The sequence below is a fragment of the Zophobas morio genome, unplaced genomic scaffold (assembly GCF_036711695.1).
Source record: "Zophobas morio isolate AGI-343-1 ecotype UQ-CSIRO unplaced genomic scaffold, CSIRO_AGI_Zmor_V1 ptg000010l, whole genome shotgun sequence".
Classification (NCBI taxonomy): domain Eukaryota; kingdom Metazoa; phylum Arthropoda; class Insecta; order Coleoptera; family Tenebrionidae; genus Zophobas; species Zophobas morio.
In genome coordinates this window covers 6600506-7006166 of record NW_026972115.1, presented here as the reverse complement: position 1 = coordinate 7006166, position 405661 = coordinate 6600506, and the positions used below count along the sequence as shown (strand labels likewise).

At 35.9% G+C, this 405661-nt stretch overlaps 32 protein-coding genes and 1 long non-coding RNA gene across 61 annotated transcripts; 20 read left to right on the top strand and 13 right to left on the bottom strand.

The window, feature by feature from the left end:
- Nucleotides 1-207: 207 nt before the first annotated feature.
- LOC135126326 (receptor-type tyrosine-protein phosphatase T-like) lies at nt 208-36553 on the top strand. 13 transcript variants are annotated; one of them, XM_064052290.1, is made up of 29 exons: nt 10531-10790; nt 20211-20240; nt 28625-28750; nt 28809-29110; nt 29163-29367; nt 29428-29603; nt 30132-30270; nt 30325-30564; nt 30624-30776; nt 30843-30979; nt 31030-31225; nt 31281-31345; nt 31406-31580; nt 31648-31766; nt 31819-32329; nt 32383-32621; nt 32679-32748; nt 32800-33008; nt 33066-33649; nt 33702-33757; nt 33811-33914; nt 33964-34083; nt 34137-34224; nt 34275-34351; nt 34402-34536; nt 34585-34725; nt 34773-35280; nt 35689-36193; nt 36247-36553. In XM_064052290.1, exons 1-29 carry the CDS (start codon nt 10610-10612, stop codon nt 36455-36457), a joined length of 5802 nt encoding a protein of 1933 aa, XP_063908360.1. In that variant the 5' UTR covers nt 10531-10609; the 3' UTR covers nt 36458-36553. The 13 variants fall into 13 exon arrangements, with proteins under 13 accessions (XP_063908362.1, XP_063908370.1, XP_063908359.1 ...); XM_064052295.1 differs by lacking the exons at nt 10531-10790; nt 28625-28750; nt 28809-29110; ... (1 more) ...; nt 29428-29603; nt 30132-30270 and adding exons at nt 19720-19825; nt 19879-20042; nt 20424-20725; ... (1 more) ...; nt 21042-21217; nt 21733-21871 and having other exon boundaries at nt 20211-20366; XM_064052294.1 differs by lacking the exons at nt 10531-10790; nt 20211-20240 and adding exons at nt 27981-28209; nt 28263-28426 and having other exon boundaries at nt 28595-28750.
- LOC135126330 (uncharacterized) lies at nt 4049-9058 on the top strand. Its single transcript, XM_064052303.1, has 9 exons — nt 4049-4294; nt 4349-4703; nt 4759-5480; nt 7795-7972; nt 8025-8264; nt 8320-8472; nt 8537-8673; nt 8724-8816; nt 8902-9058. The coding sequence occupies exons 4-9, from the start codon at nt 7861-7863 to the stop codon at nt 8971-8973; spliced, it is 807 nt and encodes a 268-aa protein (XP_063908373.1). The 5' UTR covers nt 4049-4294; nt 4349-4703; nt 4759-5480; nt 7795-7860; the 3' UTR covers nt 8974-9058.
- LOC135126420 (receptor-type tyrosine-protein phosphatase delta-like) lies at nt 12789-18837 on the top strand. The gene is made up of 23 exons (XM_064052468.1): nt 12789-12911; nt 12971-13123; nt 13376-13568; nt 13623-13687; nt 13748-13919; nt 13987-14105; nt 14158-14668; nt 14722-14960; nt 15018-15087; nt 15139-15347; nt 15405-16417; nt 16470-16522; nt 16578-16660; nt 16709-16813; nt 16863-16943; nt 16992-17126; nt 17178-17315; nt 17368-17498; nt 17548-17900; nt 17947-18278; nt 18318-18469; nt 18519-18654; nt 18729-18837. The coding sequence occupies exons 1-23, from the start codon at nt 12789-12791 to the stop codon at nt 18798-18800; spliced, it is 4638 nt and encodes a 1545-aa protein (XP_063908538.1). The 3' UTR covers nt 18801-18837.
- Nucleotides 36554-36854: 301 nt separating the features above from the next.
- LOC135126331 (ornithine decarboxylase antizyme 2) lies at nt 36855-40590 on the top strand. The gene is given in 4 exon segments (XM_064052304.1): nt 36855-37074; nt 39035-39125; nt 39127-39327; nt 39805-40590. Coding segments are annotated over 4 exon segments (534 nt in total). The 5' UTR covers nt 36855-36976; the 3' UTR covers nt 39949-40590.
- A 124-nt stretch (nt 40591-40714) lies between these two features.
- On the bottom strand, nt 40715-46877 carry LOC135126329 (acyl-CoA-binding domain-containing protein 5A). The gene is made up of 3 exons (XM_064052302.1): nt 46697-46877; nt 41424-41899; nt 40715-41248 (listed from the first exon to the last, which is right to left on the bottom strand). The coding sequence occupies exons 1-3, from the start codon at nt 46755-46757 to the stop codon at nt 40940-40942; spliced, it is 846 nt and encodes a 281-aa protein (XP_063908372.1). The 5' UTR covers nt 46758-46877; the 3' UTR covers nt 40715-40939.
- On the top strand, nt 43733-44891 carry LOC135126022 (uncharacterized). The gene is made up of 3 exons (XR_010279991.1): nt 43733-43919; nt 43977-44065; nt 44151-44891. It is a non-coding gene; the product is annotated as an uncharacterized LOC135126022 (long non-coding RNA).
- Nucleotides 46878-46960: 83 nt separating the features above from the next.
- LOC135126325 (ATP-dependent zinc metalloprotease YME1L-like) lies at nt 46961-49969 on the bottom strand. Its single transcript, XM_064052287.1, has 8 exons — nt 49713-49969; nt 48899-49656; nt 48659-48843; nt 48484-48612; nt 48204-48433; nt 47975-48135; nt 47577-47926; nt 46961-47529 (listed from the first exon to the last, which is right to left on the bottom strand). Exons 1-8 carry the CDS (start codon nt 49737-49739, stop codon nt 47201-47203), a joined length of 2169 nt encoding a protein of 722 aa, XP_063908357.1. The 5' UTR covers nt 49740-49969; the 3' UTR covers nt 46961-47200.
- A 113-nt stretch (nt 49970-50082) lies between these two features.
- LOC135126324 (pre-mRNA-processing factor 39) lies at nt 50083-56244 on the top strand. Of its 2 annotated transcripts, none has more exons than XM_064052286.1 (8): nt 50083-50221; nt 50289-50872; nt 52955-53359; nt 53416-53541; nt 54105-54379; nt 54428-54707; nt 54898-55733; nt 55790-56244. In XM_064052286.1, the coding sequence occupies exons 1-8, from the start codon at nt 50185-50187 to the stop codon at nt 56043-56045; spliced, it is 2799 nt and encodes a 932-aa protein (XP_063908356.1). In that variant the 5' UTR covers nt 50083-50184; the 3' UTR covers nt 56046-56244. The 2 variants fall into 2 exon arrangements, with proteins under 2 accessions (XP_063908356.1, XP_063908355.1); XM_064052285.1 differs by having other exon boundaries at nt 52952-53359.
- Nucleotides 56235-65090, bottom strand: LOC135126323 (eIF-2-alpha kinase GCN2). Its single transcript, XM_064052283.1, has 15 exons — nt 64744-65090; nt 64272-64697; nt 64084-64223; nt 63938-64032; nt 60271-60663; nt 60006-60216; nt 59709-59958; nt 59413-59661; nt 59223-59365; nt 58929-59176; nt 58178-58878; nt 57666-58136; nt 57384-57617; nt 56434-57335; nt 56235-56384 (listed from the first exon to the last, which is right to left on the bottom strand). The coding sequence occupies exons 1-15, from the start codon at nt 64798-64800 to the stop codon at nt 56258-56260; spliced, it is 4647 nt and encodes a 1548-aa protein (XP_063908353.1). The 5' UTR covers nt 64801-65090; the 3' UTR covers nt 56235-56257.
- Nucleotides 65091-65532: 442 nt separating this feature from the next.
- Nucleotides 65533-72018, top strand: LOC135126322 (nucleolysin TIAR). Its single transcript, XM_064052282.1, has 3 exons — nt 65533-66129; nt 67204-67557; nt 70978-72018. The coding sequence occupies exons 1-3, from the start codon at nt 65899-65901 to the stop codon at nt 71491-71493; spliced, it is 1101 nt and encodes a 366-aa protein (XP_063908352.1). The 5' UTR covers nt 65533-65898; the 3' UTR covers nt 71494-72018.
- A 915-nt stretch (nt 72019-72933) lies between these two features.
- LOC135126321 (1,5-anhydro-D-fructose reductase-like) lies at nt 72934-75017 on the top strand. The gene is made up of 5 exons (XM_064052281.1): nt 72934-73459; nt 73509-73612; nt 73659-73862; nt 73916-74166; nt 74662-75017. Exons 1-5 carry the CDS (start codon nt 73324-73326, stop codon nt 74972-74974), a joined length of 1008 nt encoding a protein of 335 aa, XP_063908351.1. The 5' UTR covers nt 72934-73323; the 3' UTR covers nt 74975-75017.
- Nucleotides 74966-80281, bottom strand: LOC135126313 (DNA replication licensing factor Mcm5). The gene is made up of 10 exons (XM_064052269.1): nt 79846-80281; nt 79538-79793; nt 79314-79486; nt 79020-79263; nt 78532-78969; nt 78257-78481; nt 75836-75928; nt 75672-75787; nt 75301-75566; nt 74966-75254 (listed from the first exon to the last, which is right to left on the bottom strand). Exons 1-10 carry the CDS (start codon nt 80001-80003, stop codon nt 75025-75027), a joined length of 2199 nt encoding a protein of 732 aa, XP_063908339.1. The 5' UTR covers nt 80004-80281; the 3' UTR covers nt 74966-75024.
- Nucleotides 80282-82346: 2065 nt separating this feature from the next.
- Nucleotides 82347-148054, top strand: LOC135126315 (protein pellino). 4 transcript variants are annotated; one of them, XM_064052271.1, is made up of 8 exons: nt 82347-82565; nt 132248-132346; nt 132704-132935; nt 145969-146163; nt 146319-146609; nt 146663-146875; nt 146923-147038; nt 147094-148054. In XM_064052271.1, exons 1-8 carry the CDS (start codon nt 82444-82446, stop codon nt 147218-147220), a joined length of 1395 nt encoding a protein of 464 aa, XP_063908341.1. In that variant the 5' UTR covers nt 82347-82443; the 3' UTR covers nt 147221-148054. The 4 variants fall into 4 exon arrangements, with proteins under 4 accessions (XP_063908341.1, XP_063908345.1, XP_063908343.1 ...); XM_064052275.1 differs by lacking the exon at nt 82347-82565 and adding an exon at nt 89372-89751; XM_064052273.1 differs by lacking the exon at nt 82347-82565 and adding an exon at nt 98936-98991.
- LOC135126317 (KICSTOR complex protein kaptin-like) lies at nt 148043-149698 on the bottom strand. The gene is made up of 7 exons (XM_064052278.1): nt 149497-149698; nt 149369-149451; nt 148969-149321; nt 148539-148787; nt 148358-148493; nt 148154-148312; nt 148043-148103 (listed from the first exon to the last, which is right to left on the bottom strand). Exons 1-7 carry the CDS (start codon nt 149696-149698, stop codon nt 148044-148046), a joined length of 1242 nt encoding a protein of 413 aa, XP_063908348.1. The 3' UTR covers nt 148043.
- Nucleotides 149699-149947: 249 nt separating this feature from the next.
- Nucleotides 149948-152309, bottom strand: LOC135126316 (alpha-1,3-mannosyl-glycoprotein 2-beta-N-acetylglucosaminyltransferase). Of its 2 annotated transcripts, none has more exons than XM_064052277.1 (6): nt 152132-152309; nt 151677-152077; nt 151425-151629; nt 151043-151376; nt 150433-150694; nt 149948-150384 (listed from the first exon to the last, which is right to left on the bottom strand). In XM_064052277.1, the coding sequence occupies exons 2-6, from the start codon at nt 152049-152051 to the stop codon at nt 150271-150273; spliced, it is 1290 nt and encodes a 429-aa protein (XP_063908347.1). In that variant the 5' UTR covers nt 152052-152077; nt 152132-152309; the 3' UTR covers nt 149948-150270. The 2 variants fall into 2 exon arrangements, with proteins under 2 accessions (XP_063908347.1, XP_063908346.1); XM_064052276.1 differs by having other exon boundaries at nt 151677-152082; nt 152132-152308.
- A 554-nt stretch (nt 152310-152863) lies between these two features.
- On the bottom strand, nt 152864-158037 carry LOC135126319 (coagulation factor IX-like). The gene is made up of 9 exons (XM_064052280.1): nt 158017-158037; nt 157466-157529; nt 154633-154826; nt 154370-154579; nt 154158-154316; nt 153982-154103; nt 153581-153926; nt 153254-153533; nt 152864-153205 (listed from the first exon to the last, which is right to left on the bottom strand). Exons 4-9 carry the CDS (start codon nt 154437-154439, stop codon nt 152950-152952), a joined length of 1233 nt encoding a protein of 410 aa, XP_063908350.1. The 5' UTR covers nt 154440-154579; nt 154633-154826; nt 157466-157529; nt 158017-158037; the 3' UTR covers nt 152864-152949.
- Nucleotides 158038-158251: 214 nt separating this feature from the next.
- LOC135126314 (mannan-binding lectin serine protease 1-like) lies at nt 158252-161900 on the bottom strand. The gene is made up of 10 exons (XM_064052270.1): nt 161762-161900; nt 161441-161504; nt 161124-161317; nt 160861-161070; nt 160649-160807; nt 160473-160594; nt 160072-160417; nt 159741-160023; nt 159491-159690; nt 158252-159431 (listed from the first exon to the last, which is right to left on the bottom strand). Exons 1-10 carry the CDS (start codon nt 161811-161813, stop codon nt 158962-158964), a joined length of 2100 nt encoding a protein of 699 aa, XP_063908340.1. The 5' UTR covers nt 161814-161900; the 3' UTR covers nt 158252-158961.
- A 528-nt stretch (nt 161901-162428) lies between these two features.
- LOC135126021 (uncharacterized) lies at nt 162429-165209 on the top strand. 2 transcript variants are annotated; one of them, XM_064051811.1, is made up of 3 exons: nt 162429-162662; nt 162974-163617; nt 163670-165209. In XM_064051811.1, the coding sequence occupies exons 2-3, from the start codon at nt 162975-162977 to the stop codon at nt 165205-165207; spliced, it is 2181 nt and encodes a 726-aa protein (XP_063907881.1). In that variant the 5' UTR covers nt 162429-162662; nt 162974; the 3' UTR covers nt 165208-165209. The 2 variants fall into 2 exon arrangements, with proteins under 2 accessions (XP_063907881.1, XP_063907880.1); XM_064051810.1 differs by lacking the exon at nt 162429-162662 and having other exon boundaries at nt 162968-163617.
- Nucleotides 165210-165682: 473 nt separating this feature from the next.
- LOC135126309 (mediator of RNA polymerase II transcription subunit 8) lies at nt 165683-166697 on the top strand. The gene is made up of 2 exons (XM_064052265.1): nt 165683-166195; nt 166250-166697. Exons 1-2 carry the CDS (start codon nt 165782-165784, stop codon nt 166613-166615), a joined length of 780 nt encoding a protein of 259 aa, XP_063908335.1. The 5' UTR covers nt 165683-165781; the 3' UTR covers nt 166616-166697.
- Nucleotides 166630-171585, bottom strand: LOC135126307 (CTD small phosphatase-like protein 2). 2 transcript variants are annotated; one of them, XM_064052263.1, is made up of 6 exons: nt 171478-171585; nt 170923-171021; nt 168355-169003; nt 167739-168304; nt 167592-167687; nt 166630-167545 (listed from the first exon to the last, which is right to left on the bottom strand). In XM_064052263.1, exons 3-6 carry the CDS (start codon nt 168980-168982, stop codon nt 167480-167482), a joined length of 1356 nt encoding a protein of 451 aa, XP_063908333.1. In that variant the 5' UTR covers nt 168983-169003; nt 170923-171021; nt 171478-171585; the 3' UTR covers nt 166630-167479. The 2 variants fall into 2 exon arrangements, with proteins under 2 accessions (XP_063908333.1, XP_063908332.1); XM_064052262.1 differs by lacking the exon at nt 170923-171021.
- Nucleotides 171586-171922: 337 nt separating this feature from the next.
- Nucleotides 171923-179240, top strand: Tw (twisted). Of its 2 annotated transcripts, XM_064052252.1 has the most exons (11): nt 171923-172477; nt 172525-172608; nt 172659-172743; nt 172786-172890; nt 172942-173050; nt 173103-173371; nt 174777-175076; nt 175125-175566; nt 175614-175762; nt 175814-176105; nt 178963-179240. In XM_064052252.1, exons 1-11 carry the CDS (start codon nt 172437-172439, stop codon nt 179178-179180), a joined length of 2094 nt encoding a protein of 697 aa, XP_063908322.1. In that variant the 5' UTR covers nt 171923-172436; the 3' UTR covers nt 179181-179240. The 2 variants fall into 2 exon arrangements, with proteins under 2 accessions (XP_063908322.1, XP_063908323.1); XM_064052253.1 differs by lacking the exons at nt 171923-172477; nt 172525-172608 and having other exon boundaries at nt 172658-172743; nt 172796-172890.
- Nucleotides 173417-174754, top strand: LOC135126308 (4-hydroxybenzoate polyprenyltransferase, mitochondrial). The gene has a single exon (XM_064052264.1). The coding sequence runs from the start codon at nt 173621-173623 to the stop codon at nt 174719-174721; it is 1101 nt and encodes a 366-aa protein (XP_063908334.1). The 5' UTR covers nt 173417-173620; the 3' UTR covers nt 174722-174754.
- A 92-nt stretch (nt 179241-179332) lies between the features above and the next one.
- Nucleotides 179333-182559, top strand: LOC135126304 (post-GPI attachment to proteins factor 6). 2 transcript variants are annotated; one of them, XM_064052251.1, is made up of 4 exons: nt 179333-179941; nt 179993-180235; nt 180293-181528; nt 181639-182559. In XM_064052251.1, the coding sequence occupies exons 1-4, from the start codon at nt 179734-179736 to the stop codon at nt 182301-182303; spliced, it is 2352 nt and encodes a 783-aa protein (XP_063908321.1). In that variant the 5' UTR covers nt 179333-179733; the 3' UTR covers nt 182304-182559. The 2 variants fall into 2 exon arrangements, with proteins under 2 accessions (XP_063908321.1, XP_063908319.1); XM_064052249.1 differs by having other exon boundaries at nt 180293-181552.
- LOC135126311 (SAYSvFN domain-containing protein 1) lies at nt 182447-183129 on the bottom strand. Its single transcript, XM_064052268.1, has 2 exons — nt 183010-183129; nt 182447-182959 (listed from the first exon to the last, which is right to left on the bottom strand). Exons 1-2 carry the CDS (start codon nt 183127-183129, stop codon nt 182588-182590), a joined length of 492 nt encoding a protein of 163 aa, XP_063908338.1. The 3' UTR covers nt 182447-182587.
- Nucleotides 183130-183149: 20 nt separating this feature from the next.
- Nucleotides 183150-189204, top strand: LOC135126310 (probable maleylacetoacetate isomerase 2). Of its 2 annotated transcripts, none has more exons than XM_064052266.1 (4): nt 183150-183241; nt 187926-187977; nt 188028-188254; nt 188748-189204. In XM_064052266.1, exons 1-4 carry the CDS (start codon nt 183215-183217, stop codon nt 189102-189104), a joined length of 663 nt encoding a protein of 220 aa, XP_063908336.1. In that variant the 5' UTR covers nt 183150-183214; the 3' UTR covers nt 189105-189204. The 2 variants fall into 2 exon arrangements, with proteins under 2 accessions (XP_063908336.1, XP_063908337.1); XM_064052267.1 differs by lacking the exon at nt 183150-183241 and adding an exon at nt 187550-187837.
- An 842-nt stretch (nt 189205-190046) lies between these two features.
- Nucleotides 190047-284652, bottom strand: Ps (pasilla). 7 transcript variants are annotated; one of them, XM_064052256.1, is made up of 8 exons: nt 284431-284650; nt 276816-277221; nt 216696-216842; nt 194457-194762; nt 193759-194075; nt 193468-193708; nt 193228-193407; nt 190047-192951 (listed from the first exon to the last, which is right to left on the bottom strand). In XM_064052256.1, the coding sequence occupies exons 2-8, from the start codon at nt 276931-276933 to the stop codon at nt 192728-192730; spliced, it is 1533 nt and encodes a 510-aa protein (XP_063908326.1). In that variant the 5' UTR covers nt 276934-277221; nt 284431-284650; the 3' UTR covers nt 190047-192727. The 7 variants fall into 7 exon arrangements, with proteins under 7 accessions (XP_063908326.1, XP_063908324.1, XP_063908325.1 ...); XM_064052254.1 differs by having other exon boundaries at nt 193171-193407; nt 284431-284648; XM_064052261.1 differs by having other exon boundaries at nt 192837-192951; nt 193371-193407; nt 284431-284652.
- Nucleotides 284653-285476: 824 nt separating this feature from the next.
- LOC135126303 (uncharacterized) lies at nt 285477-289783 on the top strand. The gene is made up of 6 exons (XM_064052248.1): nt 285477-285717; nt 285809-286042; nt 286093-286302; nt 286416-288901; nt 288955-289250; nt 289346-289783. The coding sequence occupies exons 1-6, from the start codon at nt 285523-285525 to the stop codon at nt 289492-289494; spliced, it is 3570 nt and encodes a 1189-aa protein (XP_063908318.1). The 5' UTR covers nt 285477-285522; the 3' UTR covers nt 289495-289783.
- Nucleotides 289784-295209: 5426 nt separating this feature from the next.
- LOC135126020 (intraflagellar transport protein 70A) lies at nt 295210-298180 on the bottom strand. The gene is made up of 9 exons (XM_064051809.1): nt 298054-298180; nt 297607-298008; nt 297416-297551; nt 297194-297358; nt 296880-297148; nt 296421-296828; nt 296197-296372; nt 295949-296154; nt 295210-295903 (listed from the first exon to the last, which is right to left on the bottom strand). Exons 1-9 carry the CDS (start codon nt 298108-298110, stop codon nt 295770-295772), a joined length of 1953 nt encoding a protein of 650 aa, XP_063907879.1. The 5' UTR covers nt 298111-298180; the 3' UTR covers nt 295210-295769.
- A 3669-nt stretch (nt 298181-301849) lies between these two features.
- On the top strand, nt 301850-304256 carry LOC135126302 (amino acid transporter heavy chain SLC3A1). Its single transcript, XM_064052247.1, has 4 exons — nt 301850-302065; nt 302121-302270; nt 302554-303784; nt 303935-304256. Exons 1-4 carry the CDS (start codon nt 301978-301980, stop codon nt 304170-304172), a joined length of 1707 nt encoding a protein of 568 aa, XP_063908317.1. The 5' UTR covers nt 301850-301977; the 3' UTR covers nt 304173-304256.
- A 75-nt stretch (nt 304257-304331) lies between these two features.
- Nucleotides 304332-317996, top strand: LOC135126300 (5'-3' exoribonuclease 2 homolog). The gene is made up of 11 exons (XM_064052246.1): nt 304332-304526; nt 304718-305255; nt 305310-305809; nt 305857-306069; nt 306120-306394; nt 306444-306612; nt 306668-306757; nt 306807-307138; nt 307191-307409; nt 307462-307592; nt 317541-317996. The coding sequence occupies exons 1-11, from the start codon at nt 304452-304454 to the stop codon at nt 317783-317785; spliced, it is 2787 nt and encodes a 928-aa protein (XP_063908316.1). The 5' UTR covers nt 304332-304451; the 3' UTR covers nt 317786-317996.
- Nucleotides 317997-334808: 16812 nt separating this feature from the next.
- On the top strand, nt 334809-336232 carry LOC135126053 (alpha-1,6-mannosyl-glycoprotein 2-beta-N-acetylglucosaminyltransferase-like). Its single transcript, XM_064051843.1, has 5 exons — nt 334809-335057; nt 335105-335337; nt 335387-335690; nt 335738-335940; nt 335991-336232. Exons 1-5 carry the CDS (start codon nt 334809-334811, stop codon nt 336178-336180), a joined length of 1179 nt encoding a protein of 392 aa, XP_063907913.1. The 3' UTR covers nt 336181-336232.
- Nucleotides 336233-336842: 610 nt separating this feature from the next.
- On the top strand, nt 336843-341815 carry LOC135126052 (uncharacterized). Its single transcript, XM_064051842.1, has 5 exons — nt 336843-336897; nt 337324-337411; nt 337474-337659; nt 337709-337923; nt 341226-341815. The coding sequence occupies exons 1-5, from the start codon at nt 336843-336845 to the stop codon at nt 341813-341815; spliced, it is 1134 nt and encodes a 377-aa protein (XP_063907912.1).
- A 5462-nt stretch (nt 341816-347277) lies between these two features.
- LOC135126318 (homeobox protein Nkx-2.1) lies at nt 347278-391789 on the bottom strand. The gene is made up of 6 exons (XM_064052279.1): nt 391359-391789; nt 386080-386282; nt 374276-374436; nt 373977-374072; nt 360334-360420; nt 347278-347906 (listed from the first exon to the last, which is right to left on the bottom strand). Exons 1-6 carry the CDS (start codon nt 391616-391618, stop codon nt 347649-347651), a joined length of 1065 nt encoding a protein of 354 aa, XP_063908349.1. The 5' UTR covers nt 391619-391789; the 3' UTR covers nt 347278-347648.
- Between the last annotated feature and the right edge of the window lie 13872 nt (nt 391790-405661).

The window sequence follows — 405661 nt, the reverse complement described above, 5'->3', positions numbered from 1 at the left end:
ATGACAAATTTAATTTCCATGAAATACCTACTACAAATTTACAAATAACCAATATTGACACACGATGTTATCTACATTACAATATTTTCGGCAATATTTTATTTATTTATATAGGCGATTACTGTAAATTTATATTAAAATGTCAAGTTTTTTTTGCTGTATCTACAGAAAGATTAATACACGAAGTTGAGAAATTATTTGAATTTATAACATTTTTATACACTATTTAATTGTGTTTGAATAACAACTACTGTCGTCAGTTCCTCAGAATCGCGAAAGCTCGTGTAGGATGGTAGCACCAACTGTATGTTCAGGATATGTCCAAGAGTAGACAGTAGTTTAACTGTGATGAGGGAAAGTTTAAGTCAATTGTAAATTGTAATTTGAAAATCATAAAAATGGTGTGCTATTTTAAAGTGATTTTTTGTGGGCTAGTGGTGTTTTATATGACTTTATCGATATGTCAGAGCGGTTACTTTTTGGCGAAACAATACGGAAACGATAACTATATTTGTGTGACGAACAGTTCTTCCGCATTAAGTTGGATTCAAGAAGATATTCAGGAAAAATTTGACTATGGTAACGCGAAACAAGTAGATATTAATTTTAGAGGTGCAAGGGGATACTTCTAGTAAAATATGCGACATTGAAAATGTGTTATTATTATTTTATTAAAATTGATTTTGGAATTTTTTAAGATCGGCCACTTCATACTTGTTGTTCAAAACACATATATTAAACAACTTCTTATGTCCTAGTTACAACATTTATACCAGAACAACCATCAGGTGAAATGAATTGTGACGTAACGAATGATTATAAGACCAAAAACGACTTCCAAAAGCACCCTTGGGAACTACGGCATTCGATGCAATCTGAAATTAATTACCCAATTTTAGACGAAAGATGGATAATTTTTTTGGTATTCCTAAATTTTCAATAGATCGAGCATTATATCCACTTTTAACATTAAAACTTGGAAAATCAATTAAATAATATAAATTTTCAACAACTATTAAAACATCACCTGAAGGTCTTTGATAAATATGTGAAATTTCTTTAAAATCATCTGGCAAAAAATATAAATAATCTTTAAATAAAAATGTTATATGCAATGGAAGCGGCAAAAAGGTGGAATCTGTCAAACTAAAATAAAAGACGGTAGTAAAGAATACAAAGTAAAAGGTTGTAAAAATTGTGATAGAAAAGGTTGTTCAGTAACTTTTCCTGATAAAACGAACAAAAGAGTAAAATATCACATTTATCAATGTAAAGAATGTAAAAATTGTGTTAAAATACCAAGAAAGACTGGCAGGGCCAGCCCAGAGTTCACCAAAGGTTCACGAGGGGATTTAAAGATCCCGGAGTCGAAGACAAAGAACGAAAACGGTTATCAATGTCTTAATTGCGGATGTTCATTTAAGACAACTAAATGCTCTTACACACAAAAATATTTATTCTTTGATTATGAGGCGATGCAAGAAACGGGCAAACACGTACCTAATTTAATTATAGCTCACGATTTTTACGGTAATGTTGATTCTTTTAAGACTAACAAAGATTTCTGTAAATGGTTAGTTTCTAGAGATCATAAAGGATACACAGCTATTGCACATTATGGCAAAGGTTATGATTCTTACTTTATTCTAAAATATTGCGTTGAAAACGGTATTAAACCTTTCTGCATATATAATGGATCTAAAATAATGTTAATGGAAATAAAATCAATTAATTTGAGAATTATTGATAGTAGTAATTTTGTTCAAGGACCTTTAAAAAACTTCCCTAAAACATTCGGTCTAAACGAACTTAAAAAAGGTTATTTTCCACATTTTTTCAATACAACAGAAAATCAGAACTATATTGGAAAAATACCAAATACAAAATACTATGGGGTTAATTCTATGAAAATAAAAGATAGGGAAGAGTTTTTAGAATGGCATAAACAAAAAAGAAAAGAAAATTATTTATTTGATTTTAAAAATGAACTTTATGATTATTGTAATTCTGATGTGGATATATTAAGAAGAGGATGTCTTGAATTAAGAAAACAATTTCTAGAAATAGCTAACATAGATCCTTTTAGATACATTACAATTGCTGGTGTTTGTATGGCTATATATAGATCAAAATATATTAAGGAAGATACAATTGCAGTTGTTGATAATCTAAAAAAAGATCAATATTCTCAACAATCAATTTCTTGGTTGAATAGTTTTCATAATCCAAATATAAAACATGCATTAAACGATGGTGAAGTGAGAATATGTGGATCAAAAGTTGATGGCTTTGATGAAAAATCTAATACAGTCTATCAATATCACGGTTGTTTTTGGCATGGTTGTACAAAATGTTATAGTTCAAATTTTATTAATAATAAGAATAAAACAACTATGGAAGATCTTTATGAACAAACAATAGAAAGAAGCGAGCAAATAAAAAAAGCTGGCTATAATTTAATAGAAATGTGGGAATGCAATTGGATTCAATCTAAAGAATATAAAGAAGAAATGAAACAAATTAAAAGCAAATATAAAGAAATTGAAGAACTTAATCCTAGAAATGCGTTCTTCGGAGGAAGAACTAATGCTACAAAACTAAAAGTTAATGGAAAGAAAATGAAATATATAGATATTTGTAGTTTATATCCAACAGTACAATGTTATGATGATTATCCAGTTGGACATCCTACTAAAATATTCAAACCTCCTACATATAATTCAAAATGGTATGGTTTAATAAAATGTGCAATTTTACCACCAAGAGGTTTGTATTACGCTGTTTTACCTGTTAAAAATAAAAATAAATCTGGCGATGAAAAACTAACATTTCCATTATGACAGTCGTGTGCAAAATTAAATAATCAAAAAGATAAATGTACTCATACGGAATCTCAAAGAATTATCAGAGGAACCTGGTGTACAAACGAAGTAAAGAAAGCAATTGAAAAAGGATACAAAATAATGACTATTGATGAAGTTTGGCATTTTGAACAAAAATCGAGTTGTTTGTTTAAAGGATATGTAAAAGCATTTATGAAAATAAAGTTAGAGACAAGTGAATGGAGAAATGATTTTGAATCAGAAGAAGAATATAGAAAAGCCGTAAAAGAAAATCTAGGTATTGAATTGGGTAAAATAGAAAATAATCCTGGAAAGAGAGCTGTTGCAAAAATCTGTTTAAATTCCTTATGGGGTAAATTTGGTCAAAGACAAAATATGGGCGCTACAGAGTATGTTACAGATATTAAGAGATTTTATGAGATTTTATTAGACGACAGACTTGATAATATACATATCAATGAATTAAACGAAAATATGTTACAAATTGATTACAAGTATAAAGGTTGCTATGTAGAAAATTATTTCAATACCAATATATTCATAGCTGCTTTTACAACTGCAAATGCTAGACTAAGATTGTACGAAATGTTGGACATATTAGGAGAAAGTGTAGTATATTATGATACAGATAGCATTGTATACATAGATAATGGCAAAAACACTGTTAAAACAGGATGTTTATTGGGAGATTGGACCGATGAATTAGGTAAGGACGTATGGATTGTTGACTGGGTATCAACAGGTCCAAAAAGTTATTGTTATAAGCCTAATATAGGTAAAGTTGTTTGCAGAATTAAAGGATTTACATTAAACTATGAAACGTTCGAAAAGATTAAGTCCGATAGCATGAATAATATTTTAGAACACAAAGACAGTAAAATCAGTACACAATATAATCGAATTACCAGAGATACTAAAACTAAAGAACTTTTAAATAAAATAGAAACAAAAGAATTTGGTTTTGTTTATGACACGAGAGTTATTCTGGAAAATTTTGATACAATACCGTTTGGATATTAATTAGACAAAAAAGAAATTAAAGTAGAATACAGAGTGATGCAACTTAATGTCTCTCTTATTGAAAAACATGATTAAAAATACTTCGGTTATATATAGATGAAGAAGTTGAATTATTGCGAAAAATTGCTGTTATTTTAATCACAAAGCTCTCTCCAGAAGAAGAGAAAGAACATGTGCATAAATTTTTAAAATTTGTTTAAAATTGTTGTTTTTGTTCTCTTCGATAAAGAAATGGCATATTATTGTACTTTTTTAAAAACAAACCGATTTAATAGGAATGTTATTAATCAACATAAAACCTGCTCGATTTGATTTTACGGTATGCAACGTATGCAACTATTTATACATACAACTGCGCGCGGTTGTAGTCTTGTCGCATGGTCTTTTTGACGTTTACTGTTTGAGAGAAGAGAATAGGTTATTATTAGTAGGTACGTATCATAAAATAATTATAAAAACCAGTAAAGAGGTAGTTTTTATTTTAGATAAAATGAATATGAAAAACACGATAAGCAATTTTCGCCAGTTTGCCCGTGAACGACGCAAAATAAGGTTAATGAAAACAAAAATGGCCAGTTTCATCGTAAAATATCAGAAAGGAGAGTCACCTCAACTAGAAAATGTCACGGTGACAGTAGAACCAAGTGCAATTTTTTTTCGTAATTCCAACGACGAAGGTTTTTCGTTTGTTGACGACAGAGATATTGAAGCATTTGATGACACAGAACCGATGGAAGTCACCCTATTTCTGCGACGGCAAGCAGACATACAGTTAGTATTCAGAGAGCCAATCCAACAAGAGGCGTTTATTACTGCCCTTGTTGCCTTCTTAGGGCACAGGTGAGAAAGTACATATACATAGCTATAATCTTATGTTTTGTTCATTCATTTATAGCAATAATGGAACTCCAGATTCAGGAAGATCAACGTTGTCGTAATAAATAAATATTAGATTTCAAAAAAAAATTTGTTGAATAAAAAATAGGTACCTTCAACTTTTAACTTTTTTAAAAACAAGGGAAAGTCTGAAAAATATTAATTTTAAAATATACTTGAAAACAAGGTAAAATCTAATTTTGAGTGTTTTTGAAAGGGAAATTCGCTTCGCTCATGAGGAGTTTGTCCGAATTTTGACTTTTTAAACAAGGGTGACTTCGAAAAACCGGGCAAATTCTTTAATAATTTTAACTTTTTAAAAGTTATCTTGAAAACCAGGCTGAAATCATTAAAAATGTGTTGTGTTCTGAGGGGGCCATTTAAAAAAATGTTAATTTTAAAAAGTACCTTAAAAAACGGGAGTCTTTTCACGATTTTTCTGCTTTTCTGTTAACCCTTAAAAATCGGGGTGTTTTCCTTAAAAAGTAGCTGTGTTCTCAAGGGGCCATGTTAGTAGTATAAATGTATCTGTATTTCACATTAGTATATATAAGGTATCATATATAAATATATGACACTTTTATTCTAAAGTAGGACGAAGTTTCACGTCAAGTTTACAAAATTTATAAATTTTGACCAAAACTGCAGAAATCAGCAACTTGTACATATAAATTTTATCGTTAAAATGTCGATTTGTAAACTCAGTGTTGTCGCAGTTTTATAGCTGTTTATTATTAACATTGTGATAACCCAAACTTCCCGCCTTAAAATTTGACCTTGAAACAGTTTGAAAGGCCCGCGAAAAATTCAAAAATTCAAAGTTTGGCCTTGGCTGTGATCGTCTAACAAATGAGAACCTACGTTGTGTGTTTTTTTTTTTTTGTTTTTGAAAAATGGCGGGAAGAAGTTCTTTCATACAAGTGCATACACTGTCGAGAGCGCAAGAAATAATAGACAAAATTAGGAGCCTTCCTAAGGAGGAAAAAGAAACGAAGAACGACAGACGCTCGATTTGCCCTTCTGGCGAGTCCGCAGGGCCAAGGTGTCATCGGTCTTCATTCCCCAAAACCCCCTGGGGTTTTATTCACCGACATATTACATGTCAAACACCCTAAGATATGTGGAAGAAAAACACTCGCGAATTGACAGACATACACATATGAAAACCGAACAAACACAAAACCCTACACATATGTAAATTGGATGGCAGAACCCGAATCATTATGAGAGTGTGGCGATCGAACAAAACATAGAACAAAATATATCAATTTCATTTATGAGCACAGCAAAATACCCAGAGGGGGCGTTGTAGCGCAAGTAGAGGTTGGGACTCCTGATCGTCACTGTTCTCTCCCACGACGGTGATTCTATCTACACCAAAGCCTGCTCACACGCACATCTCCATTACGAACGTGCCCTGCGAAACGAGGCGGTTACGATCGCAGATCCGTAGTGGGGTCCCGGCTATCACGAAACCGGCAGCGTTAAAAACCCGCGACCGCCCCCTGAAGCTATACAACACCCGCGGACTTGTGCAGGTGACGCGATTAATCCCGTCAGTTTGAGAAGAAGTCGCGCGCCCCACGTACACTACGAGTTATGTGTTATTTACCTTCAATTTCATTTAAATGTTCAAACTCTATGACTCTAACATTAAATGACAACCGAACAAGCGTTAAAGTTTCAACAAAGAGCAATACACAACATTTAAATTCGCCACACACTCTTACGAAAATTCAACAACAAATGATTCTTAATTGAGATTAAATTTGGACATCAGATAATTTACATGATAGAAATATTCATCAACAAAATATTTACATGATCAAAACTTAGCAAAGATTTATAAAACAAAGATCTGGTGTGAAATAAGCTTGTGCAAATAAAATATCATGTTAGGTCAAAACTGCAGAGCGTGGAAATTTACGTTCAATTCAAATTATACAACAAGGAAAATTACTGAGGTTAAAATGTGAGATAAAGACAAATTGCATGAGGTGAAAGATTGTAAAGTTAACAGATTTACATGTGATTAATATTAATTCGTGTCCAGTCAAGTTATTGTTTAAAATTCAAACGTGAAATTATTTAGCTGCATTGTGGGCCATTATTACACATACATTTCCCCAAACAAAACACATAAACAAACATGGCAGACAATCTGCAGTTGCAAAATGGCGTTGGACGAATTCGTCATTCCAAATAATAGGCGTCGAAAATATGCGATGCAAAAATACGATGAATCCTGTGGCGTTGTATAAACGATGGGCTAAATAAAAGGAATAGAAGGCACGTCCCCCCCATGACCCACAATGTTTGTTAATTTGTTCAATAGATTCAGTTAAAACATGTGCTCGATTAAAGGAAACAAATGGACGCTTCAAAATGGCCGCTGCCTGAACAAAGAACGGTGAAAATAACAATTCGTTTGCCGCCATCCAAAATACAGATTTCACAAATATAGCTAAATAAAGCATGGCCCGAACTAGAAATCACTTCCTGTAAAGCCCTACTGCGATGGATTTTAAATGAAAGATAAAAAAACGAGATTAGTGGAAAAACAAGCGCACGCGTCGCTACGTCACGAGGTCAGAAGTATCGTCGGGACTTGAAATTCGCCGCCAAACAGGTGTTCAAAACATACCTCTCCAAAGATGCGAAGATTTCGACACGGCTTACCGCCAACAGGAACACAAAAACCTCGTCGTAAGAACGATGAGAAATCAGGAACACCCAATGGCTCAACGGGCTGCTAGGTTTTCCAATGGGACAGATCAACACTGGAAAAACAAAACACAACAGCAAAAGGCACAGAATAATTCACAATTAAAAATACAACCTGTTGCTCGAAGCGCTCGAAAAGAAGTCGACCGTTTGTTCCAAGCGGTCAAAGCGAAGTGGGTGATCTTACACGAGACAAAAACACCCTAACATTTGCGCATGTCTGTTTTTTTGGGGTTGGTTGCCAACCTTCTTTTCTTCTTCTCACCAACTGTTTCTTGTGCGCGCGGAATTCGTTTGAAATTTAAAAATTCGAATTGGATCCTTACAACATGATGTTAAAATGCAGAAGTAATGCCTACAAAAAATTTAGCGTGCAGGTTGGAACCAAATTAAATTTATGACTGAGAATGCCTATTCTCCACACGGAATGAAATTATTAGTAACTACCAAAAGTTCACATCCAAAACCTTACTGGGCGATCGACAAAGTCAGATTATGTCGAAAAAAAGGTAAAAACCAAACGTGCAGAAATATGTGTAATATTAATTAACTGACTTTTAGAATTTAGATTTTTGGATTTAGCAGAAAAGGTACCGTGTCAATTGATATCTGACTCTGAACAAATTGTTAATTTTAAAAATGAGTCAGAAGCTAATCTTAACAGCAACTGTCCGGAAGACGCGATTGGAGATTTTTGTATGCCGTGTAGCTGGATCTTTGACGAATGTAAACAAATTACAGTTTGCAAAGGGCACAAGTGCGTCTGTTCTGCTGGCTATCACGGCGAAAAATGTTATTACAGTAATAATTATTATAATAATATTTTCTGAATATTAATATAATTTAATCATTTAAGAATGTGGTGACAAGACTTACGGGCATGGATGTCAAAAACAGTGCGGAAAATGCTATTACTCTTATAGAGTGGGCTATTCCTGTGACCATGTTAACGGAAAATGTCCTTCATCACATTGTGAAGAGAGCTATTCTGGTCCAAAATGTGATATACGTATGTTAAAATGCAATGCACAGCAATAAATATAAATAACCCTTTTTCTCTCTCAACATAACAGCACCACCAGCAATATTCGCGAAGCCTCCCGAAATAATTGAAATCTCGTACACAGAAGCCACTGTCGAAGTTTCAAATTTTGAAGTTGAAAATTATGGACCTCACGTGACACCACAACTTTACACAATCCAATACAAAGTTGTAATTTTATTTTTAGCAGCATTTATCTGAAGGACTAAACTTTTTAGACAGCCGAACCTTCGGATGCTAATTGGAGACAAATGAATGATCAGTATGTTAGAATCCTTCGGCGCCACTCTGAGAACTTTGTTGTTGACAATGTACGTACACTTTAATAGAATAATTAAATTAATTTTTTTGAAAACTAGACAAAAGTTGAAATTTAATTATTTTTTTTGGTTGCAGAGTCAATACATGTTTCTGCTAGAAGCAGCCCACAACTATCTGAAGGAGTTTAGTTTATATGAAGTGAGATAAAATAACAACATTATAATTATATATGTCAAAAAAATATAATTCTATGATACTCTAAAAATATTAAATAATACAAAAATCCTATAAATACTGCGTTTTTCTATAATCTAAGAATAGTCAGTCGTGACACAATCCATAATAACAAACAATTTTTCAGTGACAATTCTTGTTCATATTCCCAACTTTCCGAAAACCAAGACTAGCGCTTTAGCAGCCCTAAATTTTATATATAACTAAGTAACCCTAGACCATATTTTTCTTCAACATTCAGTGATGTAACACACGTTTCTTTATATATTTGGACGAATTGTTCATGTCTGGGCGCGATGACGAGGGTCACTCCACCGATAAGCAATTAATGTAGTACACGATATTGTTGTAAAGTTTTCGGAAGACACATTCTTTAATGAACCATACTTTAGTTTTGTTTATTACATGGAAAAATATGAACGCGTTGTAATTCACATGGATAAACTACAAAAGAATTTATGGGAGAAAATTTTGAGATAACGTAATCAATTTTTTGAAGTTGATGAACAGATTCAGCAAAATTGGGCGTCATCCATTTTTTAGAGGGGATGAGCATAACATTTTGATAAAAATTTACCATGCTTATGATAACTCTAAAACATCTCCAAGATTTCAAAGCATCCGGTTTTGTAGTTCCTGATTAAATCAATAAAATAAATTCACGCAAAAATTGTTAACGTCAGCTTAAAATTTTGCCAAATAAACCCTGTCTAAAATGTCCAAAATAGGAGGAGTCCGTTTTCCCGGAAAATTTTGGGAATACAACACTGTTATTTTTAGTATTACACTGCCTCAATCCAAGTTGATATATGTGTCGGTGCAAAAATGTTGACGACGTCAACACAAAATTGCCTAAAGAAAAAGCTCAACTCGAAAATGCTGCATATGCTTCATTGCACTTCAGGAGCGAGGGAAGTTCTGTCGACACAACTTTCGACCAATTTTTTCAGTTTAGCTGAAAAGTACGTGTTTAAATAATCGTTCATTTATCTGTGCCAAAAGGAAACCCACGAAAATAAAAGTAAACACAGATAATGCTAAAATCTAGAGGAAGTTCCTTGTATTTACCGGAAAACTCTACAGTACAATAAATACATTAACACATTTCCTAAATAAGTTCAGCCGGATGCTAAAGAATAAAGCCGATTTTTAATTTCTCGATAATTATTCCGAAAATTTCTCCGAAATAGAAGTAGTTGTATGGATAAATATATGTTATCATTATTACTATTTACAAATTTCATTTCCATTGGATGCTGTGAAGCTGTTAACTACATTACGGTATTTTCGACAATATTTTATTTATATACGCGATTATTGTAAAATGCATATTAAAATGTCAAGTTTTTTGTTGTCGTATCTACAGAAAAATTAATACACGAAGTGGGTAAGTATTTTAATTTACAACATTATTATACATTATTTGGTTGTGTTTGAATAACAACTGCTGTCGTCAGTTCCTCAGAACCGCAAAAGCTCGTTTGGGATAGTAGCATCAATTGTATGTTCAGTATTTGTTCAACAATAGACGTGAAAAGTGATCGTAAAGTTTAACTGTGATGAGGAAAAGTTTGAGTCGATTGTAAATTGTAATTTGAAAATCATAAAAATGTTGTGCTATTTTAAAGTGATTTTTTGTGGGCTAGTGGTGTTTTATATGACTTTATCGATATGTCAGAGCAGTTACTTTTTGGCGAAACAATACGAAAACGATAACTATATTTGTGTGACGAACAGTTCTTCCGCATTAAGTTGGATTCAAGAAGATATTCAGGAGAAATTTGACTATGGTAACGCAAAACAAACAGACATTCATTTTGGGGGTGCAAGGGGATACTTCTAGCAAAAAAGTAAAATATACGACATTAAAAATATGTTATTAAAATTGATTTTGGGATTTGTTAAATATCAGTCACTTTATACTTGTTCTTCAAAATACATATTTTAAACACTTTTTTTCTATCCTAGTTACAAGATACATACCAGAACAATCACCAGGTGAAATGAACTGTGATATAACGGATGATTATAAGACCAAAAATTATTTCACAAAACACCCTTGGGAACTGCGACATTCGATGCAGTCTGAAATTAATTACCCAATTTTAGATGAAAGATGGGAAGGTATTCCAAAATAACGTACTCCAACAAAAACATGTGTTTAATTTTTTCCCAATGCAGCAATGGAAGTAATTAAAACGGAATACGTCGAACCAAATCATTATAAACTAAAATACCAACTCGTTACAAACGTGGTTCTGAAAGACAGCTTCTACATTCCTCTTTCCATGAGAATGGAAAAAGAAGGTCACATATTTCTTTGCGATGGTGAAGATCCACCGAAAGCTCGTTGTTATTGGTTCATGCTGCAAGCTTTTACTGGAGCGGGCAGTGCGATACGAAAATGTGAAGTGGACTACATTAATCCTAAACATGGAATGTGGCCTAAGGCGCCTTGCAATGAAGCAAAAGTATACATAAACGTACGCATTTCAAATTTTCTTTTTATTTTACACTAACACGGTTAATATTTAGCATACCATTGTCCCTACTTACCTTTCCAGCAAAAAGTGGTCACATTTTGTTTTGTCGAAACGAAAAAATCTATTAAGATTTATTAGTCAGATTAGCGATCATAAAGAAAACCAAATAATGGAATGGCGAGATGACGAAAATCCGATAGATGTTAAAAACGTCATAGTTCACAGCAAAACAAACAATGGTCTGTGGAAAATTCATAACGGTAAGCTAAGGAATAATAAGTTTATTTTTACAATACAAACTAATACTTATACATTTTTAGTTGATTTTCTTTATACAGATGTTGTAAGTAGCGATGTTAATTTAGGCCCTCTGATATATGGTACAAATGGATTTGTATGCATTTCGATGTACGTTACGATGTGTGCTTCTTGTAAATTAATATTATCTTTAGTTTCTGGAAAACGCATTATCACAAGCGAAGAATTTGAAATTAAGGTACGTATTTAATGTGAACGAGGGGTAGTAACTTCTCATGTAATCAGACTGTAATGTGTAAGTGGTATTTAATTTTGTTTCATTGCTTTCCCTGTTTTTGTTGTAAAGACATGCTTTTTACATAAATAAAATAAGTCAAATTTTTCACATCTTTAATTTCATTACTGCGGTACTTTATTTTATTCTGTCGTTTGCATAGTTCATTTTATCAGATATAAATACTTACAAAACTAATTATTTGATATTTTTAATCGTACATTATTATAGTGACAATTATACAACTCCTACAAATTAAAAAGATGTTAACACTTTTACTTCCGAAGTGGTGCGAAATTTCCTGTTAACATTTTTCGACCAAAGTGCAGATATTAGAAATAACAAGTTTAGTTAACTTGTATGAAATTTATCGTTAAAATATCGACTTAAAAAATACAGTATTATATCTCTTTATTAATAATATGATGCTAAAATGCAGAACTGATTGCTCACAAAAACATTTAGCATGCAGGTTGGAACCAAATTAAATTTACGACTGAAAACGCCTACTCTTCAAACGGAATGAAATTGTTAGTAAGTACTAATAGTTCAGACCCAAAACCTTTCTGGGCGATCGACAAAGTCAGATTATGCCAAAAAAAAAGGTAAAATTCAAACAACGAGAAACATAAAAATTATAATTAATCGATTTTTAGAAGTTCGAGTTATGGTTTTAACGGAAGAGGCAGCGTGTCAATTGATATCTGAATCTGAACAAATCGCTTACCTTGAACGATATCCTCAAGTAAATGTAAAGAGTAACTGTCCAGAAGATGCGATTGGAGATTTCTGTGTACCATGTAACTGGATCTTTAACGAATGTAAAGATATTGCAATTTGCAAAGGGCAAAAGTGTGTCTGCTCTGCTGGATACTATGGCCAATATTGTTATTACGGTACCTAATTATTACTATAATACTATTTTCTCAAGATAAATATCATTTAATCATTTAAGAATGTGGTGACAAGACTTACGGCCATGGATGTCAAAAACAGTGCGGAAAATGCTATTACTCTTATAGAGTGGGCTACTCCTGTGACCATGTTCACGGAAAATGTCCTTCATCACATTGTGAAGAGAGCTATTCTGGTCCAAAATGTGATATACGTACGTTAAAATGCCATACGTAACAACAAAAATAAATAACCATTTTTCTCTCTCGATACAATACAGCGCCAGCAACAATATTTGCGAGGCCTCCAGAAATAATTGAAATATCGTATACAGAAGCTACCGTAAGAGTTTCAAACTTCGATCTTGAATCTTATGGACCTTATGTGACACCACAACATTACATAATCCAATACAAAGTTGTATTTTTATTTTTTAAAACATTCATCTGAAAGATCAAATTTTTAGACTGCCCAAGCTTCGGATACTAACTGGAGACACATGAATGTTCACTATCCCCAATTCAACAAGCCACAAACATTTAAAATTACTAACTTGGAATCAGAAACGCAGTATCTTGTTCGAAGTGTTATCATAACAAGTGGAAATTGGCAAACAGGTAATCATTTAAAAACTAGTAACTTTACAACAAGGTGTAAAGGTAAGTACTTTTGTTATAACCGCAGTTTTGCGCATTATGCAAACAATTTTGCAGACATTTCCGAGGGCGATATTAATATTGAGGCATCTAACAGCACTGCAAGAATATATTTAACGCCGGTAAGTATTTCTGGTTTGTGGGAATAGTTACCGAGTTAAAACAATTAATTTATTCGTAAGGGCAATGCAGTTACTTGTAAATCGTACACCATAAGGTTGTTTGAACAAGGTACTGGTTTTTCAAACAGCAGCGGTACTTTTTTTACTAATTTGGAGCCATACAAAAGTTACACGGTCAAAGTTTGTGGCATACAAAAAACACTTGAAAAAAAATTTACAACCGACGAAGGAGGTAATGAAATCGTATTAGTTTGTTATGTGATTATTTTCAGTGGTAGAGCTTTAAAAATTAATTTTAGTACCCACTTCGGTTTCGTCTTTTGCGGCTACAGCTGCATCGGCTACGACTGCGGATCTAAAGTGGACCGAACCATCGTCTATCAATGGTGTTTTTAAACGCTACGTTGTAGAATACCGAGTAAATAGTTTAATAAATAATCAGATAAGTCGTTCAAAAAGAAAATTTTCAGCATATATCTTATGTGGGTTGTAATTTTCCTTCTATTGAGCCGCCGACGAAATCTCGGCGAGAAACAACAGACACTTCCATAACAATCACCGAACTGATTCCTTATTCATTATACAACTTTTCCGTATTTGCGGTTAACACAAAATTCAATGGGCCGCCTGTTTCTCAATCAACAATAACACCCAATTCTGAGACGATTCAACCAAAAGAGACACCCACTGTCGTCGGCATAAACACTACACATGTCAGTGCAAACATCGTACTGTCTAAAATAAAATGTGAGGACTTTCGAGGTCCACTTATAGTGGAAATGAAGACTACATGCACCAGCGAATGGTGTCAAGGAAAAAATAGAGAGCCCAGAACCGATCAAAAAATATTCCCGAATGAAGTCATCCTAGGAGTTATGCAACTCGAACCTTTCTCAGAATATGATCTAGAGCTTAAGTTCTGTCGCGAAACCGAAAGTTGCACTGCACCAGAAAAGAGAAAATTCAAAACAATGACTTCAGGTAACTTGAATATTTTATAATACACTGTTATAAAACCGACTAATTTGTAACAGTACCGAGAGTCGTCACCGATTTACTTGTTTACACGAAAAATGCATCGTCTGTTTCGCTGAGGTGGAAACCACCCTATCCACCTACTGGTATTTTAAAAGATTACACAATTAATTACTCTAGTTATCGTAAAAAGATCAACCAGGAAACAGTTATGCCAATTACACCGTGCACGCTGTGGTCTGAGCTTCATTGTGCTACATTATCCGACTTGCCAGTTGATGCATATCTTACATTTAAAGTAAGAAACAACTACGTACCAAAATCTCTACGCGATATTTTATTGTAATATTTACAGATTTATGCAAGAAACGAAGATCCGGACGGTTATGGACCATCGAAGGAAGTACAAACCTTTGTAAGAATTGGTAAGATAAACATTTTGTCAAAATTATGTTTAGTTAATGGTCACTTCGTAGAGAAATCTAAGTCTCCGTACGACTTAGTGCTCAACTGGACCTCACAAAACCACTTACAAGTAGAATGGAAGCACCCAAATGAAACAAACGGTGACGTATCTTACTTTGGAATTCAAATTCTTAATTCGGCTGGACGTCGAGACGCAATAATTGATGAGCAAAAGTTAGACGTGTCGAGAGAAACATACAATTTAACATACCAGCACGTGGTAGGTACAACTACACCATCGAATACGACTTTTACCCAATTTATATTTTCACATAAGGTTAACGGTTCAGCACTGTCCCCAACAACTTCCTACAAAGTAGCTGTCTTTGCCTTCAACGGCGAATACGGAGATACGACAAAAGGGACGACAACAAGTCCACCTGACGTACCAACCTTATCAGAATCAAAAGAACCCGAATTCGTTAGTTCAAACGATTCATTTAAAATTTCGGTTTTACCAAACAATGTGCGAGGATTTACCGACATCTATCGACTGTTTGTTCTAAAATCAGACAAACAACCCAATCTCGAACAATATCCAAACCTACAAGAGTATGACCTGAAAAACTTGAAAGTCGTTGTTGAGTGCAACGTTTCGCAAATATCAGAAAAGTTAGAAATAAATATTGGAAGCCTTCCGCAGAATCCACGTTGCACTAACCAGGACAATTTTGCCCTGCAGCCAGAAACTAATTACAGCATTACAATTGTTTTGCTAAACGTTTTCAGAAATGAAAGTAGAGCTAGAATATATCGATTTTACCAAACAACACTCGGGGAACCTACGACAGAAGGAACGACAACGAGTCCACCTGACGTACCAACGTTATCAGAATTAGAAGAACCCGAATTCGTTAGTTCAAACGATTCATTTAAAATTTCGGTTTTACCGAACAAAGTGCGGGGATCTACCGACACCTACCGACTCTTTGTTCTAAAATCAGACAAACAAAGTAACCTCGAAATATACCCAAGTCTGCAAGAGTATGATCTGAAAAACATGAAAGTCGTTATCGAGTGTGACGTTTCACAAATATCAGGAACCTTTGAAATATATATCGGAAGCCCTCAGATGCATCCCAATTGTATCGGCAACGATAATTCTTCTCTGCAAACAGGAACTACTTACAATATTACGATCATTTTGCAAAATTGTTTCAAAAATGAAAGTAGGGCGACCATTTATTCGTATAAACTAATGGTGCCGTTGGAGCCAGTCGTTGCTAATTATAGCTTCTATTGGTTCTGTGTGTTATTGGTACTAATACCGGTTGTGCTATTTTTTGCTTTGTAAGTATTTAGATTTCGGTAATTTGTATATTTACAAAATATTTATTCTTAGTAAATGGCACACAAAGAAAAATGCTGGAGCTTTATATGAAAATCAGAGATCAGGTAAGAGAAATGAAACAAACTTTCAACAATCAAAGATTTATTTTTTGTTACTCAGGAAACAGAGTAGATCGTCATGCAATGGACATTCCTTTAGAAACCACAAAACAAATTAAACGAAAAAGTAGCAGCCGTCGTAATGTAAGTTGTATGAAACCAACAACCATTTCTTACAGTTAATAATTTTAGACTAGTGGCAATCTAAGCTCTTATTCAAAAATCATCGAACGGAAAGATTTTCAAAGTTATACTAAAACGTCGCTAGACAATGAAGAACTAAAACACCAACACGAGGTATATTTAGATATTTTTTTATAATTTTGCACCAAACAATTTTTTGCAGGCAATTCTGGCAACCAGTTCCACCTACGAATGTGTACGAGATACACTGAACCTCGAATACGTGAACATGAATTATATTAGCGTAATAAATTTTTGTTCTGTTTTCTCCAACTTACCCAACGTTTTCTAGGGTCTTAAAATTCAAAAAACTTACGCTGTGACCAAAGTACCGACTTCCGACGAATACGACGAATTTTGGAAAACTATATGGGATGAAAATATTAGTCACATTATACTGTTTGAAGACATCCACACGAGCCACAGAGTGAGTTTTTTTAAATAACAACACCACAAGCACACTCAATTTAATTCATAGCTTGGCGTTAAACCCTACTGGCCCACCCAAAATAAAAACCTCTATGGTGACATCACCGTACAATGTACTACGTCCGAAGAACACCACCTATTCAAGTACAGAAAATTCACGATTAAACTTAGAAACAAATCTCGAAAGGTTACTACTCTTCAGAGTATTAGAGTACTTTCCCTCACGAGTCACGTTTTAGATCGACCAATTACATTTCCTGATAGACTCAGACGACAAGTGTTACTTATCCTCCTTCAATTACGTCAAGTTTTTCCAAAATGTGACAAAAATTCCGCATTCTTCCAAATCACCGATTCTTGTCCACAGCAGGTTTGTTCTAAATCCAACGAAGTTCCTTTGACAAAATTTTGGCTTACAGTTCAGGAATGAGAGGAGCCGGATTCGTTCTGCTTTGTGACATATCTTTGAGAACAGCCATGAAAGACGGAGCAATCGATGTCGTGGCAAATCTCAAAAACCTTACACACTACACGCCGGAGATGATGGTGGATTTCGACCACTACGTGTCAGCGCATACCGTCATCGCGGATTGTCTTCGCCACGTTGACACGGGCATAAACTGCAACGACTTCGACGTTGCCAAACAAGAGCTCTTCGACAAGACCGAAATCCAGAAGCACCTTCAATATCTGCAGGATACTGACTGGTTGGATCGATTAAAATACGAGGATGACGACGAACACTACATGTACAGTCAAGCCATCTTTCCAAGTACGTCAACACTAACACAATTTCAAATTTTAACAACTTCTTTCAGAAAGTGCAGACAACATTCCGCTCGTACCTTGCAGTTCTGGGGATGATGATTCTTGCTTGAAACGATTCAACGTGGTCAAAGTTTACGGTTTTAAAGCCCCGAAAAAGTTTCTAGTGGTGCAAGAACCTAAAGCGAATCCGTTGAGCGACCTTTTGCATCTAGTACAAGACGAAAGGGTCACAGTGCTGGTGACCCTCAACGAAAACATTTTTTCGTGGCCTAGTAAAAACTATCCCGTGATGAAAATAAACTCAGGCGTCGTATTGGAACATCAACTGACGAAAAACTTTGAAACTTACGATTGGATAACTGTGAAACTCACTACTGCAACCGTAAGTGTGAAAGGTAACGAGTTTCAAAATTAAGTCAAGTTTTTGCAGACAAGTCAAACTCTGGAAGTTATTTCTTTCAAGAACTGGCTGGCGCCGATTATGTCGTTACCAAAGTCTGAGGATTTTACAAATTTCGTTAGCGAGTCTAACGAGATTTTTAAAAATGAAGAATTGGTGCTTATTACGGATTGGTAAAAGGGAAGCGGTTTGGGTTTTGCGTTTTAATTGTTCTGGTTTTAGTGGAAACGTAACTGCGTCTGGTCTATATATTGCAACTACGTATATCATTCAGAAAATCAAAAATGAGGGCATATGCGATGTTTGTAGCAGTGTTAGGATGCTTCGGCGCCACTCTGAGAACTTTGTTGTGGACAAGGTATGTATGGATTAATAGCGTTATTGTATTCACTTCTTTAACTAAAAAACTGATTCAAATATTTATCGTTGCAGGAGCACTACATGTTTCTACTAGAAGCAGCCCACAACTATCTGAAAGAATTTAGTTTGTATGAAGTAAGATGAAATAATTTATAAGTGTGTTCATATCTATATTATTTTATACTCAATCAAAATAAAAATCATTACATAAATGTTTATAATTTTTCATTTGGAACGATTTTTTTCCCTCTTATGAAATGTGGTTGCACTATCTGCAACAACTACCGGCGGCAAGCCCAAATCTTGCAAAAACTTCCTTACTTTTTTATCACGATGCGTACGATAATAATAATAACCGTGACAACATCAATTTAAAATTATAAGTACATATTCACGGGGAATAACTATTTGTGCAATAAGATAGGAACACATTCTTGACATGAGATTTTTGATCGAGACGAAGCACACAAGATTTTGTAAAATTAGGTAAAAAAACTCTTCATTATAAATTTAATTGAATGACAAAGTATCAAGTCCCTTTTAATGCAATAAATTTGTTGTCATGGAAAATACAAACAAACAACCCAACATTTTGCAATTTTTCAACGTTTGAAGTGTTTCAGGTGTTTCTTGAGGTAAAAATGTTGGAAGATGATGTTGCATCAGTATCTTTTGATGTTGAAGAGTCAGCCACACTGGCATGCAATTCACTATTGCCCAAGAAATCAAAGAAAAAATATAAAAATGCGTACAAGGAGTTTGAGAACTGGTGTTTGATATTGTTTTGTTTTTCTCCAGTCTAGTTAGGAAAAATTTCACTTTTCCAAACCCAAATGAATGTGGAAAACTAGAACAATTAACAACCAAATTTTCCAAAAACTATTTTTTTAGTTTTTTTGTCGTTTTGATTAACTGAGAAATTATTTTTTTATTGCTCCGTGATGATTAAAGCGGTGGTTTTATTATAATTTTGTTTAAGACGGTAAGTCACTTTACGGTATTACGACATTGTGGGAATAATTGCTGTCATTAGTTTACCAGGATATGTGTCAACCGGGAAAGCTCGTATCAATTTTATGAACGGGATTGTGGTGTTGATGTATACGTTTAGGATGTGCTAAACAGCAAACGTGAATGTGATTACTGGGTTCAAATATGTCGGCGAAAAGGTTGGTCTTGTGAATTTTAATAAAAAATCGGTTAAAGGGTTGCATTGTTTTAGAGTGATTTTGTGTGGTTTTGTGGTGCTTTATACGAATTTATCGATATGTCAGAGCAGTTACTTTTTGGCGAAACAATTCAGAAATGATAACTATATTTGTGTCACGAACAGTTCTTCCGCACTGAGTTGGATTCAAAAAGATATTCAAGAGAAATTTGACTATGGTAACGCAAAATAAATAGATATTAATTTTGGGGGTGCAAAGGGATACTTCTAGTAAAATATGCGACATTAGAAATGTGTTATTAAAATTTTATATGGAATTTGTTAAGATCGGTCACTTCATACTTGTTGTTCAAAAGACATATATTAAACACTTTTTTATTTCCTAGTTACAACATATATACCAGAACAACCACCAGGTGAAATGAACTGTAACATAACGGATGATTATAAGACCAAAAATCACTTCACAAAGCATCCTTGGAAACTGCGGCATTCGATGCAATCTGAAATTAATTACCCAATTTTAGACGAAAGATGGGAAGGTATTCCAAAATAACGTACTCCAACAAAAAACGTGTGTTTATTTTTTCCAAATGCAGCAATGGAAGTAATTAAAACAGAATATGTGGAACCAAATTATTATAAACTAAAATATGAACTCATTAAAAACGTGGTTCCAAAAGAGAGTTTCAATGTTCCTCTCTCCATCAGAATCGAAAACGAGGCCCACATATTTCTTTGCGATGGTGAAGATCCACCTAAAGCTCGTTGCTATTGGTTCATGCTGCAAGCTTTTAGTGGAACGGGCAGTGCGATACGAAAATGCGAAAAGGGCTACATTAACTCTGAACATGGAACGTGGCCTATGGCACCTTGCAAAGAGGCAAAAGTATACATAAACGTACGCATTTCAAATTTTCTATATATTTTGTACTGACACGGTTAATGTTTAGCATAACATAGTCCCTACTTACCTTTCCAGCAAAAAGTGGTCACATTTTGTTTTGTCTAAGCAGAAAAATATATTAAAATTTACTCAGATCAGTGATCATAAAGAAAACCAAATAATGGAATGGCGAGATGACAAAAGTCCGATAGACGTTAAAAACGTTATAGTTCACAGCAAAAGAAACAATGGTCTGTGGAAGATTCATAACGGTAAGCTATGGAATAATAAGTTTATTTTTACAAAACAGATAATACTTATACATTTTCAGTTGATTTTCTTTATACAGATGTTGTAAGTAGCGATGTTAATTTAGGCCCTCTGATATACTCTACAAATCGATTTATATGCATTTCGATGTACGTCACGATGTGTTCTTCTTGTAAATTAATATTATCTTTAGCTTACGGAAAACACATTATCACAAGCAAAGAATTTGAAAATAAGGTACGTATTTAATGTGAACGAGGGATAGTAACTTTTGCTTTAATCAGTACTATAATGTGTAAGTGGTAATTAATTTTGTTTCATTACTTTCCCTATTTTTGTTGTTAACACATGCTTTTTACATTTATAAAATAAGTCAAATTTTTGCATCTATAATAATTTCGTTACTGCGGCATTTTATTTTATTCTGTCGTTTGCATAGTTCATTTTACCAGATATAAATACATACAGAACTAAATATTTGATATTTTTAATCGTACGTTATTATAGTGACAACTACACAAATGCTGCAAATTAAAGAGGTGTTAACACTTACTTCCGAAATGGTCTGAAGGTGTCTGTTAACATTTTTCGACCAAAATTGCAGACATTAGATTAAAAATAACAAGCCATCTTGTGTGAAATTTATCGTTAAAAACTCAATCTTATTGTACCATTAAATACAGTATTATAGTTCTTTATTAATAATAATATGATGCTAAAATTCAGTACTGATTGCCCACAAAAACATTTAGCATGCAGGTTGGACCCAAATTAAATTTATGGCTGAAAATGCCCACTCTACAAACGGAATAAAATTATTAGTGAGTACTAAAAGTTCAGACCCAAAACCTTTCTGGGCGATCGACAAAGTCAGATTATGCCGAAAAAAAGGTAAAATTTAAACAACGAAGAACATAAAAATAATAATTAATCGATTTTTAGAAGTTCGAGTTATGGCTTTAACGGAAAAGTTACCGTGTCAATTGATATCTGAATCTAAACAAATCACTTACTTTTCAAGATATTCTCAACTTAATTTAAACAGTAACTGTCCAGAAGATGCGATTGGAGATTTCTGTGTGCCATGTAACTGGATCTTTGAGGAATGTGAAGAAATTACAGTTTGCAAAGGGCACCATTGTGTCTGTTCCGCTGGATATCAAGGCGAAGATTGTCTTTACGGTACCTAATTATTACTATAATACTATTTTCTCAATATTAATATTCTTTAATGCTTTTAGAATGTGCTGACAAGACTTACGGCCATGGATGTCAAAAACAGTGTGGAAAATGCTATTACTTTTATTTTAGAAGGGGCAATTGCAACTACGTTAACGGAAAATGCCTTTCATCAGTATGTCTTGAAAGCTACTCTGGTCCAAAATGTGATATACGTATGTTAAAATGCAATGCACAGCAATAAATATAAATTAATAATTTCTCTCTCGATACAATACAGCACCAGCAACAATTTTTGCAAAGTCTCCAGAAATAATTGAAATATCGTACACAGAAGCTATCGTCAGAGTTTCAAACTTCGATCTTGAATCTTATGGACCTCATGTGACACCACAACATTACATAATCCAATACAAAGTTGTATTTTTATTTCTTAAAACATTCATCTGAAAGATCAAATTTTTAGACAGCCGAAGCTTCAGATACTAACTGGAGACAAGTGAATGATCAGTCTGCCCTATTCAACATGCCTCAAACATTTAAAATTACTAACCTGGAATCAGAAACGCAGTATCTTGTTCGAAGTGTTATCATAACAAGTGGAAATTGGCAAATAAGTAATCATTTAAAAACTAGTAACTTTACAACAAGGTGTAAAGGTAAGTACTTTTGTTATAACCGCAGTTTTGCGCATTATGCAAACAATTTTGCAGACATTTCCGAGGGCGATATTAATATTGAGGCATCTAACACCACTGCAAGAATATATTTAACGCCGGTAAGTATTTCTGGTTTGTGGGAATAGTTGCCGAGTTAAAACAATTAATTTATTCGTAAGGGCAATGCAGTTACTTGTAAATTGTACACCATAAGGTTGTTTGAACAAGGTACTGGTTTTTCAAACAGCAGCGGTACTTTTTTCACTAATCTGGAGCCATACCAAAGTTACACGGTCAAAGTTTATGGCATACAAAAAACAATCAAAAAAAAATTTACAACCGACGAAGGAGGTAATGCAATCGTATTAGTTTGTTATGTGATTATTTTCAGTAGTAGAGCTTTGAAATTTACTTTTAGTACCCACTTCTGTTCTCGCTTTTACGGCTGCAGCTGGATCGACTACAACCGCAGATGTAAAATGGACCGAACCATCGTCTATCAACGGTGCTTTTAAACACTACGTTGTAGAATACCGAGTAAATAGTTTAATAAATAATCAGATAAGTCGTTCAAAAACAACATTTTCAGCATATATCTTATGTGGGTTGTAAGTTTGCTTCTTCTGAACCGCCGACGAAATCTCGGCGAGAAACAACAGACACCTTCATAAAAATCACCGATCTGATTCCTTTTTCATCATACGAATTTACTGTGTTTGCCTTTAACACAAAATTCAGTGGGCCACCTGTTTCTCAAAATGTAACAACACTTGGTTCTGAGACGATCCAACCAGAAGAAACACCCACAATCGTCAACATAAACACTACACATGACAGTGCAAACATCGTACTGTCTAAAATAAAATGTGAGGACATTCGAGGTCTGCTTATAGTGGAAATAACGACTACATGCACCAGCAAATGGTGTCAAGGAAAAAATAGAGAGCCCAGAATCGATCAAAGAACATTGCCGAATGAAGCATTCCTCGGAGTTATGCAACTGGAACCTTTCTCAGAATATGATCTAGAACTTAAGTTCTGTCGCGGAACCGAAAGTTGCAGTGCACCACAAAAGAAAAAATTCAAAACAATGACTTCAGGTAACTTGTAGATTTTATAATACACTGTTATAAAACCCACTAATTTGTAACAGTGCCGAGAGTCGTCACCGATTTATTTGTTTACACGAAAAATGAGTCGTCTATTTCGTTGAGGTGGAAACCACCCTATCCACCTACTGGTATTTTAAAAGATTATAAAATTAATTACTCTAATTATCGTAAAAGAATCGAGAAGGGAATAGTTGTGCCAATTACACCGTGCACGTTGTGGTCTGAGCTTCATTGTGCTACATTATCCGACTTGCCAGTTGATGCATATCTTACAGTTAAAGTAAGAAACAACTACGTACCAAAATCTCTACGCGATATTTTATTGTAATATTTACAGATTTATGCAAGAAACGAAGATCCGGACGGTTATGGACCATCGAAGGAAGAACAAACCTTTGTAAGAACTGGTAAGATAAACATTTTGTCAAAATTATGTTTAGTTAATGGTCACTTCGTAGAGAAATCTAAGTCTCCGTACGACTTAGTGCTCAACTGGACCTCACAAAACCACTTACAAATAGAATGGAAGCACCCAAATCAAACAAACGGTGATGTATCTTACTTTGGAATTCAAATTCTTAATTCGATTGGTCGCCAAAACGCAGTAATTGATGAGCAAAAGTTAAACGTGTCGAGAGAAACATACAATTTAACGTACCAGTACGTGGTAGGTACAACTACACCATCGAATATGACTTTTACCCAAATTATATTTTCACAAAAGGTTAACGGTTCAGCACTGTTCCCAACAACTTCCTACAAAGTAGCTGTCTACGCCTTCAATGGCGAACACGGAGAGACGACAGAAGGGACGACAACGAGTCCACCTGACGTACCAACCTTATCAGAATCAAAAGAACCCGAATTCGTTAGGACGAATGATTCATTTAAAATTTCGGTTGTACCGAACAAAGTGCGGGGATCTACCGACACCTACCGACTGCTTGTTCTAAAATCAGACAAACAAAGCAACCTCGAAATATATCCAAGTCTGCAAAAGTATGATCTGAAAAACATGAAAGTCGTTATCGAGTGTGACGTTTCACAAATATCAGGAACCTTTGAAATATATATCGGAAGCCCTCAGCAGCATCCCAATTGTACCGGCAACGATAATTCTTCTCTGCAGACAGGAACTACTTACAATATTACGATCATTTTGCAAAATTGTTTCAAAAATGAAAGTAGGGCGATCATTTATTCGTATAAACTGATGGTGCCGTTGGAGCCAGTCGTTGCGAATTATAGCTTCTATTGGTTCTGTGTGTTATTGGTACTAATACCGGTTGTGCAATTTTTTGGTTTGTAAGTATTTAGGTTTCGGTAATTTGTAGATTTACAAAATATTTATTGTTAGTAAATGGCACACAAAGAAAAATGCTGGAGCTTTATATGAAAATCACAGATCAGGTAAGAAAAATGAAACAAACTTTCAACAATCAAAGATTTATTTTTTGTTGCTCAGGAAACAGAGTAGATCGTCATGCAATGGACATTCCTTTAGAAATCACAAAACAAATTAAACGAAAAAATAGCAAACGTCATAATGTAAGTTGTATGAAACCAACAATTATCTCTCACAGTTAATAATTTTAGACAAGTGGCAATCTAAGCTCTTTTTCAAAAATCATCGAACGGAAAGATTTTCAAAGTTACCTATACTAAAACGTCGCTGGACAATGAAAAACTAAAACATCAACACAAGGTATATTTAGAAATTTTTTTATAATCTTGCACCAAAAAATTCTTTGCAGGCAATTCTGGCAACCATTTCCGCCTACGAATGTGTGCCAGATACACTGGACCTCGAATACGTGGACATGAATTATATTACCGTACCTAATAAATTTTTGTTCTAATTTCTCAAACTTACCCAACTTTTTCTAGGGTCTTAAAATTCAAAAAACTTACGCTGTGACCAAAATACCGACTTCCAACGAATACGACGAGTTTTGGAAAACTGTATGGGCTGAAAATATTAGTCACATTATACTGTTTGAAGACATTCACACGAGCCACAGAGTGAGTTTTTTAAATAACAACACCACAAACACGCTTAATTTATTCATAGCTTGGGGTTAAACCCTACTGGCCCACCCGAAATAAAAACCTCTATGGTGACATCACCGTACAGTGTACTACGTCCGAAGAACACCACCTATTCAAACACAGAACATTCACGATTAAACTTAGAAACAAATCTCGAAAGGTTACTACTCCCCAACTCCATTAGATTACTTTCCCTCACGAGTCATGTTTTAGATCGACCAATTACATTTCCTGCTAAATTCAGACGACAGGTGTTACTTATCCTCTTCCAATTACGTCAAGTTTTTCCAAAAAATGTCAAAAATTCCACATTCTTCTAGGTCACCGATTCTAGTCCACAGCAGGTTTGTTCTAAACCAAGCAAAGTTCTTTTGACAAAATTTTGGCTTACAGTTCAGGAATGAGAGGAGCCGGATTCGCGCTGCTTTGTGACATGTCTTTGAGAACAGCCACAAAAGACGGAGCAATCGATGTGGTGGCAAATCTCAAAAACCTTACATACTACACGTCGGAGATGATGGTAGATTTCGACCACTACGTATCAGCGCACACCATCATCGCCGATTGTCTTTGCCACCTTGACACGAGCATAAAATTCAACGAGTTCGACGTTAACAAACAAGAGCTCTTCGACAAGACCGAAATCCAGAAGCACCTTCAATATCTGGAGGACACTAAGTGGTTAGACCGAATAAAATACGAGGATGCCGACGAAGACTACATGTATTGTCAAGCGATCTTTCCAAGTACGTCAACACTAACATTATTTCAAATTTTAACATTTTTTTTAGAAAGTGCAGACAATATTCCGCTCGTACCTTGCACTTCTGGGGACGCCGATTCTTGCTTGAAACGATTCAACATCGTTAAAGTTTACGGTTTTAAAGCTCCGAAAAAGTTTCTAGTGGTGCAAAAACCTAAAGCGAATCCGTTGAGCGACCTTTTGCACCTAGTACAAGACGAAAGGGTCACAGTCGTGGTGACCCTCAAGGAAAAAATTGTCTCGTGGCCTAGTAAAAACTTTCCCGTGATGAAAATAAACTCAGACGTCGTATTGGAACATCAACTGACGAAAAACTTTGAAACTTACGATTGGATAACTGTGAAACTCACTACTGCAACCGTAAGTGTGAAAGGTAACTAGTTTCAAAATTAAGTGAAGTTTTTTGCAGGCAAGTCAAACTCTGGAAGTTATTTCTTTCAAGAACTGGCTGGCGCCGATTGTATCGTTGCCAAAACCTGAGGATTTTACAAATTTCGTTAGCGAGTCTAACGAGATTTTTAAAAACGTCGAAATGGTGCTCGTTACGGATTGGTAAAAGGGAAGCGGTTTGGGTTTTACGTTTTAATGGTTGTGGTTTTAGTGGAAACCTAACTGCGTCTGGTCTATATATTGCAACTACGTATATCATTCAGAAAATCAAAAATGAGGGCATATGCGATGTTTGTAGCAGTGTTAGGATGCTTCGGCGCCACTCTGAGAACTTTGTTGTGGACAAGGTATGTATGGATTAATAGCGTTATTGTATTCACTTCCTTAACTAAAAAACTGATTCAAATTTTTATCGTTGCAGAAGCACTACATGTTTCTACTAGAAGCAGCCCACAACTATCTGAAAGAATTTAGTTTGTATGAAGTAAGATGAAATAATTTATAAGTGTGTTCATATCTATATTATTTTATACTCAATGAAAATAAAAATCATTACATAAATGTTTATAATTTTTCATTTGGAACGATTTTTTTCCCTCTTATGAAATGTGGTTGCACTATCTGCAACAACTACCGGCGGCAAGCCCAAATCTGGCAAAAACTTCCTTACTTTTTTATCACGATGCGTACGATAATAATAACCGTGACAACATCCAACTTAAAATTATAAGTACACATTCACGGGGAAAAACTATTATCTCGTCTAATGATGTAAAGGCAGCCCGCCATTTTTGTTGTTTTTTGTCGTTTTGATACTAACTGAGAAATTATTTTTTTTATTGCTCCGTGATGATTAGAGCGGTGGTTTTATTATAATTTTGTTTAAGATGATAAGTCACTTTACGGTATTACGACATTGTGGGAATAATTGCTGTTATCAGTTTACCAGGATATGTGTCAACCGGGAAACCTCGTATCAATTTTATAAACGGGATTGTGGTGTTGATGTATACGTTTAGGATGTGCTAAACAGCAAACGTGAATGTGATTACTGGGTTTAAATATGTCGGCGAAAAGGTTGGTCTTGTAAATTTTAATAAAAAATCGGTTAAAGGGTTGCATTGTTTTAGAGTGATTTTGTGTGGTTTTGTGGTGCTTTATACGACTTTATCGATATGTCAGGGCAGTTACTTTTTGGCGAAACAATACGGAAACAAAAAATACATTTGTGTGACGAACAGTTCTTCCGCACTGAGTTGGATTCAAGAAGATATTAAGGAAAAATTTGACTATGGTAATGCAAAACAAGAAGATATTAATTTTGGGGGTGCAAAGGGATACTTCTAGTAAAATATGCGACATTAGAAATGTGTTATTAAAATTTTATATGGAATTTGTTAAGATCGACCACTTCATACTTGTTGTTCAAAACACATATATTAAACACTTTTTTATTTCCTAGTTACAACATATATACCACAACAACCATCAGGTGAAATGAATTGTGACATAACGGATGATTATAAGACCAAAAATGATTTCACAAAACACCCTTGGGAATTGCGACATTCGATGCAGTCTGAAATTAATTACCCAATTTTAGACGAAAGATGGGAAGGTATTTCAAAATAACGTACTCCCACAAAAAAACATGTGCTTATTTTTTTCCAATCCAGCAATGGAAGTAATTAAAACGGAATACGTGGAACCAAATTATTATAAACTAAAATACCAACTCGTTACAAACGTGGTTCTAAAAGAGAGTTTCGACATTCCTCTTTCCATCAGAATCGAAAAAGAAGGCCACATATTTCTTTGTGATGGTAAAGATCCACCAAAAGCTCGTTGCTATTGGTTCATGCTGCAAGCCTTTAGTGGAACGGGCAGTGCGATACGAAAATGCGAAAAGGGTTACATTAACTCTGAACATGGAACGTGGCCTAAGGCACCTTGCAATGAAGCAAAAGTATACATAAACGTACGCATTTTAAATTTTCTTTTTATTTTACACTAACACGGTTAATATTTAGCATACCATAGTCCCTACTTACCTTTCCAGCAAAAAGTGGTCACATTTTGTTTTGTCTAAACATAAAAATGTATTAAAATTTACTCAGATTAGTGATCATAAAGAGAACCTAATAATGGAATGGCGACATGACGAAAATCCGATAGACGTTAAAAACGTTTTAGTTCACAGTAAAACAAACAATGGTCTGTGGAAGATTCATAACGGTAAGCTATGGAATAATAAATTTATTTGTACAAAACAGACTAATACGTATATATTTTCAGTTGATTTTCTTTATACAGATGTTGTAAGTAGCGATGTTAATTTAGGCCCTCTGATATATGGAACAAATGGATTTGTATGCATTTCGATGTACGTTACAATGTGTTCTTCTTGTAAATTAATATTATCTTTAGCTTCTGGAAAACACATTATCACAAGCGAAGAATTTGAAATTAAGGTATGTATTTAATGTGAACGAGAGGTAGTGACTTTTGCTTTAATCAGTCCTGTAATGAGTAAGCGGTATTTAATTTTGTTTCATTACTTTCCCTATTTTTGTTGTAAACACATGCTTTTTACATTTATAAAATAAGTAAAATTTTTCACATCTATAATTTCATTACTGTGGTACTTTATTTTATTCTGTCGTTTGCATATTTCATTTTACCAGATATAAATACACACAGAACTAAATATTTGATATTTTTATCGTTATCGTAACATTATTATAGTGAGAATTACACAAATGCTGCAAATTAAAGAAGTGTTAACACTTTTACTTCCGAAGTGATCTGAAGGTGTCTGTTAACATTTTTCGACCAAAATTGCAGACATTAGATTAGAAATAACAAGTCACCCTGTGTGAAATTTATCGTTAAAAGCTCAATCTTATTGTACCATTAAATACAGTATTATAGTTCTTTATTATGTATGTATATTATTATGATGCTAAAATTCAGTACTGATTACCCACAAAAACGTTTAGCATGCAGGTTGGAACCAAATTAAATTTATGACTGAAAACGCCTACTCTTCAAACGGAATGAAATTGTTAGTAAGTACTAATAGTTCAGACCCAAAACCTTTCTGGGCGATCGACAAAATCAGATTATGTCGAAAAAAAGGTAAAATCCAAAAAACGAGAAACACGAAAATAATAATAATTAATCGATTTTTAGAATTTCGAGTTATGGTTTTAACGGAGGAGGCACCGTGTCAATTGATATCTGAATCTGAACAAATCGCTTATTTTAAAAGGTATTCTCAAGTAAATGTAAACAGTAACTGTCCAGAAGATGCGATTGGTGATTTCTGTGTGCCATATAACTGGATCTTTGAGGAATGTAAACAAATTACAATTTGCAAAGGGCAGAAGTGCGTCTGTTCTGCCGGATATCAAGGCAAAGATTGTTATTACGGTACCTAATTATTACTATAATACTATTTTCTCAATATTAATATCATTTAATCATTTTAGAATGTGATAAAAACACTTACGGCCATGGATGTCAAAAACAGTGTGGAAAATGCTATTACTATTATAAAGTGGGCTATTCCTGTGACCATGTTCACGGAAAATGTCCTTCATCATACTGTGAAGAGAGCTATTCTGGTCCAAAATGTGATATACGTACGTTAAAATGCCATACCTTACAATAAAAATAAATAACCATATTTCTCTCTCGATACAATACAGCACCAGCAACAATATTTGCGAAGCCTCCACAAATAATTGAAATATCCTACACAGAAGCCACCGTCAGAGTTTCAAATTTTCAACTTGAAAATTCTAAATCTTCTGCTACACCACTATATTACATAGTCCAATATAAAGTTGTATTTTTATTTTTTAAAACATTCATTTGAAATATCAAATTTTTTAGACAGCCGAAGCTTCTGATATTAGCTGGAGACAAATGGATGATCAGTATACCCAATTCAACCTGCCTGCAAAATTTAAAATTTCTAATTTGACATCAGAAACGCAGTATCTTGTGCGAAGTGTTATTATTTCAACAGATGGACGGTTCCACAATGGTGATCATTTAAAAACTAATAACTTTACGACAAAGTGTGATGGTAAGTATTTTTTGTTGTAACCATAGTTTTCCGCATTATGCAAATAATTTTGCAGATATTTCCGACAACGATATTAATATTGAAGCATCTAACACAACTGCAAGAATATATTTATCACCGGTAAGTATTTCTGGTTTATAGAAATAATCACCGAGTTAAAACAATTATTTTATTCGCCAGGGTACCTCAGTTACTTGCAAATCGTACACCATAACGTTATTTGAACAACAAGCTGCTGGTTTTTTAAACAACAGCGGTACTTTTTTCGCTGATCTGATGCCATACGAAAGTTACACAGTCAAAGTTTGTGGAATACAAAAAACATTGGAAAAAAAATTTACAACAACCGAAGGAGGTAATAAAATCGTATAAGTTTGTTATGTGATTATGTTCAGTCGTAGAACTTTGAAATTTACTTTTAGTACCTACTTCTGTTCTCACTTTTACGGCTACAGCTGCATCGGCTACGACTGCAAATCTAACATGGACCGAACCATCGTCTATGAACGGTGGTTTTAAACACTATGTTGTAGAATACCAAGTAAATAGTTTAATAAATAATCAGATAAGTCGTTCAAAAACAACATTTTCAGCATATATCTTATGTGGGTTGTAATTTTCCTTCTGCTGAGCCGCCGACGAAATCTCGGCGAGAAACAACAGACACTTCCATAACAATCACCGAACTGATTCCTTATTCATTATACAACTTTTCCGTATTTGCGGTTAACACAAAATTCAATGGGCCGCCTGTTTCTCAAACAACAATAACACCCAGTTCTGAGACGATTCAACCAAAAGAGACACCCACTATCGTCGACATAAACACTACACATGTCAGTGCAAACATCGTACTGTCTAAAATAAAATGTGAGGACATTCGAGGTCCACTTACAGTGGAAATGAAGACTACATGTACCAGCGAATGGTGTCAAGGAAAAAGTAGAGAGCCCAGAACCGATCAAAAAACATTCCCGAATGAAGCCATCCTAGGAGTTATGCAACTCGAACCTTTCTCAGAATATGATCTAGAGCTTAAGTTCTGTCGCGGAACCGAAAGTTGCAGTGTACCACAAAAGAAAAAATTCAAAACAATGACTTCAGGTAACTTGAATATTTTATAATACATTGTTATAAAACCGACTAATTTGTAACAGTGCCGAGAGTCGTCACCGATTTACTTGTTTACACGAAAAATGCATCGTCTGTTTCGCTGAGGTGGAAACCACCCTATCCACCTACTGGTATTTTAAAAGATTACACAATTAATTACTCTAGTTATCGTAAAAAGATCAACCAGGAAACAGTTGTGCCAATTACACCGTGCACGCTGTGGTCTGAGCTTCATTGTGCTACATTATCCGACTTGCCATTTGATGCATATCTTACATTTAAAGTAAGAAACAACTACGTACCAAAATCTCTAGGCGATATTTTACTGTAATATTTACAGATTTATGCAAGAAACCAAGATCCGGACGGTTATGGACCATCGAAGGAAGTACAAACCTTTGTAAGAATTGGTAAGATAAACATTTTGTCAAAATTATGTTTAGTTAATGGTCACTTCGTAGACAAGTCTAAGTCTCCGTACGACTTAGTGCTCAACTGGACCTCACAAAACCACTTACAAGTAGAATGGAAGCACCCAAATCAAACAAACGGTGACGTATCTTACTTTGGAATTCAAATTCTTAGTTCCACTGGTCGCCAAAACGCAGTAATTAATGAGCAAAAGTTAGACGTGTCGAGAGAAACATACAATTTAACATACCAGTACGTGGTAGGTACAACTACACCATCGAATACGACTTTTACCCAATTTATATTTTCACAAAAGGTTAACGGTTCAGCACTGTTCCCAACAACTTCCTACAAAGTAGCTGTCTTTGCCTTCAACGGCGAATCCGGAGATACGACAGAAGGTACGACAACGAGTCCACCTGACGTACCAACGTTATCAGAATCAGAACCCGAATTCGTTAGTTCAAACGATTCATTTAAAATTTCGGTTTCACCGAACGAAGTGCGGGGATCTACCGACACCTATCGACTGTTTGTTCTAAAATCAGACAAACAAACCAATCTCGAACAGTATCCAAACCTACAAGAATATGACCTGAAAAACTTGAAAGTCGTTGTTGAGTGCAACATTTCTCAAATATCAGAAAAGTTAGAAATAAATATTGGAAGTCTTCCGCAGAATCCCGGTTGCACTAACAAGGACAATTCTCCCCTGCAGCCAGCAACTAATTACAACATTACGATCGTTTTGCAAAACGTTTTCAAAAATGAAAGTAGAGCTAGAATATATCGGTTTTACCAAACAACACTAGGGGAACCTATTCCGCCTGAAGTAGATCCAAGTCTATATGCCCTACTCATATTGTTACTCATAATACCTCTGTTAGCATTCCTGTACATGTAAGTACAAATTTGTCGGCTTGATTTTTTTGTAAGTTCATTATGTCTTTAGAAAACGAAACAAACTAACGTCACTCAAAGACAGTCTACTAAAACAAGATAACACCTGTAAGTGTGACCGTTAGCCGTTTTAAACCCCTTCATTCGCTCTACTTTTCCAGCTACTGAAGTCTTAGAAAGCAAAGACGACCAGATCCCTTTGGCACAAGTTACACAACCCAACATTAGCATCTCCGTTCCCAAAAAAGTCGTCAAAACACCAGTTGTGCGTATTTTATTTTCATTTTTTTTTTAATATGTACAGTTTTTCGTAGAAGCCACCTGAGGACACCAACCCAACCAGCAAAATTTACTCCAAACCCATCAAAATCACTGACTTTGAACAATACGTAAAGGACTCGATCAAAAACGGGGAACTTGAACGCCAGCACGCCGTAAGACGTACTCTTTTGAAAAATAACCCACCATGCACAATTCGCTGTTTTAGTACTTTCCTCGAGGTCAAACTAAACCTTGGAAATATGGATCCATGAAAGAGAACAAATCCAAGAATCGCTACAACAACCTAATCGCATGTAATAAAAAATTTCCGCAAAGAACACACCTCCACCTTAATTTTTTTCAGACGACCACAGCAGAGTGATTTTGGAAACGATGGACGGCCAACCCAACTCTGACTACATCAACGCCAGTTACATAAACGTAAAATTCTCTTCAGTTTTAATTCTCCTTCTACATTCTTACTCTTCCAGGGGTACAAAGTTCTAAAGGCGTACATTGCGACTCAAGGACCCAAAGTTGCCACTCTGAACGATTTCTGGAGGATGATGTGGCAAGAAAACGTCAAACATATAGCAAACCTTGCCAACATATACGAAAGCGGGAAGGTAAACTTTATACACGCTTCGTACACTCCCGTAATATTAATTTTTCAGAAAAAACTAGAGAAGTACTGGCCCGACATCAACGAAACCCTCCAGTTCGGCGACATCACGGTCCAGCACGTCTCCCGCGACGTCTACGCCGACTACGAACACAGAACCTTCGCAGTAACCTACAAAGACGAGTGTCGAAAAGTACCACGTCCTCCTTGTTAGTACTTTTACAAAAACATCTGTTACAGATCGAACAACTACACTTTTCATCGTGGCCCGACCACGGTGTGCCTCTCTACTCTCAGAGCTTGGTACCCTTCCTGCAAAAAATGCTTCAGATACCTCTTAACTCCAAGTCGCCGGTGGTGGTACACTGCAGCGCTGGAGTTGGAAGGACTGGTACCATCCTGCTGTGTGACATTTGTCTTAGGATGGCGGCGAGAGAAGGTACTATTGATGTTTTGAGAAACCTGCAACTGCTGCGAGACCAGAGAGCCAACATGGTGGATAATATAGAGCAGTACAAGTTGGCGCATTTGGTGGTACTCGAGTGCTTGGTTGGTCTGCATACTAGCATACAGTGCAGCGAGATTGACGAGGCCGTGCAGAAGGTGTTAAGCAATGGGTCTTTGGTTCTGCAGATGAGGTACTTGCAGGACACGCAGTGGCAGGATCAGGCTATGAAGACAGTGGGGCAAGCGGGGCAGGAGGTACTGGTGGTACGAGAGAAGAATCGATTTGAGAATATCATTCCAGGTACTAACTAGACCAATTGTTGTTTTAAAAGGGATTAACTCAAATTTTTCAAAAAATTACATTACTAAAACTAGTTTGTTTATTTTATCCACTTCATAAAAACCGGTATTTACAAGTAAATATTTAGCTAACGATAACGCAGTAATAGCTGTTTTAAGGAACAAAGACAGCGTTTCATCAAAAATCCCACAACGATAACAAAGAAGTAATTCCCAGAATAGCGTAAACATATAAGTCAAGCATTTGTTTATTTAACTTTCAAAGAACATAGCGATTTAAAAAAACATGATGAATTCGTGTAAACATTGTAGTTACAATTTAACCACAGATAACGAGCAAATATTGATACAAGAGCGGCTTCAAAAACCCTCATCTTTTTGCATCAAAAATATCTGCAATTTTTTGCAGAGATTCAAGGGCGCGTTTTCATCACTCGCTACCCAGCCACCGATGAATCCTCTTCGTACATCAATGCCGTCAAAGTCGACGGTTTCAGGAGTCCCGGCCGTTTCATAGTGACCCAGCAGCCCCTGCCCAACACCCTGGGCGACTTCTGGCGACTCGTCGACGAAAACAGCAACTCTTCGTACTCCGTCATAGTATCTTTGAATGAAATCAACCCCAGAGACACCACAAGCTGCGATTTTTGGCCTACGACCACCAACCCTCAAATGAAACCCATCCCTCCCATTATTCTCCGACACCAGAACACCCTCTGTTCGGAGTACTACGACGTGATCACCATCCACCTGCACTCGGAGTCGCGGAAGGACTTTCTTCCGGTGCAGGTGCTTTCGATGAAGAACTGGCCGCCGAGGGTCAACTCCCCCACATCTGTGGAAGAGTTTCTGACCTTTATGGAGCAAGCGGATTCCACGTCCAGAGGGACCACCCCGATTTTCGTCACGTGCTAGTAATGAGTTGTCTTGGTTTTTTTTCTGAGAAGATTCATATTTTTTTTTTTAGTGATGGTGTTAAGGCGTCGGGTCTCTATGTGGCCATGTCGTTCATTATAGAGAAAATGAAGTTGGAACAGATGTGTGATGTGTGTCAAGCTGTGAGGACCATTCGTCACAATCGCCAGCAGTTCGTACAAGATCTGGAACAGTTCGAGTTCTTGTACAAAGCCGCCGTGCTTTATATTAATGGATTTGAATCTTATGCCAATTTTAATTAGTTAGCGTTGTTTCTGCTTTAGCATAATTTTTTAATGTTATTTATTGCACGTATTCATTAATGCTTTTTAAAAATACAAGTACAAGTTCGATACTGATGGGTTTTACCATTATTTTTTTTCTTTCTAGTTCTCTTACGAAAATTATGCCAATAAAATTTTATTTTTCTGGCACATATGCAACCAAATATACAGTACACTTGATCAATAGAAATTAATTTAATTATTTTTTTTTCTGAAGCAGTTAGTTGCAATTTTATTTTTTTTTTTAATATTATTTTTTTTAAATCATAAAACTAGTGAGAAAAAATTAACCACTGTTTTTTAAAGTCCGATTCTGTGCGGCGACAATTCTAGAAACTGCGCCGCTGCTGCCACCATTTTTGTGTGACGTCACCACCTGTCATTTGTCAAACGAGACTTATCGGAAGTGATGTATCGTGTGCAACAAAAATCGCCATTATCAGCGTGAATACAAAAGCCAGCAGTCGAGTGTTTTGATTCGTTTTTTTCGTTTTAATTATGTTTATAAGTGCCATAGAGGCAGTGAATTCAGATTCGAGTACAGACAGTAACAGTAATAGTGAAGCCATGCCTGCTATATTAAGTACAAGTAATTCGTAAGTATCTGCCCCCAGTCATCGCCGCCCCCGTCTTTCCCGCAAAATCCGCAAATCGCCACCCCGCAGCCCCATCGATTCGCTCGCTCGAGAACAGAAAACCTGCTCGGACCCCACGACGAAAGTAAACAGTTGCCTACGACGTGAACTCCAGCCACTCAGACGATTCGTGGCGGTCTCTCGCCGCTGTCTGCGCCAAAACTCGTCTGGCCGTTTGCGTTAAAAACCACCGTTTTGACCCAGTATTTTTCCGTCGTTAATAACGTACCATTTAAATGGTCTCTTATTGGATCAATTATTTGCTCATGTGACCTTTTTCTGCCGCTTTTGTTTAACTGACGTAAGCTATCTTGATAAAAAACGAGCGCAGGTTATCGCTACTGCGTATTATTTTGCTGGCCAATTTGCCAAATTTAAAAGCGTGCGATCGCCGGACGAAAATATTTTCGGTTTTATGGGCGCTTTCCTGGTCTCGGGGCCAGTTTTTCGACGACTGCTAAACCGCAACTTCGGAGGATGCACTCTCTGCAAAGCAATGAAGCTGTTACTTTGAACGAGTAAGTGTGTTATTGACCCATTTAGTCTGGATTTATGCAAATTGCCGCCTGAAGGTTCATTGGACGTGCAAATTTGTTTGTTTTTGTCGCCGGAACGATCGAGTGGCCTGAGTCGGTTTCGCGAAATTGGAGGGAAAATGGAATAGTCAGATCCGCTTGTGGGTTGGGGGTTTCCCGTGTTCTAGAACGCGGATAAACAATTACGGTTTCTAGAATTTTACTACGAAAATAGATCCTCTTGACGGGACAATCCACAACAACATTGTTATTATCAGATAACATAAACAAGTACTCACTGATAACGCTAAAGTACCTAAGTAGGCTTTGTGGTTCTTGTCAGTAATTGTGGTCGAAAGTTATACAACAAAGCTTTGACGTAAAGAAAGTGAAAGATAAATGCGTAAATGTAAACAATCTTTTCGAGTTAACTTTCTTCCGTTTCCATTGTGAGCCAAGCTCCAAAAACAATTAACACTTCAAAAAACTGATTGCACAAAATTTGGTAATAGAAATCGTTTGACTAGAATGGAAATATTTTGAGAAGAATACCCCAATAAAACACAACTCGAATGTACGCCACTGGTCAACGCCTAAGCGAGATATTGTGATGACTCACATGTCCTTCTCACAGTATTTCCACTCCATAGCTGCGTAATTTTCAACCTTATCGCACAAAAGAACAACGTTGCTTATTTTATGCATGCAACCTTCTAATTTAAATAAATGATCTGCAGTGTGTATGGCATATAAATTTGATAAAAAGTTCAGGATTTATATGAACGAAATTAAAAAAAAAATTGCCAGATTTATCTCGCAGTCATTGACTTCCGGGTTGTGAATCTGTGATTCTTAAATTTACTAAATATTGTTCCAAATTCAAACTAGATTTTTTCCTTGTATCAATAAAACTAAGAATAAAACATATACGGAATGTACCAAACCTGACATAGAGGGTGAGTCACCCAAAGTCGTTCGGGTCTTTAAGGAACAAACACTAAAATTATTTTCAACTATACAGAGTGGCTTATTTTGAAGTGTAGCACACAACTTAAGTTCAAAATTGTCCAGAAATGATCGATGTGTTGACTTACCATCAAGTAAATTTTTAAATCACATCTAATCGCCTGTTCTTAAAATATGCCTCAAATATTTACAAACTTCTAGATTATTCCAAAACAAATTAAGAAGTAATTTTGACCCTACAATTAATTCCACATAAAGTATCCATTTCCAACGCCAATAAAAACCCTCCACTCTCCTCAGCGACGGTCTTTACAAAAACCTTATCACCTCCACCACAAAACCTTATCGTCCGCTCCTCCAGAACCCTCATTCGACAGTTCCAGCTTGCCAAAGCCGTAGTGTCTTGTGTATACTGACTCGAAAATGTATACTTTTTCCAGAAGTATGTTAAGTAGTAAGCGTTCCGCGTGCAGCGCCAGCGAGGCCGATTGCTACAACATGTCTCTGGGCGCCGGGCCTCTGTGGTGGTCCTGATGCCCCTGGGGAGACCAGGGGCCCGTCGCCGTTGCGACTAACTTTCCGCACTGCCCGTCAGCCCTGGGACGCCGTCTTGCGGGGACAGTCGCTCTACATCGCGCTGCCGCCCCACGTCTTGCCTGAGGGCTCGAGGGAGGCCTTCGTCGCACTGCTGGAGGCGGCCGAGGAACAGCTCAAGTGCCAGAACGTGATCGTCGTAAGTATTCATTTTTTCTCGTTTTCGAAAAAGAAAGAAAAAGGATTCGTCATTCTTGCGATAAGACAACCCATTAACTTTATGTGCATGAAAATTAAATGTGGATTTAATTACTTGTAAACATGCACTAATCCGGGCGGACTTCGGTAATGTTTTTCTTTGTTGTAATATAAAAAAAAAACTTCGGTGCCGTTGAACTTATTTGTCTAAAGTTTGCCCTTATAATTAGTAATTACACTGCGATAACAAATCAGTGGACTTTGTTGGGACAATAAAACAAGAAAATCTAAAATAAATAGCGACGTCACGACTCCCGACCCAAAATAAACGACATTGAAATGAGATAATAAGGTTTTTGTGGTAAACACAATTTATGAATTCGGGGCGATCGCGGCACGCCACTCCGGCCTTGATTTTTATTAATTCTATTTATATAGAAATATGAAGAGCCGCCTCTGCACTTTTTCTCGTTTTTAGGTGTTCGAAACTGACCGCGCTGACCGCGCCATGCTCGTCCGGACCTTCATGTTCTTGGGCTTCGCCGTCCTGTCGCCCACCTCCCCGCTCGTGCCGCCGCCGCTGTCCTCAGGCCACGTGTGCATGCTATACAATATCGAGTGATCGACCCCCAGAGAAGCCTCGGGCCTCTCAGGTTTGTCCACGGATTCGTCTTAGTTATTTGCATGGATTTCGTTTTTAAGTAGTTTGGGCTATATAGATTAGAATAGGGTTAGGAAAATTGTTAAGTACAAAGAAGAAAACGAAAAAATGATTTTACACAACGGTCAGACTCGGCTAGGGTTGAATAAACAATTTTCCTAACCCGATCTGAGTGTGATACGTTGTGTAAAGGCATATTTTTGTTCGTTCGTTGAGTTATAGACGTGGATAAACATGAGAGGTAACAGTTAAGAAGAATTTGCTGTATTGGTAGTGCGGAATATTATATGCCCCTAAAGGAAAAATTAGAAAACAAAAAAAAAATACAAAATTTCATAAAATACAAAAACAAATGTAACTCAGTAATTTTAGGTTATTATCGTTAAGCTTAATTGTCTTTACAATATAAGACGATATTCTAGAAAAATATAGAATATCGTGTTGGTGTAAAGGCAATTGAGCACACTTACAATAATACGTAGAGGTATTGTTGTAACTGTGCTTAATTAAGTATTTTGTCAATTTTGTATTCATTCCTTTATTTTGTTTAGTTCACGATAAGTACGTAATTACTTATGTCTTAATAAAATTACATTTACTTTATGTTGTGTTTTCATCCCAAGCTACCGATTTCCTAATCCTTAAAGTGGCAAGTGCGACTGACAGCGCCGCCAACGATACGCGATCTAAGTAACTAAAGCACTCGCTTGGAAAAAAAGTCATTCAGTAAGTCATCATGAAATTTATTTTTATAATAATTATGTTGGCACTATCAAGTGCGAGTGACAGACAGCGATACCAACATCCTTCAATTAAAACAAGCCGTAGATCTAGCTTTGTATTTCCAAACCATATAAAAGTCTACACTTTACATAACATGACAACAAAAAATATATAACAAATAAAGGCCAATTAAAGTATTTTGGAACATAATTATTTTGACACCGACACGTTACTTCCTACTTGAAAAGTACCTATTCATGATGAAAGACGCCAAAAATGGCCAAATTACTATGAACGCGACTACTTCTAACGACATCCCCCTAGACTTCCTCACTGCAACATTTGATTTTTCTAACGTGTGTATTTTAGTGGTGAGCCTTTCGACGTCAGCCTTTAAACTTTGCACAGCCTTTGACACTTCCTGAGAGATATCCACACTGGTTTGGGTTTGCACTTTCGTCCTGGACCTGGAAACGTGCTCCCGAGGAATATATCCGTTTGATATTTGCTCCGAGTAGATCTTCTTGGTATCTGGAAACTAAGACCGCCCTTTCAAATGTATGTGTCCGTAGTGGCGCCACCTCGCGGACCTTACTTAGATTCTCACTAATTACAAAAATCACGTTGCGTAATTAACAAGGTTACGGATCGAAATGTCGAAGACACAAACGTTCGCATTTTTGTAAGGTGGCGCCACGAGCAGTCCCACTCACCTCGATCGTGTCTATGTACTCGTCGTCGCTGTGGTCGGACTCCTCCGGTGCCGCCGAACTGGGCGTCGACACCGGGGAGACGTCCCTGCTCGACAGCAATGTACGTATGGGCGAGGCTTCCCGCGACGCCAGCGGCGAGTTCGGCTGCGACCGAACCTTCTCGAGGACGTCGCCCGCCACCAGCTCCAGGTCGTCCATGAGCATGTTCACGCAATCGAGCTCGTTGGTTGGCGCCTCCAGGAAATTGGCCACCTTATCTGAGTAACTCATCGTTTCGACGATGGTGTGCAGTTCGTCCACGTACTTCTTCATCGCCAGTTGTTTGGTCATGTCGCCCATGCCCTTCCACGCGTCGTACTTGGCACGGCCGACTACGTCGTAGAAAGGGGGCCGCTTGCTGGTGCAGGGACCTTGCGTCGCCTGCTTGTAGTAGCCGTAGAATCTGAGCATGAGGTCATTGCTGGGTTGATATGATCCTGGGGGACGAAGAGAATTAATAGCGCGATCTAAATCGGTGGTTTTGTCGCGAACGTTATTCGTTTGTTTAACCTTGGTAGTAAAAAAAATCCGGAAAATTATCTAAACTTGTTTCACAGTCGTAATGCGTCATAATTCCAGAATTATCATTATAATTGGTAGTAAATGCTTGAAACGATTGTTCATTATCCAGGACTAATGAATATTAAGGTAATAATGATTGTCATCGCTTTTAGAAACTGCGGCACCCATCGCTGTGTCCGCGACATTTTAATATGTAAATTTTAGCGGTTTGAATAAGCAATACCCATAGAGTTCGCAGTGACACGGTTGGCACGTTAAGGTCCCGTTTCCTTTCCATTTTCAATTGGTACAACGAACGAGTAGGTAAAAGTGAAGAAACACATTACGAAGTGTACGGCTTTACTTTTACTAGCTTTTCCTATGCGAAATGAATTATGCATGACCTTGTTTATGGTGCAGGTAGTCTGCATTGGGTGGTCTGAATACGATTTTCGGTAATTTTAGAACACCCAACAGAATGAATAGCGCCACAGATTAAAATCGCTTTTGTTTTAAGTAAACTGGTTTGAAGGTCAGTTTATAGGCTACTAAAGTATTGTTATATTTGTATGTGTTGCTAGCTCGTTACACCACACAATAAAAAGAAGTTTGCCATTGTGAGTTAATTACTTATGATAACGTCCCTAGTAGGATAATATAAAAAGAAACAGCAAAATTGTAACATTAAAAATGGGCAACGAGTTTAAAAAAACCATGATGTCTGTCCCTAGATTTTTTTTTTCCAATAACTGCATAGGTGTCTCTACCAATAACTGCCGTGATCATTTCTTGATCAATCAGGTCAAATTAGTGTTGCTGACGAACGTGGCCCGTCAAGGTCGATCCACAATAAACAACTCAGTATGTATCAAAATTACATGATGAATGCATTAAACAAATACCAGCTATTTATGTTTCGTGAAGAATTTTCATCGGCTCCTGTTTGTGTCAACAATAAAATATTTTTCTGCTTCCGGAAACATCTATACTTCACAAAGAACACTCAGTGTTTTTTTGATAAAGATCGATTTTTTCATATCGGAAATTTTGGCGAGTCGAAAGTAATGCGACTTAGATTTTTATAACATGGATACTCCAGTTTAGACCGGATTTTTTTTATTTTTTATCGATATTATATCACTTAAACTGCAGCTATTCAGTAACCAATATTGGAAATTAAAAACCTGTTTAAACGAACCAAAAATGGCTTGTTTAGAAGGCAAATACGTGTACTCAAATTTTAAATAAAAGAATTAGTTGCATGCAAATTTGCACTTTTTATTACCCCAGTAGCAAGCAATATTTTTCTAATATTGATACAAGATTGATATAATATTAAATGTTGACTAGATATTACAAATATTTATATAATATTCATTTTATATTTATAAATTTATATATAAATTTCAACATATATTACATATTTATGAAATGTCTTTTTATCAAGATATCGAACAACAAAAATGAAAAAAAAAGTATCATGTTGGGACAACTTGTAGGTAATTTATTTCATAGGATTTTTATTGGAGCAATATTAAAAATTGATTTGAAAAAATACCAGCTATTGTGAAATTGACACTATTCGAAATCTGGCTTTGCACACTATTAATTTCTCATTAAAAAGTAATATTTTTTTATTTTTGTGAACAAAAAATAACAATTTTTTTCATCATTTTTATAAAACTTACTTAAATTTGCGTTTCACCTACAGATGCGCTTACTCTGTTGGAACGCGTTTGCGCAATGTGCAACATATATATTGCATTTTCTGTTATTGTTGGTGGTTCAAAAAGTGTTTTGTGTAAGTTCATGGTGTTTGTCCTATTGTGAATTGTGATTATCGGTACTGCGATAAATTCAGAATAGTGTAGTAAATACCGTTTTGTCAAGAAAACAGCACTAAACCTACATAACCTCACTTCTACATGCAATGCAGAAAATGCAATTTCTCAGCACGTAAGTATATTTATAAGAGGTTTAATATTTCTGAATATAAGCATATTATTAATGTAGAGACAAAATGATGAATGTCCGGGCGCAACAAAAAAAAAGAAGAAATCGAGTTAGAAATTGCGGGAGATACGCAGAAATTGGATGAAGTTGTAAGCATTTATTATTAATACTATTATTAACTTACTAGTTAAGTTATAAACTAGTTTCAGACTGATAATAATGTTTATTTGTCAGGAAGAGAAGACGTAAAAAACATGTACACAATTTAGAAGAAATTATTAATAATGAACCAAATTGCTTTCAAGTTTTCAGGGCAAGGAAAAAATAAGCTCTCTTTTAGTGAACTGACAATAACAAGGCTACAATATGTCAAGTTATGTGATTTCTTAAAAATTACGAACTTTGTAAGTTAATTTAATTGTAGGTACCACACGGAAACGTCACAAAAACGCCACAACTACTGAAATTTAAAAAATGGTAGGACCCTCATTAAGCGCAGACAAAACCAAGAATGAATTCTCATCGAAAAAAACATGAGGTATGATTTTTTTTATTTTAATTAATTATATCGCTTTTCAATGAATTGGTTATAGAGCAAATAATTATTAAATAAATATTTCTGTATAACGATTGAAATGTAGCAGAACATTGTTATTTCCATTGACAATGTATTTTTATTTAATTGTAAGTTGGCAGTGTATTTTTATGTTTAAAAAATTTATATTGTGTTTCACATCAGGTGATTTTTTAAATTTATGCTCTGGTTGCCCATGAAGCTTATGCCAGCAGTTTCAGTTTCACTGCCGACATAAGTGTCATGGGTAACTACAGCAGAAATTAAAAAAAAATCACCCGGTACAAATTTTCAACGAATTGGTTCTAGGACAAATCATTTTTAAATGTATAAATATTGCCGCGACGTTTCAAATACACTGTTATTTCCAGTGACAATGTATTTTTGTATTTAATAAATATTATATTGTATTCCATACAAGTTTTTTTTATATCCATACCCCCTTTCATATGAAGAACATTTATTAAATATTCTGAACTAAATAAGTATTAAACATTGAAAATAAATATATATTCAATATTTAAAACCAATATTGATTAAAAAAAAAAAATCTGTCGTTACCCATATTATTTAAATGTTAGAACTTCAATATTGATTACATATAAAATGTTACTGGGGTACTGAAAACGGCATTATTATTTATTTTATTTATCAAGACAATACTTGCGATAAAATACTTTGTGATAAATCTGTTTATTTCGAACAAGGAACGCACATTAGCAAATAACTCTCTATTATCGTTTTCTAATTTTTTGCACTTTAATTATCTGAATAAACATTGTAAAACACAAACTACTTTAGCAGATTCAACTCTGGGAAAGAAAACCTCTGTTGACGTATTTTTCAATGAAAATAAAAAATTCTCACATTCCACATAATGGTTAAACTACGATGATCCTTATATAATTTCTCTCATTTGGACAAGTTTATAACTAAAAAACAAGAACACTGAAGTGAACAATTTCTTTTGTTCTCGCTGTCCACTTCATATAAATTGGATTTTTAATTGATTAGCTCGTGTGATTGGCAGCGATAAAAAAAACAAACACGAGTAAATATATGGTATCATGTACTCCTTTAAGGGATAAACGAACATTAAAACTTGAGTTATGAAAGTGGCAAACCCCGATGGAAAGTTATATCTGAAACACACCAAGGTTTTATTTCGAACGAGTAACGTTGCCTCGTCTCACATATTAAGTGTGTTATCACCGGAAAGTCAATCCATCAATGCAAATAATGTTTCAAACAATCAACGCTACTTTATTCTAAATATACATTTTTGGTCAAACCGATAACATATTTTAAAATATTACACAAGTCGACATTTAAGCACCGTTCTCAAAATGTGTGTCTCCTAAAAACTACGCAGTGTGCGATACGCAATCGATTTTTTTTATATCTCGATGAACGATTACACCAGTTTTCTTTGCCGCTCACTTTCCAGCGATTTGTGTCAACCTTTGACACGAGATAACGCGTCGACTGCTATTTTGACGAAGCGGCAAAAACAACTGCAATTATTCGCGGACATGCTGTATCTTTTTCGGAATGAAAATTTACCATGCACCATTGAAACGTTGCGCTAAATTATGTGACAATGAGCGCGGAAAGAGTCGCCCCTTTTGGACTTCTGTGTTGCTTAATTTGTTACGTTTTCTAAAATTTTTTTCCCGGCTGTTGGTGCTCGTTTCGGCGAACCAAGTCTGCAGTATCCATCAAGAGCGCAAGTTTTGAGGTTACTGGGTTAAACTAGACCAGCGCTGATACATTTTTACTTTCACTGGTCATTCAACTACGAGTTTGATCATATTACATAATTGGAGCCACTACTGAAAATGAATTTGGTCGCTGGTTTGGCTCGATGATTGTCGATTTTTTATCGCAGCACCACCATGATCATTGTTGGCAAAACCTTGACCTGTGCACCCTCTCAGCGAAAACAATACGAAATTACAAGCACTGTTTTTATCAGCCGTTTTAGCTGTCGCAATCGCCGATAAACAACCAACGTGGACAATTACTAGCAACTATTTAATAAAACCCAGTTGTGAGCGTCCTTGAGGTAAAAGCCACCCAACCGCTCATCTAAAAATTTTCCCAACCCACGAGCAACATCACGGTCGCCAATCAAGGCACAAACACAAAGATACCAAGGTTTGCTTTGTGATAAGGGGGCTGCCTGTTATTGTTCGTGAATAATTACCATTTTTGGGTAAACTCCGAATTACGTTAACTGCCGCATTAAACTTTTCCTCTGTGGTCATAATTGGCACCTTCACCGAAACTCTCAAGCTTAAAAACAAACTTATCACAATAATATTGACATTTCACCCTGCCACAAAAACACACCGACTGCCAATGACAAGTGACATTGACGCCGGCGCAGCGCCACCTAGTGGGCGCACGCGCCCCACCACTGCCGTCGACCACGTGACGTCCACTTTCACGCTCGATTAAAACCACAACGCCACTTGTAAAATATTTTATTGTTGTTACACATTTTCTTCCAACAATTTTATTATACTTACTTAAAATCTTCTATTTGGACGACCGCGCACGTAATTAAGTAACCCGAGGCCTCCTTACGCTTTATTATACGCAAATATGTACAAAATCTGGCTAAATATAGCGAACAAACCCGATTTAAACTGAGCATAGACGTTAATAAAAGTAAAAAAGTCTAACGATGCGCTTTTCCACTTAAAACTTAAGATTTCTCTACGTGCGGTCCTTTCTCCGTCATTATGGCTTTGATGTCTTCAGCGTCCAACGTTTCGTACTTCATCAGAGCCTCGGCGAGCGCTTTGTGCTCTTTGGCGTGCGCCTTGAGGATGTGCTTGGCCCTATCGTAGCTCTCCGACAGGATCCTCCTGATCTCGTTGTCCACGAGCTCGTTCGTCGACGGGCCCAAGCTGTCTCCTTGGAACGGCTTCGAAGTGTCCGCCATCGTCCGCAAGCCGATCTTCTCCGACATGCCCCAGTCCTTCACCATGTGCGTCGCTATGGACGTGGCCTGTTTCAAGTCGGAGCTGGCGCCTGCAAAACCCCGTTAAAATCCAATCGTTTTCAAACATATTTCCCACCTGACGTGATTTTCTCAGATCCAAAAATGAGCTCCTCGGCTGCCCGCCCACCCATCATCACGTCCATCGTGGCCAAGAGTTGCGACTTGGTCACGTGGTAACGCTCCTTCTCTGGAATGTAGGCGGTGTGGCCCAGGCTGGGTCCTCTAGGTATTATGGTGACTTTGTGTAATGGATGGCTGTCTCTGGTGTAGAAAGCGACGATGGCGTGCCCGCCTTCGTGGTACGCCGTTATCAAGTTGGCTTCCTCGTCGGGAATCCGGGACTTTCGCTCCGGGCCCATCAGGACTTTGTCCCTCGCGGACTCCAGGTACTTCATGCTCACGCAGTCAGCGCCATCTATGGCGGCCCTACGAAACAAACATTACAGATTTATATGGAAAAGAACGAGGGCGTACTTGAGGGCGGCTTGATTAACCATATTTTCGAGGTCGGCGCCGGTGAAACCCGTAGTTCCCCGGGCCAGGAGCTCCAGGTCGACGTCCTTGGCTAGAACTTTACCGAGGTAGAGGCTCAGGATTTCTTTGCGACCGGTAAAGTCTGGCGTAGGCACTGTCACCTAAATGAAAAATATAACATCAATTTTTTGTGATGTAGCTTCACCATGGGTACAAAAAACGTTCGTACCTCCACGTCAAACCTGCCAGGCCTCAACAAAGCCTGATCCAAATCGTCCCTCCGATTCGTAGCCCCCAGGACAATAACCCCCTCGTTTTGATGAAACCCGTCCATTTCACTCAGAAGCTGATTAATGGTCTGGTTAGCGTACGGATGCAGAACGCTGTTTGTGCGCTTAGCGCCAACCGAATCGATTTCATCGATAAAAACCACACAAGGGGCCTTCTCTTTGGCTGATTCTACAAACAAAACAATAACAAAAAGTCGCCCCAAATCTACGACAACCTACTAAACAAATCGCGAACTCTGCGGGCCCCCTGTCCTACTAAAATTTCGTCAAACTCAGGACCAGCTGCATGAAAGAAAGGTACTCCTGCTTCGCCGGCCACCGCTCTCGCTAGCAACGTCTTACCGGTACCTAAACACACACATCAGACAAAGAAACAAGATTTTCAACCCAGCACCTGGTGGCCCCACCAGAAGAACACCCTTCGGTAATTTCCCCCCAAGGTTTGAAAACTTCTCAGGATTCTTCAGAAACTCAACCACATCTTTCAGTTCTTGTTTCGCCTCGTCGGCCCCCTTAACGTCATCAAAAGTCACGTGGATCTCCTCAGGGTCAACTTCCACTTGATTGCCTAACTGAATTCTAAAATAATATATTATATGAAACCAACTAGTTCTGCTGAAGAGTGAGTAGTTACCTAAAAATGGAGCCTGTAGTGCTAACCATCAAACTAATAACTATCGCTAGAAAAATAACAATTGTCAAGACTTGCTGAAAAACTTTAAAGTATCTGGCGGCTTTGCCAGTCCGCGCTCCGGGGCTATTGGCCAGCAAATACCCCTCAGCGAAAGCCACCTTAATCCTCTGCTTCTCCGCCTCCGACAGATTCCCTTCGTTTGATAAAATCTGCTTCATCTTTTCGTTCCCTATAGACATATCCTTAGCTAGTTTAGTTTCCAAGTTCTCGCTTCCACTTAAACCTAACGCGCTTTTTATCCTAGCCCCCAGAGTGGGGTTTCTTTGTAACTCCGCTTTGATGCTCCTGTCGGTTTTAAATCCCCTAACTTGTATATCAAAAGTGAAGGCATTTTCGTGCCTCAACCCGTACACGAGCTTCTGATAAAAATTCTGAGGTATGTGAATACTTCTCCTGTTCTTTATGATGAGCGTAGGAACCGGATTCTTTAACTCGTTTTCCAAAAACCCGTGCTTGTTTTCGAAGAAGCTCTCGCTAGACACGTACGACACTTTGAAGTTGTTGAAGACATGGTTTTCTGTCAGCTGTTTGGGGTTCAAGTGCTTCATGAACGAAAAGTCGCAATTCTTCAAAGTTTCCAGAAAACTTTCTTTGCACACGATCTGGGGCTCGTCTTTCGCACGGAGGTGCTTCTTATTCAGATAGGCATTCTGTCGGGGGGTTATTATTGCAGATATTTGAGAGAGAGTGACGATGGCCTGGAAAGCTCGAACGATGCAAGATTTTTCAAGCACACAGAAACCACACACACTACCTGATTTTGATTTTGGAGGGAAAACATCCTGCGTTACATGAAGCAATTTGTAATGTTACATAAAAAACAACGACGAATTTAATCGAACTTTTATAAAAATACACATATAACCTTTCTGACACTTACAGCTGATACCATTCGACAGCACTGCCAACCCGGACACACGAATTCCGAAAAGTCCCTAACACAACCGCGACAAAAACAGCAAAATACCCACACAAAAAAGCCGCAACTAACGCAAAAACCACCACCGCAACCACCCCGACTCCTAACAAACCCCAAAACCGTATTTTCAAATTTAATTTAAAAAAAAAACAAACATCAATCAATGACAGTTGCACTGACAAAACCGAAACCTGTCTTACCGACTCAGTATTTTCTCGGCTTTTCCGCTTGTGTACATAGCACGTATTTCGCAAAAAAGCTAGAAAAAACGCCGTTCTTGCGGTAAAAAGTGTACAATTCGAACAACATGGACAGCGGCGACGACACAACCAACAACGAAAACGGTAAGTCGACGTTTTTTCCCCGAAATCCCAAAGCGTCTTACGCCTAGAAACAACGTTTGTCTTGCAGTAAGGAGGACACGCTCGGGCAAAATCGTACGGACGCCTCCGGCAGTGAAAACCCCGGCGAAGAAGACGCGCAAAAAGGTCGTACTCATGGAGGTGGAAGTCTCTGAAGAAGAGGAAGAAATCCAGTCGAACAACACGCAGAAGAGCGAAGAACCGGAGCACAACAACGGCGCCGCGAACGACGATAATCACGAGGAGGAGTTGGAGGAGCAGGCGGTGATGGACATCGCTGAAGATGGAGTGGAGGCACCAGCGGGTGCGGAGGATGATGATGATGCCGCGTTGAGCGCCTTGATTGATGAGAGGATGGCACAAGAGGCTGAAGCGAGTAAGGAGGGAATGGAGGATGGGGAGGAGATGACGTTCGCGGAACCGGTGGTGGAAGAGAGCAGCGACATACAAGAAGTAGATGAAGTGGTGGAGGAGACGGATGTGTCGATGGTTGAAGAGAAGAATGGGGTGGGTGGGTTGAGCGAGACAGAACAGGAGAAGGATGAAGAGAAGAAGGAAGACGAGAACGCGGAAAGCGTAGAAGAGAAGATCGAAGAAAGTGAAGAGAGTAAGAAAGAGGAAGAACGACCAGTGGTGAGTTTGAGTGAAGTAGTTTGTACATTGTTGAAGATTCTGTCTGTCTATTGAAGATTGTAATATTATATATTTACTATACCCCTCCAAAAAGCTGATGACGTCATCCCAAAAACTTATTAAATAAATGTGAATTAAATAGTATAGCCTGAGAGTCAATGTGGTTTGATACTATTTTAATTTTCTAGAATTCGTTGTGAAGGCTGTTGAAAAAAAAACCTTAATTAAAATTTAATCAATAAATTTACAGGGTGTTTTATCTCTAACAGCTCACACGATACTTAGGAGATTTCTTTGACAGGAAATTCAATTTTCATGTTTTCTCGAATTTCCACAGCTAGTTGCAGATGTTCAAATTTTTTGTTTCCTTTCGCCTTGGTAGATAATATTCCTACCTGCGGAACCAATTGCATTGATACTTTAAGTGCTACTAAGGTTATTGTGAAACTGATAACATTCCAATCAAAATTAAATTCCTAGAAAAAAATTAATTTCGTAGAAACAAAGTACAATGACGACTAAAACCGGTTTATAGTCCTGAAAGTTTCAAGTTTTATGTTATAAAAAGGAGACTTTTGACCGTAGCTATATCTCACAGAACACCGGTATATAGTGTATTTATTATTGTGACGTGCATACCTCAAGTACTATGGTATTTCCTAAAAATCGTTGTTTTTTTTTTCTCGTATAATAAATTAATTATTAACAATGGTGAAACCAAGTGGAACGTGACGCAATGTTCATGTAGTGCGAAACCAATTTTAAAAAGAATTATTCACAGTCAACGACATGCAAAAAATTGCAAAAATACCAACTGTTACAGAATTTTTACGAATTATAATTCTTGATATCTCACTCTCAGTTTTAATCAACCTTCAGATGAAGATGCAATCAGAATGAGAAAGTCTATAATTAAGTGTAGTGTAGTTTCCCGATGTTTTTTTACTTTCAAACAATCTGATCTGAATGAAGTCCCTCAGTTACGTAACATCAATGAATTTTTTTCAGCCATCGTTTGTTTTAAAATGTTGGCCAATTAATTTATGATTCGACACGACTCACACCCACCTTTCAGCTAATTTACATAATTTGATGGAGAACTATGTTTGGCAGTGACGGCAGCAAGCTTTTTTATCGCTAACGATTTCTGAAAAATTCGACACCTGCAAATGCGCATATTTTCTTGTGAGGCCAATATTTCGCTTATTGCTACAGATATCGACGTGCACCAAAAGACAATTAAATAGAGCAGTGCCATTTTCTGCGTTAATTATTATTTTCGCTTTTCGTCATAAGAGTGTCGTTCGGGCACGGTATAAGTAAACAAATTCTGGAACACCCGGTATTTTTTAATATTTCGTTGTCTTTGAATATTCCTTTTTATAGTTGGCTGGGCACTATATGAACATTTTTTGCGTCACGTTCCACTTGGTTGTTAGTAATTACGTTGTTAGTAATTTAATATTCGAAAAAAAAAACGAATTTTAGGAAACACTAAACTCAAAGTATATAGGTGATACCAACAATTTATTTTTACGGTAAATTTCAAAGGTAGACAACTTTGGTGCTCTTCAAAATTTCAGCGTTATCTGATATATTTTTATATTTTCAAATCAAACTTTTTAACGTACCCCAAATTTTAATAATATTTCCCAGTGGAGGGATGTTTCTACACCTAGAATTATCATTTGGCCCTATACAGGGTCATTTAAATAAAAATCTTCGCAGTATAGGTCAGTTTTTAAGAGTTCATCGCATGACGCGTTTTTCAAGGACGCGATTTACGCAAAACCAAATCAACTTTTTCAATAGAAAACCTGTCCACGGTATAAGCTCGTAAATGCCTCTCTTCAAACGTTAGCGAACCAGTCGCTATTCAAAAAATCGTGCCTCAGAACCAATATGCTTCGTCGGATCGTTCCCAAATAAACCGATTTTTTTTTCCTCGCGTAATCAAGTCCGCAAACCGATTTAATGGTAGTTCGAAACTTAATTACGCTGACCACACATAGCACGAGAGTAACCGCGACCGCTCATTACCATACAATGCAGTAATCATTCTCGTTATTTCGTTCCCAGCAGACGGGCGAACCCGACGCCGAAAACATATCAGAAGATGAGCTGCCCACGGTGCAAGCCGTCAAAGTACCAGAAACCGAGGAGGTCTCCGACGAAGAGCTTCCAGGGCCGAAGCGCGCGGAGCTGCCCGCCGACACCGAGGTGGTGTCGGAGGACGAACTGCCGACCGTGAAAAAGGAAGCGCCGAAGCGAAAATTGGCGGAGGGCGACTACGACCCGGGATCGCCGACTTCGGAGGGCGAAACGCCGTCGAAGAAGCCGTCGCTGGAGAGCGCGGCGGTCAAAGAGGAAGATAAGAAGGAGAAACCGAAGAAGCTTCCAGAGCTAGATAAGTACTGGAAGGCGGTGAACGACGACCCGACTGATTTCACGGGTTGGACGTACTTGCTGCAGTATGTGGACCAGGAGGTGAGTTTTGATTTTGGTTGGTTGGTTGTGATTTTTTTGTGTGTGTATTGTGGTAGAATGACATGGAGGCCGCCCGAGAAGCCTACGACGCGTTCTTGTCCCACTACCCCTACTGCTACGGCTACTGGCGCAAGTACGCCGACTACGAGAAGCGCAAAGGCAACAAGAAGAAGTGCGAAGAGGTACGTAAATTTCTCTAGACATATCCCGTGCAATGCTTTATACACTCACATAATTATTTTGCAATCCCTACAGCTCGGCGTGGTGGCTGCTAAATATTACGATTGTAGTGAATACAAAATACGATATTGTAAATGTATATGTAGTCTGTTATTTATATGTTATTTAAGTTGTAATTGTGTTATCTTACAATACTTGATATACCTATATAGTGAAGTACGTTAAATTGTAAAAATCACCCCCAAAAGAGTCTCAGCAAGGTGAACAGCGAGGCTTGCATCGCTGGATATAGTTTCGCAATCCGAAAAATGTAAGAAAACCCAAAATAAATTCCACGTGATAGGATGAGATAACTAAATACAGTATTTCTAAATAATACAATATAAGTAGACTAATTGTCTTTTCCAGGTATCATAAACTTTTTTTGTTTTGGTGTGTATTTATTTGCTCCTGCGGGGCACGCGACAGACAGGTAAACATTGAATCAAGTATTGTTCTTCTGGCAAACAAATACACATCAAAGAGGTGTACGATTTACGTTTTTTTCTAATTGATCATTGTAAAGGTATTCGAGAGAGGCTTGAAAGCGATTCCGCTCTCCGTCGATTTGTGGATCCACTACCTCACCTACGTGAAAACGACCAAACCGGACGACGAGGACTACATCAGGTCGCAATTCGAGAGGGCGATCGCTGCCAGCGGACTGGAATTCCGGTCGGACAGGCTGTGGGACTCGTACATCAAGTGGGAGACGGAGGGCAAGAGGCTGCAGAACGTCACGTCGATCTACGATAGGCTCTTCACCACACCGACGCAGGGCTACAACACGCATTTCGAAAAGTGAGAAACATTCCACTGTTAAACATCCGTTAAAAAACTTAATTTCAGCTTCCAAGAGCACATCTCCTCGAACCCTCCTAACAAAGTCGTAGAAGTGGACGAATTCTTGGCTCTGCGCAAGGAAGTCCGACACATGTTAAAGCACGACAGTGCCAACGAAAACAAAACCGATAATTCAGACGTGCCACCTGGGGAAGACGACTCCAGCAAAGTCATCAGTACAGACGAAGAGACTAAAGCGATACGGGAAAGAATAATCTCAATAAGGCGAAAAATACACAAAAACACAGTGGCGGCGGTCACGGCGAGGTGGAACTTCGAAGAAGGGGTAAATGTTTTTATTTATTTGTTTTTACTTAAGTCCAAGTGATGATTTTGCTTCGATTATTTCGCGCCGTGCGCGAGGTAATCCCGAACCTTGATGTAGACGTCGCAAGGGCCATCTGATGGACAAACAATTACCTCACTTAATTCCACTCTTGCGAACAATCTCTAACTTTCGTTGCATTTCTATCCAGATCAAACGACCCTATTTCCACGTCAAGCCCCTGGAAAGGTGCCAACTCAAGAACTGGCAAGAATACCTCGACTTCGAAATCGAGCAAGGCGACCAAGTCCGCATCGTCGTCTTGTTCGAGCGTTGCCTCATCGCCTGCGCCCTCTACGAAGAGTTCTGGTTGAAATTCGTGCACTACTTAGAAAGTTTAAAGGACCCCGAACTCCAGTCCAAAATCCGCGACGTGTACGAGAGAGCTTGCACCATCCACCACCTCAAGAAGCCCAGTTTGCACCTGCAATGGGCCATGTTCGAGGAGAGCGTCCAGAATTTCCACAGAGCCGCCGAAATCTTAGTCAACCTAGAAAAGTCAGTACCTAATGTTCTACAGATAGCCTACAGAAGGATAAATTTAGAGAGGCGCAGAAACGACAACGACAAGTGCGCACAACTGTACGAACACTACATTAACAATTCAAAGAATAAGATGATCTCGAGTAACATAGCCATAAAATATTCAAGGTTCGCTTTGAAGATACTCAAAAATAAGGAAAAAGCGTTGGAGATACTTCGGTCGGCGATTACGAAGGATCCGAACAACCCGAGGTTGTACTTACAGTTGATTGATCTGACGTTGCAGCAGGAGGACGTCACGGAGAATACGATAGTGGAGTTGATTGATTCGTTCTTGGAGAAGGAGACTGCTGATGCTGACCAGAAGGTCTTGTTTGCGCAGAGGAAGTTGGAGTACTTGGAGGATTTCGGGGCGGATATACAGTCGGTGCAAAAGGCGTACGAAGACTACCAGAAGTACATCAAACAGAGCAAAGACAGCGGGAAGAAGAAAGAGTCAAAGAAGTAAGTGGCTGCGAATGTCGCTTTTATTGTTTAATTATTTTTTCAATTTTTTCCAGCGATGCCACTTCGACGGATAAGAAAGGTAAAGCGTCGAATCAGCAGGCGTCGCAGTCGAGCTCGTACGGGAGCTACGGCAACTACGGGAATTCGTCAGCTCAAGGATCTTACCAATACTCGGGCTCCCAGACCGGTCAGTACAACTACTCATACGGCCAAGGTGATCAGTATCAGTATCAAGGGTGGCAGTATCCGCAAGGGAGCTATAGCGGCTACAACCAATGGGGTTCGTACGGAGGCGGATACAGTTATTAGTTTTTATATTCGATAAACTTCCACTTTTTCTAGTTTCTAGGATTATCTTCAATTTGTACACAATGAATGTACTTTTTTTTTACACCCTTTTCCACGGGTACAAATCTGTTTTATTTTAATTTAATATAATTTCGTGCGTTGTGGATTGTAACCTTGTACTACCTAAACGAGTAATTAATATACATAGTATATGTAAAAATATTGTATTTAACTCAAATCAGTAACCTATGGAACGAATCGTGTAAGCTAAACAGAATTACTATAGGTTTCGTCTTTTTGCACTTCTGTTCGTATATTTCATCACAGATGTCGGATAAGTTCTTCTTGTGGCGCTGGTGTCTGAAAAACATTCGTATAAACCGCGTGCCAAAAACCACAAAGTACATACTTTTCGAAAATAATCTCAAGACTCCGATGATACTGATGGTCGCTCTCCCACTCCAAATACGACGCTATCGTCCGAATCACGTTCGACTCCACACTAACCCCCAACACGGTGACCGAGCCGCTCAATTTCTTGAATAACCCGTCCAAGTGACTCCTGATCTGCAGCTCGTAGCGCCTCCTAGCGTTAGCCGATAGTTTCTCGGCGGTCACGAACATGACCGACACCGTAGCGTCGTGTGCGTCGTTCTTTTCCGAGTAACTGCTCTTGCTGTCGGACTTGGAGAGGATCCCGGCGGCGGGGGCGACCTCCTGCGAGCCTTCCTTCCACGTTTTGATAATCCTCTGCATGTTTTCCACCAGCTCGGGCAGCTTGAACATTTTCTCTTGGAATCGCTCGCGCTCCCAACTGTGCACGCGCACCACGCCTTGCTCGCCGTCTTTCAGCATGATGACGTGAGGGACCTTGAGCTCGGTGCACTGCTCGTGGATTTCCTCGATGTTGGTGGCTTCCACCATGACGCAACGCAAACCCACAGCCCACAGACTTCGCAGGACCTTCGTTTTTTCCTTCAGCATGGGTTTAGACCCCACGGAACACACCGCCACGTCGAGGTACTCCGTATTCGGTAGATCCTCGCTTTGTTCTCGCATCACGGCCTGCACTAGCTTGTCTAAAGATAAAGAAATCCCGACTGCGGACTGCCGGATGTCGCGACCCGACATATTCGCGTTGTCAATCATCTTCCTGTAGGAGGTGATCATGGAATCGTAGCGGCCTCCCGCAGCCAAAACCTCCTTGTTACCGTGCTTGTGCTTCTTCTTCAACTCGCACACAAACTGGCAAATCATACCGGAATACTGCTGGATGTTGTAAATAACCCCCGGGGCTACCACCATTTCGAACTAAAATTCACCAAATCTAGTAACAAAATTGGGTTTGTGGATACGCACCGTCACTCCGAACGCTTCAGCATTGTGTGCTATGGTCTTCAAGTCTTGCAACGCTTGCTTAGCTAAAAGACTCGCCTCGTTGGCTTTTTTGCGCGTGATTTGTTGCAACTGATTGACGGCTTTGCACACTTCAAACTCCGAACTGAAGATGTTGGTTAAAGTCGCTATTGAATTGTCAGAGAGTCCAAAGCTGATGAGATAAGTTTGTAAGTCGCTCCTTGACATTTTGCCATCCTACGAAACGACTTAAGTCAGGTTGAATGAGTTACACACGTGACTTACTTTGACGTCCGAGAACTTCTCTAAAACCTCCTGGTGTTTGTCCTTGATGCCACAATGTAACAAAATCGCTTTAATCAAAGACGTGTGATTCAACCGTATCGTTACTTGTTTGTTCTTCACAACCGGGAGTTCGTTGATGATTTCGAAAATGACGTAGAGGATTTCCGCGTCGGGCATGTGGTTCCCCGGAGTAGGACTCACGATGTCGAAGGCACATTCGTACAATTCGCGCGGTAAAAACCCGAAAACTTTCTTCTCTCGATACACCCTCTCGACTGAATACCGCCTGAACGAAGTTATTCCATTCCAGGCCACGTAGCGCGCAAACGGGACTCTCAGGTCGTGCGGAAGCGACACGATACCTCCAAAGTGCGTCATGAGTTTAACACAAGACTCGACCCCCTCATAGTACTGGCTTTTCGGCATTAACAATGGCGTCGGTAAATTCTGGCCGCCATGTTGCTTAAAAATCTGCTTGCGTTAAGCCAAGAAATTCGACCCGTTTGACTTACCTTAACAATGACCTCTCTGACGTAGTCGTACAAGTTCAAAGGCTTGCTCAACGTAGGCGCCGATGGGTCCTTGTCGTACGTAATATCCTGCGCAGGCGTCAACGTCTGGTCAAAACACGAAGCGATCAAATACTTGTAACATTTCAACTGAGGATTACTCAAAGTGTGCCTGACTAACTCCCTCAGTTCGCACTCCTCCAACACAGGCGGCGGCACGTGTTCGGACTGCAGCAGCTCCTGTGACGTCGGTCGCTTCGATACGTCATGGTTCAACAACCACCTAATCAAAAACTTCTGTTTATCGTCATTCGGGAAGTCCTCAGGCAAAACGACGTCTTTTTTACGTATTCCTGTTAAAATAGTGATGCGCTCCATGTTGGTAGCCGAGGGTCTGTAGCACATCTCGAAAAAAATTATCCCTAGACTGTAAATATCGACCTTTTGGTTGTAAGTGGCTTTGGACGCCACGCTCAGTTCGGGAGCTACGTACAGAGCAGTCCCGATCAAACCCGTCTTGCTTTCGTCCATCGTGTCCTCCTCTGTTTGGAACGGCCGCCCGAAGTTGTATTCGTTCAACTTCGTTTTTATGTTGGTAGCTAACCCGAAGTCGCCGATTTTCACGTGGTCGGCCGAGTCCAAGAAAATGTTAACGGGCTTGAGGTCCCGGTGGATCATGCCCTGCTGGTGGATGTGTGCCAACCCTGGAAAGCGAAAATGACATTTTCGTCAGTTGGTGCTACAAAAGTCAAACCTTCAACGATTTCCCTAAATAATCTCCAGACGCGAACTTCATCTAAGTACACGCTGTTGTCGATAGCGTTTCTTAGGGTACTCTTCTCGCAGAACTCCATCTGGATGTACATGAATTCGATTTGGCGGCCGTTTTCGAAAGTCGAATCTCTGGAATGTGTGCTTTTGGTGGACTGAGGCGACTGCTCGGCGACGTTTTCTTCAATACTGGGTTCCTCGAATTCGATACCGTCGGACTCCACCTCAAATCTGTACCAAAATATTACCAAATCACCAAAACTTGACCCAAACTTACACTCCCCATCTGTTTTCGTCGTCGCTGCTCGACTCATCGGAACTCGAATCAAAAGGAGCTTGCGATTTGCTGTCGTACGTAATCGACACTTCGACACTTTTAAGCGAAGGTGCGAGTTCTTCAATGTTATCGTTAAGAGTGAACTGCAACATAAACCAATCAGGAACGCCGTTTTAGAGATACCACTCACCTCGTCAGGACGGATAATTTTGGGTCGCTTTTCGGTCTCAGTCGACGTGGTGGTCTCCATCTCACTACTATCATCCTTCTTAATAACCGTCCGCTCTATCCACGAATTGTAATACCGAACGATATTCTCGTGGTTAAGTCTCGACAGTAACTTAACCTCTCTCACGATTTTTTTATTCAGTTGTTTGTTCTTCGGGTTGAGTTTGATCCGTTTTATCGCGTAATACCGGCCGTCTAAGTTATTCCTCGCCTGAAATACGTTGTTTTTTAACCCTTCTACAGTACTACTAACCTTACTTTAATCACATCCCCGAACGCCCCCTTCCCTAAGTTGTCGAGTAACTCGAACTCTTGATCGATTCGCGATTGGCCGCTTTGTTGTAACAGTGAAAGTTCGGTTGCTGTCACGTCCGGCGAAACGTTTCTGTCTTCGACGTTCAAGTTGATTTTGTGGGCGGGTGACGTCAGGAGGTCGTTGTGGCGCAAAAATGCGTGATTTAGTAACTGGATTGCCGTCCATCGTTCTTTTTCTTGTTTGTGCAAACATCTAAAATGTTGGAGTGAGAGTAAGTAAAGGGGTACAGTGGTGCCAACCTTGAAATAAAATCGTGAAGCTCTGGAGGTACGGTGGTCGGTATGTTGATGTCTTCGTCGTTTGATACAACTGAGCCCTGCAATAGTGCCACCAAAAAAGCACCAAATTTGTAAATGTCAGTCTTTTTGCTGTAGTTGGTAAAGGAGTTGGATTGTGAGGTAATGTCGGTAAGGCGGCGGTGTAAACTGTAGTTGGATAGAGCCACAGTACCTAGGATGGAACTTTTGTATTGAGACGCCACTGGTATCAAATTGTTGCATTTACCTTTTTCTGTTATATAAACGCAGCTCTCCCTGATGTCTTTATGAACAACGTTGTTTCTGTGTAAATAGTCTAAAGCGGTCAAGACACCCTTTGCAACGTATTTAACAAACTGGATATTCACGCTGAAATTCTCGTTCATAAAAAATAAACAGTTCGGTCCGTTAATAAACTCTTTTAAAATGTACACAACAATTTTTCCATCACAGACATTTTCACACTTAAAATTTAGGTAGTGTATGAGATTCTGGTGTCTTAACTTTGTCAAATAATTAAATTCTTGTTCTAAACTGGCTAAATGTTTTGAATTGGTTATAGTCCATTCACTCAAAAGAACAATCTCGCCTGTTCTTACATCCATACCAATAAATACAATATGGTTAAAACTACAATGCCCTGAAATTAAATTAACCTGATTTATTTTGTTAGTGAATAGATGGCACCACAGTAGAAATGACGTGTTTAAGCACGGCCAACTGTATTAATACATATGGCCATCCCAATTCGTATAAAAAGTTGATTCTTTGACGTTTCCAAAATCGTTAATCAGGCAACGACATCTGTTGAGTACAATTATGAACTTGGTTGGCAAATAATTGTCAAAATGACGTTTTAAAATATCACGTTTTTCTGAAAGTGTAGATAATGGCACAAGAACATTAATGATATTACTCATATTATTTAGTTTTGAAATAAGATAGATATATTTTTACAAAACGAAAATTATTTAACAAAAAGGAAGGTACATATTCATAATTTTAAAACTTTTCTGCTGGTAGGTTTGTTACAGATCGTTATTTTCTTCAACCAGTCTGTTTGTTCCAAACAAATATTATCAATAACTGGTTTCACTGTTGCTCGAATAATTATATCACAAACTCTTGATTTATGTTCCAAGCAACAAAATAATGGATTTTGGTCCAAAGAAGGATGGAGCAGATTACATATTTGTTGACATGTCTTTTTGGAGTTTAAAAACGCCAACATTTTTTGAGTGACATCACTTAACAATTCCGCAGCGGAGGATCTGACACATTGCATATTCTGCCGCTCTGGCATCCGTTGCATCATTGGAGCCTCCTTTTAATCTCACGTGTGAGAACGTTGCTTCCACCGCATCGGCGCTAAAGGAACGCGTAAGAACATAGTAAAAGCCTGCTTGTTCTAATAAAAACTTAACACACAAATATGTACTTCTGGCAATAAATTTTAAAGCATGTGCAGTCTCTTGAGTGAAACCACGAAAACCGGTGCTAGCAGTATTTGATAAGATAAAACTGATTTTCGCACTTTTGACATTTTCAACTATTTTTCATTTATTTTCGAAAATTAGCGAAAAAAGTGACAACAATTTTTCGTAATTTCCAGAAAATTTTTGTCTGAAACAGTTAAAAGACGATCTGACCCACCGGAAAATATGTAGTTGACTTATAGATAAAATATTTTTTGACGATTTGTCTTCAAATAACTGAGAAATGCGAGGAAAGGACTCCAAAAATCTCCAAAATTTCCAAAAAATTTGAAACCGTTCCAAATGGCTTTATTTCAGAGAAAAACATTGAGTTTCTAGTTTTATAGAATACTAATCGCAAATTTACCTTATGAAATACTAGCCCCGCCCACCCACTTACCCTCCATTCTCTTAAAGAGTATGTCGTTTGCCAAAAATTGCCTTATTTAAGCAAGTACTAGCCCCACCCAGCCACCCTGTATTTTCTTAGGGATATGTTATTTACTAAAATCAGTTTTTTTGTTAGCAAATACTAGCCCCGCCCACCCGCCCTCTCTTACCTTGTAGGATATGTCATTTGCCACCGTTAGTCTTACCTTAGCAAGTACTAGCCCCGCCCACCCGCCCTCTAGTTTCTTGGAAGGTATGTGATTTGCCAAAATCACTATTATCTTAGCAAGTACTATATTGTATATTGAAGTGGCAAAATAAATGATTAAACAGTAATTAAATAGTACTTGCTAAGATAATACTGATTTTGGCAAATCACATACCTTCCAAGAAAATAGAGGGTGGGTGGGCGGGGCTAGTATCTGCTAAGATAAAACTGATTTTCGCACTTTTGACATTTTCAACTATTTCAGAAAATTAGTTGAAGACATTTTTTGTAATTTCCAAAAATTTTTTGTCTGTAACAGTTAAAAGACGATCTGATCCAGCGGAAAATAGTTGGCTTATAGATAATAATTTTTCGCAGATTACGAATCTAAAATATTTTTCACGATTTCTCTTCAAATAACTGAGAAATGCGAGAAAAGGAGTCCAAAAATTCCCAACATTTCCAAAAAATTCTAAAACCGTTCCAAATGGCTTTATTTGAGAGGAAAACATTGACTTTCTAGTTTTATAGAATACTAATCGCAAATTTACCTTATGAAATACTAGCCCCGCCCACCCACTCACCCTCCATTTTCTTAAAGAGTATGTCGTTTGCCAAATATTGTCTCATCTTAGCAAGTACTAGCCCCACCCACCCACCCTCTATTTTCTTAGGAATATGTTATTTACTAAAATCAGTTTTTTTGTTATCAAACACTAGCCCCGCCCACCCGCCCTTTCTTACCTTGTAGGATATGTCATTTGCCACCATTGGTCTTATTTTAGGAAGTACTAGCCCCGCCCACCCGCCCTCTAGTTTCTTGGAAGGTATGTGATTTGCCAAAATCAGTATTATCTTAGCAAGTACTATATTGTATATTGAAATGGCAAAATAAATGATTAAACACTAATTAAATAGTACTTGCTAAGATAATACTGATTTTGGCAAATCACATACCTTCCAAGAAAATAGAGGGTGGGCGGGCGGGGCTAGTATTTGATAAGATAAAACTGATTTTCGCACTTTTGACATTTTCAACTATTTTTCAACTATTTCAGAAAATTAGTTGAAGACATTTTTTTGTAATTTCCAAAAATTTTTTGTCTGTAACAGTTAAAAGACGATCTGATCCAACGGAACATAGTTGGCTTATAGATAATTTTTCGCAGATTACGAATCTAAAATATTTTTCACGATTTGTCTTCAAATAACTGAATCTAAATGTTACCCTTTTTAAAAAACTTTCTAATACCACCGTTTTTAAACTCTAAAAAGACATGTCAACAAATATGTAATCTGCTCCATCCTTCTTTGGACCAAAATCCATTATTTTGTTGCTTGGAACATAAATCAAGAGTTTGTGATATAATTATTCGAGCAACGGTGAAACCAGTTATTGATAATATTTGTTTGGAACAAACAGACTGGTTGAAGAAAATAACGATCTGTAACAAACCTACCAGCAGAAAAGTTTTAAAATTATGAATATGTACCTTCCTTTTTGTTAAATAATTTTCGTTTTGTAAAAATATATCTATCTTATTTCAAAACGAAATAGTAGGAGTAATATCATTAATGTTCTTGTGCCATTATCTACACTTTCAGAAAAACGTGATATTTTAAAACGTCATTTTGACAATTATTTGCCAACCAAGTTCATAATTGTACTCAACAGATGTCGTTGCCTGATTAACGATTTTGGAAACGTCAAAAAATCAACTTTTTAGACGAATTGGGGTGGCCATATGTATTAATACAGTTGGCCGTGGTTTAAGTAAATGACATTTCTGGCTGCCATCTGGCGAACGAAACAATAAAAACGACCACCTTACAAAACTTACTTAAACACTGGCCTCTTTTTATTTCTCTGCCACTGAATTCTATAAGTACGGTTTTTTTGTGATCACAGAGACACTCGTCGCTATTTTCGTTTGAGCTGAAACGAAATCACACCTTCTATGACTATTACATTGTGGAAGTGACTTACTTGTTTGATAGAGACTGCCTCCTATCCTCACTGTCATTCTCATTGGAATTCTCTGAATTATACCTAGTTTCACGCCTTAAACGCGACTCTGATTTTAACATCTCCTGTCTCTTCTGAACCTCCAGTTGCATAAATTGCCTCTACAATAACCAAAAAATAAACAATCTCCCTAAAACCACCAAACTCACTTGTCTATCCTCCTCCATCAACCTCTCCTGCAAATCCTTCTCCTTCTTCTCCTTCTGCCGCTGCAACATCTCGTCATAAAAACTCTTCGACGCCGGCTTATTATGCCTATGCAAAAACTCCTGCACGTGCTGCGACAACTGAAAAACCATCTCTTCCCCCTTCAACGCATTGGCAGTCCTCTCCAAATCCCTTTGTAACTGAAAAAGCAAATTATCCGAAAGACCTTTACTATTCTCCAGCTTGATTTTAGGCACGCTATTGGGGTAATCTTCATCACAAATAATGTGTAAGTCGAGTTTTGCGTACACCTCGTTGCAACCAGAGCTACCTTGCTGGGGAGTCAAGGAAATCTTGAAATTCAAAGGTTTCCATTTGTTCCACGCCGATTTGCCCCTCAGATCTTTCAAGTCATCGGCGTAAATCGCCTGAAAACGAAAAGTCGTAGGTTGGAAGGGGGCTTACGGTATTTACCTCTAGGGCCGCGAATTCGTTGTTTTGCCGGGATTCGGCCGAGTCTTCACAAGACATGCTGCAAACTGGTGCTTATCGGGCATAATTCGAACATTTGGCGCTCTCGAGGCTATCGTGCTTGATTGTTTACTTTTTATAGTGGTTTTTCTTGTAGAGGAACACCGTCTGTTTTTGAAATCGGGTGAACATAACCTGTACAAACTTGACATTTGCTGCGGAGATTATTAGTTATCATGGTAATTATTGGATGATTGGAAGGATTACATGTTTTATGGGTTAATTTGTAGAGTAAATATTTATCAAACTCGATTAATAACTTCGAAATCGAAATTTTTACATTGCGTGTATAATGGGTTGCCTACCTCGCTCACGAGACCACTTAGAATTATGAACGCTAGATGGGACGTTAGTAGTTTTCAAACAAAGACGACGTTATACTTATAGTTTTTATATTTGCAATAAACAGTGCATTTCAATCTTCAATCAGTGTTAGTTTCGCAAAATTTACTTTTGGATGAGTACAAATTTACAGAATGAATCTCGTTGCTACCCTTTCAAGTGAGTAATGTGGGTTGCATAACTTAGTGTGTTGAAAGTAAATAATGTTTAAGAATTTTGTCTTATCGCACGAATTTGTATATAACTGGAGATGCAAAGTGCTCGTCTATGTGATAGCGTTCACTAAATACCAACTTTAATCTGCATAATTATGTGATTATCGTATCGCTTTCCACCTGTTCAAACTTGGCGCCCGTGCAAACGCCCGTCGTAGATGGCAGCAGCGTCGCCTTGACAGGCCACAAAAAACCACATTTTCTCAGTCTAAACAAGCCCTACCAGCTCCCCGGGCCCAATCTTCGCCACAAATCGCGCTTCGCCCGTGTCCCAGCGCCCCCGACTTGGCCCTGGCCGCCCCCGCCGCCTCCGGTCCATGCCCCCGTCTAGGGACTTTTGTCGCTTGACCGTTTTTGATGACAGCTGGAAGTGCAGTGGCGAAAAGTTGGCCAGTTTTTGTCATCCCGTTCGCCTCCGTTTCGATCGCGATATTCCCGGATGGTGATCGCGCCCCCTTAGGGAATCCGCCCCGCTGTATATGCGACGCGCGCGTGTGAGCGCGGTGTAGTGGAAGCCCGTTTGTGCCGTGCCGGCGTCAGCATGTCGGACGAGAGCCATCCAAAGACTTTGTATGTAGGCAACCTGGACTCCTCTGTCTCGGAGGACCTTTTGTGCACGCTGTTCTCCCAGATCGGGCCCGTCAAGGGCTGCAAGATCATCAGGGAGCCCGGCAACGACCCGTACGCCTTCGTGGAGTTCACCAACCACCAGTCCGCTTCGACGGCGCTGGCGGCGATGAACAAGCGGCTCTTCCTCGACAAGGAGATGAAGGTAAAGGCAGAGGGAGGAAGGCAGGGCTTTTGTCCTGGGGGAGTGCGACACGGTGGTAGAAGGGGAGATGTGTGTGGACATGCTGGGTTGCAATTCGACTTCTTCGAATTGAGTACAAGTAGAATGTAAATTGGGGGCATGTGTTGAAGGTGGTTTTACACATGTGCATGTTTCGGGAGGGCACTGAAGGTTTTAAGCCAAATACTAACAATTCAAGAAAATGTGAACTCTGGAAAAATGAGTTGAAAGTAAATTGTAAAAAGTAGGGTGAAAAATTTTCTCTAAACACATTTTTTTTATATAATTATATCCTTCTTTATTTATATGGTTACCAATATATACAGAGCGTTTCCAGATTACTTTACTTAACCAACTGCATTGTTTTTGCACTTCTTTAAATATTTTAGTAAATTTCGCACCAGTTGAAAGCGTAGTTTCCAATGTTGATAAAACGCAATTTAAAATAACCTTAAAAGCAACACTAATTGCGCGAAATAATTTTAATGTAAGTGGAGCGACATTTATTGTGTGAAATTTTAAAATGTGTTTAAACCTACAGGAATATTCATTAAAAAATAAAACTTTCAGTGAAACTTTTTGAAGGTTGGAGACGAGTTGCCTAAAAATATAAATGTTTTGGAAGGATAAATAATTTATTAATTTACGTAGGAGGGTAATTGCTATTGTTGTTGTCGGAGTGTTCCAGTTTTTGAAATGCCCATTTATCAAATATTTTCAGCAGAATTAAAAAAATACAATTGATTGTAGCATTTCTAGTTTAACCTGAACTGACAACTTCCATTTTTTCAACGAAATTACCAATTTTTTTAATTATTGTATGTATTTATTCAATTTTGCTTCTCAAGCGTGAGCTGAGAGAAGTGTTTATTGTAGTAGAGGCAGTCAGGTTTCACAGCTTGTAGAATACGAAAACATCGGTCTCCCATTACCTTGCTACTCTCTGAAACATTTTCTATTACAATCTTCCAGACATGGTCTCATCTTGTATTTTTTCTCAATCGTCGCACTTGCTTAAAGAGAAAATTTTAACTTTTAATTTTTTGTGTCGTTCAGGTGAACTGGGCCACCAGCCCGGGCAACCAGCCGAAGCAGGACACCTCCAACCACCACCACATCTTCGTGGGCGACCTGTCGCCGGAAATAGAGACTGAAACCCTCCGAGAGGCCTTCGCTCCCTTCGGGGAGATCTCCAACTGCCGCATCGTGCGGGACCCGCAGACGCTCAAGTCGAAGGGCTACGCTTTCGTGTCGTTCGTCAAGAAGGCGGAGGCCGAGAACGCCATCCAGGCGATGAACGGCCAGTGGCTCGGCTCCAGGTCCATCCGGACCAACTGGTCGACGAGGAAGCCGCCCCCGCCCAAAACGGAGAGGCCCTCGCAGAGGGCGAAGCAGCCAACTTTTGACGAGGTCAGTGTACTTAAAAGAGCTTTGTGATGAAGGCGTCCACAGAAAACGAGGTATCCGACAATGTGTGTTGTCGTTTTAATGTCTTTTTCCCCAAAACCAATTTTCTTGTTATGACATTCTTCTATTAAAAGTTCCAGGCTGCTGTAAAATTACGCCCACTCCTACCTACATGTTAGACGCCCTGGAATTTTCTTAATTAAAAACGTTTCATTGTTTGATCTTTTTTTTAACGAAAACCGAAATGCAACAAATCAACACACGTCATTTTATTTATGGCTGCGTTAAGATTGTTTGATCTGTTGATTTATAATTATGTTTAAAATGTTTACAATAAAACAAAGATGTTGCACCCACCTGTAATTAATTAAATTGGAACAAGCACTTTTAGCGGTACGTTCACAGCGATTAAGATAATTTGGCATCTTTAACTATGCATTCGTTGTAATTGAGTTAATAATTAAGAACTTTCGCTTCTAAAATCTGCGAAAGAAGCGTCGTTCACGAATTGGGATTTTATTAGGCGAAAAACGCTCGAGTAATATCGGGAATTTTACCAAGTTTTGTTTTTGTTGTTTGTCTTAAAATCAGAAATGACGTTGCGAGTGTGGTGTGGTTATTTTTGTTTTTTGTGTGAACTTTCACTCTAATAATCGGTTTAAAATGTTGCTAGATAATTTAGAGGGTATGTTTTTATTTGTCGGCCGTCCGCTTCAAAAAACTGATGACATCATTTTTATCCAGAGTTGATAACATCGAAATGAATTTTTATTGCCAGAGAAATTACTTCTGTTTCATTAAATTCGGGAAATAAAACTTTTAAACGAAAACGCTCACACGATTACTTCCCGGGTTTTAATAACGTATCGAGTTAACCTTGCATTTTTAGTTCAATTGAACACACATTCCTGTGTCCGCTAACAATGGGCCATTTTTACAACGACCGTTTAAATTGCTCCGGCGAAATAATTTTCTTAAAAATAATATTTGTCCAACTGGGACGGTATTCACTCGGTTCTAGCGAGCAATTTTAAGCTTACGAATTTTTTATCTAGAAACTTCATTTGCGCAAATGTTAAAACAACTCGAAACGAAGCCCGCGTAACAATCGAGTCGGAATCTTCGCGGTTTATTAAAAAGCGTAAAAAATTCGACGAAATTGCCTTTTGTTTGTCTGCGATTTTATGAAGACGTCAGAGATTACTGTTGGAATTTTATCGAGGGTAAGATGCGTAATCTTGAGTTAATTGTCAGCAAACTTCATTAGTTTGTTTATCGAATAATGTAAATCGTGGAAGTGCGAGCCTTCTATTTTTAAACTATTTTATGTTTTACGGCACTGCCGATTCTAACCCTATTTTTGTTTGTTGGCACATCGCGAACAATTTATTTTAATCAGAAGTAATTCGCACTTTTTTTGCGATAAATCGCTCAAGAAACGAAACGAGACTGAGATTAAAATTAGTCCGGATGCGTAAACTACTATGGATTAAATTCTGCAACAGGTAGGTCGATGTTCGGGGCTTTTTTGACCCTGTTGATCTGTTTGATGCTCTTTTTAAATATGAAAATTGTCGCGGCTGAAGTCGTTCTTATCTGGCGTAGTTTAATTCGAACAAATCTGAATACGACTGGAAAAGAAGATATCATTGTTGTGGCAATTGAGTAATAAGCAGTCTATTCTAGTCGAATGTTATTGTTCATAACTTAATCTGCCAAAACAATGATTTCCTTTACGAATTATTAATCGTGTTATTGAAGTAATACTTAATTTTGATTAGATAGTAGTAGGACAGATGATAAGAGTTTCCCAGAATTATGAAAAATATGGATAAACATCTAAACAGAAAAGCACGAATTGTAATCGAAATTATCAGTCGATATTCGTTCATACGGGTCTAATATTAAGAACAAAATAGAAAATTGTTATCAGAAATATGATTTTTATACTCAATTAAAGTCCAGATTGTGGAGACATGTGATTTGTTACCATTTTCGTAGCAATTAACTAACAATGTTGTTGGTAAAATGAACCCTGAGCAGTCCAGTTACAACGTAACTTTTCATTAATAATTTTTTGTGGTGGCGTCATCAACTTCCGGAAAGGGATGAATGAATAAATAAATTTTAAATAGAAAGTCTTGGATGTTTGTGAATGAATGAATGAACAAATGAACAAACCAACTGTACAAATTTTGTTTATTTTACGTAATAATCTTCAAGTGCACTTAAAATCTGGATGTAGAGGATTGAGTCGTTTCGAGATTGTTTGATTTCTCTAATAAAATCAACAAATGATAAAGAGATAAACCGGAAATGGAACTCCGCATTGTTGTATTCTGTGGCCTGTGAAACGCGAAGAAAAGCATTTCACAGACATCCGGCGAAGTGACACTATTTTACTTCCGTTTATCTGTCACCCGAAAAATTAAAAGTAGCACTCTGTATACAGAAGTTAACTTTTTTTTCGTGATGACGTCACCAACTTTTTATGGGAACAAATATATTAATTGCAATAACACTAATTAGAGTGCAACTTCGTTTCGCAAATTTGAAATAATCAGAGCCATTTCAAAACTAATAATAACGAGTTTAATTTTTTAAAATCCTGCACACCTAAATACAAAACGACCATGACGTCATCAACTTTCCGAAAGAGGTGAATAAATTAATGTTTTAGTTAATTAATCGCTAAATAAGCGTTAATGTTTTTCAAAATTCTCCTTAAAAAAAATTGAGCTAAAAGAACATGTTTATTGTAAGTTTAACACAAAAGTATCCTTAAAATTTCTAAGTATCCCGTACGATGTTTTAATTCCTTTATAATTAACCCGGAAATGTCAGGTTTCATCTCAGTAATAAACAACGGTTCCTCTCTGAAACGTAAAACCTGGAAACCCGATATTTCTGGACACACTAAGCTTTTTGTAACAAAATCAAGATTTCTGTATAGGATTACCGGTATCAAACAAAGAGATAAAAAGATAATTCGCTATCAAATAGACAAAATTAAATCCTTGTTACGTGTTTTGTGTTGACTTCAGTCATCAATCAAGCCATCTTTGACTGTACAAAACCTCTGTATGTCGTGATCGTTAACAAAAAAATGAAAAATAACAGAACTGTGATAGAGCCCTGAGGAAATTCGAAAAGGGGTAGCCAAACAAAAATAATTTAATTTATGAAACAACGTATCGAAAACTGATGATACATTATTTTGTATCGATTTACTTTTTGTCGACAAAAAAACTGTTATTGTGAGGTCGTGACCCAACCGAAGTACTCGAGTAGATTTTGTTTTCATAAACAAACACCATGCAGTCTTTGTTAATCCAAATCAAGGATACGCTTCTGATTTATGTACTGTTACATAATTATTATCGACAATAGGAAATTTTTGGTGATCGTTTCGTTCGCTTCCAGGTGTACAACCAAAGTTCCCCGACCAACTGCACGGTGTACTGCGGCGGCTTCACCAACGGCCTGACCGAGGAGCTCATGCAGAAGACGTTCTCCCAGTTCGGCGTGATCCAAGACATCCGAGTGTTCAAAGACAAAGGTTACGCCTTCATAAAGTTCGCGACCAAAGAATCGGCGACGCACGCTATCGAGACGGTCCACAACACCGAGATCAACGGCCAGATGGTGAAGTGCTTCTGGGGCAAAGAGAACGGCGGCATGGGGGCGGACCCGGCCGCCGCCATGACGGCGGGCGCGGCGGTGGCGCCCGGCGCTCAGGCGCAGCCCTATTCGTACGGCTACGGCGGTTACTGGTACCAGGGCTACGGGGGCTACATGCAAGGCTATCCGTACCAGCAGTACCAGTATCAGCAGCAGTACTGCATGATGCCCCAGCAGGGACAGTGGACCGCGCAGCCCGGACAACAACCGAACGTGCCGGTTATGTACAGCACTGTGCAGAAGTACCCTTCTCAGTGAAACGAATACATAGTGTAAAGTGACTCTGACTCTGTCGAGACTATCGAAATTACATAAGGATATGTAGTTTGCCGTCATCAACGCACTTTGGCTTCAAACTTGGGTGTGCGCGCCATAGAGTTATTTTTCATACATATTTTTGTATACTTGCGTTATAGATCTTCTTTTGTACATAGTCGAGGGCCGGTTAAGTTCAAAGTGCGGTTGGCGCTAAACGATACGCGTGATACAGTTTAGTTGTGTTTTTTTTCGGAGTGAGTGTCAGGCGAGAGGGTGGGTGCGGTGTGGTGCGGTGCGAACGACGGACGAGATGGCGATCGTGACAATTCAAAGTTACTGTAGACGATATGTATAATTAGGTTAGACAAACACTTGTAATCATTAATATATCACGTTTATCTGAGAACATCAAGTTATGAGGATGCGCATGGTTGTCTTTCCAACTGAATAAGACAGATTTTATAACAAAAACAAATAATAATAATGTATATGCTAGTTGTTAATAAAAACTTCAGGTCTGGGAAACGCTTGCTCATTTTGCGTTTGACTCAAGGCAAGTTCAAGATCCTGAAATTACTAAAACTGCGACAGAAAATAAAATTTACTAACACTTGGAAATTAATGTGGCACGAGCCATGTTGTACTAAACGAACTCGTTTGGGTTCGGTGTAATGTCATTTTCCAGTCAGAGGTACCAACTGTTCGGCGTATGTCACACTCAACTGTGATCAAAAAAGTTTGTTAAGTTAAAGGGATACACGTAAAAAGCGACGAAAAAATGTGTGCAGTAATTACGTTGCAAAACGCAATTTCTTATTTTAATTCTCATTGTTTCAGTTCTAAAATGGCTGCATCCCAAGTTTGTCTATTGTAGATAGGCAACCAACAATACAGCGTAAAATGAGAGCATAACCTTAAGCGCATTCTGTCGCTATATTTTCGACCTATTTTTTAGTTTGTTCATTTTACACTTCTATTCAAATGTGTTCTACAAGATGTACAACCCAGATGTATATATTAGCGTACTACATAGGAACTCGAGTCAATACACTCACTTAAACTTTGACCAGAGGCGTATCATTCACATTCTACACTAGGGGCATTCCAAAAACGATATTTTTTGCAGTTCTGAAAAGAGCTGAAAAATAAACTACAAAAATCCTTTAGAAACGAAACATCGTTCGGTTAAACCACGAAGTAATCGTAAAAGAGAATAACGAACGCCGCTGATGCTGACGAAGTTACCTCCCCCTCAATTCGCAACTGGACTCGTCTGAACGCCTTTACATCTACTGCGACGTCTTATTAATGTGTTATTTTCAAAGCATTTCCACTGGAGTAACAAGAAAAACGCTGCTCCTTCAATAAATATGTCTCTCTCTTTTTTTTTAATAATTATGTAGAATAATAGTCTGTCCACCTTTTTTGTATTTTTTTCTGCAATCAGCGATTTCCGCCTGAATTTCTTTTCGTAGTTCCTCCGGAAGTGATAACAACCTGTTTCAAGTTTTCTTGTTTCCAGTTGCACATTTCTCCCCCACAATCACCCACCGCCCCTCAAACCCCGCGATCGTTCCGATGCCAACAATCAATCTCCTCCAAAAATACCTTTTCCAGAACAGAACGCCCCCCACACCCCATCCCCGATCGATAAAATCCTAACCCCGAAACCGCCCTCCACATCCCGACACCACTCAAAACAAAAATCGTAAACAAATCGGTCGAAAAAATCTGACAATCTAAAAATAGTGTCAAGTTCGTTTGCAACTTTCGTATAAATAGCATCATCACCTAATTACAAACTCTTAGTTGAGCGTCGACCGTTCCGCAATGAGGTCCCTAAAGCTAACGACGCTGAACCAAGTCCTGGAAATGCCCATCGTAGGTCTCGGGACCTGGCGGGCGCAACCCGAGGAGGTGGAAAGGGCCGTCTGGGCGGCCCTCCAAGCCGGCTACCGACATATCGGTAAGTAGATCGCAAACCCTGCGGACGCACGACTGCACGAAACACGCAGATACCGCCTTCAACTACAACACGGAGGAGACCATCGGCAAGGTGCTGACGCGGTGGTTCCGCGAGGGCAACGGCAAGCGAGAGGATCTCTTCATCACGACGAAGGTGAGGCTCGAGTCGCTCTTTCTCGACTCAAGTGGGGTTGTTGCAGCTCCCGAACTGCGGCAACCGCGCCGCTGATGTCAGTCGCTTCCTGAAGATGTCTTTGGAGAAGTTGCAGTTGAGTTACGTGGATTTGTATCTCATTCATATGCCGTTTAGCTTCCATTGTAACGAAGGCAACTTTACGCCGCTGACGAACGAAGACGGGACGTTCAGTTTGGATAACGACAGTGACATCATATCCACGTGGCAGGTGAAGATTTACGATGTTGGTTCGCGTTGCACAATGTTGATGGAAATTTTTAGGCGATGGAGGAGCAGGTGGAACAAGGGTTGGTGAAAGCGATAGGTTTGTCGAATTTCAATCAGAGTCAAATCGAGAGGATTTATAAATGCGCGAGGATCAAGCCGGCGGTGCTCCAGGTGGAGTTGCACGCTTATCTGCAGCAGAAGGAGCTGAGGGCGCTGTGCAAGAGTCTGGGTATCGCGGTGACGGCGTACGCGCCACTGGGAAGTCCGGGGGCCAATAAGCATTTTAGTTCGAAATATAACTACTCGTGAGTATAATTCTGTGTGCACTTTTTTAACCCGAAAAAGTGTAATTTAATCGACGTAACTACTCGTACTATTACGCAGTGGCGTTCACGCAAATTTTCATAGTTCAAAATTTTACCTGTATAGGTTTCCGCACGATGCTAGCGGGTCAATTTTTAAAAATTTTTTGAAACACTTCCAATTGGCGAAGACCGGCGATTACTAAAATTAGAATAATAAAGGGTCGATAATAACCCACCAAACTTGGCATGTTTAAATTTCCAAGCCAGGAAAAACAATGTCTGCGATTTTTAAAATTCTCAGACGCCCAGAAATGCCATTACGTCATCGAGACGGAAAATTTTGAGTTCGCAATACCCCCAGAAAAAACTCCAAGTTCCAAGGAGACGTGGAATTGTACATAATTAAAATCGTAATGTCAGTCGTAAACGAGATAAAAAGCAGCGGAACCACGCCAGATCCCCGAAAACGATATTTAAAATGATGCTCCCTTCCAGCATTGACGACTTTCCCGACATTCTGGGCCACCCCTGCGTGTGCGCCCTCGCCGAAAAATACAAGAAAACCCCCGGCCAGATCCTCCTGCGCCACCTCATCCAGCAAGACATCATCGTCATCCCCAAGAGTGGCAACCCCGACCGAATCAAAACCAACATCGCCCTCTTCGACTTCGAGCTTTCCGCCGAAGACCTCGAAGAACTCAACGCCCTCGACCGCGACGAGAACGGGCGCATCTTCGACTTCCTCTTTTTCAAAGGCGTCGAGCGCCACCCCGAGTACCCCTTCAAGCAAAGAATCGACGGTTGGTAATTATTGTTATTATTAAAAAAAGAAATAAACGATGCCTTCACAACCCTCTTTTAACTGATGCGATACAACATCCTGCGCTGCATTCTGTGCTGCAATTGCCCTCGCCGAATCATAGTGTAGATAACCTTGAGCACCGCCCTTTCCGGATACTGCTGCTGGGTGAAGTCCTGCACGATGTTCTGCTGGGAGACCTGGGTGCCGATGGCGAAGCGCCGCTTCAGCTGCTTCTCGATGCGACCGAGCATCTCGTGCTCCTCCTCGGTGGTGAAGCCCTCGCCGCCTGGAACGGACAGCTGTGACAAAGAAGCGACAAAAGCGGCACTCACCGGCCAGGTTGCCGCTCATGGCGGCGTCCAGCGTGGACACTTGGAAGAGGCGCAGCGCCTCGTTGACGTGGCTCTCGGTGGCGAAGGGAAGCAGCTGCATCTTGGCGAGGCTCTCGGAGATGCGGATGACGGCCTCCAGCTGGCGCACGGTGATGGGGATGGTGCTGCGGCGCTCCTTCTCGTGCTGGCTAGACCCGGACCGCATCATCACGTAGCGCCGCTTCAGCTTCTCGCCGGCCTCGGCGTTCAACCGGGGGCCGCAGCGCCTGTAAATAGGTTCAACTACACCAAAAATAAAGTATTTTGTTGCTGAAAGGTGTTTTCTTTAACCTGAGTTAGGGACTTGCCTGGCAACAAAGAACGTGACTTACGTGCGACAGAAGTTGATGTATTTTTTGATAAATTCGAGCGACAGTTCGCCGTCTTTGGGGTCCTGGGTGACTTGACCAGCGTTCATGTGCACGCCCATGATGTGGCGGGCTAGAGTCTAGAAGCTTCAGGTTAAATGGGTATTATGGGTTTAGCTGTAACGTACCATGTCGCGTTGCTGGTCGTGTTCGTCTTTTACGATGAAAATCATGTCAAAACGGGACAGAATTGTGGGCATGAAGTCTATATTTTCCTCACCCTGTAAATAAGACACACAACTGTGATAAAAATCTGGTCAATGGTGTTTTTGTATAGTATTTCCAGTGATAGATTCAACTATTTTAAATATCCATAGATCACAAAAGTCCCCAGAATTAAGCGCGCGAATTGTAGTTTGGTGAATTGCAGCCTTGAATTTTTTGACAGATGTCATTGAGGTTAGACGCGCATGCGTTGGTTTCAATCGTTTAAATTAAAAATTACATTTTTTCGGGTTTTTAGAATTTGTGTTGTGCTTTAGATTTTTGTATTGGGTTACATTAATCGTATAGTGATGTGTTTATTATGATATTTGTAAGGTAAGTTAAAATTATCTGTGAACTAGTGTTGTGGGTAAATACAAACCTACCTAGACAAAAATATAAACTCCATAAACAATAACGATCTAATAATGAGTAATATTGCCCAGGTAAGTGTATGATGGCTTATTTAAAAGGCTTCATGTGTATATTTTTTAGGAAAACCAAATGAAGCGAAATTACTTAACAGTAATAGACAATACTGTGGCGCAAAAGATGATTGCAAATGCTTACGCTTTCTTCAAAAATAAAAATCTATGCTTGGGATCGCCAGCTGAGGTCAACAAATTGTGCAGTTGTATGCATGGTTTCTTATGGGTATTTGAATGTTTATAGATCACAGCTAAATGTCTCGGAATTAGTAGGAACCAAGTAATAAAGTATAAAAATTTTACTGATGCAACTGCAAGAAAAATAAAACGAAAACGTCCAAAAAAAGCAACATCTGACCTGGATCCAAACATCAAACGAGAAGTTCGTCTTGTATTGTACGATATGGTGCAAAACAGTAAGACTTACATCAAATTTAACTTTTCTGACGCAATTTTCTTCCAACTAGAATTTGAACTTAACTATTCTATAGATTCCCAGAGATTCAGTTCAAATAGATACAATAAATTTTAATTACATTAAATTTGTTCTAGGAATTCATGTAAATTTGGATACCTTGGTAGCAGAATTATCAGCTAAATTTATCTACACATATAAAAGATCTAGTTTAGCACTTCTATTAAAGAATTTGGGATTTTCATACAAAAAAGATGATAGCAGACGTGCTTTAATGGAAAAACCACATGTTGTAGCGCTGAGGAAAGTATTTCTATCAAAATATATGGAGAATGTTAATAATTCTGCAGAGAAAAAACCTTTCATATATTTGGATGAAACTTGGGTATTTTCAAATGGAACCGTTAGGAGATCATGGCAGGATGAGGATCTACGTTCTGTCAAAAGAACTTCTGGAGACGGCGGTAGAGTATCTACTACACTGAGTTTAATTTAGGCTAATACAGGATCAATGCATTTATGTCTAATACTGAAGTTACCTCAAAACAATTTTAGGTAGATATATTATAATCAATGCTGGTAACGAAGAAGGATTTGTAGCAAATGCTTCTCTTATATTTAAAAGTAAAAACAACACACTGGATTATCATCACGAAATGAACGCTGAAAATTTTGAAAAGTGGCTGCAAAACGATTTGTTACCAAAACTGGAAGAACCTAGTATAATAGTCTTAGACAACGCCAGTTACCATAGTCGACTTGAAGAAAAGCGACCTACAACGGCGTGGAAAAAAGTTGATCTTCAATTGTGGCTGCAAAAGAACTGTATCGCATTTTCAGAGTTGCATAAAAAAGATACACTGTTAAAGCTATGTAAAGCTCATTATAAAAATCCAGTGTATGTAGTAGACAATATTATTACTGCAGCTGGTCATGATGTTTTACGTTTGCCTCCATACCATTGTATATTTAATCCCATAGAGATGGTATGGAGTCAAACAAAACGTTTCTACGACAAAGACGTTTTAAAATCTAAAAACCCACTTGATGCCTGGAACCGAGCCCTACAAAATGTAACAGCGGAACAATGGAAAAGCTATGTTAAACATACAGAAAATATTATTAAAACCTATTGGGACAAAGAAAAGTTTGTAAAAGTAAATAATATTATAATAAATTTAAACGTAGAGACAGATGAGAGTGATAGCGATTTTAATTCTGCTGAAAATGATACATGAAGAAATAAAGTTCTATTAACAAAGTTCTTGTATAGCAATTTAAATTAAAAATTAAGACCTTAATAATAAGATATCTCGAATTATAAGAGATTAAACATACTTTATTTAGAATGCTGTAAAGTTTCTTCAAAATTAATTGCTTTATTAAAATTTAGTAGTGCGCAAAATTTTAAATAAAAAAATTAAATTTTAAATTTTCGCGCGCTCCTTAATTTCTACTAACTTTTCTGTCAGTCAATCTATCAGCATTCAGACTATACCTACCTTGGTCTCATCCCACCGCCCAAAAATACTATTCGCCGCCGCCAAAACCGAACACCGCGAGTTCAAAGTCGTCGTAATCCCCGCCTTAGCAATCGAAATCGTCTGCTGCTCCATAGCCTCATGAATAGCCACCCTGTCGTCCTCCCTCATTTTATCAAACTCGTCGATGCAAACAACACCCCCGTCGGCCAACACCATGGCGCCTCCTTCCATTACAAAATTCCTCTAGAAAAAAAATTGTCAGAACATAATGTGGTAACGATTAATTGTCGCACCGTGCTGGGGTCCCTCATTACGGACGCCGTCAAGCCAGCAGCGGAGCTCCCTTTGCCCGAAGTGTACACCCCTATGGGGGCCACCCTCTCCACGAACTTCAACAACTGGGACTTGGCAGTACCGGGGTCACCCAATAGAAGAATATTGATGTCGCCTCTGCGGGTTAAACCGTCAGGGAGGCGCTTGCGGGAGCCCCCGAACAAAAGACAAGCGATGGCTTTTTTTATGTCGGTTGCGCCAAAAATAGAAGGGGCTATACTAGTGGCGATTCTCTCATAAAGATTGGGGGATTCAGCTAATCTCCGGAAGAGGTTTTCTTCTTCTGAGGTGACGATGGAGCACGAGGAGGCTCCAATGGCTTCGGAGTCGAGCTGGATACCGACTACGCGGATGTAGGGGGCCCTCACACCAGTAGTCCCTCTGTCGCGATCATCCCGCTACAAAAATGAGTCAAGCCAAATTTTATTATTGTTGAAAAATGAATTACCCTTCCAGTTCTGGCTACTTTTTTGATGGAGTAAATCCCCAGGACAAAAACGCGGTTTCCTGGGACGACTTTCTCACACAGGTAGCGGTCGCAATAAAGAGTTAAGTGGCGAGGAATTTCCCCTTGGGGGATCCCGTCTGGAAGCTCCTGGAGTTTGAGGACTTGAAAATCGACGCAGTTACACTTGTCTGGAATTATGAAGTAGGGGTCCAAGGGACACTTGGGGCGTCCGCCAGCCTGCTCTCTATCATCACATCATTCAATGTACTTTCACAACTAAATCAATTTACTTACGTGTTACACTTCCTCGGCATTACATATCCCTCCAAACCGGGTTTCACGGGTAAATTAGGAATAACATTAGCGCAAGACCGACACTGAATCGCTATTTTCGTCGCCTTTGCTTTAATCCCAGACGCGCTTACAATAATTCCCGGTATTTTAACCAACTTTGAGACAATATCAGACTACAAACCAAACAAATAACAACAGTTAGATTCAAGGTACTCCAACAATACCTTCATGTGTCGCAACACCGTCGGTAAAGCGTCTGAAGACAACATAATCTGAATATCTTCGACCGCTTCTTCTCCCTCAGGTCTTGGCGCTGTAAGCTCATCAGCCACTTCTCGGGCCGCCTCTTCAAAAATAGCCAAATGTTCCGACGGTTGCTTGTACAGTTTATCAGCCAGAGTTTCGTCAAAACCGCCCACATCTTCAATGTTGACTTCGAGATAGAACTGGCCCAAGTTGTAGTTGCGTTTTAACGTGTCTCTGCAGATTTCGGTCTTTAGTGTTTCGTAAAGGGGTTTGTAAACACACCTACCTGTATTTGTAGTTGAAATTGTCGGAATGGTACTGTCGGAGGAACTCCTTGAATCTTTTCTTTATAGCTTGAAGGTTGATTTGGGGGTCTGTTTGATTGTCCTCACCGGCTGTGAAGTTGTCGCTGAAGAAGACTCCGGGGTCGTCGAAACCTTCCATTTAGTTGTTTGTGCAAAATATTTAAAATAAAACTGGTAATTGCGGGTGCGATTGTTCGATAACAACAAATTGGCGGGAACTTGGCCGCAATGCAACCAATGATTCAAGTGACAGTTGAGAATGAAAATTCCCTAGGAGAAAATTGATGGAACGACAGGGCCGTACCTACGAAATGTTGCCCCCGCTCTATGCAGTTTTCGTGGAGATTTACTAAAGACGACGATTTTTCCAATCGACGTCAGCAAATTTTTGAAGTTTCTAGGATTTTATGGAAATTAGACGTGTTATTTCTGGAATAAATCGATTAAAATACCTTCTTTTTTTTTATTTATTATGTGTACATTTTTGATTGGGAAATAGATCAGAACTCAAAGTGCTGCTAAATTAGCTCCTGATTGTCATTTATGTCATAAATTAATTAGTAATTAATTGTACTTAAACAAAAACTATTGAATTAAAAATAATTAATTATTAGATTTAATTGGATAAATGTAGAATGCTACCGAAATTAGCGGTGTTTAAATGCCTTTAATTCTGATAATAATACTGACAACATAAAAGTTATTATGCATACTAAATATGTAAAATGGGTTATCAACGAATTAATTAATTAACTAATTAGGGTGCCGTAATTATATTTAAGTAATTGTTAATAACGATTCACAAAGAATCGTTGCAAGTAATTAGTGACTTAATTTGTTTATTGAATTGAATAATGTTAATGGAATTATGAATTTTCTATTTCGACTGTAATTAATTATCGATAATTATTTTTGAGTCCCAATTAACCACAATTGAGTACTTAGTAAGATAAGACTGATTTTGGCAAATGACATATCCTCTGAAAAAATAGGGGGCGGGTGGGCGGGGCTAGTACTTGCTAAGATAAGACTGATTTTGGCAAATGACATATCTTCTGAAAAAATATAGGGCGGGTGGGCGGGGCTAGTACTTAGTAAGATAAGACTAATTTTGGCAAATGACATATCATCTGAGAAAGTAGGGGGCGGGTGGGCGGGGCTAGTACTTGGTAAGATAAGACTGATTTTGCCTCTATTAATCTTGTAAAAACTTGTGAAATTTAAAGGTGTTAAATTGCAAATTTTCATAGCAACGAGTTAAATTGCTAAGGTTACCCGAAGTGTGCAAAATATGATAAGTTTTTACTTGTCACATATAATTTATATTTTTTAAATTTGCGTATACAGGGCGTCTCAGAAAAATTAATGACTGAGTTGTTAAAAAATAAATATCCAATCAGATTTAGGAATTTAACTCGTTACTACGGAAATATGCAGTTTAACACCTTTTAAATTTAACAAGTTTTTACAAGGTTAATAGGGGCAAAATCAATCTCATCCTTGCAAGTGTTAGTCCCACCCACCCGCCTCCTACTTTCTCAGATTTTATATCATTTGCCAAAATCAGTCTTATCTTAGCAAATACTATTCATATAAACTTTTTTTTATCGAGGTTGCCTGTCATGGCAAATATTTGAAGTACTAGGAATTTAAAATGATATGACGACTCCATCTTCATGAAAGGGAAGAATAATGGTATTAACACAAATCACGTTACAATATTTCGCTTAGTCATTATTATTGACAAAAAATTGAGCCATTTTTGTAGAAATATTGCTACATATAGAGTATATTTCAAAATAATTGACATCTCAAAAGCGCGTCTAGTGTTTTCAAATTTATACATTGATTCGGTACATAAAAACATAAAATGACAACCATATCTGTCAACTTGTCAAATAATTCAGGCAGTTTTTAACTAAAATTGCTAAAGGTCGTTTTATATTGTTAGGGATAGTCTACATAAGTATGGCCAACCCACATGTAAAAAATTCTGAAAGGTGCTCTAATTTCTAAAGACAGTGTACTTTGACAACTGTCAAACTAGTACTTTTGACTGATTTGTTTTCAAGCATACTTAACAAAAGTCTTGACTTGAATTTTGGCACTTACCGAGATTAGAAAATCAGGCACTCAAAATGGCGGTGGTACGGCCCTGTTCCCCTAACATAACAAAAACAAATCACTGTTTTCGACGACACATTTTCCTAAACTTCTTGTCCACTTCTTCACCACATCACCCACTGTTGCATCACCTCCTCCTTTCTCCTCCTCCCGAGTCAATCTCCCTGACCTACTCCACGCTCCACACCACTGCCGCATTTTGAACAAGTCCAGACTCGTCAGATTGGTGGACGTCGAGCGCTGAATCATCTCCCAGTATCTAGCCCGCCAATAGCGCACTTCTTTCTCAGTCGGAAGTGCCTTTAATCCTGCAACACTTCGCATTTGTGTGCAGTCGTCGCTTTGTTTTAACCTGTTGGCGCAAAACCCCGCATGTCTCGACAAGACGACCAGAATGGGTCGCTCCTCCGAGATTTTGCGTGATTTTGTTATTGGCGCGCGCTTCGATCACGGTGATGGACAGGAGGAAAATGAAGCCCCAAGAAATTTCCTCGGATGTGCTAATTGACGTCTGCTGCGAGATCGAGTGGGCCGTGCAGCAAGGGGGCGACATCATGCACATCAAAAAGATGAAACTGTGAGTACGACACCCTGTATATGGCGCGGCGCGGGTGGCGCAAATATTTGTTTTGATTAAGGTGAATTCGCGCGATTTGTTTATTTGGCGTTGGGAGAGCGTACGAAAGATTGTTTACGTGGTTGTGGTGAAGTGGTAGTCGAAATTTGACTTGGAGTACTACGTGCGGGTGAGTCATCAAAACAAACACGTTTAGTACCGTTTCTTGCGATTTCTTGGGTTTCCCGAAACTCGGTCGACTAACGTGGTCGGTAGTAATCGACCGAGGTTGGCCCGAAATTTTGGGGTACTCTGGGGGAAATTATTTTTCAAAAGCGGAGAACTGTTTTCAAGTTTGTGAAAGGGAGAGGTTGAGGAATCCAGAAAAAAACAAAAAATCATCAAGGTTTATTTGGATGTAAATATACCGGGTGACTATTTATGATGGACGCAGTTTTTTTTTTTTTTTTGGGTTGGCAATGCTTAAGTTTTTAGCACTGTCACATGTGTCAAGAATGAAACATGACATAAGATGCGCGTTCTTAAATTACCAGCGGCGTAGTCTAAAACTCTTCGAGTGAAAATAGTACAGGTAAATAATCATTCAATACGTCTATAGTGACATTCTTTGTAAGTATAAAGGGACTATACTTTATTTATTAACTCAGTATTCGTTGAACTTAAACCCATGTTTTGTCGATGCTGCCACTGCTATATGACCTTCCCTTCAAATTCTAAAATGGACTCGATGGACCAAGACCCGGCAACAGCGCGGAGCACGTGATGTGACGTATTCGAAGATGGCGGCAATTGAATTGGAGCTCAAAATTTCTATTTATATCAGGTATGCCATGATAAAAAAATATTAGATTATGACACGGGGCATACCCAAAAAGACCAAACCAACTAAAACACAATTTACTATGCAATAACTGAACTAATGTATCCATAATTTATCACTAATACAAACAAAAACTCAAAAATTAACATGTAGTAATCTTCTAAAACGTTCGGTTGGTACCGCAATATCTCTACTTCGTTCTTATAGAAGTTTGAATCACAAAAATTAATAGTCACTCGGTATTTATTGTAGGCTTGGGGTTTTGTAACACTTTGGAATCATAGATAAAACGAGATAGCTTCATATAAAGTTGTGGTCTGTATGTTGGTGATTTTATTACAGTCTCTGAAACTAACAAACCGATTTCTTGTTTAAAAGAAAGCGTTTTGTCGATGTACTGTACACATGGGGTACATGAAACTGGAGTCATTTCTCCGAAAATTCTCGCCATTTTGCCAAAATCGCCTAGACAAAATTTGTCAGTTTTTGTAAAATTGTAAAAATTTGACTTTAAAACCGAATGTTTAGAAAATCGGGTCGGGGTCAGCAATACGTGTATTTTTCGATTCAGCTCGTCTAAATCTAGCGCCTAGAATTTTTGGTGGATTTTTATGTAACTTCGCCACTTCCTACCATTTTTCTAAAGTCGCCACAACAAAATTTGTCAAATTTTGAAAAATTTTAGAAATCTTACTTTAAAACCAAATGTTTAGAAAATCTTTGTCCGGGGTTATCAACACGCTGTCTTTTTCGATTTAGCTCGTAGAAATTATCTTATTATTTTTGTGGATTTTTAGGCAACTTTTCCAAAAGCTCGTTATTTCGACATACGAAATTTTTGATATTTTCCCGAGCATTTTGAAAATTACCTAAGGAAATTGTTTCGTTGGTTCGACGTTCAGAACTTGTTTTTGGCTTCAAGTCTTTGAAAATTGCTACTATTTTTCCGGAATCGCCAAAACAAAATTTGTCAATTTTTGGAAAAATTTTAAAATTTGACTTTGAAACCGAATGTTTAGAAAATGTTGGTCCGGGGTCATCAACACGCTGTCTTTTTCGATTCAACACGTAGAAATTATCTCCTAGAATTTTTTCTAGACTTTTACGCTACTTTTCCAAAAGTTCGTGATTTCGACATATGAAATTTTTGATATTTTCCCGAGCATTTTGAAAATTACCTAAGGAAATTGTTTTGTTGGTTCGACGTCCAGAACTTATTTTTGGCTTCAAGTCTTTGAAAATTGCCATAATTTTTCCAGAATCGCCAAAACAAAAATTGTCAATTTTTGGAAAATTTTAAAAATGTGACTTCGAAACCGGATGTTCAAAAATCTTGGTCCGGGATCATCAACAGGCTGTTTTTTTCGATTCAGTTTGTGGAAGTTATCTACCAGAATTTTTTCTGGATTTTTACGCAACTTTTCCAAAAACTTTTTTTTTCGACATGAAATTTCTGAATTTTTTCGGAGCATTTTTGAAAATTACTTAAAGAAATTCTTTTGTTCATTTCGACGTCCCGAAGTTAATTTCGGTTACAAGTCTTTGAAAATTCCTACCATTTTTCCAGAATTGCCAAAACAAAATTTGCCAAATTTGGAATTTTTTAAAAATTTGAATTTCGAATCGAATGTTTAGAAATCCTTCGTCGGGGGTCATCAACACACTGTATTTTTCGATTCAGCTCGTCGAAATCAATGTCCGAGAATTTTTTGTGAATTTATAGGCAACTTTTCCAAAAGCTAATTTTTTCGACAAATGAATTTTTTGTTATTTTCCCGAGCATTTTGAAAATTACCTAAGGAAATTCTTTTGTTGGTTTCGACGTCCAGAAGTTATTTTCGGTTGCAAGTTTTTGAAAATTGCTACAATTTCGCCAAAACAAAATTTGCCAATTTTTGGAAATTTTGACTTTGGAACTGAATTTTTGGGAAATGTTGATCCGGGATCATCAATATGCTGTCTTTTTCAGTTCAGCTCATAGAAGTTCTCTATCAGCATTTTTGTGGATTTTTACTTTTAGTCAACTTTTTCAAATGCTCATTTTTCGACATACGAAATTTTGACATTCTCCCGAACATTTTTGAAAATTACCTAAAGGAAATTCTTTTGTTGATTTCGACATCCAGAAGTTAATCTGGCCTTCAGTCTGGAAATTCCTACCGTTTTTCCAGAATCGCCAGAACAAGATTTGCCAATTTTGGAAATTTTTAAAAATTCGATTTTGGAACCGAATATTTAGAAAACCTTGATCTGGGGTCATCAACACACTGTATTTTTCGATTCAGCTCGTCGAAATCAATGTCTGAGAATTTTTTGTGAATTTATAGGCAACTTTTCCAAAAGCTAATTTTTTCGACAAATGAAATTTTTATTATTTTCCCGAGCATTTTGAAAATTACCTAAGGAAATTCTTTTGTTGGTTTCGACGTCCAGAAGTTATTTTCGGTTGCAAGTTTTTGAAAATTGCTACAATTTTTCCAGAATCGCCAAAACAAAATTTGCCAATTTTTGGAAATTTTGACTTTGAAACTGAATGTTTGGGAAATGTTAATCCGGGATCATCAATACGCTGTCTTTTTCAGTTCAGCTCATAGAAGTTATCTATCAGAATTTTTTGTGGATTTTTATGCAACTTTTTCAAAAGCTCATTTTTCGACATACGAAATTTTGACATTCTCGGGAACATTTTTGAAAATTACCCAAAGAAAATTCTTTTGTTGATTTCGACATCCAGAAGTTAATCTGGCCTTCAGTCTGGAAATTCCTACCGTTTTTCCAGAATCGCCAGAACAAGATTTGCCAATTTTGGAAACTTTTAAAAATTCGATTTTGGAACTGAATATTTAGAAAATCTTGATCTGGGGTCATCAACACACTGTATTTTTCGATTCAGCTGGTCGAAATCAATTTCTGAGAATTTTTTGTGGATTTTTAGGCAACTTTTACAAAAACTAATTTTTTCGACATGAAATTTTTGACATTTTTTCGAGCATTTTTTAAAATTACCTAAAAAAATCCTTTTCTTAATTTCAACGTCCCAAAGTTAATTTCGGTTACAAGTCTTTGAAAATTCGTACCATTTTTCCAGAATCACCAAAACAAAATTTGCCAAATTTGGAAATTTTTAAAAATTTGAATTCAGAATCGAATGTTTAGAAATCCTTCGTCGGTGGTCATCAACACACTGTTTTTCGATTCAGCTCGTTGAAGTTCATCTCCGAGAATTTTTTGTGGATTTTTAGCCAACTTTTCCAAAAGCTCATTTTTTCGACACATGAAATTTTGACATTTTCCAGAACATTTTTGAAAATTACCTAAAGAAATTCTTTTGTTGCTTTCGACGTCCAGAAGTTAATTTGGGCTTCAGTCTGGAAGTTCCTACCGTTTTCCCAGAATCGCCAGAACAAGATTTGTCAATTTTGGATATTTTTAAAAATTCGATTGTGGAACTGAATATTTAGAAAATCTTGGTCCGGGATCATCAACACACTGTATTTTTCGATTCAGCTCGTCGAAATCAATTTCTGAGAATTTTTTGTGGATTTTTAGGCAACTTTTCCAAAAACTAATTTTTTCGACATGAAATTTTTGACATTTTTTCGAGCATTTTTTAAAATTACCTAAAGAAATCCTTTTCTTAATTTCAACGTCCCAAAGTTAATTTCGGTTACAAGTCTTTGAAAATTCGTACCATTTTTCCAGAATCACCAGAACAAAATTTGTCAATTTTGGAAATTTTTAAAAATTTGAATTTAGAATCGAATGTTTAGAAATTTTTCGTCCGAAAGTTATCAACACACTGTGTTTTTCGATTCAGCTCGTTGAAATTCATCTCCGAGAATTTTTGTGGATTTTTAGGCAACTTTTTCAAAAGCTCATTGTTTCGACATACGAAATTTTGACATTTTCCGAACATTTTTGAAAATTACCTGAAGAAATTCTTTTGTTGATTTCAACGCCCATAAGTTAATTTGGGCTTCAGTTTGTAAATTCCTACCGTTTTTCCAAAATTGCCAGAACAAGATTTGTCAATTTTGAAAATTTTTAAAAATTTGATTTTGGAACTAAATATTTAGAAAATCTTGATCTGGAGTCATCACCACACTGTATTTTTCGATTCAGCTGGTCGAAATTAATTTCTGAGAATTTTTTGTGGATTTTTAGGCAACTTTTACAAAAACTAATTTTTTCGACATGAAATTTTTGACATTTTTTCGAGCATTTTTTAAAATTACCTAAAGAAATCCTTTTCTTAATTTCAACGTCCCAAAGTTAATTTCGGTTACAAGTCTTTGAAAATTCGTACCATTTTTCCAGAATCACCAGAACAAAATTTGTCAATTTTGGAAATTTTTAAAAATTTGAATTTAGAATCGAATGTTTAGAAATTCTTCGTCCGGAGTTATCAACACACTGTATTTTTCGATTCAGCTCGTCGAAATTAATCTCCGAGAATTTTTGTGGATTTTTAGGCAACTTTTCCAAAAGCTCATTTTTCGACATACGAATTTTTGACATTTCCCGAACACTTTTGAAAATTACCTAAAGAAATTCTTTTGTTGCTTTCAACGTCCAAAAGTTAATTTGGGCTTCAGTCTGGAAGTTCCTACCGTTTTCCCAGAATCGCCAGAACAAGATTTGTCAATTTTGGAAATTTTTAAAAATTCGATTTTGGAACCGAATATTTAGAAAATCTTGATCTGGGGTCATCAACACACTGTATTTTTTGATCATATCGTCGAAATCAATTTCTGAGAATTTTTTGTGGATTTTTAGGCAACTTTTCCAAAAGCTAATTTTTCCGACATATGAAATTTTTTATATTGTTTTGAGCATTTTTGAAAATTACCCAAAGAAATTCTTTTGTTCATTTCGACGTCCCGAAGTTAATTTCGGTTACAAGTTTTTGAAAATTTGTACCATTTGTCCAGAATCTCCAGAATAAAATTTGTCAATTTTGGAAATTTTTAAAATTTGAATTTAGATCGGAATGTTTAGAAATTCTTTGTCCAGAGTCATCAACACACCATATTTTTCGATTCAGTTTGTCGAAATCAGTCTCCGAGAATTTTTTGTGGATTTTTAGGCAACTTTTCCAAAGGTCAATTTTTCGACATGAGATTTTTCACATTTTCCCGAGCATTTTTGAAAATTGCTTAAATGAATTCCTTTGTTGATTTCGACATCCAGAAGTTAATTTTGGCTTGAAGTCTTTGAAAATTTCAACCATTTTTCCAAAATCTCCAAAACAAAGTTTTTTGATTTAGTCGAAATCAATATCCGAGAATTTTGACGTTTTTGAAAATTAGTTAAAGAAATTCTTTTGTTGATTTCGACATTCAGAAGCTATCTTTCTACAATTTTTCCAGAATGGCCAAAATAAAATAACTATGGTATTTTTGACATAATTTAAAACCGAATATTGCTTTAGTACCGTCAATAATCAGACTTTTTCGATGCAGCAAATTTTTAGTCAACTTACTAAAAGCTCAATTTTTCAAGGTACGAAATTTTTGATATTTTCCAGAGTACCTTCTAAAATAACCTGGAAATATCCTTTTGTTTTCCGACCCCAGAAGTCATTTTAGATTAATTTCTTCGAAAATTTCTGCTATTTTTGCAAAAAATTATATTTTGAAACCGAATGTCTAAAAGATCTTTTTTGATTCAGCTCGTCGATATATCACAATTTTTAGCCAAAAGCTCAGTTGATGAGTCAATGGATTGGGCGACGCCGGCCCTGTCCATCACCGAGGTCAACCAAGGTTATGTCCCCTTAGAAACCACAAATAGTCACGTGTTCTTCATTAACACCTACCCTCGAAAGTAAAAACTGATAACATGCACACTCATTATGAAAAAAACGTTAATAAACAGGTCGAAAAGGCGCGAAAAATGGAAAACCCGCGCCTCCGCCACTGTCGACTGTCATTCCCGTCACCCTCTTTGGCCCTCGCTCCTGCAGATGGCAGCACCCGGCCAATGTTTACATCCCACCGACCCCCACGATCGACGTCTAACCGCGCCATTGTTGGCGAGAAAAGTGTCGAGAGTGCTCCATTCAGTCCGTCTCCGAGCGCGAACATCACGTTTTCCCGCAAACGCACTTCTTCGCAGACCGAACCCCGTGAACCGGCACTCTCCAGGCCCCAGTGCATCCGAGTCGGCAGCTCCCAGTGAGTGCGCGATCCAGTGATACCCAATCATGCTGTCACGTAAACAGCAGACGGCGGCTCCAGTGAAGAATCTCCCAGTGAAGCGAGTCGAGTGATAAAAATATCGCTGGAAATAGTGGCGCGCTTTATGTGTTTCGAATCCGACAATCACCGGCAAACTGTTTAAGACGGCTTCAGAAATGGTCAAGAGGTGGGTACCGGGGGCGGCGAGGCCGTCTCCGATTTGGGATTGTTGATTATTGATTTTGTTGTGACAATTCGGCGCGTCACTAACGTCACTAGTGTCAAATTCGAGTTTGACACGCCGACTGCGATTTCCGAAATTGCGAGGGTGCTAAGGGGGCGTTCACACCGGCGCGAAAATTCGCCCTTTTGGGAGCCAGCTTGCGCGACATTGTCTCGGAAAAATGCGACGTGACCGCCGCGGGGTGCATTTCTCGAAAAATGTGCTCGGGGGTGATAAGTTTTATAACTCGTTCTAGGTTGATTTCGGTTGTACGGCGTTGGTCAACTTCAATGCACCTGGTACGAAATACAGCAGAAATAATGATTCGACGATTTCATAGATATGCTGATTAAGAAAATGAATCATAGTAACCAGAGGATGTTCAATTATAAAACAACTGGAGTAGCGTGGGGAATTTTACCACTTCTTGTCCACGACAAAAACGGCGCAAAAAACATAATCACGTTCAAAGCTTCCTATTAAAAAGCGGTCTAGTAAAAATTTGCTACTTGTTTTTTGCTACCACTTTGTTAAGTTCTTTGGAACTGTCCGACAAAAACCGCTGTGTTGATTCTGATGATAATTAGCAAAATGAATCATGCAAAGACTGGAAGATTTCTAGTAATGAATGTTGATCTAGCGTGAAGGAAGTAGCCTTTGTGGGTCATTTTTATCACTTCTTTCTTGGCTACCGTTAGTCAAAATAACACCACAGACGAGCTAATCATATATCGAATTTTTGCACCGTGTCTTTCGTCACGTTAAGTTGGCTTTGACTGTCTATAATTATTTTTCGCATCAAATTGCCACTGGAATTTAAATTTGACAATTAGCTTGTACCCTTGTTTCGACGAGGCGGCAAACTATCTCTGATGTGACAATGATGTAGCCTGCATCAGGTGTAATGTGTAGGGGAAAGCGGAGACTGTTAGAGCAACGAGAAAGTCCGAAATTAATAATTTGCGATAAATTTACAAAACTTCCGGAATGTTTAATTAATGTCTCAAAAAGTATGAAATATTTTAAAACTTTTTACAAAATTAAATCTGTATTAAGAATTATGAATACACAAAAAGTGAGCAAATGTGACACAAAACCATGCTTATATTCCTGAAATTTTAAATATTTACTGTAGGGCGTGGACAGATAAGTTTATATTTACTTTAAATCTTTTTTCTTAATGGAAAATCTAGAAGTGTTCTTAGGGGAATTAGATAAGTTAACTTATCGAACACTGACGTCAAACTTTTTGTGTTTTTGATTACTATTTCTACTTCCCGAACGTAAGTCATCGAAGGACTGGCCACTTTCATATTTTATTTATTTTCATGATTTATACAGTATGAAACAATAGGTCTGCCGTTTCCGTCTGTTTTGATTTTTATTAGACTGTCAAATTACTGGACCGATTGTCAGATTTTGTTTGATCATCCCCAGCAATAAAAGAATGACGTCATTAAACATATTATTATTGTCAAAGTTTTCAAAACCCTAGGTTTAAAATGTTCGCGGTTAATTTTAGGTCCCCTGGTGTTTTATTTTCGGCTAAATTTAAAGAAATCTGGTGTTTTGTACCTGGATGAACTTGAACAAATTTTTTGAGCAGGTTTTTTTTTAATTCGGGAGACTCTTGGGTATCCATGGTGTATTATTTTGGTGTTCTATTTTTGGAAAATTCTGACCTCACGTATTCTTGAGTTAATTTTGGGACCCTACTAGCCCCACCCACCCGCCCCCTCTATTCTTAGAAAATATCTCATTTTCCAAAATCAATTTTATCTTAGCAGGTACTAAACCCGCCCACCCACCCTCTCTTTTTTTATAGGGTATGTAAATTGCCAAAATCAGTCTTATTTTAGTAGATATTAGTCCCGCCCACCCACCCAGCTTTTCTTAGAGGGCATGCCATTTGCCAAAGTTTTATCTTAGCAGTTACTAGCCCCGCCCACCCGCCCTCCTTTTCTTCATCAATCATCATAGATATTTTTAATTCCCGAGCGTAAGCTAAGGAAATTTAGTAATCGAGTTCATTGGCCGAATTGCCACTTTCATGTTTTCTCCACGTGTTGTGACCTCTAGAGTATGAAAAAAGTGGTCTCCCGTTTCCGTCTATCTGTCTGTCTGTCTGTATCCATTTTTATTAGACAAGTAATCTCCGAAACTACTAGACCGATTGTTTATTTATTTATTTATTTATTTATTTTCAATATAGCACCCAACAGCCTTAAAAATACAATATTACAAAACAAAAATGGTGGTTAGAGGTCATATTTTGTATGTATATTAGGAATATCAGGTAGATAGTTAAATACTAATTAAAATTTGGCTAATCATCCCCACCACCAACTGGATGACGTCATTTCCAATATTTGCAATAAAAAGTTTTTTAAAATTTACTCTTCGATAAATCGAGAAATCGAAATATCGATAAAACTAAAAAATCGAAAAATCTAAAATTTAAGAAGTCAAAAAATTCAAGAATCGATAGATTGAAGAACTCCAAAAACCAAAATATCGAAAAATCTAAGAGTCAAAAAATGGAAAATTTGGAAACCCCAAAAATTGGAATATTAAAAAATCAAAAAATTGAAGTATGTAAAAATCAAGAAATGAGAAAATCGAAATATCGAAAAATTTAAAAGTCGAGAAGTCCAAAAATAGAAAAATCGAAAACTTAGGAACGCCAAAATTTGAAAAATTAAAAAACCAAAAAATTGAATATCGAAAAATAGAAGTGAACAATTGAAAAATCCAAAAGTTGAAAAATCAAAAAGTCTAAAATTGGAAAAATGGTAAAGTCGTGAAGTTGAAAATTTGAAAAATCCAGAAATCGAAGTAGCCCAAAATCGAAAAATTAAATTTTAAAATATTGAAAAATTTAATTAAAAAAAAAAATCGAAATTTAAAAAACGAAACATCGAAATCTCGAATAATAAAAAAAAATGGTAAAACTGGAAATTCGAAAAGTTTAAAAGTTGAAAAATCGAGAAATAGGAAATTCAAAAATTTAAGAAATCAAAACATTAAAATATCAAAAAAAAAACTGATGAACTCGTACATCGAAAAATTGAAAAATCGAAGAAAAACTGAAGAATCGAAAACCGGAAAAATATCAAAACTGAAACATCCAAAAATGAAATATCTAAAAATCGGGAAATCAAGACGCCGAGAAACCAAAGTATCGAAAAATCGAGAAATGGAAAAACCAAAATATCGAAAAATTAAAAATCGAAAAATTGAAAAATCCAAAAATTGTTAAATTGTAATATTGAAGTATCGAAAAAGTCGAGAAGTCGAAAAAGCGAGAAATTGAAAAGTCGAAAAATTCAAAAATTGATTCATAGAAAAATCGACAACTTAAGAACGCCAAAATTTGAAATAGTAAAAAATCAAAAAATTTGAAATTCGAAAAACTGAAGAAATGAACAATTGAAAAATCCAAAAGTGGAAAAATCGGGAAGTCGAAAAATTGAAAAATCGTTAAATCCAAAAAATCGATAAATCGAAGTAGCCCAAAATCGAAAAATTAAAATTGAAAATATTGAAAAATTTTATTTAAAAAAAAAATCGAATAATTAAAAAACGAAACATCAAAATCTCGAGTAATCAAAAAAATGGTAAAACTGAAAATTCGAAAAGTTTAAAAATTGAAAATCGAGAAATAGAAAAATCAAAAATTTAAGAAATCAAAACATTAAAATATCAAAAAACTGATAAATTCGTAAATCGAAAAATTGCAAGATCGAAGAAAAACTGAAGAATCGAAAACCGAAAAAATATCAAAACTGAAATATCGAAAAATCGAGAAATGGAAAAACCAAAATATCGAAAAATCTAAAAGTCGAGAAGTCGAAACATCCAGAAATCGAAAAAACGAAAAATCGATTCATCGAAAAATTAAAGACCCCAAAAATTGAAATTTTGAAAAATCGAAAAATTGAAGAATCCAAAAATTGTTAAATTGTAATACATACTGAAATATCGAAAAATTCAAAAATTGATTCATAGAAAAATCGAAAACTTAAGAACGTCAAAATGTGAAATATTAAAAAATCAAAATTTTGAAATTCGAAAAACTGAAAAAGTGAACAATTGAAAAATTCAAAAGTGGAAAAATCGGGAAGTCGAAAAATTGAAAAATCGTTAAATCCAAAAAATCGATAAATCGAAGTAGCCCAAAATCGAAAAATTAAAATTGAAAATATTGAAAAATTTTATTTAAAAAAAAATCGAATAATTAAAAAACGAAACATCGAAATCTCGACTAATCAAAAAAATGGTAAAACTGAAAATTCGAGAAATAGGAAAATCAAACATTTAAACAAAAACAAAATAGTCACTACTTTTGTCGAATTTTCACCCTAGACATCCAGAATTTTTGGAAAAAATTCAAAACTGAATAACAATATTTTGTATTATAACTTCGATTGCTCTGAAATCTTACAAGTAAACATTAAATTCGCATAATCAAATTTTATAATTTTTCGAAAAAGCTGGATTTGTATTATTGTATTTCAGAAGCGAGGGAAGTCCTACCGGAATAATCTTCCACCAATTTTTTTTTATTGTTCTTTTTGGAATCGAAACCCCCGTACATAACGTACTGAAGACTTAATCCGCTATTTTCCGGACACCCGGTATAACATTTTTCGTTTTTTTGATGTTTCGATTGGTCGATTTTTCGAAAATATTTAACCTCGCACTAACTCATTCCTCGTCTCCCCTAGCGTGTCATTCGTGTGGCGCCCCTTTGAAGCTCCCAATTTTTTGCAAAGCCAACTACAAACAAAAAACTTCCACCCTTTTAAAATTAACCATCGCGAAAATAAATGTCAGTGTGACATTTACCAAAATTGCTCGAAATTCCAGATCAATCCGGCGCGCTTTTCAAAAAATCTAGTTAAAGCCGCGTTCACACCGAGCTCGGATTTCCGATTCTGGTTGGCGCAAATAACGGGATTGGGGAGGTTACGTGACATTATTTCATCAAATTACAAATTCTATTAAAATGTGACGTGACTGCCGCAGGGGGAACGAGACGTTTTAATTTCTTTAGGAATTCGGCTGGGGGATGGCTGGCGTTCGACGAAGGTCTTGTTTGCCCGTTTTAGCGGATGTTAATAAGTTTGAGTAATTTCGACGATAATGAGGGCAGTGTTGACACAGACATGCAATCCTTAAATATTGGCAACCGATAGGAAAATTTCGTTTTCTGGCTTTATTCGACTAGTACAGCATGGGTCAACATTGATGCGCTTAGTGCAGAGTGCGGCAGAAATAATGATTAGTCGCGGTATGCGTGTCACTTTTATCGTTTTTTAGGCGAAAACGTGTTCGTGTACTGATATTTAAAACGCGGTTATGGTAACAGTGGTGAAATGGGAGATTGGCGCTAACAGGAAATTTTCTTATCGAGTGTTTGACGTTGTACTTACGTTGTTTGTTTACGTTATTTAGCCTGTTGATGATTTAAGGTGTTAGCAGCTGTGTTTCATATTTTCTAGAAGAGTGCTTATAATAAAAAAAAATCGAATTGAAGGAGGCTGTGACACACAAAAGGTAGTCCAGGCATATATTTACAAGTTTAAACCTAGAGATCAATTATGAATTTTTTAGTTTAGACATCCGGATTTTTGGGTAAAAAATTAGTCTACAATCTACGAGTTCTACGAACCATTTTTACTTCCCGAGCGTAAGCAAAGGAAGTATTGTAATCGAGTCCGTCGGCCGACTCTCTACTTCTACGTTTTCTCGATCTTTCATGACCCCTAGAAGACGAAGAAATAGGTCTCCCATTTCCGTCTGTCTGTCCGTCTGTCCGTCTGTTGTCCCGGATTTTTATTAGACAGATAATCTCCGAAAGTACTCGACCGATTGTTGTGAAATTTTGTACTTATATTAAGAATATCATGTAGATGGTAAAACGCTAACCAAAATTTGTCTAATCATCCCCACCACTAATGCGATGACGTCACTTCAAAATTGTACATAGTAAATGGGTTTTCAATTGTATAAAATAACATAGTCCTACACATGTAGTTTACAACTCTGAATCGACTTTTCACCCGAAACGTCCAGATTTTTGGAAAAAAAATCAAAATTATAAAACAACATTTTGAAATTTAATTTTTAATCTGCTAACCAGAATGCTTTGAAATGTTGCAGATGTTTTAAGGCTATAAAGAGCATCATAAATCTTTAGTCAAAAAATATTTGCTTATCCCCTCCAAAAACTTGATGACGTCAGCTCAAAAGTTTGTGGAATAAATCATATCTAAAATGTACAAAATATGATGAGTCTGTACTTGTGATCTATCACTCCATTCATATTTTTTGGATTTGCATATACAGGGTGACTCAAAAAAATTAATGAATGCGTAAATATATTTTATTGATTTAATCAGGAACTACAAAACGGAATGCTCTGACATCTTGCAGATGTTTTAAGGTTATAAAGAGCATAATAAATGTTTAGTCAAAATATATTTGCTTATCCCCTCCAAAAACTTGATGACGTCAGCTCGAAAATTTGCCGAATAAATCATATCTAAAATGTACAAAATATGATCAGTCTGTACTTGTGATCTATCACTCCATTCATATTTTTTGGATTTGCATATACAGGGTGATTCAAGAAAATAAATGAAAGCGTAAATTTATTTTACTGATTTACTCAGGAACTACAAAACCGAATGCTTCGAAATCTTGAAGATATTTTAAAATTATCATAAGCATGGTAAATTTTTGATCAAAACGTATTTGGTCGTCCCCCCTAAAAAATTTATGATGTCACCACAAAATTTTGCTGAAAAAATCCTATCTAAAATGTACAAAATATGGTGAGTCTCTTCTTGTGATTTATCATTCCATTCAAATTTTTTCGATTTGCATATACAGGGTGACTCAAAAAAATTAATGAATGCGTAAATTTATTTTATTGATTTAATCAGGAACTACAAAACCGAATGCTTTGAAATCTTGCAGATGTTTTAAGGTTATAAAGAGCATAATAAATTTTTAATCAAAATATATTTGGTTATCTTCTACAAAAAACTGATGACGTCAGCTCAAAAGTTTGCCTAATAAATCGTATCTAAAATGTACAAAATATGATGAGTCTGTACTTGTGATTTATCATTCCAATCATATTTTTGGATTTGCATATGCAGGGTGACTCAAAAAAATTAATGAAGGCGTGAATTTATTTTATCGATTTAATCAGGAATTACAAAACCGAATGCTTTGAAATCTTGGGAATATTTTAAAGTTATTATAAGCATGGTAAACTTTTGTTCAAAATGTATTTGTTCATCCCTCCTAAAAAAATTGATGACGTCACCCTTAAATTTTGCTGAATAAATCCTATCTAAAATGCAAAAAATATGATGAGTTTGTACTTGTGATTTATCATTCCATTCATATTTTTTAGATTTTCTTAAGAGGTGGTTCAAAAAAATTAATGAAGTCAATTTATTTTATTGATTAAATTAAAGGCAACACTTATTATTAGTATTACACCCCAACCAACCCAATTTGGTAGACACAAAATTTGTTAAAGGAAAAACTCGGTTGAAACATAAGGGTAGCACGCTTATTTACATCGACTTTAACATTACAGACCTGCATTTGTTTTATGCGCTCACTTGGTTCCGCGAATGTGAAATAGACATGTTTATAATCAACCAATTGTGAATTTCACCGTCAAGAATTAAAATAAAACCCAATGTTTTATATAATAAGCGGAAGTCGAAGCAATAAAACCGATGGTCGTTTTGTTTACAGTTTCTCTGTTTGACTCTCACGTATGCTGTTACGCCTGTCATCTTAAATTAAGAATGTTTATACATACACGATTTTCAGTTGCCTCTGATACGTATACGTGAGTAAATTGTTTCGTTATTTTATTGATTATTACAAATCAATATTCAAAACGACCCAATTCATTTTCCCGAAAATTTGAGAATATAATAATTTTATTCTTAGTATTACACTACATCTATCCCAACTGATATACGTGTCCTTGCAAAAATGTTGATGACGTCATCGCAATTTTTTTTTAAATTCCCACTACAAAAATGTAATGAGAAAAAAAACACAATAGGCATGCAGTCGTCAAGTTTCCGACAGCGAGGGAAGTACTGTCTAAACTCTTTAGACCAATTTTTTTATTTGTTCGATAACGTCCTGAAAACTTGTCTTTTATTACCAGCAGTTCAGTAATCTTTTCCCAGAACCCTCATTATAGGAAAGTTACAATGGCTAATCGTTGTTGCACTATAGCATTCAATTCTCATTCTTTGTAAGGTCGGAATGCCATAATAACAGGATTCCGTGGCAGGTAGTGGACTCTTATGGAGTCTGCATCGTTTCGTTTTCTTCTTTACTTTGGAGAACTCAATCTACTGTTAAGTAGAGATCTTGCCATAATTTTAAGTACACACATTTTTTTTGGTCTTGAATGAGACTTAAAGTGTGTTTGGTCGTTCGACTTTAGTATATTTTCAAGACTAGTGCTCAATCAGAAAAACACATTAAAAACGATAACAGTAAGATAAGTACATAAAATTACCGAATGATAAGTGTGTTGAAAGTGCAGATATCCTTGTTTTCGATGAAATCCGTGTTTAGCAAGAAAACAACAAATTCATTCGTTTCGAGTGCTAGTATTCCAAGTCCAATGGAGTAAAAATTCCGGCATTGGGTCCAACCCAGCGTCCCCATCAATCATAAAACCCGAAAGAAATCAATCTCCGCCGACCATAAAGTCGCGTCCGGCTTGTAAAACTAGACAAAGCGGCAATAGCTCGCGCACCGTTCGTCGTCTCTCTCCAATCGATTTTTATGGAAATTTACGACAGAACCTGATAACAACCGCCGAACCAGCATACGTCGATTTTTATTTATCGGCCATAAATTCCGGCGATACACTTAATTGCACACATCTCGCGTCCAAAAAATCGCCAGCCTCGAAATGGGTCGCGCCAATTATCACCTCCCGAGCCAACAATTATCTCCTAAACAAATGTTTTTTGTCGACAACACCGCTACTTACAAACACGGCTCGTTATCGCGCCACCAATAATTCGACTCGTCAATATTTAACGTACAATTTTGTGCAAGGCTGATTTGGATTAGTCCCTAATGGAAATTAGTCCGTCCACCAATGTGCTGCCTCAAGTATCTGTCCGACTCGATATTCATCAAGTATTTATCAGTTTCGTGTCTGTGTGTGTGTTCGTGTTCGACTGGCCGGCTGCAATTTACGAGGCCTGTTTCAAAAATATCGCTTAAAAATTCATGGGGTCGGGGGGAGAATTCGCATGCATTTTTTAATAAGTCGCTGGCGATTAATATTAAGGGCGAGGGTGGCGTTGCGAACGGACGGTTCGACGGGTGGAAGGGGTCGGTCCTGGTTCACTATTTTTTTAATGTTCTGGTAATGGAACGCCGAAGAAGCGGAAGCGTCCATATAGTGGTGGATTTGATGAATAGTGCCATTAAAAGTGAATTAAGTAGTAAGATTTAGAACTTCTCGAAAAATTATATAAAAAGGAGAGACAAATTTTGACGTCTGTATAGATTTGAATGAGTGCAAATAGAACGCCTTGTTTTTATAACCACTTTGAACTTATTCGAATGACAATCGATAACGTAGGTCCCACACAAAACTCTGCAGGTGTTTTTCTTCACATTATGAAGATTTCTAACCTAACTTAATTCTTGGAGAGTGAAACAGCTTTGGTACTTTATTTATGCCTGGTGATGATTTTGATTTGTGATTTACAACAAATTCACCTGAAAAGTGGGTAACTTGATCCAGTTTTTAATTTTAAAATGTTTTAAAATTTTGATGAATCATCTTAAAAATGTGCAATTTCATAACATAACCTGAATATGGGTTGTCTGTAGCGGGAAAGATAGGTTATGTTGTGTCAACAAGAATTAAACCCTCGTGAAATTTAAAAAAATTTTAGTTAAAGTTGTTAAATTTTGAATTTTCCCATTTTTCGATTTTTAGCCACTTCCATGTCACAATTTTTCGATTTTTCGACTTCTCGATCTTTGATGTTTCGATTTCGTGATTTTTCAATTTTTCGATTTCGATTTCTCAGTTTTTCGATAATTCATTTTTCAACATTTCAGTTTTGGGATTTGTATTTAAATTTTTCGATTTTTTTTCGACTTTCTATTTTTTTGATTTTTTACTTATTCGATTTTTCAAATCTTACGTTTTTGGATTTTTCAATTTTTTGATTTTTCGATTCGCTGATGTTTTGATTTCTCGATTTTGTAAATTTTCAATTTTTAGAATTTTTAAATTTTAGGTTTTTCACTTTTTTGTTGTTTCAGTTTCTGTCTTTCGATTTGTTGCCTTCCCATTTTTAGATTTTTCGATTTTTCAATTTTTCGGAATTCATCTTTCAGTTTTTCGATATTTCGATTTTTCAATTTTTCGATTTATCGGGTTTTTTAAGTTTAAATTTTTAAATTTTGAATTTTCCCATTTTTCGATCTTTAGCTATTTCGATGTCTCAATTTTTCGACTTAACGATATTTTGATGTTTCGACTTTTTTTTTAAATATTGAAACAAACTTGAGTTCCCTGAAGATTTTTTTTTTTGAAGAATTTGAAAGAATCAGCCGTTCCAGAAGCTTTTTTTTGAAAATTTTGAAAAACCCTTGAGGATTCCCGATTTTTTTGTTTAATGACTGAAAGAATCCTGGAGGCTGCTGATTTTTTTTTATGATTCAAAAAATCTTGAGCCCTTGACTTTTTTTTTAGGGAGTTCAGACTTTTTTTTTTTGAAAATTTGGAAGAATCTTGTGGACCTTTGATAGTTGTTTTTCAAATTTAAGACTTTGAAGGTTCCTGAGGCGCGTTTTTTCAATTTTTCGATTTCAATTTCTCAGTTTTTCGATTATTCGTCTTTTCGATTTTTCGATTTTCCAATTTTTCAATTTTTGGCGTTTGTAAATTTTTGGATTTTTCGACTTCCCAATTTCTCGATTAATACATTCTTTAATTTTTTGACTTTTCAATTTTTCGTGTTTCCGATTTGTCTATTTCTCAATTTCTCGATTTTTCAAATTTTCAGTGTTCAAGTTTTGGGATTTTTCAAAATGTATCTGGATTTTTAGATTTTTCGACTTGCTATTTTTTTGATCTTTTACTTGTTCAATTTTTCAAATCTTACATTTTTCAATTTTTCAATTTTTTAAATTTTATATTTTTCACTTTTTTGTTGTTTCAATTTCTCAGTCTTTCGATTTTTTGCTTTCTCATTTTTAAATTTTTCGATTTTTCAAGTTTTTGGAATTAATTTTTCAGTTTTTTGATATGTATTTCGATTTTTCAATTTTGAATTATTCCCATTTTTCGATCTTTAGCTTTTTCGATATCTTGTGATGTTTCCACTTTTTTTTTGAAAATATTAAAAGAAATTCGGGAGCCCCTGAGGTTGTTTTTTAATTGAAAAAAAACTTGAGTTCCCTGAAGATTTTTATTTTGAAGAATCTTAGGGGTTCCTGGAGGCTTTTCTTTTTTTTTTTAATTTGGTAAAATCTTGGGGGTTCCTTTTGCTATGAATTTGAAAAAATTTTGGGAAGGTCTGCCGGTTTTTTTTTTTTGAAGATTCAAAGATTCTTCGGCCCTTGACTTTTTTTTTTGAAAGAATTTTGAAGAATCTTGGAGCCAACTCACGTTTTTGAAAATGTTCTGTGGATTCTTAAGGAATTTTTTTGAGAATCTTGGGAGTTCAGACTTGTTTTTTTTTTTGAAAATTTGGAAGAATCTTGTGGATCTCTGATAGTTGTTTTTCAAATTTAAGACTGAAGGTTCCTGAGGCGCGTTTTTTCAATTTTTCGATTTCGATTTCTCAGTTTGTCGATTATTCGTCTTTTCGATTTTTCGATTTTCCTATTTTTCAATTTTTGGCGTTTGTAAATTTTTCGATTTTTCGACTTCTCAATTTCTCGATTAATGCATTCTTTAATTTTTTGACTTTTCAATTTTTCGTGTTTCCGATTTGTCTATTTCTCAATTTCTCGATTTTTCAAATTTTCAGTGTTCAAGTTTTGGGATTTTTCAATATGTATCTGGATTTTTAGATTTTTCGACTTGCTATTTTTTTGATCTTTTACTTGTTCAATTTTTCAAATCTTACATTTTTCAATTTTTCAATTTTTTAAATTTTATATTTTTCACTTTTTTGTTGTTTCAATTTCTCAGTCTTTCGATTTTTTGCTTTCTCATTTTTAAATTTTTCGATTTTTCCAGTTTTTGGAATTAATTTTTCAGTTTTTTGATTTGTATTTCGATTTTTCAATTTTGAATTATTCCCATTTTTCGATCTTTAGCTTTTTCGATATCTTGTGATGTTTCCACTTTTTTTTTGAAAATATTAAAAGAAATTCGGGAGCCCCTGAGGTTGTTTTTTAATTGAAAAAAAACTTGAGTTCCCTGAAGATTTTTATTTTGAAGAATCTTAGGGGTTCCTGGAGGCTTTTCTTTTTTTTTTTAATTTGGTAAAATCTTGGGGGTTCCTTTTGCTATGAATTTGAAAAAATTTTGGGAAGGTCTGACGGTTTTTTTTTTTTGAAGATTCAAAGATTCTTCGGCGCTTGACTTTTTTTTTGAAAGAATTTTGAAGAATCTTGGAGCCAACTCACGTTTTTGAAAAAGTTCTGTGGATTCTTACGGAATTTTTTTGAGAATCTTGGGAGTTCAGACTTGTTTTTTTTTTTTTTTTTTGAAAATTTGGAAGAATCTTGTGGATCTCTGATAGTTGTTTTTCAAATTTAAGACTGAAGGTTCCTGAGGCGCGTTTTTTCAATTTTTCGATTTCGATTTCTCAGTTTTTCGATTATTCGTCTTTTCGATTTTTCGATTTTCCAATTTTTCAATTTTTGGCGTTTGTAAATTTTTCGATTTTTCGACTTCTCAATTTCTCGATTAATGCATTCTTTAATTTTTTGACTTTTCAATTTTTCGTGTTTCCGATTTGTCTGTTTCTCAATTTCTCGATTTTTCAAATTTTAGTGTTAAAGTTTTGGGATTGTTCTATATGTATCTGGATTTTTAGATTTTTCGACTTACTGTTTTTTTGATCTTTTACTTGTTCGATTTTTCAAGTCTTACATTTTTCAATTTTTCGATTTTTTAAATTTTAGATTTTTCACTTTTTTGTTGTTTCAAATTTTAGCCTTCTCATTTTTAGAATTTTCGATTTTTCAAGTTTTTGGAATTAATTTTTTAAAGTTTTTCGATATGTATTTCGATTTTTCAGTTTTTCGATTTATCAGGTTTTTTAAGTTTAAATTTTTCAATTTTGAATATTCCCATTTTTCGATCTTTAGCATTTCGATATCTCAATTTTTCGACTTACCGATCTTTTGATGTTTCGACTTTTTTTTTTTTTTTTGAAAATATTAAAAGAAACTCGGGAGCCCCTGAGTGTTTTTTTTAATTAAAAAAAAACTTGAGTTCCCTGAAGGTTTTTTTTTTTTGAAAATTTGGAAGAATCTTGGGGATTCCTTTTTGAAAAAAATTTTGAAGGACTGAAAGAATCTTGGAGCCAACTGACGTTTTTTTTTAAGAATTTGAAAAAGTTCTGGGGATTCTTAGGAAATTTTTTTAAGAATCTTGGGAGTTTAAACATTTTTTTTTTTTTTTTGGTAAAATTTGAAAGAATCGTGTGAGCTTCTGAGAATTTCTTTAAATTTAAGAGTCTCAAGGGTTCCTGAAGCGTGCTTTTTTTTTTTTTGGAAAATTGAAAAGAATGCTTGGGGCCCCCAGGGTTTTTTTTTTTTTTTAAGAATTTGAAGGAATTTTGGGGATTCCTGACGGAAAAAAATTTAAATTACCTTGAAGACCTATGAGGTTTTTTTTTTAATTTAGAATAATCTCAGCCTCCTAACGGCTTTTTCGAAGACATTTTGAAATTGCCTCGATTTTTTTTTTTTTTTTGAAAAATTTTAAATAATTTTTGTCGGTGTCAGACATTTTCCTTTTTAATATTAAATAACTTTAGAAGCCTTTAACGATTTTTTTTATTCGAAAGAATCTCAGGGATCTTGAGGCATTTTTTTTTTTCAAGAATCTTGGGAGGTCCACACAGATTTTTTTTATGAAAAATTTTAACGAATCTTGGCCGGGCTAATTTTTTTTTTAAGAACTTGAGTATTGTGATTTCCTTACGGAAAAAAATCTTGTGGGCCTCTTTAAATTTTAAAGAATCTTGGGTCCTCGTGACGGTTTTTTAAGATTTTAAAATAGGTTTTTTTTTATATAAAAAAAATCTTGAGTCCTCAAAAGGGTTTTTTTTGAAGAATTTGAAAGAAACTTGGCGGTTCCTGAAGCTTTTTTTTTGCAAATTTTGAAGAATCTTGAGGGGATCCCGATTTTTTTTGTTTAATGAAATGAAAAAGTCCTGGAGGCTGCTGACTTTTTTGATTTTTCAAAGTATTTTGGCCCCTTGACTTTTTTATTTATTTATTTATTTATTTATTTATTTATTTGTTTTGAAGAATTTGAAAGAATTTTGAGGAACTGACTTTTTTTAATTCAAAAGAATCTTGGGTGCACCTCAGGTTTTTTTAAAGAATTTGAATAAGTTTTGGGTATTCTTAGGGATTTTTTTTAAGAATCTTGGGAGTTCAGACTTTTTTTTTGAAATTTGTAAAAAATCTTATGGACCTCTGATGTTTTTTTTTGAAATTTAAACTTTGAGGATTGCTGCGGCGTTTTTTTTTTCAATTTTTCGATTTCTTAGTTTTTCGATTATTCGAGTTTCCAATTTTTCGACGATTCAGTTTTGGGATTCATGTATTTAAATATTTCAATTTTTGGCGTTTGTAAATTTTTGGATTATTCGATTTCTCAATTTCTCCATTAATGGATTTTTTAATTTTCCAATTTTTCTATTTCTCACGTTTTCAGTTTTTTTGGAATTTTTCAAGATTTCGATTTTTAAATTTTTAATTTTTTCGACTGTTTTTTTTTTTATTTTTTACTTACTCGATTTTTCAAAAATTTTCGAGTTTTTAAATCTTATCTTTTTCAACATTTTCATCTAGTCGATATTTTAATTTTTGGATTTTTGGATTTTTTAGATTTTTAAAATTCTTGATTTTACAATTTTTCGGTTTCAACAATATTTTGATTTCTCCTTCAAAAACGAAACATCACATATTAAAAAAAAAAAACACTAGGAGCCCCTATGATTCTGTAAAATTCTTTCCAAATAAAGAACTCCACGGATTTTTTTTAGTATTAAAAAAACACTAGACGCCTGCAAGACTTTCTCTTTTATACGCAAAAAATTGGTCTAAAGTTATTTAGGCAGATCTTCCCTCGCCTCTAAAGTAAAAATATATTATCAGTACGTGCTTAACTTCTATGGTTTATGTTTATACATCGAAGCACGATTTTTATTTTATCATTATTAAATATGTATAGGCAAGCGCAGCATTACTCTATTCTAAAATTTTCGAGCCCCGGCATCCTCCACAAAGCAGTACTCATATATTTGCATAAAATGTGATGAAGGCAAAAAATCGAAATAAAACGAATTTGTTTAACCGCGTCTTAATCTGCTCGACCTCTACAATTTTTGTCCTGCTTTTTCTTTACTACATACGCCGTGATTTATTGTGTGTTTGTCCCGAGATCATTGTACTCGACTAATCTGATTATTATCACAACAGTGATGAGGCGTCTTTGCAAAAATAAAACGTTTGTGTATTTGTGCAGAGATTTTGCGATTTTAACAGTGGTAATACATATTTGCGTCTTATTAGGAAACGGAAGACTGCTTAACCACTTCGTCACGAAAAAAGTGACTAAGTATGACTTGACATAAAGACGTCGGCGAAATTGTTATGGATAATGACGTTCCGAGATGCACGTAGTGATTCAGTGATGCGTCACTTTCGCCAAGATAATAATGGTTAATAACTTTTTCACTAAAACAATTCCGTTTTTCCTCGAGATTGCGACTTGACGATTTTTCTGTTTGTAAGTTGCGTTATTTCAACGTGGGCGAAATTGCAAGCAATATTTTTTTATGAGAAAAATTAACTTCTCAAGGTTTCGAATTTTGGGGTCTATTTAATAAATAAGTTACAACAAAAATTGACGAGCGTTTAATATTTAATGATCTGCTTTGCATGCGGTATGTGAAAGTTTACTTCAAAGTGTGCAATTAACAAGTTTTTACTTGATCAGCGTCAAAACGAGAATTTTTAACGAAATATTTGGGTTTTTATTTTAATTTGGTGACTAGTATGTAATCTACAATTCGAAAACCGCTGAAATCCGGTGTAAGATAAAAAAAATATTCGCTTCACTGAAAACCCGCAAGTTCGAACCATTTTTTTACAATTTTAACCTTTAACTTGAATCTATTTCAGTATCACCCTTTCGCGCTTATTAATACGTTCCCAACTGTCCCATTTTCCGCCCCGACCTCAGCCGCCCCCACGTTCCACCGTTTCCCCGGTCACGTCCGCGAAACCGCACCAATTAGCGCATTCCTCGCATTTTTCCCTCTAATTGTAAAATTTCTTATCGGCGCGTGTTATGGTCATTACCCAAAGAGGTTATTGTTCAAGTACATTAAGTATTCGAGACGCAAACCTTCGAAATTGTGTCGGGTGAAAGGTTTTCGATCGTTTTTCGGTGCCCAGTTTCGGGGTCAGGTAGATCGCGTCTTAATTGCTGAATCAGGCTTCATTGTTCATCGGAGAGGATGCAAATGAGAAACTGTAACGCCGCACACCGGCTTTGTGTGGATGTTGCAATGTTTGTTATTTCGTTGGGGAAAAAACAAACGGTAATTGTCGGCCTGTCGCAACGTTAGTTTATTTTATAAACAATGGGATTCCAGCGGACGGTCTTTGAAAATCGCGTGCGGAAGCTATGGGGCAGATGGTGCGTGGGTATGGCTGACCGATGGGTAGGGTGTCACAGTTGGATGGGCGGGACATACCTTTGAAACTTTTTTAGTAGTTGGATAGTACAATCGCACGCAAATGTTTTGAGCCTATGGGCGGATCGTTTTTGCCTGCCCTCACCGAAGAAGGCGGTCCAAATCCTTCAAGGGCAGAACTTGTAGGTAGGCTCAAACTACAACGAAATTTACATTTGGTAAGAAATATTTATGGCTCACACCAGTTCTCTCGAATTTGTCGGAGAAGATTTAGCAGGTAGTTGTTCCCATAAAATAATGGTCACTTTCGTTCGTGAGTAACGATGGTCCGGACATGAATTATTTTGCTTTATAACATCTTTCGACCAATTTGTTCCGTATGAAAAATTTCATCACTTTTTCAAATAAAATACTCTTAAAAAAAAAAACGATATTGTCGTTGAGTGACATGTAACTGGCATAATAATAAAAACGTGCCATTTTTGTTAACTGATATTTTTTTCATAAATGTCGCAAAATTATTAAATTTGTCTAATCATCCCCACCAATAATGTGATGACGTCACTTCAAATTTATGCATAGGAAATGGGTTTTAAATTATATACAGTAACATAGTCCTACACATGTAGTTTATGACTCCGTGTTGAGTTTTTATAATATTTTGGAAAAAAAATCAAAATTATGAAACAATATTTTGCAATTTAATTTTGAATTTGCAAAATCGAATAATTTGAAATCTTGCAGATGTTTTAAAGTCATGATAAACATGATTTAATTAAAATATATTTGCTTATCCCCTCTAAAAAAATTATGACGTCACCTCAAAATTTTGCAGAATAAATCCTATCTTAAATGTATAAAATATGATGAGTTTTTATACTTGTGATTTATCACTGCATTAATATTTTTTAGATTTGGTTATACAGGGTGTCTCAAAAAAGTTAATGACTGAGTCAATTTATTTTATTGAAGAAATCAAGAATAGCAAAACTGAATACTTTGAAATATTGTAGATGTTCTGAAGTTTTTGTAAGCATGGTAACTTTTTCGTAAATTTGATTAATCAAATATGTATGCGCAAAATCAAAAATCGGAAAAACTGAAATTCACTAATGCAAAAAACAGAAAATCGAAAAATACAAATCGTAAAAATCGAAAATCTAAAAATGGCTAATCAAAAAATCGAAAATTCAATTAATCAAATACCTAGGTCGATCGAAAAGTGGAAATTCACAAACCTCAAAAATCAAAAACAAAAATAAAAAAAAATCGGAAATTAAAATAATCAAAATATATAAAGTAGAAAAAAATTGCAAAGCCTAAAAACTGAAACGAACAGAAAAATCGAAAAAGCAAAAAATTGGAAATCTGAATAAAGAAACTTGGAAATTCTGAGAATTGGAAAATCGAAAACCAAAAAATCGGGAAGTAACAAAATTGAAGTCTAACAGTTGAGAATGGAAAAATTGAAAAAACGAAAATTCTAAAAATCGACAATGGACAAATGAAAATCGCAAAATTTAAATTGAACAATTGAACATAGAAAAATCGATGAATTGAAAAATCGAAAATTCGACTACTCAAATTTTCTAAAAATCGAAAAATCATAAAACTGAAAAATCCAAAATTCGAATGATCGAAAGTCTGAAAACTGAAAATCGAAAATTCTGAAAAGCGGAAAATAGAATATCGAAAAATTTAAAAGAAAGAAAATTGAAGTCTAAAAACCGAAAAATGGAAAAATTAAAAATCAAAAGTTCGAAAAATCAAAACCGAAAAATTTAAAGATTTAAAAAGAAAATCGAAAAATCAAAAATCTGAAAATTGAAACTCGAAAATTTGGAAAATCGAAAAGTAAAAAAATTGAAGTCTAAAAGTTGAAAAATGGAAAACTGAACAATCGAAAATTCGAAAATCAAATATCGAAAAATCGAAAATTTCATAAATCAGATTATGCGAAAAACAGAAAATCTGAAAATACAAAACTGGAAAATCAAAAATCTAAAAATGGAAAAACCGAAAATCGAAAATTCAATGAATCTAATACGTAGGTCGATCGAAAAACTGGAAATTCACAAATCTGAAAAATCGAAAATTTGCAAGATTGAAAAACCGAGAATTGAAAAATCAAAAAACCGAAAAATGGAAAAATCAAAAATCGAAAAATAGGAAAACCGAAAATTCGAAAATTCATAATATTGAAAACTCTAAAAGTCGACAATTCAAAAATCAAAAAATTGGAAAGTAAAATAATCGAAAAATCGAAAAGTAAACAAATTGCAAAGCCTAAAAACTGACGAACAGAAAAATCGAAAAATCGTAAAATCAAAAAGTAGAAAATCGAAAACTGGAAATTGAAAAATCGAAGATTGGAAAATCGAAAATCGGAATATCGAGAATCGACAAATTAAAAAAGCGAAAAATCGAAAAATTAAAAAATCGGAAATCGAAAAATGAAAAAAAAACGAAAATTCAAAAATCGAATAATCCGGAACTAAAATAATAGAAAAGTGGAAAAGTAAAAATTGCAAAGTCTCAAAACTGACGAACAGAAAAATCGAAAAATAAAAAAAAATATCTAAAAATGGAAAATCGAAAAATCGAAAATCGGAAAATGGAAAAACCGAAAAATCGAAAATTCGATGAAACAAATACTCAAAAAAACGAAAAGTAAAAAAATTGCAAGGCCTAAAAATTGAAAAATTAAAAAATCGGAAAAATGAAAATCGAAAAAACGACGATCGAAAAAAAATAAAAAAATCAAAAAGTGGAAAATCGGAAAGTAACAAAATTGAAATCTAAAAGCTGACGAAGGGAAAATTCTAAAAAGCAACAATCGAAAAAAGCAAAATTAAAAATTGAAAATTTGAAAAATGGAAAATCGAAAACTCGAATATCGAGATTTTGAAAAATCGTAAAAATGATAATCGAAAAAACGGACACAAATCCACAAATCTGAAAAATCGAAAATCAAAATACGAAAAATTAAAAAACCGAAAAATTGAAAAATCCCAAATCGAAAAATGGAAAAACCGAAAATTCAAAAATCAAACTATCGGAAAGTAAAATAATCGAAAAATGGAAAAATAAAACAAAGTGCAGAACCATAAAAACTGAAACAAACAGAAAAATCGAAAAACCACAAAAGCGGAAAAACGAAAATCGAAAAATCGTAAAATCAGAAAATGGAAAATCGAATAATCGAAAGTTGAAAAATCGATGGTCGAGAAATAAAACAACCGAAAAATGGAAAAATTTAATGATTAATGGAAAGTCGAAAAATCGAGAATAGAAGAATTAAAAACGTAAAATCGAGAATTCAAAAATCAAAAAAATCGGAAAGTAAAATATAATCGAAAAATGCAAAAAAAAATGCAAAATCTAAAAACTGACGAACAGAAAAATCCAGAAATCTAAAAATGGAAAGACGAAAAATCGAAAATTGAAAGAATGGCAAATCAAAAAATCGAAACATCGAAAAATCAAAAAAACGAAATCTTAAAAAATCGAAAAACGAAAAAACTAAAAACTCGAATATTCAAAATACCGCAAATTTGAAAAATCAGAAAATTGGAAAGTAATAAAATCGAAAAGTTGATAGAAAAATTGAAACTGAAAAATCTAATTCGATGAAATGGTTGGTCCAAAAAACGAAAAATCGAAAATCGAAGTGATCTTTTTTTGAGACAGGCTGTATAAGTAAATTTAAAAAATATTACTGCAATGATAAATCACAGGTATAGACTCATCATATCAAATTTTACGATGACGTCATGCATTTTTTGGCGAAGATAAGCAAATACATTTTGATCGTGGCTTTGAAAGTATTCTTCGACTTTCGTTCCATTTCAAAATTTACTCTTTGTATATTTCAGTGGTCACAACGAGTTCACTAACTAGGCTGAAGTATGCGAAGATTAAATTTGTCACCGAAAAGATGTCGGAAGTAATAAATTATCCTATCGGTCGAAGAACGTTCGGTCCGGTGTTACACCTCGACTCAAGAGAGACCGCAGTAAAGGATAACAAATGAAACGGATAAAATAAAGCCTCAAACATGATTGATAAACTTTAAACCAAAATTATGAAGTTTATAAACTGAACATTTTTTTTGTTTTTTGAAGTGTAGTACACTTCAAAAAATGTCCGTGACTTATTTTAATGTGAATCTTATAACTATGGTTGGCACAATTAGACCTAATATTAGTGTGATTTTGAGCATATTCTCGATTTTATTAGAGCAGAATAGGTTTTTTTTTTCTAATTTTATAACTTACGGAAACTAATAGCACATCACACATATTGCAAAAAAAAATGGGCTCAGGTTACAACTAATCGACAAGATTTCAAAGTATTCAGTTTTGCAATTCTTGATTTCTTCAATAAAATAAATTGACTCAGTCATTATTTTTTTTGAGTCACCCTGTATGTATAAACAAATCCAAAAAATATAAATGGAATGGTAAATCACAAGTATAGACTCATCATATTCTGAACATTTTAGATAGGGTATTTATAAAATTCAAACTAATTCAGAGTAAGAATTTGGTCAACACGTAAATTTCGTTGTAGTTTGAGCCTACCTACAAATTCTGCCCTTGGACGATTTGGACCGCCTCCTTCGGTGACGATCAGCAAAAATGATCCGCCCATAGGCTCAAAACATTTGCGTGCGATTGTACCAAAGAAAAGTCTGCTGGGCAAGAAAAGTGAAAACGCCCCTATGCATTATTAATTAGATATATTATGTGGGTGGTAGCTTCCTTGTGAATCTTTGTACAGATTACAAAAACAAATGAATGGGAAGGTTTCTAGTTGGGAAAATGCAGGCTTCCGACAATGTTGACCTAGGCAACAAGCACAGACAGGTCCGTTCAGTGGGGCATAAAAACAACAATGGATCTTAGTCTAGAATTCTCCACGATAACCTTCCTGGAAGTATTATTGTGTGTTTTTGGCGCCATAATTTCCGAAGCACCTTTCCAAACCATCGTCAAGAAAAAGAAAGCGCTAGATTTTGTCGTCTTATCTCTCACACACACTATCCAGGAAGTGACTAAAACCCCGTTACGCCCGTTAAACCTAATGCAAATCCATTGTCAATTTTTCCGTTTCGTCGTATTTAATTGTGTTAATGTGCTTTCCGTGATTACAATCTCCAGACTAGTCGTAGTCGTTAACCCGCCGACATTCGCAGCCTCCTCCTCAGATTAAACAAATCAGTCTTTTAACGGTAAATTTACCACGACGGAGTAAACAAACACTCGAACCCTTCTCCGGGCGCATTCCGTCGAGCGAACCCAGAACCGATGAACTCGAGCACATAAATTTCCCCGGAAAAATGACGGCGCGTAATGTGGCATCGCATTTCGAGCATTCCAGAGCTCGGCCAAATTTGTGCCGTCAAGGTGGCGTTTTCGCCGATTTTGGCCCGGGACGCGATTAGTTTGTTGACCACGCATTGTTGCTTCGTAATTACCGTTCAGTCAACCCAAGGAGGACGGCGTAATAGAATTATCGTCTTTCTAAACTGAGCTCTGAAGCTTAATAATTAGACTATTGTTTACTAATAGAGGACTTGTCGGAGTTGAGGCTCGGGGCGGCGTCATACATATTAAAGAGGCTAGAAGTAGGAAACGACGCACTCGAGTTAATTTGTTTTGTCGCGCGGTCGACGTTTTGGAGGAAAAGAAACGATTGCGGTAGCGAGTCGAAGACGGCAATAAATAATAACGGGACGGTGAGAAATGAACGACACGAAAGCGGAATTAAAAATGAAGGCGGGGCGCAGACGGCGATGCGAGGGCCGTTTCGCACACATCCACGATAATACCGACAATAACAATATTCTTGACACAAATTTCGAGTATAGGTGTGCTAATTTAAAAGCAATTCTATTGAAAAGTTTATCAATTTCGAAGTAACGGCTCTTATCTTAGCAATGTAAATTATCATACTATATCGGTCGAATCGCAATTTTTTCTGACAACTATGATATTGCAAACTGAAAAAATTGGAGTTTTCCGTATTTGGAAATTAAACCTTGAATTTGTGTAAAATCTATAGATTTTTACGATTTCCATAATAATTTTCTGCATTTTGAAAAAATTCGTATGAATTCTATAAAAATTGCAATAAATACGAAATAATCTGGGTATTATTTGGTAAATTGTGATAATTTCATCATGTGAAAAACATATCATAGTTATTAAAAAGGTCCACTTAGTACGTTTGAGATAAATATTTGATTTTTATTTCCCCTGCGTAAACAAAGGAAGTATTGTAATGGAATCCATCGGACGAATGGCCACGTTTAAGTTTTCTCGACGTTTCGTGACCCTTACAATACGAAAAAAGTAGTCTCCCGTTTCCGTCTGGCTGTCTGTCTGGTGTCTGCATCCATTTTTATAAGACACATTATCTCCGAAAGTGGTCGACCGATTGTTGTCAAATTTTGTATGTATATTAGAAATGTCATGTAGATGGTCTAATGCCAACCAAAATTTTCCTAATCATCCCCACTAACAATTTGATGACGTTATTTCAATGAATAGTCAGTGACTATGTATTTAAAAGACCGGCAACCCCGTATCCTTATGCGTACCAGTGAGTTAATATTGGCGGTCAGATGGCGCCCCAAAATGCGACAAAAGCCCTCTAACCTTCAATGGTTGTTACTAATACCATTTTACGGGTTGTTGTCTGAGCTTGTACAACACAACTACTGTAAGTGAATCGCTCTTGCAGCCGTTTTAGTTTGAAATTTAACAAGTCGGACGGCGCGGAAAATTACTGACACTTTGCGACTCGAAGCAAATAAGGGTGTGGGCATGGTAGAAGGAGACATGGTATAGGCATACGCATCGGGTGTGACGTCAAGTGGGGTGAAATTAGCGCGAAATTTAAAATACAATTCGTTATCTGACAACTAATTGACGTATTGGACAGAGCAATGACAACTCAAGCTGAAATTCCCTAGACTTCCCTAGCGAAGCTCACAAGAGTCACAAGGTCGTTGATGCCACCTAACGTCACAAATGGATGCGCAGACCATTTTTAAATTGGTACATCGGATGCCTATACCATGTCGCCTTCTACCATGGGTGTGGGGACCAAAAATCTGCGCAAGTTTCAAACTAGCATAACTTTATTATTGAATGACGAATTAAAAATGCAACTGTTAACATTTATAAAACAACTTTATAGAGTACGATTTGCAACATATCTACTTGCTTCACAAATTTTTGTTTTAACACGGCGCGGCGCATTAAATTTGTGAAAGCCAATATTTTTTTCTGCCAAATTTTCAGCAATACACACTGCTTAATTCTATATGTGTGAAGGGTTCCTACCCTACATTTTTCACACAAATTCCACTTTAGATTTCTTCAAAAGCGTTCAATTGGTCGCAGTTGAGGGACGTTCGGAACATTTATGTCCTTAGGAATAAACTGAATATTTATATAAGTCATTTATGCATCAATAACGTTGGCAGTGTAATGATTCAGAATTTTTTTTTAATTTTTGCTTTTGTTCCAATTTTTGTTTTTCTGAACATTTGGGAATTGATTTTCGCTTTGCAAATATGATTTTATTCTCCCTTAGTAACGTACTTTTTGCCGATTTTAAATTTCTGTCCAAAATTTCTAAATGGCATTCCAAGTTTACCGTGGTTAATGAGTATGGATGTTAAAAATAGGACACACTATTTACACTATTATATTACTAAATTACTAGTTATAATGTTCCAATACATGGTTACTGCCGTGGTTCTGACTGATTAAGGCTTCTCTCCTCTTCTGGGCCATTTTTGTTGGTGGAATTCCACTTCTTGTCTGTCTTTCTATCGAATTACCATTCTCTAGAGTCATAATTTGTCCTTTTTGATATCCCCATTTGGAAAAAGTGATTAAATGTGAAGGGCTTTTTTAAATGCATACGGTCTGTATAAAATTCGGCAAACACATTTCGGCAATTATTTTCATTCGAGTGTTCCATTTTCGCACAAAATATTAAACTTCTAGTGGAATTAGCGATAACAATTTTTCATAAGTCGTCGCCTGGGAACATGTTTGATCCACAGACCAGAGCGCGCTCATGCCAATGTCGATTCTAAGCGTTCAGAATTGAAAAAAGAAATTGAAAAGTTCCCAAAACTGATAATGTTGAAAAAATTGAGAAATCGGAAAATCTATAAATCGAAAAATTTTAAAAATCGAAAAACCAAGATGGCAAAATTAAAACTTGAAAAATTCAAATATCGAAAAATTGTAAAATCGAGAAGTCTAAATATAAAGAAATAAAAAAAATTAAAATTTAAAAACAGAGAAATTGAATAATTCGAAACATCGAAAAATTGGAAAATTGAAAAATTAAAAAAAAGTGGAAAATCGAAAAATTAAAATGCAGGAACAACCGTTCCCACAAAATCAGGTGTTCTACCTGAGCGCATTCATAATCTTTGTACAAATCATTGTACAAATGTAAATACGTCCTATCTTTCGTCTACCTGCCCTACGCTCCTACATACTTTCTCTTTCCGTTTCTAGAATTTTCTAAACTCTTTCTTTACCTACTACCACCTATTTGAAACCGAGCCTACCTGTCGACCATTCAAACACCCTTCGATCTTCTTCTTCCTGGCACTCTCAAACAGTAAAAGGAACTAAATAAAATCTGAAAACCGTAACCGTCGCTTTTTCTAAAAATCACCAACGATAGCCACAAAAAAAATGGAAAATCGAAACATAAAAAAAAACGGAAAATCGAAAAATAAAAAAAATGGAAAATCAGAAATTTAAAAATTCCAAAAATTGAAAAATTGAGATAGAAGAACTGAAAAGTCGAGAAATCGAAAAACCTAATATTTTAAAAACTGAAAACTAAAAGTTTAAAAAACGAAAAATTGAAAATTCAAACAGTAAAAAGTCGAAAAACTGAAAAATCACAAAATTGAACAAAATATTCAAAAATTAGGAAATTAAAGAATTTAAAAATTGAGAAATCAAAAATTCAAAAAGCAAAGTCGAAAAAAGTAGATTAATTGAGGAATCGGAAATCTGAAAATTCTGAAACGTCAAAATTTGAAAAATTAAAAAATATTGAAGAACTGAAAAATCGAAAAGCCTAAAATTTAAAACATTGAAAAATTAAAATATCGTAAAATTGAAAAATGGAGAAATCTAAAAATCAAAAAATAAAAAAAAAATAAAAATTGAAAAATCTAAAATATAAAAATCGAAAAACTAAAAAATCAACACATCGAGAAATCAAAACTCAAAAACTAAAAAAAATTGGAAAACTGAAAAATCGAATACTATAAAAATCTAAACACAGAAAAACAAAAAATCGAAAAGTAAAAATCAAAAACCGACAAATCGAAACATCGAAAAATTCAAAAACTGAGACATCGAGAAATCGAAAAATCAAAAGTTGGAGAAATCGAGGAGTCGAAAAGTCGACAAGTCGAAAAATCGAAAAATTGAGAAACCGAAATAGGCCAAAATCAACAAATCGAAAAGTTAAAAATGGAAAAATTGATAATTCGGGATCTCAAAAATTGAAAAATCGAAAATTTAAAAATTGGGAAAATAAAAGAATTAAAATATAGAACAACTGAGAACTTGAGAAATCGAAAAATCTAGAATTTTAAAAATGAAAAATTACAATATCGAGAAGTTGAAAAATTGAGAAATCGAAATATAAAACGGTCGAAAAACTGAAAAATAATAAAAATATCATAATAACTATATCTACTATAATGGCCGTTCATTTTTTTATTTAAATAAAGGATGAATTTAAACGCATACACCAGGCATCCTCCAAAAATTGGGATTTACTGGCATGTTGTCAACTTGTGCTTATCATAACAATAATAATTAAAGAAAAGCTGAAATTTGGTTAAAATTGGACAAAAACCTTTCACCAGTCCACCGTTCATTTGGGGATGGGCTATTTTGCTTTAACGTAATCGCACTGGCCACAAGTCTGATGAGTTGGTGTTCGTCCAGACTACTGTTAACGTAGTTCACAAGAAAAAAGGAGGGAGAGCCACTGTCCACTATTACGTTTGTGGATGAAGTGAAGTGAGGAGAAGACGGAGCATTAGCCCCGCACTTGTCCATAAGGTTGCCTCTCTTTTAACTCTATACTCACCGGAATAGTATTTTAAAATGATTTGAATGTTACACAAAAATACACTCATATACTTGTCTTGTAGTGTACGAATCCGCTTTCAGTTTTTTGCTAAACGTTCATATTTTCCCAAAAACATTTGCAAGTTATAATAACCTTTCATTCTCAACACAGTTTATACGTCTCATTTTCTCGTCTTTATATAATAATGATAAAATAAGAATTATAATATTCAAATATTTTGTTCGATTGTGGTTTAATTAGTAATTTTACTCCTGGTTTGAGAAGATAAACTCATTCAAATCAAACTAATTTCTACGTGACATTCTTTCGATGTATAAACATAAATAAACACTTGAGCTTCAGATTACTATTACCTACTGCTGAAGGACAATGGGTGTTATTTATACCTCTGGTTTTTACTGTACAGCGGTTATCACGAACGAAAATCATAAAATCAAATTTTATATATTTTTTAAAGAGCTTGATTTGTTGGATTATACTTACTAGCCTTCGTGAGAATACCCACGTTTTTATTTAATTATGATCAAATAACAATAATAATAATCATATTCAAAACATTTTGTTCCATTTTTATCAATTTCTACGTGATATTCTTTCTATGTATAAACATAAACAATCGAAGTTAAGCATGTACAGTGATAATAATAGTCTTTTCTGTTGGTTATTTGTTTGAATACATTTCATATTGGCGCAGGGGGTTCTAGATGTCATTTACTGTATAAAGGTTATCAGAAAACACAAATTTTCTACAATTTTTCAAAGAAACGGAATTTGGTGGATTATACTTCAAAGGCGAGGGAAGTTCTGTCAAAGTAACCAATTTTTTTATTCTGTCTCTGTTTTTCTTTACATTTTCGTTTTAATGATTCCTCTCATTCCTGTTCCGAACCCCTTTTTTCTGTTCCCTCTTTCTCCTTTTCTCCTTTGTGTCCTCTTCTGCCCTTGGCTGTTTACCTCTTTCGATTTACCTTCATTTATTTGATGTGGTTTGTTTGCCCTTCTTTCTTTGATTTAACTTTGATTCCCGTTTTTTCCCTTGTCTGTTTGTTTTGGGTCCTTTTCCCTTGTTTATTTGTCGTCTGTTTTTGCTTTGTCTTTTTACTCTTGTCTCTTTTTACCTTCGCCAATTTGTCATTGTCTCTTTCCACTGTTTTCCCCATTCCTTTATTTTCTCTTCTTTTACCCCCCGTTGTCTCTTCGCCTTCATTTGCGTTTATTTTTTCTTTGCTTTATCTTCTCTTTGCTCTTGTCTTTTGTTTACTCTTGTATCTTTGCCGCCTCTTTGCCTTTCCCCTTTTAGCCTGTTTTCTTTGCTTTCGGTTTTTCCTTGTTTTTGCTCGTGTCATTTTTCTTTGGCTTCTTTTCCCTTGTCTTTTTGCTCACTTTTTTGCCTTTATCTGTTTACCCTCTTCTCGTTGTTTGTCTCTTTGTCTCTTTGCTTTCGTCGTCTCTTCCGCTGCGTCTTCAATTTGTTTGTTCCTGTCTATTTTTCCTTTAGTTCTTTCCTTTCGCATCTTTATCTTTGTCTCTTTGCTAAGAATCTTGGGTCCTCGTGACGGATTTTAAAATACTCTTGGGAAACTTTTTTTTTAAAGAATTTGAAAGAATCTTTAGAGACTGACAGTTTTTTTTTAATTCAAAAGAATTTAGGGGGCACCTTACGTTTTTTTAAAGAATTTGAATAAGTTTTTGGGGGTTTTTAGGGGATTTCAGACTTTTTTTTTTTTTGAAAATTTGGAAGAAACTTGTGGACCTCTGAGTTTTTTTTAAATTTAAGAATTTGAGGTTCCTGAGGCGCGCTTTTTCAATTTTTCGATTTCTCAATTTTTCGTCTTTTCGATTTTTCAATTTTTGGCGTTTGTAAATTTTTGGATTTTTCAATTTTTCGTGTTTCCGATTTCTCTGTTTTTCAAATTTTCGATTTCTCAAATTTTCAGTGTTAAAGTTTTGGGATTTTTAGATTTTTCGATTTTCAATTTTTTTGATTTTTTACTTATTCGATTTTTGAAATCTTACATTTTTCGATTTTTCAAGTTTTTGGAATTAATTTTTCAGTTTTTCGATATGTATTTCGATTTTTCAATTTTTCGATTTATCGGGTTTTTTAAGTTTCAATTTTTCAATTTTGAATATTCCCATTTTTCGATCTTTAGCTATTTCGATTGACGTTTTTTTTTAAGAATTTGAAAAGTTGTGGGGATTCTTGGGGAATTTTTTTTAAGAATCTTGGGAGTTTTAAACCTTTTTTTTTTTTGTTAAAATTTGAAAGAAGCTTGGGAGCCTCTGATGAGTTTTTCCAATTTAAGAGTCTCAAAGGTTCCTGAGGCTTTTTTTTTTAATTTAAAAGAATGTTTGGGGCCTAACGATTTTTTTTTAAGAATTTGAAAGAATCTTGGAGGTTCCTGAAGATTTTTTTTTTTAAGAATTTAAAGGAATTTTGGGGGTTCCTGACGGAAAAAAAAAATTAAATTACCTTGAAGACCTATGAGGTTTTTTTTTTTTTAATTTAGAATAATCTTTCAGCCTCCTAACGACTTTTTTGAAGAATTTGAAATTCTCTTGATTTTTTTTTTTTTTTTTGAAAAATTTTAAATAATTTTTGGCGGTGTCAGACATTTTTCTTTTTAATATGACTTTAGCAGCTTTTAACGATTTTTTTTTTTTTATTCGAAAGAATCTCAAGGATCTTGAGGCATTTGTTTGTTCCTGTCTATTTTTCCTTTAGTTCTTTCCTTTCGCATCTTTATATTTGCCTCTTTGCTCTTTGCCTTTGTCTTTGTTACTTTCTCTCGTTATCTTCGCCACTTTGTCTTTGTCTTTTTTTTGTGTTTCCTCCATTCGTCTTTTCGTCGTCGTCATCGATTCGCCTGGGTTTTCTCTTCGCCCAAGTGTTCTTTCCTTAGTCTTCTCTTCGCCTTATAGTCTTGTCTTCGCTTTCGTCTTCTCTTTGCCCTTGTCTCTTTATCTTCGTATCTTTGTCTCTTTGCCTTCATCTCTGTTACCTTCTCTCGCCATACTTCCGCCATTTTGTTATTGTCTCTTTCCTCTATATTTCCCTCATTTCTTAATCTTTCTTTATTAACCTGTTGTCGTCTATTCGCCTTCCTCGTTTCTTCGCCTTCATCTTCTATTTATCCTTGTCTCTTTACCCCCGTCAATTTCTTTGCCCCTGTCTTTTTGCCGTCTCTTTCCCTTTATCTCCTTTCCCTCGCCACTGCTTTCATTTCATTGATTTGACTGTGTCATCGATTCTTTTTCCTTGTCTCTTTGCCCACCTTTTTGTCCTTATTTCTTTATCCTCTCTTTTAGCTTTGTCTCCTTGCTGTCATCTTTATTACTTTTTCCCCATTCCTACGTCTATTATTTTTTACCCGGGGTCGTCTCTTTTCTGCGTCTTCTCTTTATCTTTGTCTTCTCTTTTCCTTCATCTGCTGTTTTCCCTTATCTTTTTACCTTCCTCAATTTGTTTGTTCATCTCTTCTTGCCCGTGCTTTTGTTTTTTTTTTCTTTAGTTCTTTACCTTCTCATCTTTATCTTTGCCTCTTTGCCTTCGTCTTTGTTACTTTCTCTCGTTATCTTCGCCACTTTGTCTTTGTCATTTTCCTGCGTGTTTCCCCGATTCGTCTTTTCGTCGTCATCTCTTCGGCAGAGTTCTTCTCTTTGCCTTAGTCTTCTCTTTGCCTTCGTCAGTCTTTGTCTTCGTCTTCGTCTTCGTCTTGTCTTCCCCTTCGTCTTATCTTTGCCTTTGTCTTGTCTTTCCATTCGTCTACTTTTTGCCCTTGTCTCTCTACCTTCGTAACTATGTCTCTTTGCTTTCGTCTCTGCTACCTTTCCTCGCCACACTTCCGCCATTTTGTCATTGTCTGTTTCCTCTACGTGTCCCCCATTTCTTAATCCTCTTCACCTATTCTTCTCTTCGCCTTAGTCTTCCTTCTCTTGCCTAGTCTCCTCTTCGCCTTTGTCTCTCTACCTTCGTATCTTTGTCTCTTTGCCTTCGTCTTTGTTACCTTCTCTGGCTACACTTCCTTCATTTTGTCATTGTCTCTTTCCTCAATGTTTCCTCCATTTCTGAATCTTTCTTTTTTACGTGTTGTCATCGCTTCACTTTCGTCTTCTTTTCGGTTTCCCCTTTCCTTTGCCTTCGTTTTCTATTTTCTTTTGTCACGTTGTCCGCTTTTTTCACCTTATTTCTTTTTCGCTCTGTCTCGTGTTCCTCTGTCTTACTACCTCGATATTTCTCTTCCTCTCTCTCTCTCCTCCTTTTCGAACACTCAGTCTCATACTTGTCGCAGTATTTTCTTTTTTTCTCTCCTGTTGTTCTGTCGTCAATCCCTTTCATCTATTCTTTGCCTTTTCTCTTTTTCCCTTTTTTCAATTTTTTCCCTTTCCTCTCATCTCTATGATCCTCTTCCTGTCCCCCTCCCCCCTTAAGGTAATTTTTGTTTCCATTTGGAATATTTTCGGTGTAATTTCGTGTAGTTTACATTATTATAATCTTTAGGTTTTTGTTACGAGTGTAGTATCTACATTCTTTTTTCTATGACCTGGGATATACTTTTTTCCAATGATCGATTATCTTATTTTTTATTGTTTCTAAAAGACTCTCAGATACTTTAATACAGTTTCATTGTTGTTTTTTTTTTCGTTTGTATACAGTGTGACCAAAATTAGTATTCTACGAAAAATTTCGATCAAACAGATTTGTACGTCTGTATATTTTAGCAACGAAATTGATAATGTCACGGCGCAAACATACTTCATTTCTAGTTAAATTCAAAAAAACCCTAATTAATAAATTAACTAACGGTTCTAAAATTTTTTTTGTAGTTTTTTCGTGTCCGGTGTTTCGTTTGTTTTAAATTATTTTTACTTCCCGAGCGTAAGCAAAGGAAGTATTGTAATCGAGTCCGTCGGCCGACTCTCTACTTTTACGTTTTCTCGATCTTTCATGACCCCTAGAAGACGAAGAAATAGGTCTCCCATTTCCGTCTGTCTGTCCGTCTGTCCGTCTGTCCGTCCGTCTGTCCGTCTGCCCCCGGATTTTTATTAGACAGATAATCTCCGAAAGTACCAAAATTTGTCTAATCATCCCCACCACTAATGCGATGACGTCACTTCAAAATTGTACATAGTAAATGGGTTTTCAATTGTATAAAATAACATAGTCCTACACATGTAGTTTACAACTCTGAATCGACTTTTCACCCGAAACGTCCAGATTTTTGGAAAAAAAATCAAAATTATAAAACAACATTTTGAAATTTAATTTTTAATCTGCTAACCTGAATGCTTTGAAATGTTGCAGATGTTTTAAGGCTATAAAGAGCATCATAAATCTTTAGTCAAAAAATATTTGCTTATCCCCTCCAAAAACTTGATGACGTCAGCTCAAAAGTTTGTGGAATAAATCATATCTAAAATGTACAAAATATGATGAGTCTGTACTTGTGATCTATCACTCCATTCATATTTTTTGGATTTGCATATACAGGGTGACTCAAAAAAATTAATGAATGCGTAAATTTATTTTATTGATTTAATCAGGAACTACAAAACCGAATGCTCTGAAATCTTGCAGATGTTTTAAGATCATAAAGAGCATAATAAATGTTTAGTCAAAATATATTTGCTTATCCCCTCCAAAAACTTGATGACGTCAGCTCGAAAGTTTGCCGAATAAATCATATCTAAAATGTACAAAATATGATGAGCCTGTACTTGTCATTTATCACTCCATTCATATTTTTTGGATTTGCATATACAGAGTGACTCAAAAAAATTAATTAATGCGTAAATATATTTTATTGATTTAATCAGGAACTACAAAACGGAATGCTCTGACATCTTGCACATGTTTTAAGGTTATAAAGAGCATAATAAATGTTTAGTCAAAATATATTTGCTTATCCCCTCCAAAAACTTGATGACGTCAGCTCGAAAATTTGCCGAATAAATCATATCTAAAATGTACAAAATATGATCAGTCTGTACCTGTGATCTACCACTCCATTTATATTTTTTGGATTTGCATATACAGGGTGATTCAAGAAAATAAATGAAAGCGTAAATTTATTTTACTGATTTACTCAGGAACTACAAAACCGAATGCTTCGAAATCTTGAAGATATTTTAAAATTATCATAAGCATGGTAAATTTTTGATCAAAACGTATTTGGTCGTCCCCCCTAAAAAATTTATGACGTCACCACAAAATTTTGCTGAAAAAATCCTATCTAAAATGTACAAAATATGGTGAGTCTCTTCTTGTGATTTATCATTCCATTCAAATTTTTTCGATTTGCATATACAGGGTGACTCAAAAAAATTAATGAATGCGTAAATTTATTTTATTGATTTAATCAGGAACTACAAAACCGAATGCTTTGAAATCTTGCAGATGTTTTAAGGTTATAAAGAGCATAATAAATTTTTAGTCAAAATATGTTTGGTTATCTTCTACAAAAAACTGATGACGTCAGCTCAAAAGTTTGCCGAATAAATCGTATCTAAAATGTACAAAATATGATGAGTCTGTACTTATGATTTATCATTCCATTCATATTTTTGGATTTGCATATTCAGGGTGAGTCAAAAAAATTAATGAAGGCGTGAATTTATTTTATCGATTTAATCAGGAATTACAAAACCGAATGCTTTGAAATCTTGGGAATATTTTAAAGTTATTATAAGCAAGGTAAACTTTTGTTCAAAATGTATTTGTTCGTCCCTCCTAAAAAAATTGATGACGTCACCCTTAAATTTTGCTGAATAAATCCTATCTAAAATGCAAAAAATATGATGAGTTTGTACTTGTGATTTATCATTCCATTAATATTTTTTAGATTTTCTTAAGAGGTGGTTCAAAAAAATTAATGAAGTCAATTTATTTTATTGATTAAATTAAAGGCAACACTTATTATTAGTATTACACCCCAACCAACCCAATTTGGTAGACACAAAATTTGTTAAAGGAAAAACTCGGTTGAAACATAAGGGTAGCACGCTTATTTACATCGACTTTAACATTACAGACCTGCATTTGTTTTATGCGCTGACTTGGTTCCGCGAATGTGAAATAGACATGTTTATAATCAACCAATTGTGAATTTCACCGTCAAGAATTAAAATAAAACCCAATGTTTTATATAATAAGCGGAAGTCGAAGCAATTAAACCGATGGTCGTTTTGTTTACAGTTTCTCTGTTTGACTCTCACGTATGCTGTTACGCCTGTCATCTTAAATTAAGAATGTTTATACATACACGATTTTCAGTTGCCTCTGATACGTATACGTGAGTAAATTGTTTCATTATTTTATTGATTATTACAAATCAATATTCAAAACGACCCAATTCATTTTCCCGAAAATTTGAGAATATAATAATTTTATTCTTAGTATTACACTACATCTATCCCAACTGATATACGTGTCCTTGCAAAAATGTTGATGACGTCATCGCATTTTTTTTTTTAAATTCCCACTACAAAAATGTAATGAGAAAAAAACACAATAGGCATGCAGTCGTCAAGTTTCCGACAGCGAGGGAAGTACTGTCTAAACTCTTTAGACCAATTTTTTCTATTTTTTCCCTTTCCTCTCATCTCTATGATCCTCTTTCTTCCCCATCCCCCCTTAAGGTAATTTTTTGTTTCCATTTTGAATATTTCCTGTGTCTTTTTTTCCAATGATCGATTATCTTATTTTTTATTGTTTCTAAAACACTTTCAGATACTTTAATACAGTTTCATTGTTGTTGTTTTTTTCGTTTTTATACAGTGTGACCAAAATTACTATTAAAATTTCGGTCAAACAGATCTGTATATTTTAGCAACGAAATTGATAATTTCACGGCGCAAATATACTTCATTTCTAAGTTAATTTCAAAAAAAACCCTAATTAATAAATTAACTAACGGTTCTAAATTTTTGGTTGTAGTTTTTTCGTGTCCGGTCTTTCGTTTGTTTTAAATTATTTTTTAACGAATGTTGCGCAAACATGAAATTTAAGGAAAGTGTCAACGACGTCTGTTATCGAACTAGTTCTTTTTATTTTGGTAAACCATGTGTTATATGCGTGTCTTTCCACAGTAAGTTACTGGCGTATTGCTAAATCTTGAAAGCGCACACGCTCAATGCACCGATAAAAACTTGAAATTGTCGATTTCTAGTCATAACAATTTTTTAAGTACACAAACGAAAGTTCCAACGTTGAAAAGTCGTTCCACATGGCGTCGTGTAAGAATAAACGGATCAAAATCCTACTTGAACCACGTAGTAAGAACACCAAAACACGGGCGATACCAAGCCACGCCAGCCGATCTCTCCGCGACCTGACAAACACAAGAACTCCAACATTCTCGGTTCATTTGCTTTTAATTACACACTAAACTCGCCTCTTCCCGCCCCTCGAACCTCCACGATCCACCAGGAAGTGCAGCCGCCCCCCGCGTGCCTCGACCTCCGCATGCAGGTGCCCGTCGCCAGGTAGCGCGTTCCGACCTCACCAGGAAACGTTTTCAGGCCAGCCGGCGTCCGAACGGTTACGAGATGAAAATAAAAGTCGGCGCGATTTCAGGAAACGTTCGTTTCTTCGGTTCCAGATCGCCGGCGATGCTTTTAATAGCCCGAGCTTATGTAAGCGGCGAAGACGCGCAATCTTGGTCAGTCTGGAATAAGCGTGCATTTGTGAGGAGTCGCGGCCTATTTACGGTCTATTAACGCAAGAAGGGTCGATAACCGGCTATCTTCGGGCGCAGCGGGGCGAGGGGCCAAGGGCCGCCGACACGAAGATGTCATGGTGTTGACGTGTTTGAGGTTAGGAGTGATTGATGTCGGCGTGGTGCAGGTTTGGGCAGTGTGATGCAGGTTTGCAGTTTCAGGTGTCGACGTCGCCTTGACATTGGAAATGTCGGCGGATCGTGTGAGCGCGCCTTTAGAAAAGCCGGCGTCCGGCGAAAACCATGCCCCGCAACCCTACGACCAGCATCAATTTTGCAAACCCTCGATACCCATTAATCGCCCCTCCGCCGCCACCCGAATCCGCAATCGCAGAATCGGTTTCACGGTCTCGCCGCCCGTAACTCGGCCACTTTATGCGAATTTTATCATGTTCGCCATTTTATGGCGCATATATCGTCGGATCGGCTTGCGCGCTTTTTGCACCGTTTCGATCCATCGACCGGTTTCGCTATTGATCGCTGGTTAATTATGCAGGATTCCGTTTTGTTTTAAATAAACGAGAGGCATCTCACGAAATGGCACGGATATGGATTTACGGGCTGCGGAATTTTGCAGAAAGTGCAAAGGTTGGGGGCTGGCAGACCTTTCGGGAAAAATGTCAAGTTAATAATGCAAAGTTGGCAAAAAATCCGCCCCCGGACTGGTCGCGTCGTGCCAAATTAATAATCCGATCCGAGAGTGCGTTCGCCAAATCGCGAGAATTAATCTACTTTCTTCGGTTTAATGTATGCACATGTCCGGGCTTTCACGCTTTTCGCCCGATCTCCGCCATTCCCATGTTGGATTTATTAATGTGACAGCCGGCGGGCCGGATTTAGGTCAATTTAAATAGTCGGAGCGAAGTGGAACGCGCTTTTTTTCTTTTTCTGGGTTTGATGGTATCGGGCGGGGGCATCAGATAGTGGAGGTACGTCATGAAGGAACGTTTGCTTCACGACCCACTACGGAAACACAATGGCAGCTGGAACGAACTTGTTGCGGACTTGTCTGTACGATGAACCGCGGGGAGTGGATTTTTGACGTGTAGACAGAGGAACGAGTTTTTCGATTAATCAACGAAACCCGACCTGTCGGAAGAGCACGCTGGCTTTGGAAAAAAGATTGGCGGTACTTTCGAGGAAGTCGAGGATTTGCGGTTGTCGAGCTCGAAATTTCAACCGGATTCGGACGGACCGTCATCTGTGCGTTTCACTGCGAAATTTGACACTTGGGGTTCGAGTTTTACTGTAACGTAGTAACAGAAACAACAGAAACTTGTGGCGACACGAGGAACTGCCGAATCGATATTTCGAAATTTTACTTCAACATTATCGTGAAGGTGGAAAAAATCCAGCAGAATTTGCGTATCGTTTAAAAAGTTGATCTTCTTTTTGTACGTTTTTTCAGTTTTTCGTTTCAGTTTTTGATTTATTCGACTTGTAAATTTTTCGATTCTACAATTTTCCAGTCTTCAAGTTTTTGATTTGTAAATTTTCATTTCGGTTTTTTATTTTCTTTATTTTTTCAGTGTTCTAATTTTATAACTTTTCCTTTTTCAGTTTTCAGTTATTGAATTTTAAAACTTTTTCATTTATTCGACTTGTCAATTTTTCGATTTTTAAATTTTTCAGTTTTTCGATTTTCCAACTTTCTAGATTTTGCAATATTTCGATTTGCAGTTTCAGGCTTTCTCAATTTTTCTATTTACAATTTTCCATTTTTTTTTTGTTTCTTCAATTTGACGTTCTGGAACTGTTCGAGTTTTTATTTTTAAATTTTTCAGTTTATCGATTTATTGGATGTTTCAATTTTTTATTTTTCAATTTTTCATGTCTTCAATTTTTTGATTTGCAATTTTTCATTTCGATTTTTTATTGTCTTTTTTTTTTCTTCAATTCATCGATTTTTCAGTATTCTAAATTTATAACTTTTCTTTTTTCAAGTTTCAATTATTGGATTTTGAAACTTTTTCATTTATTCGACTCGTCAATTTTTCGATTTTTATTTTTTTGTATTATTTCTTTAATTTTACGGCAACTCTTCGAGTTTTCATTGTTAAATTTTTCAGTTTTTCGATTTTCCAACTTTTATTTCGATTCTTCAATTTTCCATTTCTTCAAATTTTTCATTTAGGTTTTTATTTCCTTTATTTTACATTGCTCAATTTTTTGTTTCTTCAATTTTTCGATTTGCAATTTTGATTTTTTTTTTATTTCATCAATTTTACGCCCTGCAACTGTTCGAGTTTTTATGTTTAAAGTTTTCAGTTTTTCGATTTTTTTGGATGTTTAAATTTTTCTATTTTTTAATTTTTGTGTCTTCAATTTTTTGATTTGCAATTTTTCATTTCGGATTTTCAGTGTTGTGACTATGACTTTTATTTTTTCAAGTTTCAATTATTGGATTTTGAAACTTTTTCATTTATTCGACTCGTCAATTTTTCGATTTTTATTTTTTTGTTTTATTTCTTTAATTTTACGGCAACTCTTCGAGTTTTCATTTTTAAATTTTTCAGTTTTTCGATTTTCCAACTTTTATTTCGATTCTTCAATTTTCCATTTCTTCAAATTTTTCATTTAGGTTTTTATTTCCTTTATTTTACATTGCTCAATTTTTCGATTTGCAATTTTGATATTTTTTTATTTCATCAGTTTTACGCCCTGCAACTGTTCGAGTTTTTATGTTTAAAGCTTTCAGTTTTTCGATTTTTTGGATGTTTAAATTTTTCTATTTTTTAATTTTTGTGTCTTCAATTTTTTGATTTGCAATTTTTCATTTCGGATTTTCAGTGTTGTGACTTTATAACTTTTCTTTTTTCAATTACATATTGGATTTTAAAACTTTTTCGTTTATTCGACTTTTCGTCAATTTTTCGATTTTTAATTTTTTTTTCTTCGAGGATTATGGAGTTATGAGGATTTGAGAATTTTTTGATTTTTCTTTTTTCAACTCTTCCGGTTTTCACTTTTAAATTTTCCAGTTGTTCGATTTTCCTACTTTTGGATGTCTCATTTTCTTTTTCCCTGTTCTGAGGATTTGAGGATTATGGAGGTCTGAGGATTGAGGATTCCGCTGTTCCGAGGATTTGAGGATTTTGTAGTTCTGAGGATTTGAGGATTTTGCTGTTCCGAGGATTTGAGGATTAAGGAGTTCTAAGGATTTGAGGATTCCTCTGTCCCGAGGATTGGAGGATTTTGGTGTTTTGAGGATTTGAGGATTACGCTGTCCCGAGGATTGAGGATTTTGGGGTTCTGAGGTTTGAGGATTTCGCTGTTGTGAGGATTTGAGAATTTTGTTGTTCTGAGGATTTAAGGATTATGTAATTCTGAGGATTTGAGGATTCTGCTGTCCCGAGAATTTGAGAATTTTGGTGTTCTGAGGATTTGAGGATTTTGATGTTCTGAGGATTTGAGGATTATGGAGTTCTGAGGATTGGATGATTCCGCTGTCCCGAGGATTTGAGGATTTTGCTGTTCTGAGGATTTGAGGATTCCGCTGTCCTCAGAATTTGAGGATTTTGGGGTTCTGAGGTTGAGGATTTTCTTGTTCTGAGGATTTGAGGATTTTGATGTTCTGAGGATTTGAAGATTTTGATGTTCTGAGGATTTGAGGATTATGTAGTTCTGAGGATTTGAGGATTCCGCTATCCCGAGAATTTGAGAATTTTGGTGTTCTGAGGATGTGAGGATTGGAGGATTCCGCTGTCCCGAGGATTTGAGGATTTTGGAGTCCTAAGGATTTGAGGATTTCGCTGTTGTGAAGATTTGAAGATTTTGTTGTTTTGAGGATTTTGTTGTTCTGAGGATTTGAGGATTCCGCTGTCCCAAGGTTTTGAGGATTTTGGTGTTCTGAGGATTTGAGGATTTTGTTGTTCCGAGGATTTGAAAATTTTGCTGTTCTGAGGATTTCAGGATTATGGTGTTCTGAGGATTTAAAGATATGGTGTTCTGTGGATTTGAGGATTATGGAGTTCTGAGGATTGGAAGATTTCGCTGTTCTGTGGATTTGAGGATTTTGATCTTCTGGGGATTTGAGCATTGTGGAATTTGAGGATTTCTCGATACTGAAGATTTAAGGATTATGGTGCTCTGAAGATTTGAGGATTCGGCTGTTCTGAGGATTTTAGATTTTCCAATAATTCGAATTGCAATTTCACGCTTTCTCAATTTTTCGATTTTTAATTTTTCATTTTTTCGTTTCTTCAGTTTTCCATTTCTTCAAATTTTTCGTTTAGGTTTTTTTTTCTTTATTTTTACAATTGTTCAATTTTTCAATATTACGATTTTAGAATTTTTTCAATTTTTCGTTTCTTCAGTTTTTCGATTTGCAGTTTTTCATTTTTTTTGTTTTTTCAATTTTACGTAATGCAACTGTTCGAGTTTCTATGTTTAAATTCGTCCGTTTTTTATTTTTTGGATGTTCAATTTTTCTATTTTTCATTTCAATTTTTTTATTTTTCGATTTTTCAATTTTCATTTCTTCAGTTTTTCGTTTCGGTTTTTTATTTTTTTTATTGTTCGGTGTTTCAATGTTGATTTTATAATTTTTCATTTTTCAAAGTGAAATTTTTCAATTACATATTGGATTTTAAAACTTTTTCATTTAATGGAGTTTACAATTTTTCGATTTTTAATTTTTCAATTTTTCGATACTTTAGATTTGCAATTTTTCATTTCGGTTTTTTATTTTCTTTATTTTCTCAGTTTTTCGGTTTTTCAGTGTTCTGATTTTATTTTTTTTTTTTTCAAATTTCATTTAATAGATTTTAAAACTTTTCCATTTATTCGACTTGCCAATTTCTCAGTTTTTCGATTTTCCAACTTTTGGAAGTCTCACTTTTTAGATTTTGCAGTATGTATTTCGATTTGCAATTTCACGATTTCTCAGTTTTTCAATTTTTCATGTCTTCGATTTGCAATTTATTATTTTTCATATGAAATTTTTCGATTTTCGACTTTTAGATTTTTAATTTTATGTTTTTCAGTTTCATGATTTTTCACTTCATCCATTCTTCAGTGTTTGATTTGTACTTTTTCTAGTTTTTTCACTTGTTCATATTACGATTCAAATTTTTTTCCATTTTACAGTTATTGGATTTTAAAACTTTCATTTATTCGACTTTTCAGTTTTTCGGTTTGTAATTTTTCAACTTTTCTACTAAAAAAATGGGAAAATTACGGGATTGTAAAACCGAAATATCAGAAATGAGAAAACGAAAAATTACAAATAGAAAACTTTGAAAAATCTAAAAATTTGAAATCAAGAACATGAAAAACTGAAGAAACAAAAATTGACAATTCGCAAATTGAGAAAAAAATTGAGAAAATTAAAGATTGAATAAACGAAAAATTGTGATATTAAATCGAGAAAATGAAAATTTTAAAATCTGGAAATTGAAAAATTGAAAAAATTGGTAGACGTAACTAAAATGCAAAATGTTGTTATACAATTTTGAAAAAATTCGGAAATTGTGTCCAATAAAAATTGATACAGACGACAATGGGAGACCACTTTTTTCGTACTCTAGAGATCACGAAACGTCGAGAAAACATGGAAGTAACAATATTTCCATAGTTTACATCACCATCCCGCCACTAAAATCTGGAACACCGCTTTACATCCCCCCGTCCGACCAGTTCCGATCCCAAGTTCCATCAAATAGTGTTCTGACACAGTTATTTCCAACACGTCCGTTTCATTTCATATCGCATTATAATCGCAACGCAACCCAATTACGACTCAAATCGCCGATTCCCCACAACTCTCCGAGCGCTCATGCCTCTTCATCATGCAACCGTGAAACATAAAAAGCAAATTTTCGCCAACCGAAATTTATATAATCGGAGAAATCGCCCCGCTAATTACCTTTCTATGTTCGGATACGGATCTGTGTTTCGAAAAGTCGCCGACTCGATTTTTCTTGTATTGATGGGTAATGCCGCCATCAATCATCCCGCGAAGACATATCGGGTGTCTCGCGAAGAATGCGCCGGATTTGCCTCCGAGGATCGATATGGAGATATTAAGGGCGAATTATTAATAACCGAGGCGCGGATTATATGCACCGAAAAATGGGGCGCGCCCGAACTGCGCCGAATTTTCGGTCTCGACGGAGAAAGTGTGACGGGTGCACCCCGCGTGACCCCGACACATCATAATTAAATTTGTACGTTCTGTGTAATTTCCTCCTGCAATTTTAATGGGAATTTTATTGTCAGTGCTCCCTTGACCCGACGGCATGATTCAATGCGCTGGGTTTCTCGCATTTGCGGAGACGAATTTTCAATTAAACGGAAAGAAAAATAAAGCGGGCCGGGAAATGTCGCCAGAGAGAACAATGGACAATAGTGGCTGTTCGTACGGTGAATTATGGGAGTTTCGATTATTTCTGACATAATCTAAGTAAAGTCGTTAAGTCTTATTATGAAAAAATGTGGATGACTCGATTACAACTATACAAGGCTCCGTCTCGTATTAATTAAAGCTCTTAAAAAAACATCAATTACGGTGTGACGCCATAGAATATTTCCCACGAATTCAAAAGGCGTTGTCATTATTACATTATTTTTTCTAAGGCCAGCCAAGCATATAATTTTCGACTTTAATTGTCCAACTTCTTGAGTTTTTTGAGTTTCTTAATTGTCGCTTTGTTCCAGATCGGATGGCACCGAATCTCCCATACTAGAAGAACAAGAGAGTGCCAACTCAGAGAAACCCAAACAGCTCGTCAAATATGGAGAACTAGTCATTTTAGGGTGAGTACTCGCCTATAAGGTTTCGTTTTACTTTTATGATCCGATTAAAGTCACGCCAGACGTGTCTCTATCAGACATTTCTAGGTATTCGTGTCTTACCTACTACCCAAATAAAACCAACCCACTTTTATTGGGTCGCCGAGTCCGAATCGATGCTCTCGTTTCGGCCAAAATAAACTAAAACAAAACAAGAGTGCATTTTCGACGTAAACAGTCGACTTTCTCTGGTGTCTGGACAAAAACTCGCCGTAATACGGTTTATTTTAATCTGGTCTAAGCATCTATAAATATTCGTCGTATTTACTTGCTCGTTGGCTTATTTGTACTTTCTCTACGAGGTGTTGTTTTTTTCTACAGATACAATGGTTTTCTACCTCAAGGCGATCGGGGCAGGAGACGTAGTAAATTCGTCCTGTACAAAAGACCCACCGCGAACGGGGTCAAAAGGTCGAGGCATTACGTCGTCCAGACGCCCCATTCCTCGCAAGCCATCTTGGATGCCAACCAGCACTCAATATCGTACACACTGTCCAGAAATCACGCCGTTATAGTAGAGTACACGGCGGATGAGGACACTGACATGTTCCAGGTAAGTGGGAAAGGGGTTTTGCCGGAGGGGTACGCGAGATTTTTTCTACGACCGCTAGCGAAAGGGTTTGTTCGTTCCAAAGAGCTAACTGAGATGAAGTGGCTCTCTATTAATTTTTACTTGCCAAGCGTAAGCGTATGTATAATAGGAATATTAATCATGTAGATGGTTAAACTAATTGAAATTTCCCTCCCAAAAAATTGATGACGTCTCAAAATCTTGCCGAATAAATTTTTGGCGTTTCGAAATTTTCGATTTTCTCTATAAATCGATTTTTTGATTTTTCGACTTTTCAATTCTAATTTTTCGAATTTTTAAATGTTAGATTTTTCACTTTTTTGACGTTTCGATGTCTCAATTTTTCGAGACTTTAGTTTGAGAATTTTTCAATTTTTCGATTCTTCAAATTTCCGATTTTGAATTTTCGATTTCTCGATTTTCAGATTTTTCGGTTTTTCAATGTTTGAATTTTTCGATTCTTCAATTCACATACATTTTAATTTTAATTTTTTTTAATTATTATTTTAGATACATATTTCGATTTTTCTTTTTTTTTTCAAGTTTTCAATTTTTCCAATTTTTAAATGTATAACAGACGCCTTCTTCGTGCCACTAAGTTGGGCGCCACTTTTTATAACACGTGGTTTATTCCGTAAAAACTTTATTCAACAAAACATAGTATATACACTGCATAGACATAGACTGGTTACACGAGTTCTTAAAAATGGTCACTCCGCGGACGAACAGTCCTGATAACTCGTACACTCGCGAACACCCGGAGCGTTTTTCCACGGCCGGACCTGCGGGACCCCTCGGATACGCCGCTGATACTCAAGCCGACTTACTACTCGATTTGGACCTCCAAGACCCCTCGGATGCAAGGTGATACGCAAATGAGCTGTGAAGTTCGCAGATGGAAAAACTTGCCGAATCTGGCCGCTCGGGTCCTATGTAAAGGCGGCTAGAAATGCGTCGCGTGGGAGTGAAAGGGCGCACCGCCCTCTGGTAAGGGAGCGAGCGAGTACCGGGGTGCTGCGGCAGGGTAGTGGTGGTGCGTGGGCGTGACAGAGGGCGCTAGGGGTACTGATCGCGCTACAGTCTCCCCCTCAGGACCATAGGGTGCGTCCCCGCCTATTGGTCCTGCTGGATCTTTCTGGGGCGGCCTCGTCGTCGCAAGGGTTGTACCGGTGGCACGGGCTGGGTGGCTTCCTGCGTGGGAGGTTGGTACGGAACAAGGTCAGAGGCGTGATAGAGCCCTAGCACTACATCGGGCTGTTGGTGGGCGGCGATCTCGTAGCTCGTGGGGCCGTGCCTTCGTAAGACCACGTATGGTCCGTCTTGCTTGGGGGCGAATTTTGACGTGAACCCCTGGGAGGCCTTACTCAATCGGTGTGTTTTGACTAACACCAAATCTCCGGGGGCATAAGCGGTGCTTGTTTTTCGGTGACGGTCCTGGTCGCGTTTTCGCCGGTCTTGCTCGGACTCGTGTATTTCCCGAGCTCGTTTCAAGGTTTCGTCCAAGGTGAGTAACAGCGGGGTGGCCTCTGGTACGAAGTTCTCGCGGAGGGTGATTGCGCGGAGGTCGTGCGTGACGTCATCTACGGTGCGGAGGTCTCGGCCAAACATTAGGTACGCTGGGCTGTACCCGGTGCCGCTACACCATGCGCTGTTCATGGCGAAGCGAATGGAGGGTATCTTCTCGTCCCAATTTTCGTGGGGCTGGTTGCCAATCTGTATGGCGAGCTGCGTTTTCAGGTCGCGGTTTTTTCTCTCTACGGGGTTGGCCTCGGGGTGGTATACAGGGGTGAAGCTCTGGGTGATACCTAAGCAAAAAGTAATTTTCTGCATTACCGCGCTTATGAATTGGGTCCCATTGTCGCTCACGATACGACGGGGAATACCGTATCGGAGGAACACCTCCGTTACCAAGGTGGTGGCGCAGGCTTCGGCGCTAGCTTCAGCCAAAGTGAAGAGTTCTACCCATCTGGTTGCATAGTCCTCTACGATGAGGACCCATCGGTGGTGTTCTTTGGTTGGGGGCAGTGGGCCAAATAGGTCCACGGCCAGTACTTCCATGCGGTGTCCCATTGCTGGGGTTTGTAGTAGGCCAGCGGGCTTCAGATTTGGGGCTTTGTAGCGTTGGCAGTCGATACATCCCTTCAGGTAGTCGGTAATATATCGTCGCATACCCGTCCAATAGTATCTTCGCTTGATCCGATAGTATGTTCTTTCGACGCCATAGTGGCCGGCGGTGGGTGAGTCGTGGTACTCGGCCAGTACTCGGGGTCGTTCGTGTTTGGGGACTACTAGCTGAGTCTCCTCACTCTCTCCATCTTGAGAGTATCGGTAAAGAACCCCTTGGTTGAGTAGGTAGCCGCGAGAGGTCCACTGCTGGGAAATCTCGGCTTGGGCGTGGACCAGGTCGTCCATAATCTTCCTAATTTCTTCGTCCTTGCGCTGCTCGCTTCGTAGTTCGTTGGCTTTACGTGTGGGGAGGTCCACTTCTACGGAGTCGATGGCCACCTCGGGTAGGTGGGGTCGTGACAACATGTCTGCTACTACGTTGGCCTTACCGGGCGTATATTCGATGGTCAGGTGGTACGGCTGCAGCTGCAGTGCCCACCTCGCTAGACGTCCGGTCGGTGTCTTTAATGTCATCAGCCATCGGAGGGGCTGATGGTCGGTGATGACCACGGTTGAGGATTCTTCTAGATACCCACGGAATCTTCGCACGGCCCAGACAATGGCGAGGGCTTCGTGCTCCGTGGTGGTGTAATTCTGCTCGTGGTTCGTGAGCAGGCGGCTTGCGTACTCGATCGGGCGCTCCTCCGGGCCCTCCCCCTGGAGTAGAGCCGCTCCTAGGGCGTAAGCGCTTGCGTCCGTGCGCAAGACAAACGGTTCTTCGGGGTTGGCTTGTCGCAGGATGGGGGCGTCGGCCAATCGCTGCTTCAGTTCCTCGAACGCTTCTTGGTGGGCGGAGTTCCATTGCCATGTGGCATCTTTCTTTAGGAGGGAGCAGAGGGGTTTAGCGACCGTGGCGAAGGCGGTGATGAATCGCCTGAACCATGAACACGTTTGGATGAAGGATTGCAGTTGCTTGACGTTTCGGGGCGCCGCCATCTGCGTAACGGCGTGTACCTTATTGGGGTCCGCTGCGATTCCGGCGGGAGACAAGACGTGCCCTAGATATCGCACCTCGCGACATCCAAATTGGCATTTCTCGCGGTTGACCCGGAGTTTGAACGTGCGGAGCCTTCCGAAGACCTCCCTCAGGTGCTCCAGGTGGCTTTCTTCGTCAGCGGAGATGACGATTAGGTCGTCCAAGTAGGCCAACAGCGTAAGGTTAGGTAACCCAGACTTGAACCGGTCCATGAGGCGCTGGAACGACGCTGGGGCGTTTCGTAAGCCGAAGGGCAGTCGCCGGAAGCGAAACAACCCGAAGGGGCAGATAAAAGCTGTCTTGTCCCGGTCCTCTGGTCGCATTTGGATCTGCCAGTATCCGGCCTGGAGGTCAAGGGTGCTCATGCAACCAATGGGGCCGACGGAGTGCAGGAGATCGTCTAGCCTCGGCAGTGGGTAGGCGTCTGGGCGAGTGACGGCGTTCAGCTTCCGATAGTCGACGCACGGTCGCACGGAGCCGTCTTTCTTAGGGATGAGGACGATGGGGGCTGCCCAAGGGCTATCGCATTCCTCTATTACTTGAGCCTGGATCATCTTCTCCACTTCCTCCTTGAGCAATTGCTTTTTCGTGGCGTTTAGCTGATAAGGAGGCACCGCGATCGGGGCGTGGTCGCCTGTGTCGATGCGATGCTCGGCGTATGGGGTAGGCGGGCCGTGCGCCTCAAAAGCGTCGGCGAAGTCATCCACCAAGTCGTCAAACTTCGCGCGGGTCGGTTCGGTGAACCCGGTGCCTTCGTTGGCTTGCAGGTGCAGAGATGTTATGAACAGTCGCCGGGGCCCGTCGGGGAAGAGGCCCATCTCGTATTCGTCCATTTCGCCCGTCGTCATCGCGGTCTCCGCGTCTTCCCACATGTGTTCCGTCGCGTACGGAGCCTGATACGTGGTCCATATGCCGTGGGGGGTTACCAGTCCCTTGGAGGTATCGCGTTTCGGCGGTGCTGGTGGCGGGGGCCCGTAGCCTTCTTCGATGTCTCCCTCTTCCATGGGTTCCGATTGTGTGATTCGAACTTCTTTTATGGTCGTGGGAACTCCTTTTCTGGCGGGCGCCTCGGCTCCGTCGACGTCGACGAACGGGTAGGTCCGCGTGATGTCGCCGCCAAAATAGAACCGTCGTCTCGCCAAGTCGGGGATGATTCTCGCGTCCTCTATGAAGTCCGCGCCCAGCAGGGTGCGGGTGTTGCAAGAGTCGGACAACACGATGAAGGTGGTTTCTACGTGTCGTCCTTGTACGCCTACCTTGGTCGTGACGGCCGGCACCTGCAGGTGCTTGCTCGTGCCGTCTGCAAGGGTGGCGATCACGTTTTCCGTCCTTGCTTTGTGTCCCGTTTTTATCAGGTGGCGGTACAATGTAGCGCTGGCCACGCTATTGCACGCGGCCGTATCGAGGTAGCCGGTGCCTTCTTCTCCGGCGATTTTTATGTGGATTGCCGGGCGGGACCGTGGTTGGATCGTGCCGGACCTCAGCGCACAGAATGCCATGTTGCGTGCGGGTTGGCTGGCGTCGGTCGTGTTACAGGTGGGGCAATTTCTTCTAAACACCCCCGGGGCGTTGCAACCGTAACAACGCACTGGCTCAGCGGGCGTCCGGGTTGCCGGTCCGGGAGCTGGGGCAGGTCCTCGTGGTCTCCGGCGGCAAGCGGTTGTGTCGTGGCCAAAAGCTCTGCAGACGTCACAGCGGAGTCTGGGGCCGCGACTTCGGTTTTCGTCTGCTTTGGGGCCCTTACCATTTGGTTTCGCGTGCGAGTTTTTCCCTTCTCGCTCGCTCTCTTCGACGGCGCGGGCCTTGTGGAGGAGATCTGCGAAGGTGTCCACTTCCGTACGGGCGATGCGGTCTCTAAGTCTACGTCGCAGCAGTCCGTAGAGGATATCCATCTGCCACTGTTCGTCCAGCTGCCGGGACATCCGCGACAGCCGTTCGCGTTGGCGCGTGATGTACGCGTCGGTGGAGACCTCGTCCCCCTGAGGTTCGTTGAATATCTCCTTGAACAGGCGGTGGTTCGGGGCTCTCGGGGCGAAGGCGTCCCTGATTAGTTGGACTGCGGCTGGCCATGTGTTGACGGAATTCCTTACTCCGTTCCACCACGTCAGCGCTTCCTCGCGTAGCAGGATCGGTAGAGTTTCTAGGGCGTCTTCGTCACTAATTTTCTCCAACCTCTTGTACAGGCTCGCGGTTGTAATAAATTCCTCTACACTCGAGGCGTTGCGGGAGCCGTTGAACCGGGCCGGGCAATGGCTGAAGTGTCTCGTCCCTGAAGATGGGTGCAGATCGGCTTCTCGGGGCCTCGCGACATCCCTGATGCCGTTTATCAGTTCGTTGAATTGTTCTGCGGACATTTGAATCGTCATCCCGATGTTGGTTCGCGGACTTCTTCGCGTCGGAATCTTCGTTTTTCGCGAAATTGTGGTCGTTTTCGGGCCGCTTCGTTGGGCGTCACTTTTTATAACAGACGCCTTCTTCGTGCCACTAAGTTGGGCGCCACTTTTTATAACACGTGGTTTATTCCGTAAAAACTTTATTCAACAAAACATAGTATATACACTGCATAGACATAGACTGGTTACACGAGTTCTTAAAAATGGTCACTCCGCGGACGAACAGTCCTGATAACTCGTACACTCGCGAACACCCGGAGCGTTTTTCCACGGCCGGACCTGCGGGACCCCTCGGATACGCCGCTGATACTCAAGCCGACTTACTACTCGATTTGGACCTCCAAGACCCCTCGGATGCAAGGTGATACGCAAATGAGCTGTGAAGTTCGCAGATGGAAAAACTTGCCGAATCTGGCCGCTCGGGTCCTATGTAAAGGCGGCTAGAAATGCGTCGCGTGGGAGTGAAAGGGCGCACCGCCCTCTGGTAAGGGAGCGAGCGAGTACCGGGGTGCTGCGGCAGGGTAGTGGTGGTGCGTGGGCGTGACAGAGGGCGCTAGGGGTACTGATCGCGCTACAAATGTTAGATTTTTCACTTTTTTGATGTTTCGATATCTCTATCTTCCGATTTGTCGACTTCTTACTTCTAGATTTTTTGATTTCTTAATTTTTCGAGATTTTAGTTTGAGGATTTTTCATTTTGTCGATTCTTCAAAATTCCCGATTTTGAATTTTCGATTTCTCGATTTTTTTATTTTTCGATATCTCGATTTTCAGATACATATTTCAGTTTTTCGATTTTTCAAATTTTTTTATTTTTCATGTTTCAGTTTTTCAATTTTTAAATGTTTGGTTTTTCACTTTTTTGTGTTTCGATATCCCTATCTTTCGATTTTTCGACTTCCCACTGTTAGATTTTTCGGTTTTTCAATTTTTCGAGATTTTTGGATTGAGGATTTTTCAGTTCGTCGATTCTTCAAATTTTCGACTTTTCGATTTTTTATTTTTCGATTCTTCAAATTTTTTGATTTTTCAGTACACTTATTTGAATTTTTTGCGTTTCGAAATTTTCGATTTTCCGTTTTCTCTATTTTGCTCTATTATGCGATTCTTTGATTTTTCGACTTTTCGATTACCTAATTTTTCGATTTTTTCATTTCTAAATTGTTCAGTTTTGGGATTTTTCGATATTTCGATTTTTTGATGTTTTGATTTCTCGGTTTTTCAATTTTTCGACATTTTAATTTTTCGTTTTTTTTTTTAATTTTAGATATCTATTTCTTGATATTTCTATTTTTCAACTTCTCGCTTCTAGATTTTTCTGTTTTAAATTTTTCAATTTCCGATTTTCGATTTTTTATCTTTCGATTCTTCAAATTTTTCGATTTGTCAATATTTGAATTTTTGGCGTTTCGAAATTTTCCACTTTTCGATTACTCAATTTGTCGATTTTTTGATTTCTAGATTTTTCAATGTTTCCATTTCTCGAATTTTTGATGTGTCAATTTTGGGATTTTTCGAAACATTTGTCGATTTTCTACTTTTTCGATTTTTACATCTCTCTATTTCTTGATCTTTCTATTTTTCGACTTCTCGCTTTTAGATTTTTCGGTTTTTAAATTTTTCAATATCTGATTTTTTATCTTTCGATTCTTCAAATTTTTCGATTTGTCAATATTTGAATTTTTGGCGTCTCGAAATTTTCGATTGTTCCTTTTCTCAATTTCTCTATTATGCGATTCTTTGATTTTTCGACTTTTCGATTACCCAATTTTTCGATTTTTTGATGTTTTGATTTCTCGATTTTTGAATTTTTCGACATTTTAATTTTTCGTTTTTTTTTTTAATTTTAGATATCTATTTCTTGATATTTCTATTTTTCAACTTCTCGCTTTTAGATTTTTCGGTTTTTTAATTTTTTGATTTTTAAAATTCTTGATTTTTCAATTTTTCTGTTTTAAAATTTTTCGATTTCCGATTTTTTATCTTTCAATTCTTCAAATTTTTCGATTTGTCAATATTTGAATTTTTGACGTTTCGAAATTTTCGACTTTTCGATTAGCCAATTTGTCGATTTTTACTTCCCGAGCGTAAGCAAAGGAAGTATTGTAATCGAGTCCGTCGGCCGACTCTCTACTTTTACGTTTTCTCGATCTTTCATGACCCCTAGAAGACGAAGAAATAGGTCTCCCATTTCCGTCTGTCTGTCCGTCTGTCCGTCTGTCCGTCTGTCCGTCTGTCCGTCCGTCTGTCCGTCTGTCCGTCTGTCCGTCCGTCTGTCCGTCTGTCCGTCTGTTGTCCCGGATTTTTATTAGACAGATAATCTCCGAAAGTACTCGACCGATTGTTGTGAAATTTTGTACTTATATTAAGAATATCATGTAGATGGTAAAACGCTAACCAAAATTTGTCTAATCATCCCCACCACTAATGCGATGGCGTCACTTCAAAATTGTACATAGTAAATGGGTTTTCAATTGTATAAAATAACATAGTCCTACACATGTAGTTTACAACTCTGAATCGACTTTTCACCCGAAACGTCCAGATTTTTGGAAAACAAATCAAAATTATAAAACAATATTTTGAAATTTAATTTTTAATCTGCTAACCAGAATGCTTTGAAATGTTGCAGATGTTTTAAGGCTATAAAGAGCATCATAAATCTTTAGTCAAAAAATATTTGCTTATCCCCTCCAAAAACTTGATGACGTCAGCTCAAAAGTTTGTGGAATAAATCATATCTAAAATGTACAAAATATGATGAGTCTGTACTTGTGATCTATCACTCCATTCATATTTTTTGGATTTGCATATACAGGGTGACTCAAAAAAATTAATGAATGCGTAAATGTATTTTATTGATTTAATCAGGAACTACAAAACCGAATGCTCTGAAATCTTGCAGATGTTTTAAGGTCATAAAGAGCATAATAAATGTTTAGTCAAAATATATTTGCTTATCCCCTCCAAAAACTTGATGACGTCAGCTCGAAAATTTGCCGAATAAATCATATCTAAAATGTACAAAATATGATCAGTCTGTACTTGTGATCTATCACTCCATTCATATTTTTTGGATTTGCATATACAGGGTGATTCAAGAAAATAAATGAAAGCGTAAATTTATTTTATTGATTTACTCAGGAACTACAAAACCGAATGCTTCGAAATCTTGAAGATATTTTAAAATTATCATAAGCATGGTAAATTTTTGATCAAAACGTATTTGGTCGTCCCCCCTAAAAAATTTATGATGTCACCACAAAATTTTGCTGAATAAATCCTATCTAAAATGTACAAAATATGGTGAGTCTCTTCTTGTGATTTATCATTCCATTCAAATTTTTTCGATTTGCATATACAGGGTGACTCAAAAAAATTAATGAATGCGTAAATTTATTTTATTGATTTAATCAGGAACTACAAAACCGAATGCTTTGAAATCTTGCAGATGTTGTAAGGTTATAATAAAGAGCATAATAAATTTTTAGTCAAAATATATTTGGTTATCTTCTACAAAAAACTGATGACGTCAGCTGAAAAGTTTGCCGAATAAATCGTATCTAAAATGTACAAAATATGATGAGTTTGTACTTGTGATTTATCATTCCATTCATATTTTTTAGATTTTCTTAAGAGGTGGTTCAAAAAAATTAATGAAGTCAATTTATTTTATTGATTAAATTAAAGGCAACACTTATTATTAGTATTACACCCCAACCAACCCAATTTGGTAGACACAAAATTTGTTAAAGGAAAAACTCGGTTGAAACATAAGAGTAGCACGCTTATTTACATCGACTTTAACATTACAGACCTGCATTTGTTTTATGCGGTCACTTGGTTCCGCGAATGCGAAATAGACATGTTTATAATCAACCAATTGTGAATTTCACCGTCAAGAATTAAAATAAAACGCAATGTTTTATATAATAAGCGGAAGTCGAAGCAATAAAACCGATGGTCGTTTTGTTTACAGTTTCTCTGTTTGGCTCTTACGTATGCTGTTACGCTTGTCATCTTAAATTAAGAATGTTTATACATAAACGATTTTCAGTTGCCCCTCATATTACTAGACAGCGGATTTCTGTCGGGCTACGTCACGATTATAGGGGGGGACGTGCTGGATTCCATAAATATAATTAACGATTTATTAATCAAACGGCTAAGTAAATGAGAACGGGAATTAACAGCAGAGTGCAACGAAACAACGTTATTCTAATCTCAAATAAACGAAGTGCAGTCCGCAACGGCAATGAATTCGCATCCCGTGCGAGCCGTACCGAGTTTGGCCTTGCCTAGCCCGACAGAAATCCGCTCTCTAGATATTACACACCGGCGCCGTATACGTGAGTAAATTGTTTCGTTATTTTATTGATTATAAGAAATCAATATTCAAAACGACCCAATTCATTTTCCCGAAAATTTGGGAACACAATAATTTTATTCTTAGTATTACACTACATCTATCCCAACTGATATACGTGTCCTTGCAAAAATGTTGATGACGTCATCACAATTTTTTTTTAAATTCCCACTACAAAAATGTAATGAGAAAAAAAAACATAATAGGCATGCAGTCGTCAAGTTTCCGACAGCGAGGGAAGTACTGTCTAAACTCTTTAGACCAATTTTTTGATTTCTAGATTTTTCAATTTTTCCATTTCTCAAGTTTTTGATGTGTCAATTTTGGGATTTTTTGAAACATTTGTCGATTTTCTACTTTTTCGATGTTTTGATCTTTTGATTTCTCGATTTTTCAATTTTTCGACTTTTTTTATTTTTTTATTTTTTTCTTAAAATTACATCTCTCTATTTCTTGATCTTTCTATTTTTCGACTTCTCGCTTTTAGATTTTTCGGTTTTTAAATTTTTCAATTTTCGATTTCTCGATTTTTTATTTTTCGATTTTCCAAATTTTTCGATTTGTCAATATTTGAATTTTTGGCGTTTCGAAATTTTCGATTGTTCCTTTTCTTAATTTTTCTATTAAGCGATTCTTTGATTTTTCGACTTTTCGATTACCCAATTTTTCGTTTTTTTTTTAATTATGTCTTGATCTTTCGATTTTTCGACTTCTCGCTTTTGGATTTTTCGGTTTTTCAATTTTTTGATTTTTAAAATTTCTGATTTTTCAAGTTTTCAATTTTTCTGTTTTTAAAATTTTCAATTTTCGATTTCTCGATTTTTTATTGTTCGAATCTTCAAATTTTTCGATTTTTCAATATTTGAATTGTTGGCGTTTCGAACTTTTCGATTTTTCCTTTTCTCAATTTCTCTCGATTACCCAATTTTTCGTTTTCTTAAGTTTTCGAAGTTTCAGTTTTAGGATTTTGAAATTTTGGGATTTTTCGATAGATATTTCGATTTTTTCATGTTTTGATTTCTCGATTTTTCAATTTTTCGATTCTTCAATTTTTCGACATTTTAATTTTTGGAGGTTTCGACTTCTCGCTTGTAAATTTTTCGGTTTTTAAATTTTTCAATTTTCGGGTTTCCGATCCAATTTATCGAGATTTTCATGTATCAGTTTTTCAATTTTTCGATTTATCAGATTTCAATTTCAAATTTTTCGTTTTCGATTGTTCGACTTCTCTATTTCTCAAACTTTTGATGTTTCGATTTTTAGATGTTCCAATTTTTCGATTTTTCGACTTTTCCATTCTACGGTTTTTCAATTTTTCGACATTTTAGTTTTGGAATTTTTCTCAATTTCCCGATTTGTTAATTTTTCGATTTTTTAAATTTTATATTAACGATTTTTCCATTTTTTGATTCTTTGATATTTTGAATCCCCGAACTTTTTTGTATGTACATATTTAAATTTTTCGAATTTTAAAATTTTTCGACTTTCAGTTTTTTTAATTTCTCGATTATTCAAGTTTTCGACATTTCAGTTTTAGGATTTTTTAATTTCTCAGTTTTTCAAGTTTTCGACATTTTAGTTTTGAGATCTTTTAATTTCTCGATTTTTAGTTTTTAGATTTTTTAATTTTTCGATTTTTTTTTAATTGTAGATTTTTCGATTTCTCGACGTCTAGTTTTTTGATTTTTAGTTTTTCGACTTTTTAAATTTTATATTAACGATTTTTCAATTTTTCGGTTTTATGATTTTTTTTTTCGAATTCCCAATTTTCAACTTTTTGGTATGTATGTACATTTTTTAATTTTTCGAATTTTTAAATGTTAGATTTTTCACTTTTTTAATGTTTCGATATCTATCTTTCGATTTTTTAGATTTTTCGGTTTTTTAATTTTTGGAGATTTTAGGTTGAACATTTTTCAGCTTGTCGATTTCTCAATTTTTGCCGTTTCGCAATTTTCGATTTTTCCTTTTCTCAATTTCTCTGTTAAGCGATTCTTTTTCCACTTTTCGATCACCCAATTTTTCGATTTCTCAAGTTTACGATGTTTCAGTTTTAGGATTTTTCAATTTTGGGATTTTTCGATATTTCGATTTTTTAATTTTTCGAGTTTTTGATTTCTCGATTTTTCAATTTTTCAATTCTTCAATTTTTGACATTTCAATTTTTCGTTTTTTTTTTTAATTTTACATATGTATTTATATTTCTTGATACTTCGTTTTTTCGACTTCTCGCTTTTAGATTTTTCGATTTTTCAATTTTTGGATTTTTATAGTTTTTGATTTTTCGATTTATTAGGTTTTTTAAGTTAAATGTTTCCTTTTCGAATTTTTCGTTTTCGATTGTTCAACTTCTGGGCTTCTCGATTTCTCAATCTTTTAATGTTTCGATTTCTAGATGTTTCAATTTTTCAATTTTGGTTTCTCGGTTTTTCGATTTTTTCAACATTTCAGTTTTGGGGTTTTTCAATTTCCCGATTTTTAGTTTTTCGATTCCTCAATTTTTCGAATTTTAAAATTTTTCGACTTTTCTTTTTTTTTTGATTTTTTTTTCAAATTTTCGATTTCGATCGATCAAAGGTTTTCGAATTTAGATTTTTCAAATTTTTTCACTTCTCAATTTTCGGTTTTCGGTTATTTTGATTCTTCGGTATTTTTTGTAATTTATCGAAGCACCGGGATTTGTTGGGCTGGACTTCAGGGACGAGAGAAGTTCTGTCGAAATAATCTACGACCAATTTTTTATAAAGTCCAAGAATACAAAAACAGGCGATAACGCTAGTTCAGTTTCTTAGAAGTATAAAACTTGATTTTGGGAGTTTTTTGTTACAACTTAAAAATTAAATTCTCTCAAAAATTAAACACCAGTTAAATTATTGTAAAACGTAGTTACAATCTTGATTTTATTCAGAAAAGTCTGGATGCCAAGAGTAAAAACTCAACACAGATTCATAAACCACGCATACAGGAGTACCTTATTTTACAAAATTTAAATAATATTTACTAATGTATTCAATTTCTCTAATAAAGGGGATGCCAATTTTTTCCCAGAAAATAAAAATGATCCGTATTTAAAATGTTTTCGCAAAGTGTGCTAATTCGTCCCTTTCGTTGCAGATCGGCCGCTCCTCCGAAGCCCCCATCGACTTCGTGGTAATGGACACGGTCCCGGGCGACAAGACCGGCGAAACGCGCGTGATGCAGAGTACAATTTCGAGATTTGCGTGTCGGATCCTGTGCGACCGGAAGAATCCCAAAATCGCGAGGATATACGCTGCAGGCTTCGACACGTCCAAAAACATATTCCTCGGGGTGCGTAACTTCACATTAATCTTCCCAGAAAACACTGTCGGCACGTCCGCCGAATCCGAACCCCCGCTGTACCCACCGCACGCCAACCCTTCCAATATCCCCATTACTCACGCGCCATAGGCGGCCCGCGCTCACCTAACCGCATTTTCTTCCAGGAGAAGGCAACGAAGTGGCAGGAGAACGGCCGCGAAATCGACGGATTGACCACCAACGGCGTCTTAATCATGCATCCGAGAGGGACCTTCTGCGGAGGCGACGCCAAGTGCAGTTACTGGCTGGAGACTTCCGTCGGAGGAGGGGTGTTCTCGCTGAGAGAGTCACGATCGGCGCAACAAAAAGGCCAAGTCGTCGAGAACGAAAGCAACGTGTTGGAGGACGGCACTCTGATCGACCTGTGCGGAGCTACGTTGCTGTGGCGGTCGGCGGAAGGGTTGGCCAAGTCGCCGGTAACACGAAACGGGTTGGTTGTAAGCGATAATTGACGTTGTTGTGTTTCCAGAGCAAGCGTGACTTGGAGCGCGAGATCGACGAGATCAACGCAGGCAGACCCCAGTGCCCGGTGGGTCTCAACACTTTAGTCATTCCGCGAAGAGTCACTCCGAACGATAATTTGCAGCAGCCTTACGTCTACCTGAACTGCGGGCACGTGCAGGGGTTGCACGACTGGGGGCAGGAGGAGGAAGGCGCGAGACGGTGTCCTATATGTCTCGAAGTAAGCGGTTCGGTAGTAGTCGGGGTGTGAGTAACTGTGTTTTTCAGCTTGGACCCGTGGTAAAAGTGTTTATGGGCTTGGAGCCGGCGTTTTACGTGGATTCGGGCCCTCCGACCTTCGCTTTCAATCCCTGCGGACACATGGCGACCGAGAAGACGGTCAAGTGAGTGGATTGTGACGGTTTGTTGGTGTACGTAATGACATTTCGCACGTTTCAGGTACTGGGCAAACGTGGCGATTCCGCACGGCACGAACGGCTTCCACGCGGTCTGTCCGTTCTGCGCTTCGCCGCTCTCGGGCTCGCCCGGGTACGTTCGCCTAATTTTCCAAGACAACGTGGATTGAACGAATGGTTGGTGGTTCAGTAGCGTAGTTTACCAAAGCTTTATTTATATTGCTACGTTATCTATATATTTTGTATGTGTAATCGGTTTTAGCAGTCCTAATTATATTTTTGAATTCTGGATTGGAGAGAAATACAAAAGTTCAGAAGTTATTTTTCGATGAATGAAGTAACTAATTGTAATTATTGTAAATAATTGCACTTGAGGTGGTACATACGTGTGGTGGTTTTTAAATAGACTATATCGAATCGGGAGTCGCAGTTTGTACCATATCATCATTTTTTTTAAGATGGTTGAAGCAGTTACGTTAAGTGCAAATGCGTGAATTGTTAAGACTGGTTAGGATTTAGCTTAAAATGATAAGTATTTACTATAAATCGACCTGTTATTGCAATGTTTCTTATTACGAAAACACCCATCAGTTTACCAGAACCACACTTGTTACTAATTAAGAAAATATTTTTGTATACTTAACAGTTTCGCGAGGGCAATTGTACTCTATCAATTGCAGAATTTGTGTGCTCAACGAAGGCTCATTCACACAGTATTAGGTGTGGTTTACGTAATTTGTAAATACTTGCGGAACGACTTCCATGCAACAATGCAATTCAGTAACTATCGTGATTGATGAAGTACAAATTGCCTCCACACTAGTTAAATTATGTTGTGTTTATTTTTATTCGTGATATTTTGGAGGAGTATTTCTGTTTCGTCACTTTTTTTGTATATATTGTAGGCGTTAAGTTAATTGCCGTAGGTAACATTTAAGCTACTATAGTCCCACGAAATGAATTTATCTGTGCCTGGATTCACTAATAAAAAGTTTAAAAATTAAGAGACTTTATTTTCTCACTAAGAACTTCGTCCACGAACGAAAAGTCGTGCTAAAATAATGACAAATCAATTTTTTATTTCACACTATACAAACAACTACCTGTAAAAAGTGTACACCTCTTAGTGACAAGACCACTAATTCGTTAATCCCGTCTTCCAACAAATCAACATACTTCATACTAATTATAGGCGAGGCGAACATCTTCAGTTCTTCCAAACACCAACCTTTATCGGGATCCCGCTTATACACCATTATTTCCTAAAGCCAAGTTAAACTAACCACAACAAAAATAAACCAATTCACCTCTGAACTATTCCCGATTAGAATTTCCTGCTCGCCGTCAAAATCCACATCCGCGATTTGACAGCACGTCAACACACACGTGTAATCGTGTCTAGGCAGCGATATATAATTACTCAAACCATAGGTAAGCACGTCTCTACAAACCCCACTAAGTTAAACCCTCAGACAAACCTCTACTCACTCGAAGAGAACCGGGGGCAAAATCGTGTTCACCACTACCAAATTCAGCGCCCCTTTCTTAGTAAGAACACCTCTATCAAGATTATTTAAAGCCACCTCCGTCGCCACACTTTGTTCCTCCGGAAAGATTTTCAAATGGGAAATATAGTTGTTCAACTTCGTCGAAAAATTGAAGACTAGTTTGTTCGTTTTTACACACACTTTGGTGAGACGGACGTAGCCACATTCGCACGCCACTGCCGTGAGGCGCCTGAAAAACCTGAATGTAGCCGTTTTGATACGCCACTGGTGAAAACACGATTGCGCACGTGACTTACATAGTCTCGTGCGATTGGCTGACTATGTAATTTAACCATAACCTAACTTTTGCGCGTTATGTTTGAAAAAATAAAACTAACTAATGTTAAGTTAATTTAACAAAAGTGACATACTCTGTGCAGTCGTCGTTCAAATGTATGTCGATCCAAATCACCGGACTTGGCGTTTTGATAAACTCCGGGAAGTATTCTTTGTTGTCTACTTCTTTGTACAAGTGATCGGTCGTGTACTCTCGATAAACATGGACTTGGTTGTCGCTTCCCGACAACAAAAACACGATTTCTTTGCTTGCGATGGTGTCGCCGTCCCACACGATCAGTTCCGTGTGGGTGAGTTGGTACGGGGTGAAACTCAGCTCCACGTTCAAGCAGTTCTGTGCAATGTTGTCGATGTTAAAGTCTTCGTTCTCTTCCCACTCGGAGTAGATGTTGAGGTAAAACTCGAACGCGTCCATTAAATTGCTGTTCTACGAATTGCGAATTAGTTCTGTGGAGAGAAGTCAGTACGAAGTACTTTTATTATGGTTATGCCAATAACAAACTCGTTTTTAGAGTCTGATTTGTTGAATGCGTCCACTGAAATGATTTCCGCACCGCCTGAAAACGTGAATTAGAAGAGAAATGTTTGTGGTAATTTCGTACTGGGAATGTATGTGAAGGAGACTTCTTTCGTTGTTGGAATGAGACCTGCAGCCGACTCTTGATATTCCAGGCAGAAGATGTCGCGCTTTAACGACGCGACGAGGATTTTGTGGGGGCAGTTGGCGGCCTGCAGGTGGGTCATGGTGTAGATGTTACCCTGAGACGGTAGACTGAAGTAATGGGTTTCTTTAAGTTTATCCATGTTGAGTAACCAAAAGTTGCTAATTTTTACTCAAGCACGAAAAGTGAGGTTATGTTGACTATTTACTACAGGAATGATTTTAAGACTTATCTTATCACATTTGTGAATAAAGAGGGACGAAGATTGAATCAATAAACGCGCTTGCAAGTTACATTACAAATATATACGCGGTGTGTCTAAAAATTGACTACACTGGAAAGTCAACGATGCGTCAAGGTCACAGCTGTCAAATCGCAATAAAATGCGCACTCCCAAATTTTCATTTACTTTTATTTACATGAAAGCATGTCGTCTGTACACTTTATTTGCATAACAATCTACCAGGCGATTGAAAAACTTAATTACATATGGGGTTAAAGCAGGCCGCGCTTCCAAGCCTACTTCAACCCGCTTCTCGATCGCAATAAATAACTCACAAAACAGAGTTGCCACGTATTTCTAAAAGTTCATATCACAATTTCAAATTGATAAAAAAATGCCAACAGTCCACATTTTAAATGTGCCAACATAAAACAACAAATTTATTAGTCAAACATGGGAATGTCTGATAAGTATCTAGGAACCCTTTAGGGTTAGCTCCAGGTTATGTCGTAACCTTTCCAATTAAGGTTAGGAGCTAAATGCACCATCCTGCCGTTGTAGTGAAAAGTGACTATTCCTTTATAGGCAGTCCGCGGAACGCCACTCTGAAAAACAAGCTTGTATATTACGCAATTGTACCGTGCCCGGAGTACCTTAAAGTCATCCATGAGCCCCAACTTCTTCGTAATTAACTTGTATTCTTCTTTTGTGCGATAGATAATCCGGACAGGTCCATCGTGAGCAATTTTCCCATCTTTCAACTCTTGGTAACTAACAATCACGCTTTGGTAAACATCTCTAATAAAGTCCTTATCGTACGCGTCCTTCGTTAAAGAACTTAAATTCATTTTCGTAAAAGGCACAAACTTTTCGTTCAGTTTTATGTACTTCAAGTGCTTCTCGTAAAACATCCCGCTGAAACAGAACGACATACAGGGCGGTGCTCCCACTTGCCCCACTTGTGTGACCCCGGAAATCATCTTTTCTAATTTAATTTAATTTAACTTAATTTCCTTGACCACAACTGCGGGAAAAAGTATAGGTACGAATTTCTCTGCATTGTACTCACCAAATGAAATAATTAGCTTGACTATTACTGACAATTAATTAGTTATTAATTACAATGGCGTGCGCAATTAAAAATTAATTAATTCCACTTAACAACTAACTGTGTCATATGACATGCGTTAGCTAATAATTAGTTAGTAGTAATAATTAATTAATTAGTAGCTTCACAGTGTCATGACAATTCAAATCAATTACTTTGAAACTCCAGTTTTGCCAAACGTCCTCGTCCTGGACAACTCCGGCCTTATGCACGCCCTCCCTTTCCTTTGCATGGGGTCCCTGATCCAGTCATCCCAGTAGGCTCTAGGCCATTTGGTGTACAGCTCCAGCCACAGGGACTTGGTCAGCATCCAACCTAGGCCCGGGAAGAAGTCCGTCCGGTACAACAATTCCGGCCTGTCCTCGTTGACCAGCCCCTCCTTTCCGTTGTCGTTCCACGCGGAGATGCACCACAGCGACGCGTCGCGCATTAAAATATGATAAGTACCTAAGAAATACTCGAAGAAGTCTGGAGCCACTTCGAGGTCGTCTGCAATAACTCTATCAGTCAACAGTCACGACTTCAACGAAATGTAACCTTCGACTACTATAACAGTACTAAAATTGAAATTGAAAAACATTTGGTTGAGAGCCCAGCCGTAATGGCGCGCGATTTTGAAGTACCCCTTGAACTTTTTTTCTTTCGGGGGGACTTGGATGTCTGATTGGTCCGGTTGCTGGATGAGCGACACTTGAGATCCGTACCTTTTGATGGTTTCGGTGGTTTCTTCGTGATTGCAGTCCTGCGAAAACCGTGAAAGAAGTGTGTCGCGAAAATTGTAGTGCTTACTTGGCTGACTATGATAGGGAACTTGTCGGGATCAGGGCGGTATTGAATCAGTCTATCTAAGCATTTACTGACGCTAACTCTATTGCACGCGAATACTAGAATGGGTAGTTTGAAGTCTTGGAAGTCCTTTTGTTTGCCGGCTACGGCGTCCCCCTGAGTTTTCTTGCGTTCGAGGAACCTGCGGGCGTCATGGATCATGTCGTTATTTATTTTGAACTGCTCCGATATGCCTTGCTCCAGCATCATGATTTGCTTGTCGACGTTTCCATTATTTTCGTTTGTATTCGTCAAGTGAGTCAAGAATGCAAAGTACAATACTAAAGCCCAAATTACCATAAAGGATCCAAGTATTAAATTTGTGCGTTTCAGTCGCATGGTCTCGATATTATCTTACGGTGTTTCTGTACTGCAATCAATTAATAATAAATCAGGGAAAAAGTGAGGCACTGTCATACCTGCGAAGTCATAATTTTAGATTTTTATCAGTGGCGGATGTTCAAACACATTGTGAGCGATGTATTGTTTGGAGCAACACGGCGAATTAACGTTACACACGTAACATTGTACCAAATTATTAAACTTGAGATTGGGAAGATCAAAACGTCACCATCACTGACAGGTAAGCGATCTGCTTTACCGGCCCTCAAAGCTCAGATAGGCAACCAGTAAAACAAATTTGTTTTGTTTAGTTTTTCTTAGTAGGTATCAAAAAGAAACACCAATTTCGCCAAAAATAATTTAATTGCTTCTAATATTATCCACCACATCCATTTGCGCCTCGATTTTTAAAAACCTGACAAAAATAGATCGTGAGGATCAGGGAAAGACAATGCGGATAGGTTTAAGACATCTTTGGGTTCAAGGGGGGCAGGTATGTTATGTGTTTTTAAAAGAGACAAAAATGCTTGGCCCGATTCACTCGAACATGTACGTTCACACTCCTCTCTAGTAGTAATTCCATTGTGTTCATTACAACCACGAAACGCCGTTACAGAACACTTATCGAAATCGGCGTCATAATACCAAACCCAGTCAGACTTGAAACAGAACCCGCGTTCTTTGGGCTTAGAACAATTTTCTGGCAATTTTCTACGAACAGCTTTGCAGCCTTGGAAGTTGCGACCTGTCGCTTCCGTGGTACCATCCGGGCAACACCCAGATTTGCTGGTCTCGCACCCACATCCTTCGTTATTGGGTCCTGTAGCTGCTGTGACGTTATTTGGGCAACAACCGTATGGACTCGAAAGACAGCGTGGAAGGCTAGCATCTGCTGTCAAACATTTATAAATTTGAAAATTAGGATTTTGGGCTGGAGCGAATACGTGCCTAAACACTCGCCAACACTGGATGACCAGAATTCGTTGTTGCAAAAGAGGGTGTTGTTACCCCTCAGGATGTAATTCGGGTTGCATTGTATTTTTAAAACAGTGCCTGATGGTACCAACATTCCGGGTATAAAATGTGTGGGGGATGTACCAGAGATGGACCAGTTACCAAACGTGGGATGATCGGGCAATACACAACTACGCCTGAAGTCGTACTTAGATGGTTTGAGTATTTTAGCGTCAGTACTTTACCTTGTAGGAGTCGTTGATATAGAGATCGGGAGACAGTGACCATCAGTGCAGGCTACGCGTTGTTGGGACCTGTAATTTCCCCCAAATTTGGCTTCTAGATCGATTATGAAGTCTTCAATGTAGTACGAGAATCGGGTATAGAATCCATATTTTTGGCTATCACATCCACCGACAGATGAAGATATTTGCGGCGCAATACTGACAACTGCAGTAATATAATATCTACCACCTTGCTTGGTAACCAGACCTCCACCACTATCGCCCTTACACACAGACATGCCTGAAATCCGTTTTCACCACCTCTTCAAAATACTTAAAAAAAATTACCAGAATCCAAGAAACCGGCACACAGTTTATCGTCGGTCAGATACTCTAAATCTTCTTCAGACAGTCTGTGCTCACACTCAGCTTTATTTATAAGTGGAACTTTTAACGATTTAAGAACGTCTGAAGGGTTCTCGTCTTCGGAAGTGAAGCCCCAACCGCTCGTGTAAGATTGATTCACTTTGGTGGAATTTTCTAGCGACTGATGAAATTTTTTTTCCCAAACTATACAAACTGGTTGGACGTTGGGCGAAAGAACGAACGTTGCATTTGCAACTATAATGGCAATATCTCCAAAATAACGTTGAATGTAACCTTTGTATTGTCTCGGAACATATATTTCTTCTATCTGAAACACAAAAACTACGTAGTGCTAATTTTGTGGCAATGGGTATCTACAGTACGGAAGAAAACTGAGCTGCGGGGTCCCTCGAATCGTCGTAGCTACGGTACGACTTGCCAACAGCCACTACGTAGTTTTCTTTCGGTTCTAGTTGACCTTTGTCGTTTGTTACGCAGTGTGCAGCTATAATTGATCAGTTTGGAAACAGGCAAAGTCAAAACTTGATTATAAGTATACCTGTTAAGATTGTCCTTTGACTCAGTAGTGTCCCTCCACAGATTAATACTTTGGTACCTTTGACATAAAGGGCCGCCTGCCAAGGGTATTCTAGTGACGTTGTGTTGAACCCTCCCACAATTAACGTATAATCCTTTGTGATGCCTTTTTTACCGCATACTTAAAAAAGGACTCATTAAAGTTTCACTAATTTAAAATTCACGTAACATTACCTGGTACGCATTCTGGAAGACCACCGCTCCACTGTCCATTGGAACATATTCTTACTGGAAACTTATTCATCCCTTGAATTTCATAAAACGGAGCACAACGGAACTCTGCTCTGGTACCCTCGACCACATCGCGACAAGTTGCTAAAGTTTCCCCTTTGTAGGTACAACTAACTGTCGTAGTAGTCGTGGTGTGCAACGAAAGACAAGTGCCTACGGTACCACTTTTGTAGTAATTAATTTTCAAAGGGAAGTACCATAATCACTTAAACAGTTGCCCAGAGTAGGTTTCCATTCACCCCGAATACAAACAACGATTCCACCACCATCTAATTTGTAATTATCATAACAACTAACTTCAAGAACAGTACCCACAGGTACGGCATCTCCTGAAGATGAGGTAAGATTTGCTTGGAAGATTGTCCATTGACCAAATTTTGGATGAGGGGGTAATATACAGCTGGAAATGACTGACAATTTAATTCTGAAGCGAGCGCATCAAAAACAAGAAGAACGAAACAAAAAGAAGACAAAAAAATTGGTCTAAAGAGTTTAGACAGTAGGTACTTCCCTCGCTGTCGGAAACTTGACGACTGCATGCCTATTGTGTTTTTTTTTCTGATTACATTTTTGTAGTGGGAATTTAAAAAACAAATTGCGATGACGTCATCAACATTTTTGCAAGGACACGTATATCAGTTGGGATAGATGTAGTGTAATACTAAGAATAAAATTATTATATTCTCAAATTTTCGGGAAAATGAATTGGGTCGTTTTGAATATTGATTTGTAATAATCAATAAAGTAACGAAACAATTTATTCACGTATACGTATCAGAGGCAACTGAAAATCGTGTATGTATAAACATTCTTAATTTAAGATGACAGGCGTAACAGCATACGTGAGAGTCAAACAGAGAAACTGTAAACAAAACGACCATCGGTTTTATTGCTTCGACTTCCGCTTATTATATAAAACATTGGGTTTTATTTTAATTCTTGACGGTGAAATTCACAATTGGTTGATTATAAACATGTCTATTTCACATTCGCGGAACCAAGTGAGCGCATAAAACAAATGCAGGTCTGTAATGTTAAAGTCGATGTAAATAAGCGTGCTACCCTTATGTTTCAACCGAGTTTTTCCTTTAACAAATTTTGTGTCTACCAAATTGGGTTGGTTGGGGTGTAATTCTAATAATAAGTGTTGCCCTTAATTTAATCAATAAAATAAATTGACTTCATTAATTTTTTTGAACCACCTCTTAAGAAAATCTAAAAAATATGAATGGAATGATAAATCACAAGTACAAACTCATCATATTTTTTGCATTTTAGATAGGATTTATTCAGCAAAATTTGAGGGTGACGTCATCAATTTTTTTAGGAGGGATGAACAAATACATTTTGAACAAAAGTTTACCATGCTTATAATAACTTTAAAATATTCCCAAGATTTCAAAGCATTCGGTTTTCTAATTCCTGATTAAATCGATAAAATAAATTCACGCTTTCATTAATTTTTTTGAGTCACCCTGCATATGCAAATCCAAAAATATGATTGGAATGATAAATCACAAGTACAGACTCATCATATTTTGTACATTTTAGATACGATTTATTCGGCAAACTTTTGAGCTGACGTCATCAGTTTTTTGTAGAAGATAACCAAATATATTTTGACTAAAAATTTATTATGCTCTTTATAACCTTAAAACATCTGCAAGATTTCAAAGCATTCGGTTTTGTAGTTCCTGATTAAATCAATAAAATACATTTACGCATTCATTAATTTTTTTGAGTCACCTTGTATATGCAAATCGAAAAAATTTGAATGGAATGATAAATCACAAGAAGAGACTCACCATATTTTGTACATTTTAGATAGGATTTTTTCAGCAAAATTTTGTGGTGACATCATAAATTTTTTAGGGGGGACCACCAAATACGTTTTGATCAAAAATTTACCATGCTTATGATAATTTTAAAATATCTTCAAGATTTCGAAGCATTCGGTTTTGTAGTTCCTGAGTAAATCAAAAAAATAAATTTACGCTTTCATTTATTTTCTTGAATCACCCTGTATATGCAAATCCAAAAAATATGAATGGAGTGATAGATCACAAGTACAGACTGATCATATTTTGTACATTTTAGATATGATTTATTCGGCAAATTTTCGAGCTGACGTCATCAAGTTTTTGGAGGGGATAAGCAAATATATTTTGACTAAACATTTATTGTGCTCTTTATAACCTTAAAACATCTGCAAGATGTCAGAGCATTCCGTTTTGTAGTTCCTGATTAAATCAATAAAATATATTTACGCATTCATTAATTTTTTTGAGTCACCCTGTATATGCAAATCCAAAAAATATGAATGGAGTGATCGATCACAAGTACAGACTCATCATATTTTGTACATTTTAGATATGATTTATTCCACAAACTTTTGAGCTGACGTCATCAAGTTTTTGGAGGGGATAAGCAAATATTTTTTAACTAAAGATTTATGATGCTCTTTATAGCCTTAAAACATCTGCAACATTTCAAAGCATTCTGGTTAGCAGATTAAAAATTAAATTTCAAAATGTTGTTTTATAATTTTGATTTTTTTTCCAAAAATCTGGACGTTTCGGGTGAAAAGTCGATTCAGAGTTGTAAACTACATGTGTAGGACTATGTTATTTTATACAATTGAAAACCCATTTACTATGTACAATTTTGAAGTGACGTCATCGCATTAGTGGTGGGGATGATTAGACAAATTTTGGTTAGCGTTTTACCATCTACATGATATTCTTAATATAAGTACAAAATTTCACAACAATCGGTCGAGTACTTTCGGAGATTATCTGTCTAATAAAAATCCGGGACAACAGACGGACAGACGGACGGACAGACGGACAGACGGACAGACGGACAGACAGACGGAAATGGGAGACCTATTTCTTCGTCTTCTAGGGGTCATGAAAGATCGAGAAAACGTAAAAGTAGAGAGTCGGCCGACGGACTCGATTACAATACTTCCTTTGCTTACGCTCGGGAAGTAAAAATAAAAAATTGACACTTCAAGTCTTTTTAAATTTTTGCAATTACCTGTTTCTACTAGTTTGGGCTGAAAGAGGCCTGTTGGCGTCTGTAATTCCATGTATATTTTTTACTGAAACATGAATGCATGATTATAGTGCTTCAGATTGTACATCCACCTAGTCTTAAAGAAAAACTCTCCCCACAATTTTGAATTTGAGCATAAACAGTTCGAAATTTTCGCGTGTTTGGAATTTTTCAAATTAGTACAGTAGCATTGACCACTAAGGGAGCAAAATCTGAAACATCCGGTATAACTCCAGTCGAAGTTTAACTTTCTTTATATTTTATAGGTCACATTTACATTAACATTGTCTACACTTCTAAATTGTAAAATAACAGTCTTTTGACATGCGACGGTAGTTCGGCAAAGTTCGAGTTCAGTCGAATATGTAAGACAACTTTTTTAGACACTCTGTAGACATATGGTCAATGACCGGAGAGTCTTAATTTAGTAACTTACACAAAATAAACAAAAGGATTATTCCCGTCAAAATTTTCAATTTTTGTTGCATTGAAAGTAGTTTTATTACACACATGTGAGATCGACGATGACCTACCGATAACTGAAAACCCTCCTACAGAATATGGTTCTTTTGGATATTACGTAGATTCCAAGAATAAAATATGTTATCAACCAACATAAAAACAACGCAGCCGCAACGAACTAGCGGAATGATTGAATTCCGCAATAGGAAAAACCGTATATTAGATATAATTCTTGTAGGTAAGTTTTTTGTTTAGATTCTAACACAAAGTAAGATGGCACTAAAAATAAAAAAACATATAAATAAGTTTAAAGAAAAACACTGAACACTTATTATGATCTAAATTTAATAATTTTTATTAACAAACTAAGATTATGTAGACTAAATCACCATGTTGAAGCGCACATTTCAAGGAAACAGATAAACGGTGGTGGAAAATCCTATATCTTCGTAGATATACCTCGAGTTGTGAAATGTCAACCGACTTTATTGCTATTGGCCACCTCCCGAAAAATAAAAATGTTCCACTTGGCATAACTACTTAAAACAGAAATAAAAATCTTGTCAAGGTGGACATTTCTGAAAGATGGTATGATTTATATGTATATTACAGTAGTGTACACTTCCGATCAAAGATCCTGAGGACTTAACAAATTTTTAGTAATATTTCGAACAGTCTATCTAAGGTTCTTTTATGTCCTTATTTCACTAGATAACTCTCACACGACTTCAAAAACAATACACTATGAACATCACAAAAAAAATCAGTATTTTCTGGTCAAATAATTCACAGTTGATACCGAAAGAAATAGTAAATTATAGGGCATCGATAAATTCTGATACGTTATGATTACATCACTTAAAATACGGTATTTACTCTAAACTCTAAAACTGTTTTTTTTTTATATGAACTTGAAAGACAGGTTAGTCAAAAAAGCGGTTTAAAGATGGAAGTGCGATAAACATTATACAACTCCCCTTGACGTAGAAAACGGCAACAGATAGCTCCATGTCTAGTTAATGTATCAAGTTTGAGTATTTGTGTGTAAATAACAAACGATCTAAGGATTTAAGGGGACCCTCTATGTCTATGTTACGACTTTTCAAAAGAGCCAAATATGCTTTGTGCGTTTCAGTCGAACAAGTACGTTCACACTCCTCTCTAGTAGTAATTCCATTGTGTTCATTACAACCATTAAACGTCATTGGAGCACACCCATCGGTATCGGGGTTATAATACCAAACCCATTCCTCCTTCAAACAGAGCCCGCGTTCTTTGGGCTTAGAGCAAATCGCTGGCAAGTTTCTTTGAACAGCCGTGCAGCCTTCGTAGTAGCGACCTCTGGCTTCCGAAGTACCATCCGGGCAACACCCATATTCGCTGATCTCGCACCCACATCCTTCATTATTGGGTCCTGTAGCTGCTGTGACGTTATTTGGACAGCAACCGTATGTACCCGTAAGAAAACAGCGTGGAAGGCTACCATCTGCTATCAAACATTTATAAATTTGTAAATTAGGATTTTGGGCTGGGGCGAATACGTGCCTAAACACTGGCCAACACTGGATGACCAGAAGCCGTTGTTGCAAAAGAGGGTGATGTTACCCCTCAGGATGTAATTCGGGTTGCACTGTATTTTTAAAACAGTGCCTGATGATACCAACATTCCTGGTATAAAATGATTGGGGGATGGACCAAAGATGGACCAGTTACCAAACGTGGGATGATCGGGCAATATACAACTCCTGAAGTCGTACTTTGATGGATTGAGTTATTTTTAGCGTCAGTACTTTACCTTGTAGAAGTCGTTGATATAGAGATAGGGAGACAGTGCCCATCCGTGCAGGACACGTTTTGTTGGGACCTGTAATTTCCCCCAAATTTGGCTTCTAGATCGATTATGAAGTCTTCAATGTAATACGAGAATCTGGTGTAGAAACCATATTTTTGGCTATCACATCCACCTGTTGGTCTTGAAGATACTTGCGGCGCAATACTGACAACTGCAGTAATATAATATCTGTCACCTTGCTTGGTAACCAGACCTCCACCACTATCGCCCTTACACACAGACATGCCTGAAATCCGTTTTTAACACCTCTTCAAAATACATAAAAAAAAATTACCAGAATCTAAGAAACCGGCACATAGTTTATCGTAGGTCAGATATTCTAAATCTTCTTCAGATAATCTGTGCTCGCACTCAGTTTTATTTATAACTGGAACTTTTAACGATTTAAGAACGTCTGAAGGGTTCTCGTCTTCGGAAGTAAATCCCCAACCGCTCACGTAAGATTGTTTCACTCTGGTGACATTCTCTAGTGACTGATGAAATGTTTTTTCCCAAACTACACAAACTGGTTGAACGTTAAGCGAAAGAACGAACGTTGTATTTGCAACTATAATGGCAATATCTCCAAAATAACGTTGAATGTAGCCTCTGTATTGTCTAGGAACATAGATTTCTTCTATCTGAAACACAAAAACTACATAGCGCTAATTTTGTGGCAATGGGTATCTACAATACGGAAGAAAATTGAGCTGCGGGGTCCCTCGAATCGTCGTAGCTTCGGTACGACTTGCCAACAGCCACTACGTAGTTTTCTTTCGGTTCTAGTTGACCTTTGTCGTTTGTCACGCAGTGTGCAGCTATAAATGATCAATTTGGAAACAGACATAGTCAAAACTTGATTATAAGTACACCTGTTAAGATTGTCCTTTGACTCAGTAGTGTCCCTCCACAGATTAATACTTTGTTACTTTTGACATAAAGGGCCGCTTGCCAAGGGTATTCTAGTGACGTTGTGTTGAACCCTCCCACAATTAACGTATAATCCTTTGTGATGCCTTTTTTACCGCACACTTAAAACGGGACTTTTAAAAGTTTCACTCGTTAAAAATTCACGTAATATTACCTGGTACGCATTCTGGAAGACCACCGCTCCACTGTCCATTGGAACATATTCTTACTGGAAACTTATTCATCCCTTGAATTTCATAAAACGGAGCACAACGGAACTCTGCTCTGGTACCCTCGACCACATCGCTACAAGTTGCTAAAGTTTCCCCTTTGTAGGTACAATTAACTGTTGTAGTAGTCGAGGTGTGCAACGAAGGACAAGTGCCTACGATACTACTTTTGTAGTAATTAATTTTCAAAGGGAAGTACCACAATCACTTAAACAGTTGCCCAGAGTAGGTTTCCATTCGCCCCGAACACAAAGAACGATTCCACCCCCTTCTAATTTGTAATTGTCGTAACAACTGACTTCGAGAACGGTACCCATAGGTACGACATCTCCTGAAGATGAGGTGAGATTTGCTTGGAAGATTGTCCATTGACCAAATTTTGGATGAGGGGGTAATGTACAGCTGGAAGTGGCTGACAATTTAATTGTGAAGCGAACGCATCAAAAAACAAGATGAACGAAACAAAAGGAAGACAAAATAATGAAAAAATTTACACTTGAAGTCTTTTTAAGTTTTTGCAATTACCTGTTTTTACTAGTTTGGGGTGAAAGAGTCCTGTTAGCATCTTCCATTCCATGTATATTTTTGACTGAAACATGAATAATGCATGATTATAGTGCTGCAGATTGTGCATCCACCTAGTCTTAAAGAAAAACTCCCGCCACAGTTGGTTTTGAAATTTTAATACAGTTCGTGTTTGGAATTTTTCAAATTAGTACTATAGCATCATTGACCACTAAGTGAGCAGAATCTGAAACCCTCGGTATAACTCATTCGACTATAGTTCGGACTCTGTAGGTATATGGTCAATGGCGGGACAGTTTTAATTTAGTCTCAGTAACTTACACAAAATAAACAAAAGGATTACTCCCGTCAAAATTTTCAGTTTTTGTTGCATTGAAAGTAGTTTTATTACACATATATGAGACTGACGATAACCTAATGATAACTAAAAGCCCTCGTACTGAATATGGTTCTTTTGGATATTACGTAGACTCCAAGAATAAAATGTTTTATCGACCAACATAAAAAACAACGCAGACGCAACGAACTAGCGGAATAATTAAATTTCGCAATAGGAAAAACCGTATTTAGATATAAAAAAAACACTGAACACTTATTATGATCTAAATTTAATAATTTTTATTAACAAACTAACATCATGTATACTAAATCACCACCTCGACCTCAAGTTGTGAAATGTTAAGGGACTTTGTTGTAATTCTTTTCTTGGCTACCTCCTAAGAATTAAAAATGTTTCACTTCGCATTATGGTTTTTATCGACTCGTGTTCTTTAAACTTGGGACAGGAGACGAAATATTTAAAAGAAAAATGTTTGAATTTTCATTTATTATTGTTATTTTCACTTTTTGGAGACCAGTGTGTTTAAACTTTTATTGTGTAATCTCAATTGAAAAACCACTGAAATCCGGTGTTAATGCAGTGTAAGATAAAAAAAATGTTTATCAATTATCAGGTTGTTTGTCAGTTTTTCAGCTTATGTTGACTAAGGTAAATGTACCAAATGCTGACACTCCCCCAAAAGCTGACACCCCGAAATGTGAATTTAAATATTAAGAGGCCCTCTATTAATCAGTTATCAAATCTACATCAGAAATATTCTTTAAATATTCCTATTTCGTACAGTACAAAAAGTTTTCTCTAATACCGACTGTAACTGTCATTTGACAGTAATGGTAGTGTGCGCGCGCCGATTCCCGCGAAATTTATCCAAAATCTTATCAGGTAAGTTAAGAAGCCTGCTTTGTCTGCTAAGTATAATTAGCTTAAAAAAACGCATGAACAATTTGCTATTACTGATATCTTATAGTATAAAAGTAGTGTTGTCAATGTTGGTCTTAAAACTACCATTAACGTTTATATTTTTCTTAAAACAGTATGTGTCAGATATAGGAACAGAAAAAGTCTACATTTCGTAAAGCTGACATAAAGTGTCATACTTACGAGCTCAGTTTTTCAGGTGTGCGTATATCTGACATGCCTGGACTTTATTGGTAATATATTTGTAAAAAACATAAAATGTTATTATCATTCAGAATGGCAATGCGAAAAAATCTGAAATACAGTGAAGACTCAATGAGGCAAGCCCTCCATGACGTTAAATCCGGAATGCCTGTTGCTAGGGCAGCAAAAAAATATAATGTTCCGAGAATTACTCTGTATTATAAAAAAATGGGAAAATATCCAGAAGACAGAAGAATCGGTGCCCCAACAGTTTTAACTGTTGCAGAAGAACAAGCGCTTGTTAAGTGGTGTTTCTTTTTGAGTGATAGGGGATTTCCCGTCACCAAGAACCAGTTACTTGACAGCGTCCAGCTGTTAATAAAAACAATGAAAAGACCCAACCCATTCCAAAATAATCGCCCAGGGAGACACTGGTACGAATTATTTTTGAAAAGGCACCCAAGAGTATCTTCCCGAACGCCTCAAAATTTGACCAGTAGCAGAACGAATGTCACCGAAGAAAATATTAGACACTGGTTCATCGAAATCACAGAATATTTTATTCAGAATGATTTAATGGATGCAATGAGCGATCCCACACGGGTGTACAACGCTGACGAAACAGCATTTTTTTTATCTCCGAAAGGATCAAGAGTTTTGGTCCGAAAAGGGCAAAAATCAGTATACAGTTTTGTGGCTAATGACGAAAAGGAGTGTTTAACTTCTTTAATAAATGGTAAGTTTGGGGGAAAACTAAAATATATTTTGTGCACTTCTTTGTTTTCTAGCTAATGCAGCTGGTAAACTTGCTCCTCCCATGATTTTATTTTCTTATGAAAGAATACCTGCTGCAATTTCATCTTTAATGCCAACAAATTTTAGTATCGGCAAATCAGAAAGTGGTTGGATGACGGGGGAAACTTTCTATGAATATGTCACAAACATATTCTACCCATGGCTTGTCGAAAACAACATTAAATTCCCAATCGTATTTTTTGTAGATGGTCATGTGTCACATTTAACATTATCTTTAAGCAATTTTTGTAAAGAAAAAAAAATTGAACTTGTTGCCCTTTATCCAAATGCAACGCATTTATTACAACCTATGGACGTTGCTGTTTTTCATACATTAAAACAAACATGGAAAACTTCAGTCCACAACTGGAGAGTCTCACATTCTTATGAAAAAATTAAACGTGAAGATTTTGCACCTTTACTTCATGAAACTCTAAAGAAGACATGTTCAGTGGAGACTATTCAAAATGGATTTAAACGGTGTGGCTTATATCCTCTAAATCCTGATGCTGTGGATTATACGAAAATTAAAAATGTATCAGGTATTAGTAAACAGAGTGATGATAATTTAAATAATAGCAACCTCGAGGGTTATGATGTCAAAGGTTGTCTCCAAATTATTGAAAAAATAATTGGATCTGAAAAAACTCTAGAATTTAAGAGCTTGGCTTCAAAAGAATGGAATGGAAACATTGAAGATACTTCTTTATACCGGTTGTGGATGTCACTAAATGATAGCCTCGTAGGAGATGTTGCTGAAGAAAGAAATCTCCAAGAATCAAATGAACAAAACTTGCAAGATAGATTCCAAACAGATGCTCAAAGCTTGGAAGGGTATGGAAGTCCAAAAACGGATGAGCAGTTACTTTTAGAAGCGGAGCAAATGGAAAATTTTATCGATAATTTGGAAATTCCTAAGGATCAACCAACTTCGTCAAATTGTTTAGATGTTCCTTCTCCGTTTAAACAATGTTTATTTTGGCCTGCTACACCAAAAAAAAAAGATGGGAAACGTAAACCAAAAGAAAAAATCCCATCCGTCGCAACATCATTTCAATGGCAAGAATATCATAAGAAAAAGAATGCAGAAAAGAAGAAGAAAGAAGATGAAAAACTAGAACGAAAGAGAAAAAGAGAAGAAAAAAGCATATTAAAAGAAGGCAGTAAGAACCAAAGAAAAACGGGAAAATTAAGTCCAGACCAACAAGATTCCGAAGAAAATACAAGCCAATGCCTAGATACTTTAAATATTGGTGACTACGTCGTTGTAGAGTATAATAAAAAATACTTCCCAGGTTTAATATTAAATGTTGACGAAGGAAACTTGTCCAAATACCACGATGACGATTTGTACAATTTCCAAATTTCAGCAATGGAAAAAAGCGGATGTTCTGGATGGCGATGGCCCAAAAGAAAAGATGTTTTGTGGTATAAATTAGAGGATATAAAACAGTCCATTTCTAAGCCAGTATTAATTAATAATAATAAGAGAGGGCTTTTTGCAATCCCAGAAATGGATAAATATATTTAAAGATTACCATGTTATTAATGGATTAAGTCCAAATTATTTTCATCAAGTTATTTGCAAGTTTTGTATTTTTTGAGTTATTAAAAAAGTACCATATTGAAATAATTGTTTTTTTTTTTATTAAAAGTGCTATGTCAGCATTAGGCACATATGAATTCAGCTTTAGGCGCATTGTCGGTAGGTGGGTGTCAGCTTTCGAGACATTAGCAAACTAAACTTGATGTTAAGTTTTTATTAATATTTTAGACTTTTTTAGATAAATATATGTATACCCTATTTTCTAAAGCTTATAAAAATGTAAGCACACGTCGTTTTTATGCTGGGTCAATATATTAAGTGCTTTGTCCTCATTTAAACACTCACTATTTCTAATTGTGTCAGCTTTTGGTACAATTACCTTATTCAAATTCAAATTGTTTGTTCAATTCTACCAACCTTGATGACTTTTACCTCTCTATGCCTCTCATGTCTCATTTTGGGGATTTCCATTCCTTGTAGGTACCTGTAAATTTATCACTAAATTAATGTCGACTTTTTGAGGTTATATTTTCGTAAACACAGTATTTAATTTGTAAAAATGCAGCAACGCGAAGAAAAACAACTGGAATCGTCCCTCGAATCGATAGTGCAGCGCGTGAACGACCTAAAGTCCTCAATCGCCTCAATGATTTTTAAAGTCGAGAACGAATACGAAACCCTCAACTGGCCCACCTTCCTCGACAACTACGCCCTAATCTCGGGCCAGCTCACCTCCTTGTCGAAGGTGCTCAGCCATGACAAGTGCCCCGCGCTTCGCAGCCTCACAGTCCTACCCCTGATGCTCTCCCCTGAACGAGACGACCAATTAGCGCAGCTGACTGAACACCGAGTGACTACCTTCGCTCACGACCTAGTCCCTGATTATCTGAGAACGAAATTGGAGCCCATGGCCGAAAACAAGATGATGCAGCTGGAGCACAAAGCGTCGACGCTGACTTATGACAATGCACAGGTTTATTAATTTATTTTTTTTGATTTATGGTTTTGTGAATGTTCGGGTTTGTAGAAGCAAATTACCGCGTATCAGAAGGTGGTGTCGCACGTGTGGGAGCTAGTCAATAAGGCGAAGGAAGAATGGGAGGTGGAGTCGACGGCTAGAGGGAGCACGCAGCAGAATTCGAGCGTCGCTGATACGCATTTACTGGTAGCGGCGGTGGGTATGGGTAAGGGATTGAAGATGGGGACGGCCCCGAACGGACAACCTAGTCAGACGTCCGGGGGCATGATGGTGGCGCCACAGGGCAGGCCGGGGGGCACGCCCGGTCAAGGGTCACTGCCGCCCAACACGCAGGCCATGACAATGAACAAAGCGCCCTCAGCTATTAAGACTAACATTAAAAGTGCCACACAGATTCACCCCTACGGGCGTTGATTTTTTAAAATGAGTTTTGTACTTGTGTATGGAGATATATTTATTTATTAGATAATAAACTTACAAAAATAACTAAATATAACAGTGGAAACAAAGATTAACATGTAATAGCATAATGAGTAGATTATAAAAAAAGCATTAATTTTATAGAATTTGTAACTATTCTATCAACAACTGATGAGAGGTGTTTAGCTGGTCGGAACGGTGCCTGAAGGCGTTTCCCACGTAAGTACTGCAGAACTTATACGAGTTTCTACTGCTACGCGTAATAAAATATGAAACGTATAACATTTACACTTAATACTTGGGGATTCGGCCAAAGGAAAGGAAAACAACTGAAAATATTCACAACATAACGTACCGAACCCCGTACGTATAATACGCAATTAAAAAAAATATAATAACAAACAACAAACAAAATACTCTTGTGCATAATATTGCATCTATTCTATGGTCATAGTTTTTCCTTAAATGGCAAGAGACTTTCCTAAACTTTTGTTCCCTATATACAAAGTGATACAATAAAAGAATTCAACTTTTTATACTCTCTAATTTTAATAAATTTCTTTTAAAATACTGACCAACAATATAATATGTACATTGTTTTAGTTTTCATGCGTATTTATAGAACCATCTAGCTATAGTTCTTTCAATTATGTATTGCACAATTAATCACCAACGAAACATAATCGAGGATGTTTTATAAATTATTCTACAAGAGACGTTCCGAAAGGCACCTCAGTTGCATTATACTTGAAGAAAGCAACAGTGACGTCAGTCAGTACTTCAACGCAATTAGACTTAACGAAAACAAAAACAGAGTATTATGTAGTTAGAGATTGTCTAGGCGACTGCAGCTGCCAATTAATCGGGAGGGAGGTAGCTGAACAACTTGAACTTGTTACGGATGTGTGGTCGGACGTCCTCCTTCTACACACACAAATAATAACAAACTTACAACCATCGTCATACTCACCATTTGCACTAGGTCTTCTAAAAATGGTAACAACTTCATAAGTTCGGAGTCTGTCCGGTCCACAAACCAGCTCTCTATCGGTATGCCATTATTTAGCTGAAAACCCACCACATCAAACCCTCCTTCACCCCCTTTTCCTCTACTTACGTGGTAACCAAAGGCTTGCGGTGAATTATCGATAATGATGGTCTTAGACAAATCCCTGCCTAAAATCGAAAGATCCTTGATGTAGTTGCCGTTGACGCAGACGCAGTGCTCCCTGAACAACCTATACTTGATCCACTTTCTCTCCGGGTCCAGGAGATTCAGCAACTTGTCGGCGTACACCCGCTTCGAGGCCGTGAACAGGATCACTTCGAACATCTGGGACACCTTCTCCATGAACTCGCGGAAGTACGGGCGCGTGCGAACATAAACCGTATAGGAACAGTCTTGGAAGAGAACAGGAAAGTGGAAACTGGCGTCCGACAATTCCTGCAAGCTGCAATGGACCAAGGTCTCGTCCAAATCCAAGACCAAACTGAACTCGGGACTGGACCTCGTCTTCAGAGGCAGCGCCGGGCACTTGGAGCGCATATCGAACGTGAGAGGCGGCAGGTGCTTGATGAAGAGGTACGGATCGAACGCCTCCCAAGTGTCCTCCACCTCCACGTGCTCCGGCTGCTTGTCGAGGCGGTCCTCGGATTCGGGCGTGATGTTTGAGATCATGTGACCTGCAACCGAGCGATGACTATAATAGTCGATGGGGGGTAGCGCGACTCACCGTCTGGCATGGTGACCGGGTACAAAGTGGTGTAGTCGTATACGTTCGGCATGTTCCCTTGCGCCATCTCCTCGTCCAGCATGTTGGTGAACTCCTGGGTGTTGACGTTGTTCAAGTCGTTGACGTCGAACTGCACGTCCTGGTACTCGTCCCGCAGCGCCCCGTACTCGTAGTACATCGTCTCGCAGATCTTCTCGGAGAAGACGTCGAAGCTGTACTTGTCGCAGGCCTTCTTCTCGGTCACGTGGAACTGCATGTTGCTGGCGTAGTCGGGGTGGTTGAGGGTCTCCTCGCACGCCATCGTCAAGCCCGCGCTGAAGTTGGAATATTCGATTTCTTTGGGAAGATCGGAGTTTAGAACTAGCTCTGGTGTTTTCTCGAAGGAGGCGGCGTTGTTCGCCTCAAAGTACTCGAAACATTTCAGGTCGACCTCTAGGTTGGGACTCTGGGGGGTCTTGTCGAACTCGGGAACTACCTGCGCCTGGTAGTTCTCTTTACATTCGTCGGAGAGGGGTGGCGGGTCGATCTTCTTTTGTTTCGCGCTGCCGGGTTTGTTCTTGCGGACTCTGCGGATGCGGGTGAGGCAGATGGCGCGGATGTTTTTCCGTTTTTCACTGCGAAGCCACATTTTCCCAATCCATTTATTTGGCTAGAAAAAGGGGGCTTTAAACCAAGGTACGGATTTCTATGTGGATGTATATGTGTATAGAAGCGTGGCCAACTTCATCGCTATACGCAGAACATATACATGTATGCGCCTGAAATTATCAGTAACGATCCGCCAACTCCAGTTTCGGTGTATTTTTAATCACGTGTAGAAAATAAAATACAATGCAGTTTTTTTTTTTAATTTAACCATTGGACATAACGACAAAAATTGACTCACAAACCTGTAATTTAACATTTGTTACACTATGATCTAAAACATTTTGACACTGACGTTGCTGCTGACAGTTTACCTGTTGATGCCCGTTCAGTTTGTGCATACTGAAATTTTTATTCATTTTTAGTTTCTTCTACTCAAATTCAAAATAAATTTCATTTAAAAAAATTACTTCATATTTTTTATGAACGACGGCCGCGATATAAATTTGAAAAACTTTATTTCTTTCCAATTCTAAAACCCCATCTTCAGAAAGACTTAAATCACGTCACTAATTTAATTATGCAATTAATCTAACACGTGATCAAACTGAACCGATCAATAGTTTCACGGGTTAATCACACATTAAATTTTAATTTGAATTAAATATTTAATTCGCCTACAATAAGCCAGCTCTAAATCTATTAAATATACAGAATATAAAGAGTCACGAACTTGACTTTCCTCTATCGATTCTTTGGAAACATACGCAACAGGAAACAAAAAATCACCACCCTGTATATATCGTGTTTCGTCTTTTTTCCGATTCTTAAAAGTCCCGCTTTTTTAAACAATCATAAAATTTTGATAACCTCTATAAAGTAAAAACTAGCGGCACGAATAACACCCCCGCAGCCCCTGTGAAAAGAATTCGCACTCCCAAGTATGGACAATGTAAAATATATTTAAAGCAGATAACCAACAGGAAAAACTGTCCTCTCAGCACTAATAACAAACTTAATTTCAAATGTTGATACATCGAAAGAATGTCCCGTAGGAATTAGTTTGATTTGAATTAGTGTTTCCTCAATGGGGTAACTCGTTCTTAATTTGAAAAAAAAAATGTAATGACATCATCAACATAACTAGTCCTAATATATAAGACGGAAACGGGAGAGCACTTTTTCGTACTCTTGGGATCATGAAACGTCGAGAAAACATGAAACTGGGAAGTCACTTGATAAACTCGATTATTATACTTCCTTACTTTCGTTCGGGAAGTAAAAACGTAAAATTACTAATTGTAGCGCTTTTTTAACACAAGCGCGTAATAAAATAAAATAAAATAAAATTGACAGACAGTTAAACAAATGCAAGTGAAAGGTTAGCGATTACATTGAAGTTATACACAAATTATAAATTGGAGTAGTTGGCACCTAAAACACCCTAATTTTGAACAGGAAAAATATTTTAGATATAATAGTGATTTATATACAACCCCATCTCCTGTGTGGTCTTACCAGTAATATTTCGAATTTTTTTTAGTACATGAAAGATTATTAACTCCCTTATCAGATGAGATATTAGAGATAAAAATCAAACTTAAGGCCACGTCGAGTAATATACAAAAATGTTTAGTTCTGTGTTACACTTGAAAAATATCAAATTTTACCCTATATTTTTACTATATAACTTGTCACTAAATTGGAATTTTACAGCATTAGATAGTTATTGCCTGAAGAAATAAAATCTGGGCCACCTAGTACAAGGAAATGGTACATAGAAAATTCCGGATTTTTAGATAACACCACTGCACACTCGGTTTTTCCAAAAGGCGGCACAATTATAGTGCAGCTCCCTTTTAGAGGAAGTGGCACATCTACATGATCTCCCCATATCCACTCCACCACAAAATTCTTTTTCCTAGTATTCCGCAAGACGAAAAATAATAAAATGTTATGTAAATTTTTGTTATTAAATCTCACCGGTGCTAGAAATCCAAAACCTGGGCTTTTATTCCGAAATTCCAAACATGTTTAGGATCGGTTCAAACATGTTTAATTGACATATAAACGACACCTGATCTGCGAACAATATCCAACATGGTAAACAATCTCAATCCCGCGAAAACCCACCTCCAAACCACCAAATCACAACCGCCGCTTCGCCAAAATCGCCACCACACCGCCTTTCGATTCTTTCGAAAATTTCCTCAGGTGGCGGTGACACTTTCGTCGTCCGCGCGAAACCCGTCCTTACGTAGGCGTGCCTTTAGGCGGCTTTCCCCTAGGTCCCAGCGTCCTGGGTTCCCGCCTTGTCAAAAATCAAAATACGGCCAAAATCGCGCTTTCCCTCGCGAAAAATTCCATCGCAACCCAACCACCCACACCATGACCTCGCACCGCACGGCGCCCGAAAGTGCGTAATGCTTGTTTACAAACACTTTTCGGCTTTTAAAGTGCAGCGTTCTCGAATCGCCGATTCTGGCGAGTCGGCGGCGAAAAACGGATTTTTTTTACGACAGCGCTGGCTTTACTCACCTCGCAAGTGGTGCGCACCCTTCTCACTTTGTTATTTTAGCGTATCGAAAGTTCTCATTTTGGGAAAAATGATGATGCCGTACACAAAGCACTATATCAAAATGGCGTCCCACGCGATTTATATTGATAGTGATGGTGTGCGCACGCGCCGAACGGACGAGCGGAGCGCGGCGAGACAGGTAAAAATGCAGGTGAATTCGGCGACTGACTTATTTTTTTTGGAGAAATCGGGGGAGGGGAGCGAGTTTCAACCCTTTAACGCCGCTAGGGGCGAACGTCAGGGGTTGGGGTCACGCGGAACGGGACGGTTTGTTGACAAACAAAACAACAATAAAAACACCAGCACGGGACAGGTAGAATACTTGAAGCATGAAAAAAAGATAAACGCTTTACGACGAAAATAGCGTCACGTAAACGCATTACGACTGGATGAAATAAACAACATTGAATTACTTTAATTAGTCATAATTACAGAAATTACATTTTTTTCGCTTTTTTTTGCAACGTGTGTCAAAATTATGTTAATACCAATCGACAAGTATGGAGACAAAAATCACCAGATTAATGAATTTGGCAAGAATTTCGGCTTTACATTTTACATTCTTTTTTAAAAAAGAGCGTCTATACAACAAAAATAATTATAATGCAATTTATCATTTTCGCTTAATTGTTTCTGTGTCAGTAGACGCTCAAGCGGATCTCCCCACCTGATCTGTCAAAGAGTGAGGTTATATTTTTATTTACACTTTTTATAAATTTAACATCGTTTCAACCCTTTTTGCGTCTCCTAACTGTATTATTTAACGTATCCACCCGGTGACGTAAAAACAAACTAAAAACTTTTTACATAAAAAAAATGAATGGTGTTAATGGAGGTGAACTTGACGCCCTGTTGGCAACTTTCTCCACTGTCCAAAAGTACCGTTATTCCACTTGTTTACAACATGCACGTATGACGAATGGGTGAAATGGCCCCAGAAGCAGCAAATTCACACAAGAGGTAAAAATAATACATAATAAAATGTTTGACTGAAGCATGTTTTCTAGTTCTTGGTGGCTCATTTTTGGGGCAGTTTGCGCCCTCACTTTAACCACAAGGTTTTATAAAATCGCAGAACCCGATCATGTTTGGTTTGTATTATAATTGACGTGAAAAACACCAATTAAAGTGATAATTTCAGCTGGGATGAGACTCATTTTGGAAAAATGGGGAGCTGGTACATTAATAGGACGTTCTTCTTTGATGTACATCCACCCCTGGGCAAGGTGCGTACTTTTTAGAAAAACGTGTACTAATAATATCTGTAGATGTTAATAGGGCTTTCTGGGTACTTGACGGGCTATGATGGGACGTTTGCTTTTGATAAACCAGGTGATAAGTATGACAACACCAGCTACTTAGGAATGAGAGTGGTAAGTATCATATTCGTAGAACGTTCACGACGTTAACCATTCTTTATCCAGTTTTGTACCGCTTTGGGGGCCACCCTGATCCCCATGGCGTTCCTAATTGTTGAAGAGACCACACAGTCAATCACAGCGGCCACTTTTGCCGCTTTATTAATTTTATTTGGTAGGAATTAACAATTTTTTTTTTTTTTGTGCATTACAACTACAAATTTTAGATGTGGGGATTTTAACGTTAACTCAGTACATATTGTTGGACCCCATTTTATTATGTTTCATAATGGGCTCAATCCTGGGAGCTGTAAAAGTATCATCGCGTCGAATCCAAGAGTTCTCCGTGTCATGGTGGCTGTGGCTAATCTTCACAGGCACAATGTTAGCGTGTTGTGTTTCTGTGAAATTCGTAGGGCTTTTTGTGGTATCACTAGTGGGTCTCATGACTACAGCGGACTTGTGGAAAATTCTTGGTGACATGACACGACCAGTGGTAAGTCGTTACAAAATTAAATAGAGTGTAGGTACAAGTGGGGCTTTGAGTGTCATTTCCTCGATGCATTCATCAAATTATGGGTGCGTTTTTAATCAGCTAAAATTTTATGATAATTTGAGGTTACGTCCTTGACATTTGCCAATGATTGTAAAGGTTATGTTCTTCAAACCCACCGAACAACATGAAAACAACTTAAGTCGTCACTCATGAAGTCTCATTAACGTTAATAACGCATCCCGACACACGATGTTTGCGATAAAAGCGACAAACAAACTCCTAAAAGTGATTTCATTACACACACCAAAAAGTAAGGTTAGGTTTCTGCATCCCCCAATTTTCTCACTTCTGCGTCAAAACACCCGCTGCCTCTACACACCAACCACCACCTCGGACAAGAAAAATGAAAAACTCGCTGCTAGACTCGTCGCCGGGGCCCCCACGTCCGTGCAGCCCTACTTGAAGCTAATGAGACTTGATAGACCTATTGGCACATGGTTGTTGTTCTGGCCTTGCGGATGGGGCATAGCCTCAGCGGCCCCCGCCGGTTGCTTTCCTGACCCCTACATGCTGGCTTTGTTTGGGACTGGAGCTGTGATTATGAGAGGAGCGGGGTGCACGATTAACGACATGTGGGACCGCGATATTGACTCGAAAGTGGCTCGAACTAAAGACCGACCGTTAGTGAGTGGTGACGTTTCCATGAAAGCCGCTTGGGTGTTCCTAGCCGGTCAATTGAGTCTAGGTTTAGGTGTGTTGTTGCAGTTGAATTGGTACAGTGTTTTCCTTGGAGCGAGTTCCTTGGGTCTAGTCATCACGTACCCCCTTATGAAACGGTTTACTTATTGGCCGCAGTTCGTGTTGGGGCTGACGTTTAATTGGGGGGTTCTTTTAGGGCATAGCGCCATCAAGGGATACGTGGATTTGCCGATTTGCTTGCCGTTGTATGTAGCTGCAGTTTGTTGGACGATTATTTATGACACCATTTATGCGCATCAGGACAGAGATGATGACTCTAGGTTGGGGATTAAGTCGACGGCGCTTAAGTTCGATAGAGATACGAAGTTGTGGCTGAGTGGATTCAGTGCTGTGATGATGGGGGGAGTTGTGGCTTCAGGGATTTTGAATGAAATGGCATGGCCGTACTACGCTTCTGTGGCGCTAGTGGGGACGCATCTAGTGTCTCAATTGACCACGCTCGATATTGATAACGCCAGTGATTGTTCGAACAAATTTATTTCGAATGCGCAAGTCGGGCTTATACTGTTTTGTGGTATAGTCTTGGGGACTGTGTTCAAGAAGAATAAGGACAAAAATGACACTAAAGCTATCATTCCGCTTGTATCTTAAAATCTTGATTGTTAATAAAGAGTTACCAATTGATTTTTTTTTTTTTTTTGGTTAGACGGCCACTGTTAAGCATTTAGTAGCAAGAGGAATTTGTCTTATAATGTGGCCGGTGATCCTTTATATCACGTTCTTCTACATCCATCTGGCGGTTTTAAACCGCAGCGGAAATGGAGATGGGTTCTATAGCTCGGCTTTTCAGTCTCAACTCATTGGGAATAGTCTGCACAATGCCAGTATGCCTCGGCAGGTGGCGTACGGGGCGCTAATCACCTTGAAGAACCACCGGACTGGAGGCGGGTACCTCCACTCCCATTACCATTTGTACCCAGAAAATGTGGGCGCCAGGCAGCAACAAGTAAGTTTTAACAGGAATGTGAATGGAACAGACATTCTTTCATTTCAGATCACCACTTACACCCACAAAGACGACAACAACAAATGGCTGATCAAAAAATACAACACCGAAGACACCAGCGGTATCGTGGTGGTCCGCAGTGGCGACCTCGTCCGACTAGAACACGTACCAACAAAGCGCAACCTCCACTCGCACAAAGAACAAGCTCCGATTACAAAAAAGCACTTCCAAGTGACAGGATACGGGGAAAACGGCACCGGAGATGCCAACGACGTGTGGAGAGTAAGTGTGGTAGGCGCCAGAGACGGCACCGAAGTCACCGCCGTAAGCAGCAAACTCAAATTCGTGCATTACTTGCAATCGTGCGTTTTGACGACCAGCGGCAAGCAGTTACCCAAATGGGCCTACGAACAACAGGAAGTTTCCTGTAATCCGAATCTCAGAGATCCTAATGGAGTGTGGAACGTGGAAGAGAACGTCTTCGAAAAATGTAACCCTACGAGAAGCTCTTTTCTTAATTACAGTGTTTGCTTTTAGTACCTAATGTCAGTTTTGAAGTTTACGCTCCCAGTTTCTTGGAACGGTTTCTGGAGTCGCACGCTGTGATGTTTCAAGGGAATGCGGGTCTTAAACCTAAGGAGGGGGAGATAACGTCGCGGCCGTGGCAGTGGCCAATCAATTATCGGGTAGAGGCGATGCTACTTACCCCCACTATACTAACTTATTTGTTGTTGCAGGGACAGTTCTTCTCGGGGTCCAGTTACCGGGTTTACCTTCTCGGGAATCCAGTGATTTGGTGGAGTAACTTGGGTTTTCTTTTTGTTTTCGTGGTAATTTTTGCGTGTAACGCGATTCGGCAGCAGCGGGGGTACATTAAGTCGTTTTCTGAAGCCAATAAGGACAAGTTGGTGGCTTGTGCGTGGTTGTTTTTAGGGTGGCTTTTGCATTATGTGCCGTTTTGGGCGATGGGCCGGGTTTTGTATTTCCATCATTATTTTCCCGCGCTGCTGTTTAACTCCATGATTACAGGTGAGTTGATACCTTAATCCCGAATGTCATTGTTACAGCTAATATCCGAAATCCGTTATTATGCATAATAACTAGACATTTTAGGAATTATGCGTAATAACTGAAATTTTCAGTTATTATGCATAATAACGGAAACGTTTAGGTAATATTGATAATAACTAACAGAGGAACAGGAATTTTGCATAATATTTTCCACAAAGCTACCCACCCTGCCTCGCTTTCCTCTACATATCACATGTACAGTTGATTTAAAAAAAAGGACAAATTACAGTTATATAAACGTCATATTCCCATTGCTTTTCATTGATCTATGAGAACCTGAATTGCTCATCTTGTCCCGTTTTTTTTGAAATCAGCTGGACATGTTATAGGCCAGTGCCGAAGCGTTTGAAAATGATAAAAAGTGAAAAAAAATGAGAACAGGATTATACCCATTGGAAAAGGAAGAAAATATAAAAAAAATAAAGGGAAAAATAATTTACGGGCGATCTGAGGTCCGGAAGGGGAAGAGGGTGAGCTTTTAAGGGTAGAAAACGGTTTATCACGATTTCCGGCAAAACTACAGGTCCTATAGCAAAAAGTTACATGGCAAAGTTGTAGGTAATAAAAAGATCTACAACTTTTGTGTTTACACTTTCTTTACATAACCTCAAAATTTATGCGAAAAATGCAAATAACCGAGTTTTTGGTTTTTTATATTTGTCTCCCACAAAAAAAAAATTTAACGAAATTTGATGAAAACTTACCAATTTATGTGCCAAACTCACTAATTTTTTTGATTCAAAATATTTATTTTTTTCCTTATTTTGATTTAATATCGAAAAACCACCCTAATTTTCAATATTGTTAAAGATACTAATATCGTTACTACAAAATGGGGATTGGTGGTAGAAGAGTGAAAATTTAGGGTTATATATATTTTTTGAAACCAAATCTTAAAAAAATAAAAATAACAAATTTTGTCCGAAAAATAAAAAAAAAAAATGTGTGGGCCACCCTTATCACCTAGTAGTATAAAAAAATAATTTACGACCTATTCTCAGACCTACCGAATATAGACAGAAAATTTCATAAAAATCAGTCAAACTGTTTCGGAGGAGTTTGGTTACACACACTGTGACACGAGAATTTTTATATTAGAAGACAATGAATTTACGATGTTTTTCTTTCCTTTTCCGGCAAACCCAGATGTTGTATCGCAATCAGAAAAACAATACAGAAATGCAACGATATTTTTGAAAGATTCATATTTGAAACTATTGGACGTGAAAAATAGATCTTTTACACTTCCAGAACCTGGTTTGAGAAAATAAATGTCATAATTATTTGAATTCAATTGATTCAAAAGGACCAAAATATCTTGATCCACAACTATGACAGTTTTATTAGTATCTCTGGCAGTTTCTATCGAGATCTTAATTATGTCAGCATCAGCATCTTCTTCCGCTTGTTTACAGGAAAATTCTTGTGACTGTAGATTCCAAAAGTTTCTTTTAAATAAGTAAATTCCTCACAATTCTCTTCAAGTAAGCCTGCACGTGTATATTTATAGACGATGTTGTTCATTCTTCTGATGGGCTAAAATTTTCCGTAGGCCGTTCAGGTATGTAAGTTATCTTAAAATAGCAATAAATAGGCGTCTATGCATATAATTTAAAAATTATCCTACAACTTTAACAAAATATTGTAGATGTCTTATAAAGTATTAATTGTATTAACTTATTTGGTTGTTAATTATAGTAGTATATTTCGATTTGCAATTTTTTAATTTATCAATGTAACATGGAATATTACGTTTTTCGAGTAATTCACGTGTAGATTTTAATAAATAGCTCCAAATTTTACATAATAATTAAAAAACAAATTTTTAAATTCGAGTTTTTTGGTTTTTTTTGCATTTCCTGTGAAAATTTGCCATCGTAATGTATAATTTTTTTTACACCTCCAGAAAGTAGAGATTTCAGCGAACAAAAAGCACACCGATTTTTTAAAAAAGCAAACATTTTGACGTGAGAATTTTCCATTGAAAATTAGAGTGGTTTTTCGATATTAAATCAAAATAAAGGGGGAAAATAAATATTTTGAATCAAAAAAATTACAGGCAGTTTGAAACATAAGTAGGTAAGTTTTCACCAAATTTCGTAAAAAAAAAACTTTCTTGTGGGAGATAAAAATAAAAAATCAAAAACTCGGTTATTTGTATTTTTCGCATAAATGTTGAGGTTATGTAAAAAAAGTCTAAATACAAAAGTTGTAGATCCTTTTATTACCTAGAACTTTGCTATTTAACTTTTTTCGATAGGACTTGTAGTTTTGCCAGAAATCGTGATAAACCGTTTTCTACCCTTAAAAGCTCACCCTCTTCCACTTCCCGACCTCAGATCGGCCGTAAATTATTTTTCCTTTTATTTTTGTTATATTTTCTTCCTTTTCCAATGGGTATCATCCTATTCTAATTTTTTTTGTTCTCAAAAATTATCGGCCCTGGTCTATTAGGCAATATGCATAATGACTAATGTTACAGGTATTATGCATAATTCCTGTTCCTCTGTTAGTTATTATCAATATTACCTAAACGTTTCGTTATTGTGCATAATAACTGAAAAATTCAGTTATTACGCATAATTCCTAATGTTTCCGGTTATTATGCATAATAACTGACAAGTTTAGTTATTACGCATAATTCCTAAAATATCTAGTTATTATGCATAATAACGTATTTCGGATATTAGCTGTAACATCATCATGACGTCACGCGCAAAACCCCTTTAACCCCAAATGTCATAATATATCTGTTTACACTGTTTTTAAATATATGACTTTTTTGATAAGATAGTTATTAATTTTGTTTTCACAGGTATTATCATCGATTATTTGTTGGAAGAAATACCGAAGTTCTTTGGGGAAAAATTCGGTAATGTTGTTTACCACACTCTGGTGGCGCTCGTGCTATCCACCGTGGTCTACAGTTTTTATTTATTTTCGCCGCTTACGTACGGAATGAGCGGCCCCAACGCCAACGAACCCAACTCGACCATGTATGGCCTAAAATGGTTGGACACTTGGGAATTCTGATTCATGATATTGCCTAGACTGTAAATTTTTATAAAAAAAATAAATCCATACATACATTAACACACATTTACAACACACTTTACAAGTAATGTTTTTCAGTTATTTCCACATTTACAATTAAAATTTAATTCGCCCCTAATTGACTTAAGTTTTAATGCGCACAGATAAGATATGAATATTAGGTCAAAACCGGAATATCGACCATTGAAGACGCTCCGTCGCAGTCAAATTTCCCCATGCGACCCTACCCACCTCGAGTGCCGCTGCGCGCCACGATACTATAATAATAATTCTCCAGTTTCCAGTGACAAGTCTGACACCCATCACGATCCTAACCTCACTCAGTAATTTTTATCTGTTTATCGCGATAAATAAACAAATAAATCATTAAAAATTCGAAATAACCAATGGAATCCGCGGTTTTAACCTCGAGCTTAAGTTCAAAATAAGTTCCCTCTTATCAGGGATAATTGTGTGGAGTGCGTCGGTTGATAAGACGAGTGGGATGATCTCATAAGTATTTCCTGTCATTCAGCCCCATCCATTCACTATAATGAGATGGATATTTTTAATCATCCTCATCCCAACGATTTACTGCCACGAAGACGATACTTTGGAAATCGTCTCCAAGACCCGCACTTCGTACCTGCAGAAGTATGGGGGCTACGTGGACGTCGTCGTCATGCACGTGGAAATCCCGTCGGAGGTGTCTTTCGCGTCACTGAAATTCACCGCTGAAGAAGCCCAAATGTCGATGTTTAGTAAGTTGGGTGTCTTATAGTCGCGAATTTTGAGTCATAACTGTCCCGTAGGTTGTAGTCCTCGGAAAGTATTGATGTACATGAAACACAAGTCTCTTCCGGTTATTAATCCGGACGGGTCGAGGTTTCCTGATAGTTTTAAGAATATTAGCCGATCTCAATATTACTATTTAGAGTTGAGGAGCGACAAGAGCGTGAAGTATTTAAATTTGACGTCCCCTGATCCTGGGTGTTATTTTATAAGTGCGTTTTTGCCGTACGACGATCCCAAGCACGAATCCATTCAGCCGCCAGGTTCGTAACGCTTTTTCTCGTGTAATTAGTAAAACAATTAGTTTGAGTAAATTTCAGAACTGACCCCTGAGTGCTATTCTTTCGTGGAGACCACCCTGTACGTAAAGCGGCGCCCTAGCGCGGGTCAAATCGTGGAGGGCGTCCCCTACACCATCGAGGCTTACACCTCCCACAGCTCCCTTTACACGTTTTACGTTCCCCAATTTGTCATCCACGCTTCCTTCCTCGTTGAGAATATAACTTTTGCCAAAACCGCGACCCGACTGACTGTTAGAGTCCAATCTAGAAGCATCCCGTCGGAGGAGACCGCCATCAAAGCCGAGATGATCGAACCCAACTCGAAAGAAAAATCCCTTACGGTTACGTTCAACACGCAGGAGGAGAACTGGCACTACGTGGAGTTTCTGTTCGAGGGGCAAGCCAATCCTACCGAGAGCAAATCTAGTCTGAGTTTTATTCTGAAATATTTCGCCGAGGATTCTGAGAGGACCACGAACGCGACGGCTTGGCGGGTTTTCAATAGTAACGAGATCACCAGAGTTCTGAAGTACAGACAATACGATTTAGTTAGGGAGTCTACGACTGAGAGCTTCTCGTACTCGTACGAACTGAGACAAAAGTTCACGATTTCGTCCAGCGTGGCTGTGAATTTGACCAGTAGCGAGTTCACGGTGTTGCAGTTCAAGCTGCGAGAGCACGCCGACATCGGGGGCACTCTCCAGTTCGTTTTGGCTTTCAAACCGAGGGTCAAGGGGCGGTCGTTGGAGAGCGAGCCCAAAGACAATAAAATCATCGCTTGTATACGACCGGAGGCGCCAGAATTACCCACATGGCCGAACCATTGCAGCTACGGCGGCGACCAAATCGTGGCGCCTTTGGTTGTGAGTAAAGCTACGGATAACAGCTCTATGATGATTCCCTACCCTGAGTCGGGGGTGTGGTATGCCACGTTTAAGTTGTTCTGCGGGGAGTGCGTCCCTTGCAGTTGTCCAGACAACTGTCAGAAAATTTTCGAGGCTTGTGTCAAAGATTGTCAGGCGACGTGTCAGACCAAAGACACCTGTAATAACTGCTCATTAGATTGCAAGACTGAAGTGGTACATTCCAATGGTTGTGCGAAATGCGACTGCGACGGACCCTGTCTTCGAAACAAAGAAGTTTGTAATTCGAGCGTTGTCTTCGATATATCGTCTACAGCCTGTGCCAACAATTGTGGCAAACACGGGAGATGCATGTTCATGGTGTGCGATGGGGTGGTATATGCCACGTGCGTTTGTTCGCACAACTACAAAGGTAAGGAACGCCATAGTAACATAGGTTAGTATCAGCACAACGCACTGTAAGTAAACCAACTGTTATATAGAAAAAGGAATCGTTTAACTGTGAAGAAAACTTGTTTTTAGGTTGGGATTGCAGCGACGACGGCGACGCGACCCCCTACTACATGCTCGTGATCGAACTTCTTTTGTTGGTCTTCAGCAACTTGATGTTCCTTCCCACTGTATACGTAGCCTACCGACGCGAGTACCATGTAGAAGCTATTGTTTATTTCGCCATTTGTTTTTTCTCTACGTTTTACCATGCCTGTGACGCCGGTGAAAATATAATCAGTTTTTGTATAACCCGTCTGGGGGCGCTTCAGTTCGCCGATTTCTACTGCGCCCTTCTGGCCATCTGGGTCACTTTGATCGCTATAGCTGACTTGCCGTCGTACTGGCCGACCATGTGTCATATAACCGGTGCCATAATTCTAGCTTTTACCACGACTATAAACAAAACGGGGATTTGGGGGTTCATTCTGCCTGTGGCATCAGGGTTGTTTATAATCGTGGTCAATTGGTACTTGAAATGGAGGAAAGTAAGACAGTTGTTTTTGAGTAAACGGTATTTGAGGGTATGGATACCTCTAGGGTTGGTAGTTGTTTGTGTAGGATTGATCATATTCGTATTTTTGGAAACTGAAGCTAACTACAAGTATTTACATAGTCTGTGGCATGTTCTCATGGCAGTAGGGGTTATTATCTTGCTGCCGCGGAGAGATACATTCCAACCTCAAACAGAATTATAATCTTGCTTTTAGTGATGTTCGTCCACTTTTTTAGGTTTTAAGTCATCGGCGTGCCTACGACGTACAATAGTTTCCAAAGCACCTAGACTGGAAATAGCTAGAACCCATCCATTTTTTATTTTACTTGTATCCAAACTGTGATAATTAAATAATGTTATATTTTCGTAAGTCTAGTCTCACAATTCCATGTTATTATACTCTAATTTTACTACATAATACTGCATGTTTAAATGTTTGAATATAATGTTTTACTAAGTCTAAGTCAATTATATGTCAGGAATAAACTACTTTACCGCCGTATGCCCATACCGTATTTCCCTCTCAAACTGCTCCGCTTTCAACGTACCATCGATACTCTCACAGTTTTTATTAAATACAGAGTAAGCACTGACCTCTCCTGTCCGTTTTGGACTAGTTCTGGTATTCACAAACATAAACACGATCCCCGACGAAATAAGAAAAACAGTACCGAACTGCAACTCTATAAAAATCCAGTACAAAATCGCCCATAAAACCACCCACAACAAGTAATACAACAAATCGACCACCGAACAACACCTAACGTTTTCGTCGTCACTGCACACACTGGAGGCGTCCTCAACCAACTCGGCCACATCCTCGACTTCTTCGGGGGGCGCCAGCGCCTCCTCTTCAGGCTGACAACACAAAAGCCAAACTATCAACTGTTTAAAAACAACCGACTTACGCTTGCTTTTTGGCGGCTCCGCCACAAACCCGTGAAGAAAGTCTTCGTTTTGGCTTTCATTTCGTCTAATTTTGCCTCGCGGGCTTTCTTCGCCCGATAATCGGCCAACCTTTTCTCCATTTTTAACACACTGATAACGTGTGTTTTGTTTTGGTGGTTTGACGTGTGGTCAAAGGTGACGTGATTGTTGTTGCTGGGGACAAAAATGGCCCAAAAGGTGTTGAAACAGATGGTAAGATTAAGGTTGCTGGGTGAAATCGGTGGAAGAATGGGGGTTTTGACGTGGCAGATGTTAATTTGCACGGAAATTGCGATTGGAAGTCGCGCGGAAAGTGAGGTTAGGGCGAGAGCGGTGGCCTTTTTCCAAAATTTTTGGACTTTTTGGGTTCATTGGGCCCATGCTCGGGGTTTTGAGTGGAGAATCAATGGTTTTTGGCCGGAAGAAATTGTTATTAGGTTTATTTTTTAGTTTCTACAAAACAGGTGCGATTTTGAAAAATATCAGGTCAGAGGTATCTTTGAAACTTGTCAGCAGGGTTTGTAAAACTACATGTAAAAAACATTAACTACATTAATTACGTTACGTGTAGTTTTTTATGTCGTTAATATGTAGTTTTTACTTATACGTATATCAAGATACAAATGTCAAATTTTCTAACCTCCAACTGTAAAGTCAGCAAACTTAAGTTTTGGAAACGGTTTGTGAGTTGTGTGGTGAGAATAAGAAAGATGCCGGGTAGAAAATACCACAACTTTTGGTCAGTAGGGGAATTTACTACAATAAAAATTAACAGTTTTTTTTGTAAAGTTGCTGCTGTTTGTAATATTTGTAATAAAATTTTGAAAAATACGTCGAAACAAAGGCTCCTCGCTCATAGGTCTGTTTTATACCATTCACGATTTAATTAGAATAATAATAATGTATTTTGTTGTTTTCTTCAATAAATTATGAAAATATTATTGGTATATATGTACTTTTGGCCCCTTTCATTTTGGAAATAAGTTCTGTTCTGTAATAATGTGATCACTGAGTAAAGACTAAAGAGTATGCTATCAGCATTCAGCAGTGCTGGTCTGCTGGTCTAGCACTTATTTCATAAAAAAGAATAAATTTACTCAACGTAAAAATTGGTGTAATTAATTATGTAGATAATTGTTAATTAATGACGTAAAAAATAGTTAAAAACTACGTGTAATATTACGGTATAATAACACTTCATTAACTACTTACAAACCCTGCTTGTCAGTAAGACCAGAGAACATAGAGAAGCGCCATAGTTTAAATTAAATGACGGTTGCGGACTCCTCAATTTATGTTGGTAGCAGTGTTTGTTTCTAACTAGGGATAAAAGTAACTAGAAGAAATGTCATAATATTTTTAATAACGCGTTTTATTTCCGACAAATTGACACTAAATTTACCAGAATATTACAAGCTGCTTACTGTTTCCTTGACTTTCATTCGGGTCACACGAATTACAATTATAGTGAAACAAGTTTTTTTTGGGCGTCGACTATTTAAATTTGGCGCTTGCCTTTGGCAGTTGAGGACTCCAGTGTCAATAAGGGTGGTTTTGCAAAATCAGCCTCTATGTCGCTTCTCTATGTTCTCTGGTAAGACAGTAAGTGTTAATTTAGTATAGTAAATCGTAGGACGAAACGACGATTCAGTAATTTTGAAAATTGTACTTCCCACAGACTTGGAAACTTGTCCTATTAATCAGTAATGAATGTTAAGTGGATGAAATTGTAGTCATTAATTCATTCATAAATAAACATACAGTCACTGTATTACTGGTTACTTAATAAGTGAAGTCTTAATCCTTACCTTCTTTCTTTTTTGTCTGTAGCAGCCACCTAAAGACCTAAAGAATCTCAATGTAAAATAAATACGTTCATCTAATAAGCATTCACGTTCGGTAGAAGTAACTGACAGAAATTTTTCTGTGGTTAAGTTGCAATCTTAAGATCACTAGAAATTAAAGATTGGCATCAACTGTCTAATTTTCTAATTCAAATGTCAAATCTGAATTGTCTGGAAAAAAACGAAGTTTTCTAATTTCAACACGCTTCGTTTGAAGAAAATTCTTAAATACAGCGTGGAAACAATTTCCACAAAAGTAGTCACGAGAAAGCCCATTTTAAAGGAAAAGAAGCAAGAAATATTTCGTGGTTTTGAAAAAATTACTGGGAAAAATAGACAATGCTTGGGTAAAACGGAAACAGTTAAACTGGTGGCAGAAATATTTTCCGTAAAGTTCGCTAGTGTTCTCGAGTGTTTTTCGAATTTTAAAATTATGCCGATACAACGGCGTCGGCGCCGTTAATATTATACTCAGAATCAGAAAGACGACTGCCCAGATTTATATACTTACATGCTTTCTTGGGTCCGTTCTACAATTGGTTTTTAAGTTTTATATAATCGTTATTGTTTTGTAAAAGGGAAAATACTCGGCTTGGAGAATAATTGTACGTAATACACGTATAAATTTAGGTTTCCGAAGGCGAAGTTTTTCACATTAAATAGCTACCAGAATCAAATTTCTAAAGCGGTATCTCTAATTGCGTGATAGTGGTGAAGATTTACTTTTCATTTTCTTGGATGAGACATGGATATACCAAAACGGATCCATGGTAAAATTGTGGATCCATGATGATGATATCAAAGCTTGTCCTCCTAAAATAACTAGTGAATGGAAAAGATTCACAATTTTACATGCGGGTTGCTCTTTGGGCTTTTAGAGGGATGCAATTTTCTCCTGGATTCAAAAATAGATTCAGCAGATCACCAGAAAACCATCACATTTTCGATGTTTGACATTTACTTACTTACATGTCACATTTTTGATACCTACTTTCTGACATTCCAGTTATACATTATACACTAGAACAATTATGTCCGCAGTTACACAGCTTAAAAAAAAAAGTTACCAAATCTAGTTACATCTACCGAACGTGAATTCCTTATACAGTAGCGGTCATTTCTACGGAACCACTCGCTCGATAAAAAGTCAAGTTGGTAGCCCTGTCATCTAGTACTTTACGCCGAACGCGGTTGGTAGCGGTAGTTGATATGGCAATCGAAACTAGCACAACACGCAAAGTCATTTAATAGATAAGGTTGCCACATTGGGATGCTATATTGATACGTCACAAGGGGCTCTCAAATGGCGCGAAAATTGCCAGTTTTAAATACTCGAGTAACGCACTAAAAACGGAAACTTTTAATCAAGTGACCGGTTCTACTTCGCAAATTTCAATCCTGTGTAAAGAACAATTTAATAAACCTCAAGAAAAATGTTTTGCTGCCAGTAGAACTTGAAAATAACAAATGCGACACTATTAACTGATTTTTTTATGCAAAAAAAATCTGAAAATCTGCATTTACTGGTTTACTTTTTCCTTTCTAGAATATATAAAAACATTTCATTTTAGCTTAAACACAAATAATTTTTTTTTTTTTTTTGTTAGGCAAACACCACTTTAATTCACTGTAATATTAAACTTGTGAAAATATTACAACTAAACATTAACACTACTGGTAAGTAAAAATACATAAAATTTTATAATTTTTATTTACATACATCAAACAGTTTTAGCTAATTTTTAAAATTTTTTATACTTTTGTTTATTTTCAGATTTATTATTTAAATATTTAATTCTAATTAAAGTTCTCTGTTTTAAAAAAGCCCTTGTGATTTCTTCTGGGAGCTCCACCATATTTTTTAACAAATTGGTCATCCGAGTAACTACTAACACCAAACGTCAGAATTAGCGGTACAGACCGTACAGATTAAAGGCATCAGCTGATCGGTCACACCAACTCAAAATTACAAGTTACTAAAAATTCCCAAGTAATACCAACCTCATTTTGACGTCACATGGGGCTGACACCTCTCCTCCCCCGTAAGCGATTTTGCCCACATACTCGTTTATGTGGTAACCTGTTCTCTATTAACTAACCTTGCACAACTTCGGTTGCCCTCAGCTATGCCGCACTGTATCCCGTGCAGACTGTATGTTCTGTTCATCTATTTATTAAAATAAAATATCCACATTGACAATGGGCCCATCTAACCTGTCAAATTTTTGACACATATGTTTTCCCCCAGAAACCCGTCAAGGTCACTTACACCAAACAAATTTTGAAAATTTACACTAGGGAGTGGTTCTATAGAAAAGATCGCGACTTTATATTGTTGGTTGCATATACAAAAATATCATTTCTTTCATATGATAAATTTCACTTTCACTTGAATTTTTTCGAATCATACCACAAATAAATATAAATTTTGGATCGACTTTAATAAATCTTGAAGTTTCTATCCCGAAAACTGCGCATGCGCTGAAACGCTTCAAAATTCACGCAGATTTTGGAAAAAAGAGCAACGACCTCGCCCTATAAGTTGGAAACTGACAAACCGGCGCTCCGCTTGTTTCCATCGCAGCCTCGAGCCGAAATTTTTTCGGTCCCACGTGTCTTGTTGTTAAGTCTTGATAAAAAAATGGCGTCGATCGATACGAATTTGTTATTCTTGCAGCTGCGAATTACTGCCGATTCATCTTGTTTATCACGCATTTTCCATTCTCAATCATTTGAATTCGTTAAATAACGCGTGCAAAAACCAGTTAAAAGCGAGGGCTAAATTCTAAAGAACCAGTTTGCAAATAAACCAGCTCCGCTCACAATCAACTCGTCGTAGGGGTGCTGTAGCTGCTAAATACTGTCGCAGTTTCAGTTTTCGAGCTCCGCTCGCACGAAACGATCGATTCATTTATGAATTCGCAACGAAATTAAACTAACCAACGAAATGTCCGTGACTGGCAAGGTACGTACCAAAACCACCCCCTTGACTCTAACCCCAAAATCGAGTCGCCACGAAAACAACCCAGTGATTGTTGTAAAAATCTTTCTAGCCTATTTTGTATTCATATTGGCGCAGTTCGTGCTCGTGGAGGGTGCGGATAGGTGAGTGCGGCCCCCATTGTGCCCCCGACCCGCTAAAAGTGCCCTTTCAGCCCTGAACTTGAAAGAAATCCCGTACGATATTCGGCCCGTTTCACTTATCAAAGCTGGCGGTGAACAGCACTCGAATGAGTTTCGAGAGATTAACCCCATGGAACAAGTGCCGGCGTTACACATCGACGGAGTCACCCTGGTGGAGTCGTTGAGTATCTTGAGCTACTTGGAGGAGACGAGGGTCCAGAGGCCGCTGCTGCCGCCAGACGTGGTAAAGAGGGCAAAGGTAACCCACACTTGATGGAAATTTTGCTCATTATCACATAAGTGTCTCATTAAAATGTGATTAACATGGAAGCTGAAGGTCAAAAGATGTGGCCCTGCCTGGCGCGAATTCTTTAAATTTCGTCGGTGGAATTGCGGTTTTGACAAGTCGTGAAGGCCATAACGCCTAATAAAAGTGACAAGAGAAGCTACGCTGTCTTCTCGAGCTCAGGAATGTACGTTATTTTTGCCTGTCATATTTTTTTTTTATCTTATTTATTTATGGTCAAAGATCATCGTACTTCTTGTTATACTTTCTCATTACGGACTTGCCTTGAACTGAAGGGTAACGTGTTGCAATGATACAACGTGTAAACAGTTTTAATAAAAACTAATTTATTGCAGCTAAGTAACAAAAAACGCATCTTACATAAAATTAACTAACAGTCTTTGATGGCTTATCTAGTGGAATAACAAAAAACATCACCGTGTAAAAAGCGCATTTTCCCCTCTAGGTGCGCGAAATTTGCGAGATCATCGCCTCCGGAATCCAGCCGCTGCAGAACCTGGTGGTGCTCATCCACGTCGGCGAGGAAAAGAAAAACGAGTGGGCGCAGCACTGGATCAACCGGGGCTTCAGGGCCGTGGAGAAGTTGCTGTCGGCCAGCGCCGGCAAGTACTGCGTCGGCGACGAGATCACGCTGGCGGACTGTTGCTTGATTCCGCAAGTTTTCAACGCGAGGAGGTTTCATGTCGATCTGAGACCTTTCCCGATAATTTTGAGGATCGACAGGGAACTGGAGAACCACCCGGCTTTCAGGGCGGCGCACCCCAGCAACCAGCCCGACTGTCCCCCCGAAGTTGCCAAGTAACGTGTTTTTATTGCTCAACTGAAGTACAAATTGTTTCAGGCGGAGCACCGCTGCCAGACTTGAAGCGGGGGTTTTATGCAAATTGGCGAAATAACGTCCGTAAACTTATATATTGTTTTGTAAAATGGGTGTGTTAATGGTTCAGTGTGTGGGGAGGCGTACTATAAGCATCTTATTGTTTGAATAGTGGTGAGACGTGTCGGCGTTTCATTCCAAATTGTTTCGAGAGTTTAATTTTGTACGTTTCTATATTTTTTGTAAAGTTTTTGAGTTTTGCTGATTGTTTAATTAGCTTGACGCCTTTAACGTTGGCAATAATAGGGAACTCGTGAACGTCGCTTCGGAGCTTCAGTTTTCGTCTCAGAAGGCGTTATTTTGTCGGCATAAAATGGTCGTCTTTAGGTTTGGGGGGGCGTTTCGTCTCCAGCTTTGATGCTTTCGCTTGATTTGAACTAGTAGGTTTTATGCATTTGTTGAAGTTTGTGGAAAATTCTAGATTTGATATTTTTTAATGCTTTTTAATAAATGTGTTTTTATCAAAAAGTCGTGTTTTAAATCAGCCTTGTCTTTATTTAGTTTCGTGTACGTACAATATTGACATTGTTCAATAACAACAAATTACAAATTTTGGAATTCGACTAGATTATTAGTTTAAAATGGACGGACCTAAAGTATCATGAATTTGGAACGAAAGAGAATGAATCAAGCGCTATAATACAAGCAAACAAGGAAAATAAAAAGATTGGATGAGTCAAAAAACTACGTTCTGTATGATCAAGCTGAGCTGTAGGTGTAGACCGGGAGCACTCTTTTGGAAAATTGGTAATGACCCATCACATTCGCTCAAAAAGATTTGATTGTCCCTTCGGAAGGCTTCGCAATAGAGTGCTCCAATGGACATGTTAATGTTGCGTGTTATGAGGAATCATGAATAATACGATATATGGCACTATGGATTTTATTGAATTATAGTGTGTTTGACAATGCTGTGGACTAACTTATTAAAAAAGAAAAAAACAAAAAAAAATGTTCGGCACCGTCCTCGGGTCCGTCCGGAACCCGACGACGCTGCCACAGCGGCTTTCGAAAGAACTAGAACCCGTGTCACCTCCTTAAAACTGTAAACTATTATCACTGTACAAACAATTCTGACTAATGCAACTGTAACTAACGTTACGTATCGGCCAACAGAACCCTTACTACAGCAAAGAATAAATCGGCTTTCGACAAAACACAAACACTGCAGCAGCGGACATACTCATGGTAACTCGATCGGTTATGCCGGACTCGGAGATGTTGCCACACGCGCGCACACACACAGTCATAAGGTACCTTTAGCCCCCGATTCACTTATAACCTAAGCTATCCTTACCACGAAATGACTAAATCACCTAGACTAACTTATATCGTAAAATCATAATGGCTAGAAGGGGACGCCGTGCTGGCCCGGCCCACCGTAGGCCTCTCGTGCGCCGCGGCGACGAGGAAGGCGTCCGCGGCGAGCACGGCCCACTACAACATAGCGATAATAAAAATATACAACAAAATGAGAAGCGAAGGTGGCGCTGCTCAGCCGCCACTGTGTCACCGTGACATTAAAGACGTCACACGAAAACAAACGAAGACTAGTCACAACATTGTTTACGTTTGATGAAGGTCACTTTGATTTGCACTGTGGATAGATCGGGGATGGCTGCTTTTAATGTCATAGTGACAGATGAGATTGACCGATGGCAAGCACGGGACGCACCCACGTGACTCGACTATATTATATTTCTCTCAATGTATTATATATATCATATGAACTCTCTAGCTAATTCACAGTTACCCCGAGAGCGGTGGACCGCCCGACGGCTCCGGCGACGGACAGTAATACGTACGGTACTACGTTAAATATTGCACGTTTCGGCGCGCGGAGCGACGGGCGACCAGGGCCTGAGACAGGTAACCCCACAGATGTGAATATCACAGCAACAGTAATGTTGTATATAGAACAGTTTCTCAATATATATCAAAGTATGAGGCATATGTTAAAACGTGGAGAAGCAACAACTAAAACGAAACAATTCTTAAATATCTAAAAGACTTTAACATGAAATATAGACCAATTTACTTTTTTTTTTTTCATCTTTGATTTACGAAGCGCACAAATCTTGAACAATCGTTTAGAGAATATTAATATCTTTGACTCAACATTATGAAACTACGGCGATCACATACATTTAGACAATGAAACTATGCTGTGTTAACGGCGTCTTAATATTTTAACTATTCCGTCAACAATCGAAAATCAAATAAAAAAATAAAACATCCGTAACAAAACTATATAGATATCTCTTTGTATGGTACGTTTTACTCTCGGTTAAATGGAATGCCACAGCTTACCACGCTCGGTGAAAACACGCGTCTATGACCTGCATAGATCCGGCTAAATTAAACCCTAAAAAGTAAAATTTTGAACGGTTAACGCATGCGAGTCGATTAGTCAACGGCTTTGTTAAATATTCAGCAGCGAGTGTCCAAACATTAACAATATTAACAACATGCGATAACAACAATATATAATTTTTAGTTACATTTATCTTCATATATATTCTTTTAATAATAATATATAGATCTATAGAAGGAATAACAGCAGAGTTGGGTGAGTATAGATGACTAACGCTATGACTATTTACAATGTCATGCCTTTCGGCCGAGACCCCGAAAAATAAATCTCATGATTGGTAACGGATCGATTTTTTTTAAAAAGTTTCTTCTTATTTTTGTTTGTTTGTTTGTTTGCGTTAAAATATTCTCATCTAAATAAATTCAATATGCTCTTTGGCCAGCCAAATGTCGCTTGTCATATTGATGAGGTTCTTCAGCAGGTACAAAATTTAGGAATTGCTCGGATGACTTGCTATTATTACCAATCACATACGCACGCACCTCTAATTAATTAACCTACAAAACGCGCGCCACCGGCGCGCACCGCTCCATAACAACTATATAAAATAAACTTTATATACAAAAAAAGCAAATGAATGGGTACAAACATCAGAGTGTTGATAATGATGTGAATGAATGAAGAATCACAATTTTTTCCTCAATTAGAATTACGACTACTCTAAATCTCGTAAAATCAGATCATTTACCTTAAATTTGCTTCATATAATTAAACTTTTGTAATTACATCAAACAGAACAACGAAAATTTCGGAGGGGCGAACCTTGCATGGGGACGACACGACCATCCAAGATTTACCCTTACAATAAGATAAAAAACAAAACAAAAATAAATAACAAATCACATCACATTTTCACGGAATTGACTATAAAAAATTTCCATACTACCCGCGGTACAGTACAAACAATGTAAATAGGTATACATCTTTTAAAAAGTTCACATTGTATATAAACAGCCTTGCGCAATTTGCCTTGAGTCATCGTCATAAATAACTTTCGTTTTTTTAAAAATTAGCAACAACAAACTAGTAAAAATGCCTCCCTATTATACATTCAACTGGAAATAAAAAGAATTTGCCCGTTGTTTTTTTTCTTCTTTTTTTTGTTTTAAAACATTAACAATCTCTGTTGCGTGTACCTGAACAATCTAGGTGAATTTGAAACGATTTGACGCCATCACTGCATGGTTAGAGTACCAAGGCCGTTGTTTCGTGCCCTCTTCAGTTCTTCCTCAGAGATGCGTTGTTCGATCAGATATTGGGCCGTGTTTATCGATTGCGGACTACCCGATATGGTCACTATCCTATTGCGCGTTCCCGGTGCGAAAATACCCTTCTTAGATATCTGGATGTTGGCCCCGCTCAGCTGCTGAATCTCAACTAACGAACGGCCCCCAGGACCTGCAAACAACGCACCACCATGTCTTTGCGTTCGCGTGCACCGGCCACAACGCACGTGCCGACCCTCGTCACCGCCACCGACTCTCTCACTTTCTGTGTGATACTACATACGCTACTATCGGTAACGAGGGGCGGCGCGCGCTGCCCCCGGTCGCGCGCCAGCAACTAAACCAAAGTCACGTCATAAAATGAATGAATGGATGTTAAATCGCCCATTACCTAAAATAGCACCAACAATTACTTCTGCAATTTCGACATTTTTAGTGTCTTTAGCACCATTTAATTCCGCAGGCGTGGGACTTTTACTTAGCACAGCCATTTGTTGACCTGTACCTAGACCAAAGCTGTTATTGTTGATTGAGATGGGTGCTGTTGCGGGTGAACTTTGATGTCTGAATGGATCGAATGTTGAATCATACCTTTCTAGGTTGGTTCGTGGAGTTGGGGACGTGGTACCTGCAACAACTCAGTTAGTGCCCTCTTGCGCCCGCACCGACCGCCACTCCATCGACTTACCCAAATGGCATTCTGCTAAACTGACCTGGCCCCCGATAGGCCCGAAGACCGCCCCCGTGTTCGCCGTGGCGGCGCTGGCTTGGTCCATCACGCCCAGGTAGCTCGAGACGGGCAGCGCGCCCGTGTGGGCGCTGCCCAGACCCAGGCCCATCGCCAGGATGCCGTACTTGGCCAGCACGGACAGCGCGGCGCAGATCTCGACGATGTGCGAGTCGGAAAAGCCGGTGTTGCGCAGTTGCAACTGCAAAAAATCGATTCAATAAGATATACAAATCCGAATTTTGAACTTACTTTGATGTGGTCCAACAGCTGAGCCGTCACCGTGCCCACGTTCTGACCCGGCGTGTTCAGGTTTAGGCTGAGATTGAGCCCTCCGTTGAGCATGATGCTTTGAGAAACCGAGCTGAGCCCGCTGTTGAGACTCGCCGTCGACGCGTTGAACGCGCTGCCGGCGTTCTGCTGGGCGAACGGCGAACCCGTGGGGTTGTAGTTGGCGACGGGACCGTTGACGTCCGCGTACGACACGTTCAGGCACGTTCCGCTCTGCGGGTCCTCGACGATCTTGCTCAAGATCATCTGGCACGCTTGCCTGTTTTGTTCCTTTTCACCTGCAACACAAGACGTGGATCAATGTTTCCGTCAAGATGGCGCGCCGCTGCAGCCGGAAAAAAAAACATTCTCTTTGGCTTTACTACGAAAACGACTCCCATTGATTCAAAAACGAAAACAACAAGCGCACGTTTTGTAAGCATCATAGATCGATCCGTCGGCTTTGGCGCCATTTCCGATTCCTGCAATATGGCTGCGATAAATCAACTTTCGCAGGTGGCGGTGTGCATCACACGCCGATGACATAACAGCACCAGTAATAAGAATAAGTGTGACGCCGCCCAAGGTTGCTTCTGGCGAAAATAGCACTCGCATGCATACACGCGCTGGCGTAATTACAACACAGACGACTTACGCATATTTCGGTCGCGCCTCCTTACCTATAACAGTTATACATCTCTCTTGCAAACTAACATCCTTGGCCTTCTGAGAAATCTGCACGTAAGAACCGCTGCTCTCTTTAATCTGCTTAATGTAGTTACCCGCCTTGCCGATGATCATGCCCGCCGTCGAATTCGGCACTAATATCTTGACTTGCTTGTCTCTGTCCTGCATTAATTTACTTTCGGTTTCGACTAGTGGTTTCGTCAAATCGGGCTTCTCTCGGATCTTTTCGGCTATGAAATCTGCTACTATCATAATTGCGTCCACGCTACCGGTTATGAGGCACACTCGTTCGGTCGTTCCTGGAACAAAGCAAACATTAGGGGAAAAACTCAACACCGACGACCCGATACATACGGACGCAGAAAGTCGCCTCTCGGACGCTCTACGCCGAAATAACGCTCCCTTTCATCCAACGGTAACATTTTAATTAGGAAAAAGAAACCGCCGTATGCAAAAATGCACGCACCGGTTGCTTTATGGGTGCGTAGCGTAACACATACACTTTTTCTAAATGAAATTAGTTACTAGTTTACTTAAAGCAGGGCCGCCGCTAGAACTTTTGGCGCCCGAGTGCAAGTTTAAATTTAGCGCCCCTCTTCAATATAGATAAAAAAATTTTAAAGTAAAAATTGTATTAAAATCAGTGGAAAATTAAGGGCCAGTCTTTAAAACGTTAGAATTAAAATTTTATTTTAGGCAAAAAATGAACAAACAAACAAACATAAATACATTTGTATCCATATAATATAACTGAATACAAAAAAAAGAAACGAAAAAACCTACAGCATACAAGATAATGCAATTAAATATTTTTTTACTAAACCAAATGAATGTTTTTAGATTTCATACTGGGAAATTCTGCAACTATTTTTTTATGTCCAAATTGTCTAACAGTTCATGTTCAATTGCAACAATAGATAAGTTACTTAGCCTGCCTTGACTCATGGTTGATCCGAGATAATTTTTTATTATTTTCAATTTTGAAAAGGATCGCTGGCCAGATGCAACCGAAACTGGTGGTGTAAGCAAAGTTCTTAATGCTATTGATGTATCGGAAAAGTTGAGATTAAATTGTTTTCACACCAATACGTAAAATTTGGTGGGAATCTTCTAACGGTATAGCTGAAGAGTGCAGTTTTAAAGCTTTAATCTTATTAAATACGGCAATGTCGACCTCACCAACGGAATCAACTGCAAGTTTTAAATGTAAATCTTTACAGTTTTTTAACATGTCTTCTTCTGAGGACTTAAACACATTATTGAAAAACCCAAATACATTATCATATGTGTTTACTTCCTCAAATCTATTATTTAAAGAAGACAAAGTTTGGTTCAGAATTCGGTAAAAAAAATGTTTTTTAAAATTAATTTTTGGATCTACAACTTCGTAATTCTGCTCGTGATCAAAATGTTTCGGTTTTCTTCTTGGGCGCACGGTTTGGATTGGCGGAAAAAATGGTTCAACATTAATTTCATAGGCAAGTTTGTCTGTTTCAGTTTAATTTTAGCAAAACTTTCATCTGAACGATATTTGGTAAAGTAACCTATAACATCTTTAAGTAAATTGATATAAGGGTGTGGGGACAAAAAATCTGCACAAATTTCAAACTAGAATAACTGTATTATAAAAGCAGGTATTAATAACGTGATCAACAACATTTATAAAAACAACTTTAAAGAACACAATCTGCACCATATCTGCTTGCTTTACGAATTTTTGTTTTAACACGGCGCATTAAATTTGTAAAAGCCGATATTTTTGTTTGCCGTATTTTCAGCAGTATAGGCTTCTTTAATTCTGCATGTGTCGAGGCTTCCCATCCGTTTTTGTACACATTCCTCTTTAGGTTTCTCCAAAAACGTTCAATTGGGCGTAGTTGAGGTACGTTGGGAACATTTTTGTCCTTAGGGATAAAATTAATGTTTAACTCATTATATGCAGCAATAACGTTAGCTGCGTAATGAGCTGTTGTCATGTCTGGCCAAAATACAAAATTGCCATCCGAATGCTTTTCTCTTATAAAGCGGACAAGTCGAGACCTAATGCACTGTTTTTCATAAATATCTGCATTAACAGAATTTCCAGATGGGCAAATAAACGCAGTAGAATGTCCACGTGAAGAAATGGCCAACCAGACCAACAACTTGGACTGAAATTTTTTATGACGTTTGAATTTCACTTTATCATCTACTTCTTCTCCTTTCTTGCAATAGAAATGTTTATTGTTAGCAGTATCGCTACCATCAAAAGTGAAGTAGGATTCGTCATCCATGATTATTTCAGTTCCATTTGAGGGGGAAAAAGCGGATTCAGAAAGATGCCTTAATTTTCGTTTTTGTTCCAGCTTTTGTTTTTCTGAATATTTGGGGGCGGATTTTCGCGTTGCAAGCTTGACATTGTTCTCCTTTAATATGTTGCTAACATACTTTTTGTCAATTTTAAATTTCCGTCCAAGCTTTCTTAGTGAAACACCAAGTTTACCGTGACTTTGATTGACTAAGGCTTCTCTCTTCTTCTGGGGCATTTTTCTTGCTGGTCTTCCGCTTCCTACTTGTCTTTCTACCGAATTCCCATTCTCTACTCTTCTGCAAATGCTATAAGTTGTCCTTTTTGATATCCCCACTTGGAAGAAGTGATTAACGGTGAATGACTTTTTTAAATGCATATGCCTTCTATAAAATTCGGCAATCACACATCGGCGATCATTTTCATTTAAGTGTTCCATTATTACAAAAAATATTGAAACATTCAAGAGGAACTAGGCGTAACAATTTTTAACAACTGTCAAAAAATGTCATAACGTCAACCGTCATTTTTCTCAAAGCTAACTCGATTTTCGGTAAATTAAAATTTGTGCAGATTTTTTGTCCCCACACCCTTATACTTTGATGTTGATGTTAGGATTCTGCATCATTTTAGTTAAGATGTTGATTTGATTCAAAATACTTATCAAATCAAATTATCGTTGAACAAATAACTACCACGAAGAAGTATCTTCGGGTATTTCCAGCAAATCATCAAAGATTTTGCCAATGTGATACGTATAAATAAAATAAATTTAGCGTCCAAACTACAAGTGCAAATAACAATTATGTTGCATTTGCCACCTTGGACACCAACTAATTTTTGGAGCAATGTTCTTTAACACCTTTCTGTGAATTACTAAAATAATTTCATTTATTGCTAACATCTCCCTTGACGTTCCGACAAACAATTCTGGAAACTTATTCCTTTATGCTTTACCGATCTACAAGTTTGTTCACCATGCACTATAAAAAACAGATGTTTATTGATTTACCAATGACTGGATGACCTAAACAATATTTCTTTCTTTGCTTTCTCCCAAAGTCTCAATAAACCCTTTTTTCGAGTTGTACATTTTTTTATATTATTTTGGAAATTTTGAAAAGTGCTGCTTTGCGTGCCAATTTGCCGCCCCCCTTTGGCAGCGCCCGCGTGCGGTGCACGCCTTGCACCCCCGCTTACGGCGGCCCTGACTTAAAGAACACACTCCGCCATTTCCATTTTCGCCCCGAGCCGCGGTCGTTAGGTCCAATTCCGCGCCAATCAACTAGAATCGACAGCGGTCAGATGCAGCGCCAATCAGCGGCCGGCGGAGCCGCGACGGCACCAGGAAAGGACCATTATGCAATCAGCGAGAATTGCGGCGAGGCGTCATTGTCGAAGGCTCGCTTGCTTGCTTACTTGCTTGTTGTTATGCAAGGAGCGACTTCGCCGGCCGAAATCGATATTATCCGGCTCGAAGGACCACCGGATTGATGTTTATTAATGCGGTCGCCGTTTTGTAATCTGGTAGATTTTGTCGGCGACGACTAATAGGCGGCCGAAGAAGTTATTGGGTTCGGAGGAGCCAAACTAAACGCGGACATTCAAATTGGGTAATTTAATTCGGGATGGTTTGCTCTTGAGCGGACACGACTTGGACTTGTTTTCGAGATTATTTTCGAACGAAAACGATAGGCTTTGCGGTTTTTCGATAATACTATTTACGTCTTTGCCGTATGCCACGAACCTTGGTAATCTCGGCGATTAAAACTACACATAAATTGTCGATTAGACGACACTCCGGTTATCGTAGTTATGTCCGCAATTACGGCGGATTTAATGGAAACTAATTACTCTCGGTAATTGACACACTTTGCAACTCCATTATATAATCGAAAACGGTCGATTTGCATATTCGAGCAAATTAAAACGGCGAAAAAGGAGGTAACTGAGACAAGGTTACGACAAAGAACCTAATTGTGTTAGAGTCAGGTGCATTGGAATCGTTAGGCGAGACCTCAAAATGGACGTTGGGTAATTGTTGCTGCATTGTCTAACCCGCTACTTAATTATTTGTGTCTTTTGAATTATCTAAATGTTACGTGTTATCATCCGTGACAATTCCATTGAAATCGCAAGGTCGCCCAAGTCGTGGAACGAGGTGTTTATTGCGATCACGTCACCGTCAGACGTCTCATCTGCATTTTAAGAGATGTTCACGACGACGAAAACGAGAGGGCGCTGCGCGGGACAATTCTATGTATGTGTTTGACCGCCCGTGTGCCACACGCCCATCAAGTTTCCCTTTTTTATAATTTACCGGATAAACTGATGAATTTTATAAAAAGTAAAAGTGCACAAACAAAACTTTCAATTATTATGCATGGTAATGATGTTATACAGTCTAGCGTTCTACATTCAATAACTGTACCGTGTAGATATGGGTATTTACATAAGAATATTGTGAGTCATAAAACATTTAAATTAACACCCAAAACATTAAACTCGATAGGTAACGTACTCGACACTAAAGCGACACACCTTCATATTAAACATTTCGAAAAAATCAATAGAATCAGATGGTTTGTATTCACTAGAAAGAATTCCTAAATTAAATAGCCGCTGTTGACCCATAATCGATCTGCGGTAGTTTTTTATTCATTTAATTTAGCCCAATGGAAGCAACATTAACAAGTGAGGTAAGGGTTCTTAAAACTATAAACTTGTGACATTTCGATACATTTCTTCTAGATTGCCTTCAAAAATGATTTTAATGTATCTATAACACTTCCAGATATTGGTACATCAACCAAACTGGTTAAGGTGGCCACGCAAGTGTCTTGTTTTGTGTCACTGCCGTTAGATGGCTCTGATCGCAGAGATATAATAGATATATTTTCGTATTTGGATGGGCAGATTCGGTCACCATCAATCATTTTAAATATACTACACTCTTATTTGAAAAATTAATTGTTCATTGGTTTTTGGCTACGACATTCAACTTTTTTTCGAAGAGATGTTGAAATCCCCTGGAGTTTTGTATTTAGAAATCTTTGACAAAATCGTGTATATCTTGGAGTCTCCAGTGAAAGAGTTTGAAAGAATCTGGTGTTCTATTTTTTGAAAAATTTGAATAAATCTGAGATTTCCTAGTGGTTTTTTGGAAAAACTTGAAAAAATCTTAGGACCCCTTGGTGTTTTGTTTTCGAAGAATTTGAAGATCCGTGGTGTTTTATTTTTGACACAATTTCAAAGAATCTTGGAATCCCTAGGTGTTTTGTTTTCGGAAGAATTTGAAATTATTTGGGGATCCATTGGAGTTTTATTTTTTTTAAATCTCGAGGCCCTATGGAGTTTCGTTTTGGGAAGAATTTGAATAAATCTTGAGATGCCTCTCTGTTTCATTAATGGAAGAACTTGAAAAAATCTTTGGTTCCCCTTTGGTGTTTTATTGCTGGAAAAATTTGAAGAGCCTTGGTGTTTTATTTTTGGAAGAATTTCAAAGAATTTTGAAGTCCCTTGGTGTTTTGTTTTCGGAAGAATTTGAAATCATTCTGAGATCCATTGAAATTTTATTTTTGAAAAAATCTCGAGGCCACCTGGAGGTTTCTTTTTGGAAGTTTGAAAAAATCTTTTATATCTTAAGAGTCTCCTGTTGTTTTATTTTTTGAAGAATTTGAATAAATCTGAGATTTCCTAGTGTATTTTTGGAAGAATTTGAAAAAATCTTTTGAGTCCCCTGGTATTTTGGTTGTGGAAGAATTTGATTAAATCTTTGGATGCTCTGGTGTTTTATTTTTTTTTAAATTTGGAAAAAATCTTTGAGTCGCTTGATGTTTTGCTTTCGGAGAATTTGAAAGAATCTTGTGCTCCTCTGGTATTTTATTTTTATTACTGGAACAATTGGAGACCCTTGGTGGTTTATTTTTTGTAGAATTTCAAAGAATCTTGGTGTTTTATTTTCAGAAGAATTTGAAATAATTTTGGGATCTATTGAATTTCATTTTTGGAAAGATTAAAAAAAAAACTCGAAGCCCTCTGGAATTTCATTTTTAAAAGAATTTGAATAAATCTTGAGGTGCCCCAGTGTTTTATTATTGGAAGAACTTGAAAAAAATCTTTAGGTCCCTTGGTGTTTTATTATTGGAAGAACTTGAAAAAATCTTTGGATCCCTTGGTGTTTTGTTTCCGAAGAATTTGAAAGATTCTTGTGCTTCTCTGCTGCTTTATTGCTGGAAAAATTTGAAGACCCTTGGTGTTTTATTTTTGGAAGAATCTCAAAGAATCTGGGAGTCTTTTGGTGTTTTGTTTTCAGAAGAATTTGAAATAATTTCGGGATCCAATGGAATTTTATTTTTGGAAAGATTTAAAAAAATCTCGAGACACTCTGGAGTTTCGTATTTGAAAGAATTTGAACAAATCTTGAGGTACCTCAGTGTTTTATTATTGGAAAAACTTGAAAAAAATCCTTGGGTCCCTTGGTGTTTTGTTTTCGGAAGAATTTGAAATTATTTTAGGATCCATTGGAATTTTATTTTTTTTAAGAATTTGAAAAAATCTCGAGGCCTTTTGGAGTTTCGTTTTTGGAAGAATTTGAAAAAAAATCTTTGGTTCCCCTGGTGTTTTGTTTTCTTAGTATTTGAAAGAATCTTGAGGTCCTCTGGTGTGTTATTGGTGGAAGAATTTGACATAATCTTGGAGACTTTTTTTTACTGTTTTATTTTTGGAAGATTTTATAAAAATTCTTTTGAGTCCTTGGTGTTTTGCTTTCGGAAAATTTGAAAGATTCTTGAGCTCCTCTGGTGTTTTATTGTTGGAAAAATTTGAAGACCCTTGATGTTTTAATTTTTGGAAGAATTTCAATGAATCTTGGAGTCCCTTGGTGTTTTGTTTTCGGAAGAATTTGAAATCATTTTGACATCCATTGGAATTTTATTTTTGAAAAAAATTTGAAAAAATCTCGAGGCTCCCTGGAGGTTTGTTTTTGGAAGACTTTGAAAAATTCTTGTATATCTTAAGAGTCTCCTGTTGTTTTATTTTTTGAAGAGTTTGAAAGAATCTGGTGTTCTATTTTTTGAAGAATTTGAATACATCTTTTGAGTCCCGTGGTGTTTTGTTTTTGGAAGAATTTGATTAAATCTTAAGGTGCTCTGGTGTTTTATTTTTGGATAAATTTGGAAAATATCTGAGTTGCTTGGTGTTTTATTTTCGGAGAATTTGAAAGAATCTTGTGCTCCTCTGGTGTTTTATTACTGGAACAGTTGGAGACCCTTGGTGTTTTATTTTTGGTAGAATTTCAAAGAATCTTGGGCTCCCTTGGTGTTTTATTTTCGGAAGAATTTGAAATAATTTTGAGATCCATTGGAATTTCATTTTTTGAAAGATTTAAAAAAATCTCGAGGCCCTCTGGAGTTTCGTTTTTAAAAGAATTTGAATAAATCTTGAAATGCCCCAGTGTTTTATTATTGGATGAACTTGAAAAAAATCTTTGGGTCCCTTGGTGTTTTATTATTGGAAGAACTTGAAAAAATCTTTGGATCCCTTGGTGTTTTGTTTCCGAAGAATTTGAAAGATTCTTGTGCTTCTCTGGTGCTTTATTGCTGGAAACATTTGAAGACCCTTAGTGTTTTATTTTTGGAAGAATTTCAAAGAATCTGGGAGTCTTTTGGTGTTTTGTTTTCAGAAGAATTTGAAATAATTTCGGGATCCAATGGAATTTTATTTTTGGAAAGATTTAAAAAAATTTCGAGACACTCTGGAGTTTCGTATTTGAAAGAATTTGAACAAATCTTGAGGTACCTTAGTGTTTTATAAAAGGAAAAACTTGAAAAAAATCCTTGGGTCCCTTGGTGTTTTGTTTCTCAATTGGAGACCCTTGGTGTTTTATTTTTGGAGGAATTTCAAAGAATCTTGGAGTCCCTTGGTGTTTTGTTTTCGGAAGAATTTGAAATTATTTTAGGATCCATTGGAATTTGATTTTTTTTAAGAATTTGAAAAAATCTCGAGGCCTTTTGGAGTTTCGTTTTTGGAAGAATTTGAAAAAAATCTTTGGTTCCCCTGGTGTTTTGTTTTCTTAGTATTTGAAAGAATCTTGAGGTCCTCTGGTGTTTTATTGGCGGAAGAATTTGACAAACTCTTGGAGACTTTTTTAGTGTTTTATTTTTGGAAGAATTTGCAAAATCCTTTGAGTCCCTTGGTGTTTTATTTTCGAAGTATTAAGATTCTTGTGCTCCTCTCGTGTTTTATTGCTGGAAAAATTTAAAGACCCCTGGTGTTTTATTTTTGGAAATATTTCAAGGAATCTTGGGGTCCCTTGGTATTTTGTTTTCGGAAGAATTTTAAGATCCATTGGAAATTTATTTTTGAAAAAATTTCAAAAAATCTGGAGTCCCCCTGGAGTTTTGTTTTTGGAAGTCTTTGAAAAAATCTTGTATACCTTAAAGTCTCCTGTTGTTTTATTCTTTGAGTCTGAAAGAATCTGGTGTTCTGTTTTTTGAAGAATTTGAATAAATCTGAGATTTCCTAGTGTTTTTTTTTTTTGGAAGAATTTCAAAAAATTTTTGAGTCCCCTGGTGTTTTGTTTTTGGAAGGATTTGATTAAATGTTAGGGTGCTCTGGGGTTTTATTTTTGGAGGAATTTCAAAGAATCTTGGAGTCCCTTAGTGTTTTGTTTTCGGAAGATTTGAAATAATTTTGACATTTTAAAATTTTATTTTTGAAAAGATTTTAAAAATCTCGAGGCCTCCTGGAGTTTTGGTTTTGGAAAAATTTGAATAATTCTTGAGGTGCCCCAGTGTTTTATTAATTATTAGAAGAACTTGAAAAAATCTTTGGGTCCTTTTGGTACTTTGTGATTCTTGAAGTCCTATGGTGTTTTATTACTGGAAGAATTTGGAGACCCTTGGTGTTTTATTTTTGGAAAAATTTCAAAGAATTTGGGAGTCTTGGTGTTTTGTTTTCAGAAGAATTTGAAATAATTTTGGGATCCATTGGAATTTTATTTTTGGAAAGATTTTAAAAATCTCGAGGCCCTCTGGAGTTTCGTTTTTCGAAGAATTTGAATAAATGTTGAGGTGCCTCGGTGTTTCATTATGACACCCTATTTTTTAGAGATTTTTAATTGTTTGATATATGTATTATACTTTAATATTTTTAAACAATAATTCAAAATTTTCTTGAATACGACCCTGAAATTTACGCAGATTTCAAGACGATACGACCACAAACAGCCGAAAGGACACATTCAAATCATTACTTACTCTGCTCTATCAAGGACCCATTTCTATATAGTTTCTACGTAAAGTAGTACGCCGCAGCCACAAACTACTTATTTTACTCCACACCGATCCGTCCCCACAAAACGCGGCCGCCACTACCCCATTCCTCGACCCTCCAACCCCGCCCCCGCACCCCGCCAAACCCCAAATTACAGTCTTTTTCCAATTTGTTAAACCTAATCACCACGCTACATAAACCCGGCGAACGTAATTCGAAAGAAAAACCGTGTCCGCCCGCCTCCCCGCCGAAAATATCACAACATAATTAGCGAATAATTCGGCAGAAAATTTAATTAGACCCAATCGACATTCATCGCCGTCCCTCTCGACTAACGAATTTAATTACAGGTAGGGCGGCGAAATAACAACGGTGCGCGACCGGACCCGACCTCCGACCCTGGCCAACTTGTAATAATTATCGCCGTCCCGCAAAACAATAACGACCAATTGATTTTCGCGTAGGTGTGTAGTGTAGTTGCCCTCGCGAAAAATTCGCATTTCCACCATCGATCCAGCCCAAAATAAACAACAAGGCGAAGACGAGCGGCTTGCGGCGGCCGGGAATTGTCTCCTGGCCAACTTCGCCCATATTCCGGGACGGAAACGGCACCGGACTCGCCGGAACCCGCCGCAATAGGACGCTGGAGCTTTCTCCCCCACGCATATTTGAAGCGGGCGAAGTTTTGTCGAACAGTCTGATCGTGTTAATCCGAGTCTCGTTGCACGTTTTCGGTGCTGTCTTTCAGTTATCCAATCTGCCGAGCTCATCCGGATAAAACACGGAACTACGGTCTAATCTAGCAATTTCTTCCGGAGCCCGGTATCGGCTTTTTTTCGTCTTGATGGAACGGCCTGGCTTGCGGAAACAAACGACTTGTGTAGGAGTTTCCACTGACCAGAAAATAAAATTATTGAGGGATTTGTAGCGGGGAATTAAAGTGGAGGCGCATTTGCTGAATTTCGTATGACTTATCGAACGTCTGCTAGGTACGTATGTGGCTGTTTGCGGCGTTCGAATTGATTTCCGCTACGTGTAATGGGGGAAACGTTATCATAAAATTTTATAACCGGAAAAGCCGAAGTTGGAAACTTAATCTTTGGGGCGGGTTGGAGTGGGACGCGTGCCGGTTTGCGGCGGCGATCGTCCTTTGCCTTGTATCCACGTCGTGAGATATTCAAACCGTAATTTTCCGAATGAGCGAGTTCCATAATTTAAACATAAAACCTGTGTGGACGTTAAATGTACACATCGCTCGTCATAAATTCTTTATTACTTACAGGTTTGGTGTTCTGTTGAATCCGTAATGATGAGAATTGGAGCAGAAGCAATCGTGTATACAAATTTATTCCACAAAACGAACAATGCCGTTGAAAATGGTAATCTTAAAAGCAATAATGTTCATTGTTCCAAATTTGAATGCGGTGGCAGGCTTATGATTAAATCTCTTTATAAAAATTTTCAAGCCAATAAGCGACATATTGTTTCATTTGCACATTAAATAATTTATACGAGCCAAGAATGAAACTGGGAAGTCATTTTCTCTATATAGGATTGAATGAATTTGTTTCCCAAAAAACTTTAAGATAAAAATCCCCGGAGCGCTGCGATGATGTGTATTTTCGATGTAAATTGCGGCGATAATGAATCTTCAAGTGAACGACAATATTAAAATTTGTCAAAGAAGCGAATTAAATGAAAATTAGATACACACCAACATGTCATTTTCGTTTAGATTATATTATGATGTAAACATTAATAAATCCCGAACAATGCGATCGTGCAGTTTTGACATTGAGCATAAACGTCAAATATCTCACGACCTTGCACCATTTCCTCACCGACCAAGTAGAAAACTTACACGAGACCATTGATTAAATACATATAGATAGACCCATGCTATTGTTTGGAGCGAACAGGCCAACGGCCGGCGAACAAGAGATGGCGCACCAACAGTCGGCCGTCAAACGCCGGCGAAAAGCTTGGACACCAATCGCGCGCGTAGATAACCCAAATCGCAGCAACAATACATTTAATAAAGCTACCACTCGACAGAGGGCGACGAAAACAATGTGTAAAAATCTCATAGTAACCATTTATATAATTTGCAACGTTGCCAGATGAGCCTAGCACAACTTTGCCGTTATTTCTAGTCGATTAGATTTTATTTCGTTTAAAAGTTTCTGGTGAATAAATGGAATTATTATAATGAATAAACAATACAAACAAATTATTACTTGTTATTTTAAATATTTGTTAGTGTTGATGAAAACATAAATGGTAATTAAAGTTATTCTAAATACGGTCCGGTCCGGTAGCTCAAATTTTACAGTACGAGTGATATGTTTCAGGACGAGTAGGTAGCCGAGTCTTTAATTTCGAAACGAGTACTGCGAAAAGAGTTACCGGACGTATGTTGTTATGTATTTTATTTCATACTGTCAACATACTTTTTTATTCGATAATATTATTATTATTTTGAGAAAAAATCCAAATCGAGTCACTTTTTCTGACATCGTTAGCAACCGCTCTTTGGTAAATGTTTTAATTTGTTTATTCGTGCAAATCAGCATCATATGTTTAAACACATAGTACTTATAACACTTTACAGGACTTATTGTTTTGTATAATCCGACTCGATGGACGAATGTTTTGTGCAATCCGTCTCGAAGGACCAATGTTTGTGCAACTCGGCTCGTCCTACCAGTATTTTTTGTAATCGGGTTGATACGACAATGTGATACCGAATTGTACTTTGATATTGCTCCAAGGACCTTTGTTTTCTTGCGTGCGAGATAATAGACAGCGTTCGGTTTCGATGTTTAATACAGGACGGTTACAGAAGTACTAAATTTACATTTGTATTTACAATAACAGGTAAAGCAAAAGAGACCCAAAAGGGTCAGTGGCCGCTTCCGGAAATGGAAGACTTGTCCTTTTTGGCCACGGAGGTAGAAGAGTGTCTCTTCTACCTCCGTGTTTTTGGCTCAATTTTATCGGACTTGTCCGTTTTTTTTATTTTACCGGAATAGTTCGATCCAGTAAAACGTCAAACTTGACATAGTATGAAGTAAAATAAATAAATTTTATGATGTAAATACAATTAAGTGTATCGATAATAATTCGCTACTGAAAATTTATTGAAATATAATTTGTGTTAAAAAAAGATTTTTGTGGTTTTATGGTTTATTAAATGTAATTAAAATAAATAATATCAAGAACTTGTATTATATATCAAAAACATTCATTGTAAATAAGAAAATTATGTAAATAAACCATAAAACCATACAAAATTTTCCTGCGACCTCTATTCAAAATCCAAGTTTACCAATAGGAATTAAGGCACAAAGATGTTTCACTGAATTTTATGGTGCTACCGGATAAACCAAAGCTTTAGTGGCCTACTGACGGCAAAATAAACGTTTGTTTACATGTCAAAATTGAATAAAATTTATTTATTTTACTTTATACTATGTCAAGTTTGACGTTTTACTGGATCGAACGATTCCGGTAAAATCAAAAAAACGGACAAGTCCGATAAAATTGAGCCAAAAAGGACAAGTGTTCCATTTCCGGAAGCGGCCACTGACCCTTTTGGGTCTCTTTTGCTTTACCTGTTATTGTAAATACAAATGTAAATTTAGTACTTCTGTAACCGTCCTGTATTAAACAACGAAACCGAACGCTGTCTATTATCTCGCACGCAAGAAAACAAAGGTCCTTGGAGCAATATCAAAGTACAATTCGGTATCACATTGTCGTATCAACCAGATTACAAAAAATACTGGTAGGACGAGCCGAGTTGCACAAACATTGGTCCTTCGAGACGGATTGCACAAAACATTCGTCCATCGAGTCGGATTATACAAAACAATAAGTCCTGTAAAGTGTTATAAGTACTATGTGTTTAAACATATGATGCTGATTTGCACGAATAAACAAATTAAAACATTTACCAAAGAGCGGTTGCTAACGATGTCAGAAAAAGTGACTCGATTTGGATTTTTTCTCAAAATAATAATAATATTATCGAATAAAAAAGTATGTTGACAGTATGAAATAAAATACATAACAACATACGTCCGGTAACTCTTTTCGCAGTACTCGTTTCGAAATTAAAGACTCGGCTACCTACTCGTCCTGAAACATATCACTCGTACTGTAAAATTTGAGCTACCGGACCGGACCGTATTTAGAATAACTTTAATTACCATTTATGTTTTCATCAACACTAACAAGTATTTAAAATAACAAGTAATAATTTGTTTGTATTGTTTATTCATTATAATAATTCCATTTATTCACCAGAAACTTTTAAACGAAATAAAATCTAATCGACTAGAAATAACGGCAAAGTTGTGCTAGGCTCATCTGGCAACGTTGCAAATTATATAAATGGTTACTATGAGATTTTTACACATTGTTTTCGTCGCCCTCTGTCGAGTGGTAGCTTTATTAAATGTATTGTTGCTGCGATTTGGGTTATCTACGCGCGCGATTGGTGTCCAAGCTTTTCGCCGGCGTTTGACGGCCGACTGTTGGTGCGCCATCTCTTGTTCGCCGGCCGTTGGCCTGTTCGCTCCAAACAATAGCATGGGTCTATCTATATGTATTTAATCAATGACGAGACTAATTCATTCTACTCTTTTGCTTTAAGCTGTTATTAGCTTTTCTTTGATTTAATTGAAAATGTGTTCAGTTCGTTAAATACAATACCGAACGAAGCCATGTAAATGAATTACTTTCCATTTTAATAGGAATTGGGTAACGTTCGCATTCGCAAAAACTTAAACGAAAGCAAATACATTATAAACCTTAAAACGTCTTTTCAAAGGAACATTCATCGAACAACCGGGACACGTTAAACGCAGTAAAAAAGCAGAAATCCACGGTGAAATGAGGAGTCGCGAAACCGTGAAATCCAGAAATAGAGAAATGAACGCAAACTCGGGCTTGGAGGGTACATGGCAATCAGAATTTAACAAACTGAATGGCTTTATAATCTCGAGAAATGCACAATCTCGCGCCGAGAACTTTGAATACGTAACTCGGGCTTCGATTCGAATTTCCATCTCGGCTAAATTCGTACATTTCATTAGATAGATAATGCCGGCAAAAGTCAACCAAAGCAATCAGACCGCCGGCCCCGCCACAACAAACAATAAATGAACCCCTCATAAATTTCGCAACATTACGGCTAACCGAATCAAAGGCGCCGGCTCCACCGACCCTACCCTCCACGGGAAATATTCTTCCATTACTTACGCGTTGTTGACTCGCAGACTTAATAATTCAAGTTTCTAGACACCGCGGAAAGTCCAGAAATGCTCGACTATTCATCGCGGTCATCGATTTCCCCGCATTCAGATATAATAAACGATTCCGCATGGAGTCCTATCGAGTCGCTAAATGAAGTTTGTTCAATCGTTGACTGAAAACCCCGGCCCGAATTAGCGCCACCATTCACACTTACGCCAACATAACACAAAATAACGATCCCCTACGAACCCGGCCACTAAATAATCCCCCGCCTGTACCTGACCTGCACGAATCATTTCCATTCCATTTTCCATTCGCTTCCACAAAAAGGATAACCGAGACTTATCCTGCGCCCGTTATGGAAAATTTGCTCCCGAGAAGGATAAAAAAAACCTTATCCGTGTCAAGGATAATGACTCCGCAGCACAAACCCTAATATATGGACGATATTTATTTCGTCAACATAGTTCATGCAGACGAAAAAACTAGGAGGAGCGGGTCGCATGCAAATCCGCCGCCGCCGCCTTCGGAAAACGAAACGGGGGCGGCGGCATTCGTAACAAATGATTACAAAAATAAGGCAGAATATTAAACTGATATGCAGAGGAATTTTAGAAATATAATGGGGTCAATAAACGTGGACTACTAGATTGCTCATTAACTATAGTATACAGGTAGAGTTTGAAAGAATAATAATAATAAGACTAATAGAGATATCATAACAAAAAAATTGGTGGGAGGTTAGGACTTTTCTCTTCTAATAACCTTTATAAAGTAATTAACACTCCTCCGCAGCCAACTCCAACTCCGCGCAAATTCCAAGGGGACGCGGTTGGTACAATTGCGTATAATTGGAAATTTAAAATAAATAACAGGAAAAATGCTTTTCGAAAAATTGAAAATTGTCCCAAATGAAATGTTGAGAAATCGAAAAGTCCAAAAATTTTTAAAATCGAGATGTCGAGAAATCAAAATATCAAAAAATCGTAAAATCGAAAAATCGAAAACTGTAAAATCTAAAAACTGACAAACTGACAAATCAAAAAAAAAAATGGGAAATCAGGAAACCGAAAATATGAAATTTTAAAAATTGAATCGAAAAACTGAACCCAAAATTTTAATAAATTGAAAAATCAAAATACCGAAAAATAGGAAACTCGAAAAATCGCAAAGCCAAAAAGCCGAGAAATCGAAACATCGAAAGATTGAAACGTCGAGATCGAAACATTAAAAGATCGAAAAATCGAAATAGCCCAAAATCGAAAAACCGAGAAATTGAAACATTGATAAATTTAAAATTTAAAAAAACCGAAACCGATAAATCAAAAATCTAAAACTGAAAACCCAAAAAATTTAGAATTCAAAAAATCGAAAAACTGTTGAATCAAAAAAAAAACCAAACCTGGAATATCGAAAAACTGAAAAATCGAAACATCGAAAAATTGTAAACGCAAAGGCAAAAAATCGAAAAACCGGGAATATAAAAATCCAAACATCGAAAAATTGGAACATCGGGATCGAAACATCAAAACATTAAGAAATCCAAAAGTCGAGAAGTCGAAAAATCAAAATAGCCCAAAATCGAAAAACGGAAAAATTAAAAATCGAAGCTCTGATAGAATTAAAATTTAAAACATTGATAAATTGAAAAATCCAGACACAGGAAAAAATCGAAATTGGAAGAAATGGAAAAGTGGAAAAATCAAACAACTGAGAAATCGGAAAATCTAAAAATCTAAAATTTAAATAATCGAAAAATCTAAAACTTTCATTAAAAAACTGAAAAATCAAAAAAATTAAAAACTCAAAACTGCAAAATCGAAATATGGAAAAATCGAAAAACCGAGAAATCCAAAAATTAAAAATTGAAGCACTGGAAATAGAAATTTAAAAAATCGAAAAATCTAAAACTGAGAATTCGAAAAATTGAAAAATCGAGAAATCGAAAATTTGAAAAATTTTAAAAATCAAGATGATGAGAAATCGAAATATCAGAAAATTGTAAAATCGAAAAACCGGAAACTGTAAAATTTAAAAAATTGAATCGAAAAACTGAAAAAACAAGATATTGAAAAACCCTAAATTTTAATTTCAAAAATTGGAAAATGGAGAAACTGAAAAATCAAAATGTCGAAAAATGGAAACTCGAAAAATCGCAAAGCCCGAAAATCGAAACATTAAAAGATCGAAAAATCGAAATTGCCCAAAATCGAAATTGCCCAAAATCGAAAAACCGAGAAATTGAAAACTAAAACATTGATCAATTTAAAATTTAGAAAAATCGAAATCGATGAACCGAAAAATCTAAAAAGTGAAAAATCAAAAAAACGAGAAATCGAAAAACCTAGAATTTAAAAAATCGAAAAAATTAGAATCAAAAAAATTAAAAACCCAAAACTGGAATATTGAAAAACTAAAAAATCATCAAAAAATTGTAAACTAAAAATCGCAACGGCAAAAAATCGAAAAACCGAGAAATCGAAAAATCCAAAGATCGAAAAATTGAAACATCGGGATCGAAACATCAAAAGATTAAGAAATCAAAAAATCGAAATATCCCAAAGTCGAAAAACGGAAAAATTAATAATCGAAGCACTGATAAAATTTAAAACATTGATAAATTGAACAATGCAGAAATAGGAAATTCGAAAAGTTGAAAAATCGAGAAATGGAAAACTCGAAACATCAAAAACATTAAAAACCCAAACCTGCAAAATCGAAACCTGGAAAAATCGAAAAACCGAGAAATCGAAAAATTTTAAAATCGAGAAAAAGAAAATTTGAAAAAATTGAAACAATCGAGATGAGAAATCGAAATATCAAAAAATTGTAAAATCGAAAAACCGAAAACTGTAAAATTTATAAACTTGAATCGAAAAACTGAAAAAACAAGATATTGAAAAGCCCTAAATTTTAATGTCGAAAAATTGAGAAATGAAAAAACTGAAAAATCAAAATATCGAAAAATGGAAACTCGAAAAATCGCAAAGCCCAAAAATCGAAAAACGGAGGAATTGAAAACTGAAATATTGATCAATTTAAAAAATCGAAAAACCTAGAATTTAAAAAATTGAAAAAGTGAAAAATCCAAAAAAATAAAAACACAAAACTGCAATATTGAAAAACTAAAAAATCGGAACATCGAAAAATTGTGAACTCTAAAATTCGCAATGGCGAAACTCGAAAAACCGAGAAATTGAAAAATCCAAACATCGGGATCGAAACATAAAAAGATTAAGAAATCGAAAAGGCGAGAAGTCGAAAAATTGAAATATCCCAAAATCGAAAAACGGAAAAATGAAAAATTGAAGCACTCATAAAACTACAATTTTAAAACATCGATAAATTGAAAAATCGAAAAATTGAAGAAATGAAAAGCCGAAAAATTGAAAAATCCGGAAATAGGAAATTCAAAAAATCGAAAAATGGAAAACTCGAAAAATCAAACAACTAAGAAATCGGGAAAACTAAAAATCAAAAATTTAAACAAATTGAATCGAAAAATCTAAAAATTGAAAAATCAATAAAACGAGAAATCGGGAAATCGAAAAATCTAGAATTTAAAAAGCTTTAATTGAAAAACTGAAAAATCAAAAAAAATTAAAAACCCAAAACTGCAAAATCGAAAAATTCAAAAATGGAAACATGGAAAAATCGCCAACACGAAAAATCGAAAAACTGAGAAATTGAATAATCGAAATATGTAAAAATTAAAAATTGAAGCACTGAAAATTAAAAATTACAAAATCGAAAAATTTAAGTCCTGAAAAATCTAAACCGAGAAGTCGAAAAATTGAAAAATGGAAAACTGAAAACTGTAAAATTTAAAAAATTGAATCGAAAAACTGAGAAAACAAGGCATTGAAAAACCCTAAATTTAAATCTCAAAAAATTGGAAAATGGAAAAACTGAAAACTCAAAATATCGAAAAATGGAAACTGGAAAAATTGCAAAGTCCAAAAATCGAAACTTCGAGATCGAAACATTCAAAAATCGAAAAATCGAAATTGCGCAAAATCGAAAAACGGAGAAATTGAAAACTGAAACATTGATCAATTTATAATTTAAAAAAATCGAAATCGCTAAATAGAAAAATCTAAATAAAAAATGAATGATAAAAAAAAAACGAGAAATCGGGAAATCGAAAAAGCCAGAATTTAAAAAATTGAAAAATTTAGTCGAAAAACTGAAAAATCAAAAAATTAAAAACCCAAAAATTGAAAAATTGAAATATCGAGATAGAAACATCAAAAGATCAAAAAATCGAAAAACAGAAATAACCCCCAAATCGAAAATGGAAAAACTGAAAATTGAAGCACTGAAAATTTAAATTTAAAAAATCGAAAAATTTAAAAACCGAAAAATTGAAAAATCGAGAAACCGAAAAGTGGAGTAATTTTAAAAATCGAGATAATGACGAGAAATCGAAATACCAAAAAATCGAAGAATCGGAAACCGAAAATTGTAAATTTTGAAAAATTGAATCGAAAAATTGGTAAATGGAAAAACGGAAGAATCAAAATATCGAAAAATGGAAATTCAGAAAATCGCAAAGCCGAAAAATCGAAACGTCGAGATCGAAACATTGAAAAATCGAAAAATCGAAATTGCTCAAAATCGAAAAACGGAGAAATTGAAAACTGAAACATTGATCACTTTAAAATTTAAAAAAATCGAAATCGATAAATCGAAAAATTTAAATTTAAAAAATCTACAATTTAAAAAATCGAAAAATTTAATTGAAAAACTGAACAATCAAAAAAATGAAAAACCCAAAACTGCATTATTAAAAAATTAAAACATAGAAAAATCGCAAAGGCGAAAGAAAAATAGAAAAACCGAGAAACCGAAAAATCCAAACATAGAAAAATTGAAATATGAAGATCGAAACATCGAAAAATCGAAAATTCGAGAAGTCGAAAAATCGAATTGGCCCAAAATCAAAAAATTCAAGCACTGATTAAACTAAAATTTAAAAAATCGAAAAATTTAAAGACCGAAAAATCTAAAACCGAGAGTTGAAAAATTGTAAAAAAACCCGGAAAAATGAAGAATTGAAAAACCGAAAAATCGGAAAATCGAAACCCGAAAAGTCAAAAAATCGAAAAATAGAAAAGTCCAAAAATTAAACAATTGAGAAATCGGGAAATCTAAAAGTCAAAAAGTTTTAAAATCGAAGAATCTAAAACCGAGAAGTCAAAGGGCTGAAAAATCGAAAATGAAAAATAGTAAAATCGAATAAATCAATCGAGAATTGAAAATTAAAATTTAATAAATCGAAAGATTCAAAAGTTCAAAACCCGAAAAACCTAACTCGAGAAGTCGAAAAATTGAAGAATGGAGAACCCCAAAAGTCAAATAATTTAAAATAAAAAAAAATCGAAATCGAAAAACTGAAAAATCAAAAAAACGAGAAATAGGGAAATCGAAAAATCCAGAATTTGTAAAATGGAAAAATTTAATCGAAAAACTGAAAAATTTAGAAAAATAAAAAATCCAAAATTGGAATATCGAAAAACTGAAAAATCGAAACATCGATAAAATGAAACATCTGGATCCAAAAATCGAAATGTCCCAAAATCGAAAAACGGCAAAATTAAAAACTGAAGCACTAATAAAACTAATAGATAAATTGAAAAATCGAAAAATTGAAGAAGTGAAAAACCGAAAAACCGAGAAATAGAAAATTCAAAAAATCGAAATTCCAAGAGCCTAAAAATGAAACTGAGAAATCGGGAAATCAAAAAGTCTTAAATTTAAAAAATCGAAAAATTGAATCGAAAAATTTAAAAACTGAAATATGAAAAATACGAGAAATCGGGAAATTCGAAAAATATAGAATTTAAAAAATCCATTATCTCAGATGGGCAGACAAATTGAAATATCGAAAAATCGGAAAATCGAAATTCGAAAAGTCGAAAAATCGAGAAATAGAAAAGTCCAAAAATCCAAAAATTAAACTGAGAAACCGGGAAAGCTAAAAGTCAACAAACTGAAAAATCAAGAAATTGAACAACCTAAAACTGAAATGGCGAAAAATTGAGAAATCGAAAAATTGGAAATTCAAAACATCTAAAAACTTTAAACTCGAAAAATCAAACATCGAAAAATTGAAACATCGAGACTGACTCGTCTAAAAATTGAGAAATCGAAAAGTCGAGAAGTGGAAAAATCGAAATAGCACAAAACCGAAAAATTAAAAACTGAAACACTGATAAATTTGAAATAAAAAAAATCGAATAATTGACTAAATTCAAAAACAAAAAATCAAACAAAAACGAGAAATCGGCAAATCGTAAAATCTACAATTTAAAAAATCGAAAATTTGAATCGAAAAACTGAAAAATCAAGAAATTGGAAAACCCAATCTTGAAATATTGAAAAATTGGGCTATCGAATATTTGAAAACTCGAAAAATCGAGATATTGGGAAATTGAAAAATTTTAAAACCGAAGAATCTAAAACCGAGAAGTCGAAGAGCTGAAAAAACGAAAAAGTGAAAAATAGGAAAATCGAACAATAAATAAATCGAAAATTAGAAACGCCAAAAATTGAAAAATTGAAGAATTGAAAAATCATAAAGCCGAAATATCGGAAAATTGAGAAACGGAAAGAAATCAGGGAATCAAAAATAATCCAAGTAACTTTTTCAGTGAAGCGATTTCGAAGTCCAGTGCTGGATTTATCCGCATTGTCCCCGTCCGTGGGCGGATGCCACTTTTGCGCACGGCGTAACGCACGTTACATCACAGGCGGAGGCGCATCCGAGGCTCTATTTTCAAACGCGTTTCCGGGATGGCGCTGCGACAAAAACGCCAAGACGACTCAAAACGCAACAGCTGACTCGAATCGAATTTAGATTTCCAGCGGCATACGCAAGCCGCCGACTAAATCTCTCGTCTTGGCCTCGACTCGACTTGGGCGACCGTTTCGCGAAATTTGATTTAGACGCGAGATCCAGATAAAACCCGCGGACAGTTAAAACTCGTCACTTATCCCCTCGGAAAAATCCAAGTTCCGTTTTTATTAACACCGCAGCGTTAACAAGAAAACTCGTATTTAGACGCAGCTCCCGGGCCCAACTACACCGATTGCACAATGTCGGGCATCCCGTTATATTTAGCGCGATTTACCGGAAGACGACTTCGTTTTTCGGGCAACATCAGGAGCGGGACGGCGAAAAAAATTGGCGAATCGATTTTCGATCGGGTCGCGGCGATTGAGAGGCGGCGGGCGTCGTCGCGGCCGGGGGAAAAAAGAGCAACAAATTAAAGACGAAGTTTGCCTTTGATATTGACCGCTTTATTGCGCGACGACGGCGCCAGGGGACTCGGAGTCCGTCTTGCAAATTTGATGGAGCGGAGCGGGCTTTTTATTCGGGACGGGATTTAATGGGGTCGGATTTACTTACCGGGATAAAAATCGTGCGATTTGGACATCTTGACTCGTGCCCCGGTTTCCTTCTGGAGCTGGGCGATGGTCTCGCCACCCTTGCCGATGATGGCGCCAGCCGCCACGCTCGGCACCAGGACCTTGAAATGATACGTTCCATCTCCGCCTGAAACAGAAACGGGTCCTTAGCACTGTCACCCAGTCGAATAAAGTCATTACTATTTTATTACTTCCCGAGCGTAAGCAAAGGAAGTATTGTAATCGAGTCCGTCGGCCGACTCTCTACTTTTACGTTTTCTCGATCTTTCATGACCCCTAGAAGACGAAGAAATAGGTCTCCCATTTCCGTCTGTCTGTCCGTCTGTCTGTCCGTCTGTCCGTCTGCCCCCGGATTTTTATTAGACAGATAATCTCCGAAAGTACTCGACCGATTGTTGTGAAATTTTGTACTTATATTAAGAATATCATGTAGATGGTAAAACGCTAACCAAAATTTGTCTAATCATCCCCACCACTAATGCGATGACGTCACTTCAAAATTGTACATAGTAAATGGGTTTTCAATTGTATAAAATAACATAGTCCTACACATGTAGTTTACAACTCTGAATCGACTTTTCACCCGAAACGTCCAGATTTTTGGAAAAAAAATCAAAATTATAAAACAACATTTTGAAATTTAATTTTTAATCTGCTAACCAGAATGCTTTGAAATGTTGCAGATGTTTTAAGGCTATAAAGAGCATCATAAATCTTTAGTCAAAAAATATTTGCTTATCCCCTCCAAAAACTTGATGACGTCAGCTCAAAAGTTTGTGGAATAAATCATATCTAAAATGTACAAAATATGATGAGTCTGTACTTGTGATCTATCACTCCATTCATATTTTTTGGATTTGCATATACAGAGTGACTCAAAAAAATTAATGAATCCGTAAATACAGTAGACGCCGCTTAATATGATCACGGTTAATGTTATCAACCGCTTAATGTGATCAAAATGGCTTGGAACGGGCCCACGCAATACCTATGCATTACAGTTTTTCCGTTTATTGTGATCAATATTTCGCTTATTGTGATCAATCTCGCAATTCTTAAACAAACGGGAATTGCTTTTTTGGAGAAGCGAGACGACTGAAACTAGTATTATGTTTTAATGAACATTCATTGCTCTCAAAAGGTACTACTCATTTTATACAATCACAATCAGTGGTCAAAAACAGACTTAAAAGCAGTGCGTTTTCGACTTTTGAACGAATGAATTTTTTCTGTTTTAAATCTGAGTAGACTTATGTAACAATTAACACGTCGAAACGACAAAATCTCAGTTTATCAGAGAAAAAAAAAAAAAAATTCAGCCCTTACTTAACAAATTTCTACAACAACCAAAGGAAATCGAGGGTTTCTTTCTCAGAATGGTAACCAAAATTTAAAATAAATTCTAATGTTTATGTACCTTCATCTACCAGCGTAATAAACACTGTCTTGTTCATGATTTTGTTTTGTTTCGAGTTTTACTGTCTCTGATTGTGGTTTTCGCTTATTATTATCAGTCGGTTAGTGTGATCAATTTGTCATAGTCCCAAAGTGATCACATTAAGCGACGTCAACTGTATATTTTATTGATTTAATCAGGAACTACAAAACGGAATGCTCTGACATCTTGCAGATGTTTTAAGGTTATAAAGAGCATAATAAATGTTTAGTCAAAATATATTTGCTTATCCCCTCCAAAAACTTGATGACGTCAGCTCGAAAATTTGCCGAATAAATCATATCTAAAATGTACAAAATATGATCAGTCTGTACTTGTGATCTATCACTCCATTCATATTTTTTGGATTTGCATATACAGGGTGATTCAAGAAAATAAATGAAAGCGTAAATTTATTTTACTGATTTACTCAGGAACTACAAAACCGAATGCTTCGAAATCTTGAAGATATTTTAAAATTATCATAAGCATGGTAAATTTTTGATCAAAACGTATTTGGTCGTCCCCCATAAAAAATTTATGACGTCACCACAAAATTTTGCTGAATAAATCCTATCTAAAATGTACAAAATATGGTGAGTCTCTTCTTGTGATTTATCATTCCATTCAAATTTTTTCGATTTGCATATACAGGGTGACTCAAAAAAATTAATGAATGCATAAATTTATTTTATTGATTTAATCAGGAACTACAAAACCGAATGCTTTGAAATCTTGCAGATGTTTTAAGGTTATAAAGAGCATAATAAATTTTTAGTCAAAATATATTTGGTTATCTTCTACAAAAAACTGATGACGTCAGCTCAAAAGTTTGCCGAATAAATCGTATCTAAAATGTACAAAATATGATGAGTCTGTACTTGTGATTTATCATTCCATTCATATTTTTGGATTCGCATATGCAGGGTGACTCAAAAAAAATTAATGAAGGCGTGAATTTATTTTATCGATTTAATCAGGAATTACAAAACCGAATGCTTTGAAATCTTGGGAATATTTTAAAGTTATTATAAGCATGGTAAACTTTTGTCCAAAATGTATTTGTTCATCCCTCCTAAAAAAATTGATGACGTCACCCTTAAATTTTGCTGAATAAATCCTATCTAAAATGCAAAAAATATGATGAGTTTGTACTTGTGATTTATCATTCCATTCATATTTTTTAGATTTTCTTAAGAGGTGGTTCCAAAAAATTAATGAAGTCAATTTATTTTATTGATTAAATTAAAGGCAACACTTATTATTAGTATTACACCCCAACCAACCCAATTTGGTAGACACAAAATTTGTTAAAGGAAAAACTCGGTTGAAACATAAGGGTAGCACGCTTATTTACATCGACTTTAACATTACAGACCTGCATTTGTTTTATTCGTTCACTTGGTTCCGCGAATGTGAAATAGACATGTTTATAATCAACCAATTGTGAATTTCACCGTCAAGAATTAAAATAAAACCCAATGTTTTATATAATAAGCGGAAGTCGAAGCAATAAAACCGATGGTCGTTTTGTTTACAGTTTCTCTGTTTGACTCTCACGTATGCTGTTACGCTTGTCATCTTAAATTAAGAATGTTTATATATAAACGATTTTCAGTTGCCGTATACGTGAGTAAATTGTTTCGTTATTTTATTGATTATAAAAAATCAATATTCAAAACGACCCAATTCATTTTCCCGAAAATTTGGGAATACAATAATTTTATTCTTAGTATTACACTACATCTATCCCAACTGGTATACGTGTCCTTGCAAAAATGTTGATGACGTCATCGCAATTTTTTTTAAATTTTAAACTCTTTAGACCATTTTTTTTATCGTGTTTAAGCGGTTTCCCTTTCAACAGACCCAATTCCTGTTTTAAAAGATTACCCTTTTCCGATAACAATGTTCATTTTGTGGAATAAACTCGTTTCGACGATTACTTCAGCCCCGATATTCTTCCCACAAAATCAACAGAAAACTCCAAGTAATAAAGGATTTACGACGAGCGATGTGTACATTTAACATCCGTGCGGGCTGCGCTTCTAAATTATGGATTTCGCGCTGATGGAAAAATAGCAATTAAAATTGCCTTCAAATTGAGCTTCTCCGGGATCTTCTTCAATTGAGAATCACGTTTCTGTTGTAATTTAAACCCAAAGGCGAGCTCACGCAATTACTTCGAAAGGTTGCCACAATAAAAAAAATCTCTTTAGAGAGCATCAAATTACCGCAGCAGCATCAACAAGCAATCTAATGTAATTTATTACGTAAGTATTAAAGTACGGTAATATCATTTTTTAACCTTGTGCATCTAATGTGCTATGACTTCCGCAGTAATTTCTATTATCCGCTAATTTTTCGCTAATTTTCCTCGACCTGTTGGGAATACCAATTGTTACCAACATAATGCACATTTCATCTGCTTTTAACAACCGGTTGTGTTTGCGTTCGTTCTTAACAGTAGCTTAACGGACACGAAGATGATAAAAACACGGTAAACAATACACTCACGTGGTTTCCGTTTAAACAAATACCATGTATGTAATTTGGTTAAGTAATAGGTGCGGTGGAAATTTCAAGAAAACAAGAACGGTAGCAGCTTCTACGCACTCTGAAGAATAAATCGAAAGTCAACATTTTTAATTCGACTAAACAAGTCGCCTTATCGTAAATTAAACTTAGCCATTGTACCCGTTCCCTAATCTCTCCGAAAGACTTTGCGGACACGAAAGTGGCATTAAAGTCCCCCGGAAGCACCTCCCGTTCCTTGTATTACCGAACTTGATGGCTTAATTTAAAGACAACGGGTCAACAACGCTCTCCCCGGATTTTCCTCAAGCAAATATTTTCCCTTCCGTGTTTGTAAATTTTTACGATTACCCTATAACAAACACCGGCGGCGGCGACGAAGGCGGCGGCGGGGGGTTAACAAATTTAATCGCTAATGTGGAGGCCCCCGGTAAATATTTTCGCTTTTCTTCCATCATAAAATTGTTTGCGTCGACGTAATGACATAACGAGGGTTGTTTACCTGAAGGACGTCGTTCCGTACCCCTCGGAGCGGGTTGGACGACGAATTAACCCCGGAAAAAGTGGCAACAATCGATACACTTATCCGATGGAGGAATGCGGTGACGTCATCGATTTAATTGCTCGTGCATACTTTGCAAATCGCGTCATTGTATGCATATTATCAACCGAAAGTGAAATATCAACACGCGTGACGTCATTTCTTCTTTCGGACTATTTAACCTACATTCCGCGCTTAAAAATACCGACTCTTCGAAATTAGATTTTTCGCAGCCGCTCATTCATTCGGGTTACGTTTGGCATCGATATTGTTTTGATCCATAAATAATATAAAGCGATCGCCGACGAACGGCGGATTATAGAGTGTGTCCATAAATAATTGCACCGAGATCAGTCGGCGCCTCGGAGTCTCGGCGAGACGTGGAGTCTAGTTGGCTGTGAAATTCAATACGTCGACGAAGGTTGGCGTAGAGTGCGGGCGTGTGACGTAACGTCACGTGAGTGCGTCCATTGTTCCCGCAATCCGCGAAAAACGCCGTTGCATCACCGAGTGCCGCTAAAAATGAAAGGAAAACGTAAAACGTGCCGTAATTACGCACTAAAGAAAGTATAAATTGCTGTTATGATTATCATCTCTCGTGTATTGTTATAATTTAAAGTACGTTTCTTGAATTGCTGGAACACATTTCAGCGGTTTTTTAGATCGAACCCCATTTTCTGATTAAATCGAAGCACAAAAAAAAAACATGGATGGTTATGCGTTTTTTTACATTTTTTTTTAAGAAATCTTTCAATTTATTTTAGAACAACCCGAAACGCTCTACGACAGCCCAGAACTTTCCAACTACCAGAAACTTCATTGAAAAAGTTGTCATAATTTAAAAGAATTTTGGGATCACCTGATGTCTGATGAGAGAATTTGAAAGAATCTTGGCTCTTGGTGTTTTCTTTTTTTATAAGAATTTGAAAGATTTTTGGGAGCCTTTGATGTTCTGTATTGGATAGAATTTGAAAGAGTCTTGGAAAGCCTTGGTGTTATTTTTGAAGAAATTTGAAGGAATACCCCCAGGTGTTTTATTTTAGAAGGAATTTGATACAATCTTGGAAGGTTCTGGTGGCGTTTCTGAAGAAATTTGAAAGAGTCCTGGGGACTTCGGTTGTTCTGTTTTTGAAAGATTTTGAAAGAATCTTTGAAGTCCCTGCTGTTATTTTTTAAAGAATTTCGAAAAATCTTGGGAGGACCCCGTCTTTTATTTTAAACGGAATTTGAAAGAATCCTGAGGATGTTTGGCGTCTTTCTTTTCTTAGAATTTAAAAGAATCTTATAGGCCTTTGATGTTATGTTTTTGAAGGAATTTGAAATAATCTTGGGACCCCTTTTAGAAGTTGGAAACATTTTAAAGAAATTAGCAGGAATTTGAAACAATCTTGGACGTTCCTGGTGGCGTTTCTGAATAAATTTGAAAGAATCCTGGGACTCAATATTCTGTTTTGGAAAGAATGAAAAAATCTCGAGGACCTCTGGTGTTTTTTTAACAAGAATTTGAAAGATTCTTCGAGGTCTTTGGTGCTCTGTTTTTGAAAGAATTTCAGGGGCTCCTGGTGTTAAATTATTTTTTTAAGAATTTGAAAAAATTTTGGAACCCTTGGTGTTATTTTTGAAAAAGTTCGGAAAAATCTTGGAGAAACCCGGTGTTTTATTTTGGAAGGAATCTGAGAGAATCTCTGTGGTTCCTGGTGTTTTATTTATTTTTTATAAGAATTTCAAAGATTCTTGGAGGCCTCTGGTGTGGAAGTATTTTTTTTAAGAAATCCAGAGAATTTTGAGAACCGTTGGTGTTATTTTTGAAAGAATTTGGAAAAATCTTGGATAACACCGGGGTTTTAGAAGAAATGTGAAGGAATTTTCGGACCCCAGATGTTTTATCTTAGAAGGAATTTAAAAAAATCTTGGGCGGTCAGATGAGGAATTTGAAAGTATCCTGGTGGTGTTTCTGATGAAATTTGAAAGAATCCTGGGGCCTTTGGTGTTGTTTTTGAAAGAATTTCAAATAATTTGTGAAGCCCCTGTTGTTATTTTTGAAGGAATTTCGAAAAATCTTGGAGGATCCTGTATTTTATTTTAGAAGGAATTTTTGGAAAAATCTTGGATAACACCGGGGTTTTAGAAGAAATGTGAAGGAATTTTCGGACCCCATATGTTTTATCTTAGAAGGAATTTAAAAAAATCTTGGGCGGTCAGATGAGGAATTTGAAAGTATCCTGGTGGTGTTTCTGATGAAATTTGAAAGAATCCTGGGGCCTTTGGTGTTCTGTTTTTGAAAGAATTTCAAATAATTTGTGAAGCCCCTGTTGTTATTTTTGAAGGAATTTCGAAAAATCTTGGAAGATCCCGTATTTTATTTTAGAAGGAATTTTGGGACCCCCTGGTGTTTTATTTTTAAAAGAACTTGAAACAATCATGGCCGTCTCTGGTGTCGTTTTTGGACACCTTTGAAAGAATTTTGGGGGCCTTGGTATTCTATTTTGAAAATAATGAAAGAATTTCAGGGTCTCTGGTGTTGTTTTTCAAGAAATTTGAAATAATCTTGGGAAGGTTTTTTTAGAATTTGGAAAATTCTTAAAGAACCCTGGTGTTTTATTTTAGAAGAAATTGTAAGAACTTTTAGGACCTCCAGGTGTTTTATTTTAAAAGAAATTTGAAAGAATCCTGGGGCTCTTGGTATTCTGTTTTGGAAAGAATCAAAAGAATCTCAGGGGCCTCTGCTGTGTTATTATTTTTTTAAGAATTTGAAAGAAACTTGAGGGCCTTTGGTGTTCTGGTTTTGAAAGAATTTGAAAGAATCTTGGCCCTCTCCGTTCTTTTTTAAGAATCTGAAAAAATGTTGGCAGCCCTTTGCGTTGTTTTTGAAAGAATCTTGGGACCCACTAGTTTTTTTTTCCTAAGAATTTATAAGAATCTTGCGGGCTCTTGGTGTTTAATTTTTTCTTTAATAAGAATTTGAAAGATTCTTGGGGGCCTTTGGTATTCTATTTTTGAAAGAATCTCAGGGGCATCTGGAGTTAAATAATTTTTTTAAGAATTTGAAAAAACCTTGGCCCCTCTCCGGTTTTTTTCAAAGAACCTCAAAAAGTTTTTGGGGCCCTTGGTGTTCTGTTTTTGAAAAAATGGAAGAATCTCGGAGTTCCTTGGTGCTTTTTTTCTTTTATAAAAATTTCAAAAAAATCTTGGGGCTCCTAGTTTTTTTTAACAACTTGAAAGAATCTCGGGAACCTTTGGTGTTTTGTTTTTGTAAGAATTTGATAGAATCTTGAGACCCCCTAGTTTTTTTTCCTAAGAATTTATATGAATCTTGGGGGCTCTTGGTGTTTAATTTTTTCTTTAATAAGAATTTGAAAGATTCTTGGGGACCGTTGGTGTTCTGTATTTGAAAGAATCTCAGGAGCTTCTGGTGTTAAATTATTTTTTTTAAGAATTTGAAAGAATTTTGGAACCCTTGGTGTTATTTTTTGAAAGAGTTTGGAAAAATCATGGAGAACCTCGGTGTTTTATTTTAATCGAAATTTAAAGGAATTTTGGGACCACCAGATGTTTTATTTTAGAAGGAATTTGAAAGAATCTTGGACGGTCCTGGTGGCGTTTCTGAAGAAAATTTGAAAGAATTCTGGGGCTCTTGGTATTCTATTTTGGAAAAAATGAAAAAATCTCGGGGGGCTCTGGTGTTTTTTTTTTAAGAACCTGAAAAAAATTGGGGGGCTCTTGGTATTTAGTTTTTGAAAAAATGAAATGAATCTCAGGGATCCCTAGTGTTTTATTTTTTCTTTTCCAAGAATTTGAAAGAAACTTAGGGTTCCTACTTTTTTAAACACCTTGAAAGTTTCCTGGGGGCCTTTGGTGTTCTGTTTTTGAAAGAATTTGAGAGAATCTTGGCCCCTCTCCGGGTTGTTTTTTCCAAGAACCTAAAAAAAATTTGGGAGCCCTTGGTGTTTTATTTTTGAAAAAATGAAAGAACCTCGAGGATCCTTGGTGTTTTATTATTATTTTTTTTTTACGAATATGAAAGAATCTTCGGGTTCCTATTTTTTTTTTTAACAACTTGAAAGAATCTTGGGAGCCTTTGGTGTTCTGTTTTTGAAAGAATCTTGGGGACTCTTGATGTTCTGTTTTTGAAGAAATGAAAGAATCTCGGGGGTTCTTGGTGTTTATTATTTTTTTTTTTTTAAGAATTCGAAAGAATCTTGGGGACCTTTGGTGTTCTGTTTTTGAGAGATTATCGGAGGCCTCTGGTGCTTCATTATTTTCTAAAGAATATGGAAGAATCTTGGGAACCCCTGGTGTTTTATTTTAGAAGAAATTTGAAGGAATTTTGCCGTTTGACAACTGCCGCCCATCGCTCGCAAGTATATAAATTAATTTTCCAAATTAACGCAACTTTGAGGTTATAAAATTTAATTAGCATACAAAACGAGCGTACTTAAACACTACACCAACCCTTTTTTTCCGCCGCACACTTGTTCCGTCGCAGAGCGGCTAGCTGCTAGCCGCCGACCTCCCTCCGCCCCCATCGTCCATCCACCTCACGTACCGCCGCCCCCGCCCACCGGCCGCCGTTACCCTGTACGCATTTTTTTATGATAGCGCCGTCTTCCGAGGGGGATTTTTACCATGCCACGAACATGCAAATTGGCCTCGTTATTCGGTCGCGCGATATTTCGGAATAAATTTACCGCCGACTTTCGTCAAATTACTCCGCATTAATAATCCGGCGGGCCGTGCGCCGGCCGAAGAAAAAGCGAGACGCGCCAAAGGGGCGAAAAGAGGTCAGCCGGAAGTGCCAATCAAGCAAAAATCCGAGCAAGTGGGACGAAATTCGTAATGGAATCCGCGACGGCTAGACGGCCGTTTAGACCGGCCGGAGATACACTGGGGGCCGAAAAATCGAAACAACGAAACGTCCAGGGAGGGAACGAGGGCGTGGAGCACGAAATTGCGACCTAGTTGTGTACACGAATCGTAGGAATCCGGAGGTAGCGCGTTGCGAAGCGTTCGTGGCGATTCTCCCATATAATAATACATATACTGGAAACGGAGGTCGTTTTTGGCGCGCGGTGTATGTGGGTTCGGATCGAAACCGGTCCGACCTTGATTCTCGGTGGGATTTTCGGCGATTTTGCAGTTGGGAGCGATGCGAAATTGTTACGTAAGGCGATGATGGCGATTGCGGCGGTTTCCTGTTGGGTAAGCGCCGAGTCGGTGTTGCGTGGCAAATAAACAATGGCCAACGCTTGGAACACTAATTGGGGCCGTTTTTGACCGCCGGTTTGTGCAAGATCAGTATTGGTGCTGAAAGAGAAAACTCGCGCTGCGCCGACACAAAGCGAATAAAATTCCCGGGTACAATGGGTTCAATTTGCAATCTTCGGCTCCAGGAAAGCATCCATCACGGGTCCTTTGAACGATATCGCTCTCCGAACACTTCGCATCTCGAAGTCACAATTGACATTATCGACCTAACCTCAAAACGGTGCGTCAAAGTGGCACGATTGCCAACTGAAATATATATTAAAAGTGCGGCCAGCTCCGATCCCCGACGTTTTCCAGCCCTTGCAATTCTTCCATTGTTGATAAAGCCGCAGTCCGCACTTCCTTACGTCCGACTTTCCGCATTGTAACCTTCCAATAATAATTACAGCCGACTTCATAACTGTCAAGTCCACGTATCTGAATTGTAAATGACGTCAAGATAAGCGTCAGCGACAATGGCACAGACAACAATGTTCTGGCGTCAATAGCGTTAGAAGAGGCGTCCGAATCGAGATAATATTGGCAGATGTTTCATTGACGATAATAAAGAAAATCGAGCGAGGAGGGTGGATCGCAAGGTACTCACTCCCCGGATTCCCTCGGGACCGGGTTGTCTGTATTCTCTAATTCCAATTTCCGGAAAAGCGGGCACACCGACAACTTCTCCCACAAAGAAAACTCACCTGGGAGGTGCGCGAGATATATGTCCGATGCAAAATAATGAAGTTGACGTTGTTTCCGATCGAACCGAAAGTGAAAATTTCGTTGTTTGGACGTGGAAGGGCGGTGATAAATTGGTTTCGACTGTGACAAGATGAATGCAATCTTATCTGGCGCTGGAGCGATGAAACTGGGGCCGACCGCCCAAGCAGAATCATATTTAAATGTGTTTGTTTCGTCTTTGTTGAAATCTATAGCTGGAGCGACGTTTCATTCATCTAAAAGCGACACGGACGGCACTGGAAGCTTCATTTATCCGTCTGTCTGTCTGTCTGTTTGCCGAATTGTAGTCAAATTCTGTGTGTGTAAAAAAATCGCAAAGGTTCAAATGTGATCAGCGTCTTAACATCTCGTAATAATTTATGGACTCCTACAATATTCAGACCTAAGTAACTCGAGAAGCGAATTTTCTTTAATTAAAGTGCTACATTAAACTCTACTACATAACCGATGTTCTAGCCCCTCCTTCCTTTTCCAATTTGCATTCTTAACTAACCCTCGACCTCCTTCGGTATTAAAACCTGTCCGGAATATTTTCCTCGATAGAACAAATTGACCTCGGACCATATTTTTACACCACTCTGCTCCGTAATAAAGTCCTCATCTTCCAATAAATGCACTTATAAACTGGAAATTTATATTATCTGCAACGAGATTTACGATGTACTTCATTAACAAAGTAAATGGAGAGGTTTATTATTCTTCCACTTAATTTTTATCTACCGATATCAGATACTATGCAACTAATGGGCATTGTTTTATTACTTTCTATTACATAATAGAGAGTCGTAAAATTGCATAATGCAAACTTTGTCCTATAGCTACTCTTTCGAGCCAGCGTAATTTTTCTGTACGTCAGCGGCAAGAGTGTTTTATGATTATGACAAGCCGCACACTTGGACTGTGTATTAGCTGCTTTAGCTACTTCGGGGGATTCACCATCTCCTTATGGCTGCATTTAATGTAAAAGGGTAGGTTATTTATGCTTGTGCGTAGTGTCAAAGCCCAAATCCCCCACATTTGCATGGAAAACGGCCAGTTTTCACCTCATTCGCTATTCTGGGCCGTATTAAGTCGACTCAGTCGCACATATATCTGCCAAATCAACCGCTCGGAGTCAGAAAATGTTGTCACTTCAAGACTTTCCATTCTGTATTTTTTTTGAAAATATGTTCCAGCTTTTTAAAAATTTAAAATTCGTATAATGGTGCACATGTTTAGCAGCAATATTGGCTGGGGTTTCGACTGGATTTATGCAAATTCCAAAGACGAAGGTAAAAATTGGAGTAAATAATTCTCGTTTCTTCAGTTTTTCGGTCAATACAATAAATTGTCTCATTTATTAATCTTTTGAGTCACTCCTGTATAAATAATTTCAAAATCTATGACTGCATTGATAAACCACAATTATAGAGTCATAATATTTCGCAATTTCAGAAGACTTCATTCGACGACATTTTGAGATGACGTCATCAATTTTATGGAAGGGGATAAACGAATAAATTTTGATCAACGATTTACCCTGATTACGATAACTTTAAAACGTCTGCAGAGTTTTGCAGTTTCAAACTTAAATTGCAAAATGTTATACAATTTTGATTTTTTTTTTTTTTTTCAAAAATCTGGATGTCTGGAGTAAAAACTGAACACACATGCATAAACCACATGTGCAGGATTGTTTTATAGCTTACACGCTTTCGATATTCATCTTGAACTTTTCAAATTTCCACGTTTTAAAATGGAAAACGCTTTGATTCAGAGTTGACTTTTTTCGGGCGACTCAATCGCCACTGCCAAAAATAGCCCATTACTAACATTCCGCCGCCTGAGTCATGCCCGCGAAATAAAAAAATTAAAAAACTAAAATCGAAAAATGTGAAATCTAAAACACCCAAAAAATGAAAAATCCCAAAATTGAAATGTCGAAAAATTGAAAAGTTGAAAAATTGAAAAGCCGAAAAATCAAAACAAAAACTAAAACATCGTGAAATCGAAAAGTGGACAAGTCGTAAAATTGAGAAATCGAAAAATTGAAAAATTTAATTTTGAAAAAATCAATAAATCAAAAGACCCAATATTTAAAAATCGATCAATCGAAACAACAAAATCAAAAAATTAAGAATTTTAGAAATCGGGATACCGACAAACAAAAAACTAGACTTTAAAAAAATCAAAAATTAAGATATCCAAAAATTTTAAAATCTGGCAACGAAAAAATTTCCAAAATTGAAATATTGCACAACTGATAAATCGAAAATTTCAAAATCGAGAAATCAAAAACTTGTGGGTTTAAAAATCGAAAAATAGAGCTGTCGAGAAATGGAAAATTCGAAAAATGTACAATTTCAAAAATCCAGAAACTAAAACATCAAGAAACTGAGAATTCCCAAAACTGAAATGTCAAAAAATTGGAAAATCGAATAAATGAAAAATCGAAAAGCCAAAGAATCGAAAATCCAGAAATCAAAATCTCATTGAAATAGTCCAAACTGGAAAAATCGAAAAGATGAAAAATTGAAAAATGCAAAACTTAAAAATAAAAAAATTGAAAAACAAAAATAGAAAAAACGAGAAATCAAATTTAAACACGCGAAAAAATAAAATATCAAAAATTTGAAGAATCGTAAACTAACAAATCGCAAAAAAATATCAAAAATTCGAATAATTGAAGAAAAATTAAATCGAAAAACTAAAAAGTCAAAAATTAAAACAGAAAAACCGAGAAATCAAAAAATCAAGAAAGCGAGAAATCGAGAAATTGAAAAATGGAAAATTTTTAAAATCAAAAAATTGAAAAATTAAGAACCTGAAAAATCGAAAAATTGAAGAATCAAAAACTGAAAAATCAAAAAACCGAGAAATGGAAAAATCAAAAACATCCAGAACTCAAAGATTCAAAAAAATAAAATATAAAAAAATCGTAAAACCAAAAAATCGCAAAACAAATATCGAAAATTGATAAATCAAAAATTCGAATTTAAGAAATATTTGATCGAAAAACTAAACAATAAGAAATCGATAAATCAAGAAAGCAAGAAGTCGAGAAATTGAAAAATCTCCAAACTGAAAAACCAAAAAATTAAAAAAATCTCAAAACAGATATATCGACAATTGAGTAAGAAGTAAAAATGGTAAAAATTTTTATTTTTCCCAAAAATTTGGATGTCTACGAGTAAAAACTGAACACGGATTCATAAACCACATATAGCTTGCGCTCAAGAAGTCAAAATTATCAATACCGATTATTGTTTCCGATATTCATCTTGAACCTTTTAAATTTCCACGTTCTAAAAACGGAAAACGTTTTGATTCAGAGTTGGCTTTTTCCGGGCGCCTGAATCGCCGCTGCCAAAAGTAGCCCATTACTAACATTCCGCCGCCTGAGTCATGCCCGCCAATTTTAAGCCAGCAAAATATTAAAAAAAAATTTAAAAATTGTAAAATCGAAAAATGTGAAATCTAAAATATCCAAAAAAATGAAAAATCAAGAAATTGAAAAATGAAAACTGAAATGTCGAAAATTTGAAAAACTGAAAAGCCGGAAAATCCAAACAAAAACTAAAACATCAAGAAATCGAAAAGTGGAGAAGTCGTAAAATTGAGAAAAATCAATAAATCAAAAAATCCAAAATTAAAAAATCGAAAAATCAAGCAATCGAAACAGAGTCAAAAAATTAAAAATATTAAAAATCGGGATACCGACAAACCAAAAAACTAGACTTCAAAACATCAAAAATGACGATATCTAAAAATTTTTAAACAAGTGACAAACCGAAAACTTGAAAAATCGCGAAATCGAAAAATTGGGGGTTTAAAAATCGAAAAACCGAGCTGTCGAAAAATGGAAAATTTGAAAAATCCAGAAACTGCGAATTCCCAAAACGGAAATGTCAAAAAATTGGAAAAACGAATCAATGAAAAATCGAAAAGCCGAGCGAAGAATAGAAAATCCAGAAATTGAATCATTAAAAAATTGAAATAGCTCAAAATCGAAAAATTAAAAATTTTATTTAAAAAAAAAATCGATATTCGAAAAGTTGAAGAACCGAAGAATCCAAAATATAAAAATTAAAAAACTGAAAAAATAAAAAATTATCAAAAAATTGAAGAATTGTAAAACTAAGAACTTACAACATCGAGAAACAAAAAATCGGGGGTTTAAAAATGGAAAAACCGCGATGTCGAAAAATGAAAAGTTCGAAAAATAAAAAAATTCAAATGTCAAAAAATGTAAAAATCCAAAAATGTACAATTTAAAAAATCCAGAAACTGAAAAATCAAAAACTGAGGATTCCCGAAACTGAAATGTCAAAAAATTGGAAAATCGAATAAATGAAACATCGAAATAGCCCAAAATCGAAAAAAGGAAAAATTTCAATTAAAAAAAAAATCGATAATAATCGAAAAGTTGAAAAATCGAGAAATACAAAATATAAAAATCAAAAAATTGAAAAACCGAAGAATAAAAAAAAACGAGAACTTGAGAAATCAAATTTAAAGATTCGAAAAAATAAAATATCAAAAATTTGAAGAAATCCGTAAAACTAAAAAATTCCCAAAATTGAAATGTTGCACAACTGACAAATCAAAAACTTAAAACGTCGAGAAAGAAAAAATCGGGGGTTTAAAAGTGGAAAAACCGAGATCTCGAGAAATGAAAAGTTCGAAAAATAAAAAAATTCAATGTCAAAAAATGTAAAAATCCAAAAATGTACGATTTAAAAAATACAGAAACTGAAAAATCAAAAACTGAGGATTACCGAAACTGAAATGTCAAAAAATTGGAAAATCGAATAAATGAAAAATCGAAAAGCGGAAGCACCGAAAATCCAGAAATCGAAACATCAAAAAATTGAAATAGCCCAAAATCGAAAAGTTCAAAAATCGAAAAATGCAAAATTTTAAAATTGAACAATTGAAAAACTGAAAAATAAAAAACAAACGAGAAAGTGAAAAATCAAATTTCAAGATCCGAAAAAATAAGAGAAAAAATTTGTTGAATCGTAAAACCAAAAAACCCAAAACAAATATCGAAAAATGATAAATCCGAAATTCCAAAAATTGAAGAGAAATTAAATCGATAAACTAAAAACTCAAAAATTAAAACATCGAAAAACCGATAAATTTTAAAAATCGAAAAAATTAATAACCTGAAAAATAAAAAAATTGAAGAATTAAAAGCTGAAAAATCGAAAAACCGCGAAATGGAAAAATCAAAAACTACAAAAGTCGAAATATTCGAAAAATCGAGAAATCGAATTAACAAAAATTCTAAAAATAAAAAATTTAGAACATCGGGAAACCGACAAACCAAAAAAACGTTGCACAACTGACAAATTGAAAACTTGAAAAATCGAGAAATCAAAAAATTGGGGGTTTAAAAATCGAAAAACCAATACGTCGAGAAATGGAAAATTCGAAACACAAAAAAATTCAAACATTAAAAAATGTAAAAATTGAAAAATGTACAATGTCAAAAAATTCAGAAACTGAAACATTAAGAAATTGAGAATTCCCAAAACTGAAATGTCGAAAAATTGGAAAATCGAATAAATGGAAAATCGGAAAGCCGAAGAATCGAAAATCCAGAAATCGGAACATCATAAAATTTGAAATAGCCCAAAATTAACCCGAAAAACTGAAACATCGAAAAATCAAGAAAGCGAGACGCCGAGAAATTGAAAAATGGAAAATTTAACAAATCGAAAAATTTAAAAATTAAGAACATGAAAAATCGAAAAACCGAGAAATAGAAAAATCAAAAACTAGAAAAGTCAAAATATTTGAAAAATCGAGAAATCGAAAAGTTGAAAAATCAAAAAAAAAACGGGAGATCGAGAAATCAAATTTAAAGATTCGAAAAAATAAAATCTCAATAATTTGAAAAATCGTAAAACCAAAAAATCGCAAAACAAATATCGAAAATTGATAAATAAAAAATTCGAATTGAAGAAAAATTAGATCGAAAAACTAAAAATCAAAAATTAAAACATCGGAAACCGAGAAATCGAAAAATCAAGAAAGCAAGAAGTCGAGAAATTGAAAAATGGAAAATTTTAAATATCGAAAAATCAAAAACTCGAAAAGTCGAAATATTTGAAAAATCGAGGAATCGAAAAGCTGAAAAATCGAAAAATCTCCAAACTGAAAAATCAAAAAATTAAAAAGTCTTATATTGACAATTGAGTAAGAAGTTAAAAATGGTAAAAATTTTCATTTTTCCCAAAAATTTGGATGTCTAGAGTAAAAACTGAACACGGATTCATAAACCACATATAGCTTGCGCTCAAGAAGTCAAAATTATCAATAACGATTATTGTTTCCGATATTCATCCTAAAATTTTCAAATTTACAGGTTCTAAAAACGGAAAACGTTTTGATTCAGAGTTGGCTTTTTTCGGGCGCCTGAATCGCCGCTGCCAAAAGTAGCCCATTACTAACCTCCACCTCCCAGGCGCTTCGATCATTCCCCGATGCCGTAATCCGCCGCCTGAGTCATGCCCGCCAATTTTAAGCCGCCCCTCCAAATGATCACATTAAACCCGTTTCCGTCCCGGATCCCTCCGTCCTCCCCCGTCCCCGCCGCCCATCGCCGCCGGGACGCTCTCCCTTCCCGACAAACCCAATAATAAGTCGAACAGGTGTTCGTTTCCGGGCGGCCGCCCGGATTCCTTCGCCCTCTTCGAGATAATCGGCGACGCAATAAAGCCGGGCCATCTTGCGCAACCCAAAGGAAAATCGTGAAAAATCGTTCCGAAAGTGAAAGTTCGTCGTTTCGAAACGCTCCTCGAAATGTCACTACGATAGGTGTGTGTGCGTTCGAATCCTCGGAGGTGGAAAAGAGGCGCGAAGGAGTCGATCAGGTGTTCGTAATGTAGGTCGCGGCGCCCTATTTTTAGCATCGCGGCGTCGTCGGCCAGCGGCGTCCGGTGGCCGGATCTGGGGCAGGGAAACGGCGTGCTCGATGGCGGTATGTCAGTGGGTCTAGGCTGGGCGCACTGATCTGCTGTCATTTCACTTGCTTTGCTATTGAAATTCTCAAGGCGACGAGCGCTGCGTCACCGGGTTACGCAAGCTGGGGCGTCAGAGAGACCGCGGGGGGGACGACACCGAAACTGTTTTAAATGGCTGCAGTTACGGACGCAACGGTCATTAGAATCGAAAGAACGACTTAATGAGCGGTTGCTTGGATCTAACGATTGTAATGATGGTGCATTAAAAAAATTTGATGATTACGGATAGTTTGAAGCGAGGATTTTCCAAGTCGTAGCCGTTCCGAGCGTCCTCGGATAACTGCAGTGTCGCCGTTTTTTTTTTTTTCAATTAGGTCACGAATAAACACCGGCTTTTACTTCTCCGGATGTAAGAGGCGGAAATTTTCTACAAATATGTTTACAATTTCGTTCTTTCATGCAGTAGCGGTGAAACATGTGTTTTGATTTGAATCTTGGATGTTTTTGACCCTGGTATTAGGCATGTTCTTGACTGTTACCGCATTCACATAAAAACCAGAGCATTTTTATGTATCCAGGTTGTTAACCATGAAGTAACTCTTATTGCATTAATGTAAGCACATACCACCTAGTTTTCTATAATTAATTTTTTTCATACTTTTTTTTAATGTATTGAATTAAACGTTACTTCGTTCAAACTATACACCATTGGAAGAAATTTGATAAAACAAAAAAAATATAACGGGTGTTCAATAAAAAATATACTTGGGACCGAATATACTTTAAATAAAGCATGAATGGTTTCATCATTTCTATCTTAAATGCAATCGAGTTGACAGATAATTGACATTTGATTGACAGTATTTCCAAGACTTACGTTTCAATTTGCAGTAAACTGAGAAAATGTTTTCTAACCTAACATTATTTACTTGTTAAATGTAATTTTCAATGACCGCCAGTTTTTGACGTGAAATTTTCCACACTCCAAAAAATTGCTCGAAGGTTTCGACAGAACTTCCCTCAACAAATCTCGCTTTCTTTACGGTCCATTCAAGTACGGACAACATGATATATCGGATGATTATTAGTGATTGAATCAAATGTTGTGTTGGTAATTCTGAATTATTGGCATCCATGCAATGTTGTCAATTTTGACATGATCACGCCTAACAAACGTGTTGATTGGGTGACACGATGGCAGCTGTCACTTTGACATCAGGTATGCCATTATAAAATTTTAAATAGATTGCCAACCTGACATTAACAGTGTCACTCGGTATATTTAAAGCAGAAAATTAACTAACCGAAAAAAAACGCTTTTCGAAAAATCGAAATATCAAGAACTTGAAAAAGCGAAAATTTGAAACATCGGACAATCGAAAAATCGAGAATTCAAAAAATTTTAAAAAAATCCATAAATTGAAAAATTGAAAGATCGAGCATTTGAAATAACAAAAACTCGAAACATCTAGACATAGACAAACCGGAAAAACTAAAATTTAAAAATCCAGAAACGAAAAAATGGACAAATCGAAAACTTCCGAAACCGAGATGTCGAGAAATGGAAAATTCGAAAAATTGAACAATCAAAATAAAAAATTAAAAAATTGTAAAATCGAAAAATGTAAAATCTAAAAAATTCAAAACTTGAAAAATCAAGTACAATTGAAAAATCCTAAAACTGAAATGTCGATGTTGAAAAATTGAAAAGTTGATAAATCTAAACAAAAACTAAAACATCGAGAAATCGAAAAGTGGAGAAGTCGAAAAATCGAAAAATCGGAAAATCTAAAATCGAAACATTGAAAAATTTTACTTTGAAAAAATCAATAAATCAAAAAAACTAAAATTTAAAAATCGAAAAATCGAGCAATCGAAATAACAGAGTCAAAAAATTAGAAATTTTAAAAATCGGGAAAATGAAAAATAAAAAAAAAACACTAAAAAATCGAAAAATTAAGACATCCAAAAACTGAAAAATCCAGAAACGAAAAAATTCCCAAAGTTGAAATGTTGCACAACTGGACAAATCTAAAACTTGAAAAATCGAGAAATCGAAACATCGGGGGTTCAAAAATCGAAAAACCGAGATGTTATGAAAAAGAAAATTCGAAAAATCCAAAAGTTCAAATATTAAAAAATCTAAAAATCGAAAAATGTACAATTTAAAAAATCCAGAAACTGAAATATCAAGAAACTGAAAATTCCCAAAACTGAAATGTTGAAAAATTTTAATTCAAAATCGAAAAATTGAAAAATCAAAGAAAAAACGAGATACCGAGAAATCAAATTTAAAGATTCGAAAAAACAAAATATCAGAAAATTTGAAGAATCGCAAAACCTAAAAATCCCAAAACAAATATGTATATCGAAAATTGATAAATCGAAAAGTCGAAAGATTAAAGCAAAATTAAATCGATAAAACTGAAAAATCAAAAACTGAAACTTCGAACAACCGAGAAATCGAAAAATCAAGAAAGCGAAGAGTCGAAATATTTCAAAACTCTGGAAATCGAAAAGTTGAAAAATCGAAAAATTGAAAAACTCAAAAATGAAAAAATTAGTCGAAAAATTGATAATTAAAAACAGAAAAATCGGGAAATCGAAACATCAAAAAATTGAAATAGCCCAACATCGAAAAAATGAATAATTGTAATTTAAAAATCGAAAAATTGAAAAAAAAAACAACTAGAAATTGAAATATCAAATTTCAAGATCCGAAAAAATAGGAGATAAAATCTGTAGAATCGTAAAACTAAAAAATCGCAAAACAAATATCGAAAATTGATAAATCGAGAAATCAAAAAAACAAAATCTGAAAAGTCTAAAAACTGGAAAATTAAAAACTGAAAAATCGAAAAATGGAGAAATGGAAAATCAAAATCTCGAAGAGTCGAAATATTCGAAAAACCGAGAAACAGAAAAGTTGGAAAATCGAAAAATTGAAAAACTAAAAAATCAAAAAATTGATAATCAAAAATTGAAAAACTGAAAAATCGGGAAACCGAAACATCGAAAAACGAAATAGCCCAAAATCGAAAAACTGAAAAATTGTAATTTAAAAAAAAAGATAAATCGAAAAGTTGAAAAGTCGAAAAAAACAAAATTTAAAAATCGAAAAATTGAAAAATTTAACTTTCGAAAAATCGATAATCGAAAAATCTAAAATTGAAACATTGAAAAATTTTACTTTGAAAAAATCAATAGATCAAAAAATCTAAAATTTAAAAATCGAAAAATCGAGCAATCGAAATAATGGTCAAAAAATTAGAAATTTTAAAAATCGGGAAAATGACAAATAAAAAAAACACTAAAAAATCGAAAAAATGAGATTTCCAAAAATTGAAAAATCCAGAAACGAAAAAAATTCCCAAAATTGAAATGTTGTACAACTGGACAAACCGAAAATTGAAAAATCGAGAAATCAAAACATGGGGGGTTCAAAAATCGAAAAACCGAAATGTTGTGAAAAAGAAAATTCGAAAAATCCAAAAGTTCAAATATTAAAAAATCTAAAAATCGAAAAATGTACAATTTAAAAATCCAGAAACTGAAAATTCCCAAAACTGAAATGTTGAAAAATTGGAAAATCGAATAAATGAAAAATAGAAGATCCAAAATTGAAAAATTGAAAAATTTTAATTCAAAATCGAAAAATTGAAAAATCAAAGAAAAAACGAGAAACCGAGAAATGAAATTTAAAGATTCGAAAAAAGAAAATATCAAAAAATTTGAAGAATCGCAAAACCAAAAAATTCCAAAACAAATATGTATATCGAAAATTGATAAATCGAAAATTCGAAAAATTAAAGCAAAATTAAATCGAAAAACTGAAAAATCAAAAACTGAAACTTCGAACAACCGAAAAATCGAGAAATCAAGAAAGCGAAAAAATCGAGAAATTGAAAAACGGAAAATTTTTAAAATCGAAAAATCAAAAGATGAAAAACTCGAAAAATCGAAAAATTGAAAAATTAAAAACCGAAAAATCGAAAAATGGAGAAATGGAAAATCAAAATCTCGAAGAGTCAAAATATTCGAAAAACCTAGAAATCGAAAAGTTGAAAAATCGAAAAATTGAAAAACTCAAAAATGAAAAAATTAGTCGAAAAATTGATAATAAAAAATTGAAAAATCGGGAAATCGAAACATCGAAAAATTGAAATAGCCCAACATCGAAAAAATGAAAAATTGTAATTTAAAAATCGAAAAATTGATAAATTAAAAAGAAAACTAGAAATTGAAAAATCAAATTTCAAGATCCGAAAAAATAAAGAGATAAAATTTGTAGAAACGTAAAACTAAAAAATCCCAAAACAAATATCGAAAATTGATAAATCGAAAATTCGAAAAATTGAGGAAAAATTAATTCGAAAAACTGAAAAATCAAAAATTGAAACAGCGAAAAACCGAAAAATCGAAAAATTAAGAAAGCGGGAAGTGAAACATCAAATTTAAAGGTTCGAAAAAATAAGAGATAAAATTTGTAGAATCGTAAAACTAAAAAATCCCAAAACAAATATCGAACATTGATAAATCGAAAAATCAAAAAAACAAAAACCTGAAAAATCGAAAAATGGAGAAATGGAAAATCAAAATCTCGAAGAGTTGAAATATTCAAAAAACCGAGAAATCGAAAAGTTGGAAAATCGAAAAATTGAAAAACTCAAAAATCAAAAAATTGAAAGTCGAAAAATTGATAATCAAAAATTGAAAAATTGAAAAATCGGCAAATCGAAACAACGAAAAATTGAAATAGCCCAAAATCGAAAAACTGAAAAATTAAAAAATAATAATATGTAATTGAAAAATCGAATTTAAAGATCCGAAACAACAAGAGATAAAATTTGTAGAATCGTAAGACTAAAAAATCCCAACACAAATATCGAAAATTGATAAATCGAAAATTCAAAAAATTGAAGAAAAATTAAATCGAAAAACTGAAACAACGAAAAACCGAGAAAAGTCGAGGAATTGAAAACTGGAAAATTAAAAATATCGAAAAATTAAAAAAATCAAAAAGCAAATTGAAGAATTTATAACAATAAAAAAATCGAGAACTTGAAAAGTTGAAAAATCGAAAAACTAAAAATTAAAAAAATTAAATACTTGGTCAAAAAATTTGAAAATCTCAAAATTGATAATCGAAAAATTGAGTAATCATCAAAAATTGAAAAATCGAGAAATGCACGAACGGATAAATTTTGATTAAGTGTTTACTACGCTTCCGATTACGAACATTTACCATGGTAAACTTTAGAGATGACGTCAATCCATTATTGGTGGAAATGATCAAACTAATGTTGGTTGACATTTTACAATCACCGTGATATTTCTAACATACATAACAATCGGCGCGGTAGTTTTGACGACAATCTGTCTAATAAAAATAGAAATCATTAAAGTAGCTAATCGCCTGATGGACTCGACAGAAAACTTAAAACTGGCCTTAAAACCTACGCAGTGACTTTCAAAATGAAAGAAAAAAACGGTTTCTGAATTAACCGAATCACTGCTTCTGAAGAACCATACTCGATAAATTTTTTGTGCCGCCGCAACCCAGATCCCATGATTCGCTTGACGTCCTTGAAGTGCACCGAGCACAACAAAAACAAACTTCCCACAATCGCCCCGTTTTTAAGAAATCGGAAACTTTCCTCGCCTCTCAAGCAAAACCAACACGTGAATCGGAGCATATTTTTCCATAACGGTCACTAAATAATTCATACCATGACGTCACCGACGTCGTCAAGGAGGTAAATATCGCTTTCGATACGTAACCGCGATCCACGGTTTTACACACACATGAATGACAACAACCCGCTCCTTAATAAAACGAATTCGATTTTCGCCGAAATCGAAAATCAAACTCGGCTTTTACGGGCGCTGCATCAATCATCCCGTTGGGTCCTGCGGCAAAACTTGCGAAAAATCGCAAGCCCACGTCCGAGGCGCTTGATAAATGCGTTCTCGTGTCTGCCACAATTTCAAGAGCGATGAATATTTCAAAACCTCTATTTTAAGAACGTAAAAATGTAAACGCTACGTTACCTAATCCCGGCCACTTCATTTCTGCACTCTGCCATTACTCACTCATCGTTCCGTTTTCGACTGCGCCTGTGAGCAATCCTCACCTTGTCGCCGCGGTTCGCAGGTGCCCCTTTGACTCACCCAATTTGCGATAGAAAGGACGACTCGAAACAGGTTCGCCGAAGGTCCAATTTAAATTCTTTCTGCTCGGTTCATTATCAAATTTATTATAGTTCTTACATAATGCAACGAAATTCCGCCGACACCGCCCGAGAAGCGGCGTCACGTCCGAGTTTATGGTACGTCTCGACTTGAATTTTATTCCACGTTGGTCATGGTGCACGTACCAACCCACAAAAAGCCACTAGCGAAATTTTACTACCGCCCTAATGGGGACGCTCCGTGCCGTGCGAACACGGCCGGACGATTCCTGTTAATTTCGGCTACGGGGAAGTCCCCAGAGGGAGCGGATTCGCGCCGAACGACTCTAACCGGCGCCCTCTGTCGCCGACGATTTGATTAACGGCCCCCGTGTTGTTTCGGATGATGGTGGGTGTTCGAAGGAAATCAATTTCTGGTGTATATTCACGGGTAATTGGGTAAACTATGAACTTTGACAATGCGCCTGTCACGGTGACGGAGACGGTTCATATATCAATGCTGCCAACCTCATTATCGCCGACTAAACGAACAGGTTGTAATGGACGTAATTATCAACTCAAAAACAAATTGTTGGTTATTTTGTTTATTGTGGCTTGTTTTGTACGTATCGATTTTCTCTTCAAGTAAGTACAAGGACGGCGCTTTTTCGACGTAATTATAGTAATCCGGAAAATGTTTATCATACGAATGTGTCTAGGTGTGCTGCGTCAACATTTGTTGTTACTCGGAGCACTCGAAATTTTTCAGCCTTTGCATATTCATGATTAAGGCAAAAATTATGTATTGCACAGAGTCCATCGGGCGACTGGCTACATTTTCTCGAGGTTTGATGACACTAAAGTACGAAAAAATAGGCCCCCGTTTCCGTCCGTCTATCCGGAATTTTTTAGACAGATAATCTCCGAAACTACTGAATGAGGGCATCCCCAAAATTTACATTAGTAACTATTATTTAAATTTTATAGAATAGGATACACCAGCATTTGTGGTTTATGAATCCGATAATAGAACAAAATCGAAATTGTATATTTCCTAATTAATCTTCCAGCTTTTCGAATAAATGTACTTAAAAATTACTCCTAAAAAATAACATACTCCTGAATTTGTGGGTTATGAATCCGTGTTTAGTTTTTATCCTAGATGTCAAGATTTTTGTAAAGAAATAAATACTGCACAATTTTCCGATATTTTAGCTTATATAGACTTTTCAGTTTGATTTTTAAATTTTTCAATTTTTTAATTTCTCAATTTTCAATTTTTCGATTATTCAATTTTTCCATATTTCACTTTTGGGATTTTTCAATTTTTTGATTCTTCAATTTCTCGATTTTTCCAATTTTCGATTTCTCTATTTTCCGATATTTCGGTTTTACAATTTTTCAATTTCTCAATGCTTCAATTTTAGGCGTTTCGATATTTTGGATTTTTCGAGTTTTCGTTTTTTCCATTTCAGGTTTTCAATTCTTGAATTTTTCAATTTTTCAGGTTTATGATTTTTCAATTTTTCGACTTTTAGATTTCTCGATTTTTCAATTTTTCGAAATCTCGGTTTTTCCATTTTTCAGTTTAGAGGTTTGGCAATTTTTCGATTCTTCAATTTTTCTTCGATTTTTCAATTATTCGAATTATCGATTCACCAATTTTTCGATTGGATTTTTTGATTTCTTAAATTTTGGATTTTTCGATTTCTCGTTTTTTTATTCTTCAGTTCATTTTTTATTTTTTGGCTTTTTAAATTTTACATTTTCAATTTTTCTATTTCTCGATTTATCGAAATTTTGATTTTTCGACTGTAATTGTTCCGATGTTTAGATTTTTCGATTTCTCATTTTTTCTCTTTTTTTGGGTTTCCGATTCTTCAATTTCTCGATTTTTCAATTTTTTAATTCCTCTATTTTACAATTTTTTAATTTCTTGATTTTCAATTATTCGATTATTCAATTTTTCGATATTTCATTTTTGGGATTGTTCAATTATGCGGTTCTTCAATTTTTCGATTTTAAAGTTTTTAAATTTTTCAATATTTCAATTTTTGGCGTTTCTAAATTTTCGTTTTTTCGATTTTTCGATATTCTTATTTTCTCATTTCTCGATTTTGCGATGTTTCGGTGTCTCGACTTCTCGATTTTTCGACTTTCAGATTTTCAATTCTTCAATTATTCGATTTTTCATATTTTTTATTTTTCAATTTTTGAAATTTTCGACATTTAGATTTCTCGATTCCTCAATTTTTCTATATCTCCGTTTTTCGATGTTTCAGTTTCAAGATTTTGCAATTTTTCGATTTTTCAATTTCTCTTCGATTTTTCACTTGTTCGATTTATCGAATCATCAATTTTTCGATATCTGAGATTTGTGATTTTTCAATTTTTCGATTCTTCAATTTTTTGATTTTTTAAATTTTGGATTTTCCGATTTCTCGTTTTTTTTTCAGCTTTTCGACTTTTTATTTTTTCGTTTTTTAAATTTTGCATTTTGGATTTTTCAGTTTTATCAATTTTTCGATTTCTCAAAGATAAATCTGATATTTCAATGTCTCGGTTTTTCGCCTTTTCTGGTTTTCGATTCTTCAAATTTTCGATTTTTCAATTTTTCTATTTTTTAATATGAATTTCAATTTTTCAAACTTTCCTTTTCTCGACTTATCGGTTTTTCAATGTTTGAAATTTTAAAAAAGTTTTTCCATTTCTGGATTTTTCAATATTTTAGTGTTGGATTTTTCGATTTGTCGATTTTTGACTTCTCGACTTTTCGATTCCTTGATCTTTTGATGTTTCAATTTTTCAATTTATCGATATTTCGATATCTGGATTTCTTGGTTTTTCCATTTTTCGAATTTTTTTATTTTCGACTTTTCGGTTTTTCAATATTTCCATTTTTCAACTTCGATTTTTCGGTATTAGAATTTTCGATTTTTGACTTTTGATATTTCGTTTTTCTATATTTTGATTCTTGGACTTTTTGAAATCTAGATTTTCGGCAATCGGTATTTCGATTTTTCAGATTTTCGAATTTTAGATTTTCCCATTTCTCGGATTGTCGTATTTTCCAATATTCCAGAGTTTTCCAAAAAATCTAATTCACAGAATTTTTGACTTTTCAGTACTGGAATTTTAGATTTGTTTCCTTTTGAATTTCTCGATTTTTCGATTTTTCCATTTCTCAACTTTTTAACAATGCAATCAATTTTAGGAGTTTTTCCATTTCCGGATTTTTCAATTTTGCGATATTTTAATACTGGATTTTTTTGGAATATTTGATTCATCGAATTTTTCATTTTTCGGTAATGGAATTTTCAATTTCTCGATTTTTCAATTTTTTAATTCGATCTAAGATTTTTTCGATTTTTGATTTTTTTAATTTTCAAAAATTGTAAGTTTGTAAAATTTTCAATTATTTTTCCACTTTTTTAATTTCTCGATTTCCGATGTTTCTTAAATTTCCATTTTCAATCTTTCTAGTTTTCGATTTTTGGTTTTTCGAATTTTCAATTTTCGCAATTGCGAATTTTACGATTTTTCCATTTTTCGAATTTCGAGTCTCGATTTTTTAGTTTTTTCTTTTTTTAACTTCGATTTTTCGAGTTTTGCTATTTTTTTCTATGTTTCGATTCTTGGATTTTTCAAAATCAAGATTCTCGGAAATCGATTTTTCGAAATCTAGATTTTAAGAAATTAGTTTTTCGATTTTTAGATTTTAGGAAATCAGTTTTTGGATTTTTAGATTTTCGAATTTTCGTATTTTGGAATATTTGATTCACCGAGTTTTTGATTTTTCGGATTTGTTTACTTTTGAATTTCTGAATTTTTCAATTTTTCGGTATTTTAATGTTAGATTTGTCGATTTCCGATTTTTCTATTTTCCGATTTCTTAATCTTGTGATGTTTTGATTTCTCGACTTCTCGATTTTTCAATTTTCTAATTGTTCGATGTTTCAATTTTTCGATTTTTCCATTTTTCGAATTTCGGGTCTCGATTTTTTAATTTTTCCTTTTTTCAACTTCGATTTTTCGACTTTTGCAATTTTTTTCTATGTTTCGATTCTTGGATTTTTCAAAATCAAGATTTTCGGAAATCGGTTTTTCGAAATCTAGATTTTAGGAAGTTGGTTTTTCGATTTTTAGATTTTAGGAAATCAGTTTTTGGATTTTAAGATTTTCGAATTTTCGTATTTTGGAATATTTGGATTCACCGAATTTTTGATTTTTCGGATTTATTTACTTTTGAATTTCTGAATTTGTCAATTTTTCGGTATTTTAATGTTAGATTTGTCGATTTCTCGATTTTTCGATTTTCCGATTTCTTGATCTTTTGATGTTTCTATTTCTCGACTTCTCGATTTTCAACTTTCTGATTGTTCGATGTTTCAATTTTTCGATTTGTCTATTTTCCTTCAATTTCTCGATTTTTGAAATTTTCGATTGTGTAATTTTCAGATTATTTTTTTTACTTTCAGGCTTCGATGTTTGTTTTTTTTTTAATTTTTCAACTTCAACTTTTCAATTTCTAGATCTTCTGATGTTTCGATTTCTCGATGTTTCAATTTTCCAATTGTTCGATGTCTCGATTTTTCGCCTTTTCGGATTTTCGATTTTTCGAAATTTCCTTTTCTCGACTTCCCGGTTTTTCAATGTTTAAAAATTTTTCATTTTTCGATTGTTCAAGTTTTCGATTCCTCAACTTTTCAACACGCCAATTTTGGCAGCTTTTCCATTTTTGGATTTTTCAATTTTTCGATATTTTAATATTTGATTATTCGGTTTGTCGATTTCTTGACTTTTCGATTTCCCGTTTTCTTGATCTTCTGATGTTTCAATTTTTCGATTTATAGATGTTTCGATTTTTCGATTTCTTGGTTTTTCGATTTTTCGAATTTTCAATTTTCGAAATTTCGAATTTTACTATTTTTCCATTTTTTGATTTTTTTAATATCTACTTCTCGATTTTTCAGTTTTTCCATTTTTTAGCTTATATCTTTCAATTTTTAAAATTTTCTATTTTTCGAATTATTGTTTTTTTCGAAATCTAGATTTTCGAATTATTGTTTTTTTCGTCGGTTTTTCGATTTTTTCTTTTTCGATTTCTCGATTTTTCAATTTCTCAATTCTCCGATTTTTCGATTTTTGACGTTTGAATTTTTAATTTTTAATTTTTTCCGATCCTCAGTTTTTAAAATTTAATTTTTTTATATTTCGATTTTTAGAGTTTCCATTATTCAGTTTTTTGATTTTCCAATTATTTTAATTTTCAATTTTTGATTTTCCAATTTTCGATTGTTTGACTTTTCGGCAATTTTTCTCTTTTTTCGAAACAAAACTCGCGAAATCGAATTTTATAATTTTTCGCACTTCAACGAAAAGGAAAGTTCTCTCGAGACAACCTCCTACCGATTTTTTCCGCTCGACATCGCCTCGAGAGCAAAGTTCGCAACGACGCAGCGACCTAATCGCGCCAGATACCCGCCGAGCGACCGTCCAAATCCACGTCGTCACACGTCCTCGTCCACTAATTCAATTAAGCCAACTTGGCGATGATGCTCAAGTTCGAACCATAAAAATAAACACTCTCTAAAACCGTATTACAAATCATAAAATCACCTCGGTCGGAAAGATCCCGCTCCGAGGTGGATCGATCCCGCTTGCTTTCCTCGCTACTTCCTTTTGCATTATATCACCGATAGATAATAACATAGAAAAAGAACGAAATCCGTCCGAACGCAATTTTCTCCCGCTTTCCAATACGGCCGCACAATTCACGAGCTTTTCCGCTCCCCGCACGCCATATTGGAAAATCGGGCGAGCAGACAGGTGGCGTTTTCGAACAACCCATAACTCGCATAACTTCATTTCTGGGGGTCGTGTTTGCTCTTGTTGACATTATTCTTACATTAATTGGCGTCTAGTTTGGCCTTTTCCCGTCGCTCGACTCCGCCTCGGCTCAGCCCCTTAGCTACGGGGGGGCAAGAGGGGGCTGAGCCCCCCCTAGCAGTTGTGGTTGCCCCCCCTGGAAGACTTATATATTATAAATTTCAAATTAGTAATAAAATTTCAATATAATGCCGATTGCCGAAGCATATTAACTGGCCCCACCCGTCCCACCTTTAATTTCGTACAGGGTATATTATTTGGCAATATCACCTTACCGTTGATGTTGACCGTATAAAAAAATGAACATGTCACATTTTATTCCATAGCCTACTATGTAGGTACTTGAGAAAAGTCAAAAATATTAAATGGATTTTCTAAAAATTGAGCTTTTATTGAAATGGACAAAAAATCGACAAAAAATTCTGAGATGTAGATCTCGATGAGCTTAATCAAAAAACATAAGGTCTTGATGGTCCCAGACCAAGATTTTTCAAAAATTCGGTTCCAAAGTCGACATTTCAAGATTTCTGAAAAATTACATTTCTTTTGGCGGCTCTGGAAAAATTGTACGAATTTTCGAAAAAATAAAACCAAAAAAAAAACATTTGGAGATCGAAATCAATAAAAAGATCCCTTCTGCTAGTTTTCGAAAATGCGTGGGAAAAGTCAAATTTTTTTTATAGATTTTCAAAAATTGAGCTTTTGTTGAAATTGGCTGAAAATCTACAAAAAATTCTGAGATGTAGATCTCGACGAGTTTAGTCAAAAAACATAAGGTCTTGCTGCTATTCGGTTTCCAAGTCGAATTTTTAAAATTTCTCAAAAATTATACTCCTATTTCTTTTGACGATTCTAGAAAAATTTTACAAATTTTCGATCAAATAAAACCAAAAACAACATCTGAAGATTGAAATAAATAAAAGAATGACTTTCGGTAATTTTTGGAAATGCTAAGAAAAGTCAAAATTTATTTAGTTTTCAAAAATTGAGCTTTTGTTAGAGTTGACAAAAAATTCTGAAATATAGATCTCGATGAGCTTAATCGAAAAACATGTTCATGCTCCCGGAGCAAAATTTACGAAATATTGGGTTCTACCTAAAATTTCTAAAAAATCTCAAAAGTGACTTAAAAAAAAGTTATTTCTTTATGCGATTGTGGAAAAATTCGACGAAATATCAAAAAAATAAAACCAAAAATAACATCTGTAGATCGAAATCAATAAAGAGATCCCTTTTGCTAATTTTCGAAGATGCTTGGGAAAAGTCAAAAAATGTATATGGATTTTCAAAAATTGAGCTTTTGTTGAAATTAACAAAAAATCAACAAAAAATTCCGAGATGTAGATCTCGATGAGCTTAATCCAAAAACATAAGGTCTTGATGGTCCCAGACCAAGATTTTCGAAAAATTCGGTTTCAAAGTCGACATTTCAAAATTTCTCAAAAATTACATTTCTTTTAGCGGCTTTGGAAAAATTGTACAAATTTTCGAGAAAATAAAACCAAAAACAACATTTGGAGATCGAAATCGATAAAGAGATCCCTTTTGCTAATTTTCGAAAACGGTTGGGAAAAGTCATAAACATTTTATAAATTTTCAAAAATTTAGCTTTTGTTGAAGTTGACTAAAAATCCACAAAAAAATCTGAAATGTTGATCTCGACGAGCTCAATCAAAAAACACAAGGTCTAGATGGTCCCAGATCAAGATTTTCGAAACATTCGGTTTCAAAGTTCAAAAATTACATTTCGTTTGGCAATTGCTGAAAAATTTTACGACTTTTCAACCAAATAAAACCAAAAACAACATCTGGAGATCGAAATCAATAAAGGAATCCCTTTTGGTAATCTCGAACGTACTTGAAAAAAGTCAAAAATTTGATACAGGTTTTCAAAAATTGCCATATTTCTTCCGTCGATTCTGGAAAAATTGTAAGAATTTTCAAAAAAATTGAATCCAAAACGATTTTTGGAAATCGAGATGAACAAAGGAGTCTCTTTTGATAATTTTTAAAAATGCTTGGGAAAAGTCAAAAATTTTATATGGGTTTTCAAAAATTGAACTTTCGTAAAAGTTGACAAAAAATTCTGAAATATAGATTTGGACGAGCTTAAAAAAACATGACAGGTTCATGGTTCCGGATCAAAATTTTCGAAATACTCGGTTTCGAGCTCGAATTTTCAAAATTTCTCAAAAATTACCATATTTCTTTTGGCGATTGTGAAAAAATTGTACGAATTTTCGAAAAAATAACAAAAAACATCTGGAGATCGAAATCAATAAAGGAATCCCTTTTGGTAATCTCGAACGTGCTTGAAAAAAAGTCAAAAATTTGACACAGGTTCTCAAAAATTGCCATATTTCTCCCGTCGATTCTGGAAAAAAAGTTAGAATTTTCAAAAAAATTGAATCCAAAACGATTTCTGGAAATCGAGATGAACAAAGGAATCTCTTTTGGTAATTTTCGAAAATGCTTGGGAAAATCCAAAAATTTTATATGGGTTTTCAAAAATTGAACTTTCGTAAAAGTTGACAAAAAATTCTGAAATATTGATTTCGACGAGCTTAAAAAAACATGACAGGTTCAAGGTTCCGGATCAAAATTTTCGAAATACTCGGTTTCGAGCTGGAATTTTCAAAATTTCTCAAAAATTACCATATTTCTTTTGGCGATTATGGAAAAATTGTACGAATTTTCGAAAAAACAACCAAAAACAACATCTGGAGATCGAAATCAATAAAGGAATCCCTTTTGGTAATTTCGAATGTGCTTGAAAAAAATTGGTCTAAAGAGTTTAGACAGTACTTCCCTCGCTGTCGGAAACTTGACGACTGCATGGCTATTGTGTTTTTTTCTCATTACATTTTTGTAGTGGGAATTTAAAATTGCGATGACGTCATCAACATTTTTGCAAGGACACGGATATCAGTTGGGATAGATGTAGTGTAATACTAAGAATAAAATTATTGTATTCCCAAATTTTCGGGAAAATGAATTGGGTCGTTTTGAATATTGATTTTTTATAATCAATAAAATAACGAAACAATTTACTCACGTATACGGCAACTGAAAATCGTTTATGTATAAACATTCTTAATTTAAGATGACAAGCGTAACAGCATACGTGAGAGCCAAACAGAGAAACTGTAAACAAAACGACCATCGGTTTTATTGCTTCGACTTCCGCTTATTATATAAAACATTGGGTTTTATTTTAATTCTTGACGGTGAAATTCATAATTGGTTGATTATAAACATGTCTATTTCACATTCGCGGAACCAAGTGAACAAATGCAGGTCTGTAATGTTAAAGTCGATGTAAATAAGCGTGCTACCCTTATGTTTCAACCGAGTTTTTCCTTTAACAAATTTTGTGTCTACCAAATTGGGTTGGTTGGGGTGTAATACTAATAATAAGTGTTGCCTTTAATTTAATCAATAAAATAAATTGACTTCATTAATTTTTTTTGAACCACCTCTTAAGAAAATCTAAAAAATATGAATGGAATGATAAATCACAAGTACAAACTCATCATATTTTTTGCATTTTAGATAGGATTTATTCAGCAAAATTTAAGGGTGACGTCATAAATTTTTTTAGGAGGGATGAACAAATACATTTTGAACAAAAGTTTACCATGCTTATAATAACTTTAAAATATTCCCAAGATTTCAAAGCATTCGGTTTTCTAATTCCTGATTAAATCGATAAAATAAATTCACGCATTCATTAATTTTTTTGAGTCACCCTGCATATGCAAATCCAAAAATATGATTGGAATGATAAATCACAAGTACAGACTCATCATATTTTGTACATTTTAGATACGATTTATTCGGCAAACTTTTGAGCTGACGTCATCAGTTTTTTGTAGAAGATAACCAAATATATTTTGACTAAAAATTTATTATGCTCTTTATAACCTTAAAACATCTGCAAGATGTCAGAGCATTCCGTTTTGTAGTTCCTGATTAAATCAATAAAATATATTTACGCATTCATTAATTTTTTTGAGTCACCCTGTATATGCAAATCCAAAAAATATGAATGGAGTGATAGATCACAAGTACAGACTCATCATATTTTGTACATTTTAGATATGATTTATTTGGCAAACTTTCGAGCTGACGTCATCAATTTTTTGGAGGGGATAAGCAAATGTATTTTGACTAAACATTTATTATGCTCTTTATAACCTTAAAACATCTGCAAGATTTCAAAGCATTCGGTTTTGCAGTTCATGATTAAATCGAAAAAATAAATTTACGCATTCATTAATTTTTTTGAGTCACCCTGTATATGCAAATCCAAAAAATATGAATGGAGTGATAAATTACAAGTACAGACTCATCATATTTTGTACAGTTTAGATAAGATTTATTCGGCAAACTTTCGAGCTGACGTCATCAAGTTTTTGGAGGGGATAAGCAAATATATTTTGACTAAACATTTATTATGCTCTTTATGACCTTAAAACATCTGCAAGATTTCAGAGCATTCGGTTTTGTAGTTCCTGATTAAATCAATAAAATATATTTACGCATTCATTAATTTTTTTGAGTCACCCTGTATATGCAAATCCAAAAAATATGAATGGAGTGATAGATCACAAGTACAGACTCATCATATTTTGTACATTTTAGATATGATTTATTCCACAAACTTTTGAGCTGACGTCATCAAGTTTTTGGAGGGGGTAAGCAAATATTTTTTGACTAAAGATTTATGATGCTCTTTATAGCCTTAAAACATCTGCAACATTTCAAAGCATTCTGGTTAGCAGATTAAAAATTAAATTTCAAAATGTTGTTTTATAATTTTGATTTTTTTTCCAAAAATCTGGACGTTTCGGGTGAAAAGTCGATTCGGAGTTGTAAACTACATGTGTAGGACTATGTTATTTTATACAATTGAAAACCCATTTACTATGTACAATTTTGAAGTGACGTCATCGCATTAGTGGTGGGGATGATTAGACAAATTTTGGTTAGCGTTTTACCATCTACATGATATTCTTAATATAAGTACAAAATTTCACAACAATCGGTCGAGTACTTTCGGAGATTATCTGTCTAATAAAAATCCGGGACAACAGACGGACAGACGGACGGACAGACGGACGGACAGACGGACAGACGGACGGACAGACGGACAGACGGACAGACGGACAGACAGACGGAAATGGGAGACCTATTTCTTCGTCTTCTAGGGGTCATGAAAGATCGAGAAAACGTAAAAGTAGAGAGTCGGCCGACGGACTCGATTACAATACTTCCTTTGCTTACGCTCGGGAAGTAAAAGTCAAAAATTTGATACAGGTTCTCAAAAATTGCCATTTTTCTTCCGTCGATTCTGCAAAAAATGTAAGAATTTTCAAAAAAATTGAATCCAAAACGATTTTTGGAAGAAATCGAGATGAACAAAGGAATTCTTTTGGTAATTTTCGAAAATGCTTGGGAAAAGTCAAAAATTTTATATGGGTTTCCAAAAATTGAGCTTTTGTTAAAGTTGACAAAAAATTCTGAAATGCACATTTCGACGAGTTTAAAAAAACATGACGAGTTCATGGTTCCGTACCAAAATTTTCGAAATATTTGGTTTCGAAGTCGGATTTTTAAAATATGTACTAAACATGCAAAAAAATAAACTCAAACAAATTGGATGTTACCTATATGGTCACTACACAAATTTTTGGATGCAGTACAGCTGTTTGTGAATCTACATTCTCTGTTTTAACCAGCATTTTAACCAAGTACCGTACTAATTTTTTGGACTTCGACAGGTTTTTACGAAAATTTAGCGTAAAAAATCGACGTTTCCAATTATTTTAATGTTCTTTCAAATATAAAAACTCAGAAAAAATAAAGTAGTTATCTGAGTGTATTATTAAAATATAAATATTTACATGAAGCCCCCTCTGTCGACAAACTTGCCCCCCCTGAATAAGTTTTCTAGCTACGGGGCTGCCTCGGCTATCGCCACGCCGTGCACGCAAGACACGGTTCTTCTCCTTGTTCCGATCGGAACAACCCCTTATTTGCCCATCATTATGAAAAATCCCATTTCCAGCTAAAAATAGCCACGTTGGGTAACGGCTTCGTTCTCCTGCGTCGATATTAATGCTTAATCAATGCCCGGAGGAATCAAAAGTGGCGAAACTCCCATCGAGGAGGATAAGCAATTTAAATTTAACTTCTCCTTAGCAACACCGACACTGAATATGTCCTTATCGGAGTAAGTAAGCCCGCTTCCATTATCCGCAATTATCATCGTCGTCGTCCTGGGCTAGACGTCGCTGTCAAAAGTTTGGAAGATGGGAAAAAAGCTCCGTCGTTTCTAATTTGTGCAAATCGGTTTCGAACGATTAGATAATTGGCGGCTCGCGGGCGAATTTCTTCAAGGTCGACCGTAATGTCACTGCTACTTGGCAAAGTTACATTCCATGGCCAGTCGACAGGTAGCCGAGTGAAGATGGCGGACTTTATAATCCATTGTTCCTTACATAATCGTTTTATCCCCCACAAACCGCTCCACGTAAAAGCCGAGTTTAACGACAACTTGTCGAACGCCACCGTGCCCATAAATCGCCTTCTTCGAAACCCCCACGGAAAGATCGGTGGGAATCGTGGCCCGATTACAATGTCGTTCTTGTCTCGTCCGGCAACCCTTTATTTACACGCCGATAATCTCACCTTATCGATTCCCGGTACCTTCCAGTTTCCTAAATCACCCCACTTAACGTAAATTCTCATGAGAAGGGCCCGAGTTTCTGTGTTTTATGAATTCCATAAAGGAGAAACAGGAGGGTCGGGAAGTTTCGCGAATGAAAATTCAACACGGTCATAAAGTGCAAGGGGTCGGGTCTCCCTTTCCCTTCGCCCTTTGTTCGCTTGTTCCCGAAAAACGCCTAATCCGACTAATAATCACCGAAACCCGGGACGGAAGTCTGCGATATTTCATTTAACGTTTGTAATATTATGTCACGTTTCCGTAATATTGCGCACCGAACATCCGGGATTTTGTTTCGCGGGTAATGACGCCCGGGAGGGGTGTAAAAGCCGAGTTCGATGGCACGTTGAGCGGCCGGATTGTAACGATTTCTGGTGGATTCAAGGTCTTCCAAAGTGATACGGCCTAATCCGGATAGTAATCACCGAAACTCGGAACGGAAGTCTCTAATATTTCATTTAACGTTGGTGAACATCCGGATTTTTACTTCCCAAGCGTAAGTTAACGAAATATTGTAATCACGTACTTTCATGACTGCTCGACGTTTCATGACCCCAAGAATATGGAATTATAGGTTTCCCGTTTTCGTCCGTCTGTCTGTCCGCCGTCGGTGTCGATTTTTAGTAGACAAATAACATCCGAACCCATTCCCAAACTTTAAACAGTAATGCTATTTCAACTTTATAAAATAACGTACTCCTACACTTGTAGTTTATGAACCCGTGTTGAGTTTTTCCTCTTGACATCCAAATTTTTGGAAAACAAAATCAAAATCATATAACATTTTACAATTTAACTTTGTAAATGCAAAATCGAATGTTCTAAAATTTTGCAAACGTTTTGCCGTCTACTGGAATAGATGTCATCTTCCAATTTTGTCGAATTTTTGGGAAAAAAATCAAAATTGTCATAATCAAAATTGTATGACAATTTTTCGATTTCTAATTTTTCTATTACTTATTTCAGTTTTGGGATTTTTCAATTTTTCGATTTTTTTGGTGCTTTGATTTTTCGATTTTTCAATTTTTCGATACATATGTATTTTAATTTTTCGTTTTCTCGATTTTCAAATTTTTCAGTTCTTTGATTTTTATATTTTGGAATTTTTCGATATTTCAGTTTTGAGATTTTTCAATTTCCTGATTCATATTTGGATCTTTCAATTTTACGATTTTACGATTTCTCGGTTTTCGATTTCTCAATTTTTCGATCATTCAGTTTTGGGATTTTTCGGTTTTTTGATTCTTCGATTTTTCATTTGTCGATTTTTCAATTTTTTGCCATTGCAGTTCTGAGATTTTTCAATTCTTTGATTTCCGATTTTTCAATTTTTTTATTTTCCCATTTCTCGATTTTTCAGTTTTTCAATTTTTCGATTTTTCAGGTTCTTGATTTTTCAATTTTTCGATGTTTCAGTTTTGGGAATTTTCGATTTTTTGATTCTTCAATTTTTCAATTTTCATTTTTTCGATATTTCAGTTTCGAAATTTTTCAATTTTTCGATTCTTCAATGTCGCGATTTTTCAAATTTTCGACATCTCGATTTTTTCGTATTTCATTTTTCTCAATTTTCCGCTACTTCAGTTTTACGATTTTTCAAATTCTTGATTTTTCAATTTTTCAATTCTTTGATTTCCAATTTTTCAATTTTTTTATTTTCCCATTTCTCGATTTTTCAGTTTTTCAATTTTTCGATGTTTCAATCTTCGAATTTTTATTTTCCCATTTCTCATTTTCTCGATTTTTCAATTTTTCAGGTTTTTGATTTTGCAGTTTTTCAATGCTTTAGTTTTGGAAATTTTCAAATTTTCTTCAATTTTTCAATTTTCTGATTTTAGTATTTACCAGTTTAGTAATTCTTCGATATTTCAGTTTTGGGATTTTTCAGTTTTTAGATTTTTAAATTTTAGACTTTTCGATTTAAAATTTGTTCAATTTTTATTGCTAATTTTTCAAGTTTTTGATATTTTGATTTTTCGTTTTCTCGATTTTCCAATTTTTTCGAGTTTTTCGAAATTTCATATTTTACAATTTCCCGATATTTTGATCTTTCAATTTTACGATTTTTCGACTTCTCGGTTTCCGATTTTTCGGTTTCTCGAGTTTTCAACTTTCGATTTCTCAATTTTTCGATATTTCAGTTTTGAGATTTTTTTAATTTTTCGATTCTTCGATTTCCGATTTTTCAATTTTTTTATTTTCCCATTTCTCCATTTTTCAGTTTTTTAATTTTTCGATTTTTTCAGGTTCTTGATTTTTCAATTTGTCGATGTGTCAGTTATGGGAATTTTCAATTTTTTGATTCTTCAATTTTTCGATTTTCAATTTTGCGATACATATTTAAGTTTGGAAATTTTTCAATTTTTTGATTTAGATTTTTATATTTTTGAATTTTTCGAATTGTCATATTTTTCAATTCCTTGAAATTTCGATTTCAATTTTACGATTTTTCGATTTCTCGAGTTTTCAATTTTCGATTTCTCGAGTTTTCAATTTTCGATTTCTCAATTATTCGGTACTTCAGTTCTGGGATTTTTCGGTTTTCTGATTCTTCGATGTTTTGATTTTTCATTTCCCGATTTTGAATTTTTTTATATTTCAGGTTTGAAATTTTTCAATTTTTTGATTCTTCGATTTCCGATTTTTCAATTTTTCGATGTTTTAGTTTAGGGAATTTTCAATTTTTTGATTCAATTTTTCGATTTTTTAGGTTTTTGATTTTTTAATTTGTCGATGTTTTAGTTTAGGGAATTTTCAATTTTTTGATATATCAGTTTCGAAATTTTCCAATTTTTCAGTTCTTTGACTTTTATTTTTTTTGAAGTTTTTCGAATTTTCATATTTTACAATTTCCCGATATTTGGATCTTTCAATTTTACGATTTTACGACTTTTCGGTTTTTGATTTTTCGGTTTGTCGAGTTTTCAACTTTCGATTTCTCAATTTTTCGATATTTCAGTTTTGAGATTTTTTAATTTTTCGATTCTTAAATTTCCGATTTTTCAATTTTTTTATTTTCCCATTTCTCCATTTTTCAGTTTTTTAATTTTTCGATTTTTTCAGGTTCTTGATTTTTCAATTTGTCGATGTGTCAGTTATGGGAATTTTCAATTTTTTGATTCTTCAATTTTTCGATTTTCAATTTTGCGATACATATTTAAGTTTGGAAATTTTTCAATTTTTTGATTTAGATTTTTATATTTTTGAATTTTTCGAATTGTCATATTTTTCAATTCCTTGAAATTTCGATTTCAATTTTACGATTTTTCGATTTCTCGAGTTTTCAATTTTCGATTTCTCGAGTTTTCAATTTTCGATTTCTCAATTATTCGGTACTTCAGTTCTGGGATTTTTCGGTTTTCTGATTCTTCGATGTTTTGATTTTTCATTTCCCGATTTTGAATTTTTTTATATTTCAGGTTTGAAATTTTTCAATTTTTTGATTCTTCGATTTCCGATTTTTCAATTTTTCGATGTTTTAGTTTAGGGAATTTTCAATTTTTTGATTCAATTTTTCGATTTTTTAGGTTTTTGATTTTTTAATTTGTCGATGTTTTAGTTTAGGGAATTTTCAATTTTTTGATATATCAGTTTCGAAATTTTCCAATTTTTCAGTTCTTTGACTTTTATTTTTTTTGAAGTTTTTCGAATTTTCATATTTTACAATTTCCCGATATTTGGATCTTTCAATTTTACGATTTTACGACTTTTCGGTTTTTGATTTTTCGGTTTGTCGAGTTTTCAACTTTCGATTTCTCAATTTTTCGATATTTCAGTTTTGAGATTTTTTAATTTTTCGATTCTTAAATTTCCGATTTTTCAATTTTTTTATTTTCCCATTTCTCCATTTTTCAGTTTTTCGATTTTTTCAGGTTTTTGACTTTTCAATTTTTCGATGTCAATTTTGGGAATTTTTGATTTTTTGATTCTTCAATTTTACGATACATATTTAAATTTCGAAATTTTTCAATTATTTGATTTTGATTTTTATATTTTTGAATTTTTCGAATTGTCATATTTTTCAATTCCTTGAAATTTCGATTTCAATTCCTTGACATTTCGATTTCAATTTCACGATTTTAAGATTCTCTCGATTTTCGATTTTTCGATTTCTCGAGTTTTCAATTTTCGATTTCTCAATTTTTCGGTACTTCAGTTCTGGGATTTTTCGGTTTTTTGGTTCTTCGATGTTTTGATTTTTCATTTCCCGCATTTCCCGATTTTCAATTTTTCAGGTTTGCGATTTTTCAATTTTTCGATTCTTTGATTTTTAATATTTTTATATTTTTGAATTTTTCGAATTACCATATTTTTCAATTCCCTGAAATTTCAGACCTTCAATTTTACGATTTTACGACTTCTCGGTTTTCGATTTTTCTATTTCTCGAGTTTTCAACTTTCGATTTCTCAATTTTTCGATACTTCAGTTCTGGGATTTTTCGGTTTGTTTCCTCGATTTTTCATTCCTCGATTTTCAATTTTTCGATATTTCAGTTTTGAATTTTTTCAATTATTCGATTTTTCGATTTCAAATTTTTCAACTTTTTGATTTTTCAATTTTTCGATGTTTTAGTTTTAGGAATTTTCAGTTTTTAGATTTTTAATTTTCGATATATCAATTTTGAGATTTTTCAAGTTTTCCATTCTTTGATTTTTATATTTTGGAATTTTTCGAAATTTCATATTTTTTAATCTCTTGATATTTCGATATTTGTCGGTTTTCGATATTTCGATTTTTCGAATTTTCAACTTTTGATTTCTCAATTTTTCGATACTTCGGTTTCAGAATTCTTAGATTTCCGATTTTTCAATTTTTGATTTTCCAAATTCTCAATGTCTGGATTTTTCGATTTTTTGATTCTTCAATTTTTCGATATTTCAGTTTCGAAATTTTCAACTTTTCGGTTCTTTAATGTCGCAATTTCTCGATTTTTTCATTTCAATTTCTCAATTTTCTGATACTTCACCTTTACGATTTTTAATTTTTTGGATTTTTCAATTTTCGATTTTTTTATTTGCCCATTTCTCAATTTTTCGATTTTTCAGGTTTTTGATTTTGCAATTTTTCAATGCTTCATTGGGAATTTTGATTTTTTCTTGGATTATTCTATTTACCAGTTTATCAATTTTCCATATTTCAGTTTTGGGATTTTTCAGTTTTTCGAATTTTAAAATTTTTGACTTTGATTTAAAATTTTTCAGTTTTTCAATTGTTAATGCTTTGATTTCTCGATTATTCAATTTTTCGATTTAAAAAAAAATCCGCGATTTTTTTAGTTCTATATTCAATTTCCCGATTTTAAAATTTTTCGATCTCGATCTTTTCATTTTTCGATTCCTTTTTCGATTTTCCAATTTTTTAATGTTTCCATTTTTCGATTTCTCGATTTTCTAATTTTTCAACATTGCAATTTTGGGAATTTTGTCAATATCTCGATTTTTCAGTGCTTCATTTTTGGGAATTTTTAGTTTTAGATTTTTTAAATTTTAGACTTTCCGATTTAAAATTTTTCAATTTTTATTGGTATGATTTCCCGATTTTTCAATTTTTTTGATCTTTTAATTCTTCGTTTTCTCGATTTTCCAATTTTTCGGATCTTTGATTTTTATTTTTGGGAATTTTCATATTTTTCAGTATCCTGATATTTGAATCTTTCAATTTTACGATTTTACGACTTCTCGGTTTTCGATTTTTCGGTTTCTCGAATTTTCAACTTTCGATTTCTCAATTTTTCGATTTTTCAAGTTTTTTAATCCTTCGACTTTTCATTTCTCGATTTTCAATTTTTCGATATTTCAATTTTGAGATTTAATTCTTCGATTTCTGATTTTTCAATTTTTTATTTTCCCGTTCCCCCATTTTTAAGTTTTTCAATTTTTCGATTTTTTCAGCATCTTGATTTTTCAATTTTTCGATGTTTCAGTTTTGGGAATTTTCATTTTGATTCTTCAATTTTTCGATATTTCAGTTTCGAGATTTTTCAATTTTTCGATTCTTTAATTTTTATATTTTTTAATTTTTCGAATTGTCATATTTTTTAATTCCTTAATATTTCGATCTTCCAATTTTACGATTTTACGACTTCTTGGTTTTCGATTTGTCGAGTTTTCAACTTTCGATTTCTCAATTTTTCGATACTTCAGTTCTGGGATTTTTCGGTTTTTTGATTCTTCGATGTTTTGATTTTTTCATTTCTCGATTTTCAATATTTCAGTTTTGAGATTTTTCAATTTTTTTATTTTCTCATTTCTCGATTTTTTAATTTTTCGATATATCAGTTTCAAGATTTTTCAATTTTTCCATTATTGATTTTTATATTTTAAAATTTTTCGAAATGTCATATTTTTCAATTTCTTGATATTTCGATCTTTCAATTTTTCTCAATGTTTCAGTTTTGGGAAATTTCGATTTTTTGATTCTTCAATTTTTCCATATTTCAGTTTCGAGATTGTTCGAATTTTCATATTTTTCAATTTCCTGATATTTCGATCTTTCAATTTTACGATTTTACGTCTTCTCGGTTTTCGATGTTTGGACTTCTCGAGTTTTCAACTTTTGATTTCCCAATTTTTCGATAATTTTAGTTAGTTTTGGGATTCTTCGGTTTTTTGATTCTCCGATTTTTGGATTTTTCATTTCTGGATTTTTCAATTTTTTGATTTTCCCATTTCTCAATGTCTGGATTTTTCGATTTTTCAGTTTTTTAATTTTTCAATGTTTCATTTTTGGGAATTTTCGATTTTTTGATTTTTCCTTTTTTCGATTCTTCAATTTTCGACTTTTTTATTTTCCTATCTCTAAATTTTTCGAATTTTCAGGTTTTTGATCTCGCCATTTTTCAATGCTTCATTGGGAATTTTGATTTTTTCCTCGATTTTTAAATTTTTCGACTTTTCCATTTACCAGTTTATCAATTTTTCCATATTTCAGTTTTTCCATTTAAATTTTTTTAATTTTTCGTTTTTTCGATTCTTCAACTTTTTTTGCAATTTTTCGAATTTTTATACACTAACCTACAAAAAAAACCGGCCACCCTGAAATATTTCGCAAAACCACTTCAAAATTATATCTTAACTAGTGATTATATTTATTTCTATCTTGTTTTAGCTAATTCGTACATCCTGTGTCAACCGTGAATGGTTATTTAAATAATAAAATAACAATCACTAGTTAAATTAATAATTTTAAAAGCAATCCCCGAGTTTTTAGTTTTTCGATTTTTCAATTTTTCGATTTCTCGATCTTTTCATGTTTCGATTCCTTTTTCGATTTTCCAAATTTTTGACATTGCAATTTTGGGAATTTTATCAATTTCTCGATTTTTCAAGTTTTCGATTGCTCAGTTTTTCAACATTTGAATTTTGAAAATGATTTCGGTTCTTTAATGTCGCAATTTCTCAATTTTTTCATTTCAATTTCTCAATTTTCTGGTACTTCACCTTTACGATTTTTAATTTTTTGGATTTTTCAATTTTCGATTTTTTGTTTGCCCATTTTTAAATTTTTCGATTTTTCAAGTTTTTGATTTTGCAATTTTTCAATACTTCATATTTTTCTTGGATTTTTCTATTTACCTGTTTATCAAAGTTTCCAGATTTCATTTTTGTGTTTTTCAGTTTTTCAATTGTTAATGCTTTGATTTCTCGATTTTTCAATTTTTCGATTTAAAAAAAAATCCGCAATTTTTTAAGTTCTATATTCAATTTCCCGATTTTAAAATTTTTCGATCTCGATCTTTTCATGTTTCGATTCCTTTTTCGATTTTCCAATTTTTTAACGTTTCCATTTTTCGATTTCTCGATTTTCTAATTTTTCAACATTGCAATTTTGGGAATTTTATCAATTTCTCGATTTTTCAGTGCTTCATTTTTGGGAATTTTCAGTTTTAGATTTTTTAAATTTTAGACTTTCCGATTTAAAATTTTTCAATTTTTATTGCTATGATTTCCCGATTTTTCAATTTTTTTGATCTTTTAATTCTTCGTTTTCTCGATTTTCCAATTTTTCAGATCTTTGATTTTTATTTTTGAGAATTTTCATATTTTCAGTTTCCTGATATTTGAATCTTTCGATTTTACGATTTTTCGACTTCTCGGTTTCCGATTTTTCGGTTTCTCGAGTTTTCAACTTTCGATTTCTCAATTTTTCGATATTTCAGTTTTGAGATTTTTTTAATTTTTCGATTCTTCGATTTCCGATTTTTCAATTTTTTTATTTTCCCATTTCTCCATTTTTCAGTTTTTTAATTTTTCGATTTTTTCAGGTTCTTGATTTTTCAATTTTTCGATGTGTCAGTTATCGGAATTTTCAATTTTTTGATTCTTCAATTTTTTTATTCTTCAACTTTTCGATTTTCAATTTTGCGATACATATTTAAGTTTGGAAATTTTTCAGTTTTTTGATTAAGATTTTTATATTTTTGAATTTTTCGAATTGTCATATTTTTCAATTCCTTGAAATTTCGATTTCAATTTTACGATTTTAAGATTCTCGATTTTAGATTTTTCGATTTCTCGAGTTTTCAATTTTCGATTTCTCGAGTTTTCAATTTTCGATTTCTCAATTTTTCGGTACTTCAGTTCTGGGATTTTTCGGTTTTCTGATTCTTCGATGTTTTGATTTTTCATTTCCCGATTTTGAATTTTTTTATATTTCAGGTTTGAAATTTTTCAATTTTTTGATTCTTCGATTTCCGATTTTTCAATTTTTCGATGTTTTAGTTTAGGGAATTTTCAATTTTTTGATTCAATTTTTCGATTTTTTAGGTTTTTGATTTTTTAATTTGTCGATGTTTTAGTTTAGGGAATTTTCAATTTTTTGATATATCAGTTTCGAAATTTTCCAATTTTTCAGTTCTTTGACTTTTATTTTTTTTGAAGTTTTTCGAATTTTCATATTTTACAATTTCCCGATATTTGGATCTTTCAATTTTACGATTTTACGACTTTTCGGTTTTTGATTTTTCGGTTTGTCGAGTTTTCAACTTTCGATTTCTCAATTTTTCGATATTTCAGTTTTGAGATTTTTTAATTTTTCGATTCTTAAATTTCCGATTTTTCAATTTTTTTATTTTCCCATTTCTCCATTTTTCAATTTTTCGATTTTTTCAGGTTCTCGATTTTTCAATTTTTCGATGTGTCAATTTTGGGAATTTTTGATTTTTGGATTCTTCAATTTTTCGATACATATTTAAGTTTCGAAATTTTTCAATTTTTTGATATTGATTTTTATATTTTTGAATTTTTCGAATTGTCATATTTTTCAATTCCTTGAAATTTCCATCTTTCAATTTTACGATTTTAAGATTTTCGATTTTTCGAGTTTTCAACTTTCGATTTCTCAATTTTTCGGTACTTCAGTTCTGGGATTTTTCGGTTTTTTGATTCTTCGATGTTTTGATTTTTCATTTCCCGATTTTCAAATCTTCGATTTCCGATTTTTCAATTTTTTGATTTTCTCATTTCTCGATTTCTCGATTTTTCAATTTTTCGATTTTTCAGGTTCTTGATTTTTCAATTTTTCGATGTTTTAGTTTAGGGAATTTTCAATTTTTTGATTCTTCAATTTTTCTATATATCAGTTTCGAGATTTTGCAATTTTTCAGTTTTTTGATTTTTATTTTTTGGGATCTTTAGAATTTCCAAAATTTTCAATTTCCTGATATTTAGATCTTTTAATTTTACGATTTTACGACTTCTCGGTTTTCGATTTTTCGGTTTCTCGAGTTTTCAACTTTCGATTTCTCAATTTTTCGATACTTCAGTTCTGGGAATTTTCGGTTTTCTGATTCTTCGACGTTTTGATTTTTTATTTCTCGATTTTCAATTTTTCGATATTTCAGTTTTGAATTTTTTCAATTATTCGATTTTTCGATTTCCAATTTTTCAATTTTTTCATTTTTCAATTCTTCGATGTTTTAGTTTTGGGAATTTTCAATTTTTTGATTCTTCAATTTTTCGATTTTTAATTATCAAATATCAATTTCGAGATGTTTCAATTTTTCCATTCTTTGATTTTTATATTTTGGAATTTTTCGAAATTCCATATTTTTTAATTGCTTAATATTTCGATATTTCAATTTTACGACATCTCAGTTTTCAATATTTCGATTTCTCGAGTTTTCAACTTTTGATTTCTCAATTTTTCGATACTTCAGTTTTTGACTTCTTCGATTTCCGATTTTTTAGTGTTTTAATTTTTCGATGATTCATTTTTGGGAATTTTCGATTTTTTGATTCTTCAATTTTTCGGTTCTTTAATGTCGCAATTTCTCGATTTTTCATTTCAATTTCTCAATTTTCTGATACTTCAGTTTTACGATTTTTCATTTTTTCGATTCTTCAATTTTCGATTTTTCCAATGCTTCAGAGGGAATTTTGATTTTTTCTTCGATTTTTCTATTTACCAGTTTATCAATTTTTCGATATTTCAGTTTTCGAATTTTTCAGTTTTTTGAATTTTAAAATTTTTTACTTCGATTTAAAAATTTTTAATTTTCCGATTCTTCAATTTTTCAGTTCCTCAATTTTTTTGCAATTTTTCGAATTTTTATACACTAACCGGAAAAAAAACCGGCCACCCTGAAATATTTCACAAAACTATTTTAAAATTATATTTTAACTAGTGATTATATTCATTTGTCTTTTTTTTTAGCCAATTCATACATCCTGTGTCGACCCTGAATGGTTATTTAAATAAAATAACAATCACTAGTTAAATTCATAATTTTCAAAGCAATGTTGCGAGATATTTCAGGATAGCCGCTTTTCTATTTTAGATTTTTCGGTTTTTCAATTTTTCAATTAAAAAAAAAAACTCCATTTTTTAGTTTTTCGATTTTTCAATTTTCCGATTTTTCGATCTTTTCATGTTTCGATTCCTTTTTCGATTTTCCAATTTTTCAATGTTCCCATTTTTCAATTTCTCGATTTTTCAAGTTTTCGATTTCTCAATTTTTCGACATTTGAATTTTGGAAATGTTTCAATTCCCAAATTTTCCAATTTTTCGACCTTTCGGTTTTTCAAAAGTGGTTATCACAAACAAACGAAATCAAATTTTGCATTTCTGGGTCAAGGAAGTTCTGTCGAAATAACCTTCGACCAATTTTCTTCTCCTCTAATAACCCTCAGCGAAATGGCGTGCGCGTAAAAGCCAAGTTCGATGACAACTTCATCGTTATCGAATGACTTAATAGCAGACACTGATTTCGTGTCGAAAAAAGCATTCACCCATCACTCACTCCTCGAGATCTTCCAGATTACCCAAACTACACGTAAATGCGACATTACCGAGCCATTTCAATACGTTCGGTGTAATTTGGCGCCCCCCTCCTCCACCAAAACGATTACTGAAATACCGAAACCGTCGGAACGCGTAAATATTTGAAAAATACGCGCTTAGCACCATTAAAATACTTCTTTCGACCTTGTTACCACGTTACATGTGTGTGGAGCGATAAAAGCGATATTACGGTCGCGTTGGTTATTGCCGCGATTAGTACCACGAGTACCGACCGACAAGAGGAAACCGTAATGAGACGTCCGAAGAGAAAGGTCGCTGGATGATGCAGCTGATGAATGACAATAAAGGTCTGCAGTGCGCCTTTCATTTTGGAATCGTCCGCTTTCATCGCACTGCGACTTTTCGCTCAATTTCGACCCTGACAATTCGAATTGCCGCTCGTAACTCATCATCTGTCGAACATGTGTGACCTTTAGGAAATGTCACGGTTTTATCGCCACAACCAAAAAATGTAAGGTTAATTTCGGTTTGGGCTCGAAGTTATCGGTTTATCCAATTTTAATTAAACCGATTACAAAAGCAGTTACGTCACGTTAATCCGCCGCCACTGGTTTTTAGCCCAGATTTGGCGCGACATTGGTACTTTCATATCCTCGTGGCAACCTTGTGATCTTTCGCACAATTTTTGCGAAAAACTCGTACGGTATTTATTAGGAACACGATTCGGCCATAAACAGTGGAAGGATATTCCGCTTCCCCGTTTATGTAACACGGGCTTCGGATAAACTAGGTGACATTGAGTACTTTCGTGTTCTCGTAGTTTCGCGGCGACCTTGGGATCAAGCGGATTGAATTTAGATTTTGGCCAAAAATTTGAATAGGTCGACCTTTAGGAGCGTTTAGCGCTATTTTGCCTTACAATTATTATTTATTTGTGCGGAGTGTTTACCTTCAGACGTTGCCCGCTAAGGAAGTTTTTCATAAATCAAATTGTTTTTGGCGTTTTTTCGGTCGGGGTTGCGCAATGGACACGATCGAAATTTAAAAACAAATAAATTACGGGTCGGATGGTACTTTCGGAATTTATTGGCTATTAAAGTGTCGAAAATAAATTTCCGTACGACGGAGGATACGTAACAAAGGATGTTTGTACGAGTACGTAATAAATAAATAGAAATATGATACAGTACTGAGTCGTATAATAAAAGAAAAAATTGTTGGCCTCGCCGAACTCGGAGCTATTTTGTCGTCGTTGCAACATGTAAAATGCTAGCAATTTATATTATAATATAGTCAATGATAGATAATACAGTACTTACTCATTAGTGTTTTTTTGTTGTCACGGTCAACTGCACTGTCACCTATTTTCCGAACGTCATGTAATGATACTGCATTTTAAGCTCATCGTTCGTTATTGATGTGACTGTAATGACTCCTATTTTGCAAATAACCAATGCACAGTAAATAAATCATTAGCTTTATCGTCCGTAGCTAAGCGGTGTCGTGAGACGGCAACCGAGGGAAAAAATCGTTCGAGAACACCAACAATAACAAATTTGAAACAACTCATTTATTCATGGCGTTTTTCTTTCGTATTTTGGCTGAACAAACTCCATAAAGTGTGTTGTACTCCGGATTTTTTTATTTTGTCGCTATTATTATAATCGGATGATAATTCTGTTGGCTTTATCAGTCATTATATTAGCTACAAATATTTATCTAAAAAGCGAATCTCGACTTTCTAGAATAAACGTTAGAAATTTGTTTACACGAAAAAAATGAGTTTACTGTGTTCGCAAAATTTTATCAGTGTTGGATTTTGCATGCAGCTGTTACGGCAAAAATTTAAATTAATAAATAAAATTGGTTCAAAGTTATGTATATAATGAAGTTTTTTTTAGTACCAACTACTTAAAATAAGCCCCAGAGGAATTTTATTTGGTATCAACCTAATTCAACAAGTGCTGGTATAGTAAATATTTCATTGAGAATTTGCACAAAAAAAACTGCTTCCGTGAATTTTTTTTCAACATTTATTTAGAGATCGTAATAACATTACAATTACAGTTACAACGACCACTTTTACTCTTCAGTTACTTTTTACGTTTATATAGGGTGATCAAAAAATGACGGATAAGTTCAATGTGACTTAGCTAAAGCACTGAATAACTCGAAAAAATGAAGAAATTAAGCATGCACTGAGAAACTGAGAATATCTACTTTTTTCCCATTGGTTATCTGCTTTAAATAGATATTCTTCATATTGTCCAAACAGGGGTTGTGGAAGCCACTTGTAGAGCTTATCACAAAACGAAAATCGAAAAATCCAATTTTATAATTTTTTAAATAAGCGGAATTTGTCGGACTATACTTCAAGGGCGAGGGAAGTTCGGGAAATAACCTTCAACCAATTTTTTCGAGTTCTTCAGAACCCTCTTAACAAGGAAACATCCGTTATTTTTGATCACTCTGTATATTTTATATTCTCGTATTTGAAATTTTCGATTTTATATGTCCACATTTTTGAATTTATTTCATTATATAATATCCTGTTATTGGGTGTACTAACCTCTTGGAAATACTATTACTACTTATTATTTAGCAAAAATTTTAGAATGACGTCATTATAATTTTGTTACCACAATGCGTCCCGTAGTTTCGGACTCTAATAAAATCGCCAATAAACCACAGACCGACGTAAACGAGGATCTACTTTTTCATATTCTATGAGATATTAGGGGCGATTCTAAAACAAACCTGTCAAAATTTAAAGGTTGTTAAAAAATGAACAGCAAATCAGATTTCCGAATTTAACTCGTTACTATGGAAATTTGTAATTTAACACCCTTTAAATTTAACAAGTTTTTCCAGAATTTACCCTATGAAACGTCGAGAATTGTAGGTAGGGTGCAGATAGAAATGAAACAGTTTCTTGTCGAAATATATTATCCAATTATGAATTCTGCAGTTTTTGTAGGTTTACATAACATATACAACATAAAAAATTGAAAAACCGAAAAATCTAGGAATAGAAAAGTCGAAAAATCAAAACAACTGAGAAATCGGGAAATCTAAAAATCTAGAATTTGAAAAATTGAATCCAAAAACTCAAAAATCAAGAAATTGACAAACCCAAAACTAAAATGTCGAAAAATTGTAAACTCGAAAAATCGAAACATTGAGGCTGATACCTCTAAAGATCGAGAAATCGAAAAGTCGAAAACGGGAAAAATCGAAACAGCCCAAAATACAAAAATCCAAAAATTAAAAACTGAAACACTGATGAATTTGAAATTCAAAAAAATCGATTAATTGAACAATTGCAAAAACTGAAAAATCAAAAAACCGAGAAATCTGAAAATCGTAAAATCTAAAATTTTAAGAAAATTTCGAAAGTTATTTCCACAGAACTTTCCTCGCACCTAAAGCACAATGAAACGTATCCAGCATTTTCGGTGCAGTGTACTACTAAAAATAACAGTATTGCATTCCCAAAATTTTCCGGGAAAATGGAATGAGCCGTTTCCGATTTAATTAATAAAATAAATCGACTCATTCATTAATTTTTTTGAGTCACCCTGTATATACATATCCAAAAAATATGAATGCAGTGATAAATCACAAGTAAAAACTCATCATATTTCGCACATTTTGGGTAGGTAGAATTTATTCGGCAAAATTTTTAGATGACGTCATCAATTTTTTGGGGGAACAAACACATATATATTTTGATTAACAATTTACCATGCTTATGATAACTTTAAAACATCTGCAACATGTCAAATTCTTGATTTTACGATAAAATAAATTGACTGATTTTTTTTGAGTCAGCCTGAATAAAAATTTGCACATTTTAGATTTATTCGGCAAAATTATGAGATGACGTCATCAATTTTTTTTGGGGATGAGCAAATATATTTTTTCAAAAATTTACCGTGCTTGTAATAACTTTAAAGATTTCAAAGCATTCGATATCTGATTAAATCAATAAAATAAATTCACGCATTCATTAATTTTTTTGAGTTAGCCTGTATAAGCAAATCCAAAACATGAATGGGATGATAAATCACAAGTACAGACTCATCATATTTTCAACATTTGAGATACGATTTATTCGGCAAAATTTTGAGATGACGTCACCAGTTTTTTGGAGGGGCTAAACAAAATATATTTTGATTGAAAATTTTGATCATTTTTTGTAAACGTTAGTTATCAGTAACTCCTACGATAAAATTGATTTTGGCAAATGACATGTCCTCTAAAAAAAGAAAGGGTGGGTGGGCGGGGCTAGCAGCTCTTAAGATAAAACTGATTTTGGCTAATGAGATATTTGTATCTAAGTACAATGAAAAATATCCAGCATTTTCGAAAAAAAAATTAAAAAAACCACATTTGGGTCCCCCGAAAAGAAGAAAAGAATTTTACCCCGCCCACCCACCCCGTCCCCATTTCAGTGATACTTTTTATGTGGTCAGAATGAAGGGTGGATCTTACACTGCTAAGGTAAGACTGATTTTGGTAAATAACATACCTTCCAAGAAACTAAAGGGTGGGTGGGCGGGGCTAGCACTTGTCAAGATAAGACTTGATATGGCAAATGACATACCCTTTAAGAATATAAAGGGTGGGTGGGAGGTATTAGTAGGTACTTGCTACGATAAGAATGAACTAGTCATTCGAATGAAGAAGGGGTGGGTGGGCAAACTTACTAAGATAAGGCTTGATATGGCAAACGACCGTGACAGTGGTCCCCGAAATTCCTTAAGACTACTTTAAAAACAAAACAAAAAAACTCCCAGAAATTCTTTCAAATTACGTCAAAGAAAAATTTGGTTGAAAGTTGTTTCGAAAGAACTTCCCTCGTACCGAACTACAATAAAAAATTTCCAGCATTTTCGAAAAATGTAGTTTTTTTTTACATTTGGGTCCCCCGAGAAGAAGATAAGACTGATTTTGGCAAATGCCATACTCTCTGAGAGTCATAGAGTTTTAATAAAGTTTTCAAAGTTCCAGATCTACTACTTTTTCTCGATCGTATTTTTTTCCGAAATGCAGAAGTTTTCAAAGTTAAAAGAGTTTTCAAATTTCGCAGAATTTCTGGAGCTTCTATATTTCGAAATTTCGAAATTATGCATACTTTCCAGACTCTCCAGATTTTCATACTTTCCAAATTTTTCAAAATTGACGCGTTGCAGGATTTCCTTAAGAAAGTACTTATGATAATTCCTAAGCAAAAATGCAGTTGTTTACACTATGTGATTTTTCTTGGGAATTTTCCACACAAACTTTTAAATTTGGCGCTAAAATATAGTAATTTTCACCGGTTCGCGACATATATTTGAGGTTACCTATACTGATTTGTCACTATTGTCAGCTGATTTTAGGTTCGTTATTTGTTCGTTTACGATTTTTGGTGTACATATACTGTATGTGTTCTCAGATACAGTTGTCACCTCTTTATAGGTTAGAAAATTTTAGATTTAAGGTTAAATGTCAAAACCAACGCTAACAAAACACAAGTATATAATTTCACAACAATGTAAACCCCAAAACTCGAATATTGCTCATAGTGTTCATTACTAAGCAATCACAAGAAAATCATAAGGAATTTGCTCAAGAAATAATAAAAATCCCATAATGTAAATTGACCTTACGAAAACAGAGGGTGGGTAGGCGGGCTAGTACTTGTTAAGACTGATTTTGGCATATGATATATCCTCTAAGAAATTTAACTAAATTATTAAAAGAAAAAGCACTAGAGGCCCCAAAGCACTTTCAATTTTTTTCCAAATAGAAATACCCAGAATCTCAAGATTGTTTTAAATTTTTCAAAAAAAAAAATCGGGGTCCTAAAATTAACTCAAAAATAGGTCAGGTCAGAAATACAAAATTTGACAACAATCGGCCCAGTATTTTCGGAGATTATGGGACGACAGACAGACGGACAGATAAACGGAAACGAAAGACCTATTTCTTCGTACGCTTGGGGTCATGAAAGGTCGAGAAAACGTAAAAGTAGAGAGTCGGTCGACAGACACAACATTCTTACTCCAACTTCAAATTCGTCCCGATCCACCAAAACTTTCCCTTCTAAAATCCGCTCCCAAATCCCACACCAGGTGGCTTAACCCCACCCCCGCTCTCTGTTTACGACATCCCGAATTGACGGCCAAACACCAATCATTATCTCCATCACATTAAGCAAATGAAACTCCCCTATCGCTTAGATCAGAAACGCAAACTGCTAATACGAGCCCCAAGAAGTCCCGAGACGCTCTAATTGCACACGCCGCTGAAATTACGGCCCGATTACTATTGCCTAACGCGTCCCGATAGCGATTCCCCTCATCTCTCATCCTCGCTCCTCGAGGTGGATGGGGCAATTTTTGCAGTCGATCGTGTCGACACAGTCCTCGAACGTACAAGACATAAAGCGCCCACGCTCGGAGACACTCTCTACCGTAGGGACCCGTGGCTTATCCTTATCATCAATCTTCGCGCACGCACCAAATACGCGCTCAATTTTACGAGCCGAGTGAGTTGTGCAAAACGGCACTCTGTCGTGATTTGACGTTTGTAAGTGACAGTTGACGGAGAGGACTACGAGAACAAATCGCAGGCGGCTGCGTCAAACCGACATTTTATACACTCGGTAAACTGATTATTGCGGTAGTTTTCCACGAAACGTTTTGACATTGTACCAGTGGCAGGTAGAATCTCGTGCCAGGGACGTACTTTCGAATTTTCGCAAAATGAAAAACTTTCACACCCGACGACTCCTCGCCACGTGACCTTAACACCAAACCCCGCGTATCTGCCACATACCATTACCACTATCATCGCCGATTGCACAACAAACGCAAAAACACCAATTATGACGCACTTTCCAACGTAAACAAGCGCGATTTTCGCAACTCGACGGCGCCTTTTTGCAATTTTGGGCGTTTTTGCGATTCGACGTGTGACGCCACGTCGGCCAGGTGTAGCCAACAAACACTCGGATTACGAAACGCATTCCTGCACATAATCTAGTCGTTGGCTCTTCTTCGGAGAATCTCGCTTTCGTTTCGAACCGAGTGCTAACCCGGATCGGACCCGGAATCCCCGGAATGTGGCAAAACGTCCTGCTCACACGCGGGCGTGTTCGATGCGTTCGTACTTCGGATGGAAACAGTCGCCGTGGAGACGGGAATTTTCCGGGCGACTTTTTAATTTTCGAGTCGATTTCTGGATCGGGCGACGTTAATTAAAGGTTGTTTGTTCGTCCCCTGGGGGAAGTCGGTGACGTCACCCCGAAAAGGAGACGTCGGATTTTTAATTAAGTGCTGTGCGAGGTGACAGGGATGGATTACGATTTTGGATTCCGTATTATGGAAACCGCGGATTTTCCCTAGCGCCAACTGTGCACACACAACTGATAGAGTCTTCAAACAGCGCGTAATATCACCGTGGAGAATTTCGTCTTGAGATTATTTACTATTTATAGCGGCTTATCGAAGTCGGGTCTTAGTAATTGGGGTTTCGTGAAAGATTTTGCAAGATTTTATCGTTCGTTCATATTCACTGAGCGAACCTGAAAATCGAATCGACAAACATTTTTCCCGAACGTTAGTTTGCTGGAAACTACGACAAATCTTATTAGATTTCTTGCGGCTGCTATTAGCTGCCTCCGTCTTGTTTTCTTTTGCTTTGACGCGGTATTGATCCGCGCCAGATATTGCCACTTAATATTAAAAAAAAAACAAGTACGAGAAAGCGTTGAAATTCAACTTGTTTCGAGTGTAGTTTGCGAATTTCGTTTCAAACAAATTCGCCAATTTCCGAAGTTCCGGCTGCATCTGGAACTTTTAGTTTATTTTAAAACATCAAAGTGAAAAAACTTGTTGCAAAAACTTCGCCAACGAACGGAGAAATTAAGAGATTAGACATGTTGATGAAGTTCGCCGAGAATATTCCACTTTGCGGGATTACGGAGTTTAGGGATGCAAAATAAACTGTAAACTCTGATAATGAGTTTGTGACGACAATAAACTTCAAAGTACTAGATGGCTTTGTTTAATATGCGTTTTATTTTTATTTGTTCTAATCGCACGAGACAGTTTGGTGCTGTGTTTACGTTGTCAAAAATTTTCAATTACCACTCCTTGAACGATCAATCGGTACCTCCTGTGACATTCACAGATTTATTCAAACACGATAGAAAACGTACGAGAATTTAACCTTAGCATCTTCAAATTACAAGCCTTATCTGGTTGTAACAGAGATTTGGATCACTGAAATCCCGCGACCTTTAAAATAGCGAATTAGGTTTTAAAATGTCAGTCACACGAAAGCAAGAACAATTACAATAAAGGTTAAGCGGTTACAAGACTTTGAAACTCATGGCGGACGATGTATCCTACGAATATTCACGGAGATCCAAATTTCGATTATCAAGACCCAAATGACAGTAAAAATAATTAAGATTGAATGGTGTACTCGCGACATTTTTTTAAATAAGTGGCTTATTTATTTACATGTCGTAACGTAATCAGTACACATAAGTTTAAAATATAATTCGCACTAACTTAATAATTATAGTGACTCGAAAGCGTTACGAAATTATTATCGCTATTAAGTCCTTCAACAAAACACGTAATATATTTTTGTAAGTCAAATTTGACTCATTTTTGAAAAAAAAATCAAACAATTTTGAAGTCCCTGGTGTCCTTTTGATAACAAATTATAAAATTTTGTGACCGTCGAGATTTTTTCAAACTACTTCAAAAACCAGGCACAAAAAGTCCCCAAAATTCTTTCGAACTGCTTCAAACAAGAAAAATTATTTCCTTAAGGGGATGTTTGCTAAAAGAAAACTGTCGGATTTTTTATTTTGCCGTGTTATTGTCTTCACAAGAAGTTTGCGTGTAGAAAAATAAAGAAGAGAAGTAGTGGTAAACTGGTTGAAACTCAGGAAAGCTGGGGTGTAATTTATGACACCCATAATCTCTGGTAACAGTTCGGCACCCGCTTGTCGTGTATTATTGTTCGATTTTCGTTCGTCAACAGTTTAATTTTCATATACGAATTTATAAAAATGACCACAAGAAATTAATACGAAATAAAAATCTGAATGTGTACAAAAATGAACTTCGAAAAATTAAGACAACAAATAGTAAGTCCAAGCAATTATAATCTAATTGGGAGACTGATTGATTTACAACAAAAAACGCATTCAGCCGAAAAATTAGTTATTTTTCGGACACAAAATAATCACTTTCGCAACACTTAAAAAGATTTGTGGCAAGTAAAACGAAATTAATTTTAAGTGTCCAAATGGTTCTACTGAGTGTGTCCCTATACTGAAATGCAACAAAAAAATCACCAATTTCGGCATCAGTACGGTCCTATATGTCATGATGAAATGCAAATAATAAAATAAACTAGAGACCAATAATTTGTTTCGTTTTTATTTATGCGTATTTATAAATGTACCCAATTCTTTTACTTAAAACTAAGCACTTCAATTAGTTGGTTTACATATTTCAATTATAACTGGTTCCCTATCTGGTTAGTATCGGCTAAGTTCAAACTAAAGAGGTATAGAAACTACCTGTGTATACTGAATGGTTATCCGGCTAATTATAAGGTTTATGGTAATCTTTTATTCAACAAAATAAAATTATTTCACGTAATACACTTTGATCTTTGACAAAAAGCCGAGAAGCAATAAGATTGGTGATCATATAAAGTAACAATAATAAAATTTCTATTAGTAACATTGAATTACACTTTATGTAAGTGTATAAAAACAATAATATTTATATGTACAGAAATTAGGGAATAAAAGCATAATAATAGTAAAACTAATCAAATGATGATTAAACTGCATTTTTTGTCTGTACTTTTAGTAAGTTTTTGACATAATAATTCTGATAAAAGTTTTTTCGACTTTTTCGTGACTTTGAAACTGGAATCTTCGATTTTCGTCCGATTTCAAAATTTACTCTATATATTTCAGTGGTCACAACGAGTTCACTAACTACACTGAAGTAAATTTATGCAAAGATTAAATTTGTCACCGAAAAGATGTCGGAAGTAATAAATTATCCCATCGGTCCAAGAACGTTCGGTGGGTGTTATATCCCAACCCGAGAGAGACCGCTGTAAGAGACATCAAATGGAACGGATAAAATAACGCTTCAAACATGATCAGTTTTAAACCAAAATTATGAAGTTTTATAAATCGAACATTTTTTTTTTCTTTTTGAAATATCATGTAAACATTTCAAAAAATGTCCATGACTTACTTTAATGTGAATTTTATAACTATGGTCGGCACAGTTGGACCTAATATTAGTGTGATTTTGAGCATATTTGCAATTTTATTAGAGCAAAACAGGTCATTTTTTCTCCAATTTTATAAGTTCCGGACACTAATAGCATATCAAAGATATTGTAAAAAAAAAATTGGGTTCAGATTCCAACTAGTTGTCTAGTATTTGTGAAACAAAATCTACTGTAAATTCACTGAAAACTAAACCGATAACATCACCTTAACTGAAAATTGCTTTTCAAGAACAGCTGAACAACTTTGCAGTCAGTGTGAATTTTCATTATTACTAGTGAATCGATTGTTGTCAAATTTTATATCCATTTTAGGAATATCGTCCATATTGTAAAACGTTAACCAATATTTTTGCGTACATTTTACAAAAGACATCCAGTGTTTTGGGAAAAAGAAAACCGAGTGTACGTAATTAATTAAATTTAATTTTTTTAACACAAATGCCGTCCCTATTGCTTTTTATACGAAAGTGTGAATAGTGAAATATAAACATAAACTGTCGAAGTTAAGCATGTATTGAAAAACTGAGAATGCATTATTTCCCGTTGGTTGTCTGCGGATGTGTTATTTACACCATGGTATTTAGCGGTTACCACAAAAAATACGCAAGTAAAATTTTATAATTTCAAGTCTATAGGGCGAGGGAAGTTCTGTCGAAATAACCTTCGACTAATTTTTTTTTAATAGTGGCTGAAACAATAGCTACGTTATATAATCATTTCTTTGTCTAACAATAATCAATTTACATGGCAATATAGTGTTCCAAACCTTGATGAGAAAGTGTTAAAAAACAGGAAAAAGGAACAGGTTGTTCTATGGAAAAAATTGTATTATTTTTTTTTCTTGAAAATCGAAAGTGTTAAATATAAATTCGGTTTTCTAATGCATAATTAATTTGCCACAAAAGACTTGTTAATTCTATAAAAATTCCAAAAATTTCATTTGAAATCTAGAAAACGTGTTCAATTTTTTCACGGTTTTAAAATTTTCGAAGCAAAATATACTTTTTTAAATCGGATTTTTGTATTTTACTCTGGAACGACACCATTACTGACCTACTGAGATGAAACAGCCTGTACAAAAATACAGAAAACTCCCTCCGCATCCCGATCAATTACAAGTTACACAACATACACATCGCAACAACCAACAAACCCACGAATAGCCACAATTTAAACAAAAAACCCATTCCGGCAGTCACAATACCCACAAATTTTGACAACGGCATGTTATCGGAACACGCTACATTATAATTAACATTTTTTTGTGCCCACAATAATAATACCATCGCCATTAGCCAGCACAGACAGAGCCGACTTCCCGGAATCAGCTGTGACACAGTTTTCTTATCGTAAACAATCGCTAAAAAATTCATCGCTGCATCGTTGCACCGACAGCGCAACGTTTTGGCAACAAACAGCATTCAATTCGACACGGCCGGCGAATTTGGCACTCGCGTTAAACACGTCTTTTTTAAAACAGTAAGCGATTCGGTCGACCTCTTTTGTGTTGGACCGAAAAACGTACATTTTCAAAATTTCGAATTCTTGTTTTTTATTTTTGACAGCTCGAGTGTTAGATTTGTGCTGTTCGAAACGTGCGCAAACGACGCCCGCTGTAACCAAATTTTAGATAAAAAAAAAATGAAAAACTACCCTTGACGCGAACTGTCACAATTTCGTGGGATGACGCAGCATGTATGTACATCGCAACAGCTGACCGTCGTTTAACCAATGAATGTCCACGTTTTACACCAACAACATCGCCGCCGATAACAATAACCACAAAATTTCGTCGGCCGAGAAAATAACGCAATCGGTCCACGTTGCACGTGAAAAAGCACAGCCGCTACACACCGATCGGCACAGAAATTATAAAACGCATCGTCGCCGTAGCCCCGACTCGCCGAAATCAGCTGCGCCACAGTTCTGTTCCCCATCGCAACGGTGTGTCAAAATCGGCATTCGGATGTGTGCCGCTCCGCGACACGTGTCGTCGCCAGTAGCGGCGGCCGTGCGTGGGCGGCGCGGCCGTGTTTCGCCCCATGTTTTCGAAAAAAGCAGGTGTCGGCGATGTGGCATCGCGCCGCCGCCCCGCCGCCGCCCCCACACTCACCGTCCGGCAGCGTGCTCGCCAAGTTCCGCAGATGGAACGCGTCCGAGCTGCTGGTCATCTGGCCGTCGTCGTCGGGGCGCACCTCACCGCACATCGGCGCGCGAGCGACTGCCCCAGGAGGCGGCCCGCCGGCGCCGCTCTCCGCCGCTCGCGCCGCCATTGGCGCGCGTCACTCACCTGGGCTGAAGTGGGAGCGCTTCGTGTCGCCGCTGTCGTTGTCGCCGTCGAGCGGCCGCTTCCTGGAGTCGGCGATCTCTGGCGACGGGCACGTATCCATTCCCGAGTCGGCGGCCATTTTGCCACTGCTCAGACGTCCATCAGCGCGAGCGGACTGCTGCGGCACGGTTACGACACTGCACTGCGCTGCGCACGCTCGCACCACTTTCTGCTCTCGCTGGACTCGAGGTCACTACGCGCGGCTCGCTCTATGGACGCGGACCGACTGATCGGCGAGGAGACGGCGACATGTCACGCGGGGCGGTGACAGATAGCGCGGCGCTCTTCCCCCACCTGGGGCGGCGACCTTGGACGACGACGGGGACGCTGCGCTGACACTGCGACGACGACGACGCTCACTGAATGCCTGAAACAGAGATGGGGGGGCTTGAGTCGATGGATGGGTTCGCGCCAAAATTATGCGTCACGTGACGCACACTTTTGGAAGAAATTCGAAGATGCGGCGGCTATTAGCGGAGGACGCGTGGGCGGCGGCGACGTGGGGAGGGGGCTGACACTTGCAGCGGGGTTTTCCTTTCGGCCGAGAGCGAAAGATGGCTAAGATTCACCTGCAAGGTCAAGCTGGCGTTTTAAGTTCTAGTGTTCGGTAGTTCGAAGCGCACACCGTGGAACTCGCTACTAACAGAAATGTAATAAAGTCAAACTCACGAATACCCAATTTCGTGGTTTTTAGGTGTTTCAAAATACGTTAAACATGAAAATGCAAGTTTTCGTCCTTCGTTTCGAAATTTTATGCAATATCATCAAAGTACCGTCGAGTGAGTACTACTAGAAAAATGTATGTTGCTTATCTACTTTGCTTGGAATTTTGGAAACCACTACAAACTTAAAGTCTCTTATGTAACCACAAAGATAAATATGAGATTTGATTGCAGAAATTATTTTTTATGGATACGACAAGCTGCACGTTTTAAGCGAGATTTTTTAAGAACATTTTGAGATGACGTCATCAATATTTTGAAGAGGATGAACAACAAAATTTTCTTCAACGTTTTACCACCTAAACCACAACCACAACAAGTACACTTATTACTTATTAGAAATGTGCTTCATTGTTAGAGGTGGGCGCGACTGCTGAAGACAGCCAGTGTGGGAGTTGCGCAAGAATTCCTATGATGATCAACGCTTTTGGTAATTTCTGTTAATGACATAAGATTGAAAACAGTCGTGATCAAAGTGCATCACACAATATGTGTAATTAATTATTCACTTTGCTTGCGTACTGTGAGATTAATCGATGGTTTCTTATTTAACTAAAAACCGCAGCGATATGATATAGTTATTTAAAAATTCATTATGGGCATTTTAAACCACGAAAATAATGGAAAAATGACCAAACTAACTAGAAATTAACCACACATTTTGCTGCGTACTGTTTTTGAAACAATTTGAAAATCTCGGGGACCCCTTGTCTCTTATTTTTTGAAGTAATTTGAAAGAACGTCGAGAACCCCTTGTGTTTTGTCTAGTTTGAAAGACTTTCGGGGACCCCCTGTGAATCCTGTTTTTGAAATTACATATTTGAAAAAATCTCGGTGACCCCTTGTCTTACTTGAACATTTCAATAAGTTTGACATTTCTACTGGAAGGTTGGAATATTTTATTCTGTGAAACTGCCGCCTCCAATTTCCAGATTAATGTTTGGAGTTCCGTTCCCACATACGCAACTTTGTGACCTTTAAAAGATTATTAATTGCAAAAAAATCTCCGCATGTTTTAAATAGTAAACAAATGGATTTTGCATATATTATTTATTATATAAAAAAAATTGGTATGCATTTAAAAATTAAGTCATACTTGTTGAGCCAAAATTATGATCAACATCATACCACACAAAAAAACGAAGACATTCTTTCATACAAATATTTAAAATTGCCGAAATTATGTAATTAACGATTAATTCATTTTATGGAATGTCTTTCTTGTAATGTTTAGGTTTAATTTATACGGATGGTTTTATGGATTGTGTTTGCTTGTGTCGCACCTGTCATGTCACTAAAATAACTATTTAGTTGCGTAGTTAATCATTTTTATGAATCACTTTGCGAGTGTCAAAATAAAACTTGTTCGGCCAAAAATACTTATTTTAACAGCGCCTATACCTGTGTCCTACATCTCACAAAAGATTACAATTTAATTAGATTTATGTGAAATTTGTCTTCAACGTTATTTTGCCAAGATAATAAATTAATTCAAAAATTGCGATAACTCGACAAAATTAGTGCATTTGTTGTGGTGTACAAACACGTAAATAAATCCTCATAAAATGAAAATTAATTTGTAGAACCTGACCCTCAATTCCTGAAATTCTCTTGAATCTTACACGCAATGTAAAATCGCCCAAGAATCCGGAAAGATATGAAAGTCTTTTCCTTCCAAATTAATTCGAGGCGGTTGATCATAACTACATTTGTCTGAAAAGTTTGAAAGTCTGACCAGTATTTAAAACTTCACTTACTGTTTAATGATCCTGCATTAGACTAGCAGTCAAAATCCTAGACAAAGTTAAATTTAACTACTTATTTACTTTGTACAACAAATAAAGCAGGCAATCATATCACCTTAATGACCTCCATTATGCCAGAGAGTCATTAGACAGATTCCTACTCGAGATACCAGATAATATCACTTATCAGAGTTTGTTTTTTTCAATTTTTAGCTTGTTAAAGAAAGCATACATGACAGCGTAGCTGCTGATGGTCGTATTATACATATTCGCCTTCACGCGTTACCGTAAAACTGTGACAAAATCTCCGCACCGACCCATGAATGACAACTCGTACAATCCCACCCACCAGTCCCTCCGCTCTAAAAATACCCATCCGTGCTTTTCCACAAAAATCGCAGTTCGTCAACTCCTTTATCACCTCTCCCAAAACCAGAAAATCAACTGAGTGCTCAAAAAGACCTTCTCCGACGAGTTATCGCCACGTCCGACTTATCATCACGTTCGCCAACACAATAAACAATGACGCATCGTCTCCTCGCCAACATGGCAACTGGGGAAAACTTTAATCGCGACATTGTTTGTTTTCCAATTGCGCAAGCAACCAAAAAAAATTTCGCCTCCCTAAGTCGGCGCCACTGTCGCAATTCCGCCGCCTCTCCCACACCAATTACTGGCAATCACAACACGCATGAATTATGCAACGACGAGCAACCTCTAATTTTAATTATGATTAATTACCGAAATTAAGTCGCAAATGAAATTATTTCCAATCGCACCATTCGGCCGGGAGGTGGTTCTTGGTCGAGGCCGCGCGAAGACACGAATTTGCGGAATGATGTGAATCAAGGCTATTAATAGTTTTAATTCGGCTTTTTTGCGCTTTGTTTACGACAAAGTCGATGTTGATGATAATCGGACAATAATTTCAAAAATTGCGTTGGAATGGATGGTTTTGGGAGATAAGGTGGCGAGGTGATAGGGGGATCGGTTGAAACACGTGCTGGTTTGCGTTATCTGTGATTATTTCCAGAGTGGCGAGAGTTGGATGATTTTTTCCGATTCGGTGAAATGCATCTGATAAGCGAATACGCCCCTGGAAATGGCCGCAGGCTGGGCGATCGGGAATTTTGGATTTTAAAACAGTGAAAACTGCCACTTTTTTTCTAGATGGAGGCATAGATTTGATTTAGCACCAGTTGCATTGTGAGCTCGGCAGTGGCGGCGAGAATAGTTGGGTTTTTGCTGCTCACGCGAATTAATAATTGAGTATTGGTGGTTAAAAAACTGCTTCTGTAACACCCGTTTGTAATATATTTATTTTCGTTTATTCCCGTGCCAAAGGCGCCTCCCAAGGTAAGTGATCAGTAATTTCGGTTGATAATTAGTTTGAAACGACGAATTTGTAAATTTAAAAAGTGTGGGAAGTGGCGATAGACGTTTTTAAGGAAAAAATGCAAAGATAATTTAAAGCAAATCGCTTCCAACTTTTGTTTTTATTTCTTTATACTTTGACATTTATTTATTAATTTCACTGTGCCAGATGCTTTTCTAATTTTAACTTCTTCCGGTAAGATCTAGTTTACTTGGTTTTCGTAAGTTTTCCTCGAAATTTTTAATGTCGCCATTTGAACAAAAGAAACGCATTTTTTAATTACTCCATCGGGAAATTTACAAAGTGGGGACCTGTGGTATTGTACACAGATGTTGTTTGGGTATTATTATTATTACTGTTATTATTTTCAGTTTTGCTGGCGACATTGGCGTTTTGAAAAAATCATATTGTTTTTGGAATTTTGATGGCGATACAAAGAAAAACAAAGCTAGTAAAAAAATTGTAGAAGGTTATTTTGACAGAACTTCCCCCGCTTTTGAAGTATGGTCCGATAATTTCCGCTTCCTTAAAAAAATATAAAATTACATTCTGCAATTTTCGATTTGTGATGACTGTTAACCTCTATAAAGTGGGGAATAACCATCCCCGCAACCCCTATGTCTTTAAAGATGAAATATATTTAAAGCAGATAACTATCGGGAAAAATGTTCAATTTCTCAGTATATGCTTAACTTCGACTGTTTATGTTTAAACTTCGACCGAATTCGACTACTAGCACAAACATCAGGGATTAAAAAAAAAGAAATTTGGTCGATTTTGTGTCCTCAACGCAGAGGAAAGGACTGATTGATTAATTCATACTCAGTTTTTCTCCCAAAAACACTCATAAATTTCGGCAAAAATGTAAGACGACGGACAAATTTTGACTAACGATTTACCATGTTTCAAATAATCTTAAAATATTCGCACGATTTCACAGCATTCGGTTTTACAATTTCAAAGTTAAGTTGTAAAATATTACACAGTTTTGATTTTTTTCCTCAAAAATCTGGATGTCCATGGTGAAAATTCGACACGGATTCATGAATCACACATGCAGGAGCATGCAATCTCATAAAATTAAATATATAACACCATTAAAAAAAATTAGTATTAAGTAGTATTAAGTAAAAATGGTACGTTTGACTCCACATTTTGAAACATGTTTAAAATGGTAAATTCTTGTAGACAAATATGGATCTTGCAATTAAGCCCCGCCCCTCGATTTGACAACGAATGAAAGATTCATCACAATTGAGAACTGAGATCGGGGCGGGTATGGCTTAATTTTTTTCTTAATATACGTAGTATTCTTTGAACAACACGATACCCAAAAACATGCTTTCTATTTCTTGTACAGAAATAAGGATTTTGCAATTAAGCTCCGCCCTCTTGGCACACGACGAATAAAAATATCATCACAATAGAGATAGGGCGGGTGGGCGGGCTTACATTTTACCTTTTTTTTTCTTAATATGTGTAGTCATCTTTTCACAACAAGAAACTTAAAACATGTTTAAAATGGTAAATTTGTATAGGAAAATATCGATTTTGCAATGACGTTCCGCCCCTCGGTCTAACAACGAATGAAAAATTCATCACGATTGGGATCGAGACGGATGGGTGGGGCTTCCCTTTTGGTTTTCTTTTTTAATTAATACATTTAGTTTTCTTTGCATAACACGTTTACTTACGAACAAATTTCACATGGTAATTTCTCGTACAAAAATAAAGATTTTACAATTAGCCCCTCGGCTTACGACGAATAAAAAAATCATCGGAATTGAGATGGGGGGGTGGGGGGTGGGCGGGGCTTATAGTTTGCTTTTTTTTCTTAATGTACATAGCCATATTTTTACAACAAGGGATTTAGAACATGGTTAAAATGGTACATTTTGCAAGGAATATGGATTTTACAATTATGGGGCGGAGCCTAATTGCAAAATCCATATTTCCTCAAACAAATTTTCCATTTTAAATATGTTTTAAGTTTCATGTTATGAAAAAAAGTCTACATATATTGAAACAAAAAGGCAAAATGTAAGCCCGCCCACCCGCCCTATCTCAATTGTGATGATTTTTTTTATTCGCTGTGAACCAAAGGGGCGGAGCTTAAATGAAAAATACTTTTTTTTACAAAAAATTAAAAACATGTTGTTGAGTATCGTGTTGTTTAAAGAATACCATGTATATTAAAAAAAAGGCAAAATAAAAACCCCGCCCACCCACCCCATCTCAATTGGCAGCTTAAAACACGTTCAAAATGGTAATTTTTTGTAAGGAAATATGGATTTAGCAATTAAGCTCCGCCTCTAGGTCTGCCAACGAATTATATATGTTATATTTAAAGCACGTAACTAACGGGAAAAATGTAGACAATTTCAATTTCTTAGTATATGTATGCTTAACTTCGACTGTTTATGTTTATACTTGGACCGAATTCGACTAAAATATTTGCACGATTTCACAGCATTCGGTTTTTGCAATTTGAAATTACATTTTAAAATTTAGTTGTAAACACAATGTTGATTTTTTTTCCAAAAATCTGGACGCTAAGGGCAAAAACTCAACATGAATTTATAAATCACACATGCAAAAATATGTTATTTTATAAAATTTAAAGAACATTTGTTCGGCAGAATTCTAAGATGACGTCATAATTTTTTGGGAAGGCTTTAAACGAAGAAATTTTGATTAACGATTTATCGTCTTTCCTACAGCCTTAAAACGTTTGCTATATTTCACTTCATTCGCTTTTGCAATTCTGAACCGAAATTGTAAAATACAATTTTGAATTCTTTCCCAAAAATCTCGATGTCTAAACTCGACACGGATTCATGAATCACACATACAGGAGTATGCAATCCTATAAAGTTAAATATATAACACCAAAAAAAAGGGACAAATTAGTATTAAGTAACAAACTGGTACGTTTCACTCCACATTTTATTTTTTAATTTATTATTATAAGGTGCTTTATTATTTTTAACAGGTCAATTTTGACGTTAAAGTGTTTTTTTATTTTTTATAGAAATCTTAAAAACAGCGGTTTCCATATGGATCAGCTAGAATCATAGTCAAAATCTTTAGAAATTCACAACTTTTTAAAAAATAACCTTAAAAATGGGATAAAATGTAAAAAAATGCATTAAAAAAAAATTCACGACAAAAATTTATTTTTTTTAGAGCAATTTCAAGGTTAAATTGTAAGATGTTGTAATTTTGATTTTTTTTCTCCAAACATCTGGATGTCTAGGATTAAAAATTAGCATGGGTTCTTAAACGACATGCGCAGGAGTATCTTATTTTATAAAATTTAAATAACATTTACTTTAAATTTTGGAGATGGCGTCAACAAATTGTTGGTAGGAATGATTAGCCAAATTTTCGTTATCTACATGATATTTGTAATACACATGTAAAATTTAACAACTAGTTCAGTAGTCTCAGTAGTACACTGCATACCTCCAAAATTAAGACATTATTAAAGTACCGAAAATAATCTTGCATTTTGTCACATTAAAAAACCACTTGGTCGTTAATTTTGCAAGAAAATGTCCAAAAATCTGTTGAAACTAATCCCGTTCCAGCAGCGCCCCCTGCCAAAGTCCGAGAGCACGCCCCTGTAGCCCGCGCTTTTGAAACCATCCCGATCGAGTCGTCCGCGCGAATCCGCCATGTGGTGATTGACAATTCTACCAAATCTACCAATAATCACAAAAATAGCGACTTACACAACACGAGTAATTTCACAAACTCCGCCACTGGTGAATTTCGTTGGAGCGAAGATGGATCCCTGAATTTATCGCGAAAAAAATGTCGAAATGGAGTAAATGGGAACCACTAAATGACACAAACAAAAATTTAACGTGAACAAATGACAGTTTTTGACGCATCTACGGCCAGCTATGATTTACGACACTCGTGCAGCGGTAATGACATCGGATTATTACATAACGAAAAGCGGCTTATCATAATGGCGCGATAACAACTTTTTACAACTCGCAACTGGTAATCAACTCGCTATAATTAATTTTATAAGCACTGTAAATAAACGTCCGCTCCAGGCCGCCGTGTGCCGCTCGGTACGAATAACGGCGCCAGTGCGCACTGGCACAAGGACGTGTGATGGTTTTGTAAGTTTTTTCTTTGGTTTCGTGGCGCAATTTCGCAATGTGCCAGCGGATTTGGGACGGATTGCTTCGTGTCACCACCTAACCTCCAAAAACCGACTCGACTAGGCCGCAATTGCCGTAAACAAGCGATCTATGAACGGCCTTGGAACGCAACAACCGCAATTTGCATAAATCAAATCAATTAAAATGTAGTCATTGTGACACAGTGCGATTTAAATAGCGCAGAATTACGTGGATTTTCTGGTTTCTAAAAATTGCCGATGGTACAGGGTTCTGTAATAAGACGTAGCGTGTAGGCGGCACCACTTGTGTCTAACTAGAGAGATACTCCCTAGATTAAAACACACACATGAAAGCTTTTGCGACAGCAGTTCTCAAACTATGGTGGAAATTTTACTCCGGGTGTGAACAATTCACGAGTAATGAAATTAAGGAAGACTAAAATGCAACCCAAGACACATTTTCATACGTTTTGTTGACGTCACTCTAAAGTTTTCAAAGAGTAGGCGAAAATCACGCTCTGACGTTTGTTTGGGTACTTCTGCCCCGCTCGCAATTTCCAGCATCTACCTAGGGATTTTTTACAAAAGTAACTAAATAACGGTATTGACGTTCATTTCAGCTGTCCGAAACAGCTGACTCTTGACACTTCGAATTCATGCGTCATTCAAACTGTCACTCACAGTAAACATGGCTGCGGGGCCGCTCATGTTTATTTTCCTGTGTTTACAAATTTACGTAAACGGTGAAGTGTACCCCGAAACCGTCTCAAATTCGTTCGAATCTCACGCTTCCGAAATCTCCGCCGTGATCAACCACCTCAACTCGTCCTCTTTCAAAGTCTACAACTACAAAGAAGCCACCCTCTTACATGCGCACACAAAGGTATAATTTTAGCCATGATTTCAGATTTATGTTATGCAAGTCGCGATTAATGAGGTTACTGATAGCGCAATTACGCCTCCTTTTTTCCTAGGCTGATATCACCGAATTAGCTTTAGACGTAAACGTGGAATGCGTAAATAAGTATCCGGACATCCCTTGCACGGAGAAGCTCCTCACGTGCCATGCCTTCGTGCGGAACGCACCTGAAGGCAGCCAGGTGCTCAACGAAGTCAACTGCAAGCCCAAGCCGGAAATTACCGTCGACGAGGCGTCGTACGAACCGCCGACGGGGCCGACAGAGGTGGAGGTCAACGAGGCCAAATCTGTATGATTAGGGACGAAGGTCTGATTTTTTGTGACGGGGGGGCGTTGCAGGTCGCGCTGAGCGGCGAGGCGGTGTCGTCGGAAGTGAGCGAGCCGTTCGTGGCCGTGCGGAAGGACCTGGCGCCCTGTCTGGGGTGCCCGTTTGACGTCAATCCGGACGCGGAGGGCGTGGACGAGTTGGTCGACTTGGCGCTGGAACATGTGGGGACCGAGCGCCCGAATAAACAAGCCCTAGTCAGAGTACTTAAAGTGCAGCAACAAGTAAGTTGATCAAAACAATAAAGAACAAAGTCTAGTTTTATTTCATCATAATCACTTCGTGGTTAAAAAAATACTTTTCGATTAGTTGTCAATCACAAACTTCATTATTTTAGGTTGTCTCAGGTGTTAAATATATCCTAGTCGCGGAATTACGCCCCACCGTGTGCTCCAAAGACTCGAACCTCAACTTAAACGCATGCCCATTAGACCCCAACTCGGAAACGGCCATTTGCGAAATCGTGTATGTGCAAAAACCGTGGATAAGCAAAGCCAAACATATAATCAGTAACAATTGTACCTCTTCGCAAGAGTACGTCAGAGACGACGATAAAAAGTCAGAAATGAGCAACGAAGTTGACGTTAAAGGAACACCGTCTAGACTACCCGTCAGTACTCCTAATTTCGATCGTATCGCGGAAAGTGGCAACCTCGAATTGCCATCTCCTCGATTAAGCGACTTGGAGTCGCAAATTCTCCTAGACTTAGAACAACCAACCCCAACAAAGAAAACCGCACCAAAAGCGGTGGCGCCGTCTCTGGCACCCGAAATCGAAGAAAGATTTGAGATCGATCCTACTCCGGCTTTAGCTTTTCAAACTCCCGACGAAGTCGTAGTTGTCGAAGATGACCCCACAACACCCGAAATTGTGACTGAAAAAGTCGAAGTCAAACCGAAAGAACCAGACAGCTCTGAAGAGAGTAAAAGCTCGTCCGAGGAAGACACTCGGCCTAAACGTTCGGAAGAAAAGACGGACTTTGATTCGAGCGAGTCTAAGGTGAAACAAGCTAACAGTTCTGAAGAAAGCGCAGAAACAGAAACAACCCCAAATCCCGTGGTTTCTGAAGTTAAACAAGCAGACAGTTCTGAAGAAAGCGAAGCGAAAGCTAGACGCCGAAGGGCGATTCCTCAGTTGGAAAAAATTTCGCCGGACGAAAAACCCTTGGTGAAGAATTTAGCCGATTTTGCGGCCGCCGCTCTCGACAATATCGACGACGATAACCACAAACGCATCATCCTGCAGATTTTAGGGGCGAAGAAAATGGTGGGGGATGATGGGGTTTATTACCATTTGATCATGCGCATGGGAGTTTCACGTTGTCTGGAAGATAAACCTCCGAATCTTTTCGAAAACTGCCGCGAGAAATTGTTTGAGAATTACACGAAGATTTGCAAAGTACAAGTCTACGTGAACGACGATTTTACCACCCCGAAAGTAGTCAAGTCGCAGTGTCAGAATATCAAGCGTGATAAGAACGACAGTAATCGAACAAACTACAGCAGATTTAGACGCGGCTTCGATCCTAAGCGATATGAAGTCACAAACGCTAGACTGAAGCGACAAATACCAGGTGGACACAATCCGATTAGTAAAGACGACGAAGACGTGAAAAAGTATTTGGAAAGTGGCTTAACGCACATTGACAGTCAATCAGACCACGACAACAAATACAAAGTCCACGATGTTATCTCGGCCACGTTGCAGGTCGTCGCTGGGTTCATCTATCGCATCCAAGCAAAAATAATTCTGTCCGACTGTAAAAAAACCTCTGTGACGAATAGAAACGAGTGCGATAGTCTAAAAAACGCGCAACCCAAGACTTGCAATTTTGTCGTTTTCGAGACGCTTTTTGACGGCCGCCTGACGAACATAACGTGTGGTAGCGAATCATATGCGTACAACGAAAAACCAGAACCGAGTACTGCTAGAAACAAAAGACAAGCAGTCGGTGAAGAATATGAACCGTCTGGGGATCACGATCTGGTCGATGAGTACTTGGAGGACGGTTTGAGCCAATTGGATGCTCAGTCGTACCAAGAGAACAAGTACAAAGTTCACGAAGTACTTTCAGTCACTAAACAAGTCGTCGCCGGACACATTTACAAGATCAAAGCGAAAGTCGTACTCACGGATTGCAAGAAAACATTGACGAGTCAAAGACGCACTTGTGGTGCTTTAAAAGGTGCACAACCGAGAATCTGCAACTTCAAAATTTACGAAGCTTTGTGGATTCCTAACAGTCGTCGCATCAACTTCACTTGCGAAGATGACGAAACGGATGCTCTGTTGGCGTACTCCAGAAATACCGAACTTCTTGGGAACGACGACACGAGTGTTCATTTCGCGCTGTTTAATCATTTCATCGCTAAGTACAATAAGAAATATAGTAAGAGGGAGTTCAAGTATAGGTTTAAAGTCTTCAGCGACAATCTGTACCACATAAGGCTGCTAAATCGGTACGAGCAAGGTACCGCCATGTACGGCATAACGCAATTCACGGATATGACGCAGAAGGAGTTTTCCAAGTCGTTGGGTCTACGTATGGATTTGCGTAACGAGAACGAGCCGCCACTGGCGCAAGCAAAAATACCCGATGTTGAGATTCCTACCGAGTTCGATTGGAGGAAGAAGGGGGCCGTGACTGAGGTGAAGAATCAAGAGCAGTGTGGAAGCTGCTGGGCGTTCAGCGTCACGGGCAACGTGGAGGGACAATATGCCATCAAGCATGGAAAGTTGTTGGAGTTTTCGGAGCAGGAGTTAGTGGATTGTGACACGGATGACCAGGGGTGCAACGGAGGTCTAATGGATAACGCTTACAGGTTTGTACTCCAATATAGTACAAGAAAGGTTTCAACCTGTGAGTTTATTACAGACAAATCGAGAAACTGGGTGGTTTGGAGACCGAAAAGGACTACCCTTATGACGCCCAAGATGAGACTTGCCACTTCAACAAAAGTCTAGCAAGGGTGCAACTCAGCGGCGCCCTTAATATTAGTCACGACGAAGGAGATATGGCGAAGTGGCTGGTGGCGAATGGACCCATTTCCATTGCTATTAACGCTAACGCTATGCAGTTCTACTTCGGGGGGATTTCTCACCCCTTCAAATTTTTGTGTAGTCCGAAGAATCTAGACCATGGGGTGCTTATCGTCGGGTATGGAGTACACAGTAAGTAATCACTCGTCAATCTTTCTTTCAATCCGTATTTTGTATCAGTCCAGAGTCAATTGCGTCAAATTCATTCCTCTTTTCTTTAATTTAAGCATATCCACTTTTCAACAAAACTCTGCCGTTCTGGATAGTGAAAAACTCTTGGGGAACAAGTTGGGGCGAACAAGGTTACTATAGAGTCTATAGGGGAGATGGTACTTGTGGATTGAACCAAACTCCTTCTAGTGCCATCGTAGTTTAAGTAGATTAAATAGTTCAGACATATCGCAAATCAACGAATGTGATATTTTGTAATCTAGGAATCTCTGTACTTGCGAACGACGGTTATGTAAATATATAGTTGATCCTGCCGTCGTGAGCTGCCAATGTCTCTCTCCAGTTTTTAAATTTTTTCAAGCTTTGTTGCTTTATAGTTTGTTATATATTTTATTTTAGATGATTTTATTATTAACCTTTTGTTACCCAGTGGATGTCTTCTACTGTATAGAACGATTTTATTTTTGACTAACTAATAAATACTCGTAGGTGTCGTTAGTAGTTTTGCAGTTTTAGAAGTAGACATAGGCTCTACCACACCTCAAGAAAATTTCAATTTTAAAAGATATGCAACTTGTAAAACACCCATGCTACCTCGTTATGACAGCTGCCACTCATCTCTAAGGGTTAAAATCGTTTACTTCGTTTACAATAAGTAACTAGTTTTATTACTGCTATTGTCAGCGGGCGAAGTGTATCCCAACTTGCAGGTAGAGCAGAGTAAGGAACTAAAATATTTATCTACTATGAAAGAAAACAAACAATATTTCTTAGCTTACGTTAGAGAAGTAAAAACGCAAAAACACGTCTACTGATATATAAAAATTGCCATTTTGTAATATTAGTTTCAAAAGTTTTGAGCGATATTTGACAGGTGTATGACGTCATCGATAATATTTTAAATGGCACCTCCTACCTTTTTTTAGCATAAAGTCCCTTGAAAGAGAATTTTTGATATGCGGTTTAACCTAATTTACTATCATAAGAAAAGAAAAAAGCCAAATGTGTGTTTTAAAATAAATTAATAAAATCATTGTCAGAGACTTTTGAGATCTTTACTCGCAATACACACAACAAAAAAATGCTTGTTCATATATATAATTCCGACCATAATTCTTCCTCTTATTTTTAAATTCCTGCTTCTATAAAAATTCGTACGTGTTGGGCATATTCTGTAAGTAGGTAGAAAAGTAAAATTAAATTTCCAAGAATATTTTATTGTAGGTACGAAGGTTCGTCATTGTGAGTATTTCTTAGTAATCTTGGAATTTTTCAACCCGAAATCTTAGAAATTTAGGTAGGTACATACCTAGTTACCTCTCGGAATGTATTTTGAATGAAGCAAATTGGTGGAAGAACTTCTCTCGCCTCTGAAATACAATAAAACAAACACAGCTTTTTCGAAAAATTATAAAATTTGATTATGCGAATTTTATTTTTTTTTATGAGAACCCGGATATGTTAAAATTTTGTCCAAAAATTCTAGATGTCTAGGGTGAAAATTCTACACGGATTTACACACCACAAGTGCAGGAGTATCTAATTTTATCAAATTTAAAAAACTTTGTATTATAAATTTTGGAGATGACGTCATACCATTGGTGGTGGAGATGATTTGCCAAATTTTAGTTAGCGTTTAACCATCTACATGATATTTCTAATATACATATAAAATATGACAATAATCGATCCAGTAGTTTCGGAGAACACTTGTCTAATAAAAAATGGATACAGACACCAGACAGACAGATAGACAGACGGACATACGAAAACGCGAGACCACTTTTTTCGTACTCTAGAGGTCATGACACGTCGAGAAATTAGTACTGGACGTAGAATTGTTGACATAGGCCACTTATTAACAACACTGAAATCAATCAGTACTTTAGATAATATTGAAATAACTCATGAAAATTGTTATCGTTTAAAAATTGTTTTCTACTACAAATTTCATATGTACGGAATATTCGGTAATCTTTGTACTGAACCTGAAAATCATATATACAAAGTCAATTATGCAGCTATTTGTGGAGCTAGATCAATGGGCGTAGGTTATTCTCAAATTTCAGAATTTTGTTCAGCTCTAGATATGCCTCAAATACCCCAGGCGACATATCGTAAAGCCGAGGCTAGAGTTCTAAAGAGCATCGAAGCACTTTTCGAAGAACAAACCAAAACGCAGGTAAAGAAGAGTACCGATTAGCTGTGAAGGCGAGGGAGGTAGATAATGATTGCGTCCCATATACTACCGTTACAATGCACTGTCTGGGGTAGGAGGTATAATTGGTGCCAGAACTAAAAAAATACTTTATGTAGGAGTCAAAAACAAACTTTGTAGTTTCTGTAAAATCTATATGAAACAGAAAAAAGAAATTCCAACACATACATGTTTTAAAAACTGTGAGCAAACATCTATGTCCATGGAAGTTTCAGAGGGATTTACTTTAGATACTTTATAGGAGAATTATAGGCGACGAGGATAGTAGCGTATTAAAAAAAGTTCGGGCTGCAAAACTAAATGATGCATATTATTTTATAGAAAAAATTGAATGTTGAAATCACATACTTCGTAATTATTGTTCCAAAATTAGAGAAATAGTTAAAACAACGAAAGCAGATATCACTATTAAAAATGTTTTTAAAAATAGTATTCTAAAATTTAGAACAGCTATTATAAATGCTATTAAATTTAGCAAAAATGAGCCTCTTCCTTCTTTTCCAGCGTATATTTGGCAATCACGAACAATGTGCAAGTTATTTTTGTTATAAAAGTGGACAGTCAAATGATATTTTATTTTCTACTTTCGCAAATGGTGTTTTATACGAACCTTACAAACAAGTTTTAAATAGAATTGCAACTTCGTCGTCTAGTTTACTTTTTGATATTGAGAACAATGCTGTGGAATGCTACAATTCTGTCGTTAATAAATTTGTGGGAGGAAAAAGAATAAGTTTTTAAGTTTTTCTGCACGAGGATCGTATCAAGGGTGATGCTTTGCTGCGGCAATAAGTTATAATAATAAGGGTACGTTCCTAATACCGTTATTCAAAAAAAAAAAAATTAAGGAGGCCAATGTTAGTATACGAAGGCGTTTGTGGAACAAAAATTGAAAAAAACAAAAACGATTAATAAAACTAAAACCTCTATTAAAAAATTGCGTATCCGAAGTCTGGATTCCGGTAAAAATAATATCGTCAACGATGAACAAACGAAAACGAAGTGTATGAAAGAAAAAAATCGGATTTATTAATAAAGCTGTCACAGAGTAACGTAAATGCTATTGAAAAAGGTACTTGTGGTCAGCGAATGTGTAGGGAATGGAGTAAAGAAAGGACAAAATGAGAGACGGAATTAACATCGCAAATACCGTTAAAAGTATTGTGCATTCCGATAAAACTTTATGAAAAAATTGCCCAAGTCTATATAATTTGCTATTGACAATGAAGAAAAGGCCAAAGAAAAATTTGAAGCTCTAACAAATTTGAAAAAAATTTTTAGGAGCTTCTCCAGATGGGTTAATAAATTCTAATTCAATTGCAGAGATTAAATGTTCATATGCGGCTTGTAGTAAAAATATTAAAGAGCTATTAAAAATAAAATCATTAATTTATTGTTCAATAAATGCAGTTATTACAATTACCTAGTTTGAACCCGAACCACAACTATAGGTATGTATCAGGTATAACAGGGTCCAGTGCATATCCTTCTTAATGCTATTGTCAGGTACTTCAAAGGGTGGTCAAATAAGCTTAAGGTATTTAAAAGGTGCTCTATTGTATGGGCCATAAATTACAGCTTACCGCCTCAGCTAATATTTTGGGTTGCCTAACTTACCAAAATTTGCCCAAAATGCTTTGCAGTTTTTTTACAATAACTAGAAGAAGTAAAACTTTAACAGAAAACGAAGAATGGCGCCTAAAGTAGAAAAAAAATCTCTATCACCTCGATATTTTTTAAAAGCACACCGAGTTATAGTTTTCGCTAAAAATCCGCTGGGGTTTTACGCACTTTATTTTTTATTTTAAAAACTGCTACGTTTTTTAAAAAATACAAGACTCTTCCTTAAAGATTTTTATGTCATGAGCACGCACATGTATCGCCCTGCTCTTCAACTGTTAAAATAAAGGCGCAAAATGGGTTGGCGTTTTGCCTTATTTTGGCATCTTTTAATGACTGTGTGGCGGAGCCTTAATCTTTCGTGCTTCGTAGGTGACGGTTTCTTTGCCGTTAGGCGCATCGTTGTCGTCAGACAGAGTTGAATAAGCCGTAGTTCTGATAGTTTTACCATGGACTAGAAAACACTTAGATACAGACGTCACAATCTTTGACTATTTATGTTCACAGTTCTCCAAAAAAGAAATACACTCTTGGATTACCGAGTCGCGTAGGACGATCATGTGCTTAGCAACGTTCTCGATAAGACTTAAGAAACACCGCTTGGTATAGAACCAAGTGTCAGTACCTAGTTTTCTTGTTTTTTTTTTTTCAATTTTTCGATATTTCAATTTTTGATTTTCCGATTATACAGTTGTACAATTTTCCGATTTCTCATTTATCCGATTTTTCAATTTGTCATTTTTTGGTTTTTATTTTTATTTTTTATTTTTAGCAAGTGCTGACCCCACCCACCCATGGTTTATTTTCTTAGAAGAATAAGTCATCTGCCAAAATCAGTCTCATCTTGACAAGTACTAGCCCCGCCCACCCACCCTTATTTTCCTAAAGAATATGTCATTTGCAAAAATCAGCCTCATGCTTGCCAAGATAAGATTGATTTTGGCAGATGACCTACTCTTCTAAGAAAACAAGGGGTGGGTGGGTGGGGCTAATACCTTTTACAAATACTAGCCTGGCCCACCCGTCTCTTATTTTCTTAGAGGGTAGGGTATTTGGCAAGTACTACCATTTTCAATTCTTCAGTTTTTCGAGTTTTCAGTTTTTTGCTTTTCGACTTTTTGATTTCTCTAGTTTTCGATATTCATTGTAGCTTTTCGATATTTGTTTTTTTTTACTTTTCCATTTTAAATTTTTCAATTCTTCGGTTTTTCGATTTTTCAATTTTTTACTTTTCGTTATTTCGTTTTTCAATTTTCCAATACTTCGATTTTCGATATTCTAATTTTCAATTTTTTTTGTTTCAATTTCTCGATTTTTCTTTTTTTCCATTGTTCGATTTCAAATTTTCAATTAAAGAAGTCTGGAATTTTTGGTCTTTCTATCGAAAAATCTAAAATTTAAAAATCGAAAAACTGAAAAATCGACAAGTCGAAATTCCAGAATTTAAAAAAATTGAAAAATCGAAACATTGAAAAATTGGAAAATCGAAAAACCGAGAAATCCAAAAATCGAAACATCGAGAAATAGAAAAAAATGAATAATTTTAAAAAAGAAAAATTAAAACATCTAAAAGTTGAAAAAACACTGAGAAATCGAAGTATAAAACTGTGGAAAATTTGAAAAATCTAAAGTTTAACGAAAAATTGAAAATCCAAAAAGTAAAAAAGGGGTGGAACCCAAAAACTGCAAACTGAAAAATTCAAAAATTAGAAAATCGACGAATTGGAATCGATTGGCCTGAAATTTGAAAATTTGAATAAACGAAAAATTGGAAAATCGAAAGAAACAACAAAAATTAAGGAAATGAAAAAACAAAAAATTGCGATATAAAATCGAGAAAATGAAAAATAAAAAATCAGGAAAATGCAAAATCAAAATCGGGGAGTTGAAAAATTGAAAAAGGGAAAAATTAAAAATCGAAAATGTGAAAAATGAGAAATTGTAATATTGAAAAATTGGAAAATTTGGAAGTCGATAAATTGTAAAATTGTAAAAAGTGAAAATCAAACTTGAAAATTTGAAGAAAAATTGAAAAAACCTGAAAATTTGAAAAATTGAATAACCGAAAAATTGTAAAATCGAAAGAAACAACAAAAAATAAAAGAAATGAAAAAACGAAAAATTGTGATGATATAAAATCGAAAAAGTGAAAATTGAAAATCGGGAAAATGAAAAATAAAAATCGGAAACAAAAAATTGAGAAACTGAAAAATCGAAAAATGAAAATTGAAAAATTGCCAAATTGAAAAACTGATGCAAACCGAAAAATTGAAAATTTTGGAAGTCGAGAAATTGTAAAATTGAAAAAGCGAAAATAAAAACGAAAAATTACAAAATGAAAACTTGAAAAATCTTAAGAATCGAAAAAGTGAAAAATCAAAAAAAAAGAAATATGTATTATGAAATAGAAATACCCACCCGCCCTTTGTTTTATTAAGAAAGTAGATCATTTGCCAAAATCAGTCTTATCGTAGTGCGTACTACTAGATTCTTCAGTTTTTCGATTTTTCAACTTTCGAATTCTTCAATTTCTCGCTTTTTAAATTTACAATTTTTTGATTTGTCTTTCGATTTTTAATTTCTCTGGTCAACTGAAAAAACGATTTTATTTTTGACTAACTAATAAATACTCATAGGTGTCGTTAGTAGTTTTGCAGTTTTAGAAGTAGACATTTAATCTTTCGTGCTTCGTAGGTGACGGTTTCTTTGCCGTTAGGCGCATCGTTGTCGTCAGACAGAGTTGAATAAGCCGTAGTTCTGATAGTTTTACCATGCACTAGAAAACACTTAGATACAGACGTCACAATCTTTGACTACTTACGTTCACAGTTCTCCAAAAAAGAAATACACTCTTGGATTACAGAGTCGCGTAGGACGATCATGTGCTTAGCAACGTTCTCGATAAGACTTAAGAAACACCGCTTGGTATAGAACCAAGTGTCAGTACCTAGTTTTCTATAAGGTTCTAACGACTTCATCACTCGTGAAATCCCAAATTCGTAGTTACCTTTAGAACAATACAGAGTACTAAACCGAGAATTACTTAAGTCGTCGAAACGTGAAATTTACCCTATAACTAAATTGACGATACAGTGATGAAAATACTTCTTCTCTGGTTCCTCAAACGCCATCTGGTCTTCTTCCTTCTCGATCTTTCGCATGAGCTCTTCAGCTTCCTCGTTCTGCGACGTCATAATGTACGACACGCACAAATTAGCAAGAACTATGGGATTAACATTCAAAATCTACAACTTCTGTGTGTTAATTAGCACTTAACACCGTCCAGAAAGTACCTCAGAGTAGCTCTTCTTAACCAAAGGCTCGTAAAAACCCGTAGCTTCCTTAAACTTATTCTCTTGCATGAAAAGCACGTGAGCCACGTTCAACCTCCACGTGTCATTATCATTACAAAACTCCACACTCTTGCGAAAAATTTTCTCCACTTGTTGATAGTTCTCCAAGTCCCAGTAGATCTTCGCTTGCGCCATCAACACCGGAATATACCTATCCAAAACCTCTTCGTACTCCATCACCGTTTTCTTAACCATCTCTGTATCATTCCGGTTGCGGTGTTCCTGCACTTGCTTCGTCAATTTCCGCAAAAGCTCGGTATGGCGACTCGCCAGTTCATCTAGTTTCTGATAGGCTTCACTCGGCGATGTCTGCTGAGTGATAATAGCGTCCAAAAAGTCATACAAATACTAAAAACAACACAATTAAAAACTAAAAACCACCCCTAAATCAGTCCGTACAGTCGTTAGATACTTATAAGTCAAGTGTGCATTTTCGGCCAAAATATCAGCTGCCAGGTCGTAACATTCGTGTTGACAGTACAAAAGCAAAAGATTCGCAAAGGTTTCAGGTGGAAATGGATTCTGCTGCAATAGAAATTGCAATTTCTCGAACCCTTCAGTCGGGTTTTGTTCGAAATTCATCAGAGCTTGATTGTGAAGGGTGACGGCGTCGAGTTCGTACTCTGCCCGTGGGGGCATGTCGGTGAGGGCTTCGCGAGCTGCCTCCACTACAACAAATTATTATGGAGGGTTACCAAGGGTTTAAAAATTACTGTTTTTGAGTTGGTACTCGATCGCGGCTTTCAGATTGAAGGCTTCGGTTAGGGCTGTTTCGTGAAGGGTGAGGGTGTTGCCGACTGAGCGGACCTCTATGCCTTCAGTTTGCATACCGATGCTGAGTTCGGGGTGGTCCCGTATACCGCGTTCGATGATATCAGCTATTTGAAAATACGATTAGTGGAAGGAAGTGGTGGAAATAAGGTAGGTAGTAGTACCGCAGTATTTGAGTGCAGGCCCGTACTCCTTGAGTCGGTAGTAGCACAAAGCAATATTGTAACCCAAGTATGGCTTGAAGCCTTGGTTCTGGAGAGCTGTGGTGAACTTGGCGAGAGCCTGTTCATAGTTTTCATCCTAAAACAAGTAAATACATTTCGTGGAAACTACGTACTTTAATATTTTTACTTACTTTGTATAGTAGACACCCTAAATTAACTTCTTTATCCGGGTCGTCACTAGGACAAGTATTAATCAAACTCTTGGCCGAAAGAACGTCCTCCTGGCTGTATTTTATAGCAGCTTGGAGCTTAACCACTTGTCCTTTGTATTCCGGATCATCAACGACCTTTTTAGTCACTTGAAAAGACTCATCATAGAGACAGGCCTGATACAAAGCCTGCGCATAATATAATTTATAATCATTATTATCAGGGTACATTTGCGTCAATTGTTCATAATAACCGGCCGCATTATTAAAGTCTTGAATGTAAAAGTAACAATACGCCAACAATGAAAGTCCGGCCCTGGTCGAACTGGACTCGGGAATGCCGTGCAGGATTTTGATAGCGTCGGCGAAGCGGTTGTCTTTGATCTGTAAAAAACAGTCAGAGGGGGCTTACGGAGTCATGGGGCTCACCAGGGTGTACACAGTCTTGGTAAAATCGCCGTCTTTGATAACGTTGGCCGAAAACATTTTCCCGTTTGGGGTGGTGCGAACGATGTACACAAACGGTTGCCATAGAAACGAAAATTGTAAATATTGAGTGGCGCAACTGAAAAAAATGAGTGCAAGTCAGCCCCGTAGCTAGAAAACTTATTCAGGGGGGGCAAGTTTGTCGACAGAGGGGGCTTCATGTAAATATTTATATTTTAATAATACACTCAGATAACTACTTTACTTTTTCTGAGTTTTTATATTTGAAGGAACATTAAAATAATTGGAAACGTCGATTTTTCACGCTAAATTTTCGTAAAAACCTGTCGAAGTCCAAAAAATTAGTACGGTACTTGGTTAAAATGCTGGTTAAAACAGATAATGTAGATTCACAAACAGCTGTACTGCATCCAAAAATTTGTGTAGTGACCATATAGGTAACATCCAATTTGTTTGAGTTTATTTTTTTGCATGTTTAGTACATATTTTAAAAATCCGACTTCGAAACCAAATATTTCGAAAATTTTGGTACGGAACCATGAACTCGTCATGTTTTTTTAAACTCGTCGAGATGTGTATTTCAGAATTTTTTGTCAACTTTAACAAAAGCTCAATTTTTGGAAACCCATATAAAATTTTTGACTTTTCCCAAGCATTTTCGAAAATTACCAAAAGAATTCCTTTGTTCATCTCGATTTCTTCCAAAAATCGTTTTGGATTCAATTTTTTTGAAAATTCTTACATTTTTTGCAGAATCGACGGAAGAAAAATGGCAATTTTTGAGAACCTGTATCAAATTTTTGACTTTTTTCAAGCACGTTCGAAATTACCAAAAGGGATTCCTTTATTGATTTCGATCTCCAGATCTTGTTTTTGGTTGTTTTTTCGAAAATTCGTACAATTTTTCCATAATCGCCAAAAGAAATATGGTAATTTTTGAGAAATTTTGAAAATTCCAGCTCGAAACCGAGTATTTCGAAAATTTTGATCCGGAACCTTGAACCTGTCATGTTTTTTTAAGCTCGTCGAAATCTATATTTCAGAATTTTTTGTCAACTTTTACGAAAGTTCAATTTTTGAAAACCCATATAAAATTTTTGGCTTTTCCCAAGCATTTTCGAAAATTACCAAAAGAGATTCCTTTGTTCATCTCGATTTCCAGAAATCGTTTTGGATTCAATTTTTTTGAAAATTCTAACTTTTTTTCCAGAATCGACGGGAGAAATATGGCAATTTTTGAGAACCTGTGTCAAATTTTTGACTTTTTTTCAAGCACGTTCGAGATTACCAAAAGGGATTCCTTTATTGATTTCGATCTCCAGATGTTGTTTTTGGTTGTTTTTTCGAAAATGCGTACAATTTTTCCACAATCGCCAAAAGAAATATGGTAATTTTTGAGAAATTTTGAAAATTCGAGCTCGAAACCGAGTATTTCGAAAATTTTGATCCGGAACCATGAACCTGTCATGTTTTTTTAAGCTCGTCCAAATCAATATTTCAGAATTTTTTGTCAACTTTTACGAAAGTTCAATTTTTGAAAACCCATATAAAATTTTTGACTTTTCCCAAGCATTTTCAAAAATTATCAAAAGAGACTCCTTTTTTCATCTCGATTTCCAAAAATCGTTTTGGATTCAATTTTTTTGAAAATTCTTACAATTTTTCCAGAATCGACGGAAGAAATATGGCAATTTTTGAAAACCTGTATCAAATTTTTGACTTTTTTCAAGCACGTTCGAGATTACCAAAAGGGATTCCTTTATTGATTTCGATCTCCAGATGTTGTTTTTGGTTTTATTTGGTTGTAAAGTCGTAAAATTTTTCAGCAATCGCCAAACGAAATGTAATTTTTGAACTTTGAAACCGAATGTTTCGAAAATCTTGATCTGGGACCATCTAGACCTTGTGTTTTTTGATTGAGCTCGTCGAGATCAACATTTCAGATTTTTTTGTGGATTTTTAGTCAACTTCAACAAAAGCTAAATTTTTGAAAATTTATAAAATGTTTATGACTTTTCCCAACCGTTTTCGAAAATCAGCAAAAGGGATCGCTTTATCGATTTCGATCTCCAAATGTTGTTTTTGGTTTTATTTTCTCGAAAATTTGTACAATTTTTGCAAAGCCGCCAAAAGAAATGTAATTTTTGAGAAATTTTGAAATGTCCACTTTGAAACCGAATTTTTCGAAAATCTTGGTCTGGGACCATCAAGACCTTATGTTTTTGGATTAAGCTCATCGAGATCTACATCTCGGAATTTTTTGTTGATTTTTTGTTAATTTCAACAAAAGCTCAATTTTTGAAAATCCATATACATTTTTTGACTTTTCCCAAGCATCTTCGAAAATTAGCAAAAGGGATCTCTTTATTGATTTCGATCTACAGATGTTATTTTTGGTTTTATTTTTTTGATATTTCGTCGAATTTTTCCACAATCGCATAAAGAAATAACTTTTTTTTAAGTCACTTTTGAGATTTTTTAGAAATTTTAGGTAGAACCCAATATTTCGTAAATTTTGCTCCGGGAGCATGAACATGTTTTTCGATTAAGCTCATCGAGATCTATATTTCAGAATTTTTTGTCAACTCTAACAAAAGCTCAATTTTTGAAAACTAAATAAATTTTGACTTTTCTTAGCATTTCCAAAAATTACTGAAAGTCATTCTTTTATTTATTTCAATCTTCAGATGTTGTTTTTGGTTTTATTTGATCGAAAATTTGTAAAATTTTTCTAGAATCGTCAAAAGAAATAGGAGTATAATTTTTGAGAAATTTTAAAAAGTCGACTTGGAAACCGAATAGCAGCAAGACCTTATGTTTTTTGACTAAACTCGTCGAGATCTACATCTCAGAATTTTTTGTAGATTTTCAGCCAATTTCAACAAAAGCTCAATTTTTGAAAATCTATAAAAAAAATTTGACTTTTCCCACGCATTTTCGAAAACTAGCAGAAGGGATCTTTTTATTGATTTCGATCTCCAAATGTTTTTTTTTTTGGTTTTATTTTTTCGAAAATTCGTACAATTTTTCCAGAGCCGCCAAAAGAAATGTAATTTTTGAGAAAGTTTGAAATGTCGACTTTGGAAGCGAATTTTTGAAAAATCTTGGTCTGGGACCATCAAGACCTTATGTTTTTTGATTAAGCTCATTGAGATCTACATCTCAGAATTTTTTGTCGATTTTTTGTCCATTACAATAAAACCTCAATTTTTAGAAAATCCATATAATATTTTTGACTTTTCTCAAGTACATAGTAGGCTATGGAATAAAATGTGACATGTTCATTTTTTTATACGGTCAACATCAACGGTAGGGTGATATTGCCAAATAATATACCCTGTACGAAAATAAAGGGGGGGCGGGTGGGGGGGTGGGGCCAGTTAATATGCTTCGGCAATCGGCATTATATTGAAATTTTATTACTAATTTGAAATTTATAATGTATAAGTCTTCCAGGGGGGCAACCAAAACTGCTAGGGGGGGCTCAGCCCCCTCTTGCCCCCCCGTAGCTACGGGGCTGGTGCAAGTTGAATCAAGGCGGCCTCGTTTTCGCGCCAAGTAGGTCAACCTAGTGACAACAAAATAACCCCGTCGAAGCGACATTAAAAAGAAATTAAAAAATTAAACCTACTATGAAAATTAGTTTAAACCGTTGTGGCGTTTTCCGGTGCTGCGAAAATTCCTAACCGCTGTTTCTATTGAATTTAACCCCGTCTAAAACCGCGACTCGATAGGGAATTCCGTTAGACAAAAACGGTTGGTACCCCCTCCACTCTGATTCATCCGTCACACGCTGAAAAATCGACCACATGCTGGTCGGATTCGCGTGGTGGCGGTCACGTTGTCCATTATCGATTGTCCCAAGGGCGTAGTCGTTATCCCGAATTTGCACAACAATAACCCGAGATGGACGGCAACAAGCTGGAATTGACGGGGAAGCCGACTCCGGACGTGCCCACGAGTTACAAGGCGATCCCCGAGGCTGACATGGAAGGTATGTAATTGCATCAGACTGGTTTTTAAAAATAAAACGAGTCTGCTATTTTCAGAGGAGGCAGTCACTCGACCCAAAAGCTTGGTGAAATCGAAGCCTGCCACTCCAGAGGTGGACGGCGCCGACGAGAAGATGCTACCAAAGGAGGAAGAAGTTAAAGTTTCGCCGAACGAGAAGCAGAACGGCGACGCTAAACTTGACATTGGTGAGTGCTTTTTAATGATGCAAGAGTTGTCGCTTGGGCGTCAGGGTTGCATAATGTGACGCAATAAGAGCAGGATTGTTGTGGAATGCGATTTAGCGCGATAAAGCATAAAAAAGCGCGTGAAATTATGTCATGTGATAAACGTTAATTGTATTGATTAAAACTGTAAAGTTGAAATTTATGGAAGGGGACGGGTTGACAAACTTTGCTTTAAATTTTAACATGTAGCGAAAAATGTCATATGAACTGGTTAAAAAAGCAGAATTATCGTGGTTTATTTCAGGCGAACTCAAAACCGCCTTCGTGGGTCTCACAAAAGAAGAGTTGATGAAATACGCGAATGACCCCTTCTGGGTGCGTCTGCGCTGGTTTCTCTTCATCACGTTTTGGATTCTGTGGGGGTTGATGCTCCTCGGCGCCATTTTGATTATCCTAGCTGCCCCGAAGTGCAACCCTCCACCCCCTAGGACCTGGTGGGAGAAAGGCCCCATCGCCGAGGTCGACCAAGACTCAGACAATTCCGATTCCATTGTACAAAAATTGAAGGATCTCTCTGTCACTGGGGTCATAGTTTCATGGCCTGATGATGCCTACATTGATTTCGACGAAACGCACGATTTCATCAAATCTCTCAAAAAGTACAAAGATGAAGATATTAACGTCATCATGGAAGTGGAAGCGGGCTACTCTCATGTTTGGTTTAATAAGTCTGAGTATAAGGACCCCGAATTCAGCAACTACTATATTTGGCAGCCGCCGAAAGACATGAGTAACGGAGAAGGTCCGCACCCCCCTAATAACTGGGTTTCAATGAATAATAACTCGTCGTGGAAATTCTCGGACAAGAGGAATGAGTATTACTACGCGCCGACGGGGCAGCCCCATCTCAATTTCCGTAATCCGAACGTGACTGACCGCTTTTCTGACATAATTAACAAGTTCCTACGGTATGGAGTCGGAGGGATTAGGTTGAGGGGGGCCTCGAATTTATTGGTGGATGAGAAATTCACGGATGAAGTGAATGTTCAGAACCCTGGTGACTGCGTCCTCAATGATTATTGTTTCTATATTCATTCTCACACAGAGAATCTCAATGATCTAGGACCTTTGTTGAAGAAGTGGCGCGACGTGGTGAAAAATAAAACGGACAACGGGCCGTTTATGATAAGCGAGGATTTGAATGCTAACATTGAGGCTTATAAATTGAATAGTTCCTACATTGTGGATCTTCCACTTCAGTCACATTTTGTCTTCAAGCCAAATATTAACGTTGCCAATATGCTGCACATTGTGAACACCACATTCACTGCTAATAATTTCACGTGGCCGTTGTGGAAAGCCAACTCGAGTAGTGAATGGGACATCGTCACGTATTTACTGCCGGGTACGCCCCTAATAGCCCCAAGTTCTTTGGCGAACAAAGATCTGTTGAAAATACGAGATTCGCCGTCGATTATGAGGGGCTCTTTCAATATGTATTCCATCAACGAGGATACAGTTTTTGCGTTCAGCAGGTGAGTGACTTAAAATAACTTCAATTTTGATTGTTAATTTTTAAATTTGTCATTGCTTCTGGAATTAGATGCAGGTATGTCATTGATTTTTTTAATTTGGAAACTATTCAACAATTGCAATAATTAAATTAATGATTTGTTTGAATTTAGGGTGATGGCGGGCAACCCCGGCATTCTGGTGGCCTTCAACCCTTCAGAAAATCGCACTGTGGTGAACTTCCCGGCGTATGTCCAAGAAATACCACACGACGGCGAAGTCACGGTGTTACTCTTCACCAAGAGTTACAACGAAACTGATATAAGCGTCAACGTGAAGTATGACGCCAAATCAATCCCCATTTCTTCGAAGTCTGCGATCGTGTTATCGTACGTCCCGAAAACTGAATAAATCAACCATGACAGCCAAGACATTCCATAGCTTTTGTTTAATAATGTATTTACGAGAAGTTCAATAAATTTTGAGCGCTTGAAACGACGTATTTTATTATTTTTTAGGTCAATTTAGAAAATTGATTCTTGAAATTGACAGATGACAGTCCGTCGTTGACATTTTAGGTTATGGCGCGCGCATTGGACAAAGCCGCCATTATGTGTTCGCGACATTAATTCCATCAAAATCCGAATTTACCAAAAAAGTCACTTCTAACCTTTGATTCGACGTTCCACGATGGGTGTACCAGCGTTCTTTCGATGGCTCAGCCGCAAATACCCATCCGTGATAGTCCACTGCATCGAGCAAAAAGTGAGGTTATGTCACCGTTTTTTCCTTGATAAGTTTTCACAAACACTTGGGTAAACACCAAATAACGAACATTGCACGTCGTGGATTCTTCATTAATCGTTACGAGCGTTTCACCACTTTGAATTTTAAACATCCACACCCCCTTTCCAATTTTTGACCAAGTACTTACAAAAACACTAAATTGCTTTCAGGCCGTCGACGTGAATGGAGTCCGCGTTCCCACCAACTCCGCCGAGCCCAACCCCAACGGGGTGGAATTCGACAACTTGTACTTGGACATGAACGGGATCATCCACCCGTGCACTCACCCCGAAGACAGGCCGGCGCCCCGCAACGAGGACGAGATGATGGTGGCCATTTTCGAGTGTATCGACAGGATGTTCAACATCGTGCGACCCAGGAAGCTCCTGTACATGGCCATCGACGGCGTGGCCCCCCGGGCTAAAATGAACCAGCAAAGGTCACGTCGCTTCCGGGCATCCAAAGAAACCGTCGAGAAAATCAACGAGATTAAGAGAATCCGCGCCGAGTTGCTTCTAAGAGGGGCGAAGTTGCCCGACGAGAAACCCAAAGAGGAGCACTTCGACTCGAATTGCATCACGCCGGGGACGCCGTTCATGGCCAGGTTGTCGGAGTGTTTGCACTATTACGTGCACGAGAGGCTGAACAACGATCCGGGGTGGCAGGGGATTAAGGTGATCTTGTCGGACGCGAATGTCCCTGGAGAAGGTTAGTACATATTTATATAAAAAAAAAGTATGACTTATTCGTGTTTTTGTCTAGGTGAGCACAAAATCATGGACTATATTAGGAGGCAGAGGTCACAGCCGGACCACGACCCCAACACCCAACACTGTTTGTGTGGGGCCGACGCCGACTTGATCATGTTGGGTTTGGCGACCCATGAACCCAACTTCACCATAATCAGAGAGGAGTTTAAGCCCAACAAGCCCAAGCCGTGCGAAATCTGCGGTCAATTAGGTCACGAGATGAAAGATTGTGTAGGGGGCGCTGCGAGCGCTGAGACCGACTCGCAGAAAGTGTCCGCTGAAACTGACTACATTTTCGTGCGCTTGAACGTCCTGAAGGAATACTTGGAACGGGAGTTGGTTATGCCCAATTTGCCGTTCAAGTATGAGTTTGAGCGGGTTTTGGACGATTGGGTTTTTATGTGTTTCTTTGTTGGTAATGATTTTCTGCCTCATTTACCCAGTTTGGAAATCAGGGAAGGGGCGATTGATCGCTTGGTGAGGCTCTACAAGGACTGTGTCTACAAAACTGGGGTAAAGTAGGTTATTTTTGGTTGGTGGGTGCTGATTTGGGGTTGTAGGGGTATTTGACGAATAGCGGCGATGTAAATCTGGAACGGGTTCAGCTGATTATGAACGAACTGGGAAAAGCCGAGGACGAGATTTTTAAAACTCGCCAACAGAAGGAGTTGCAGTTTAAGGCTCGAGAGAAGGCGAAGAGGAGGAGGACTGACGGGTTTAACGAGTATAAACCGAACTGGGAGTTGGTTAAAGGAACGCAGTTTGCGCCTAGAGTAAGTTCCGAGAAACAGTTCGGTTTTTACTTTATTTTTTTGTAATTTAGTCTCTAGGACAAACGACGCCTGTAGTCAACGTTCGGCAAGAAGCCTTCGCCATTCGTAAGGCGGGAATGCACTCACAGTCACCCCTAGAGTCAATGCTAACCCCCGTCGACAAACAGCAAAGCAATCGTGGCCAGAAGCGCCCCCACGAAGACGACGAAGACAAAGACAGTGACGACGATCAAGCCCATGACGAAGTCAGACTGTGGGAAGACGGTTTCAAGGACCGTTATTACGAGTCTAAATTCGACGCAAGTCCCGACAATTTAGACTTCAGGTGTGTATTTGGAATTGAATTCCAAAAAACGCAACCGTTGTTCTTTTAGGAATAACGTAGCCTTGCACTACGTCAGAGGCCTCTGCTGGGTCCTGCGATACTACTACCAAGGCTGTGCCTCTTGGAAATGGTATTTTCCGTACCATTACGCTCCATTTGCTTCAGATTTTGTTCATATTGCAGGGCTGAGCACCGAATTTGAGCAAGACTCGGAACCAGTAATTTGTGTCGCCTTTTTTGCGACTGGGTTTAATAACGGATGTGTAATTTCAGTTCCGGCCTTTAGAACAGTTGATGGGTGTTTTTCCGGCGGCGAGCAGTAAGCACGTGCCGCAGCCATGGGCATTTTTGATGTCTGATCCTGTGGGTATTCGTTCCGGCGAAGTCGACATTAATAACGCTTTCGTTGCAGGAATCTCCGATTATCGATTTTTATCCTGAAGACTTTAAGATTGACTTGAATGGGAAGAAATTCGCGTGGCAGGGGGTGGCGCTGCTGCCTTTCGTGAACGAAGAGAGGCTGTTTAAGGCTTTGGCGTCGTTGTACAACGAGCTGTCGCCGCAGGAAATCAAGCGGAACGTGAGAGGGGAGGATAGGTTGTACGTGGGGGCTAAAAACCCGGGGTATAATCAGTTGAAACAGTTGTACGCGCAGAAAATTAGCCCCAAGATGGAGGTTCACGTGACGATACAGCAGATGCAAGGGACGGTTTTGTTGGCGGAGGAGAACGTCGCCTATGGGGGGTGAATATAACTTTAATTTATTCAAGACGAATTCTCACTAACTTAATTACAGCTTCTTGGATTCTCCAGTGGTTGGTCTAGAAGGTATCGCCAACAACACGGTCTGCTGTGTCAATTTCCGCGACCCTAAGTACCCCTCTGGATTTATATTCGCCGCTAAGCGACTAAAAGGTGCCATTGACCCCCCACGCGTCCTAAAACCAACAGACCTAGATCCAGAAGCTAGCAAAAACTGGCGCCCGTTTATAGGAATGGTTCGTTCAACAACAAGGTATTTATTTATTAAACAAAACAAACTGAATTGAGTAAAAATTATGAATCAGGGCCACCCTGGGAGACGCCGGTCACAGAATGCTGGGTCACCACACACCCAATCCAGGACAGTACTCGCACGTCCCCCCGCCCGCCAACCTCGACAGACGCAACAACTATCCAAGACGGGATAACGATTACGGTGAGTACGCCATTGGTCAATGAAAATTTTGGCGCGTCATTTCAAACATCATCAACCCTGTACAGAAATAATACCCATAATTTTCGTTTTAAGTCGAGCGAGGGTCGGGTGATTGGTTTTTTCTCTCGAATCGGACGATTAAATCCGACGTTGATATTGCGAGGAGCCCTCGATGACGACGCGCTGTTGTTGACGTCAAGACAATGGGGTAGGGGGCGGTCGGAGGAAGGGTCAATTGTTTGTTTTAATAGGTGATTGGAGGCACGCGTCTGCTGCGGCACGTGACCCTCACGTACTTCCATTATTATACGATTGCAATTAAATCGGTTTTAAGTCAGTGCACACTGCGTTAATACAACGTTGGGTGTGTTATGGCGTTATTGCCCAAATCAGGGAGACGGCGGGGTTTGTTTATACGGTAACCAATAAATGCGCCTCCCTGCCGAATTTGCTACGTCATCGGTGTGGAAGCGCTCGGGGGAGGGTGGGTTGAGAGGTTCGGAAAAAAAGGTGGAAAGATGTGGTAGAATTTGATTGTTGTTTATTTTGTGGAAATTTGGGATAAATTAGAGTAAACATTGAAATGTGGTAATTTTTGTACTGAATGATGAGGGGACTCGCTAGACGAGGTGTAACTTTTTTTTTCTGTGATAAAACTATGTTAATATAGATGTATTATAGTCATAGTGCGGCTTTTTAATGTTTTAAGCTCCTGAAAACAGTTCAATCAACAAAAAAAAATCCTTACACTGACAAACTATTTTAGAGTGATATCAAATATTTGTTAGTAGAAGAATTTATTTAAATAATATCTTTATTAGGATCAAAATATGGCATAAATTAATTATTTCTTTTACACAATTATTTACATTTTTCACATATGCAAGATGCTACAATTACAAATGCAATAAATATTCCTGAAAATATAAAATAAAAAAGTCAATTTTTGTCGTGAAGTTTTTTTAATGCATTTTTTTGACATTTCGCCCCATTTGTAAGGTTATTTTTTTAAACGTTGTGGTTTTCTTAAGATTTTGACCATGATTACAGCGGATTCATATAGAAACCGGTGACTTAGAGATTTTTATAAAAAAAAAATAATAAGAAAAACACTTTAACGTCAAAATTGGCCTGTTAAAAATGATAAATAATATAATAAATCAAAAAACAAAATCTTCTTGAAATCTTATAAAATAGCAGATTCTTGCATGTGTGATTTATTAATCCATGTTGAGTTTTTGCCTTTGACATCCAGATTTTTGGAAAAAAAAATCAAAATTGAAATTGCAAAAACCGAATGCTGTGAAGTCGTGCAAATATTTTAGTCGAATTCGGTCCAAGTATAAACATAAACAGTCGAAGTTAAGCATATATTGAGAAATTGAAATTGTCTATATTTTTCCCGTTCGTTATGTGCTTTAAATATAACATATATAATTCGTTTTCACATTTTCTTACAAAAATTTACCATTTTAAACGTGTTTTAAGCTTCCAAGAATAAAAAAATCATCGCAATTGAGATGGGGTGGGTGGGCGGGGTTTATATTTTGCCTTTTTTTTTTAATATACATGGTATTCTTTGAACGACACGATACTCAAAAACATGTTTGTAATTTCTTGTAAAAAAAAGTATTTTCCATTTAACCTCAGCCCTCTTGGTTCACAGCGAATTAAAAAAATCATCACAAATGAGATGGGGTGGGTGGGAGGGTTTTATATTTTGCCTTTTTGTTTCGATATATGTAGACTTTTTTTCATAACATGAAACTTAAAACATGTTTAAAATGGAAAATTTGTATGAGGAAATATCGATTTTGCAATTAGGCTCCGCCCCATAATTGTAAAATTCATATTTCCTTGCAAAAATGCACCATTTTAATCATGTTCTAAGTTTTTTTATATGTATTAAGAAAAAAAGCAAAATATAAGCCCCGCCCGCCCACCCAATCTTAATTCTGACGATTTTTTTATTCGTCGTAAGCCGAGGGGCGGAGCTTAATTGTAAATCTTTATTTTTCTACGAGAAATTACCATGTGAAATATGTTCGTAACTAATCGTGTGATACAAAGAAAACTATATGTATTAATTAAAAAATAAAAGCAATAGAGAAGCCCCACCCATCCGTCTCGATCTCAATCGTGATGAATTTTTCATTCGTTGTCACACCGAGGGGCGGAGCGTAATGGCAAAATCGATATTTCCCTATACAAATTTACCATTTTAAACATGTTTTAAGTTTCCTGTTGTGAAAAGATGGGTACACATATTAAGAAAAAAAGGTAAAATGTAAGCCCGCCCACCCCCCCCTATCTCGATTGTGATGATTTTTTTATTCGTCGTGAGCCAAGTGGGCGGAGCTTAATTGCAAAAAATCCTTATTTTCTTCTAAAAAAAATGATATGAAAAAATTGAAATGTTGAAAAATTGAAAATTTGGAAAATCCAGAAATTGAAAAATCTAAAAGCCGAAAAATTTTAAAAATCCGAACACCGGGATGTCGAGGAATTAAAAATCCGAAAAATCGAAAAGTTTAAGAATATATTAAAAACATTAAAATCGAGAAATCGAAACATCAAAAAGTCGTAACATCGAAAATGGATAAATTGAAAACGTAAAATTTAAAAAAAATCGAAAACTAAGAAAATCAAAAAACTAGGCATCGAGAAGTCTAAAAATCTAGAATTTAAAAAATCGAAAAATGAAAAATCGAAAACCGAAATTGAAATTTTGAAACATTGAAAAATCGAAACATCAAAATATCGAAAAAATAGAGAAATCGAAAAACTGAGAAATCGAAATAGCACAAAATCGAAAAACCAAAAAATATAAAAACGAGAAGTCAAAAAATCGAAACATCAAAAAAGTGAAAACTGTAAAATTTAATCATTCGGAGAATTGAAGAATTTAAAAATTGAAAAAGGAAAATCGAAAAATGGAGGAATGGAAATTGCAAACTTAATTGCAAAATCCTTATTTCTACAAGAAATAGAAAACATGTTTTTGAGTGTCGTGTTGTTCAAAGAATACTACGTATATTAAGAAAAAATAAAGCCAAAGATTAGGCCACATTCTTACCCGCTACGATTTCAATTCTCAATTGTGATGAATTTTTCATTCGTTGTCAAGTCGAGGGGCGGGGCTTAATTGCAAGATGCATATTTGTCTTGAAGAATTTACCCTTTTAAGCATGTTTTAAGTTAAAAAGTTAAGAAAAAAGGCAAAATATAAGCCCCGTCCACCCGCCCTATCTCAATTGTGATGATTTTTTTTAATCGTCGAGAGCCAAAGGAGCGAAATTTAATTGTAAAATCCTTATTACAAAAAATTACCAAGTAAGACATGTTTTTGTGTATCGTGTTATTCACAGAATGAGTACAATGTATTTAAAAAAAAAATTAAAGCCAAAGATTAAGCCCCACCCATACCTGCCGAGATCTAAATAGTAATGAAGTTTTTATTCGTTGGCAGACTTTGGGGCGGAGCCTTATTGCAAAATTCATGTTTCCTTACAAAAATTAACCATTTTGAACGTGTTTCAAGGTTCCAAGAATAAAAAAAAAATCATCACAAATGCGATAGGGTGGGTGGGCGGGGTTTATATTTTGTCTTTGTTTCTTAAAGTACATGGTATTTTTTGAACAACACGATACTCCAAAAGATGTTTTTTATAATTCCTTGTAAAGACATATATTTTTTCCATTTAAGCTCCGCCCCCTTGCTTTACGGCGAATTAAAAAAATCATCACAAATGAGATGGGGTGGGTGGGAGGGTTTATATTTTGCCTTTTTGTTTCGATATATGTAGACTTTTTTTCATAACATGAAACTTAAAACATGTTTAAAATGGAAAATTTGTATGAGGAAATATCGATTTTGCAATTAGGCCCCACCCCATAATTGTAAAATTCATATTTCCTTGCAAAAATGCACCATTTTAATCATGTTCTAAGTTTTTTTATACAGCGTGTTATTGAAAGGTACGTACAAAATAAAATTGACAATTGGTCTCGAAGTATGAGTGCTAAAAGTAAAAAAAAAGTTCAGGTAAAAGTGTTCTCCTTTTAGAGATAAAAATTATTAAAATTTGTGTCCAAATTGGTTGTACGCCTCTGATAAAAAGATCATCTTTCGTTTCTATAGCAACATTTTTTCTTGACAAAAGTTTTATTGTTACACTTGCTAGGATTTATTAAAATAATAATTAATTTTACCTATTTATCCTTCAGTAGCGTCTGAAAAGCTTGGATAAGGGTTAATTTTCCCCTTATAATTTTGATAACACAAAATAAGTTTTTCAGACTTCTTTGACTTTGCGAATAACTGGCAATTTTGTTGTACGCACCTTTCAATAACACCCTGTATTAAGAAAAAAAGCAAAATATAAGCCCCGCCCGCCCACCCAGTCTTAATTCTGACGATTTGTTTATTCGTCGTAAGCCGAGGGGCGGAGCTTAATTGTAAAATCTTTATTTTTCTACGAGAAATTACCATGTGAAATATGTTCGTAACTAATCGTGTGATACAAAGAAAACTATATGTATTAATTAAAAAATAAAAGCAATAGAGAAGCCCCACCCATCCGTCTCGATCTCAATTGTGATGAATTTTTCATTCGTTGTCAGACCGAGGGGCGGAGCGTAATGGCAAAATCGATATTTCCCTATACAAATTTACCATTTTAAACATGTTTTAAGTTTCCTGTTGTGAAAAGATGGGTACACATATTAAGAAAAAAAGGTAAAATGTAAGCCCGCCCACCCGCCCTATCTCGATTGTGATGATTTTTTTATTCAGCGTGAGCCAAGTGGGCGGAGCTTAATTGCAAAAAAGTCCTTATTTTCTTCTAAAAAAATGATATGAAAAAATTGAAATGTTGAAAAATTGAAAATTTGGAAAATCCAGAAATTGAAAAATCTAAAAGCCGAAAAATTTTAAAAATCCGAACACCGGGATGTCGAGGAATTAAAAATCCGAAAAATCGAAAAGTTTAAGAATATATTAAAAACATTAAAATCGAGAAATCGAAACATCAAAAAGTCGTAACATCGAAAATGGATAAATTGAAAACGTAAAATTTAAAAAAATCGAAAACTAAGAAAATCAAGAAACTAGGCATCGAGAAGTCTAAAAATCTAGAATTTAAAAAATCGAAAAATGAAAAACCGAAAAATTGAAAAACCGAAAACCGAAATTGAAATTTTGAAACATTGAAAAATCGAAACATCAAAATATCGAAAAAGTAGAAAAATCGAAAAACTGAGAAATCGAAATAGCACAAAATCGAAAAACCAAAAAATATAAAAACGAGAAGTAAAAAAATCGAAACATCAAAAAAGTAAAAACTGTAAAATTTAATCATTCGGAAAATTGAAGAATTTAAAAATTGAAAAAGGAAATCGAAAAATGGAGGAATGGAAATTGCAAACTTAATTGCAAAATCCTTATTTCTACAAGAAATAGAAAACATGTTTTTGAGTGTCGTGTTGTTCAAAGAATACTACGTATATTAAGAAAAAAAGCCAAAGATTAGGCCACATTCTTACCCGCCCCGATCTCAATTCTCAATTGTGATGAATTTTTCATTCGTTGTCAAGTCGAGGGGCGGGGCTTAATTGCAAGATGCATATTTGTCTTGAAGAATTTACCCATTTAAGCATGTTTTAAGTTAAAAAGTTGAGAAAAAAGGCAAAATATAAGCCCCGCCCACCCGCCCTATCTCAATTGTGATGATTTTTTTTTATCGTCGAGAGCCAAAGGAGCGAAATTTAATTGCAAAATCCTTATTATTACAAAAAATTACCAAGCAAGACATGTTTTTGTGTATCGTGTTATTCAGAGAATAAGTACAATGTATTTAAAAAAAAATTAAAGCCAAAGATTAAGCCCCACCCATACCTGCCGAGATCTAAATAGTAATGAAGTTTTTATTCGTTGGCAGACTTTGGGGCGGAGCCTTATTGCAAAATTCATGTTTCCTTACAAAAATTAACCATTTTGAACGTGTTTCAAGGTTCCAAGAATAAAAAAAAATCATCACAAATGCGATAGGGTGGGTGGGCGGGGTTTATATTTTGTCTTTGTTTCTTAAAGTACATGGTATTTTTTGAACAACACGATACTCCAAAAGATGTTTTTTATAATTCCTTGTAAAGACATATATTTTTTCCATTTAAGCTCCGCCCCCTTGCTTTGCGGCGAATTAAAAAAATCATCACAAATGAGATGGGGTGGGTGGGAGGGTTTATATTTTGCCTTTTTGTTTCGATATATGTAGACTTTTTTTCATAACATGAAACTTAAAACATGTTTAAAATGGAAAATTTGTATGAGGAAATATCGATTTTGCAATTAGGCTCCGCCCCATAATTGTAAAATTCATATTTCCTTGCAAAAATGTACCATTTTGACCATGTTCTAAGTTTCTTGTATTAAGAAAAACAAAACAAAGTATAAGCCCCGCCCACCCACCCAATCTTAATTCTGATGATTTTTTTTATTCGTCGTAAGCCGAGGGGCGGAGCTTAATTGTAAAATCTTTATTTTTCTACGAGAAATTATCATGTGAAATATGTTCGTAACTAATCGTGTGATACAAAGAAAACTATATGTATTAATTAAAAATGAAAAGCAATAGAGAAGTCCCACCCATCCGTCTCGATCTCAATCGTGATGAATTTTTCATTCGTTGTCAGACCGAGGGGCGGAGCGTAATGGCAAAATCGATATTTCCCTATACAAATTTACCATTTTAAACATGTTTTAAGTTTCCTGTTGTGAAAAGATGGGTACACATATTAAGAAAAAAAGGTAAAATGTAAGCCCGCCCACCCGCCCTATCTCGATTGTGATGATTTTTTTATTCAGCGTGAGCCAAGTGGGCGGAGCTTAATTGCAAAAAAATTCTTATTTTCTTCTAAAAAAAACTAAAAATAATATGGAAAAATTGAAAATATCAAAAATTGAAATGTTGCAAAATTGAAAATTTGGAAAATCCAGAAATTGAAAAATCGAAAGGCCGAAAAATTTTAAAAATCCAAACACCGAGATGTTGAGGAATAAAAAATCCGAAAAATCGAAAAGTTTAAGAACATATTAAAAACATTAAAATCGAGAAATCGAAACATGAAAAAGTCGTAACATCGAAAATGGATAAATTGAAAACGTAAAATTTAAAAAAATCGAAAACTAAAAAAATCAAAAAACTAGGCATCGAGGACTTTAAAAATCTAGAATTTAAAAAATCAAAAAATGAAAAATCGAAAAATTGAAAAACCGAAAACCGAAATTGAAATTTTGAAACATTGAAAAATTGAAACATCAAAATATCGAAAAAGTCGAAAAATCGAAAAACTGAGAAATCGAAATAGCACAAAATCGAAAAACTAAAAAATATAAAAACGGGAAGTAAAAAAATCGAAACATCAAAAAAGTGAAAACTGTAAAATTTAATCATTCGGAAAATTGAAGAATTTAAAAATTGAAAAAGGAAAATCGAAAAATGGAGGAATGGAAATTGCAAACTAAATTGCAAAATCCTTATTTCTACAAGAAATAGAAAACATGTTTTTGAGTGTCGTGTTGTTCAAAGAATACTACGTATATTAAGAAAAAATAAAGCCAAACATTAGGCCACATTCTTACCCGCCCCGATCTCAATTCTCAATTGTGATGAATTTTTCATTCGTTGTCAAGTCGAGGGGCGGGGCTTGATTGCAAGATGCATATTTGTCTTGAAGAATTTACCCATTTAAGCATGTTTTAAGTTAAAAAGTTGAGAAAAAAGGCAAAATATAAGCCCCGCCCACCCGCCCTATCTCAATTGTGATGATTTTTTTTTATCGTCGAGAGCCAAAGGAGCGAAATTTAATTGCAAAATCCTTATTATTACAAAAAAATACCAAGTAAGACATGTTTTTGTGTATCGTGTTATTCACAGAATAAGTACAATGTATTTAAAAAAAATTTAAGCCAAAGATTAAGCCCCACCCATACCTGCCGAGATCTAAATAGTAATGAAGTTTTTATTCGTTGGCAGACTTTGGGGCGGAGCCTTATTGCAAAATTCATGTTTCCTTACAAAAATTAACCATTTTGAACGTGTTTCAAGTTTCCAAGAATAAAAAAAATCATCACAAATGAGATAGGGTGGGTGGGCGGGGTTTATATTTTGTTTTTGTTTCTTAAAATACATGGTATTTTTTGAACAACACGATGCTCCAAAAGATGTTTTTTATAATTTCTTGTAAAGACATATATTTTTTCCATTTAAGCTCCGCCCCCTTGCTTTACGGCGAATAAAAAAAATCATCACAATTGAGACAGGGCGGGTGGGCGGGCTTACATTTTACCTTTTTGTTTTAATATGTGTAGACTGTTTTTCACCGGGATATTAATTATAGAGGTTAACAGTTATCACAAAACGAAAATTGCAGAATTTAATTTTATAATCTTTTAAAGAAGCGGACCACACTTGAAAAGCATGGGAAGTTCTGTCAAAATAACCTTCTACAATATTTTTACAATCTTTGTTTTTCTTGGTAGCGTCATCAAAATTCCAAAAACAATACAATTTTTTCAGAACGTCAGTGTCGCCAGCAAAACTGAAAATAATAACAGTAATAATAATTCCCAAGGAACATCTGTATAGAATACCACAGGGCCCCACTTTGTAAATTTCCCGGTGTACTCCCATGTCCTGAATCCGACACTGGGAAATATGTCGAATACAAGTGGAAAATTTGAGATACAGCTGAATGTGTAACGTGTATAAAGGGTTGCCTATAACATGTTCAAATTCATCCGTTTATGTAAAATTGCCAGAAGAAGAACACAAAATGGCGATTTGTGGTATTCGATGGTGTCTCCAACTTTAAAATTTAAATTCAATAATAGTAACAGTTCATGCAGCTTTTAAAACGTTAAAAAAAACGAAGATTTTAATAATTTTTTTTTTAATAGTCGCGTAGACAGTAAAATATTACCCAAAATTTGTATTTTCATCTTGTTGAGTAAACCTTGCCGGTCATTTTTAGTAATATCTTGTTTTCCATAACTTTGTATATTAAAAAAAAAAATAGTAATAATAATAAAACTCAACTTCTCCATTCAGATTTATGGCCCTTTTTAGCAACTCGTCCCGTCTATTTATTTCGGAGCGCACTACGTCATCCGCCTTTCCCCCGCACATTAATATATGCCTGCCTGTTTGTGACCGTTATCGCCTCCCGAATCTTAATCTGTTGAAAATTCACCGCCGCAACCACCGCCGTCGCATCGTCCGACCGAAAACAAGCAATTTGTCGGGCATTGTGCCCTTGTTTGTGGGTGTGACGCAACAATGACACCGTTCTGCCGGCGGCAGAGCGCGTAATTGAGGCTTTTGTGCGGCCGTCACCACCACTGACACGCCTAATTTGACAATCACGCCGCCGTCGCCGCCCCTCCGCGCCGTCATCGCGCGAAAAACGCACTTTCCCCGGGCTGCGTCCTCGTGCCGTCGGCAGGGCAGAGAGCACGGAAAGGCAGGTTTTTCTTCGATTTGGGGTCAAGTCGGCGCTAATGCATGCGAAAATGCAGTCCTAGAATAGATTTTGCGTGGATCGCTATTGTCCAGGCTAGATGGAAATCGCATTGTGGAGCCGATCTCCAAGGAGAGTTATTTGAAGGGGCATCGGGGCGGAAAATTCGCGAATTTCCAACACACGGACCGGTCAACGGAGGCAATCAACGTGTGCGGTCGAGGGGGTGATTTGATCAAAGGGAGAAGCGGGGCGGTGAGGAAGTTTGGGGTTGATGAAATTTGAGGATTAGGTTGGGTTTATTAGGGTGACTTTTCGAGTGCGCAGTTTAATGCTAAGTCGGCGATTTTTATTTACTGGTTCGGGGCTTTGGAGAGGTTTATTTGCGCGTTTCTGTTCGGAATGACAATCTGACTGTGTTTTGTACAGGTGGGTACAATCGAGGTGGCGGCTACAGTAGCTACAGCGGCTCCAGGGGCGGCTACCAGCAAGGCAGTTACAATTCCGGCTACAATCAAGGCCCGAACAGGAGCTCCTATCAGAATTACCAGAATCGCGGTAATTACCAGGAACGGAGCGACCAGTACAACAGACGGCCGCCAGGGCCGTACAGAGATGGGTATCAAACGGCGAATTCCAACCCCCAGAATAACCGATACAGCTACAGACGGTAGACTTACCGGCCACGTTTTGTACCATAAATACCATTATATTTTCACTTACTACCAATTATTCAAGGGTTGAAATATATCACGATTGGTCAGTATTCACTTTTCTATTTTGTTTTTGTACGTTTGCAGTACAAGTATTTAACTGTGTAGAAATAATAGGTGTATGTTTAGAGATTGTTCGAAGCTATGATAAGTAATAAAGTGGATTTTATTACGTTGTGTTTTAATTCCCCATAAAAGTTGCATGGTCGGCGAAGAATAGTGGCACTTCCGCTTCCGTTGGAACCGATGAAAGCGAAGTAAAGGACGGAGGGGGCCGCGATTTGAGGACTCTTGTCTCAGAAACAAGAGTTCCAGCTAAGGGTGCTCGCTCATTGTACGTTTATGGTAATGCGCTTTGTGTGCCACTAAATATTGCAGTTGTAAGCACGTTTTTGACTTTTCGCTCGTACTTGATGCGTTTCTGGGAAACGCTGGTCGCTGGATGGGCGTGGAAGTGGGAAGGGGCGGCGGAGGTCTTGGAAATTTCCAGTTGTGTTTAATTAACCGAGAGGGAGAAAAAAGATCCACTGAAAACGCAAAAGTTGCTTAGATGAAAAATAAAAATTGGTTCTGCATACTTTCAAGTATCATAGAATGTTTTGTTAATTATTTTGCCATCTTGTTATTACAGTGACGCACATTTTTGACATTTCAAATGCGTCCGTGATAGTAGAATCCAGTGGCGGCTCATGACCCCTTTGAAATGGGGGACAATTTGATTGATGAGTTAAATATGAAGATATGAAACAGGCTGTTATTACCAAATAATAGACGAAATTGTGTGACGGAAAAAAATACATTCACGACTATTTTTTTATTAAATATTCATTATTTTTATTTAAAATGAAACAATTTCACTGTTCGAGCAGGACCCGACTCCAGCTAAATACAGCGGCGAGACGCACGGTTTCCATGGCAACGGTGGAAACAAAGCGTCTAAATGAGGCATGATTTGGTCTCCGCTTTATACATATGGAGCGAAATAAAAAAATTAGGTTTGATAATTATGACACAAATTTCCGGATAATTTTTTAAAGGGGGGGGGCACGTGCCCTTGTGTTAATTGAATTAATCTAGTTAACTTAAGTTGTTCATATTTTTTTAAACATCCTGTATAAATGGTTTTGCATAATAAAAACATTAGTAAATGTCAAACAATGTTGGATTTGGAAGCATATTTTTCGATCATGGTTTTTTAAAGAAATCGGAAACTTAGAAAACTGGAAGTCCAAAAATTGTAAAATTTGAAAATTAAAAAATTGGAATTGGAAAAACGAAGATTGAAAAGTTGAAAAATTGAATAAACGAAAAATTGTGATGTAAAATCGAGAAAACAAAAATTTAAAAAACGAGAAAATGAAAAAGAAAAATCAAGAATTTGAAAAATTGAGGAAATGAAAAATCAAAAAATTATAAAAATGAAGAAACATAAAAATCGAAAATTGGATAACTGAAAATCCAAAAATTGCAAAATTGAAAAATAAAAAAAGTGGAAAATCAAGGAATTGAAAAACCGCAGATTGAAAATTTGGAAAATTGAATAAACGAAAAATTGTGATATAAAATCGAGAAAATGGAAATTTAAAAGTCGGGAAAATGAAAAATAAAAATCAAGAATTTGAAAAATTAAGGAAACGAAAAATGGAAAAAACGAAAAACAAAATATGTATTGTAAAATCGAAATATTAAAAATTAGGAAAACGGAAAATCGGATAACTGGAAATCTAAAAATTGCAAAATTGAAAAACAAAAAAAAATTGGAAAATCGAGGAATTGAAAAAGCGGAGATTAAAAATTGAGAAACTAAAAATCGAAAAATGATAATTTTGGTAGTTGAGAAATTGGAAAATTGATAAATTAAAGTCGAATAAAATGAAACATCTATTATAAAATCAAAATATTGGAAATTAAAAAGAAATTGGAAAATTTGATAAGTGGAAATCCAAAAATTGTAAAATTGAAAAATTGAATAAACGAAAAATTGTGATAGAAAATCGAGAAACTGAAAATTAAAAATACGGGAAAATGAAAAAGAAAAATCAAGAACTTGAAAAATTGAAGAAATGAAAAGCGAAAAATTATAAAAATGAAGAAACATAAAAATCGAAAAAGCGCAAAATCAAAATATAAAATTTAGAAATTCGAAAATTGGATAACTGAAAATCCAAAAATTGCAAAATTGAAAAATAAAAAGTGGAAAACGAAGGAATTAAAAACCGCAGATTGAAAATTTGGAAAATTGAATAAACGAAAAATTGCGATGTAAAATCGAGAAAATGAAAATTAAAAAGTTGGGAAAATGAAAAATAAAAATCAAGAACTTGAAAAATTAAGGAAACGAAAAATGGAAAAATCGAAAAACAAAATATGTACCTATTGTAAAATCGAAATATTAAAAAATAGGAAAACGGAAAATTGGATAACTGAAAATCTAAAAATTGCCAAATTGAAAAACAAAACAAAATTGGAAAATCGAGGAATTGAAAAAGCGAAGATTAAAAATTGAGAAACTAAAAATCGAAAAATGAAAAATTTGGAAGTTGAGAAATTGAAAAATTGATATATTAAAGTCGAATAAAACGAAACATCTATTATAAAATCGAAATATTGGAAAATTTGATAAGTGGAAATCCAAAAATTGTAAAATTGAAAAATTGAATAAACGAAAAATTGTGATATAAAATCGAGAAACTGAAAATTAAAAAAACGAGAAAATGAAAAAGAAAAATCAAGAACTTGAAAAATTGAAAAATCGTAAAAATGATAAAAATTAAGAAACATAAAAATCGAAATGTTATAATATTTATAAATTCGAAAATTGGATCACTGAAAATCCAAAAATTGCAAAATCGCAAAATTAAAAAATTGGAATTGGAAAAGCGAAGATTGAAAAGTGGAAAAATTGAATAAACGAAAAATTGTGATATGAAATCGAGAAAATAAAAATTAAAAAACGGGAAAATGAAAAAGAAAAATCAAGAACTTGAAAAATTGAGGAAATGAAGAATCGGAAAATTATAAATATGAAGAAACATAAAAATAGAAAAAGTGCAAAATCGAAATATAAAATTTAGAAATTCGAAAATTGGGTAACTGAAAATCCAAAAACTGCAAAATTGAAAAATAAAAAAAGTGGAAAATCAAGGAATTGAAAAACCGCAGATTGAAAATTTGGAAAATTGAATAAACGAAAAATTGTGATATAAAATCGAGAAAATGAAAATAAAAAAAATTGGGAAAATGAAAAATAAAAATCAAGAACTTAAAAAATTAAGGAAACGAAAAATGGAAAAATCGAAAAACAAAATATGTATTGTAAAATCGAAATATTATAAATTAGGAAAACGGAAAATTGGATAACTGGAAATCTAAAAACTGCAAAATTGAAAAACAAAAAAAAATTGCAAAATCGAGGAATTGAAAAAGCGGAGATTAAAAACTGAGAAACTAAAAATCGAAAAATGAAAAATTTGGAAGTTGAGAAATTGGAAAATTGATAAATTAAAGTCGAATAAAACGAAACATTTATTATAAAATCGAAATATTGGAAATTAAAAAGAAATTGGAAAATTTGATAAGTGGAAATCCAAAAATTGTAAAATTGAAAAATTGAATAAACGAAAAATTGTGATATAAAATCGAGAAACTGAAAATTAAAAAAACGAGAAAATGAAAAAGAAAAATCAAGAACTTGAAAAATTGAAAAATCGTAAAAATGATAAAAATTACGAAACATAAAAATCGAAAAAAAAATGTATTGTAAAATCGAAATGTCATAATATTTATAAATTCGAAAATTGGATAACTGAAAATCTAAAAATTGCAAAATCGCAAAATTAAAAAATTGGAATTGGAAAAGCGAAGATTGAAAAGTGGAAAAACTGAATAAACAAAAAATTGTGATATAAAATCGAGAAAATAAAAATTAAAAAACGGGAAAATGAAAAAGAAAAATTAAGAACTTGAAAAATTGAGGAAATGAAAAATCGAAAAATTATAAATATGAAGAAACATAAAAATAGAAAAAGTGCAAAAGCGAAATTAAAATTTAGAAATTCGAAAACTGGATAACTGAAAATCCAAAAACTGCAAAATTGAAAAATAAAAAAAGTGGAAAATCAAGGAATTGAAAAACCGCAGATTGAAAATTTGGAAAATTGAATAAACGAAAAATTGTGATATAAAATCGAGAAAGAGAAAGTTAAAAAATTGAGAAAATGAAAAATAAAAATCAAGAACTTGAAAAATAAGGAAACGAAAAATGGAAAAATCGAAATATTTAAAATTAGGAAAGCGGAAAATTGGATAACTGGAAATCTAAAAATTGCAAAATTGAAAAATCGAGGAATTGAAAAAGGGAAGATTAAAAATTGAGAAACTAAAAATCGGAAAATGAAAAATTGATAAATTAAAATCGAATAAAACGAAACATCTATTATAAAATCGAAATAAGTATTGGAAATTTAAAAGAAATTGGAAAATCTGATAAGTGGAAATTCTGGAAATCCAAAAATTTCAAAATTGAAAAATTAAAAAAATGGAAAATCTAGGAATTGAATTGACAAATCGAAGACTGCAATTTTAAAAAATTGAATAAACGAAAAATTGTGATATAAAATCGAGAAAATGAAAATTAAAAAAACGGAAAAATGAAAAAGAAAAATCAAGAACTTGAAAAATTGAAAAATCGGAAAAATGATAAAAATTAAGAAATATAAAAATTGAAATATTATAATATTTAGAAATTCGAAAATTGGATAACTGAAAATCCTAAAATTGCAAAATTGAAAAATAAAAAAAGTGGAAAATCAAGGAATTGAAAAACCGCAGATTGAAAATTTGGAAAATTGAATAAACGAAAAATTGTGATATTAAAATCGAGAAAATGAAAAATAAAAATCAAAAACTTGAAAAATTAAGGAAACGAAAAATGGAAAAATCGAAAAACAAAACATGTATCGTAAAATCGAAATATTAAAAATTGGGAAAACGGAAAATTGGATAACTGGAAATCTGAAAATTGCAAAATTGAAAAATCGAGGAATTGAAAAAGCGAAGACTAAAAATTGAGAAACTAAAAATCGGAAAATGAAAAATTTAGAAGTCGAGAAATTGTAAAATTGATAAATTAAAATCGAATAAAACGAAACATTTATTATAAAGACGAAATATTGGAAAATTGAAGAATTAAAAAAATGCAAAATCTAGGAATTGAATTGCCAAATCGAAGACTGCAAATTTAAAAAATTGGTTAAACGAAAAATTGTGATATAAAATCGAGAAAATAAAAATTAAAAAAATGGGAAAATAAGAAAGAAAAATCAAGAACTGGAAAAATTGGAGAAATGGAAAATTGAAAAATCAGAAAAATTGTAAAAATTAAGAATCATAAAAATCTAAAAAAAAATGTATTGTAAAATCGAAATATTATAATATTTAGAAATTCGAAAATTGGATAACTGAAAATCCAAAAATTGCAAAATTAAAAAATTGGAATTGGAAAAGCGAAGATTGAAAAGTTAAAAAAGTGAATAAACGAAAAATTGTGATATAAAATCGAGAAAACAAAAATTAAAAAAAAAGGGAAAATGAAAAAGAAAAATCAAGAACTTGATAAATTGAGGAAGTGAAAAATCGAAAAATAATAATGAAGAAACATAAAAATCGAAAAAGTGCAAAATCGAAATATACAATTTAGAAATTCGAAAATTGGATAACTGAAAATCCAAAAATTGCAAAATTGAAAAATAAAAAAAGTGGAAAATCAAGGAATTGAAAAACCGCAGATTGAAAATTTGGAAAATTGAATAAACGAAAAATTGTGATATTAAAATCGAGGAAATGAAAAATAAAAATCAAAAACTTGAAAAATTAAAGAAACGAAAAATGGAAAAATCGAAAAACAAAATATGTATCGTAAAATCGAAATATGAAAAATTGGGAAAACGGAAAATTGGATAACTGGAAATCTAAAAATTGCAAAATGAAAAATTTAGAAGTCGAGAAATTGTAAAATTGATAAATTAAAATCGAATTAGAAAATTGAAGAATTAAAAAAATGGAAAATCTAGGAATTGAATTGACAAATCGAAGACTGCAAATTTAAAAAATTGGTTAAACGAAAAACTGTGATATAAAATCGATAAAATAAAAATTAAAAAAACGGGAAAATGAAAAAGAAAAATCAAGAACTTGAAAAATTGAAAAATCGGAAAAATGATAAAAATTAAGAAATATAAAAATCGAAATATTATAATATTTAGAAATTCGAAAATTGGATAACTGAAAATCCAAAAATTGCAAAATTGAAAAATAAAAAAAGTGGAAAATCAAGGAATTGAAAAACCGCAGATTGAAAATTTGGAAAATTGAATAAACGAAAAATTGTGATATAAAATCGAAAAAGAGAAAATTAAAAAATTGGGAAAATGAAAAATAAAAATCAAGAACTTGAAAAATTAAGGAAACGAAAAATGGAAAAATCTAAATATTTAAAATTAGGAAAAACGGAAAATTGGATAACTGGAAATCTAAAAATTGCAAAATTGAAAAATCGAGGAATTGAAAAAGCGAAGATTAAAAATTGAGAAACTAAAAATCGGAAAATGAAAAATATGGAAGGCGAGAAATTGGAAAATCGATGAATTAAAATCGAATAAAACGAAACATCTATTATAAAATCGAAATAAGTATTGGAAATTAAAAAGAAATTGGAAAATCTGATAAGTGGAAATCCAAAAATTTCAAAATTGAAAAATTAAAAAAATGAAAAATCTAAGAATTGAATTGACAAATCGAAGACTGCAATTTTAAAAAATTGAATAAACGAAAAATTGTGATATAAAATCGAGAAAATGAAACTTAAAAAAACGGAAAAATGAAAAAGAAAAATCAAGAACTTGAAAAATTGAAAAATCGGAAAAATGATAAAAATTGAAATATTATAATATTTAGAAATTCGAAAATTGGATAACTGAAAATCCTAAAATTGCAAAATTGAAAAATAAAAAAAGTGAAAAATCAAGGAATTGAAAAACCGCAGATTGAAAATTTGGAAAATTGAATAAACGAAAAATTGTGATATAAAATCGAGAAAGGAAAAATTTAAAAATTGGGAAAATGAAAAATAAAAATCAAGAACTTGAAAAATGGAAAAATCGAAATATTTAAAATGAGGAAAACGGAAAATTGGATAACTGGAAATCTAAAAATTGCAAAATTGAAAAATCGAGGAATTGAAAAAGCGAAGATTAAAAATTGAGAAATTAAAAATCGGAAAATGAAAAATATGGAAGGCGAGAAATTGGAAAATTGATAAATTAAAATCGAATAAAAAGAGAACATCTATTATAAAATCGCAATAAGTATTGGAAATTAAAAAGAAATTGGAAAATAAGTGAAAATGGAAATCCAAAAATTCCAAAATTGAAAAATTAAAAAAATGGAAAATCTAGGAATTGAATTGACAAATCGAAGACTGCAAATTTAAAAAATTGAATAAACGAAAAATTGTGATATAAAATCGAGGAAATGAAAATTAAAAAAACGGGAAAATGAAAAAGAAAAATCAAGAACTTGAAAAATGATAAAAATTAAGAAATATAAAAATCGAAATATTATAAAATTTACAAATTCGAAAATTGGATAACTGAAAATCCAAAATTTGCAAATTTAAAAAACTGAAAAATTAAAAAATTGGAAAATCTGGGAAAAAATTTAATAAGTTTTAGAGGGGAAGAATAAATAAATAAATCTGCATCGTTGTTCTATAATAACTAAATCAATGTTCTTATCTTGTCAAATTTCCAAAAAGTCTTTTCGTTGATTTAACTATATTTTTATTATTTTTTAATAATCCTCTTGTATGTATGTATTGTTAAAAATACAGATAAATTTTAAACTACAAATTAGAAATTAACAAAGGAGCATCACCCTCTAAATTTTAAGTCTGATTTACTTTACAAATTTTTGAGATGACGTCATCAAATTTTTGGAAGGGAAAAACAAACGAACTTTAATTAATTATTTTAAAATAAAACGACCGGGATTTCTTAAAATTCTTTAAGAAATTAAACAGCAGGACTCCTGACATTTGTAAGTGATTTCAGAAATAAAACATCAAGAGCTCTTGAGATTCTTTGAAATTATTTCAGAATAAAACGACAAATCTTCTGAAATTCTGAAAATTAAAAAAAAACCGTGCCTTATTTTTGAAAGAACTTCCAAGAATTTTGGGGAACTCTGGTGTCTTATTTTTGAAAGAATGTTGTGATTTAAAAAGAATTAAAGTAAAATCTTGAGAGCACTTGGTGTTTTGTTTGAGAAATAATTCGAATGAATGTTTATGGCTTCTGATGTTCCGAACTGGAAGGAATTTGAAAGCATCTTTGTTGTCTTATTTCTAAAAGAAATCGATAAAATTTTGAAAATTTTTTGTGGTTTGTTTTAGATTAATAAAAAAATTCTTGGGGGTCACTGGTATTTTGTTTTAGAAAAAAATGCAAGAATTTTGGGGACTTTCGGTGTGTTCTTTTTGAAAAAAATTGAAAGCATGGGATCAAGGAATCCCTGGTATTTTATTTTTCGTCAAAATTTTGGAAATAGCCTGTTTTAAAAAGAACACTATATACTATGTAATTGTTATGTACATCATCTGGTTGCCAATAATGCGAAATATGGCAAACCCGCTCTCTTTTTACCAGTAACTTCGTCGGCGTAACCGTCTGGAACATTTAGTTTAAAACTCCCAGAACTGGTTGAACTCAAGACTTGCGTCTTCTCTGACCTTCGCCGCCATCGCCGCCGTTACACTTTTTCACCCGTCGCCCCCGGCAGCCCCTCGAACCAGGTGACAGCCATTAGGGCCGCACAATATCCGAATAAATAGTGCATTAGGGCTTTTATGATGATAAGTGCGCGTTATTTTTTAGAGCGTCTAGTGTTCGGGTGCAGACAATGCGAGCGTGAAGTACGCGAAGGGCCTCTGGTACAATGCCCACTCGAGTTGCATGTAGCCGTAGGTAGCAAGGAGAGCGGCCACTTGAGCGAGCCCCCAGCTCCAGTCTCTCTAGACTCTCCCCGCCCGACGAAAAAACCAAATTTATCGCGAATTCCGGGATGAGCACGGATAAAGCCGCCCCGCGGCGGCGGCTGGGGGGCCGCCGCCGCCCGCGGTGGTCCGCGCTCCCACACGACGCAGCGACCTGGGACAAACGCATTCCCATGCACTCGGAGACGGGCCGATTGTTCGGGGGTACCCGCTCGTGATGACTTCGGGACTTTCTCAAGGGGGCGAATTTTCCACTAATAATTAACAAAATTCGCACACAGTTTTCGTGTGTTCATTTAGCTGGATGGATTTATCCGTCGGTAAACAGCAATCAATGCTGCCACCACCCTCCTCCAAATCCAGTGACTCAACCCCCTTATTACCAAATTGAGCGCGTAAACAGGTAAGTTCAATAGTGAGAGGATTATCGGGGGCCGAATCCGCTGAACCTGCGAAATCCGGGATTGTTTTAATGCCGCCCCCGGCTCGCGACAATAAAATCCCGCCGTCTATGTAAGCCGACGCTAACGATACGATGTGATTAATTGTTGCCAAGTAACCATCAGGAGCTTAGGTCAAGTGGCGCAGCGAACGCCGCCACCCTCCATCGGCTACACTGCATTATTACATTCCATCCGTTCGTCATGTGACCTCCGACTTTAATTACAATTAGCGCTGGCATTTTTGGGGGCGGCGTGGTGGGCGGTGGCGCGTTTCTTCGGGATCTCTCCGGACCAACACAAGACACCAACGAATCCCATGCATGTGACTAAGTTATTGTAATTCTGCGTCTGCGGCCGCAATTAGCGCGGGTCGGGGGCGGCGTGTTTTTGCCGCCGCTCGTATCTTTATAAATCAGGCGTGTCAGGCCCAGAGCCGGACACAATTTTATGGAGCTATCAATACACATCCGACACAGTGTCGCCAACAGCGGATACTTTCGGGCCCTAGTACAATCGGGGTTTTGTCTTAGGACGCTCACACGATGACGAGGCGGTTACGGCGTGAATGGGACGCTGTTCTGTACCAATTAGCGATGCATGGGACGGTTGGCGCCGGAGGTGAAGACGCGATCGGGCATTGTCTTGGGCTGACGGCCCGTCATGGGATAAATGGACGAAGAGAAGAGTTACGTCATGCGGTGGAGCGTGGCGGCGATTAAACGATCGTTTGTCTTTGGGAGGCTGTTAAATAGACGCAATTTCGCGATGATTGATAGTGGAGGCTTTGCAGAACCGAGGATCGAGTACTGTTAGAATTTGATGTCCGAGCTGTGGGAAATGGAGATGTTGAAACGACGACAGGTGGACAGCCCCGTAGCTACGGGGGGGCAAGAGGGGGCTGAGCCCCCCCCTAGCAGTTTTGGTTGCCCCCCCTGGAAGACTTATACATTATAAATTTCAAATTAGTAATAAAATTTCAATATAATGCCGATTGCCGAAGCATATTAACTGGCCCCACCCGCCCCACCTTTATTTTCGTACAGGGTATATTATTTGGCAATATCACCCTATCATTGATGTTGACCGTATAAAAAAATGAACATGTCACATTTTATTCCATAGCCTACTATGTACTTGAGAAAAGTCAAAAATATTATATGGATTTTCTAAAAATTGAGGTTTTATTGAAATGGACAAAAAATCGACAAAAAATTCTGAGATGTAGATCTCGATGAGCTTAATCAAAAAACATAAGGTCTTGATGGTCCCAGACCAAGATTTTTCAAAAATTCGCTTCCAAAGTCGACATTTCAAACTTTCTCAAAAATTACATTTCTTTTGGCGGCTCTGGAAAAATTGTACGAATTTTCGAAAAAATAAAACCAAAAAAAAACATTTAGAGATCGAAATCAATAAAAAGATCCCTTCTGCTAGTTTTCGAAAATGAGTGGGAAAAGTCAATTTTTTTTTATAGATTCTCAAAAATTGAGCTTTTGTTTAAATTGGCTGAAAATCTACAAAAAATTCTGAGATGTAGATCTCGACGAGTTTAGTCAAAAAACATAAGGTCTTGCTGCTATTCGGTTTCCAAGTCGACTTTTTAAAATTTCTCAAAAATTATACTCCTATTTCTTTTGACGATTCTAGAAAAATTTTACAAATTTTCGATCAAATAAAACCAAAAACAACATCTGAAGATTGAAATAAATAAAAGAATGACTTTCGGTAATTTTTGGAAATGCTAAGAAAAGTCAAAATTTATTTCGTTTTCAAAAATTGAGCTTTTGTTAGAGTTGACAAAAAATTCTGAAATATAGATCTCCATGAGCTTAATCGAAAAACATGTTCATGCTCCCGGAGCAAAATTTACGAAATATTGGGTTCTACCTAAAATTTCTAAAAAATCTCAAAAGTGACTTAAAAAAAAGTTATTTCTTTATGCGATTGTGGAAAAATTCGACGAAATATCAAAAAAATAAAACCAAAAATAACATCTGTAGATCGAAATCAATAAAGAGATCCCTTTTGCTAATTTTCGAAGATGCTTGGGAAAAGTCAAAAAATATTATATGGATTTTCTAAAAATTGAGGTTTTATTGAAATGGACAAAAAATCGACAAAAAATTCTGAGATGTAGATCTCGATGAGCTTAATCAAAAAACATAAGGTCTTGATGGTCCCAGACCAAGATTTTTCAAAAATTCGCTTCCAAAGTCGACATTTCAAACTTTCTCAAAAATTACATTTCTTTTGGCGGCTCTGGAAAAATTGTACGAATTTTCGAAAAAATAAAACCAAAAAAAAAACATTTGGAGATCGAAATCAATAAAAAGATCCCTTCTGCTAGTTTTCGAAAATGCGTGGGAAAAGTCAAATTTTTTTTATAGATTCTCAAAAATTGAGCTTTTGTTTAAATTGGCTGAAAATCTACAAAAAATTCTGAGATGTAGATCTCGACGAGTTTAGTCAAAAAACATAAGGTCTTGCTGCTATTCGGTTTCCAAGTCGACTTTTTAAAATTTCTCAAAAATTATACTCCTATTTCTTTTGACGATTCTAGAAAAATTTTACAAATTTTCGATCAAATAAAACCAAAAACAACATCTGAAGATTGAAATAAATAAAAGAATGACTTTCGGTAATTTTTGGAAATGCTAAGAAAAGTCAAAATTTATTTAGTTTTCAAAAATTGAGCTTTTGTTAGAGTTGACAAAAAATTCTGAAATATAGATCTCGATGAGCTTAATCGAAAAACATGTTCATGCTCCCGGAGCAAAATTTACGAAATATTGGGTTCTACCTAAAATTTCTAAAAAATCTCAAAAGTGACTTAAAAAAAAGTTATTTCTTTATGCGATTGTGGAAAAATTCGAAGAAATATCAAAAAAATAAAACCAAAAATAACATCTGTAGATCGAAATCAATAAAGAGATCCCTTTTGCTAATTTTCGAAGATGCTTGGGAAAAGTCAAAAAATGTATATGGATTTTCAAAAATTGAGCTTTTGTTGAAATTAACAAAAAATTAACAAAAAATTCCGAGATGTAGATCTCGATGAGCTTAATCCAAAAACATAAGGTCTTGATGGTCCCAGACCAAGATTTTCGAAAAATTCGGTTTCAAAGTCGACATTTCAAAATTTCTTAAAAATTACATTTCTTTTGGCGGCTTTGCAAAAATTGTACAAATTTTCGAGAAAATAAAACCAAAAACAACATTTGGAGATCGAAATCGATAAAGAGATCCCTTTTGCTAATTTTCGAAAACGGTTGGGAAAAGTCATAAACATTTTATAAATTTTCAAAAATTTAGCTTTTGTTGAAGTTGACTAAAAATCCACAAAAAAATCTGAAATGTTGATCTCGACGAGCTCAATCAAAAAACACAAGGTCTAGATGGTCCCAGATCAAGATTTTCGAAACATTCGGTTTCAAAATTCAAAAATTACATTTCGTTTGGCGATTGCTGAAAAATTTTACGACTTTTCAACCAAATAAAACCAAAAACAACATCTGGAGATCGAAATCAATAAATGAATCCCTTTTGGTAATCTCGAACGTGCTTGAAAAAAGTCAAAAATTTGATACAGGTTTTCAAAAATTGCCATATTTCTTCCGTCGATTCTGGAAAAATTGTAAGAATTTTCAAAAAAATTGAATCCAAAACGATTTTTGGAAATCGAGATGAACAAAGGAGTCTCTTTTGATAATTTTTGAAAATGCTTGGGAAAAGTCAAAAATTTTATATGGGTTTTCAAAAATTGAACTTTCGTAAAAGTTGACAAAAAATTCTGAAATATTGATTTGGACGAGCTTAAAAAAACATGACAGGTTCATGGTTCCGGATCAAAATTTTCGAAATACTCGGTTTCGAGCTCGAATTTTCAAAATTTCTCAAAAATTACCATATTTATTTTGGCGATTGTGAAAAAATTGTACGCATTTTCGAAAAAACAAACAAAAACAACATCTGGAGATCGAAATCAATAAAGGAATCCCTTTTGGTAATCTCGAACGTGCTCGAAAAAAAGTCAAAAATTTGACACAGGTTCTCAAAAATTGCCATATTTCTCCCGTCGATTCTGGAAAAAAAGTTAGAATTTTCAAAAAAATTGAATCCAAAACGATTTCTGGTAATCGAGATGAACAAAGGAATCTCTTTTGGTAATTTTCGAAAATGCTTGGGAAAAGCCAAAAATTTTATATGGGTTTTCAAAAATTGAACTTTCGTAAAAGTTGACAAAAAATTCTGAAATATAGATTTCGACGAGCTTAAAAAAACATGACAGGTTCAAGGTTCCGGATCAAAATTTTCGAAATACTCGGTTTCGAGCTGGAATTTTCAAAATTTCTCAAAAATTACCATATTTCTTTTGGCGATTATGGAAAAATTGTACGCGTTTTCGAAAAAACAACCAAAAACAAGATCTGGAGATCGAAATCAATAAAGGAATCCCTTTTGCTAATCTCGAACGTGCTTGAAAAAAAGTCAAAAATTTGACACAGGTTTTCAAAAATTGCCATATTTCTTCCGTCGATTCTGGAAAAATTGTAAGAATTTTCAAAAAAATTGAATCCAAAACGATTTCTGGTAATCGAGATGAACAAAGGAATCTCTTTTGGTAATTTTCGAAAATGCTTGGGAAAAGCTAAAAATTTTATATGGGTTTTCAAAAATTGAACTTTCGTAAAAGTTGACAAAAAATTCTGAAATATAGATTTCGACGAGCTTAAAAAAACATGACAGGTTCAAGGTTCCGGATCAAAATTTTCGAAATACTCGGTTTCGAGCTGGAATTTTCAAAATTTCTCAAAAATTACCATATTTCTTTTGGCGATTATGGAAAAATTGTACGAATTTTCGAAAAAACAACCAAAAACAAGATCTGGAGATCGAAATCAATAAAGGAATCCCTTTTGGTAATTTCGAACGTGCTTGAAAAAAGTCAAAAATTTGACACAGGTTCTCAAAAATTGCCATATTTCTCCCGTCGATTCTGGAAAAAAAGTTAGAATTTTCAAAAAAATTGTATCCAAAACGATTTCTGGAAATCGAGATGAACAAAGGAATCTCTTTTGGTAATTTTCGAAAATGCTTGGGAAAAGCTAAAAATTTTATATGGGTTTTCAAAAATTGAACTTTCGTAAAAGTTGACAAAAAATTCTGAAATATAGATTTCGACGAGCTTAAAAAAACATGACAGGTTCAAGGTTCCGGATCAAAATTTTCGAAATACTCGGTTTCGAGCTCGAATTTTCAAAATTTCTCAAAAATTACCATATTTCTTTTGGCGATTATGGAAAAATTGTACGAATTTTCGAAAAAACAACCAAAAACAAGATCTGGAGATCGAAATCAATAAAGGAATCCCTTTTGGTAATCTCGAACGTGCTTGAAAAAAAGTCAAAAATTTGACACAGGTTCTCAAAAATTGCCATATTTCTCCCGTCGATTCTGGAAAAAAAGTTAGAATTTTCAAAAAAATTGAATCCAAAACGATTTCTGGAAATCGAGATGAACAAAGGAATCTCTTTTGGTAATTTTCGAAAATGCTTGGGAAAAGCTAAAAATTTTATATGGGTTTTCAAAAATTGAACTTTCGCAAAAGTTGACAAAAAATTCTGAAATATAGATTTCGACGAGCTTAAAAAAACATGACAGGTTCAAGGTTCCGGATCAAAATTTTCGAAATACTCGGTTTCGAGCTGGAATTTTCAAAATTTCTCAAAAATTACCATATTTCTTTTGGCGATTATGGAAAAATTGTACGAATTTTCGAAAAAACAACCAAAAACAAGATCTGGAGATCGAAATCAATAAAGGAATCCCTTTTGGTAATTTCGAACGTGCTTGAAAAAAGTCAAAATTTGATACAGGTTCTCAAAAATTGCCATTTTTCTTCCGTCGATTTTGCAAAAAATGTAAGAATTTTCAAAAAAATTGAATCCAAAACGATTTTTGGAAGAAATCGAGATGAACAAAGGAATTCTTTTGGTAATTTTCGAAAATGCTTGGGAAAAGTCAAAAATTTTATATGGGTTTCCAAAAATTGAGCTTTTGTTAAAGTTGACAAAAAATTCTGAAATACACATCTCGACGAGTTTAAAAAAACATGACGAGTTCATGGTTCCGTACCAAAATTTTCGAAATATTTGGTTTCGAAGTCGGATTTTTAAAATATGTACTAAACATGCAAAAAAATAAACTCAAACAAATTGGATGTTACCTATATGATCACTACACAAATTTTTGGATGCAGTACAGCTGTTTGTGAATCTACATTCTCTGTTTTAACCAGCATTTTAACCAAGTACCGTACTAATTTTTTGGACTTCGACAGGTTTTTACGAAAATTTAGCGTGAAAAATCGACGTTTCCAATTATTTTAATGTTCTTTCAAATATAAAAACTCAGACAAAATAAAGTAGTTATCTGAGTGTATTATTAAAATATAAATATTTACATGAAGCCCCCTCTGTCGACAAACTTGCCCCCCCTGAATAAGTTTTCTAGCTACGGGGCTGCAGGTGGATTTGTTAATAATAATAACAGAAAGAACTGAAAGAAGTGCGGATGAGTGAGTAGGTTTGAGTCAATTAGAAGGAGCGTTTGCTTCATCACGTCAAATGAAGTATACTGGGTGATTAAAAATAGTTTTGAGGATAGTCCTCAAAGAACAGTATACAACTTTAGAATAAGTGCAAAATTTGATTTTAAATTTCATCATTCCCACATAACCGTAGAAAAAATCAATGTTCGGTAATAGGAACCCGTCGGAAGCGTATTGGCACGTCTGTCAGGGGTGTTGTGAGGGCGCATTCAAATGCACCCCTTTACTTGATCGTTGTCGTACGCTGTCGCCTTGAGATGCAGGGGTGGAACCAATGAATATTATATTAACAAACTTCCCATCACGACGAATTTGTTTATTGTCACAACCACCAGACAATTACTCCCCATGCAGAGCGCGGTCTCGAGCACCCCAGCCACCGTGACTCTTCTTGTGTACCCACTTTCCTGGAAATCTTTTGTTTGGAGAAACTGTGCACAGAAATTCGAATTCTCTACTCCGTGACAACTAATAACTGACATTGACTCGTTATCGCACCTTAATCTCCTCAATAAACGACAAATCCGTCCCGTAAAAATTCCCTTTTTCTCTCCCTATCGATCCCGTCGCAGTACGTAAATTGCGGCAAAAGCAAAATGGAAAAATTATTATGAAAGGAGGAACAACGACAATTGGCAATTTGTCAGCAATTAAAACAAGAGATCATTAAATCAGTGGCGTTGGCGACTCGCTTTTGTTAGGTCACGTATGACCCCTTGTGTGAGGGTTGTCGGCCCCTCGGCTCTTATCTCCTCTTCGGCACGGCCTCCAGTGGCGTAGACGCTCTTTAGAATTTTTCATTTCAAACCCACCATAAAGTATTTACGATTATTATTTTTTTGCGATAAGATTTGATAAAACGCGGTTCTATCTAAATCCACGATGACTTTAAAACGTGTGGTTGTGGTGGTCCTTGCGCTTTATCTGTCCGTGGTGGTTGTGATAGTCTTCAGAATTTCATCAAGTGATGATGATAATCATCGGAACTACAGTGTTGTGGAAGTTGAAACGACCACAGGGTTGTACATTCCGGAAAATGTGGAAGAACTGATTGCGAAAGCGAATAGTGAACAACGAATCTACAATGAAAATTTGTACGGAGATACGATTGAGTTGGTTGTTGTTGTGCAAGTACGACTAAACAAAGTACGTTATAAATATTATTTTTTTAAATTTAGGTTCACAGGCGTCCACTATACTTACAACAACTGATCAACAGTCTCGAAAACACCCCCTCAATTAACAAAACTCTTTTAATTTTTTCGCACGACTGGGTTGACCCAAACATCACCCACATCGTTCAAAGCGTCAAATTTGCCAAAGTTTTACAAATTTTTTACCCATTTTCACTCCAAACTCACCCGGAGGACTTTCCAGGACCCGACGTCAACGACTGTGTGACCGAAGACGAGTAAGCAAAAATATTCAACCTGGATATTTTTATGAAGACAGATTTTTAGAAAACTGGTGCCCGAGTGCCCAAATTTCGACTTCCGGGACACTTACGGGAAGTTCAGGAACGCCTCCGTGGCACAAATCAAGCACCACTGGTGGTGGAAAGCCAACTTTGTTTTCAAAGAAGTGAAAATCCTCAACGATTACACGGGTTTGGTTTTGTTTGTCGAGGAGGATCATTACTTGGCGCCTGATTTTATTCACTGTTTGAGCTTGATGAGAAAAACTTGTAGGTATTATTGTCCCAACTGTTGGTTTTTGTCACTGGGTGTACGCAATAGAGTCAACTTTGGGTTATATTCTGACTGGGTAACACACAGGGGTTTTAAGTTCCCGAAAATAACTAAAAGTTTCAGGTTGGTATTCAAAACACTGTTGAGAATTCGGGTTTGGCTTTTAATCGAACTATTTGGAACGAGGTTTCCAAATATCGGGAAGATTTCTGCCAGTTCGATGACTATAATTGGGACTGGTCGTTGAAGAACGTGTTTCGAAATGTTCCTGGGGAAACGAGTTCGATGGTGATGGTGGCGTCCAGGGTGTACCATGTAGGGTCATGGTAAATTAATTGTTATATATTTGTGGTGGATTGTGAAGACCATTTTTCAGTGGGACGCACTCTGATGGTGAAATCTGTGATCCGACGGAACTAATCCAGGATTTTAAAAACCGCCAGACGAATTTATTTCCAGACTCGTTCTACGTTACGTTTGACAACAACCAAGAAATTGTTGATAGAAGTCGACCGAATGGGGGTTGGGGGGACCCTAGAGACCACGAATTATGCATGAAAATGTGAAATTACGTACTCAGTTTTTTATTTTTAAAAATTATAAAACTAACAATTTTTATCCAAGTCTTATTATTCGCACATTCTGAACCCGCAAGTAATGACACAGCAGTTGTCATCGTCACCTCCGACACCTGTCATTCGCTCCACACAAAACCCCGTCATTACCGCCTCCCAACTGCACCTAATAACCCATCCCGCCTAAATTCCACGCTTTCAAGTCTAAAATTGGCCAAGATTTTCCAGCGGGTGGTCCCGCAATCCAGAGATACCATAATTGAATTAATTGTGACTTTTCCAACGGACCTGCACACGTCTTAATTCTCTAGCCAAACTGACACCTCCAACAATGGGAGCGTTTAATGCCCAATGCAACGGCCTCGGGTCGTGTAAACACACCCTTAAGACCTGTCAACGAGGTTGACATCCATTGTCATCGCCAGCTAAACATCTTGCAGTCGGCCAGGCGAATACTCGCGCTGACCGACTGCATTTTAATGAAGGGATTTTCACGAGTCACGCACGCCGTGGGTGGTGGTTGGACCATGGGTGGTACCGTTGCTCAATGGAGGTGGCGCTATTAACGAGGAATTTCGTGCGGAGAATCTTACTACTGACATTGTCGGGGGTCGAGAGCACAAATTGATACCAGTGATGGTACTAGGTGGTAAATGGCGGTGGGCGGCTCGTTAGGAAGACGTGAAACGAGGGACGGCACGCCACTGGGTTATTAAGGAGCAATTAATTGTCGAAATGTCGGCTGTGATGAGGTGGATTATGTAAGGCTGGTATTACTGAATGGGTTTTAATTAGTGGCTGGGATTGCTGGGTGGCGTTGGCGATCTACACTCGTATTTGTACTACGACAAAAAATGATGGTTATAGTAGTAACTGTTGTGGTAAATGGGAGGTTTGAGGCGAGGTGCTTAACTACTCCGCGGAACGATTAAATCATCCAAGAACAAAGCGAAGTGACAGTAAATGTGATGGTTTTTTCAGAAACGGTTGTTGACCATAACACAAGTGAGGAAATACAAGATAAGTTGTAACACCAAGGACAGAAATTTAAAGAAGACAAAAGAATTTTTTTAATAAAAACTCTGGTTTGGTAAAAAATCAGAAATGAGCAACGAAGTTGACATTAAATCATAGTTCTCGAAGATGACCCCACAACACCCGAAATTGTGACTGGAAAAATCCAAGTCAAACCAAAAGAACCAGACACCTCTGAAGACAGTAGGTAAATTTAGTCGATTTTGCGGCCGCCGCTTTTAACAACACTGACGACGACAATCTGATTAGTAAAGACGACGAAGACGTGAAAAAGTATTTGGAAAGTGGCTTAAGTCACATTGATGGTCAATCAGACCACGACAACAAATACAAAGTCCACGAAGTTATCTCGGCCACGTCGCAAATCGTTGTTGGGTTCATCTATGGCATCCAAGCAAAAATAATTTTGTCGGACTGTAAAAAAACCTCTGCGACGTATAGAAACGTGCGATACACTAAAAAACGCTCAACCCAAGACTTGCAGTTTTGTCGTTTTCGAGACGCTTTTTGATGGTCGCCTAACCAACATAACGTGTGGTAGCGAATCATATGCGTACAACGAAAAACCAGAACCGAGAACTGCTAGAAACAAAAGACAAGCAGTCGGTGAAGAATATGAACCGTCTGGGGATCACGATCTGGTCGACGAGTACTTGGAAGACGGTTTGAGTCAATTGGATGCTCAGTCGTACCAGCCCCGTAGCTAGAAAACTTATTCAGGGGGGGCAAGTTTGTCGACAGAGGGGGCTTCATGTAAATATTTATATTTTAATAATACACTCAGATAACTACTTTATTTTTTCTGAGTTTTTATATTTGAAAGAACATTAAAATAATTGGAAACGTCGATTTTTCACGCTAAATTTTCGTAAAAACCTGTCGAAGTCCAAAAAATTAGTACGGTACTTGGTTAAAATGCTGGTTAAAACAGAGAATGTAGATTCACAAACAGCTGTACTGCATCCAAAAATTTGTGTAGTGATCATATAGGTAACATCCAATTTGTTTGAGTTTATTTTTTTGCATGTTTAGTACATATTTTAAAAATCCGACTTCGAAACCAAACATTTCGAAAATTTTGGTACGGAACCATGAACTCGTCATGTTTTTTTAAACTCGTCGAGATGTGTATTTCAGAATTTTTTGTCAACTTGAACAAAAGCTCAATTTTTGGAAACCCATATAAAATTTTTGACTTTTCCCAAGCATTTTCGAAAATTACCAAAAGAATTCCTTTGTTCATCTCGATTTCTTCCAAAAATCGTTTTGGATTCAATTTTTTTGAAAATTCTTACATTTTTTGCAGAATCGACGGAAGAAAAATGGCAATTTTTGAGAACCTGTATCAAATTTTTGACTTTTTTCAAGCACGTTCGAAATTACCAAAAGGGATTCCTTTATTGATTTCGATCTCCAGATCTTGTTTTTGGTTGTTTTTTCGAAAATTCGTACAATTTTTCCATAATCGCCAAAAGAAATACGGTAATTTTTGAGAAATTTTGAAAATTCCAGCTCGAAACCGAGTATTTCGAAAATTTTGATCCGGAACCTTGAACCTGTCATGTTTTTTTAAGCTCGTCGAAATCAATATTTCAGAATTTTTTGTCAACTTTTACGAAAGTTCAATTTTTGAAAACCCATATAAAATTTTTGACTTTTCCCAAGCATTTTTAAAAATTATCAAAAGAGACTCCTTTGTTCATCTCGATTTCCAGAAATCGTTTTGGATTCAATTTTTTTGAAAATTCTAACTTTTTTTCCAGAATCGACGGGAGAAATATGGCAATTTTTGAGAACCTGTGTCAAATTTTTGACTTTTTTTCAAGCACGTTCGAAATTACCAAAAGGGATTCCTTTATTGATTTCGATCTCCAGATGTTGTTTCGGGTTGTTTTTTCGAAAATGCGTACAATTTTTCCACAATCGCCAAAAGAAATATGGTAATTTTTGAGAAATTTTGAAAATTCGAGCTCGAAACCTAGTATTTCGAAAATTTTGATCCGGAACCATGAACCTGTCATGTTTTTTTAAGCTCGTCCAAATCAATATTTCAGAATTTTTTGTCAACTTTTACGAAAGTTCAATTTTTGAAAACCCATATAAAATTTTTGACTTTTCCCAAGCATTTTCAAAAATTATCAAAAGAGACTCCTTTGTTCATCTCGATTTCCAAAAATCGTTTTGGATTCAATTTTTTTGAAAATTCTTACAATTTTTCCAGAATCGACGGAAGAAATATGGCAATTTTTGAAAACTTGTATCAAATTTTTGACTTTTTTCAAGCACGTTCGAGATTACCAAAAGGGATTCCTTTATTGATTTCGATCTCCAGATGTTGTTTTTGGTTTTATTTGGTTGAAAAGTCGTAAAATTTTTCAGCAATCGCCAAACGAAATGTAATTTTTGAACTTTGAAACCGAATGTTTCGAAAATCTTGATCTGGGACCATCTAGACCTTGTGTTTTTTGATTGAGCTCGTCGAGATCAACATTTCAGATTTTTTTGTGGATTTTTAGTCAGCTTCAACAAAAGCTAAATTTTTGAAAATTTATAAAATGTTTATGACTTTTCCCAACCGTTTTCGAAAATTAGCAAAAGGGATCTCTTTATCGATTTTGATCTCCAAATGTTGTTTTTGGTTTTATTTTCTCGAAAATTTGTACAATTTTTGCAAAGCCGCCAAAAGAAATGTAATTTTTGAGAAATTTTGAAATGTCGACTTTGAAACCGAATTTTTCGAAAATCTTGGTCTGGGACCATCAAGACCTTATGTTTTTGGATTAAGCTCATCGAGATCTACATCTCGGAATTTTTTGTTGATTTTTTGTTAATTTCAACAAAAGCTCAATTTTTGAAAATCCATATACATTTTTTGACTTTTCCCAAGCATCTTCGAAAATTAGCAAAAGGGATCTCTTTATTGATTTCGATCTACAGATGTTATTTTTGGTTTTATTTTTTTGATATTTCGTCGAATTTTTCCACAATCGCATAAAGAAATAACTTTTTTTTAAGTCACTTTTGAGATTTTTTAGAAATTTTACGTAGAACCCAATATTTCATAAATTTTGCTCCGGGAGCATGAACATGTTTTTCGATTAAGCTCATCGAGATCTATATTTCAGAATTTTTTGTCAACTCTAACAAAAGCTCAATTTTTGAAAACTAAATAAATTTTGACTTTTCTTAGCATTTCCAAAAATTACTGAAAGTCATTCTTTTATTTATTTCAATCTTCAGATGTTGTTTTTGGTTTTATTTGATCGAAAATTTGTAAAATTTTTCTAGAATCGTCAAAAGAAATAGGAGTATAATTTTTGAGAAATTTTAAAAAGTCGACTTGGAAACCGAATAGCAGTAAGACCTTATGTTTTTTGACTAAACTCGTAGAGATCTACATCTCAGAATTTTTTGTAGATTTTCAGCCAATTTCAACAAAAGCTCAATTTTTGAAAATCTATAAAAAAAATTTGACTTTTCCCACGCATTTTCGAAAACTAGCAGAAGGGATCTTTTTATTGATTTCGATCTCCAAATGTTTTTTTTTTTGGTTTTATTTTTTCGAAAATTCGTACAATTTTTCCAGAGCCGCCAAAAGAAATGTAATTTTTGAGAAAGTTTGAAATGTCGACTTTGGAAGCGAATTTTTGAAAAATCTTGGTCTGGGACCATCAAGACCTTATGTTTTTTGATTAAGCTCATCGAGATCTACATCTCAGAATTTTTTGTCGATTTTTTGTCCATTTCAGTAAAACCTCAATTTTTAGAAAATCCATATAATATTTTTGACTTTTCTCAAGTACATAGTAGGCTATGGAATAAAATGTGACATGTTCATTTTTTTATACGGTCAACATCAACGGTAGGGTGATATTGCCAAATAATATACCCTGTACGAAAATAAAGGTGGGGCGGGTGGGGCCAGTTAATATGCTTCGGCAATCGGCATTATATTGAAATTTTATTACTAATTTGAAATTTATAATGTATAAGTCTTCCAGGGGGGGCAACCAAAACTGCTAGGGGGGGGCTCAGCCCCCTCTTGCCCCCCCGTAGCTACGGGGCTGAGTCGTACCAAGACAACAAGTACAAAGTTCACGAAGTACTTTCAGTCACTAAACAAATCGTCGCCGGACACATTTACAAGATCAAAGCGAAAGTCGTACTCACGGATTGCAAGAAAACACTGACGAGTCAAAGACGCACTTGTGGTGCTTTAAAAGGTGCACAACCGAGAATCTGCAACTTCAAAATTTACGAAGCTTTGTGGATTCCTAACAGTCGTCGCATCAACTTCATTTGCGAAGATGACGAAACGGATGCTTTGTTGGCGTACTCCAGAAATACCGAACTCCTCGGGAACGACGACACGAGGGTTCATTTCGCGCTGTTTAACCATTTCATCGCTAAGTACAATAAGAAATATAGTAAGAGAGAGTGCAAGTGTAGGTTTAAAGTTTTCAGCGACAATCTGTACCACATAAGGCGGCTAAATCGGTACGAGCAAGGTACCGCCATGTACGGCATAACGCAATTCACGGATATGACGCAGAAGGAGTTTTCCAAGTCGTTGGGTCTACGCATGGAATAAGTTATAAAAAATGCTTTAGCAAATATTTAATTGGAAAATGCATATTTCCCTACAGAAATGTACCATTTTAAACATGTTTTAAGTTATTGTCGCGAAAAGATGGCTACGTAGATTAAGAAACTAAAGAAAATATAAGCCCCGCCTACCCACCCCATCTCGATTGTAATGATTTTTTTAATACTTAAAACATGTTTTCGTGAAAAATTCATCACAAATGAGATCAGGATGGGTGAGTGGAGCTTTATTTTGCTTTTTTTTTGGTTTCTTTCAACACCACACTTAAAAACATGTTTTAGACAGTAAGTTCTAGCAGACAAATAAGGATTTTGCTATTAAACTCCGCCCCCGTGCTCACAACGAATAACATCATTACAGTTGATATGATGGTGGGTAGGCGGAGCTTAAATTTACACTTTTTCTGGATATACGCAATAATCACGACAAGATATATTTGAAGTGGTAATTATGTTCTTCTCTCGAGTGGGAATGGGAATGGAAACTAATAATTACGAGAATCTAGGATGTGAAAAAAGTAAGCCGAAAATCACTTCTGAATATTGAAATCTAGAAGAAAATGTATTCAACTAATTTTTGAAAATAGTTGAAAAATGGTCGAAAATGTTAAAAGCGCCAAAATCAGTCTTGTCTTATCAAATACTAGCCCCGCCCACCCACCCTCTATTTTCTTGTAGGATATGTCATTTGCCAAAAGCTGTCTTATCTTAGCAAATATTAGCCCCACTCGCCTACCCCTTCTTCTCATTCTAAAGACTAATTTTATTTCTGTTCAGTATAAGATCATTCCGCTCACTCAGAGCGGATAAAACCAATCACCGAAAAGGAGGCCGGGTGGGTGGGCGGGGCTAATTATGTTCTTCTGTCCAGCGAGTGTGGAAACTAATAGAATTTAGGATGTGAAAAAAGTAAAAAAAGCGCTATCATAACCTTTTTGTAGTCGAATACGTCAAAAGTGTCATAATCAGTCTTATCTTATCAAATACTAGCCCCACCCACCCACCCTCTATTTTTTTAAAGGTATGTGATTTGCCAAAATCTGTCTTATCTTAACAAATATTAGCCCCTTCCAACCACCCCCTCTTCTCATCCTAATGACTAATTTTATTTCTGTTAAGTAGAAGATCATTCCACCCACTCAGAGCGGATAAAACCAATCACCGAAATGGAGGCCGGGTGGGTGGGCGGGGCTAATTATCTTTTTCTGTCGAGTGAGAGTGGAAACTAATAGAATCTAGGAAGTGAAAAAAGTAAAAAAAGTGCTAATTGTAACTTTTTTTCTCGAATATGTCAAAAGTGCCAAAATCAGTTTTCCCATCAAATATTAGTAACCACTCGTCAATGTTTCTTTCAATCCTTATTTTCTATCAGTCCAGAGTCGATTGCGTCAAATTCATTCCTCTTTTCTTTAATTTAAGCATATCCACTTTTCAACAAAACTCTGCCGTTCTGCGTTCTGGATAGTGAAAAACTCTTGGGGAACAAGTTGGGGCGAACAAGGTTACTATAGAGTCTATAGGGGAGATGGTACTTGTGGATTTAACCAAACTCCTTCTAGTGCCATCGTAGTTTAAGTAGATTAAATAGTTCAGACATATCGCATATCAACGAATGTGATATTTTGTAATCTAGAAATCTCTGTACTTGCGAACGACAGTTATGTAAATATATAGTTGATCCTGTCATCGTGAGCTGCCCATGTCTCTCTCCAGTTTTTAAATTTTTTTCAAGCTTTGTTGCTTTATAGTTTTTTATATATTTTATTTTAGATGATTTTTTTATTAACCTTTGTTACCCAGTGGATGTCTTCTACTGTATAGAACAATTTTATTTTTGACTAACTAATAAGAGTACTCTAGGTGTTGTTACCAGTTTTGCAGTTTTAGAAGTAGGCATTTAATTTTTCCTGCTTCGTAGGTGGCAGTTTCTTTGCCGTTAAGCGCATCGTTGTTGTCAGACAGAGTTGAATAAGCTATAATCAAAGTTTTTATAATTTACCTACACGTTGAGAATGTTAGCAATAGTATAACAAATCGCCCGAAGTTCTTCTGGAAATTTGTCAGTGACAGAAAACAGAATAACGGCATTCCGTATGAAATGAAATTTCAAGAAGGATGTGCAAAGGGTGGTCAAGAAATTTCTAATTTATTCTCCAAATTTTTTTCATCCGTTTACGTCAATGTTAACTACTTAGTACATTATATTTTGCCTTTTTTTTTCTCCGTTTGACAAGGAATGAAAAATTCGTCACAATTGACATAGGGCGGGTGGGCGGGCTTAGATTTTGCATTTATTTTTTTCCCTTAATATAGGTATGTCATCTGCCAAAATCCGTCCTATCATGGCAAGTACTAACCCCGCCCACCCACCCTTTGTTTTTTTAGAAGGTATGTCATCTGCCAAAATCAGTTTCATCTTGCCAAGTACTAGCCCCACCCACCCACCCTTTATTTTCTTAGAAGGTATGTTATTTGCCAAAATCAGTTTTACCTTAGTAAGTCCAAACACTTAAAACATGTTTAAAATGGCAAATTTTTGTAGATAAATACCGATTTTGCAATTACGCTCCGCCTCTCAGTCTAACAACGAATGCAAAATTAGTCACAATTGAGATAGGGCGGGTGGGTGGGGCTTATATTTTACCTTTTTTTTTCTTAATGTCCGTAGCCTCTTTTTCAGAACAAGAAACTTAAAAGATGTTTGAAAAAGTAAATTTTTGTACAAAAATGGCGATTTTGCAATAACGTTCCGCCCATCTGTCTGACAAGAAATGAAAAATTCATCACAATTGAGATAGGGCGGGTGGGTGGGGGTTATATTTTGCATTTTTTTTTTTTTCTTAATGTCCGTAGTCTTCTTTCCAGAACAAGAAAGTTAAAACATGTTTAAGATGGTAAATTTTTGTACAGAACTATCCATTTTGCAATTACGCTCCGCCCCTCCGTCTGACAAGGGATGAAAAATTCTTCACAATTGAGATAGGGCGGGTGGGCGGGGTTTAGATTTTGCATTTTTTTTTCCTTAATATAGGTATGTCATCTGCTAAAATCCGTCTTATCTTGGCAAGTACTAGCCCCACCCACCCACCCTTTGTTTTCTTAGGAGGTATATGATCTGCCAAAATCAGTTTTATCTTGGCAAGTACTCGCCCCGCCCACCCGCCCGTTATCTTCTTAGAGAGTATGTCATCTGCCAAAATCAGTTTTATCTTGGCAAATACTAGCCTCACCCACCCACTCTTTATTTTCTTAGAGGGTATGTTATTTGCCAAAATCAGTTTTACCTTGGCAAGTACTAGCCCCGCCCACCCACCCTCACTTTTCTTACAGGGAAAGCCATCTGCCAAAATTAGTCTTATTTAAACAGGTATTAGCCCCGCCTACCCGCCCTCTCTTTTCTTAGAGGATATTTCATTTGCCAAATTCAGTATTATCTTACCAAGCTATCTTGTACATTCTTTTTTAATATACGAAATCTTTTCTTAACAAGAAACTGAGAACTTATTTAACAACCGTGTTGTTCCAATAAAACTCTATGTAACTAAAAAAAAGTCCCGATCTCAATTGTGATGAATTTTTTATTCGTTGTCAGACCAAGGGGCGCAGCGTAATTGCAAAATACATATTTCCCTACAAAAATTTTGAATATGTTTTAAGTTTCTTGTTGTGAAAAGAAGAGTACGTATATTCAGAAGAAAGGGTAAAATATAAACCCCACCCACCCACTCTGTCTCAATTGTAATGATTTTTTTTTATTTTTATTGCAAAATTTTACTATTTCAACAACAGATTTCACATGGTAATTTCTTGTAGAGAAATGAGGTTTTTGCAGCTAAGTTCCGCCCTCGGCTCACGATGAATAAAAAAATCATCACAACTGAGACGGGGTGGGTGGGCGGAGCTTATGTTTTTTCTTAATATACGAAGTTTTCTTTTCCCGATAAAACAATAAGAAACTGAAAACAAGTTTAACTTTTACGTTGTTCACTGTAAACTATATACCTATATTAAGGGAAAAAAAAAAGATTAAGCACGACCCATCCATACTAACGTGTATATTGATGTAGTACCTACTAAGATAAGAGTGATTTTGGCAAATGAGATATCCTCTATGAAAAGAGAGGGCGGGTGGGCGGGCCTAGTACGTGTTAAGATAAAGCTGAATTTGGCAAATGAGATACCCTCTAAGAAAAGAAAGGGCGGGTGGGCGGGGCTAGTACCTGCCGGGATTCCGAGTTGTTTCTTAAGAAATTGCGTCTTTACTATATCGTTACCTATTTTTTTTTTTTTTTTTTAATTAAAGCGTCCTTGTTAAATGTCGGTTTCCAAAGCTTTGGAAAAATAGTTATGTTACCCCCATATTTAAATCCGGTGGAGATCTTTAAAACAATTCAGTCTGTTAACGATTCATTGGGGTTACAACTTGATCTGGACTTGTTGTATGACAGACAATAACTTACTTTCTCTAAGTGTAGGAAAGTGTTTCATAATATCTTTTTCTAACATTATCATTACAGTTGTGGATTTTGATTATAAACTTGGTGGATTCTCTGTTCCTCGGTGGTCGAAATAAAGGATTTAGGGGTTACTTTTTATTGTAGACTTACTTTTAAAAACCACTGTAATTTTATTTTCACTAAAGCAATTGGGATGTTGGATTTTATTTGAAGACACTATCAAAATTTATTTATTACTGCTCTGAAGACATTGCATTTTTTCTCTTTATCGCTCACATCTGAATTATTGCTCACTAGCATGGTGTCCCTTTTATAAAAGTGATGATTTCCTTGGAAAATCAACGTAAGTTATTAAAATAAGTATTAGGAAAATTGTCTTTTTTTGTACCTCCATCCGGGAGCAGAATCACACCTAGTATATCAATCTTTAGGCTTCCAACATCGAGAACGAGCAGATCTAAGAATCATCCGATTACAAGAATGATGGTCACGTAAACGCGTCAAGTTAAAATTCTGCGTTAGGAATTTATTGTAAATTATAATTTATGTAATTATATTTGGTTATTTAATTATTTTGTGCGTTTTTTTTGTATTATTATATATAGCTTTATATTTTGTAAAAGGGGGTTTATTATTATTATTATTATTATTATTATTATAAAAAAACACTTAGAAACAGATGTCGCAAACTAAATTAATGACACAGTGGAGAAAATACTTCTTCTTTGGTTCCTCAAAGGCCATCTGGTCTTCCTCCTTCTCGATCTTCTTCACGACATTCTGTACCACACAAAAATTCCGTTTTTTTTTTTAATAAATGTGCCAAGAACGCAACCTCTGCATTGCGAACGTCAAATACTTACCTGAAATTTCTCGTAAAACCGAATCAAACCAAACAAACCGCGTTAAAAGCCCTGGAAATCCCCAGATCCCTCCCCCCTCCCCTCATCGCTGACATCATCACCCCGCAAATAAAACCTCAGAATCCTATTGCTTTATACATTTTTATTGAAGGATTTAAAAACACAGTTACATGACATGACGGTGCATATTCCATTAAACCCTAAAGAATCTGTACACAAGAGTGACTTTACTCCATCTCTACATTAATAAATATTACCTAATATTTACATAAAAACGGGCATTTATTTGTACAGTCAATAACAACAAATTGTACACCTAATGTACAGTCACGTCTTCTACGACTCGTGCACCTAAGTCCTGATTGCACCGATCGACTGGAAGGGGGAACACCCTGTATACGCTTTCGACAACCACCGGATTAGTAAGGAACAGGACGAAATAAAACTGAAAAAATCTATTCTCTTATGTTAAGTATCGTTCACTCGGGTCACTAAGTCACTACCACGCCCTCGTCTGCAGGGGCAGGTAAGTCCCGCACTGCTGCTGGTAGTTGTTCTGTTGCCGGTAAGCCATGGCCAGGCTGCCGTTGCCCATGCACTGGGCCTGCTGCTGGGGCTGGCACACGGGCGACTGCTGCGTGCGCGACGTCTCCGCCGACGTCGCCGAAGAGGGCTGCGAGCCGCCGGAGCCCCCGGAGCACGGCTTGCCGTCTTTGACGAGCACCGGGACGGCGACGCGGCGCGGGGAGCTGGAGGACTGCAACAAATTTCATTTTTACTGGTTATTCGTCTCCCCAATGTAGAGTAGATGTAATCGGCGTCATGATAATCGGCGTCATGATTCACTCCTGACAGCCCGCAATAAAACAAACATCAACTTCCGTCGGAAGCCGGCGAATGAAGAGATGTTAATCTGGCATCTGATTGAATTAACGATGATTGAGTGAGTCCGTCGCGAGCGATACGCCACCGCCATCTTGAGCCGCCATTTTTTAGCATGCGAGCGTCAATTTTTCCATCAACGGCCACTCGATCAAGCGTTAAATTCGGTTTGTTTTTGTTGGTAATGAGGCGACAATGGAAACAAATTGTGGAGGCCGCGCGTCCATCAATCAATAAAACACGGGAGAGAATTGGGCAAAAACTCGGTGGTGACCCCGTGTGCGTAGTTCAGGAGTGACGGTTTCGAGAGTGAAGGGCGAGGGTCGTGACGTGGCCACTTGAAACGGCGTGTGTTTTCGAGAGGTCTGCACGGAGTTTTATCGACGCCTGAACGTATATACGGGGCTTTGGTCGGGGGGATACTTCGCGGGGAGGATCGGAGGATGAATTAACGCGACTAACAGTTTACTTCGTTTTTTTTTGATACAATAACAGACACATAAAAAACGATATATGTAAATATTAAATAAGAGCATCTTTTTACTTTCAGAGAGTAAATTCAGTACGAAACAATAAGTTTGTCTGTCTGTCTGCAGTCTGAAACTACTGAACCAGTTGTTAAATTTGATATCTGTATTACCAATATCGAGTAGGTACATGATCAAAATTTGGCTAATCATCGCTACCAACAATTTGTTGACGTCATGTCCAAAATTTACAGTAGTAAATATTAATTAAATTTTATAAAATAAGATGATTTTGACCATGATTCCAGCGGATCCACGTAGAAACTGCCGATTTTGAAATTTTTATAAAAAAATAAAAACACCACTTCAACGTCAAAATTGAAAAACAAAATGTGGAGTGAAATGTACCATTTTTACTTAATACTAATTTGTCTCTCTTTTTTGGTGTTATATATTTAATTCTATTGCATACTCCTGTATGTGTGATTCATGAATCCGTGTCGAGTTTTCACCCTACACATCGAGATTTTTGGGAAAGAATTCAAAATTGTGTTTTACAATTTAACTTGAGAATTGCAAAAGCGAATGAAGTGAAATTTTACAAACGTTTTAAGGTTACCTATAAGAAAGATGATAAATCGTTAATCAAAATTTGTTCGTTTAAAGCCTTCCCAAAAAATTACGACGTCATCTTAGAATTCTGACGAACAAATGTTCTTTAAATTTTATAAAATAGCATATTGCTGTATGTGTGATTTATGAATCCGTCTTGAGTTGTTACACTTAGCATCCAGATTTTTGAAAAAAAAAACAAGATTGTGGAACAATATTTGACAACGTATAACTTGAAATTGCAAAAACCGAACGCTGTGAAATCGTGCACATTTTTTAAGAATATTTGAAACATGGTAAATCATTAATCAAAATTTGTTCGTCATCTCATATTTTGCCGAATTTCCTCAAATTTATTAGTGTTTTTGGGAAAAAAACTGAGTATGTATTAATCAATCAGTTCTTTCCTCTTCGTTGAGGACACAAAATCAACCAAATTTAATTTTCTTTTAATTTGTGATGTTTGTGCTAGTAGTAGAGTTCGGTCGAAGTATAAACATAAACAGTCGAAGTTAAGCATATACTGAGAAATTGAAATTGTCTACATTTTCCCATTAGTAAGTGCTAAGATAAAACTGATTTTGGTACATGACATATCCTCCAAGAAAAGACAGGGTGGTTGGGCGGGGCTAGCAATTGCTAAGATAAGAGTGATTTTGGCAAATGAGATACCCTCTAAGAAAAGAGAGGGCGGGTGGGTGGGGCTAGTACCTGCTAAGATAAAACTGATTTTAGCAAATGACGTATCCTCTAAGAAATTTAATTAAATCGTTATAAGAAAAGACACTAGAGGCTCCAAAGTACTTTCAAATTCTTTCCAAACAGGAATACCTAGAACTTCAAGATTGTTTTAAATTTTCAAAAAAGGGGGTTCCAAAATTAATTCAAAAATTGGTAAGTCAGAATTTTCCAAAAATAGAACACCAAAGTCCTCCAAAATTGTTTTAAATAATTTACAAAAAAATCTCTATAGGCTTCCAAAATAATACACCATGGGTACCCGAATTAAAAAAAAAACGTCACTCAAGACATTTTCAAATTCGTAAAAAATAAAACAGTACTCTTATTTTGAGGTTTATATTAACAGGTATTACCCCCGCCCACCCACCCTTTCTTTTTTTAGAAGATATCACATTTGCCAAAATCACTTTTTTCTTAGCAGGAACTAGCTCCGCCCACCCGCCCTCTATTTTCTTAGCTAGAACCTGTTCAGACTGATTTTCGCGGTCCCCTAAAATTGTTTTAAATAATTAAAGAGTCTTCCGAATTAAAAAAAAAGAGGCACTCAAGACTTTTTCAAATTAGTAAAAAGTAAAAATAAAACAGTACTCTTATTTTGAGTTTTATATTAGCAGGTACTAGCCCCGCCCACCCACCCTCTCTTTTCTTAGAGGATATCTCATTTGCCAAAATCACTCTTTTCTTATCAGGAACTAGCCCCACCCACCCACCCGTTCTTTTCTTAGGGGATATGTCATTTACCAAAATCACTCTTTCCTTAGCAGGAATTATCCCCGCCCACCCACCCTTTCTCTTTTCAGAAGATATCACATTTGCCAAAATCTGAACCTGCTAAGACTGATTTTGGCAAATGACGTATCCTCTAAGAAATTTAATTAAATCATGATAAGAAAAGACACTAGAGGCTCCAAAGCACTTTCAAATTCTTTCCAAACAGAAATACCTGGAACCTCAAGATTGTTTTAAATTTTCAAAAAAAAGGGGTTCCAAAATTAACTCAAAAACAAGTAAGTCAAAATTTTCTAAAAATAGAGCACCAAAGTCCCCCAAAATTATTTTAAATAATTTACAAAAAAAATCTCTATGGGCTCCCAAAATAGTACCCAAGAGTCTCCCGAATTAAAAAAAACGGCACTCGAAACTTTTTCAAATTCGTAAAAAATAAAACAGTACCTACTCTGATTTTGAGTTTTATCTTAGCAGGTATTAGCCCCGCCCACCCGCCCTCTCTTTTCTTAGAGGATATTTCATTTGCCAAAATCACTCTTTTCTTACCAGGAACTAGCAACGCCCACCCACCCTTTCTTTTCTTAGGGGATATGTCATTTGCCAAAATCACCATTTTCTTAGCAGAAACTAGCCCCGCCCACCCGCCCTCTATTTTCTTAGCGGGTATGTCGTTTGCCAAAATCGATCCTATTTGAGCAAATAAGATTCTTCTGAAAAAATAGAGGACGGGTGGGCGTGGTTAGTACCTGCTAAAATAAGATAGATTTTGGCAAATAACATACCCTATAGGAAAAGAGAAGGTGGGTGGGCGGGACTAGTTTCTTCTGAGATGAGAGTGATTTTGGCAGATGATATATCTTCTAAGAAAAGAGAGGCTGGGTGGGCGGGGCTAATTCCTTCTGAGAGGAGCGTAATTTTGGCAGATGAGATAACCTCCAAGAAAAGAGAGGGTGGGTGGACGGGGCTAGTACCTGCCAAGATGAGACTGATTTTAGCAAATAATGTATCCTCTAAGAAATTTAATTAAATTATTATAAGAAAATGCACTAGTAGAGGCTCCAAAGCAGTTTCAAATTCTTTCCAAACTCCTGAATACCTGGAACCTCAAGATTGTTTTAAATTTTCAAAAAAAAGGGGGTCCCAAAATTAAGTCAAAAACAAGTAAGTCAGAATTTTTCAAAAATAGAACACCAAAGTCCCCCAAAATTATTTTAAATAATTTACAAAAAAAATCTCTATGGGCTCCCAAAATAGTACCCAAGAGTCTTCCGAATTAAAAAAAAAGCGGCACTCAAAACTTTTTCAAATTCGTAAAAAATAAAACAGTACCTACTCTGATTTTGAGTTTTATCTTAGCAGGTATTAGCCCCGTCCACCCGCCCTCTCTTTTCTTTGAGGATATTTCATTTGCCAAAATCACTCTTTTCTTAGCAGGAACTAGCCCCGCCCACCCACCCTTTCTTTTCTTAGGGGATATGTCATTTGCCAAAATCACTCTTTTCTTAGCAGGATATAGCCCCGCCCACCCACCCTTTCTTTTCTTAGGGGATATGTCATTTGCCAAAATCAGTCTTTTCTTAGCAGGAGCTAGCCCCGCCCACCCACCCTTTCTTTTCTTAGCGGGTATGTCGTTTGCCAAAATCGACCCTATTTGAGCAGGTACTTGTAGCTGCCAAAATAAGACTGATTTTGGCAAATAAGATTCTCCTGCAAAAAATAAAGGACGGGTGGGCGTGGTTAATACCTGCTAAAATAAGATAGGTTTTAGCAAATGACATACCCTCTAGGAAAAGAGAGGGTGGGTGGGCGGGACTAGTTCCTTCTGAGATGAGAGTGATTTTGGCAGATGAGATAACCCCTAAGGAAAGAGAGGGTGGGTGGGCGGGGCTAATTCCTTCTGAGATGAGAGTGATTTTGGCAGATGAGATAACCTCTAAGAAAAGAGAAGGTGGGTGGGTTTAATTAAATTATTATAAGAAAAGACACTAGAGGCTCCAAAGCACTTTCAAATTCTTTCGAAACAGGAATACCTGGAACCTCAAGATTGTTTTAAATTTTCAAAAAAAGGGGTTCCAAAATTAACTCAAAAACAAGTAAGTCAAAATTTTCCAAAAATAGAGCACCAAAGTCCCCCAAAATTATTTTAAATAATTTACAAAAAAAATCTCTGTGGGCTCCCAAAATAGTACCCAAGAGTCTCCCGAATTAAAAAAAAAGCGGCACTCGAAACTTTTTCAAATTCGTAAAAAATGAAACAGTACCTACTCTGATTTTGAGTTTTATCTTAGCAGGTATTAGCCCCGCTCACCCGCTCTCTCTTTTCTTAGAGGATATTTCATTTGCCAAAATCACTCTTTTCTTAGCAGGAACTAGCCCCACCCACCCACCCTTTCTTTTCTTAGAGGATATCTCATTTGCCAAAATCACTCTTTTCTTAGCAGGAACTAGCCCCGCCCACCCACCCTTTATTTTCTTAGGGGATATGTCATTTGCCAAAATCACTCTTTTCTTAGCAGGATATAGCCCCGCCCACCCACCCTTTCTTTTCTTAGGGGATATGTCATTTGCCAAAATCACTCTTTTCTTAGCAGGAGCTAGCCCCGCCCACCCACCCTTTCTTTTCTTAGAGGGTATGTCGTTTGCCAAAATCGACCCTATTTGAGCAGGTACTTGTAGCTGCCAAAATAAGACTGATTTTGGCAAATAAGATTCTCCTGCAAAAAATAGAGGACGGGTGGGCGTGGTTAGTACCTGCTAAAATAAGATAGATTTTAGCAAATGACATACCCTCTAGGAAAAGAGAGGGTGGGTGGGCGGGACTAGTTCCTTCTGAGATGAGAGTGATTTTGGCAGATGAGATAACCCCTAAGAAAAGAGAGGGTGGGTGGGCTGGGCTAATTCCTTCTAAGATGAGAGTGATTTTGGCAGATGAGAAAAGCTCTAAGAAAAGAGAGGGTGGGTGGGCGGGGCTAATTCCTTCTGAGATGAGAGTGATTTTGGCAGATGAGATAACCTCTAAGAAAAGAGAGAGTGGGTGGGTTTAATTAAATTATTATAAGAAAAGACACTATAGGCTCCAAAGCACATTCAAATTCTTTCCAAACAGGAATACCTGGAACCTCAAAATTGTTTTCAATTTAAAAAAAGGGGGTTTCAAAATAACTCAAAAACTGGTAAGTCAGAATTTTCCAAAAATAGAACACTAAAATCCCCCAAAATTGTTTTTAATTATTTGCAAAAAAAATCTGGTATTCAAGGGTCTCCTGAATTAAAAAAAAAAGTGGCACTCAAGACTTTTTCAAAATCGTAAAAAATAAATAAAACAGTACTTTGATTTTGAGTTTTATCTTAGCAAGTACTAGCCCCGCCCACCCGCCCTCTCTTTTCTTAGAGGATATCTCATTTGCCAAAATCACTCTGTCAAAATAACGTTCTACAATTTTTTACAAAGTTTGTTTTTCTTGGTAACGTCATAAAAATTTTAAAAACAACATAATTTTTTCAAAACGCCAATGTCTCCAGCAAAACTGAAAATAATAACAGTAATGGGTAATAATACCCAAAAAACAACATATGTATATATCCCGATGGCCCCCCATGTCCTCAATCCGACACTGGATGTAAAAACAGAACAAATTTATTGGTGTAAATTTTGGAGATAACGTCATCAATGATTAGTAAAATGTTGGTTCGCGTTTTACCATCTATATTATAGTCCTAATATACATACAAAATTTGATAACAGTCGGTCCAGTAGTTTGGAAGACAGACAGACAGACGGAAACGGGCGATCTATTGTGTATTTAACGTGTTGATCTAGAACAATGAGCAAATTTCTGTTTTTACCAGTAAAATCCCCAATTATTTATAACTTTCAAAGAGCAAGGATCAAACCCCACCAAATCCACACCAAAATTGGTCTCCTCATGCCACATACACTTCGACATTTTTTCTAAGACCAGCCTCTGCAATTAACGAATCATTGTACGTTCATCAAAATATTTTTTTAATAGTTGGGCGCGATTGCAAAAGCGCTACCAAAACAGCTCTCGGGGTCCCAAAATGTGCTCTCGTTACGGAAGTTCCCCGGTCCGAGCCGCACAACAAACATTACGAAATTTCCCTCATAATGGCCTGTCAATCTGCGATGTTTATCCGTTGATTGTCCGTATTTGAACGTGACTTAATAAGACAAGTTGAAATGAAGCTTTCGAATGGCTTTATTTACTTAAGGATGGTATTTACCGAGAGAGGTAGGAACTGTCCGTGTAGGTGACGTGGTCTGTATTTGTCCAACATCCAGTTGCTCTACCTTGGACATGACGTTTTTTCAGCCGGAGGCATCCCAGACTTTCTACGTTGATTGTGCTTTATTTATTCTCTAGCGTGGCTTCGGCCTTCGCTTTGTTCTTAATTGCTGCACAGGTAGCTCGATTATAAAATATACCGAGTGTTGCGACTGAGTGTGCGAAAGCGCGGGTTGGACGAGACGGAGGAGTTGGAGCGGAGCTCGGGTTTGTTTGAAGGTTTTTTCAATATTTGCCTAATTAACAGGCATTTGTGCTCCAGTCGTCGTCCATTCATAATATTCGTGTTTGTTCTCGACATTGCTCTTAGTGCCGTTTCGAATGGAAAGTTGCGTATATCTGTGAACAAACATCGAATTCCTCGATTTGTTTGTCTTTCCAAAAATAAAATATTTCCATTTGGAATGTAGGGGACGACAGTGAACGGTAGCTGAGAGCGGTTATCCAAGCACCGTACATGTTGGACAGGTGCGGTGGATCAATATTGATGCAGCGGCCATATTTCTTTAGAGACTTTGGGTCATCGGGTGCCGGAAAGGCACAAAGCGACGAATAGTTGGCGTACAACTAGAGTAATCACCAAAATTGTAGTTACTAGTGTCAATTTTAACCCACCTTCCCCTACTACACCCTAATTCAAGATGAAACCAACTTTTTTTTTAAATTCATCTATCTATAAGTTTTCTAAATCTTCAAATTCAGTTTTTGTTGTTGACACTTGAAGGTCATACGTGTTTTTGGCCATCCTGTTTTTTAACATGTCAAATGAATGTTTGACCCGCTCATCACTGGAAGCTTTCATGAAATGTAAAAAAGTGCCGTTATTTGCATTGAAATTCATTATAAAATAATAGTGGATCAAATTTAGCTTGAGGCAGAGCTGTAATTGCATTTTTTGCAACTGAAGAGAGGCAAACATTGACTTCGTATGGAGAAATTCGTGCTCTCGTAGGTCCCGTTTCAGGTCTACTTTAAATTGTTAATAACATTTCACAGTGCTTTTGATCTTAAATTTTACCTAGTTGAATTTGAATTAAATTTTATTAATTGTGATTTTTTTCGTCAGATTGGCAACATATTTAAAATTTTACCTATAGCATATAGTTGTCGTCTTCTCATCACCTTTTACTTACGCGCCCTTGTGTCGAAATTGACGACTGTAAGCTGACATGAGAACTTTGCTGCCAATTATACAGAACTGCCAACACAAAAATTTACTTTAGTCATTAATAGTCACCCGGTAATGAAATCGGTTGGAATTTTAACAGTTGGCAACACCGTTGCGAAATCCTTCGTAAAAACCTTTTAAGACTACTTTTGGTAGATAGGTATAATTGATAAAATATCTCAAAAATGTCAGAGTAGCACCATATCGTAGGACTGAAAAAAAAAGGCTTCTAGTATGCCACGAAATTTATTTTAAAATAATTATGTTGGCACCACTGACGCATTCCTTGTTGAGTATTACTGTTACGATCAGATAATTGTCAAATAAAGTGGCAAACAGTTGCAATGCCAACATTATTATTTTAAAAATAAATTTCATAGCCTACTAGAGGACTTTTTTTTCGAGCATATGGTATTTTCAGCGTTCAGAATAAAAATAAATTTTCATAGGAGACCCATCAGCATTTAATTTAATTGTATCTGAGGTAAAAAAAGTGTCTCAGGTTATTTAGACAGAACTTCCCTCGCCCCTGAAGAGCAGTCCAAGAAATCGAGCTACTTCGAAAAATTTTAAAATTTGATTTGGGAGAGTTTCTTTATTTTATGGTAGCCCCTGTAAGTTAAAAAAAATGGTTGAAAGTTTGTCCTCGCCCCCGAAGTGCCCCAAATCCAGCTTCTTCGAAAAATTAAAAAAAATTGATTTTTCAATTTGTATTCAATAAAACAAACAAATTTTGATTAGAGTTTTACCATCTAGACGATATTCTTAACATACATATAAAATACAATCAGTCCGGTAGTTTTGGAGATTATGTGCCTAATAAAAATCTGAACAGACGGTACACAGACTAAGCCACTAGACCTAATTTTTCCCCGATAGATTCGATTACAATACTTTCTTTGCTTACGCTCAGGAAGTAAAAATAAAATTCTCAAAATTAAATTTTAGATTCGGGTAAAAACTCAATTCGTAGTCATAAACTACAATTTACTATGTATAATTTTGAAGTGACGTCATTACGTTATTAATGGGGATGATTAGACAAATTTGGTTAGCGTTTTACCATCTACGTGATATTATTCCTAATATAAATACAAAACTTCACAACGATCGATCCAGTAAGTACTTTCGGAGATTATCTGTCTAATAAAAATCCGGGACGGCAAACAGACAGATGAACAGACGGACAGACGGACAGACAGACGGAAATGGGGGACCTATTTCTTCGTCCTCTAGGGGTCATGAAAGGTCGAAAAAACATAAAAGTAGAGGGTCGGCCGATGGACTAGATCACAATATTTCCTTTGCTTACGCTCAGGAAGAAATATATAGATAATGCTCACGTGGTTGGCGAAACGTGTCAACAAAAATTTTTGTGTTTTTGGTGTTCGGAGAATAAAAAATAAAAAATTATATTACTATGTTATAAAATTTAAATAGGATTTAGATGCAAAATTTTGATGATAAAAGGAGGAGACGAAAAAGCAACTAAAAAGGCCGCAAAAAGTTTACAAAAAAAAAAAACACAAAAAAACACCATAAAAAAAAGACGAAAAACAGCAACTAGTACGAAAAGGGGGTAAAAACAACGCAAAAGGCACAAAAAAATGAAATAGGTAACAAAAGCAGGCGATGAAAAAGCAACAAAAAAGATACAAGAAAGTTCAAAAAAGGCCATACAAAAACTGAAAACCAGCAACTAATAAAAAAATGGGTTAAAAACAACTAAAAAGTCACAAAAAGCTAATAAAAAGGCGAAAAAATTGGTGTAAAGAAAAAGAAGTCAAAAAAGCGACACAAAAGACGACAAAAAAGCAATCAAAAATAAAAAAAAAGATGAGAAAAGCGAGCAAAAGAAAATCTAAGAAACAAAAAACCATATAAAGGAGAAAAAAAAAACGATAAAAATATTAACACACTGATAAACACTGATGAACCACAAATACAGGGTGAGTCACTAGGCAATGTGTCATTAACTATTATTTGAAAAAAAGTAAAAAATCAAAATTATACGGTTGTTTGAGGATTATACTCTGAAATTATTTTTAACTATAGAGAGTGTTCTAGTTTGAAGTCGTTGGTAATACACAACTTTTAATTGATCTGTTCTTAGGTTTTCCAACCACAGTTTAGTTATGAAATTCTGGTGCGACGTTGCCACGTTTATTCTAATTTTCTTGAAATTTCTTTTTGGGCATTGGGTAATGGGCTCACAAAAAGTAACAATAGGTTTATTTTATGAAATTATACAGAGTATTTATATAAAAAAATAATATAATAATAATAATAAAATCAGGTTTTTTTTTAAGTTTTAGAACTGATTTGATTGACGCCACAACAAACCGACTACTTTTAATTATCGTTTCACAAAATATTGTAAGACACAGTTTAAAAATAAAAATGTTAAGAAAATTTGAATAACATGACAACATCGCATCAAAATTTCAAAAATAAACTGTAGTTATAAATCCTCGGAAGGAAAAAAAAAGTAAATAAATATATAGGGAGTTGCGTAAAAAAATCTAAGTTGTATGTTACTTAAAAACAGAATACTCTGTGTAATCAATAAAATAAATTCACACATTCATTAATTTTTTTGAGCCACCTGTATAAGCAAATTTAAAAATATGAATGCAATGATAAATCACAAGTAAAAACTCATCATATTTAACACCTTTAAATTTAACAAGTTTTTACAACTAATGTTGTAAAAAACTGATTTTGCCCCTATATTAGTCTTATCTTACCAAGTACTAGTCACCCGCCCACCCGCCCCCTCTTTTCTCAGATGATATGTCATTTGCCAAAATCAGTTTTATCTTATCAGGTACTAGCCCCACCCACCCACCCTCTCTTTTCTTAGAAGATATGTGATTTGCCAAAATCAGTCTTTTCTTACCAAGTACTAGCCCCACCCACCCACCCTTTCTTTTCTTAAAAGATATGTGATTTGCCAAAATCAGTCTTATCTCACCAAGTACTAGCCCCACCCACCCGCCCCCTATTTTATTAGAAAATATGTCATTTGCCAAAATAAGACTTATGTTAACAAGTACTAGCCCCACCCACAGAGGGTAGTACTTGCTAGTACTTACTAAGATAAGTCTTATTTTGGCAAATGACATATCCTCTGAGAAGATAGGGGCGGGTGGGCGGGGCTAGTACTTACTCAGACAAGACTGATTTTGGCAAATGCCATACTCTCTGAGAAAATAGAGGGTGGGTGGGCGGGGCTAGTACTTGCTAAGATAAGACTGATTTTGGTAAACGCCATGCCCTCTGAGAAAATAAAAAGGGGGTAAAGAAAGTTATACTGCAATTATTCTATTCAGTTTTAATTTTTTTCTAAATGTTCTGGATGTCAAGGGTGAAAATTTGACACGGATTCACACACCACAAGTACAAGAGTATCTTAATTTATAAAATTAAAAAAAATTAATTATAAATTTTGGAGATAACGTCATCAAATTGTTGGTGGGGATAATTAGCTTACTCTCGGAAAGTAAAAATCGACCTGGACGATAAACAGGAATGTGGGACCTATTTTTTCATGCTCTAGAGGTCATAAAACGTCGAGAAAAAATGAAACTAGTCGTTTGCGAATAGACCCTTTTACAATATTTCAAAAAAGTCCAAAACTCTCTAGTGGGTCCATTTATTTTTACTGACGGTTCTTTGATGTTATCACGGATATTTGTTTTTAATATAAATACTAGCATTTTATTGGATATTTGAAAGACTAGATTACAAAAACTTTTTTGAAAAATGCACTGTTATCTAGTTGACCGTACTTTCGAAAAATGAGAATTATTTTTCCAATGTTGATTTTTTTCGCGCATCACAACAAAGCAACAATGATGATTTTAAAATTAAAAACACAGACTGCCGGAATATTTAAATTTATCGCCGGAACATGCTGTTATTCAATCAATTAATTGAAAAAAATGTATAGGAAGTGCTCAACGAAACCACGGTTTCACCACTTTATCTCCTCTCGAAAGCTTCGATTGGAAAATTTCATATGAGCGAACAATGATCCTCAAATTTTTTCAGCGTTAAAATACGTGTAAATTTTGACAGTTTTCAGAATTTGGTTACAGATGTTAAAGCCAGCTTCAGACCCGACCCGACAAGTGTATCGACGAAAAAATGCAGCCGAATTTGCCCCAATTAAATTTCTTTCAAATCCTTTTTCCCAGCCCGATGAAATGTAAACATCTCTTGTGTTATTATAGGATTACCCGCATAAAGCCGCGTCGAAACCGAAAGCCCCCTTACCTGGTTGTGTTGGTTTTGTTCGGCCATCGCCTTTTCTTTGGCTTGTCTTTTGCACTTGTACCGGTGGTTCTGGAACCAGATTTTCACCTGCAACAACAAAATCGCCATCAGAAAAAATCCGCTAATTAAACACCGCGCGCTTTCTCCATATGGCGAGCACGCATTTTAAACCAGTAGCACAAGAGTATGTCAACAAGCTGAAGAGTTCTCGATTAGGAAGCGGGAGGTTGTCGCGAGTGTTTAGACATTAATTACTCCTCAAGAAGCCACCATGTGTGCTGCGTACGGAGCTTTCACGACTTCATATCTTAGTCCTTTTGAAAGTCGACGAGAAACCGAGTTTCTTTACCTCGGACCGAAATTTCATTTAATTACATTTTCCTGCTTTTCGCTCCATCCACGCAAACAACCCCACAATTACTACGCAAACAGGAAATAAACCCAAAGCATCCCCTGGCTCGCATAAAAGAATAAATTCTTTTCCAATTATGAGATCATACGCGGGTTTTCGGGAGCAGCACTTGTCGGGCCGTGAATGCGCCCGTTGGGGCGGATGCACATCGCGCCCACATCGACCCTCAATTACCCGCGCTAACGACACAGGACCGGTTTCGCCGAGATTCTTCTAATTAAATTGGGAGCTTTCTTCGGAAATTAGGGCTCGATTCTCACGCACCAGGTGTCGGCTGCCGGTGACGGCGTGTTGACAGTTTGAGGCCTAAGCCGGAATTAACGGCGGCTGCCGGCCCCCGGCGACGGATTATGACGCTCATATAGGGATTATGGTAATTAACCGCCGTTTAAGAAATAATAACCGGGTTTGATGGAGGGGGTAAGCTTTTGGAAAAACAGGGGTTGGAGATGGAAATTAATAATTTGACGGAGGCTGACAGCTGCGCTGTGAAAAATAAATGCAATTTTACCCTGTTTTATACAAGGGTTGTTAAGTACATGATTTTTATGAGTAAATTTGCCGCAGTTACAAACAAAAATATGCAGAAAATTAACGAAATCGAAGATTTTTATTTTAAAAGTACTCGTAGTCAAATGTGTATACAATGCTTTTAAAAATTTCATAAAGTTGGCAAGCATTTAAAGTTTTGTTGTTATTCACGGCCAGGGGATCTCTTGAGATTCTTTAATTAAAAAAAAAGTGAAGCATCTGGATATTCTGAGCAGCTTCAAAATTTTTAAAATAAAATGATCAGTACCCTTAAAATTCCTTAAACTGTTAAAAAAAGGAACAATATGGGACTTCCTGAGATTGTTTAAATTAAGTAGACTGGGGCTCCTGAGACTCTTAAATTAAAAAAAAAAATGAGACGGCCAGGATCTTGCAAATCTTTAAATTCTTTAGAAAAATGAAATGACCGGAACCTCTGAGATTCTTTAAATTTTTTAAAATATTAAACGACTGGCTCCCCTGAGATTCATTCAATTCTTCAAAAATAAAACGACCGGAACTTCTGAGATTCTTGAAATTCTTTAAAAAATAAAACGACTGGAGTTCCTGCGATTTTTTAAGTTCTTAGAAAAAATTACAACGACTGAGAGCCCTGAGATTTTTTAATTCTTAAAAAAATAAACCACCACGAGTCCCTGAGATTCTTTAAAATTAGATACATATTTCAAAATAAAACGACCAGTGCCTTCAGATGCTTTAAATTCATTAAAAAATTGAAACACCAGAATCTCCTGAGGTTCTGCAAAATTATTTTAAAATAAAATGATCGGGGCCCTTAAAAGTCCTTAATTTCTTAAAAAATTCTGAGATTTTTTAAAATAACTTTAAAGTAAAACAACTGGGGCTCCTGAGATTCTTTAAATTCATTACATAAAGGAAGCAACCGGAAGCTCTGAGATTATTTATATTTTTAAAAAATGAAACGACCGGAGCTCATGAGATTCTTTATATTCTGTAAAAAATGAAGCGATTGGGACCCCTGAGATTCTTTAAATTATTTCAAAAATAAGCTACCAGGAGCCCCTGAGATTCTTATTATTCTTTAAAAATGACACGGCCGAGATTCTTGATGAGATTCTTTATATTCTTTAAAAAATGAAAAGACCGGGACTCCTGAGATTCTTTATTTATATTCTTTAAAAAATGAAACAACTGGGATTCCTGAGATACTTTAAAATCTTTTAAAAAATTCAATGACCGAGGGTCCTGAGATTCCATAAATCCTTTAAAAAATAAAACGATCTGAGATTCTTTAAAATTTTTTAAAATTAAATTACCGCCCCTGAGATTCTTTAAATTCTTTAAAAAAAGATTCGAGCGGTACCCCTGAAATTCTTTATATTATTTAAAAAATTAAACACCGGAATCTCCTGAGATTCTTTACATTAACACCAGGGGCCCCTGAGATTTTTTAAACTTTAATATAAAAAGACTGGAGTTCGTGAGACTCTTTGAATTCTTCAAAAAAAGGAAGGACCGGACCCCCTAAGATTTTTTAAATTCTAAAAAAAAAAAATAATGAAACGTCGGGGCCTTCGAGATTCTTTAAATGCTTAAAAAAAATTAAGCAACCGGAACATCTGAGATTCTTAAATTCTTTAAAATATAAAACCACTGCGGCTTCTGAGACTTTTTAATTCTTAAAAAAAATGCAATGATTGGAACCCTTGAGATCCTTGAGATACTTTAAATCTTTTAAAAAATTCAATGACCGAGACTCCTGAGATTCTTTAAATTCACTGCATAAATCAAATGACCGGGAGCTCTGAGATTCCTTAAATTCTTTAAAAAAATAAAACGATCTGAGATTCTTTAAAATCTTCAAAAATTAAATGACGGCCCCTGAGATCCTTTATATTCTTTAAAAAATGAAACACCAGGATCTCCAGAAGTTCTTCAAAATTATTTTAAAACAAATTGACCCAGGCCTTTAAAAGTCCTTAAACTCTCAAAAAAATTAAACACCAGGACCTCCTGAGATTTTTTAAATTAAACACCAGAGGCTCCTGAAATTTTTTAAAATCACTTTAATATGAAAAGGCTGGAGCTCGTGAGACACTTTCAATTCAAAAAAAGGAAGGACCGGAGCCCCCAAGATTTTTTTAATTCTTTAAAAAAATGAAGCAACCGGAACCTCTGAGATTCTTAAATTATTTAAAATATAAAACCACTGGGGCCCCTGAGACTTTTTAATTCCCTAAGAAAAATGTAATGATCGGGACCCTTGAGATTCTTCAAATCCTTTAAATAATGAAACAACTGGGATCCCTGAGATATTTTAAATCTTTTAAAAAATTAAATGACCGCGAGCTCTAAGATTCTTTAAATTAAAAAAAAAAAGATATCAGGGGTCCCTGAGATTCTTTAAAATTACATATTTCAAAATACAACGACTGGAACCCCTGAGATTCTTTAAATTCTCAAAAAAATTAAGCACCAGCAGCCACTGAGACTCTTTCAATTAAAAAAAAAGGTCGTGGCCTCTGAGACTCTTTAAATTCTTTAAAAAAATGAGCGGACCGGAACCTCTGCGATTCTTTAAATTCTTTAGAAAAATGAAGCGACCGGAACCTGAGATTATTTAAATTCTTTAAAATATAAAACCACTGGGGCCCCTGAGACTCTTTAAATTCTTAAAAACAAAATGCAACGACCGACACCCTTGAGATTTTTTAAAATCTTTAATTAAACAACTGGGATCCCTGAGGTTCTTTAAATCTTTTAAAAATTAAATAACTGGCACTCCCAAGATTCTGTAAATTTTTTGCATAAATGAAATGACCGGGAGCTCTGAGATTCCTTAAATTCTCTATAAAATAAAGCGATGTGAAATTGTTTAAAATCTTTCAAAAATTAAATGACTGCCCCTGAGATTCTGTAAATTAAAAAAAAAAAAAAAAAACACCAGAAGTTTCTGAGATTCTTTAAATTTATATAGAGATTCTTTAAAGTTATTTCGGAATAAAATGACCGAGGCTCTGAGAATCTTTAAATTTTTTAAATAATGAAACAAGTGAGATCCCTGTGATTCTTTAAGTCTTTAAAAAAGTAAATGACCACCCCTGAGATTTTTTAAATAGTTTAAAAAATTAAATGACCGCCTTTGGATCTTTTAAAATTACACATTTTAACATAAAACAGGTCTCTTGAGGTTCTTTAAGTTCTTTAAAAATTGAAACGACCGGAACCCTTGAGATTCTTTATATTCTTTAAAAAATTAAGCACCAGGAACCCCAGAGATTCTTAAAATTATTTCAGAATAAAACGAGTGGGGCTCTGAGATTCTTTAAATTGCTTAAAAAGTGAAACACCAGGATCTCCTGAGGTTGTTCAAATTTATTTTAAAATAAAATCACCGGGCCTTTTAAAAGTCCTTAAATTTTCAAAAGAATGAAACATCGGGACCTCTTGAGATTCTTTAAACTAAATACCAAAAGCCTCTGAGATTTTTAAAATCACTTTAAAATAAAACGACTGGGGCTTCTGAGACTCTTTAAATTCTTAAACAAAGAAAGACCGGAGCGCCCGAGATTCTTTAAATTAAAAAAATAATAATAAATGATCGGGGCCTCCGAGACTCTTTAAACTCTTTAAAATATAAGACCATTGGAGCCCTTGAAACTTTTTAATTCTAAAAAAAAAATGCAACGACCGCAACCCCTGAGATTCTTAAAATCCTTTAAATAATGAAATAACAGAGATCCCTGAGGTTGTTTAAATCTAAAAAAAAAAAAAAACTAAAAGATCTGGACTCCTGAGATTCTATAAATTCTTTGCATAAATGAAATGACCGAGAGCTCTGAGATTTCTTAAATTCTTTAAAAAATAAATCTGTCTGAGATTCTTTAAAAACTTTAAAAAATTATATGACCGCCCCTGAAATTTTTTAAAATTACATATTTCAAAATAAAAGGACCCGAGATCGTCAGATTCTTTAAATTATTTAAATATTGAAACGACCTGATCCCCTGAGATTCTTTATATTCTTTAAAAAACAGAACACCATCAGGAGTCCATGAGATTTTTTAAATAAAAAAAATTAACACCATCAGGATCTCCTGAGGTTCTTCGAAATTGTTGTCAAATAAAAAATAAAAATAAAAATAACTGGGACCTTTGAATTTCTTTAAATTCTTAATGAAACACGGGGATCTCCTGAGATTTGTTTCTTTACATTATTTCAAGAATTAAGTACCAGGAGCTTCTGAGATTTTTTCTTTTAAGAAAGGACCGGAGCACCCTAGATTGTTTAAATGCTAAAAGAAAATGAAACGATCGGGGCCTCTGAATCTCTTTAAATTCTTTACAAAATGAAACACCAGAAACATATGAGATTCTTTAAAATTACTTCAAAGTAAAACGATTGGGGCTCCTGAGATTCTTTAAATTCTTCAAAAAAATGAAACACCAGAATCTCCTGGAGTTCTTTAAATCTTAAAAAAAAAAATAAATGACTCATGAAACTCTTTAAATTCTTTGCATAAATAAAATGACCGGGAGCTCTGAGATTCCTTAAATTCTTTAAAAAGAGCCATCTGAAATTCTTTAAAATCTTTAAAAAATGTAACGACCGGAACCCCTGAGATTCTTTATATTCTTTAAAAAATGAAACACCAGGATCTTCTGAGGTTCTTCAAAATTATTTTAAAATAAAATTACCTTTAAATTCCTTAAATTCTCAAAAAATGAAACACCAGGACCTCCTCAGATACTTTAAATTAAACACCGGGAGCCCCTGAGATTTTTTAAAATTACTTTAATATAAAACAACTGGAGCTCCTGAGATTCTTCCAATTCTTAAAAAAAAGAAAGAACCAGAGGCCCCGAGATTCTTTAAATTCCTTAAAAATGAGGGGACCGGGAATCTTGGGATTCTTTAAATTCTGTAGAAAAATGAAACACCAGGGACCCCAGAGATTCTTTAAAGTTATTTCGCAATAAAACCAAGAGAATCTTTAAATCCCCTAAATAATGAAACAACTGGGATCCCTGAGGTTCTTTAAATCTTTTAAAAAATTAAAGGATGGGCTCTCCTGAGATTTTTTAAATTCTTTGCATAAATGAAATGACCGGGAGCTCTGAGATTCTTTAAATTCTTTAAAAAATAAAGCGATCTGAAATTCTTTAAAATCTTTAAAACATAAAACACCAGGAGCCCCTAAGATTCTTTAAAAGTCCATATTTCAAAATAAAACGATCGGGGCTGTTGACACACTTTAAATTCTTTAGAAAAATGAAAGACTAGGATCTCCAGAAGTTATTCAAAATTATTTTAAAACAAAATGATCGGGGCCTTTAAAAGTTCTTAAATTCTCAAAAAAAAAAAAAAAATGAAACACCAGAACCTCCTGAGTTGTTTAAAATCACTTTAACATAAAACGACTGGGGCTTCTGAGACTCTTTCGATTCTTAAAAAAAGAAAGGACCGGGACCCCCAAGATTATTTAAATTAAAAAAAAAATGAAACGATCGGGGCCTCCGAGACTCTTTAAATTCTTTAAAAAAATGAGGGGACCGGGACTACTGCGATTCTTCAAAATTCTTTAGAAAAATGAAGCTTTAAAATATAAAACCACTGGGGCCCCTGAGACTTTAATTCTTAAAAAAATTGCAATGACCGGGACCCTTGAGATTCTTTAAATCCTTTAAATAATAAAACAACAGGAATCTCTGAGGTTCTTTAAATCTTTTAGAAAATTAAATCTTTAAATTCTTTGCATACCTAAATGAAATGACCGGGAGCTCTGAGATTCTTTAAATTCTTTAAAAAATAAAGCGATCTGAGATTTTTTAATATCTGTAAAAAATGAAATGACCGCCCTTGAGATTCTTTAAAATTATTTCAGAATAAAATAACCGCGGCCTTTAAAATACCTTAAATTCTCAAAAAAAAAGAACAAATGAAAAATGAAACAGGGACTTCCTGAGATTCTTTATATTTTTTCAAAAATTAAATACCAGGGGCCCCTGAGATTTTTTTTAAAATAGATACTTTAAAATAGAATGACTGGGTTCCTGAGACTCTTTAAATTCTTGAAAAAAGAAAGAACCGGAGCATCCGAGATTCTTTAAATTCTAAAAAAAAAAAAAATGAAACGGTCGGGGCTCCTGAAACTCTTTATATTCTTCAAAAAATATTTTATTTTGTTTTTTAATTTAAAGAATCTCAGCTCGTTTTATTTTGAAATAATTTTGAAGAATCTTGGACACACCCCGTTGTATCACTTTTGAAAGAGTGTTAAAGATTCTCACGGTCACATGGTATTTCGTATCAGAGGGGTCCCGGTATTTTATTTGAAATTATTTTAACAAATCTTAGGGATTCCCGGTGTTTTATTTTTTAAATAATTTAGAGAATCTCAGGGCTTCTTGAAGCTGCATTTTTAAAGAATTTACAGAATCGCAGACGCTCTCCTGGCGTTTTATTTTTGAATAATTCAGATGACATGATAGAAAAATTTCTTACTTCCAGTTCTATAATTACTCGAGTTATACTGATTTAATCTTCGTTGTAGGATTTCAGCAGTTCAAAGCTCATTTTCGATACTCTTACTAAATGATTATTTCATAAATGGAGATAGGTACGTTAAAATGATTATCTGTTTAATGAAACGAGAATGGAATTTGAACGTTATTTGTTAAGTACTAAGTATATTTTAAGCATCCGCATCCTTCCAAAAACCAATTAAATACCTTTTCCCCTCCAAGCATCTCCCCCATCTCCCCACAGACCTGCAGTCGAAATATTTACTCTCCGAATGCACGTCCCGCACTAATTTAATCACGGTCCGGCCCGTAATTAAATTGCAATTAATCGCGAAAGCGGCATGCAAGCCGGCGTGCGCATGGCGCATTTTTTTGCCGTTTGTCGAACGCAATGGCGACAGCTGGTTTCCACAATACCTACTTGAAAGTCTGGTCGATGAAAACCACCCCATTCGCACGGGGCTGCGGCGCACTAATTCGGTTTGATGGTAACTGGCTGTTTGGAAATAGCCCCGGGGGCGAGTCTAACGCAATCATGTATGTATGGAGCGGACGACGTCCCCAATTTGTTACATACACACCGAACACCACCGGGCTAGATAAAGAGACGACCCTCGCTCGGGAGGAAGAGTGCCATGGCCGACAACTGATGCGACAAATTTGGCTTTTCTGGCGGATGACGCGATGCGAGAGATGGTGTTATCGGATGAGGTTTTTATTGATGGGGGATGATAAGGGGCGGGTTTTGGCGGTGTTCAACTGTGTCAGCTCCAACTGGCAGAAGAAATTTAGTTCTTTTCAAATTTTTAGTTTCTAGACTGTCGTTTGGAGTAAAATAACAAAGGATGGTAAAATTCCGAATAAAATTTTAATTTATTATGTTACGATTATTATTTTTTTGAGAATTCATAATTTTCTTCGTTGAAAATTTAATCAAATTAGTGATTTTTTTTTCAGATTTCACAAATAAATTTTCAAGCGAATCGACTCTAGATCGCTTTCATTTCTTCCAAGGGATTTTAAAATGAAAATACGTCATTTAGTCCTTCATTACTAAAGGAGGCTTAAATTAAAAAATTCAGGAAACTCTGTAAGTCAATTTTGAACTCAGATTCGTACTTGAAAGATTCGAATTAGTAAAGAACCCTGTTTTAAAAAACCTAGGAAGTCCAAAATTTTCGTGAATCACTTTACCATTTCAGAACGGTTCCAGATTCGAACTGGCCACTAATCCCAAAAAAATATTGTGCATTTAAACTATACTAGCATTTTAGATTTAAAATAAAAATGGACGATTTCGTTAATTTTCTTTTTTTTTGAAAATCTAAAAATTGTCAGGGATTTCTGGTGCTTCATTTTTAAAAAGGCTTAGGTCGTTTTATTTTGAACTAATTTTAGAAAATCTCAGACGCTCGTGTGTTTGCCTTTTTTTTTTAATTTAAAGAATCTCAGAAGCTCGTGGTGATTTATTGTTTAAAATTATTTAAAAATAAATTGACCGGGGCCCCTGAGATTTTTTTCATTATTTCAAAAAGAAACCACCAGGAACCCGTGGGATTCTTTAAAATTGCTTCAAAATAAAAAAGCCTGAACCCCTAAGATCCTTTAAAATTATTTCTAAATAAAATGGCGGGACCACCTGAGATTTTATATTATTATTATTATATTTTTTAATACAACACTAAGAGAGCTCAAGATTTTTTCAAATTCTTCCAAAAACAAAACATCAAATGCCTTCAAGATTATTAAAATTATTTCAAAAATGAGACGACTGGAATTCTTAAGGTTTTTAAAATTTTTTCGAAAATAAGACACCAGAGATCCCACGATTTTTTAGAATGCTTTCAAAATGAAACTATAGCGGAGACATTAATTTTCAATTTTTCTTGTTACCAAAAATAAAACACCTAAGGAGCTCAAGATTCTTTCAAATTCTTCCAAAAATAAAAGATGAAATGCCTTCAAGATTATTAAAATTATTTCAAAAATGAAATGCTGGAATTCTTAAGATTTTTAAATTTTTTTTGAAAATAAGACACCAGGGGTCCCAAGATTTTTTAGATTGATTTCAAAATGAAACTATATCGGAAACATTAATATTCTTTAATTTTTCTTTTTACAAAAAATAAAACACCAAAGGAGCCAAAAATTCTTTCAATTTTTTCCAAAAAGAAAACATCAAATGCTCTGAAGATTATTAAAATTATTTCAAAAATGAAACGACGGGAACTCCTACGATTTTTTAAATTATTCAAAAAATAAGACACCACGGGTCGCAGGATTTTTTGAAATGAGTTCAAAATGAAACTATACCGAAGATATTATTTTTCTTTAATTTTTTTTACCAAAAAAAAAAAACATCATAGGAGCCCAAGAATTTTTCAAATCATTCCAAAAACAAAACATCAAATGCCTTCAAGATTATTAAAATTATTTCAAAAATGAAACGACTGGAATTCTTAAGATTTTTAAAATTTGTTTGAAAATAAGACACCAGGGGTCCCAAGATTTTTTAGATTGATTTCAAAATGAAACTATATCGGAAACATTAATATTCTTTAATTTTTCTTTTTACAAAAAATAAAACATCAAAGGAGCAGAAAATTCTTTCAATTTTTTCCAAAAAAAAAAAGATCAAATGCCTTCAAAATTATTTACAATTTTGTTTCAAAAATGAAACGACGGGAACTCCTACGATTTTTTAATTTTTCTTAAAATAAGACACCAGGGGTTCCAGAATTTTTTAAAATGATTTCAAAATTAAACTATACCGGAAATATTATTATTTTTTAATTTTTCTTTTTACCAAAAATAAAACACCAAAGGAACCGAAGATTTTTTCAAATTCTTCCAAAAACAAAAAAAAGTGCCTTTGATTATTTAAATGTTTTCATAGATAAAACACCAGGGGATTCCAAGATTCGTTCAAATTCTTTTTCATTCAAATACCAACGTCTCCCTAGATGTTGGATTCTATACCTAAATAATTTCCACAAGAGCCCCAGAGATTTTTTCAATTATTTCAAATATAAAGCACCAATGGACCTCAAAGTTCTTTCAAAAACCAATACCATCAGATGTCTTTGAAAATCTTTAAAGCCCTTTCAAATATGGTATTACGGAGGCCTTCAAGATTCTTCCGATTTATTTCAAAAATTAAAACACGGACGCACTTGAAATTCTTTAAATAAAAAAAAACTTCCAGAGATCTCAAGATTTTTAAAATTTATTTCAAAATAAAACGGCCCTAGCTTCTGAGATTTTTTTTCTTTTCTGTTTAGTAAAACACCAAGAGAGTCCAAGTTTCTTTCAAATTCTTCCAAAAATAAAACACCAGGGGCTCTCGAGATTATTTAAAATCCTTTCAAAATTGAACTCTCCAATTGACTCCAAAATTGTGCAAAATTATTTCAAAAATAAAATACCAGAGGACTCCAAGAAACGGGCGCCCCATAAGATTTTTTAAATATTTCAAATATAAAACACTAGGTATCCCAGAGATTCTCGAAAGTGTTTAAAAAATAAAGTAATGGACATCCTTGAGATTCTTTCAAATTCTTCCAAAAATAAAACACCAGAAGCTCAAGATTATTTAAAATCCTTTCAAAATTGAAAGGACGGGGACTCCGAAATTTTGAAAAATTGTTTCAAAAATAAATCACCAGAGGACTCCAAGAAACGGGTGCTCCACAGGATTTTTTAAATATTTCAAATAAGTATAAAACACCAGGAATCCCTGAGAGTCCCGAAATTCTTTCAAAAATAAAGCAATGTAAGTATCCCCTTGAGATTCTTCCAAATTATTTCAAAAATTAAACGACGGAGGCATCACTTGAGATGCTTTAAATGAAAAAAAAAAATAGCAAGAGACCCCAAGATTTTTAAAAATTATTACAAAATGAAACGGCCGCCGCTTCTAAGATTTTTTTCTTTTCTTTTTAGTAGGACGAAGAGAGTCCAAGATTCTTTCAAATTCTTCCAAAAATAAAACACATTGAAAGGACGGGAACTCCAAAATTTTGCAAAATTATTTCAAAAATAAAACACCAGAGGGCTCCAAGAAACGGGGGTGCCCCATGGAATTTTTTAAATATTTCAAATATAAAACACCAGGATTCCCTGAGATTCTCGAAATTCTTTCAAAAATAAAGCAATGGATGTTTCAGATTCTTTAGACACTGGGTAAATGTGTGATTACTTATAAAAAATTTTCAAAAATTAAACGATGGGAACTCCTGAGACTTTTGAATTTTTTTCAAAAATAGAACACTAGGGAATTTAAAAATTCTTTCAACGAAACTTCAATATCTCCCAAGATGCTTTAAAATTTTTTCAAATACAAAACACTGGGCATCACCCCTGAGATTCTTTAAATTCTTTAAAAAACTTAACAAGGAGTGATCCTGGGATTCCATAAATAATTTCAACAGGAGCCCCTGATATTCTTTAAATTATTTCAGTTATTTCAAAGTAAAACATCATAATGTATAGCCAAAAATTCTTTCAAAAATCAACACCAGGTGCCCTTGAGAATCTTTAACATTCTTTCAAAAATGAACCGACCGAAGTTCCAAAATTCTTCAAAATTATTTCAAAACTGAAAGGACGGGGAGCTTCTTAGATTATTTATTTTTTTCAAAAATAAAACACCAAGATTCCAAGATTCTTTCAAATTCTCTTAAAAATGAAACATCAAAGTCTCCCAAGATGCTTAAAAGTTTTTTCAAATACAAAATACTGGGTACCCCTGAGATTCTTTCAATTATTTCAAATATTATAAAACATCAAGGGAGTCCGAAATTCTTTCAAAAACTAATACCAGATGCCTTTGAAAATCTTTAAAACTTTTTTAGATATGGTACCCACGACGGTGGATCTTCAAAATTTTTCCAAATTATTTAAAAAACTAAACGACGGAGCCACTTGAGATCCCTTAAATTAAAAGATAAATTTCTTCGAAAATAAAACACCAAGGGACTCTAAAGTTCTTTCAAATTCCTTCAAAAACAAAACACCAGGTGTACCTACTCTCAAAAAGTATCTGCTTTTTTATATAGGTAGGTATATATAAAAAAAAACAAAATTTGCTAACAAAGAAAGAATGGAATGAAAAATTCACAAAATTACGTCAAAATAAGAAAAAATATACACAACTTTAATGTCCACCAACATCGGAATTTACTTTAAAATTACTCGTAATAACATCTCAAAAATTTCAGTCAGTGTGAATATTTATTACATTACCAACATTAGGTCCAGATACCTACATATTTTTTTAATAGAAAACTCTTAATATACAGGTGATCAAAAAATGGCTCATCATTAAATTTACAAGTTTAAATTCGAAAACAATTATTACATTTTTTGTTTTTTTGTTGTGTAAGTACACCAGTTTGACCTTCACTTACAAAAACAAAATATCGGTTTAAGTAATAAAAGGTGAACAATTAGCCGCTATGGTTAGATTCATTCTGAACAATTTTTAACGTTTTGTTAAATTATAAAATGAAGACATGATACTCCCAAAATTTTTCTGAATACCTACCTAATGAAAGTTCTATCCATTTCATGTACCAAACAAATGTAGTAAATTAAAATATGGTGAAATATCGAAAAGAAAAATTAAACCTTTTCTTTGCTCAATAAACAGTCCTGAACAACGTCATAGAGTAAGTCCGTCGTAATGACAGGACAAAAATATCCAAATTACAAAGTGGACTATGACAATTAAGATTTTTTTTTTGTTTCCTTTCACACATAACCTCACTTGTACTAATTAAATAATTTGAATTTTTTGACATTTGAGATTTAACCTTTATTCCTCTTGTCATTATTCATTGCTTATTTCTGTAGTTACGTTGATAACTTACTCCCATTTAATCTTCCCTATGGTGTATTTTAACAGATAAATTGCCGATCAATAAATATACATATTTGAGAAATGTATGAAAGCTAAAATTATTCTATCGTCTAGGTATTATTTTTCTAACGTTTGAAACATATACAAGATATTTAGCCACCAGAAACGAAAAAAAAAAATTTTTCTTGCATAATCCCACTCTTAATATGTAATATTACACCCGAAAATAATTTTCCCTAGAAACCGTTTTCCACTATCTATCAGAACACCCCCGTTCCACTACACCCAAAACTAGCGTCCTCCTCGCCCTCCTCGCCCATCAACCGCACTCACCTGCGTAGGCGTGAGATGTATAAGCGACGCCAAGTGCTCCCTTTCCGGCGCCGACAGATACTTCTGCTGCTTGAACCTCCTCTCCAGCTCGTACACCTGCAACACCACCCATCACCGTCACACCGCAGTCTTTCCATCATCGCAAGATCGCAGAAAATAAGGGCAAAAGTGAGGTGTCCCACGGCCACGGACGGCACCGCACCGTCGCCAGCAAAATAATTCTCGGCCCCGGTGGAATGTCGGCGACGGGCGGGCCGCGGCCGGGGCGGGGCGGGGACGGCGACCAACAAGTGTCGTACCTGCGCTTGGGTGAAGAGGACCCGCCTCTTCCGCCGCTGAGCCAAGGGGAACTGCATGGGCTTGGAGTCGGGCATGGCGCATGCGCCCAGCCCGGGCATGCCGGTGTTGAGACCGTGGCCCATGTTGGCGGCGGAGGCCGAGCTGCCCATGAGGCGGGAGACTGCAAAATTAAGGATTAAGTTGGTACAAAGTTGAATCGTAATGAAAGCTCTCTCTGTAGAGATTAATTACTGAAATTCGGAACACTTGATGCTTGATTTTATTTCAGTCGGAAGATTTGCTGGTCGTAGTCGATCTGCTACACTGTAATTAAAAGTGGCGAAAAAAGTATATAATAGGGGATTTTACATGTAAAGACAGACATTTGACAATATTTACCATGTTAAATTTGACTCGATGTGATTTGACCTGAGATTCTTTAAATTATTTCACAAATGAAGCGCGGGGAGCCTCTGAGGCTTTTTAAAGTTATTTTAAAATCAAATAAGGAACCTACGAGATTCTTTGAAATATTTTAAAAATGAAACGATCGGGACCCCTGAGATTCTTAATATTCTTTAAAAAATGTGGAAAGACCGGGGCCCCTGAGATTCTTAATGTTCTTTAAAAAATGAAACGACTGGAGCCCCTGAGATTCTTAGTGTTCTTTAAAAAATGAAACGACCGGAGCCCCTGAGATTCTTGATTTTCATTAAAAAATGAAACGACCGGAGCCCCTGAGATTCTTAATGTTCTTTAAAAAATGAAACGACTGGAGCCCCTGAGATTCTTAATGTTCTTTAAAAAATAAAACGACCTGAGTCCCTGAGATTCTTAATATTCTTAAAAAAAAAATGAAACGACCGGAGTCCCTGAGATTCTTAATATTCTCTAAAAAATATGAAACGATTGGAGCCCCCGAGATTCTTAATGTTCTTAAAAAAAAATGAAACGACCGGAGTTCCTAAGATTCTCAGTATTCTCTAAAAAATATGAAACGACCGGGGCCCCTGAGATTCTTAATGTTCTTTAAAAAATGAAACGACCGGAGCCCTTGAGATTTTTAATGTTCTTTAAAAAATGAAACGACCGGAACCCCTGAGATTCTTGATGTTCTTTAAAAAATAAAATGACCGGAGTCCCTGACATTTTTAATATTCTTTAAAACATAAATCGACCGGAGCCTCTGAGATTCTTAATATTCTTTAAAAAAATGGAAAGACCAGGGCTCCTGAGATTCTTTATGCATGTTCTTTAAAAAATAAAACGACCGGAACCCCCGAGATTCTTAATGTTCTTAAAAAAAAAAATGAAACGACCGGAGTCCCTGAGATTCTCAGTATTCTCTAAAAAATATGAAACGACCGGGGCCCCTAAGATTCTTAATGTTCTTTAAAAAATGAAACGACCGGAGCCCTTGAGATTTTTAATGTTCTTTAAAAAATGAAACGACCGGAACCCCTGAGATTCTTGATGTTCTTTAAAAAATGAAATGACCGGAGTCCCTGAGATTCTTAGTGTTCTTCAAAAAAAAAAAATGAAACGATTGGGACTCCTGAGATTGTGTAAAATTACTTCAAAATAAAACGACCGGAGTCCCTGAGATTCTTAATGTTCTCTAAAAAATGGAACGACCGGAGCCCCTGAGTTTCTTAATGTTCTTTAAAAAATGAAACGGCCGGGACCCCTGTGATTCTTAATAGGGTAAATGTGTACAAGAGTGCGCATATGTATAAGAGTACGCACTGATGATTTCTGCTTATTAGTGCCATCTGGGTAAGATGAAGTTATACCATTCACAATCAAATGCTAAACTTGAGATAAAGGTGCAACAGTGACCTGTATATAGTTTATAGTTTGATCGTACTGACGATTTTATGTTTACGCGTTGTGTGGATGTAATTTTTACAGCTCATAGTTTTAGTTTTTTGTAAGGTACGTACCAGTTCTTTTATTTTACAGTAATAATGTTCATTAGCTGTAACTTTTAAGGTGTCGTTATACACTAGCAGTTTTATACTTTCTATACATCAAAAGCTTTTAACTTTGAAAACATTAGGTTATGTACAAATGTACAAGAGTGCGCAATACTTGCGATACGTAGTCTTATAGATACATATGATATCTACTATAATGAATTATTTAACTCTACTACTTTGTACTGCTTCTCAAGTTGTGTGGTGGTGGTTATGGTGATGTTTGTTTTTTAATTTTTACTTCCTGAGCGTAAGCGAATGAAGTATTGTGATCGAGTCCGTCGACCGACTCTCTACTTTTACGTTTTCTCGAATTTCAAGACCCGTAGAGTACGAAGAAATATGGATCCCGTTGTATGTGTAGTCTGTAGTCACTTGTCCCTATTTATTTTCACCTTAGAAATAAAGATTTTTTTCATAAAATGTAATGCGCACTCATAAGCGTTCAAGTGCGCACTCTTGTGCAGTGGACTGTCTAAGAGTGCGGATTTACACATCTTGACAAAAATTGAAATTACTCTTAAAATATAGTGGTCTTGGGACGTACAATTAAGTATATCTGATCTCTAAACATGTATATGACGAACCCATGTCATAAAATTTGTCTATCCAAAATAATTAAAAAGTTATTGACAGTTTTACACTAAGTGCGTACTCTTGTACACATTTACCCTATTGTTAAAAAAAAATGGAAAGACCAGGGCTCCTGAGATTTTTTATGTTCTTTAAAAAATGAAACGACCGGAACTCCCGAGATTCTTGATGTTCTTAAAAAAAAAAGAAACGACCGGAGTCCCTGAGGTTCTCAATATTCTCTAAAAAATATGAAACGATTGGAGCCCCTGAGATTCTTAATGTTCTTTAAAAAATGAAACGACCGGAGCCCTTGAGATTTTTAATGTTCTTTAAAAAATGAAACGACCGGAACCCCTCAGATTCTTGATGTTCTTTAAAAAATGAAATGACCGGAGTCCCTGAGATTCTTAGTGTTCTTTAAAAAATGAAACGACCGGAGCCCCTGAGATTCTTGATTTTCATTAAAAAATGAAACGACCGGAGCCCCTGAGATTCTTAATGTTCTTTAAAAAATGAAACGACTGGAGCCCCTGAGATTCTTAATGTTCTTTAAAAAATAAAACGACCTGAGTCCCTGAGATTCTTAATATTCTTAAAAAAAAAATGAAACGACCGGAGTCCCTGAGATTCTTAATATTCTCTAAAAAATATGAAACGATTGGAGCCCCCGAGATTCTTAATGTTCTTAAAAAAAAATGAAACGACCGGAGTTCCTAAGATTCTCAGTATTCTCTAAAAAATATGAAACGACCGGGGCCCCTGAGATTCTTAATGTTCTTTAAAAAATGAAACGACCGGAGCCCTTGAGATTTTTAATGTTCTTTAAAAAATGAAACGACCGGAACCCCTGAGATTCTTGATGTTCTTTAAAAAATAAAATGACCGGAGTCCCTGACATTTTTAATATTCTTTAAAACATAAATCGACCGGAGCCTCTGAGATTCTTAATATTCTTTAAAAAAATGGAAAGACCAGGGCTCCTGAGATTCTTTATGCATGTTCTTTAAAAAATAAAACGACCGGAACCCCCGAGATTCTTAATGTTCTTAAAAAAAAAAATGAAACGACCGGAGTCCCTGAGATTCTCAGTATTCTCTAAAAAATATGAAACGACCGGGGCCCCTAAGATTCTTAATGTTCTTTAAAAAATGAAACGACCGGAGCCCTTGAGATTTTTAATGTTCTTTAAAAAATGAAACGACCGGAACCCCTGAGATTCTTGATGTTCTTTAAAAAATGAAATGACCGGAGTCCCTGAGATTCTTAGTGTTCTTCAAAAAAAAAAAATGAAACGATTGGGACTCCTGAGATTGTGTAAAATTACTTCAAAATAAAACGACCGGAGTCCCTGAGATTCTTAATGTTCTCTAAAAAATGGAACGACCGGAGCCCCTGAGTTTCTTAATGTTCTTTAAAAAATGAAACGGCCGGGACCCCTGTGATTCTTAATATTGTTAAAAAAAAATGGAAAGACCAGGGCTCCTGAGATTTTTTATGTTCTTTAAAAAATGAAACGACCGGAACTCCCGAGATTCTTAATGTTCTTAAAAAAAAAAGAAACGACCGGAGTCCCTGAGATTCTCAATATTCTCTAAAAAATATGAAACGATTGGAGCCCCTGAGATTCTTAATGTTCTTTAAAAAATGAAACGACCGGAGCCCTTGAGATTTTTAATGTTCTTTAAAAAATGAAACGACCGGAACCCCTCAGATTCTTGATGTTCTTTAAAAAATGAAATGACCGGAGTCCCTGAGATTCTTAGTGTTCTTAAAAAAAAAAAAATGAAACGATCGGGACTCCTGAGATTGTGTAAAATTACTTCAAAATAAAACGACCGGAGTCCCTGAGATTCTTAATGTTCTCTAAAAAATGGAACGACCGGAGCCCCTGAGTTTCTTAATGTTCTTTAAAAAATGAAACGGCCGGGACCCCTGTGATTCTTAATATTGTTAAAAAAAAATGGAAAGACCAGGGCTCCTGAGATTTTTTGTGTTCTTTAAAAAATGAAACGACCGGAACTCCCGAGATTCTTAATGTTCTTAAAAAAAAAATGAAACGACCGGAGTCCCTGAGATTCTCAATATTCTCTAAAAATAATGAAACGATTGGAGCCCCTGAGATTCTTAACGTTCTCTAAAAAATGGAACGACCGGGACCCCTGAGATTCTTGATGTTCTTTAAAAAATGAAATGACCGGAACCCCTCAGATTCTTGATGTTCTTTAAAAAATGAAATGACCGGAGTCCCTGAGATTCTTAGTGTTCTTAAAAAAAAAAAATGAAACGATTGGGACTCCTGAGATTGTGTAAAATTACTTCAAAATAAAACGACCGGAGTCCCTGAGATTCTTAATGTTCTCTAAAAAATGGAACGACCGGAGCCCCTGAGTTTCTTAATGTTCTTTAAAAAATGAAACGGCCGGGACCCCTGTGATTCTTAATATTGTTAAAAAAAAATGGAGAGACCAGGGCTCCTGAGATTTTTTATGTTCTTTAAAAAATGAAACGACCGGAACTCCCGAGATTCTTAATGTTCTTAAAAAAAAAAAAGAAACGACCGGAGTCCCTGAGATTCTCAATATTCTCTAAAAAATCTGAAACGATTGGAGCCCCTGAGATTCTTAATGTTCTTTAAAAAATGAAACGACCGGAGCCCTTGAGATTTTTAATGTTCTTTAAAAAATGAAACGACCGGAACCCCTCAGATTCTTGATGTTCTTTAAAAAATGAAATGACCGGAGTCCCTGAGATTCTTAGTGTTCTTAAAAAAAAAAAATGAAACGATCGGGACTCCTGAGATTGTGTAAAATTACTTCAAAATAAAACGACCGGAGTCCCTGAGATTCTTAATGTTCTCTAAAAAATGGAACGACCGGAGCCCCTGAGTTTCTTAATGTTCTTTAAAAAATGAAACGGCCGGGACCCCTGTGATTCTTAATATTGTTAAAAAAAAAATGGAAAGACCAGGGCTCCTGAGATTTTTTATGTTCTTTAAAAAATGAAACGACCGGAACTCCTGAGATTCTTAATGTTCTTAAAAAAAAAATGAAACGACCGGAGTTCCTGAGATTCTCAATATTCTCTAAAAAATATGAAACGATTGGAGCCCCTGAGATTCTTAACGTTCTCTAAAAAATGGAACGACCGGGACCCCTGAGATTCTTGATGTTCTTTAAAAAATGAAATGACCGGAGTCCCTGACATTTTTAATATTCTTTAAAACATAAATCGACCGGAGCCTCTGAGATTCTTAATATTCTTTAAAAAAATGGAAAGACCAGGGCTCCTGAGATTCTTTATGCATGTTCTTTAAAAAATAAAACGACCGGAACCCCGAGATTCTTAATGTTCTTAAAAGAAAATGAAACGACCGGAGTCCCTGAGATTCTCAGTATTCTCTAAAAAATATGAAACGACCGGGGCCCCTGAGATTCTTAATGTTCTTTAAAAAATGAAACGACCGGAGCCCTTGAGATTTTTAATGTTCTTTAAAAAATGAAACGACCGGAACCCCTCAGATTCTTGATGTTCTTTAAAAAATGAAATGACCGGAGTCCCTGAGATTCTTAGTGTTCTTAAAAAAAAAATGAAACGATCGGGACTCCTGAGATTGTGTAAAATTACTTCAAAATAAAACGACCGGAGTCCCTGAGATTCTTAATGTTCTCTAAAAAAATGGAACGACCGGAGCCCCTGAGTTTCTTAATGTTCTTTAAAAAATGAAACGGCCGGGACCCCTGTGATTCTTAATATTGTTAAAAAAAAATGGAAAGACCAGGGCTCCTGAGATTTTTTATGTTCTTTAAAAAATGAAACGACCGGAACTCCCGAGATTCTTAATGTTCTTAAAAAAAAAATGAAACGACCGGAGTCCCTAAGATTCTCAATATTCTCTAAAAATAATGAAACGATTGGAGCCCCTGAGATTCTTAACGTTCTCTAAAAAATGGAACGACCGGGACCCCTGAGATTCTTGATGTTCTTTAAAAAATGAAATGACCGGAGTCCCTGACATTTTTAATATTCTTTAAAACATAAATCGACCGGAGCCTCTGAGATTCTTAATGTTCTTTAAAAAAATGCAAAGACCAGAGCTCCTGAGATTCTTTATGCATTTTCTTTAAAAAATAAAACGACCGGAACCCCGAGATTCTTAATGTTCTTAAAAAAAAATGAAACGACCGGAGTCCCTGAGATTCTCAGTATTCTCTAAAAAATATGAAACGACCGGGGCCCCTGAGATTCTTAATGTTCTTTAAAAAATGAAACGACCGGAGCCCCTGAGATTTTTAATGTTCTTTAAAAAATGAAACGATCGGGACCCCTGAGATTCTTGATGTTCTTTAAAAAACGAAATGACTGGTGTCCCTGAGATTCTTAGTGTTCTTAAAAAAAAAAAAATGGAACGATCGGGACTCCTGAGATTGTGAAAATTACTTCAAAATAAAACGACCGGAGTCCCTGAGATTCTTAATGTTCTCTAAAAAATGGAACGACCGGAGCCCCTGATTTTCTTAATGTTCTTTAAAAAATGAAACGGCCGGGACCCCTGAGATTCTTAATATTGTTAAAAAAAATGGAAAGACCAGGGTTCCTGAGATTTTTTATGTTCTTTAAAAAATGGAACGACCGGAACCCCCGAGATTCTTAATGTTCTTAAAAAAAAATGAAACGACCGGAGTCCCTGAGATTCTTAATATTCTCTAAAAAATATGAAACGATTGGAGCCCCTGAGATTTTTAATGTTCTCTAAAAAATGGAACGACCGGGACCCCTGAGATTCTTAATGTTCTTAAAAAAAAATGAAACGACCGGAGTCCCTGAGATTCTTAATATTCTCTAAAAAATATGAAACGATTGGAGCCCCTGAGATTTTTAATGTTCTCTAAAAAATGAAACGGCCGGGACCCCTGAGATTCTTAATATTGTTAAAAAAAATGGAAAGACCAGGGTTCCTGAGATTTTTTATGTTCTTTAAAAAATGGAACGACCGGAACCCCCGAGATTCTTAATGTTCTTAAAAAAAAATGAAACGACCGGAGTCCCTGAGATTCTTAATATTCTCTAAAAAATATGAAACGATTGGAGCCCCTGAGATTTTTAATGTTCTCTAAAAAATGGAACGACCGGGACCCCTGAGATTCTTGATGTTCTTTAAAAAATGAAATGACTGGAGTCCCTGACATTTTTAATATTCTTTAAAACATAAATCGACCGGAGCCTCTGAGATTCTTCATGTTCTTAAAAAAAAAATGAAACGATGGGGACTCCTGAGATTGTGTAAAATTACTTGAAAATAAAACGACCGGAGTCCCTGAGATTCTTAATATTCTTAAAAATAATGGAAAGACCAGGGCTCCTGAGATTCTTTATGTTCTTTAAAAAATGACACGACCGGAACCCCTGAGATTCTTAATGTTCTTTAAAAAAATGAAACAACCGGGATTCCTGAGATTGTGTAAAATTACTTGAAATTAAACCATCGGAGTTCCTGAGATTCTTAATGTTCTTTAAAAAATGAAACGACCGGAGCCCCTGAGATTCTTAATGTTCTTTAAAAAATGTAACGATCGGAACCCCTGAGGTTCCTTATAATATTTAAAAAATAAAACGAAACGACCGGAACCGCTGAGACTCTTTATATTGTTTAAAAAATGAAACGATCGAACCCCTGAGATCATTTATACCTATCTTTAAAAATAAAACGAACGGAGCTCTTGAGATTTTTTATATTTTTTAAAACATTAGACGACCGAGATTCCTGATGAGATTCTTAATATTCTTCAAAAAATGCAACGACTGCGACTCCTGAGATTATTTATTTATTCTTTAAAAAATGAAATTACCATGACTCCTGATGAAATTCTTTATAAGTATCCTTTAAAAAATGAAGTGACCGGAACCTCCAAGATTTTAATCCCTGAAGTTCTTTATATTCTTTTAAAAATGAAACAACCTGATCTCTTCTGATTCTTAATATTGTTTAAAAATGAAATGACTGAGACGCCTGAGATTCTTTATATTCTTTCAAAAAACGACACGAACATTTGAACTATTTAAAAATTAAACTACCAGGGAGTCCTGAGATTCATATTCTTTAAAAAATGAATTGACTCTGAAATTGTATATATTATACAGTTATATTCTTTAAAAAATGAAACGATCGGTGCCGCTCGTATTCTTTATATTCTTCAAAAAATTAAACAGCCGGAGTTCCTGAGATCCATTATATTCTTTATAAAGTAAAACTACCAGTGCCCCTGAGATTCATTATATGCTTTAGGAGATAGGTATAACGACCGGGACCCCTGAGATTCTTTATAAATATTTAAAAAAATATATCTTCAGGGGTCCCTGTGATGTGCTATATTTTTTAAAAATAAAACGACTTGGGCCGCAGAGATTATTTATCTTCGTTAAAAAATTAAAGAACTCGGAACCCCCAAAATTCTTTATGTATATTATTTCATAAAGAGATGAGCCCCTGAGATTCTTTAAAATCCTTAAAAAAAATGACTGCGGGACCTGAGATTCAATTGTAACATTTCATGGTGACTACAGTTTTATCAGAAATCGTGAATTCTTTTTTTCTTGAACATTTTATGGCAAATTCGAATTTATATCAGAAAGTGTGAATTCTTTTTTTCTTTTTATTTCAATAAATACCATAAAGTGTTACTGAATTAATAAAAAAAGATTTTTTTCTGAATCTCTACAATTTTTGTGTTTAATATTTTCCCCTAAAATAATAATTAATTGAGCCAATATTTTCAAATTTCTGTTTTTACATGTAAAATCCCTGTGTTAAAAAATGGTTCTACATTCTGTATGTGATAATTAATAACAAATGATACACAAGTAGTAGGTACTTAATACGACCTAAATTAACGCAAAACTAGAAAACATTCAACAAAATATTAATTCAATTACATAAATTAACTAAATTTTGCTGGAAATTTATTATTGTATAGAAATTATCACATAACAAAGGGTTGGAATATTATCTACCTACTTAAAATATTTTACACTTATAATTGTACTCTTTTTCGTCTTTGTTCGTTGTTTGAGGTTAAAAAAAAATCACCAAAAAAGCCTGTTCTTATAGTGACATTAAAAAAAAATAATTCCAGATCATCTTGAAGAAATCGGGTCAAAGAGCGTATTTCATTTCCCAACTTATAAAAGTTTTGATTGTACTCTTAGAAACATTTTTGAAAACAATCTCGAAGAAACTTTTCCAAACCTTTCAGATCTTTAAGATCCTTTTTACTTTACCAGTCAGTGTTGCTTCTGGTGGGCGAATGTTCTAAATCAAAATTAATAAAAATCCACCTCAGATTGACCATTGCTCTACTTACATAAAATGACGAATTTTGTATAATCATTAGGTATGTTTGATTTTGTCACGAGTGGATGTTAATTATTTGATGAAAAACGACGAACAATTCATTGCATTTATCATTTCAATGTGATTATTTATGAGTATAATTTATTACAACGAGTAGGTGCGGGCATTTTGTGCTATATTTTAATAAACGCGTTTAATGCATCCATTATGAACCAATATTAATATAATGACAACGTTTTAACAACGAAACAGTTAGTTCATTTGATTGTGTGAACACTGAACAGTGCGTCTAAATATGTAAAAAAAAACACAACCCCCAATCTCCGTCCAATAATAGTTTTCTAATCACAAACTCCCAACCGCCGAACTCATCTCCCCTCGCCCATCCGAAACAAAATTCAAAAACCATCATCATCTGCCGCCTTACATGCCAGTGCCAGCCCATATTTACCCAAGACAACCCCTCTTATTCCGCACTTGTATATGAAATGGACACAGGGGCATTTTCAGAATAAATATTTATTCAAGGCACGCACATTCTTATAAAATCGATCCGTAACAGAGGGGTGTCAAACATAATACTTCGCCTCTCCGCCCGCGCTGCCCTCCGCTTTCACACGCTCCTTAATTCACCAAATTGTGTTTTCAAGATTTTTCAGTTTTTAGTTTGGCGGGGATACCGCGAAGGCGAGGGAGGTTCAGCAAATACTCGCAGATTTTTCCTCGACGGAACTATAATTACCGCCCCGGCAGCTACTGTTTTGTCACTGGATCTCGAGTGCTGTGTCAACAGTACGGGCTTAGTGTATTTGCTGGGCTGTCAGTTAGTTACTGCCAACCTAATAGCACATCCATGCATATATTTGCCGTGGCTTGATGGTTGTATTTTCGGGCCCACTCCTGCCGGAGGCTGTTTGTCTACACGACTTGCGATGATGTTTTATTTTCATGGGTTGATTAATGAGGAGATGGGAGCACAATAGAGGGATTTGTGCTGTTTTAAGGTAAATACCTGGAGAGGAATTTGCGAGGAGGGGTCGCGGGGAGGAGGGAAGGTGTGATCGATTAAAATTCGCCGAAAGCGATGTTGTGTTATGAAATATATCTATAGGACAAAGAAACTCTGGCGTGGACATGTTTTATCGGCCATCGATGGGTTTTTATAGCGCGATAAAAATAAATAAATACGAAGATCAAAAACAGTTTGATTCGGAGTTGGCTTTAATTTAAAAAAAAACTTGAGACAAATAGGGTTGATTTTCGCGGCACGTTCTTATTCAAATACCCCATTCAGGCCCCCATCGCTCCTTCGGCGCCCCTTTAATATGCCGTAACACGATCATAAACAACATTACACGAATATCGGTATGCAAACAGGAACAGGAAGATGATTGATGTCGATGCGACGGGATCTCGCCTCAGGAAATACGGGACCCGCTGGAATACGATAATCCATCTCGCAAATCTGGCGCTTTATTCCCTCCCCTTGTTGCCGCCAGCGTGTGAAATGGGTTAGCAATTACGGAAGAAACTGCAGCTGATTGGCTTTGCATAATTTGTTAAGTGAGCGGTCGTTTCACCATCGACTCCTGGACGTTTGACTACACTTAATTGGTCAATAAAACCGAAGAAGTTACACATTCACATGTCTTCTCGGGTTACGCGCCCGCAAGGGCGCTAATACCGCAGCGTTCTGCCCGGGCACGACACCCAGATCACGTTACCAAAGCCCCACATTTTACCACCATTAGGCATTCCAAGGTTTGAGTGGTGGGATCGATTACTACGTATCACTTTCAACACAAGAAAGGCTGGCGTAGGTAAAGGTAAATACGGCAGCGCTGGCTACAAATTATAAAAAAAAACAATACGCGAAAGATATAACTTCTGAGGAAATGAGTTTTTTTACTGGAAAATGACCTACTTGCGAATCTGGGGTCTGCCGCCGAACTTTGATACCAGCCGGAGGAATAATGGGGTGTGAGGCCCAGATTTTCTGAAACGGGACAGTATTGGCCGCCGCCAAACTGGCCCATCACTGGGTAACTTCCGTTCATGCTGCAGCCGCCGCTTCCTGAAGTACCACCAGCACCTGGGGAATTTATGCTGCTTCCGCTGGATGTAGATCTGCAAAGAAGAAAAATGGTTTTTAGTCAAGATTTTAATTGTCAAACATTTTTTTAATCCGTTTTTTTATATGTTTTCCCATTAACCTAGTTATACCTAAGTAATTCCACAGTATTTTAAGGTGGTTTATTTTTTTATTTCTGAGTGAAGATTGCTCCATTTTTTTCAAGGTTTTCAAAATAATTTTGGATTTTGATAAAATATGTTTTAATAAACTAGACAGAAAAATAGCTGAATTTATTCCTTCATTTCGTATACCAAGAAAGCAATAAAACGCACGATCAGAGACAACCATGGGTTTTTGCAAGTTTGTCTTTGATTGTTGCATTTTCAACTCAAACTCTCAAACTGACGGTAATCTGACAAGACGAAAAGTCTATCAAAGACAAATCTTCAAAAATCCACTGGTGCCTTTGATCGTATTTTTTATTTCGTTCGCGATACCTACACTCATGTTTTTTATTACTCTTTCAAACACTCATGTCAAAGTTAGAAAAAAAAAACTACATTCATATTTAAAAAATAACGAAGAAAATCTGCCAAAAACGCCATCTTTCTTACATGTCGTAGGTATGTATCAGAATAGGCAGCACTTTATCAAAAGTGAGCATGAATTCTTGAATCAATCTCGAAAAATACTTGTCGAGTAAGTTACACTTAATATTTTTTCTACGATTCCATCAGTAGGAGTAAATTATGAAATTATGACTCTTTTTAAAGTTAATGTCAAAGCACGGATCGAACTTGCCATACGTTGTAACTGTTTGGAATTTATTAATTTTAAAGAATTGGTTAAGTTTACTTTTTCTCTTTAGAAATAGGTCTCCCGTTTTCGTCTGTCCGTCTATCTGATGTCCGTCTGTCTGCCGTCCTGATTTTTATTGGACAGATTGTTGTCAAATTTTGTATTTATTTTTGTACTTAGATGGTAAAACGCTAACCAAAATTTTTCTAATCATCGCCACCAATAATGTGATGACGTCACTTCAAAACGTCCAGATTTTTGGGAAAAAAAATCTAAATTATAAAACATTTTGCAATTTAATTTTGAATCTGCCAAACTGAGTGCTTTGAAATTTTGCAGATGTTTTAAATTTATGGTAAATATAATAAATTTTTAATCAAAATATATTCGGTTATCTCCTCCAAAAATTGATGACGTCATCTCAAAATTTTGCCGGATAAACTTGTGATTTATTTTTAATATCTAATTAATATTTTTTTTATTTGCTTATACAGGGTGTGTCAGAAAAATTAATGACTAAGTTGTTAAAAAATAAATATCCAATCAAATTTAGGAATTTAACTCGTTACTTTGGAAATTCGCAATTTAACACCTTTTAAATTTAAAGTTTAATAGGGGCAAAATCAGTCTTATCTTAGCAAGTACTAGCCCCGCCCTCCCGCTCCCTATTTTCTCAGAGTTTGTCATTTGCCAAAATAAGTTTTATTTTTCCAAGCACCCGCCCTCTATTTTCTCAGAAGGTACGGTGTTTGCCAAAATCAGTCTTATCTGAGCAAGTACTAGCCCCGCCCACCCGCCCCGATTTTCTCAGAAGATATGTAATTTGCCAAAATAAGACTCATCTTAGCAAGTACTACCCTCTGAGAAAATAAAGGGTGGGTGGGCGGTTCTAGTACTTGCTAACATAAGTCTTATTTTGCAAATGGCATATCCTTTGAAAAAATAAAGGGCTGGTGGGCGGGGCTAGTACTTGGTAAGATAAGACTGATTTTGACAAATGACATACCCTCTAAGAAAGTAAAGGGTGGGTGGGTGGGGCTAGTACTTGTTAAGATAATATATAGGATAATTGTAAACCAAAATTACCAATTTTAAAAGAATTCAGAGATTCGCAATTATTGCTTAATTTTTTTATAATGAAAGCACAAACTCTTTAATCTTAATTACTCGTTTTCATCACTAATTAATAAGAAGTTGCATAACAGAACATAACTTTCTTATTTATGAATCGTATCTACCGACGGATTCAGCAGAAATGTGGTTATAATTAATTAGTCTGTTTTGACATCACATTAAATAAAAAAATAATTATTAGATAGATAAAGGTTACATTATAAAGTGGTTAAAAAAAAAGTGCTCACGGAAGGCTGTGAACAGTGAACTAATGTGTATATGTATTTTTTTAATCATGTCACAATTTTTGTACAACAAAATCACAAACATATTTATTTGTTTTTTTGGCATCAAAAATATAAATATTTATATATCTGTATATACATATACAGGCTAAGTCAGTAAAGACATATTTCGCGGTACCTAGGTATCTCAGTAATTATTGGAAATCGAGCAAAAATTAAGAAACGGAAGTTGTATATGGTTCTTTGTAAGCAATACACTAAAATTATTTTCAACTATACAGAGTGTTCTGCTTTCGAGAGTTAATACAACTTGTTTTTTTTTAAATAGAACACCTTATATACATTCTCGTTGGTTTCTTCCTAGGCTTTAAAATCTTATTTATGTTTGAAATTCCAATGCCACCTTAACACGTTATTCCAATTTTCTTAATATTTTGTAGCAATACAACGTTTCACAAAAAATCGCCAAGAGGTTATTTTTAATATCTGTGGAAATTTGTGGACAGGAGATTGAGTTTTGATATAGATACAGGGTGTTTCTACAAAATTCAAAAATATTACAGTTCTCAACTATCGATTTTACAGTTCTTTCATTGCATCTGACTCCGTTTTTAATTTTCTTTATTTTTGTTTTGTAAACCCCTGCATTGCTAAAATTTTTTAATAAAATTGCAATAACGTGGCAATATCGCATTAAAATTTCAAAACTAAGCCATGGTTGATGTAAAGTCTAGACTGAGCCCATAATTTGTATGTTACGCCAAAGAAACAGAACACTCTGTAGAATTGAAAATGATTTTAGTTGTACGATACTTTGACAACCATCTAACTTCGGTCTTTATATATTTTCTATCTTTAATAGTAAGTGAAACTTTGTAACTCACCCTGTATATTCTTTTAGATCGACATCAAGTAGGAATATTAACTGTTGTTAACATACCCACATTTTACTCTTGAATATAAAGCACCTTGCATGAATATTCTATATAAATTCTTTATAAAAGTCACGAGTAGCTACTGCACCTAATGTACATATGCATACAGTCGTTATTAAACTTTCACGAGTTTGTACAAGGTATTGAAAAAGTATTGAACTAAAGATGAACCAAAATTCTGTTAGTTTAGCTTAATTTTTCTGTGTAATTGACTTTTGCAGCTCAGTTGTGATCATTTTGGTGTGACGTCATTATTTTTCTAATACAGGCATGATTTATTTCTTTTATTTGACCGTTGGTAGATTTATGAAATTTATCGAGTTCAAATTACGTCTTAAAAATGCCAAAGCTTTCAAGTTTAGAATTTTTTTAAATATTTGGGGAAAGTTTTTTTTCAACCATTTTTTTCGAGTTCTTCAAAGCCTTCTTAACAACCTAACATCCTCATAATTTTTTGATCACCCTGTATAGCACAAAACAAGCAAAAATAAGCACCATCAAAGGACAAATCTGGTTATAATTATTATTAACAGAAGTGTATGTAAAAAATGTACATATACAGGGTGCTCAAAAAATTGCACGACAAGTTGTTAAAGACTGCTTATGGAATAGAGAAAAAATAATTTTAACAATCCTTGGTTCCAAATGTAGAAGACATAACTCTTCAAAGTTTTTTTTTGATACTTCACCGTATTTTAATTCAGCAGGTTCAGTTGGATACATGAAATCTATCGGACTTTCTTTCAAAACAAATTTTGAAAATATCATGTCTTTATCCATAATATTACAAGAGTTAAAAATTGTTCAAAATGAATCGGACAACAGCAGTTAATTTTTCACCCATTTTGATCTATTTATCAACGTCAGCTTGACGTAAAGAATTTTTTAATGATTTTTTTCGAACTTAGACTTGTAAACTTAATAATGTACGGTTGATTTAGTGCGCAATTTTTTGAACACCCTGTATATGAAATCACTAGCTCACTAAGTTAACTAATTTTAAAGCATTTGGGGAAATTATGAAAATTGTTCTTCCTGCGATTTAAAAAATTGCTGCCGTCGTAGTTTTGAATTCAAAATTTTCAAAATTTCAGAATAGTGTAGATATATATATCTAATAATAATTAATGGTTGAAATCTTGGAAGGATTTTGAGAATATTAAACTAGATTTTTGTAAACAAGGAAATTTTAATTCTGTAATTTTACGAATATGTAAATTTGTGTTTTCTCGACTTTTTACAGGGTGTAGACTACGGAAATGCCGATTTCTCGTGTCCATCTGTCTGTCGTTTCTTTATCGCTAATTTTATTGAACATATAATTACCAAAATACGACATTCATCTTTTTAAAAATTCCCGTGACTTAATAATAATCGACATTACCAGCCACACAGTTAATGAGGTCAGATAACTGCATTTTTTCTAGCACCAACTTCACTACTATATTTCTTTTTACCCCTTCTGAAAAATTAATGACGTAATAACTTTGGCTAGCGTCTACCAAATGAAAGAAAATGGATTTTTTAGTTGCAACTTGCGTAAAAAAATGTAATTTTTGGTGGAATGTGAGCAAATAAATATACAGTGTGTTTCAAAGTTCTAGTGGAATATTGCACATTTTCGGAGTATTACTGAAAACATTTTAAACGATCTGATAGAACTCATTTAAATATATGCATACAACTGACAAGATTTTATTTTTAATTGCACTAAATTTGAATTTGTAAAAGTAGAACACTGTATAAAGTATTTTTATATGAATTGTTTTATTCCGTCTATTATAAAAAAAAAAACAAATTTATTAAATATATATCATTTTAGATATACTGTATTTAGAGATTTAAACAATTTCTATCAGACCAAGTCTCAAAATATTTTGTTCAACAGTCCACATAAACCGCCAAAATCCCGTATAATAGTCAGTGTTGCACCGCTGAACACTCTCACTCTAAAAATACTTTCATGCTCGCACTTGCCCGTTTCGTCCTTCATCACCACCCCGACATCGTCGCCGCAACGCGTCGGCCGCCTTCCTACCTGTACGGCGACGGCGGGTTCGCCGCCAACTCCAACTTCCTGTAGGACTCCTCGATCGGGCTCAAGATATCGGTGACGCTGAACGGCGTCGAGTGGTGCAGCTGCTGCAGATGGCTCAAAACCTGCGGTCCTCCTTGATGATGCTTGGGGCTCAGGCTCATAGCCAGCTCGACCCCATTGAGCTCGGGTAGTAGCCCGTGCAGGTCTCCGCGGTCCGTCACCACGGGCCCCTCGCCGTAGCCCCCGGCTGCAGACGACATCGACGCCCGCCGCACTAGACGCCCGCCATCACGCTCACTCGAATCCGACTTCCGATACCCGAATTCAATAAACAAACTGACTAACTATATAAATAAATCAGCGATCGAGCTATAGCACTCTTCAGGCGCTCTTGATGTAAGACTCTTTAGCGGCGAAGTGCGCTTAACTTGCCTAAGCGTACTCTTAGAGTGTCCTCAAAGTGTACATGGCACTTCTGCCGGCCCCGCTGCATTCTGGGTACTCGAAGCGGCGGCGGGGCGGGGCGAGGACGAACGAGGGACGGTTCGGCCAATGAGAGCTGTTGGAGATTGCGGAGGGCGGCCGCTGGCCCGGCGAGAGCGAGCGGCGATTCGCGGTCTTATGGAAAGGGAGTTTGGGCGAAGGGGCGGGGCCGGGACACGAGGGTGGCTCTTCACTTGGATATTGTGTATTTATATCGTTTTATTGGGCATATTGATTTGGGATGGAGCACACTTTTTCTCGCCGTTTTGATTCAACGAGGTGCACGCAGTACGAGCGGGTCGAGGACTGATTGGGATTGATGGCAACGGCAAAAACTGAGCGGGACGACTGGGGGCCGGAGGGAATCGTGGGGCGGAAGAGAGCGCTGAGGTCCACGACGGAATCGTCATTTGGGAGATTGACGCAACAAAATGAAAATTTCTTGCAACAACAAGGTGATTAAGGAGAACTTAATTTTTATGATTTTCATCAGTTATGTGGAAAAAGCGAATATTAAATTTTGTATTTTTATTTTTTATTATTTTTTAAGGTAAAGTAAAGTCTGCCGATGCAACAATAATGCACACATTTCCCAAAATTAAAATTTTAAATTGTATCTATTTATTTTCATTTATCTGCTATAATAATAGGTAATGTCGGCGTCGGCGAAATATGTATTGAGTTTAAATAATAACATTAGCAAAGTATGAAATGAATCAGTTTAATCGAAAAATGTTTTCCTCTAAAAAAGTCTAACGCTTCTGGCGTCATAGATCTTGAGATGTTGTTTGGATATTATTATTATTATTGTTATTATTCTCAGTTTTGTTGGCGACACTGATGACGTTTTGAAAAATTTATATTGTTTTTGGAATTTTAAAGACGCTACCAAGAAAAACAAAGCTGGTAAAAAAATTGTAGACGGTTATTTTGACAGAACTTCCCTCGTCTTTGAAATATGGTCCGATAAATTCCGCTTCTTTAAAAAATTATAAAATTAAATTCTGCGATTTTCGTTTTGTGATAACTTGCCTTTTTCTCTTAGCATACCTACCTACCTATCTACAGTTTAAGTTTCATGTTGTGAAAAAAAGTCTACATATACTTATTAAAACAAAAAAACAAAATGTAAGCCCGCCCACCCGCCCTGTCTCAATTGTGATGATTTTTTTATTCGCCGTAAACCAAGGGGGGGGCGGAGCTTAAATGGACAATACATATTTCATTCAAAACATCTTTTTGAGTATCGTGTTGTTCAAAGAATAATATGTACCTATATTAAGAAAAAAAGACAAAATTTAAACCCCGCCCACCCACCCTATCTCATTTGTGATGATTTTTTTTATTCTTAGAAGCTTGAAACACGTTTAAAATGGTAAATTTTTATAACGAAATATAGGAGATTTTCCAATTAGGCTCCGCCCCTAGGTCTGCCAACGAATGAAAATTTCATTACTATTTAGATCGGGGCAGGTATGGGTGCAGCTTAATCTTTGGCTATAATTTTATCTTAATATCATCTTAATAGTATTTTTTGAATAACACGATACTCAAAAACATGTTTTCTATTTCTTGAACAGAAATAAGAATTTTGCAATTAAGCTCCGCCCTCTTGGCTCACGACGAATAAAAAAATCATCACAATTGAGATAGGGCGGGTGGGTGGGCTTAAATTTTTCCTTTTTTTCTTAATATGTGTAGTCATTTTTTCACAACAAGAAACTTAAAACATGTTTAAAATGGTAAATTTGTATAGCGAAACATCGATTTTGCAATTACGCTCCGCCCCTCGGTTTGACAGCGAATGAAAAATTCATCACGATTGAGATCGACACGGATGGGTGGGGCTTCTCTTTTGGTTTTCTCTTTTAATTAACACATTTTGTTTTCTTTGTACGATTACTTACGAACATATTCCACATGGTAATTTCTCGTAGAAAGATAAAGATTTTACAATTAAGCTCCGCCCCTCCGCTTACGACGAATAAAAAAATCATCCGAATTGAGATAGGGCGGGTGGGTGGGGCTTATATTTTGCTTTTTTTTTTCTTAATATACATAGCCATTTTTTCACAACAAAAAACTTAGAACATAATGGTACATTTTTGCAAGGAATTATGAATTTTACAATTATGGGGCGGAGCTTAATAGCAAAATCGATATTTTATTGTACAAATTTTCCATTTTAACCATGTGTTAAGTTTCATGTTATGAAAAGAAGTCTACATATATTGAAACAAAGAGGCAAAATGTAAGCCCGCCCACCCGCCCTGTCTTAATTGTGGTGATTTTTTTATTCGCCATAAATCAAGTGGGCGGGGCGAAGCTTAAATGGAAAATACATATTTTTCACATGAAATTAAAAAACATCTTTTTAAGTCTCGTGTTGTTAAAAAAATATTACGTACCTATAGGTATTAAGAAAAAAAAATATAAACCCCGCCCACCCACCCTATCTCATTTGTGACAATTTTTTGTTATTCTTAGAAACTTAAAACATGTTTAAAGGGGTAAATTTGTATAGCGAAATATCGATTTTGCAATTACGCTCCGCCCCTCGGTCTGACAGCGAATGAAAAATTCATCACGATTAAGATCGAGACAGATGGGTGGGGCTTCATTTTTCAGGGTGAGTCGACAATTAAAAAAAAAAATAAAATCAGGAGGTCCCGAAGACACCTTTTGACGTCTGATTCTTATTCAGAAAGGTCAAGTTACTAATCTAAACGAGCAATTTTAAGCAAATTGGAGTCTATAGTTGGAAATAGCTTGACATGGTCTAAATCCTGAAAATTTCAAAACGTTGAAAATATTAAGTTAAAAAAATCGATCTAATGACTGGTTTAAACTAATTTTTTAATCATTTTAAACGAAATCCTTTTTTAACCTGTACTCAAAAATTACTAAATTTGATACCCTATAAGTCCGAAATAGCCAAAGATTCCGGGTCTGGTTTGGACTATTCAAAATCTTGAAGTTTTTTTAGTTGGAATGGTTGATTTTCAGGCTGGATTTTACGTTCGTTTGGAATGAATAAACGGATTTTTAGGACGGTGTTATTTTTCGGAAGACTTGAAATTCAAAAAAAAAAAAATGTAAAAAATCAGCAGGTCCCGGAGACACCTTTTGAGCTCTGATTCTTGTTCGAGAGGGTCAAATTACTAAAACGAGCAACGAGTTTGCAATATTCTAAATCCTGAAAATTTCAACAAAACGTAGAAAAAATGAATTAAAAAAAAATCTATCTGATGACTAAAATTTGGTTTATAGACTAATTTTGCACCTCTGAATCCGTTGCGGTTATTGAATATTTTCACAATTTTAAACGAAATCTTTCTTTATTTCGTCACACTCAAACTCCAAATTCAGAATTTGACGACCCATAAGTCCTCAACAGCCCAAGATTCTGGGTTCTGGTTTTGACCATTCAAAATCTTGAAGTTTTTTAATGTAACTGATTGACTTTCAGGGCGGATCCTATGTGGGTTCGAGCTCGACAAATGAGTTTATCGGACGTTATCATTTTTCGCAAGAGTCAAAATTGGAAAAAAAAAAACAAAAAACAAGAGGTTCCGGAGACATCTTTTAATATAAATTCTAATTCTTGTTCAAGTGTGTCAAATTACCGAAGTGAGCAATTTTCAGGCAAATTAGAATCCATTTAAGCGAGATATGAAATGAACTCAATCCTGAAAATTTCACAATTCGAAAAAATGAACTTGAAAAAATTCCGATGTGATCAAAATTCAGTTTCTAGACTAATTTTGCATCGCTGAGTCCGTTTCTGTTGTTAAATATTTTCGCTGTTTCAAACAAAATCTTTCTTTCACCCGTACCTACTCAAAAACCAAATTTCAAATTGAAGGCTCATAAGTCCGGAACAACATAAAATTCCGGGTTTCGATTTTCATGCATTCAATTTCTTGAAGTTTTGAATCGAATTGATTGATTTTCAGCACGTACTCTAGGTTCATTTAGAGTCGACAAAACATTTTTCTTAAGAGTATACAATTAAAAAAAAAAAAATAAGAAAAAAATCCTGAGGACATCTTTTGTGGTCTGATTCGTGTTCAGAAGAGTCAAATTGCTAAAACGAACAATTTTTAGGCAAATTGAAATCTATTTAAGGGAAATAGCTTTACATGATCGAAATCCTGAAAATTTCAAAACATCGAAAAAATGAAATTAAAAAAAATCGATCTGATGACTGAAATTCGGTTTCTATAGACTAATTTTACATCGCCGAGTCCGTTTTTGGCTCAGCATTGATTCTCAGTTGTCGAATATTTATACTATTTTAAATGATATCCTTTTTTAACATATACTCAAAAACCAAATTTACAATTTGACGCCTCATAAAACCGGACCAACAAAAGAAGGTCCTGGAGACATCTTTGGACGTCTGATTCTTGTTCGTGACGGTCAAATTACTAATGCCAGCAATTTTCAGGCCAATCAGAGTCCGAAATATCTCAATTCTGAAAATTTCAAAAGGTCAAAAAAATGAAGCCAAAAAAAAACAGTTCTGAGTGAAATTCGGTTTCTCTACTAATTTTGTGCCTCTGAATCCATTTCTGGCGTTAGTTCTTGAATATTTTCATTGTTTTAAACGAAATCTTTCTTTAACTCATACTCAAAAACCAAATTTAAAATTTGACGCCCCGTAAGTCCGGAATAGCCAAAGATCCTGTGTTCTAGTTTTGACTATTCAATAGCTTGAAGTTTTTTAGTTACCCTGGTTGATTTTCAGGCTAGATTCTAAGTTCGTTTGGAATCAACAAACGGATTTGTCGAATAGTCATTTTTCGGAAAACTCAAAATTAAAAAAAATTAAAAAAAATTAGAAATTTCAGGAGACATCTTTTGACCTCAGATTCTTGTTTGCGAGGGTCAAATTACTAATGCGAGCAATTTTCAGACAAATCGAAGTCTGAAGTACCTCGATTTGGCTACAATTCTGAAAATTTCAAAATGTCGAAAAAATGAAGTCAAAAAAAATTCAGTTCTGGGTGAAATTCGGTTTCTCTACTAATTTTGTGCCTCTGAATCCATTTCTGGCGTCAGTTATTCAATATTTTCATTGTTTTAAACGAAATCTTTCTTTAACTCGGACTCAAAAACCAAATTTAAAATTTGACGCCCCATAAGTCCGGAATAGCCAAAGATCCCGGATTCTTGTTTTGACTATTTAAAATCTTGAAGTTTTTTTAGTTGCATTGTTTGATTTTCATGCCGAATTCCACGTCCGTTTAGAATCGACAAACGGGTTATTGGACGATGTCATTTTTCAAAGTGAGTCGACAACTAAAAAAAATAATGTAAAAAATCAGGAGGTCCCGAAAACACCTTTTGAGGTCGGATTCTTGTTCAGGTGGTTCAAGTTACTTAAATCAGCAATTTTTAGGCTAATTGGAGTCTATTTAAGGGAAATAGCTTGACATTGTTTAAATCCTGAAATTTTCAAAACGTCCAAAAAATTAAGTTAAAAGAAATTCGATCTAATGACTGAAATTCGGTTTCTACATTAATTTTACATGGCTGAGTACATTTCTGGCTCAGTCGTTGAATATTTACAAAATCTTTAGAAAACCACAACTTGTTAGGAAATAACCTTAAAAATAGGGTGAAATGTCAAAAAAATGCATTAAACAAAACTTCACGACAAAAACTAACTTTTTTTTTATAAAAAAGCAATAAAAGTTTAAAAGTTAAATTGCAAGATGTTGTAGTTTTGATTTTTTTCTCAAAAAATCTGGATGTCCAGTATAAAAATTCAACAGGGGTTCATAAACCACATGTGCAGGAGTATCTTATTTTATAAAATTTAAATAACATTTACTACTGTAAATTTTAAGGTGCTAGGTTAAATTTCGCCGAAACCGCGACTCCTCGCCCACATTCCCTTTTCCAGCGTGGTTCTGCCCTAAAGAGCAGCCAGCCACATAACGAGATCGCCCTTTCATAGCCTGCTTATTCTTTCATCGATCTAAAACTCACCTCAAAGCTCGATTTAATTCGAAACCTGGCTAGGATGTGGAATTTTGATACGCTGCTAAAAGCGGGGAGAGGGTTCAATATTGACATTGAGATTCGCAATAAAGCATCTAAAACAGAGGCAAGTGCTGTGCAAATAGTAATGCCGGGACTCCCCGTGTCTGCCTCCTCCTCCAGCTCCCCGAGCCTACTCCAAACTCCCTCACGCGAAAGATGATTAAAACGAATAATCCGACACAAATATCCAGCAATCTGGAACTGCGTCTGATCCGCTTCTTTTTATTTTTCTTGGGTGCGCTTTTCAATCTCGAGGGTTCTAATTTATGAGAAATCGATTGAAGGGTGCTCGAACAACTATTTCAAACTAGAAAAAATATTGTTAAGTGCGTAACAGAGTCTTTTAACCTGTCTTTTCGGATCGTGTGGGTCGCTTCATCCCCGAGGCAACTACCCTACAATTACGTCCCGTTTATGCAATCAGGTAGCATTGTCCCCAGAACTGAACCCATAATTACATACACACAATGTTCATTCATAACGTAGCGCTTTACCGGTGTTTACTATCGTTAATCTGGTCTTGTATCCGGGGTAGCGGTAGGTATTTTCCCTAAACGACAGCTTCATTCACATTTTCCAATAGCGTTGGTTGTGTGTAATCAATCAAGCACGAATTGATGGATGGAGAGGGCGGCCTGCATTTTTCTCGTTTCGGGATTATGTAATTTGCCACATCCGCCTGCTCTAGTGACCAAAGGGTAAGAGAAATTTGAAAATATTGGCTGCCCTAATTGTCTTAAAGCGACACGTTAAATGCAGAAGTGGTGAATCCAATTTCCAAATTGAATTCCATTTTTCTCCATCTCGTATCTAAGGATTTTTCAGAAAATAAAAAAATGTTATGAAAAGTGAAATTCGGCATGAAAATCAACCAATGCAATTAAAAAATCTAAAAAATATATAGAATTTTGAAAATAAGAACGGGGAATTTTATGGCGCTTCGGATTTATTGAGTTTGAAAGACTTCGTTTAAAACAATGAAAATATTTAATAACTGACGCCAGAAATGGATTCAGAGGCACAAAATTAATTTTTTGGACGTTTTGAAAATTTCAGTATTTAAACAATGTCAAGCTATTTCCTTTAAATAGACTCCAATTAAATAGCCTAAAAATTGTTAATTTAAGTAACTTGACCCTCCTGAACAAGAATCCGACCTCAAAAGGTGTTTTCGGGACCTCCTGATTTAAAAAATTTTTTTTTAATTGTCGACTCACTCTGAAAAATGAACTTGGAATTCGGCATGAAAATCAAACAATGCAACTAAAAAAACTTCAAGATTTTAAATAGTCAAACCTAGAATCCGGGATCTTTGGCTATTCCGGACTTATGGGGCGTCAAATTTTAAATTTAGTTTTTGAGTATGAGTTAAAGAAAGATTTCGTTTAAAACAATGAAAATATTCAATAACTGACGGCAGAAATGGATTCAGAGACACAAAATTAGTAGAGAAACCGAATTTCACCAAGAACTGACTTTCTTTTGACTTCATTTTTTCGACATTTTGAAATTTTCAGAATTGAGGCCAAATCAAGGTATTTCGGACTCTGTTTGGCCTGAAAATTGCTTGCATTAGTAATTTGACCCTCGCAAACAAGAATCAGAGCTCAAAAGATGTCTCCTAAAATTCCTAACTTTTTTTTGATTTTTGTGAATTTCGAGTTTTCCGAAAAATTACTGTTCTACAAATCCGTTTGTCAATTTCAAACGAACATAGAATCCAGTCTAAAAATCAACCAGTGCAACTACAAAAACTTCAAGATATTAAATAATCAAAACTAGAACCCGGGATCTTTGGCTATTCTGGACTTATGGAGAGTCAAATTTTAAATTTGGTTTTTGAGTATGAGTTAAAGAAAGATTTCGTTTAAAACAATGAAAATATTGAATAACTGACGCCAGAAATGGATTCAGAGGTACAAAATTAGTAGAGAAACCGAATTTCACTTAGAACTGATTTTTTTTGACTTCATTTTTTCGACATTTTGAAATTTTCAGAATTGAGGCCATATCAAGGTACTTAGGACTTCGATTTGTCTGAAACTTGCTTGCATTAGTAATTTGACCCTCGCAAACAAGAATTAGAGCCCAAAAGATGTCTCCTAAAATTCCTAACTTTTTTTTGATTTTTTTGAATTTCGAATTTTCCGAAAAATGACTGTTCGACAAATCCGTTTGTCAATTTCAAACGAACGTAAAATCCAGCCTAAAAATCAACCAGTGCAACTAAAAAAACTTCAAGATACTAAATAGTCAAACCTAGAATCCGGGATCTTTGGCTATTCCGGACTTATGGGGCGTCAAATTTTAAATTTAGTTTTTGAGTATGAGTTAAAGAAAGATTTCGTTTAAAACAATGAAAATATTCAATAACTGACGGCAGAAATGGATTCAGAGACACAAAATTAGTAGAGAAACCGAATTTCACCAAGAACTGACTTTCTTTTGACTTCATTTTTTCGACATTTTGAAATTTTCAGAATTGAGGCCAAATCAAGGTATTTCGGACTCTGTTTGGCCTGAAAATTGCTTGCATTAGTAATTTGACCCTCGCAAACAAGAATCAGAGCTCAAAAGATGTCTCCTAAAATTCCTAACTTTTTTTTGATTTTTGTGAATTTCGAGTTTTCCGAAAAATTACTGTTCTACAAATCCGTTTGTCAATTTCAAACGAACATAGAATCCAGTCTAAAAATCAACCAGTGCAACTACAAAAACTTCAAGATATTAAATAGTCAAAACTAGAACCCGGGATCTTTGGCTATTCTGGACTTATGGAGAGTCAAATTTTAAATTTGGTTTTTGAGTATGAGTTAAAGAAAGATTTCGTTTAAAACAATGAAAATATTGAATAACTGACGCCAGAAATGGATTCAGAGGTACAAAATTAGTAGAGAAACCGAATTTCACTTAGAACTGATTTTTTTTGACTTCATTTTTTCGACATTTTGAAATTTTCAGAATTGAGGCCATATCAAGGTACTTAGGACTTCGATTTGTCTGAAACTTGCTTGCATTAGTAATTTGACCCTCGCAAACAAGAATTAGAGCCCAAAAGATGTCTCCTAAAATTCCTAACTTTTTTTTGATTTTTTTGAATTTCGAATTTTCCGAAAAATGACTGTTCGACAAATCCGTTTGTCAATTTCAAACGAACGTAAAATCCAGCCTAAAAATCAACCAGTGCAACTAAAAAAACTTCAAGATACTAAATAGTCAAACCTAGAATCCGGGATCTTTGGCTATTCCGGACTTATGGGGCGTCAAATTTTAAATTTAGTTTTTGAGTATGAGTTAAAGAAAGATTTCGTTTAAAACAATGAAAATATTCAATAACTGACGGCAGAAATGGATTCAGAGACACAAAATTAGTAGAGAAACCGAATTTCACCAAGAACTGACTTTCTTTTGACTTCATTTTTTCGACATTTTGAAATTTTCAGAATTGAGGCCAAATCAAGGTATTTCGGACTCTGTTTGGCCTGAAAATTGCTTGCATTAGTAATTTGACCCTCGCAAACAAGAATCAGAGCTCAAAAGATGTCTCCTAAAATTCCTAACTTTTTTTTGATTTTTGTGAATTTCGAGTTTTCCGAAAAATTACTGTTCTACAAATCCGTTTGTCAATTTCAAACGAACATAGAATCCAGTCTAAAAATCAACCAGTGCAACTACAAAAACTTCAAGATATTAAATAATCAAAACTAGAACCCGGGATCTTTGGCTATTCTGGACTTATGGAGAGTCAAATTTTAAATTTGGTTTTTGAGTATGAGTTAAAGAAAGATTTCGTTTAAAACAATGAAAATATTGAATAACTGACGCCAGAAATGGATTCAGAGGTACAAAATTAGTAGAGAAACCGAATTTCACTTAGAACTGATTTTTTTTGACTTCATTTTTTCGACATTTTGAAATTTTCAGAATTGAGGCCATATCAAGGTACTTAGGACTTCGATTTGTCTGAAACTTGCTTGCATTAGTAATTTGACCCTCGCAAACAAGAATTAGAGCCCAAAAGATGTCTCCTAAAATTCCTAACTTTTTTTTGATTTTTTTGAATTTCGAATTTTCCGAAAAATGACTGTTCGACAAATCCGTTTGTCAATTTCAAACGAACGTAAAATCCAGCCTAAAAATCAACCAGTGCAACTAAAAAAACTTCAAGATACTAAATAGTCAAACCTAGAATCCGGGATCTTTGGCTATTCCGGACTTATGGGGCGTCAAATTTTAAATTTAGTTTTTGAGTATGAGTTAAAGAAAGATTTCGTTTAAAACAATGAAAATATTCAATAACTGACGGCAGAAATGGATTCAGAGACACAAAATTAGTAGAGAAACCGAATTTCACCAAGAACTGACTTTCTTTTGACTTCATTTTTTCGACATTTTGAAATTTTCAGAATTGAGGCCAAATCAAGGTATTTCGGACTCTGTTTGGCCTGAAAATTGCTTGCATTAGTAATTTGACCCTCGCAAACAAGAATCAGAGCTCAAAAGATGTCTCCTAAAATTCCTAACTTTTTTTTGATTTTTGTGAATTTCGAGTTTTCCGAAAAATTACTGTTCTACAAATCCGTTTGTCAATTTCAAACGAACATAGAATCCAGTCTAAAAATCAACCAGTGCAACTACAAAAACTTCAAGATATTAAATAGTCAAAACTAGAACCCGGGATCTTTGGCTATTCTGGACTTATGGAGAGTCAAATTTTAAATTTGGTTTTTGAGTATGAGTTAAAGAAAGATTTCGTTTAAAACAATGAAAATATTGAATAACTGACGCCAGAAATGGATTCAGAGGTACAAAATTAGTAGAGAAACCGAATTTCACTTAGAACTGATTTTTTTTGACTTCATTTTTTCGACATTTTGAAATTTTCAGAATTGAGGCCATATCAAGGTACTTAGGACTTCGATTTGTCTGAAACTTGCTTGCATTAGTAATTTGACCCTCGCAAACAAGAATTAGAGCCCAAAAGATGTCTCCTAAAATTCCTAACTTTTTTTTGATTTTTTTGAATTTCGAATTTTCCGAAAAATGACTGTTCGACAAATCCGTTTGTCAATTTCAAACGAACGTAAAATCCAGCCTAAAAATCAACCAGTGCAACTAAAAAAACTTCAAGATACTAAATAGTCAAACCTAGAATCCGGGATCTTTGGCTATTCCGGACTTATGGGGCGTCAAATTTTAAATTTAGTTTTTGAGTATGAGTTAAAGAAAGATTTCGTTTAAAACAATGAAAATATTCAATAACTGACGGCAGAAATGGATTCAGAGACACAAAATTAGTAGAGAAACCGAATTTCACCAAGAACTGACTTTCTTTTGACTTCATTTTTTCGACATTTTGAAATTTTCAGAATTGAGGCCAAATCAAGGTATTTCGGACTCTGTTTGGCCTGAAAATTGCTTGCATTAGTAATTTGACCCTCGCAAACAAGAATCAGAGCTCAAAAGATGTCTCCTAAAATTCCTAACTTTTTTTTGATTTTTGTGAATTTCGAGTTTTCCGAAAAATTACTGTTCTACAAATCCGTTTGTCAATTTCAAACGAACATAGAATCCAGTCTAAAAATCAACCAGTGCAACTACAAAAACTTCAAGATATTAAATAGTCAAAACTAGAACCCGGGATCTTTGGCTATTCTGGACTTATGGAGAGTCAAATTTTAAATTTGGTTTTTGAGTATGAGTTAAAGAAAGATTTCGTTTAAAACAATGAAAATATTGAATAACTGACGCCAGAAATGGATTCAGAGGTACAAAATTAGTAGAGAAACCGAATTTCACTTAGAACTGATTTTTTTTGACTTCATTTTTTCGACATTTTGAAATTTTCAGAATTGAGGCCATATCAAGGTACTTAGGACTTCGATTTGTCTGAAACTTGCTTGCATTAGTAATTTGACCCTCGCAAACAAGAATTAGAGCCCAAAAGATGTCTCCTAAAATTCCTAACTTTTTTTTGATTTTTTTGAATTTCGAATTTTCCGAAAAATGACTGTTCGACAAATCCGTTTGTCAATTTCAAACGAACGTAAAATCCAGCCTAAAAATCAACCAGTGCAACTAAAAAAACTTCAAGATACTAAATAGTCAAAATTAGAACCCGGGATCATTGGCTATTCCGGACTTATGGGGCGTCAAATTTTAAATTTGGTTTTTGAGTATGAGTTAAAGAAAGATTTCGTTTAAAACAATGAAAATATTGAATAACTGACGCCAGAAATGCATTCAGAGGCACAAAATTAGTACAGAAACCGAATTTCACCCAGAACTGATTTTTTTTTTTTGACTTCATTTTTTCGACATTTTGAAATTTTCAGAATTGAGGCCAAATCAAGGTATTTCGGACTCTGTTTGGCCTGAAAATTGCTTGCATTAGTAATTTGATCCTCACAAATAAGAATCAGACGTCGAAAGATGTCTCCAGGACCTTCTTTGGTTGGTCCGATTTTATGGGGCGTCAAAAAAGATATCGTTTTAAAGATTCAACAACTGAGAATCAATGCTAAGCCAAAAACGGACTCAGCGGTGTAAAATTAGTCCATAGAAATCGAATTTCAGTCATCAGATTGATTTTTTTTAACTTCATTTTTTCGATCATGTCAAGCTCCCTTAAATAGACTTCGATTTGTCTAAAAATTGTTCGTTTTAGTAATTTGACTCTCCTGAACACGAAACAGACCTCAAAAGATGTCCTCGGGATTTTTTCTTATTATTATTATTTTTTTTAATTAAGAAAAATGACACCGTCCAATAAATCCGTTTGTCGATTCTAAATGAACCTAGAGTCCGTGCTGAAAATCAATCAATTCGATACAAAACTTCACGAAATTGAATGATGAAAATCGAAACCCGGAATTTTATGTTGTTCTGGGCTTATGAGCTTTCAATTTTGAAATTTGGTTTTTGAGTAGGTACGGAAATTTTTTCAAGTTCATTTTTTCGAATTGTGAAATTTTCAGGATTGAGTTTATATCTCGCTTAAATGGACTCTAATTTGCCTGAAAATTGGTCACTTCAGTAATTTGACACTCCTGAACAAGAATTACAATTTATATTAAAAGATGTCTCCGGAACCTTCTGGTTTTTTTTTGGATTTTTTTTTTTCAAATTTTGACTCTTGCGAAAAATGACACCGTCCGATAAATTCGTTTGTCGACCTCGAATGCACATAGAATCCGTCCTGAAAGTCAATCAGTTGAATGGTCAAAACCAGAACCCAGAATTTTGGGCTGTTGAGGACTTATAGGTCGTCAAATTCTGAATTTGGAGTTTGAGTATGACGAAATAAAGAAAGATTTCGTTTAAAATTGTGAAAATATTCAATAACCGCAACGGATTCAGAGGTGGAAAATTAGTCTAGGTATAAACCAAATTTCAGTCATCAGATCGAATTTTTTTTGAATTAATTTTTTCGACATTTTGTTGAAATTTCCAGGATTTAGAATATTGTCAAACTCGTTGCTCGTTTTAGTAATTTGACTATATTGAACAAGAATTAGAGCTCGACTGTTGTCTCTGGAAGCTTCTGAATTTTTTGGATTTTTTTAAATATAAACTTCTGAAAAATTACATCGTCCGATAAAAAAATCCGTTTGTTGATTTCAAAACGAATGTAGAATCCAAATTGAAAATCAACAAATGCGATTAAAAATCCCAAGAAATTGGGTGGTGAAAACCGGAACCCGGAATCTCAGGCTGTCCCGGATATAAGGGGGCCAAATTTGGTTTTTGAGTATCGGTTAAAAAAAGAT

What these genes read in the sequence shown, in the direction of transcription:
- LOC135126330 (XM_064052303.1), top strand. Translation starts at nt 7,861, where the DNA reads ATGACTGAGAATGCCTATTCTCCACACGGAATGAAATTATTAGTAACT. An exon ending in CGGCGAAAAATGTTATTACA is followed by an intron (nt 8,265 to 8,319) that starts GTAATAATTATT and finishes TAATCATTTAAG; the next exon opens with AATGTGGTGACAAGACTTAC. An exon ending in TTTACACAATCCAATACAAA is followed by an intron (nt 8,674 to 8,723) that starts GTTGTAATTTTA and finishes TAAACTTTTTAG; the next exon opens with ACAGCCGAACCTTCGGATGC.
- LOC135126326 (XM_064052289.1), top strand. Translation starts at nt 10,610, where the DNA reads ATGTTGTGCTATTTTAAAGTGATTTTTTGTGGGCTAGTGGTGTTTTAT. An exon ending in GCGAAGAATTTGAAATTAAG is followed by an intron (nt 11,980 to 21,732) that starts GTACGTATTTAA and finishes AAAAACATTTAG; the next exon opens with CATGCAGGTTGGACCCAAAT. An exon ending in CTGTTAGCATTCCTGTACAT is followed by an intron (nt 33,650 to 33,701) that starts GTAAGTACAAAT and finishes TTATGTCTTTAG; the next exon opens with AAAACGAAACAAACTAACGT.
- LOC135126420 (XM_064052468.1), top strand. Translation starts at nt 12,789, where the DNA reads ATGCGATTGGAGATTTCTGTGTACCATGTAACTGGATCTTTAACGAAT. An exon ending in ACAAACCTTTGTAAGAATTG is followed by an intron (nt 15,088 to 15,138) that starts GTAAGATAAACA and finishes GTCACTTCGTAG; the next exon opens with AGAAATCTAAGTCTCCGTAC. An exon ending in TTAGAAACAAATCTCGAAAG is followed by an intron (nt 17,316 to 17,367) that starts GTTACTACTCTT and finishes GTCACGTTTTAG; the next exon opens with ATCGACCAATTACATTTCCT.
- LOC135126329 (XM_064052302.1), bottom strand. Translation starts at nt 46,757, where the DNA reads ATGACCACAGAGGAAAAGTTTAATGCGGCAGTTAACGTAATTCGGAGT. An exon ending in TCGGAGTTTACCCAAAAATG is followed by an intron (nt 41,900 to 46,696) that starts GTAATTATTCAC and finishes TTCGTCCCCCAG; the next exon opens with GATCATATCAACCCAGCAAT. An exon ending in AGTACATAGACACGATCGAG is followed by an intron (nt 41,249 to 41,423) that starts GTGAGTGGGACT and finishes GGGCGGTCTTAG; the next exon opens with TTTCCAGATACCAAGAAGAT.
- LOC135126325 (XM_064052287.1), bottom strand. Translation starts at nt 49,739, where the DNA reads ATGTTTTCCCTCCAAAATCAAAATCAG. An exon ending in CCCTCCAAAATCAAAATCAG is followed by an intron (nt 49,657 to 49,712) that starts GTAGTGTGTGTG and finishes CGAGCTTTCCAG; the next exon opens with GCCATCGTCACTCTCTCTCA. An exon ending in CTGGCAGGTTTGACGTGGAG is followed by an intron (nt 48,136 to 48,203) that starts GTACGAACGTTT and finishes TTTTTCATTTAG; the next exon opens with GTGACAGTGCCTACGCCAGA.
- LOC135126324 (XM_064052285.1), top strand. Translation starts at nt 50,185, where the DNA reads ATGGACAGCGGCGACGACACAACCAACAACGAAAACG. An exon ending in TGCAGTATGTGGACCAGGAG is followed by an intron (nt 53,360 to 53,415) that starts GTGAGTTTTGAT and finishes GTATTGTGGTAG; the next exon opens with AATGACATGGAGGCCGCCCG. An exon ending in TACAACACGCATTTCGAAAA is followed by an intron (nt 54,380 to 54,427) that starts GTGAGAAACATT and finishes ACTTAATTTCAG; the next exon opens with CTTCCAAGAGCACATCTCCT.
- LOC135126323 (XM_064052283.1), bottom strand. Translation starts at nt 64,800, where the DNA reads ATGTCTTGTGAAGACTCGGCCGAATCCCGGCAAAACAACGAATTCGCG. An exon ending in CTTCACGATTTTATTTCAAG is followed by an intron (nt 59,959 to 60,005) that starts GTTGGCACCACT and finishes CCAACATTTTAG; the next exon opens with ATGTTTGCACAAACAAGAAA. An exon ending in CTTGAGATTATTTTCGAAAA is followed by an intron (nt 56,385 to 56,433) that starts GTATGTACTTTG and finishes AATGTTTTTCAG; the next exon opens with ACACCAGCGCCACAAGAAGA.
- LOC135126322 (XM_064052282.1), top strand. Translation starts at nt 65,899, where the DNA reads ATGTCGGACGAGAGCCATCCAAAGACTTTGTATGTAGGCAACCTGGAC. An exon ending in TCCTCGACAAGGAGATGAAG is followed by an intron (nt 66,130 to 67,203) that starts GTAAAGGCAGAG and finishes TGTGTCGTTCAG; the next exon opens with GTGAACTGGGCCACCAGCCC. An exon ending in AGCAGCCAACTTTTGACGAG is followed by an intron (nt 67,558 to 70,977) that starts GTCAGTGTACTT and finishes GTTCGCTTCCAG; the next exon opens with GTGTACAACCAAAGTTCCCC.
- LOC135126321 (XM_064052281.1), top strand. Translation starts at nt 73,324, where the DNA reads ATGAGGTCCCTAAAGCTAACGACGCTGAACCAAGTCCTGGAAATGCCC. An exon ending in ACATCATATCCACGTGGCAG is followed by an intron (nt 73,863 to 73,915) that starts GTGAAGATTTAC and finishes GGAAATTTTTAG; the next exon opens with GCGATGGAGGAGCAGGTGGA. An exon ending in AGTTCGAAATATAACTACTC is followed by an intron (nt 74,167 to 74,661) that starts GTGAGTATAATT and finishes GCTCCCTTCCAG; the next exon opens with CATTGACGACTTTCCCGACA.
- LOC135126313 (XM_064052269.1), bottom strand. Translation starts at nt 80,003, where the DNA reads ATGGAAGGTTTCGACGACCCCGGAGTCTTCTTCAGCGACAACTTCACA. An exon ending in AATTTCAACTACAAATACAG is followed by an intron (nt 79,794 to 79,845) that starts GTAGGTGTGTTT and finishes CGAAATCTGCAG; the next exon opens with AGACACGTTAAAACGCAACT. An exon ending in CATGAGCGGCAACCTGGCCG is followed by an intron (nt 75,255 to 75,300) that starts GTGAGTGCCGCT and finishes TGTCCGTTCCAG; the next exon opens with GCGGCGAGGGCTTCACCACC.
- LOC135126315 (XM_064052271.1), top strand. Translation starts at nt 82,444, where the DNA reads ATGGACAGGAGGAAAATGAAGCCCCAAGAAATTTCCTCGGATGTGCTA. An exon ending in GGAGAACTAGTCATTTTAGG is followed by an intron (nt 132,347 to 132,703) that starts GTGAGTACTCGC and finishes TTTTTTCTACAG; the next exon opens with ATACAATGGTTTTCTACCTC. An exon ending in GCGACCGAGAAGACGGTCAA is followed by an intron (nt 147,039 to 147,093) that starts GTGAGTGGATTG and finishes CGCACGTTTCAG; the next exon opens with GTACTGGGCAAACGTGGCGA.
- LOC135126317 (XM_064052278.1), bottom strand. Translation starts at nt 149,698, where the DNA reads ATGGATAAACTTAAAGAAACCCATTACTTCAGTCTACCGTCTCAGGGT. An exon ending in CTCCTTCACATACATTCCCA is followed by an intron (nt 149,452 to 149,496) that starts GTACGAAATTAC and finishes TCACGTTTTCAG; the next exon opens with GCGGTGCGGAAATCATTTCA. An exon ending in TTGAACGACGACTGCACAGA is followed by an intron (nt 148,788 to 148,968) that starts GTATGTCACTTT and finishes CAGGTTTTTCAG; the next exon opens with GCGCCTCACGGCAGTGGCGT.
- LOC135126316 (XM_064052277.1), bottom strand. Translation starts at nt 152,051, where the DNA reads ATGCGACTGAAACGCACAAATTTAATACTTGGATCCTTTATGGTAATT. An exon ending in TCCCTATCATAGTCAGCCAA is followed by an intron (nt 151,630 to 151,676) that starts GTAAGCACTACA and finishes CGGTTTTCGCAG; the next exon opens with GACTGCAATCACGAAGAAAC. An exon ending in GGCTCATGGATGACTTTAAG is followed by an intron (nt 150,385 to 150,432) that starts GTACTCCGGGCA and finishes CTTGTTTTTCAG; the next exon opens with AGTGGCGTTCCGCGGACTGC.
- LOC135126319 (XM_064052280.1), bottom strand. Translation starts at nt 154,439, where the DNA reads ATGAATAAGTTTCCAGTAAGAATATGTTCCAATGGACAGTGGAGCGGT. An exon ending in TCTTCCAGAATGCGTACCAG is followed by an intron (nt 154,317 to 154,369) that starts GTAATGTTACGT and finishes TCCTTTTTTAAG; the next exon opens with TATGCGGTAAAAAAGGCATC. An exon ending in CCGCAGCTCAGTTTTCTTCC is followed by an intron (nt 153,927 to 153,981) that starts GTACTGTAGATA and finishes TTTGTGTTTCAG; the next exon opens with ATAGAAGAAATATATGTTCC.
- LOC135126314 (XM_064052270.1), bottom strand. Translation starts at nt 161,813, where the DNA reads ATGCAACAAAAACTGAAAATTTTGACGGGAGTAATCCTTTTGTTTATT. An exon ending in AATCCTTTTGTTTATTTTGT is followed by an intron (nt 161,505 to 161,761) that starts GTAAGTTACTGA and finishes TTCATGTTTCAG; the next exon opens with TCAAAAATATACATGGAATG. An exon ending in TCTTCCAGAATGCGTACCAG is followed by an intron (nt 160,808 to 160,860) that starts GTAATATTACGT and finishes TCCCGTTTTAAG; the next exon opens with TGTGCGGTAAAAAAGGCATC.
- LOC135126021 (XM_064051811.1), top strand. Translation starts at nt 162,975, where the DNA reads ATGGCAATGCGAAAAAATCTGAAATACAGTGAAGACTCAATGAGGCAA. An exon ending in TTTAACTTCTTTAATAAATG is followed by an intron (nt 163,618 to 163,669) that starts GTAAGTTTGGGG and finishes TTTGTTTTCTAG; the next exon opens with CTAATGCAGCTGGTAAACTT.
- LOC135126309 (XM_064052265.1), top strand. Translation starts at nt 165,782, where the DNA reads ATGCAGCAACGCGAAGAAAAACAACTGGAATCGTCCCTCGAATCGATA. An exon ending in TGACTTATGACAATGCACAG is followed by an intron (nt 166,196 to 166,249) that starts GTTTATTAATTT and finishes TCGGGTTTGTAG; the next exon opens with AAGCAAATTACCGCGTATCA.
- LOC135126307 (XM_064052263.1), bottom strand. Translation starts at nt 168,982, where the DNA reads ATGTGGCTTCGCAGTGAAAAACGGAAAAACATCCGCGCCATCTGCCTC. An exon ending in CCCGGTCACCATGCCAGACG is followed by an intron (nt 168,305 to 168,354) that starts GTGAGTCGCGCT and finishes GCTCGGTTGCAG; the next exon opens with GTCACATGATCTCAAACATC. An exon ending in TAGAAGACCTAGTGCAAATG is followed by an intron (nt 167,546 to 167,591) that starts GTGAGTATGACG and finishes TTGTGTGTGTAG; the next exon opens with AAGGAGGACGTCCGACCACA.
- Tw (XM_064052252.1), top strand. Translation starts at nt 172,437, where the DNA reads ATGGGTGAAATGGCCCCAGAAGCAGCAAATTCACACAAGAG. An exon ending in GCAGCAAATTCACACAAGAG is followed by an intron (nt 172,478 to 172,524) that starts GTAAAAATAATA and finishes CATGTTTTCTAG; the next exon opens with TTCTTGGTGGCTCATTTTTG. An exon ending in AGTGGCCAATCAATTATCGG is followed by an intron (nt 175,763 to 175,813) that starts GTAGAGGCGATG and finishes TTGTTGTTGCAG; the next exon opens with GGACAGTTCTTCTCGGGGTC.
- LOC135126308 (XM_064052264.1), top strand. Translation starts at nt 173,621, where the DNA reads ATGTTTGCGATAAAAGCGACAAACAAACTCCTAAAAGTGATTTCATTA.
- LOC135126304 (XM_064052249.1), top strand. Translation starts at nt 179,734, where the DNA reads ATGAGATGGATATTTTTAATCATCCTCATCCCAACGATTTACTGCCAC. An exon ending in CGAATCCATTCAGCCGCCAG is followed by an intron (nt 180,236 to 180,292) that starts GTTCGTAACGCT and finishes AGTAAATTTCAG; the next exon opens with AACTGACCCCTGAGTGCTAT. An exon ending in GGAACGCCATAGTAACATAG is followed by an intron (nt 181,553 to 181,638) that starts GTTAGTATCAGC and finishes ACTTGTTTTTAG; the next exon opens with GTTGGGATTGCAGCGACGAC.
- LOC135126311 (XM_064052268.1), bottom strand. Translation starts at nt 183,129, where the DNA reads ATGGAGAAAAGGTTGGCCGATTATCGGGCGAAGAAAGCCCGCGAGGCA. An exon ending in GGAGCCGCCAAAAAGCAAGC is followed by an intron (nt 182,960 to 183,009) that starts GTAAGTCGGTTG and finishes TTGTGTTGTCAG; the next exon opens with CCTGAAGAGGAGGCGCTGGC.
- LOC135126310 (XM_064052266.1), top strand. Translation starts at nt 183,215, where the DNA reads ATGGCCCAAAAGGTGTTGAAACAGATG. An exon ending in AAAAGGTGTTGAAACAGATG is followed by an intron (nt 183,242 to 187,925) that starts GTAAGATTAAGG and finishes AAATCTTTCTAG; the next exon opens with CCTATTTTGTATTCATATTG. An exon ending in CTCGTGGAGGGTGCGGATAG is followed by an intron (nt 187,978 to 188,027) that starts GTGAGTGCGGCC and finishes GTGCCCTTTCAG; the next exon opens with CCCTGAACTTGAAAGAAATC.
- Ps (XM_064052254.1), bottom strand. Translation starts at nt 276,933, where the DNA reads ATGGCCGCCGACTCGGGAATGGATACGTGCCCGTCGCCAGAGATCGCC. An exon ending in GAGATGTATAACTGTTATAG is followed by an intron (nt 194,076 to 194,456) that starts GTAAGGAGGCGC and finishes CTTGTGTTGCAG; the next exon opens with GTGAAAAGGAACAAAACAGG. An exon ending in AGCTGTTGGACCACATCAAA is followed by an intron (nt 193,709 to 193,758) that starts GTAAGTTCAAAA and finishes GATTTTTTGCAG; the next exon opens with TTGCAACTGCGCAACACCGG.
- LOC135126303 (XM_064052248.1), top strand. Translation starts at nt 285,523, where the DNA reads ATGGCTGCGGGGCCGCTCATGTTTATTTTCCTGTGTTTACAAATTTAC. An exon ending in TCTTACATGCGCACACAAAG is followed by an intron (nt 285,718 to 285,808) that starts GTATAATTTTAG and finishes CTTTTTTCCTAG; the next exon opens with GCTGATATCACCGAATTAGC. An exon ending in CTAATGGATAACGCTTACAG is followed by an intron (nt 288,902 to 288,954) that starts GTTTGTACTCCA and finishes AGTTTATTACAG; the next exon opens with ACAAATCGAGAAACTGGGTG.
- LOC135126020 (XM_064051809.1), bottom strand. Translation starts at nt 298,110, where the DNA reads ATGTTTTCGGCCAACGTTATCAAAGACGGCGATTTTACCAAGACTGTG. An exon ending in GCCTGCACTCAAATACTGCG is followed by an intron (nt 297,359 to 297,415) that starts GTACTACTACCT and finishes ATTTTCAAATAG; the next exon opens with CTGATATCATCGAACGCGGT. An exon ending in TTAAGAAGAGCTACTCTGAG is followed by an intron (nt 296,373 to 296,420) that starts GTACTTTCTGGA and finishes CAGAAGTTGTAG; the next exon opens with ATTTTGAATGTTAATCCCAT.
- LOC135126302 (XM_064052247.1), top strand. Translation starts at nt 301,978, where the DNA reads ATGGACGGCAACAAGCTGGAATTGACGGGGAAGCCGACTCCGGACGTG. An exon ending in CCCCGAGGCTGACATGGAAG is followed by an intron (nt 302,066 to 302,120) that starts GTATGTAATTGC and finishes TGCTATTTTCAG; the next exon opens with AGGAGGCAGTCACTCGACCC. An exon ending in ACAGTTTTTGCGTTCAGCAG is followed by an intron (nt 303,785 to 303,934) that starts GTGAGTGACTTA and finishes GTTTGAATTTAG; the next exon opens with GGTGATGGCGGGCAACCCCG.
- LOC135126300 (XM_064052246.1), top strand. Translation starts at nt 304,452, where the DNA reads ATGGGTGTACCAGCGTTCTTTCGATGGCTCAGCCGCAAATACCCATCC. An exon ending in CGCGAATGTCCCTGGAGAAG is followed by an intron (nt 305,256 to 305,309) that starts GTTAGTACATAT and finishes GTTTTTGTCTAG; the next exon opens with GTGAGCACAAAATCATGGAC. An exon ending in ACTGTGTCTACAAAACTGGG is followed by an intron (nt 305,810 to 305,856) that starts GTAAAGTAGGTT and finishes TTGGGGTTGTAG; the next exon opens with GGGTATTTGACGAATAGCGG.
- LOC135126053 (XM_064051843.1), top strand. Translation starts at nt 334,809, where the DNA reads ATGACTTTAAAACGTGTGGTTGTGGTGGTCCTTGCGCTTTATCTGTCC. An exon ending in AGTTGGTTGTTGTTGTGCAA is followed by an intron (nt 335,058 to 335,104) that starts GTACGACTAAAC and finishes TTTTAAATTTAG; the next exon opens with GTTCACAGGCGTCCACTATA. An exon ending in GTGTACCATGTAGGGTCATG is followed by an intron (nt 335,941 to 335,990) that starts GTAAATTAATTG and finishes ACCATTTTTCAG; the next exon opens with TGGGACGCACTCTGATGGTG.
- LOC135126052 (XM_064051842.1), top strand. Translation starts at nt 336,843, where the DNA reads ATGGCGGTGGGCGGCTCGTTAGGAAGACGTGAAACGAGGGACGGCACG. An exon ending in TGTAAAAAAACCTCTGCGAC is followed by an intron (nt 337,660 to 337,708) that starts GTATAGAAACGT and finishes CAAGACTTGCAG; the next exon opens with TTTTGTCGTTTTCGAGACGC. An exon ending in TGCTCAGTCGTACCAGCCCC is followed by an intron (nt 337,924 to 341,225) that starts GTAGCTAGAAAA and finishes TAAGTCTTCCAG; the next exon opens with GGGGGGCAACCAAAACTGCT.
- LOC135126318 (XM_064052279.1), bottom strand. Translation starts at nt 391,618, where the DNA reads ATGTCGTCTGCAGCCGGGGGCTACGGCGAGGGGCCCGTGGTGACGGAC. An exon ending in AACCCGCCGTCGCCGTACAG is followed by an intron (nt 386,283 to 391,358) that starts GTAGGAAGGCGG and finishes TCTTCTTTGCAG; the next exon opens with ATCTACATCCAGCGGAAGCA. An exon ending in TACATCTCACGCCTACGCAG is followed by an intron (nt 360,421 to 373,976) that starts GTGAGTGCGGTT and finishes TTGTTGTTGCAG; the next exon opens with GTGAAAATCTGGTTCCAGAA.